Source organism: Mauremys mutica, chromosome 6, assembly GCF_020497125.1.
Source record: "Mauremys mutica isolate MM-2020 ecotype Southern chromosome 6, ASM2049712v1, whole genome shotgun sequence".
In the NCBI taxonomy this organism is placed as follows: Eukaryota; Metazoa; Chordata; order Testudines; family Geoemydidae; genus Mauremys; species Mauremys mutica.
In genome coordinates, this window is record NC_059077.1 from 35,860,815 (window position 1) to 36,424,304 (window position 563,490).

A 563,490-nucleotide genomic window follows, 5' to 3' on the forward strand; every position below is an offset into this window, starting at 1 on the left:
GCTAAGGTGTTATAACAAAATAATGATAAAAACAATAGCATGCTGACTACTCTTTCCTAACCAGGTTAGGAAGCCATTCTACATTCCAACAATAAAGCAGTATCTTTTACAATTATGTTATGCCCTGCAATCTGATAATGCTCAGCTGTGATGCCACAGAGTACAGCATACTTTAATATCACAGCATGAGCCCATTCATGGGACTCAGGAGAGTAGAGTCCTATTCCCAGCCCTGACACTAACCTGTTGTTAATGTCATTTGCCTCTCAAAGCCTCTGTTTTCCTTCCTACCTTTGTTTTGTCTAAACTGTAAGCTCTTCAGACAGAGACTGTCTCTTACTATGTGTTTAATACAATGGAATCTTGGTTGAGTCCTGTAGGTCTCACGGTAATACAAATAATAAAAACAATAATATTTTGCACAAGAGAAATCTGATGGCATATGGAGCTGGTATTAAAGTTCAGATAACTTCTCATTTTCCTATGGTACACCTCTACCCCACTATAACGTGACCCGCTATAACACGAATTCAGATATAACACGGTAAAGCAGTGCTCCGGGGGTACGGGGTTGCATGCGCCGGCAGGTCAAAGCAAGTTCAATATAACGTGGTAAGATTTTTTGGCTCCCGAGGACAGTGTTATATCCTGTAGAGGTGTATATGGCAGGTTTAGGTCCCGTGAACTTTATTTTTTTTTTTAATACCTAAGTAACAAATTTGAAAACTGTGCCATATAAGACAGGAAAACAAGATCTTATCTGAGCTTTAATAAGCCAGCTCCACATGACAGTCAGAAAATAACCAAGTGAAAAGTAACTTGTTCCTCTTAGCCCATAATGAAGGCCTCTCTTTGTTGAAGTGAGGGAACCCAGCACCTATGGGTGACGTAAATGTATTTTCTTTTTCTGCTTTGCAATTTAAGATGTTATTTTACAGTTCAGAACTCAGAGCTCAATTCACTATAACCTGACATTTGCAATTCTGTAAAATGTAGAATTTTTCTTTTTCTTTCTCTCTTTATTTTTTGAGTGGGGGGACTTTGAAAAGTCTAACATTTGTGGTGTAAAAGCTAGGCACGTTTTTAGATGAATATGCTCCTGCAATAGTAATGACAGGAGAAAGATTTTTCCTTTATCCACAGTCCTGCAATGACTTCTCCTTTCTATTAAAATATCCTATTGCATTATATAGATGTCAGCATGGGAAGCCTTAGAGCTGCAAAAAAGTGCTTTACTACTATTAATACATGACACTTTATAGCAGGCTTCCTTCATGACTCTCAAATCACTTTACAAAGGTGCATATCACCACCATCTTAGACAGGGAAAATGAGGCAGAGCTCTTAAGTGACTTGCCCCAGTTCACACAGCGAGTCAGCTCACAGATGGAAATAGGTCTCCAGACTCCCAGTCATTGTGTCCTATAATGCAGAATCATTAAACTTTTTTCTTTAGATTTATTATTTTAGGATTTGTGCCATTAAATAGTTCATTTATTGTTTTAGAGAAAAAATAAATCATGTAACGAGAAAAAACAAACATTCCTAAGCCTATGGGGATCATGAGATGCCTGTGGTCAGACAGAAGTCAAAAGAATGTGACTGTATTCTGCAGCTGTATAAAATATGAATAAAAATTTCAGAATGTAATGGACAAAAAGGCATTTAAGCTTTGTGCCTAAAGACAAAAAAGCTTCAAAAGACAAGGGAATGAAGTACTGTTCCTCTGAGCCTGTGTAGACTACCACATGATCGGTTTGTATAACAGAGATCCAAATGAATATGTGCTGCTGTACTTCTACATGTGAATGATTTCATTTCTATGTTCTTGCAGAATATATTAAAATAAAAACACTAAAATATTACTATGCCACAATAGCTGATTATGCAGCTAGCAGCCATAAAGATTTGACTTCTGAGTTTGGACCCAAACTCTTATAATGGAGCGGAAAGATATACCGTTTATAAATGTGATGCTTCTCAGCACCCAGGAGGTGTTTTATCTGCCAGTTACTGCTAACGAATTCTGAAGGGATCTTATGACAACCCTCAAATAAAACAAAAATATTTAGACAAAGGTCACAAAGACCAAAGAAAACCACCTGAATGGCCATGGTCTCTAAAAGTAAATAAATAAATAAATAACAGTCAAGAAACTACTATATGTAATCAAGCCTAATAAGAATTTTCTTCTATTAAAAGCAACTTTGCACTTCATGTCCTCTAGTCATATGCAATATACTTTATTATTGCAACCTTTCAAAGTCGCTGGTCAATTCTTTATCTTTTTTTTCTTACCTATAAGACTCCATATTTCAACCGTATTCAAATATTTTGAACTCTGGACTCCTTTCAGACCAGTTAGAACAACAGGTGTGGTGGTCAAGAATGATGCTAACTTGTCTTCCCTACTCTGCTAAATCAATTTATTTCCTTTCGGACACGTACGTTTCAAATTAAGTCCCACTTACATGGATACTTTGACCAAAATATGAGTGCGAGTGAGAGTGGACTATTAATAGTTAAAGATTATTTATTTTTAAAATTTATAGGCCAGATCTTCAGCTGGTATAAAGCAGCTGCAGTGATGATACAGACTTACACCAGCTGAGGATCTGGCCCTATATACTATTGCTCCTCGACTATGTCCACGGCATTGAAGGATGGCTTCTTAGTGGAGGAGTCAGGGTATATTTTAAAAGTATAACTTGTTTTTGTGTACATGAACACTAGACCTGGAATGGAGGTAGTCACAAACAGCATGCTGGCAACGCCTTCTTTTACCAATCTTAGCCCAGCCCCAATGCCTGGTCCCTAGGGAGCCCCTCTACCTCAAAGTTGACTCCAGTCAAAGACAAAGCCACAGATCTCCTGCCACTGGCACAGTACCTTCTAACCAGAACACTGTGTAACAAAACACTACCCTGCCCTGCCTCTCTACCCCCCAACGCTCACCATCAGCATGTCTTGTGGTAAAAAAAAAAACTTGGAGGACTGTGCAGAACAGCACCATCTGGTTATCTGCCATAACATTAACACCACAAGAAAATTGTTCTGAAGCAATCAGTGTTGCTGCACACATAACAGGCCTGACACAAACCCACAATAGTAAGAAATGCAAAGTTAAGCCACCACATAGTATATATCCTCTTCCCCTTCACCCACAGAGATGTCATTACCACCACAGGCACTGTATACGACATATACTACAATCTCAACTTTGTTACCCTTAGTTCTTCTGCACACACCATAATATTTTTTCCTACCACCAGGACTTGATTGTTTAGGGAAAGGGTCATTTGGTAAATGGGTGTATGAAGTAGGGCAGTCAAAGTGATTGATGGAAGGCTGGCAGGCCTAAGGGGATAGAATTAACTTTGTGGTGTATGGTCTGTGGTAGAAAATTGATAAAAGATGTATTACCTAACAGAACTATTTGAATTTAGTTGCTTGGGATCTGGGTCCCAACAGAGCTATTAGCCAGCTAGAAGCAGATGGTATGGTGCCCAGCTGATCACTGCTAGCATAGAATCTATCTAGGAAGAAATGCACCAACAACATGGTACCCCACTCACCTCCTCATGCAAGAGCACAACATATCCCCCGAGTGGGCCTGGTAGTCATATAACCAATTCAGCTGGTGTGTGCTCAGCTGGTGGATCCAGGACTAATACAGCCTTACATTCCCCCTACAAGGCATGAGCAGTGCTTTCTACTTTAAATAATATTTGGAATAGCTGGCATATTAATTACATCTTAATGACAAATTTCATAAAAATTGATGTCCCTTTGGCTGATAAATTCTCAGATTATCATTGAGAAAAGGTCAGTGTCTGGAAAAAAAGAAAAACAAACGCCAACATTTTGAGACAAGTTTGCACAGCTTCAAATTTTTAGTAAATCTAGCAGTTTACATGTTTTCCCTTTACATCATACTTTAATGGCCGTGGGTTTCTCCTACACAACAAACACATGAAGTGTCAGATTTTATATCATATAACTGGGCCATATTCAGAAATATTTCACAGTTAGGACCAGGGCCGGCTCCAGGCACCAGCCTACCAAGCAAGTGCTTGGGGCGGCACCTTGGGAGGGGGCGGCGATCGAGGTTTGTTTTTGTTGTTTTTGGTTTGGCCAGGTGGCGCTGCGGGGGGGCGGGGACTTGGGTGGCACAATGCTCGGGGGGGCGGGGACTTGGGCGGCGCGACGCTCGGGGGGGCGGGGACTTGGGCGGCGCTTGCGGGGGCAGGGCGGCGCTCTTTTTTTTTTGCTTGGGGCGGCAAAAATGTTAGAGCCGGCCCTGGTTAGGACTGTGGAGGCTCCATTGGCTTCTGTATCTAAGTTGCCAGGTAACTGGATCATGTTGCAAAGCCAGTTGCCACTTCTTTTTCCTTATCTAGGTACTGTTAGTCAAATGCTTAATTTTTGCCAACCTACTAATTTTGTGGTTAATACAAACATGCCCTTCTGTGCAAAATGTATATGACACGTATCTGAAAGGGAGTGCTCACATATTCTTTAAAAAAAGCATATTTAACATTCTCCTCATCATGAACAGCCACAGCAAACATAAACCAAAGGTGGCTTTGGGTGAGGCTAACAAAATCCAATCTCTGATATTTGTAAAAAATTCAAACCACCAGCCAGTTGCCTAAAACAAGCCTCATCCACGATTTAAGTCCTATAATGAAAGGACCAACAAAGCAGTAGACTTCTCTGCTCTGTACAGTTTGTCTTCATTAGATCCTTTCTCTTATCACATATAGAATTAAACAGCTTTCAGATATTTATTCAAGACTGACAGATGTTTGTGCCTAGGAAGACTGAGTACATACATAATGTCTAATGATTTTTGAGTGCATGGTATTGAAAAAGAGTAAGGCCCCTCCAAAAATCATGAGATTGGCTTAAAAATAATTTTTTTTAAATAATAATAAATGTGCATTCTGATTTCTCAGCCTTTAGGGTACACTCAGTTCATATTTTCAGGGTTTACTCTGCAATCATGAGAGCTAGAAACTTACTATTTTATGTAATCACTTGACTCCAGGAGTTGGGGCTTTAAGAAATATAACGGATCATGACACTTGCAATAACATTGCAAGAGTTTGCAACACTGTGTCTGGATAAGGAAAAGAAAGAGTAAAAATTATGTTAATGGGGACCATGTCTTATTTTTTATATCTCTAACGTGCCATGTCTACCAATGGCACTACATAAATAGTCCTAATAAAAGCAGCTTCAACAGAGATGCTTGAAGAAAATAATTCTGTCATTCGCCATCCCTCCAAAATGAAATGTTCAAAGATGACAAACTACAGCTGCAGGACAGATCCAAAGTTAACTTAATCCCTAAACTGTTCTAAGGATCGGATAATTTAGGCACTGTCCTTAAAAATAACAGTAAAAATTATCACAAACATATCTAAATATGATCTAGGCTCCAGGACAGTCAGTTGTATTCAGTATAGTTAACAAGCACCAGAGCAATATTACCTAAGAGTTAAATGACCAAATTGCTTTTCTCCCATTTCAGTTTATAATTACATACTTAAAAATTTATACTCATTTTCATGTGATCCTTATAATCAAAGATATAATATTAGACTAAGAGCTTTGCAAATCAAAATACGTTTAAAATAATTGAATATCTCAAAAAGTTTCTTCATAGAAAACACTAAGTGATTGGTTAAGTGATTTTTTGTTTGTTTTAATTTCTAAATTTATAAAAATGATACAAAACACCAGAGACAGAAGAAAGAACAAGTAAAAGGAACATCCCTGCTTTGCCTCAACCCCCAAAAATTTGGGATTACATTTTGAGCATCCTGCATTAGGTATCAGTTTACCCCATCTCCAATCTCGAAAAAAAAAAGTCAGCCTTAGCCAGATGACCTGCCCATATATATTTGAAATCAGTCACATAACTAACAGTATATTCATGTGTCATCTTGAGATTCAACAGTTGCTAATTGAAGTTGAAACATTCAGCAGTAATGCACCATATTGAAAGGTTCCAGAATGATGATGTTAGTTTGGGTAGGTAGGATTTTTGCAATTAATGTTCTTTTAGTGAATGTATTGCTTATTAAAGCAAGAGACTAACTGCATGCTCAGTCAGTCATAATCTGGGGAAAAGGTGCATAAACTTCCTTACACGTTTATGCCAATGCAATTGAATCCTGCACTGCAACTCCTCTATTATTCCACTCCTGGACCTCTCCAGAGCATAGATTGCCAACTGGGCTAGCATGCACCAACTGTTGGAGGTACAGATCTAATGTTTTCAGACATATTTAGACTATGACTTAGACTATATTTAGTACAATACTGAGCCCATACTTAGCATCTAACAAATAACTAATACACAGCAATGCAAACGTATCTGTCCTATGGTTTACTAGATTGAAAACATTTGAGCACATTACTTCCTCTCCTAACGAGTCAAGCGACATCAGTACTTCGAGACTTTATACTTTTTAAAAATGTAGACTAAAGTTAAACTTAGCCAATTGCTCACGGCCAAGAGCATTCAGTTTTACAACTTGTTTACACGTGAAAGTAAATTCAGATAGGTTGTGAATTTAAAGTGAAATAACTACTCCTGAATAATTTCACATGTGGACATGCTCATTCCAGAATAAGAGTGCCTTGCTCCTGTTTATCTTAATCCATTTTGGGATAAGTGGATTAAAATAAACAGGAACAAGGCACTCTTATTCTGGAAAGAATGTGTCCACATGTGGAAATATTTAGGAGTAGCTATCCCTGAATGGCTATTCCTCCTGAATCACTTCATGTGTAGACAAACCTTTATTTTGTCAGCAAACCACCACCGCCAAGCACAAGAGATGAGTTTGGAAAGAATACAATTCTACTTGGATTATTATAAATAGGGAGGAACAAGCCAGTTGAGTTTGCCAAAACATGCCATTTGATTCATGCTCATTTCATGCCATAAAAATGTTATTTTAAAAATATGCTGTTACATTGTTTTTGTTTATGTTTATATAAAATTAGAAACAACAAAGGACCTGGCCAGGAACTACAGATACATATTTTCATAGTGTTTCATTATGAAATAAATAAACTTTTTTCTTCTTAGGTTTGAAATCATTAGAATGATGTGAAAACCAGTTATGTCATCCCAACACACATTGAGGTTTGCAGAATGAAGAAGTGACAAATACGATAATCTGCCAACAAAATGGCAACCTCGTCTTGCAATGCATGAGGCACATTTCACAGAGACACGAATTATGATATATGATATAATGTTTTGGTGTTATTTCATTAAAACCAAACATGTTCAGTTCCATGAAGAAATTTGCCATGAACTGCATAACAAACATTCAGTTGGACAATTAAACCTTCAGGGAGTAGTTTCCTGATAGCCTACCTTCTCAAAAAGCTTGATAGGTAGAAGGTAGCTATTTATTTATTTTAAATCCAAACACAGGGAACCCAGTAGCTTGCTCTAGTTTAGTGGCCTTAGTGACAAAATTCATAGTAAAATAAATGAGCTGAGTAATTGTTAGCCATCCATGAAGCATGGCTGTGGCATCATACTTGCATTATAAATTTGACTCTAGCAATTAGATCGTAATATATAGTTAGCTATTTTTCACATTCCCTTTACATCTCACTGTAGGTAAGCATCATAAATGCCACATTGAACATGATTACTGTATATTAATCTCATCTGAAAACATTTTTTATATTGAATCATCAACGTAAATCTTGTGAGTTCAAAAAGGCACTCGAACTGAGGCCAGGATCAATAATGTTTTACCAGAGATCTTGTTTTTTTGTTGTTTACTTGCTTAGTGTCTTCTTCTGGAGCAATGTACAAGTGAGAACTCATCACTCAGTTCCAAAAGACACAGGAATCAATCTTGTATGCTAAAGCAGCAAATGCAATAATGAAGTTAACAAAGGAACTAATAAGACTTGAGAAGGTACAAATAGTACCCCACACAGCAGATGGTAGAAGCATATTTACGGATAAAGTGGAATGATCTGGCTGGAACATATCCATATAGATAAAAGTGTGCATCGTTTTAAAAACACAAGATTATGCTGCTTGTCACCATTAGTGATTTTTTTCATATAACTTTGCAGTTAAATTCACCAACTTCATTTCAGTGATTTGGGCTCAACATTTCAATTAGTGTGCTCTGGACGAAGTGCACAGCCAGCTTATCAGGACTCAAGTTGTAACCTAAAATCTAGTACAAAGCTCAGTATACAGCCCAGATTTCCTGACTTCAAGTCCTGTTCTTCAACTGTGGGTCCCATCCTACCTCTCCATTATGTATTAATGGTGTAACAACTTTCCCAGAAGCAGTCATGAAAAAGTTCAATCACTCAAATCATTTAAAAAGTAGATAAAGTAATGGTGTGGAGGTCACTCCAGTGTGCCTCCTGAGGTCAGGCGCAGCACTCCAGGTGAGCCCCTGCCTCAGTTTCCCCTCACCTGCAAGCAGGCTTTCTAGTATTACTTAAGAGAGCCCTGTTCAAATGATCTATTTAACAAAAAAGGACAACATGAAAACAAACAAAAGTTTCAGTCAGCTACGCCACTGGAAAATTTCAGCCCTTGGGTAAATCAGTCTTGTTTCGCCCTTTTACTTTCAAAGCACACTCAGGCTAGATTCCCTGCCTGAAGTTTGGGCCTCTGGTGGGTATTCAGCTGGATGCCAATCTTCATCCATCAGTGTGTTGCTCTTTACTGAGACAGTTTGTTGAATCTCCCCAGGAATTCGCATGCCCCAGTTCATTTGTTTGCGCTGGTATGTCTCCCTAGCCTGTCTGATGTCTATGAGCCTCTGCTCTCCAGGGAGACACCATGGGGAGTAGCTTCCTACCCACCTTCTATGAGGCATCTCTGTCTTCAGGAGTTTCTTCTATTCTGTGGCTTCGTGACTGAGCCCTCATAAATCTTTATTAGGCCCCAGGTTGACCTTGGATGGCTCACTCTCCTTAGCAGAGCCTATTACAGATAGCCTGGATACCTGATCCCCTCAGGGGCCAGCCCCCACAATATCATAAGCATCTGCTTCCTCTCTATCCAGAGGATGCTTGAACCCCTTGGCCCCAGGCACTCCCACACTCTACCCCTTCCTCCAAGCCCTCTTTCTGCCCCTGCTCTGCACCCATCCCCACCCCCATTCAACCTCTTCCCCAAGGCCCCATCCCCCACCCCATCTCTTCCTGCCCTCCTTCCTGCGGCATGCAGGAGGCACTGGGAGGGAGAGGGAGGAGTTGATCAGCAGGGTCGCCAGTAAGGGGGATGCACTGCCGGTGGGTGCTCAGCACCCACTAATTTTTTTCTGTGGGTACTCCAGCCCTGGAGCACCCATGGAGTCAGTGCCTATGCATGACACCTTCTCCCTCAGAGTAGACCTGCACCTCAAAGGTAGGCTCGACAAAGGCTAACTATCAGATCCTGCAGCCAACGTGGTACTTCCTGCCGCAAGGAAGTCTACAAGACTCATGGTCATATTTTTATTCTTGTTATTGAAGTACAAAGAGACCAAGAGTTGTGTCCACCAAGATTCTAAGTAGCTCAAGCAGAGAACAAAATCCCCCATAATCCTCAGCATGTCATAGTTCAGAACAATTTGCACAGCTTGTTAGTCAAGGCCTTAAGCCATATTATATGTAATCAGTAGCACTGGGCTTTCAACATTAGTGAACCATAGAAAAAAATGCCTTCCAGTCTTCGACAGCAGCCTCCCAGAATACATTCACAAGCATAGCCTAATTTCTGAAGGGTATCATCCAGACTAGCCCCTAGCTAGTGTTTCTAATTAAGATGACCACATCTTTTTTCCTGCAATCTTCAATACAAGAACTAGGAGACCCCATTTCTGTTCCTCTTGTGCCCACATTACTGTGTATAATGTTATCAGCTGAAGAAGCACCTTTATATTCCTCCCCTTGCAAGGTCACCTTTTCTTTTAGGATGGACTTATTTTTAAACCAACTCTGGTTAGGGCTTTGACTTGCTGTTCCCAGGCCTCTAGACAGAAAAAGGACCTCTGTCTCTTCTCTTTTTATTTCAGCTTGTCCTGAAGTATATGGTTTTACATGGTGGCTTTCCCCTTCAGTGGGCTGAAGCACCATCTCAGACTCCCCATCTTTTATTTTATGGTTCCGTATCTCTATGCACACTGCAGCGCTGTTCTGGTCTTCAGCCAGCGAGCTTATCATGCTGCCCATCTAAATTTTTTTTTTTAATCTCCTGTGGAGACTTAAGTTTTCTTTCTGGCACATGTTCAGCTGTTTCCACACAGCCTCAGCCTCTCCAAATGTTTATGCATCTCAGACTTGGATTTCATTCCACCCTTGGCCTTAAATTTGTTCTGAAGCACAGGCAGGTCCTTCTGCAGCAACAGACACTGCTGTTCCCTGGTCACCTTCTCAATCTCCCACTTTATGGCTTGCACTAAGATTGTGTTCCTTGAGGAGTCTCTCTCTTCTAGGTCCTGCAAGGCCTCAACCTTTTGGGCCAGCATGGTGTTCAGTTGTGTATGGCCTGTCGTCTTAATCCCCTCAGCTGCAACAACTGTTTCTCCTATCTCTTTTCAGTTCACTAGTTGGATGGGTTTCATGGTTAGCTCTAGTGCCACACCCATTACTATCACAATAAGCTTCTCTTGTAGCCACCTTCTCTGAATTTATGCCCATCAACATCCAATCCTTTAATTGGCAATCAACGTATTCCCCTATAAAGCTTACCAAGGCACTCGAGGTGTCATTCTGCTGCCCTGTACAAACACTGGCGTCCTGGTGAGTTATTGCTTCACGCTCTATTTTCATCACACATACTAGTGCCTTCATCACACAACTCTGCCCTCTCTTGTGTCATCATCTTTAGTCTTTTTAGTACTTGAAATCATTCCAGAAACTGCTCAGTCTCTTGTCTTAGTTTCTGATTACTTGCTTCTAACCAACATTGCAGGAGTATAAGCCTCAAAACATTCTCCTAGTTTTCCAGCCACACTACTCATGTCCTGTAGTCCTTTGTGGAGTGTCCCATTTGTGAGGACTTGTTCAAGCCCTTTCAGATTTGGCTCCTTGAATAGTTTCCCCTTCAATAGCTTATTTTCTACTTTCACTGCCTGAAGCTTGGCTTTCTTGAGATTGTTGTTCCCCATCTCCTAGTTGCTTTGCTTCTCTTCTGGATAAACTGTTTGGGTCTCCAGGCATGTCTCTCCCACTAGAACCAAGGCTAAAGCATGGATATTTGGCAGTTGCAACTGCCACTTCATCTCTGTTGTGTGATGTCTGGCACTTGGCACAGTTAGCAGGCTGAAAGTTTCTTCTGCATTTGAACCTTCTCAGCACTCATCTGCTCATGAGCCCCACCACCATGTGGCAAGGGATCTACAATAGTCTGGAGCTCCTCAATTCTCTCCATGTTCTAGAAAACTGCACTAGTCTTGCCATCATTGTTCTTATGGGGACAGACCCATTTTAAATGCCCCCCTTGCCCACAGTCAGTTCATAGCATTGGACCTGTGCTGCCTTCTCTGTTGACATCTGAATTAGCCAACTCTTGATACATTGCTAGTGGCCATGACTAGACAGCCTTCTTAAAGAAAAATTTTGTTCATTTAGAACCAAAGCCTTTAAAAAAAAACATCTTAACACAACAAATAGACTCTGCATGTGTCTAGTTTACCAGATGTCTATCTTCCACAAGGATATCCTAGTACCGGGGTTCTCAAACTGGGGATCGGGACCCCTAAGGGGATCACGAGGTTATTATGTGGGGGTTTGCGAGCTGTCAGCACCCACCCCAAAATCCTGCTTTGCCTCCAGCATTTATAATGGTGTTAAATATATGAAAAAGTGTTTTTTTTATTTATAAGCAGGGGTCCTGCTCAGAGGCTTGCTATGTGAAATGGATCACCAGTACAAACGTTTGAGAACCACTGTCCTAGTAGGTCTAAATTTCCTATAGCTCTGCCTAGACCTTTAGTGATTCTGGATGGCATAATCTGTTGCAGAGGCGACATGTGGGGGAGGCATGCGGGGTCAAGTGCCTGCCAGATTGGCCTGCTGCAAGGAGGGGAGAGAGGGGGACTCTCCTCCCAGTGCACCTGTCCCTCAGCACGCTCAGCCCCTGTCCCTGGCAGCCTGGCCTGGGCGGGACCAGCCACTTCTTATGCTAGCCACTCTGGGTGCTGCTCTGTGCAGCACAGCAGCAGCCTGAGACAGCCTGCCTGGGGAGGCGGCAGCGAGCCAGAGGCCCCTTTTCCCCCTCCTCACTGGCACGTTTCCTGCTCACTCAGTCCCCATCCCCCGCAGCTGAGCCTAGGAAGGGGGCTACTGGCCAGCTCTCTCAGGCAGCTGCTGCGCTGCACAGAGCAGCGACCAGAGCAGCCAGCTTGAGCAGTGTGAGAAATGGCTCCCTCCTGCTCCCTGCTCAGGCCAGCTGCCAAGGAAAGCAGCTGAATGTGCCACTGGACGGGGATGTTGGTGCAGCAGCAGAAGGATGGAGCTCCCCACTCCAGGTAACGTGTGGCGGGGAGAGCACGGCAGCCCCAGGATGGGCACAAGGCAGAGGTAGGGGTCGCTGGGCAGAGGAGACATTTGGGGTGGTCACATGTCCTCCCCTTTTGATTGTGCCCCCTAGTATGGGGAAGCACAAGTTGTCTATGATCATTTCCCTTAACTCAGAAACCACTTCACACTTGCTGCTTCCAGGAATTTGTCCTTTACAAATGGTACAGTCTTTGGATCACCTCCCTTCAGAGGAATCAAGTCTTTTTTTTAACTCTTTATTACTCTTTGATCTGTTCGTGCCAAGCATTAGCTAAACAGGCTTGCAACTTGTTGGAGACAGGATGTAGGATCCTCAAAGCTAAAAGCTTTTCCTATTGTCTTTCAAGTATATTCTAGGGTGTTCTGATTTGTGAGCAATTATATTCTTCTTAGCAACAGTGTCCATTGAATTAAGGCAACACAGTCATATAATAAACATTCTGTTAACCTTAATATAGTTATACAGTCTTCTCAAGAATGAGTTCACATACAGTATTCATAAAATTATTATTATCATAAAACAGCTCCACATCTGCCACATAAATAACAAACTGACTGAAGAGAAAAGCTAGGACATTAAAATATATAAGATCAGTATGGAAAGTACTTAAGAATATCCATTAAGGGCACACAGTACTATATGCATATTCTATAACACAAAATGTAAAGAAATGTGGGGGATTTGGAGAAAAAAACATCACAGTTGACTGGTCAGACCCAGTTTATTTAGGATAAGAAAGTATCCTATTATATGGAAATCCAGTCAACTCCAATTTACCCTTTCCCATAATACAAGAGAAAGAGAACATCTGATTAAATTAAAAAGCATCACATTTAAAATAAACAGAAAAAATACTAATATGGGATATAATCAACCTGGGAAAATCACTGACCTGGAATATTATTGTGCTTAATATTCAAACACAAATTAGATATTAACAGCCGCAGTCACTATTATGCTAGATAGACTCAAAGTTTTAACAGTCATCATCCCTGATGCTTCAGGGTATAAGGACCTGATCCAAAGACTTTATTAATTTAAAGGGGTATTGAATCAGGCTCTAGAAGATCATCAGATGGGTTAATATGAAACTGTCACCTCTCCCTGCAAACAGACTGTACAACTAGATGCACTATGGGATTTATGGCTTTTTCTGTAACACCTGACATAAGTATCCTGTCTCATAGAATCATAGAGTTAGACGGGATCACAAGGGTCACCTAGTCTAACCCCCTGCCAAGATGCAGGATTTGTTGGGTCTAAGTCATCCAGGACAGATGACTATCCAGCTTCCTTTTGAAAACGTACAGTGAAGGAGCTTCCACAACCTCCCGAAGCAGTCTGTTCCATTGTCCTACTCTTCTTACAGTTAGGAAGTTTTTCCTGAGATTTAATCTAAATATGCTATGCTATAGTTTGAACCTGTTGCCTTTTGTCCTGCCCTGTGTAGCAAGAGAGAACAACTTTTCTCCATCTTTTTAATGGCAGCCTTTCAAGTATCTGAAGACCGTTATCATGTCCTCCCTTAATCTCCTCTTTTCCAAACTAAACATGTGGGATTGAATGTGAGATGCTGAAGGCTTCTGGATTGAGAATTGTGTGTGAAGGGCTGGCTTTGGGCTTGTTCTCATTGGCCAGCTAATTGTGAATAGGTAGACAGGTGTGTAGAATGATAATTACCCTATGAGTTACAGCTGCGGCTGTGTGGGTTTAATTAACTAATTAGCAATTGTGATTGCTTATCATGTTGTATATAAGAGCATGCTGGGAATGAATAAAGATGGCTGCATACACACACACTCTCTCTCTGCTTGGACTTCGTTCCTACTCTTGCGATGCAACAAATGGTGACCCCGATGTGATACAGACTTACAGTGCAGTGAACTAGTCAGAACAAGCTGGATCATCATTGAAATAAAACACAGTGAGAGAAGTACAGCTGTGGATGCTTCTCTTTTGAAGGTAATCATCAAAAATAAATTTAAGGAGCGTTACTCGCTGAATCCAGAGTATATAACTGATGTTGTGTATGAAAAACCTTATATCACTATTGAACTGAAACAAAATGTTTCCCAGAAGTCTGCCAAGAGTGTGGATATATCTGACGTGGCTTACTACTTTGAAAAAGATGTCAAAGGTGACTCACACTACAGATAAACATCAGTGAAGAACCTCTAAAATTTGATCAAGCTCTAATCTACTATGTTGATGAAAAGCCCCCAGAGTTTTCCATGAAACGTCTGACTGCTGGTATTATTGCAGTCATTGTAGTGGTGGTACTAGCAATTGTTGCTGGAATTATTGTACTGGTTATCACTAGGAGAAGGAGAGGAAAGTATGAGAAGGCTGAGGCAAAGGAAATGAATGAAATGCAAAAAGAACTAAACCCATAACTGAAGTCACTAGAAGACAAATCGTGAACTATCAAGAAGGCAAACAGAACTAAAACAAGATAAGTACTAGTACCACTGTTGCCAATCTTGAATGAAGATAGTGTTGGTGGCCTGAATTGATAAAAAGAAAAAGAAGGACGCGCCTGAAGTCCCAGCGTTGAGCGGCCGGAGGAGAGAGAGAGAGAGAGAGAGGGGGGAAAAAAAAAAAAAAAAAAAAAAAAACGCACGGCGTCCGAGCGAGCAGCTGAGAGCTGCAGGGCGTCCGAGAGAGGAGGCGTGCCTGACAAGCAGCTGGGAGCCGCAGGGAATCCGAACGAGCGGCTGGGAAGCCGCGGGACGTTCGAATCAGGGAGACGTACCTGACAAACGGCTGGGAGCCGCAGGGTGTCCAAGTGAGCGGCTGGGAAGCCGCGGGGCGTCCGAAGAAAGGAGGCGTACCTGACAAGTGGCTGGGAGCCGCAGGGTGTTCGAGTAAGCGGCTGGGAGCCGCAGGGCATCTGACAAAGGAGGCACACTCGAACCAAGAAGTGAACAGCTAATATGGGAACTGCTGCGTCAGCAGATTTGATACGCATTACGGAGCGGTGGGGAGAAAAGTTCCCCTCTGATGCGTTATCCCGCCTGTTGCGGTGGGGACGACGAGGGGGACTTTCCGTTCAATCGAGTAGTAATACTGTTTGGGAGCGGTTGGGCTGTGAGCTCTGGAAATCAGTGGCTCAGGGCGATAAGAAGGTTTTCTCCCTGAGTCCAGTATGGCTCACCGCGCAGAGACGATTGAAGGAGCAGTTCTTACAGCAAAAGGTAATGGTGGAAGCTTATCAAAGAGATGCAAGTTCACAGGACCAGCTGATTAGTGAATTAAAATCTACAAAGAAACGGCTGGATTTGGAAGTGAAAGAATTAAAACGGGAGTTACTGAAACTTCGAAGTGAAAAGCAGTCCATTGATGTTGAATGCTCAAGACTTCAGAAGGAAGTATCCCAGGTTCACCAGCAGATAGTGGAGTTAGAAAGCCACCTCCAGTCAGTGCAAAAAGAACGGGATGCACAAATCGCTGATGGAGGAAATAACCAGGTTTCCCATGAACGGATTCAAGCTTTGGAGATAGAGCTGCAGGCTGTTAGCCACAGTAAGATGATGTCAGAGAAAGAGCTGCAAGAAGTAATTTCACTTACCAGCCAGGAGCTTCGAGAATCTAGGAGAAAGATAAAACTTTTGGAAGAAATAAACAAGAAGTTGGCCCTCGAACTGGAACATGAACGGGGGAAGCTCACTGGTTTTGGTCAGTCTAACATTGCTTTGCGAGAGCACAGCACCATCCTCGAAACAGTACTAGCAGAGAGAGAGGCAGACCTGGTGCAGCTGAATCTCCGGGTTCAAGCAGTCCTAAATATTCAAGCTTTACAGACTGCCTTCGAAAGAGAAAAGTCAAACGTTAATAACCTTCAAAAGCAGGTTGCGGCAGCCAAAGTAGATGCAGCACATAACCGTCGTCATTATAGAGCTGCGGTTCTTGAGCTGAGTGAAATTAAGAAGGAGCTACAAGCCAAAGAACTACTTGTCCAAACCCTTCAGGCTGAAGTAGACAAACTACACGCTATTATTGAATGTGCTCATGCCTCTTTTAAGGCGCTCCTTTTAAGACAAAAAGGGGGGATTTGCAGTGAGCGGGCAGACGCCTTGGATAAGACGCCTGCCGCTCGGTTGCTGCAAGCTCTTAATTGGTTACATCTTGGTAAAAACAGCCAGGTGCCCCCCGCGATTAAACATGTCAACGGGATGACTGGGGAAGAGCAGGGTGCGGCCCCCCGACCCTCGGTCAAATGGTTTGATTATCAGCAGCAAATATGGAAAGGACCAGTTGACTTGCTAACGTGGGGCAGGGGTTATGTGTGTGTTGCCACTGATGCGGGTCCCAGGTGGATGCCAGCGAGGTGGGTCCGGCCTTGGTTGCGTCCTCCGGAGTGACGGCAGGCAGATGCGGAGGAGCCTCACGAGACGCGCTCAGATGTCGCGAAACCAGAGCCCCCGGAGGAGAGCTGTTTGTTAGCTCTGCCAGGACTTTTTCTGTCTGATCCTCCATGAATGAATTACTCACTTGAGATGATTTTTTGTGTTTGAAAGAAAATCTGTGTGGTACCATGCAATTATTATTTAGAACTAAGATTTATGTTTTATGTTCCTTGTTATGTTTTGTGTTGTCTGTTTTCTGGCCAGAATTGTTGTTGTATTGTCATGTGGTTTGATGTTTTTTCCTTAAGACCCCCCACCACCCTCAGTGTCAGTTTGATCACCTGACAGCTGAGGGATGAGTCAAAAAAAAAAAGGGGGGGGGGCCTGCAGAGGTTACATCATTTGTTTATTGTGTTTTGTTTTGTTCGTTTGATGTTTTTGAAATTATATGTTAAGGATTGAATGGTCATATAGGTTGATCTTATAAAGTTTTGTTTATGATAGGTTATAATGTTATGCTGTTATGAGTTGCAAATGTTTAATAACATAATATTTGATTAAGATAGATTGTGGTGTTATGCTGTTATAAGTTGAAAATGTTTGGTGAATGTTTTTATCTTGTTTTCCTTTTCCCTTTTCTTTTGATTGTAAATAAAGGGGGGAGATGTGGGATTGAATGTGAGATGCTGAAGGCTTCTGGATTGAGAATTGTGTGTGAAGGGCTGGCTTTGGGCTTGTTCTCATTGGCCAGCTAATTGTGAATAGGTAGACAGGTGTGTAGAATGATAATTACCCTATGAGTTACAGCTGCGGCTGTGTGGGTTTAATTAACTAATTAGCAATTGTGATTGCTTATCATGTTGTATATAAGAGCATGCTGGGAATGAATAAAGATGGCTGCATACACACACACTCTCTCTCTGCTTGGACTTCGTTCCTACTCTTGCGATGCAACATAAACATACCTAGTTCCTTCAGCCTTTGCTCATATGGCATGCATTCCAACCCTTTGATCATCTCTGTCACTCGCCTCTGGATCCTTTCCAGTTTCTCTACATTCTTTCTATACATTGGTGACCAAAATTGGACACAGTACTCCAGCTGAGGCCTAACCAGTGCCAAGTAGATCAGTACTATCTCCCACCCCACCCCATGACTTGCATGCTATGCCTCTGTTAATGCAACCTAAAATTGCATTTGCTTTTTTTGCAGCAGCTTTGCACTGTTGATTCACGCTGAGGTTTTGAAACACCACAACTCCCAGATCCCTCTTAGCAGTGCTGCTGCCAAGCCAGTTATCCTCCATTCTGTATTTGTGCATTTGGTTTTTCTTCCCTAAGTGTAGTGCCTTACATTTGTCTTTGTTGAATTTCATTTTGTTGTGGATAGCCCAGTTCTCCAATTTATCAAGAGCCCTCTGAATTTTAGCTCTATCCTCCAAATTTTTGGCAACCCCCCCCCTTCCCCAGCTGTGTCTCATCTGCAAATTTGATCAGTATGCTCTCTTCCTACATCCAGGTTATTATTACAGATGTTAGACGCCAGACCCAGAACTGATCCCCATGGAACTCCACTTGAGACCTCTGTCCAATCTGACATCATTCCATTAATAGTTAGTCTTTGTTTTGAGTTGTTTAACCAATTCTGTATACAACCTAATGGTAGTTCCACTGAGCCCACATTTCTACAGCTTACTTATCAGAATGTCACATGGGACTCTGTCAAAAGCCTTTGTGAAGTCCAGGTATATTATGTCCACTGCAGTCCCCCTATCCGCCAAACCAGTTATCCTGTCAAAGAAGGAAATCAAGCTGCTTTGGCATGATTTGTTCTTAGTAACTCCTAGCCAGGGCTGCCCGCGTGGGGGGGGGGGGAAGAGGGGGGGGCAAGTGGGGCAATTTGCCCCAGGCCCCGGGCCCTGCAGGGGACCCCACGAGAATATAGTATTCTATTGTATTGCAACATTTTCTTATGGAAGGGGTCCCTGAAACTGCTTTGCCCCATGCCCCCTGAATCCTCTGGGTGGCCCTGATCCTAGCTGGCAGCTAGTGATTACCCCTTCATCCTCTAGGTATTTGCAAATTGAATCTATAATACATTGCTCTAGTAGCTTCCCAGGTATTGAAGTCAGGCTCACTGGTCTATAGCTCCCCAGCTCCTCCTTTTACTTCTCTTTAAAGATGGGCACTACATTAGACATCTTAGCTCCCACTACGTTAGTCTCAGATGGTGGCCAAAATAAATAAATAGAGCAATGAGATGTTATGATATTGCAATTCCTATGGTCCCATGAGAGCCTAATTGTCATTTCTGTGTATACTCACTCAGGTGATTGCAACTTAAAGTAACTGAATAACACAGATTTAACTGCAACTGAATTAACTAGGCAATTCAGCTTTTTCCAGTGTTATTGAATAACGTTTTTAATTGTAATAAATGTCTATACAGATTTGTTACAAGCCTTTATTCAACCAACACCTAACTTATTGGAGAATAAATGAAAGTTACAATTAAGCATACACTAAAAACTATAATTATGATCAGTTTCATAATAAAGAATGATAAACTATCACATGAATTCAGACACAACTGAATGAGAATTACTGAACAAATTAGAATAGCCAACTGTTCTTATATCAAAATCAGCAAAAGTGGCTCTTCTAGAATTGCAGTGATGACAAGTAGATGGTAAAAGGAATTAGAAAACTGGCTTTATAGAGTTTCTATACCCCAGCATCATGTTTACCATGTTTTGTGACCCACTTTCTATGACAAGAGGCAGGGACCACACATGCCAGTCAACCTGGAATTACCCTCAGGCTTAGTTTCTCCTCCCTTTTGAACTGGTACTCAGGAAAAAGTATAGAATAGAGGCCTTGGGAAGACATGCAAACAACATGTGACTGGGCTGAATCCTAAGCTGAGGAGTTTTTCTGTTTACTTTCCTGATACAGTCACTTAATGTGTGAAGAAGAGATCTAACTGGCAATTTTTTTTTGTTTGCTTTCCTGAGTCATTCTACAAGCTTATACTCCCCTATGCCAATCTTCTAATTAATAGCAACATGAGTGATACTGTTAAAAAACAAAACATCTCTCATAACCTGATAGCCCCCAAGGATAAACTCGTTAAAAAAAAAGTCTCTAAATCAACTACTTATTCTCCCTCAAATCCCCTCCTTAAGACTCACCTGTTTTGTGAGGCCTACAAAACATTAAAAGCAGGTGGCAAGCTGAAACTGATGTTACTTAAACATACCAACACCCCTCACCCCGCACACACTCCTGTTCATTTAGCTATGCAATACATGTTTGTACCAATGTTACTTTGTCCTATCTACTATCTTTGTTCCAAACATCTATTGCATCTCAACTCAAGTTTGTGAGTGCTTTGGATGACAGACTGTCTTAAGTATGTCTGCACTGTACCTATACAATAGACCCCTGACAGTTGAATTCTCTACGTGTAATACAAATAATATGTAATATTGACTTTATGTTATGTATTCTTCCCTCCTTCCTTATTACCTGATAACATATCTCTATATTCCAAGTTATAGCATGACAGACCAACTGTATACTGTACATCATGTACAAAGGCTAGGACCATGTATTTATTGGCTAAATAAAATGCAACACAACTATGCTAATATAAGTACCTGATAAATATAAAATGAACACAGCAAATACTTTCTGCTTCAGTTATATTCAGGAAGCTGCATATTCAATTGTTACCAATGAATTTTATGTTGGAAATAATGAACAAGTGAAATCTGTCAGGCAGCACAAAATATATCTGATAATTTATCAAAGAAGAAGGGAAATGTCTTTTTCCCTTTACTTTCCAACTGTCACTCCTTTTAATTTCACCTGAACTTAATCTTCACTTCCACTACTTTAAAACAAAACAACAACAACAACAACAACTTGTTACTGGTATAGAATGGCTGCAAGAAATGGCTGAATTTCTGTAATGATAGAGTCCTTGTGGCACTTTAATCTAACAAATTTACTTGGGCATAAGCTTTCATGGGCTAAAACCCACTTCATCAGACGCATGGAGTGAAAAATACAGTATCTGTATTACAGCACATGAAAAGATGAGAGTTACCTTACCAAGTGGGGAGTCAGTGCTAACGAGGCCAATTCAATTAACGTGGAAGGGACCTATTCTCAACAGTTGCCAAGAAGGGGTGAATATTAACAGAGGGAAAATTACCTTTGTAGTACTAACAAGGCCAATGGTGGATGTTGCCCATTCTCACCAGTTGACAAGAAGGTGTTGAGAATAAGCCACTTCAACCATAATTGAATTGGCCTTGTTAGCACTGACCCCCAAGTTGGTAAGGCAACTCCCATCTTTTCATGTGCTGTAATATATATACTGCTAACTGTACTTTTCAGTCCATGCATCTGATGAAGTGGGTTTTAGCCCACGAAAGCTTATGCCCAAATAAATTTGTTAGTCTCTAAGGTGCCACAAGGACTCCTCATTGTTTTTGCTGATAGAGACTAAATACAGCTACCCCTCTGAAACCTGTGATGATAGAATGACTCCTACTGTAGGCTGAAGCATACTATATGTATGCTGTCTGTAAAACATTTTGGAAACCCCTCAAGATTAAAATTGGTATATAATTAGTAAATTAATTAGTTTGTACAGTACTTTAATATGTAGTACTTTTCACATTCAAAGAAATATAAGTAAAAATCCTGATTTCATCTTTATATTTGACATAGTACACTGAATGCTGTATTATACTACTATTCCAAAAACACCTTTAAAGGGAGAAAATATGTAATAAGAACCTTTCCAGTAAGACATGAAAATCAAAGAAAGGATGATCAGAGGAAATCTCCACTCTGTCTACACTATCCTTCATTGCTTTCTGAAATTCCTAGGAATGGAATTCATACCTGACAGCATGCTCCCTGCTTGCTAGTCTTTAGAATTAAAAGCTTCTTCTCTGCCTTTCACATTTCTGATGCAAGTCACGCACATATTGAGGTAAAGCACTGAGAGAAGCAGCAGCAAGTCTTAAATTTCTGAGATAGGAGTACCCTCTATAGGGAACAAAACTGCAGTGCAATGCCTTTCACCTCAACCATAAAATTCTCCTTCTGCTTAATTTTATTTACTGAACATTGTTAGTCAGATCCTATTTAGATAACAAACAACAGACACTGAAAAAGGGCAATAAAATATGTTGTAATATTCCTACATCCTACAATTTAGCACTGAACAAATAATAAGCATTCCTGTACAACCTCCCATTTGACATGTTATACCATACAATGAAGACAAACATACAACTAGGACAAAGGGATTGAATAGCTGCTTAATTTCTTTTCTCCTAAATAAAATGAAAATGTTTTGATTATAAAACATGAATATAAAAATATCTACTCTTAGCTGCAGTATACAAATGTCTTCCCACATTTCTATTTAGTCCTCTACACTAAAAATGTAACGTAATCTAGAAAAACAATACAGTAACTTATTTTGTAAGGAAATCAAAACAAAATTAAGAAAGGCAATTAAAAAGGGGAAAGAGCTGAATTCCAATTTCTGACATTCCACAAATTTGCAGACAACAAAATATTAAAAAAAGAAAATCAAAAACACCCCCTAACCTTCCTCACAAATAGTTTGCACCTTGTTTTGTAAAGATAGTGGTTTAAATCCTTGGTTAACCAAATTTCTCAGGTACATAAGATTTACACAATGTAATTGCTTTACTATTCAATGAAAAACTGTTGTTCCCAGACACCATTTTTCCAGTTAAGTTAGAGTGTGATTATTATATTCTGAAAATGGCACAGCACTTGTTCCTGCTCCCATTGTCTTTAATGGACCAGATAGAAGGAGCAGAAGTTAGCCAGAGTGTATGTTGAGTAAGCAACACCAACACTCTTCTGATGGTTGCATCAGCTTCAACAAAATTTAACATTTAGGGTTGCCAGGTGTCGGGTTTTTGACCGGAATGCCCAGTCGAAAATAAAAATGCTGTGCACAATATTTTACAATTCTGCAAAATTCTTCACATTTTATTTGTCAATAAATAAACGTGGAGGCTCCAGCATGGCAGTGAGGAGCACAGGCCACCGGCTACACAGAGATGGGAAATCACCCTGCAGCCCTCTTCAGCTCCCACCCCTGGTGACATGGATCTCTCAGGCAGGCCCAGCCCTTGCGCTGTGTCAGGGTGGTGCAGCCTCACCGTCTAGTCCATGTCCCAGGGTGAGGATGGGAGGGCTGCAGGGTGATTTCCCACCTCCGTGCAGCTAGTGGCCTTTACTCCGCACTTCAATGCTGGAGCCTCCACTAACAGATGAAATCACTGAGAGCTGAAATCACTGAAAGCTGTGTCAAATGGACCTCAAGACATCCCAGAGGTTGTAGTGGAGAGAGCAGCCATCAGCAGAGCAGCTGATGGAGTGACAAGTGGCTGGCCGATATAGCATGGCTTAGTGAGTGGCTGATGGTGGAGCAAGTTGCCTTCCCACTCACCCCCCAGGTGGGAGGCGAACTCACGCAAATGCTCCTCTGATCTTTGGGTCTTTACTGACCAAGGACAAAAACTGAGTGGGCTGCAGTGGAGGGACAGGGGAGGAGCACATTAAAGGAACTTTTGTTTGTTGGACTCTCTCACTGCAAGGTAAGAACCTGAGGCAAAGGACACTGCCCAGCACACTCTGGAGTGGGTGTTTTGCTCATAGTCTTATGCTTATGAATTATGCTTGCGGTGGTTTCCCAAATTAATGCTGGGTTTCTTTCCCCCTTTTTATTAAAAGTTTATTTTCTACACACAGACTCAGTGCTTGCGAGAAGGGAAGTATTGCCTCTTAGAGATGCCTAGAGGTGGTGTGTAATTTTCCCAGGTTACTGGACGGGGGCTGTTCTGTGTTGTAGTGTTAAAAAGGAACCCCTAGATATTGAACTTGGCCCTTGTCACTGCTGACTCTACTTGGCAGAAGGGTTACTGGGATATGCATGCCATCTATCACCCCACCGCAGTTCAGGAAACCCACTGCTGCAAAACCATCCACTATGTACTGCACATTGCCTGGAGTCACAGTCCTGCATTGTAGGAGGCAATTAAAGGCCCTGAATGAGAACGGCCCCTCTGGTGGATTTCCCAACTCCAAATTGATTCCCAACTGACCGGTAGCAATCTGGCATTGCAAGTTTCCACAGTGCAATTGCCACTCGCTTCTCAACTCAGTGTGATCTCATTTTGATGACCCTGTGCTCAAGGCTGGGGCAAGTTTGGCATATCCAGGAATGTGGCCTTGTGCAACTAAAAGTTCTGCAGCTACTGCTCATCATCTCAAACTTGCATGTCAATGTGATCCCACCAGTCAGTGCTTGTTTTTCAGGCCCAGAACCAGCACTCCACCATCTCCAGCTGCTCCATGTACGCCCCCAACAACCCTGAATTGTTTCTTCCTAGGTCTCACAGTATTCTAGCCTCCATGGAATTGTCCATAATTCCAGCAGGTTCTCTTGCGGCTCTACAAATACAGCAGGATCAGGCACACTGTGCTAGCAATGCTCATGACAATAATGCAGAGTTGTTCAGGCTCCATGGGTCTGTCAGAGATGGCAGGCAGTGACAAGGGACACATGAGTTTGTGGGGACTTTGAAAAGAGTGCAAAATACTATGGGATGCCAATGAAATTATGGTATGGAGAGTACTGCATTATCCAGTCACCCCATATGACTCATTTCAGCCCCATGAGGCATTGCAAAAAATTCCCAGAACACCCTGAGCTGTATGGTGGCGAGTTACACAGTGGGATACCTACCCATGGTGCACTGCACTTTGCATCGATACAAGCGCTCATGGTGAGGATGTGCACCACCAACACAAGTTATGTAGTGTGCACATGCACAAGTTATGTAATAACTGCAGCGGCTGTATGCTGACGTAACTTAGATCAATGTAATTTTGTATGCGGAGAAATATCCTATTAACCCTAGGGGATAGATGTGCACTGATAAAAATTAAATACTTTACCATATCTAATGTAGTGGGATCCAGATGTTTTCATATGATCTGTAGTCTAAATTTTATATTGAAAAATGTATTTTGTTAAACATAAACATTAACAAATGTAAGCAGAGTCAGGATGAGCCCCACCCTGACATCTGGTGGTAAATTATGGGGAGTGCGGAAAGAAGTTTAAAGTGTTGCATTGGTATTTCGGTTATTTGCATGGGCACTCCCACCCCACTTAGCATACCGCAAAGCAGCATGGGATGGTTATTTTCACAGCTTTGGGAGCCCCAATTTCGTTGTTATTGGGACAGGAGGAATGAAATGTTGTCACCCTGATTGGGTAAATGGGGAACTACAAAATTGTCTTGTGATGGGGGGTTTCATTGTCAGCTGGATAGCGCTTGCTAGATGGGGCACATGGGTTCCAAAACCCATTGAAAGGAGAGAGGCTGGGGACAGATGTCTGTACTGGGTGGTGCAGGCTTCTTGTGTGAGCCAGAAGCACCAGTTCCACCTGTGCCTCTCTCCACTGTGGAATGTCAGAGTTAATTTTTGATTCCCTTAAGAATCTAGATACAGGTTACTGAGCTGAACGCACTGGGGCTCCCCTACTATGAGCTGGAATCACTAAGAGCTGAAATCACTGAAGAGCTGGACTTGCTGAGCTGAGAGCACTGAGTACTGTGCTTATGAGTGGGGGAGCCTGAAGCAATACCGTGGAGCAGAGCAGCTGGCAGAGCAGAGTGGAGCAGTTTGTGCAGCCACTGGGTGAGTGGAGCCAAGCAGCTCGTGAGGATGGCTGGAGTGGCTCACAGGACAGCTGGTGGACCAGAGCAGCTGGCAGAGCGAAGCAGCCCACAGAGCAAGCGGAGCTGAGCTGTTTGCGGGGACGACTAGTGGAAGCAGAACCCCACGCAGAGGCAGGGCAGTTGGCCCCGAACCCACGTAAGGTGCCCCTTTCTACCCAGGCTGGGGAGGGGGACCTCTGCAGAGAGACTCTTGAACTCTGGGGCTGCACTGACCCGGGACAGAGACTTTTGGATTGTGGGACTTTTGGGACTGTGGGTGATTTGGGGGTTGCTGGACTCAAGGGCCCCGAGAGAAGGACACGGCCCAATTTGCTGGGGTGGGTCTTTGCTCACGGTTTGACCTATGAACTCTAGTTGAGGTATTTTCCCAGTTTAATGCTTGTTGTTTATCTCATGTAATTAAACCTTTTCTGCTACACCAAGAGTCTGTGCTTGCGAGAGGGGAAGTATTGCCTCCTCGAGGCGCCCAGGGGTGTGTGTAAGATTTTCCCAGGTCACTGGGTGGGGGCTCGAGCTGGTTTTGCATTATGTTGTGGGGAAGGGACCCCTATGTATTGAACCCGGCCCTTGCTGCTATCGTTTCGGCCCGGCAGAAGGGTTACATTTTTGGGGGCTCGTCCGGGATCCCTGGGTCAGTACCCCTCGCAAGCACATGTTGAGTGTTCCACTGTATTGGGAAATAATTGTGTTTATATTTTGAGGAAATTACTGTTGGTATAATGGCTAATATGTCGGGTCTGATGGGCCCCAGTCCTGCAGCCTCTAGCTCAGGGGCGGCAGCCGCAGCCTATGATTGGGGAAGAGCACTGGGGCATATGTTAGAAACTTTCTATTGAGTTGAGAATAAAAGGGAAAAATTCCACAACAAAAGTACTGGTGGCAGGGAAGGAGAGAGCCCAGTGCTGGGGTGGCAGGGGGTGCGGCTTGGGGAGCCCAGGGATGGGGCAGCAGGGGAGTGCAGGGGGAGCCTAGGGCTGGGGTGGGGGGCAGCCAAAACATTTTTTGCTTGGGGCGGCAAAAAACTTAGAGCCGGCCCTGCCAGACAATAAAGGAGTGAGAAAGAACATGCTACACCCTCCCAACAGAAAGAATAGACAATTTCCTTCAAACCTGGGGTTAACACTTCCCAAATTGGTTTTACCAACCATAAAGGATATGGATCTAGTTAGTAAGTCATAGCCTGAAATTTCCAAGCATCACTAGACCCTCAGTGAGCAACACTGGCCTGTACTGCCACAGGTTAGAACCAACTGGCTATCACTGCAGAGTTCTGTCACCATGAGGCAGACAGTGAGGTCTGAATCTGGACACACAAAGCTCCTCGCAGTTCTGTTTCTGAGCCTCTGTCTGCTCACTGTTTGGAGAACAGCTTTACAGCTGAAAACTTTGTGGATGCCTTTGCAGAGATTAAGAAACCCTTTGCCTCCTGTACTGCCCTAGCATAAGTGTTCAGAAATGTGTTAGAAACACAGCTCAGTCTGCAACTTCTGTGACTGTAACTCTAGCTGACTTCCTTCCCCCTTTATCTGTCACAGAGCACCTCTACACCAATATTGGTAGCTGAGGACAAAGATTCCTATCAGGCCACTGAATGTGGAAAATATTTACAGTAGGTCATCGCCCCAATAAAATGTACATCTCCTCAAAACATAAGTGGTACTGGTCAGTCACGACAAGGGTGGGGGTGCATTCATTAACAACCCATGATATATCTATAATCATCCTTTTGATAAATTATGAAACTATATTGTTAATAATATAGAAGACCCAACACATCAAAATTGTATCATTAGACAGCATTCATATAAAGGAACTGAACTTTGGACTTGAGTACAACACAGCTTCCTTAAGAAATAAGTTTATGAACTGTTCTTCTAACTCAATTAGTATAAAATACTGTCTTATACAAACACCTATTATTGTTATAGAACAGTAAAGGACAGTTATCTAGAGTATATCCTTACCAAATACAGTTAATGACTTCTAATTCTGTTGTTTCAGCAAAGAAAACTAACAACTTAATAGACTTGGGGAAACTATTTTGAGAAACTAGTGATGTATTAATGAAGCAGAAATTTGAAAAAATGTCAAGAAATAGCCTTTTAGTAATAAGCCACAACCAAAATATATTTGCACTATAGTGACACCAAAGGTCAACTTGAACAAACTAACTATTCCTGGACAATATAATATTAAATTCTATAATGGCTTGCTGTTTTGTGCATAACAACCTGGATCAATCCCATTGATACTGATGACCAAAACTCTTGAACTTTCACCTAAATTGCTTCTAGGCAGAGGTGGTCTGTATTACTATTTGTAGCAGTCTAATTTATTTCTAGGGTACCCATCCCCCATATTTTTTCAGTACTATTACATAAACATACCAATATTTAGGATTTCACCGAAGAAGAAAGCTCTTATCTCCTCCCGCTCAGATTAAGTCTACAGATTTATGGTAAGAGGAATCACATCTACATGACTTACTTCCTCAAAACATACAGATGTCACAACTTAGGCCTGGTCTACACTGGGGTGGGGGTCGAACTAAGGTACGCGACTTCAGCTATGCGAATAGCGTAGCTGAAGTCAAACTACCTTAGTTCGAACTTTTTACCTGTCCAGACGCCGCGGGATCGAAGTCCGCGGCTCCCCCATCGACTCCGCCACCGCCGTTCGTGGTGGAGGAGTTCCGGAGTCAACGGGAGCGCGTTCAGAGTTCGAACTATCGCGTCTAGATTAGACGCGATAGTTCAAACTCCGAGAAGTCGAACGCTACCCGTCGACCCGGCCGGTAAGTATAGACGTACCCTTAGTTCTTAAAAGAAGGCTTGCTGAAAGAGTCCTCGATCATACCCTAAAGGTAGGAAGTTGTGGCCTCAAATAGATCTCCAGCGGTAGTGAATTCCACAGCCAAGGGCCCTTCTCTGACAACACCTTACTCACCCCGACAATCCTGCATGTTCAGACATGATCTCTGGCATCCTCAGAGTCTCCCTTTAAAGTAGCATTATGGAATGCACAATAAATGATTGCCTCTCAGGTAGCTAGACCCTAACCATTTAATGACTTTGAAAATAAACAACAAAATTGGAGCCACAGATGGGGGGCTGTTATATAATACAGGATGCCAATATAAAGTGAGGAGCACTAATGTGATATATGGCCAGATGCACACTTTATCAGCTATAGCTACTTGTTGTTCATCAGGACCAGCCTGTTGACGGTGTGTTCAATAAAGTAAATTAGCCACATAAGGACTGGTACAAATTCCAGTGAAGTCAATGGAAGTTGGATCAGGCCCATCAGGCCCTAAATCTGTGCCCACAATTCTCATTGACACCAGAGTGACCTGAACACAGAAAACAGGTATACAATATGGCCCGCAGATTCTTTGTGATAGACTTCCAATAGGATTCAAATAAAATAAAGCCTTCTACTAACCTGGGATAACACAGTTGCCCCTGCATTGCCCAGAGCAGGGGTGGCTCCAGGCACCAGCACTCCAAGCGCGTGCCTGGGGCGGCAAGCCACGGGGGGCGCTCTGCCGGTCGCCGCTAGGGTGGCAGGCAGGGTGCCTTCGGCGGCTTGCCTGCGGAGGGTCTGCTGGTCCCGCAGCTTCGGCGGACCTCCCTCAGGCATGCCTGCGGGAGGTCCACCGAAGCCGCGGGACCAGCGGACCCTACGTGCTTGGGGCGGCAAAATGTCTAGAGCTGCCCCTGGCCCAGAGGTAATGTAGTGTAATGTAGGATGCTACAGAATTTAACTGAATGCAAGTCAGACCATTATTGATATAGTACATTCATAGATTTAAAAACAAAACAAGGAAACACCACACAATAGCCCTGCTGATCATGGCCAGGAAAGTGCCAACCTTTGATTCTTCTTCTTTCCTTTTTCTACTCCCTTCTTCCTCTCCTCTACCCCCTCACTTACAAAAAATACATTGCATATAATTAACAAAGCTGTGCCTATTCCTCCTCATATTGATTTGCTTTTGTGTGTTTGTATCTTTAGACTGTCAACCATTCACAGCAGGGATGGTCTCTTTTATATTTTTTTAAAGCAACTAGTACAATGAGGCCCCAAATCCTTTTGGAGTTTTTGAGGCTACCAAAATATAAATATTTAAACAATAACTATAACAATAATTTTGTTCTTTTGCACAAGAACAAAAACCTCAGAAGTGATATTGGGTACTAGTGTGACATCTTTCTAAACAGAGTTCAAAATGTCAATGTACTTATTTCATTTCTTTGGGCATAGTAACATTAGTACTAACACAATAAGAAAAATCATATTAAAGCAATCACCTTGACATCTTACTAGTTTTGTCTATAATGTGAATTATGAAATAGCATATTTAGTGAATTACAATCCAAATAAAATGTAATTTCTAATCCAGCACAAGCTACAATCACCAATGGACTACTATTGCCAACACTTCAAAAAGTTGTGCTTGGGTCACTGTTACTAGGCAGGTGCACAATTAGCATTTCACTCTCAGAAGTTTCTGGAATTGGATGTGGTAGTTTTGCGGATGCTCAATAGGTTCCCCGTTGCTGGACTCAGGAGACTGCATGAGGGCAAGTAATCAGGGCAGCTGCTTTACAAAAGGCCATGTGTACTGTGTGGGTTTGGAGAAGCTGAGCCAGAGGCAGGGCCGGCTCCAGTGTTTTTGCCGCCCCAAGCGGAAAAAAAAAAGTCGCGATCGGCTCTACCGTCGCCGCTTCATTCTTTGGCAGCAATTTGGCAGCAGGTCCTTCCCTCTGAGAGGAACTGAGAGACTCACCGCCGAATTGTCGCTGAAGACCTGGATATGCTGTCCCTTCCCGTTCGCCGCCCCAGGCATCTGCTTGCTGCGCTGGTGCCTGGAGCCGGCCCTGGCCAGAGGAGTAGAAAGAAGGCTGCTTTCCCTAACTCTGAAGCATTTTGCAGCAGGTTAGTGATACTTGTAACCTTCCAATAGGGAAGCCCTGGCAGTGTTAATTACTGAAAGGGAAAACTGGGAGGGAAAAATAAAATTTTAATTCTATACTTGGAATGCATGATTTTAGCCAAACTATTTAATTCCACATTTGTAAGTTGCACTTTCATAATAGAGAGATTGCACTACAGTATTTGTATGAGGTGAATTGAAAAATAATATTTCTTTTATCTTTTTACAGTGCAAATATTTGTAATAAAAAATATAAAAAGGGAGCACTATATACTTTGTATTCTGTGTTGTAATTGAAACCAATATATCTGAAAATGTAGAAAAAACATCCAAAATATTTATAATAAAAATGTAAACTGGCATTCTATTATTGTTTAACAGTGTGATTAAAACTGTGATTAAGCATGACTATTTTTTAATCTCACAATTAACTGTGAATTTTTTTAATTGTTTGACAGCCCTGCTTTTTACATATTCAAAATAATCAACTTTGCATTTATTTTGTTATATTTATACATTGTATACGCTTTTCTTAAAATAGTGGTTGAGCAGATGGATTGTGGAACTCAAATACATTTCAAATCCTAGTATGAATTTTAAAGCCTAAATTCTAGAAAATAAATGCCTCTGAAATCTATGCAAAGGATACCATATTAAGTATAAGAAAATAAATCTGTACAACATATCAACAAGCTTTTCCTCCTTTTAAAATTAATCATTTTTAAACATTTGTCTTCTGGGACTATTGTTCCATCGTGTTATAATGTGCACTGCAACATCTTGATTTTGCAATGTCAAATATTATTGCAATCCCGCCATGTCACTATGCAAACATTACTACCCTGCATTGCAACCAACAATAGTTTAATATGCAGCTTTTCGCTACAGCTACCCTTCATGTGACAAAGTCTTGTCTGTGCCTGCTTAGGATCAGCTGCCTGACTCCACCAGCCTGCGGCAACAAAAGCACTACCTTCCAGGCCTCCATTTGCTTCGTGCTCTCTGTACAGGTCACAGGAGGCAACCATGAATCCCCAAGTCCTTTAAGCATTCCTCAGGCATGCCCTGCCCTTATTCTGAATGCTCACAGAATTCTCAGCTTTGCTTCTCCCAAAGGCGTGTATACATCAGTTTTCAATAGTAAACTCAGGTTCACCGCTACTTAACACAACTCATTTTATTTTATTTTTTATATATAAATGAGAGAGAGAGAGAGATGAATGAGTTTATTATCAAAGAACAGAGATTCAAGTGATAAAAAATAAGAATATTGGAAACAAATGGTCACATATAAAACAAAATCATAACACACTTTCTAGAACTTATCCCCAGCACTTTCCCCAGCATTTTCAGCCAGGCTGGCCGAGATTCCCCCTTTCTTAAGATCAAGCTAACTGATGCTTGTCCTCACACACTGAAGGACAACTGTGGGGGAAGGGGGTCTCTCTGGTCCCTCAGGTATTCCAGACCAGACCTTTGATGTTCACCTGAAAATAGATTTGTCGTCTCCTCCCTCTCCCAGGCTGGATTTACAACTTACGCACCTCTAGGCACAGCATCTTCAGTGTCTCCGCTGCGTACAGCTGACCTTCGTGTTTTCCATAAAAAGGAAACTCTCAACCCACTCCTAACTTTTAGGTGCCCCTAGAATGCTGGCAGCCCTCAGCACATGCCTACTGTGCCTAACTGGAAATCCGGCCCGGCCCCCAGTTAATTTTTTTCTGAAGTCTCTGCAATTTCTTTATTAGCATTTGACCCGGTATGCTGATAGACTTCTATTTTAAGGCACAATCGGCACCAGGGAGATAAGCATCTCTCACTTCCTGTCTGGAGAAGTTTGTCTCAAGGTATGTGTTGTATCAATCAGGCAAGGTACTTACAACTTCAACAGGACTTTATTTTTACAGTGGAAACCTTTGTACCATGCTGCTGCTGCACTCTCTGTAACTCTCACTCAGCCTCCTCAACTCCTCCCTCCCTCTTCCTGTCCTTTCAGACTCCCAAAAGCCAGTGCTTCCAGTTCTAATAATTATAAACACATCTAAACACCACAATATGTTACCTTGAGTGACCTGCCTTTAATCTGCATAGAGAACATAATTTCTATCATGTATACATAACTCACATCTTCCCTATCTACATCTCACAATGACTATGACAAACAGTGTGACACATGCTTTCAGTAGAGACCTTATATGATGCCTTTTGGTGAAACCAAGGCATCCTTGTTCCCCTATGTATCCCTGTGCCCTCTGCCTGCTGGGATCAATAGGTCCTTGGGTCACAAAGAGAGAAGGGACTGCACATACAGAACCACCAGGACTCTGTGCAGGTGCAAATGTCTACATAGATGGACAGTATTGCAGGACCCGGGCCTAGAATGATCCCACAAAAGTTGTAGGAGGTTGCAATCCTGCCAATATCTATAAGGAAGTTACTTTGCACTGTAACTGCTTTAATTTTCCCCATTGCTGCTAATCCATTAACTGCCGGATCACTCCATACTCATAAGATGGTGGTTTAATTGGACATTTAATTTAAAGCGATATATCATATATTTGATAAGTGCCAGTTTATATGCTGCAGCTGTAGAGTGGTTAACAAATGGGAAAATTACATACACTGCTACATATTAAAACAAGTTTAGTTTTGTAGCTCTGTCCTCCCTATTGTCTTCTTCGGGTCCACATGTGAACTCCTGATTCATTACTGTAGCCAACAGCAGTTCTGTCCAAGTGAGAACTGCAGGAACGAGCCCCTAGAAGACTGGAAGGAAAAATTACTTACTAGTAGAATCCATTTCATTTCATTTGATAAACATGGATACTTTCCTTGTGCTGCTAATGGAGCACAAATCAACAAATGCTTCCTGGTGTCATTAAGATCTTTAGTGTCAACAACACAGTTCTGACTTATTTAACTTTCCCTCCTTCTCGCTGCCTGGCTACCTTGGCAACAGCAGAGAAGCTATTACTGATATGCATTCTCAGCAGCTTGGTTTTCTTAATTATAATTAACTAGCAAAAATGCTGGATTTAAAAACAGTACCTAGAATCCAGAGAAGATTCTCCATTTAAAGATAAGTGTAATAAGCAAGGGTGCATTTTAGATCCAAAATGCTTGAGCATGTTAATTTGCAATTTCTTACATTAAATCAACACATCAATATTCATCTTCAAAATGTCAGGAAAAAGTTCTTATAAAATGTCATGCCGTTTTGTTCTACATCAAAATATTTGCATTTTAATGCCATTTTAACTACATGATTAAGAAAATATTAAAAAATAGTCTAGATGATTTACAGACTCTTTCCTCAAGGTATTTAATAGAGGGAATTAAACACAGATCACTCAGTATAAATCTAGTTAGTTTTCTTTATAAATATCAGAAGTTGTAAAGGAACAGACCAGCCATGATTCTATAACTGGATCTCTCAATTTAGTCACTAGTCATCTTTCTATAAGTATTCCATTTACCTCTGTGACAGACCCAGACCAGTGGGGTACAGGAGTCTGGTAGAGGGCAAATAGACTGGTCACTGGATGAGTAGTTTTCTGTTCCCTGAGTGACCAGAGCAGGGGCTGCACTAGAGTAATCAGGAACCTGCTAGAACCAATTAAGGCAGACAGGCTGATTAGAACACCTGCAGCCAATCAAGGCAGGCTAATCAGGGCACCTGGGTTTAAAAAGGAGCTCACTTCAGTTTGTGGCGTGCGTGTGAGGAGCTGAGAGCAAGAGGCGCGAGGAGCTGAGAGTGAGAGGGTGTGCTGCTGGAGGACTGAGGAGTACAAGCGTTAGATACCAGGAGGAAGGTCCTGTGCTGAGGATAAAGGTGTTTGGAGGAGGCTCTGGGGAAGTAGCCCAGGGAGTTGTAGCTGTCATGCAGCTGTTACAGGAGGCACTATAGACAGCTGCAATCCACAGGGCCCTGGGCTGGAACCCGGAGTAGAGGGCGGGCCCAGATTCCCCCCAAACCTCCCAACTCCTGATCAGACACAGGAGGAGTTGACCTGGACTGTGGGTTCCACCAGAGGGGACGATCTCTGAGACGAGCAAATCTGCCAATAAGCGCAGAACCCACCAAGGTAGAGGAGGAACTTTGTCACATTGCTCTGAGTGTACCTTAATAGTACATATCCGTGACCGGTCTCCTCAGTTCCTTCTCTACTGTGGAGGCTACCCCAACTCTGAAATAGAGGGGAGGAGGGCAGGTAGTGGAGCACCCACAAGGACACTCATCTTGAAGAAAGTCAGTTTCTGCACAGGGTGAGGCTCCTCTTCGAGCGAGCGATGTCCCTGTGGGTGCTCCATTCCAGGTGACTTAAAAGCAGTGTATCTCAAGGAGGTAGGGACTTCGGATTTGGTAGGAATGCAGTAGATCAGGGGTAGACAACCTATGGCATGGGTGCCGAAGGCAGCACGCAAGCTGGTTTTTAGTGGCACTCACACTGCCCAGGTCCTGCCCACTGGTCCGGGGGGCTCTGCATTTTAATTTAATTTTAAATGAAGCTTCTTAAACATTTAAAAAACCTTATTTACTTTACATACAACAATAGTTTAGTTATATATTATAGACTTATAGAAAGAGACCTTCTAAAAACGTTAAAATGTATTACTGGCACGCAAAACCTTAAATTAGAGTGAATAAATGAAGACTCGGCACACCACTTCTGAAAGGTTGCCGACCCCTGCAGTAGATAATAAAGCTCTGCCTAATTGTGTATCAGAGAGAGGGCCTTGAGTAAGGGCATAATGCTTAACAAATGCGTGTTCAGAAGTCCATGTGATAGCTTTACAGATGTCAGCCAGAGGAACTTTGCATAGAAAAGCCACGGAAATAGCCACAGATCTAGTGGAGTGAGTTCTCATGCCGGCTGGAGGTGTAACTTTCTTTATCTGATAGCACAGTTGGATTCAAACTGGATTTCTGAGTGTAAGGCTCTGGATAGAAATAGGTGTCCCTTTTGGAGTGCTCCACAGTGGAGACAAAGAGTCTAAAAGAGTTCCTAAAGGGCTTAGTTCTATCCAAATAGAAAGACAAAGCCCTGCGTACATCTAACGTATGCATTGTGGATTCAAAAGAGTTTGCGTGTAGTTTAGGAAAAAGTTTGTAGATGTATCGGCTCATTGATGTGGAATGACGAATGCACCTTTGGAAGAAATTTGGGGTGTAGTTGGAGGGTAACCTTGTCCTTAAAAAATAGTGTATCAGGTGGGTCTGCCATGAGAGCTGCTATTTCTCCTGCACGTCTGGTGGAGGTGATTGCCACTAAGAATGCTGTTTCATAGAGAGGTGTAAGAGGGAGCAAGTGGCTAGGGGCTCGAGTTGTTGTTGAGTTAAGCAGGATAATACTAAGTGAAGGTCCCACGGAGGGGTAGGAGGTTTAATGTCTGGGTATAAGCATTGGAGCCCTTTGAGAAAACGTTTGGTGATTGGATGAGCAAAAACAGAGGTATTGTCGATCTTGTCATGAAAAGTTGTAATAGCAGCTAAGTGGACTTTGATGGAGCTGAATGAAAGGCCAGATTGCTTAAGATCTAATAAGTAGTCAAGTATGGGCAGAAGAGGTGCAGAAGCAGGAGGAAGTTGTTTAGTTGAGCACCATTGTGTGAATCGCTTCCACTTTTGGAGATATGTGGTGTGAGTAGGTTGTGTTCTGCTATGTAGGAGCACTCTTTGAACCTCCTCAGAGCATGCTAGTTCATTCTGGGAGAACCATGGAAGGAACCAAGCTTTGAGGTGAAGCATGGATAGGTTGGGGTGAAGAAATCGGCCGTGTTGCTGCGATAGGAGGCTCAGAGTGAGGGCAACTAAATCAGTGGGTGAATTGACATTCTGGTGAGGAACGGAAACCACGGTTGTCTGGGCCACGACGGGGCAATCAGAATTACGGTGGCACAGTCCGTTCGTATCTTTGTAAGAACTCTGTGGAGAACCAGTACTTGGGGGAAAGCATACATTAAGTGTTGAGACCATGAGATCAGGAACGCATCTCCTAGGGAATGTTTGCCCAATCCTGCTCTGGAGCAAAATTCGGGACATTTCTTGTTCTTTGCAGTCGCCAAGAGGTCCAGGGTTGGATAGCCCCAAATGTGGAATATATTGCATATGATCGTGTCGTTTATCTCCCATTCGTGATCCCAGGGAAAACGTCTGCTTAGTTCGTCCGCAGTGGTATTCAGGGCCCCAGGAAGATAGGTGGCTGGTATCCGGATGTTATTCGTGAGGCACTAATTCCAGAGCTTCATGGCTTCTGTGCAAAGTGAGTGAGATTGAGCCTCTCCCTGCCTGTTGACATAGAACATGCATGCAATGTTGTCTGTCATTATCCGAACATGTTGGTTTTGAATGAATGGGAGGAAGTGACAGCAGGCATTGCATATGGCTCGCAGTTCTAGGACGTTTATGTGTAGGGAGGCTTCAGTGAAAGACCATAGCCCCTGGGCTGTGTGGTGGGACATGTGTGCTCCCCATCCTGTGAGGGATGAATTAGTAGTCAGTCATTATGAGTCATGGGGAGTCTTGGAGAAAAGGGACTTCTGAGTAGAGGTTGGAGGGAACTGTCCACCATCGGAGGGAGTCTTTGACTCTGAAGGGTATGCTTGTTTAGAGCATGTACGTTCGGTCTGTAAACCATGGCCAACCAAGCTTGGAAGCACCTCATGTACAGGCTTGCATTTTTGACCATGAAAGTACATGAGGCCATGTGGCCTAATAGTTGCAGGCAATCTTGTGCAGTGACTTTGGGACTGTTGCGAAGTTTTGTAACCAGGAGTTTTATGGTGTTGAAACGATTGAGCAGGAGAGACTCTATTCCCTTTCTGGAATTGAGGTGCGCTCCTATGAACTCCATTGGATGGGTAGGAGATAAGGTGGATTTGTTTTTGTTTATCTGTAGGCCAAGGAAAAGGAAGCAAGCAATGGTAAGCTGTGTGGATCAAAGAGCGTCATCGAGTGTTGAGGCTTTGAGGAGACAATTGTTGAGGTAAGGAAATATTATAACCCCCCGTTTCCTGAGATGGGCAGTAACCATGGCAAGGAGTTTGGAGAAAACATGGGGCCAGTATATAGGCCGAAGGGCAACACTCTGTATTAAAAATGTGTTGAACCGAGGGTAAAACAAAGAAAACGTCTGTGGGCTGGGTGAATAGTCACATGAAAATAGGCGTCCTGTATGTTGAGGGCTGAAAACCTGTCGCCCTGCTCCAGCGTTGGGATTATGGTGGTGAGAGTAACCATTTTGAACTTTTGCTTTTTGATAAATTTGTTTAGCTGTCTGAGGTCGAGGATCGGTCACCATCCCCTGTTTTTCTTTTCTGTTAAGTAGTAATGGTAATAGAAACATTTCCTTCTGTGTTGTTCGGGCATAATTTCCACTTTCCCCAATTGAAGGAAATTTTGTACTTCTTGGAGGAGCAGTTGCTCATGAGAGGGATCCCCGAAGAGGGACAGGGAGGGTGGGTGGGTGGCAGGGAGAGGAAAGGGATGGAATAGCCAACTGTGATGACCTCTAAAGTCCACTTGTCGGTGGTAATATTTCCCTATCCATGGAAGAATGGACACAGGTGGTGACCAAAAATAAGGGCAGGCAGTGTAAGCACTGAAGTGGGAATATTGTTTTCTATACGCTTGACCAAGGCTTCAAATTTGCTTATTGGTCGGAGTGGGTTGAGATGCTGCCAAAGAGTCGGGATGGCGGTATTGGTATCTGGGTCTCTGGTGTTGCTGTTGCTCGTGAGATCTGTGGAATTGCTGGGTGTATGTGGGGTAGCGTGGTTTCTGGTAAGGCTGATACCTATATTGTGGCCTTGTGGTCGTAGGGGTTTGAATTCCTAGAGACCGGAGAGTTGCCCTGAAGTCCTTCATGGAGTGGAGTACGTCACTTGTGGTGGAAGCGAACAGTTTGTCACCATCTAAGGGGAGATCCTCAATGGTACTCTGGACCTCCCGGGGAAAGGAAGAGAATGAGAGCCATGACTCTCGGCGCATCACGACTGCTGTGGCAGTGGACCGTGCCACAGTATTGGCCACATCAAGGGCTCCCCCAAACATTTAATACATTTAGAGTGGCCATCTGAAAGAGGGACGGCATCATTACAGTTAGAACAGCGCTTAAAATCTGGAGAGCCAGGCATGTCGGAAGTGGCTGCAGTGACAGGAACAAAAAAGGTTTTTGTTTGTTTGTTCTCTTTTTAAAAGAGAAGAGAAAGGAAAAGGGTACCTAACTAATACTGGTAAGCTAAATGAAGAGGGGAAAAAGTTGAACAAGGGAGAAAAGAAATTCTCTAACAAGTCTGCTGAGTACCGTCTCAGGCCAGGGACGGTAGAGAAGGAGCTGAGCAGACCGCGTACTATTAAGATGCATTCAGAGTGGGGGGGCAGGCTCTGTGCATGCGCAACCGGTACGAGTACTGCTGTAAAAATCTCCGAGTTAAGGCACAGGGACCCACCAACACCTGGAGTGGAGCACCCACAGGGACATCTCTCGAAGAAGATTATTGGTCTCCCTTCTGGCCCATGCAACTAGGATTATTTTTTATGACAAATTATTATACATAATTGGAATCTATATTGCATTTCTCATACCGAGTTAAACACCTGGAAAATACAACCCCACATCGGCAAACTAAATTATATAATTTCTGATTACCCACCTGTCAATATTTCCTGGCAAAGTTCCTGTACTACCTTATTCAGGTTCTTATGTGGCATCCCCAACAGTTTACAATCTGAAAGCCTCAATACTAATTTTTACTCAATACGCCTATAAAATAGAGTTGCATTATTAAACCTTTCTTCAAAGACACACATGGAGTCTGTGGCACACCCAGAAATTGAACTCAAATTTCCTGAGTGCCAACTCAATTCCTTGATCATAAAGCCATCTTTTATCTGTGTAATGCTTTCCGTGGGTACCCAGATATGTGAGGCACCTCACTACTACCTGCCAATAGCACGAGGAAGCCTCATCTGTGCCTGCTTTGAGTCAATTCCCCAACACCACAAGCCTCTGGTAACACAAGCACTGCCTTTCAAGCCTCCATAGATCTCGCTCTCTCTTTACAGGTTAACAATAGGCATAGTCCAAACCCAGAGCTATCTGGGTATCCCTTGGACTATCCAGCCCCTGTTCCACTGGACAGTCGCAGAATTCACAGATCCGCTACTCCTAAAGGAATAGTACACACCAGCTTACTAATTATACCTAGGGATGATCACTACACTCAACGCATAGCATAGCATCACAGAAATGTAAGGTTGGAAAGGACCACACAACGTTATCAAATCCAGTCCCTTCCACTGTGGCAGGATCAATTAAGCCATCCCTGACAGATGTTTGTCCAACCTGTTCTTAAAAGCCTCCTGTGATGGAGATTTCACAACCTCCTTTGGAAGCCTATTCCAGAATTTACCTACCCTTATAGTTAGCAAGTTTTTCCTAGTATTTAACCTAAATCTCTCTTGCTGTAGATTAAGACCATTACTTCTTTTCCTATCTTCGGTGGACATGGAGAACAACTGATCACCATCCTCTTTATAAGAGCCCTTATTAGGTTTCCATTCAGTTTTCTCTTCTCGAGGCACTTACAAACTGATTGTTTAATAATTGGTTCCAGCATCTTTCCAGGTACTGAAGTTAGGCTGATTGGTCTGTAATGCCCCCGGTCCTCCTTGTTCCCCTTTTTAAAGATACGTACTATGTTCGCCCTGCTCCAGTCTTCTGGAACCTCACCCATTCTCCAGCAGGTCTCAAAAATAATTGCTAACAGTTCAATGATTGCTTCAGCTAGGTCCTTAAGTACCTTGAGATGAATTTTATCAGGCCCTGATCACTTTAATACATCTAACTTAACTAAACGTTCTTTCCCTATTTCGGCTTGCATTCCTCCCCCCTTGTTAATATTAATTATATTGAGTATCTGGTCACCATTAATCTTTTTAGTGAAGGCAGAAGGAAAATAGGCAGTGGACCCCTCAGCTTTCTGGATGTCATCCATTATTAGTTCTCTTCTTCTGCCAAACAGAGGCCTTACACTTTCCTTCATCTTTCTCTTGCTCCTAATGTATTCAAAGAACCTCTTGTATATGTTTATAGTAAAAAGCAAGAAGTTTATTTAACAAAGAACAGAGACTTGAGAAGAAGCAAATAGATAGAAAGTACAGGAAACATAGGGCAACAAATAAAATAAAATCATAACATATTCTAGAACCTAGTATTTGCTCAACAGCATTTTTCAGCCAGGTAGGCTGCAATTTCTTTTTTATGAAACAAACTATGCTCTCAGCTTGTCTCCTTAGTAAAGGATGCAGTGTAGCTCTGTACCTACAATTATAGTTAAAAATCCATTGTCTTCATTAGTAAACAGGACTCCTTCCTGCTGGTTTATTTCTTCCTGTAAATTCCTTCTCCGGAAGATTTCACAACCCCTTCATTAGCATCCATCTCAGACTGTAAATGGACACCCATTGTACCACACAATACTGAAAGAAACCTGTTTTCTCACCTTTTGTCACCAGCCCCAGGTCACAAAACTTCAGAACATAATTTTCATATGCATAACTCCTTACATATTATCCATGGCTATGAGCACCAGTGCGATACAGGCTTTAAGGACACTGTTTGGTGAACTAATATGTAGATACCAGAGTCAGGGAATCCCTAGAACTCTTATGCACCCCTGTGCCTTCTGCCAATTGGCACCGAGATGTCCCCGAGTCACAATCTGACTAACTAATCTTATTGCTTTTGTTTCAATACCCATGGATTCCCAAACGGCCAACTACTATAGGTGATAGCAATGCCTATGGTAAAGATTGCCCCACCTTTTCTATAAAAGACCTCTGTTTTCAGTTGCTTATAACTTCTGCAAACTTTAACAGTGTGGGATGGAATCTTCCATGCCAGGTCTGCCTCAGTCTGTATTTCTTTAATTCTTATTTTTAATTTCAGCAAAAACAGTTCAGTCATCTCTCAGTATGAGGTTAAGGAAAAATACTTTGTCAGTGTTAAAAAAAATTCTTACAACTATTTCATTGAGAAGCTCTAATGCCTCGTTACAGAGCAAGAAATAGAAATTTGGCAGGTTGATCATCCTAGTATTAGGGACATGTCTTTTGCCTTCTTTGTGAAAATCTGTCCACATCTGGCCAACTTAAGAGTCTCGGGGGGGGGGGGCGGAATCAGTCTGCACATGCTCACTAAAGACTCATTGGAACTCGACAGCTAAATTCTCTGAACAGTGTCTGCACTGAGCATGCTCCATCCCCTGAGGGATGAGTCATGGATCCTGTGGAAAAAAAATAGTATATGATTATGTAATTAAACTGCCAATGGGCCCCAATATTTGGTTTTCTTGTCCATTCTATCATATGCATCAAACTCTTAAAATAGTTGAAGTTTCCATAATGTACCAGTATCACAAATTGGATTTTCCTCCCAAAACATACTGTTACTAATCTGAATAATTTGTTGTAATGTAAAGGACAGAAAACAACTTTCTGTTTGCTCTAATGCAGGGGTTCTCAAACTTCATTGCACCACGACCCCCTTCTGACAACAATTACAACACAGCCCGAGGGGGGAGGAGGGAGCTGAAGCCTGAGCCTGCCCGAGCCCTGCCACCCCAAGTTGGGGGGCCGGGGCCAAAGCTTGAGCCCCACCGCCCCGGTAGGGGGCCAAAACTGAAGATCAAGGGTTTCAGCCCAGGCAGGGGGCCTGTAACCTGAGCCCTGCTGCCCAGGAGTGAAGCCCTCATGCTTTGGCTTTGGCCCTGGGCCCCAGCAAGTCTGGGTTACGTAGGGAGGTGGTGGAATCTCCATCCTTAGAGGTTTTTAAGGCCCAGCTTGGCAAAGCCCTGGCTGGGATGATTTAGTTGGGGTTGGTCCTGCTTTGAGCAGGGGGTTGGACTAGATGACCTCTTGAGGTCCCTTCCAACCCTAATCTTCTATGATTCTAAGCCTTAAGCCAGCCCTGGCAACCCCATTAAAACAGTGCTGCGACCTACGTTTTGAGAACCCCTGCTCTAATGTATTAATTCATTCTAGGTGAAATACGCTAATTAAATAAGGTTTCAATTAGATTTTGTGAATTTTAGATGTCATGCTAGCATGCACAAAAAGCTTTTATTCTTCATGACTGTATCAAGTATCTTCCAGTCTCTCTCTCTCATTGAAAATGCTGACATATTAAGTAGAGCAGGTGACAGTTTTTTCCATCCAGATGGACTGTTGCTGTGAAAAGGTGATGAAGTAAGAATGTATTTTACATTCAGTATTTACTTTGGACAATAATTTCACTGGTTTTGTTTACTTCCCAATGGAAATTAATATTTTGTAAGTGTTCTTCTGTAGCTCTGGAACTTCACAGTTTAGTAAACATGATAAAGAAATACACACACAAATACACGCACACACTCCTTTCACAGTGCTTCAAGTTCATTATTTATTTCCAAAAGACTAACAAACACATTATAATACAAAGGGAAGATATAAAGCTGGGGACCAGAGTGTGTACTTTACTATCAGATCTGCACTGAGACTGATGCAGAACTATACAATTCCAGGAGGAGAGCTGGAAAGACTAATGCAAGAGTGTTCAAGCTTACTGACCCTCTGAGCCACACACACAATCTTCAGAAGTTCGAGAGCTGGAGCGCATCTGCCGAGGTTCAGGGTTTCAGCCTCATGGTAGGTGCTAACTGGGGCTCAGAGCTTCAGCCCGACAGGGCTGGCACCCCGGCAGGCACACCCCGCAGGGCTGGAGCCCCGAGACTCCCCTCCATGCTGGGCAGAAGCTAGCGGTGACATGTGAGGGGGGCACGTGGCATAGGCACTGACTCCATGGGTGCTGAGGGGCTCAAGCACCCACGGAAAAAAAAATCGTGGTAGCTCAGCACCCAGGAGTCAGAGCTTGAGTGTGGAATGCGGTGAGTTCTGTGCTGTTACCAACGTCTGCCCTTGGGGCAGGAAGTTTGTTTATAAACAGAGGCAGGCTGATTAAGATAACAAAAGGCTTGTCATTAAATTAAATTAAGGATCTTTAGATGATCCTGAAAGCATTCCCAGGCACTCCAGTTAAAAGATAGGAAACAAAGGGTAGGAATAAATGGTCCATTTTCAGAATGGCAGGTTTGTATAATTTTTGGTGGGGCCCAAAATGGTGGTGCCCCCCCGCTCCCGCCCTGTAAGCCGATATAAAATGAAGCTACAACGCGTCAGTGCCACAAGATTACAAGGGTCAATTAAAAGTGGAAAGTCAGAAGCAGCACTTGCCTACTTCAATATACAGTATTATATTTTGTTGCATCTGTTGTGATGAAGTGGGAATGTTCTTAATATTTTCTCTGAATACTGTGTGGGTGCCTCAGTTTCCCCTGCAAGATGCCAACTGAAGGTGTTGGGGACAAAGAGATCAGGTGGCCTCCTTGTCCAGAAGAGACACAGAGGCCAGAGGAGGGAGTGTCAGTTTGGAGCTGGCTGGGGAAATTGGGAGAGACCCAGAACTTGGTTCTGGGCTCCCCACCCCCCAAGATGGACCTGACAGAGGGGTTCTGTTTTCTGTACCTACAAGCTCTGTTTAAACTGTGTTCCCGTCATCTAATAAACCTTCTGTTTTACTGTCTGGCTGAGAGTCACATCTGACTGCAGAGTTGGGGTGCAGCGACCTCTGGTTGCCCCAGGACCAGCCTGGGCAGACTCACTTTGGAAAGTGCATGACGTGGAAGGGCATGCTGAATGCTCCGAGGTCAGACCCAGGAAGGTGTAAGCTTCTTGCCCTGGAGACAGTATGCTCCGAGAGAGGAGGCTCCCCCAGAGTCCTGACTGGCTTTGTATGGAGATGTTCCAAAGCATCACAGCATCCCCTTCCACACCGTGCACTTCCCAGAAGTCCGCACAGGCACTGACACTCCCTCCTCCGGCCTTTGTCTCTTTTCCAGGCATTAGGAGGCCACCTGATCTCTCTGTTCTCCAACACCTTCAGTTGGCACCTTGCAGGGGAAACTGATTTGGGAGAAATGAAGTAAAAGCTGCCCAAACCGAGCTTGAGCACTCCTGAATTTTGAGGTGTTCAAATCTGGAAGGCAGGTGCTGGGGGTGGGAGAGGGCTGTGGGCTCCATGGGGGAGCATGGCAGCAACTGTCTGGAGCTGCATGGAGCCAGATACGCTGGTCTGAGTGGCACAGTAAGCGGTTTGGGGGTTGGAGAAGAGGTAGGGAGTTCCGGGGGGCAGTCAAGGGACAAGGAGCAGGGTGGGTTGGATGGGGCAGAGGTTCGAAGGGGCAGTCAGGGGACAGGCAGCAATTGGATAGGCATGGGAGTCTAAGAGGTTTATCAGGGGACAGGTAGGGGGTGCGGTCCTGGGGGGGGGGAGTTGGGGGGGTCTCAGGAGGGGGCAGTTGGGGACAAGGAGAAGGGAGGCTTAGATAGGGGCTGAGGTCCCAAGGGGCAGTTAGGGGCAGGGGTCTCGGGAGAGGGTAATCGGGGAACAAGGACCAGTGGGGCTTAGATAGGGGATGGAGGTTCTGGGGGGCAGTTGGGGCAGGGGTCTGGGGAGGGGGCAATCAGCGGACAGAGGCTGGGATTCAAAGGGCTCTGGGCTGCTGGCAGCCGCGGGGATCCCAGAGCCCTTTAAATCCCAGCCCCGGCTGGGAGTCAGAGGACTCTGGGCTGCCTGCAACCGCGGGGAGCCCAGAGCCTTTTAAATCCCAGCCGGGGCCGGGAATCAGAGGGCTCTGGGCTGCCCGCTGCGGCGGGGAGCCCAGAACCCTTTAAATCTCAGCCGCTGCTGGGATTTAAAGGGCTCTGGGCTGCCTGCAACCGCGGGGAGCCCAGAGCCTTTTAAATCCCAGCCGCGGCCGGGAACCAGAGAGCTCTGGGCTGCCCGCCGCGGCGGGGAGCTCAGAGCCTTTTAAATCCCAGCCGCGGCCGGGAATGAGAGGGCTCTGCGCTGCCCGCTGCGGCGGGGAGCCCAGAGCCCTTTAAATCTCAGCCGCAGCTGGGATTTAAAGGGATCAGGGCTGCCTGCAACCGCGGGGAGCGCAGAGCCTTTTAAATCCCAGCCGCGGCTGGGATTTAAAGGGCTCTGGGCTGCCTGCAACCGCGGGGAGCCCAGAGCCTTTTAAATCCCAGCCGCAGCCGGGAATCAGAGGGCTCTGGGCTTCCCGCTGCGGCGGGGAGCCCAGAGCCCTTTAAATCCCAGCCGCGGCCGGGAATCAGAGGGCTCTGGGCTGTCTGCTGCGGCGGGGAGCCCAGAGCCCTTTAAATCCCAGCCGCAGCTGGGATTTAAAGGGATCAGGGCTGCCTGCAACCGCGGGGAGCCCGCAGCCCTTAAAAACTCAGCCACGGCTGGGATTTAAAGGACTCTGGGCTGCCTGCAACCGCGGGGAGCCCAGAGCCTTTTAAATCCCAGCCGCAGCCGGGAATCAGAGGGCTCTGGGCTTCCCGCTGCGGTGGGGAGCCCAAAGCCCTTTAAATCCCAGCCGCGGCCGGGAATCAGAGGGCTCTGGGCTGTCTGCTGCGGCGGCCTTTTAAATCCCAGCCGCGGCTGGGAATCAGAGGGCTCTGGGCTCCCCGCCGCGGCAGGCAGCCCAGAGCCCTCTGATTCCCTGCCACGGCTGGGATTTAAAAGGCTCTGGGCTGCCGGCAGCGCACAGCAGGGGAGAAACCTAGCTCCAAATATTGCTGGAGCAGAGCCCCTGTCTGTGAATATTCCTGGGGCTAAAGCCCCAGGAGCCCATATAAGTCAGCGCCCATGCTGAGGGGCTCAAGCACCCACGGAAAAAAAAATCGTGGTAGCTCAGCACCCAGGAGTCAGAGCTTGAGTGTGGAATGCGGTGAGTTCTGTGCTGTTACCAATGTCTGCCCTTGGGGCAGGAAGTTTGTTTATAAACAGAGGCAAGCTGATTAAGATAACAAAAGGCTTGTCATTAAATTAAATTAAGGATCTTTAGATGATCCTGAAAGCATTCCCAGGCACTCCAGTTAAAAGATAGGAAACAAAGGGTAGGAATAAATGGTCCATTTTCAGAATGGAGAGAAGTAAATAGTGGTGTTTCTGAGTGGCTTGTACTGGGACCAGTGCTGTTCAACATATTCACAAATTATCTATAAAAAGGGGTAAACAGTGAGGGGGCAAAATTTGACATGACTACAAAGAGTTACAAAGGGATCTCACAAAACTGGGTGACTTGGCAACAAAATGGCAAATGAAATTCAATGGTAAAAGCAAAGTAATGCACATGGCCTAGCACACATGCCCACCAGCCTGCTCCCTGGGTCACTTTCTACCACAGCCTCTGCCTCTCCAAGGTCACCAGAGAGTCTGCTTCTGGACTCACCAAATGGGACAGGGGACCCCCAGCAGTGATCCAGAGGCTCGTCTCCATCAGTTGTGCCTGCCATTCCCTGTCTCCACAGGGGTGCTTGGGGTCTGGTCTGGGTGGTGTTGAGCTCCTTCAGCCTTTCTGCAGAAGCCAACAGCATAGGACTACTCCATTGCTCTGTCCACCCTGACTGACCTGGGCTGCTCCCTTTTGCACTTTACTTCCAGTGTGAGCATGCCCAGCAGGTACAGATGGGCTGGGCCTTCTGGGTCCAAAGTTGCTTGGTTCCCCAGTGTGAGGCTTACACACCCCAACATTGTTATGTACCACAGTTAGTAGTTCTGCCATTTCATATCCGAGTTCCTTCAGAACTCCTGGGTGAAAAGCATCTAGGTCTAGTGACTTATTACTGTTTAATTTATCAATTTCTTCCAAAATCTTCTCTACTGATACCTCATTGTGGGACAGTTCCTCAGATCTGTCACCTAGAAAGAATGGCTCAGGTGCACGGATCTCCCCTACATACTCTGCAGTGAAGACTGATGCAAAGAATTCATTTAGCTTCTCCACAATGGCCTTGTCTTCCTTGAATACTCCATTACCACTTCAATCATCCAGTGGCCCTGACTGTTCAAAATGTAAATGTTTGAAAGAAACTCATGGGATAAGGAGGCAAACCCATGCAGACTGAAATAAGGAATGTGTTCCACCACAAAACTATGAAGAGCATTTCATGAAACTAGTCATTATTATTACCAACAACCGGGGTGAAAGTAACACAGAGGACTTACCAGTATGGGGGATGGCTCTGGCCCCTGGAAGGGGCAGGGCCTTGGGCAGAAGGGGCAGGGCTGGGGGGGGGGGGATCAGCATCCCCCAGTCAGCCCATCCGCACTGCCTGGCCCACGCTGCCCGGGGCTCCAGCGGCAATTTAAAGGGGCCGGGGCACCGGCTGCTATTGCAGTAGCAGCAGCGGCGGATGGAGCCCCGGGCCCTTTAAAATTGCCGGCCCCGGGGCAGCTGCTCCTCCTTCACCCTCCCTGCATCAGCAGCGGCTGGGGGGGGGGAGAGGGTTGGCAAAAAGGGCAGCAATGTTAAAGCACTGCCACAGCAGCGCTTAAAGCAGGGTCCTTAAAGCGCTGTCATGGCAGCACTTTAAAGTCAGCTGCATATGGTTCGCTACTGGCGGCCTCCTTTTACCCGTACGCCTTACCGGCCTGTACTGGCTTACTTTCACCCCACCAACAACTAGAATGGAGGACTGAAATGAGATGAATAAAATGATAGCTTAGCTTGCAGGAGCTAGAATAAAGCTTCACAATTAGATTCCAACAGCTACAAATGCCAGCAGTCAGGTAAACTTTCCATTCAAATTTTTAAAATCCACATCTAGGCAAATGATACAAAGAATTTCTAAAAATTCAAATGGAGGACATTGCAAATTTAACATTACAGAAATCTTAATGGTTTATATGGCTTTCCTATCTATACTTTGAATTTAAGATGCTGATACAAATTACTATTATAGTTTTAATATTTCCTCAAAGTAAAGATTTCTCTCATTCTATTTGAGAACGTCAGACCTAAAACTCACAAACTGTCTTTCTGTTTGACAAGTGTTCTGACTCTCAGCACACAGGCGCTTTATTATTACACCCTTATAGCCAAGGACAGTCTAAATCAGGTTAATGGGAAAGGTTTGGTGCTTACATACTGTGTTGTTAGGCACTTTATAAAATATAGAAAGATTGCAGAATAGATTAAACAGAAAAAACCTCTGGGTGTCAGGCTTCCACTGACCCCATGTACATTTTCTCTAAAGCGTTTTGGTGAAATTTAGAGGGGTGTGCTATCAGACAGGTCAGATGTTTCCATTGTTTCAACCCTTAACCTACAGGCATTTTTCCATTTTGTAAACCAAACAACTCATTTGTTTGTCCATAGCAACCACAGGATTAAGGCTAATTTTTCCATGTGCTTCACTGGTAGTGTATCCATTGTAATTCTCAGTTATCTGTTTTCACTGCAAGTATTTTGTACTAAAGATTAAACCTTTCAATTGTATTTGCATAGCACTGAAAGTATACATAGCACTTTATCACATACAGAAAGATGAGGCCTCTGCTCCAAAAATGTATCATCTAATTCTTACAATCATGGCATCTCTTGATAATGAAATGATCCCTTTGGCCAGAATACATATAGCATAATTATGAAGTTATATTCTCATATATTAACTATGATTAATACTTTCCAACCTTAGTGCCTAAAATTAAGCCCCTAAATAAAAGTAGCTTGATTTTCCCAGGTACAGAACACTTGCAACTTCCACCGGTTCTTGTTTGCTTAACTCAAGAGACAGTATCACTCCTTATTCAGCATGTGTAAAGTTCTACTGGTTAGGAGCTTCTGCCTAATTTGCATTTCTCATGTTGCATCTTGCTTTACTGGTTATTAAGACATTTAAAAGGTTTTATATGCCCTTAAAGTTGTCTCCTATGTAATGATCCAGAAAGGTATGAAGCATACTCTGTGGTGAAGACCAAATGATAACTCCAACTGAGGATCACATGTTGGAGCTACAGAGTTGAGGTCAACTCCCAAGAGAGCTCAAGCACTTATAGCTCCCCCTGAATCCAAGAGAAGTTGCAGGTACCCAGCACTTCTCATGATTGGCACTTAGGTAGTAAGTAAAATATATTAACTTGGAGGAGTGTGAAGGAACTGGAAGGTTTCACACATGGAAGAGGCGGTTGTTGTTTTGTAACTGGGAGGAGAATGCACATCTTTTTCTCTCTTTTGAACTTTTATTTTGTTTCCTCTTGAACTCTTTCTGGAGGGGAATGTGGGGTTCCTTAAGTCACAGTGTTAGTACAATGAACAGTTTTTGGGAGGTATTCAGTAGTGTAGAATGCATACATCCCAAAGATATGTACGTACAGGTGGGATGACTACATCAAATGAGCTGCATGTCTTGCATAATTTTCTTAACTGAAACTGTCTATATATTACTCTAAATTTAAGGTATACTATCATAGCACGCTAATTTAGGGACAGGTTCTGTAACCCTTATTCACACTGAGTAACATAATTACACAAGTAGCATGCCTGAAATCAATGGGACTGAATTATGAGAGGAGTTCTTCGAGTGCTTGCTCATATGCATTCCAATTAGGTGTGCGCGCGCCGCGTGCACGTTCGTCAGAAGACTTTTTACCCTAGCAGCACTCGGTGGGTCGGCCGGGCGCCCCCTGAAGTGGCGCCGCCATAGCGCCGAACATATACCCCTGCCAACCCATCCGCTCCTCAGTTCCTTCTTACCGCCCGTGTCGGTCGTTGGAACAGTGGAGGGCGGCTTAGCTGCCCTCCACTTCCCTAGCTTTTCACTCGTTTTTCCTATAGTTATAGTGTATATAGTTCAGTCTTCATGTTATAGTTAACTTTTATTGTTTTTTTAGTAATAGTTAGTGTAAATGGTTGAGAGGGGTTGGGGCTTAGCCCTTTTCTCCCTCGCCCGGTGCCGGGTCCATGCCCGGCTCGCCGGGGTTCAAGCAGTGCTCAACCTGCCATAGGCCGATGCCCACAGGAGAGCCGCACAGCTCCTGTCTAAGGTGCCTCGGGGAATCCCATTTGGCGGACAAGTGCCGCATTTGCAAGGCTTTTAAGCCCCGATCAAAAAAGGAGCGGGACATTCGCCTTAGGCAGCTCCTAATGGAAGCGGTGCTCACTCCTCCTGCATTGGCTCCGCCGTCGGCACCAGGAACAAGTTCTGCCTCCGCACCGGCAACCACCGGCACCGTGAAGGCCCCGCACCAGCCGTTGTCTCGTCCACGGCACTGGTCACTCTCCCCACGGGGGAAGAAGCGCAAGACTCCTGCGGCACCCACGTCTGGGGTGCAGTCTGAGCGCGCACCAAGAGCGGATCGCCCGGCACCTTCATCTGCCGCGGCACCGCCCACGACTGCACCATCGATTCCGGCTTCTCAGGGGCCGTTGAGTCCGGTGCCCGTTGACTCCCCGGCTCCCACCGTGGTAGAGCTTATTGTGCCCTCTACGCCGGAGACTTTTGCAACGGCGAGAGACCTGATTGCCCTCATGGACCCAGGGCCGCCTCAGCCCCCGGCACCGCCGGTGCGGGCCCCTCAATCTCTAGGCAAGCCAGCCATGATGAGGCATCCCTCACAGGGCACCGTCAAGCGTTGACGCTCCGGGTCGCGCTCCCATAGACGGTCGAGATCCGGTCGCCGATCACGATCTCGGCACCGTTCACAGTCCCGGTATCGCTACTGGTCCTATATCGATACTGGTACTACTGGTATCGGCACTGGTCCTATTCACGGCACCGATCGCGGTCCCGCTCGCCGTCCCGGTACTCCCGGCACCGCTCCCGGTCCCAGCACCGATCCCGGTACCGCGTCTCCCGTAGCAGGTCAAGACGCAGGGACTCTAGGCATCGGTCGACCTCCCGGCACCGCGCTGGTAGTAGGTCCCGATCTCCGTCGCGGTACCGCTACGACTCTCGGCACCGCTCTCTGGCGCAGCGTAGGGCACATGACCGCTCTGCCTATGGGGACCCGCCCCATTCAAGCACAGCTCCGCCATGGCCGTCCAGGCACGCCTCGGCCTAGTCTCACTCCGGCTCTGCCTATTATGGGGACTCAGACAATAATAGCAGGGTTTCCCAGAGACATCATGCCTCGGACCACGCACCGCAGCAGTGGCCCTTTTGGATGCCTTAGGCATACCATCAGGCCCAAGGCGAGCCCGCGGTGCCACCTCACCCAGTGGCTGCAGAGCATTGCATGCCAGAGGCGACGATTAGCAGGCCTCCAGCGACCAATACTGAAGACGTTTCGGCACCTGTTCCTGAGGCCCAGGCCTCTCTGACTCCGGATGTTGCCCAGGACCAGGAGCCACTTCAGGACCCACTTGTTCCGGGCCTTTCCTCTTCCCCGGATGAGGCAGTGGCTGGCACATCTGCATCCGATCCACCTCTGATCGACCTTCGTTCGCATCAGGACCTCCTCCGGCGTGTAGCACAAAATATCAACCTGCCCACCGAGGAAGTCCCAGAGGTGGAGGACCCGGTCATTGATATTTTGACAGCGGAGGCCCACCACTCATGTGGCGCTCCCCTTTAATCCCTCAATCCAGGCCAGAGTGAACACCATCTGGCAATCCCCGGCGTCTATCCAACCGACCGCCAGAGGGGTTGAACGCAAATACATGGTGCCCTCCCAGGGCTACGAGTACTTGTACGTGCATCCCCCTCCCTCCTCATTGGTCGTGCAATCTGTTAATGACAGGGAGCGCCATGGACAGCAGGCCCCCACACCAAAATCTAGGGAGGCCAGACGTATGGACCTCTTGGGCTGCAAGATCTACTCCGCAGGGGGCCTCCAACTGCGAGTAGCGAACCAGCAGGCCCTGCTAAGCAGGTACAATTATAACACCTGGCAGTCAGTGAGCAAGTTCTCTGAGCTCCTGCCTCAGGACTCCAGACAAGAGTTTTCAGCATTGTTGGAGGAAGGCAAAAAGGTGGTGCGTACCTCGCTCCAGGCCTCACTGGATGCTGCAGATTCGGCTGCTCGTACGGTCGCATCCGGCATAGCGATGTGACATATTTCATGGCTTCAGGCGTCCGGCCTGCCACCTGAGCTCCAGTATACGCTCCAGGACCTCCCATTCGATGGCAAGGGCCTATTTTCTGAAAAGACGGATACCAGGCTTCAAAGTCTGAAGGACAACCGGGTGATTATGCGTTCACTCGGAATGCATACCCCTCAGACTCAGAGGCGGCCCTTCCGCCCTCAGCCTCAGCATCCTTACTCTCCACCAAGGCCGAGGCAGGACTTTGTGAGGCGTCGAAGTCGCTATACGCGCAGACGACAGTCGGGACCTCAAGGAGGCAACAACAATTCGGGCTCCGCTAAACCACCCACGGGCCCGAAACCAAACTTTTGAGGCTGCACCCGAGAGCAGCGTACCGAAGACCTCCGAGGACCCATTTTTGTTTTACAACCGTCTTTCCTTTTTCCTCCCTGCGTGGTCCCAAATCACTTCCGATCGTTGGGTCCTTCGCACGGTGGAACTGGGATACCACCTTCAGTTTCTTTCAACCCCACCCTCCCACCCCCCCTTCCTCGTCCCTCTTCAGGGACCCCTCTCACGAGCAACTCCTCTTACACGAGGTACGCCAGCTCCAGACCATCGGAGCTATAGAGGAGGTCCCAGAGGACTCAAGGGGCAAGGGGTTTTATTCCCGTTACTTCCTAATCCCCAAGGCGAAAGGGGGTCTTCGACCTATCCTGGACCTGCGAGGCCTGAACAAGTACCTGAAAAAGTTCAAGTTTCGCATGGTATCCCTGGGGACCATCATCCCTTCCCTGGATCCCGGAGATTGGTACGTGGCTCTCGACATGAAGGACGCATATTTTCATATATCTATATACCCTCCGCACAGGCGGTATTTATGGTTTTTGGCGGGCCGCCAGCACTTTCAGTTTACAGTCCTCCCCTTCGGCCTCTCCACAGGCCCGCAGGTATTTACAAAGTGCATGGCAGTAGTCGCAGCCTTCCTCTACCGCCGCCGAATTCATGTCTTCCCATACCTCGATGATTGGCTAATTCGAGGACCCTCAGCCGCGCAAGTCACCACAGCAGTGTGCATCGTCAAAGACATGTTCGACCGTCTAGGCCTCTTGCTCAACGTAGGGAAATCCATCCTAGTACCTACGCAGAGAATAGAGTTCATCGGGGCATTGCTAGACTCCACTCTCGCAACAGCCAGTCTGCCCTTGCCTCGCTTTCATTCGATTGTCTCTCTCATTCAGATGCTCCAGGACTTCCCAACAACCTCAGCGCACTCTTGCCTCCGCCTCCTCGGCCACCTGGCAGCGTGCACATTCGTGACAAAGCACGCCAAGCTGCGCATGAGGCCCCTTCAAACTTGGCTCGCCTCGACATACCGTCCGGGCAGAGACGCCATAGACATGATACTCACCATTCCACCGAGTGTCCTCACCTCCCTCAATTGGTGGAGGTCGCAGTTCCTGGTGTGCTCGGGCCTCCCATTCCATCCGCCGCAACCCTCGCTGTCCTTAACAACGGACGCGTCGTCCCTGGGATGGGGCGCACATTTGGGGCGACTTCGTACTCAAGCCCTTTGGTCTCCCCAGGAGTTGGCGCTGCACATAAACGTCCGGGAGTTGAGAGCAGTCCGCCTGGCGTGTCTTCACGGACAACACAACGGCCATGTATTATATCAACAAGCAAGGGGGAACGCGGTCCTCCCCCCTCTGTCGGGAGGCGATTCTGCTTTGGGACTTTTGCATAGCCCACTCAATAGACCTGGTAGCAGCATCCTTTCTCCCAGGAGTCCGGAACACCTTGGCGGACCAATTGAGCAGATCCTTCCTCACCCATGAGTGGTCCATCCGCCCGGACGTCCTCTATTCGGTCTTCCAAAAGTGGGGGTTTCCCCTCATAGACCTTTTCGCCTCCCGTCAGAACCGGAAGTGCCAGCAGTTCTGCTCCCTGCAGGGTCGCTCCCCGGGCTCCCTCTCGGATGCGTTCCTGCTTCCGTGGAACGATCGCCTCCTTTATGCCTTCCTTCCGTTCCCACTCGTCCACCGAGTCCTCCTCAAGCTCCGCAGAGACAGGGCTCGGCTGATACTAATTGCTCCAGCGTGGCAATATTGGTACACGCAGTTGCTCGACCTCTCAGTGGCAGATCCAATACCCTTGCCACTCTATCCAGACCTCATATCCCAGGACTTCGGCAGACTTCACCATCCGGACCTACAATCCCTCCATCTGACAGCATGGCTGCTCTCTGGTTAAACGAGTCGGAGTTGCGCTGTTTGGACGCTGTGCAACAGGTCCTATTGGGGAGTAGAAAGCCTTCTACGCAAACGACATATCTTGCCAAGTGGAAGCGCTTCTCTTGTTGGTGCGCTCAGCGGGGTTTCCTTCCGGATCAGGTGCCCATCCCCATTATCCTGGACTACTTATGGTCCCTTAAGGAGAGAACCTGTTGGTCTCGTCCATTAAAGTGCATCTTGCTGCCATTTCCGCCTTCCATCCCGGAGACGCAGGCTCTACAGTCTTCTCTCACCATATGGTGTCCAGGTTTCGTAGGGGCTTGGAACGTCTGTACCCTCCGGTCAGGAGACCTGCCCCTACTTGGGACTTGAACCTGGTGCTGGCTCAGCTTATGCGTCATCCCTTTGAGCTTTTGGCCACCTGCTCGTTGCTGTACCTCTCCTGGAAGACGGCCTTCCTCGTCGCTATTACATCGGCGAGACGAGTTTCGGAACTTCACGCGTTCACTGCAGATCCTCCTTACACGGTCTTCCATAAGGACAAGGTACAGCTCCGACCGCACCCAGCCTTTCTCCCTAAAGTGGTGTCTGCATTCCACATCAATCAGGACGTTTTCCTCCCTGTTTTCTTCCCGAAACCGCACTCATTGCGTCGGGAGCACCAATTGCACACCTTGGACGTCCGCAGGGCTCTCGCCTTTTATATTGAGAGAACCAGGCCCTTCCGACGGTCTACTCAGCTCTTTGTGGCTGTCGCTGACTGCATGAAGGGTATGCCTGTCTCCTCCCAACGAATTGCTTCTTGGGTGACGTCTTGTATCCAGGCATGCTATGACTTGGCGCAGGTTCCCGCTGGACATCTGACTGCCCATTCTACTCGGGCTCAGGCCTCCTCGGCTGCCTTCCTGGCCCATGTGCCCATTCAAGAAATCTGTAGGGCCGCTACCTGGTCTTCCATCCATACCTTTGCGGCACATTACGCATTGGTTCAACAATCTAGAGATGATGCTGCCTTTGGCTCAGCGATCTTACACTCCGCGACGTCTCACTCCGACCCCACCGCCTAGGTAAGGCTTGGGAATCACCTAATTGGAATGCATATGAGCAAGCACTCGAAGAAGAAGAGACAGTTACTCACCTTTGTAACTGTTGTTCTTCGAGATGTGTTGCTCATATCCATTCCAAACCCGCCCTCCTTCCCCACTGTCGGAGTAGCCGGCAAGAAGGAACTGAGGAGCAGATGGGTCGGCAGGGGTATATGTTCGGCGCTATGGCGGCGCCACTCCAGGGGGGCACCCGGCCGACGCACCGAGTGCTGCTAGTGTAAAAAGTCTTCCGACGAATGTGCACGCAGCGTGCGCACACCTAATTGGAATGGATATGAGCAACACATCTCGAAGAACAACAGTTACAAAGGTGAGTAACCGTCTTTTACTCAATGTGAGTGAGCTTTGCAAAAATCTGACCCTCAGAATTATTCAGAGCCTAAATTCCTGCAATGGATCTGCCAAGCAGGAGATTACCATTTCCATCAACTTGCTATCCATTACACATCCCCTTTTTTCCTGGCCATGTAGGAAGAGGGGGTATAAACTCCATGAAAAGACCCTGAATCAGGAAGTGAACAGGCACTTTTGGGAAAGAGCAGGATCATAGCTAGCCAGGAGCTTCAGGGCTAAGAGATGCAGGGGAAACCCCCAATGAAACTGTGTAAAAAAAGCAAAGTGTGATGTTATATATGCAGCCAGGACCAGGTTTGTGTGGGACTCATTGGGAGCAGTAGAGAATGGTCAGAGAGCCACGCAGAGGGGCCCCAGTAAGAGATGCATCACTAAGTGATCTTGGCCTGGAAATCTGCAAGCTCCTATCTACTTTGAATAGATGCTGGCCTGGAGAGGACACTCCAGGCAATAGGAGAGCCCTAGCCCTCGCCTGGACTGTTCTTAGAATCCAAAATAAGAACCATTATTGCTCACTTTGAACCATAACTGTTTAAGCCAGAGGCAGTTCACTAGCCCATTGGGAGCCCTGAGCAGAAATATTTTGGTGGGCCTACCTTATCCCTCCCTAATAATATTAATTACATTATTTCCAACAAACCAAAAAATATACCAACACAACACATACTAATATACTTGTTTAAAAGTCCATGTTAAATAAGATGAATGGTGTTTTGGGGGTATAATAAGGGGCTTCATAAGCAGTGTGGGACCCTAAGCAATTGCTTAGTCTGCTTATGGCTAGGACCACCACTGGCTTAAGCTATTGAACCTAGGGCAAGGGTTCTCAAACTGGGGGTTGGGACCGCTCAGGAGGTCACAAGGTTATTGCATGGTGCGTCACGAGCTATCAGCCTCCATCCTAAAACCTGCTTTGCCTCCAGCATTTATAATGGTGTTAAATATACAAAAAAAATGTTTTTAATTTATAAGGGGGGGCTTGTTATGTGAAAGGGGTCACCAGTACAAAAGTTTGAGAACCACTGACCTAGTGTATTTACCACCATTCCCTTTTCTTACAGTCCTAGTAAAATACCCTCTCCTTTTAGCCATGTGGTTGAGTGGTTATAGAGCTGGTGCCTACAAGGCCTACCAGCTAAAGCACCTGCCTCTGGGACCTTAGAGGCTTGGTGTACCACAGTGCTGAGAAGCTATAATAATTATACTCCATTAAAATAATTTATCTAATTTGTACAACCACCTTATTTTCATAAAAACTGGATCAAAGCTAATTGGTAGAATAAATTTATCAGCTGGCAATTAAATGTCACTCCATATTACGATGTGTTTGTTTTCTCACTCAAATGGCTGTTGTGGAATATATACTCTCATTTTGAATCTCCAGAGAACCTTGTTTTCTCATTGGCAAGCTAAGGAAAAGGTTTTTAAGCACAACTTTTTACTTGAGCCAACATATTGCCACTTAATTTGTTTGTAAAGAAACTGGAGCACTCCTATAATGTTAAGAATCACACTATTGTTTATTTTCTGTTTATAAGCAAGTTAATCTATGACAACAAAGATATTACCTTTGCTTGCCAATAGGGTGTGATGGAAACAGCTGCTAATTATCTTGAACAACTCTAGCTAATATAACAAACTTAGATCTGACAAAGATACTCAAAACATATTTTACAAGTCACCTAATTTGATTTTCATTCCTTCCCCTTTTTACTCTATGTCAACAGTGGTGTTGCTTTGTGTTTATTCAGCCATTTGGATTACAATTCTAAATTAAGATTTTGAACCTGATTGAGATTGTTTCATTTGTTTTGGACTAATGGTGATATTTATTACCAATATATGCAAGTAACAGCATGTATCTGGCTTGCACAGCCAAAAGACACAAAGATGCATTTTCAGTGCTGTGTAAGCTGCCTTTAGATCAGGGGTCGGCAACCTTTCAGAAGTGGTGTGCCGAGTCTTCATTTATTCACTCTAATTTAAGGTTTTGTGTGCCAGTCATACATTTTAACATTTTTAGAAGGTCTTTCTATAAGTCGATAATATATAACTAAACTATTGTTGTACATAAACTAAATAAGGTTTTTAAAATGTTTAAGAAGCTTCATTTAAAATTAAATTAAAATGCAGAGCCCCACCCTGGACTGGTGGCCAGGACCTGGGCAGTGTGAGTGCCACTAAAAATCAACTTGTGTGCCACACTTGTGTGCCATAGGTTGCCTACCTCTGCTTTAGATGCACATTTCTGACTGTTTGCTACAATGCACATCAGTGAAATCCTCTCTGAGCACAATCACTTTCATCATACAGAAATGTAGTGTTTGGGTGACTAGATGTCTTCAAAGAATTAGTAATGGAACATGGAGTCCTTCCCCTTTTGACTGCAGTGATGGAACTTTGCCAAATCGATAGTGTTTGGCGACCTGTATGTAATGTTAATATTGTGGCCACAATCTAGTTCTTAGTGAACCACAGTCCACAACACAAAAGCCACCACCCACATTTGGCACTATGGATGACAATAGGAGCAGAAGTTCCAGATATTAACTGGCCAATGAATGTTCCTTTAACCATTCCTCAGATAGATAACAATTTAACAGACACAATCCATTTTGTTTTTATGATTACAGTGAAGCGCCTATGAAAAGAATATATGAATGGCTAGCATTGTAAACCCTGTTGCAGTGAATACCAAATCAATGACAGCCTAGTTAAAAGAAAATATGTTTCCACATTTAGTTTGTGTTAAATTGTAATAAAAACCCTTAAAATAACTTGATTCTTGTGGCCTATTTTTGTTTTATTTGTAATTTCATTTCAATCACCGTGAACATCTGTAAGTTTTATAGCATGTATTGTAAAACATTTGAACCTGAAAATTTAGCAACCTTAATCTGCAGTTTTGTATGGATGTCACTCTGCTCTTCATGTTTACATTTTTTAAATAATTTAGTGCTATCCTCATCACAAAGTCTATTCATGAAAAGCCAATTATATTTTGACAGCAAAGGGTATTCTAAGTGAACTCCAGAGTGATGCCTCAAAAATGGAACATTCATTACGATTTCAAGAACAGCCTATTGTACCATTAACCATAGCTCTTATGTGAGAGTAGTTTATATTGAAAAACTTACTTCTCAACATTTTGCACTAGAAAAATTAAAAACTGAATAACTAAAACTGAAATTATCCTTATTTCACATGAAAGTTATTGCATACTTATTCTGGACACACACATAGTCTCGTGTTTAAAATACATCTTAAATGACTGAGGGTGAATAATTCATCTTTGATTTATTTTTTTTAATTCCTTTACCAATTGAGTTCCAAGGCTCATTATTTCCTGGTCAGTTTTTCCCACTGACACTATATTCCTCTATAATAAAGAAAATACAAAATCAATGTGCTTTTCCTGTTTCACTTGCTCTCTGCACATATAGATCCCCCTGCACTTAAATGTGGGCTACTATTAGCCCCATTTTACAGGTGTGGAAATTAAGCTATGGAGAAGTCAAGTGCCCAGGTCAATAGTATAGCTGGATGCATAACTCAGTACACTGGACTGGGAGTCAGGAGACCTATCTGCTAGGCTATGTTGTCTTCTAAACAAAAAGATATGGGCTTCCTGTCATTGTACAAAAAAGTCCCTGCCATAAAACAAAGTGGAAGGCTACTCACTTGAAGCTAGCTGGCAACAGGCTGTAATCTTAAAATGTCTTTTTAAAAATTCTACTCCTCCTTTCTCACATTTTTACACACTGGTACACGTTGTTGCAATCAAGCTGGAAAACGACTACAATAGTTTGTATATATATAAAAAAAATCAAAAATCCCTCAAAGACATTAGCCTATTTTTATTGTTCTGAGCACTCAGACTGGATAACTGAAAACGAGAAATCATTATGTAATGTACGGGGTGCATGAGCATGCCCCATGTCCTGTTTCAAATCTTGGGCTGCCAGTTGGGTCAGGTGGCCAAGGATTATATGATGGCAACACAGAAGTGGTGATACATATAAGAAGGGGTCCATCCAAACAATGAGAGGAGACCTCAATGAGAAAGAGGCTCTCTGCACCAGTAAATTGAAAAATAGCTGCGGGGAACAGGTCTTGGTTGGGAATGTTTTTAGCAAAGGCCAGGTAGGAGGTCAGCTTTGAGAAGGCTGTAGAGAACTGTGGATGGTCAGGTTGGAAGATTTTATTGAACTGAACTGTTCTATTTTGTTAAATAAACTAGTTCCTATGAAGGGACTGTGACTGAACCATGTGAGTCTGTGTGCATTCTTCAGAAAGCTGAGGTGGGGAAAATGAGGCAGAAGATAAGGGAAGCTGATTCTTGCAAAGTGATACAAAAAAGAGTCTGAAAATATTAGATCAAGCAATGGCTAACACCATATAGGGAATAATCCTGTACTGATGAGGGAAGGGAATGTGAAGTAAAGGAGCTAATGTTTCTTTTTATTTTCTGACTTCTGTGATACTAAGCTATGATTCAGTGCCACCAAAACACTTACAGCATGTTTCTCCTCTCTAATTTACAAATGAATAAATTGGTTTTATGAATTAGTTATAAACCCCTGAATACACAAGAAAGCTAGTAAATACCCAACTATAAAGACAATAATGCCACCATTAGAATTACCTTAAGAATCATGTATGTAGTATAGTTGTAGCTGTGTCAGTCTCAGGATACACCTCTACCCCGATATAACAGTGTCCTCAGGAGCCAAAAAAATCTTACCCTGTTATAGGTGAAACTGCGTTATATCAAATTTGCTTTGATCCGCCAGAGTGCGCAGACCCGCCCCCCCGGAGCACTGCTTTACTGCGTTATATCCGAATTTGTGTTATATTGGGTCACGTTATATCGGGGTAGAGGGGTATTAGCGACAAGGTAGGTGAGATATAATAAAAGATATCTGAGCCATTAGTGATTATCTTCAAAAACTTTTAGAAGTCAGAAGAGATTTTAGAGGACTGGAAGAGAGCAAATAATGCCGATCTATAAAAAAGGAAACCAGGGAACTACAGACCTGTCAGTTTAACCTCAGTACCTGGAAATATAATGGAGCCAATAATCAAGCAATCAATTTGCAAACACCTAAAAGATAATAAGGTGATAGGTAAGAGTCAACATAGATTTATCAAGAACAAATTGTGTCAAACCAACCTAATAGCTTTCTTTGACAGGGTAACAAGCCTTGTGGACAGGGGGAAGCAGTAGATGTGGCATATCTTGATATTAGTAGTTTTTAAGAGAACCCTCCAGCAAAATCAGTACCTTAGTAAAATATAAAATCCTTTGTTATCCCTAAAACCTTTAGAAACATAATTTTTAAAGTTGGTGAAATTTTATAAGCATGTCTATTGTTATGGAGATCACACAAAGTAAATTAGTGTTCCCTTTTTTCTAAAAGCAATGAACATTGTTATGAACACACTAAACCTCTGGGACTTATTAATTTAAAATAATGTCTGTTTCGGTTAGTTAAATATGTAGTAATCTGGAATGATTACTTTATGAAGGCTAAAGAGTACATTTAAAATATAAAATCAGCTTAGAACTACTGACTAAAAAAATGTAAAACAGAAGAGCTGCATCATGTATTCTAGAATATTTAATGTTGTATTCAGCAGGACAGCTGACTTGCCCTTACTACAAAGTTTTTGCAAATAAATCTCTGACAAACTTCAGGGTATATCAAAAAACCTGACTGACCTTTTTCATTCCCAAATTTAGTGCTTTTAATTAGGTACCTTCTGCATGTCCAGTCTTCACCATCTGGCATGCAGTGGAAAACATGCTCCATTTTCTTTAGAAAGAAATTGCAGAAGTGTGTTTTTTTTTTCAAACGTCATTTGCTTCATTTGGAGCATATTGCTGGATTATTCAGCTGAATGTGTGCACAGTTCACAATTGCTGCTATATCAGTTGTGTTCAAACATATATTCCACTGTCGGTAGGCACTTGAAGGCACTCTAATGGAAAACAATGGCGCCTGGTGATGTATCAGAGGGGTAGCCATGTTAGTCTGGTTCTGTAGAAGCAGCAAAGAATCCTGTGGCACCTTATAGACTAACAGACGTTTTGCAGCATGAGCTTTCGTGGGTGAATACCCACTTCTTCTTCTTGCATCTGAAGAAGTGGGTATTCACCCACGAAAGCTCATGCTGCAAAACGTCTGTTAGTCTATAAGGTGCCACAGGATTCTTTGCTGCCTGGTGATGCTGTGAGCTGAAATGGTTATATACTTTACAGAGAAAAGAGAGACCACGTGAAAGGTAAACCTCTAATCTCAACTGGTTAACAATAGGATGCATATTATGCTTTCCACCCCCCATGGGAAAGGAAATTTTTACATTTTTTTAAGGATATAGGTAAATGTCAGAAACAGCCCCCTACACGTGTGTAAATCAATGGCCAGTTTACATCTTCTAAAATCTTGGTTCTGTAGGAATGCTACCAATCTGCCACAGAGCCGTTGCTTAGTGTCAGTATTTGTTAGTCAAAAGTCTATCAAAGTGGTTTAGTTTCCATAATAGAGAAGTTCTTTCACAAAATGACTGGCCTGGAGAAAGAGATTGCAAGGACTGTTAGCAGTAGGTGTTTTGGTTCCATAGAAACAGTACAGAAAATGTTTTGGCTGTGGAATTAGAATTATGTTTGCAACATTTCAGCTACAGAATTGCTGAACTTATCTCAAATAGAACCTTATATGATCAGTAGGTTGTCACCTTGCTTTTGTTTAAACCTTTAATTAAAACAATTTTTTTCTAATAAGGTGATCCAAGTGGTTCAGTGATTTAGAAAGTATAGAATGTTAGAGGAAACCCAGAGAATCTAGTAGTTCCAGACAAAGAGAAAACAGATACAATTTAGCCCATGTTTGCAAGGCTAAAAGCAACTCTGATCTTCACTTTATTCAAACTGTCATCTCTTTCAAAGCTGTACATTTTATTTTAATAGTTCCAAAAGCAAATTACTGTTAATTTTTTTCTTTACATCTATGACTTGTCTAAACATCGCCTTTAATCTCACTCGCATGTGCACACATCTAGCTAAAAATCAGGAGAACATCATAGTGTGATATGGCTACTCTGAAATATTCTTTTATCATGGTATAAGGTTTAGGTTTTTTCTATGAAACCTGAATGACACACTGCATGAGTCTCTAGATCCTTTTCTGTTGTCAAACTAAAGCAAGCAGAGTATGCATTGTTTATGATCCCTCTCCTTTCTCTATGCTACTGGTATACTTTGCCTCCCCTCTGCTTTGATGGAACTTTCTCTTGAAATGCTTCACATGTATCAACCTGTAGTTATTTGGGCTCCCTGAGATGTGGGAGTGGTGGAGCAGGGCAAAAGGAAAGGACAGGTAAGTATCCATTAAATATACTGATGGTAAGCGGAAGAAAGTAAAATATATATTTCTGTGCTATAATCAGTAGCATCAAAGATTGTGAAACTGAAAGTATAGTCACATCAACAGAGTTGGATAGCCTGTTATGAAGGGACATTTTTATTTATTTATAATTGACAACTTAGGGTACATCTATACTACCTGCCGGATCGGCGGGTAATGTTCGATGTATCGGGGATCAATTTATCGCGTCTCGTCTGGATTTGACAAATCGATCCGCAAATCAACGCCTATACTCCTCGGCAGGAGGAATAAGCAGAATCGACGGGGGAGCCACGACAGTCGACTCGCCACCATGAGGACGGCCAGGTAAGTCGAACTAAGATACTTCGACTTCAGCTACGCTATTTGCATAGCTGAAATTGCGTATCCTAGTTTGAACCACCACGCTAGTGTAGCCCAGGCCTTCGGTTTGTTTGTTTATTTTATGTTGCACAATATGCTTTTACTCAGACTTTTATCTCACTTTTTAAAAAAAAACAAAGCCATGGAGCTTATCAATGCTATTATGGCAGTTAAATTCCTGAATATTAAATGGCACGCCCTACCAAGAGCTATTTAAGGTATTTCTAAAGCACATATCATTTGGTATTTAAGTGCCAAAGTTGATGTAAGAATATTTACGATGGGTGGAGATATAGGTTGGTTGAATTCAAAGTGAAGTACTGTATATAACTGAGTTCAAATACTTTCACAGTCACAAAATTACAAATTTGTAGTTTTGAATCTATCTTTCAATGGAATCAGAATACAAAATAAGACCCAAAAAAGTGAAAACGCAACTTAAAAAAAAGTGAACAAAAGGCCTAAAGCAAGTCAAACAAACAGAAGACCGATCAAAGAAACTCCATCAAATAAAAATGAAACCTACTGTTTGTAATAGAAAAAATGGTGCCATATACCTCTCACTAACTCATTGTGAATACAACGAAGTAGGAAAATGTTCTGTCCAAAAATACATACAGTAGAAAGAAAACTGATCATTTTGGGTTCTAATAATCAAGATCATATTTTTCCCCGTAATATTTCCCCATGTGGAAATATTAAATTAATGAAGAAATTTAAATTGTCATGTTTACATACATGTCTCTCTATATACACACACACACCTGTGTTTATTTTAATAAGGCCTCACTGTTTCTGTAAGTTTACTGGCAATTAATTTACTAGGCAGTGTTGACTCCTCTAGCCCGTCTCCACTTGGCCGTACTTCTTCCTTTTCTTTCCTTTGTTACAGAAGGGGAGACTTGGTAGAGAAAAAGGAAAGTCTGGCTACTAAAGGATCTGAGAATAAGTATCCATGAAGTATCCATTCTAGAACTGTGCAAAAATTTTCAGCTGAAACTATTTTTTTTGGCAAAAAATGCATAAGTGGCAACACCAAAATGTTTTGCAAATTCGTTTCAGTGTCACTAAATTGTGTTGGAAATTTTTTTCTGAAAATGTAAAAACATTTCAGCATTTTTAAATGACATGTTTTGATTTGAAATGATGTTTTGTTTTGAAATTTCCTTCAATTTTATTAAAAAATAATTCATTCAACCAAAACATTTTTCAATTAAAAATTTGAAAAGAATTGTTTCGGGTTGATTTGAAACATTTTTTTTTTATTTTCTGGAACTTACAGATAAAGCCCCCCTCTCCCTCCACAAATCACTGATTCTCACAGCTCTAATTTATTCACAAACCTTTTCTCACATGCACGAATGTGACACACATAGTGGAGTTGTTCACTTAGCCAGAAAACTGTCAAATCTTTCTCCCCGCAACTGGTCTCCCTCTCCTCCCCCATCCCTTTCCACAAGCCCTGATACCCATCTACTTTAGAATAGCTAGGGAAAAAGGGGCTAGAAGGTAGGGGCAGTATAGGGTGTGTTTAGGAGGGAACTAGCCATGAGGATTAACCCAGAAAATTATAGACCTATCAACCTGACACTGATCCTGGACAAAATAGTGGAATGGCTCATATGGGGCTAGATTAATAAAGAATTAAAACAAGGTAATATAATTAATGATAATCCTAACTGGATATGTTTTTTATGAGATTACAAGTTTGGTTGATAAAAGTATTTGTGTTGATGTAATAAAGACTTCTGTAAAACATTTGATTTGGTACTGCACAGCATTTTGATTATAAAAATAAAATGATACAAAATTAAAATGGCACATTTTAAAAATGGATTAAAAACTGGCAAGCTGACTGGTTTCACAATATAACTTCTAAACAGGAAATCATCAATATCAGCTGTATATCTAGTGAGATTGATTCTTGGCCCTCTGCTATTTAACATTTTTAGAAATGAAAGAAAACAATCACTGATTAAGTATTCAAAAGATACAAAGATTGTGGAGGGAGTAGTAAATTATGAAGAAGGCAGGTCACTTATACAGCCTGATCTGGATCTCTTGGTAAAATGGGTGAGAGCAAACAATATGTATTTTAATATTGTTAAATAGAATGCATATATCTAGGAACAAAGATTTATACATATTTACACAATGAGGGACTCTATTTTGGGAAGCAATAACTCTGAAAAGGAATTAGGGATTATAGTGGATAATCAGCTGAACATGAACTCCAGGTTAGATGCTGAGTCCAAAAGAATGGGATCTGTGCACATATAAACAGGGGAAATTTGAGTAGGAGTAGAGGGGTTATATTGCCTCCATATATGGCATGGTATGACTGCTACTGGAATACTGTGTCCAGTTCTTGAGTCCATAAATTTAAAATGATTTTGATAAACTGGAGAGGTTTCAGAGGAAAGCCACAAGAATGGTTAAAGAATTGGAAAACATGCCGTAGAATGGGAGATTCAAGGATTTCAAACTATTTAGCTTATAAAAGAGATGGTTAAGGGTGACTTGATCAGTTTATGAGAACTACATGGGGAACAAGTTTGATAATGGGCTCTTCAGTCCTGCAGAAAAAGATGTAACACAATCCAATGGCTGGAAGTAGAAACTAGACAGATTTAGACTGGAACTAAGTGTAAGCAGGGGAATGGTCCTGCTATTGTGGGGAACTTTCCTGGCTTCTGCACCACCCCGGTGAAATGGGCTAGCGGAAGGATCTGAGTCCTCACTCCCACTTCCTTTACGCAGAGGCCTCCCTGCCCTTGAGGACTCCCCATGCACTCTCCTGTCTGGCAGAGTCCTTGTAACCTCGACAAGGCTGGGCCCAGGATTCCTGGGGGGCTCAATCCCCAACCCTGCTATGGTCACCTAGGACACGAGCTAGGCTGTCCCCACTCCGGGGTGCTCTCTCTGCACTGGACACTTCCCTGACCCACTGATCATTTCATACAATTTAAAGCAAATACAAGTTATTTAATCAATAATTAATTTTAAAAAGAATAAGGAAAAATGGGAAAGGTTAAAGGAAAACACATCACCCTGCTCTGTGGCAGGGAACATTACAAACAGTGTCTCTGGAACATCAGGGCAGTTCAGAGTCTGTTTTTGTAGGTCCCAGGCCTCCTTCTCAGGCCCTGGCTGTGCTGCAGGGATGCTGCGGGTTGGACACTTGCTCCGGTGGTGGCCACTCACCTCTGGGCTTTGTGTGATGGGACCCTTCTTCCCTGCATCAGCCCCCCATCAGGTTAAGATCCCCCTCCCAGTCTGGCCTGCAAGGACCCTTTGCTGGGGGTGTCTTTCTGCTCTGGGCCCTTTGCCCAGAGTCCCCCTTGGCTGGCCCCAGTTGCTCACCGCACCCGGCTCCAAACTGCTCCAGCTCCAGGCCCAGCTCCACTGTTCTAGCTCTGGTTCCACTCTGCCTCAGCACTGATGATGCTGCTCTGCCCACAGCCTCCAGGCTGCTTCTCTGGCCCCTCTGGCTCTGTGGCTGCAGTTCTGCTTCCAGCACAGGTCTGCTCTGTGGGCTGCTTCCGTGACTCTGCTCCCAGCTCTGACCTGCTCTCTGGGCTGCTTTTCTGGGCCCTTTGGCTGGCACGGCCCTGCTCCCAGCATAAACTCAGGTCCCTGCTCTCTCTTCTTAGTTCAGCCCCACTCTGTGTGACCCAGGCAATTCCAGCTCACACGGAGGACAGGACCCTCCACCCTCCTGACTCCCTGATTAGCCTGCCGCCCCTGTCAATCAGGCTGACCTGGAGCATCGGCCTCTCCCCATTATTTTAGTGCTGGGAGCTAGCCAACCAAAACACCTCCACTGAATGTTAGTAAGGGCACAACAGTGCCCTTACATAAGGCATGTATTTTTAGAAGAGAAGGTAATTAAACATTGGAACGATTTACCCAAGGCAATGGTAGTTTCTCCATCAGTGGCAATTTTTAAATCAAGTTTGGATATTTTAAAATTATATATAAAATCTAATTCAAACAGGAATTATTTTAAGGAAGTCCTGTGACCTGTGCTATACACGAGGTCAGAATAGATGATCATTCATAGTAGTTCCTTTTAGACTAATAATCTATGAATCCTTACATGGCTGAGTTTGTCAAACACAAACCAGCAGGATTACTCGATTATCATTTCAAAAAGTTGTTTTTTTTCTCCTGCTGATGATAGCTCATCTCAATTGATTGGCCTCTTACAGTTGGTATGGCTACTTCTACCTTTTCATGTTCTCTGTATGTATAAATATCTTCTTGCTGTATGTTCCAGTCTATGCATCCAATGAAGTGGGCTGTAGCCCACGAAAGCTTATGCTCAGATAAATTTGTTAGTCTCTAAGGTGCCTCATTTTCACATGCCACATGTGCAAGATTTTCCTGTTCTTTTTGCGGATACAGACTAACATGGCTGCTACTCTGAAACATGTCTAACTTGTGTAAGTTTCAAGTATTCACCATTGATGTTGGAATAGTGCATTCCTTTTTTAATCGTTCAAAGTTTATATAATTTTCATATTTCCAACTCTGAAATTATGTACACAGAGGTTCAGGATGAGTTAATTATTTTTGTTTCCATTAGATTAGGAAGGATTAGTTATAGCATTGCCTTGAAGCCATGAGTAAGTTATTCAGTAATTTCTCTGCTATCATAGAGGGAACTCCTATCAAACCCTCTTACTTTCACTTTTCTATTTGGAAGCCCAGCTCACATACTGCTAGAATTACACGGCCAATGAAGACCTACCACTCACAAACAAATATTAGCTAGATTTCTATAGCAGACTAGTGACTAAAAATTAAGTTCAATAGCCTTCCTCCTCAAGACAACATGGAATACCTCTCTCTCTCTCTCTCTCTCAAAATAAATAAATAAAAATTCGGACCCATGTCATGCCCTCCTATATAAAAATATAGCAAGGACAAAATTAAGTGAAAAAACACCAGTTTTCACTCAGAGTTCCCACCAAATCTTTCAATTGGTATGTGCAAGATTTTCATATCCCTTGTTGGGACAGGGGACATGGCCTTAAATCCCATGGATGTCCCATGATCGGTGGATAAATCCCATAGAGCTCAGGTCTGGACAGAGGGTCTCCTCTTTCCCCAAAGCAGGGTCTTACAGATATTAATGATGGAGTAAGTGTAACTTCCACAAGGAGTTCCACAGGGATTTCTATTGGTTAACAAGAGATACTGCACAGAGTGATGCTCTATCAGCTGTTTCCTCTCACTAAAATCCACATCCTCTTCACATGAAAGGGCTTCCACACATTTGGATGAGTGGTGGTGGAGATGATGCCACTACAACCCTGTCCACAGAACAATTTATAACAATTTGTAACTGGTAAATGCAATGGTTTGTGTATGTATGTCAGATAGTAAGGGCAGTTAAAAGTGTTTTGCCCCTGCCAAAGGGTTGGGATGGCACATGGTTGAGTTCCTGTAGCCAGCTAATCAATCATTCTATTATTTTAAAGGGGAATTATTTGTGTAACCATATTTGTGTAACTGGTTGTCCAATTCCTTCTTGTTCCCAAGTCTTTATATGATAGGACTTCCCAGAGTATCTACTTCCATGTGGTGCTGATGTTCTTCAGGTACTCTATTCCCTACTGAGGCAGTCTAGACTACATGCTCAGGTTATTCTGGAACATACTGATAAAAATATGGCTAGGCAGGAAGATAGGTGCAGTTATGATGGCTAAAAAGCTGCCATGTGGCCACAAACTGAATCATATTACTTGCAATGTACCTCTAACTAGCCACAATTTCACCATTAATCTCCTCAATATATGTTCCATTCTATGCATCCGAAAAAGTGGGCTGTAGCCCACGAAAGCTTATGCTCAAATAAATTTGTTAGTCTCTAAGGTGCCACAAGTACTCCTGTTCTTTTGACAGGACCTTGGGCTCCTTCATCCCATTATGTACTTACTGGCCAGTTTTGATCAGCATTTGACATCTTTTATTCCTCTCCCTCCTCCTCATGTTCCATGTCCCTCCAAAAAACCTCACACACAAGCACAGAAGGAATAATTTGACCCAGCTATATATACCACAAAGCATTTGAACACCCCTCTCCCCCACACACACACACTTGTCACAATACTAGAGACTGATGAGTTGGTGACTGATTATCTAAGAAAGCAGAAAGGGATGATCCACTACATTCAACAATATGGCACAGATTTCCATGTTTCCTTAAAAATGCACATAATAAAAGTTAATATAAAACTGATGTAGGATTTCAACCAGCACCCACTGAAGTCAATGTAAAAGATCCTTTTGATTACAGTGGGCATAGGGTCTTGCATTTATGCTAGCTTACTGCCAGTAACATATTACAGTGGAAATGCATCAAACTGGTTTGGAAAAATTTGGCCACTCTGAACAAGTTACTGTCTACTACTGATGGGAATCTGCTCAAATTGATTTTGGGGAAGGTTAATTTTAAGGTGAGTTGTGAATCTTATGTGTAAAATAAATAAAATTCAAAATCATTAATGGATTGTATAGTAGAGGTCTCCAGAAGTAACAACCTGTTCACATGAAGTTTATAAGATTGCAGCACAGATTTTAAAAAAGCAGCATTATCCAGACAGCAATTGCTGATAAATGTAATATGGAATGATTATAATATGGTTTGGTTATCTCAACCATATGTGCAGGTTTGTTACTAATTAAAAACATGTTCTAAACATGATTTTTGAAAATTTATTATTCCTTTACTTTCCTGTCAAGAATTGAGTTTAGGGTTTATGGTTCTCTGCACATTCATCACAATAATAGAGCAGTTTCCTATACACACACTGTGTTAGGAGTTTCTGATGACAGTTATTAATATAGAAGAAAAAAGAAAGCCAGGACTTAGTAGCTAAAATGAAGAATTGATTTGCAAATTGTGCAGCAAGTTAAAGCAGAGACTGGGGTCTATCTCCATTTTGACAATGACTAGCAGCTCCCTGTGGCCGCAGTTTGCCGTTCCCAGCCAATGGGAGCTGTGGGAAGTGGCACCACCATTGGCTGGGAATGGTGAACCGCAGCCACTGAGAGTTGAGGGGCTCTGTGCCTGCAGACACACCAAGTAAACAAAACGTCCTTACCCACCAACAGCTTACCCTAACGGGGGCCGGGAGCCAAAGTTTTCCAATCCCTGCTATATTTTAAAAGCTGGCGTGATAAGAAACACTCAAAAGTTTTGCTAGAATTATTTTAATGTAATCTAATGAAAAACCTGTTATAATAATAACCGAACAAATATGTATTCACCTTCAAAACTACAGTCAATGAATATTTTAAACAAGTAACTTAGAACAATATGAGACTTTGAAAAAGTCTTAAAATCCTTCAAAGTCTGAATCAGTCTCTGATTCACTAAATAGTTCATTAAACTCGGCTTCAGTCACAGTTGCACCTGCATTGTCATTGTAGATGTTGGCAGTGTCATCTTCAGACTCAGATTCTCTCTCATCATCAACCTCTGTTGTGTCATCATCAAATATGGCATCATCTTCTGACCGGTTTAGTGCATTGCTGATACAGCATTTCCTAAATGAGTTTTCTATCATTTCCGAGGTACTGGAAACCCACACGTCCTTGATCCACTGGGCGACTAGATTTATGAAGCCTGAAATCAGATTCCCACCTTTTGTCAACTTCGCCATGCCTGACCACATCCACCCACACTTTGCATAGCCTGTCTAAAAAGAGTTTGTTCAGGCAAACATCAAGCGGTTCTAGAACTGAAGTTAAGCCTCCAGGTAATACAGCCAAAGTAGTTTTCATATTTTTGGCCATATTTTTCACCTCATCTGTCTTGTGTTCCCTGAACATGTCCCAAAATGAGCATAGCAGGTTTCTTGAAAAGTGCTCCTGGTCTCTTATTCCACACTTTTTCCAGCCATTCAATAGTCCCACTTTCATCCATCCATCCATCCTCGTGTGCACGTATGACGACACCAGCAGGAAATTTCATGTTTTTAGGCAAGGCTTTTCTTTTAAAAACAACAACAGGAGCTTTGATCCATTTACCAAACACAATAAAACCACTGTTAAATTGATTTTTCCCATGGCCAATGGTTTTAATTATAACTGTTTTTCCACCAACACTGGTTACCGTTCTGTTGCTTGAGAAATCGAATGTCATCGGTGTTTCATCCATATTTCCTATTTGTAACAGTTCAAATGCATATTTCTTTCGATATTTTATAATAAACCTTTGGAAAGATTCACTTTTTTCTTCCAGATCTCTCGGCAGCTTTTGCACTATCTTTGTTCGCTGATGAAGCCAGAGACCATGACGGTTCATGAAGTGAGTACACCAACCCGCTGATGCAACAAACATTGATGGCTTTACTTGTATTTGTCGTCTTTCGACATTTGCAGAACTCACAGACGAATTCCAGTTCTAGTGACAGTGTACCCATTTTGTCGACATTCAACCACCCAATTATTGAGTTCTTTCTCCAGCTCAGGAAATGAAGCGCACCTCGTTGGACATTTTTTCTTGCTTCTTGGCATGTCTTTTAGTGTTGTTTTATTTTTCTCCATTTTCTTACTTGCTTCTCATTGATACAGAATTCACAAGCAGTGGCGCAATTATTGTTTGCTTCTGCATCTTCAATAACTTTAAGTTTGAACGCTGCCTGATAAGCAGAACTTTTTCTTTTGATTTCACTGTTCATTTTAATTAGTATGAAAATAGATTATTATTGTAGTTATAAATTTTGTAGGACTTTATATAGGAATGTCACCTGCTTTATCACTGTCAAATTAGTATTGTTCTTTGTTTATTTCAAAGCAGCCCTGTAGATTGGCATGTCTGTGGGGATAACAGGCTATTTCAATTTTATTAGAGATTCCATCAATTTTGCACATTATATTTTCATATTGGCTAGAGACTTATGAGGTCCATTGGTAGAAATGCATGAAGAGATCAAATTACACAGTAGTGGAGTGACACCAGTGCTATAGTACTATCATTCATTGTATTTTTCTGATTGGCTAGAAAGGAACACTGAAAGAGCAGTGCTGCAGATCTGCATGACATTTGACCCATGCATTTCACAAAATGCTATGCCTTACAAGCCAATCTAGTCCACTAAACAGAGCCTTTGCAACTTGAAACGGCTGCAGTATTGACATTAATAAATGGGTCGGCAAACTTTGGCTCCCAGCCTGTCAGGATAAGCCACTGGCGGGTCAGGACGTTTTGTTTACCTGGAGCATCTGCAGGCATGAAGCCGCTCAGCTCCCTGTGGCCACGGTTTGCCATTCACAGCCAATGGGAGCTGCCACTTCCCACAGGTCCCATTGGCCACAGGAAGATGAGGGGCTCCATGCCTGCAGACGCTCCAGGTAAACAAAATGACAGTGTATTAGATATTCAATTCAATGATTCCATAGAGTTTTAAATCATCAAATTTTGGTGTAGACCCATTTATAAGCCAACCCCCGCTCTCTGATGCGTCACTTTTTTACCAAAAATATTTGGCTTATGAATGAGTATATAGGGTATTACAATTTATAATTCACTCCACATGTTCTGATGTGGATATATGTATTTAGCCACTGGTTTGAAAACTCAAAGATGGACTAAAAAGCTTTTTTTTTTTTTAAATGAAAAACAAAGACAGTTGAAAGTAAAGGCTTGTTTGCACCTCTTTTGTTGCCTGTGCTTTCTGTGCATTTCTTCCTATCACTGGCAGAAGCCATTTTAGTTTATTTTTTTGACTGAAGGACAGCCAAATATTCTATTAACAGGTTCAGGCACAAAAAGTTATTTATTTATTTTTGTAAAAAGCTTTAAATCAATCACTTTCTCTGTAAAGGACTTCTAAGGTTCAGATATATGTGGATGAGTTTCTCTCAAAGACTTCATCTGATATAATCTGATGGCAAGGAAACAGAAAGCATTGAGAAGCTGTAAAAATGAAACAATATATCACAAATGAAGAACATGTTGTTTCAAGATACTTGTGAATTGCAAAGCCTCTAACTGATTCAATTAAATGTCACAGAAGCCTTGAGTAATCTATATTTAATAAATTCAATTCAAGGTTTATCCTTCATCTTTTATTTTTTGATTTCATGAACAATGACAATATATCTGTTAGTTTTCTTTTCTGAAGCAGATGCTGTTGCTATATTGTCATATTTGTTGTTATGAGGGTTTAGTTTTGTGAATATTTGCCAGAAACCAATTGTATCTAGTGAGGATGTGTACTGTTTCTTTACATCTCCAGCAGAAAGACAGTGAAGAGGGGCTGGAGAAGGTTTCTAGGTAAAAGATCTACAGTGAGGCAAAGATATATAGAGAGAGGCTTTATCAGTAATACTTTTTTCCTTATTCTAACCAAATTCTTTGTTTACTGACAGAAGACTGTTATGTGATGCCGGTAAAGTAGTGTCTGATTTTGAAACTGCATAAATAAAGAAAATACCAAAGACCCATTCTTCACAAGAATTTTGCTTTGATAAACCCCTGGAATAGTCCGAGTAAAAGAAGTGCTTCACCAGATTTCAAATCACAACACAACTTAACACAAAGTCTGTACATAATTTGTATTTACTACAGAAGAAGAATCGTGGCAATGTTTTTAAAAAGTTTGATGAGCATTTCATCCCCAAAAGGAGTATAACACACCAATAGATGTACTATTACCAAGCGTTTAAAAGACTGGAAAGTGCACAGAGACCTTTATGAAGGCATCATATGAACAAAGCAAGCAGTGTAACTGGTATCCAAAAGGAAGAAAACAAAAAAGAACATCTGGTATATGCAGTTTTAAACAAGGTACTTTCAGATTTATTACAGCTTATGTCTCATCTATCTGTCAAATAAGTGTTGCAGCTAGTTCTGTTGTCTGAACTAGTGAAAATGCAAGTCACCTACCAAGAAAGTAGGAAACAGTCCAAGTAGCAGCAAACAAATAATTTCTGTGAGGAAAAGAGCAGCACCATTTAAAAAATTAGTCTAAAGACCATAATATTCCCTGGGCAGAAAAACGGTGGTGCGGAAAGGGAGAATACAAGATATATGGGGTGCCCAGCCAGTGGAAAGATATAGTAAATATAAACACACAAACAAATCAGGAAGATAGTCCACAGAAGGATGAATGATGGTTATTTCAACAGGCTTTAACTGCCTCATTCTGTATGTGCCTCTCAGCCCTTAGCCTCAAAGGTAACACATTTAAAAGATTAACCTGTCTTAAATTCATACCTTTGCCAGACACTAAAAACCATGGACTCAATAGAGACACTGGGTAAGCAGCATAGCCGCTCTTTGTTGGCAGAAGAGAGCTCTCCCACTGACAAAATAAAGCCACCCCCAACAAGGAGTGGTAGCTTTGTTTGCAGAAGAGTGTCTCCCACTGACAAAGTACTGTCCACACCAGCACTGTGTCGGTATAACTTTTGTCAGTCAGGGGTGTGCAAAAACCTCCCATGACTAGTCAGGTGTTACCAGGCCATTTTCACCTTGAATGTTCCCGTCATGAAATGCGTCAACTACTTATGTGAAACGATCTGTTCCACCTTGTATTTAGCTTTGACACTCTGAGGCCTTGTGAAAAATCCACACCCCTGAGCGATGCAGCTAAACAGATCTAACCCCCAGTGTACCTAGCACTAGGTCGACAGGAGAATTCTCTTATCAACCTAACTAAAACCTCTCAGAGAGTTTGAGGACCTATGTCGATAGGAGAACGCCTCCCATTGGTCTAGGTAGCGTCACTGAAGCGCTAAGTGGCACAGCTACATTCATGCAGCTGTGCCGCTGCAGTGTTTTAAGTGTAGACAAGCCCTTAGTACATTTCCCAGACCTGAAGAAGAGCTTTGTGTATGCGCGAAAGCTTGTCTCTCTCACCAACGGAAGTTGGTCCAATATAAGATATTACCTCACCCACCTTGCCTTTCTAATCTCAAGATTTGCCATTTGATTCTTACATTTAAAAGTGATAGGGTAGATATCACTACAACATGTAAAGGCACATTTAAGGACAGAATATCAACCCTAAACTGGAACACCCCAAGGTAGTGCTCAGGATTAATTAGTTACAGTGAGACTCTGTGCTGGGCCCTAAGGTGTAATTTTAACATGGCCAGGCTTCCCCACACAAGGTTTAATCTAGGTAGCACTGGTGCTGGTAACAATAACAGTGATCATGAGGCAGCATGGACACTGACTCAGACCAGCAACTTGAGTGCATATTCAGGGTCCCTGGTGGCATCTAGCCCACAATAAATCCTGTGCCACTATATCTTCACTACACTTCAGTGTAGACATACCCTATTATGACAGATTCCCCAGGCTACCTTACTGGCCACAGTATTGCCTGGAATCTTGCCCCAAACATGCCTTTAGCCCTGCCCCGGCACAGAAGGGCTAGGGCTTGTCTTTGGAAAGCAGTCTTATGGCTGTCTTTCAAAGTGCCTGCATGAGAGGAATCCTCACCCAGCCAGATATAGAGCTTTTAGGGCCCCTTCACATTATGCTCGTTCTTTTTCCTGGTGAAAGAGGGCTGGAGTTGTGGCAGAAGGGGTGAAGATTTTTCCCATAGTTTCCAAGTTAACTGGTGCAACAATACTTTCCAGATTGAGTGAAGCTAGATTTCACAATGTTCCACTTTGCCCTAGACTGCCACACTGACAACTTCTAATGCCTTTCAGAATTCATTGCGTTTGTTGCCTTCAATTCGGCATGACAAATAGAGCTGGGCCAAAAAAAAAAAAAAAAAAGGGCAGAAGCCTCTTTTTTGTGTGCCAAAAATGCAGATTTGGGTCAACAAAAACATTTTGCAAATTTGTGTCAATATTTGCTACTTGTTTTGGTCTAAAAAAACAAAACCCACCCCACACTCCGACATTGCCAAAATGAAACATTTTTATTTTTCAGGCTAGATTCCTAAGGTTATTCGGCACCATTCACAGAAGGAGGAGGCGGGGCTGGTGGCAGCCCATTACATCCAATAGTTTTGAATTTAGGGCTCTCATCTAGGAGAGGAAAGACTTGGCTTCAATTCCCTAATCCCAAAAAGGGATTTGAACCTGGATCTCCCGGATCCCAGGAGAATGACCTAGGGCAGGAGTTCCCAAACTTGGTTCACAGCTTGTTCAGGGTAAGCCCCTGGCGGGCCGCAAGACACTTTGTTTACCTGAGTGGCCGCAGGTACAGCTGCTTGCAGCTCCCAGTGGTCGTGGTTCACCGTTCCCGGCCAATGGGGGCTGTGGGAAGCGGTGGCCCCACCTGTGCCGCTTCCCACAGCTCCCATTGGCTGGGAATGGTGAACCGTGGCCACTGGGAGCTGCGAGTGGCCTTACCTGTGGCCGCTCGGGTAAACAAAGTGTCTCACGGCCCACCAGAGGCTTACCCTGAACAAGCCACGAACCAAGTTTGGGGACCCCTGACCAAGGGCGAGTCTCTTTCATTCTTCCTGTTGAAGCTGTTCCACTTGTATACAATATTTGAACAGTGATTGGGCGAGAGAGAGAAAAACTCTGTAGTCAGGCAACTGGACACTCAGCTAGGAAGGGAGACACCCAGATTCTAATTCCTGCTCCAATGAGTTGAGTTATACAAAGATGAATAGCTTCAACAGGAGAGAGTCAATTATGAGATATTGAGCATTCTCCATTGCTCAACTTCTTACAAGTTTATTACAAAAAACAAAACAAACCCCTGTATTTTCTTTGTTGACTTTTCTTGGCAAATTAATTTTGGTTTTAAAAGCTGATCACCAAGTTGTTGAACCCATAACTAATATGAACAGTTTGATATTTTTGGGATTTTATGTACATTGATCAAGGGAAAAAGACACTTCTTAATTTTATTTAGTTTTCTCTAACACATTTGTAATGCCTTCTTATCAGGTACATGTCTTTGAAAACAAACATTCCTAAACTTTGGAAAGATTGTTTTCCTCTCCTCTCCAAGGAACAATAATATTCTCCAATGGAAAGGTACCCTGTTATTCTAATTCAGGTCTTAACAAGCACCCTGTATAACAGCAGTGTTTTGTTTTGTTTTTTCTTCTCCATGCCTCCTTGAATCTTGCTTGTTTTTTTTCCTCAACACTATATCCACACACTTCACTAATTACTTTGTCATCTTCCTACAGTAATGTCTAAATCCCTTTTCTGGTCGCTATGCTGCATTCATGTTCATTTTAACATGTATTGTTGATTCTGATTAGGCCCTAGACACATTTTACCATTTCTACATTAAATGCACTTTCTGTTATACTCACATATGCATGCACACACACACACACACACCATAGTGCATAAACATAACATATGGCTATGTTCTGCAATTAATTTCATTCAACTACTGAAATCAACATTACTGATTAAAACATGCCACCCTTTATCATCACTTTCTGCTCTAAGCTTATTTCCTTTACACTAATCCCACAAAGAAAAGACAGCATATCAAAGATGACAAGGCCATCACAACAAATACCTATGCATTATTTCTGGAAGTACAAGAATACAATGGATATAATTTTGAAAGATAATAAATATGAAAGCATACTACTCATACACAGAGGGATTCAATGCATATGAATGTTTTTCCATCTAACTAACCACACACATCAAAAGAGCATTCCAGTGATAAATATTTAACACGGAGAATTACAGGAAAAAAGACAAAAAAGTATTTATTACAATAATTATTTTAACAAGAACTACTCCATACACAGGACCTAGCCCCTTCCGCTACTACAAAGTTCTACTAAATTTGAACGCAATGGAGTCTTCTACTTAGATTATAAATATGACAATTTAAAAAAAAAAAAAAATCACACACACATAAATCTCTGCCTAGTCACTCTGACTTGAACAGCAGAGAGTCAAATAAATTTCCTTTTTATTATCCTTGTATGAATGCCTGGGTGGGGGGGAGGAGCGGAGAAGGAAATTTCCTAAGAAAATCAGAGAGAAAAAGTAATCCTGACACCAACACTGTGTATTCTCATTTTATATCTAGAATAGAATGTACTTTGATAAACTTCAAACCTGAAGTCAACTTTGAGTGACTGGCACTCTTAAACCATTCCTATTCCGAAAGATTCCAGATTTACTATGAATTATTTTAGATTTATGGAATAACGCTGGAACAATACAGATAAAAAAATAAAAGCTTCCCGTGCAAAAGTAAGCACTGCGCTGCTGCAGAGACAAAAAGTTAACCCTATATGTAATCTCTTCTGTCAATGTGCACAATTCTTACCATGTATGCGCCACAGTGAAACGCCGCTGTTTTGGTATGTTGCTATTCAAAAGCATCCTGCGTAAGAGCCTTGGAGAATTTCTCGGAGAAATGACTGGAGACAACCTGGGTGAAACAGATGAAGACTTCCTGGATGTCTTGGACTTTTCATGCTGCAACAGGTTTTCCCTCAGGGTCTTTACAAGATCCTCATTCAGCCATGGATTTTGGCACTGTGGACTATCAACTTCAGGTACAGTCAAGGTGTCTGGGCTTGTTGTCTGCTGAGCCATATTCCCCAAGCAGCTTTAATAATACAGTAATATGATATTTGTTTTGGTTGTTTAAAATATTTCCTTGTTAATTCAGCTCCAGAGAACCGTGCAGAGCTTCTACTCCGGCTCAGCTATTCTGTTTTCAACATGGTGTTGCCTGCCCTCAGCGTCTCTTTATAGATAGTGATCTGCAAAGAAAAAAACAACTAACTCCTCTACAGAAACCTATTAAACATTAGCACGCCTCTGACAATCCCGTTGCCAAAAATATCTTACTAGCTATCATTGCAAATGAACATGGAGGGAAGAAACTGCGTTAGCACGGCTTTCTGTTAGAGCTACAAAGCTGCCTGTTAAACTATTGGAACTAACGCGCTGCAGCTGCTTGAGCGGCTTCTGGCTATGTGCATACAAAGTGCTAGGAGGAGGGCTTAAACATCAGATGCGTGTCCGTATTGTTTGTTATTCTTTCCGTTTGCTTATTCCTGAATCTTAAAATAGGCTGAAAGGAGAGGTGGGGGAATGCTGAACATCTTCCTCCTCCCCTCCACCCTCATCTACAATGTTTATTTTTGCAATCCCATCACTCACAGAAAAAAAATTGCAAAACATTTTTAAGGTAACAAACAAGCACCAGGACAAAATAAATATTAAAAAGGTCCACTGATCTTCTACACTACAATCGCTTACTTAAACAAGACTGCAGGGAAGAACAATATGCTAATCTTCTTCAATAATACAAAAGAACGTGAAATTGCTTTGTCCTACTCACATATACACACAACAGGCTCTGATTTCCCCAAGGACTGTTTAATTAGGTGTTCTTAAAGTAACAGGTCAATACATCTTCCTATCGTCCCCACAACTACTTAATCCGGAAGATAATTCCTATTCCTTTGCACAGTTAGTGAGTGCTGAAAATTGCCCTATTATGTAATACAGTCTTTATACGTGAATTATTTATTCTTTTCCTGCAACACTACTATTGAATTTCATTCTGAAGAAAAGATCAGCTTTCCTTCTGGGAATTATACAATTACACTGCGCCGCTGTATTTTTCTTCTGATCTAGCAAATCCTCCGTCAGTCGGCGCTGAGGGCATTTTTTTTTTCAAATTAAACTCAGTCCTCTCTCCCTGAATAGCTAAAGTACTCTTCATAAACATCATTCACTTTTTCTGAGACCGACATGATGACCCACAGCAGACAAAGCCAGAACTGGAATCAGAGCCCTTATTGATTTAAATTTGGTACGTGTCCTACTTTCACATCGCAGAAACAAACACCGCCTTTCTTTTAAAATGAACACTCCCTGTGTACTAGAAATGTCACCAAGATACAAGAGATTTGCTGAGTGGCAGAGTAAGTGTTATATGCATATTATATCAGTGCAATATGTTTCTCCCATTAAGTTACATTATCTTGCATTCAAGCTCTGAGGGGAGAAAGCATTTAATTATAAAGGTCCCCTTGCAAAGTGACTCAGCAATTGGTGAGCCACCTTGTGGCCAAGTGAAGCATTGTGGGATTTCACATTCATACACCTGCTATCCAGGTCTACTAAAATGCTTGGTGACATCCTCCCAGCCAGGTCCTTGTGACTTGGCCCTCCATCTGGGTTATCTTTTATCTCATCTCTTCCAGGGTAAACCAGGGTTTCCACCCAATAGTCCCAGGCCCTCATACCAGGTTGACAGTCCTGGTCCAGGCCCAATAATCCTTCTGGCCCCTTCTGTCTGGGGTCTTCCAACTAGTCCTCATGTTGAGGCGATGGGGGGAAACGGGGACTGACTCAGTACCTCCCTCTACTCTGGGTTCCAGCCCCGGGACACTTGTGGTAACTGGTTGTTTTGTCAGAGCTCTTGCTCCTTCTTTGAAGCTACTTCCTACAATGGATCCAATTTCTCAGTGCCAGAGGCTTATTTTCTCAGCAGAGGTCTGTCTCAGGGCCCAGCCCCTAAACTCAGTCCTCAAGGTAACAGAGGAAAGGAAAAGAAATAAAGAATAGCAACTCCTCTGTCCTATCTGGATCCTCCAGCTGCCCAAGTACAGTCAGCCTAAGGTAGCTTGTCTTTCTGCCACGATCTTCTCCAAGCTTGGCCCTTCTGAAAAGAGCTTCTCCCTTTTTAAGGCTCCTCTACTAAGATTGTTATGTCCCCCAGGTGCGATGGGCCAGGGCTACCTCATTCCAATGCTGCTCTTTAAAACCTTCTTGCTTGGTATATGGTTTGTATACCCCACCACACATCCGTATGGTGACCATGTGTAAGGGGACTGTTGTCCCCTTACTAACATTCAGTGGCGATGTTTTGGTTGGCTAGCTCCCAGTACCAAAAGGGGGAGGGTCGAAGGGAAATCAGGACCCTGAGACTGACAGTCCCCAGGGGCAATGGGGAGAGGCCAACGCTCCAGGTCAGCCTGATTGACAGGACGGGCAGGCTAATCAAGGAGTCAGGAGACCAGGGGGTCTGAGCTGGAATTGCTTGGGTCAGACAGAGTGGGGCTGAGCTAAGGAGAAAGCAGGGGCCCAAGCTAAGCTGTTGGGAGCAGGGCTGCACCCCCAAAGCCAGAGCACAGCCCAAAGAGAGCAGACCTGCCCTGGGAGGAGAGCTGCAGCAACCAGAGCTAGAGGGGCCAGTAAAGCAGCCCAGGAAGCAGGTCAAAGCTGGGAGCATAGTCACAGAAGCAGCCTGCAGAGCAGACCTGTCCTGGGAGCAGAGCTGTAGCAACCAGAGCCAGAGGGGCCAGAGAAGCAGCCCAGGGAGCTGGAGGCAGAGCAGTAGCAGCAGCCCTGCTGAGGCAGAGTGGAGCAGTCCAGAGCTGGGTGCGGTGAGCAGCTAGGGAGAGTGAGGGGGACCCTGGGCAGCGGGCCCAGCACAGGGAAATGCCTCAGCCAAGAGGCTCTGCAGGCCAGAGTTGGAGGGGGATCGTAACCCTGACAGGGCGGGGGCGACACTGGGAAGAAGGGTCCTGCCATCTAGAGCCTGAGAGCGTGTGGCCACAGCCAGAACAAGTGTCCAACCCACAGCATCCCTGCAGCACAGCCAGAGCCTGAGAAGGAGGCCTGGGACCTAAAAGAAACAGACTGTGAACTGCCCTGACATTCCAGGGACACTGTTTGTGATGTTCCCTGCCAGAGAGCGGGGTAATGTGTTTCCTTTACCTTTCCCATTTTTCCTTATTCCTTTTAAAACTAATTCTTAATTAAACTGTATTACTTTAAATCATATGTAATAATCAATGGGTCAAAAAAGCATCCTTGCTCCTGACCTAGGTGACCACAGCAGGGCTGGGGGTTGAGCCCCCCAGGAATCCTGGGCCCAGCCATGTCAGGGTTACGAGGACTCCGTCAGACAGGAGAGTGCAAGGGGAGTCCTCGAGGGCAGGGAGGCCTCTGGGTAAAGGAATGGGAGCCAGGACTCAGATCATTCCACTAGCCCATTTCACCGGGGTAGTTCAAAAGCCAGGAAAGTTCCCCACAATAGTGGGACCATTCCCTCGCTTACGCATGCTTTCAATATGGTAGTCAGGCTTGCCCAATGGCTAAGTGATAGTGAGTGCATTGCTACGTGGGAGAGGAGGTTTCTGATCTCCGTCCTAGTTTCTAGATAGCACAAGAAATCCTGCAAAGGCAAAACTGAGTTGCAAAAGAGACTTAGCACTCAACAGCAAAGTCTTCCAAGCCTCCTCTGCTAGAAGGATGATGGCTTCAGCATAGCTCCTCAAAAGATGTGTGAGAGATGTTTGGCCACTGTTGGTAGACAGATACTGGGCTAGATGGACCTTTGGTCTGACCCGGTACGGCCGTTCTTATGCTCTTATGAGAGAAGAGTAAAAATTATTAAACAGGCTTTGTAAAGGATAAGACGACTACCTCTCCCTAATCTCCCCTTCATTTGTTTATAAAAATCTGGTAATGACTCTACATAAGCCTGATCATTTTTCCAAACAGCCTAATTTATGTATGAAAATCCAGGTGCTCTTGTGCTATGAAACCCTGTACTCTTGTGCCAACACTAAAGCATTTTCAAGAAAGCAGCAATGGCCTCCTAGGACTGGATAGACTGCCCTATTTGGGGCCAGATCTTGCACCATTGAAGTCAAGAGGACTGTTTGTCATTTACTTCAATGAACAAAGGATCACACTTCAATTAATTATGATTTTACAAAAAATAATTTGGCTTACATATCAGTAGCCTTATTTCCATTATTTGAAATAATGCTCTTAAAATTAGCCAACATAGCAACCACTACTATCTCAATACACTGTATAATGGGCTAGTATGAATAGCAGCACAATAAGGCCCTTTGTTTTTAACGGAAGTTAGGAAAAATGAAAGTTTGATCATTATAGTGTCAAAGTCCGGGACGAATAGCTATTGAAATGCTTTTTCCACACTGGGACAGGAAGTTATCTTTCTGAACTTTGATTTTCTAGCGACTTTAACAGCTTTCATTAAAGGTTTACCCTCTCCTTCCTCACCAAAAGATAAAGCTTGGAGGAAGCAGAGATCTGATTTAAAATAAAAATTACAAAGCATATATGACAGGTAGTTTTAATATATTCAGTTTTATTAGTTTTGACCAGTTAAAGTGCATATATTTCTGACATTTTGTAGTATATTTTTGACTTGTATACTTTGTAAATTGCAGTCCAACACTATCAATCTTTATAAAGCTGTCTTCACAATCCAAGAGTTTTAAGAATCTGTTGAACAAACAAACCTTATCTTCACTGATTTATGTCAATGCCCAGGGTTTATACATACAATGAAAACTCTCAAACTAATTCACTTTCATGAAATTAAATGAAAAGGTTTACTCTAAGGCTACAAATGCAAGTGGTCTCCATTGTAACAGGAAATCAAGGTTTAACCTGAATTACAACTAGTTCTAATGCTACACCATATGCACACAGCAGTTTAAACACAGACTGTTTACTCTAGATTGGGGGAGGAGGGAAGGAATCTTGCAACGTGACTTATATAGCACCTTTCTCCCCCCCCCGCAGTATAAACCTTTACAAGCAAACTACACAATGGGGAGGGGCAAATCATTCATCTCTCCTAAGCTACATACAGTTTATTTTAAAATGGTAATATGATGGAGATATGCGCTCTAAATAATTTCCATCTTCCTATGAAAATAAACATGATTCATTGATAAGCAGTGCTATTTGGGTCCCTTTGAACAAACACATTTCTGATTTTCCTACTATAAACATGACAACTCTGGATTCCCACAACTGCCAAAACCAGAAAGGAATGTCGACCACTTCTTTGAATATGGTTAGGCGGGCCTCATGACTCGATAGTTTAACATCAAAATCTAATCTTTTCTAACACATGAGTGGGAGTGACACTAGAACTGCTGCAGCAGTTCCAATCAACATAATCAATAATTTAAGCATAAAGATATTTAGTTGTTGATGTGACTGTTTTTTGACTAATGAGTTAATCTGATGGGTCCATCTGTAACCACTAATATAAGTAGGTTGTTGAATATAACCTATTAAGCTTATCCAAAGAAAATAATTATTTTTTCTAGAGAGCATAATTTAACAGGAAATATATGCATATCACATATTCAGAGGACAATATTGCTACTGCTTTTAGGAACAAACTAATATAGCATATGTCTCAGCAATTTATAGACTGAATGCAATTTATAGACTGAATCCCCCTACCTAAACCCAATGTTCAAGTTTTATTTTGGTCAGAGCTGCATAGGTAGGTCTTATGTCAAAACTAGATATTACAGCAAGCTAGATTTCATCTTTGCTTCTAGTTCACCCACCCACCACATGCAACACTCAACTGATTAAACCACTGGCTGAATTAAAGCAAAATTTGTTAAACTGTAAGTGTTTTTTATTTGTGTGCACATTTCTTGTTTTTTTTTGCTCTAATACAGATTGTGCCCTGTTGCTTACTTTGTAACATGAAGGTACCCTTTCCCGCTCACCAGACATACAAATATACTGTGGGCTACTATTTTGATCTTTTCACATTGTACTGTTCCATTCAATTTTTTAGCCTTTGGTTCTGGCACCAGGGAACTAGAATCTCTTTAGAAAAGCATTGCTGAAAATCTAGAGATAAGTACCAGCAAGTAACACTCACACTCCACCCACCATTTACAAATATAAAATGAAAATCAAACATTCAACGTTTATGAAATTGACATAACCTTTACTTTCCAAAGATGTTGATTATGCTAAACAATGTAATAAGATGTTAAAGGCTGACAGTCTCAGATTTCTGTATTAAATATGAAAAGCAGAAACAACCGTAGAACAGACAGACATAGCAGAGAAGGCTAACAGATTCAAAGTACAAACACAATTCAACAAGATAAAATGTAACAGTAGATGAAATATACTAACAGGCTAAACAAATACGAAAAAGGAATATCTAGGTACAAATTTCTTTGCATATATGATTATGGTGAAATTATTATATTATATAATTACATATATCAAAATACAAGACTATTTCTTAACATAGTATCCCTTAAAAAGAATGCCACAATATCCTTTGTAGATACAGTCATTGTGTCCTAAGACCCCCTTAATGCCAACTGCCAGGGCGGTTACAGAAATCTCATGAGTATGGTATGCACATTCTAGTTTACCAAAGAATGGTATGTGAGGTCTCAGATGAAAGCCTGTGTCACACTGGTTATTGATATTATTGTGAAACATATGTACAGATACAATGCAAGGAGTTGTGTATATATACACTGAAAATATGTTTTTAGAGTCTGTATCACGGTATTAGTCATGAGTAGCAGTGAAAAACAGGTTCTGTCAGACAAGAGATGTTTATTCATCTCTCTCTGTCAGGATGTAAATTAAGCATTATAAGCTAAGACAATGGATTCCTATTTACATACAAACAAAGATAACAAAGATATGTGAAGTCAACAGAGAACCAGCATACAGGAAAAAAACAAGCCATGGGGGTTTTCCTGGCTGTGTGCCAAAACAATGAACTTTGGGGGTATATCTATGAGGCAAAGGCCCCAGGGTCTTGCACTTAGGAAGTAAACTGACAGCACATTTACATTCATGAAAATGGGATCTTAGCCAACCTTGTTGAAAAAGCTGAAGAAAACTAACAGGTTAACCACCTGTCTAAAGAAGTTTTATCTCATACAATATCAGGGTTGGAAGGAACGTCGGGAGGTCACCTAGTCCAACCCCCTGCTCAAAGCAGAACCAATCCCCAGATGGATTTTTGCCCCCTATCCCTAAGTAGCCCTCTCAAGAACTGAACTCAGAACCCTGGGTTTAGCAAGCAGGCCAATACTCAAACCACTAAGCTATCCCTCCCCCTAAGTTAAGTTTAGTCTCTAGAAAGCATGTTATGCTTTTGTTTTATATGTAACCATTTGTTTCTAATATTCTACTTCATGTCCTGAATCTTTGATAGCAAACTTATTCTTGTTTTCACTATAAATATATAGAAGTGCCATAATGTGAAGCCAGGTGCAGGTCCTGAGAAAGTAAGGTAAGGGCAAACGAAGGGCTGGCAATAGGACAGCAGACCTAGTATTTCTGTGAGTAGTCAATGTCAGGGGCTGGATATCACAGGGGAATATTTCAAAGGGACTCAGGGGCGGAGGTGCACCTATTTCTAGATAAGGGCAAAGGAAGGGCTGGCATAGTTCAGATGAGACTGTTTTAGTGTCTAACAGATGGATGTCAGCTAAGCACACGCAATACTCCATCTCACTGGTAACAAGGTGACTCAGTCCTGCATAGCCTGAGGATGGTCAGTCATCTATAAGCTAAGGAGAAAAGGAAGACTTGTAAAGCAAAATATGAACAGGAAAAGTAACTCAGTGGCTTGAGGGGGCCAGACAATTTCAGATAGAAATGACAGCATAAATGAAAGAAGGAAACCTCCCCTCCCCCCGGGATATGGATATTTGCAGAGACGAGACCAATATTCCAAGACTGGAAAAGTTGAGAGGGGTATGGAGTAACAGGGATACAGCATAAAGACTTGTCTACTCTTGAAACACTGCAGCAACACAACTGTAGTGCTACAGCTGTGCCACACTGTAGTGCTTCATGTGTAGACACTCACTACAGCAATGGGAGGGGTTATCTCATCAGCATAGTTAATCCATCTCCATGAGACATGGTAGCTAGGCTGATGGAAGAATTCTTCCATCAACCTATTACTGTCTACACTGGGGGTTAGGTCTGCTTAACTAAGTCACTCAGGGTGTGGATTTTTCACATCCCTAAGTGACATGGCTGGATCAACTTAACTTTTTAGCATAGACCTGGCCTAAGTGGAGAGAAGATCAGGAGAATCTTGGAAGACAGTGAAGCTGGTGAAATATGGATACCATATCATGTTTCCATTTCCTAAAGCATGTATTTTCACTGCAGTATTCTAGCAATGCTCTGTAAATGAGGATTGTCAGACTTCTGGATGAGGGAGAGATTCAAGGTTGTAGAGGATTCCATGATATCTGGTTTTAAACTTGAGGAGCATAGTATGAGAGTAAGAAAAACAGCCAAAAAGAAACAATTTAACTAGGGATAAAATTAACTGAGAGTAGTGTTTATTTTTTAGTTTTTTTTCTGGTAGAGTCCAGAATGTGTTAAAAGAATAATTGCTTGCATCTAGCCAGTCTAGTGAACTAGTTATCAGCCTTCTACAGAGGCGCCAAATTCCTCTTTACCCGGGGAGTTCCTGACCCCTGCTCTGCCCCAGGCCCCATCCCCACCCCACCTCTTCCTGCCCCCACTCCACCCCTTCCCCCAAGGCCCCACTCTGCCCCTGGCCCTGTCCACACTCCACCCCTTCCCTCAACACTCCACACCCTCCCCTTCTCACCCTGTTCTGCCCCCATCCCACCTCCTCACTGCTGTAATCTCTACCAGCTGCCTACAGTCTCAAGGTGTTGTGGTAATAGTCAAGGATTGCCCAAGTGCAGCAGCAGCACTGACTAGCTCCACAACCTTTCTAGCAGCCACACCCCCTACAATGGAGACTGTGGGAAAGAGTGGCATTGAGCTGCAGTACGTGACTAAACAGTTTCATAGGAAGATCATGTGGGGACTAAAATTGGTGGGCATGTACTTGGAGAGAAGCATGGAGGGAATGGTTAAACACTTCCCTCAGCTGATTCAGAAAATGTCATGGAATTGCATGACAGAGCCTATTGTACTATTTTTATTTCACAAGTAAAGCCTTTTGAGATCTGTTACATCTTTGTCAAGATCTGTTATATCTTTGGCATCAGCAGAACCAGTGTATAAAAAAAGTACATTCTAAATTACTAAAATAACTAAATTACTGATAGTCTTCAAATTAGGTAACAATGTTCCATAGACGGGTCTCAGGTAGACAGACATTGAGAGTTATATTTTCAAAGAAAAGAGACAAGAACAGGTGATAGCACACCCAATCACAAGCACAGTTGTACTCTGGCATTTTCAACAAATAATCTATTGCCCACCTAAGCACAATAAATTGATGGGCCTAGGGACACAGCCATGTATTAAAACATGCATGTAGATTCTAACAGACCTAGGACCACATTTTCCAAGGTATTTAGACACTTAAATATGTAGTTAGATGTAGTGGGATTTTCAAAAGCACCTATCTGCATCTTTAGGTACCTACATACATTCAAAAATAGGGCCTAATCCAACTTCTTATTGATGCCTATGGAAACTGGATTAGCCCTCATAAAAGGGCAAATGATTTTTGTGCAGTCATGAGAACAATTTTCTCCAGTGTACTGAAAATTTTAGAAGACAAGATGGGTGAGGTAATATCTTTTATTGGACCAACTTCTGTTGGTGAGAGACAAGCTTTTGTGCTACACTTCATTCACCTTGCCTCTGTAATATCATGGGACTGACAGCTGCACTGCATACTGAAAATTTTATGACAGCCAAATGGGGCAGCACAAATCTCTTAATATTTTTTTATTGCACATGGCATTTAAAAAAACAGTTCTGTTTTTCATGTGTGCAATTTTGTGCTTCACTGTTGAAAAGGCATTTTTGTCTGATAGGAGGAAACTCCAAACTACAGGTCCAACACAAAGTAAGAAAAAGTAATTTGGCCATTAAATGCCTAAAAAGAAAACCATTACAATATGGACTTTAGTGTGTCTAATTAAAAAGTCATCCCAAATAATTTATTTGAGCATACCACATGATAAGTACTACATAGAAAAATGTGTGGAAGGAATAATGACTTAGATTAAGGAAGCATGTGATGACTATTCTCAGCTATTCTGAGGTACAACAGCAGTTTAAGATAACAGAGTCATAAAAAGTAACAAGCTACAAAATTAATATATTAGAGGGGAAACAAACCTCTTTACTAAGGCCTGTACAACCAGGTTATAGAACACCCAGGAGAAGTACTGAGTTGAGATAATGGGCCTGATCCTACATCCACTGGTTTCACATGGAGAAGGGTCTACACTGTGAATATACAAATTTAAAAAGCACCTTTGGCTCAAAAACAAATAGGGCCTGATCCTTCAACTCCTTAATCATGTGAGTTGTTCCATTCAAATCAGTGGGATTAATCACATGCGTAGGATGCTTAGGTGAGGAAGGCATTACGTGATTGGCCCTGCAATATAGTAATGAAAACCATAAGCACCCTGACACTCAATGTGCAAAAGGCTGTGGGGAACAGAATGGGCTGAAACTTGATGCAGCAGTCTCTCTTTTTTTAAAAAGAAATTCAAAAGTATACAGGCTCTTAAATCAGATGATATTCAGCTTAATGGACAATTCTATTTTTAACTTTAACATTTCAAAACAGCTCCTTAGAAATAACATTAACTCAAGAAGGTCAATTTTTCTCAAGTTACAATATACAAAGCTGATTTTTTTTTGAAAGATCAAAGAAAAATTATGTCAGATCTTTATGGTACAGTATATGCTTGGCATTTATATTTCATTAACATGTTTTAATTACGACATGAAAATGCTATTCAATCCAATTCAAACTAATGTGATAAAAAATGTGGAACATTTGATTTACAATATGATTTTAGCATCTTGGTTTCTAATTTTTAAATTTAATTAACACATTTTCTGTTTTGGAGCCTAGGCTACTGTCTTATATACAAAAGCAGGTTATCTGATGCAATTAAAAAGTTAACATTTAATTTTATGGGAAACTGGTAAAGAGTAAATACCACAGGTATTTTTTTTCCATGTGAATGTAAACCAAAATTCTATTCTTTGGATGGACAAAGATAATCCAAAGGTTGGCTTGCAAGGGAGAAAACTATTTTGTGGTTTAGTCAGTAATGCTGCTATTGTTGCTATGGACAACGCCTGTTTTTCTGATTGGGCTTTGTGTAGGCAGTCAGATTATGTCACAGAAATTGTAATAAACTAAAAAAGTATGGGTCTGTTAAATAGTCTGATGTCTGTAGAGTAAAATAAGAGATTAAATGTTTTGCATGAGAGGAATTCAATTTCAAGCCATACTACATCCTTTGAAAGGGGTACTTGGCACTCCCAATTACTCTCCAAATTAACTCCATTTCATTGGATTGGTAGATTTAGCTTTACAGTTTTTATTATCCATATTGCTCAAAAAGAGGGCAATTCTCAGATAAAGGCACCCACAGCCATACCGCTACTTATAAATGTATAATAGAATACAGTGTCTTATTGTATCACTTAGTAAAACGGGAGCACTTACATGGTCTATGCAAGTGTAACAGATACTGAAAAGGCTGTGCATGCATATGATATGTATGTATGTATATTAGTATGAGTGTGTTGTGACACAAAGATGAAATCTTATTTCTATTAGAGTATATATTTCTAAAAAGCCAAAAAACATTAAATGCTGTTTAATAGACTGTTTTGAAGGGGATTGAACAATGTATCCTTCTACTACAAAATCAATTCCTAGCAACATAAATGAAAATACAATAAAATGAAATAAAAATACGGCTATAAACATATTTTCTCTACTAGTTGGACAACATTTATTATTTCTCCTTCCCCCACCCCTCCTTCCCAGTCCTTTCGTCAGCAATTTGTGGCCTAAAAGCCACTTTCTCCCCTATTGTAATGGTATCAACTAAATTTGGAATATTGACCAGCTGGGCCTGAGTTTTCATTTTAGGCCATGATGCTGGAAACAGATCCATGAGAATGGTACTCTGCCCCTGCACAAAGACCCACTGAAATCAGTGGGATTCTGCATAAGTTCAGGGGTTCACCACACAGATCCAGTTGCAGGACCAGAACTTTTGTTTACATAATTTTCAGGGGGGAACATGAAGTTTAAAATGATCACTTTTTCTTTTATTTTTAAGACACTGGACTGGAATGCAGGAAACCTAACTTCTATTCCTGGCTCTGCCACAGACTTCCTATGCAATGCTGGGCTATCTGCTATCACAGTGCACACACACAAAAGGACAAATTAAGATTGCATGATCAACTTCAGTTCTGACATTTCCCAACTTTTTAGTTCTTGACTCTGCAAATTGAATGTTATAGAGCAACAGAATAACTTTTCTCTTAGCAGCAACTTTATGGACTTTCTACATGTTACAGTTATACATTTTATCTGCATTACTATAACAGGGTGATTGTCCCTTTTAAAGGTGGTAGGGTCAGGCAACACCTGTTCCAGGGTGTATCCTTTAAAGTTTCCTCAGACTTCTGGGGTTGTCTATACTGCAATTAGACACCCACGGCTTGCCCCTGCCAGCTGACTCAGGCTTGTGGGGCTCAGGCTAAGGGGCTGTTTAATAGCAGTGTAGATGTTTAGGCTCAGGGGGCAGCTCAAGCTCTGTGATCCTCCCAGCTCCAGCTTGAGCGTCTACACTCCAGGTAAACAGCTCCTTAGCCCGAGCCCCACAAGCCAGAGTCAGCTGGCCCATGCCAGCCATGGGTGTCTAATTGCAGTGTAAATATACCCTTAGAGAAGGCAAAACATAGGGAATGGCATAGGAATAAAGAGGAATATAGTTAATGCTTAGGGAAAACTCAGGCTACTATGTAATTAAGGGCCTGTGGCCAGGAGCCTTGTAGTGCAGGCTAGGGTCAAGACTCTCCTCTCCCCCAGCCAAGTGGGACAAGCTATGGGAAAGAAGGCTGTATATATTCTGTCTGTTCCCTCACAACAGGAGGCATACTAGCAGGGGAAGGTCTGCTACTCACCAACTTCTCTCAGCAATGGAAGGGAAGGGACTAAACTACAAATAGGGGTTGAGGAACCAGCTGAAGGAGAAGCTGGTCTTAAGGCTGCAGCTAGCTTAAATTAATGGAGAGCCTAAGGAGGAGGACTGTGGGACTCCTGAGTCCAGAAGGAGAGGCCTGACCAGTTGGACAGAGGTCCCAGGTAGGAGAACTGTGGCACTACTGAAGGCAGGAGGGTGGGGCCAGATGACTAAAAAGTGTGTTTTTGGGAAAAGACTAGATAAATAAAGCCCCACAAAGTGGGAAGTCTTGTTTAAGTACTCCAGCCTGAGAGTAATTCATTACAAATAATGAAGAAAGAATTGTGGGCAGTGTGTCTGCAGGGCTACCTCATGCCATGAGGTAATGCCATAGGACAGCACCAATCTACAGTTTTCATCAGACTATCTTCTTACTACTTCCAAGACAGAGCCCAGTATTTAGAATAGCCAGACTTTTGTCTTCATTTCTCTCTACCACAAAGAGATAAAATCTACATGCATTCAGATTTCTAGGCTCCCCCTGCCCCCATACAGGGAGCAGATAGATACTTGCAGTCAGAATTACTTTTATTTAGATTAAAGAAAAAACAAAACAAGAAAGAACAAAAGTAAAGTCTATCATGAGGTGCACTCACTGCAGGTGGCACCTCCTCCTGGCTATCCTCTGGATTAGCTCTGCCAGATGCTGACCCCCTCTGGCAGAGTCCCTATCTGTCATTCTCTCTCACCCCATGGGCTTTTTTCACTCCAGGAACTGCAGCCGCCTCTTCATAACTCAGCCCTTCAGCGGGGATACCAGATAAGTTCCCCACTTCCAGGTCTGTAACAAAGTCTTTCTGGAAAAAAATCAGGTAGTCTACTGTCTTCTGCCTGGTTGGTACCACATCCCCACTGTCTAGCAGGGGAACCCAGGCCTTCCCTCTACTCCAAGATCCATCTTAGGAATCCCCAAATCAGCAGCCAAAGTCTGCATGCCTATTCCTTGCTGCTTTCCCTCTGAGCCTGCTCCTAGCTTCCTCCAGTTCTGGGCCTGGCAGATCCCCAGCTCCCTCCTCCCATGTATTGACTTCAGACTACCTCTCTGCAGCCCCTTCTGCTCTCATCTGCTGGGCTTTTTAAAGGCCCCTCCTGTTCCTGCCCAGCTGAGCCTCATTTAATCAACTCCTGCTCCCTGGCTTCTCCTCCAAGTGCAGCATGAGGAGTTAATTAGCCTACCTGGCCACCTTAAACCTTTCAAGCTTTATGTGAAGTGGAGACCCCATCACAGTCTCCATGAGAGAACAGAGTGTATTTCTCTTCTCACAGTCTACACTGAACTCTACACACAAGAAAAGTGCTTGAAATTTAATGCTGACACACACAGAAAACAAAAGGAAGGGCAATTTCATAGCTAAAGACACCACAAAGATACCCCAGAAGATGGAAGATGAAAAGTAAATACTGATACATATAAGGGGAGGATTGCAACAAATAAAACATATACAAAAAACTGTGTATAAGTTCTTCAGCTTTACAATATGCCATAAAAGGATTATCAGTTTTAAATCATTACTAGAATTTAAACTGAGGAGGTGCGTGTTTTTTTTTTTAATCAATTCAATGGACAACTCTCTAAAAGTGTTCAACACAGATTAAAGGAAAGATGGTCTTCTATTTTCCTGAAAACATACTTGAAGATCTGCTAATAGCAGACATTTATGAAGGTATTTTATATTTTCACAAATCTTTATTTTGTTTATAATTATGAAGTATGCTGAATCAACCACCTAGGTGGAAATATATTGAGGAACAAAACTTTCACTGAAATATGAGTGATTTATAATGAATTGGCATTTGTTCATCTGATTACTGATCATTAACTTTCTTATACTACTTATTTCTTAATGTGTTATTTCAGTGTAACTACATTAGATATTTCAGCTGATTCTTATCTTTCAATGTGCACCTTCTCATCCTCCAACCCAGTGTAATAGATATTGACCAGAACACCAGTGCATATGAAAACAATTGTAACATTATTCACTGATATGTGATCAATCATTTCAAAAGTTATTTTATGATTTCACAGTAAATTTACAAAGGCATTATACTAAATCCATGATAAGTATGCAGTTATTAATACTGTCACTGTGTTCAAGACACAGCAAACGCCACCTTCACATAGAAAAATCTCTGCTGGCCAAAGGCACAGCTTCTGTACTCAGGGTTCTGCTATACTGCGAAATTTGAAGCATGTTCTCAATTCGTTGAAGGATAAGAACTTCACCCCCAATATGGAGGAAAGATTCCTGGGCCATTAGCCCTGACTTCTGTTACTAGTTTGCTGCTAGAGAGATACACCTTCAGAAAATGAAATAAACCTAGTAGGAGGTTCCTCAAGCATATATACTACTACTCCTTAATTATCAAAATAGTCTGTATTATACAAAATGCAGTATTCTTGACAGTCCAAAACAAGAACAAAACAAAAACACAATACTGAAATGGTTTAGAGGATGGTGTCTTTTGTAACCCTAATTGAATATACAAAATGGGCATGCATTTCTAAAAGTGCTCTCCTTCAATGGATTATACAAAGCAAACTAAGATAAGTACAGTGGATATATTGGCATATTAATTCAGAGCTACAGTAAATTAAATGGGAGGTAAAGCCAGATACAGGTGTGTAATGAAACTCACTCCTGCAATTCCCTGTGTTCCAGGAGTCTAGAATATACTCCTCAATGATGAACACTAGTAACAAAATAATCTTTTTAACAAAGAAATCTAAGAAACTACACTATTAGAATTAAAAACATTTGGAAGCCAAAACTAACCACAAAATTAATGTAGAATCAAGAATGAAGTTAAACTTTGGCCAATGTAAGCAAAGAAAACACTCTCTTTGAGGGCACACTAGAGAAAGCACATGAATTCTCAGATGATATTAAAGCAGACTGTGAAAATAACCCACATCAAAATACGTGTGTGTACAGAGAATCTTACAACTTAATTACATTAATCATATATTTTATTATGTATTTGTATTATTGTAATTCCTAAGTCATGGACCAAGACCCCATTGTGGTAAATGCTGTACGAACACAGAACTCATGTTTACAGAGATTTAAACAAAGAGGTGGGATTTGGGAATATTCAATCTCAAAATTCCTCCTAAAGAAGGTGACTGGGGTGTGGGTGCTTTGAGAGGTGGAAAGATTGCTCTTGAAAAAAAATAAAGTGCAAGATATATTGTGCTAAGTCCACTAATATTACCCTATCTATGGAGTGGTTTGAGAAGATTTTTATATAACCACTAATTGGGGATAGTGTTACAACATCTTGAATGTGGATGCCTAGATAATATGAAACAATGGGGGGGTAGGGAGGTGGGAATAGAAATACAGTGATTCAATTAACTGTTACTAAGAGAGATGTTCAAAAATTTTCAGACAGAATAATTTTCTGTAAAATCCCAATTTAGCAGAATCAAAATATTCCATGGGAACATATCAGTTCTAGCAAAAGTTTTAGTGGAAATCTGGCAGTGTAGACAGGCACTGGGCCAGCCTGGCCAGGCTCCTGGCAGCCTGCTCACCAACTGGCTAGCCAGAAGACTGGCTCCCAGCTGTTTGTCTGGATCACAGGCTTCCTGCTCAGAATTTTTTTAAAACCAATTTGGAAGGAGATTTTTTCGGAAATACAAAATCTCCCATAGAACAGAAATTACAGTTCCTGCATAATTGTTATTAACAACTATGACATTAAGAATATGAACATAAAAGCAACCGCAAAACCTCAGCTACCTGAGCATCAAGACTAGGATTATATAGTGACACTGTTCTTACTAACCCAGGATCTGCAGTCACTCCATCAGCAACAACAGAACCTGGCTGACATACATCCCTATAGAAATCAAAAAACAGAGTATCATCTGCCAGATTATGACTAGTATCTGCCGGATTGTGACTAGCAGGAAGAGAATAATAAATAAAATAAATAAGCGAATGGTGGAAATGTCACTGCCAAAATGTGCCTGTCATGGCATTTTCAACAGAGCACATCTGGAGTTTGCATCAGAAAATGTGCCTCTTACTGTTGGAACCAGATATGCAATTGATCCCACTTGCCCTTCACTGGCTCATTAGACCTATGGAAACTGTTGTCAGGTTTCCTGATAGTACACATTATAGGATATGTCATTATGCTGGATGAATTTACTGGCTATTTGGTCTACCATCTGATCCTTTCTACAGGTTCCTCTCAAGGAATCCCATTTTTCAGCACTCTATCTGAGCAGCAGACAATTACCTTTCCCTCATCTTTGTTTCCCAGTGTGCCCTATTTGTCACTGTATTTGTAGGGCCACTTCCTTCTTGGCAGACATGAAAATAAATTGTTCCTTGATCAGGCCTAGTTTGGCCAAGAATTCAGCATTTTGAGAACCCCTTTGTCATCTTATCCTCCAGTAGTGTGATGGGGCCCTTAATTCTACTTGCCTCAAACAGCCAGCCTCCTGTTGCCTGAGCACTTTTTTAAAATAAAGCTGTTGCTATTTGCTGCACAGGCTGTAATCAGTAACAGTTTTGGTTCACTTACTTTTGTGTTTGCAGCCATGCCTCTTCCACTCCCCCAGGCACCCCAAAATAGTTTTTGCACCACCTGATTTCTCTCGTAATTTGTAGACAAACACCATACCTGCCTGGCTTGACCTCTGTGCACACAATCGTGGACGTACTTTTGAAAAGTAGGCAGTAGGCACTATATTCAGAACAAATATATTAATGCAAGAGCCCTCACTCAGACAAAAAATAGAGAGAAAAAAATAGATCAATGAGTGTTGTTGTGCCAGTTTACTCAGCTCACCTGCAGAGAAATCCAAAATGGAAATGAAAATTCCACTGAAACTCTAGAGAGGTTGGGAAAAAGAGCTGATATCTGGATTTTAGGCCTGAAGGACTGCCTTAACAAACTGAAATATCTATAAATGAGTGCCTTACATATACTAAAAAACAAAACAAACAAACAAAAAAGATGTGAGGTTAAATACAGAAACGCATCACTATACAATTAAAATGTGCATTTGACAATCAGTAAAATAAACATAGTTCAGGCCATTAAAATGGAGATTTATTCTCTCCCCCAGGTACTTAGTTTCCATAGGATTATACTAAAGCAGAAAGTGATCTATTAGGTTACCTAATCCATCTCCCTGCCAGAGTAGGATTTTTCACTGCAGCAGACTTGCAAGGCTTTTGTCCAATCTAGTGTAAACATTCCAAGTCATGGGGCTTCTATCACTTCTTTTGGAAGACTGTTCCATAGCCTAATAGACTTCACTATTAAGACTCTGTCTTGTTATTCTTAATTCTATCCAACTTCTTCCTGTTTTTAACATCCTCTGCCTTTTATGGTTTAGATTAATTGTACTTTACTAAACAGTATAGTGCTTTCACTCATTTATTTTCTACAGCAATCTGATCATTCCTGTTGCTTGCATGTGAACACCAATCTGTCAGTATCTTTCCGGTAATATGATGCTAAGAGTACTCCAAGGTGGAACAAAAACAAAGCCTTATTAAAGGATGGCCTCGCTGCTCTGTGACATGAAGCTTTTCTATCTGATAATGGATAGGTGGGGCTAGACAAGACTGCTGACAGAAAAAAATTGTATATGACCAGAAACATTAAGTTATGTACATGGCAAGCAGATATACAAACACAAGTTCGTATTACCAATTGCCCTCATCTCCCCTCTCTTCCTTTAGGTTACACACATTTGTGTTTTCTGAAAGCTCTGTGTAGAAGGGGGCCATGGCTTCCTGTGTGTTTGTATCATCTCTAGCCTAATTGGGCCACAATTCTGATAGTGCTTCTTGGGTACAAGCATGATAAAAATATCAAATGGTAGTAATAAGCAACTGAAACTTGAATTGGCCTTTTTGTTCCTTATTGCGCTGCTAACTCACATCTAATATACTGTCCACTGTCAGTTCCACAATAGCTGCTTTCCAAGTTTGTCCCACCCAGTGACTATCTGTATTTCAGATATTTTTCTCCACATTGTTATTTTCTGCCCATGTTGTTAGATCCTTCTGCATTGTCTATGTATTTGCAATTTCTCCAAATGATATAATACAATTTGTTAATTTAATCAATTTGCTACTTATTTCCTCTTCTAGAACATAAATTAAAAAGTTAAATAAGAGTAGACTTTAACAGATACCCTGTAGTACTCTAAAAATGTTTCTGCAACTTGATAGCCATGTTATTGATACCCTGATTATCCTCTGCCTACATTTTTCAATCCACAGGTCAAGGATCCTCTCCAAAATAATTTGAATTCATTATCTTTCAGGGCCCAGAAATTGCTTCCTGCCCTGCATATTTCCTTGAGAAGATACAGCAGACATAAGAAACCTAGAGGCAAAGGAACTACTGTTCTTGGAATCATATTATTCCATCCTTGAGGTGTAAAAGATTACTCAGACAAAGAATGAGTCATTCATCATGTCACTCTATAATACAGCAGGAAAACAAAGACCCTAGGAGTGGAATAGTGTTAGTGTGGGCGTGTATGTGTGTGTAGGTGGATGGGGAGAGCAATCAGAGATAACCTGAGTGAAAAGTTGGAGATCGTGCAGATAGCAGAATTACTATGAGCAGGTACGAGGGACAGGACTGAAGAGCTGGTTCAGCCAATGCTGCCGAACAAGCAGCTGAACAGGGCACCCAGCACATGTGGGGCCTACCATATCATAACAAGGCTGAAATTCCATCCTGATGTTTCCTGCTCGTGTTCCAGTATTACTGGATTTAGAGTACAAGCTACTTTATATTGATTGAGAGCTCTGCAATAACAATAACTTGAGATCCTTAGGGAATCAGTGTGTCAAGGGCTGGATTCAGATATAAGCATTATAAGGCTGTGCCTAGGGCCTCAGCTCTGAGACTTACATGATGAGGTCAGAATCTCAGATTTCATTTTATTTTTAATGTTTAATTTCTAGACTTTATGCTTGCAAAGATAAGCTTGAAAACATGAACTGAGCATAGGTGATGTAAGTTCTGCCTGAGCTGGTAGACAGCATGACACAATAGCTCTGAGTGGGCTGAGCTGCCCCATACTCTCTCAATGGAGTGTTAACTTCAATATCCTCTTATCTGGCAGGGTGCTGCCAGCCCCATCTAAGTAGAGTGTGGCAGAAGAAAGGGGCAGAGAGACAAGCTCACTCAACTGCCCAAGCAGAGAGACACACACTGCTGGATAAAATATTATGGGGCTCCCCAATACTGTCCTTGCAGGGGACAAGTTTTTCTGCTTCCAATTCTGGAGTAGGGAGTGGGAAATAAGGGGCCCGTTGCCATTACCCGTGCTTCTGGGAGGGGCAGGGAGTCTTTCTGCTTCCATCACACCAAGTGGTTGGCAGGGCTATGGTGCACAGGCAGTGCTGTGGGGTTTCCCATATAATTGTGTATGCAGGGCACAAGATTGCCTTAATTCAGCCCCGTGTATACTCATTTAATATAGCCCTGACTGGGACACTTTGCTGGTTCCTTTCTCCTGTTCCACAGGAAACCTCTATCTGTTATTATTCTTAATCCATTTACACACACTCATGCAAGTTATTGATGGAAGATATATTTGTCCAATGGGACCTCCAGCTCTGATGACATAGGAACTTGAGAAAAATGGTGAGGAAAAGGTCAGACACTGAATCTTGGCAATGCAGCCAGAAACCTGTGGTTTGCAGGAATCATCTTTTCAAGACCGAGACAGTCTTATTTGGAGTAAAAGGACAGGTAAAGTGATAAGGAAAGTGATTAAGGTATGAGGAGATAGGAGAACATCGAGTACAGAGTTTTTCAAAGTTCGGGTCGTGACTCAGTACTGGGCCGCAGCATGTAAGTCTCATTGGCGGTGCTGCCCAGCTAAGGCAGGCTAGTGCCTACCTGCTCTGACACCGCGCTGCACCCCAGAAGCAGCCAGCAGTGGATCCGGTTTCTAGGCAGGGGGGCCACGGGGTTCCATGCGCTGCCCCTGCAGGTGAGAGCCCCCCGGAGCAGCTTGCGCACCTCTGCCTAGGAGCCGGACCTGCTGCTGGCCACTTCTGGGGCGTAGCGCAATCCGCGGTGCAAGGACAGGTGGGAAGCCTGCCTCTGCACCCCAGCTGCGCCACTCGCTGGGAGCTGCCAGAGGTAAGCCCATGCCCCAAACCCGCTCCCCAAGCCCCTGCCCCAGTCCTCATGCCCCCCCAACCCAGAGCCCCTTCCTGCATCCCAAACCACTCATCTCCGGCCCCACCCTGGAGCCTGAACCCCCAGCCCAGAGCCCTGACACCTTCCTGCACCCCAAACCCCTGCCCCAGCCCTGAGCCCCCTCCTACACCCTGAACCCCTCATTCCTGGCCCCACCCCACAGTCCTCACCCCTGCACCCCAACCCTCTGCCCCAGCCCTGAGCCCCTCCTACATCCAAACCCTCATCTCTAGCTCTGCTGGGTTGCAGGCATCAACAATTTTCTTCAACGGGGTCGCCAGAAAAAAAGTTTGAAAACCACTGATCTAGTACAAGGGATCTTGACAAGACACAGAAAATGGGCCAGTACAGTAATGCAGGGGGAAGTACGATTAGGTGGGAAAGAGTCTGAAGAAGTGATAATTGTAATTTAGGAGAATGGGTCTCACAGCAGGCTGAAACAAATGGGCACGCAGGTGAGGAATATGGCTGTATAGTTTTATCTAGGATAGGGTATAGCCAGAAGAAACAGATGAGAGGAAGAGAGGGTGAAGTTAAGGAAATTTCTTTTAAAATGGAACAGATCCAAGGTATCCATGATTGTGAGGACTGAATTAATTTTTTGTCTAAAACCAGTAGTGAACAGGATCTGAGAGAATGTTGATGAAGGGGATGACATCTTGAAAGGTAGTAGACCTTAACAGTTTTTTAATTAAAGGAGTCTCTGATAAGAATTCACATAGGTAACTGATCCTGTTTCAAAAATCAAACAGGTTCAGGAAAGTTTCCAAGAAGAATATGACATTGACTAAGCTCACATTAGTTATGGACATCACAAAGAGGTTTATGACTATTTTGGGATTCTGGTAACGACTAAGATAAATGCTTAATCCAAAGGGAGGTAAGGGAGAGAAAGAACTGAAGGTGTAAACCTATGGTAGAAAATGTTGCCAAAGCATAACTGTCACATGTGAAAGGCTTACAATGAAATAAGATAAAGTCACAAGGAGACCAAACTGCATCAATCAATGACTGCATCTGCCTAATTGCAAGGGCCGGTGTGGGACATCCTTTTCATTTGAACTGGAGGGAGTGGTTACTGAAAAACGAATTCCTGGTACTGCTGATTATGTAGAAGCCGGTGTTCATCTAGAAGTGTTAAATAGACATAAATACATAAAAAAACAACACTGTTAAGTACCATGTGCATTAAAATCAAGTTCAAGTAAACTGCAATGCACACAACTGAAAAGTGCTCAAACTTTAACAGTCAAATGCAACAAAATTTGTGGAAATAGAGGCTTGCACACCCCCTCTAGTGGATGACATGAAGAACTAGAGTAGAAATGCCTGTGAAAGGAATATTAATATCAATCTCAAGCTAGAGTAGATTCAGATTAATCTTTAAAAAAAAAAAGCCCACTACTGCTGAATTGTTTAGGCTGCATTAAATATGTTCAGTGAAATATGTTTTTTTAATTCTGAGCTAAATAGATCTAATCTAAATTTGATTTGTAAAGAATTATGTATCATGGAAAAGGAGAGTGTGGAGAAGGAGGGTTTTGAAGGAGGAAAGTAGCTTTGTGGAAGTTTATGGGTAACAACTCCCAAGTATGGAGGGCAACATAGAAGAAAGCACAAATTTAACGAGTAGAGGACAAAATGGAGTCAACATCTCGATAGTGAAGAAGAAATGGTACATATGGTAGGTATAAGCTGTGTAGAGCCTTGAAAGCGAAGACAAGCAGCTTATGTTTGATGAGACAGAAGGGGGAGCCAGCAGAAGGATGCAAAAAGAGGGGTGACATGGTCAAAGTGGCACACTGGGACAGAGGTCTTTGCAGCAGCATTCTGAATGGATATGAGTGCAGCAATGTTGCATTTGACAAGGCCACAGAAAAGGATGTCGAGGAATCGAGATGTGAGACGATGAGACCCTGGATGAGAGTTTTAACTGTACAGACAGACATGAAAAGCTGCATCTTGGACATGTTATGTGGAAAGAATCTGCGAGATTTAGACATAGCCTGGATATGAGGACCTAAAGAGAGATCTGAGTTGAAGATGACACCCAGGTTACAGGCCTGAGTAACAGTCAGGCTGGCGGTGAAACAGTAATGTGTTTGCAAAACAGTCTGTCTGATAAACAGTCTAATACAAAATTCAACCATTGGTTTATCTAGTAAACCATCATTCTGTAAAAAGTATATGTACACAAGTGCATGTTCTTTTAAAAATACTAAGAAGGTACTTGTGAACTCTATAAATTGCTGAGCTCTAAGGAGGCAGGTACCTCATTTTCTCTAATAACCTAAATTTAATCTCAGACTTAAAAGCAACCAGACCAGTTAGATAAGACGGTTACTCACCGTTGTAACTGTTGTTCTTCGAGATGTGTTGCTCATATCCATTCCATGTAGGTGTGTGCACGCCGCGTGCATGTTCGTCGGAAGACTTTTACCCTAGCAACACTCAGTGGGTCGGCCGGGCGCCCCCTGGAGTGGCGCCACCATGGCCCCGGATATATACCCCAGCCGACCCACCCACCCCTCAGTTCCTTCTTGCCGGCTACTCCGACAGTGAGGAAGGAGGGCGGGTTTGGAATGGATATGAGCAACACATCTCGAAGAACAACAGTTACAACGGTGAGTAACCGTCTTTTCTTCTTTGAGTGATTGCTCATATCCATTCCATGTAGGTGATTCCCAAGCCTGACCTAGGCGGTGGGGTCGGAGTGAGACGTGGCGGAATGTAAAACCGCCGAGCCGAAGGCCGCATCGTCCCTAGATTGCTGGACCAGGGCGTAGTGTGAAGCAAACGTGTGGACCGATGACCAGGTCGCTGCACGGCATATCTCCTGGACCAGTATGTGTGCCAGGAAGGCGGCTGAATAAGCCTGAGCCCTGTTAGAATGGGCAGTAAGGTGGCCCGCTGGGACATGGGCCAAGTCATAGCATGTGCGTATGCACGCTGTTAGCCAAGAGGAGATCCTCTGTGCTGAGACGGGGAGGCCTTTCATACGGTCCACCACTGCCACGAAAAGCTGGGGGGACTTACGGAAGGGCCTTGTGCGGTCAATATAAAATGCAAGCACCCTGCGGACATCTAAGGAGTGTAGCCGCTGCTCCCGTGGAGATGAATGAGGTTTAGGGAAGAAAACGGGAAGGAAGATGTCCTGATTGGTATGGAAGGCCGAAACCACCTTAGGGAGAAAAGCGGGGTGTGGTCGCAATTGAACTTTGTCCTTATGAAAGACAGTGTAAGGGGGGGTCTACAGTGAGTGCTCGGAGCTCGGAGACCCTCCTGGCCGAAGTAATGTCCACCAGAAAAACTGTCTTCCATGAAAGATATAGGAGAGAGCAAGTGGCCAGCGGCTCAAAGGGCGGACCCATAAGCTTGTTCAGTACTAGGTTAAGGTCCCAGGTGGGGGCAGGACAACGAACCTGAGGGTAGAGGCGGGCCAGCCCCTTGTGGAACCTAGCGACCACCGGGTGAGAAAATACCGAGAGCCCACCTTCGCCGGGATGGAAGGCGGATATGGCCGCCAAGTGGACCTTCAGGGAAGATAAGGCAAGGCCCTGCTGCTTGAGGTGCCAGAGGTAGTCTAGAATGACCGGAACGGGGACCCTCGAGGGCGTAAGATCCTGTGACGCACACCAGGCTGAGAAACGCTTCCACTTGGTCAAGTATGTGGACCGAGTGGAAGGTTTCCTACTACTGAGCAGAACATGCTGCACAGGGGCGGAACAGCGCAGCTCCGAAGTGTCTAGCCATGCAGGAGCCACGCCGTGAGGTGGAGAGACGGAAGGTCCGGATGACGGAGCCCGCCGTGCTCCTGAGTTATAAGGTCCGGGCAGAGGGGGAGGGTGATCGGTGAGGATACGGAGAGGCTGAGCAGCGTGGTGTACCAGGGCTGCCTGGGCCACGCTGGAGCAATCAGGATTAGATGCACCCTGTCCTGCCGGAGCTTCAACAGAACTTTGTGAACTAGTGGAAACAGGGGGAACGCGTAGAGCAGCTGGTGTTTCCACTGAATGAGGAATGTGTCCGAGATCGATCCCGTCGAGTGGCCCTGGAACGAGCAGAACGCTTGGCACTTCCTGTTCTCGCGAGTCACGAATAGGTCCACTCGGGTAAAGCCCCACCTGTGGAGGATCGCGTGGATAATGTCCGGTCTTATGGACCACTTGTGGCACAGGAAGGATCTGCTCAGGCGATCCGCGAGAGTGTTCCGAACTCCCGGGAGAAAGGATGCCACCAGGTCGATCGCATGCACTATGCAAAATTCCCATAGCTCGATGGCTTCGAGGCAAAGAGGGGAGGAGCGAGTCCCTCCCTGCTTGTTTATGTAATACATGGCCGTTGTGTTGTCCGTAAACACGGAGACACAACGGCCAGACAGAAGCCTGTGAAATGTGTGGCATGCCAGGTGAACCGCTCTGAGCTCTCGCATGTTTATATGGAGGGAGAGTTCCTCCGACGACCACAGGCCTTGGGTGCGCAGGCGACCAAGGTGGGCTCCCCGGCCGAGGGATGACGCATCTGTCGTCAGAGACAGGGTGGGCTGCGGTGGGTGGAACGGTAACCCCGCACACACCACGGAGGGATTCAGCCACCAGTCGAGGAAGCGCAGAGTACTCGGCGGGATGGTGACTAATGTGCCCATCACGTCCCTGCCCGGACGGTACACCGAATGGAGCCAAGTTTGAAGCAGGCGGAGGCGGAGCCTGGCGAATTTGGTGACGTATGTACATGCCGCCATGTGGCCTAGGAGACCGAGGCAAGTGCGGACCAAGGTCGTGGGAAAGGCCTGCAGACTGCGGATGATCGTGGACATTGCGAGGAACCTCGGCTGAGGCAGACAGGCTTTGGCCAGAGTGGAATCCAAGGTAGCTCCTATAAAGTCCAGCCTTTGAGTGGGGACCAGGGTGGACTTGTCCACATTGATCAGTAGGCCAAGACGTGCAAACTGGTCCTTTGCCACTCGAATATGTACCCTCACTTGCTCCTGGGAGGCCGCTTTGATGAGCCAGTCGTCCAGGTATGGGTACACGTGGAGCCCTTGGCGACGGAGGTGGGCGGCAATCACCGCCATACATTTCGTAAATACTCGAGGCGCCGTGGAGAGGCCGAAGGGAAGGACCGCAAATTGGAAATGCCGATGGCCAGCTACAAAGCGGAGGTATCTCCTGTGCGGAGGAAAAATGGCTATGTGAAAATAAGCGTCCTTCATGTCGAGGGCAGCATACCAGTCTCCGGGATCGAAGGACGGGATAATGGTCCCTAGGGAGACCATCCGGAACTTTAACTTTATCAGAATTTGTTGAGGCCGCGTAGGTCTAGGATAGGCCTGAGACCCCCCTTTTGACTTGGGGATCAGGAAGTAACGGGAGTAAAACCCTTTGCCCCATTCCTCCCTTAGCACCTCCTCTATCGCTCCGATGGTGAGAAGCGTCTGGACCTCTTGCAAGAGGAATTGCTTGTGAGAGGGGTCCCTGAAGAGGGACTGGGAGGGAGGGTGGTAAGGCGGGGTTGAAGCAAACTGGAGGTGGTATCCTTGCTTCACGGTGCGCAGGACCCAGATGTCCGAGGTCAGGTGGGACCACGCAGGGAAAAAATAAGAGAGGCGGTTGGAGAAGGGAGGGAAAGGATCCTGAATGGGAAGTGGTATGCTGTCCCCGGGCGCGCCTTCAAAGGGACAACTTCGGGTCCGGTTGCGGTTTCGAGGAGCCGCGGTTTTGGTTGGAATGAGGGCCTGAATAGCGCCTGCGGCCTCCGCGCCCTCGGCGTCTGCCGAAATCTTGTCTCTTCCTAGGGACAGAGTACGGACGGAAGGGTTGAGGGCGGTAAGTGTGCCGCTGGGTCACGGGGGTATGCATGCCCAGGTTATGCATAGTGACCCTACTGTCCTTCAAATTTTGGAGTCTGGTGTCCATTTTCTTCGAGAATAAACTCTTGCCCTCGAAGGGCAAGTCCTGAATGGTATACTGAAGTTCGGGCGGAAGGTTGGAAGCCTGCAGCCAGGAGATGCACCTCATGGTAACACCGGGCGCCAAGGTTCTGGCTGCGGAGTCCGCCGCATCTAGGGAAGCCTTCAAGGAGGTCCTGGCCACCTTTTTCCCTTCCTCAAGGAAGGCCTTGAACTCCTGGCGGGAATCTGGGGGAAGCAACTCCCGGAATTTAGCCATCTCCGCACAGGTGTTATAATCGTAGCGACTCAGCAGAGCGTGCTGATTCACTACGCGCAGCTGCAAGGCGCCCGCCGAATACACCTTGCGGCCCAAAAGGTCCATCCGTCTGGCTTCCTTGGATTTCGGAGCGGACGCCTGCTGTCCATGGCGCTCCTTATCATTGACGGACTGGACCACCAGGGAGGAGGGAAGAGGATGCATATACAGGTACTCGTACCCTCGGGATGGCACCATATATTTACACTTGACTCCCTTTGCTGTCGGCGGAATAGAGGCCGGCGATTGCCACAATGTGTCTGCCTTGGCTTGAATTGTTTTAATAAATGGCAGAGCCACTCTGGTGGGCGCGTCAGCCGCAAGGATGCTGACGACAGGATCCTCGACCTCTGGGACCTCCTCCACCTGTAGATTTATGTTGAGGGCAATTCTCCTGAGGAGGTCCTGGTGTGCCGTAAGGTCTATTGGGGGCGGGCTCGAGGACGATGAGCCAGCCACTGCCTCATCCGGTGAAAAGGAGGACGAGACGCCGGGGGCGAGGGCATCCTGTATCTGCTCCTGGTCCTGCTGAGGCTCCTGCTTGAGCTGCGCCGGTGAGGTGGATGCTTGAGCCAACTGATCGTCCGTGCCAGCTGGTGGAGGACGACTAACCGTGGCCTCAGGGGCCCGATGCTCGGAAGAGGTGGCCCGCGAGGGAACTAAAGGAGCACCTTGGGCCTGATGGTATGCCCATGGTGTCCAAAAGGGCCACTGCTGAGCACCTTGCGCTTGGGAATGGGCTTCCTGAAACAGGCCCTCCGGCACATCCGCTTCATGGTCCTGGGAGTAATAACTTCCCGCTTGGGACGAAGCCGACGGATGCCTGGAAGGCCATGGCGGAGCAGAGAGGCCTTGGGCCGATGTCCCCACCGATCTGGTGCTCTTCCGCACGGGGGACCAGTGCCACGAAGAACTCCGGCGCCGAGAACGAGACCGGGACCTATGACCAGCCCGGTGCCGGGAGGTCGACCGGAACCTGGAGTAGCGGCAGCGGGAGCGGCTCCTGGGGGAGCGGTGCCATGAGCGGTGCCGGGACCATGAGCGGTGCCGTGAGTAGTAGGACGGCGACCGGGATGAAGAACAGTGCCGCGAGTCCGACCGGCGCCGCACCGTGGAGCGGTGCCGGGACTGCGAGCAGTGTGAAGAGCAGGAACGGTGCCGGGACCTGGAACGTCAGCGGGACCGCAATCGAGAGCGGTGCCGGTCGGGAGCGCTGACGGAAGACGGACAAATCAGGGCTGGCTTCCCAATTGACTGGATCACCCGTACCGGCGGTGCCGGGGGCGGCGGTGGTGCCAGGTCTGACAGTGCGATCAGGTCCTTCGCTACTTCACATACCTCCGGCGTGGATGGTATGACCAGCTCAACCACGGCGGGTGCCGGGGAGACAGGTGCGGGACTCGACGGCCCTTGGTGGACCAGAGTCGACGGCGTCGGCTTAGCAGGTGCTGCGGCGGGAGCGGGCGCCGGGAGGTGCAACTGAGCCGTGCCCCCGTGCCGCGCTTCGGGCGGTGCCGGAGTGGCAGGGGTCTTAGCCTTTTTCGCTCTGGGAGAGAGCGAGCGCCTCTGGCTTGACTTGGGAGCTGGGGAGGTCCGGTGCCGGGAAGGATTGGATGCACCGGTGCGGCCTGGTGCCGAAGAGGAACTTCTCGAGTCCGATGGGGGTGCACTCGGTGCCGAGGATGGAGGGGTAAGAGCCGCCTCCATAAGGAGCTGTTTAAGCCTAATGTCCCGCTCCTTTTTAGTGCGAGGCTTAAACGACTTGCAAATCGAGCACTTAGCAGATAAGTGCGACTCGCCGAGGCACTTCAAACAGGAGTTGTGCGGATCTCCTGTAGGCATCGGCTGATGGCAAGCCGAGCACGGCTTGAATCCCGGGGAGCCGGGCATGTGCTCCGGTCCCGGTGCGGGGAGGGCCTAAGCCCCGAACCCGACTAAACCTACTAAATACTAACTTACCAACTAAGAATTAAGTACACTTATCTAAACTTAACTAAATCTACAACTATATACAGAAAAGAACGAGAACTGCGAGAATGCTAGAGAGGTGGAGGTCAGCTAAGCCGCGCTCCACTGTTCCAACGACCGACACGGGCGGTAAGAAGGAACTGAGGGGTGGGTGGGTTGGCTGGGGTATATATCCGGGGCCATGGTGGCGCCACTCCTGGGGGTGCCCAGCCGACCCACTGAGTGTTGCTAGGGTAAAAGTCTTCCGACGAACATGCACGTGGTGCGTGCACACCTACATGGAATGGATATGAGCAATCACTCGAAGAAGAATCCTGAGTTACCCAACAGTACTATTACAGATAATCTTATGAGTTCTCTTTAACTGTCCGTATGGGCAGTTATATCTTTTTATATATTCTTATTTTTATCTGGGATACATTTCTTTTGAAAGATGTGCATGCTACCACTAAAGTTGATTCTCTCTGCCGGGTCTCTCTCTGGGTATGCATACACTGCCAAGGAGTGTGTGTTCTTAACTCAGGTTAGCTAACCTGAATTAGCTAACTTGGGTTAAAATAGCAGTGAAAACATAGTTAGTTGGCTTTTAAGTCAGGTTTGCAGCTCAAGTTAAAGCTTATAGGGGAGCTTAAGATTGAACTTGAGCTGCTAACCTGAGTTGTTATGCCATCACTACTATTTTAACAGAGCTAACAGAAGTTAAGAACACACCTCTTTTTAGTTGTGTAGACATACTTGTACATGGGTTAGGAGGATGAGGTGGGTTAAGAACTAATGTATACAGGACACACCCCTGCAAGTAAACAAAAAAATATTATATGTATATATTACATGGTATCAGAACATTACAATATCCCTATTATAATGTGTCCACAAGGATGCCAGAAATTGTGTGGTTACTTATCTTTATCTCTCCTGTTGAACAAACCATGTTACAATGACAAGCTTCTTTTCCTCTCTAGTAAGGAAGATGCAATATAAATAAGATTGGGTTTTATGTTAATCTGGAGTTAGTTCTGCTGTTATTGAAGTCAATTACTTCAATGGGAACTGTCTAGGTCCCTGATATCACTGAAGAATTAGGGCACGGGCACTGGCACTAGTTTTCAGCCCTGCTTGTAATCACGGCCAAGGATTTAATGGGCTATGCAGGATTTAACTACCCTCTCACCCATTGAGATAGTCCATTTAGAACTCAGTTAAGGCACATCAGTGTGACAATATAAGGAAGACTGCATTGCCACTGCATTGTACTGTCAGCGTTTTGAGGGTAACAAGATAACTTCATGTATATGACACATTTCAAAAAGAACAATTATATTTTAATGAAAGATTTATAGCAGGGGTAGGCAACCTATGGTATGCATGCTGAAGGCGGCACGCAAGCTGATTTTCAGTGGCACTCATACTGCCCGGGTCCTGGCCACTGGTCTGGGGGGCTCTGCATTTTAATTTAATTTTAAATGAAGCTTCTTAAACATTTTAAAAACCTTATTTACTTTACATACAACAATAGTTTAGTTACATATTATAGACATAGAAAGAGACCTTCTAAAAATGTTAAAATGTATTACTGGAACGCAAAACCTTAAATTAGAGTGAATAAATGAAGACTCGGCACACCACTGCTGAAAGGTTGCCGAACCCTGATTTATAGCATTCTAACGCTATAAATGCATACTAAGGTCTTGTCTACATGCAGAAATTGCCCAGCAGCATTTCACTTCAATTTAGAGCATTTTAATGATTTTTAAAATGGTCTTAACAAAATTGAGGGAAATTCATATTTATGAAAAGGTGTTTCAATTAAAAAAAATCCAAATGCACCATTTTTAAAATGTCAAAATAAATTAGTTAGACTTTTACAGATTTTTTTTTCATTTTTTCCCCAACAGTGACAATTTAGTAAAACTGACATGAATTTCAGAAATGTTTTGGTGTCACTGAATCTGCATTTTTCACCAAAAAAAGGTTTTGCTGAAAAATTTCACTCAGTTCTACTTTCAGTGCTCCCTCTGCTGGCATTCAGACAGTGTACAGGAAAAACAACCTGACTCAAAGTAGAGCAGTGAGGATAGGAGTAGTGAGAGGACAGGAACAGGTACTGGCAGGTGAGGATAGATTACAGGAACAAGCACCAAGGGGGAGATAACAGTAGCGAGGGGGCAGCAACATGTGGGTCTATTGCCACTAGAAGACACTCCTCTCCAGAACCTTGAACCCAGGTCTCAGTAATCCTAACATTCTTCTGTCACCCAGTAAATAGCTGTGGAATTCACCAACCAAATGTGTGCATTCCCCTGTGAGTGGCAGGTCTAAATAGAGGATAACAGGCTTCTAATTCTACCAGTTTCTCTATTAGCTCAAATGGTAGAGGTCCGTGGTGTAGCTCTAAAGACTTTAATCTTGTTGATGACCATGTAAGGGTCAATATGGATCCATAGAATGGGATTCCTGTTTTTTCAATTTTTTCAACACTTAAGAAATCACACATAAAAAACTATGTTAAGAATGTTAAAGGTTGCAAAGTCAAGCACTCAGGAGTTAGAATATGCAAGAATTAAGGTTGCCTATGAAACTTTAATGAAGCACCTTTGTGCATATACATTATCATTTGGTTGTTAATTACTTGTCCACAGGACTCCTACTTCAGTCAGATCAGCTCTAGGATTTAATTCAGTTTTGTAGTGAATGAAGCTAAAATAACAGCAATGCTATCTGCCTATGTAGCTGATGCTACCTAATCTTTTCTAATAGTTTGAACAGAAATAAGATTGCTGTAACTTGATTCTTGAAAACTTACATTATTGATTTGACATATTGACTGAACACCCACTTTCCAAGGTGGACTATTTTACAACTATCAAATTATAGATATTCCCACTTTGGTGAGATGATCAAATTAAGAGGTTGCCAAGAACAGACATTATCTAGTAAGGTAATTATAGTATAGACATCCTGAAATATGACATTTCACTGTCAGCAACATATTTGAAAAGGATTTTTTTTTTCAGAAGTTAAGAGGTATTACACCCAAAGGGGAAGGCGTGAGAGAGGAAGTGCATCATTGGAGTGCTGCATCGTGCCTGTGTATGGGCAAATATAATTATTTTAGTGCCTCTGAAAAAAGTATGCTTAGATAAAGCAGCTACTATGAAGAATATACTGATATTCCCTTCCTCCCTCTACCCCGCCAGGTGGCCTCCAAGTACTGGGCAGCTATAGGGCCCTATGCAAGTCCATCCTACTCATTCACATCGTCTTTGATGTGTGCAGTACCACTGGCAACTACTGTGAAACTGCCTCTTCAACTCTACCCACTCAATTCTGAGAGCACTGTTTGCTTCATTGAAAGAGTTCTCTACAGGAACTATTTCCTTCTGAAGGAAAGAGGCTCCTTGGGCCCTCTCTTTTCTCTGCAGCAATAGCCACACTTTGATCCCAAATGCATACAATCGTGCCAAACCTTTAAATCAAACAACTCCAGTCAATAAAGGAAAGGCAAAATGTTTGTCAGTGCCTTGTGGAGCAGCTAAATTGAGAAAAATAAATTCATACTTCAAAAGAATTCTAGATTTTGTTCCTTGTTACAGTTGCTATAATAAGAAATATGGAATGTGCTAAATATTTGACTTGTTTACATGTAAATGACAGTTCACTGTTTCATTTTCTAACAAGAGGTGAACAATTGAACAACAAGCACAACGGAGCCATCCGATATGAGCAAACACCCAGAGATTCCATTAGTGACCCTGTAGTGTAAAATGTGGCCTAGGCCATATGTGACCCAGTTACAATTAACTAGTGAGTATTCTACCTTCTGGAAAGCAAGGAGAAGAAGTGTGGCAAGAATGATCAAAGTATGCTGGTGAATTCCTTGGATATTGTAGGCCGTGTGTGAAGTAAGGACACAGATTAAGGATGAGTCAAAAAAAATCTAGTACAACTTTAAGGCCTGTGATGTGAATTGAAAGTGGGATGAAACATATGATCTTCTCAGAGTGATTTCTGGTGCCAAGCGCCAGACCGCATAGAATAGAAAACTAATACTGGCAATCAGCTGACAGATGCACCCATTAAAGAAGAGGAGTCATGGAACTTCAATGCTTTCTGAGTTAATGGATGCTATAGTAACTGCTTATTAATGGTTATTTTTAGTGCTCTTGACAAATATCTTTTCTAGTGTGTCAATTAAGTTTACAAATAAAATGTGGGGGATTTTTTTAGATGACTGGCTGAAGTAAAGAGTGAAAGAAGAAGACAAAGGGTTTGTTAAGACACAAGACCCTGGTAATGTGCAGTGGTGAGCTGGAGCACGTTCCCACAGGTTCCCAAGAACCAGTTGCTAAAATTAGACCTCTGTGGAGATCCGGTTGTTAAAGGGCCAGGGAGTGGGCAAAGAACTCCGGTCTGCGGGCTGGACCATCCTGTTGCTCTCAGGATTCCCAGCTGGGGAGGCTGAGGCTTCCCCGGCCCTTCCCCCACTTCCCCCCAGCTGCAGCAGGGCCAGCCACCGCTGGCACCAGCTGGGCAGCTCAGCTGAGCTCCTGAGTCGTCCTGCTGCTTTGAGCTGCCGGCAAGGTAAGGGGGGAGAGGGCTGCAAGCTCTAGGGTTGCCGGGGGGGCAAGTGGGGCAATTTGCCCCAGGCCCTGCAGGGGCCCCCGGCCCCACGGGTATGTCTTCCCCCGCCCCGTCCCCTCCCCCACGGCCCCCCCCTTAAATCAGAACTTTTTATAGGGAACCGGTTGTTAAGATTTTGGCAGCTCATCACTGGTAATGTGTAAATGGGAGAGTTTGTAGAAAATGAGGGCTGAGATGTGGACAGCACAGAGAGCTTTGAAGGTTAGTTTTAAATTGATGTGTAATGATAGAGGGAGAAAATAAATGGATTAAAGAGAATATTTGGGGAGGTGGAGCAGAAGAGACATGGTTGGAGTAGCATGAACATGTTAGTTTAGCTGCAGTCTTTTGACTAAATTGGAGAGAGTAAAACTGGGGAGGATGAGGAAAAAGGTTACAGTAGACCAGGCAAGACACACCAGTGTAAGAATCAGTTTTGGCTGTGGAGACAAGAGAAGAAGGGTAGAATTTGAACATGCTTTAAAGCGAAGTAACATTTTGAGAAAGCATAGATTTGAGAGTGACAATAACCACAAGGCTGCAAACCTAACAGAGAGGCTTGGGGAGTCAGGAGAGATGGAGAAAGGAAGAAGTGGAGAGAGTTCAAGAGGAAAGGCAAGCTCAATTTTTTGTTTTCAAGTTGGGTACGTGACAGAGTATTTAAGAAGAGTTATTGTAAAATTGATTAAAAAATAAGCCTTATTCCTAAAAACGTGTTGCCTTTTGGTTGTTCTCAATTTCTACTGCACTGAGAGTAGATTTAAAAATAAGCCAAACAAACACAGATGTTCATCTGGGACTGAAAACAATAAAGGAAATGTTTTAAGAAAAAAGTATACCAGCAGCAAATCTACCCTGTGTTCTTGCATAAAAAAAGCTTATTGAAACTTTTAAAAAAGAAAGACCCCTCCTTCAGGAAGTGCAGAGGCTTTTTAAAGGTTCCTAATGATGGTGCTATATTGTTTTCATAACACCATTTCAAACTAAAGCCTTTTAAAGACCTGTCTCATACTCCCATAATTGCCAGCCAAAAAAGCACTGCATGGCAGGAGAAAAGAAATCTGCCCTTTAAAAAGCTTTTAAATGAGCATGTTAAAAATATAGAAATATCATTAAAAGTCCTTTGAAAGCACTTCACACACTGTTGTTTTAGATTCTTGTGTGTTTCCTGTGAGCAGCCAAAATGGCCTGTTGCTCTGTGATGCAAGATTTTGGACAACCTTATACTTGGGTTAAAATTGGAAATATCCATTTTATGTTTACAATAAAGAGACAAGTGGAGCAGTATAAATTCTCCTGCTCTATCACAAAACATTTACTAGGTATTAATACTTACAAGAAGAAAGGTAACAGGCAGAAGCAAACATATTTTCCTTTAGGTGTCACAGATACAGCCTTACATGGATATCCCAGTTTTTTATGTGAAAAATCTAGTCACATATTAAGGATTTAGAAGTAAGCTGGGCAAATTTGTATTTACTGGGATTTAAAATTTGACCATAATTTTGAAAAATAGTTTCCATGAATAGCTTTACTCCACAAGCCCATCAGAGCACAGGAAATGCTTTTGTTACTATTAATGGAAGGACCCTTACCATTCTCATCACTTTAAAACTCATTCCAAATCACTGTAATTAATACGCCCATCTAACTGAAGCCTGAACAAGACTCCTGTCAGAGTTCCTCTTCACCGCTCTTTAGACTATGACACATTGCACTCAGTCTTCCTTCAGAAGCTGAGTAACCAGCACAGGCAAGTCAAGATCAGGACTCCAGTTTTACATGTCAGTGTAACACACTTACACAAAACTGCCAGTTATGGCTCTGGGTATACCTATACTGCATCTGGGAGTGAACCTCATCCAGCCTGGGTCCACAGATTTATGTTAGTGGGGCTCATGGTAGCATGCTAAAAATAGATGTATAGACATTGCCAGGGCCGGTGCAACCACTAGGCAAACTAGGCGGTCGCCTAGGGTGCCAAATGGTTGGGGGCTCAAAAAAGCGGTACCCTGGCTCAGCAGGGAGGACCCGCCTTCCAGAGAACTGGAGAACCAGAGTGTCGGCTTGTGGGGGCGGCGAGCCCCAGCCATGGAGGAGCCGGTGCGGTGCAGAGGGGGCAGCAGCCATGCAAAGGCGGCGGCGCCGCCAGCGGGGAGTAGCCACACACCCTGCCCCTCCTGCCCAGGCTGTGGCTTGGTGCCCCCGCTGGGGGCTCCTGCAGGCTGCAGCAGATGCATGCGGGCAGCGGCGGCACCTGTGCACCTCCCATTGGGCTCTGCAGCTCCCAGGCATGTGAGCTGCCACCGGGCGCGAGGCCCTGAGCCTGCTCTGGGAGGGGCAGTGGCAGTGGCGGCTCACACTCCCGGGAGCCGCAAAGACTGAGCGCGGCGGGGGAGAGCCGGGGGGTCCACAGGCCACAGGGGCCACCACCCGCATGCATCCTCTGCAGGAGACCCGGGGGGGGCGGGGATGCCAGGCCGCAGCCAGGGCAGGCGTGCCTCCCAGCTTCCTCTCACTGCACTCAGGTTCTGCGGCTCCCGGGCATAGGAAAAGGGCGGCTGTAGGTGGGAAACAGCAGCAGCAGCAGCGTGGCCTCTCCTGCCCCATGGCGGGTTATGCTCCCCGCCTGCCCCTGCTGCCGTGGAGGCGGCCACTGCCCTGGGCTCGGGCCGCCCAGCTCCCTCCGAGAGGTGCCCGGTTCCTGCTGCTCTCGGCCGGCAGATGCGGGGCCCAGCTGAGCTCGGTCCCTTGTGTCTCCTCTGCGGCAGCGCTCCCCGCCTGTGTCCTCCCAGGCGGCCGTGGTGGCAGCAGCCTGGGAGCTTTAGAGGAGGAGTGGACCCTGGGCAAGAGGGGGAGACTCCGAGGTGAAGAGGCTGCTTGCGCGGCCCGAGTGCTGGAGACTGACAGGTACCTGCCCCTGCCCCATCCCGGCACCACCTGCTCCCCAGCCCAGTGAGTGTTACCTGACCCACCAGCCCCAGTGCCTTGTCCCATACTGTCAACCACCCCAAGCTCACTGTGACACCAGCACCCTTTGGCAAAGGGCCCCCTGATCTTCACAAACAGCTGTCACCACAGGCCTGACAAACTCACTCACCCCACAGGTGTCTTACAGGGCACCTACCCACAAAGAGGAACGTGGAAGGGATCTACACAAGGCTGGTAACTTGTAAAGAGTGAGAATCTCTGTGAGATGCGTGCATGGGTAATATTGAAGGAGTAACGTATTTACCTTAAAAGTCTGCTTTATAGACTTGGAATAGAAATTAGTCACCAGGGATAATGGCTCTTTGGGGCAAGGGGGATTTGTCACCCTGCCTAACCTGGCTGGTGATGCAATGCAAGGCTCAATTGTTTAGCTTTGCACAATAGTAAGACTTTGAATGGGACACCATCAGAGGCAATGGCAAACAACGGAAGTGCCTTAAAGGTAAAAAAAGAAACATTACAAAGCCCTTACCCATTCTGACAGGCTGTTTATAATGCTAAGTTTACTAGTTTTCGGACATTGTGGGGTGGGGGGCGAGGGGGAGAGGTGGATGTTTCACAAAATATCCTTGGAGCGGTCCTGTATGTTGCAGTTTGGTCTCTCAAGCCTAAAACAGAGTGGGGATAGAAGGGGTAGAACTGAGAGCCCAAGCTCTAGACTGAGCTGCAATGTCAAAGCCATGTTTATGCAGTTATTTTTCGTGTCCTAGAGCAAGCCCTGCTACAGGGGCGGCTCTATGTATTTTGCTGCCCCAAGCACGGCAGTCAGGCGGCTTTCGGCGGCATGCCTGCGGGAGGTCCACTGGTAACGCGGATTCGGCGGCATGCCTGCGGGAGGTCCGCTGGTAACGCGGATTCGGCGGCATGCCTGCGGGAGGTCCGCTGGTCACGCGCCTCTGGTGTACCCACCGCCGAATTGCCACCGAAACCGTGGGACCGGCAGATCACCCGCAGGCATGCCGCCAAAGGCAGCCTCACTGCTGCCCTCATGGCGACCGGGCTTGCCGCCCCAGGCACGCTCTTGGTGTGGTGGTGCCTGGAGCCGCCCCTGCCCTGCTAGCACAAGTCTATGGATCAGGACTGGGAGGCTTGCTCCAGATGCAGTGAAGACATACTCTCTGTGGCTGTACTTTGTGTTATACTATGAGAGTAATTTTCAAAATCTTCTCTGTTTCACCAAAAACCGAACCTGAACGCATTTTATGAAAACGTATATGTCCCCAAAGTGTTAAACCAATTCCATGTGTCCAATGAGTGATGTCAAGGGTTTGGAAATATAGAAAAAACAGTATGTTCCTGAAATTCTGCAGCCAGGTATATGCAGGTATACAACTGCAGACTGGTTTTGTATATATGAAAAAGAGGTGTGAATACATTTGTTCAATCAAGTCACAGAACTCTTTTGGCACAGAGTTGGCCTTGAAATTTTATGGAATCCCAGGGACGTCTACATGTATAATGAAAGAGATGCTTGACATCCACATATAAATTCACTGTTATATTTATTATGGGTGAACAAGTTCAATATAGCTCTTGGCCATCGGATTTTCTTCCACCCTCAGATTTCCTCTCTATACATGCTGTTAAAGAACAAGAAAAAATGTTGTGTGTGAAATTACAGCAGTTACTCCTAACTAACAGTAGAGGGGGCTCACTTCTTACAAAAAAAAATCAAACTAGAAACCAGTTCCGATTCTTTGAAAAATGAGTGCACATTCTATATATTGAACACTACTACAACTATCTAAATAGAGAGATGGAACAAACATCCTAAATCTCAAAAACACATAATGCAGATAGATGCCAATCTCCAGAAATTTGCAGCAAATTACTTTAAGTCCTATCCAGCTGAAAGCAGGGATGAAATTTTAATGTTTAGATTTAGTATAATAGTTGGTTCTAATTTTATTTGTTTTTATTTACTATTCTTCAAAAATAAATATGAGGAGACTGTCACTAAGAAAAATGGAGACTCTAGAAGTAAAAAATCAATCATGAAGGGGAGAGAAAAAAAGGAAAGAAGCATCACATTTGTTCACATGACAATCAGCCCACTTTTTGCTCAGTCCACAGGAGTACATAACGATCTACGGGGCCTTTTGAATTGGGCAGAGAGGAGAATAGCATATTCATTTGGAAATTACTAACTGTATTCTTCATTAGCTGGACTAGGAATTAAAAGAGATGTTATAAAAAAGTAACTATTGCTGTGTGATGTACCTTTATAAAATCAAAGAATTCACTATTAGTATACAATATCACTCCACCTCCAAAGGAAAACCAGCTGTAACAAAACAAAATACAAAAAACAGAAAGACCCAAATCTAACTTCTATTTAGACGCAGCTACTTATCTGGAAATTCACAGTGATGCAGTTAGGAATTTTGGGTCCAGCAGGGGAAATAAATGTTTTAGGTACTTAGAGAGCCCCACAATACAGTGGCATCTGAGTGCTTCACAGTCTTTAATGTATTTATTCTTACCACATCCCAGGGAGTTATGGAAGTACTATTATCCCTAATTTACAGAAGGGGATCTTAGATCCAGAGAGACTAAGTGACTTGCCCAAGGTCACACAGGAAGTCTGTTGCAGAGCTGAGAATTTAACCCAGTCCCAGGCTAGCACCATAACCACTGAACCATCATCTCTCCTGCTAGTGGGCTCTGGGATCTGTATACCTAATGGTTAAGGTATCCAAAACAAATGTTTAGCACAACAACAGAAATATCTTTTACACAGACTAAATGAACAGCTTGATTTGCCATCAGAGTCAAACACTGCACTCTAGATAGAATCAAAGAATATTAGGTTGGAAGAGACCTCAGGGGGTCATCTAGTCCAATCCCCTACTCAAAGCAGGACCAACACCAACTAAATCATCCCAGCCATAGTTTTGTCACGCCAGGCCTTAAAGACCTCTAAGGATGGAGATTCTACTGCCTTCCTAGGTAACTCATTCCAGTGCTTCACCACCCTCCTAGTGAAATATAGTGTTTCCTAATATCCAACCTAGACCTCCCACACTGCATCTTGAGACCATTGCTTCTTGCTCTGTCATCAGCCACCACTGAGAACAGCCTAGCTCCATCCTCTTTGGAACCAGGTAGTTGAAGGCTGTTATCAAATCCCCTGTTACTCTTCTCTTCTGCAGACTAAACAAGCCCAGTTCCCTCAGCCTCTCCTCGTAAGTCATGTGCCCCAGCCCCCTAATCATTTTCATTGCCCTCTGCTGGACTCTCTCCAATTTGTCCACATCCCTTCTGTAGTGGGGGGACCAAAACTGGACACAATACTCCAGATGTGGCCTCACCGGTGCTGAATAGAGGGGGAATAATCACTTCCCTCATTCTATTGACAATGCTCCTACTAATGCAGCCCAATATGCCATTAGCCATCTTGGCAACAAGGGCACACTGCTGACTCATATCCAGCTTCTCATCCACTGTAATCTCCAGGTCCTTTTCTGCAGAACTGCTGCTTAGCCAGTCAGTCCCCAGTCGGTATTGGTGCATGGTATTCTTTCATCCTAAGTGCAGGACTCTGCATTTGTCCTTGTTGAACCTCATCAGATTTCTTTTGATACAATAGATACAGTAGAGTGATCAGTAATCCCAAGCACTGTCACAAGATCTTCCTATAAACAGTGAAATTCACCCATTGGCAGGAGGTTGATTTAAGTGCCCTATTCCATGGAACTCCAGCAGTACTCCTGTGTTGGGATTATTGGTATGGATAAGTAGCTACACATGGAGATTTCTGCACCGGAGGTGAATACCACACCAGCATCAAATATGCCAGTGAAGAAGGGAGTAGCAAGTTGTAGCAGATTTATGATTCTGAAGGTCCTTGTATATTAACAAATGATGGAAAAATATATTTAAGAAGTTTCACAAAAACAGCAAGCACTGTGTTTCTTTGCTTTCCATCTTTTTGGACACGTTCATTTGGGAACAAAAATATTCTTGTATATTTTGGCAAACTCAGTTTAGGGCTGGTATTAATTTAATTCATTTTGTTTTTACCTTCTATATATGCTGGAATATAGTCAAATGCCAAAGTTAACCACCTTGAGGATATAGGTCCAAATTCATTCCTAGCATGTGTAAGAGTATCACTATTTTCTCAGCACAGGAAAACAAAGAATTGATTTACTGCATGTATTGTAACAAAACACAAAAAGAATGAACTTTTTTTTTTAAAAGGGAAGTACATAACAGAGTTATAGCTGGTTACACAGACTATATTTGGCCCATTATCTGTATTATCATAATCAAATATATTTTTGTTAATGCTGTAGTAAATGTTGTTTTTAAGGTTACACGCCCTGACAAGTCTTAGGGCCTGATCCAAAGTCTAGTGAAAGCAGTGGAAGTTTATACATTGACTTAATGGATTTAAGATCATCCTTTAATGACTCGATGTATAAATGTTAAAAATAAACTAGATCAAATCTTCAGTTGTGTAAATGATTTCAATGGAACTAAGGTTGATTGAATCAGCTGAAGACCTGACTCACTAAGAACTGAGTGGTAATTAAGGGAACTCTTGTTTTCTCTTTCTCACACTACAGACAAACAAACAAAAACAGAGGATGGGCAAAAGCTGTGCCATGTACCAGACAACATTACTTTCACATATTTTTCTATCCTACTAAGCTTAAATAATTCAAATATGTTTAAAGTCATAAAAAGACAAAAAATCTAAACATGGCTGATGTCCTTTTTTCTCCATTGGACGCTGGGGGGAGGAGAGGGGCAGGAGGGAGGTGATGGGAACTTAAAGGACGCCTCTCACCTAAGGTACTGACATAAAAACAATAAGTACCAGGCTTGCACAACTAAGATGTTCTGATTACATCAGACCCAGACTTCTTGCCTGAGCTGCCAGTCATCTGTCCTCTTCTCTTAGGCCTTGGCTACACTTGCAAATTTGCAGCGCTGCAGCAGGGTGTGAAAACACACCCTCTCCAGTGCTGCAAATTGCGGCGCTGCAAAGCGCCAGTGTGGTCAAAGCCCCAGCGCTGGGAGCGCGGCTCCCAGCGCTGTACGTTATTCCCCACAGGGAGGTGGAGTACGGACAGCGCTGGGAGAGCTCTCTCCCAGCGCTGGCGCTTTGACTACACTTAGCGCTTCAAAGCGCTGCCGAAGTGCAAGTGTAGCCAAAGCCTTACTCTCTGGAAAGGGATACATAATCTACAGGCAGATTGCAGGAAGAGAATGAAGAGCAGAAAGGTAATGCAATCAGCTAAAATAATCACGTATAGCAGAACTATTAAAACATTTTCAAAAGTGTAACAGAAACAGTTGCTTTACAAACAAAATAGATCTATGAAAATCAGGAGAATCCCACCAAAATCAAAATGCCTGGTTATCAGCCAGGAGCTCATCATCATTGAAAAGGTTTCTGTTTAATGGTCTGTATATGAACTGAGTGTTAATTTTGGTGTCAGAATTCTTTATGTGAACTTAGTTTGAGATTTCTATACTCTAATATTTATGTTGATGTTTATTAAACCACTCTAAGTTTTCAATTACATTTATCTACCTTAAATAGAAGCTTTTAACAATTCAGTTAAGTAAGTCAGTTCCTTTGTAATATGAAATATACTGATGGTTATAATGGAATCCATTTGGTGATTTATGATTTTTATATTTGCTTTAAATGAATCTTTAATTGCATTTAAGTCATTTCTGAAATTCGCCACTAGAACTTCAATGAAGCATGACTGCACTGAAGACAGCTCACAACAAACTACTGGGTAATATGCTAAAAATGCATTAGAAAGAGTTTTCAGTATGGAACTAGTACTAAACAACTTTCTTCCCCTTAGCAAAATCAGTAAGGATAACACCCGAATAAGCAAGAATGTTAATGAGCAACTGTGAAAGATTTCAATTCAGTATGAAAGCCAGAAATTACCACCACCTGGAAAGCTAACTTGTCACGTGTAATACATTCTAAAAGATATTCGTAAGAGGGATTCAAATTTACAAACTATCTCATAAGTGTTTCCACTTTGGGAAATTTGTAAATATTTTACATTTTGAATCATCATGATGTTTTCTGAAGTGACTAGTGTGATGCTGTACCCCATAATGCTTTATGGGAATATAACATAACTGGAATATCATAGAATCATAGATTATTAGGGACCTCAGGAGGTCATCTAGTCCAACCCCCTGCTCAAAGCAGGACCAATCCCCAAATGGCCCCCTCAAGGATTAAACTCACAACCGTGGGTTTAGTAGGCCAATGCTCAAACCACTGAGCTATTCCACCCCCAATCTATTCATGATACGTATGCTATGTAACATATATATGTAAAAGTTATAATGTACTAAATCTATTAATTCTACCTGCATGCATGCATTATTTTTGTATTCAAAGTTATGAATATTGGTTGTGTACTGGCTTGATTTCTAAATAACCTTAGTAGAGCATGTCATAAACAGTTAGTTAAGGGTTAAGGGTTTTTTCTACCTGTAAAGGGTTAACAGGCAGTACCTGTGAACACCTGACCAGAGGACCAATCAGGGACAAGATATTTTCAAATCCCTGTGGAGGGAAGTTTTTTTTTCTGTTCTTTTGTTTTTTAGAGAGTCTCTCTTGGGAGTTAAGAGAGTCCAGACATCTTAATCAAGTCCTCCCAGGTTTCTGCAATAAATTCTTCTATTCAAGCTAGTGAGTATTAGCAAGGAACTAGTATTCTTATACTTTTATTTCTGTATTTGCAATTCTGTGTTTTGCTATAGAATTTCTTTAATTCTGTACTGTTATTGTTTTTACTGAGAAAGAAAGGAGGGGGGATTCTCTCCAGAGATTGATAAGTTTAGACCCTGTGTATTGTTCCATCTTAGTATTACAGAGACAAGTTACTTTCTTTTTATTCTTTAATAAATCTTTTCTGTTAAGGACTTGGTTGATCTTTCCTTGGGTAGTCTCAGGGAAAGGGGAGGAGGGAGGCATCCCTCTGTAGTTGAATCCCGGTATCTCTCCTAGGAAAAGGGAGGGGGGAGGAAGCAGGGGTGAATGGTTTATTTCTCCTAGGTGTAAGAACTCCATGGATTTGGGGCTCTTGGGATCCCCAAGGATTTTGGGGAAGGACTGTGTCCCAATACACGTACATTATTGGGTGGTGGCAGCTTTTACCAGATCTAAATGTAACCCTTCTGCCCCTCTGAGTTGGCAGCAACAAGGGCCGGGTTCAGTATCCGGGGGTTCCGTTTCAATAACACAATGGAAAACCGGCTCAAGCCCCCACCCAGTGACCTGGGACAATTACCTACCACCCCCCCGGGCGCCTCTAGGAGGCAATACTTCCCCACTCGCAAGCACAGAGTCCGAGTGTAGCAAAATCCTTTTAATAAAGGAGGGAAACAATGCGGCATCACGTTGGAGAGACACCACAAACAGGACTATACACAAACCATAAGCAAAAAGCCCACCTCCAAGTACATTTGGCACTGTCCTTTCTCCCTGAGGGTCTTAAGTCCAATCACCCCAAAGTCCAACAACCCAAGAGTCTCTGTCTCTGGTCAGTGCCACCCCAGAGTTCAAAAGTTTATCTGCAGAGTTTTACCCCCCCAGCCTGGGTGGAAATGGGGGAGGGGGCACACGCAGGGTGTTAAGGGACACCTTACGTGGGCCAGGGCCGACTGCCCTGCTTCTCCGTGGAGTTCTGCTGTAGCCTTCACCACGACTGGCTCCACTCCATCAGCTGTGCCGCTCCTCCAGCCAACCCGTGAACCGCATCAGCCGTCCACACGAACCGCTCCACACTGCTCACTGTTCCGCAGGCTGCGCCAACATGCTGCAGACTGCTCCGCTCTGCCAGCTGCTTAGCGATCGATCTTCAGGCTCCCCCACTCAGTGATCTCAGCTCAGTAAGCTTAGCTCTGTTAGTGATTTCAGCTCTTAGGGGTTTCAACTTGTAGTAGAGAAGCCCCAGTGCCACCTTGGCCCAACGTGAATTCAGGTCAGCAGCCTCCAGATGGACTCCTAAAGGATTCAAAATTAGCTCTGCTCTTTAACAGTGGAGAGAGGAGGATGTGCAATTGGTGTTCCAGGCCCTCAAAAGGGGCCCATACCATCAGGTACACACACCAGTCCCCAGCCTCTCTCCCTTCACTGGGTTTTGGAACCCATGTCCCTTGTCTAGCAAGTACTATTTAATGTAGGTTGAGTCATTTCTGTCATAAAGCAGTCTCATAGTTCCTCATTCACATAATTAAGGTAACAGCCCTTTTTTTTTCCTTCCTGCCCCAATAACAAAGAAATTGGGGATTCCACAGTGTGAAAATAACCATCCCATGCTGCTGTGTGTTATGCTAAGTGGAGTGGGTTTACCAATGCAAATGCACATTCCTAAAATTCCTTTGCCCACTCCTCATAATGTACCACCAGATGTCAGGGTAGATCTCATCCTGACTCTGCTTACATAAACTAGGATTTAAGTTTAGAAGGATCCATGCAGGTCCCCATCTTGTGAACCCAACAGCTCCAAGTGGGGGTGAGACCTATGACATGGTGGGCAGCAGTGACGGATTTTTCTGACCAACCCGATTGCCTTCCAAATGAGATAACTGGCTTTGTGGATATGGGGAAAGTGGTGGATGTGATATATCTTGACTTTAGCAAAACTTTTAATATGGTGTCCCACAGTATTCTTGCCAGCAAGTTAAAAAAGTACGGATTGGATGAATGGACTATAAGGTGAATAGAAAGCTGGCTAGATTGTCGGGCTCAACGGGTAGTGATCAACGGCTCGATGTCTAGTTGGCAGCTGGTATCAAACAGAGTGACACACGGGTCGGTCCTGGGGCCTGTTTTGTTCAACATATTTATTAATGATTTGGATGATGGGATGAATTGCATCCTAAGTAAGTTCGCAGAGGACACTAAGCTGGGGAGAGAGGTAAATATGCTGGACAGTAGGGATAGGGTCCAAAGTGACCTAGATAAATTGGAGGATTGGGCCAAAAGAAATCTGATGAAGTTCAACAAGGACAAGTGCGGAGTCCTGCACTTAAGAAGGAAGAATCCCATGCACTACTACAGGCTGGGGACTGACTGGCTAAACAGCAGTTCTGCAGAAAAGGGCCGGGGGATGACAGCAGATGAAAAGCTGGATATGAGTCAGCAGTGTGCCTTTGTTGCCAAGAAGGCCAATGGCATATTGGGCTGTATTAGTAGGAGCATTGCCAGCAGATCGAGGGAAGTGATTATTCTCCTCTATTCTTCACTGGTGAGGCCATACCTGGAGTATTGTGTCCAGTTTTGATCCCCCCACTACAGAAGGGATGTGGACAAATTGGAGAGAGTCCAGCGGAGGGCAATGAAAATGATTAGGGGGCTGGGGCACATGACTTACGAGGAGAGGCTGAGGGAACTGGGGTTATTTAGTCTGCAGAAGAGAAGAGTGAGGGGGGATTTGATAGCAGCCTTCAACTACCTGAAGGGGGGTTCCAAAGAGGACGGAGCTAGGCTGTTCTCAGTGGTGGCAGATGACAGAGCAAGAAGCAATGGTCTCAAGTTGCAGTGTGGGAGGTCTAGGTTGGATATTAGGAAACACTTTCACTAGGAGGGTGGTGAAGCACTGGAATGGGTTACCTAGGGAGGTGGTGGAACCTCCATCCTTAGAGGTTTTTACGACCTGGCTTTACAAAGTCCTGTCTGGGATGATTTAGTTGGTGTTGGTCCTGCTTTGAGCAGGGGGTTGGACTAGATGACCTCCTGAGGTCTCTTCCAACCCTAATATTCTATGATGGGTTAACCACACAACTTATTTGGAACTGGAAGTATGCTATCAGGCAGCAGCAGAGACCGAAAAAAAAAGCAAATACAGTACAGTGCTGTGTTAAATGTAAACTACAATAAAAAGAAAGAGAAAGTTTTAAAAAAAAAGATTTGACTAGTTAAGGAAAAAGTTACTCACCTCGTGCAGTAATGATGGTGGTTCTAGATGTGTCCCCCTCTGAGTGCTCCACTGTAGGTCTGCTTGCGTCCCTGCGCTGCTGATGGGAGAATTTTGGTAGCAGTGTTCATTAGGCCCGCACATGCGCTGTATCTCCTCATGCTCCGCCACAAGGCTAGCCGGCTACCGCAGGGTCATTGACAAAAACTTTGAAGTAGAGGGGAAGAGGGTGCGTCGTGGAGCACCTATAGGGACACACATCTCGAAGAACCATAATGACTGCACAAGTAATTTCTTCTTTGAGTAGTGTCCTTATGGGTGCTCTGCTGTAGGTGATGCCCGAGCAGTATCCCTACTGGAGGGCTGGGACTCTGGAGTCGAGTCAGTCATGGATGGCAGTACTGTGGAGCCAAAGATGGCATTGGAGGCAGAGTTTCCAATAATCTCACAGTGATCTGCAAAGATACAGACTGACGCCCACATTGCTTCTCTACATTTCTGAGATGGGGACAATCTTGAAGAAGGTGACAGATGAGGAGATTGACCTCATGGAGCATGTGCAAATAGTATCTGGAGGTGTCTCATTGTGAATCTGATAATATTGTCTAATGCCTACGGCTCTGGGGATGGGGGGGTCTCCACGCACTGCTCCTGCCCCAAGCACCGACTCTACAGCTCCCATTGGAACTGCAGTGAATGGGAGTTGCGGGGGCGGTGCCTGTGGCCAGCGGTGCACAGACACCCCCCTATTCTCCCGCCTAAGAGCTGCTGCCAGAGGGGTGTGCGGGTCACTTTGGGGAGCTGCCTGAGGTAAGCACCACACCCCTCACCCTCTCCCACACCCAAATTCCTTCCCAGAGCTTTCACCCCACACCCTCTCCTTCACCCAAACTCCCTCCAAGAGCCTGCTCCCCACACCCTCTCCTGCACCCAAACTCTCTCCCGGAGCTTGCTCCCCACACCCCCTCCCACATCCAAATTCCCTCCCAGCGCCTGCACCCTCTCCCGAACCCAAACTCCCTCCAGGCTACACCCCGCACCCTCTCCCACACTCAAACTCCCTCCCAGAGTCTGCACACCTCCCACACCCAAACTCTCTCCCAGAGCCTTAGGCAGGTGTGTGTGTGGGGGTGGGAGTTGGACCCGGACCCATTCTGGGCACCACCAAAAATTATACAAACCTGCCACCCCTGTTGCAAGTGGACTGTTAACTGCTTTGTCCCTAACCAATAGCGATTGAGAAGGAACTGAGGTGGCAAGGGGAGTTGGCCCACACATGCTGCTTAGCTTTGTGGTGGGCACGAGGAGAGACAATGCACGTGTGGGCCTAACAGATACTTCTACCAAAAGTTTTCCGATGGGCAGAGCAGGGATGCAAGCACATCTACAATGGAGCACCCATAGGGACACTGCTTGAAAAAAAACTTTCTGTGCTTGCTTCATTTAAATCAGGGGTCTCAAACTCCCAGCCTGTGGGCCATCTGCGGCCTGCAAGCCTCCCCAATGTAGCCCACAGGGCTCCAGCAGTTTTGGGGCCGGGTCCCTCCTTTGGCCCCACATGCCACCCCTGGGCACTCTCCCCTCAGGGGTCCCAGCAGCGCAGCGCAGCGCAGCGGAGCTGAGTGGCACCTGCCTGTTCACTCCAGTGGCTGCCGGCCCCTCCCTGCAGTCCAGGGCCAATGGGATGCTTGGGGGCGGTGCTTGGGGGCAGAAGCGCGTGGAGGCCCCCCGGCCCACCCCACCTTGGAGCCCCAGATAAGTGCCACACCTCTGACCTCCTCCCCACATACTCCCTTCTGCCCCCAAACTCCCTCCCAGAGCCTGCACCCCAGACCCTCTTCCTCACCCAAACTCCCTCCCAGAGCCCAACCTCTCACCCCTTCTGCACCCAAACTCCCTCCCACAGCCTGCACCCCAATCCCCTATCCCAGACCTCCTCCCCCACCCAAACTCTGTCCCAGCAGATGGGAGGCAGAATTTTTTTGGGGGTGGAGTTTTTGGGGGGGCAGGTTCTGGGCGGCATGAGGAGGATCTGAAGACTGGCACTGGCCCTAAGGTAAATTGAGTTTGAGACCCCTGATTTAAATTAAGATGGTTAAAAGCAGCATTTTTTTTTCTGCATAATAAAGTTTCAAAGCTGTATTAAGTCAATGTTCAGTTGTAAACTTTTGAAATAATCACTATAGTGTTTTGTTCAGAGTTACAAACATTTCAGAGCACCCTCCATTCCCAAGGTGTTCGTAACTCTGAGGTTCTACTGTACTATGAAAATTACTATGACAACCTGGATTCAAGTGCCAGCAATATGCCAATGAAACACAGCTCTACTTACCTTTTGCCATATATAACTAAACTACTACTACCAAGATTGCCCAGTACTTGGATGAAATCAGCTCACAGTTGAACAGCTGTTGAATCTGAACCCAAGCAAGAGAAAGGTTATGGTGGTGGGCAGAGGAAAAAGGAAACACCCACAATTTATTAATTCGGTCTATAACAATGTACCTAGTTTCCTTGCTGATACCAAGCTCTCATATAGCATTATTGGCAATAAGGCTTTTATCATCTCTATTACTATCAGATTCATTCCCTCTCCTCAGCAACACAGACTTTTGGGAACACATCACACCTGCTCCTCACCCTCTACATACACTACCTTTTGCTAGAATATTAAGTAGGGCTGTCAAGAAATTAAAAAAGTAATCAAGATTTTAAAAAATTAATAGCGATTATATAAATAGTATTTTATTATTAATAGCATGATTAAATATTTTGGATGTTTTTCACATTTTCAATTACAACACACAATACATTTATTTTTATTATAAATATTTGCACTGTAAAAATAAAAGAAATAATATTTTTCAATTAACTTAATACAAATTTAACTTACAAATATAGAATCATGTACAAAAAATAACTGCATTAAAAATAAAACAATGTAAAACTTTAGAGCCTACAAGCTGCTCAGTTTTACTTCTTGTTAGCCAATCGTTCAGACAAACAAGTTTGTTTACATTTGTAGGAGATAATGCTGCCTTTCTTGTTTACAATATCACCTGAAAGTGTGAACAGGTGTTCACATGGCACTATTGTAGCCGGCATTGCAAAATATTTACATGCCAGATGTGCTAAAGATTCATATTTCCCTTTATGCTTCAACCACCATTCCAGAGGACGTGTCCATGCTGATGAAAGGTTCTGCTTGATAATGATTCAAAGCAATGCAGATCAACGCATATTCATTTTCATTATCTGAGTCAGATGCCACCAGCAGAAGGTTTATTTTCTTTTTTGATGGTTTATGTTCGGTAGTTTCCGCATCAGAGTGTTGCTCTTTTAAGACTTCTGAAAGCATGCACCACACCTCATCCCTCTCAGGTTTTGGAAGGCACTTCAGATTCTTAAACCTTGGGTTGAGTGCTGTAGCTATCTTTAGAAATTTTACATTGGTACCTTCTTTGTGTTTTGTCAAATCTGCAGTGAAAATGTTCTTAAAACAAACAACACACTGGGTCATCATCCGAGACTGCTATAACATGAAATATATGACAATGTGGGTAAAACACAGAGCAGGAGACGTACAATTCTCCCCCAAGGAGTTCAGTCATAAATTTAATTAACACATTATTTCTTTAACAAGTGTCATCAGCATGTTCTCTGGAATGGTGGCTAAAGCATGAATGGGCATACGAATGTTTAGCAGATCTGGCATGTAAAAGTGCCATGTGAATGTCTGTTATCACTTTCAGGTGACATTGTAAATAAGAAGAGGGCAGTATTATCTCCTATAAATGTAAACAAACTTGTTTCTCTTAGCTATTGGCTGAACAAAAAGTAGGACCGAGTAGACTTGTAGGCTCTAAAGTTTTACATTGTTTTGTTTTTTAGTGCAGTTTTGTAACAAAATCTACATTTGTAAATTGCACTTTCACAATAAAGAGATTGCACTATGGTACTTGTATGAGGTGAACCAAAACATATTATTTCTTTTATCATTTTTACCGTGCAAATATTTATAATAAAAATAATATAAAGGGAGTACTGTACACACTTTCAAAGTGGGTATTCACCCATGAAAGCTTATGCTCCAATACGTCTGTTAGTCTATAAGGTGCCACAGGACTCTTTATCTCTCTGAACGCTTTGTATTCTGTGTTGTAAATTGAAATCAATATATTTGAAAAAGTAGAAAAACATCCAAAAATACTTAATAAATTTCAATTGGTAGTCTATTGTTTAACAGTGCAATTAAAACTGCAATTAATTATGATTAATTTTTTTAATCGAGATTAATTTTTTGAGTTAATTACGTGAAATAGCCTTTAATAGTCAATTAAAGGTTTCAGGCTTTACCTTTAGGCATTCAGTGGTTTGGGCCCAGGATAGTTAAAAGGTTGCACAGAGCTCCTGGAGACACAGCTTTCTTGGGGGCAAATTCTAGACTGGGGAATGAACTCACAAAGAAACTAAGGACCATTACAAATCTGATCTTCCACTCAACATGCAAAGCTGACTTCTTCACCTCTTAATTTTCTAACATAACACTTAGCAGTGTGTACATAAAAGGAATTAAAAAAAAACCCTTCCAAAATAAAACACTACATTGCACACACAATTCTCCCCCTAGGGAGAGGAAGAACCCCCCCCCCTACATATTACAAATGTTAGTCACATCCCTTAATTCAATACTGGAGGGTGCTCAGATACTACAGTGATGCTGGGCTTATAGTGAACTTCATAATAGTGATTAGAACAGAAATTTATATTCTTGTTTGGTTATAGACAAATGGAAACATTGTATTGTAAGAAACTCAAAAGTTAATTATGCAGTAAAACAAAGCATGTTTGAAAAAAATGCAGTCATATAGGAGAAGCAGCATGAGATAAAGAAAACTAGTTTCCTTACCTGTATATTTTTGCTTAATAATACAAGGCAACCGTTATCTGGACATTACTGAAAGATATGCCTGCTGAGTCCATCACAACAGAAATAGCTTAGGGTTCTCCCCCCCCCACACCCCAACTTCCAATCTGGAATTCCTTCCTTCTTCCTCCTCGCAGCAGCTGGACTGCCACAGCATTACATTCTAACTCTGGGAGATCATTTCCAAAGTTTACACTACATAAACTAGATTGAGCATTACAAATTAGGAACATCATTATAGATTGTGTAAAGTTAAAAAAACCGAGGGACTCAATTTTACAAAGAATATTTCATTATATAGGGAGGGTCTAACCTTCTCCAAAAATATTTTGAAACAGAAAATTCATTAAAACTGACCCTTTCCTGTGAAAAGTTTCAATTCTGGTGAAGTGACATTTTCAACAGAAAAACATTTTGTCAAAAAAATTTGAGACCAGCTCTATTCATGAGCTCTGAAGCTGATACGGTGCAGTCAGGAATATAGATGCTCTGTCTGCATTGCTGGCCTGCTCCAGTGGTATCAAAGTCTGAAACAAGTTAATGCTCATTTTTCGGGAGAAAGAATTGAAAGTTCTAGTAGTGCTGAATTGTCTACTGAATTTGCATGCGCTCAATGCCAATATGACTACAAACTGCAGACAATGAAAGGATATTAAAATGATCCTAACATTATAAAAGAAAGATTAACAACTGGTTAGAATAATGTGAGAATTTTCAGTTTGAGGTATATTAAAACAGAACTCCAAACTTTTTATGACCAGAAATTATACCAAAGAACAAAGGTTTTGGTGGGGAGAGGGGTTGGTGTGTGGTTTATTATTAATAGTTTATGACACATTTAGTGGACTGTATATATAGTTTGCTTTAAATCCATTTTTAGCAGTAGGCCATCCTGGTAATATGGATGTGCATGCCTACTTTCTTCACCTGAGCTATCAAAAAATCACATCAGTTAAGACAATACTGTGGGTATTGCTACACTAGAATTTTTAAACTAATATTAAATTATTGCTAATTAGCTCAAGCTAGCTAACATATTTGTACATGCTAGTCTGGACATCCTGGAACAAATGTTTGTGGAGTGGCCACACTAGCACGTGTAAACATGATGGCTAACTTGAAGTAACTGGCAACCATTTAACTTGAATTTTAAAAAAATATAGTGCAGACAAACCATATAGGAACAGAGATGTGAAATGACTGCATGGATAGACCATGTATTTCCTTTGAAGCAGAAAATGACTGTGACAACATATTATGGGAACAAGAGTTAGGATTATTGAGCTCTATGAAGCACAAAAAGGCAGAGTGAAGCTATTTCTTGAATGAGAAATGGAATATTTTCTGTTCTGAATCTTGCTCTGGTGGTGGTCCTAAGATTATGAGTTTTATAGCTCTGTCTGGACATAAATCCATTGGTATTAAGGATGGAAGAAAGAAGAGAAAAGAAAGAAATGTACTGAAATTCTAGAAAATATGACATTTAGAAATCTTCTGTCTGAGGTGAAGAAGAAAGGAAAATGTTTAATTTTCTCCGTATGGTTAAGGACACTTAAACTGGCACATTTTACATGTTGTTGTTGTTGTTGTTGTTGTTGTTGTTGTTCTTTGATCTGTTGAAGGAAGACTTCCACCATGCAAAGCCAGAAAAATACTTCCCTGATCCAAAAGAACAAGAAAAGATTGCATGTTAAGTTAAGAGTTCATCTATATGTCTGGTACAAGGTTTTTTCTTCTCTGGTGAAAGAACTGGAATGAGTGAACAGGTTGTTCAGTGTGGATGAATCCTCCAAATTTTCTCTGGTGGATTCTCTGAACAATTTAGTCTCGTGATTTTTTAATTTTTTCCTTCTTTTGATGTGTTTTGGACCAACATAAATTAGTTTGTGTGAGAGTAGGCAGGGCATTACAACTCACAGCCAATTTGGCCATTACATTAAAACTTCAATTTTTTAAGAAAAATTTAATCTCATTGCAAATATATAGATAGATAAATATAGATATTCACCCAAATACATTGGAAACATATTTTCCTGTTCCCGGTTGGAAAGGTGTCAATAATCATTCCAGTCCCTGATTCCTCCATACTAATGAGACATTATATTGGAACTGAGAAGGTCTTATGTGGGGCTGGCAAACAGCTGATGCAATCTGTGGCCACTCTGAAAGGATACAGGAACTTCATGCACTGGAGAGCAGCCTGAAATCATGAGAGGCTAGAATATCTGGGCAGAAGCACTGGTGCTTGGGAATCTTCCCTTTTGTTTTAAAATTCATTGTGTTGATGCAAGCCCTGTTGAAGTAGCATTTAAGTGATGTCATATCTGGGGAACTTTACTCCCTTAAAATGACCACTTTCTGCAATATTACAGCCATTTGGATTGTCCATTGACTCTGGTTGTTGGTGTGAGCTACTAAACCTCTTCCTGCTGCAGTGAAGTGAAGAACTTCTAGAAGGCCAAATTGATAGCCTAAGCTATACCACCTCTTTTGCACACACAGGGACTGGAAGAAGAGAAATTCAGGCTTACCTTGCCTAGACATTTTGGTTGAGATGCTCAAAGTCACAGGGCTGGCCTTACCATGAGCAAACTGAGGCGGCCGCCTCAGATGCCAGACTGTGAGGAGGGGGGGCACCACTAGGACTCAGTGTAGAAAATTGTGTCTGCTGCTGGTGCATATGTATTCTCTCTGCTCTAGATGCACAGAGATGGTGGAGTGCTGTGCTGGAGGAATGAGGGCATAAGAGACATAACAGGCAGGCAGGAGAAAAGGTGAGAGGGAATAACAGAAAGCAGCAGGAGCTGCAGGGAGAGAGAGGAGGAGGAGCCTCTATTGTAGCACCCCCAGGAGCCTGGACTGATTAACACCAGCTTCTCAGGGAGCTTCCTGTTTCCTGCTGCTTTCCTGAACCCACTTGAGGAGAACAGGCAGTCAACTGAAGTAGTAGGAGCCAGTTAAGCCCTTAAGACGCTGATATCTTCCCTCACTCAGGCCCTGCTACCAGCCTGCTTATTTGTCCCCTGCAACTGAGTGTTGAGAGCCACTATAGCAGGCACAGAACAGCAGTCATGAGTGAAAGAAGAAAATGCCCCTCTGGGGCAGCATTCAGAAAAAGAAAGAAAGTAAAGGAAGCTTTTCTATCTAAGCAGGAAGGAGCTCTCCTAAGATACATAGACACAAATGTTCACGGTGAGCCTTTCAGCCCCAGTGAGGATGTGAGTGGTGAGGAGATGCCTGATCTTCCAGTTAGTCAGAATGCAGGTGACCTGGCAGCTACTGCAGCATGCATATCTCCATCTCAGATGGATGTAACCATGCACATTCCTGAAGAAAAGTGTAGATCAGAGAAGACTGTGGTGGAGGTGCAAGAAACAGCTGCTGCTGAGTTTAGTTCCTTAAGTCTAGATGATCCAAGACTGTGGACCCCTTGAGTGGTAGCCTGAGGGAATTCCTTGTACTGCATGGGCCACAGCAAGTGAAAAACTTCATGTTCCCCAAAGACAATGAAAATAGAAGTTTCCATCCAACACATTACTGGCATGAAATCCCCAATGGTGACAAAGTGGAGAGGACATGGCTTATGTACTCAAAGACCCAGAATGCTGTATACTGTTTTTGTTGCAAACTCTTCCAGTCTAATGTTCCAGCCACATTGGGTTCAACAGGAACAAAGGACTGGAAAAATCTGGCTAGAAATCTGGCATGCCATGAGAAGGCAGCAAATCACCAGAGAGCATTCTATAGGTGGAAAGAGCTTGAGATGAGACTAAGGTTAAATGCTACCATAGATGATCAGCATCAAGAGAAGATTGCATCAGAGTCTCTTTGCTGGCAAAATGCTCTGAAAAGGCTCATTGCCATTGTAAGAATGCTTGCTACCCAAAACCAAGCACCGTGTGGCACTTCAGATGACTTGTATGTGCCAAACCATGGAAACATCCTTAAAATTGTGGAGCTGATGGCTGAGTTTGATGCTGTACTCCACGAGCATCTAAGAAGAGTCACCACCCAAGAAATGTACACACACCACTACCTTGGAATAACAATTCAAAATGAGATCATACAGTTACTGGCAACAAAAGTCAAATAGAAGATTGTAGCAGATCTGAAGTCAGCAAGATATTACTCTGTTATTCTCGACTGCACACCTGACATCAGCCATACAGAACAAATAACTTTAATGGTGCGTTTTGTAACAACAACAGAACCTAGTGAAAATGTCCCTGCAATGGTGACTGTCAGAGAGCATTTTCTAGAATTTATTGACATTGATGATACTACAGGAGTTGACAAATGTGCTTCTTAAAAAGCTGGAAGATATGGGAATTGCAACAGCTGACATGAGAGGTCAGGGCTATGATAATGGTGCCAACATGAGAGGAAAGAACAGAGGAGTGCAGACATGGATCTGAGAGTTAAACTGTGACGAAGTGGGGCTGTTCTTAATGTTTCCTCTGAATACTGTGTGAGTGCCTCAGTTTCTGGCCAACACTCTGTCTCTGTGGCAACTAATGGCCCGGGCCCTTCCCCCCTGCAAGGGAATGCTAAAGGTGTGGGTGACCAAAGAGATCAGGTGACCTCCTGGCCTGGGAAAGAGACAAAGGCCAGAAAGGAGGGGCTGGAGTGGGTTTTGAGTTGGGAGCTGGCTGGTGACAGGAAGTAAGGGCAAATGTGGGTGTCTGCCTCACTGGGCCCCAGAATGGATCTGGCTGAGGGGTCTGATTCTCTGTACCTACAAGCTCTGTTTTAGACCATGTTCCTGTCATCTATTAAACCTCTGTTTTACTGGCTGGCTAAGAGTCAAGTCTGGCTGCGAAGCAAAGTGTGGGTGCGTACAGGACTCTCTGGCTTCCCCAGGACCCTGCTTGGGCAGACTCGCTGTGGGAAGCACACGGAGGGGCATATGCTGAATGCTCCAAGGATAGACCCAGGAGGTGTGAGCTTCTTGCCCTGAAGACAGTTTGCTGCAAGGGAGAGGAGGCTTTCCAAAGTCCTGACTGGCTTTGTGGGGAGCAGTTCCAGAGCATCGCCTGGGGACTCCATGACATAAACCCTCGGCCTTTTTTTGTCCCATGCAGTTCTCATTCATTGAACTTGGTGGTCAGTGAGGCAACATCAGCTTCTAGTGAGGCTGCTGAATTTTTTTAGTGTAATTCAAAGCATCTATGTATTTTTCTCTGCATCAACTCATCGATAGCAAATTTTGAAGCAACATCTGAGAACATGCTCTTTGACACTGAAACCACTGAGTGACACACGATAGGAAAGTTAAGTGGAGGCAATAAAGCCTATCAAACACCAAATTGGGAAGATAGATGATGCCACAGTTGCCATTATGGAGGATAATGCTATGACAGGAACTGTTTGTGGGAGAACAGTGGCAGAGGAACTCCACCAGAGAGGTCCTTTGGGGCCATCTGCCTGTCCCAAGTCAGGGTAAAGGAGGAGGGTTGGGCGTGGGGCTAGCAACTCCATCCCGTAAAAAAATCAGCTTGCTACAGAAACGCCAACAATAGAGTTAACAGAGACTTTTAGCCTGGAAAAAGAAGGGTCTTCAACTCGAAGATGCATGACGCTGGGTGGTGAAAGCCGCGAGGAAGCCACTAAGCCGATCACCCTTCTTACAACCAGGAGGATTACCATCGGCACATGGAACGTGAGAACCATGTACGAGTCAGGAAAGACGGCGCAGGTTGCAGCAGAGATGAGGAGCAACAACCTGACCCTACTAGGCATTAGCGAGACAAGATGGATGCAAGCTGGACAGAGACGACTGTTGACAGGAGAGCTGTTGCTGTATTCAGGACATGAAGAGAGCGACGCACCCCACACACAGGGAGTAGGCTTCATGTTGTCCAAGCACGCACAGAGAGCACTGATTGGTTGGGAGGCACATGGTCCCAGGATCATCACAGCATCCTTCAGAACTAAAATGAAGAGGATTAAGATGAATGTTGTTCAGTGCTACGCTCCAACCAATGACAGTGAAGAGGAGGACAAAGACTACTTTTACAACAGACTCCAGAAAATATTAGAGACTCTCCCAGACAAAGACATTACCATCCTTATGGGAGACTTTAATGCCAAAATTGGACCTGATAACACAGGATACGAACAAGTCATGGGGACCCACGCTCTGGGAGAGATGAGTGAGAATGGAGAGAGATTTGTGGATCTGTGTGCACTTAACAACCTGGTCATAGGAGGCAGCATCTTTCCTCACAAGCGGATCTACAAGAGTACCTGGGTATCGCCAGCAGGCACGACAGAAAACCAGATCGACCATGTCTGCATTAGCAAGAAGTTCAGAAGATCCTTGCAGGACGTTAGAGTTAGAAGAGGAGCAGACGTGGCGTCCGACCATCACTTAGTGGTGGCCAGATTGAAGCTGAAGCTGAAGAAGAACTGGATAGACGCGTCAGACAGAAGAGCGAAGTACAACGTCAGCCTTCTGAAGGACCATAAGACCAAGGAAGATTTTGGATTGACGCTGAAGAATAAGTTTTCAGTACTACAGGATCGGTCTGAGGAAGAGGAAGACACTGTACTCAACAGATGGCAGAAAGTAAGAGAGTCACTTAGGTCAGCATGCCAGGAAGTGCTTGGAATTAAGAAACACCAGCAGAAAGAGTGGATCACAACAGAGACCTTGACTAAGATAGAAGACAGAAAGAAGAAGAAGGCAGCAGTCAACAACAGCAGGACTAGAGCAGCAAAGGGCAAAGCTGAAAAAGAGTATGCTGAAGCCCACAGAGCAGTGAAAAGGAATATTAGGAAGGATAAGAGAGATTATATGGATGGACTGGCAGCAGAAGCAGAGCAGGCAGCATACAGCGGTAACATGAAACAGCTGTACGATACTACCAAGCGACTGTCTGGAAAGTTCAGCAAACCAGAACGTCCCGTTAAAGACAAGCAGGGAAAGTCTATAACAGGAATAGAACAACAGATGAACAGATGGGCAGAGCACTTTGAGGAACTCCTGAACAGACCAGCACCACCTAATCCACCAGACATCGACCCAGCCAACGAGGACCTCCCAATCAATTGCGATAAACCAACCAGAGACGAGATCAGAAAAGCCATCACCATGATGAAGAACAGGAAGGCGACTGGACCTGACGATATTCCAGCAGAGGCCCTGAAAGCAGACCTGGATGCTTCAGTGGAAATGCTGTACCCCCTCTTTGAGAAGATATGGGAAGAAGAAGTGATTCCGGCTGACTGGAAAGAGGGATACCTCATCAAAATCCCCAAGAAAGGAGACCTCAGCAACTGTGCCAACTATAGAGGAATCACACTTCTGTCGGTGCCAGGGAAGGTCTTCAACCGAGTCCTCTTAGAGAGAATGAAGGATGCCGTCGATCCACAGCTACGAGATGAACAGGCAGGTTTCCGGCAGAACAGATCATGCACGGACCAGATAGCAACGCTCCGCATTATAGTCGAGCAGTCTATGGAGTGGAACTCCTCGTTGTACATCAACTTTGTTGATTATGAGAAAGCGTTCGATAGCGTGGATCGAGAGACCCTCTGGAAGCTCCTTCGGCACTATGGCATCCCAGCAAAGGTGGTCAACTTGATCAAGAACTCATACGATGGCATACACTGTAGAGTGATCCATGGAGGGCAGCTCACAAACAGCTTCCAGGTGCGAACCGGAGTCAGACAAGGTTGCTTGTTGTCACCACTTCTCTTTCTCCTAGTCATAGATTGGATTATGAAGACATCCACTTACGAGCGTAGGAATGGAATCCAGTGGACGTTGTGGACCCAGCTTGATGACCTGGACTTTGCCGACGACCTTGCACTCCTTTCGCACAGTAAACAGCAGATGCAAGAGAAGACCAACGTAGTGGCAGCCACGTCATCACAGGTTGGCCTCAACATCCACAAGGACAAGACCAAGATCCTTAGGATCAATTCCATCAGCAACGACCCAGTCACACTGAATGGACGCCCCCTGGAAGAAGTGCAGTCCTTCACCTACCTAGGTAGTATCATCGACCAACAGGGTGGTACAGATGCAGACATCAAAGTAAGGATTGGTAAGGCAAGAGCAGCCTTCTTACAGCTCAAGAACATCTGGAGCTCCAGAGAGCTGTCTTTGGCAATAAAGATTCGACTGTTCAACTCCAATGTGAAATCAGTCCTACTGTATGGAGCTGAAACCTGGAGGACAACCAAAACAACCACCAGGAAGATCCAGACCTTCATTAATAGCTGCCTCAGAAGGATTCTCCAGATCCGCTGGCCAGACACCATCAGTAACATCCACCTCTTGGAGAGGACCCGTCAACTCCCAGCAGAGGAAGAAATTAGAAGGAGAAGGTGGGGCTGGATAGGACATACACTACGCAAGCAGCCAACCAACATCACCAGACAGGCACTGCGGTGGAACCCCCAAGGCAAGCGGAAAAGAGGCCGTCCAAGAAATACCTGGCGACGCGACCTTCAGGCTGATAGCAAAAAAATGGGCTATACCTGGAACCAGCTAGAGCGAATGGCCCAGGATAGAAGACTCTGGAGATCTGTGGTTGGTGGCCCATACCCCGATTGGGGTGACGGGCATGAGTGAGTGAGTGAGTGGCAGAGGGAAATGGAATCACCAGAAACATACATAACTTCAAATTTCTGTGTGGTTTAGTGTTGTGGCATGACATACTGTTTGAAATAAATGTTGTAAGCAAGAGACTCCAAGGTGTTGACCTTGATATATCTGGAGCAATGGAACAACTGGACAAAGCAACGTCATACTTACAGTCTTACCGGTCAGATGAGGGATTTCAAAATGTTCTGAAGAGTGCACAGAAGTTGGCAGAGGAACTTCACACTGAAGCTATTTTCCCTCCCATTCAAGAATACAAGAGTCACCAAAGAAGATGACATTTTGATTACGAGGCATGGATAATCCCATAAGAGACCCCAAACAACAATTCAAAGTTGAATTCTTTAACCAGGTGCTAGATTGTGCAATACAGTCAGTTGAAGAATGTTTCATGCAGCTCAAGGAACACAGCAGTATATTTGGGATGTTGTATGATATTCCAAAACGACTCACTATACCTGAAGACGACCTACACCAGCAATGCAGGGCACTAGAGACAGTGTTGACACATGATGACATGTGCGATATTGATGCGAGTGATTTATGTGATGAACTGAAAGCCCTTTCAAGATACATTTCAGCAGGATCAACTCCAAAGGCTGTTCTGGAATATATGTGCATATATGACCACCCTCTTTCCAAATGCTTTTGTTGCTCTGCGCATACGTCTAACACTTCCTGTAACAGTTCCCAGTGGAGAACGCAGCTTCTCCAAGCTGAAGTTAATAAAAACACATCTATGCTCCACAATGTCACAGGTGAGGCTGGTTGGCCTTGCAACCATCTCAATAGAGCATGAACTGGCCCAGACTGTGGACCTTCAGGAAGCAGTTCAAATCTCTGCAACCAAGAAGGCACGGAAAGCATCACTTTGATTATTCAAACAGATAAAAATGCCAGTGTTTACTATGCAGACAAGAAAAGTTACATTTGCTGTTCAGGCATTTGAAAGTTTAATGCCACTTAAAATTTTTGAAGAAGGCATTTTAAGTTGTTAGTTCTCCTTTATTGAGCTGGTAGCAGAGCAGTACCATGAGAGGAGTAGAACAGGAAGAAGGCAGAATTGAGACCTTTCAAAGTTTTGGCCTAAGCGAGGGGGCATGGGGGTGTCATTTGAGCTCCCTGTCTCAGGTGCCAAAATGTTGTGGGCCGACCCTGCAAAATCAAATATGGGAGTTAGCCAAACAACTTGCTGCAATTTCAATGGAAGTTGTGTGAGTTGTGAAAATTTCAACCTCCATCCATGTAGACAGCCTATTACATATGGGCTAGATGATATGGGCTAGATCACTGATGCCTTTCTTAGGAAAGCTAAGACAATAATACACATATTGCACACTCTGATAACGTAAGTTTCAGACTATTGGATGAGACTAGCATGTGAGAAATAATTTTTTAGATCTTTCAGTCACAGATATTTTCAACAGGCCAATCATCTTTGTCAGTTCTTGTAGTCTGAAAAATCTTTTATATATTTTCTTTTTGAGAATCATATATGTATGGGAAGATTTCTCTTCACCCAAACTGACTAGACGCTCACACAGAAACTTCATATTTTTTGGTTTTTGGCTTTGAGTTAGGAAGCCATGCCCATCCCTGAACCAGTCCCCACTCCTCTGTTCTTTCTCCATCTCCCCATTACAAGAAAAAATGAATTTTCTAAATTTACTTTTAGAAAGCAATTCTGAATCTAATTCTATACCTGCTAATATAATATGTAGCATAGTTGTTACTCCCTGGTAAAGCGGATAAAAAACTTTCCAAAGAACTGTCAAGTATCAGAGGGGTAGCTGTGTTAGTCTGGATCTGTAAAAAGCAACAAAGAGTCCTGTGGCACCTCATAGTCTAACAGACATACTGGAAGTGTTGATTAATTTAAACAGAAACTCTTTGTTGAAATGGACCAAGTTTTGAAGAAACTTTTGTTGTAAAGTTTCTCAGGTCCAGGATGGAATTCTGGTCAGAGAAAGAAAACCTCCAGTGCACATTAGCCTAGTGGTTACAGCACTTGCCTGGGATGTGGAAGAGGCAGTTTCAAGTCCCTCATCTCAATCAGGCAGAGCATCTCGTATCCCAGGCAAATGCCCTACCCACTGGGCTATTCTGCGGTGGGGTATCTGTCTGTCTCTCTAGTTTTTCATGAAACACATTGAAAGGTTTTTGTATCATCCCAAGTTGGAACAGGAGAGCTTTTGAAATTGCAAACATTTTCATAGGCTGGGGAAACCATTTCCCAGCCAACTGTTCTGCATGGTGCCAGAGTCTACTGATAACTAGTCCTGTACTGGAGACCAGCAGGAACATGATTACAGTTACTTTGTAATCTTAAATTTATTGAGCTTGCAATCTTTGCCTCCAAGCCTTTTTCTTACCTCTATAACTATTTCCAAAATGAAGTGCATTATTGTTCGGTTCCCTTCCTTGTTATGAAGGATTATGTTTTAACTCACTGCTAACATAATTATTCTGATTCCTAAATTTGCCTCCACCTTTATTTCTACTATTTGATGTACTCTAGTAAATATCTGTGTAATTAAAATATACCATTATGACGACTCTGGCCGTTTTACATATTTTTTCCTATTTTCTTAGTCATTCCTTAGTCACTTCAATTATTCTCTTTTAGTCAGTAATGATTTTACTTTCTGAAACTTCTCCAAACTCAGTCTATATTATTTTCTACACCATTACAATGTCTCCCTAATGCCTTCTGTTAAATGACTACAAAGCCTTTATAATTTAAGATGCATGCCCTCTATTGTTTTTTTGTCCCTCCTAAATCATTTACATTTCATAATTAATATTAGACAAAGTAGGCAAGAATAGTGACACTCTTGGCTTGGTAAAGAGATGTATTAGATCAAACTGATCATGATCCTAGTAAACCAAAATGAAACCGGATTCCTGCATGTAAAATTAAAAAGGTCATAGAGCAGTTTTTAAAAGTGCTGGGGGAAAGCCGACAGATGCAGAGGAGAACATGGTTTGGACAGACAGGGAGGATCTATTAATGTATATTCTCTATATCCCAGTAAGGAGGAGAGGATGGAAGATGATATGGGTAGGACCTAATGAGAAACAGTCAAATGAAAAAGAGTCCCATTCAATTACATCACATAATGGCAGACAGATAAAAAGTGACAGTTTATTTAAGTGCTTATATACAAATGCTAGAAGTCTAAATACTAAGATGGGTGAGCATGAATGCCTCGCATTAAATGAGGATATTGATATAATAGGCATCACAGAAACTTGGTGGAATGAGGATAATCAATGGGACACATCAATACCAAGGTACAAAATATATCAGAAGGACAGAATAGGTCATGCTGGTGGGGGAGTGGTACTATATGTGAAAGAAAGCATAGGGTTAAATGAAGTAAAAATCTTAAATGAACCAAATTGTACCATAGAATCTTTATGGATAGTAATGCCATGCTTGAATAATAAGAATATAGCAGTAGGGATATACTGCCACCTCCTGACCAGGATGGTGATAATGACTGTGAAATGCCCAGGGAGATTAGAAGGGCTATAAAAATAAAAAACTAATAATAATAGGAAATTCAACTATCCCCATATTGACTGGGCACATGCCACCTCAGGACGGGAGGCAGAGATAAAATTTCTTGACACTTTAAATGAATGCTTCTTGGAGCAGTAGTCCTGAAACCCACAAGAGGAGAGAGACGTTTATGTGGCTAAGTTGTGTGCCACAACCAGTATTCACCTGTTGCCTGACTTGAAATAGATTTACATGAAGAGAGAGGCAGGAATCCTTTTGCAAAATATGTTCCATAAAATCAGATTTTCAATGGGAACTTCTGGATGTTGAGCATTTTTTAAAACTTCAGCAGGATACTGTTGAAAGCTGCCTTCTTTAGAAAATATGGCCCTAGATTTTTTTAGGGTCCATTTTTTTTCCTCTCTCTCTAACATTTGAGGGTGAGAGAAAAAGAAAAAAAAGGAAGGAGGAGGATGTGTATCTCTCCTAGAAATGATAATACAATATTCACCCTCATTACTAATAGGTCCAGGAGCTGAGTCAAAATCACTACTTTACCTTACCAACTTTTGCCAATTTCAGATACTGTTTCTTAAGGTCTCCTGATATGAGAAAAATATTAAGGGTTTGGCAACAGCACAGTCATGTTCAAAGCATGTGAAGGTGCAGTGGTCTTGCAACATAGTAGTGTGCGTTTCCACGTTAATAAAGGAGATATCAGATGTTGATGTTACAAACCTCATTTCTGTTTGATTCTCTTCCTTGAGCAGAGAATTATAGTTATTTATTATTCTGCTGTAATATGTCTTAAAGTATGAGAAAAATATTTTGAGGTTATTAAAATAGGTTAATCTTTATGCTACAAATATAGAAATATTGAGAGTGTAGGTGTTCCTTTTGTTGGTGTATTTCCTATTCTCAATACAGCACATGCAATCTACTCCTGTATATATGGTCACTAATGTGTTGTAAAGGTGCCCAACAGTAGACTGAGGGACAAATTACCTATAAAAAAAATAAAATAGATTAAATCTTCTCTGCCTCTTCTTACATGACTTCTTAAACTCAATCTCGTTCATTTTCTAATACCTAGAAAAGAGAGTTCTATGTTTGGCAGTGGCTGCAAACCAAACAACACAGTCACTTTCAGGCAATATGTTCCAACCTCCTAGACAGGTTGGGTGGATAGTTACTAATAAAGAAAAAAATAATATCTATTAATATTGTAGGATATAGAAATATTTTTAATTTTGAGAAAAGCAGTGGAAAATGTGGTGGCATTCATGTTACAATATTTCAGTTTTGGTTCCGTTTACCTACAGCAAATAATAAAGTATCTCTATTTGTACTGTCCAGTTCTGTCAACAAAATCACAGGTTGGTCACCAGATATTACAATGAAAACCTTAGGGAAATTAATCCTGCACAGACAAATGATTATACACCACTTTTGCTTCAGATATACAAAAAATATAGGACCCCAAGAGACACAAAATTATTGAGTAGAGGTTTAGCCCATCTCTTAGCAACATTGAAAAAGCACACATATCTGTGTCTTCATTTTGATTAAGAATTTAATAATTGGCTTCTAATGATTCATATTTCTTCACCTCTGTATTTTCTGTTAAAAGCTACAGCAAGTAGCAACTACAACCAAGTTGTATTGTTTCATGCAGTTCAATGGTCTATATCTGCACTCTAAAGAGAGGTTTCAAATGTAAACCTATAAGTCAAAAACTGAGTTGCTTAACACTGATAATGGTTCTGATTATGGGAAATGGCCACATGGAGTTCATTAGATTACCATTATGATTAAAATGTAGTACTGTTAAAATGCTGTAGGTGCCCAGCAATGCTTCTAGGAATTGAAAACAAAATATTCCAAAGGTTCCACACCTTTCAGTGGTGAAAAACTCAGATTCATAGGGAGCATAAGTCTTGCTGATTATACATAACAACCCCAAAGTCCTTGTCAGAGTCATAGCTTTCCAAAATACAGCATCTTCCATCTTATAAATGTGACTTGCATGCTTGGTTTCTAGATATATGACCTTACATTTTAATTCAGCAAAATGCATGTTGTTCAAGGGAACCCTCCCTTGCCATGTGGTCCAGATTGAGCGGTGTCATTTGCAAACTTTACTTATTTTCTTCCAGATCATTGATGACGATACTGAATAGTTAAACATTTTTTAGAAAGCTGGTCATGGTTAGTCTTGAGAAAAGAAGACTGAAAAGCGGGAACCTGATAACATGTTAAGGAATTGTAATGGTGTGGCACCCACTTCTTGCAAGCACTCCCTTCTGGTTGGGTGTGTCTGTAGTCTTTAAACAGTCCCAGCCATGGTATCGGACCATACCCCCAAGGCTTCCTCCCTGGACGGAATAGTTTCATTGTTTCTGAGCCCTTCTGGCCCCAGCTCTCCAGCTGGGCCACTAAGTAGTTCAGATCCCATTTTGGGGGTTTATTGCTGTCCAATTGTAGGCCACTTCTCCAGCGGCCTATAGGGGGGACCCAGGCCTGCTCACTACTCTGAATCCCAGCCAAGGGACCCTAAGAATACCAGCCACGTGCCCAGTGATGAGCTGCCAAAATCTTAACAATGGGTTCCCTATAAAAAGTTCTGATTTAAGAAGGGGGGAAGCAGGGGAGGGACCAGGAGAGACATCCTTGTGGGGCCAGGGGTCCCTGCAGGGCCCAGGCCAATTGACTCACTTCCCCCTCTCCTTCCCTCCCCTCTGGCCAGCCCTGGAGCTTGCAGCAGCCCCCCCACACACCTTGACGGGCCTCTCAAAAAGCGGCAGCAGGACGACTTCGGAGCTCAGCTGAGCTGCCCAGCTGATGCCGATGGCTAGCCACGCTACAGCTGGGAGAAGCGGGGGAAGGGCCGGGGAAGCATCAGCCTCCCCAGCTGGGAATCCTGAGAGCAACAGGATGGTCCGGCCTGCGGACCAGAGTTCTTTGCCCACTCCCTGGCCCTTTAACAACCGGTTCTCCACGGAGGTCTAATTTTAGCAACCGGTTCTTGGGAACCTGTGGGAACCGGCTCCAGCTCACAACTGCACATGCCACCTTGTCCCTTAAATTAAATTGTTTTCAGTTCCCTGGGTCACTTCCCCACTGCCGCAGCCGTCACCAGTGCTTCACACTTACCTCAGGGCTCTTCTATGCTCTGTCCTAGTAGCTCTGTTTCAGGTCTTGTCTACACTAAAGGGAAAAGTCGATCTAAGCTATGCAATTTGAGTTACATGAATAGGGTAACTCAAATAGGAGTAGCTTAGATCTACTTACTGCAGGGTCCACACTACACGAAGATGACGGAAGACGCTCTCCCATCGACTCCCCTTACTCTTCTCGATCAGGTGGAGTACAGGAATTGATGGGAGAGTGATCTGTGGCTGATTTACCAGGTCTTCACTAGATCCGCTAAATTGACCACCAATGCATCGATCGCTGCAGTGTCGATCCTCCGGTAAGTGAAGACAAACCCCCCACTCCCCGAGTCCCTGCCATCATTGAGCTGTCCGTGGTGCGGCAGTTCCCTTTGGCCAACCAGGAGCACCATTCAAACTCCTATGGCTCCAGCAAGGAACTGCCTCCAGTCTGTGCTGCAGATCCTTTTATACTAGCCTGCAGCCTCCCCTAGATTGGCAGCTTTCCTGCAGTTTCTCTAGGCTACTTGGAAGACTTCTCTACTGCTTTTTTCCTGGGACAGGTGTGGCAGGACCACAAGGCCTCCAGCAAGGGGCCTCTTGGCCTAGTCCACCCCATCACAGGGCTGTTATAAAGAGGTGATCAGTTCTCCATGTCTACTGAAGGTAGGACAAGAAGTAATACGCTCAATCTGCAGCAAGGGAGATTTAGATTAGATATTATAACAAACTTTCTAACTATATAAAAAACCTCCCTTATAGTTAGAAAGTAATTAAGCTCAGGAATAGGCTTCCAAAAGAGTCTGTGGAATCCCCATTATTGGAGGTTTTTAAGAACAGGTTGGATGAACATCTGCCAGGGATAGTCTAGGTTTACTTGGTCCTGCCTCAGTGCAGGGAACTTGACTTGAGGACTTCTTGAGCTCCCTTCCAGTCTTACATTTCTATGATTCTATGAATAGCTTTGAGCCAATAACAGATATCTGTGGGATCTGTGACAAGATGGCCAATGTTAGTATGGTGGGTCCCACACTTTTCTTGGTGTGTGGGGGGTTAAGATGCCACCCCTTGCCCCTGCTCTTGGGAGCCGAGGGCCCCACTAGTGGCCCAGGAAGGTGGTAGAGGAGGGAAGTGAGAGAGGGGTCTGCGTTTGCTCCTCACTCTGAGCCCCAGCCCCTCTCAACCCTTGTGGGTTTCTTACCCTCTTCCACTTTGGGTGGGGTAACCCTTAGTCCTTAGACACTGGGGGATGGAGTCTCCCTGCCCTGCCAGGGCAGGGTCTCCCTTATTTTGGTTTGCTGGTCTTTCAAATCTCACAACACACCTCCAAGCTCCAGTCCTCTCTCCTTCCTCCTCCTCCCTGACTGCCTGAAGCAGGCAGTTTTATTTGGTCCCTGACAGGGCCTTAATTGACTACAGGTGCTCCAATTAACCTGGAACAACCCTCCCTAGTCTATAGGGAACCATGCCTTAATTAGCTTAGGGCTTATATATTTCCCCTCTCCCACTGCTCCCTGGCCTTCCTGTGTCACGGATCCCACTAGAAACAGCCAGAAGGGTTGATTCTCTGTTTACAATTACTTTAACATTTTTCTAACTGATAATCTCAATCACTTTTAAATTTAATATGTGCTACACAGATTTTGTAGTTTTAACTTTTTAATCAGAATGTCTTACAGTACTAAGTCAAATACCTTACAGAGTTTTTAAGTATATTATGTCAGTTATCTTTGCCAAATGTGTAATTTAATAAAAATCAAATCTAATCTAGAAAAAATATGAAAATGGATATAAAAATGATTAGAATACACCCCTAAGTACTAATCGACTGAAGATGCCTCGAACACACTACAATTCATATTGATTTAAGAATACCATTTAAATCAAGTTAATAAAAGGGATAACTCACATGTGAGAATTATTATAAAGAGATCAAATCATACATAAAAGTTCTTATAATATCAGCCTTCTTCTCACTTATGAAAGATAATTACCTGTAATTGAAACTATATTTTATTTATATCATATCATCACTCTAGATACCTCTTTTAAGGTATCTTAATCTCTAGGTACTCAGATTTCTAAATTGTGCTAGGATAAAAGATTATTTTAAATTAACCTTAAATGCAAATTATAATTTGCACTCTCATTATAATCAGAGACAGAAATTCTTGCTTTAGAATTCCCCTCGGCCCTTTACGGAAACATATGAGCTGAGTGCTTAAGGAAATATAAGTCATGTTTATGATGGGTTACCTACTACAGAAACATATGTGAGTTTAGAATTTTAAAAACTACAATCTATTATTTTATAGCCCTATGAGATTAAACTGTATATATTTTACTATCCATTTATATTAAAGATTTTTCAATACTTAGTTTAAAATAATCACATTATTTTTCTGATATAATACATGCACTTACTGCCATATAATACATGCACTTATTTTGGTTAAAAGCTATAAAAATGCCTGTACAAAAGAGCTACATTTTGTTTTACAAATTTAGTTCTTTTTCATATTTTTCTACAAGATGTATAAATAAAGAGGACATCCCGAAGATTTCATTACTTGGTATTGCTGCTGTTCATAATGTCTAAAATGCTACTGTAGTACTAAGGCTGACTATCTAATCCTGAAGACAGCTTCTGGCAGGGGTTATCTTCCTTGGAAATGGGAATGCTAGCTAGCTGTTCACAAGAGAGCTACAGAAATTCTCTCATTTGAATAACCGTGGCAGCTAATCAGATTTTACAGAAAGCAAAGCAATGGGAAAGAATTCCTGTCAGTGAAGTCCAATCTGCAAAACGTGAGAGGTTCCCTAGTCTCTTCCCTACACTTTTCAAAATACCACACAGAACACGTAACTACATCCCTAGCTAAAATTGACACTACAGTAATTTCATAGTCTGGTCTCCACCGAAACCTATCAATCAGCTCGGTTTCTTTCATCTGAAAAAACATTACAGGCTATACTTTTATGATATTATAATCTGCAGACTAGTTTAACTCTTTGGTCATTTTTACTTTCAGATCCATACTGACCATCTCCAAAATATGGAGGAGCTGACAGCCTCCCCATAAAAAATGTTTATCAACTAAGATTATTCCATGCCACCCAAAATGCATATTATTATTAGAACTGTATACCTTAAAAAAACAAGAGACACTGTTTGACCAAACCTCTACCTTGTTCTCAAATTATCTGAAGCAGGCAATAATGTGGCCATTGCAGTGTACCTAAGTTACAGCTGAACTTTTGCAGAATAACCTATGAGTGTGAGCCTCTGAACATCCATTAAAAAGCTCTTTTACAAACTGTCAAAGTTGTTTTGGTTTACTCAGCTCTAGTTAATATATTGGTCTAACACTCATGCTCTGTGAAGAAATTATCATTGATTCAGTTCACCGTGTAAAACAGAAAAACAAGGCACAAACAGAAGAAAAATGCATAGATGCTGATTTTCAAATTTAACTTTTTATTTATTAATTATTATTATTAAAAACAGACTCAATTTTGCATCTCCGATGAGTTGCCAGGGAACACACACAAAAATTGTGAACAGATAGGTATTCCACCAAAAACAGAGGCATAGTTTGAAAATCACATGTAAACCTATATGTGGCAGGCCATGTCTAAGTTAAACAATCACTAGTTTGGCAGATGTTTGGAAAAATTTGAAAGGCCATATGCTATATATGTTGAAGGGCCCTTATTGCATGTAGTGATCCATTAATATTTTAAGGTGAGACTATTGAAAAGGCTGACAAACCATTATTTACTCAGCACTCTGAGAGCCAAGAGTTAGAACTCTGAGCTCAAAATCACAATATACCAATAAACTTACTGCAGTCTCATTGAATGCAAGTATAGTTGATAAATTAGACATTCAACTCGTCATTAGCATGTGCAACTGAGACAACTAAATGAATAAATTATATTTGTGCATTTTTACATATGCAATTCTAAAAATGTAGCCCTAAGGGACAACTGTTGCCATATGTAGAATGAGTATGCTTCATCATAAAAGGAGGCAGGGTCGACTAATGCATCAAAAGACTGTGATAATAGTAATTCTATTTACACACTTTAACATGTGTCTTTTGTTTGTAATAACCAACTTTGCAATAGATTTCATCTGTAAAATTATAGTCAGTGAAAAAACTGGACAGGCTTCAATCCATAACTAGTTGTTGTTGTTGTTGTTGTTGTGTTTTAATAAAATGGCAATTGGTTTATTTTATTTCAAATGTTCTGAGGGGGTTGGGTTTTCTGGTGTTACAGTAGCACCTGGAAATCCAAATTAAGATTGGGGCCGTATGGTGCTAAGTAGCATATATACAAAGAGTAAGAGACAGTCCTCACCTCAATAATATTAATTGTGTAACTTACACTTAAATTCACTATGCCTGCTGAGCAAATAATTTTCATCAGAATTCTTATATGGAGACAGAAAGACAATCCCAGCCTCAAAGGGCTTGCGATCTAATTTAGGGTATGTCACAAGAATGAGTTTAACAAAAACAGCAAAAAGGAGGGATGTGGAGGACAAGGGAAACAGCAATGAACATTCATGCTCAACATAGGCCAGCTATGTGCACTGCTAGAGATGCAATTAGTGTCATTTTATAGTATAATGTCTCTACATTCTCTCATTCATCCATTAATATAATTATTTCTCTCTCTATCACGTGCGCGCACACACACACTCAATAATATTAACAACAGATGAGATAAAGATCAGAAATCTACCAGCCACACCTATATATCCAGATATTATATACTTCAAAATCTAATTTTATATACTGAAATTTTAGCTCAGAAGGTAGACAAGTGCTTTTGAATACATAAGAAAAAGCAACCTAAAAACTCTGACCTACTTTTTGTTTAGCTCTTTGGATGAATGTAGTACTCCTGAAAATGAAACAACATTAGTGCTCAGAATCAAACAATGCAAGGAGATGCTGTGTAAGCTGTGCCACACAGTTCTACCAATGATTTGTAACCACCCTGTTATTCCAGGCTTAGATATCTCTTGAACAGACAGCCACTAATGTCAAGTTGTGTGATGGTTTTGTGAGAGACCAAGTTTCCATTTGTAACCTGAATAGAAAGCAATATTCTCCTCAGGAGATGCAAGTTTGAAAAGTCCCTGATTCTACTAATTACTGTGGATCTCCTTGCAAGATTAGGGTATTATTTGGGATGAATATTCATTGTAGTTTGTTAGCCAAATATGGGCTTATATTTTTCAACAGCATTTCCATAATGGGGTATGTGTAGATATGTATATGGATCAACTGAATTATTCACGTATTTATAATTTCCTAATAACTCAGATATGCCAGAATGGCTACAACAGAAACACTGTTGTCATTTATTGGGTAAAACTGATTTCTTTCTTTTTTGTCAGAGTCTTTTAATGTTCATTTACACCACAGTGTATGTCATAAAGTGTAAAGAGCTATTTCCAGTTCTTTTACCAGTTTGGAGTGGGGATGTGCATTTTCTTGTCAAAATCCTGACAACATCTGCATTTTCTCATGCTTTTATAACTCCTTCTTTCTAAGAGCTATTCGTTTTCTCAGTCAAAATCCTTATAACAAAGGATGGGACTATCACCACTCCTGAGACAGCTAGAGGAGGCTCTTATATGATGGGCCATAATCCAGCTCTCCCCATAAGGATGTGGGGCATTGTTCCAGCATTAATTTCAATTTCTGCTATGAGTCAGAGCACATGCAATAAATCAAAGGGAAATGTTGTGCCTCTTTACATGTGAATATATGAAAATTAGAACTTTATCAGACTGTTTAGAATATTAACTAAAATAATGTATACAGAAACTATATTAAATTTGATTTATGAGTCTATCTTAAATCTATAAAGGCCAAGTAATTCAGAGTTAAGGATGAGACTTTGTCCTTTCCATGTTATGTCTAAGCTTATGGTGTTTTATACTGAGTGGTTTTAAGGCAGTAAAGCCAAAACATGGGTGCGTTATTACACCATAATGTCGAAAATCTAAATCTCTTGGACCTACCTGCTTCAAACAAGGGACTGCTGTGGCACCATCTTCTCAGCAAGGCCCCCTCAGTTTAAGAAATCACTCCTCCTCGTTTGTTACCAGATTTGGTCACACTGGTGCCACGCTGCAAGGCCTATATTTTACTGAGAGTTTTTGGGGAAGACTGAAGCCTGGGGTCTGAAGTATTTTGTGGTGACTGAGGTGGGGGAGATTTTTTCTGACTTGCTATTTTGGGGGCAGGGGCAGAAATGGCTGCTGTTTTGCTATAGATTATTTTAAAGAAGTGTCCAGGTGTCTGTGGTAGGTGTCTTCCCAACGTATCTAAAAAAAGGCACAGAAATATAAGTGGCTGATGATGCAACTCCCATTGATTCAATGAGAGTCGTGAGCATTCAGCATTTCTGAAAATCTTATTTATATGCCTAAAATTTAGGCATCAAAATTTGAAAATGTTGGTTAATGTGACTTTATATGCCATATGAGCTCCAATATTAGGGCACAGGGACAACAGGATAAGCTAAGGACGGAGTTTCAATCTTAACTTGGTATTACTTAGTTTGTGTGTTCTTAAGCCACATTCCTGACACTATGTTACTGTACCTTTTTGTAGGAATTATTAATTAGGGCTGGCAGTTTCAAAGGAATCTATGGGAGTTAGGTACCCAACTCTAATTGAAATTCAATGAGAACTAGGTTGCTTAGTTCCCATAGGTTCCTCTGAAAATCCCAGTCCTAGTTAATAAGTCACATTCAAAATAGTATAAGGAGAGTGGCTTAATACAAAACATAAGATACACAGAGTTAAGTATGAAACTGTCCTTTAGCTTATGGTATTGTGCCTTGTGCAGCCGCCCTCTCCCTTCCTTCGCCCCCACCCTTTTCCCAGGCATAGCACTAGCCTAACCATTTATTCCAGTTTGTTAAACCGGAATAAAATAGAAGATTGGAGAGTAAGAGACAAAATGTTATTTATATTTGTTTATACTGTTGAATTATTTTAGTTATTTAGAGAAAGCTGATACTTTTGATTCAGTACTTGTGAAGTAATTGTTTTCCATTATTAAGAAAAATCCAGAACCATCATTAAAACTATTAAATATCGCTTTTCACCATTTGCAAACAATCATAGAAACATCCACCTTTTATTCATTACAACTGGACAAATACCTCTCTGTTTCTCTTAGATAAATCCAACTCATTTACTCACTCTGATTATTAATACCTTAATGTTAGTGAAGGAGAAGCAACAGTCTACAAGAGACTATGTTGTTGAAATAATAAAGAGAGGATTTGCCATAATTTGGTGAAATGTATTAATGTATGAGCTTTTATCTCCCACTGATGAGTGGGACTGTTAAGCATATAAACCTCCTACGCATCAGTGGATAAACAGACCTTCTTAGCAATGTGAACATGAGCGATTTTTCCCTGAACAACAGAACATACAGGTACAGCTAGTGCAAGTCATTTTGTGATTACTTTCCTCCATTACTAATATGGCACTTCCTCAATGTCCTGGGAACTATCCTCCAACCAGTGTATTTTCATATTTAATTTACATAATACACAAAAGGTTAAATTATTTGTCTAAAATGTCAAAGAATTGGGGCAAATCATCTAACAAAGTTCCTGATAAAATATCTTAGCATTTGAGGAATAAAGACAAATATCACATACTACAGTGCCAGAATACAATACATATGATTTTATATCTACTAAACCTTCCCAAGAAATCCAAATGATATATAGCTCTTCAATATACACTGAAAATAGACAATAGTCTAAGGGCTTGACATGGCTGAAAGTAGCCCTGTAAGTCTCCTTTGCTCCGTAGCTATGGGGAGCACATCATGATTCTTGGGGATAAATAACTCCTCTACAGAAGCTGCAGGCAAATTAGGAATTAATCAATGCCACCTTCTCAAGAAGAGAGTCCCAGACTTCAATCCATTGAGAATGATAACGAGGTACTGATTCCCATGAGGGGAATCAATTCTTCTTTGCCTAGCTGAACAGAAATTCAGCCACTGAATATATGTAAAAGGGCTCCAGTGACAAGTTCTTGGAATCTTTCTTGACCTGGTAGAGGATCTGTGCTCATGGTCACAGGGCCGCCGAGAGGATTCAGGGGGCCTGGGGCAAAGCAATTTCGGGGGCCCCTTCCATTAAAAACAAGTTGCAATACTATAGAATACTATATTCTCGTGGGGGCCCCTGCGGGGCCCAGGGCCTGGGGCAAATTGCCCCACTTGCCCCCCACTCTGGGCAGCCCTGCACGGTCAGTGTGAGAGGGAGGAGAGGCCATTAGCCTATATCCATATGAAGTAAAACTCAAATGGCTGTAACTCCTCTCTACATTTTCACAGCCATGAGTTTGAAAGGTTTTTGGAAGCATGATAGCTAGAGTACATCTGCATGAACTTTCCCCCTCTCAGTATGTCCAGCAATTTAGAGCCATAAAAAAGTTGCTTGAGTTGGATGGGTGAGAAAGGAATGTAAGGGCTTCCATAATAGGCTATCAAATTCTAATAATCGAATCTCCCATTACTAACACCTCTTAACACATTGGTATGATAAAGGATAGGAAGAATGATCCAGAGATCAGTGCACTAGCTGGGGACTTGGGGGACCTTGGTTCAATTCCCTGCTCTGCCACAGACTTCTTGTGTGACATTGAGGAAGTCACTTGGAAAACATCTACACTGCAGCTGAGAGCATGCTTCTCAGCAGGGGTAGGCAGGCATGCACTAGCTCTGCTTGAGCCAGCATGATAAAAGTAGCACAGCCAAAGGTAGAATGGGAGGCAGCTCAGGCTACCCGCCTGAGTACATACCCAGTGGGGCTGGGCAGGTTTGCACTCAGGTGGCTAACCCATGCTACCACCTCCTAAACTGCTTTTCTTAGTGCACTAGCTAGAGTGGATCTAGCTCATGTCTCTCTACCTGAGCTAGGACGCATGCTCCCAACTCCAGTGTAGACATACCTGTAGTCTGTGTGTGTGTCATATACCGATCTGTAAAATGGAGACAATATTTCCCTACCTCACAGAGATATTATGAGGATAAATACATTAAACATTATAAGTTGCTGTGATAAGGAGGGCCATTCTCCTATGTTGCCACTCACACTTGGGATGAGGTCCCACATCTTCAAAATTAAGTCATTATTCTTCTTAAAACTTTTCTTTTCCATGTTGCCTAAAAAATACTTGACAATGATTAGGCTGCTGGTGTCCTGACACCACTGCCTATCATGCAGAACAGTATTGTCTCTGTTTCCTTGTAGTTACCCAGCTTATCTATAGCCATCTGTTGTCTCTTGTCTCATACTTAGATTGTAAGCAGTTTGGGGCAGGATCATCTATTGTTCTGAATATGTACAGTGTTTAGCACCATGGGATCCTTATCCATGTCTAGAGCTCCTAGGTGCTATGGTAATACAAATAAATTATAATAAGCACTTCAGATAGATAGAATCGGTGTCAATATCCTTCTTGTGTTGGTGTGGTAAAAGGTAATAACTATTTTATTGTCTTTTTATAGTTTGAACCTGTGCCCCAACAATATTGCATTCACATATCTTGGAAAACCAACTATTGTATTTGTACACATATGCTCAACAATTTATTTTCATATACACAATTTGCTGTGCATATTGGAAGTCAGAATGTTTCCAAAAAAACAAGATAGCATTTTTGGCTTGTTTCAAAGTTGAAAACACCTAACATATTTTAATTATTTTTAACTGTAACAAGTTAAAAAATCTATGTAAAATCTAACAAATAATCATTTTCTTATTAGTCTTAAGGTATTTTGTAACTTTATCAATTCTAAATAGAAAAGAAGTTGTATAATTAATTAGAATGGATAAAATGTAATTAAACGCTAATTTGTATTGTGAGGCCATCACACAAGACTCTACAAGTTCCCTTGGCCTGTTTCCACCTCCCTCCCACCAATCCCCCAAAAATTATTTCAGTGCTGCAGCTAGATTGAGATTTTATTAAATCTAGCTTCAACAGTTACCCAGGAGACAATTATTTTACTTAGAATAAGCATTAAATGTATCACTTTTTCCAGAGTGAGCAATAGCATTATAAAAATTGGATTCATTTCCTAAAAGATCATGTAATAAAAATCAGGAAACAAGAAATCATAAAATCATATTTAACTGTGCATAAATAGCAAACAAACAGTCATCAAATATAATGAGATTAATATAATCAAAAGTGAAGCTCAAGCCCAGGGTTCCAGCCAGAAAATAAAGCATAGTAAAGCAGCATATTATTTTATTTCAGCCAATTTCTTTAATGTTAATATAATTCTCATTAAAAAAATAAAATAGCCTTCCAATACCTAACACAATAATGTTTTAAGGTCTTTTTGCAGTCAAAGAGGGTGCTATATGTTCAATACATGACTTGTTTAAAAATAAATGAATAAATAAAAGCACAGAGTAAAATAATATGCACTTTAGCAGAGTAGGAAAACTTATATACATATCAAAATTTATCACCCATTTTGTTCATAATGATTATTCACGTGATAAACATCCACAATTTATGCAGAATCTTCTTCCATTACATTACATGGCAAAGTGGCTCAAAAAGCAAATAGCAATACCACCACTTTTCTGTTCCCTCTCCCCCACCGCTTTTTCAACATGTAGATCTCAAAGCACTTTAAAGATATTGTTATATATTATTCTCTCCTTTTGCCAAATTGAGCAACTGTGGTACAATGAAACTGATTCTCCACTATGTCCAAGGTATTCTAACTTCCTAGCATAAATGAGGATCAAGTATAGTACAGTTTATCTTCATTTGCCTCCTCCCACCCTCAGCCAGCCTCTTCACACCAGTGTGGGAGCAGCAGCAGCTGCTGTAGGCTGTCTTTGCTAGTATTACACCAGTGAAGACTTCCCATAACCCAGGGGCAGATATTCCTTTGTGGAAATCTCCAGCCAGGAAATTTGCTTTGTGCCACTAATTTGACAGATCAGAGAATCTGCCCCAGAGTGTTTAAACCCCACCTTTTTTCAAGGGTCCACCTCTATTTTGGGGTGTTCGCTTTCAGACACTCTAACTGCTGATTTTCAGAGGTGTTGAGCACCTGCAGCCCTATTGATTTCACTTGAATGTGTAGGTGCTCAGCACCCCTCAAAAGTAGGCTCTCGTTTTTCAAGTTGGGCATTCAAAAAATCAGAGTGCCCCAAAATTGGCAGACTTATCAAAATTTGGGTCTAAGCACATAAGAACATAAGAGAGGCCGTACCGGGACAGACCAAAGGTCCATCTAGCCCAGTATCTGTCTACAGGCAGTGGCCAATGCCAGGTGCCCCAGAGGGAGTGAATCTAACAGGCAATGATCAAGTGATCTCTCTCCTGCCATCCATCTCCATCCTCTGACGAACAGAGGCTAGGGACACCATTCTTACCCATTCTGGCTAATAGCCATTTATGGACTTAGCCACCATGAATTTATCCAGTCCCCTTTTAAACATTGTTATAGTCCTAGCCTTCACAACCTCCTCAGGTAAGGAGTTCCACAAGTTGACTGTGCGCTGCGTGAAGAAGAACTTCCTTTTATTTGTTTTAAACCTACTGCCTATTAATTTCATTTGGTGACCCCTAGTTCTTGTATTATGGGAATAAGTAAATAACTTTTCCTTATCCACTTTCTCAACATCACTCATGATTTTACATACCTCTATCATGTCCCCCCTTAGTCTTCTCTTTTCCAAGCTGAAGAGTCCTAGCCTCTTTAATCTTTCCTCGTATGGGACCCTCTCTAAACCCCTAATCATTTTAGTTGCCCTTTTCTGAACCTTGTCTAGTGCTAGAATATCTTTTTTGAGGTGAGGAGACCACATCTGTACACAGTATTCGAGATGTGGGCGTACCATGGATTTATATAAGGGCAATAATATATTCTCAGTCTTATTCTCTATCCCCTTTTTAATTATTCTTAACATCCTGTTTGCTTTTTTGACCCCCTCTGCACACTGCGTGGACATCTTCAGAGAACTATCCACGATGACGCCAAGATCTTTTTCCTGACTCGTTGTAGCTAAATTAGCCCCCATCATGTTGTATGTATAGTTGGGGTTATTTTTTCCAATGTGCATTACTTTACATTTATCCACATTAAATTTCATTTGCCATTTTGTTGCCCAATCACTTAGTTTTGTGAGATCTTTTTGAAGTTCTTCACAATCTGCTTTGGTCTTAACTATCTTGAGAAGTTTAGTATCATCTGCAAACTTGGCCACCTCACTGTTTACCCCTTTCTCCAGATCATTTATGAATAAATTTATGAATAAATTGAATAGGATTGGTCCAAGGACTGACCCTTGGGGAACACCACTACACCTCTCCATTCTGAGAATTTACCATTAATTCCTACCCTTTGTTCCCTGTCCTTTAACCAGTTCTCAATCCATGAAAGGACCTTCCCTTTTATCCCATGACAGCTTAATTTACGTAAGAGCCTTTGGTGAGGGACCTTGTCAAAGGTTTTCTGGAAATCCAAGTACACTATGTCCACCGGATCTCCCTTGTCCACATGTTTGTTGACCCCTTCAAAGAACTCTAATAGATTAGTAAGACACGATTTCCCTTTACAGAAACCATGTTGACTATTGCTCAAGAGTTTATGTTTATCTATGTGTCTGACAATTTTATTCTTTACTATTGTTTCAACTAATTTGCCCGGTACCGACGTTAGACTTACCGGTCTGTAATTGCCGGGATCACCCCTAGAGCCCTTTTTAAATATTGGCGTTACATTAGCTAACTTCCAGTCATTGGGTACCGAAGCCGATTTAAAGGACAGGTTACAAACCTTAGTTAAAAGTTCCGCAACTTCACATTTGAGTTCTTTCAGAACTCTTGGGTGAATGCCATCTGGTCCCGGTGACTTGTTAATGTTGAGTTTATCAATTAATTCCAAAACCTCCTCTAGTGACACTTCAATCTGTGACAGTTCCTCAGATTTGTCACCTACAAAAGCCAGCTCAGGTTTGGGAATCTCCCTAACATCCTCAGCCGTGAAGACTGAAGCAAAGAATCCATTTAGTTTCTCCACAATGACTTTATCGTCTTTAAGCGCTCCTTTTGTATTTTGATCATCAAGGGGCCCCACTGGTTGTTTAGCAGGCTTCCTGCTTCTGATGCAGGGATTTCACTTTAGTCACTGTACCTTTTAACTTTTGTCTAACTAACCCCCTCATTTTTATATAGTTCCCCCTTTTGAAATTAAATGCCACAGTGTTGGGCAGTTGTGTTCTTCCCACCACAGGGATGTTGAATGCTATTGTATTATGGTCACTATTTCCAAGCGGTCCTGCTATAGTTACCTCTTGGACCAGCTCCTGCGCTCCACTCAGGATTAAATCTAGAGTTGCCTCTCCCCTTGTGGGTTCCCGTACCAGCTGCTCCATGAAGCAGTCATTTAAAGTATCGAGAAATTTTATCTCTGCATTTCATCCTGAAGTGAAATGTTCCCAGTCAATATGGGGATAATTGAAATCCCCCACTATTATTGGGTTCTTCATTTTGATAGCCTCTCTAATTTCCCTTAGCATTTCATCATCACTATTACTGTCCTGGTCAGGTGGTCGATAATAGATCCCTAATGTTATATTTTTACTAGAGCATGAAATTTCTATCCATAGAGACTCTATGGAACATGTGGATTCGCTTAAGATTTTTACTTCATTTGAATCTACACTTTCTTTCACATATAGTGCCACTCCTCCCCCTGCACGACCTGTTCTGTCCTTCCGATATATTTTGTACCCCGGAATGATTGTGTCCCATTGGTTGCTCTCAGTCCACCAGGTTTCTGTGATGCCTATTATATCTATATCCTCCTTTATCACAAGGCACTCTAGTTCACCCATCTTATTATTTAGACTTCTGGCATTTGTGTACAAGCACTTTAAAAACTTGTCCCTGTTTATTAGCCTGCCTTTTTCTGATGTGCCAGATTCTTTTTTATGTGACTGTTTATCATCTGATCCGGCTCTTACATTATACTTTTCAGTCCTCTGCTCCTGACTATAACCTGGAGATTCTCTATCATCAGACTCTCCCCTAAGAGAAGTCTGTGTCCGATCCACACGCTCCTCTGCAGCAGTCGGCTTTCCCCCATCTCCTAGTTAAAAACTGCTCTACAACCTTTTTAATGTTTAGCGCCAGCAGTCTGGTTCCACTTTGGTTTAGGTGGAGCCCATCTCTCCTGTATAGGCTCCTCCCATCCCAGAAGTTTCCCCAGTTCCTAATGAACGTGAACCCCTCCTCTCTACACCATCGTCTCATCCACGCATTGAGACTCTGAAGCTCTGCCTGCCTACATGGCCCTGCGCGTGGAACTGGGAGCATTTCTGAAAATGCCACCATAGAGGTCCTGGATTTCAGTCTCTTCCCTAGCAGCCTAAATTTGGCTTCCAGGACATCTCTCCTACCCTTCCCTATGTCATTGGTACCTACATGTACCACGACCACCGGCTCCTCCCCAGCACTACACATAAAAGTCTATCTAGATGCCTCGAGAGATCCGCAACCTTCGCACCAGGCAGGCAAGTCACCATACGGTTCTCCCGGTCATCACAGACCCAGCTATCTACATTTCTAATAATCGAATCTCCCATTACTAACACCTGCCTTTTCCTAGAAACTGGAGTTTTCTCCCCCGGAGAGGCAACCTCAGTGCGAGAGGCAACCCCAACACCATCTGGAAGGAGGGTCCCGACTACGGGAAGGTTTCTCTCTGCTCCCATCGACTGCTCTGCTTCCCTGGGCCTTTCTTCCTCCTCAACAGCACAGGAGCTGTCTGAGCGGAGGTGGGACAATTCTACAGTGTCCCGGAAAGCCTCATCAACATACCTCTCTGCCTCCAGTTCCGCCACCCTGGCCTCCAAAGTCCGTACATGGTCTCTGAGGGCCAGGAGCTCCTTGCACCGACTGCACACATACGCCACCCGCCCACAGGGCAGGTAATCATACATGCAACACTCAGCGCAATAAACTGGATAGCCCTCACCACATTTGAGAGATAGCCTGGGACGGCGAACCGCGGCCAGTGGGAGCCATGATCAGCCGAACCTGCGGACGTGGCAGGTAAACAAACTGGCCCAGCCCACCAGGGGGCTTACCCTGGCAAGCTGTGTGCCAGAGGTTGCCGACCTCTGGTCTAGAACTTAACCTAGGTATCCTGCCTAGCAACCCAATGCTCACTCCAGCATATATTGACCCTCAATGTAAAATCCACCCTCATCATCAAGCATAATTTTGAAAAAAGCTCTGTTCTTAGCTGAGAAGAAAAATATTGCTCTGTCAATAGTATTAATGTAATAATTAGGCATTTACTAATAATTCATGATCCAGCACCATTAATGTCAAAGGTAGTTGTGTCACTGACATCAGTCAGAGCATCAAGCCTTTCATCAGAAGATCTCAAAGCACTATACAGTCATTCATTAGGATACTCATGTGAGGTAGGAATTACAATCCTACTTGTTCAAATACAGAAATGAGGTCAAACAAATTTCCGATGATCCCAAAACAATCTGTGGAAGAGCTGGGAACTTAACTTGAAGTTCGGACTCCCAGTACCATACTCTAAACACTAGAAACACTTCCTACCTTACTCAACGCCTAGATTCTTGTCAACTTCAATATTCTACTTGTTTATAAGAACAAGACATATAGGCAGAACAGAGAAAGGTACAAAATGTTTATGCCATATACACATGTCCTCAATTACAAGTAACTCAGCACTCCAGTCACAGGCACCAGCTTCCTCTGGGACCTGCAACTGTTCAAACTCCATGCTCCAGCCCAGGCCCCACCCCCACCTGACCCCTTCCCTCTAATCTCCACCCCCAGGCCTCTTCCCACCTCACCCCCTCCCACCCAATTCCACCCCCTCCCCTGAGCATGTCCCATCCCTGGTCCTCCCGCTCAGTGCCTCATGCCCGTCTCAGAACAGCTGATTGCAGCCGGTGGGAGGCACTGGGAGGGAGAGGGAGGAGTTGATCTGTGGGGCTGCTGGCAGGAGCAGGAGCAGTTGATCTGTGGGGCCAGTGGTGGAACGGAGGTGCTTGGGGGGCAAAGGGGGGAGCTGGCTGAGGTGCTCCATTTTTATTGATAGGTTGACAGCCAGGAATTTTAACAATATTTTACCCCTTATTTTATAGAGCTAACAGATATTTTCATACTGAGGGACAAGTTTTTTGGATTTTTAAAATCATACATAATAAAAATGTAAGGAGCAGGAAACAACATTCCAGCCCTCTCAACCTTGGCAGCATCTCTTTGAAAAGTCTGTGAAAGCCATAAGTACAATGAAATTCTAACGCTGAATAGGTTCTCTCTCTCTCTCTCTCTCACACACACACACACACACACACACACACACACACACACCCCTCACATTACATCTGCATGCATCAAATAATGTGTGTGATGTTTCTAAAACAAAATCAAGATTTAAATAAATTCTCATATAATTTGACATAAAATAATTGACAGGCAGTGATATACTCCCCTCATTGCATCACTGAAAATTATTATATAGCTGGGAGGGCAGAGAGTACACATCTGGCTGAAGAATTTCTATTTTTCTAGATGTCGGTTCTTTTTATTTGGGTGTTACTGACTCACAGCAAAAACACCAATAAATCTGTTATCTACAGCCAGGCATTCAGATACCACAGAACATGTTCAGAGGAGAAAGTTCAGGATATACACCTTAACACACCTAAAACCATCTTCAAACAAGGATATTCCACCAGAGAAGTAGATTGCATCATGGAATGGACCATCCAAATACCCCAAAACAACCTGTTTAAATACACAAATAAAACCCCCTCCCACCCCACACTAGAACCCATATGGGGTATCATCAAACAGCTAAAACCCAGACTAGACAGGGACCACATTCTGAAAGCAATCTTTCTAGAATCCCCTTTTCTGGCCTTCAAACAACCCTTAACCTCTCCATGCTCATCATCAGAAGCAAGCTCCCTGCAAACCAGGATACACCAACTCAAACGGCACCAAACCCTGCCAGAATAAAGATGAAAAACCTGTAGACATATCTCCACTGCAATGATGATCAACATCCCCCACAACACATCTTTGAAGATCTATTGGTCCTACACATGTTTATCACAACATGTGATGTACCTCATCCAGTGCACTAAATGCCCCCACAGCAATTATGTGGGTGAAACCAGAAAATCACTATCATAGAATCATAGAAGATTAGGGTTGGAAGAGACCTCAGGAGGTCATCTAGTCCAATCCCCTGCTCAAAGCAGGACCACCCCAACTAAATCATCCCACCAGGGCTTTGTCAAGCTGGGCCTTAAAAACCTCTAAGGATGGAGATTCCACCACCTCCCTAGGTAACCTATTCCAGTGCTTCATAACCCTCCTAGTGAAATAGTGTTTTCTAATATCCAACCTAGACTTCCCACACTGCAACTTGAGACCATTGCTCCTTGTTCTGTCATCTGCCACAACTGAGAACAGCTTAGCTCCATCCTCTTTGGAACTCCCCTTCAGGTAGTTGAAGGCTGCTGAAGGGCCAAAATCCATGTGCTGTGTATGTAAAATCCTGACACAGGCTATGTCATCAACTTTTCACAGGCCCAAAGTCCAGAGCTTGGTCAAAGAGGTTTAGAGGCCTAGCAAACAATGAACAATATTGGTTAAGAGAAGCAGAACAAACAAGAGACAACCTTGTTTTTTTTACTAAAATAAGCATGGTCAGCAAAATGTCAGATGGGGAACAGTAATTGGTGTCTTCATCTGTTTGCAGCTTCAGATAAAAGTATTGAAAGGGGCCTCTATGTCCACTCCTTCTGCAGGAAGAGATACCGACAGCCTCCCTCACATACCAACCTTGAATTCATGGAAGGGTCCAAGTATGTCAGTATGAGATATGCCTCCCCTCTACTAATTGGTGCACCTCCTCCCTCCCAGATGCCAATGTTAGCCTTTTAGAAACACAAGTAACCTGAAAAACAATTTCTATTGCCATGTACTTTTCGAAGTCTTTTTGCTTTAACCCCCAGGAATGTACCTGTTGGACAATCAGAGGTGCTACCTCATTCCTATGGACCTCAAATCAGAATTCAACATATATATTTTATACTTATTCACTTTATACATTGTTTAAAGGAAAACACCTGTGTACTAACAATATGTTATATGTTAACCTGAAACCATGTGCGGAGACATTATGTAATCTTTAGACTATTGGCTTACTGTGCTTATCTTGTCTTGGTGCTAGACCTGTCCAGGGACTCGGGACTTCCCACCCCATCACTTCCCTCTGCCCATGAAGATTCCATATAATCCATTGTAATCAATTGCTTGTCAGTGTCTCTGAGCCTAATAAGCAAAATGACACTCGGTCAGTGCTCTGTGTAATAAACCCACATGCTTGATTCTACACAGTGTCCATTTTGTTCTTTCACTGCTATCATATCCCCCATCACACTTCTCTTCCTCAGACTAAATAAACCCAGTTCCCTCACCCTCTCCTCGTAAGTCATGTACCCCAACCCCCTAATCATTTTCATTGCCCTCCACTGGACTTTCTCCAATTTTTCCACATCCCTTCTGTGGCGGAGGGCAAAACTGGATGTGGCCTCACCAGTGCTGAATAGAGGGGAATAACCACTTCCCTCAATCTGCTGGCAACACTCTTACTAAAGCAGCCCAATATGCCATTAGCCTTCTTGGCAACACAGTTGACTCATATCCAGCTTATCGTCCACTATAACCCCTTGATCCTTTTCTGCAGAATTGCCACTTAGCCAATCAGTCCCCAGCCTGTAGCAGTGCATGAGATTCTTTTGTCCTAAGTGCAGGACTCTGCACTGGTTCTTGTTGAACCCCATCAGATTTCTTTTGGCCCAATCCTCCAATTTGTCTAAGTCACTCTGGACCCTATCCCTACCCTCCAGCATATCTACCTCTCCCCCCAGTTTAGTGCCATCTGTGAACTTGCTGACGGTGCAATCCATCCGATCATCCTGACAACATCTGCATTTTCTCATGCTTTTATAACTCCTTCTTTCTAAGAGCTATTCATTTTCTCAGTCAAAATCCTCCCCCTCCTGGGGGAGAGATAGCTCAGTGGTTTGAGCATTGGCCTACTAAAACCAGGATTGTGAGTTCAATCCTTGACGGGGCCACTTAGGGATCTGGGGCAAAAACTGGTCCTGCTAGTGAAGGCAGGGGGCTGGACTTGATGACCTTCAAGGTCCCTTCCAGTTCTAGGAGATAGAAATAATTGGAGATATACCATTCTTTCTATGTTGAACTCACACAGAAAAATGATAAAAGGCAAAAACAGCATATCACCTGTGAGTGACCCCTTTTCACAAGCAATGTTTCTGTATCTGATCTCTCAGTCCTCATTCTCAAAGGAAACCTGCACAATACCTTCAAAAGATGAGCCTGGGAGCTTAAATTCAGAATTTTGCTAGACCTTAAAAATCAAGGACTGTGTACAGACACTGGATTTATGGCTTAATACAACAAACTATAACCCATTTCCCCTAACCCCTCAACTTCTCCAACACCCACCCTTCACCACCATGATAGGTGAGGTGTTAATAGGCTACTTCACTTTAAACAGTTCCTTCAAATACAGGGCTTTGGAGCGGAGCCCGGCGCTGGAGCGTGGAGCAGCTCTGGAGCAATGGAGCTGCAGGTTTTCGCCTGGAGCTGGAGCAGAGCCGGAGCACAGCTCCAAAGCCCTGTTCAAATATATGTTTACTACTTAAGCTAAACATTCAGTTCAACCCTCTGTTTAGCTGTGACGCTCCGAGTACATTCCCCAGACCTGAAGAAGAGCTCGAAAGCTTCTCTCTCTCTCACCAACAGAAGTTATTCCAATAAAAGATATTACCTCACCCACCTTGTCTCACAGCAAAACTGTCCTTTATGGCCTACATAGCAAATCTCTACTTCAATATTCTGTAATCTTTACATGCATAGCACCTATCTTTGATATCAAAAGAAGTTCCATATGTACAGGGTACATCTGCACAGGGATAAAAATAACCAATTACTTTCATTCAAGTGGATTGTTCTGCACTCCTATACATTATTTAAATTGACATAGGTATTTTACAATGAATAATTTAATTTTCTGTATGCTACCAAAATAAATATTTTAAGATGCAGCCTTAGTTTGATTTACTTCAGTATCTCGCTAAATAAAATCTGGAAAAAAAAATTAAAATAAGCAGTTGTGAAATACAGTTTCAGTCCATCTGAAACTATTTGCAAATTTGACACAGTTTTACCAAATAATTTTAGCCAAAAAGATAAATTTTCAGGCTAAATTCAGAAGGGGACATTGGTGCCATTCACAAAACAGACAGCGGAATAGGATGTTGCTGTTCTTCTTTATAATGTTTCGCCCAGGAGCTAGGACACTCAGCTGGGATGTGGGAGATCCTGATTCAGTTCTCCCCTCTGTCTGATGTGGAGCAGGGATTTAAATTCTGCACTCTGATACTTCTCAAGAAAGTGTCCTAACCACTGGCCTATGGAGTGTTCTGAGGTAGGTATCTCTCAATCTCTCCTGTTGAAGCTGTTCCAGATCATATGAAATATCTGAATAGACTTTGGAGCAGGAACTGGAATCCAGTAAGTTCTGAGTTATTAATATTTTATGTAATATCTCCAGCTTCTGAATTATACATTATTTATTTTATGTAGAAAAAAGGCTGCTTCTTTGTATCTCTGAATTATTTCATATTATAATTTTCAAATTAACCTAAACTATGTACAACTTCAGTATTTTGATTTAGTAGTTACTTCAGCCCTGTAGTGATCAAGTGTGGAGACCATCTTTCCTCAACACATCCTCTCTTTTTCTGTCTCCCAAGCAGCTACTCCTATGGACTTTCCTTCCTTGTTCCTGGAGACCCTGAGTGTTGTCCAGTAATATCCAGCCCTACCTCATATTTCCTTAGGCCTTGGGAGGTGAGGGGGGCAGGGTCAGGAGGAAGAGAGAGAAAGAAAGTGATCTTAGAGCTAACGCTCAGTTTGGCCATGACCAAATAGGATCTCTACATCCTGTCATACACACAAGCATAGTACATTTACACCTCCCCACCATAACAAACCTCTAGCCTCTATATAGCACTATATCACACCTGCAGAAGTATGATATTGTTGAATGAACTTGAGATAAAAATCAGTCAAAATAATAAAACTAACAACATTCTAAGACTAATAAGTAAAAATGAAGAAAAAATCTCATTTACATTGCATTGAAGAGATCTAGATGCTATGACTAGCCTATTAGTCTTCTGAAGTTAATTAACAGCATTGTACACAAATATAAATTCCACATAATTTGGAAGATTTAAGGTTGTTTTCTCACTTTCATCTAATGAATGAATAGACATTTGCAGATTTCTGTAAAAATTTCCACTACAGAACCAGAGCTCAAATCAAGCTAAAAGAAAACCTGAATAAACTTGGGCTAAGAAATGGTTCCCCCTGGAAACTATTCAAGTCTGTGGTTTATGTTGGGTTTTGTTTTCAATTTTTAAATTAATTTAAAAACAGAACTCAAAGCAAAACACAAGAAATAAGGTCACTTGTAAATCATAACCACAAAGTTTCACAACATTTGTGCACACTGAAACCATCAAGTTTCACAAAGTGTATGTCTACACTGAAATCAGAGGTGTGACTGCAGCACACATAGACATATCCAAGGTAGCTTTGCTCTAACTAGCTTGAAGAATAATTGTAGTGAAGCTGCAGCAACAAAGGATAGCAGCTCAGACATATACCCAGGATTTGGGATGGGGGTGGGTGGGAAAGAAGGGAGTAGCCTAAGATACTGTGGCTATACTGCTGTTATTCAAACTAGGTAGATCACAGCTATCTTGGATGTCTATGTGTGCGGCAGTTACACTTTTGATATCCATATGTCATACTGCATGGTTCTACCTTAATACATAATTATTTTGGGAAAGTTATGTGGTAGGTTTCAGTGAGTCAGGGGAATTAAGAGTAATAATGAAAGAGTTTAACACTTTCCTTTACCCTTTTTGAAATTATTAAAGGAATAAAATAACTAAGAGCAAGTAAAATGTTTATTGCAGAAGAAAATGAATGAGGATATTTCTATTACATTTTAAATGTGCAAAAGTACAAGAAGATTTTTCTAAGAATAGAAAGTATTTAAATGAATCTACACACTTGGGGTCCAGTCCATCTGTCAGAAATAAACAGAAGTCTTTCCATAGATTTTTAATAGGATTTGGATCTGACCCCTGATATGTAAAATCTTAATACAGTGCCCATCACTGAAAATATACCATGGAGGGCATTGAATAAATATACCATGAGCTGTATCCAGTCTACTGAGAAGCTTTGCCTTACCTACAAATGCTTTACAAAAAGCACCACGAACTAGACAATCACTACGCTCTCAAATGAACTCACACAGGAAAATGAAAGACAAAAACAACATATAACCTGTGGGTGACCCCTTTTCACGAAGGAATGATTCTATATCTGATCTCTCAGTCCTCATCGTCAAAGGAAACCTGCACCACACCTTCAAAAGATGAGCCTGGGAGCTTAAATTTATAACTTTGCTAGGCACTAAAAATCATGGACTGAAATCCATTAACACCCCCACAGCTGCTTTTCCCCCCACCTTCTTAACACCCCTCCATTCATAGGGAGGAAATGGGTCACTTCACCTTGAATGGTCCCTTGAAATATGTATTAACTACTTATGCTAAACAATCTGAAGAAGAGCTCTGTGAGATCTTGAAAGCTTGCCTCTCTCACCAACAGAAGTTGGTCCAATAAAAGATATTACCTCACCCACTTTGTCACTGTAATATACAGTGACACGTTTGCCAGGGCTCAACATAATGCTTCTTTAAAGAACTTCTACCAGAAAATGCTTTTCATGTAAGAAAAAGTCCTTTTTTTCTACTACTGTCTCATTAATAAATATACTACCAAATTTCTCCATCCACATTGAACTGCTGTGTTCAGTAAGGGATGTCTGCCTTTTGTATACCCAACTTTAAGCTTTTCTCCTCATCTTAAAGCGGGATGTCATGAAAATGAATATGTGTTAAAAATACAGTAATCATTTCCTGTAGGAAGTTATTTGAAATTGAAAACTGATTGTTCCATTCTGAAGTAGAGACCTTTTAAACACCAGCATACCACTTCAGTCAGGTGAAAGCAAAGGCAGATATTTCTACCTGCACATTTCATAATAGTTCATATTGTGGAAGGAATGTAAACCTCTTAGTTCCATCATCCAACATAACTATGACTTTCCTGGACTATTTGACAATGTACTTTCACAATAAAAGCCTTGTTCCCCATAGTCTATGATGAAACCACAGACTTATCAGATTGAGGCTTGAGTGGCCACTTCAAATACAAAAGTCTTTTAGACAGTGCATTAAATCTAACATAATTCTGTAATCAAATAAATAAAATCACTGTATGCTTATATTGTCTATGGCCATTAGAATAAAATAGAAGATACTAAAGCAAATAATCCTTGCAATATAGATTCCAAATTGATTTTTCTAATACACAACTAGCAATGTAGCTACATTGGCCTGTGAGTAGATCAGGCCTGAGTTTAATATTCAGACTGCACTTGGTGGAGACAGGGTTCTATGACCTTTCATAGAACTTCACCCAAAAACTCTCCGGCAATAAAACCAGTGAAATAAAGTTTGTCACTTGATGACTTTGTGTGTAGACACAGTAGAACATAAGAACAAACTATTGGCTGATTATAGTCTGAGGATAAAAAACAATGTCTGGTAGCTTTTGAAAACTCCCATTAATTGTTCTCTCATCACCTGAGATTGGGTGTCTGTGGAATGGAGACTTCATACACAGAAACGAACTTGAGAACTTGTCACTGAGAAAAGAAAAAATTGGGTGCACATATTGAAGAGCAAAACTACAATAAAAAGTTTCATTTGATTATCAGAGTCTATAGTTAAAAAAAAATCCTTTTGACTGTAATAATTTCTCAAACATTTTGAAAAATTCTGTTGGTAATGGTAAAAGAGAGACAAAGGGAAGCATTATAAAGGGCCTGATTCTGCATAGTAATGAGAATCCTCACCTCAAACGGACTACAATAATGCTGATAGCATTCAGCAATTCATTTAATTTAGCCCAAAATGGATAAATCCCATAACCACTGTCATAAACAGATAGTTAAGGGTTAAGGTCTGTTTTACCTGTAAAGGGTTAACATGTAGTACCTGGTAACCACCTGACCAGAGGACCAATCAGAGATAAGATTTTTTCAAATCTCTGTGGAGGGAAGCCTTTGTCTGTGTGAGAACTGTTTTTGGATTTAACAGAAGACAGTCATGCCTCCAAGTTCTCCTGGAGTAGTTTCTACTAATTAATAGTGAGTATTAATTAGAAAGGCGAATTAGTCTTATGATTTGATTTCTATATTTGCAATTGTGTGTTTGCTAAAGGAAATGCTTTATTCCTGTTTGCTGATATTGCTTTTACTGAGAAAAGGGGGAGAGGGGATTCTCTCCAGAGATTGATAAGGTTATACCCTATGAGTGTTCAGCTTGGATTCATAGAGATTCTGTATTTTGCTGCCACCATGTCAGGAGTCTACCCTCACTTGAAACTGGGCGGTTTCAAAGTGAGGACCCGCATGTCTTCCCCCCACCCCAAAATCATAGGGTAGGTCTCCCCTTCGGCTGCCACCACCCGGTCAATTCCGTGGGCCGGGACACCCCTGTTTCCCCCCTTGGGAACACAGATCAATTCACAGAGGAGGAACCTTCCCCCTCCCCCCTCTCTCCAGCTTGCTCTGAAGACAGAGATGCCTGGATTCAAACGCCTTGAATCTCTACACACAGGGAAGCAGCCCACTTCCGCCTCCCCTTCCCCTGAATTTCCCCAAGGGAAGGAATTAACCAAGTCCAAAGAAAAGAAAAGAATTTATTAAAGAATAAAAAGAAAAATACAGAATCTCTATGAATCCAAGCTGGACACTCATAGGGTATAACCTTATCAATCTCTGGAGAGAATCCCCTCTCCCCCTTTTCTCAGTAAAAGCAATATCAGCAAACAGGAATAAAGCATTTCCTTTAGCAAACACACAATTGCAAATATAGAAATCAAATCATAAGACTAATTCGCCTTTCTAATTAATACTCACTATTAATTAGTAGAAACTACTCCAGGAGAACTTGGAGGCATGACTGTCTTCTGTTAGATCCAAAAACAGTTCTCACACAGACAAAGGCTTCCCTCCACAGAGATTTGAAAAAATCTTATCTCTGATTGGTCCTCTGGTCAGGTGGTTACCAGGTACTACATGTTAACCCTTTACAGGTAAAACAGACCTTAACCCTTAACTATCTGTTTATAACAACCACAGAATCACATAAACCAGCTGTGAAATTAAATAATCTATAAGAACTAAATATTATTATTAGAGCTAAGAGAATGATTTTTCAGTGTGGTGGATGAACAAAAAGAGTTTAAAAAAATGTTTAGGATTGACCTGAAATGGAATTTCTTTTTCCTCACTGAAATGAAAAACCAAAACAATGTTGGTTTGGGTCAAACAAAATGTTTTGTCTGACATGAAATTAATATCTTTTCACTTTGTTTTATTTTCAGGGATTCTATTTGTTTCTTTAAATAGAGCTAGCTAAATTTCAAAATAAAATGTTTTAACTTTAAAAAAAGAATTTTTTTTGGCTAAAACTATTTTTGCAAGTTTGGATTGAATTCCCAAATATTTTTTGTTGACCTGAAACTGCATTTGGGGGGAGGGGGTGAATAAACTGGCCAAATTTTTTTGCTCAGTTCTAATTATTATTATTAAAAGTAGCTAAGACCCACAGGTACTATCATATCATAGATGTCCAAGCTTCTGGTGTTTATTCCCTGAAAAACAAATGCAGACCAAAATTAATATTTTCCATAAATTTTCATGAATTTAAAAAAATAAAGAGTTTTCCAAAATTGTATACAATACAATCCAGTTTTACAATTTCCTATAAATATGATATAAATCTTACTAAGAACATTTTGTTGGTACTATATGGAGATTTATAGTTTCTACTTGTGGATCAAAATTGAATAAAACTCAGGGTTTAGTGAAAATGAGTTATGCTGAATCTTTGAGAGTGAGCAACAGTGAACATTTCATCAGTTCTATCCTCCATATGAAATTTAATTCTATCCTTCTATGAAATTTAAAATAGGACCATTTTAACTGTGTTTACCTGAAAATTTCCTTTCTTCATTCTAAGGTCAACAAATCTTTTAAAATGGGTGTTTCACCTGCTTGCAGTTTGAGGCAGAACGAGACCTGTCAGTCATTGGCAGCAGGGGAATGGACCCGTGAAGTTCTCTGTAGTTGAGACAACTACAGGACGAATAGCCAGGATAATTCCATTCTACTATCCTAAATTACACATTGTGTTAACTATACTGTAAAGGAAAAAGTATGACAGTTTCTCCTACTGCAGAGCATGGGGATTAATTTTCCCAAATGAAATAAACCTAAATCTTTGGATGCCAATTTCCAACTCTATTCTGGATGAACCATTTGTCTCCAGGGTTGGCCAGGTATGTGGGCCTTTTTACTCAAAGAAACAAAATTTTCAAGCAAGCATAGATAAATGTTCCTATTCATTGTGCTGAGATCAACTTTTGCAATGAGATTTTCACAGCAATGTGCCTCCAGGACGGGAAGAAGGAAAATCCTTTACATATTGATATCCCCAAATGAGGTATATTAGGGATCCTAGATCATCCACTGGGCACTGAAGCATGAAAAAGTCTTTAGCCAATGCCATTTGTGACAAAAGACTATGATCAATATGTAGAATTTGGTAAATCTATGTATTGATGGCCACATGGCAAGCTAGCAGATCTTGTTACAGGACACATGACTTTTCTGCCGGAGATTATTAGTGCTCCTAAATTTTACTCTAATGGATAGGAGATATAATGAGACCTGCCACAGGGATTCACTTAAAATATTACTACTAGGACCAGAATGAGGTTCCAAGATCATGCTTTGTATCCTTATGGGGCTGGAATCAGGATAGATCCTCCTAAAGAAGCATTAAATGTCAGGGTTTATACCAACTTCCTTCTCATGAACATTCTGAGAACATTACAGTACAAAGACTTGATCTTGTGGCTTGGACACTCACAACAGTGTCATCTTGGAGGAATTAAAGGCTATGTTTCACTTGTTTAAAGTGGCAGCAGAACCATGGATTTTGCTTCAGCCAGGTATTCATTAAGTTCTTTCTAGGATCCATGAGAGCAATAATCACTTGATCCAAGTATCCATTTTGAACATGTCTGTTGCTGTAGGGAGTATGGGTTTTTGCAACAACATATTTCTTCTGTGAGACACTGACATAGGAAGGTCCAATCCTAGGTTAATCCAGCCTGAGGACCATAGCCTCTTCATCCCAAAACAAACAGTATCTCACTGGTATTCTCTCCTTGCTAACTTTTGTATGCCCCGAGGAAACAATGGAAGAACTGAGAAGGAATATAGCAGAGACCTTGCCCTACTGTGCAAGAGATAATTCACACTTTGTATTCTAAGTCCTGACGTATGGAGAGTTCACAGGGTACTTTATTGCTGTTTACAGGTGCAAGGAGATCAATTGCCAGCTCATTTAACTGACTTTCAATGAGATAGTATAGTTCTGGGTGCAGATTCCACTCTGCTTAATCCAGTTTCTGTCTCTCTCAGAGAATCTACTAACCTGGGGACGGGGTACAAGTATGGGTTTCCCAGAGGCTCTATCCAGTTGTACTGTATGAGGTCCATATGGCTCAGATAAACCTATGTTTCCCCACAGGTTGGAATGGGGTAGGGCTCCTCTAGGAGGTCTGTTATATAGGTGGCGACGCGGGAGGGACTGAACCCAAAGGTCCCTTATTCTACTTCTCCAGTATTGGCAATGTCTACCCTGTTTGTTGTGCCCTCTTTCTGAGACTCAACCGGAGTAGGTGGCTGAATTACACTGTAAGAGATGTGGCTACTGGTGTGGGATCTAGGCACAATCTTCCTTCCAGCAACAGTTGCCTAATGGAGATGCTTGCCACCAGAGCCAGTTATTCCAATCCTGCCTGCCTCTTTTCCTGCCCAGAAAGGAAGGCCAGTGCAACCATGCCTGGTCTAGGCTGGAAGGGGAGGGACTTCCTCTGCCCTAATCGAAGGCTGAGCTCCCCAAAACACTCAAGGGTGGGGAAGGAGACAAAGACTCTTCCTTTTTCCTCTGGCTTTTCTCAGCTGAGCTCTTTCCCTTCAGTCTGAGGGAGCACAAGCCACTGAAAATGCCTGAGGGCATATCTATACTGCAATTAAGAACCTGCAGCTAGCCAGTGTCAGCTGACTCAGGCTCATGGGGCTAGGGCTAAGGGGCCATTTAATTGTGGTGTAGACATTCTGGCTCGGGCTGGAGCCTGGGCTCTGGGAACCCATGAGGCAGGAGGGTTCCAGATCCTGTGCTCCAGGCTGAGCCTGAACATTTACACTGCAATTAAAGAGCCATTTAGCCCAAGCCCTGTAAGCCCGAGTCAGCTGACACAGGCCAGCCAGGACTGTTTAATTGCAGTGTAGAATACCCAGAAGGGAAAGCAGAGCTCAGAGGACAATCTCCCCCAAAAAAGGCAAGTGGAGCCTTAGGACACAGACAGAAATTAGATGGAGACATTATTGAGCCACTGTTAGTCATAACTTAAAAATTAAAGTATAGCATTTCCCTCAGAAGAAAACCTCTACAGCAAGGAGGCCTGGCTGAGCCAGGCATATAAAACTGGAGGGAACTTCAAAAGGCATGGTATTCTCTTGCTACCAGTGACTGAAAAGTTTGGTTCTGCCACCAAACTATAAGCAGAATAAAGTACCCATTGTAGTGGATCTATGGACATTGTTCTTTAGATTGTAAAGAATGGGGTTTGTCTGATAGCCTTTCCTCACACCTTTCTCACATCCCAGAACCAGGAGATTTAGTCTCAGAATCTGTACATCCTGGCCTATGCATATGGATGTAAAGCCATCTGCACAAAAGTCCTGTGTTTCTGCACGTTTCAGACCTGCCCTTTCTTGCCTCTCCATTCATATATGCACATGTCACAAAGCAAAAAATCTCCGATATAGGCTTGTTCTCACAGGTTTCCCCACCAGCTTCTGCCTCCAGGATCTCTCCCCTGAAGGAGGTTTCAGAGTGCAGAAAATAAACTTACCTAAGTTGATGACAATCAAAATTAACTTGCTTGGGAAATTCCAGTAGGATTCATTGGGTAGGAATTGGAGGGGCAACAAGTACACAGAGAGTGGATGTTCCATCCGATCTGACCCTTCCAGCTTATGGAAGGTCAGCTGAAAGGTGAAAAAACACCAGAGACCTGGCACTATTGCCTCATGTTAGCTTATTTATAAGAAATACAGCTATTCCTTGAACAGGTACCTCAAATAACATTTAAACATGACTACACTGAAAGCTATTTTAAATTGTTCTGTTTCTATTAGGGTTGAAGAATTATTAGCGAATACAGTTTCCATTATGAAATAAATTAAATAATTATTGTAATAAATTTTGAAGAGGTCAGAAGGAATAAGGCAATGTCTGTTAAATATAAATTGTTCCAGTTTACTTTTACTTGATTAAGATGAACATGTGACACTGAAATATCACATTCCTATAGCTAACAAAGTAGGAAACCAACACCCACATGCAATGAAATGAATGTTCCTCAAATAAACATATTTTGCAAATATAAATACCCTCATTTTAAAAGTCAATATTTATTCTTACAATTTCATACAGCATAAAACTTGGCTCTTTGTGATTACAGAGCATTTCAAATCACATAACTAAGTAATCTGAAGATGTAAAACTGAAGCAATCACTAGAAGGAAAATTAAAATTAAAAGCATGATGCTATAGTCACTTATATAAATGCAATTTTGAAATATATATGAATTATTTGTTTATATTACTTTATGGACAATTCATAATAAACATTGTTGGACTAATGTTTATTAAGTTCAGAAAAGTATTTGTATCTTTCAGGGATTCAGAGTACCCCAATCATTATAATATCTAGGTGTCAATAACACTTAGAATTTAGTAGTAAACAAAGCAATAAACAGCTGCCAGACAAGTAAATGACAAATCTCCTAAACATTATTGCTGTTATACAGGCTGTCAACACATTCTGAAAAGCTGTTTTTGTTGGTATGTCAAGTTTGAAAATACCATAGCCCTCACTCGTCTTGGGTTGCATGGAGGTTCTTAGGGCATAAATAAGGAGAATAACTGATCAAAAGAACTTATGCCTGCAGCTGTAATTTTCACTCCATGCATCTGAAGAAGTGGGTTTTTTTACCCATGAAATCTTATGCCCAAATAAATCTGTTAGTCTTTAAGATGCCACCGGACTCGTTGTTTTTGTGGATACAGACTAACATGGCTACCCCTCTGATATTTGATCAAAAGAGAAGTTTCAAACTGAGCAAAAGATCAAAGGTGTGACTTGGGATGAAAAGAATATTGCATTCTGTTAGAGCTATCAATCAGTTTTTTGCCAAGATTTGTGAAGTGATGATGATTTTTTCCAGGACCTAGAGCTGTAGCCACAGAAACCTTGGGTCTCACTAGCTACGCCAGAAGAGGGTGATGAGGTATCTCATGCCACTAGTTCACTAGTAACAACAGTAGAATGGAACTCATTCCTTCTCTTCCTGGATAAGATAGCCTCTAGGTCTAGGAGTTATAAGCCTGAGATGGAAGATAGAGAAGTAGCTATTCCGTGCCTCCCTAAAGATCCTAGGCTGGATACTTTAGTGCAAATACAGCTCCTTTACAGCACTCCACCAGCAGAGTCTGGCAGTGAAGCCAGTATATCTAGCTTCAGGGGGAGCATTCCAATGTCAGGAGGATCCTCCAGTGGTATGTAAGTAACTACACCACCCTTCTCCCTGTTGCCAATGTACGATCTGTTGCTAGAAGAAAAAGGTGTCACCTGATAACCTCATGCTGCAGTGATCCATGGCTGCTATTCTAGTTCCTTGAGCTCACAGGTTACTCTGTTTTATATTGGAAGACTAGCCCTTGGCTCATAGGAGTGTAAAGGTGAGCTTTGCATCACCTTTGTGCAGACACAGTGTGACAGATAGGGCAGTTTCCTGCAATATCCTTCAAAGACATTATTGTATTAAGTTTTATGTAACCAGGATTTTACATAACCCATTGGGGCGGGGGGGTATATAGGACAGATGTGAGACCTGGAAGTTCAAAAGACTATATTGAAAATGTGTCAGATAGCTATGGACTTTGGAGACCATAAGTGTTAAGTTGGAACTCCTGGGGACTCCTGAGGAAGATGTTAATGCGAATTCCCCATCTCCGGTTATACAAAACCCTTTTTGAAGCTATGTCCTGAGGAGGTGGTGGTCATCTGCTGATTACTTAACACAGAAGGCCAAGGCCAAAGACCTGAGCTGTATAAATAAATGGCTGATGTGCTCAGCTTTTGTTCTGGTTCTAAAACAGATGTGAACTTGTAATCACAGGGTAATCACAGTCCTAGGCTGGAGTTGGGAGTGACTTCTAGTAGACTTTTTAGAACATGTGTAGAAACTTATTTTTTATATGTTTTCACAGTAATGCTCTTACCTTAAGAATGAATATGCTCACTTACTGGGATCCGTGTGAGAACTTAAAACTGTGGACAATAGACATAGCCCTTGGAGGGAAAGCAAAGCAGAGACTGTGGCATTTTTAGGCAGTCTGGCTTGCTGGGGCTATTATGGTGTGTATGACAGGGAGCACTGTAGTGTCTGATGTGCAGCATTATGGTGTATGATGTGCAGCATTAAAATCCCCAGTCAGGAGGGAGCGAGATGCTGGTCTCTGCCCAGGAGAGGTAACATCTGGGAGTCAAAAAACGTATAGTAATTGTGGGTGTCCTTGGTGGACCACTGAGGGGGAATCCAGGTACAGTTACCATGAAATGATGATAATGTGCACACACATAAATTGCACCGTGTACTTTTTGGCCATTTAGCCCTCAGAGTATAAAGGGAAATCTGGCCTGAAATGACCCAGAGCTCTAAACACCTGGGCAACACCCTGTCCAGAAATCTCTTACTGTAAAAAGGGCTGATTCTGGAGTCTAACAGAAGATAAATTACTGGGTCTCTGAGAACAGGAATCCAGAACACAGAGTTTTGGAACAGTGACGAGCAAATGAATAATCTGAGTCAAATGGTTTTCTTATTACTAACTTAAAATCACATAACTCACCAAATGGAGCAGGTATTCCAGTTATTTGCAAAAAGCCTGTATTTATTTCACATTCTTCTATTTGCCTTCAATATGACTGACTGGTAAATAGAGTAGATTTAGAAGAGATGTTTGTAATAAAATTGCAAAACAAATCAGACCTCTTTTATATTACAATAATCGTACAAATACCTGTACCCCTTTAGACTGTGGTTTACAAGGCTGCAGAAATACTATGTAGAGACATGGCAACTAGCCCCAATGGTAAATTGAAATGTTGTATATGTAAGATGTATCCCAGTCTTTACTTACTACATCATCAGCTCTATCATGCACTTTTCTGAAGTCACAAATTTCAAATAGAAAAACTGGAGATGAAAATACCACATGGTGAAGTTCAGCTCAGTAATATTTTACACTTACATATCATGCCTTTCATTCAATTATCTCTGAACACTTTAACAGAGGTTAGTAATTGCTGTATTCCTATCCATATTTTTACACGACCACATTCGGGTACAGGTAGGTTAATTGACATGTCCAAGGCCACACAATGAGCAAGTAGCAAAGTCAGGAAAAGATCCCAGGTCACCAGACTTCTAGTTCTCAACTAACTACTAAACTACACTGCCTTCTTTAGCCTTCCTGTGTACACGAATTCAAGATGACCTTCAAATTTTAAAATACAGGGGCTGATTCTCCATTTAAGAAGAGATGACAATGATTCTGATGTACTGTTCTATGTAATGAAATATTGTTGGGTTTCTTGAAAAAAATAGTGTACTATGATGAATTATTCTTAAAGAATTGCAGTGGCAATTATAAAGAGACTCTGCATTAAAATTATGTTTATAAACAATATTTCCTTTTCTGTGTTCTCCTTTTAGCTGATCCTCTCCTAAACAACTCCCCCAAGCCTCCCTTAGTCCCCCTCTTCCTTCCCAAAAAAATACATGGAACTAACATTACATTTTCACTATCATATTGTTCACTTGCTTGTGTGTTCTACCCCTTTCCCCACCCAGTGTCTGTCTTGTCTGTTTAGACTGTAAGCTCTTTGTGGCAGGGACAGTCTGCTACTCTCTTTGTAAAGGGTCTGGCACAATGGGGCCCCATTCTTGTTTTGGCCTTAGACACTGCTGTAATAAATATAATTAATACAAATAACAATAACACTTTATAAACACACTGCATTTTGAAACACCCAATTCTCTTTGCCATTTATGCTTTCTTTTGGGGGGCTGGGGGAAGTTGTTTTTAATTTTTCATTTCCCTCAATTTGGATATTAAAACTACACTGGTCTGTTTCATTTTGATTTTAACAAATTCACTTTCTTGTTCTCATGTTCTAGCACTATGCAGTTGTGCATGACTTTCAGTATTTTGTAGAGAGGAAACTTTAAAAATGTTTTCACTGAGTGGGTTTAAAACAATCACGACCAAGTTTTCAAATTACACTCCAGTACGTTTTGTAAAAACTTTTATACACAATCTAAATTTTGAGACAACGCTATTTAACTATATCCCTTTAATATAATATGGTATGATACCCATTTCTATATAGAAACTATAAACAGGTTGTGTCCTATTTTCTGATTTTATAAATTTAAAAAAAAATTAGAAACATCCATCATACTAGCCAGTATGTCCACAGGGAATCTATCCATCCATGAAGCATTTTTAAAGAGATGTTCTTCTGACAAATAGCTTAAATTATCTAGTAGTACTAAAACGACAAATTAAACAAAGCCTTCTCTGGAAGGTCACCAAAAATGAACTGAAGTACTCCTAAAGACTTACCTTCTTTTCAAAATTGTTTGTGCAAAATACAAATTATACAGAAATACTAAGGGAGTATATTGCTACAGGTACTTGTTTGTTTATAATGCAAACAGCAACGCTGCTACAACACTTGGGATTTAAGTTGAAAGTGAAAACCTATCAAAGCTCTAGAAAACCTGATCTTTCTGAAAGTCCATTTTGTTTTTACATTCAATAGTTACTTGTTTTCAATCAGAATATTTTACTTTGTGTATTCATTTATGCTATCAACAAATACCTGTTAGCTAAACGTCCTTACACCACATTACTTCCTTACTTCAGAAAAATAGATGCATCTGAAGCATTTGTTTCTTAGAACACAAGATGAAAATAACCACTACAAACCCTTGAATGATAAAGTAGCATTGTTTAGTCAAAACAGTATTATTAACACAATGTTCATGGAGAATTTAAAGCTCCTACACATTTCTCTATTCTGAATAAGAATTAGTTACTAAAAACTCCAAAATGATGCAAAAAGAAGGGAAAATGCAATAGCAGCAGTTTTTCTTGGCTTCTCAACCTCTCACTAACTGATTAGCTGAGTACTACATACATGAAATGCTGAGAATGTGTTAAGATCGGTCACAATATGGGAAAATGCTGAATACTTATGCCATCATTTTGTGATTCACACCAGTTACACTTCTTTACTTGTTTCAAGTAACACATCAACATTTATTCTTGAAAACTACAATCCTAAAGCATATAGTGAATGTTTTTATCTATTGAAATACTGTAATGGTTATTAAAATAGAAAATAGTTCATTCTTAGACATTATTATTTGTTCTCTTAAATCTCTCTGTGTTAAAATCAGTGTAATAACTATGGACAAGTACAAGCTCACATATGGGATACAAAGATTTAATAGTGGAACCGTCACTTGAAACAAAAGATATTAAAGACAGACTAAGTAAAATTACAATTCTAAATTTTAGTTGTTGAAATTATTTTTATGTACTATTTATAAAATGGAGACTAGGGCTATTGTTGTGCAGAAACAGAGTAACTGAGTGCAAGAGAGCATGTATATGTCTCACAGTTTACCAGAGGTACGATCATACCATGTACAAGGTCACATACTGTAGAGCTCTAGTATGCACAAAGTAATTCTCTGGTATTTATTCACAAAGCATACCACACTGTAAGAGTCTGACCATTCAAATTAGAAAAAAATAATCTTATCAATATTTAACTGCAGTTCAATGTACTATTAAGTAAGTTTATCTCCCTACAAGCCCTTTATTCACAATGTCCACCTAATATTCAGATTCAAAGGTGTGGTTTTTCCAACTAAAGGAAGTGGTTCCACTTGCTGCAAATGAAGAATCATAAATTGAACTACATCCTGCCATCAGTTTTATAGCAAAACTACCCATTGATTGTAACAGAGAGTTCGGTTTAAAAAATGGTATCACTCTATAGCCCATAAACTGCAAAGTAGGCACCATTGAGCTGCACACAGCAAAATAAAATATAGCTCACTTAATAGGGGACAATAGACTAATATATGATGGACTCCTCCCTCTGGCTAAAAAATCATTAGTCCATTTCTCCATCGAACCCATTAATCCTGGCAAGTCTCTAACCCTGGATCTGTTACACTGCTCACCTTCACACAAAACAGTTATTATTGGAACCTTATGTTGACAGCACAGGTTTCATCCTTCCCTCCCCTTCTCAGTGCCAACATTTTATACTCCTAAGACATCACTGTAATGAAAGCAGCAGTGCATCTTTTATATCTCTTTAATGAGGAGCGAGTAGCAGGGAGACTGAGAAAGGGGGCCCTTCCCGCTAAGCCAGGCGCTCTGCGGTGGGTGGGTGATGTGTTCATTCGTTACATAGGCTCATAGCACGTTTCTGGGGAAGATGATTATTCATTTTGCTCTCAAACTTTCCCAAGTCAGCCACGTGTTTGGTGGTGGGTTGCTTTGGGTGGAGGTGGAGGGGTGTAAAAGTGTTTCCCTGTTTGTATGATACAAGTTCTTCCTCGGTTCCTCTTGGCCATTCAACTACAGCCTGTCTCCGGAGTCAGCTGCTAAGTAAGTGCCCCCGCAATTCCAAGGTGCCTTGGCACAGCACACACCTCTCCCCCGCAGCTATGCCCCATTACCGCCCCCCTCGCCTGTGTCCTGCTGCCCCCTTAACTCCCTTCCCCAAAGCCCTCACTAGTCTCACCTCTGCCCTGGTGCCTCCCCCCTTCTGTCCTGCCGCCCCCTACCCAGTGCCCTCCCTCCCATGCTCCCCTCCCTGTCATCCTGCCCCTGCCCTGCTACCCCCTGCCCTGGTATCCCCCTCACCACCACCCCTGCAGCAACCGCCCTTGCTGTCAGACAGCCCCCGGGGACACAGAAGGGGGCTCCGGGGTGGGGGTTGGGCGGAGATGGCGGGAACGCCTGACAGTCACCCCAATACAGCCAGCCCCCCACAGCCGGCGGGGCGGGGGAGGGGGGCCGTGGAAGCGGCGATGGAGGGAGAGCGGGAGCTCTCCGCCCGCAGGCAGCGCGCCCCAGCCCCTTCCTACCGTCGGAGTCCCTGGAAGGACGAGGGCCAGGACATGCGGGATTTCTTCAAGCCGGGCCGGTGGCCGGTCTCCACGGCGTACGACGCGCGGTCCATGGCTCGGCAGCTCAGGTAGCGCTCCGTGTCCGAGTAGCCGCGGTGCCTCACCCGGCTGCCGCTGCCGGCCAAGTAGCGGCCTCGGGAGGCTGGCGGCGGCGGCGGCGGCGGCGGCGGCTGGGGGCACTGGGGCGGCGGCTGCCGGAGCTGGTGCTGCTCGTGCCGCCACAGATGTTTGGGGGCTTTCAGGCTCCCCCCGCCGCCGGCCCTGTCGCCGCTGCTGGCCAGCGCGGATAAGCAGCTGCCGCCGTCCTCTGCCTCCATGCTCGCTCCTTCGCCTCGGGCGGGCCGGCAGGGGCACCTCCGCGCTGCAGGCGGCTGCGGCCGCTTCCCGAGCAGCCGGGAGCTGCTCAGCAGCCCTTTCCGCAGGCTGCCGCCCCCCCTTCAGCAGCGCCGCGGGGAAACCGCGCTGAAAAGTTGGACAGCTCCTGCCTCACTTCCCTCCGCCAGGAGCAGCTGCCGCGGAGAGCGAAAGCTGCTGCCCCCACCCCGCAAAAACACTCCGGGTCACTCGGGGGGTTACGATGGAGCCTCGTGGCTTCGAGCACCGAGAGCCGGGCTGGAGCGCTGGGGAGAACAAAGCGCAGAACAGACTGGAGCGAGCTCTACAGCTAGATCAATCTGTGAGACTGAAGCTGGCAGCGGAGAATACACCACTAACGGCCCAGCCCAGGCAGAGGGATGGACTAGATATGACCTAAAACGAGTTTCTATTGCTAATTTCTCTGATTCTTCTAATCCTTTAAAAGCTCCTTGGAGATTTTCTCTTGCTTCTTGAAGCCAAGCGAAGTAAGCACGCATTAGACAGCATTGTGCTGCTTGTCTGCCTTCTATTTCTCTCCCACTAGGACTGACAATGGAAAGTGACTTCAGGTAGCAAAGTAGCACAGAGTGGATGTCGCTGCTAAATTGACTTTGGGTAAAAATGGAACCGTAGACTTTTAACTCCTTCGCTTCTCACCATTATATTATATTTTTAATCGTCCCCATATCAGGCTCAGAAGTCCTCTGCTCCCACTTTGAATCTTCCCCTGGTCTTTCTTCTTCCCAGACGATTAAACTCTCTCTTCTCTCTGCGAGTAATCCTGGCTGTGAATCAACGCGAGGAAGGTCTAATTATAGCGATGCTGTGCGGGCTGCTGGAGTGAAGGCTGAATCAAGCTTTTCCATTATAAACCACGAGTTTCAAGAGTTTGTAACTGCCTGTAGAAAAATCACTCCGCTGAAATTTACACTACAGTAGCTTCAGCTCAAGACAGCATTTTTTCAAATATAGTTATTTTAAAATTTCAGTCTGATACGTTTTGCACTCTTATACACTACATGAGAACAGCCATACTTATGGCACTGAATAAAAAAATGATAAAATTAATTTGTGGAGGCTTTCATACACAATATGAATTAGATATTTTGATGGATTTTTAGAAGTAACAGTATTTGAATTCAGTTTTATATCTGGCAACAATTTTTAAATCTGACATGTCATTAATAAACAGCAATATTATGATGAAAAATTATAGATATTAAAAACATTAATGCATGTTTAACAGATATATTTCCTGTCTACTCAATCTAGTAATTATTCTGTTTGCCAAAATACAAGTGACAGAGCATCAAAAGTACCATGCAAGTATCTGTCCTACTTTATAAAACAGTACACTTTCTGTCTTGCAACACTGTGGATGAGTATTCACTCAAACGGCTCCAAGTAGATATTCTCACCCACAATTTCTGATCCCTCCAACAAACACACATGATTCACTCTGCTTTTCCCCTGTCCCCTCCATCACTCCTCTGCAAACGCATCCATTACTCCTCTGCAAACATCCTCAAACTGACCTCCCTTCCACATCTGTAGATTTCCTACCCATACTCTCCAAATTGAACCCCAACTTTGACCCTCCCTGAACTATTGACCTTTCCTGCAAATCTCCCTCCAAAAAGTCACTCTCTTTCTTCCCAGTTACCTAACCCTCTTTATGTCACTACCCTAAGCTATATTGGCAAAAGCACTTTTTTTGCAGGTATAAACTGCATCTACACTAAGAGGGTTTGCCAGAATAGCTATACCAGCAAACCTTTTCTAGTGTGGACTAAGCCTCCATCCCCATTCATTCCTTGGCCTTTCTACTGAAACTGTCAACAGTGGAGTCAATTAGTGCCACTTGGATAGTGATAGTTTTTGTTAAATGGACAGTCCTACACTAAGAACTGAACTGAGAGTTCCAACTCTTTTACATAGGCCACTGGCAACAGCTTTCAGACACTACCAACAAAGTGTGCATTAAATATGGACATGCAAAATACTTTGTCCCAGTTCCCTGAGTCCTTCCATTCCAACCTGCCCCACTTCTGCCTTATTTCTCCATCTCTTCACATATTATCATCCAAAGAAAACACACTGTTGAATCTCACAGGGATAATTTTGATATGAAACAGTAAAGAATTGTGCAATGTCGTATTTACCCTCACCATTGCCAACAAAATGGGTTTTTCCATCTTATATTTCTCTAATCTTAAATCCATAAAAGATCATGATCTTATTATGAACTTCAAAATTTAAAAACAAGTGAAAATTTTATTTTTAATAGAGTACCAAATAAATTGTTTGTTAGACGGTGCAATTTTGATCTGTTGTGCCCTGATTGCTAGCAATGACTAAAGTTCATGGTATTTGTTTTAAAAGAGAATGTATGGTTGCAGTTTAACATATTTTACATGAGTTCTACAAAAAATGTAATGAAAGCCTGAGTCAAATACTGACAAAGATCAGGTAGGTAACTGAAGAAAACGGTCTAATGGAATATTGCTATTTCTTGTAGCATCTATGATCAATTTTAAGAAATGACAATGTATAACTTTACATAACTCTTTATTCATAGATACATAGGATTTTGCCAGTGCAAATAAATAAACAAAATAAAATTAAATTTAAAAACCCCACCCTAATGAATTGTCCTTATTTCAAAAAGTTTGGGCAACTCATCAGTAGAAATAACAAATGAGAAAGGTGCAAGACTAAGGACCAACTTGGTTTGAAATTACCTTATTGATTTTATAAAACTTAGTGAATCTAGCAGTTCTATGACTTTCTAGATCCTCCAGGCTCTAGAACATCAGATATCCTGGTTCCTTAGCAAGTCAATCTATGATGGAAGGCCTCCTTTTGTAATGTATATTTGGCCCACATACTGTTTTGAGTAGGAATTCTTATTTGTTTTGCCCATTTACCTTGTATTATTCATATAGTGCTGTATATCTATAGAAGTAAATACACATATATGCATCCTATGGCTCTAGTCTGGAGCAATTCTCCTGTGTGGCAACTCAACATTCTGGGTAGGAGGGAAATATGCTTTGCTGTCCATCTTGTTTATTTTTTAATATACGTAATCTTTTTGTTCTTTGGGGAAGGAATTTTGATTGAAATGGATACCTTTGGGGAATCGGAGAGAAAGATACTACAGTGATAGGCACTCCTACAAGAAAAAAGAGATAGACAAAGGCAAAAGAAAGGATAAAATTTTCAAAAGTGGCTTAATGACGTAGGAGCTTGAGTCCTGTTTTTTAATGGACTACGTCATTTAGGAATTTTCAATGAGAGTTAGATTCCTAAGTCACTTTTGAAAAGCACTTCTGAAAATGTTCACTAAGACAATTAAATTAGCAACAGGTGAAGGCATATTTCCTTAGATTGTGAGCTCTTTGGAGCAGGGACTGAACACATAGCAGGTAGTGGCCAATACTGCAAATAAATAATTAATAATTTGCATATATTACTCTTGCTAGTTGACATGCCAATTCTTGAAGTTCACCAGAAAATTTAGGTTACTTCAGCTGTAGGGAGAGAAAAAACAATGGCTAAAATAAAGAATTCTCATAACAGCCTCAGGAACATGTTTTCACCAAAAAGGACATATAATCAAAATTCTGCTCTCTTACTTTACCTTGTAAGGTTGCTGGCCTGATCTCTCGCAGGCCCTTTCCTAAGGATATGGATTATTAATTCAAACAAAACCTGGCAGAGTAATGAAAAATAAAGCGATTCCCTTGACCAACAAGGGACTGCATGGGTCCAGAAGCCTTTCATTATATAATGATCTATTTGCTCCAGGGCCATCCACAGGAATCACCCTCCCTTCTGCAGCTCCTCACCAACTGAGCTCTCAGTCTTTTATAAGATCACCTGTTTCCTTCCCAGCAGGATCTGATCATTGAACAAGGCTAGCTGGCCCCATGTCCCCTGTCCCTTAAAGGGGCAGATCAACCTGTTACACACCTATTTAAAGTTCTTCTACAGCTAATGAAAATTGAGTCAGCTGGGAAAGAACCCACTGCTGCATACAGACATCTGGGGGACTTTCCAAGCATTTGCTGTGAGAGACAATCAGTCAATTTGGGTGACTCTAGTCCTCTGTTCTGGAGATGGGGGTTGGGCTGAAGTGGCAGCATACCTAGTTAGGCTTACCAAGGCCAAAGAAGAAAGGATATTCTCCCTTAAGAATTACAATTAGTTTCTTTGGTTAAATAACACAGCAGACCTAAAGAACTTCTGAGAGCCAGCAAAAACAAATTCTGGTTGAACAGAGCTTTTAATTAGTACAAGATTACCCATGCTTCATTTAGAACATGCCCAATTGTAAAGAAGAGCAATATAAATTTCTCTATGTATGTATTAGAGTATGCATTTGTTCTTGGAGACCAATCCAAGAACAAATAATAGTAGCACTTTGCATTTACATAGCACTTTTCATCCACAGATCTCAAAGTGATGTACAAACGGTATTATCCCTATTTTACAGAAGCGGAAACTGAGGTGCAAAGATACAAAAGCTACACAACAGTTTAGTGATAAATATGAGACTCTCCTGACTCTCAGTCCTATGTTCTATCCACTACTTTTACATATTTACATTTTTGTAAAAACAGCTAAGATATGTATCTCTTCGATCAGTTTACTCAAACATTGCCACAGCATTTTGTCCCTAAGGCACAGAATATTCAAGTTCCCCATAATAACAATTTTTTTAAAAGGAGTGGCTAGTGCTTCTTCCCTATTCCATATACAAAAAATGCAAGTCTCTGCAGTCCACATTCTGCAAAGGGTAAAAAATAGTGAGCGACTTCTATTGAATAATCTTTTAGTAACTCAGTAGCTGGCTTTAAAAAGTTTACACTTTTAAATAAAAAGAGAGATGGGAGGAAGTGGCCCAAATATGCTTAACTTATAGAGACAAATACAGTAAAGGCCAAAACTGCTTAGTCCAAGATATCTAATAAAAGCAAAATGGTAAGGCTGTAAATTATACTGGATGTGTCAGTTGACAGATTATCCACTAATTTATCTAATAGCTAAAGTCTTCAGTATGGCTGTTATATGGACACTCATAGCTTGAGAGAGAGAGAGAGTTTTGAAAGGAAATAAAAAAAGAGCTTGTTTGACATTGGTCTAGATGTACAACATTCCACAATATTAACCATCTTCTTTTGGAGGAGTGCACCACCCATTTTTCTCATGTATTTGTACTAGATACTTATAGGACTGCTATGCTCTTGCTAGATTATATTGGTTCTTATTGACTCCAAACTGTACTCTGGCTTTTCCTTTTCCTGCTGGTAGTGGCTGATTTAACATCTCAACATCTGGATGCTAAGGAAGGTTGTATAATCTGCAGATGTCACATATCAATTGCTTCAGTTGTTGAAGAAGCAGAGTTTTGGGGGATCTGATTCCACAAACCATATTGGTGATGAAGAGGGATAAGATTCCGTGACACTGAAGTGGATGGTGATCAGCAGTGGCAGCTGCGGGCTGCTCCCTGGCAGTGGTGGCAGTAGCACAAACTGGCAGTGCAGCTTGTCCAGCTTCCAGTAGACAATGCAGAAGCACTCGTGGTCCTTGTTGAAGATGAACTCGAGGAGCTTCAGCTCAGCCTTGAACCCTGACACTGACATCCTGGCGTCCTCTCTGGGCCCAGGCCTGTGCCACCTCGCCTCGTAAGTGATGATGCCTTTTTGTTAGTATATTAGACACATAGACTGGGCAGACATTTTAATATTAATTGCCGTGCCATTTCCATGTTAGACTCAGAAAAGGTAGTAAGTCTTTTGAACATTCAGTAGACATATAGAGTGTTCTGCTTTTGAGAGTTGTAACTGACAATGATTAACTGAAAATATATTCCTTTCTCCATTTTCCCAGAATTTGCTACAGCCATCCCAGAAGAGATTGAAACCTCCTTGGTGAAGTGAGCCTTGAATATGAGAAATGTTGCCTTAGACATACCCATCCATTAGTATGTGTATAAGCATCTTAGAGTTCTCTTCATCAATCACAGCTAAATGCACAGTGATCCATAAAATAAAACATAACATTTTCAGCTCATAAGGAAAATGTCATTTTTAATTAGTTAGGATTCTTAATCTTTCCCATCTCTTTTTAAAAACTTGTGCATGCCTAAACAAAGAACTATGCAGAAAAATGGACAGAATCCAAGGTCTGGATGAAAGCAAGGGAGCTAAAATGCAAATTTTCTGAATGCGTTTTCATCTGTCTTTGTTTACCACAGGACCAGGGTGAAAATATCTTTAGAAGAATTTGTTCAGCTGACGCATTCAGCTGTTAATAGTGTGGCAGATAAACTGGTGTATTCTTTTCGTATTTCTTCAGAATGGCACTAACATCAAATGAAATAGTGAAGGTAAGTGATTTGCTTTTGTTTTTTTTCTGATTGAGTGCATGGAAACTGGAATATTTTTATCATGCAGAAATACTGGGAATATTATCTTTTGTGTCTCCATTTCCTGACATGATGATAATGTGCAGCCCACAAAACTACTGCACTTTTTCCTTTCATGTAACTATAAAGAGAGTATAAGGAAAATTCAGTTGTAATAGAAACAATTCCAAATTGAGTTAGAAACATATAACTGTAAGTATTAAACAGATAACTAGTATATGATAATCAAAAGAGGGAACATTTATTTAGCGATTGAATCCAGTAAATAACAATATCTACCCATCCCACATATAAAAGAAGATTCTTTATTCTGTTCAAGTTACATTACATTAAAGCAAACCTTCAATGCCATTTAAGAAACTATACGGTATTTTCCAGGTGACCATTCAGTTTTACTTGAGTAGAGCCAGCCAAAACTCAAGATTTCCATTTCAGCAGAAATGTCAAAATGTGGAAATTTGGATTCAGTCTGATTTTGACAGAATATATATATTTAAATTTCTCACAAATCAGAAATATCTCCACCTCCCCATCCAAATACTTTTGGAAACAGCACCAGCACATGGTGCATAGTACCCATGAAACTGAGAACTATGTCAGTTTCACTAAGCAGCCTCCTGGGCGTCCAGGGTCTCTGGCAGTCCCACCATGCAGATTGCTCTGGAGCCAGAGACCCCAGGGCTTCCAGACTGCCAGCTAACCTGGGAGTCTGGAAGCCCTAAGCCCTAGGTCCCTGGATTTGAGGCAGTCTGATTGGTATGAATGCCTCATAGCCACAGACTCTGGAAGCTTATTTCAGGACCTCTGGGCTCCCAACATTCCATGCCAGGGAGCCTGGCAACCCAAAAAGCCCCAGCTTGAGCCAGGAGTCTCATGGCTTCTAGGCTTCCTGCTACAGAGCTGGGAGCCTAGAATCTGGAATGCTAGGCATAGAGGGGCTGCCCCAGGGTCCAACAACTTGGCATCCATATGGTGGGCTGCCCCAGAGATGCTTGAAGCCCAGCTACCCAGAAACTTGCCAGGCAGAGTTCCATTGGAATGCTGCCTGAAAGTTGATGAAAATTCATCAAACCCAACTTGCTTTCACAAGATATTTCCAATGAGCTAATAATTTCTGACAAAACTCTGTTTTGTCAGTAAATTTTCCTTAGCTCTATTCAATCTTTTAAAGTCAAGTGAGTTTGTGTTTGAAGTAAAATCAAGATACAGTGGACAAACTCACTGAGCTAATTGTTCATATCAAAATTTTTATCATGTCTGACTCATGAAGCATGAGCACATTCCTGCTGCTGGTAATGGAAAAATAATTCAGTAGATAATCATTATATAAATCAATTGAAAATATGAATTATTAAAGAGAATAAAGCAAGTGCTTTAAAAGCGCAGAGGTCTGATTAAATATAAAAGACATAGCTAGATGTAGAAACTACAAATCATAGCAAGAGAAAACAGTATTACAAGAACATGCTCATGAATATAAGTTTCACATAATCCACTTGCAGAATGAATTTACATTAATCATAAAGTTATTTTCCATTGCAAACACAAGTACTTTGTGAGATTGACACATTACCCTTAGCCTATTTCAATATACATTCTAAAATCCTATATAATTGTAGAGAGAAAATTAACAATCAATAGGCTTTTTGTTGAATAGCCTGTGTAATTATGGGATGTTCTTAATCATTTGATTCTGCTAAAATTACTTAACATTATAGTTGTAAAAACTACAAGTAATCTAAAACTATTCTTATTCAAGTTTGAAATTGACCACTGATCAGATTGGGTTGCTTTTTGCAACATATAGGCAAAGATTTTTGTTCATTAGCTATGTAGGGGCACCCATTGTAGGAGAGGATGCTGATAAACAAAATATATTTCCCAGTTTACACAGATATAATGGCATACCAAAATGATGAATAATAAAACTACACCTCTACCCCGATATAACGCAACCCGATACAACACGAATTCGGATATAACGCGGTAAAGCAGCGCTCCGGGGGGTGGGGAGGGGCTGCGCACTCTGGCGGATCAAAGCAAGTTTGATATAACGCGGTTTCACCTATAACGTGGTAAGATTTTTTGGCTCCCGAGGACAGCGTTATATCGGGGTAGAGGTGTACTTAATTTATTCTTCTATTTACATATGCTAGACATTTCTTGCATCTTGTTAGCTCTTTCCCTGGTTTGAGCTCTGTAACATTACTGCAATATTGATGTAAAAAAAAGAGCCGCTTTCCTCCAAACCAGTCTTGTACAAATACCGAACTCAACTTTTAGTATAAAAGTTAGTTTCATTTAAATATGTGTTATATAGCTGACAATTACATTTTGAAAATCTGAATCACCCAGAAGCGAAAGGCAGAGCTAATAGTTCCCTATGAGCTAACAGTTCATACAAATTAATTACTTAATTCCAGCCTGTTACATATGTTCATACTTTACTCTCTCTGTATGCTAAAAGAGTGTTTCTTTGAATTCACAAAAAATTCTCTGTTGTGTGTTTTTCCTCTTCATTTGGATGAATAAGGTTTGCAGGACTAGGCCCCAAGTGCCATAATGTACAGTTTGTGTTTATTTCTGAGTACTTCAGCATTTGGGGCACAGTTTTACAAACTTTATTTATCATACTCTAGCCCTGAGTGTGACTCATCCCACTGTGGCCACACAAAAGAGTAACCAGCCTCCCTCTCTGCTAAGGTGTGAGGAAGAGCTCTGGAGTTCTCTGCCTTCCCTCAAGTAACTGGGCAAAGTGCGACAGAGCTTTCACTTCAGCTCCCCTAACACACCAGTGGAGCTGAGCTGACATGAGGAAAGAGGTAATTGCACTCTGTTAAGGGGTGGCACAGATTACTTCTTTCTAGGAGCATGGAAGAATTAGTGACCCGAGTCACAAAATTTCTTCCACATGCTCCTTCTGGACAAGCACAGCTCCATGCAGCCCATTGTCAGGGCTAGGAGGATAGGTGCAATCTAGCCAACAAGTAGTCCTAGGATCATCACTAGCCCTACATAGCCACACAAAGTAGTAAGGGGGAGTAAGGCATCCCCCCATACTCCCTTATGTGGGCTACCCATACTGTGCGTTGCTGCATGGGAGAGGAAGCAGGATCTGCAGAGCCTCTACTTTCCTTAACCAGTGCAGGTGGGTAGCACTGGAGTGGGAGGGGTGAGGACTGAGCACAGCCAAGACTCAGCTCCCCACTTCTTCTCCACCCCCCACCCTCCACTGCAGTATAGCTAGCTCTGCTGGCACACACTGTGACGTACACTCTGCCAGGGATAGGCCCAACAGAATTTACTTCCTGCAGGAGCAAGGGGAAGACCAGGAGGCAGGTTGGTCTGTCACAAACTACTTCACAGGCAGCTCCTGGGATAGTACAACTATATGGTGCCTCTTGCTCAGAGAAAATTGTAAAGTGATAGTCTAGCCCCATGTGAACAAGAACTACTGGACTCTTCTCCAGTTTATTCATTGAATTATTGTTCTGCCCACTTAAAATGGAAGACTGTGTGTACTAGTGTGGCAATATTGCAGTAATGTTACAATTGTGTGGACCTCATTGATTTCAGCTCACAGAGTTTCATGGAGCACTTCCTTCACATTTGATTCACACCAGACTGCACCCCCTGAATTTTAGTTTGAGTTTCATGTTCAAAGAAATAAACAAAATTCAAAGTGAAACACATTCAAAACTACTGTTTCACTCACATTTCAATGGAAAATTATAAATTGTCCCAGATTCACAAACGTTAGTGAAACTTTCAACAAAAGAAGACTGAGTTTTTATTTTTTAACAAAATGCCCAAACCAGGTGTATTTTGCGTGATTTTACATTTCAGAACATCTTGAATAAACTAATAAACTCATCAGCATTATTAAAAAGCAGAATAGACAATGTAATTATGAGGAAGTAGTTTGGATAGGGAAGATATTGCACTTTAATCTACTCCCCCCAAATAAGCAACGTGTCTGACTGCACAGGAGACAGTTTTTCTTCTAACTCTGCAAGTTATGCACTGCATATGCTATTTTGCCCATACATCTTTATATCATACTCCAGTCAGAGGGCAATGTCTAAGCACACCAGCTCCTTGGTTTTCATCTATCAGACTTTCCCCTAAACATAAAATTCAATGCTTAAAACTAATAAATAAAAAAAACATTAAATAGAGGGAGTTATGTTCATCCATGCTATTTCATTCATTCCTGATGAAATTCTATTGACTTCAATGGAGCTGTACTTACACCAGGAGTGAATTTGGCCACAGTTTCTCATCTCTTCTTGCCTGATCCAATGCCCACTGAAGTAAAATTGGGTTTTCATCAAGCTGATTGGGAAGTGATTTACCACCCTGACCTCTCCTCGCCCCAGAAATAAAAGTAAGTGTGTGTGTGTGTGTGTGTGTGTGTGTGTGTGTGTGTGTGTGTGTGTGTGTGTGTGAGAGAGAGAGAGAGAGAGAGAGAGAGAGAATGAATATCCAGTTAGCCAAACATTATTTTCAATCAAATCTATTTTGATGGAAAATTTTTCAACCAGTTCTACTTTTCAGGAATTATAGACTTGGACAAAGATTTTCAAAGCTACGTAAGGGATCTAACAGGTACTGGACATTCAGATCCTTATGGCAGTTCTGAAAGTAACATCCCAATAAATATTTAATTCTTGATACTCTCCTTGTCTAATCGGGGATATGATTTATAAACGAGGTCATGATTTTCCACACCCTGAAAAACCCAGAGTGTGCATGGATACTTCCATGATTTCAGGTTCTCTTAGCAGTGAAAACAGAGCTGCACACATTTTTGGATAAAATTAAACAACTGTGTTTCATTCATTCCTCAACTTGCTCTTATTCTTTAAGATTCTCATAGCAACTTTTAAGTTTATAGATTTCCTCAGTCTAAGAAATTTGATTTATATATATATATATATATATATATATATATATATATATAAAAGTGTAGCAGAGAATGACCACTTCAGAGCAGGTAACTAAAACAATTTCCTAGAAGAGCCCAACAGGAATATCATCCAAACTATTTTTAAAGATTGGCACAGAGTATAGTTAGAAATCAGTAGTACAGAGTACCTCAAAGAAATACAGTTCAGTTAGCAACACTCAAAGCCTCTTAACATTATTTTTCTATTGCTTTTTTTTTTTAAAGGAACTAGTGGTCCGGTCTTCCTTAGAGAGTTATAGACCAAGCATAACAAATTTATTTCCTTAGGAACTGTATTAAGAAGAAAATGAAATTCTTGTGTATTAATATTTGTATTATTACTATACCTATTCTATTTTAGACAGAAACATACTAAGATGAAAGCATTCAATCTAGTCAGACTGAAGACACCTTCAACAATCACCAGGAGTTACTTTCATTAGAAAGGGAACACTCAGAATAAATCATGAGTAAAAAAATAAATAATAGATTTTGACAAATTATATTTGCAGTAAAAAAAGTAAATTGCTTTTGGTGAATCAAAATCTATTAAAGATTTGAACAGCAGAAAATAATTTGGTAACTAGATGGATTATTATTTAAACGAAGCATGGAGGGGAAAGTAATATTCATTAATGTGGATTAATTATTATGAGTACTATCAATTCCATTTTCCATCTGTAATCCTCCTAATTAAAGGTCTTTATGGAGAGATGTCAAGTATTAGATATAAAAACATATTTAAAGTATTATTTATGAAAACTGTCAAATGTTACTTGTGCTGCAGAGATTAGGAAAAAATTCCTGGTGTGACTTCACTGACTTTATTGACTGAATTTGGCCCACATTTGGCCTGATGCTGTTCCAGTTGAAACTGATGGTAGTTTTGTCACTGATTCCACTGGGATCTGAATTGCCTAGTCCATTTTTTATTATAAGCTGTAAGTGAACCTTATTTGAACTGTATTGTTAGCCTGGAGCCTGCATAATACTATACATCAATTTTAGTTATACTCTGAAAATATAAAATCCATTGGATGAAAATTATTTAACATTTATCAGATATATTACCTTGCAGCTAGATCCTACTGTCCTCAAGAGACCCATGTGAACATCAGATAGCAAGACAATTATATACACAGTAAAATAAAAATTGTGTAAGTTATATATTGGGTACAAGCAGGATGTCATAGGTTTACAAGACCCAAATGGGAGCTCAGCCAGACTCTGAATGCCCAGGATGTGGATGCACAAGGAGGTATGGCTAAAGAATCCATCCCCTACTGTGCCATTCACAAATCGAAGCTAACCTGCATACTATGGTCTCACCTACCATCTAAACTGGGTCGGCAGAGCTGGTTGACCTCAGAAGGGAGCACACAATATACCTCCCAGAGCTCCTGCTGGGACAATGCAGCACCATGCTGCTGCCAAGGTGGACCAATGCAAAAAACAAACAACAACAAAAAAACATTATGGAGTCTCTTGGGTGAGATTTAAAAAAACAAAACTAAATACCTTGCACCCTGGAAGAGAGCGATTTAGATGGCTTTAATCCACCTTTACACTGCACTCTCCCAATCTTGAGCTCCTCTGGACACCCCTCACCCACACACACCACACCAATAACTTAGATAGCCACAGGGACTGCAAGTTACAGTGGCTTCTATGGATCTGTCCTATAGGTCACAGCATTTCCTGGAATCTTTTCAGAGCTGTGTGCAAATTCTATCAGCCATTTTATTATATGTCTTCTCACACTTATCTATCATGCATATCTAAATCCAAGTATCAGAGGGGTAGCCGTGTTAGTCTGGTTCTGTAGAAGCAGCAAAGAATCCTGTGGCACCTTATAGACTAACAGACGTTTTGCAGCATGAGCTTTCGTGGGTGAATACCCACTTCTTCGGATGCAAGAAGAAGTGGGTATTCACCCACGAAAGCTCATGCTGCAAAACGTCTGTTAGTCTATAAGGTGCCACAGGATTCTTTGCTGCATCTAAATCCAAGTAAATATGATCTTCTATTGCACTCAATCTGGCAGTGTCTACTGACTCTAATATTTGAGTTAAAGCAATTTCTCAGCTTCTTTTTTTTTTAAACACAGTTGAGTCTACTGATAAAAGCTGTGTAAATATCTTCAGTTTCAATACAATGTTCTTCAGCAATATATCACTGATCCTTTATTCCTAGGCAGGTAAAAAGTTGGTCCTAAGTGCTGTTAGCAAGGACTCTCTAACCTAGGTCTCTGCAGGAGGCAAGTAATCTGGCAACAAACAACTACAGAATTCTAGGTTAACTGAAGATTCTTCTTCTCAAGCATCTGGGCAAATCATAAAATGTGGAGAAAATGACCATAGATAAAACTAAATTTGATCCTCTGCACTGCAACTGAGAAAACAGGTTATGATTTATGGAGGTATGAGTCCTCCCTGAGTAGTGTAAGCAAAGAAACTACTGGCTTTAAATCTTGGTCATGACAGACAGTTTAAAATCATTTAATGTTTAAGCAAAAAGACAAGGTGGTCTTAGATCAGTCTCTAGTGGAAAAATATTACAAAAAACCAATACCGGTAATTCAGTAGTTTTTGCCATCTATGATTAAGGAACAGTAATTAGGGAGAAAGCATAACCTATTCACACTTAAAAGTTACTGAAATAATTGATAACTAAATTACATATTTGGCATGCATAGAATATTTCAGATTTGATATGGTCAATCTATCTGAATTTCATAGTATTTTGAAGTACTGAAAAAGAGGACGGGGAATATTAAAAGAAAAAATAAAGAAAAATGCTCTAATTATTGTTTCACAAATTATGCTAAAGATAGAAAATTCTGTAAGACACTTAAAGAGTTATGAGAACTTCCTCAAGTAAGGGTTGGCAAGGAAGGGAAGTAAGATATATCCCTGAAATGAAGTGCATGCTTCTGCCTCTCATATACCAAAGTAGTGCGGTTATAGTAACATTTCCACCTTATCCCATTTTTTCAGTATGCATTTTCTCTTAATTATTGTTTTATTCAACAGTTTAATGATAATGATGACTCCTCTGAGTTTCTAATTGAAGAATTATTTTCATGAACATGTATTTTCTCAAGTTATTGCATATTAAAAATATACTACAATATGATGGTAATAGTCCAAATGCCAAATGATATAATTACGGTCCAGAACACTACAGCTTACTCCAAAAACACCGCAATATTTTTCTTGAAATGCTTTCAAACAACAAACAAACGTGGTCTAGACTTTTAAAGAAATTTATAAATAAAAGCATTACAGAAACAAAGATATGCTTTTATGATTTGAGGGAACATTTGAAAATCTGAAAAACATTAGTGACAGCAGTATCAAGACATGTAGCAAATTAACTGTCCACATCAATCTTATGGAAATGTTTTCCTACATACACAGCTTGGCTCACTTCTATGAGAGTTCCTCTTCCTGAGTTCAGATGCAGGTGGTAATGAGTAGCATGGCATAAAAACGGAAAGGGGGATTTCTTGGGGGAATAAGGAAGAAATTGCAAGTATTCAATGTGTTATGATGTTTTGTTACAAAAAAAGGTAAGTGAAGGTAAAAAATATACAGGACAAAACTGCAAATTCTGAACTGGAATTTTATCAGATATGAGACTTGTGGCTTATCATCAAGTGCTACTGTGTAGTTTGTGATTTGAGCCTGTTTGAAACTGCATGTGGGACAGCATTAAACTAGCTTGGTTAATACTATTTAATATTATGTGTTAGAAGGAAAAACAATTTCCCCTCCCCCAAAAGTTGTTCAGTATACTGTGCACAAGCCTGTCTGCTGGCAGCTGTGACAGATGTGTTTATGTTTGAGTAGTGCTACATATATATATATGTACATTGACACACACACACACACACACACAGTGTGTGTGGAACACATTGAGACTCTTTCATGTAGAATGTGCGATATAAAAGTAAAAGAGAAATGAGGATTATTTAAATCCTTCAGCTACAATTGTCTCATCCTAGTGCTGTCTAGGATACTCATCCTAGTACTGTTTAGGATACTCACTGTTGCTTGAGTGGTACTGTCATAAATATACAGCTAAGGGTAGCATAAAATCCCTCCTTTACCTGTAAAGGGTTAAGAAGCTCAGATAACTTGGTTCGCACCTGACCAGAAGGACCAATGGGAAAAGAAGATACTTTCAAATCTGGGGAGGAGAGAGGGGGGCTTTGTTTTGTGCTCTCAGGGTGTTCTCTCGGGAGACAAAGGGAGAGACCAAGCAAGTAAACCAGCTCCTACTGAAATGATACATCTAATATTACAGAAATAGTAAGCAATAGCAAGGAAATGCGTTAGAGTATCTTTTGTTTTAGCTTGTGAATTTTCCCTATGCTAAGAGGGAGGTTTATTCCTGGGTTTTTTTTTTGTATAACTTTAACGTTTTGTCTAGAGGGAAATCCTCTGTGTTTTAACTCTTATTACCCTGTAAACTTACCTTCCATCCTGATTTTACAGAGGTGTTTCTTTTATTTTTTTTCCTTATAATAAAAGTTCTGTTTTTAAGAATCTGATTGGGTTTTTAGTGTCCCAAAAACCCAAGGGTTTGGTCTGTGCTCACCTTGGTTACTCTCAAGCCTCCCCAGGAAAGGGGGTGAAGAGGCTTGGGGGATATTTAGGGGGAAACAGGAACTCCAAGTTGTCCTTTTCCTGAATCTTTGTCTAACTCACTTGGTGGTGGCAGCATACTGTCCAAGGACAAGGAAGAATTTGTGCCTTGGGGAAGTTTTTAACCTAAGCTGGTAGAAATAAGCTTAGGGGGTCTTTCATGTGGGTCCCCACATCTGCACCCTAGAGTTCAGAGTGGGGAGGGAACCCTGACAGGTACTTTGTGCATATGTTCTAAACTAGCCATGACTCTAGGGGAATTCAGGCACAGGGGGATAGCAGAGGGGAAGTTGTGGTTCAGGTGGCAGCCACAAGTCTCTGCTGGAGCTAGAGCTGCTAAATCCACAATGCTATTTTTAGTGTGCCAGTTGGAATTGAGCTAGCATGAGTCTGTCCTCCTGGGCTGGGAGGCTCGCTTCTAGCTATAGTATAGACATACCCTAGAAGTAAAGCTGCTAGCACAGCTGGCATATGTGATTTCCCTACCTATGCAATGCTCCCTGTCACAAGTTCCTGTTACCCCCAGCTGCCTTTCTGGTTTATAACGTCAACTCCTCTCCATTGTGTCCAAGGTGAGGGGACTTCTTCACATATCCTCAAGTATTTTTGTGGTTTGTGGGTGACATCTTCTACAATCTCACCTACCAACACCCTTTCTGGCCTCTGGGTATTAAAATAAATATTTTTAATTGACCCAGGCAGGTTATTTTCACAGAACCCCCTAATTCAGAAGCCTGAACTCCAACTCATAGCACCACAGCTGGCAACATAGTCTCTTGTTATTGGCCTTGCATATATGGGACAAAGGCACACTCAGACAGATCTTCTCACTGCAGAACTGCTAGTCTCTCAGTCAGACCACTGGTCATGGAGTGCTTTCAAAACAAACAAAATTTCCGGTCAGAGGCTTTGTTTCCCAGTTTTTAAATTGGCAGAACTCCTCACTCTAGAGGGTTTGTTTCAAAGTGGACATTTCCCTTCCCCAGTCTTTGGCAGTTAGCACTGGTCTGTCTAGTATGCTGCACTTTCCTTTTTCTCGTTAGATCCCAGAATGTCTCAACAATGAACAACAGCATATGAACAATGGAATGACTTGTCCTTGTAAATCCAAACTCAAGAAAAATGCAGGACTTACATCATCCCTTCTCCCAGCATGCCTTACTTAAACCCAACTACATTTCCAGCAGTACCAAAAGAAGGGGGGAGTTCCAGCTCACGTGTACAACTGAAACTCCAGTTACAATTGAACAGCAACTTAGGAGAGCTGGGTTCTATTTCTGACTCTGCCACGGGCTTTATGTGTGACCCTGGGCAAATCAATCTCTCTCTGCCTCAGTTTCCTATCTGTAAAGTGCTAAGTGATAATTAGGCTTCCCCTAGCTCACAGAATAGTGGCAAGGATAAAATTCATCAATATGTGAAGATACTGTAGTGCGCACTACAGACAAATCCATAAATAAATATCCAATACTGACCAATGTTGGGGTTGGATTACCAGACTATAGGATCCATTAGTGTCTTATGATATGGCAATTCCTGTGTTTTCTTCAGTTAGTAACAAATTCTTCTATTTGCGTAGTTTTTCTTCTTGAAAAGAATCACTTATAGTACCAAAGAATAAAACATTCTCACACATCAGACCAATTGGTCAGACAATCAAAACTATCACTTCAAATGTAATTTAATTTAATGAAGAGGTTGAACATCTTTAAACTACCAGCAAATCAGCATTGCTTCACCCCTTCCCTCCCCCACCCCACCCCCCGCCCCATCCCAATCCTGTGTATTATAAGAGGACTTTTGCTTTGGCTACTTCAATGTTGTTGATTTCCTCCATTACAATAATGAAAAACATTACAATTCTAGAAGCTTTTTAATAATTACTGCTACTTACTCTGAGCTACCATGTCGTTTACTGTTAACAGTGAAAGTCTTAAACTCATGATTTTCTGTCTTTTCAATTATGGATAGATTTACAGAGTAGTCTCCAGAGGAAATGCCAGGCTACTGATGACTCTACATTAATCTCTCTACAGCTTTTAGCATCCATGTGTGGGCTGGATCCTGCTCTCACTTAATTAAATGGGATTTTGCTAGTTTTTCAATTGCAGCTGGATCTGGCCCTAGAAATATATTCTACATCAAGAAGCCTTAGTGGCACAAAGATGAAACAAGAGTCATTATGGGCCAATTTATAGCAATTAAACTATAAATCAAAAGTACAATTACACATTTGTCTTTGATGGAGAGAAGCAACTGCTATCAATTCAGTCATACACAATAAATGAAACAGCTCAAGGAAACCTTTAGGGTTAAGGCTTCTGTGTGTTACATTGGCTGTCACACAATCAGATTACCTTTTAGACTGTGGAACTACATTATCTGTAGGACATATTACATTTTACTATTACCGGTAATTACCAAAATAATTTTCTGCAGGTTTCTCTATATCACAAGGCATTTCCCATGGCATTCACACCCATATTTTAAGAGCTAACCAAGAAAAAAAAGTTGAACAGTTTTTCCCAATAATGATGTAAAAAATTACGTGATTTCATCATTATAAAGGGGCTCAGATACAACAGTGATTGAAGTAGTATAAATAACTGGATAGATGCATCCATCCATCATTCCCCATTGGTCATTTGTGTACCCAGAGGTATTAACTCCAAAATACAACTCACGCCCTCTCCCCCCAAGGAAAAATGAAATGCCAAAAATAATAATAGGGATAGAGCAATTTATTTGTGGTGATATGCTAGGAAAGCTAAATAGTTATAATAGGCTAACATCTGACTTAGAGGGGAATAGCGGGGTTGTGATAATCTGCAAGTATCATAAGGGCATAAACAGCAGACAGGAGATGAATCATATAGGATGGCATAAACTAGGAATAATAGGATGAAAGTAAGAAAGGAAATGTTAGGGTAACTTTTAGGAAAAACTTTCTGATAGTGGGTTCCTTAAGTCTCTAGATCTGCTTCCCCAAGGGAAGTGGTGAAAGACTCATTGCTTGGGAGATTTAAAACTAAATTAGATGAAAGCACTTGAAAACACATTGTAGAGAATAATTCTGCAGTGCCAGGAAAATGAACTTGTGTGCTGATAAGTCTTTTCCATCTCTAATTTCCATAGTTTTGTCATTTAAAGATAGACATATCAACCCAAAAAGATTAAAAATACAAGACTATTGAAGGAAGTGGACATTTAAGTAACTGATTTACCTAGAATCATAGAATCATAGAATTCAAGATCAGAAGGGACCATTATGATCATCTAGTCTGACCTCCTGCAAGATGCAGGCCACATAAGCCGATCCACCCACTCCTTAAGCAAGCGACCCCTGCCCCATGCTTCGGAGGAAGGCGAAAAACCTCCAGGGCCACTGCCAATCTACCCTGGAGGAAAATTCCTTCCTGACCCCAAATATGGCGGTCAGCTGAACCCCGAGCATGCGGGCAAGACTCTCCAGCCATACCCTCTGGAAAAAGGCTAACAATATCCTATCATTGACCCATTGTACTAATTACCAGTGTGGCACTTAATTGACCTATTGACTAAGCCCGTTATCCTATCATACCATCTCCTCCATAAACTTATCTAGCTTAATCTTAAAGTCATGGAGGTCCTTTGCCCCCACTGTTTCCTTCGGTAGGCTGTTCCAGAATTGCACTCCTCTGATGGTTAGAAACCTTCGTCTAATTTCAAGCCTAAATTTCCTGACTGACAATTTATATCCGTTTGTCCTCGTGTCCACATTAGCACTGAGCTGAAATAATTCCTCTCCTTCCCTGGTATTTATCCCTCTGATATATTTAAAGAGTGCAATCATATCTCCTCTTATCCTTCTTTTGGTTAAGGAAAACAAACCGAGCTCCTCAAGTCTCCTTTAATACGACAGGCTTTCCATTCCTCAGATCATTCTAGTGGCCCTTCTTTGTACCCGTTCCAGTTTGAATTCATCCTTCTTAAACATGGGAGACCAAAACTGCACACAATACTCCAAATGAGGTCTTACCAACGCCTTATATAACGGGACTAGCACCTCCTTATCCCTACTAGAAATACCTCGCCTAATGCATCGCAAGACCGCATTAGCTTTTTTAACGGCCACATCACATTGCCTACTCATAGTCATCCTACGATCAACCAGGACTCCTAGGTCCTTCTCCTCCTCCGTTACTTCCAACTGGTGCGTCCCCAGATTATAACTAAAGTTCTTGTTAGTCATCCCTAAATGCATAACCTTACACTTCTCACTATTGAATTTCATCCTGTTACTAATACTCCAGTTTACAAGGTCATCCAAATCTCCCTAGAGGATATCCCAATCCTTTTCCGAATTTGCAATACCTCCCAACTTGGTGTCATCCGCAAACTTTATCAGCCCACTCCTACTCTTGGTTCCCAGGTCAGCAATAAATAGATTGAATAAAATTGGACCCAAAACCGAACCTTGAGGAACTCCACTGGTAACCCCCCTCCAACCCGACAGTTCCCCCTTCAATACGACCCTCTGCAGTCTCCCCTTTAACCAGCTCCTTATCCACCTCTGGATTTTCATTTCAATCCCCATCTTTTCCAATTTAACCAGTAATTCCTCATGCAGTACCGTATCAAACGCCTTACTGAAATCAAGATATATTAGATCCACCGCATTTCCCTTGTCTAAAAAATCTGTTACTTTCTCAAAGAAGGAGATCAGGTTGGTTTGGCACGATCTACCTTTCGTAAATCCATGCTGTAATTTATCCCAGTTGCCATCGGCCTCATGCTCTGTAACCACTCTCTCCTTTAAAATTTTTTCCATGACTTTGCATACTACAGATGTTAAACTAACAGGCCTGTAGTTACCCGGGTCACTTTTTTTCCCCTTCTTGAATATAGGAACTATATTAGCTAATCTCCAGTCAAACGGTACAACCCCCGAGTTTAGAGATTTATTAAAAATCATCGCTAACGGGCTTGCAATTTCACTCGCCAATTCCCTTAATATTCTAGGATGAAGATTATCCGGGCCCCCCGATTTACTTCCGTTTAGCTGTTCAAGTTTGGCTTCTACCTCAGATACCGTAATGTCTACCCCCATATCTTCATTCCCATCAGTCCCTCTATCACTATTCCTTAGCCCTTCATTAGCCTCATTAAAGACCGAGGCAAAATATTCGTTCAGATATTGTGCCATGCCAAGATTATCCCTAATCTCCACTCCGTTTAAAGTTTTAAGCGGTCCCACTTCTTCCTTCTTGGTTTTCTTCCTATTTATATGGCTAAAAAACCTTTTGCTATTGGTTTTAATCCCCTTCGCTAGGTCCATCTCCACTCGGCTCTTTGCCTTTCTCACTGCTTCCCTACACCCTCTGACCTCAATAAGGTAGGTTTCTTTGCTGATCCCTCCCATTTTCCACTCCTTGTACGCTTTCTGTTTTTTCTTAATCACCCCTCTAAGACGCTTGCTCATCCAGCTCGGTCTAAAACTGCTACCTACAAGCCGTTTTCCCTTTCTCGGGATACATGCCTCTGACAACTCCTGCAACTTCAACCTGAAGTAACCCCAGGCATCATCTGCCTTTAGATCCCTAAATATGTTAGTCCAATCCACTTCCCTAACTAGTCGCCTTAATTTAGTAAAGTTAGCCCTTTTGAAATTGTATACCTTAGTCTCAGATGCAATTTTGATTATCCTCCCATTTATTTTGAAACGAATTAGCTCATGATCACTCGAGCCAAGGTTGTCCCCTACAACTATTTCCTCAACAAGGTCCTCGTTACTCACCAAAATCAGATCTAAAATGGCATCCCCCCTCGTCGGTTCAGCAACTACTTGATGAAGGAATTCATCAGCTATCACATCTAGCAAAAGCTGAGCCCTATTATTATTACTAGCATTTGTTTCCCAATCTATATCCGGGAAGTTAAAATCCCCCATGATCAAACAGTTCCTATTAGTATTTACCTCCTTAAAAACATTAAAGAGCTCTCTATCCATATCCAGGCTAGATCCCGGCGGTCTATAGCACACCCCAATCACTATCCCAGGGGAGGCTCTAGTAGTTTTCTTCCCCAATGTGACCATTGCCCAAACAGACTCCGTATTATCCATTGCATTGCTAGTTATTTCGTTACATTTCACCTCATTATTGATATACAATGCTACTCCCCCACCTTTACCTTTGCATCGGTCTTTCCTAAACAGCACATACCCTTCCATACCTGTACTCCAGTCATGGCTACCGTTCCACCATGTTTCGGTTATTCCTACGATATCCGGTTCAATTCCCGGACCAGGAGCTCCAGTTCCTCCATTTTGTTACCTAAGCTTCTCGCATTGGTGAACAAACATCCTAATTTTTGCTGTTTGGCTCCTCTTACCCTTTTCACCCAACTTGGTAGGGACACAGTACTACCAGTATGACCTGTCGATCTAGTATCCACCCCCCCCTCCTCCTTACACCTAACCGTCCCTCTCTGGCTATATCTGTTGTTATCCTGTTGTTCTCACTCCCAATGTATAAATTTGGCGTGGAGAGCACCTGGACCTCTCCCAACCATCTCCCCCCAGTGTCTAGTTTAAAGCTCTTTTAATCAGATGAGCCAGCCTCCCTCCTAGAAGTCTACTTCCTTCCCTACTTAGGTGGAGCCCATCCCGTGAGAACAGTTGTCTGTCCCCAAAAGCCTCCCAGTGCCCATACATCCCAAAGCCCTCCTTGTAACACCACTCCCTTAGCAAGTGTCTTATCGTATAGCTTTTAAAACACCTCTGAAGAGATCATTACCAATCTCCATTTTCTAGATCTATTTTTGTCCTGTTTTGTTCACTTTTTGTTTTGTAAAGGGAAAAAGGAAATTTAACAATAGATTACATATCTGGGAGAGGGTGAGGACTAATACAAAAGATGCCATGAGTACTTCATTTTGGGTGGCCAGAACTGTATTAATCTATGTTTACCTGTCAAGTAAAATTCAGATCACTTATAACTAACTACAGAAAGGCTATTTCTCAACAAAACATACATATCTTTTCAATCCCCCCATAATCTCAAAGATGTAAGTACTAGTAAGACGCTGGATATATTCATAAGACAATCTGTTTTATTTAAGAATCTCACATAAATTTCTATATAGTACTCACATATACTCAAAATAAACTGGACCTAATTCTGACCTCACTAAAACCATGGCATGTCAGGAGTAACTCTACTGAAGTCAAGAGAATTACAGCTGTGTATAACTGATGTTAGAGAGTTCAGAATTGAGTTGCTTGTATGCAGAATGTCAGATACCCACATCAAACTCTTCTTGCTTAAATAGAACATGTATAATTGCAACTTTCAGTGTTTAAAATTCAGACTGTGTACTCATGCCTTAAAGATGGTAAAATATTAATGTTATTAAAATATCATGTCCTAGGGAATTGATGTCAGGTATATTAAAATCTCTTATTATAGTTAAAAGTTATTTAACTTTGCTATTACTACATTCTTGAAATATTCTGTAGCATCTTTGTTAATTTAAGTACAGTAGCTGTTAAAGTTTTCTGCACATGCTTTGTTACCTCCCTCCCACAAGGATCCATGTTGCTTGTCTTGCCAGGTAAGCAGGGCTCAGCATGGATCCATATGAAGCCTTCAAGACTATTCACATAGAAGGATCATTGTTAAGCAACAGAAGACATTCATTTCTCCCAGTTTCCGAGACCCAGTTAGCCAGAAATGAAAGATGAAATTTGAATTTGGATTCTCACCTCACCCCAAAAGATAGCACATTAAGTTATTTTGATCTTTATCCTCAGAACTGCACAAGTCATGCTATGAACTGGAGACTTTTAATCTTAAACCTTGATCCTTCGGTCTTTACACAAGTAAAATTCCCATCTCAAATGGAATATTGTAGGATCGGGCCCTTAGTCAGAAAAAAGAACTGGTTTCTGGGTGCATAATAGACCACAGTAATATTTGTCAGCATTGTTGCTAGACTGGCTAGGTTAATGGCGTTCCTAAATTAACTCAAAATAGCAAGCATTGGTTGTATGATAGCTTCACAATGCATCCAGGAGCAAGCGCAAACTCTAATACAAATATCTGAGTTAGCTATCAAAGCTCTCAGTCGACCACTGGTGTTCTTTTATTGGTTGTTGCAGCTGTGATTCTATTCCTAATCCTACCCACAAATCCCTATACGACATCACTGCCCTGATGTACTGTGTATTCTAAGTTAAGCACAGAAGAATTGAAGTTTAAATAGAAGATAGAATGTATTTTGCTTTGGCTGTAACAAAAAATTTAAAATGGGATTTCACAACATGTGAATACCTAACCGAAAAAAAACCTGCTTAATATTATTTCATCCTCCCTTCCTCCCAGTATTTATCATCACTTACCAAGTTACGGCTTAACTTTGTTTGAAAGGTCTCTGCACAACAAAGCAAGAAGCTGCTGGAGATCCAGCTTTTGAGGGACTTTTTGTTTGTAAAATGCCATACACATGTATAAATAATAATAAATGTTAGCACAAACAACTGGAACAAGATATGGGTGGTGAAACAAGGATTTTGTGCCCAATATAGTAGACTAAAAACATTACTGAAGAACAAATGAGTGTGTGTGGGGGGTAACTTTTGGTGGTCTTGAGGGGTGGAGGTTCTTTCCTCGTGTCATGAATAGTTAGTAAAGGGTTAAAGCATAGTACCTGGTGGGCATCTGACCTGAGGACCAATCAGGGAAGAGAATTTGAAACTCCTAGGAGGGAACTTTTCCCTCTGTTTGGGGGGGGTCTTTGTCTTTGGCCGTTTGGAGTTCAAGAGACCAGACGAGTTAATCAAGTCCCTACAAGTTCCACCTTTCTGAACTAATTTCTTCTAGTCAAGATAGTGAGTATTAGAAAGATACTTTGTGTCCTTATCTAATAATCCTATGTTTGCAATTCTGTGTGTTTGTTATTGATTATTCTTAATTCTGCTTGTACTGGTTGTACTGAGAAAGAGAGAGGATTCTCTCCAGAGATTGATAAGGTTATACCCTATGAGTGTCCAGCTTGGGCTCATAGAGATTCTGTATTTTCTTTTGTTCTCTTAATAAATTCTTTTCTTTTCTTTGGACTTGGTTAATTCCTTCCCTTGGGGAAATTCAGGGGAAGGGGAGGGGGAAGTGGGCTGCTTCCCTGTGTGTGGGAGATTCAAGGCGTTTGAATCCAGGCACCTCTGTCTCCAGAGCAGGCTGGAGAGAGGGAGGAGGGGGGAGGTTCCTCCTCTGTGAATTGATCTGTGTTCCCAAGGGGGGAAACAGGGGTGTCCCGGCCCACGGAATTGACCGGGTGGTGGCAGCCGAAGGGGAGACCTACCCTAGAATTATGGGGTGGGGGAAGACATGCGGGTCCTCACTTTGAAACCGCCCAGTTTCAAGTGAGGGTAGACTCCTGACATGGTGGCAGCGGAGTTTCGAACCCATTGTTACAAGCAGTTTTTTTCAGCTGGGCTACGCTGAAGGGAGCTATTCTCTTCTTCTAGAGCAGGAAAGCAACCTGACAGAAGAGGGAGTTTACAGTTTCAGCCAGGTTGGCTGGAGGGAATTAAGTTTCCAGCAGGCTTTGTTGGGAAACAGATTTTCTTTCTTGAAGCAGTTTTCAGGGAGGAGTTTTTTTTTCTCTGCTGGCTATGCTGAGGAAAAACTCTTCCCTAGAGGTGTGTCCTTCCTTTGTGATATCAGGTATCACTCAGGATTCCTAAGGTGGGGGGAAGTGCTCGCCAAAGTACATTCCCATCCAACAGGAAAAACAGGTTTGGGGGGGGAAGAGACAAACCCTCCAGACAGGGTTTTGTTTTTTTTTTTTCTCCCTGTGTCTTTTGAAAGGATCAGAAGACAGGAGAACACAAATCCCTGAGGAATAGACCAGATTTTTCTCAGGGGTATTGTTAGCAGCAGCCTTTCAGCTGGGCTGCTGGGTACAGCAACTCAGAGCAGAGGGAGACAGAGAAATTTTTTTTTAACTCTTTCCCTCTTTCTCAGTACAAACCAGTAACATTACACAAACCACAATTTGCTATACAAAGGATTGATTACTCTTTCTTTACTCAAGTTATCATAGGCAGGGGTAGGGACTGTCAAGCAACACATACGGTTCACTGACTGCAGAGGGGTGTGGCCAGCACCTGAAGGCACAGACATGACTGACTCAAAGACCGAACTGGAAATTGCTCAAGTAAATTTAAAAATCCTACAGGCACAAAAAGAGAAGGAGGAAGCTGCCCATCAGAGAGAGATGGAAAAACTAGAAGCTACCCAAAAAGCCAAAGAGGCAGAACACAGGAGGGCGATGGCAGCCAAAGAGGCTGACCGGGAAACCAAAGAGTTAGAGCTACGAATCCAGACACAGGCTTTGGAATTAGAAAAAGCTAAACAGCAAACTCCACCCAATCCAATCCCTCTTCAACCTACTGATCAACCTTCTCAGAGAAAATTTCCCGCCTACAGGGCCGGGGATGATGTTGAGGCCTTTTTAGAAAACTTTGAGAGGGCCTGTATTGGATACCATCTTCCTAAAGATCAATACATGCTGGAGCTGAGGTCACAGCTCAGCGGACAATTATCCCTGGTGGCAGCTGAAATGCCTAGAGACCTGATGGACGACTTTCCACTGTTCCTAACCAAGGCCAGACTCAGAATGGGCATCACCCCTGATCACGCCCGTCAGCGTTTCAGAGCCCAGAAATGGAAACCAGAGATGTCATTTCCAGAGCACGCTGCTTACCTGGAAAAACACTATTTCTCCTGGATATCAGGATCCAAGGTTAAGGAGCTAGACGACCTACACCTCCTGATATTGATGGAACAGTTCCTAGATGGTGTTCCTGAGAACATTAGACGCTACATCCAAGATGGTAAACCAAAAACTCTCACTGAGGCAGGAGAGATTGGAGCCAGATGGATGGCATCGGTAGACAACACGAAAGCTACTGCCAAGGGGAGCGAATCCAACAGGGTAAACACCGACACTAAACCCTACCGTAGCGGACCAATCAAACCCACACCTACAACCCACGGACAGTCACACTCTACCTCTTCTTCTACCTCACCAGTCTCCAGTAGACCAACACAAACCGGTGACCCATCAACTGGGCGATGTTTTCAATGCAATGAATTGGGGCATATCAAAGCCAAATGCCCAAAGAACCTAAACCGAGTGCAACTCCTTGCACCTTCACACCAAGGAAAGCCGGACATAGATGTATCTCAAATACCCTTAGAACATAGGGAAACTTTGAGAGTGGACGAAAAGGAGATCATCGCATGGAGAGACACTGCAGCACATGTGTCAGCTATCCACCGAACCTTCGTGGACCCCAAATTCATCAACCAGAAAACCAAAGTGACAATTCGACCCTTCATGTCAAAACCTGTAACATTACCTACAGTGCGTTTACCTGTCCAGTACAAGGGCTGGTCAGGGAAGTGGACTTTTGCTGTCTATGACAACCATCCGATTCCCATGCTACTGGGGAACGACTTGGCCCGACACATTGAACAGCAAAAAACAGAGGGAGTGGTTACACGCAGCCAAGCCGGACGAGCTGCCGGACCCATCCCTGTTCCTGAGCCATCCACCGGGACCCCGTCTGTGTTACCAGAGACCCAGACAGAGGTGGTGGAACCGGATCCCAGGCCAACACCTACAGCAGCCATAGTACATCCAGTCCCAGAACCGGAACTGGAAGAGCAACCAGCGCCAGCACCGCAGCGCTTGCAACTCCACCGCCAGAGGGCGCCAACGGGCCTGAACTGGCAGAAGCAGCAAACAACCCTACCCAAGAGGCTCAGCTGGAGCCTGAAATGACACTTTGTGCACCAGCGGGGAGCGGTCCACAGTCAACGGAAACAACCTCATCACCTACATCGCTTCCAGAGGAACTGGTGTCTCCCGCCTCAAGGGAACAGTTCCAGAGAGAGCAGGAAGCTGATGACAGCCTCAAGAAAGCATGGGCGGCGGCACGCAGCAACCCACCGCCTCTCAGCTCTACTACCCGATCCCGGTTCGTTGTGGAGAAAGGACTGTTATACAAGGAATTTCTTTCTGGTGGACATCAGGAGGGCTGGCATCCTCAAAAACGGTTGCTCGTTCCGACCAAGTACCGGGAAAAGCTCTTAAGCTTAGCCCATGATCACCCTAGTGGCCATTCTGGGGTGAAACGAAGCAAAGACAGGTTGGGAAGGTCCTTTGACTGGGAGGGGATGGGCAAGGACGTTGTCAAGTATGTCCGGTCTTGTGAGGTATGCCAAAAGGTAGGAAAACCTCAAGACCAGGTCAAGGCCCCTCTCCAACCACTGCCCATAATGGAGGTCCCATTTCAGCGAGTAGCTGTGGATATTATGGGTCCTTTCCCAAAAAAGACCCCCAGAGGAAAACAGTACATACTGACTTTTGTGGACTTTGCTACCAGATGGCCGGAAGCAGTAGCTCTAGGCAACACCAGGGCTAACACTGTGTGCCAGGCCTTAACTGACATTTTTACCAGGGTGGGTTGGCCCTCTGAAATTCTTACAGATTCGGGAACAAATTTCCTATCAGGGACCATGAAAGACCTGTGGGAAACTCATGGGGTGCATCACTTGGTTGCCACCCCGTACCATCACCAAACTAATGGCCTAGTGGAAAGGTTCAATGGAACTTTGGGGGCCATGATCCGCAAATTCGTCAATGAACACTCCAATAATTGGGATCTAGTGTTACAACAGTTGCTGTTTGCCTACAGGGCTGTTCCACATCCCAGTTTAGGATTCTCACCATTCGAGCTGGTGTATGGCCATGAGGTTAAGGGGCCATTACAGCTGGTAAAGCAGCAATGGGAGGGGTTTACACCTCCTCCAGGGACTAACATTCTGGACTTTGTAAGCAACCTTCAAAACACCCTCCGAGACTCTTGGGCCCTTGCTCGAGAGAACTTAAGAGATGCTCAAGCGGAGCAAAAGGTCTGGTATGATCGACATGCCAAGGAGCGGTCCTTCAAGGTAGGAGACCAGGTCATGGTCTTGAAGGCGCAACAGGCCCATAAGATGGAGGCGTCCTGGGAAGGACCATACATGGTCCAGGAGCGCCTGGGAGCTGTTAACTACCTCATAACATTCCCTGATTCCTTTTTAAAGCCTAAAGTGTTTCATGTTAACTCTCTAAAGCCCTTTTATCCCAGAGAATTACAGGTCTGTCACTTTACAGTTCAGGAAGGAGATGACACCGAGTGGCCTGAAGGTGTCTACTACGAAGGTAAAATAAATGGTGGTGTGGAAGAGGTGACCCTCTCCACAACCCTACAACGTCTACAGCGGCAACAGATCAAGGGACTGTGCACTGACTTCGACCCCTTGTTCTCAGCCATCCCAGGACGGACTGAGCAAACCTACCACTCCATTGACACAGGTAATGCTCACCCGATTAGAACACCACCCTACCGGGTGTCACCTCATGCCAAAGTTGCTATTAAACAGGAGATTGACAACATGTTGGAGATGGGTATCATCCGCCCTTCTACCAGTGCATGGGCATCTCCAGTGGTTCTGGTTCCCAAACCAGATGGGGAAATACGCTTTTGTGTGGACTACCGTAAGCTAAATGCTGTAACTCGTCCAGACAACTATCCAATGCCACGCACTGATGAGCTATTGGAAAAGTTGGGACGTGCCCAGTTCATCTCTACCATTGATTTAACCAAGGGATACTGGCAGGTACCACTAGATGAACCCGCCAGGGAAAAATCTGCCTTCATCACCCATGCAGGGGTGTATGAGTTTACTGTGCTTCCGTTCGGACTGCGGAATGCACCTGCCACCTTCCAAAGGCTGGTGGATGGTCTACTAGCAGGATTGGAAGACTGTGCAGTTGCATACCTCGATGATGTGGCCATTTTTTCTGATTCATGGCCCGAACACCTAGAACATTTGAAAATGGTTTTAGAGCGCATCAGGCAGGCAGGACTAACTGTTAAGGCCAAAAAGTGTCAAATAGGCCACAACAGAGTGACTTACCTAGGACACCAGGTGGGTCAAGGAACCATCAACCCCCTACAGGCCAAGGTGGAGGCTATCCAACAGTGGCCTGTCCCAAGGTCAAAGAAACAGGTCCAATCCTTCTTAGGTTTGGCCGGATATTACAGGCGATTTGTACCACACTACAGCCAAATCGCTGCCCCACTAACTGATCTGACCAGGAAAACCCAGCCAAATGCAGTTAAGTGGACTGATGAGTGTCAGAAAGCCTTTACCCAGCTTAAGGCGATGCTCATGTCAGACCCTGTATTAAGGGCCCCAGACTTTGACAAACCCTTCCTAGTTACCACCGATGCATCTGAACGTGGGGTAGGAGCGGTACTAATGCAGGAAGGACCGGATCACAACTTCCATCCTGTCGTGTTTCTCAGCAAGAAACTGTCTGAGAGGGAAAGCCACTGGTCCATCAGTGAAAAAGAATGTTACGCCATTGTGTATGCCTTGGAAAAGCTACGCCCATACGTTTGGGGCCGGCACTTCCAGCTACAAACTGACCATGCTGCGCTAAAGTGGCTTCACACCAACAAGGGAAACAACAAGAAACTTCTCCGCTGGAGCTTAGCTCTCCAAGACTTTGACTTTGACATTCAACACATTTCAGGAGCTTCCAACAAAGTTGCTGATGCACTCTCTCGTGAAAGTTTCCCAGAATCAAGTGGCTAAAAACTGTTCTTAATATGTTTTCATGCTTAGTAGTCGATGTAATAGTGCATGTGTTTTATTACTCTGGTTGTTTTACAGTCCTAGGAGGAAATCGCCGCCAGTGGATCCCACTGTGACGATTTGGGGGGCGTGTCATGAATAGTTAGTAAAGGGTTAAAGCATAGTACCTGGTGGGCATCTGACCTGAGGACCAATCAGGGAAGAGAATTTGAAACTCCTAGGAGGGAACTTTTCCCTCTGTTTGGGGGGGTCTTTGTCTTTGGCCGTTTGGAGTTCAAGAGACCAGACGAGTTAATCAAGTCCCTACAAGTTCCACCTTTCTGAACTAATTTCTTCTAGTCAAGATAGTGAGTATTAGAAAGATACTTTGTGTCCTTATCTAATAATCCTATGTTTGCAATTCTGTGTGTTTGTTATTGATTATTCTTAATTCTGCTTGTACTGGTTGTACTGAGAAAGAGAGAGGATTCTCTCCAGAGATTGATAAGGTTATACCCTATGAGTGTCCAGCTTGGGCTCATAGAGATTCTGTATTTTCTTTTGTTCTCTTAATAAATTCTTTTCTTTTCTTTGGACTTGGTTAATTCCTTCCCTTGGGGAAATTCAGGGGAAGGGGAGGGGGAAGTGGGCTGCTTCCCTGTGTGTAGAGATTCAAGGCGTTTGAATCCAGGCACCTCTGTCTCCGGAGCAGGGGAGAGGGGAAGGGGAGGGGGAAGTGGGCTGCTTCCCTGTGTGTGTGAGATTCAAGGAGTTGAATCAGGGGGGAGGGGGAAGGTTCCTCCTCTGTGAATTGATCTGTGTTCCCAAGGGGGGAAACAGGGGTGTCCCGGCCCACGGAATTGACCGGGTGGTGGCAGCCGAAGGGGAGACCTACCCTAGGATTTTGGGGTGGTGGCAGAAGACATGCGGGTCCTCACTTTGAAACCGCCCAGTTTCAAGTGAGGGTAGACTCCTGACACCTCGTCTCACAGTAATCAGAGGACTAACCTTAGAATTTGCATGGCCCCAAGTTGTTGAAAACAGGAATTGGGCTATGAGCTGCTTCCCTCTAATTCTTTTAGTTAAGCAACATGCTTGTCTGTCAACAAGTTCTTCCCTGGCCCTGTGGTCTTACTGAAGGAGATATTAGGAAACAAGACTGTTCCCTGCCCAGCTGGTGCAGAATTGGGGGTAAGTAGAGTTACCATCCAGTGGCAGGCACACACTTACTTGCCTCTTGGAAGGCAGCTGATTGGGGAGCAGGCCACCAGGCCACTTGAAATGATTATGAGATAGAGATGCAGGCTGATGTTGTGCCACTGAATATATTGCAGAGGATTCTAGAACTAAGGCCTTTTTCACAATACAAAAAGTGTCAAAAGGTGGGTAAGAGGAGTGGGAGGGGCAGTCTCACTGGGGCAAAGAAAGACTGTTTGTCCAACCTGAATAGAGTTAATGACACACACTTAAACCCAAACTCATTTCACCTGGTGTTGGGTTTCAATGCTAAAGTTTCACACAGCTCGATGGACATTTTTTTTTTAGCATCATTTTTAGAGGTGCTGAGACTGCAGCTCCCGTTGACCTCAACTAGAGCTGTGGATCCTCAGCACTTCTGAAAATCAGGTCCTTCTGTCTATTCTTCATTGGTAAGTAGTACAACATTTAAGAAAAAAATGTTTTAAGATTATTTTTCAAATAATTTACTATTTGGCTTTTGTAAAAGGTCAAGGTTGACATTAACTAAGCTTATCTTTGGCTTATTTTAGAGGTTTTATAATAATACTTAGTTTATGTTAGTTCATGGTTTTACTCTTACAAACTATCTACTTGATATTTCAGAAACATAGTGGGGAACAAAAATATGAAGGACAACCCAATGATCAAAGGAACACTCAAGAGCTATATATGAATGTTAAGTAATTCATGACAGTATCACTTCATCATTTTTGCTTCTTTATTTGTAGCATGTTTCAACTTTACAATGTATAATATAGTGCAATGGAACAAGTCCTGGCTGACAGATCGAGGGAAGTGATTATTCCCCTCTATTCGGCACTGATGAGGCCACATCTGGAGTACTGCGTCCAGTTTTGGGGCCCCTACTACAGAAAGGATGTGGACAAACTGGAGAGAGTCCAGCGGAGGGCAACAAAAATGATTAGGGGGCTGGGGCACATGACTTATGGGGAGAGGCTGAGGGAACTGGGCTTATTTAGTCTGCAGAAGAGAAGAGTGAAGGGGGATTTGATAGCAGCCTTCAACTACCTGAAGGGGGGGTCCAAAGAGGGTGGAGCTCGGCTGTTCTCAGTGGTAGCAGATGACAGAAAAAGGAGCAACGGTCTCAAGTTATAGTGGGGGAAGTATAGGTTGGATATTAGGAAACACTATTTCACTAGGAGGGTGGTGAAGCACTGGAATGGGTTACCTAGGGAGGTGGTGGACTCTCCATCCTTAGAGGTTTTTAAGGCCCAGCTTGACAAAGCCCTGGCTGGGATGATTTAGTTGGGGTTGGTCCTGCTTTGAGCAGGGGGTTGGACTAGATGACCTCTCCTGAGGTCTCTTCCAACCCTAATCCTCTGTAAATGTTACTGGTTGAATGGGTTAATATTGGGGGTATCCTCAGACTAGAGTTTATAGACTAAATCCAATTAAATTTTATTCCATTCCCTTCAAAAAGAAATAGTTAAAGACATTTATAATAATGCAGGAAATATTTGACATCCCAACCAAGAATAAATAGTCAAGGTATACAGGTCTAAGATTGCTAGCTCTTATTTATGAGTGTAGTTCCAATTTAATCAATAGGACCACTTGCATGAGTAAGGACTAGCAGGACTACATCCTGTGTTAGCCTATGGAGTGGCAAGGGTGTGGGTGGGAGGACAGGAGGTTAGATGTTCTTATTTGTATGTTCTATGCCTGTACCCTGCCCTGTGTCTGCTTTGTATGTTTAGAGTGTAAGCTCTTCAGGGCAGGGACTTTCTACCACTGCCTAGCTCAATGAGACCCTAATCTTGGTTGGTGCCAAGGTACTCCATCACCTGGAGATGAAAACAGATGCTCACCCCAAAACCCATGGGATGGTAAGTCAGCTATTTCCATGCAAAAATACAAGGCATGTACCTCATGAAAAACAGCTCAGGAGAATAAGCTATTTGGGGAAAGGGTCTAGGAACAAGGATTTCTATATCTGAATAAGCCATTGTTATAGCCTTTCTATTCCTTAACATTTCTTTTGTGATAATCAAGATTTTAATAATCTGCCTAGGTATTTTTGTAGTGAAGCTAACTGCTTCTTGTTCCATTTTCTATTTTTCTCTTTGTATAGATAGGTTTTTATTTAGAAGGATTACTCTATTTAAACAGCACACAAATGACTGATGTATCTAATTATTCTGCCTGTTTGAATGGCTCTGCTTCCCAGAGACCTATTGTCTGACCTCACTGTGGGGGCGAGGGGAGAAAGAAGTGTTCATTACACACATCAAGTTGTTGATCTTAACAACCAGATCCTTTAACATAAGCTGTAAGCAGTTTTGAGCTACACGTCTAACTGGAGGATGCCCAGGGAAAGTCTGGGGATGCGGAGTAGACGCAGCAAAATGAAAATTACATAGGCAAATGAGTATATTTAATAGATATACTTACAAAATCTATATAATACAAAATGTGGATTTGAAAATTTACTGTACTTGATATCTTTAGAACATCATTTTGGATAGAGTTGTGCAGGTACCAAAATTTACTTTTGGCATGAAATTCCATGATTTTGAAATCTGTTTTTGTTCTGATTCAGAACACAAACAAAATATATGAAAATTTCCTGTGAAATTATAGTACTGGAAAAATAAAATTTCTGGTCAATCTAAACATTCTATTTTGATTAAAATCAAAGCACATCCTTTTAATTTACTTTTTATATCATAATTCATAATTTCAAAACAAAAAGTTGTTTTAAAACAAACAAAAAATTAAACATTACATTCCAATTCATTTCAACCTTATCAAAACATGTAATTTCATTTTTTTTTCAAAACACAATTGCACCAAAACCAACAAGTTTCCACTGAATGTTTCAATTTTGCTGAAAAGTATTTTCTGACAGAAAAATGTGCTATTGGAAAATTTTCAACCAATTCTAATTTTGAACTTAACATGCATTTTTGCATGCAAAAAAAGTTAAAAGACCATTGACTGAATATGCAATTAAAATTTGCTGTCTAAACTTGGAACTGATATTGTACACTATTTAGATAGTATCCCTTAAATGTTTCTTAACATATTCTTCAGTGAGCTTGGAATTCTGCATTAACTAACATTTGGAAATCATTTGAAATACTAATGGAAACATGTTCAAAAGACATAATAAGCTCAATTTTTAGCTCTTAATTGTATCCACTCAACCCAGTTGCCTACATAATAGGAAAATATGAAAAGCAAGAAAATGGGAGTATGTATTAATATTTATTTAATATGGAGATATACCTATCTCATAGAACTGGAAGGGACCATGAAAGGTCATCAAGTCCAGCCCCCTGCCTTCACTAGCAGGACCAAGTACTGATTTTACCCCAGATCCTTAAGTGGCCCCCTCAAGGACTGAACTCACAACCCTGGATTTAGCAGGCCAATGCTCAAACCACTTTACAGCTAGCTTTGAGGGAAGTACTATTTAACATTTATAGATGAGTTATTGTATTTGAAGAAAATGCTATCTCAAGGTCACCTACAAGATTTGTTGAAGGTCATTGCTGCAGAATGCTGCAAGAAACCATCTGTGATAAATTCAGTTAGCACTATATATAGGCAAATTAATAATTATATATTCTTGCTGGTGTGACATCCATAGTTATCCATCACATTGTATGTACGTTTTAAAGTAAAAAGAATTGCTGACATTATAAGAAATTGTATTACATAAGCAATACAAGAGGCAGCCAGGTGTGAAAAATAAGGTCCTAATCTTGCAAACATTTAGGAACAGATGTAGCTTTACTCATAGCAGCTGTCCCTGTCAAGGCAGCCTGCAACATGCCATGAGGGTCAACAGATTCAGGCTATTTCAGATTGAGGTGTGGGGAAAAAGGAAAAAGGTCTTCATGGAGAATGCCCTGCCAGCAACCCCCTGTTTTTTGTACCTATATACCTCAACTCACGTAGGCAGCTTTCAGGCTGTTTAGGGCTTTATAAAGCAATAGTAAACAGCTTAAACTTCACCCAGAAGCCCATATGCAACCAGTGAAGATCATGGAACACTGGGGTAATATGCTCACAGTGGGATATTCTACTTAACAAGCAGGCTGCTGTATTCTGTACTATTTTTATTTTCCAAGTAGATTTTGGTGTAATCTCAAGTAGAACACATCAAAATCTCCTACCCATACATTAAATTTAAAAAGTCAAAGGTTTTTGAAATCTAAACAGACTCCCAGGAAACTTATATATATATATATATACACACACACATATAACTTTCTGCCACATCTTCTACTTACCTTGCCCAGTACACCAATATCATATTTGTTTTATCTGGATTGAGCCTCATCCAGATCATACCTCATCTCTGGCAAAGTGTGGAAAAAGGCACTTGATTAAGCCAACCTACTGGAGGAGATAAACATACAACTGCGTTTCAGGAGCATACTCAAGACATTTTAACTTTTGCTTCCTTGGTAACTTTCCTAGGATATGTCTATACTGCAGGTGGGAGCAAACCTCCCAGTTTGGATAGACAGGCTCACACTAGAAGGGGTCAAGTTAGTGTGCTAAAACTAGTCTGGATGTTGCAGCTCTGGTGGAAACTTGGGGTAGTCACCCAAAAGCAGAGCCAGCAGGTCAGCTGGGAGTGAGTGCCCGAGCTGCTCCCCACAAAGCCACAATGTCAACACTGCTATTTTTAGTGTGCTGTGTCAAGATGAGCTAGCACAATTCTGCCTACACTGCAGCTGGGAGTGTGCCTTCCTGCCCCCGTAGACATATCCTCAGAGAGTTACCAAGGAAGCAAAGTTAAAGGGTCTTGAGTATGCTGCTGACACCCATCCCTAATAGCCTTACATATGTGTTGAGCAAGAGAAAGATGACAAGAGTAACTTGTAGTGGACAGGGCATTGGACAAGGACTCCAAGCACCTCGGTTCTATTCCCAGTTCTGTTACTGACCTGCCATGTGACCTTTGGCAAAATCACTTCACCTCTCTGAGTCTCTTCTTCCTTTCCCACTTTTTGTCTGTACCTATGTAGATTGTAAGTTCTTAGGTGGCAAGGACGATCTCTTTCTTCTTTCTTCCTCCTTCTGAGAAGAGTGTGGTGAAGTATAGTGGACCGGGAGAGTGAAGTTAAGTTGTTGAAGGGTGGTGGTGATCATGTCAGGGAGCTGCTGCTGCTGCTTCCCATGCGGAGGGATGAGAAAGAAAAGCCTCCAGGTCCGATATCCTGGGTGGGTGCCATTGCGTCTGCTATGGAGAGGAAGCTGAAAGGACCCAACTTATACTCAGCACCATCTACAGCCAAAGGTGCAGGGACCTTTAGAAAAGAAGCCACAAAGATCTGGAGATATCTATAGTCCCTCTCTCAAAAAATCCTCCCAGCTGCAGCCAAATTATCATTTTCACAAACTAGGTTGATTCTGATTACACTTATTTATGAACACATGTTTGTATTTAAATCTATACTAGACTGTTTTCTTAAAATGTCCTGCTGGTGCTACCACCAGTGTTAGCAACAGTAGGAAAACTAGCAAAGACTCACTGCTGGTATTTTAATTGCTGCATCATCTAACCATGCTCAAAACAGTTCTAGACAACAGATTTGTTAAAACACTGTTAAAACAGCTCCCACGACTAGTGAAACTGCACCAATGGTAGCAGTGGTGGGAAATTTTAAGGACAAAAGTCTAGTGTAGATAATACTAACAAGGACTACATACTGGCATATGTTTGCCACATTGGGCCCTTGAAGAGTACTGCAGTGTTGCACTACCATTGCTAAATGTGCAGCATACTCAGCCCTTAAGTTTGTTACACTTAGCCCTGGTCTACACTATGAGTTTAGGTTAAATTAAGCTGTGTTAGATCAATTTAACTCTGTACTCGTCCACACAATGAAGCCATTTTTGTCAACTTAAAGGGCTCTTAAAATCGATTTCTGTACTCCTCCCTGATGAGGGGATTAGTGCTGAAATTGACCCTGCTGGGTTGAATTTGGAGTAGTGTGGACGCAATTCAACAGTATTGGCCTCCGGGAGCTATCCCAGAGTGCTCCATTGCGACCGCTCCGGACAGCACTCTCAACTCAGATGCACTGGCTAAGTAGACAGGAAAAGCCCTGTGAACTTTTGAATGAGCTCCAGCAAGAACCAAATGGGAGGTACTGCGTCTGATCGCTGTATGGGGAGATGAATCCGTGCTATCCGAACTCTGTTCCAAAAGACGAAATGCGGGAATATTTGAAAAAATCTCCAAGGGCATGAAGGACAGAGGTTATAACAGGAACCCACAGCAGTGCCACATGAAACTTAAGGAGCTCAGACAAGCCTATCAAAGAACCAGAGAGGCAAACGGTCACTCCGGGTCAGAGCCCCAGACATGCCGCTTCTATGGCATGAGCTCATGCCATTCTAGGGGGTGGCCCTACAACTACCCCACCCCTGTGCTTCCCCCCACCCCTCCCAGGCTACCTTGGCAGTTATCTCCCCGTTTGTGTGATGAATTAATAAAGAATGCATGAATTTGAAACAACGAGTTTATTGCCTCTGCAAACGGAGATCAAAGGGGGGAAGGGAGGGCAGTTGGCTTACAGGGAAGTAGAGTGAACCAAGGGGGTGGGTTTTCATCATGGAGAAACAAACAGAACTTTCACACTGTAGCCTGGCCAGTCATGAAACTGGTTTTCAAAGCTTCTCTGATGCACAGCACACCCTGCTGTGCTCTTCTAACCACCCTGGTGTCTGGCTGTGCATAATCAGTGGCCAGACGATTTGCCTCAACCTCCCACCCCACCATGAACGTCACCCCCTTACTCTCACAGATGTTGTGGAGCACACAGCAAGCAGTAATAATGATGGTTTGCTGAGGTCTAACCGAGTCAGTAAACTTCACCAGCGCGCTTTTAAACGTCTAAAGGCACATTCTACCACCATTCTGCACTTGCTCAGCCTATAGTTGAACTGCTCCTTACTACTGTCCAGGCTTCATGAGCCATGGGCGCAAGGGGTAGGCTGGGGTAGGTGCGCCCACGCGGTGCTGCCGACTGGGAGAGCAGCCTGAGGCAGAAGCCTCCAGCTGGCATGATATTCCAGGCAGGACTGAATCTCCATTAGATGAAACTTAAAGAAGAGAATGACCTGGAGTCATTCCCATTTTTGTCCAGGCGCCCCCGACTGACCTCACCAAGGCTGGCCAGGAGCACCCATGTCTGCCCAGGCGCCCCCGACCAATCTAACCGAGATCGGCCAGGAGCATCCACAGGACGACAACAGTTAGCAGTCGTATTGCACTGTCTGCCATCCACAAGGCAAGGCAAGGGGATGCTGCTGTGTAGCACTGCAGTACCACGTCTGTCAGCAGCACCCAGGAGACATACGGTGACAGTGAGCTGAGCAGGCTCCATGCTTGCCATGGTATGTTTTCTGCACGGGTAACCCAGGAAAAAAGGTGAGAAATGATTTTTTGTCGTTGCTTTCACGGCGGGAGGGAGGAAGGGAGGGATGCCTGATGACATGTACCCAGAACCACCCATGACAATGTTTTTGCCCCATCAGGCATTGGGAGCTCAACCCAGAATTCCAATGGGTGGCGGAGACTGTGGGATAGCTACCACATTGCAACGCTCCGAAAGTTGATGCTAGCCTTGGTACTGTGGACACACACCGCCGACTTAATGCGCTTAGTGGGGACAATCGACTGTATCAAATCAATTTCTAAAAAATCAACTTCTATTAAATTGACCTAATTTTGTAGTGTAGACATACCCCTAGGCATGGTACTCTGGATGAAAAAAAGGCGTTATATACATAACATTACTTTAGTATGCAAAATCATGTACTGAAAAGGTTAGGAAATGACAACATTTATGTTGCAACCTTAATTCTGCCTCCTAGTGCATATGCATTATAATACAATCTTTCATCACATGCTCATATACTTATTTTTTCCCATAGAACTGCTGTGTCATTCAGTGCCCAGGATGGACAGTGCTCAGGCAACAAGGAAGCTGTTTAGTATTTCATTTTATCCGCCCCATTCAATATTTATCTTATTTACCGCACACTATTCAAAGATTGCAGTGAATACAGGATTATTCTTTTCCTCGTGGCCTTGTCTAGGGTGCTCATCAGCATACTTATCAATCTAATCAGAGATAAAAAAGCATTATTTATCCCCATTTTAAAATGGGGAAACGACACTCGCCTAAGGCCACACAACTGGAACCGGAAACGGAGTTAAGACTACAACTCAAAACCTTTCAACTCCAAATTCTATGCTCAAGATCACACTTCTTTACTTCCAGAGATGCTGAGCATCCATAACTCCTGTTGACTGCAGTTGTGAGTGCTCAGAACTTCTGCAATCAAGCTCCAGGTGTCTCAGGTTAGGCACCCAGAAAATGAGGAACACAAAAGTAGTCGCCACCTGCCAAAAATTTGGTTTCAGTGACTTGCTCAGCATCAAATAACAAATCTGTGGCAGAGGTAGGAAAAGAGAATTATTCTCCTCCATGGCATTAACCTGTCTTAACCACCAGAGCATCCTTTCTCCCCCACAAGTCCCTGTTTAATTCTCCCTACACCTGCCATCGTCTAGAGTAAGGAATGCGGGGATCCTAAAGACAACAGCTTCATTTACTACATTGCTCGGATTCATTTCTTGAGCAGCATCCATCCTGTGCACTAAATGAGGAAAGGATCATATGGAGAATAACAGTTTGTGATCATGTAATTACAGACTGTATCATGATGCATACTCACAAGAAGGACAGAATTAAAGTTGCTTGGGCAACCTAATTGCTTATCTTTCAGAGGTCAACTTTGCAATCTAAATAATGGTCTTTTATGTAGTTTCCTAGGTATTTTTCAAAAGCAAAAATAAATTCTATTATGTGCATGATTCATGATTCCCATCATGAATCATCAGCAGGGTTTGAACCCTAAATCTTAAGCACTAAAGCACTACTGCTACCACCTGACCTACTGGACTAAATATAGTAGCTAGTAGAAGGAGAAGACTTTTATCCAAGAGGGAGAATGGGACACGGGGGTGGTCTGTATGAGGCCTACTCAGATCTTTCTCTTTTCCCTCCCACAGAAGGTATAGGGCTTCTGCCCCACATACTGTAGTGTCCTCGTGGGCCACTGGGACCATGTATTAGATCCAAGTCAGGGACTCCAGTCTAGCTCCCTGATTCTCCCTCCATCTACTAAAGCTACTCCAGTAATAGTTGGACTGCCTGCTTCCAATGCACAGGGTGCTACTGCTTTGATGGTGGTAGTGTGAACCCAGCCTTAGGCCTGGTCTACACTAGGACTTTAATTCGAATTTAGCAGCGTTAATTCGAATTAACCGTGCACCCGTCCACACCAGGAAGCCATTTAGTTCGACCTAGAGGGCTCTTTAGTTCGAATTCGGTACTCCACCCCGACGAGGGGAGTAGCGCTAAATTCGACATGGCTATGTCGAATTAGGCTAGGTGTGGATGCAAATCGAACTTACTAGCTCCGGGAGCTATCCCACAGTGCACCACTCTGTTGACGCTCTGGACAGCAGTCCAAGCTTGGATTCTCTGACCAGCCACACAGGAAACGACCTGGGAAAATTTGAATTCCTTTTCCTGTCTGGGCACTTTGAATCTCATGTCCTGGTTGGACATCGGGGCGAGCTCAGCAGCACCTGCAATGATGCAGAGCTCTCCAGCAGAGGAGTCCATGCAATCCCAGAATAGAAAGAGGTCCCCAGCATGGACAGACCGTGAAGTCCTGGATCTGATTGTTGTGTGGGGCGATGAGTCTGTGCTTTCGGAGCTGCGCTCCAACAAACGGAATGCAAAGACCTATGAGAAGGTCTCCAAAGCCATGGCACTCAGAGGATACAGCCGGGATACAACGCAGTGCCGCGTGAAAATCAAGGACCTGAGACAAGGCTACCAAAAAGTCAGAGCGACAAACGGACGCTCCGGAGCACAGCCCCAGACCTGCCGCTTCTACGAGGCACTGCATGCCATTCTAGGTGGGTCTGCCACCACTGCCCCACCAGTGACCGTGGACTCTGAGTATGGGATAGTGTCGAGGGGCAGTTCCTCGGCGATGTTCGCCGATGGGGAAGATGAGGAAGGGTTTGTGGAGGATGACGCAGGCGACAGCGCTTACAATACTGCTTTCCCCGACAGCCAGGATCTCTTCATCACCCTCACAGAGATCCCCTACCAACCCTCCCCGGCCGTTAACCCGGACTCAGAATCGGGAAGGATCAGTCGGTAAGTGCTATAAACATGGAAACATTTATTTTTTAAAAAACAGGAATAAAAAATATGTAAAAACTATATAAAACCTTTTGCTTAAAAAACTATATAAAGAGAAGGTCCACACAGATAGGGATGGAACAGAAATCCTCCTGGGACACTTCCACGAAGCTCTCGGAGAGCAGCTCGAAAAGTCTCCGCAGGAGGTTCCTGGGGAGAGGTGCCTTATTTGGTGCTCCGTGGAAGCACACTCTTCCGCGCCAGGCCATCCTAATGTACAGTGGAATCATTGCCTCCACCAGCATTGCAGCGTACGGTCCTGGTCTGTGCAGGGATTCAAGCAGCATCCGCTCTCTCTCTCTCCGAGTGACCCGCCTCAGGCTAATCTCGTTCGGCGACTGCTGCATCTAATTAGGGCAATTAGTGTACTGTTACTATTGTGAATGCTTGACTTTTACTTTGCATAGCAATGACCTTCGCTTAACAGCCACGTGTTGGAGGCCACAGAGGAAAAGCATACAGTGATCTTTCCCGTGCACAGCCGCGAGGGGCTGGAACAGGGTCAGACTTTATGCTTTACAGATTGCCTTCAGCGGGAGGGCACAGCTATCCATTAACTGTTAAGCAGCCTATAGTGTAGTGCTTACCAGGCCTGGCTGCTACACGGATTCAGCTGTACCGCCCCGCTTGTCCGATCTCCTGTGCAAGACCGCAGCCAATGAAAGCGTATTCCGAAATCTCGAACTTGTCCTGAGAGCTCGTGAGACTAGGTGCCCTGTATGGTCTTGTTCACAGAAACTGACTAGACTGTGTTCACTGTTCGCAAACATGTATTTTTTCAAGGAAATCACTTCCTTTTTCCCATCACACAGCTGCGGCTCTTTCACGAACTGCCCCGGCATCCCCCTCACAGAGGCTGGCGCAGATTAGGCGGCGAAAGAAAAAGACTAGGGACGACATGTTCTCGGAACTGATGGCTTGCTCCAGAGCCGAGGCGGCCGAGCAGAGACAGTGGAGGGAGACCCTATGTCAGCACCAGCGCTCACACAGCGAACGGGAGGACAGGTGGCGGCAGGAAGACCAGCAGGCGACTCAAACGCTGCTTGGGCTAATGAGGGAGCAAACGGACACGCTCCGGCGCCTTGTAGATGTTCTGCAGGACCACAGGCAGGAGCAGAGAGCCCCCCTGAACTATATCTGCAACCGCCTTCCCCCGCCACAAAGTCCTGTCCCCCCTCACCCAAAATCACAAGAAGGAGGGGCGCTAGGGGCTGTGAAAACTGTCACTCCACCCCAGCAGAGCGCTCATGTACCAAACAGCTCTCATTCCCTAAAGTGTGAGAAGTGCTTCCCTTCCTGGATCACCCAGTCCCAAATCCAAGTTTCATCCCCCCACTGTGTAGTTGAGTATTAAAAGTAGTTTGTTGTTATTCACTGTTTCCGTCACGTTTTCCTTGTCAGAAGACTTTGTGTGAAGGGGGGAGGGGTTTTTTAATTGCATAGGACAGCCTCCATTACCAGGGTACAGACTTGGGGGCAGGATCAACAGCAGGACACACACAGACTGCAGTCACTAGGCACTAGGGTCATTCTGGGAGGTGAATGCTGCCCCGGGTCAGTCTGTGAGGTGTATGCTGCCCCAGGGTCCTAGCGCCTGACATCCACAAATGGCAAGGCAGGCTGCCCTTACCATGCCCTTCCCCCTAGCCACGAGCCTCTCCGATGCCCTGAGCCCCAGCAAGAGCCCTCATCCACGGACACATACTCACCCTTCCCACACACCCCTCACCCCTTCCTACGCCCCAACCCCCAGTCCAGAGCCTGCATCCAAACTCCGTCCCAAAGACGGCACCCCTCACCCCTTCCTGCAAACCCACCCCTTCCTGCACACCCACCTGCAACCATCCTCCCCCCAGAGACCGCTGTAGGAGCAGGAGCCTGTCATTCCTCTAGTGTAGAAGCGGTCTGGACATCAGTGCACACCGTACCCACCACAGTCTGCGTCCATGTTTCAACCCTTGAACAGGAATTCATAATTAAAAGAAAACTTTATTCATAATCAGTGTTCCATTAAAGTTATTTTAAAACGTGTGTTGGAAGGGGGGAAACCTGGAGAACGGGGTATGTAACCGCAGATCGAAGTCAACAGTCACTGAAACAGGCTCAGGTTCAGCTTCTCTGTAAATCAACTGGAGAGTCATAGGTTACCCTGCTCTCCAAGGAACCTATCTTTCAAAGCCTCCCGGATGCACAGCGCTTCCCGCTGGGATCTTCTATCGGCACGGCTGTCTGGCTGAGCGTAATCAGCAGCCAGGCGATTGGCCTCAACCTCCCATCCAGCCATAAAGGTCTCGTCCTTGCTCTCACAGAGATTGTGGAGCACACAGCAAGCAGCAATAACAACGGGGGTATTTTTTTCGCTGAGGTCCGAGCGAGTCAGTAAGCTCCGCCATCTCCCCTTGAGACGTCTGAAAGCACACTCCACCACCATTCTGCACTTGCTCAGCCGGTAGTTGAAGAGTTCTTTGTCACTGTCCATGGCGCCTGTATAGGGCTTCATGAGCCAGGGCATTAGCGGGTAGGTTGGGTCCCCGAGGATCACTGTAGGCATCTGCACATCCCCAACCGTTATTTTGTGGTCCGGGAAGAAAATACCTGCCTGGAGGCGTTTAAACAGACCAGAGTTCCTGAACACACGCGCGTCATGAACCTTGCCCGGCCACCCCACGTAGATGTTGGTAAAACGTCCCCTATGGTCCACCAGTGCTTGCAGCACCATAGAAAAGTAGCCCTTTCGGTTAATGTACTCGCTGGCCTGGTGGGCCGGTCCCAGGATAGGGATGTGAGTCCCATCTATAGCCCCACCGCAGTTTGGGAATCCCATCGCGCCGAAGCCATCTATGACGACCTGGACCTTTCCCAGGGTCACTACTTTTGAGAACAGTTGCTCAACGATTGTGTGGGCTACTTGAATCACAGCAAGCCCTACGGTAGATTTGCCCACGCCAAAGTGGTTCGCTACTGACCGGTAGCTGTCTGGCGTTGCAAGTTTCCAGAGGGCTATGGCCACTCGCTTCTGCACAGTCAGGGCTGCTCGCATCCGGGTGTCCTGGCGCTTCAGGGCAGGGGACAGCAAGTCACAGAGTTCAAGGAAAGTGCCCTTACGCATCCTGAAGTTCCGCAGCCACTGTGATTCATCCCAGACCTGCAGCACTATGCGGTCCCACCAGTCCGTGCTTGTTTCCCGGGCCCAGAATCGCCGTTCCACACCATGAACTTGACCCATTGCCACCATGATCTCCACTGCGCGGCGTACCCTGCTTTGTGAGAGGTCTGCGCCACTCTGTGACTTCCTGTCCTCACCGCGCTGACGGAGCCTCCTCGCCCGATTTCTCAGCAGCTGACTGTGGAAGAGGTGGACGATAAGGTGCGAGGAGTTGACAACGGCCATAAGTGCAGCGATGATCGCAGCAGGCTCCATGCTCGCAGTGCTGTGGCGTCCGAGCTGTAACCGACCAGAGAAGGGCGCAAACAGATTTCTCGCCGGTGCTTTCAGGGAGGGAGGGCGTGATTGACGGTTCAATGATGACAGTTACCCAAAACCACCCTCGACACATTTTTCCCCCCAGCATGCATTGGGGGGAAATCCCAGGATTCCAATGGGCAGCGGGGAGTGCGGGAACTGTGGGATAGCTTCCCACAGTGCACCGCTTCCAAAGTCGACACTGGCCCCGTTACTGTGGACTCACACAGTCGAACTAGTGTATTTAGTGTGGATACACAACTTCGACTTCATAAGGTCGATTCCACAAATTCGAATTAAGTTGATTCGAAATAGTCTTGTAGTGTAGACGTACCCTTAGATTAGAATGTTTGTGCTCATTTATTATTTTGGCATGCTGCCAAAATTTTGCTGACAAGGCAAGCAATAGACAGGAAATGACAGTTTTTGAAAGTATTTTATTCAGCTAAACCAGAACGGAACTTCATGCTATGAAGAAAAGGTTCTTTTCTGGGTCCAGGGCTTTATCCCTGATTAATTTCAAAGGCTTGTTGCAAAAAATGGAGGTGTTAGAGAATGTTTAAGTTGCTAGGCAACTTAAACATAGGGATCACTACCAACTCTTCCTATAATAAAATGTAATATCCTCACTATGATAGTAAAATTAATGGATTGAAGTTATGACCAATACTATTACATACTGAAATATATTGTATGTCCTGCAAGCATGGTATAGAAGGGCATACTGCAAAGAATTGAAGACTTTCTAGTTGAAACTATTCTCTACTTTGAGTGGCATTGGATGAAAGTGACTAAACTTTAGCAGTAATAGCAGATGCTTAAAAACTATTTTCAGTCACATGCAAAACTAATTTTAGTATTGTAAGTGATCCTTCACTCTCTCCCTCAGGTTTATAGGCCTGTGTCACTCAAGTAGATTTTTTGGTTTACACTTATAAACTGCATCTGTAGGGATGATTTACATGCAAATCAGGAAGAGTGCAAAAGAAAGGCTAATGTGAACAGGCATTTTCCAAAATAAAAAAATCCTCGTAAGAGATAAACACTGTGCATGCTTATGGCTAGATAGGATTTCTGATTTCTTTTGTCATCATTAAATTGGCATCAATGTGACAAAATACATTGGGGTACATATTGTGAGATCCTTTGGTTTAACAATTCTTTTTTATATTGCATTTTCAATAAATCAGACATTGTGTGTGGGCAACTGGCCAAAGCCGAGACGGTCGAGACCATACGAATATGTTAACAGAATAGACCTTGTAAAGAAGGGCTTGTCACTTGAACATTCCCAAAAGGAATACAAATAAAATGCAAATGTTAGAGCCTCTCCCTGCTCTGGCTGCTTTCTGCTTGCTAAAAGGCTAGAGCAGTGCAAAGTGATCCCAAAAGCCCTGGTTACAACTGGAAAGGATTGCCCTGGCACTGATACTGCAGAGTAAGTCATAAGGCTACTTCCCGACCTGAGGACACTCTCACAAGCACTGGCAGGATGCTGGGGCAGGGGCAGGGGCGGCTCTACGTTTTTGGCCGCCCCAAGCAGTCATGCCCGGGAGGCGCCCCGGAGCCGCGGGAGCAGCGGACCTCCCGCGGGCATGACTGCGGAGGGTCCGCTGGTCGCGCGGCTCGGCTGGACCTCCCGCAGCTGCGGACGGTTCGCAGGTCCGGCGGCTCCGCTGGACCTCCCGCAGGCATGACTGTGGCAGGTCCGCCGGCCCAGCCTGCCGCCCCCCCGGGAAAGGGCCGCCCCACGCGCGTGCTTGCCGCGCTGGGGTCTAGAGCCGGCCCTGGGCAGGGGCACAGTGCAGAGTAGTACAGAGATTCCTGAAAAAAACAACAAGGAGTCCGGTGGCACCTTAAAGACTATCAGATTTATTTGGGTATAAGCTTTCGTAGGTCAAAACCCCACTTCTTCAGATGCATGGAGTGAAAATTACAGATCCAGGCATAAATATATGGGCAACCCAGGGAGGCCGGCATATCATACAGACCCCCCAGAGTCTCCTGTCAGTTTAGAGTGGGCACACTAGAGAGCTTACAGCAGTGAAGCTGCACCTATGCAGCTACACCATTGTAAGCTCTCTCTCTATTTTAGCCATAGCCTCAGTTACACCAGAACCTTCGCCAGTCACAACAGCCCACATTTGCTTTTAGCTGAAAAGTGGTTAAAAGTCACCATAGCTCTTCCTTTCCCAAGGCTGAGAATGCTGTGCTGGACTTCATATAATCCCCGCAGAAAGGCCACATATCACTATATTAAAATAAAAATATTTGTCATGGTCAGGGTTTTCCTTTTACAGGACTCAGTCTTCAGAGTATGAAAATGCTGGGGGAAAGAGAGTTTATACTTCAGGCAGGAATATATGGGCCCATCTATGCTCTGAAAAGGCTGGGTTTAAATATTGTTTGTCCTCAGCTACAGAAGCATGACCTAAACTACAGGAGCAGCAAAGAATCCTGTGGCACCTTATAGACTAACAGACGTTTTGGAGCATGAGCTTTCGTGGGTGAACACCCACTTCGTCGGATGCATGTAGTGGAAATTTCCAGGGGCAGGTATATATATGCAAGCAAGAAGCAAGCTAGAGATAACGAGGTTAGTTCAATCAGGGAGGATGAGGCCCTGTTCTAGCAGTTGAGGTGTGAAAACCAAGGGAGGAGAAACTGGTTTTGTAGTTGGCAAGCCATTCACAGTCTTTGTTTAATCCTGAGCTGATGGTGTCAAATTTGCAGATGAACTGAAGCTCAGCAGTTTCTCTCTGAAGTCTGGTCCTGAAGTTTTTTTGCTGCAGGATGGCCACCTTAAGATCTGCTATTGTGTGGCCAGGGAGGTTGAAGTGTTCTCCTAAAGGTTTTTGTATATTGCCATTCCTAATATCTGATTTGTGTCCATTTATCCTTTTCCGTAGAGACTGTCCAGTTTGGCCGATTTACATAGCAGAGGGGCATTGCTGGCATATGATGGCGTATATTACATAGGTGGAAGTGCAGGTGAACGAACCGGTGATGGTGTGGCTGATCTGGTTAGGTCCTGTAATGGTGTCACTGGTTGCAGATATGGTGTCATAGGATTCTTTGCTGCTTTTACAGATCCAGACTAACACGGCTACCACTCTGATACTAAACTACAGGGCTGATGATCCCCCTCCCATGAAAAACCTATATAATGGGAGTGTTAGGAGAATACAAACTCTGTGAGGGTCTCTTCCAAGAGTGTCCTCCCAATTCTTTGACAGGGATAGGCAGGCTTTGCCACCTCCTTACAAGGGCTATAGGCAGTGGTGAGCTGCCAAAAAATTAACAACCGGTTCCCTCCTCCTCATCCCACAAGGGGGTCATGGCTCCCCCCCGGGACTCCTGCCCCATCCAACCCCCCACGTTCCTTGACACCACACCCCCCGGGGACTCCTGCCTCCCCCCTTCCCTTCCCTCCTCCCCCCTTCCCTGTCCCCTGACTGCCCCCTGCCGCCCCATCCAATCCCTCCTCTCATGCCTGATGGCCCCCCGGGACCCCTGCCCCCATTCAATCCCCCTGTTCCCTGCCCTCTGACCGCCCGACTCCTATCTGTCCCAACCCCTATCCACCTACCCCCAAACTCCCCTGCCCTCTTCCAACACCCCCTCCCTGCCCCTGTACCATGCTGGAGGCCAGGCCGGAGGTTCTCAGCTGGGCCGGAGCCGCTCGGCCGGGGCCACTCGGCTGGGGGTGACTGGCCGGAGTCAGGGCCGGGCGGGAGCCACGCTGCCCGGCCAGCCGGAGTCAGGGCCAGAGCCGGGCTGGGACCGGGCCCCGCCACCAGGACCAGAGCCAGGCTGCACCACTGGGACCGGAGCCAGGCCTGGGGCACGCCGCCCGGCCGGGACCGGAGCCAGGGCCGGGGTGCCGTGGGCCGTGCTGCCGGAGCCAGTCCAGGACTGAGCCGCACTGCCCGACAGGAGCTGGATCCGGGCCGCCTGGCTGGAGCCAGGACCGTGCTGTGCCGCGCCGCCGGGGCCAGAGCCGGGCCACACCACCCGGCCAGGACCACAGCCGGGGCCGGGGTGCCTGGCTACGGCCGGAGCCAGAGCTGAGCCACACTGCCGGAGCTGGTTCGGGACTGAGCCGTGCTGCCCAGCAGGAGCCGGGGCCGGGACGCCTGGCCAGAGCCAGGGCCGTGCCGTGCCGCACCGCCGGGGCCAGAGCCAGGCCACACCACCCGGCCAGGACCGAAGCCGGGGCCGGGGTGCCTCGCTGGGGCTGGGGCCAGAGGTGGGCCAAGCTGCCGGAGCTGGTCCGGGACTGAGCTGTGCTGCCCGGCAGGAGCCAGGACCGGGGCGCCCAGCCGGAGCCAGGGCCGTGCCGTGCCGCCAGGGCCAGAGCCAGGCCACACCACCTGGCCAGGACCAAAGCCGGGGCCGAGGTGCGCCACCTGGCCGAGGCCAGGGAGCTGGGCCGCACCGCCCCTCCCCGGAGCCCTCCTCGCTCCCCCTTCCCCTCACCTGCGCAAAGCCGCTCTTCTCAGCCCTCCCAGGCTTCCCGTGTTCAGGGGAGGAGGCAGAGGTGAGCTGGGGCTGGGGGCAGGGCGGAGAGCTGCTGGAGCTTTACCAGTTGTTAAATTTAAAAGCCCCTTTAGAACCAGTTGTCCCACGTGGGACAACCGGTTCTAAAAGGGCTTCTAAATTTAACAACCGGTTCCCGCGAACCGGTGGGAACCGGCTCCAGCTCACTACTGGCTATAGGATTATCTACAAAGAGGTCCTGTGTTTATATGCCAGTTTCATGACCACTCTTCCGTACTCCACTAGGGATTGCCCAGAATCCCTATTAGTTAAGTGTGGTTCCATAATACATTGGCAGTCCACAGGAAAGTTAACAGAGCCTTAGACTGTTTTAGCTTTTGTGCAGATTCCCTGGGAGGTAGTGGATTGGGATAATACTCCTGCCCTGCCTCTAACTGCTTCCTTTTTTGTAAATCCCTGTCCATTGCAAATGTCCATGTGTGAGCTGCAAGGCTAGAGGCAATGGTGCCTTTGCCGTGGCTGAACCCCCCTTCTTCAGCGATAACTATGGCAACAATCAAGCCCCAGATTGGCTGGTTCATTTCCTAACTAAGTTAAGAAACTGTGCTCAAACACAGACTATGCCTGAGAGGTATCAATTTTTTTAGAGTGCGTACATCATCTCTGCTCCTCTCTTTGTGCAGAAAATGAACTTGATCTCAACTAGTTTTTTCCTTCCATCACCAGGTATCTGATCCATAGCAACTATAATTTAGGTTGTAGAAAGCTGCCTTTTACTTTCCTGTCTCCTGCATTGTGAAGTAAATCCCTGTGGCCAGACATCCCAGGTGTCACAATCATCTAAGCAGGCACGTGGGTGGGAAATTAAAGACCATATAATACTCAGTCCTAGAAAGAAAAAGAAAATAGACTTCCTGGGAGAACTGTGAGAAAGAGCGATTTAAAGAGATCACTCATTCATGAAACAAAACTCCACATATAACTAAAACCAGCTATGAAACAGGGACACTATCCTACTACTACTTCTTGAACAACAGAACCAAACAGCATGAATACACAAGTACAATAGTATGAAATTGAGACTAGTCAGATGAAGAAATCCCATATTTTGATGAGATATATCAAAGACATAATAACAAAATTTGAAAATATTTTAACATATAAATTCCAAACAAACTATCAGTTATATTTATTAAACAACATGTTCCTCTTTTGAAGTGCTATTTGCAGATATTCCCTTTTCTAGAAAATACGTGTACACACACACACTCTATCTCCCCAAACCGCAAATGAGCAGATTATGGCAATACATGTTTCCAGTCTACACAATGTCCTTCAAGAGCTTTGGTACTACTAAGTGATGATCTCTTCATTAATGGAAGAATATAATCCAAGTCAAAATAAATTCTACAGCTGTCAAATAAAATTGTAATCTACCATAATGGTGTTTTTAAAATTCCAAATTTTAAAAAGAAGTTACAGGTGACCAAAAATGGATCAGGATCCAGTAGCTGTGTAGGCCAACAGTGTGCCAAATCTAAACCACAGTCCTCTGCTTAACAGCAAAATGCAAAAGTTTCAGTAATCCTGGGGGGGGCGGGAAATGCTTTCACAAACTATCAGAGAAGCCTAGAATCCAGGTATTCTGCTATGATCCTTTTGCCTCCACAGTTTACTAAAGTCTATCCAATATTTGGTTCATATAAGGACTGCTTCGAGCAATAAAAGCATTAACGATTTTTAAAAAAAGAACAGGAATACTTGTGGCTCCTTAGAGACTAATACAAATTTATTTCAGCATAAGCTTTTGTGGGTTTCAGCTCACTTCTTCGGATGCATAGAATGGAACACACAGACAGGAGATATTTATACATACAGAGAACATGAAAAGGTGGAAGTACGCATATCAACTGTAAGAGTTCAATCAATTGAGATGATTTTTAAGTTGCCATCCAAAGTGAGACCAGAGCATAGGTAACTACACTGGAGACTGGTGCTGGTCACAGGAAGGGAAAACTCATCTTGAAAGTGCAGATTAGATCGTGACATTTCTGTAGTAGAATCTAATACTTTGCCATTTCTTTTGCTTCTAACAATCTGCTATCCTCTATGATTAAATGAGATCAAGAGTCAATATAGTGCAAATCCAGACTGGAGCATTCACTAAACACCTCTTTTTGACTTACTAAACTTATTGGCTAAGGATGCAAGAGCCTCAAGATGTCTGAACATTTCTTTCCAGTCTCCACAAACAACTTTCTGACAGGCAGTATGATCTAAGAAAGGGGTTAAGAGCCAGGAGCTCTTGAATTCCATTTCCAGTTTTGCCACTGATTCTGTCCGTGGCCTTGGGCACGTCATTTCACCTCTTTGCAATGGGGATAATGATGCATGGCTATTTAACTACATCAGAGAGGTGACATGAGAATTAGTTAATGTGTTTACTACACTTTTAAAAGAAAGATGTATGCTATACAAATGCTAAGAATTATTGTGTTACTGTTCATTCTTCTTACTGGCAGGTGAGTCAGTGCACAGCTGCTTCTGCTGAAAGCAGCCTAAACCTGTGTGAAGCTGCTAGAGACAGCTGAGGCTTGGGGGCCCAAAGAACAGCATTTTTGAGTCTGAAAATGAATCAAACTAAAACTTTCAACACTGTAGTTCCCACTTATTTTCAGTGCATAAACTACCCTGCTGAGCTGCAAAATTATACGCCTGAAGAGCAGCTTTCTCCCAGGATTCATTTCCAGTGCATGCTGCTCTGTTATGGTCCAAGTTCCCTATTTTCATCATCCCTGGCAACACTCAAGCTCTTAAAACAATAACCTGGAACAGTTACAACTTCCAATATGAGTTTACTGGACAGTAAAATTATTGTGGCAATTTTATAATAAAAGCCAGAGCTTTCTCCATTATTCTTTGAAACCCTTTCCTGGAGTAATAAGTTATTTAGGGACAGATTGTGCCACCTTTACTCATGCTGAGTAGTTCCTTACTACTTGCAGAGTAAAATACAACTCATCTTTTGAGTAAAGATTAAAAAAATCTGGCCCTTAATATCTTATTTTAGGAGGGACAAGAGTGGGAGACCCAGAGACAGACACCAGGATTTACCATGGTAGAAGTTAGTGCTCTCAGTCTATACAATTAGAGTATCGATCTTAATTCTCCAAATAATTCCTCTCAAAACTGAGGAGAAATTACCCATGTTTCATAGGCAGTTTGCACCTAGCAAAACAGTTGATAATTATGACCAAACTACTGCATCTCAAAGAGGGGAGAGGGAAGTAGGGACAACTTTAAAATAATTTATGGACAGATCTGTCACCTACAGAAGTCAGTAGAAAGACTTTAATTGACCTTAATGGACTTTGGATCAACCCTTAAGGATTTAAGTAGGACATTGCTTATCTAATTTACAATATTTTTCCATCATCATCATCATCTTTGAACAGCTAGCTAAACTGGAGCAGATGCATGGGAAAGATGGAGCTTCATGGATTAAGAATGTGCTACATTTACAATTCCAAAAGTTTGCTATGGTATAAGCCACCATCACTGTCACCACAACGGTCTTTAATGCCACCAATTTTTTTTTTAATCTTTTTACTTGGTTAGATATTTAAACAATATTAGAGCAATTTAAAATAAACCTTACATAGTACAATAACATTCATGCCTGAAGAGTAGTGTATGAACAACACAGAAAGCAGTAAATAATAGGAAATGCAATTTGAGCATATACAGAGTTCAGCTGTGTGAAATTCTGAAATTTGTATTTTCAGAATTTTGCAGTGAAAACTGTCATTTTTATTTGCACGTTTCTGAGAATCCATCTCCCAATTTTGCTCTACTTGCAATTATACTGAAATAGTTATTTAAGAGAAAATGCAAATGTTGGCCTATATTTCATGCAAGAACATGAGACTCGTTTTCACTCTAAAATAGACCCTTTGCTGGAAAACAGACTCATGCTTGCCAGAAAAATGCAAGTATCTTAGCAAAACAGCCTATGGAAACAGGCCTCTTTATGGGTTCATAACAAAACGTACCAAGTCTAAAGTTATCAGAGAAGTAGATCGTTTAAAACTTCTTAGGAGGTCTAAGAGTTATGTGATTTCTTCCAAGTTCAGGTTAATGTATGTTGTGTTACAACTCAGTTACAAGAGCTACATCTTGCAGTTTGTACCTTGGTCTTATTTCTGTGTGAACCCCTAGATAAAGTTTAGTTTCAATGGATTTGTTGAAACTAACAATAGGATTAAACCTTGGCTCAGATGTAACAACATACTAGTTTTTAGGATAACAAAAGGGCTCGTCAAACTGATCATATGAAACATGCTCACCTAATTGGGAACACAGGTGAAATGTCATGAAACTTGCTAGCATGTAATTAGAAGACTGTGTAACAACATCCTTTCCCCAAAATACCTAAGATTTTTTGTTCAAAATATCTTTTTAAATGCAGTCTCCAAATGCATTTTAGGCTTTTCCATTTATGGAACTGGCATCTCACTAATGTGACATTTCACATCAGATTACATCAATCACATTGTATATTAAGAGGGCAGAAGCATTATAACAAGAATGTTGCAAATTGAGACAGCTGGCCTCATCGTCATGCAAAAGTCAGGCTTTTGGAGCAATCTAAGGGCTCCTATTCCCCAGGCTGATTCATTCCTGGAGGTACTGTAACATCTGGAAGTGGGTTTCTGTGCGATGGGGAGATTGCTGCTGCACTTCATCCTTTGAAATTAATATTGAGATATTCTTGAGGGAGCTGGTCGCCTCATCTATCTGTTGGAGATGATGTAACCAGATGGATGTTGCTTGTGGATGGGAGGGGAAACAGGAATATACAATAGTATCTGCATGGATGGGTGGCTGAAAATTCTTGGATCATATTTCAAGAAGCCTTTTAGTCAGACTAACCTATGAAATTGTTTTATTCAGACTAGACCATTTCAAGTGTCCTTTCCCTGGACCAATCATCATTCATTGTCATTTATAGCGGCAATTCATAGTAATTCATGATGACAATAAATAGCCATTGGGCCAGTGCAAGAGAGAAAATGACTCTACAGCCCAGAGGGTTTAGGGCACTCATCCAGAATATGGGGGAACTGTTGCATTGAGATAAAATAAGCAGTCCAAAGACATTAACATAATCCAATCACTGTCCAACATGATATGGTGTTAAACAAGATATGGGGCTTGGTGTACAATGACTTCAGCCTGCTTAGCACCATCACAAACACGTCATTATAAATCCTTTTAAACTTTTATTAAAGATACAGAAAAAGAAGGAAAAACAGTTAAAGCATTTGAAATATAAAGTATTAAATTAGGCTTTCATTTTAACAGCTTCCTGTGTTCCTTTTCTCTTTAGCTGTAGACAGTTTTTAGAAGGAACCACTTCCCTTCCCTGCAAGGATGTCGGAGCCTTCCCAAAAGTGGGTGGCCAGGGGCCTTTGCTCCCCCGAGGCCCCGTCCCCCTCTTCCCCAGAGGCCCCACCCACAGCCAAGCCAGAAGTCAGAGTGGGGTTGGGGAGCTGGCCCTTGCCCACCCAGGGTGGGTGGGGGCCTAAAGCAGCCCCATGCCTGTGTCCCCACCCTCCAGATCTTCCACCCAGGACAAGTGAAGGGACCTAGGCTCCCCACAGCTGCCCACATGGTTCTCCCGCACCTGGCTCCGGCCGGGGGGAGGGGCCTCGGAGCCACAACCTGGCCATGATAAGAGCTGCATGGGCAGCTATTGGGCACTGCAGCAGACCCTCCCACCTGCCCACAGTGCAGGGGGCCCAAGGAAAGCAACCCTAGCCCATGTCCCTGCTTCCTGGGCCCCCACGCCCAGGGCAGATGGAGCATCTGCAGCTTCCCACAGTTGCCCACGCGGCTCTTACCATGGCCGGGCTGCAGCTCCGAGGCCCTGCCCCCTGGCCAGAGCAGGATCATAGAGAGCCACGCAGACAACTATAATGAGCCGGCACAGAGTTGTGAACCCTTGACCTCAACCTGCCCTGGGCTGGGTGGAGAGCTGAGGGAGTGGGGGGGACGACACAAGCTAGCGGCTGCTCTCAACCCCCCCAGATCATGAGCAGCTGGAAAGTCTGCACGGCTCCCACAACTGCCCGGGCTTCCCGGCTGGACTCCACACTGGCCTGGCCAGGGGGTGGGGCCTGAGGGTGAAAAGGAGGGGAAGGGTGCAGGGTCCATCCACTCTCAAAAAGTGGGAGGGCTATCAGGACCGGCTTTAGGGCGATTCCCAGGAATCGGGCCCCGCCCCTTCCACCGAAGTGCTGCCGGAAACAGCGGCAACCGATTGAGCTGCCACCAAATTGCCACCCTTATCTTCAGCGGCAGGTCAATCACTGCCGCTGTCTTTGGTGGCATTTTGGCGGCAGCTCTTTCGAATCGGGCCCCGCATGTCCTAAAGCCGGCCCTGAGGGCTATATACACCTGGCCCCTTGGTTCGGGTGCCACTGCCTCCCTGTTTGACAGTCTCTTAAATTGTATCAAAGATGGTAATAACGATCCTTTTGGCAGAAAAGAGAAGTGAGTTGAGATGGGCTGGAGATATCATTGCTGCTTCTGTTGTTAAAGACCAATTTTAGAAGGGAAAAGGCCCCTACTTTTATAGGCTCTTATATGGTATCAAAGGTGGTAATAACTGTCAGTCCAGCTGGTGTTTGGGATTCAGCTGGAGCCAGTAAGGGTGGCAATGCCATCTGGGTCCCTCTCTCGCTGGCTTGTTCTGGTCAAGACAACTCTCAGGATCAGGATGATGAAGGGCTAGGGTCCCAGGAAACAGTGAGGGTGAGGGCCATGATGGTAAAGCTGTTGCCTCTGTCTGTCTGTTCCATCTGTTCTATTTGTTCTTTTGTACTTTCACCAAAAATCTCTTTCTTTTAAGGACCCAGAAAGGGTATGATGGGTGGAATAGCCCATCCCCTTATTATTTTGGTCACTAACTAGGCCTGAGTGCTGACATACCCATATGAGCTCATTAAACTTTGGGCTCCATAGCACCTGTTTTTAACAAGCATAATTGCATCACAGTCTTTGAACATATCAGCTTGGCTTTTTGTTTAGGCTAATTCAATTATTCTGTCTCCCTTTCGTACCTTTTCTCATCAACATTTGTTATTACAGGTTCTTGTAACAACTTATGATTTTTTACATACTTTTTACAGTTGAACGCACAATTCAGGCAAATGTGTAGGTTGAAAGATCCAAAGTTTAAGTCCCTGCTCCAATGACTATCTATTTATAAAAAGTGGATGATCTTCAACAGGAGAGACTGAGAAAGACCTGCCCAAGAATATCCCATAGTTAAGTGACTAGGATCCTCTCCTGCAATGGGAGAGACCCAAGTTGAAATCTCTTCTACTCATCATGTAGAGGGGGGAATTGAACCCAGGTCTCCAATATCTGAAATAAGTTCCCTAGCCACAGGACTAATACTTATAAGTAGGGGCCTACCAAATTCAGGGTCCATTTTGGTCAATTTCATGGGCATAGGATTTTTAAAATAGTAAATTTCATGATTTCAGCTATTTAAATCTGAAATTTCATGGTGTTGTAATTGTAGGGTCCTGACCCAGAAAGGAGTTGTGTGGGGTTTGGAAGGTTACTGTGTGTGGGGGGTGCGATACTGCTACCATTACTTCTGCACTGTTGCTGCCAGTGGCGCTGCCCAGCTGGGCACCTGGAGAGGGGCAGCTGCTGGCTGGGAGCCCAGCTCTGAAGGCAGAGTTGCCACTAGCAGCAGTGCAGAAGTAAGGATGCCATGGTGTGGTATTGCCACCCTTACTTCTTTACTGCCGCTGGTGGGGTTCTGCCTTCAGAGCTGGGCTCCCAGCCAGCAGCTGCCACTCTTCAGCTGCCCAGCTATGAAAGCAGCACAGAAGTAAGGGTGGCAATACTGTGAACCCCCCCCCCAATAACCTTGTGACCCCCCTGCAACTCCATTTTGGGCCAGGACCCCCAATTAGAGAAACTCTGGTCTCCCCCATGAAATCTATTTAGTATAGGGTAAAACCACACAAAAGACCAGATTTCACAGTCCGTGATGTGTTTTTCATGGCCATGAATTTGGTAGGGCTCTACTTATAAAGGAGGCAGTCCCAACTCACCCTGCTTTGTGAATCCATTGTTTTGTTTTTGTCAAATGCCTGAAAGTCTAAATGAATTTTTTTGAGTTGAACTAAAATGTTTCATTTCAACATTACCAAAATGTTTTGACTTTTTTGGTTCAGTCAATGCTATTTGGTGAAGTCAATACAAATGTGCAAATAGATTCAATCAGTCTAAAACTACATTTTTTGGTGACTATTTATGTGAAAAATTTCACCTCTCTCTACTTGTTATTTGAAGAGAACAGACTAAAAGTTAAAGGATTTCTTCACATGCAGAAACCTATTATTGATATCCCATCTTACTATTGCATATATATATATATGCAAGCTAAATATGTTGCTCATTGTTGAAATATAACCCTAAAAAACAAGCACTTTCATAAATATTAAAAGAGGCTGCCTGCATACTTCTAATCTGCCATATGGAAGGTTTGGCAATCACTAAATTTAATAAATGTAACTGAGTTGCTATCAGCAGCATGCTCAACCCATCAATTGACAAGCACTTCTTTTTGCAGTTCCTGCTAGCTGCTCTAGAAGTGAAACATTAATATAAAGCCTACAAATCCTTCATCTCAACAATGGCCTTGATTAACTGGCTTTACACTAATGTGAGATCAGAAACAGGCTAGATATATTTAACACTCTTAAAACATTCAAAAGAAAATGAGAAGGAATAAAAAGGAACAGTTTGCCAATGTGAAAAAACAATTTTACATCTTAAGTAGTAAAACTTCAGAGAAATGAGAGGACAACTTTCCATTTTTCATCATTTGGCAATGAACATTCAAGTTCTGATTTCACTCTCATCTACACTGATGCAAATCAGAAACAGCTCCTCTGGCCACAGTGGGGGACTCTGGGATCCTCTGGCCCCAGTGGGCAAGAGTGGGGTTAGGGGGCCGAGTGGGGGCAGGGCTTCAGGTGGAAGAGGCGGGGCAGGAGGTTAGCCTCCCTGAACTGGGGGTTCACCTGCCACCCATGGAAAAATCAAATATTTGATTCCAAAATGGGGAATAACTAGCTAGGTGGTACTATTGCTGAAGAAAATCTGGGGATTATAGTGGAACACAAATTGCATATGAATCAGCAATATGATGCAGTTGTGAAAAAAAGTTAATATTCTGGGGTGTATTAACAGGAATGTCATATGTTAGACATGGGAGCTAGTTGTCCCGCTCTACTTGGCACTGGTAAGTCCTCAGCTGGAGTATTGTGTCCAGTTTTGGGCGAAACACTTCAGGAAAGATGTGGACAAATTAGAGAGTCCAGAGGACAACAACAAAAATGATAAAAGGTCTAGAAAAGCTGACTATGAGAAAAGGTTCAAAAAAACCTGGGCTTATTTAGTCTTGAGAAAAGAAGACTCAGGGAGGACCTGGTCTGATGCCTGAACCTCAGCAGCTTAGAACTACAATTACAGGGAAAATCCTGTTCAGCCCCAGGAAGGAGTTCAGTTTGGACAGAATATTCAAGGAGTTATCTATCTGCAAAGCTCTAGCAAGTCTATACTGATCATGTGCAAACTGAGACTTTTCAAAGGCTAATAACTTGGCTAAATTCGGGTGGATTTTCACAGGAAAAGCAAAAGGCACATCCCTGATACAAAGGCCTCCCTGCCCCCTCCCTCCATATTTCCATATTTTATTACCATATTTCAAATCCCTGCTATAGAGCCTGGGAGCACTAAAGTGCCTCAAAATGATTTTAACATGGGCAAAACACCCCCTAATTTTTCTGTAACTTTGTTCTCTGAAATGGCCAAATCATTTGGCTGAAGCTTAAAAAAAGCCATCATCATCACCCTGAGGCAGACATCTGGCATATAAAATTTCATCCCAAGTGGCTAACATTTGGGAAAGTTATAAGCAACTGAAAACAGGGTCCAATAATGGGAAGCATCACACAACCTTAATAGTGACACTGCCAGCCCTACCTATAAAACACACCCACACACAGAGTGAGTGAAGTCACAGACAAGATAGGAGATAATTCCATAAGAATAGGACAACAAACTACTACAGCCAAAACATATTACGTACAACTATCTGTCTAACATATCTATTGATCAACAACTAGGAACAAATACCTAATCCCCTCAAAATTCTCTGACTTAGTTTTCAAGTTGTATGCATATGAAATATTTCCACATATACTAAAGCCACAAATTGCACCAATACTAGATATCCAAGCCTCTGGCAGTCTTTCTTTTCTTAATATAATATATCCCAAATGGTCTGAGTCACTTTTTCCCAACATTTCTGATTGACATGACCAAGGGTGTATATGCAGCATGACTAAGTCTCAGTCACATAATTTTAGAAAACACTATCATATTTTGTTAATATTTTCTACCAGCACCACCAAAATGGTTCCATACATTACAGAACAGACATTTTTACTCCAATTGTAGCAATCATTTTCATTTCTTGGTTTGGAGTTATGGCGGGGGGGGAAATCTACCTTCATTTACTTTTTTGCATGGAGTCTAACATTTTAGCTATGAAGATTTTCTGACTCAATTTTAAAGGAAATTCTCATTGAAAGTAAAGGACTAAAAATGGGAAACATTTAAGGTCAACACTTACCTACTGGCCTCTGCCGATGTGATGGCAATCAATGGAGGACTCCTTAGTGGAAGACTGGTGGGCCTTGGTATAGTCTCCATATCACTCTTTTTATCCCAGTCTGCTTGCTCCAATTGTCTGAAAGCCAGAGGAGGAAGCTGGATGTTGCGGCAGGAAAGTCTCCGCACAAGATAGGGTTCCATTCCTTGGAAAGGGCCCTCGTCTTCAGTGTTGGAGTGCAGTGTTTCTTCTGAAATCTATAATCACACACACAGATCTTATTTCATAATTCTCCTCTCCAGTTCCTTTTTCATAATAAAAATTAATTAAATATCTCTGAGGTAGCCCTAGAACTGTTGGCAAAGGTGTTAAACAGAAAAGGCAGAAAAGAATCGTGTTTGTGGGAAAAGTAGCTCGGTGGGGTAAACTGAAGAAACTTGGATGAATGTAGCAACCAATACAATATTGACAGATGTTTCTTTGCTGTAATAGCAAATGAACAGCTATTTATAGGAATTAACGTACTCTGCAATCCAGTATATATCTATGTAACACAGAGGCCCATTGGTGGTTCACTACCCTGTTAGCAACTTTTGTCAGGCCTGATATACTCACTACACCTAACACACTGTGGTCATAATCTGTATCTAAAATGTGTCACGTAAGGTAGCATATGCGAACTGGTAACATGCTGATCCCAAAAATCACTGAATGATCTATATACAGGATGTATACAAAGTTATAAATATGCTCTAAATATGTGATGGGCAAGCAATGCATAAGCCCAGTCTACCTTTAACAAAGAACATGTATTTGCTTGTCTGACTAGCCTGGTCATCAGGCAGAGACAATGAAGGTACATTTACATAAAAAGGTAAACAAAGCCATCAAACTAGGAAGTGGGGGAGATAGTTAAGAGGCTAGGGAGGAAGCTGCAAAATTAACATGGCTTCAGCTTCCCAGGAGGGCTTCCTTAAGCAAAGTCATTAAACTTTGGAAGATAGAAGCAAAGACAGAAAGCCTTTTGGGCATAATTCACCCATAGAGACAAAGGAACCGAGATCTGTGAAGGGTCCTGGCCAGAGAGTCTGATCAGTCATGCAGGAAGAGAGACTTGGTGAGAAACACTTATTTGAATAAGAGACACTAGTTAATTAAATTTGGGACCGGAGAGTGTTGAGGGTCAAATTACAAAAAATAACTGGGTGGTGAAAGCCGGGGAGTGACCTGCACGCTTGCATGCTGGCTGTTGCTGTCAGGGCTGTGAGCTATAGAATCATAGCACTGAAGGCACCTAGAGTTGCAGGGCAGGCAGTGTCATAACCCCTCAGTGGTCTGGGCTGACCTAAAAAAGGTCACAATATACATCTATCTGTATCGACAAATCAATGTGTTGTATTGTTTGTTCTTTTCCCTCGATCCCCTACCAGCCTCTTTCTTTTGGGCAGGTACAAGGGTCTGAGAATAGCTTCATGCCAACATAAACAGAGTACTTAAGGTGTATGTTTTTCAGATCTTTACAGAGAAACCCTGGGCTTCTGCACATAAAACATGAGAAAATTCACCTTAAATTCTCTAGTTGTAAACACCAATCATCTCTCTCTCAGACAAATACACACACAAATGATGTGATTAAAAGATGGGAGAGAGATTTGGCCAAAGAAGTTGATCTTGATGAGAGGAAAGGGGATATACATCTTCAATTTGTGTAGCCCAAAGAACATGTATACAAATTATAATATACATGACACATTTGACTCCAGTTAATATCAGTCATATTTAGGTGCTCTATTAGATTGTGGGGAAATGGGGCCCTATCTGCACATGCAGTGGTTGTGTCCAGGAATTGGATGGCTTTGGGGAAAATTATTAAAAATTTTCATTTTATGACAAAATTCCAGCTTCCTTGAGATCCCTTGACCTGCTCACTTAATGCTCCAGTAAAAGATCTACAATTACTTTCTTTTTTATTGTTAGCAGCAAGACTTTGTACTGCATATTATTGTAAAAATGTGGTTTCTCCTCCCATCAAATTTTGGTATAGTAAGATATGGACTGTCCTTGTAATGGAAAAGCTTTCATACCAAGTATGTACACAAGAAGTGCTATAAAGAGGATAGGTATTTAGAAGTTTGGTCACTCCTCAGCATACTCAGAGGACAAGGGCTCCCAAGCCAGCAAGCCTAAATCTTTGGTAGGTTCTTTAAATATTAACCTGATCCTGAATAAGAAACGTATGAAGTCATATGTTAACATTTTATTGTAACTTTGCCAGAATTTTTTTTTAATGGTGTGATTTTAATAAGTGCTGAGTACCCATAACTTCTACAGTAGTCAACGGCAACTGAAAATAATCAGTGCCTCATGAAGTCTAAGGACCAAAGATCAGTAACTATGTTTTTGAAGTTACTCATCCTGAATGCTGGCAACAGTTTTCTGACTATCGGAAGAAAGGCAGTCACTTTATAAACCAATTCTCCAGCCTTTTGGGCTCACAGAGGGGAGAATTTCCATTGCTATAAGTTCTCAAATATTTTCAATGAGTTCACCATTTTAAGATTCATGTTCTAAGTGCTTCCGAGACACTTGTCGTAACAATGAGATAAAATTGGAATCATTTATTCTGTGTCCTAGATTAAATCAATCAGTGGTCTCATTCCATTTCCCAGTGGACTCATGTCAAGAATACAAAAAGCATCACCTAAACTTGCACCCTTCTTGGCAGTCTCATTATAGAACTAAAAGGCTGAATCATCAGAGATTAAATGCCCACTCTATCCTAGGAGTGGCCCCTCAGGTCAGGATTGAAGTATATTGGTCAGAGATTTTGTGAGGGAAACTGACACTGTGCCCATGTGTATCTGTTCTGTGTACATAGAGAGGAGCCCCAGGGCTATTAATACAATGATTTTTTCATTAGTCATCTCAGGACTAATATTAATAAACTACAACTGTAGTCATAGTCTAATCAGCAAGTTTTAGCAAAATATTTCTAATTACATTTAAATCAGAAAATCTAATTAATCATTTAAGAAAAATAGCCAATGTAACCTTAAAGCAATTTAAAAATTATAGGAATTATAATATGGTGTGTATTAATGGGTGTGCTCAAAAGTGAATCAACAGTGAAATTAATCACTGTAATACGCCACAAAAATGTCTAATGTGTTACAATTGTCCAGGGAGAAGTTTAACTTGAGGCTTGCCATTTCTAATGTGTGTTTTTAATGAGGAGGTAAAATAAAAAATAATGAAAAAGTTAATTATGGCCTAGAGCTGTATGAAAGATTTTGCTGCATTTGGTGCCAGATGAAAATGATGTACTGTAGGTCTTTTAATCAAGTTCACTATTGACAAAGAGCAGATTTTTGCTAGTGAATAAAGAGTTGCAATTCTGAAAACTGCAATAAAAATCCCAGAAAAGAAGCTAAGAATGAATGGAGTGAACTAGTTGGGCTGAGAACATGAATGCATTATGCCACTGCCTCTAAAGAGTCATCTGTAACAATGAAAAAGGTAAGAGGCACTGGCAAATATGGCACTATCAGAATCTTTAAAAAAAAAAAGTATAAGGCTAAAGACTGAAGAAAATTTTTTGAAACCTAGTGCCTAGAGCACCGAAATTGATATTTCATTTGAAGGCACTGGAGAATTAATTCAACACCTCTCAGTATCAGGCCATTGATTTAGGTGCAATCAATTAGGCATCCAAGTTGGCAAATTTTGGCCTGAATGGATTTACTCACCCCACAGGTATACTAGCAATAAAATTCATTGCTAGAATTTCTTTTTAATATTATGAAAAGGAATTTTTACATAAAAGAAGAGCTGGTTCTGCATATTTGTTAAGCATTTTCAAAATGGCTTTGACATCGCTGACAGCCCATCAGTAAGCACTAATGATATCTAATTCTAAAGCCATTTTGCAAAATGCACCACAGAACCTTAGTATACAATTTTGAAAGTCTATTTTTTAATGACTTTGGCAAGCCTTGAATTATAAAAGATGAGGATTTTCCATTACAACACACAGCAGAACCCATGTACTCAGAACCAAATAAATGGCATGCCATTGCTTGGGATGCCTGCCAAGGAAGTGATTCAGTGCAATGCATTTCAATTATTTTAAACTGTGGATAAAATGTCACACTTAGTCCATTTGAATGACACACCTGGTGCTGTCTGCAAACCAATTTGCAGAAGCTAACAGGTGAGAATTGACGTTTGCTTGCATGAACTTCCCACTGTGCATTCTTTTGTTCATTGCATGCCACTGTCATGCTCAGGTTTGTTTTTGTTTTATTTTAATGCTACCTGTTTTTAAAAGGCAATTCATTAAATATAAAAGAAACATCTCCCAGTACAATGTATTCCTTTTAGCTTCTGGTTACAAGAAAAATTGCTTAATTTGCCATTTTTGTTTCCATCAAATTGTGTAAATTAACAGGGCTCAACCAAACAGCACATAATATGTGGTTATTTTTGTGCTTACTTCACTACTTAGGTTATTGCCTCTTAGCCTGAGTGATTAGCAAATATTTGCAGCCTTGCCAGGGTGCATCCATTAGGAGGAAAAACAGATGATAAAAGTCAAATACAGTATTTCTTTGGTGCAATCCTGTGTATTTACAAAGAACGTACACCACCTCTTGTTTCCCTGAACACATAGGAACAAAAAACAGGAGACAGCTTCCTTGCTCACAATTTCCAGACTGCTTTTCCAGCCAGTACTCTACACAAAAGCAGCGCTCTCTCTCTCTCTCTCTCTCTCAGCTTCCTTGCAGGGTTACACTCACACTGCTTCTATTGCTCTTCACTCACCTTCTGGTTCTTTTCACCCACACAGGTACACGTCTCTACTAATCAGAACCAGTCCCAATGTTTACAATCAATCCTATGGAAACTCTCTGATCTTCCCTAAGGGTACATCCAGACTACCTGCCGTATCGGCGGGTAGCGATCGATTTATCGGGGATTGATATATCGAATCTCATCTAGACGCGATATATCGATCCCCGAACTTGCTCCCCGTCGACTCCGGAACTCCACCAGAGCGAGCGGCGGTAGTGGAGTTGACGGGGGAGCCGCGGACATTGATCCCGCGCTGTAAGTCGGAATAAGATACTTCGACTTCAGCTATGGTATTCCCATAGCTGAAGTTGCGTATCTTACATCGACACCCCCCGCCCGCAGTGTAGACCAGGCCTGAGTTAGCTCTTGCTCAGGCTTTTCCATATGGTCCAGAACCTTGGGCAGTGCCTTCTATTTTTCAGCTACTTTAGTTTGCCGGCATAAAAGATGGCTAGTCCCTGGGGAGGATGGAGAGAGCTGTTCCTGTATGCTCCGGAGTGCAGGGGCTGCAACTCTGCTTGGACTTACATAGGCTCCACAAGGTAGGGGAATGACTCCTTATGCCCTTCCTATTGCACAGCCTTGTAAGAGCCAGGAACAATCCAGACCTCTGAGAGGTAAATTCCACTAAATCAAAATAAACATCCTTCCCATATTTCTTGTCTGAATGTATTGCAGGGGAGTATATTGCATACTTTTTGAATCCTTCTCTGAAGTCACAATTATTAATTTCCTCAAGGGCTTTTCTATGGCACTCACCACTATAGTGGCTGAGTACTTCACAAACATTTTTACACCACCTTGTGATATGAAGGGGCATTATTCTCATTTTACAGAAGCAGAGAGGTTAAGATCAAGAGTATAATTTTGGATGCCTAATTTGGGATGCCTAGGAATTGATTATTCGGCATACATAGCATTATATGGCGCTTCATATATTCAAGCACAGCTCCCATTGCAGTTGCAGCTATGAGTGCTCAGAACTTCTGAAAATCAGGCTCCAGGGTCTCAAGTTGAGCACACAGAAAGTGAGGAACATATAATCAATGACCATTCGTCTCACTACAAACGTTTTTTTTCTCCTGCTGATAATAGCTCATCTTAATTAATTAGCCTCTTAGAGTTGGTATGGCAACTTCCACCTTTTCATATTCTCTGTACGTATATATATCTTCTTACTATATGTTCCATTCTATTCGTCTGATGAAGTGGGCTGTAGCCCATGAAACCTTATGCTCAAATAAATTTGTTAGCCTCTAAGGTGCCACAAGTACTCCTGTTCTTTTTACCTAGCATCAAATAGGAACTCTGTGGCAGAGACTGGAATAGAATCCAGTTCTCTGGAGTGGCATTCAACTGACTTAACCATGACACCGTCTTTTCCCTTTCTGCAATCCCCTGCCTCATTCACTACACCCCTTCCCAGCTTCTGCAGCAAATGAAGCAGGGGTCTTATAGAAAACAGTCTCCTTCACTACACAACCCTCATTCTTCCCCAGAGCTCATGCATCCTGTGCATTAAATGAGGCAGGGGTCTCAGGGAAAACAAATTACTATATTATTGTGTAATCATGTAAATTAAACTATAACATAATGTATATGATCAAGTGGACCAAAAAAAAAAAAGGTTGCAAAGGCAACCTTAATTCTGGTATTCTCTAGTTTTTTAGTGCTTGACTTTGCAATCTTTATAATATTCTTAACACAAATGTATGTGTGTAATTTCCTTGGTTTTTAAAAAATCCAAACTGACACCCCCCCCCCGAAATTCCCTCATAACGCATCATACTGACACCCACATGGGACATCTGCAGCATTGGAGCCCCTTTAGATCCACTACACAGACCTCTCTACCACGTAAGCTAACAGTGCAACTGATAACAACAGTAAGTCAGCATCATCTCTGTGGATCAACACTAGAAGAATGACACACACACTTTGCCAGGGGGTTTCATAGATATTTGCTGGCATTAAAGGAATGGTAAAAATCAGGAATTGTTCTTCTGTTATCTGTAGGACCCCTGATTCCAGGCTCTGGAGGAAAGACTTCTACCCATTTCCCCCAACCTTGACCCCTTCTTCCCCATCCCTTCCAGCCTGTCCCATTCCTCTCTCTTCACCAACCCTGCCCCCTTTTTCCAGGCCCAACCTACACACCTCAGGCGTCTCATCCCAGTCCTACTCTCCCCCTTCTGCCTCTACTCCTTGTCCCCAGTCTCCTTGTTCAGCCTGTCCCAGTTCCCCACTCCTGGCTCCTTGACCTATCTGTCTCTTCCTTCCTCCCTCTCTCCCCCACATAGCTCCCACTCCCAGTCTTCCTATGCAATCTCAGTCCCCTGCACTCCCTCCCTGACTTCCTGTCCCATTCGCTTTGCATATCCAGTCCCAGCTCTCCCCCCAGCACCCCAGCTTCTTCTTAGATCTGTCTCCACCACCCCTCTCACTGGTTCCTAATCCCAGTGTTCTTGTCCAGCTAGTTCCAGTCTTCCGCCTCCCCACAGCTCTTTGTCTGACCTGAGTATCATCCCAAACCAACTGGCGCCCAGCCCCCACCACCCATTTACTTCATTGGCTCCCAGTCCCAGCATCCCCACTCAGCCTGATCCAGACTTCCCTCCCCCCTAGCTCTCAGTACCAGTGTCCATTCCCAGTGTGTCACTACTACTACATGGGTGGTCTGACCTAGAGTCAGAGCATGAGTCAGGAGCCAAGCCAGGTCAGAAACCAGGAGATCAGAGTCCAAGAGAGGCTAGAGTGCAGATTGAGCATCAGGTGTCAGGCAGGTTCCGGTAACCAGGAGACTAGAGTCAGGAAGCAGGAGCACATAGCATAGGGGAGGCAGTCCTAAACAGGGGAAACCCAGGGGAAACCGACAACTTCCTGTTCCTCTGCTTGGTTTAAATAAAAGCTGGGAACCAAGTTGGACCCCCGCAGTGCCACCAGTCCGATCCCAGGACTGGAGTCCTCTTACGTATTGAGCTTGTAGTTCTGGCAACTGTTAACACCGCACTGGTCACTGCTCAGAACTTACTGGCTCCTAAATGTGCTGTGGACTAGTGTTTGAGACCTGTGGCCTCTGACAGAGTGCTGGTCTCCTTGTTCTATCAGCCCCAGGTTTGTCCTTCCAGTTCAGGTCAGTTCCTCATCTCACCAGACAGCTTGTCTGAAGCTACACTTTTCTCTCACCTCACTCTGGCTTTTGCCCCTGTGCAATCAGATAAGATGGTTTCCTCCTCCACTATGCCTGGATGCTAGCAAAGTGGTCATTGAGACCATAGGTGAGAAAGGACCCAGCTCTCATTTCCAGTGCCCAGATCAAGAAGCTGAGAATAGGCATAACAGGGAAAGTTATTCTGAGTCCCTGTTGCTCTGGGCTAGAAGCCACATGCTCAATTGCTCTGTGGGAATGGTCCATACAGTGCAATCATAGGTGGGACCTGTGAGAGGATCCAGCATGCTGAGTCGCTCTGTGAGGGGTGGTGCCTGCACAGTCTAGTCAGCAGTAGGAACTCTGAGGGGATCAGGCATGCTCAGGAAGGATGGAATCTTTGGAGATTGTAGCTTCTAAACTCAAAGATGTCTCTCTGGATATGCACCAACCATGATTTTTCAAAGGCATTTAACTTGGCCAGATTTGAGCAGACTTTCACAGGGAAGACAAAGGCACAACCCTGACAGAAATTCAAGACCCAGCTCCAAAGCTTGGGGGCAATAGGATATTTCAAATAAAAGGTCTCAATTTTTTTTAACAAGTACATTTATCCATGTCTGAATACTGGTGACATAGCAGAATTTTTGTAAACCTTCTTGATCCATCACTAACTTTCTACACTCAGCAGCAGAACTTAATAGAACTCTGCATGGCTGAAACAGTTCCGGATCTATGCAATGGTGGGGAGTTGGCCACTTAATTGTAGGACACAAATGAACAAACCAAAAAGTTGCATCCAGTGTGATCCAGAGAATAAGGACTGGGAGCCATGAAGCTATTGTTCTCTTCTCAGCTCCAACTTGCTCTGTTGCCCTGGGTCACTTAACCTCTCTTCTTCCCCCCACACACTCCCCACTCTGTAAAGTGGGTATACTAATACCTGCCCACCTATGGAAAGTGCAGGTAATCCAGTAATGTTATTTATTAGTGTAGTAATTTCATAGATTTTAAAATATATAATCCTTTCCCCAGGTCACTCCTACAGGTACTCCACCTCCTCCCCCTACAATTCATACTTTTGTACATTTTTTCCTTTCAAAGACCATTTATTCCTTCAGAAAAATATATGGAGAAAAAGTATACCAAATCAACAAACTATCACTGTTTTTTTCTTTTTATAAAAGAGCTACCAAATGACAAATTATCCATATATCATTTTCAGGTTATTTTGCGAGACGATTTACAATTGTTCATTATCTGCACTATAGAAATGATGATGATTCATATTTTTTTAATCCCACAGCTAAATAAAATCTAGCCATTATATGATTAGATACTTCTTTCCTCATAAAGCAAACATTCTCAGGAAAATACCCCTTTTATAAAAAACATGTTCAGAATTAATCAATTACTATATGTCTCATCACGTAATTTGAACTATTATACAAATTGAACATGAGATTCTATCTCTCACTGTAGCATTAAAAACATGTCAGAATCTCACTCTGAAGATTTTTATTAAGCATTTGCACTCAAAAAGTATAATTTTTTACTTTTATTACAAATCAGAGTCATAACTATTTTTCCTCCTTCCTGACTCTGAATCTCAGAACCTTTAGACTGCTTTGCCTTGGAATAAAAGGGCACAGATTTTTATCTGGCACAACCGGGGAGACAATATTTCTTCACATAAGGGAAGCTGGACAGTTACTTTCCAACTGGTAAATTAATCTTTTCAATTAGTTTTGGAATCTTCCACAATGTAGATAAAAAGCAGCACCAAATGGTTTAACATGTTGTTCAGAAAATTCCCTACGGATTCCTATTTCCCCTTCTCTATCATAATTAGAACTAAGACGCATTTCTATAACTTAGCATAAAACTCTGTATAAGGTTCAGGAGACTTGTGTTCTGTTCCCAATTCTGCTATTGACTTACTATATGACCTTGGACAAGTCACTTCACCTCTTCAACTTGAGGTAACTATTTTGGTCCTCATGATAAAAATTAATTACTGGACTGGAAGTTGGCTGTTGCCCAGGGACCAATGAGCATGACCTGATTACATTCAATATGGGCAAACAGAGCAAACCAAAAATGTATATACTTCATACATTTCAAAGAGCTAATTTCCCAAAGCTGGGCAAAATTAGGAGCAAAATTGATTGGGGGAAGGGGGGAATTTAGACAGAAAAACTTGAATGAAAATTGGGAGTTCTTTAAAAAGAGTTTATTGGACGGCAAAAAGCAGATGAGACAAAAAAGTTATTCAGATTAGTGAGTGTATATACATCTTTAGATTACAATGTGTTTCCTACAGGAGAGCATTTCAACAGAATTGTATTCTCTACTGCATGTGTAACAAAAGATCATATGTATAGATTTAAACTTCATGGGCTTTATTCAAATAAAGCTGAACTAGCTATAGTTTGATGCCACATTGCCAGTTGCATGAGAAGAGCTCGTTCAGGAACAATCTCAAATCCCCTACTACGTGGAGACAAGACTAGATTAAGAACATGTGTACCAAAGAGTTAACATAGTTGCTACTATATTTCAAAGTAGTTGCACAAGATTTAGCCAGCTGATGGGAGTGGTTGGAAGTTGATAGACAATAGTCCACCCACAATAGTGCTATTATTTTGTAAATTTTTGACAAGTTTCAGGAGTTCTACAGTCTTGGAATAGGACAGTTGTAACTGTTTGAGAGACAAGCTGGGAGAAAAGAAACTGCAAAACTAAAGCCCAAAAGATGAGCAAATAAATGCTTCTTCGGCCCCTTTTCACAAGAAAAAAAATTAGTATGGCACCACATGACTTTTAAAGTGATGCAAAGAAATACATGATTTCTTCATAACCCAACTTTACTTAGTCATTTTTTTTCTGTTCCTAAATCATGAGGGAAGTGTGACGGGTTCGGTCACAGAGACCGCCTTGGGACTGTCACCTGACGTGCTGAAATACCTCTGAACCCATTTTCCACTTCGCAGCTTGGGACTCCAGAACCTTGCTTTTTTGAGCCAGACACGTTAGCCTGCTGAAACACAACCAGGGTCCAGGCCACACCGGCAAAGCTGCAGACTTTAACCAAAAACTGCTCAGCAAGTCACCTATCTCCAGAACACAGACACCCAGTTCCCAATGGGACCTCAAATAAATCTGTTTTACACTGTATAAAGCTTATATAGGGAAAAGTAATAAATTGTCCACCCTCTATAACATTGATAGAGAGAGATGCACAGCTGTTTGCTCCCTCAGGTATTAATCACTCTGGGTTAATAAAAAATCACTTTTGTTTATTAATTAAGTATAAAAAGTAGGATTCAAGTGGTTTCAAGTAATAACAGACAGAACAAAGTAAGTTATCAAACAAAATAAAACAAAACACGCTAGTCTAAGCCTAATACATTTAAGAAACTGAATACAGATAAATCTCATCCTCAGAGATGTTCCAATAAGCTTCTTTCACAGACTAGACTTCTTTCTAGTCTGGGCCCAATCCTCTCTCCTGGTACAGTTCTTGTTAGTTCCAGCTCAGGTGGTAACTAGGGGATTTCTCATGACTGGCAACCCCCTTTGTTCTGTTTCACCCCCTTTTATATCTTTGGCACAAGGTGGGAATCCTTTGTCTCTCTCTGGGTTCCCACCCTTCCTTCTCAATGGAAAAGCGCCAGGTTTAAGATGGATTCCAGTATCATGTGACATGTTCACATGTCCTGTGAGACCCCAAGCATTCATTCTTTCCAGCATGACTCTCATGAACACAGGAAGGCTTACAAGTAAACAGAGCCATTTACAACCAATTGTTCTGGTCAATGGGAGTCATCAAGATTCTAAACCACCATTAATGGCTCCGCACTTTGCATAGTTATAATAGGACCCTTTGGCAAGTGGGGTACATACCCACCGGGTTCAGAGGCATGTCTATACTCTACTCTTCTGAGCTGTGCCCCACTGTCTACATTACTATTTATATCTGTGCTAGGGTGTATGTACTGCATGTACTCTACATGTTATGTGTTGCTATACCAATGTTTACAAAGTACTCTAAATACAATTCCTGTTAGTTATAATTTCCTGATTACAAGAATAAAGAAATTGTAAGCTACGTGGTGGTGATGTTCGTACCACAATACAGTATATAACACTTCTGCCTCTCTTCAGTGGGTGTAGCAGGCCCCCCCTTGGTCCTGCCTCTGCTCTGCTCCAAAAAAACACTCAGAGACCTTCTGGCTCAGCAATTGCTAGTGCAGTTTATTTACAGCATTCAATCCCACCACCTTCTCACCATTTACAGCTTGGGAATTCAGCCTTAAGGACTTCTCAGTCTCTGTTGCCAGGAAGGATGAGCTACTACTCTCCTTCCACTCTCTGGCTTTCCCCCTTCCTTCCTCTGGGCTGGTATATAGCCCCATGCTAATTGGGCTGGTAGGTGTTTCCCCTGCACCAATCTAGCCAGCTCCAATTTACCTCCCTTATTTGGATCTGGCATGACAGAGGGCTGGCTCAGGTGTTTCTGCCCAGCACCCTGTCACAGTGAGCCTATATAGCCTTTTATATACAGATTTCATACATTTAAAAATCACATTCTTGCTATTAAGAGATCTTCCAGATGTCAGGAAGCAAACTTTGCTAATACGCTGTCTTAATATTCAAAGCTGGCATATAGTTTATACATTTATACATTTCTTCCAGACAAGAGATATAACTGATGTAGTTTCAGCTGTAAATATCTTTTTCATGCCTGAAGTGTATGTGATAGTAGAATGATATAAATGTCAACAGTTTCCATACAGTGGGTATATCTACAGACCAGTATTTTGCTATTTTACAAGAATTTTACATATACACTAATCTAGTGATGTGTCTGATTCAAGAGTAAAACAAAAACCAGACACACGGTGGGATTCACAAAGGAATTTAGGCACCTAACTCTCAGGGAAATTAATGAGAGTTAGGAACCTAAACAGTTTTGTGAATCCCACCCAGATTGGTCACCATGTAAAACTTAACACTAGAATTAGAAATAAATGTGGTCTCTGTCAGATGCCACTGAGAAGTAATGGAGGGCAAATGCTGATCTTTAATGGTGACCCCTCTATGATACATTTTTTAGCAATTATTGTTTGAACCAGAGCTGAAGTTACAGAAAGCTATATAGACAGTCTGCAATGGAAGTACTTAAAGTTTCCCAGGAAAACGAATGAGTATGTTAAAACAATTAATTCATTAACATCACAGTCTCCAGACCAATATAGGTTATGGCTTCACTGCAAAACAGGTGTGTTTTTACATGGTTTTTACCTTGAAGTCCTAGCCATGGTAGGTCCAAGGGGGTTGACTTCAATTAGCTGTGTCAAGGTAAAAATATAACTACCTGTGCCTTATTTTACATTGACATAACTATGTCATTGTAAAAAAAACAAAAACACCTTTTTTTTCCCAGTAAAGACACAGCCATAGCAGTGATGAGTAAGATGGTGGTTAGCTAAGTGTAGTTTTCTCATCTAAAAACATCATGGACCTCAGGATCCTCCATCATATAAGAGATATTGTCCCTTTGTATATCCATAATGCACACAGCTAAGTGTACCGAATGCTCTACAAAAAATGTTCTCCATTAGTGCTAAAAGGCAGGACATTTTACTAAAGAATGCTGCATTCTTCACCCAAGAAAGGAGGCATATAAAGTCACTTCCTGAAGTTACTATCTTGCCTGTAGATCATTACAGTTAGTTAGCCTCATCCAGTTTTTAAAACTGTATTCTTATGTTGACATTTGGACCCTGGAGGACAGATAGACTTCATCGAACAGATGCTAAAGATTGACTCAGCCGTGAATCTTGCCTGAATCTACTTTACTTGCAATTTTTTAGGCAGAGTTTACAAAACACTTGATTAGGTTTGGTGACTGACTTGAAAAAAGCAATTCCTTTGCTTATTTATCTTACTGCACGGATGACACATAACACTTCTGTACCTGTCACAAGATGGTAAAAGGTGGAATCCCCATCCCAGGGATGGAGGACCTCTAACAATTCCCATCTTACAATGGGATGCGTGACTCAAAAATTTCTTGGCAAAGGGCCCCCTGTTCTTTGCAAACAAAGCTAACTGCAGATCTGACAAACTCACTACAATAAATACATCTTACAGAATATTTATCCATAAAGCATAACATGAAAGTTCATAACAAACTTGCCAAGATTCATAATCATGGTGAGTTGTAAGTGTGGGTAATATTTAAGGTCTAATGTATTTATATTGAAAGTATGCTTTATGGACTTGGAGTAGAAATTAGTCTCCAGGGGTAATGTGCCTCAGTGATGACTCATTCAAGCAAGAGGGAGTTGTCACCTCTCCATAGTTAGCCAGTGCGGTAATGTAAGGTTCTATTGTCTACCCTTACCACATCCCAGAACAGTCAATAGAAAACTATCTAAGATAAATGCAAACAACTGAAACCACTTGGAGGTGAAAAGGAACATTATAGCAGGCAGCAGATCACTCTGGCAATGAATAAAGATAAAAGACGATTTCAGTATAACAGAGTGCAGGGAAATGCCCTCTGCATCTTTCCACCAAGGAAACGCCTTAACAAAGAGGGTGTCATAACTATAAAGGGAAGGGAACAGCCCTCCTGTGTACAATACTATAAAATCCCTCATGGCCAAAGACACCAAAATCCTTTTACCTGTAAAGGGTTAAGAAGCTCAGGAAACCTGGCTGACACCTGACCCAAAGGACCAATAAGGGGACAAGATACTTTCAAATCTTGGTGGGGGGAAGTCTTTTGTTTGTGCTCTTTGTTTTGGGGGTTGTTCGCTCTTGGGACTAAGAGGGACCAGACATCAATCCAGGCTCTCCAAATCTTTCTGAACCAGTCTCTCATATTTCAAACTTGTAAGTAACAGCCAGGCAAGGTGTGTTAGTCTTATTTTTATTTTCTCAACTTGTAAATGTTTCTTTTTGCTGAGAGGATTTTACCTCTGTTTTCTGTAACTTTGAACCTAAGGCTAGAGGGGGTTCCTCTGGGCTATATGAATCTGATTACCCTGTAAAGTATTTTCCATCCTGATTTTACAGAGATGATTTTTACCTTTCTTTCTTTAATTAAAAGCTTTCTTTTTAAGAACCTGATTGATTTTTCCTTGTTTTAAGATCCAAGGGGATTGGATCTGGACTCACCAGGAATTGGTGGGGGGGAAAGTAGGGGGGACGGTTAAATTCTCCTTGTGTTAAGATCCAAGGGGTTGGATCAGTGTTCACCAGGAACTTGGTGAAAAAACCTCACAAGGCTACCCAGGGAGGGGAAGGTTTTTGGGGGAAAGAGGTGTTCCAGACACTGAGGAATCTGGGTGGTGGCAGCGAACCCAGATCTAAGCTGGTAGTTAAGCTTATAAGTGTTTATGCAGGTCCCCACATCTGTACCCTAAAGTTCAGAGTGGGGGAGGAACCTTGACAGAGGGACTTTCATAAACATTTGGATTCTTGTTCTTGTGAAACTAGCCACCTCTACAGTGGACTGAACTTTATTATATAGGAAAAGTAGCAATTGATAAGTGTAGACTCAGGTTTGAGTTTTATGATCTTGTTTTGTGTTCTGACTATTGTCGCAATCTGATTCATAATTATGGCTCTGTATGGCCAATTGTCGGTCCACGGCCATCTTGTCCTGCTAAAAGGACAAGGCAGCCTCCATCTTGGACCAGGTTCTTGTTGTATAGGAGAGGGCAGAGAGTCAATCCTGCCCAGCAACACTGGCTGTGTATGCTCTCCTGTGTTTTTGTTTTTTCTCTCTCTCCTGCTGGGCCATCTAAAGGTCAGGCTAGTTCTATGTATGAAGGCCTGATTCTGCCCGGCAACCTGTTTTTTTTTGGGTCGGTCGTCTGGAGGTCAGGCTAGTTCTGCCCAGCGACTCACTTTCCCACTCTTTTTGGACCCAGTCATCTAAGGGTCAGGTTTGTTTACTCGTCAACTCCAGTGTGCCGTGTGCAAAGCCTTCCGACGTGGGGTGGCAACAGCTCAAAACCTGAAGGGAGGAGGGACCAGGGAGCCAATCAGATACTGACACGAGGGAGTGAGACCTGTCTATAAAACTAGATTTCCCCCCAAAATTTGTGTGGAGCATCCGCGTGTTAGCTGAAGGACCTGATCACTCGTTCGGCCAGGGTCTCCTCCCGGTAAAGTGCACTCGTGTCGTATCGTTTGGATTCGTTGTAATTTGGACCCGATCCCTGTCTGCTCGTCATGCTTCTGGTGTCTGTTCTGCTGGTCAGCTGCGCCTGGAGTGCGGTATTTGCTTTTTGATATCTGACAGTTAGCTTATCTAGCCTTTTATTTTTTCCCCTCCCTAACTTGGTACCAAATATCTACTCAGGATATCAGGATTGTATTAGTGAGCTCAGAATTGCACAATTGTTTAGCTAGCTTGTATAATAGTTCTAGTTGTTATTGAATTGTTAATTGCAAACTGTTTCTGTGAATCACTGCTCTGTCTGTGTCCAGTGTGTGTGTGTTCAAACTTGGGAGCTGCCTCTACTGAGAGGGTAGCTGACCAAGGGGGTCCAGTCCCCGCGGTCTGAGTGAGTGGAATCTGCCCAGCTGCAGCCGCACCACACTCTGGGTTTACCCTCTGTGTGAAAGCAAGGGTGGCTGAGGCAGTGGCCCGTGGGTCTCTTTTCTGTGTTTGCACCGGGCACCGCCCTGACGAACCCGATTCTTATCTGTGTGATTGGTGTGTCTGCCTATCTGGTGTGGTGTGGTGAGCAGTATAAAGTGTATTATTACTGTGTTTTGGGGTGTGTTTGTACTTTTAATACCCTCCCAGCCAAAGGTGCCTATTCCCCCAGCCCAAGTTGTAATTATCCCTTAAATAAACGCAGCCACTTGGCTTTTCAGTGTTACCCTGGTCCTGCCTGTCTTTTCCTCACTCAATACCAAGCTTGAACGAACCCCCAGCTCATTCAGACAACTATCTGTTTCCATCACTTTTACTTCTAGTTAAATAATAATAATAAGCAAGGCAAGTGTAAAGGTATATTTAGCAGGCCAAAAAAATAATTTGAAGACCAACTAACAAAAGACACAAAACTAATATCAAAATATATTTTAAGTTCATCAGAAGCAGGAGCCTGCCAAGCAATCAGTGGGGCAATCAGTGTGCTAAAAGAGCACTAAAGGAAGACAAGGCCATTGCAGAGAAGCTAAATGAAGTCTCTGGATTGGTCTTCACTTTAGAGAATATGCAGGAAATTACCACACCTAAGCCATTTTGTTTAGGAGACCAATCAGAAGTGCCAATAGAGGAGACTTTGGAACAAACTAATAATGGGACCAGATGCTATTCACGGAGATCTGAAGGAACTCAAATATGAAAAAGCAAACTACAAACTGGTATGTAACCTATCATTTAAATCAGCCTCCATTGCAGAAGACTGGAGGATAGCTAATGTAATGCTGATTTTTCAAAAAGACTCCAGAGGTGATCCTGGCAATTACAGGCTGGCAAGCTGAACTTCAGTGCCAGTCAAATTGATTGAAACTATGATAAAAAACAGAATTATCAGACAAACAGGATAGGTTGGGGAAGAGTCAACATGGCTTTTGTAAAGAGAAATCATACCCAGGGCCGGCTCCAGGTTTTTTGCCACCCCAAGCAAAAAAAAAAAAAAAAAGCCTGAGTGCCTCTCCTTGAAAAGTGCTGCCCCAAGCACATGCTTGGAACGCTGGTGCCTAGAGCCGTCCCTGATCATACCTCACCAATTTATTAAAACTCTTTGAGGGTGTCAACAAGGGTGATCAGCGGATATAGTGTACTTGGACTTGGGCAAGTTCCCTCACCAAAGGCTCTTAAGCAAAGTAAGCTGTCATAGGATAAGAGGGAAGATCCTCTCATGGATCAGTAACTGGTTAAAAGTAGGAAGCAAAGGGTAAGAATACATGGTCAGTTTTCACAATGGAAAGAGGTAAATAAGGGGGTCCTCCAAGCATCTCTACTGGGACCTGTGCTGATCAACATATTCACAAGTGATGTAGAAAAGGGAGTAAACAGCAAGGTGGCAAAGTCTGCAGATGAAACAAAATTATTCATGATAGCTGAGTCCAAAGCAGACTATGAAGAGTTATAAAGGGATCTCACAAAACTGGGTGAGTGGGCAACAAAATGGCAGATGAAATTCAATTTTGATAAAGGCACAGTGACGCATATCAGAAAAAATAATCCCAACTAAACCTACAAAAGGATGGGGTCTAAATTAGCTGTTACCACTCAAGAAAGATCTGAGTCATTGTGGATAGTTCTCTGAAAACAAGTGTTCAATGTGCAGCAGCAGTCAAAAAAAAATAGCTAGTGGAATGTTAGGAATCATTAGGAAACAGACAGATAAGACAGAAAATATCACAATGTCACTATATAAATCCATGGTGTGCCCACACCTTGAATACTCCATGCAGTAATGATTGCCCCATTTTTTTTTAAAAAAAAAGATATATTAGAATAGAAAAAGTACAGAGAAGGGCAACAAAAATGATCAGGGGTATGGAACAGCTTCCATATGAGGAGAGATTAAAAAGACTGGGACTTTTCAATTTACAAGAGAGACAAGTAAGGGGGTATATAATAGAGGTTTATAAAATCATGAAACAACTCTCAGGTCCTACCTTATGTTTAGATGCCTGATAGTCTTCTGTGACATCAGCAGAGAAAGTGAAAAGGAGAGTGTGATTTACCCCTTCACATAATACAGGAACCAGGGGTCACCCAATGAAATTAATAGGCAGCAGGTTTATTTTAAACATATGGAATTTCTTCTTCATACATTGCACAGCCAGCCTGTGGAACCCATTGCCAGGGGATGTTGTGAAGGCCAAATGTATAACTGGGTTCAAAAAAAGAATTAAATAAGTTCATGGAGGATAGGAACATTTGTAGCTATTAGCCAAGATGGTCAGGGACACATGATCTGGGTGTCCCTTAAATTCTGACTGACAGAAGCTGGGACTGGACGACAGGGGTGGATCACTCAATGACTGAACTGCTCTGTTCTTTCCCTCTGAAGCACCTGGCATTAGCCACTGTCAGAGACAGGATAGGGGCTAGATGGATCATTGGTCTGACTCAGCATGACCATTCTTATGTTCTAATGTACTTTTGTTTTATTGGAAGTGCTCACAATATTGTGTGGTATATAGGAGCAGTGGTTTAAGATAAAATTAGCATGCTTCATCTTTAGGTGCACAAGATCTGGAATTTTTGTGACTAGCTAGTGTCAGGGACTGGCTATCACATAGGAACAATTCAAAGAGATTTGGGGATTGGGGTGCACGTACTGTTAATCCGTAAAGCAAAATTAGGGCTGGTGTAGCTCAGAAGAGAGTGCTTGAGTGGTTGAAAGACTGACACCCAGCTACCACAAGAAAGACTCCCTGTCACTGGAGGCAGGGAGTAAGGAGGTGACACAATCCTGGACGCCCCGAGAACTGTCACAAGGTGTTTCTTGCATGCTAAACAGATAAGCCTGTTTCTTTTACCTCTGTCTCTACTGTGACAAACTGCACTGAATAACTAAGTGGGCTGCATAACTTCACTCATATACAAAATAAATCTCTGAAGTGATGTGACCCCAGTACAACAGAAACTCACTTGTCTTCATCTGTGATGGAAGTTATGTCCCCAGAACTACAAAAGCTAGAAAAGAATTATAGCATAGAATGAAGTGACACTTTGAATGCATGTCTCCTATTGCAATTACCCAATAAAAAAAAACAAAACCCAAGTTGTGTGCGTGTGTGTGAAAGAGAAAGAATAAATCTCTGAGCCCAGTAAAGAAGCTATTTGCATCCAAAGGTCCCCACATTAGGATCAGGATCCCATTGAAATAGATGTTGTACAGAGAGCAAGGGTGACACATTCCCTGTCCCAAGAGTTAACAATTTAATTTGAAACAAAATGCAACAAATGAATGTGACAAACAAAATGAGGGGAGAGGAAGGAATGGCGGTGGATCCATAGTTACACAAACTAGACATCACATTACTGTATATTACCTTGCAAGCTCAGCCGAATAACTTGAAATGTATGGTGCAAGTCCCAGGAAGTAATATGAAGTGTCCTATCTGTTGGTTTATGCAGTGGAAAAACTGTTAAAAGGCAGTCCCGGTCAAGTTTGTGCCTTTAAGACTACAAGCCCCATGAAAGAAAACTGTATCTTTATAAAGTAACACTTGGGAAAACTTAGGGTTCCAACCTATGCTAATACATTTCCCAAATTTTCTTTGTGCTGGTGCCACTTCCTGAATAATACTGACATATACGTATATTGCCTTAACGTGTGGCAATAGATATTGGTTGCTCACATGAGTCACAAAATCCACTCGAACTGTGACATCTGCAAGAAGCCATTCAACCAGACGCAGCTGGGTTCTGTCACATCAAATCCCTGAATGTATTTCTTTTTAAAAAACAAAAAACAACTTTCAGATTACTTGGAAACATCAGGACCTTGGCGGGTGTGACACAAGGAATGAGGGAACACAGAGCCCCTGCCATGGTGGGAGGAGAAACACAGAGCCCCAGGCATGAGGTAGGAGATGGGGAAAGTTACAGGGAATCCCAGCAATAGACATGGGTGGGAGGGTGGCACATGGGGAGCTTGTAGGTAAGAATGGAAGGATGCATGGAGCCTTTGGTGTGCATAATTAGCTTGGCCTACTGAAGTGTGCAACACCTTCATTCTGAACCACATGAACTCACTAAACTTGATTACATGGCAATCTTTTATGGAAGATATTGACTACAAACTGTATGTTATAGCTTTGCTACAGATTGCTCATATGTTTGATTTTGAAAAAAAAATGTAAAAGATGTTTATGCACTGCACTTATAACGCTGGTCTACAATTTTTGAGAAGTCGTCTGCTTCAGAGATAAAATGTGCTATTTATTATGTATTTTGATGTGCTGAATTCAAATATGACAATTAAAACAACTGATTGACTACTGTTTCTAAGATATTTAAGTTTTTACATTTTATGTCTATGTATATTGTGTAGATAGTAGAGTTTTAATCATAAATTGTAAACGTAGGTCTTTTCATGCGTTTATGGTTGCTTTACATGATAATATTTCACCTGTCCTGTTTATGTAACACTTTAAAAATCAGCAAAAGGGTTATCTAACTAAAATTTATTATGAAACAAAAGGCAAAAAACTATTATGTACATAGTTTAGTCCTATTCAGTGTCTACTCGGCGCTTCTTGGCTTGTCTCTTGTATTCATTAAATGGAGCATCTCTTGTCACTGTCCAGCAATAGTCTGCAAGCATTGATGGGCTCCATTTGCCCTGATAGCGTTTCTCCATTGTTGCAATGTCCTGGTGAAATCGCTCGCCGTGCTTGTCGCTCACTGCTCCGCACTTTGGTGGAAAAAAATCTAGATGAGAGTGCAAAAAATGTATCTTTAGTGACATGTTGCAACCAAGGCTTTTGTATGCCTTGAGGAGGTTTTCCACCAACAACCTGTAGTTGTCTGCCTTGTTGTTTCCGAGAAAATTTATTGCCACTAACTGGAAGGCTTTCCATGCCGTCTTTTCCTTGCCACGCAGTGCATGGTCAAATGCATCATCTCAAAGAAGTTCACGAATCTGAGGACCAACAAAGACACCTTCCTTTATCTTAGCTTCACTTAACCTTGGAAATTTTCCACAGAGGTACTTGAAAGCTGCTTGTGTTTTGTCAATGGCCTTGACAAAGTGCTTCATCAGACCCAGTTTGATGTGTAAGGGTGGTAACAAAATCTTCCTTGATTCAACAAGTGGTGGATGCTGAACAATTTTCCTCCCAGGCGCCACTGACTGTTGGAGTGGCCAATCTTTCTTGATGTAGTGGAATCTCTTGCACGACTATCCCATTCGCAGAGAAAACAGCAGTACTTTGTGTATCCAGTCTGCAGACCAAGCAAGAGAGCAACAACCTTCAGATCGCCACAAAGCTGCCACTGATGTTGGTCATAGTTTATGCACCTCAAAAGTTGTTTCATGTTGTCATAGGTTTCCTTCATATGGACTGCATGACCAACTGGAATTGATGGCAAAACATTGCCATTATGCAGTAAAACAGCTTTAAGACTCGTCTTCGATGAATCAATGAACAGTCTCCACTCATCTGGATCGTGAACGATGTTGAGGGCTGCCATCACACCATCGATGTTGTTGCAGGCTACAAGATCACCTTCCCTGAAGAAGAATGGGACAAGATCCTTTTGACGGTCACGGAACATGGAAACCCTAACATCACCTGCCAGGAGATTCCACTGCTGTAGTCTGGAGCCCAACAGCTCTGCCTTACTCTTGGGTAGTTCCAAATCCCTGACAAGGTCATTCAGTTCACCTTGTGTTATGAGGTGTGGTTCAGAGGAGGAGGATGGGAGAAAATGTGGGTCCTGTGACATTGATGGTTCAGGATCAGAAGTTTCATCCTCTTCCTCGTCTGACTCAAGTGAGAATGATTCTGGTGCATCAGGAACCGGCAGTCCTTCTCCGTGGGGTACTGGGCGTATAGCTGATGGAATGTTTGGATAATGCACAGTCCACTTTTTCTTCTTTGACACACCTTTCCCAACTGGAGGCACCATGCAGAAGTAACAATTGCTGGTATGATCTGTTGGCTCTCTCTCCAAATCATTGGCACTGTAAAAGGCATAGATTTCCTTTTCCTGTTCAACCACTGGCGAAGATTTGTTGCACAAGTGTTGCAGCATATGTGTGGGGCCCACCTCTTGTTCTGATCTCCAATTTTGCAGCCAAAATAAAGGTGATAGGCTTTCTTAACCATAGTGGTTATACTGCGCTTTTGTGATGCAAAAGTCACTTCACCACAAACATAGCAGAAGTTATCTGCACTGTTCACACAAGTACGAGGCATCTCTGCTCACTTTGGCTAAACAGAAATGTGTCCCTTTGCAAAATCAAACACTGACAAATAAGAGCACGACACTGTATGATTTCTAGAGCTGATATAGGGCAATTTGTTCAGCAGAGTGATGTAAGCTTCATTATGATTGCATCATCCATGACTTCTAGGAATAACATGATGCAATTCATATCATGTATGACGCAATACCAGCTTCAGATTGCATCATTCATTGTTTTGCCTAAAAAGCAAGTACTGTCCAAACCCAGTCATAGATTTATTCATAGATCCAGTCAAAGATGTATTTTAGTAATTTCTGATTTAAATTGAGATCCCTTCCCTTTATAACTCACTTATCCTCTGCTATTCCCAAGTCAAGGGTCATATATACTGACCCAATAGCATTTCTTTGAAAACTAGAGCCAATCAACAATTTTAAGCATCATTTTCGTTCTCAGTGACCCAGAATTAGTAAAGTTTGACTACATTTATTTCAGAAGCATTTTGGCTGTAGAGCAGTGTAATAAATGACTATACTATAGTATCTTCTGAACACTTCAAATCAACTTTTGAAACCATGTCCTGTGCTATTATAAGGTGCATTCAGCTTGCTCAGGAAGATCATCAATTGTCCTCTGAATTTAGGGGAATGGGGAGCTGATAGGGGGGCTGCCAGTCCACCCTAGTTACAAACCCCACCAGCTAGCTCCAACGGGCTGCTCTTTCTGCAAGCTGTGGACAAAGCAGGCAGCTGCCAAACAACGTTACAAGGTAGCATTGCGCAACTTTAAACAAGTATGTTCTCTAATTGATCAGCAATGTAACAACAAAACAACATTAACCAGGACAACTTTAAGTTAGGAGTTACTGTACGTGTGGTGCCACCATTGCATCTAGTTCCTTTATCCAATTTTTTGGGAAGGATTGCTATTGAAATAGTAGGATCTTTTGAAATAGCACCAGTGGACTGCTATGAAGTTATTAGTTTAATCGATTACTTCAGCAAACATGAAGAAGTAGCCTTTATTTCACAGGTTACTTCCACAGCAGTAAACAAATGTATATAAAAATATTGAGTCATAGGAAATGAGAGAGACTAGTTTCCGACAATAAATCTCTGTTTGTATCCATAGAATCTGAAGAATTTCTGAAGGAAAGAGAGATCAAATACAGGCAATTCTTCTATTATTCCCAGGTCAATGTGGAAAGAAATATTTAAAATTGCATTTTGAAAGACTTTGCATGCATGTAGAAGGAAAGACGAGGAAATGATTTGATAGTTTTTACAGAATTATTAAACAACCTTACAAGCAACACCACAGATAGGTAATAGGTAATAAGGTAATTAATATTACCTTACTCCTGCAGAGTTATTACATGAAAAAAATAAGTATTCAGATCAAGTTAGATCTTCTGGTTTCCAACAGCTTAAGTAATAAAGAGGAACAATACAATTCTGCACATTGTTATGTTTAAGGCATGATTTGACAAAAATAAAATAAATGTTAACAGTACAAGCAGCACACTGTATTCAGAATTTTAATGTGGTTCATTTGTAAACATTGATAAATTAAGATTTTTTAAACAAAAATGAAAATATGAGTTTAGTAACCCACTCTATATTGTGAATCAGAAAGACACAACTATTATAGGCTTTGATAGGCCTAACACAGATTCCTGGAGAGCTATATTGAAGAGATCTATGGTACTTGAGAGATATCTAAACATTTGAGAGAGGGGAGACAGAAGAGAGGGGAAAAAGTGAGACGAGAAAAGAATAAACATTCCTACGATGGAACAAAAAGCCAAACATGAATGCAGATGCATGCTTCCACAAACACCACAAAAACATCACTTCTCCATAAAAGGGTTTGTCTTCTCTATAGCTTGAAGTATAACTTGAGTGTTGCCCTAATCCAGCTCTTGTGCTGTAACAATTTGGGGAATCTGTATGTACAACTTCTGAATTCTGTTTGATATTGGAGGCTCTTTATATGTATCTGTGTTGCACTACAGACTCCATTTTGGTTCTTTATCTTCTCTGTTATGCTGTTGTCTCCATGCTGGACTAAAATTCCAACAGCTAGCGATATAAGCCTAACAATAGAAAGTCATTAACTTAAGGATGATCCCACTGAAATGGAACTGTTCCAAACAACAAGCTGGCTCTGACCCAGGATAACTGGTTTATTAGGGGAGAGGTTATCCAGCAACAGAGTCATGTGGTAATAGTTTTTAGTTAAAAAGTCATGGACAGGTCACGGGCAATAAACAAAAATTCATGGAAGTCTGCAGCCTATTCGTGGGGGAAGGGGCTGACTGCCAGTGGGGCAGTGCTGAAGCCTAAGGCCTGCGGTAGGGGACAGGGGACTGACAACCCTGTAGGAGCAGGATTTTATAAATGTACTATGAGAATTAATGTATGATTTAATTTCATCCTGCCAGTCACCCTTTTTGAATAACAGAAAGGAATGACCCTCTGGGACTATGGGATTCTGTTTCCCATACGGATTACAAATCAGGCTCCACAACTGGAATGGGTTACCTAGGGAAGTAGTGGAATCTCCTTCCTTAGAGGTTTTTAAGGTCAGGCTAGACAAAGCCCTGGCTGGGATGATTTAGTTAGGTTTGGTCCTGCTTTGAGCAGGGGGTTGGACTAGATGACCTCCTGAGGTCCCTTCCAACCCTGAGATTCTATGATTCCTTTTAGTACTTGTTTTAATGTTTAGTTAGTAAGAGACAGGATCCTGTATTGTGTCTATGTTAAGTAGATTAGAAGAACGTTGAAGGCCTGAGTCCCAATGTGAATTGTTTTGATTATAAGATTTAGGAAGGCTTAATTTATAATGTCTTTTACTCAATATAAAATGCTGCTGTTTGTATTCTCAAAGGTCTCTGTAAAAGACTGTTTGTGTGAATGAGGAATGCATGCATCAGGAAAAGATAAGGTGTGAAGGCCATTGTTAACCAGATGGTCAAGAAAGGAGGAGTGAAGACACTTATCGAGATTCATCAACGTGCATCCATGATTGAGATAGGGCAGACTGATGACCCTGAGGTGGAGACTGGCACCCCTAAAGACAGGACAATTGATTAAATTGAAACCAGGACAGGATGACCCTCTCGGAGGTGTTTTGGAATGTTTACATCAAAAGATACACCAATTAAGGAGTAACCAGTCATAAACTGACTTCAACAGAGAAAAAAGACTATAAGAACAGGGTGCTTTGCCATGGGACTTTGGGTTCATCTTGCCACACTCCAGGAGCATCGGATCGTGACTGACAGAGCCCGGCTCCCCTCTGCGACCAATCTGGCTGGCCACTAGATTGATCTGGACTGGTAACTATAAACATCAACTGGCAGGATGTGTGTGTGTGTGTGTGTAACTGAAAAGGATATGCTAACTGCTGTATTCTCAATAAATATGGCATTTTTGCCTTCTCCCCTATAAAAGATCTTGTGTGCTTTGTATAGCATAACAACCCAAGCCCCACCGCCCAGGGGCGGACAGCCCCAGTCTGAAGCTGAAGCCAAAGAAGTCACAGAGGTCTGTTAAATCATGGAATCCGTGACCTCCATGACAAAATCGTATCCTTAATTATGAACAGCTCAAGAAACAACAGCTGTTGAAATGTGTGCGCAGCTGTCTGTCTGCAGCTGATCAAAAGAAATAACAGTTGGTGGCCACACTATAACTGGAGGAGCAATGGCTAGTCATGGAAAAGAGGCAGTTGGAGCTGGAAGCCAGGCATCTAAGTGAGCAGGCAGAGCTGGAATGACAGAAGCTTGCTGACCAAACTGGCTTATACAAAAGGAGAGGGTTGAGACACACAAGGAAAGACCTGAAAATTCACCCAGTAAGGTGCTAACAGTCAAACTGATGTGGGTAGACATCTCTATGATGAACCTCATTACTCTGCCTCAAGCCAGGGCTGGTGCAACCAGTAGGCAAACTAGGTGGTCGCCTAGGATGCCAAGTGGTTGGGGGCACCAAAAAGCGGTGCCCTGGCTCAGCAGGGAGGAGCCGCCTTCTGGAGGCACCAGAGAGCCAGAGCATCGGCTTGCAGGGGCAGCGAGCCCCAACCACGGAGGAGCCGGCGCGCCGCAGGGGGCAGCAACTCTGCAAAGGTGGCAGCACTGCTAGTGGGGATCAGCCGCACCCCCCGCCCCTCCTGCCCAGGCTGAGGCCCGGCACCCGCCCTCCTGAGGGCTTCTGCAGGCTACAGCCCAGGCAGGTGTGCCCCCCAGCTCACCCCTCACCATGCTCTGTTTCTGTGGCTCCTGGGAGTGTGAGGCACTGCCACTGCTGCCCCTCTCGGAGCTCCCCATCTCCCGCTGCCTCGGCACTCTGCAGAGGAGGGGTTGTGTGCATGACAGCCCGGCAGCGTGTTTGGCTCCATGTGGAGCCAGCGGCTCTCAGCGGCATGGTAAGGGGAGTCCTGGGGGGCAGTCAGGGAGCAGGGGGAGGGTTGGATGAGTTGGGAGTTCGGGGGGGGGATGTCAGGGGGTAGGGTGTGGAGAGGGGTCGGGGCAGGCAAGGGGCAGTGGGGGTTAGATGGGTCAGGAGTTCTGGGGGTCCTGTCAGGGGCGGGGAGTGGTTGGCTAGGGCGTGGGAGTCCTGGGGGTCTGTCTGGGGGTGGGGGTGTGGATAAGGTTTGGGGCAGTCAGGGGACAGGTAAGGGGTAGGGTCCTGGGGTGGTCTCAGGAGGGGGCAGTCAGGGGACAAGGAACAGGGAGTTTTAAGTAGGGGGTGAGGTTCTGGGGGGCAGTTAGGGGCAGGGGTCCCATGAGGGGGCAGTCGGGGACAAGGAGCAGGGGGGTTGGGGGTTCTGAGGGGGGCAGTTACGGGGTGGGAAGTGGGAGAGAGTGGATGGGGGCAGGGCTCTCTTCTGTCCTCTTTTTTGATTGTTGAAATATGGTAACCCTAGGTGAGAGGGATCCAGGGGGGTGCATGGGGGCCGGCACCCGCAAGCATCTGCTGCTGCCTGCAGGAGCCCCCAGGGGGGCACCCCACCACATCCTGGGCAGGAGGGGTGGGGGGGTGGCTACTCCCCGCTAGCAACGCCACTGCCTTTGCAGGGCTGCTGCCCCGCTGCGCCATGCCGGCTCCTCCATGGCTGAGGCTCGCCGCCACCACAAGCAGGATACTCTGGCTCTCCAGTGCCTCCGGAAGGTGGCTCCTCCCTGCCGAGCTGTTGCAGTGGCCCAAGCCCAGCAAAGCCACTTAGTGGACTTGGGGTGAGCGCTGCCGGGGTGAGGTGGGGAGGGGAGGGGAGAGCTTGCAGGTGGGGGGGCAAAGTAAATGTTACCAAGTAAAATAAAACAAAACACTCAAGTCTAAGCCTAATACATTTAAGAAACTGAATACAGGTAAATCTCACCCTCCGAGATGTTCCAATAAGCTTCTCTCACAGACTAGACTCCTTCTTAGTCTGGGCCCAATCTTTTACCCTGGTACAGTTCTTGTTAGTTCCAGCTCTGGTGGTAACTAGGGGTTTTCTCATGACTGCAGCCTCCTTTGTTCTGTTCCACCCCCTTTTATATCTTTGGCACAGGGCCAGAATCCTTTGTCTCTCTCAGGGTTCCCACCCTTCCTTCTCAATGGAAAAGCGCCAGGTTTAAGATGGATTCCAGTATCATGTGACATGTTCACATGTCCTGTGAGACCCCAAGCATTCATTCTTTCCAGCATGACTCTCATGAACACAGGAAGGCTTACAAATAAACAGAGAGAGCCATTTACAACCAATTGTCCTAGTTAATGGGAGTCATCAAGATTCTAAGCCACCTTTAATGGCCCACACTTTGCATAGTTACAATAGGACTTCAGAGTAATACTTGGTATTTCTAGTTTTAGATACAAGAACGATACATGCATACAAATAAGATGAACACACTCAGTAGATTATAAGCTTTGTAATACCTTACAAGAGACCTTTGGCATGAAGCATATTCCTGTTACACCATATTCACACTTACAAACATATTTCCATAAAACATATGGAGTGCAAATCACACCCCCATCTTCCCAGCAGTCTGGGGAAGAGGCTCTTGACCAGACCTGTGACACATGCACACACAAAAGACTGCAGCTCGAGCTAAGGGATGCTTTAAACTCAAGCTAGCTAGATCATCAGGGAGTGTGGGTTGAAACTTGAGTGCTAATGACGTTTGTGCTAGTAATGCAGCTGGGATGCAGCTATTCTGTGCTGCTAATACAAACACTCGGTGCTGCTCAAGTGTTGTTTTGCAGTGTGACTGCTCTCACTGAGCTAGGCTAACTAGAGAGGCATTATTATGAGTGCAGATAACTCGAGCTAACACTGCAGTGAAGACAAGCCCTACTCAGGATCAGTGACTTTATTAACACTTTGCACTGTAACAGAAAGTGTACTTTCCTCTCAAAATTGCAGATGTCAGGCCTTAGAAACACACACAGTTGATGTATAAATAATAATAAAGCATCAGGAATGCAGGACACACTCTTCTGCAGTGTAACTTAACAATTCTATGCTTGTATGCAAGAGCAAAGAGGAAGTATCTTAATTCTTAAGAAATATGGGATACAACAGCAGCAGTAACTACAGTTAGATTCACAGGAGACAATGATTCAGCACTCATTTCCCTGATGTGGTGATTTTTATGCCAGAAAAAACAGACCTCTTGCTCTTTATTTAAAAGTTTCCAAATGAGTTAGATAGGATGTACTGTATTTTGTCTAATCAGAATCAATCCCTTAAGACTGATAAAAAAAAAACCCTGCTATCATTTCCTTAATTCATCATGTGGAAGTTTGAAGAGTATATTACTTTGCAATCCTGAAATTTTGGGATAGAAGTAAAAAGTCAATCTATTTTTGTTCATAACAAAATGTTTTGTGGGAGTCTGTTGATCGGAACATTTTACAAACTGAAAAAAACCCAAGATATAGTAAGTGTGAATCTGGTTGTCAGCATTATGGGCAAATCCTGTCATTTCCCTCTACCATGGCCCCAGAGAGTTATGCTCACAATGAAACTACACCAGTTCAGTTGTGCAGAAGGGAAGGGTTTGGGGAGCTTGTACAGAGATATGCATCTGAACATACCATGTGGCCCTGCTACCTGGCATCTGCTGGTGCACTGCCATGCTGTAGGTATTTGAGGCCAGGAAAGGAAAACAATTTATTCTTTATTACCATAATGCCTAGGAGCCCAAGTCACAAACCAGGACCCTACTGTGATAGGAGCTGTACAAACACAGAACAAAAGGAGGGTACTGGATATAAGCATATTGATCCAACAGGCATTGCTCATTGCAGAGCAGGGGGCACAGACAGCACAGAAACTGTCCTGCCCTTAAATTGGGCAGTCTGGGTGGTACTGGGGAATCCTTCCCTTCAGCTCTTGTAATCACAGTGCCCCTGCCCCAAGTGTGTTTACTCATTCTTAGCATGGGATGAGGGGAGGAAAGGATTTATCCTAAGGTGACACAAATTCAAAACTGATATGCAAATTTATGTGTAACAGAGAAAAAAGTGGCAGAACTGAGTTCCACGATATTGTGTGGAATAGCAGTTCAATTTGCACATACCCTCCTCATCTGAGCTGAAATAGCTCCGCTTTCAAACACTAATGGCTGCTCTAGCTGCATTAATGCTGCTCCAAGGCCTGTCTCTGATTAATCATATTGTAAAACTAGTTTTTCCTGTGAGTTACAATACTTCAATGTTTGAGTGTTTACGCTCTATTTCTTCAAAAGCCTTTTCTTGTACTTCTGTCCATTGTCACAAAGTGCCAATGTGTTAATTGTCTTGAAAGCTCACACTTCTATGACAAAGTGACTGCAAAGTTACAACAAGCAGTTCACTATTCCTATGTATCTTTAAATATAATTTTTAGGATGCAGAATCTCTGTAATGGCCGTGGTTTTTCCATGACAGTCTTTAGTCCTTTGGGTGTAAAGTATATGGGACTTCCTCCGGTTTCAGTTTTGGCTTATCATGGTTCAATTTGATATTTTTTATTTCCTGGTCAAGACCTCAATGGTTGTCCCTGTGTTTCATATATAATTGTTCTGACATAAAGCAGTCCTCAACTAGTTGGTTTAGTTTCTGATGAAATGCCCCTGAACCAGTCTTATTCTCATCAGCATTTATGACCAAATATATTCCGAAGGGAACTGCCAAAGGAGATACAGTACTAGAAGAGGAGTCTAATTAAGTACCAAAACATATATTTTACATCACAAAGTGACAATATTTTGGCATTTGTTTAGTCTGACAAAATGTTCCTTTTAGTTGTAGTGGATAGTGTTTTTTCTAAATGGCACTGGTCAGTTATTTGGGGAATATACAAGTTCTTCATTTCCCTGGAAGTTTCTGTTGTCACCACCAGGCTGTTAATTCAATCAATATTTTCTCCAATGGAATCAATATGCCCCTATTAAATTGTATAACTCTTCCTTTAAAAGCTTACCACCCAATCTGCAGGCACACACTTTTTATGCTATTGTGTAGGTACCACACTTCTATCTGCTTCCCATTTGTATTTCACTTCTGAGAGCCCTTCAGCCTGAAACGTACCACTCTACTTCTTTAGGATGGTATCTATACTCTATAGTTTCTCTGAGCTGCAAGTCTCTTTACTGAGGCTATTCACTGTTGATATTCTGAGATTGTATGCTGAAATCCATTTCCTGCAATGGGTAGTCTGTAAAATGTTGAGTAGAAATTAGCTTTTGGCCTAAGTCAGCCCAAGTGTAGAGGAGTATGGGAAATTGAGGTTGCTAGTGTGACAGAGTTAGAGACAAGTTGGAGACACTGAGATGGGAAAACAGAAGTTAGCAAGAATATGACCCGAAGTTATGTGGCAGCTATGTTTTTGTTATAAGTGGTTTTAGCAGGGTTTTTAAAGGAGTGTTTTGAGAACTGTGAATGTTTTAGTAATATGCCATCTATATTGATAGTATGGGAAGGACATTGGTGCAGATGTTAATTTAAATTATGTGTAATGTAGAGTCAATAAAGAGGAGAGGAGGCAGAAATATACTTTAGTAAGGGGCAGTTTAATGTTAATTAGTATTAGAATAGATTATAAAAGGAGTAATTTTGTTAAACTGGGGAGAGCTCCAATTAACACCAAAAAGGAAACCTGTTAGGCTCCGGGATTGTAAGGTTCTCCTTCATTCTGTCATCAGTGTGGACTGATCACCCATTGCATCCAAGGAAGTGGGTATTCACCCACGAAAGCTTATGCTCCAATATGTCTGTCAGTCTATAAGATGCCACAGGACTCTTTGCTGCTTTTACAGATCCAGGCTAACACGGCTACCCCTCTGATACTTGATCACCCATTGATACACTATTTCATCTTTGAGTGTAAGTATAATTGTAGTATTGTGTAAATGGTAATTGCATGCCTGTTTGCTTAACTAATCATTTTTCTTTTGAATAAAGTTTGGTTTTATCATTCTAAGTGTTGCCTGGTGGTCCTCTACTGTTAGAGGGCGCTCATCCCACACGAGCCCTGGAAGGGTGAAAAGGAGCAAGAGAGGCCAGTTAGCCATAGGCTGCATCTGGAGGGGAGCTAGGACACAATGAGGCTTACTTGGGGATGAAGCTCACCTGGGCAAAAACAGACAGGGCTTCTATAAAGCCAGGGAGCTGGCAACAGCGATTTAAGAGCAAGAGGACTTGCAGTGAGGAAAGCCTTCAGTCACACTCCCTGATACAAGGGTAGCAGTGTGGTGGGGGTGTGGGGTGGTGAGTAGATATCTGTAATAGATAGTGTAGGAAGCATTCCAGGGAAGGAGTGAGAATACAGAAGTGAGCTGCTGGGTCAAGGATCCCTGGATTACAACTCGGTCCAGTGGTGCTGGAACTAAGGGTTCAACCACCTATCTTGAAGTAATAATAACAAGCACCAAATACATGATTTCCATCATCAGCACCCCCACTATAAAAATTGTTCCAGCCCCCCTGGCCCAGTGTAGAAGAGGGGCCCAGGTTCTCCTACAACCCATTGAGGGAGCAGCACTCTAGGGACAGCCTATCTGGGGACTGCCAAAGATAATTTTGAAGGAGACTTTAATAATACCGGGGAGGGGGTGGGACTTCAATGTGACTTAGTCAGAAGGCTAAGCCATGAAAACGAGGCGCTGCAGCTCCTGACTAACAAGAAGAGGCCACAGTGTCAGAGAGTGAGAGGATGGACCAAGGAACTGTGAGAAGAAAGCATCGGCCAAGATAATCCTCAGATGAGGCCAGAAAGAGGCACCCCAGCGATGAGTAGAGGTCCTTGTGACACCTACTATAAAAAATGTTCTATAACTGACTTAGAGGCCCAAACCTGAAAACTAAGTTGGGTTTTATTGCACCCTTATGTTTTTAATATTAATAGTGAACATTTCAACATAAAGGTTACAAATGTTTTTGCTCCATCATAGTTTTATATGTGACTAATCTACCTCTTTCATATAGTCTCAACTATGTGACTTCTGAGTTTTATTTTACGTTTGCACTTTGCCACTAGTTTCATTTTTCACTAACATGTTAAATTATTAGTACTTGATTTGTTTTTCCTATTTCTGTTCCTTGATTAAGTAAAGTTACCAGGATTATGTGCCAGCTAGCGCTAGCATCCAGCTAAAAACTGTATAGGTTTATCGTTTAACTTCACAGTTGCAAAGAGTTGTTTTTTAAGCATAAAAGCCAATTGTTCAACTATATTCACATTTTCTTCTTCAGGAAATAGAAACACCCATGAGATAGCCTCAAAGCTAGATGACCCTGCTCTTTCTTCTGTCACCATGACAACTTTTTGACTTATTTCTGGTATTTTGGTTTTGGGATTTTTTTGTTTGTTTGTAAACTCTTACAGTGTGCGTCACACACACAATACATGTCCCAAAACTCTGGTTTTTTCCCTCATGTTGAGCACTGAAATTTACACAGTTCCACATTTCTCAGGTCTTTTGAGCTCTCTTTTTCCATTATTCTCTTTCGTGTCATCCCAGACCTTGTTAAGGTCTCTGTTATTCTAAGGTTTTCATTGTTTATATAAGTAGCTCTATAAATGTGTAAAGTTTTTTCTAAATACAAATCTAACTCCTCTAGTAAATGTTCTCATAAATTTAATACACCACAAATTAATTTTGTCACATATCAGTGAACCTATAAAATCAGAAAAATTACAGCTTGCTGCCAGTGTTCTGAAATCTGTAACATACATGTCTATATTTTCTTCTGGCTCTTAATCTATGAACAATTCTTTCACTGGCATTTCACTTTTTTCAGGTCTCCATATCTGTCCAATCTTTCCATAACCTCATCCAAACTTAGCTGTTCTTATTCTTTTCTTGGGCTCAGAGAGTTAGACACTTTTCTAACCTTGTTTCCAATCAATGAGTAAAAAAGTTTCATGTCAAATTTTTCCTCCTTTCCTGGCATTATTAACTGAATTTACAGATAGATTTCTTCTTTCCATCTTCTCTACACTTGTGACATGTTGTCACAGTTATATCTTAATTTGTTTGGAGGTTTTGCTCCATTTTCTATGTTTATTATCTATATATCTGTTACTTATCTTTATGAAGATCTACAGCCTTTTTTCTTTCCTTATTTTCATCCTGCTTTCACCATTCTACAGTCTGGGCACTCTTCCATAGGTTTTCTTTGCATCCATCAACTGCAGCTTCTGAATAGCTCAGCTTATCAGGCAGAGAGAAAAGTTAAACTTTCCTTTCATCTCTGTAGTAGTTCCAGTTTCAATGCCTCATGAAATTATATAAACTGTTTATTTTTAATATGTGATACAAGAGCAGTTCAGAGACCTCCAAAGAACCTGATCACATCCTAAGATACTACCTTTTGCTTCCTCTTAGGGACTCATAACACAAAAGAAATTATCCTACCTCTGAAGGATCCCTATATTGTTGCAGTGGGGTAGGGAGGAGAATGCTGCTGTCATTCTTCATGAGCTCAGGAAGGAAGGGTCACTGTCAGCACCCTGCTCCCCAGCAAAAGGATTTATATGGTGGGACCATCACTGTAAGTCTTGAGGCCTCCCTCCTACTTGTGAGTTTATCTACAAGTAGAGAACTGCTTCCTGGTTTTGGCAGCTTTGGGTCTAGTCTGAGAGAAGGGAAGTCTCAGCCCTCTCCCCCAATATTCCAAGCTGTATGGGGGACTCCACCCACTCAGACAGTCCTCTCCTGGGTTGTGGAAGAAATCTCCACCTCTACCAGCCCATTCACCCACTACCCCAAGCAGAATTAATCTAATCTTCATTGAAAAAGCTAATAATTTTCAATAATTTTGAACCAAGATGAACACTCATTTCATACAGAGGCGGCTCCAGGCCCCTGCTTGGGGCGGCATGCCACGGGGGGCGCAGGTGTGCCTGCAGAGGGTCCACCGGAGCCGTGGGACCAGCGGACCCTCCGCAGGCACTCCTGCGGGAGGTCCACCGGAGCCGCGGGACTGGCGAGCAGCAGAGCGCCCCCCGCGGCATGACGCCGTGCTTGGGGCGGCGAAATGTCTAGAGCCGCCCCTGATTTCATAAGCCCTCGTTGAATCAGATTCACATCAATATCTCTACAATTTTTATAACCAAATGACATTTGGCACTGTAGAATAGTATGTTATTGCTCTCAGTGGAAATGGTGATCTTATGAAAAGGGAATAATATGGTAGAAGATCTTAAAGATCCTACATTTATTCTGAGGGCATTTTTGGCAGCTTAGAAAGTCAACAAGAGATTTATGGAAATAACTGTGTCTGTTGTCTTTCCAACAAAGCACAATAGTTTTCCCTTAAACTTGAACAGATATTGTTTTGTGGTTGCAAACCACAATGTAAGCATTGCCTGAAAAATCATTTCCCTTACTCTGTGAGTGTGCTTAAACCACTAAAAAAGCTTAATTTTGACTTCCCTCCCCCAAACTACAACTGTGATATAGATTTAACTATATTTTTAATTCATCAGCAAATTAGCAAGTAATTTAAAATTACACAACAGTACATTTTCAAGTATTCTGTGGATTTTTCCTGCAGATATAGGTATCTTTAAAAACAGAATATTTAAAGAGAGAATTCAACTAATGATCTGTGTGTAATATGGGGGATGGGGGGAAGAGCGAGAGAGAGAGAGGGGAATGACAACAACATCAACTGTATAATTTTTTCCAAAACTGTTAACATCAGAAATTGTGAACAATATCGTTCTTCTACATACCTACAAATCCATTTTTCTAAAAAAGATTCTAACACTTGTTGTTAACCTTGACTATTAACCTCAATTTAAAGTGATTGTATCCACCAGTAGGGAAGCTATACCAAATAGATTCCACAAATAACTTTGGAGGCTCATCTGAGAGAAATATCTGCGTGTCATTTTCTGTACTACATTTCCTCACACATTGTCCACACTGAAAGTCTGCACAGTATAAAGGTAACCTTTTTTTTTTTTTTTTTTGGCCAGGCTGGAAAACTAAAGATCAAAAGATTAAAAAGCTTCCCGGGGTGAGTTTCACTTCTGACCAGCTGTGTATACAGTTTGGTGAGACAGGCTCTGTGGAGGAATCTGAAGGAATTCAGCCTTCCAGATCCTAGGAATGGTAAGCCTTAGGGAAGAACTATATATGATTGCAGTATGCTTTATTGTTTTTAAGATACGCTTTCTTGAAAAAGCTTTTGTTCTGAATAAAAAATGCATTGCTTCCAGGAAGTTGTTTGGTCGCTAATTACCACTGTCATTGCGCTAAGCAGAATAGAGGTGCAGGGTCTGAGCCGAAGTCAGACCTGCAAAGATTATCACAATTGATACAATTGACAGGGGACTGTCACCCAAGTCTGGACTGAGAGTGTGAGAAACAAATGTTTCCACCCCAAGAAACGGGTAGTGGCCCAAAGCCTGAAATCTAGAGGGGGTATGCTCAAAGAGACCAGGAATGACCAGAGGCACAGTTAGCCAAGTAACAGTGATAATGATTGTCAGGAAGCACTGAAGTTGTACAATAATTCTTTTCTTTTAATGTTACACATGGAAGCAGCAGCTTCCCTATGGCAAATAAAGGACAAATCTGTGTGACCTTATAGCACTGAACATCTGACGTAATTCAGAATTTCTATGGTATGATAAGGGTGAAGATTTTTTAAATATTTGCAGCCCAACATAATTCTTAAAACTGTGAGATTGGAAAAAAAATCCCATCACATCTCTATAAATTTTTTGTCTATAAATTCTACCTACCCTGTAAGCCTGAGAGAGGAATCTATCTTGCTATTATTTTAACATATGCCTGCTGCTACTTTGATGCTATTGTGACTCAGGTGGTTCCTGCTGCATTGCTGTTTCAAAGCACCACCAAAGTAAAAATAAGAGTCTGGAAATCGTCATCTATAATGTTATAATCTGTATCAGCCACCAACTAATACTCTATCTTGTGCTTTCAGTGTTAGAACATTAAATTCTTCCTCCCTGCTGATTTAGCTAATAATTTTTTTGGCTTTGTGAAATTACCCCTATTAAAGCACCAAATATATATATATATCAGGGGTTGGCAACCTTTCAGAAGTTGTGTGCCAAGTCTTCATTTATTCACTCTGATTTAAGGTTTTGCATGCCAGTAATACATTTTAATGTTTTTAGAAGGTCTCTTTCTATAAGTCTATAATATATAACTAAACTATTGTTGTATGTAAAGTAAATAAGGTTTTTAAAATGTTTAAGAAGCTTCATTTAAAATTAAATTAAAATGCAGAGCTCCCCAGGCCCGGTAGCTGACCGGGCAGTGTGAGTGCCACTGAAAATCAGCTCGGGTGCCGCCTTCGGCACGCGTGCCATAGGTTGCCTACCCCGATATATATTACTGGTCTGGCTTTTATTCTGCTTGCACATCGTAAATGTGATCAAGTCATGATCACTTGTACCTAAGCTACCATTAATTTTTAGTTCTGGGATCAGTTCCTCTTTATCTGTTAGGACAAGGTCTAATAAAGATTTCCCCTTATTCCCGCTTTGAAGTTTGTTAAGCTTTTGGTTTCAACAACATCCCAGGAAAATGAGTTCCCCAGTCTAGTTATGGATTGTGTAGAAAAGTATTTCCTTTTATCCATTTTGAATTTGCCATTTCTCAAAGTTGTTGAATGTTCCCTTGGCTCTTGTATTATGAAGACCAGAAGCTCCCAATCTAACTTCCCTGCACCATTCATTATTTTGTGTACTTTTATTACACTCCCTCTTATTTGGCTCCTTAAGAATGTAAACAATCTCAAACTCGTGAGTTTTTCCACACCCCTAATTATTCTCATTTCCCTTCTCTGGAACTCCTCTAATTCTGCAATACACCTCTACCTCAATATAATGCGACCCGATACAACACAAATTCAGATATAACGTGGTAAAGGAGTGCTCCGGGGGGGCGGGGCTGCGCACTCTGGTGGATCAAAGCAAGTTCGATATAACACGGTTTCACCTATAACGTGGTAAGATTTTTTGGCTCCGGAGGACAGCATTATACCGAGGTAGAGGTGTATCTTTTTTTGAAATGGGGTAACCTGCATTGCACACAATATTCTAGGGGTGAAAACCTGGATGCATTGAAGTAAATGGCAACCTCCCCCCCGCCAGCCTTTGAGCTACTGATTGACATAATAGCATTTTTATATTTTCTGTATTGTTCTCCATCCCACTCCTTGTGCATCTTTACTAGAGCTGTGTGAGAACCAGACATGGAAATTTAACATTTCCAAAAAAAAAAAAAAAAAAAAAAAAATCACCCAAGCAGAATAAAAAGTTGGAAATGCAAAATTTTCCATAGAACCGAAATTTTGAAAAAATTCCTTTTTGGAAGAACTGAAACAGAACTTTCTGAAAATTTCTAGGCTGGCAAGCCAGCATTCTGGCCAACTCCCTGGCTAGCTTTCTGGGTAGCTGGGAAGCCAGACTACTCACCCATCACGGCAGTAAGTGCAGGGAGCCAGCAGCTGTGCAGCCGTGGCATGCAGGCATGAAAACAGACCTGGTCAGTCTGCCTGGTTTCCATAAAAAGTTGTGATAGAATTGACCCTTTTCCACAGAATGCTTAGATTTCTTCAAATCAGCATATTCCACTGGAAAACTTTCAGTTCTAATCCTAAACATTTTGTTTGCTTTTTTTGGCCATAGCTGCACACTGATCAGAGGTCTTAACTGAACTGCCCACCATGATGTCCCTGTCCTTTTCCTGAGATGATGATGATAATTTCAAACCCTGCCAAGTCTACTAGTAGTTCTATAATCTTAAAATAAAGCTATGAAACACTAAAGAAAAAAATTAACTTTTTTTTTTAAAAGATACCTTCAAAGATGAGTTAAAGTGCTTTAAGAAAATATTAGGTTCTCTGTGTAAGGGATATTGCTGTGGCAGAAACAGGTTCACAGGAATTTATATTCTCATCTAAAAGCAGCAGCAGCAGCAGCATGATTTAACTCAACTTCAGCCTAAATGGTTTGGAACAAAAAGGCACTTTTATAAAAATAAGTGCCTCACCTTACTGATTTATCAGTTTCCTATGAATTCCCATGAAGCTGACTGAGAAATAAAATGAATTCACACACAAAATAATAACCCTGCTGCCTCAAGTACAAAAACCTGGATTCCCTGAATTCTCACTTTGTACCTGGGCATTGAATCTCATCTTCAGTGGTATGTCAGATCATCCACTGTTTTGATACCCGCTGATACCATATTATCTGTGATACCTAATTTTGCAAGAAATGAGTTAATCTCCATGTTTTAGCCATAACTGAAACTCCTGGGGCTAGGGTTGCCAGGTGTCTCGTTTTCGACCGGAATGCCCTATTGAAAAGGGACCCTGGTGGCTGGGCCATTAGAAGTCCGGTCAGTGGCACAGTGGGGCTAAGGCAGGCTCCCTGCCTGCCGTGGCTCTGCACAGGTCCTGGAAGCAGTGGCATGTCCCTGCTCCGGCTCCTAGGCATAGGGGCATCCAGGGGGCTCTGCATGCTGCCCCTGCCCCAAGCACTGGCTCTGCAGCTCCCACTGGCCGGGAACCACGGCCAATGGGAGCTGCAGGGGCGGCACCTGCAAACAGGGCAGTGTGCAGAGCTGCCATGCCGTGCCTCTGCATAGGAGTCAGAGTGGGGGACATGCCACTGCTTCCGGGAGCTGCCTGAAGTAACCACCTGGAGCCTGCAGCCCAACCCCATCCCGTGCCCCAACCCTGATCCCCCTGCCACCCTCCGAACCCCTCAATCCCAGCCCAGAGCACCTTCCTGTACCCCAAACCGCTCATCTCCAGACTCACCCTGGAGTCTGCACCACTAGCCGAAGCCCTCAGACCTCCCCACACCCAACCCCCCTGCCCCAGACCAGAGCCCCCTCCTGCACCCTGAACCCCTCATTTCTGGTCCAACCCTGGAGCCCGCACCCCCAGCTGGAGCCCTTACCCCCTCCTGCACCCCAACCCCTTAAGCCAGCCCAGTGAAAATGAGCATGTGAGTGAGGGTGGGGAGAGCAGGTGATGGGGGGGAATTGAGTGAGTGGGGTGGCGCCTCGGAGAAGGGGTGGGGAAGGGCAGGGCAGGGCAAGGGTGTTCAGTTTTATGCGAGTAGAGAGTTGGCAACCCTACCTGGGTTTCACTGAGTCAGAAAATTCATTTTACTCGAATATTTACTTATCAATTCCAGTAAAGCTAGTTGAAATTATTTCAAGTGCACATTCATATTCATATTTTTAAAATACATATTAAATAGCTGAGATACTACAATGATTAGGCCAAATCATAGAAAAGCAGGGCTAGAAGGGACCTTGAGAGGTCATCTACTCTCCCCTCCCCCCGTGCTTAAGCAGGATCGAGAATACCTAGACCATCCCTGAGACATGCTTGTCTACACTGTTCTTAAAACTCTTCAGTGATGGAGATTCCACAACCTCCCTTGGAAGGCTGTTCCAGTGTTTATATCTTTATAGTTAGAAAGCTTTTCTTAATATCTAACCTAAATATCCTTTGCTGCTGATGAAGTCAATTACTACTTGTCCTACCTTCAGTGGACATGGAGAACAATTGATCATCTTATTTATAACAATCCTTAATATACTGGAAGACTTATTAAGTCTCCCCCTTAGTCGTCTTTCTCAAGACTAAACATGCACAGTTTTTTTAATCTTTCCTTATAGATCATGTTTTCTAAACCTTCTATCATTTTGGTGCTCTCCTCCAGACTCTAGCTAACTTGTCCAAGTCTTTCCTAAAGTATGGTGCCCCGAACTGGACATACTACTCCTGTCAAGGCTTCATCAGTGCTAAGTAGAGCCAGACAATTACATATTACACTCTTGTTAATACACCCCAAAATTATATTAGCCTCTTCTTTTTTTTGCAACTGCATCACATTTTCACTCTATGCAATTTGAGATCCACTATAACACCCAAACACTTTTCAGCAGTACTACTGCCTTGCCAGTTATTCCCCATTTTGTAACTGTATTTTTTATTTTTCCTTCCTAAATGTACTTTGCATTTGTCTTTATTCAAGTTCATCTTGTTGATTTCAGACCAATTCATCAAGGACATTTTGAATTCTAATCTTGTTCTCCAAAGTGCTAACAACCCCTCCCAGCTCAGTATCATGTGCAAATTTTAGAAGCATACTCTCCACTCCATTATCCAAGTCATTAATGAAACTACCAAATAATACCAGACCCAAGACCAATCCCTGGGGGATCCCACTAGATATGTCCTCCTGTTTGACAGTGAATCACTGCTAGCTACTCTTTGAGTATGGTTTCTCAACCACTTGTGCACCCACCCAGGGCCAGATTTACACCTTACACGCCCCTAAGCACAGCATCTTCAGTGGCTCCCCTTCCCCCCCTCCCCCCCCCCGCCTACAGCTGACCATGTTTTCTGTAACAAATGAAACTTTTAACCCACTTTTAACTTTTAGGTGCCCTTAGAACACCAGCGCCCCTAGGCATGTGCCTGCTGTGCCTAACTGGAAATCTGGCCACCTTATAGCAATTTCCTCTAGACCATATTTCCCCTAGTTTGCTTACGAGAATGCCATGTGGACTGTGTAAAAAGCCTTAGTGAAATCAAAATATATCACGTCTACAACTCCCTCCTGTCCACTGGGCCAGAAACCCTGTCAATTTTTGGCAATTAAGAAGACTTTACTTGGCTCAAAAGCATCGTGCAAAGGTAGGACAGACTTCTTAATAGAGCTGGGCAATTTTTTAAAAACAAAAATGTATTTGTGGGGAAAAATGCAGGTTTGGATTGACCAAAACTATTAGCTAATTTATGTTTCATTTACTGAATAGATTCAACTGAACTCCAAAGCTCAAAACATTTCAGTAATATTGAAATGAAACATTTTGTTTAGAGAAAAATAAATTTGTTCAGACTTTCAGGCATTTTGACAAGAGCAAAGCAAAGGTTTGACAAAATGGCCAGAAGGAAGAGGAGAAGGTGGTGATAGCAGTGGTGCTGTCGCCTCTCCCCCAACCTTTAGCTCAGTGGTTCACAGTGGAAATTCATAATTAGTCATAATGACAATAAATAGTCATAGGGCTTGGGAAAAAGAGCGAGAATCATTTTAGCCTGGTAGTTATGGCACTTACTTAGGATGTGGGAGTCCCAAGTTCAAGTCCCTGCTTCAATGATTATCTGACGATTTATACCAAGTGGAAGAGCTTCCATAGGCGAGATTGAGAAATCCCCATACTACAGTAACCCGTAGCCCAGTGACTACAGCACTCTCTACTCTCTTGCAATGTAGAAGACCTCAGTTCAAATCCCTTCTCCATATATGGCAGAGGATGGAATTTAACCCAGGTATCCCACACCTTGATGAGTGATCTAACCACTAGGCAACAGCTTATAAGGGAGGCAGATCCATGCCTCTCCCTTGCTCTGCTATTGACTATATGCCACATATCACAGGACTGGACTGAGCACAAAGGGAATCTTAAATCTTCAAATAATTCAGCTGACAAATTTTATTCTGTTTTGCTTATACAGTACAATCCTTTGTAATGTGCACTGAAATAAGTGAGTAATAAACAGGTTTAGTAATAATCAACAGTACACATGTTGCATGTTTAAAGCCCAAGTGAAAAAAATGCCCTGGAAAATATAGGTCTAGAATGAAAATATTAAAAGTCCCTTCCAGTGAGCATGTTCATCATAGGCAACAGAGAATAGGCAATTGCTCCTATTTTTACTCAGTATTCATGGCAGAACTAGGCCCTTTATTTTTAAATGCTTCCATTAATTTAGCATATTTAAATGTAAATTAAATTCCGATGATCCTTTACAGCTCAGAATTACCATATTGTGAACTATATATATATATATTTTAAACTAATGATTAAACTTTTTGTTTTATCATTAGTTTAAAATATTTGTTTAGACTCTAAACTCAGGAGCAAGGATTTGTCACTTGGTCTAATTGCTGTGCACATCTTCAATATGCCAACAGAGAAATTAACATTAATAATCACTGACTTTAGATCTTGCCTCAACCTTGGAATATTTATAGCCTAATAAATGAATGAGGTAGGCATACATATATCCATGCATCTAAGAGTTAATCACTTGCCATACTGACTATTGCAATTCCTTTAATTAACCACCTCCCTAGATGCCCACACTGTAAACTTAATGGAGTCTGGTAATGCAGCATCCAATCAACTCTCTCACTCATATTCAATAGCCTTTCCAAGTTTAAAATCAAGTTGGCTGCTTCTTTTTTATTTGTGTTAGAGTACCATCTAGGTCCTAGATTCTAGGAGGTCTCAACCAGGTTGGGGTGCCATTGTGCTAAGCTGCTATATAGACATACAATAAAAGACTGCCCTGTCCAAAGGGATTACAATTTTAGTTTTGTTATATTTCATCTAAGAGGTGAAATGACCAAATGGGGGTTGGGGGCAAAGTAGCATAGGGTAACACTAATAGAAGCACATATTTTCATACCATTAACTCTGTGAACTAGTTGTATTAATATTTATTTTTCATGTTGGTGGAGGCAAATAAATAGATCAGTAGCCATTAAAGCCGGTCAGAAATTTTCTGACGGAACATTTTTCTGTCCAAAAATACGGATTTGTACAAATCGAAATAGCTTGCAGGAACTGTTGATTTAGCTGAATCTTCTGAAGGAAGCTGGTTTCCTGGCAGCTCATCCATTGCACAGGCTGCCACAGAGCTGGGACTCTCTGAACTGTCAGGCTTCCCACTCTATAGCAGAGAAACTGGAAGCCCCGAGAGCCATAAGAAGAGACCAAAAGGCCATCTAGCCCAGCATCCTGTCTTCTGACAGTAGCCAATGCCTGGTGCTTCAGAAGGCCTGAACAGAACAGGTAATCATCAAGTGATCCATCCCCTGTCGCTCATTCCCAGCTTCTGGCAAACAGCTCAAGTCAGGACTTTCGGTGCTCAGCTTCTTGAGGACCTACCAGATGGGCAGCCTACTCAATTTAGTTTTGAAAGAGTCCAAATGGAATGTTGTTTCAGTTCTTCGAAAGGAACATTTCTGACTTCCATCGCCCACCCACACATTTCACATGAATTTTTGAAATAGCAAGTTTTGTTCCAATGTGGAACAATATCAGTATTATTATTGAAATTCTGGAATTTCCTGAAGAATGGGAATTCCATGTTATGACCATCTCTACTAGCTATTACCAGCCAACAGTGTTCTGAGTCTAGGCATTATGCTAGAAGTGAAAATCTTAAGAGATTGGAGGAGGATAGAAAAGTAGTTTTATGGATTTATCAGGGAGGGAATTGCACACGTAGGGACAACATGGAAACCAGCACACAGGTGCTTGTAAGAGAAGCTGACAGCATTGGTTGAAAAAAGAGCGCAGTTGTTCAAATCAAGCCAGAGAGAGGCCCAGATGACATTGCCACCTCTACCAGCTCCAGCTAAATTCCTTTTTGTGAGGCTTGCTCTCTCTCTCTCTCTCACTCACACACACACACACTTTTTCTTACCCTACCTTATTTCTTCTCTTCTTTCCTATCTCCTTCCTTTTTCCTTCTGTTTAATAAATCTGTCTTAGCCAGCCAAGACTGTATATTTTGCAGCATTGCTATGAGCCTGTGAGCTAAAAGAGGTAGCTAAAAGCAATGCCCTAAAAAGCCCAGTGTTAGTACAAGTTTGCCAGGTCTTGGGGTGGCTGATAAGACTGTGTGCTGTGCCTGTGTTTTTCCAGCAGTGAAGTTGCAAGTGAAAGTCAACACCAGACACAGAAGCTGCATTTTCTATCTTTACTGTTCTTTTCTTCTTCTCTTGTATGTGTTTGTCTGGTTTTGTGTTTTAGTAAATGGGATCAGACATTAACGATAGCTCCAGCCCACTTCAACTAATTTATTTTCCTCCAAAAGGACAGTTATTGTTACCATCTAAGAGACTGTCAGACAAGTGGGGTTTTCCTTCTAAATACTCTTTCCAGCCGAAGGGAAAAGGAACAAGGAATGTTGTTAAAATGAAAGTCCTACTTAATGTTTTACATTTCAAATGCTTTAATTGCTTTTTCTTTTTTTCTTTATCTTCAGTAACTGGATAAAATAATGTTTAGTAGTACATTTGCCATGGTACAAGCAGGCTGATGTTTCTGTATACCAAACCCCAAACCTTGTTTAACACTGTTTTAAGAGAATGTTAATTATTTTATAGCAACTGTTAATTTTTTAACCTTTTAACAAATGCTTTGTTTTCTCTTATTTTGAGGTTTGTAATTTCTGTAACTGATAATAATTTTGAAGATTTAATGAAAAAACATTTTCAAGACACAGCAAAAGCAGTAAAATGAAATATTTTAAAGTGTTGAAGGTTAAGTGGCTAAAGTAAACTTTTATGGAAACAACATCTTGGGTAACTCTTTTGTTAGAAAGCCAGCTTAATTCAGGACTGCTACTGCACTGACTGAACTGAATTTCAAACTGCAGGCTGTCACAGCACCAACATTTTGTGACTGTTTTGTGGTTTTGAAAATGTTTTTTCTTGGTTTTGAAATGTTTTTGTTGTTGCTGTCAATTTTTTTGTTCTTCTGTGCATGTCAGACAACACTGTGCTAGTATTGCAGGTTAGCTGCCCTGGATGGGCTAAGTTGCCACAATGGCCCTGTTGTCCTCAGAAACGTTGGGGGTAAAACAGGCAGGCAAGGTCTGTCAGACTAAAAATTCTTGTGAACACCTCTGGGTGTTGCAAATGACTCAAATGCAAAAGTGATTCCAAAGACCATCATTTTGCCGCTTCTTTTTAAAGCAGGTAACACACTTGGGTAAAAATACCATCAGAGCTAAAGTTTTTCTCCAAGTAAGCAAATTTAACACCTAGTGCATACAATTTGCATGAATTGTGTAAATGTACAGCTTTTACTATGCACACAGCAAAACAAAACAAAAAAGGTTTTGTCATCTTTACCCATCCTGGGCCTACAGCCAAAGAAGTATGCAAACCGTAAGAGCTGGCTTGTTTCTAAACATCTTACTAACACAAACAGCAGCAGTTTAAGTTTTCTTTTGGCTGCAAATTAAGTGGGTTGTAATTTTTTAGCTTTGTTCATATCCAAAAGGTTTAACTGTAATTTTAGTAACAAGTAACCAAATGAAACTTGTTAATCCCAATTTTGGGATAAGGAATTTGCAAACCTTAAAATATAATCAAATACCCTTTTATTTTCTATTTGTTTAAACTAAAATAAGATTTTTGTTCATAATTTTATAAACAAATGTCCAATCCTAGGAGGAATTGGTTCATAAAAGAGAGAGATTATGTTGTGATAATTGGGCCTACAAATTTACCCTAATTCTGAGCTCAACTGTAAAAAGTGAGTATAAGTTCATTAAGCATATCAATACCCTGTAACAATAAATGTTGATGGGAAAAAGGTGCAAAAGGGAGACAAAAAGTTTATGCCTTGCAAACAAAAACAGCGTGAGCCCAAAAATCGATAAACCAAAATTGGCGTATTGGAAATATGTTTTTGGGTCCTTACTGAAAGGAGACTCTGGACAGAACATTTGGCTACTGGAGCAAGCTTCACCATCATGACTGCCACCCCCCACCATCTCTTGGGACCTTGGACCTTCTTCATCCTAATCTTGAGAGATTTCCTGACCCAACTGAACCAGACAGAGGGACCCAGATGACACTGCCATTTCCACTGGCTCCAGCTAAATCTTAAGTACCACCTGGAAGTGAGACTTCAACTCTCTCCCCTACTCCCCATGTGTCCTTTTCCTTCCCCAACTCCTATTTCTTCTCTTTCCTATCCCTAGTCTTTTTTCCTTCTGTAATAAGAGTCTGATGTAGCCAGCCAAGACTGTATATTTTGCAATACTGCTGTAAGCCTGTGTCTAGAAAGAGGCAACTGAAAGCTATGCCCTACATAGCTCAATGTTGGTACACGTGTGTCATACCTGTGTTTTTCCAGTAGTGAGGTTGTATGTGAAAGTCAACAACAGAGACAGGAGCTGCATTTTCTGTCTTTACGGGTCTTTTCTCCTCCTCTTGTATTTGTTTGTCTGGTTTTGTTTTTTTAGCAAATGGGTTCAGACGTTAACGACAGCTCCAGCCCACCTTAACTAACTTCTTTTTCCACAAAAGGAAAAGTATTATTACCATCTAAGAGACTGTCAAACAAATGGGTTTTTCTTTCTAAAAAATCACTCCAGCTAAAGGAATATTGTTAAAACGAAAGCCTTATTTAATACTTTATATTTCAAATGCTCTAACTGTTTTTCTTTCTTTTCATGCATCCGAAGAAGTGAGCTTTAGCTCACGAAAGCTCATGCTAAAATAAATTTGTTAGTCTTTAAGGTGCCACAAGTACTCCTGTTTTTTTTGCGGATACAGACTAACACGGCTGCTACTCTGAAACCTGTCTTTCTTTTTTGTATCTTTAATAAAAGATTTTAATGGTGTTTGCCATGATATTAAGTAATCTGAGGTCTCTATATACCAAACCCTGAACCTTGTTAACACTGTTTAATGTTGGATGTGACTGGGTTATGTTAACGTATTTGGGCTTCTATAGTCCATCTAAATGAATACAAACACATCACTGGTGGAAGAAATCAGGTGGTTGACAACTGGGTAGATATCACTGGAGTAAATTGTGAAGATTCTTGAAAGTAAGGTCAAGACATTTGTATTTGATGTGATGGAGAAAAGAGAGAACTAGTGGAAGGCTTCAGAGAGAGGTGATGTAGTCACAACAGGCCAGGGAGATGATCTCAACAGCAGTAGTGTTTTGGATGGACTGGAGGTGAAACAAAGATGGAAGAGTCAAAGACGGTGAAGAGGAAGCTATAGTGGACAAAATATAAAGTAAGGTCCTTGACAAGAGTTTTGGCAGTGTGAACTGAGAGAAAAGCTACTGATTTTCAGCTCAGGTTTGAAGGAAGAATTCCTGCTGCTTCATTTCTCAAAGCCCTTTTTATATTTTCCCCTCCATACCAGCTTCACTAATATTTGCTAAATGTAGCATTTTTCTGACTAAGGTAGCTAATTTGCTTCTTAAACCTGAAGTTTCCCTTTGAATAAATGCTAATAGTTAAACAGTTGGGGAGAGTTTGTGTATGCAAGTCACATACAAAAACTAAAAATACTTCATAAACTCATATTCCAAATATATATTTTTCTGCTATCAATACATTAATTAAAGCTGTACATACTAATCAAGCCTGCAGTTTTAAAAATATTATACTATGTGACAAAGTCAGGCCGGACAGCTGCAGGAGGGTCTGGGAAAACAGGTATATTAGCCCTAGAATGCTAAAGGCCCTTTTTCCGACAAGTTGGGAAGGAGTTACTTCAAATCAATTAGGGACACCTGAATGCAATTAAGGGCTGCCTGAAACCTGTTAAAATCTCTTGGGGGTGGGGGGAGATAAACTGCTGCAAGGCTGGCAGGAGCAGGGAGCTAGGCTTCACCAGTGTGAGAGACTGCGCTCCTCCCCATAGGGGAGACACTCAAAACCCAGTGCCTGTTTAAGGGAAGGACTGACACCCCAGGGCCAGTGACAGTACAACACCTGCCCCAGTGAGGGGGCCCTTTTGTTTCAGTGCGTTATGGACTTTTCCCCTTTTTTTTGGCAGAGGAGCACTCCTCAGGCCTGCCTCAAGACTGACTGGGAAGGCTCTGAGAAACAAACCCCGATGAGGGAAGACACACACGCTCCAGAGCCCCAGGCCTGTCCCTGCCAGAGGAGGGAGAGCTAAGTTTGGTGAGGCAAAAGGGGTGCCTTGCCACAACTTGTAATGCAGCTTTCTTCCAAGAGCTCTTTTCATGGTCAGTCACAATATTATCCTAAACTTCAGCTTCTTAGCAAAATCTGTATGAGCAGGTGTAATGACAGACTGATTCTATTTATGTTTACTGGGTCCAACATAATTGTTATTAAACATATTCATAAAGCTACAGTTGTGATTTCAGTTCCTTAATTCATTCATTGGATTTAAGAATGAAAACTGTAATTGTATAGTGCAAGCTTTCACTTTAGAATATGCTAACAAAATGACTAAAATACAATAAAAAGCCATTGTTCTGTGTTATTAAAGCAACTGAGTGAATCCAGCTGTATTTAATGGTAACTATGGAGAACCAAAAGGTCATGATCAAGTTTATATGCCCTTAATATTTCACTAATGAAAAACAAACATTGTCAGAAATAAAACCAGCATTTCACCCAGCAGGATTAACTTTCAGTTTTAACCAGTAAATACTCTAGCAAATGCAGAGGACAAGAATGGCATTAGGAAAAATCTTCTTGCTGTTTTTACAGAAAAGGTGGACTGACTGATCAGCAGCCACTACAGCTAAGCACATCCTCAGAATAATAATTAAAAAAAAAAAGTGAGGAACTGCTACAGCAAGCAATCCATAAAACATCAATTTACCTGTAAGGCACCTGCAGGGCTTTGATCAAAAACTGTCTGGTTTCTTCATTCAATCAAGACCTTTTATCACCCCGGATTCCACCCACTGCCACATGTCACATTTCAGTTCAAAATCAGAAGGCCTATTGACCTGTGCTGAACAGATAAACTAAGCAAGGCTTGAATACTGCAATCACTGCAGCCAGCGCCCATCCCCCCACTCACAAGTTTATGCAAAGCCACTGCTCAGATTTCTATCATATTGTGAGTCATGCAGTAAAAAGCAGCAGACATTTGCCACAAAACACTGAGTAGACACCAAAGTAGATAGATCACCTATTTGTGTTTTCATCTAACAGATTTTTTTTTTTAATCAAATGCTAGTGGGAGACAAAGCTACAGTCTGCTCCTTGGCTGCTGTACAGCATGAACTGAAAAGAACTGTACGTCTTCACAGTTAATGCCTTTATTTTTAACTGCTCTGCCAAGCTACTAGGCATTTCTGATAAAGAGCAATTTATTTTCTAAATATAATTTTTTCCTGTCTTCTCATTTATACCTTGCAATTAAGCAGCTTTCTCCTCAAGAACAGGAATGTATTTACAACAGAGCCCAGTTGTCCCTCACACAGGCTATGTGGACGGGAGAACATGAAACAATTTGAATGAAACTCTTACTGTGTTACCCAGAAAGTCCTCTGGCAGGATTGGATAGGTTTTCCCTCTGCAGAAAGATCCAAATGGCTGCACCTCCACCATAAGGTAACAGATCTCAAAGTACACAGAAGCCGTGTGCCCTCACCATACCCAAATTATGCTCTCAGGGGACTTCCCTGCTTGCCATTTCCTCCAGAACACTCAGGGAGGAAGTATCTGATGGCAAAGGAAGTAAGTGGGTACATTAATGCTGACCCCAGTACTGTGGTATTGGTAGATTTTTGGAGGGACGAAGGGAGGCAAATGACACCACAGAGTTTCCTCCACTTCCCTCCTTTTCCCCCACACCCCTGCCAGTACAGCCTGATGCCTGGAGAGAAGGTTCAGGAGTCAAGCATCACTTCTCTCTTTCATGCTTCCTGTGGACCATGAGAGGTGATCCACTGGGATTTCATCCTTTCCACCTGTGGATGCTGAAGGGGCAATAGCTGTACTATCCTCAAAATAACCTCCCTAATTACAGAACAATGTTTTTGGCTGATATAATGAGAACGTGTTAAATACTACGATTTCATAGAGCCTTACTGTCTACTCCTAGCTCGTCTGTAGAAGTGTAAATATGGAGCATTTTAATTTTTTTTAAAAAAGCAAATACGAATGAGGGTGGCTTATAGCTACAGAAAATGACACTTATCCAAAAATCTTGTCCAGAATACCTACAGAGTGGAATTTCTGAGCTGAGCTGCACAAAACCCTGCAAGAGGACTTGTGAGCAGTCCAAAGCAGCTGGACTCTTAGTGGGAGGAAGCTAAGTGGCTACTGAAAATAAAATGACTACTATTGATAAAACACTTCCATGATAACACTTAAATACTATATAGGTTCAGTAAAACATCGATTCCTATAGAATACAGACATCAGAAAAGGCTGAAGTAATAAAGTCAGAGGATCAAATTCAAAACTATCACTGAAGTAAAGGGAAATAAACCAAGAATTTGTTTTAATACAGCTAAAGATAATCAGTGATGGGCGTGGCTGTATGAAATACTTGAAAAACAAACAAAAAAGCGGTATCACCCTCTCACATCGAAAACCCTCCTGCAAACCTTGGTAGAGTTCCCCACATTGTTTTCCACCAATGCTGTGGAATGGAAAGAGTGTTCAGATTTCAGTACCTCTGGCCCACAAGGTCAGATCCAGTGCATCTCCTATTCTTTCTCATGACAGAACAGCTCCAGTGGAGCTATATGGACAGTTTCTTCCAGGGCTTCCTCCGGAAGCCATCTCGTTACCCCAGTAGAGGGGTCCACAGAGTGGACAATTAGTTGGAAAAATGCAATTTTGATCATGTGTCCATGGCAACTAACACTTCAAATTTGACTATCTGACCAGAAAAAGTGGTATTCCCAATTTTCAGGCTGTGGTCTCATTCACTCAATTAAATTAAAATTAAATATTAGAATAATAGATTCACAGAACTGGTAGAGCTGGAAGAGACCTTGAGAAGTTATCTAGTTCAGGGGTCCCCAACCCCCGGGCCGCGGACCGGTACCGGTCCGCTGCCTGTTAGGAACCGGGCCGCGAACCGACCCCTAGCACATCAAGCGGCGTGTCTCCGGCGGGGCCCCTGAGCCCCGCCCCGCTCAGAGCCGCATGGTGAGGGGGCGGGGCTGCAAGCTCCAGGCTGAGCTCAGCTGCCTCCGCTCGGCATGGCGCTCCCAGCCCCGCCCCCTCACCACGCGGCTCGGAGCAGGACGGAGCTCAGGCCCTGCCGGAGGCACGCCGCAGCTGTCGAGCGAGGCGCTGAGGCTCCGGGTGAGCAGGGAGCCGGGGGTAAGAGGCTGGGGCCAGTGGGGTTGGCTAAACTGCAAAAAAAATTATAACTGCATTTTGTAACTTGGTTCTTTTTGACCACTTCAGTGATGCTTTTGTGATATGAATACAGATATTATTAAATTATGGTTTATGAAAACATATATAACACTATTAATATGTGCAGATGGTTCTTTCATCCTTTGTAGTAATAAAAATATTCTGAAGTGTCAAAACTAAGGAAGTTCACACTATAATGAAAAAGCTTCAGTTTCACACATTCCTATTTAATAAAAGAGTTAGTTTCAAGGGAAATGCTACATCTTGCAGTTTATTCGAAATACTGCACAGTGAGTGAATTCTACCACCATTAGTCACATTAGGATTGATCCAAAGTCCATCATAGGCAATGAAAGACTCCCATTAGCTTCACTAGACTTTGGATCAGGCCCACTGAGCAGTACCTTACCAAACAAGTAGTAAGTTGATTTCAGTGGGAATATCTGTACTAGAATATATTACTAAATGTGAAAAAGGATTGTAGAATCAGGCCATATGGAGTGGTCTTACTGAAAATACTTGGGTATAGTTTAAAATTGATTTTATTCATTATTCTATACTTTAACCTATATTTCGGCATGCAGGAAGCAATACAAGTGACATGTGACGCATACAATTGATAGCAAAAACATTCAAGAACTCTCAGCAAAACAAACTAAATGTCAGTGGTTTTTATGGACACTAAGCCATTTACTTCTAAGGCTACTAAGAAACATACCATTTCAGGTCTGCCTTATACAAATGAATCTATACCTCAAAAATAATGTCATTTTTTACTATGTTTCTAGAAAACAGTTGCTTAGAGTTGATACATTTAATATTTGTCAAGAGAACAAAGTCTGTACCAGATTTTTTCTAAAAAATGTTGTTGTAAACAAATACAATGATACTATACTAAGTGGCACACAGTATTAAGTGGGTGTATTCAGTAAAACTTTATGCTCTGAATGAATGAGCAAGTGCTACATTAATCATTAATGTAATGGAATTCTTCAGCACACTAAAGAGCAACAATGTATCCTTTCATTTCAAATACAAACATGACAAGACAAAGAATCATCATAATGGATACTGTACAAAAAATAAGAAAAATCAGCAAGCTCTACAATAGAGCCAAATCTGTCTACAATGTTTAAAAATGGTCATAATCAAAAACTTATATTTATTTTGTGAATCATTGGTGTCATTAATGGTAAATTCCTTATCTGGAGTAGAATTTCTACTCATAGTTCATATCTTAATGTTTTATACCATTATTAAAATATTTAATGCATATGTTTTATATATTAAGAATTGTTGCTGGTTATATGTTTTTTCACATTAAGAGTATAAGTAGTTTGGGCAAGACCAGAAGAAATTTGGTCTCTCACAAACTGAAAACATATGCCACATTGAAGATTACTGTCATGAACTTTTATTAATAAATGATAAGGCACAGATGCAACAGTTGTTCATCTGGCACATTTCATGACCACTATAATAATTTTTCATTAAATTAATAAAATGCAAACACATAAAAAATCCTCAGGTGAATGTATATATAAAAAACATTAGTACAACAGACTGTTCAATGTCAACTTAACTGGATCATCAGACTTCACTCAAAAGAACCTAACTTCAGTTGCTTAAGTTCAAACCTTCCTGAACATTGGGATTTGAAAGTCTGACTATTTAAAATATTATTGGCCTTACCAAGCAAATGCTATTGAGAAAACTTAGAGGACAGTCTTGTTTGCATTGAAGAATTTGGCATAAATTTAATGGAGTAAGATCACGCCCAGCAGCGGCGGGGGCGGAGGGGGGGGGAGGTGTCAGCAGAAATCAAGTGGCTGAAAAATTTGGAATGAAGTAGCTAGTGTGTATATGCTTTTGGAGCAGAAGATTCTGCGTTCTCTCACTGCTATTGCCTGAAATTCCAAAAGCGTCTCTCGTGGGCAGTATGGTGAAAACTGAAGTCATAACTTGTGATAGATCTGTTGCAAATAACTTAGCTTCATCATATTAGAATTCTAGATCTACCTTGTAAAAGCATCACCAACCAGAGCATTCAGCTTTCTTCCTGTTCTCTTATGATTTATTCCCACAGAACAGAAGAGAAAATGAGGAAGATATGATTAATAAGCTTTCAGTATAACTAACACTGAAATTTCTTACATACGCTTAGTTTATTGCCATCTAGGAAACATGATCTTTCTTTTAGACCAGAGCTACCAGAGTAAACACACTTAAGATCTATACTGTGTCAAATGGAAAATTAGGACCACATTGGCAATCTATAACATTTACTGAAGCAACTTATTGTAAAAAGCAAAAAATCAGTCCTACCCTTTAACATTTTTCATTAAATTCATCTCTTCACAGAGGGAATGCTGGATAAACATCACTTTTCCCTCTCAAAGAAATCTTTTGAATGTGTAATACCCACCTACCCCTGACGTGTTTTGTAATTTGAATTTATTAGAGCATTCAGAGTAAATAAGAACATAGATCAAAGGCAACTTCAAATCCTGTTTCTTCTCATTCTGCAAATTAACTTTAAATCACTTGCTGTTCATGTGCATGAGAATCTTCAGATGGAAGTTTACTTTTGCAAACTGCTCAGTGCTTTGCAAAGTGGTTTTAATGAGAGCAGAACTAGGTTAGCTGATGTTGAAATACCCAGAGAGTTATGACTCAGGCAATTGTGATGTTTCCATGAGAAAATATGGAATTAGTGGCTTTTATAGTATTTAATTACAGAGCTTCTGGACCATTAGTTCATAAGAAAACATCTCCAAGTTCTTCCATCTGTATCTATCAAATTCTCACCTTCCCTGCCCTCCCCAAAATGTAACTAATATCCATAAATATTTAAAGACAATTGATTGCAGTTGAAGTTTACTTCATCCTAAATCCCTCATTGTATGACCCCAAAGAACACTGTGAGGGCAGCTCACTCATTCCTTAGAAAGAGGGAGATGCATTTTTCAGAAAGGACCATTCAAATCTGCATGGAGAAAATACATGAGAACACCTCCTAAGGTTCTGTCCATCGTACCGCCTGGGCCTGCTTACCCTGTCATCTCCCCAGATCTCCATTTTCACTTCCAGCAGAGGTCTCCTTTCCCTTCCTCTTCCCAAGCTATTTCCCACCACATCAACATTCTGGACCTTCAGAGGATGGGGGTGTTAATTAAATTTAGAGTCTTCTCCAGTAGGCTTTTCTGTGAAAATGAGATGCAAGGAAAAGAGATGGTAGCCACCCCAAAAGCCTAGGTATTAGTATATGATACAGTCTTTTCATTGCTATACCTGCACTGTGGGTTCAGGAGTCATCTTTTGAGTATGCAAGGTCTTTAGGGACTTGTAATGCAGTGGTGACTGCAGCCACTACAGCTGTTGTACTGCCCAAGTAGGCAGGTCACATATCATCCCTACCAAAAGTCCCAGTGGGTATGAATGAGGGGACTTCGGAATGGGGCAGAAAGCAGACTTCAAGTGCTCACTCTCTTTTAACATTCTGGAGTGGTGGGAGAGAGAATGATAACCACCTAGTCCACTCTTAAAACAAAACTGGAGATGGGGCATGCATTGGCAAGTGCTGAGTGGATCTGGGAATGTGCTGGGGATTGTTTAGAACCTGGATGGGAGTGAAAGGGTTGAAAGATTGATATACCATTGGAGGGAAGGTTGCAGGAAGTGTCACTGCTGGGGTTGCCAGACCTGTGTGGTAAGATGTGAGGTGATACAAGGCCTGGTGGGAGGAAGTTTGGGTGCCAGGTTTGGTCAGGGCCTGAATGGAAGAGGGCTGGATGAAACATACCAAATGTTGGAATGAATCTAGAGTACATCTTCAGAAGAGACAGGTATGAGGTAGACAGCTTCTAGAGAGAAAAACAGTTTCATGGAAGTCATATCTCAAACAAACTGTTTTAAAATCTCAACAGATTTTAGCAGCACATTGAAAAGGATCACATGAACATCTCCAACATTTCCTAATGTAACAGTGGGCTTCAACTTGTCATTAATTTTCTTCTCCTGCATGTGATGAGTGTCGTCAATTCCCATTGGTTTCCATGGGATCTGATGGCATTCATCACTTTGAATATACATATAGTCATCTCTAAGGGGTCAATATTGCAGATAATTAATTACTCCACAAATTACAGTTTCAGATGAGAAACTGTTGGATTTGCATGGTGTAAGACACAAAATTAGCAGTTATCATAGAAAACATTTCATTATGTCTCCTTCCTAACTCATCTACAGTCTCTGTTGCTGCATTTATTTATTTGGGCTTAATGGTGCCAATTAAGCACTGCTCATATTAAAAGGGTAGAGTACATCCACACTGCTCCAAGGTGGGTTGCCTGGGAATTATTCTGCCAAGGAAACTATAACCCACATGCTTTTACTGCAGCATTTGATTTTGTTTGACCCAAAGGAAGGTAGAGTAGCACTGGGGAGAAGACATGGTTTTTAACTGGAATACCGTCTTTGCACACATGCAGAGGACAGGGTAGGGTAATTCAGCTAGAAGGACTCAAACATCCAGAAAACAAGGTGTGGCATTTAGTAGACATGTTCAATAGCTGTTTCTGAAGTTGTATAGGAAGTTGTCACTGTGGGCAATGCACATGCCAGGCCCCACCCAGTCATGCTCCAAGAGCTAACACACTCAGAGCATGGAGGAGTGGGAAAGGTTATAAATATAGGCGTTAAAGACTGCCCTATGGACTTGGCGGCAGATGCACACAGTACCAACAGATACATCTGCTGTGAGAGCTGGGTCCCAATAACTGTATAACTTTGGATACAGGTGAGTGCTATTCCAGCTTTACTTACTAGGGAAGCCTTCCATCAGGATACTGTTTGGTCCATTGCATGTGTTATGGACCTAGAGAAGGAGAGCTGCAAGGGGAGCAACTGTCACCTCTAGATGCTACAGAGGCTGCAGAACTTACAGTTAGTTATTGATAACTGCTTTCAACTAGGAGTCTATCTCAGTGAAAGAAAACAAAGGTAGTGCTGAGTGAGGATTTGTATATTCTAACCTGACTTAGCCGGGCTTATGGGGAGAAGACAGTGCCCTGTAGAGGAAGAGCCTGATGGAAATCCAGGGAATAGATATTTTACATGCTGATCCCAATACCTGTACCTCAATGGACACAGGTTACAGATTTCTGTTTCAACAGTCACTGAGAAGAACAATTAACTATTAACCTAAGGGCTGGAATCTTGAGAGCTATGGAGACCCTCAGACATTCATTTGCTGACAAGCTTCTGAAGTGTTTTGAAAGGAGCAAGATACTGCCATTCTTCTCAAGCTCTGAAGAGTCCACGACACATACTATGGTTACATTATAATGACTGAGAAATCATCTCTGAAAGACTATCACAGCGGAATGTGGGGTGTGGATGTGGGCGCACTAAAGGATAGAGATGTAGATGTCTTGGAATCTTATATTTGAATACGTGTAACAAGTCTGTATGAAAATCACCAGTAGATTTACTGTCCAATAGCTTTTGTTTAAATGTTAGTCAGAGTATTCCAAATACTATTTCCAATGTTTTCTGTGTGCATTAAATATTTGTTCTACTAAGGGCTTGTCTACACTTACAGTGCTGCAGCGGCATAGCTGCACCTTTGCAGCCAGGAGACAACAGGAGAAGCCCTCCAGTAGACATAGCACTTTCTATACCGGGAGTTAGGTCAGTATAACTGCATTGCTCAGGGGTGTGGATTTTCCATAAGTAGTTATAGCAAAATACGCTTGTAGTGTAGACCAGGGCTAAAAAACTATATGGTACTGTCTCTTTGAAATTGACTTTGAAAAACTAACACCTACTTATTGGGGTTTTAGATAAAATAGCCCAGAAGTTGAACTCTGTTTAATACTTTCTGAAAAGACAGAACTCTGGCCTACACTTCAGCACAGTGTTAAGTTGAGGTACAGGAAGAAGGAGAGTGTAATAGGTAGACATAATATTGCTTCCGTGTCCCCCAAGCCCTTTACAGAAGCAAAATGCCCACACAGAATTCCAGGCACGTAGAGCCTACATGCCAGGTACTACACCCTTTTGTGGGGTTCAGCCAATGCAGTTCTGCAGGCCCATGTACATGTGGCAAGGAGCCATGGCCCAACATCTTGCTTCCCTTTGTGGAAAACTGCACCCCAAGAGGAGTAGGGACTGCATTCTGCCTGGCTCTTGTGAAGGGTATGCAATAGGAGGGCCTTTATTCATTTATACAATTTCTATTGTGGCAACTAGTCACTTTGAAAAAGTGAAACACACAAGTTACAAAACCCAACCCATACTGGATTAAATTAGAATCCTGCCACTAGAAATATATTGCCTCCTAGAGCTGCGCAAATAATTTGTAAAAACATAATAGTAATTTGATAAATTTCCCCTCTTTTCCTATTTACAGATTTTCTGGAAACAGATTGTAATCGCAACATCATTTGTTATTCAAAATTATTTGCCAAGTCATTCCATGAATAATTTTTGGGATGAAGCTTATTCATAAACAGTTCACGGTGAACATTTGGATATTTGATTGGACCCAAAGGTCACATAAAATATTTCTGTTCCTAATTGGTAGTGTTAAATCCTTAATAATCCTCTAGATGCTATTTTTAGTCTACTCTGAATACATATCCTAAGTAAGCTTTATTTTCTACTAGTACAAATGCTGAGATCTGTGTTCACACTCCTTTTTGCATAAGTATGAAAATAAATATTTTCTTAAAACAGACAATCACTAGAGTACTTTTGAAAAAAAATTAAGTTGTTTGAGTAGATACAGTCATTGTGATGTAGGAATCAGACCTCAGTAGGTTTTTTGTTTTGTTTTTATCTGTAAGGAGAATTAAAGAACCGAAAAATTAATTTGTACAGAATGATACGGCAATTCAAATGTAAGAGCTCCAGTCAGACCTTGCAGTCCAGATGGCTTTTAATTTTCTGGTAATGATATTAATTGGAAGGCAGGCTGTAAACTTATCCTTTAATCAAATTTTGACAAAGTTTCTTTAATCAAATATACAGCTGCACACTGGAGGGATATCAGTAGATTGATACAATACTGAGGGGTGCCTAGGGTGACCAGACAGCAAGTGTAAAAAATCGGGATGGGGGTGGGGGGTAATAGGAGCCTATAGAAGAAAAAGACCCCAAAATCAGGACTGTCCCTATAAAATCAGGACATCTGGTCACCCAAGGGGTGCCACAGAAAGGCCTAAAAGAGATGAGTAATGTAATAAACAGCACTGCCTTTTAAATAAAGTAGACCACTGGAGACTGCCTGATGAGACTCTAAATATGATGTCATTTATTAAGAATCTCTCTATTTTCCCTCTCTCTATTCTGCAGTAAAAACACCTAAAAAGCACCAAACCAACTTGAAATTTACTCCATCACTAGCAAAAATACACTGAGCATTAACTGAAAGAGCCAAAAGCCTCAGTTTCTCATCATTATAAATAGATATGGATGAGGTGGCTACATCTCATTATTTCTAGGTAACTCTTACCATGGTGTGTAGATAGGGTGACTAGATGTCCTAGTTTTATAGGGACAGTCCTGATTTTGGGGTCTTTTTCTTATATAGGCTCCTATTACCCCCTATCCCCTGTCCCGATTTTTCACACTTGCTGTCTGGTCACCCTATGTGTAGATTCCCAAGGAGCAGAGGGTAGACCTTGAGTCCTTTAGCGAGCGGAGAGAGTCATTAGTCTTCTTGTTAAAGAGGTTTGACTCAAAGGGAAGATCTTAGATAGTATTCTGCGCCTCCCTGGGGAAGTCTGAGGATTGCAATCACAAATCTCTCCTCATAACAATACCAGTAGCCAAGCTTGTGGATGAGGTATCTGTTGTAGCCTGAAGATCCATTTTTGCCACCAACTTGCCCTCCTCTAGAAGGGAGAGGACCTAGAGAAGGTCCTCCTCTAGAAGGGAGAGGAATGGATCTCTGTCCTCAGAGGAAAGTTTGTCCTAAAGGTCACAATACTAGAGCAATTACTAAAGTCATACTTGGCTGCCAGCAGCTGAAAATTGGTGATGCGGAATTGCAAACCCACATAGGAGGTCCAGTCTCTTGGAGCACTTGTCTGATAGGGTGGTCCTTAGGTATTGAGACTTACTACATTCCATAGCAGCCTGTACCACCAGGGAATTGGGAGCAGGTTGGAGAACAGAAATTCAGCTGCCTTTGCTAGAATGAAATAGTGCCTCTCAACCCTTTTAGGTGTGGTGGCACAGGATGCTAAGGTGTGCCAGGCCAATTGCATAGATTCCAAGAAGGTCTCATTAACTGGGAGAGCTACCTTACTTGGGCCCTCAGGCTGCAGAATGTCCAACCATCCATGATGTGGGCCTTGGACTTCCTCCAAAGATATCTGGAGATCGCTAGCCACTCTTCATAATAAGTTCTTGTATTGCCTGTGGTCATCTGGGAAAGGAGACACCACCTTATCCGGGGAAAAGGAGGAGATTCCTATTAGGACCATCAGTACTGGTGGTTCTGGTTCAACATTTTCCTCCCTCCTCATACAACAAAGGAACTGGTTGTTGACGCAAGGGACTGGAGTGAAAAGATTCCTGGGGGAGTCCTGGATGTCTGGTGTAGGGATCCATAAAAAGGGTCAGAAAAAGTGGCAAACCATTTGAGGGGGGAACCCCATGGCATGAAGAACCATCATCCCTGAACCTGAAAATTGCTCCTGTTGGAATGGTAGAGCCATCAGTACCGGGGCACTTCTGCCTGATGATTCTAAGTGAGACAGTTCCTGGAACACCAAAGTAGTATCATCTTCCAGTCTAGTAATGTCCCTTGGGAGGGCTGGTCCACAGAAGAAGGGAGACTGTGGGTAAGGGAGAAAGATATCCTCTGGTGCTGTGTAGGTCTCTGTGCACCTCAGCATGCAGGAAGTTCTGACAGTCGGCACTGATGGTACTGGTGCATCCTTGGTTGTGGTGCGTTCTTTGGGCAGATGTGGTGGTACCTCAATGTACAGGGGTGTCTCCCTGACCCAGACCAGAGAGAGGCCTCATAGCTATCTTCATTAAGTGTTTTCTAGGGTGAAGTTCACTGACTGAGTTTTCAGTGGAAATGAATGACAAATGCTGCACTGCAGAGAAATATGTGTCTCAACTAGACAGTAGAGGCAGCATTGCTGTTCATCACTGACAGAGGAGGATACAGGGCAAAATCTAGGGCAGGAGATGCAGTTTTTCAAGCCCAGGACTCTGGGCATAGTTCCCGACCACAGAGATGGAGTTCCCAGTCCAGGGAAACAAACTACACTAAGCGACAAAGACTACACTAACTATACTAAGCTAAAAGAATAACTATTTATGATCTTATTTATGGGTTTTCTGAAAGGCTGAAGCAAGAGAGGACTCTATTCTGACTCAGGCCATGTAGCAGTAGGAAGGAACTAAAGTGGCATCAACCCACACTGTCTTACAACCTTGCTTAGGAGCACAAGAAGATGTACTGTGGATGTGAGGGACAACAGACATTGCTTGTTAAAATCTCTGGATTGGGGCATATGGTGTGCATGTCTACCCCACATGTTAAATATGCCTAAGGACCAGCACTCGAAGAATAAACATGAATTCTGTCACAGTGATCAAACCTCCACCCCCAATTTTATGCTAATTTGAATAAGATCTTGGAGGGGATGACTGATCTTCCAGAAGCAAAGAACAAAAATGGGATTGGCTTTGCATACCCTAGGTTAGGGTTTCACGGAGTACGTCCAGACTACCCACCGGATCGGTGGGTAGCGATCGATTTATCAAGGATCGATATATCGCATCTCATCTAGACGTGATATATCGATCCCCGAACGCACTCCTGTCGACTCTGGAACTCCACCACAGTGAGCAGCAGTAGCGGAGTTGATGGGGGAGCCGAGGCCGTTGATCCCGTGCCGTGAGGATGGGAGGTAAGTCGAAATAAGATACATCGACTTCAGCTACGGTATTCCCGTAGCTGAAGATGTGTATCTTACATCGACCCCCTTTCCCCCCAGTGTAGACCAGGCCACATAGTCAGGGGTGATTTGCATCTATGTGACATTCTAGTCAAACTTGCAGAGTTGGTGGGTTGTGGGAGGAAATCAAATAAATGGCTGTTTTTACCGCATTTCATTTTTTTTTAAAAACAAACAAACATGGGAAACAGGTTTTTTGGATTTGCAAAATCTTGGTTGGTGGTTTTTCTTTGCCTTTCTGGATATACTTTGCAAATCATTTATTATTAACAGAAGGACAAAAATTGGCCAAATTTTGCAAATAACTCAGCACTTATGACTAGCCTTACAATCAAAGTGTGTATATGTGTGTATATATGGGAGACATTTTTGTAAGCATAGACAGATGTCGTTTTTCCATCATTCTAAGTGGTTATTAGGCAACTAAAATGAATACATGTGAAAAATACATTTACTGTGATCTTTTAAAATAGAAATTGAACAAAGCAAACACAATACTTGTCTAATAGTTAGTTTGTTACAAATAGGAATATGAAACAGGAAAGAGATATTATTAAAGATATTATTGAAATACCTCTTATTCTTCTCCATCTTTAGTTAACTTTTACAGTGAGGTTACCCACAGCCCTACCAAGAGTTGTGGAGTTGATTATAGCAATTTTTTAAAAAATCTACATTATGTTTCGATCTAATTTTACTAGAAAATTAATGATTAATTTTATAAAATTAGTGTTTTTCTTCCATCTCAGATGCTTTTATAAAAAACGGTGTCCACATGTTGTACACCAATAGAGAGAGAAAGTCACATGACTGCTCTCCAGAATACTAACTTCCCGTGAAAAGAAAAATAACGCTGACTGCAACTACAAAGTACATTTCCTTATGTGATGTGGAGTTTGGGAAGAAAAATTTAACAGCATGCATTGAAAGGATTTTTTGGGAGTGTCTCTGATTTATAGTGTTTTAGACACAAATTTTGTTGTACAGTACAGTGACAGTCACTGCATGAGATAGAAGATAATGTGTAAAAGCGTCAATGCCTGAATCTCTGTCTGTGGTCTCAAAGAAAGAAACAGCTTGATAAAAGAATATTATCTGTGACAGACAAAAGGTCCATGCCATTTTAAAAGTGTCTCAAATATGCTGGCTATTTTAAAATGCTCCATTTCTGCACTGATTGAAACAAATCTCTTTGGGACCTTCAAGCTTATCTTTAAAGTCTAGTAGACAAACTCAATGGTTAGGAGATAAAAAGAGCACACCGGGAAGGTATAGCAAGTAGAATTTCATTAATGCCTTTTGACTATTTTCAAGTAAAAGCATTTGCCCTTTCTATAACTTTGGAGAAAATTAATTTCCTGTCCTGGTTGTATCCAAGCAGGGGAAACTGCAGATAAAAATTATACATAGTAATGAAAACAATGATAAATACATTGCTAACAACATACTCAGCATTTTAATAGATTATCTCTCAAATGGTATCACTTACTGAAAGCTATACATGACTGAAAAAGGAGGTAATAGAATTCTAACTGTGCTTTTAACTATCCTGATGTCAGAATCTAAAAAGATTTACGGCACTTCTTGCTTCTGCTTGATCTGGAAATTCCAGAACAATCATGTTCACTTCATTTCAGTATGTGTCCAGTCCCAGCTAGAGCAATGAAGTGAAAAGGCAAACAAAATTTTTCAATAACGGAGGGGAAAAGACAAGCTTTCTAGGTTGCTTCTTATTTTACCCCAAATTATTGACCCATTGCTAGTCACCACACTAACAACTCCTTCAAATCACAGTTTGATTTTGAAGATGGGCCCATGCCAAAGACTGGACCAAAATGCCTCTGCACTTTTGGGAAATTTGGTGCTGGATCTGAACTTTGTGGCAGACCATTCTCATTCTAACTGGGATGGACCAGAAAATGGAGTCTAAACACCTCTACATTTTAAGAAAGTTTCAATTTGAATCCAGAGCTGAACTTTGTAGCTCAGACCCATCATTATTTTAATGGGCACACTTAACAGCCGGTACAAAATCAGATCTCTTACTGGGGAGAATGAAACATGTCAAAGTTTTTTCTTTAATAAATTAGCCATTATAATCCTTTTCTAATGCTAAATATGAATTTGTAGTATTTTGTATCTCCCAACTGAACACTCAAGTAAAACACACAGACTTCCGAGAATCGCGGTTATTAACTTGAACAATAGTAAGGCTTTTAGCTAGGTTTCTGGTAAAGGTATTACCACAGTTGTCAACCACTTCTATCTGCTTCTTGGCCAGGTTTGTGAAAAACAATGTTAACAGCATGCTGTAGCAGCTACAAGCTGCCCCCATTGTCTATATCTGAGCCTAACAATTATTCAGAAGTGTCACATTGAAATCTCTCTCGGTTTATTAACCATCCATGATATGTTGAATGTAACAAGAATTGTAACAGTGTGGCATTTATCACACTGAATACTTTGCAAAATAATAATGCTATTTTAATATGCCTCTATTCCATGACATTTTAATTATGGTTATGGCTGTTTGTCCTTTACCCAACACTCAACATCTGACATTGCTTTAGACTCCTTTTTTCTCGGAGAATTAGAGGTATGACAACAAGACACTAGACTGTTCTTCATATTAATGCCTAGAGTCAATTTAATTTCATTTGTGAATAGTTGTTTGAATTATTGGCACTGTCAGCATGTCCTAATGTAATTATTTCTACACAGCATCAGTTAGTACTGCACTTCTTAGCTATCAGAGGCAAAATTATCCTGCATACAGCCATTTTCTAGCAAGGCTGCAGTCAGTTCATTTTTAACAGCTCTCCCAGACTAAAGAACGTGAATTGTATACAATCAGGATTTGCATTGGAATCAAGAGTATCTTTTCTATGCAGAATTTAAATTATTATCTGATAATCCTTTTGGAATAATGACTTACTGTGTAACAGGATAGTTGGCCCATTAAATGAAACTGGGCTCGGCTTTACTGTTCCAGTCAAGGGGGGTCTCAGGTGGGCCTATAAAGATCACGGGGCATCATTTTGGGGACTATAAAAAGTCAGAGCAGATTGGTTCAATCCAGAAGTGCAAACCATGAGAGCTGCCAGAGAGAGAAAGTGGCTCCTGGGTGAGAGCTAGCAGCAAGAGGGGTTTGCTGACTGGCATCTCCAAACCAGAGAGCCAGGACTGGAGGGCTGAAGGCAGGAAGAAAAGCAGAGGGGGATGCTTGCTGGCCCTAAGATGGAGAGGTGTAGCCAAGAGCCAGAGACGGCTAAAGAAAAGAGAAGCAGTGGAGGAGCTCACCTGCCGATGTCTCCTTGCTGGAAAGCTAGGCCTTGAGGAACCATGAGAGGGCCAGAGGAGTGATGGAGGCTACAGTGGTCCCCGCTGGGAAGGGCAGGGTTGCACCTCAGAAGGAAGGGATGGTGTGTCAGTCCTGGCACAGAAGGATTGACCAGGAGTCCAGGTGTGGCAAAAGACACTGGAGTTTGTTAAGTATGAAGCTGGATTTTAAAGACTATATGCACTGAGGGACATGGACTATGTTTTGGGACTTTCAGTTATGGACTTTTGCACTATGTTCTTGCTAATGAGCTATAACAGACTAAAGGGTAAACGTATATGCATTTCCTGGTGACTCAAGGGAAACTGAGGCGAGGGGCCTCTTGCAAAAGTGCCAAGACAACGAAGAAGACAACGCATTTACATGCTGCATCTACTGACAAGAACACCAGTCTAATTGTAAAATCTGCTTGGGTAGTATTTCTAGCATTTAAATTAATGAGAGTAAAGCTTGATGAATTATTAAAGAACCTTTTAAAGGTTTATCATCAAAAAATGATCTGGTGTTGGTCCAACTAATACAAAAAATACTGTTAAGCATTTTGCTTGATTTTTTTTAAATTGCCAGCTCATTTTTTATTTGTCTTATTAAACAAGTTCGAGAACATCTAAGAGCACTAAATTGGTTTCCAGAAAAAACAAATGTTTCAGCTGTTAAGTTCCAATGTTAGAAAGCACTTAAATGAAAATTAATACAAATGCATCAGATCAGACCAAATAAATCATATGGACATTGAGTTAATGAAAAAAAAAGTTTAAACCCTTTGCTGTTTTTTTTAACATCTTGGATTCCTAAAATCAAAAAGTTTAAATATTTTTCAAAATAGATTATGATGTTTTCACTAGCCTGCTTCCTGACAGTCTGGCTTTCTGGTTCTCATGCACTAGCTCAATATTGTAGTGCATCTGGTGCAAACTCTGCAGTTATTTTAGATATTTTTTCAGTGAATTTGAAATGTAAAAGACAGTACCATGAAAATATTTCTATTTGGTTTTATTAAATTCCCACAAACTCTACATTTTGGAACCTATCCTGTCAGACAGTGGGTCTAGTCATATACTCCTGTGGTAAGGATGGGATCTCAGAGAAGAGAAAAAGGAGTTCTAAAATTCTACAGCTTCTTTAGTTCAGTGTGGAGTTTGTGGCATTCAAATAATGCAGGAGCCAAGAATCTGAAGGGCATTCAGTCCACAACTCATACCCCACAGTGCACACATAGGATGTGGCAGCCCCTCCCTGCTACTTCGGTGCTCTTTCCCCGTTGCATCACAGCGTCCTCACTGGACCCCAGTTTTATTAACTGGAAGTCCCTCTCAGTCCCCACTCAAAGGGTGGAACACAAGGAGCAGAACAATTTGTTAGTCTTTAAGGTGCCACAAGTACTCCTGTTCTTTTTACTATATCTGCTGTCTTTTCTAGCACTATTTCTGCTATGTTATTAGGGGACCTTAGCATAAACAGTGGTTGCTTCCTAGGTCTGTCTCTCCAGCTTCTCACCTCTGGTCCAAAACACAGCTGCAAACACACAGAGCGTAACCATGTTGTTTTCATGCAGACACACTTCATTGGACTCAGGAGAAAGAGGGAGCATGCAGCTTAAGTTATACTCTCACCTTCAGCTGTTTAAGGCCTTTGTGCCCCTCCTTGAGCTCCTCTGTGCTGAATAGAAGAGTGGAGCAGGAAAGCATCACCTCTGTTTTCTTCAGGCTGAATCACTTCCCCGGGTCACACTCTTTCTAGCTAACAAGAGAGCTTGGTGACAGTTATGTCTGGATCCAATGACAAGCAAATGTAGGAGGTGATTATGAGAGGCTTTTCTGAGCCTTACTTCATTAGCGTGTGTGAAGTATTTTTGAGATTCTCAGATGTTGTAGGAGTATAAAGTGTTTAGTTTCAAACCATAACCTAATTCTGAGACATGAGAATATGCAGGTAACTGATGTTATATAAGAGAAAGAATAGTTACTTACCCATCACTAACTGCACGCAAAATTGGACTTTTTATCTAGCACTGTCAGTTGCGGCTGTGTCTGCCCTGGCACCACCATCACCCCATCCAAGAACAAAGGATGGAGCAAGGTGAACCATCCCTCAGTTTCTTCTCCAGTACAGAAACCAGATGTTACAGGCCTCCATTGAATGGAGGAGGAGGCAGGTCATGGGATACATATGGACGACATCCTGAAGAACCACTATTACTGTTGGGTATGTAACTGTTCTTTGAGTGCTTGCCCACATGTATTCCACTTCTGATGACTCACAACCAGTGACCTGATGTGAAAGAGAAGGTGCTCAGAGACTACTTTAACAATTCTAAGACACCTCTGCCAAAGCAGGCATCGGACCTCAGTGCCTTCACAAGGGAGTAATGACTCATAAAATATATGTACTGATTCCCAAGTAGCTCCTTCACAATTTCAAAATGGGTATCATCACAGTGCCAGGGTAACTGCACCCATATCCCCCTTCCATGGTCCACTCTAGGAGTGCCCAGTCAGGTCTAAGTTATCCAGCCATCACCTGTCTCTGAGTAGGGACTCACATCCCACTCCCTTCTGATTGGGGGTTTTAAGGCTGCACATCCCCCTATCATATACTGTGATATCCCTAGCAAGCCAGTCTACGTAACAGCTAGCTCCTAAGCATTGCTTTCGCTCCGAGGACAGTGGCCAGTGAATGCCAGCAGTTACAAGTTAGCACTCAGCTCTTTCTCAGCAGACTACATTTATTCTTAGGATAAAGTTATCACAGAAGAAAGCATATCAACAATAAAAGTTCCTACAAGCTTACTAAATATACCAGAAATCACTCATCTTCCCCATGGGGAGAGTCTTGTGAGTGAAAATCTTTTCCAGCCCTTCAGTAAGGGTTGGGGTCCCCATAGGATCAAAGGTCCTGTCTGTTTTCTGAATCAAAAGAAAGGCCCTGCACATGTTCAAATTCAAAGTTTTTTCTCTATATTTTGGGTTCTGCAAGTCCCAGTCTAAACCACTATATGCAAACCACTCAAGGGGGTGGTACCTGTCTTATAGTCTTAATGACTTGCCTTACTCAACCCCCACCCAGCCAGTTTTTAGTGCCTGGAGGAGTTATGGTAGCACTCCTGTATGGAGTAGAACACTATCATACATAAACAATTCATAAATTGAATACAATGGTCTCCAAATTTACTACATGTGGTTGCAATATCTATCACAGGTACACTTCTCAAAGAAGTCACAGAGGCTGCCAGAGCTGTGGTAGAATGGGCTCTGGTCTGTAATGGAGGGTCTAAGACAGCTAATTTATAACATAGATTATTAAAGTTATCTGTTTGGATAATCTTTGAGTGGGTATAGACTGCTCCTTCAGCCTATCTACAAAAGTGATAAACAACCTTGAGGAGACCCTAGATAGTTTAGTCCTATCAAGGTAAAAGGAGAGGGGGTTGAGTACATTTAAAGCATAGAGCCTAGCCTCCATTTGGGTGGCATGGAGTTTTTTGGGGGGAGGTGCAGGGCAGCAAAGGTATCATATGATTTGGATGGAAATCAGAGATTACGTTAGGTAAAAATGTAGGGTGACTTTGTCCTTGTGAAAAACAGTGTATGCTAGACCTACCAGGAGTGCCTACATTTCCTCTATCCTGTGGACATATGTAATGACTACTAGGAATTCTATCTTCATAGCAAGATGAGGCACAAAGCATGATGCTAAGGCTCAAAAGGGGAGCCCAATTAACCTAGCCAGCATAACACTGAGATTTCATGAGGTTCTCAGACTGGAGGAAGTCTATGAAGTAAGCATTCAAGGAACCTAGCTGCTGTATGGTGAGAGAACATGGTTTTCCCCTGTATAGAAAGATGGTGAGCTGATAATGCCAACAAGCTGATGCTGATAGAACTCATGGCTATCCGTGAGCTCTATGACGGCAGGTAATCTAAAATAGGAGGCATCTGAGTCTTTATGGAAGATTGACATATGCAGATAAATGGACAAGATTCTCCATTGGTCAACACAATAACCTCTATCTTGTAGAACCCTTTCTGCTTTGGACTAGAATATTCTAAACATCCCTAGAACCACTTTGCTCAATGTTGGTCAACCAGCCAACATCCATATGGAGAGCTGTAATGAAGTTGGGTCTGGATGGAGAAATTTGTCTGTTTGCAAAATAATGTCTGGAAGCAGAGGCAATATTAGCAGTGACTGAGTAGGAAATTTCATCAGGCCTGGGTTCCAGAATTGCCAGGGTCAAGTTGAGACTACTAGGATCGTTGATACATCATGCCTGAGATTCCTCAAATCCCTTTGTATTAGAGGGATTGACAGGTAGGCATACAGTATCCCCAGAGCCCAAAGTATGAGACATGCATCTGACTGAAGTGGAGCACAGACACAAACACACTCAATTTTTTTTCCTCTGGGTGCTCCTAGGTGCATAGACCTATTTGCCACAGAGGCAAGAGAATTTTTCAATTTTTTTTCCTCTGGAAAATTCTCTTGCCTCTGTGGCAAATAGGTCTATGCACCTAGGAGCACCCACGGAAAAAAAATAGTGGGTGCTCAGCACCCACCAGCAGCCCCACAGACAGGGGCAGCTCTAGGATTTGCGCCGCCCCAAGCAGGGCGGCACGCTGTGGGGGGCGCTCTGGCGGTCGCCAGTCCCGCGGCTCCGGTGGACCTCCTGCAGACGTGCCTGCGGAGGGTCCGCTGGTCCCGCGGCTCCGGTGGACCTCCTGCAGACGTGCCTGCGGAGGGTCCACTGGTCCCGCGGCTCCGGTGGACCTCCTGCAGACGTGCCTGCGGAGGGTCCGCTGGTCCCGCGGCTCCGGTGGACCTCCCGCAGACGTGCCTGCGGATGCTCCACCGGAGCTGTGGGACCAGCAGACCCTCCACAGGCATGCCTGCGGGAGGTCCACCGGAGCCGCCTGCCGCCCTGCCGCAGGACGCCGCCCCAAGCGTGCGCTTGGCGCGCTGGGGTCTGGAGCTGGCCCTGCCCACAGATCAGGCCCTCCCCCAACACACACACCAGCAGGCCCCACCAACAGCTTCTCCCCCTCCCTCCCAGTGCCTGCTGCAATCAGCTATTCAGCAGCATGCAGTAGGTACGGGGGGGGAAGTGGGGGAAGGAAGAGGCAGGGGAGGGATCATGGGGTGGGGATGGGGCGGGAAGAGGCAGGGTGGGGGCTTGGGGAAGGTGTGGAGTGGGGATGGGGCCTGGGGCAAAGCTGGGGTCGAGCACCACCCAGGAACACTGCACCTCTGGGTTTATGCCTGCATGACCTGACTTTTGAAAGAGGCTATGAATAATGGAGTCTTCAACTGACCTTTCATGATCACAAGAAAACAGACTTCACAATTCATTTGCTAGTGTGTTCAGTAATCCAGGGAGAGGTAAGGCTACTTGGATGGTCTGATAATGGATGCACTCATTCCACAGGTGAACAGCTTCCTTGCAGGGAGGAACTATCAAGTACCCACTTGCTGTTCACATATATACACACACAACAATGTTCTATCATAGCCTGAATTGTCATGCCTTGGATCAGGGACACGAATGCTACACAGGCCAGACAATCACCCTGAGTTCCAGAATATTATATGCAGGTTAGTTCATAAGTCCTGAATCTTGAGCAGATCAGTGCCCTTGAAGGGGAGATCCTCTATTGTCCGTACCTCTTGGGGGATCCCAAGCCTTGCAACCATGATACTCTTCTCAGAAGAGCAGAAATTGCCACTGATCTTGCTACAATATTGGAGGCATCAATTGGAGCCTGAAGGGAGACTTGTGCACCCAGTTGACCTTCAGAAACTCAAGATTTGAGCTCTTCCCTAGGTTATTGATGAAGCTTCTCTGCTAGCTAAGTTATCTTATGCCAGTTAAGATATCATACTTAGACAATGTATGGTAATGAGCAGTCCTGAGCTGGAAGCTGGCAGGGGAGTAGCTACAGGCCTTAAGGATCTTTTCCCCTGGTGTCCTGATATCTCCTGGGCAGGTGTCACAACCGGAGAGTCAGGAATTGGATGTGTGTGAAAATATTCAAAACCAGATGAAGGCTCTCCCAGATATAGGTAGAACGGATGCTGGTGTCTAAGGGCAGGTCTACACTGGGGTGGGGGGATCGATCTAAGATACGCAACTTCAGCTACGTGAATAGTGTAGCTGAAGTCGAAGTACCTTAGATCAAATTACTTACCATCCTCACGGCGCGGGATCGACGTCCGCGGCTCTTCATGTCGACTCCGCTACCGCCGTTCGCATTGGTGGAGTTCCAGAGTCGACAGGAGCGCGTTCGGGGATCGATATATCGCGTCTAGATGAGACGCGATATATCGATCCCCGAGAAATCGATTGCTACCCGCCGATCCGGCCGGTAGTGAAGGCGTACCCTCACACAGACATTGCAGTGGCTCCAACAAGCTCTCATTGCTTGGCATAGTAAATCTCTCTGGCACTGAAGGAGTATAAGATACCCCATAAACTGCTAAGTATCTCCTGCACCACTTCACCAATGTGCCAGAGGAGATCCTAAAAGGCTTTATAATCAATAGGATGCAAACAGCACAACAGGAACTACAGCCTAGTCTGGAAATGAAGAGGAGATTCCAGATGGAATAAACTCTGAAGACTGTTGGTGCTCCTCATCAGATGCCTGTTGTTGTTGATACATAAGAACAGCCATTTTGGGTCAGACCAAATGTCCATCTAGCCCACTATCCTGTCTTCTGACAGTGGCCAATGCCAGGTGTCCCAGAGGGAATGAACAGAACAGGTAATAATCAAGTGATCCATCCCTTGTCACCCATTCCCAGCTTCTGGCAAACAGAGGTTAGGAACACCATCCCTGCCCATCCTGACTAATAACCATTGGTGGACCTATCCTCCATGAATGTATCTCGTTCTTTTTTGATGTTCAGTGTGTGACACCTTGGACTGTTGATGTTACTCTTTAAGGGACCTTTACTGGAGAAGGAGCTACCCTTAAAGGAGGTAAAGTCAGGCTATTTATCCTTCTAAGTACCTGGAAGGGTACCTTTAGCAGAGCGATGCTGTCTCCTACCCCTCTCTGTAGATGAGGACTCGAGTGCAGGCATCACTGAGGAGGGCTTTTTAGAGACTGGAGCTTTGGATCTGGCAGCAGAGCCAGAGCTCATTGGAGTACTTTTAGATAAAGACTGCGCAGTTCCAGAAGGATCCTGTTTACCTGGCTCAGAGAAGAGAGACTAATCACCTTATTGAGTAGAAAAAGTTTCAGGCCAGCTTCCTTTACCTTCTGTCTTCATTTGGAGAATCAATCACTGATGAACATTTTCATGGATATGCTCCAGCCTGAGGCAAAAACAGACCCCTTGAGTGCCCCTAGTTAAGGAGCACAGCTGCCTCACAAGAGGGACAATATTTAACACCCAGAAACTTGGCTTCAGACATATGGGCTGAAATCTGGTACCAGGTACAAAAGGCAAAAGTATTTTAAAAAATCCTAAAACTTCTAAAATAACGGCTAACCTAATGCTAGATGGAATAAGATGAGAAATATATACAAATAGGTAAGTCTAATTAAGGCAATAAGAAGGAACAAAGGGACAGTGGGGCACATGGTGTAGGAGCAGCTCCAGTGGTCACTGCTGTCCAAAAGACACACATCTCAAGTTTGCAGATGACACAAAGATTAGGGGTGTGGTAAATATCGAAGAGGGCAGCTCACTGATTCCGAACAATGTAGATTGCTTAGTGAACCAGACGCAAGCAAATAATATTTGGTTGAATACAGCCAAATGTAAATGTATACACCTAGGAACAAAGAATGTAGGCCATACTTACACAAGCGGGGAGGGGGGGAGAATCTATTCTGGCATGCAGTGACTCAAAACAAAAAGGTGTGTGGTCATAGTGGATAATCAGCTGAACATGAGCTCCCAGTGTAATGCTATGGCCAAAAGAGCTAATGTGGATACACAAACAGGGGAATCTCAAGCAGTTGTAGAAAGGTTATTTTACCTCTGTATTTAGAACTGGTGCAGCCATTGCTGAAATACCATGTCCAGTTCTGGGGCCCATAATTCAAGAAGGATGTTGATAAATTGGAGAGGGTTCAGAGAAGAGCCATGAGAATTATTAAAGTATTAAAAAACCTGCCTTATAATGATAGACTCAAAGAGCTTTAGCTATTTAGCTTAACAAAGAGGAGATTAAGAGGTGACTTGATTACAGTCTACCAGGTTGTCTACACTAGCTCCTTTGTCAGTAATACTTTCATCCATCAGGGGTGTGAAAAAACACCCCTGACTGACATTAAGTTTCACCAACAAAAGTGCTGGTTTGGACAGTGCTATGTCAGCGGGAGACGCTTGGTTTAATTATGCCAGCAGGAGAGCTCTCTCCCATCATGGGACACCTTACAACAGCGCAGCCGCAGCGATACAGCTGTGCCACTGTAAGGTCTGTGGTGTAGATATAGCCTAAGTATTTACAAGCACAAATAATGGGCTCTTCCATTTAGCAGAGAAAGGTATAATATAATCCAGCAGCTAGAAACATAAACTAGACAAATTCAGAATAGAAATAAAGCACACGTGTTAACGCTGAGGGTAATTAACCACTGGAACAAATTACCAAGGCTTGTGGTGGATTCTCCATCACTGACCATTTTTTACATCAAGACTGTATGTTTTTCCAAAAGATATTGTCTAGAAATTATTTTGGGGAAATTCTATGACCTGTGTTATACAGGAGATCTGACTAGATGATCACAAAGTTCCCTTCTAGCCTTGAAACCTATAAATCTCAAGCACATAGGGTTCATGCAGTGGAATGCATGTAGAAGCACTCAAAAAGAAGAATGCTTTTTCATCGGTTTTAGTTTTTTTATCTTCCACAATTTCCCTCTGTGGTTCAAATAATATAACCTATAATAATTTCCGAGAGACCTAACTAAATTAGGTGAATGGACAACACAACTGCAGATTGAAATCTGCAGTGACAAATGTAAGCTAATCCACATTGAAAGGAATAATCGAATATTTGCCTTACTAGGTTCTCAAATAAATGGATCTAGTCAGGAAGAACATTTTATCATCTCTGAGCAACAGCAGCATGGAGACCTCTGCTCAGCAAGCAGCAGTGGTCAAAAACAAGAAGTTTGGATGCATAAGGAGTGAATGAAATGGTATTCCCCTCCTCACCCCAAACCCTGAAATACTGGGTTTGGTTCTGGTCACTTTGTAACAAAAAAGGTATTGTAGCTATACAGCCTGTCCAGAAATGGGTGACAAGAATGATTACAAGCATGAAAAAGCTTCGTTATGCAATGACTGAACAGGTTGGGTCCATTTACTTTGGACAGGAGAAACATAAGCAATATGATAAAAGGATACAGAATAATGAGCCGTCTAGAGAAGTTATATCAGGCATGCCTACTTACCTTTTCTCATAATATGAGAATAAAGGGACAGTCAGTCAATGAAACTTAAAAAGGTAGAAAATATAAAACTGAAAAGATGATACTTTATTACACATTGTAATGTTAGCCACAAGATAACATTAAGGTCAAGAGCTTAATAAGATTTTTAAAAATATTGAGCAATGATATGGATGATGGAGAACATCCACAGTAATAGGTTTTTTTCTTCTGACTTTAAAGGTTGGAAGGTTATAAGCCCTCATACTTCAGGGCATAATCCACCTCTTATGGAGGGATCTGAGTGGTGGCGGCAGGGAGAGGGAAGGAAACAAACTTCCCCTCTTGACAGACTAATCTGTAACTGTCCACTTCAAAGTTTCTTGCAGCTACCTCTGAAGTATCTGGTACTGGCCATTACTGGAGACAGAATTCTGAACCAGAGGGACCATTGTTCCAACACCAGATGGTAGTCCCTATGTTACTACTAATTATTTCTATAGCATCATAAGTGTGTATGGCACTTTATGGATGAAGGAGCTAAGAGAAAATGAAGTAAAAGCACACAAGGTGCTGATATGAGAGCATGCTTCCTTTTTTCCAGCTATACAGGTGTTGGAATTAGATCACTATTTTTCTTTGATTTGAAGTTCTGTTTCATCCTTTGAGTTCATTGCAGCCACCCAGAGCATGGAGTCCTGACACCTGGTCTGCTGATCTAAACTCTAGACAATATTCCCATCAACCAGAATTCTATTTTGATCTGGTTACTAAACTTCAGCATAAGAGTGCAAGCTTCTATTTCTAATGTAAAGCAAAAATATTCAAAATGCCACAAGCTTGTTATGTATTTATTCAAACCTTTTAAAAGGATTAATACACCTCTACCTCGGTATAATGCGACCCGATATAACACAAATTTGGATATAATGCAGTAAAGCAGCGCTCCGGGGGGGGCAGGGCTGCACGGTCTGGCAGATCAAATCAAGTTCGATATAATGCAGTTTCACCTATAACGCGGTAAGATTTTTTGGCTCCCGAGGACAGTGTTATATCGAGGTAGAGGTGTAGTTTATTAGAAGGGGGATAGGAGTATGTCACAGCATGAAAGTGTCAGATTCAATATAAAGATTTGATTTTTATGACTCCTTTTATTGATCTCCAGAGATAACATCACAGAATGTCTCAAACTTTTTCAAAATCTCAACCTGGCCAAATTATAAAAGGTTTTAATTGTAGGTTCCTGGGTTCTCTCTTTGATTTACACGGTTAAGGATATACTTGTGTCATCCAGCACCATTCCCTCTACAATCTAAGGGATCTACTAAGAAGTAACAAGCCTTTTGTATCCAAGCCTACATCTACACTATGCGCTAGGGGTGCGACTCCCAGCTACGGGTGTGGTAATTGCAATAGCTTGATAGTATGATTTTGTCATGACTAAAATTAAGTAATTTTCTGCATGCTCAGTTAAGGAAATGTATAAATATCTAGTTGCTTTCACAACAGAAACTATACAAGCATGCAAAATAATCAATAAGTAATCATTCATTACATGTTATAACTGCAGGTTATGATTCACAATGTGAACAATGTAGTACAGTTGTTAATTTATTTTCCTTAGCTAAAATTAAAGGAATCTACATACGATATATGTCACAACCTATTTCATTAAAAATGTTTTGTTGTTTTCTTTGGCTACTAGTCTTCACTTCCTTAAGGCTATTCTCAACTATACATTTCATGTAATGCTTCTCCTTTTACTAATTGAAACACTTGTCAAATGCATTCCACTTGAGGCAGAAGCATTACGCCATTTCTATTCTCATTATTTCCCTCCACAGCTCTCAGAGTCCTTTGCTTCTGCTGATCTGCCTTTTCCAGTTATGTATTTCAAAAATATCCCTTCCCCATCCCTATCAACCACCTCACCCCTTCCCAGTATTTTTTTAATACACACAAATTATACTGACCGAGGACAACTTTGCTGGCAGAATTTATAGGTGTCGTGGTTATCTCTCCTATTTAGATTAGAAAACAGAGCCCTCCTAACATACAAGTGATACAAAGCATTTGTTAAGTGGGGACCATTTGGGGAATCTGTCTGTACAATTTATGAAATTTGTGTGAGATTAACTGTAAGTATCTTAGGCTGTGGCTACACTTAGCGCTTCAAAGCGCTGCCCCGGCAGCGCTTTGAAGCGCTAAGTGTAGTCAAAGCACCAGCGCTGGGAGAAAGCTCTCCCAGCGCTGTCCGTACGCCACCTCCCTGTGGGGAATAACGTACAGCGCTGGGAGCCGCGCTCCCAGCGCTGGGGCTTTGACCACACTGGCGCTTTGCAGCGCCGCAATTTGCAGCGCTGGAGAGGGTGTGTTTTCACACCCTGCTGCAGCGCTGCAAATTTGTAAGTGTAGCCAAGCCCTTAACCAGACTGCAGACTCCATTCTGAACGTTGGGTTCTTTACCTTCTTTGTAGCCCATTTACCTCCATGTTGGACTAGAATGCCAAAGACTGGTGGCAAAGGGATAAGAAAAGAAGGCTGTTAACTTAAGTGCCTGACCACTGAAATGTAATTGCTCCAGACAAAAGACCCGCTCCCATCTAAGAGAACTGATTTATCAGGGGCAAGGTCACCTAGCAACAAAATCAACTGATTGGGGCTTGGGATTCTCAGGGGAGGCTGATCCAGGACTGGATAGGTTATACAACACAGGAGTTAATCTAGTGCTGCCTCTGTTCAGTCATTTTTTCACTAGCTTAAGAGGAGAGAAGCTGCTGCAGGAGGTTTGGGGCAGGGGAGCACCCTGCCTAGCTGAACACAGATGGCCCCCAAGGACTTCCAAAGAAAGGGTGAGCTAGAGTGAGGGAAATGTGTGTAGGAGTCATTATTTTTGTAAAGATCTGTGTATTTCTTATGTGATTAAGAAAAGAGTAAGCAAATGTGTTGAACTACAGGCAGAGAGGTAAACCAAAAGGCTCACACCTTTGGGGTGAAGTTCTGGAAGAAAGTGTATTTAAGCTACTGGGGTATCTGGGAGTCAGCTCTGGACCTGGGAACTAAACAAGTGGATTGTAGTGCTTTGTTGGTGTGAACGGCTAAGAGACAGTGTCAGGAAATATGCCAGAGAGGCCAAAGGAGGAAATTGTGCTGCAGCCTGCTGAGACCTGAGGAAGCTTGAAATACCCAGGGATCCAGAGGTTTGGATTCCCTCACAACAATCAGGTGAGTGGCCAAGAGGGGAGCTCAGCCAGTGACAAATTTAGTTGCGTTAGGTATTGTTTTATTGAAAGTTCTGTAACCATCTTGGGAAGGAGTCTCTTGGTGCAGACAGTACAGGAGACAGCTGTATCTATCCACTGAGGAGACACATACACATACACACACACACACGCGCGCACGTGTGTAGGTGGCATTCTGGGAAACAACACCAGGCAGTGCAAGAGGTGCAGCACAGAATCTCACCTCAGATCCTTAACTATAACCTTAAATAAAAATAGAACAATGGAAATAAAGCATTTCTATGAATATATTGTATTAAGGATACTGGTCATCTTCCCAGAAAGAACAGCAGTCTTAGGGTATGTCTACACTACCAGAGTAGTTCGATTTTACTTAACTCGAATTTGTGGAACCGACCTTACAAAGTCGAACGTGTGTATCCACACTAAGGACAGTAATTCGACTTTGTGAGTCCACACTAACGGGGCAAGCGTCGACATTGGAAGCGGTGCACTGTGGGCAGCTATCCCACAGTTCCCGCAGTCCCCGCTGCCCATTGGAATTCTGGGTCGAGCCCCCAATGCCTGCTGGGGGAAAATATGTGTCGACTGTCGTCATTCAACCGTCACTCCCGCCCTCCCTCCATGAAAGCGCCGGCGGGAAATCTGTTCACGCACTTTTCTGGTCAGTAACAGCGCGGACGCCACAGCACTGCGAGCATGGAGCCCGCTGCGATCATCGCTGCAGTTATGGCCATTGTCAACTCCTCGCACCTTATCGTCCACCTTTTTCACAGTCAGATGCTGAGAAATTGGGTGAGGAGGCTCCGGCAGCGCGGTGAGGACATCAAGTGTGAGAGTGGCACAGACCTCTCACAAAGCACAGGACCCCGCGCCGTGGACATCATGGTGGCAATGGGTCATGTTCATGCTGTGGAACGGCGATTCTGGGCCTGGGAAACAAGCACGGACTGGTGGGACCTCATAGTGCTGCAGGTCTGGGATGAATCACAGTGGCTGCGAAACTTTCGCATGCGTAAGGGCACTTTCCTTGAACTGTGTGACTTGCTGTCCCCTGCCCTGAAGCGCAAGGACACCCGGATGCGAGCAGCCCTGACTGTGCAGAAGCGAGTGGCCATAGCCCTCTGGAAACTTGCAACGCCAGACAGCTACCGGTCAGTAGCGAACCACTTTGGCGTGGGCAAATCTACTGTAGGGGTTGCTGTGATGCAAGTTGCCAACGCAATCGTTGAGCTACTGCTCTCAAAGGTAGTGACCCTGGGAAACGTTCAAGTCATCATAGATGGCTTCGCCGCGATGGGATTCCCAACTCACATCCCTATCCTGGGACCGGACCGCCAGGCCAGCCAGTATATTAACCAAAAGGGCTACTTTTCAATGGTGCTGCAAGCACTGGTGGACCATAGGGGACGTTTTACCAACATCAACGTTGGATGGCCGGGCAAGGTTCATGACGCGCGTGTTTTCAGGAACTCTGGTCTGTTTAGATGCCTGCAGGAAGGTACTTTCTTCCCGGACCACAAAATAACTGTTGGGGATGTGGAGATGCCTACAGTGATCCTCGGGGACCCAGCCTACCCGCTAATGCCCTGGCTCATGAAGCCCTATACAGGCGCCATGGACAGTGACAAAGAACTCTTCAACTACCGGCTGAGCAAGTGCAGAATGGTGGTGGAGTGTGCTTTTGGACGTCTCAAGGGGAGATGGAGAAGCTTACTGACTCACTCTGATCTCAGCGAAACCAATATCCCCATTGTTATTGCAGCTTGCTGTGTGCTCCACAATCTCTGTGAGAGCAAGGGGGAGACCTTTATGGCGGGATGGGAGGTTGAGGCACATAGCCTGGCTGCTGATTACGCCCAGCCAGACAGCCGTGCGATTAGAAGAGCCCAGCAGGAAGTGCTGTGCATCCGGGAGGCTTTGAAAGCTAGGTTCCTCAGTGAGCAGGGTAACCTGTGACTATTAAGTTTGTTTACAGAGAAGCTGAACCTGCCCCCGTTTCTTTACCCAGTTAATGTTGACTATCCTCTGCAGTTACATACCCCGTTCACCCCCTTCCAACACACGTTTAAAAATAAAATACATGGAACTTTGTTAATTAACACCGTTTTCTTTAGTACTGATTTTGCAGTAAAGGGTTAAAACTGGGACGCAGACTGTGGTGGGTAGGGTGTGTAGTACTGCAAAGACCGCTTCTAAACTCGAGGAATGACAGGCTCCTATTCCTAGAGCGGTGCACGGTGACGGACTGGTTGTTTCAACGGAGCCTGCCACCCCTCCTTCTTGGGACTCTGTGTGTGGGGGCTATGTGACTTTGTGGCGGGGGAGGATGGTTACAGATCAGCTGCTGCGTGGCTCTGTGATCCAGGAGAAGGACCACTGCATAAGATCTCTAACCACCCTCCCCCGCCACAAAGTCACATAGCCCCACACACACAGAACATGAAAACCACCTCCCAGACTGACCAGGGTGCCTAGTGACTGCACTGTGTGTGTGACCTGCTGCTGAACCTGCCCCCGTGTCTGTACCCTGGTAAAGGTGACTGACCTGTCCAATTGCCAACCCCCTTCCCCCCTTGAAACACAGTCTCCTCTAAAAGAACATGGCAGAAACAGTAATTAACAGAAAAGTCTTTTTTATTATCACCTAGACAGTTAGGGGATGAAACTGGGATGGGGGCTTGGGTGAGGCAGGAAGGAAAGGACTTCTCAAAATTTAGGGAATGAGAGCTTTTTGTTAATTGAGCACTCTACTGGGGTGGAGTGACAGTTTTCATGGCCCCTGGCGCCCCTCCTTCTTGTTACTTTGGGTGAGGGGGGTATGGGACTTTGTGGCGGGGGAGGGCGGTTACAGATACAGTGCAGTGGGGCTCTGTCCTCCTGCCTGCGGTCCTGCAGAACATCCACAAGGCGCCGGAGCGTGTCCGTTTGCTCCCTCATTAGTCCAAGCAGCGTTTGAGTCGCCTGCTGGTCTTCCTGCCGCCACCTGTCCTCCCGTTCGCTATGTGAGCGCTGGTACTGCAACATGTTCTCCCTCCACTGGGTCTGCTGTGCCGCCCCAGCTCGGGAGCAGCCCATAAGTTCAGAGAACATCTTGTCCCGTGTCCTTTTCTTTCACCGCCTAATCTGCGCCAGCCTCTGTGAGGGGGATGCCGGGGCAGGTCGGGAAACAGTCGCAGCTGTGTGATGGGAAAAAGGGAGTGAATTCCTTACAAAGATACATTTTTGCGAACAATGAACATAGTCTAGTCTGTCTCTGTGAACAAGACCATGCACAGCACCTATCTCATGCGCACTCAGGACAAGTTCAAATTTTCGGCCTTCGCATTCATTACCTGGGGTCTTGCACTGGAGATCAGACAAGCGGGGCAGGACAACAGAATTCATGGAGCAGGCACACATGGTAAGCCGTAGACTTTTGGCTGCTTAAAACTTAATGTATAGCAGTGCCCTCCTTTCACGCTCAAAGCAATGGTCATAGCGTTTGCAAGTTCCTGCTGCCGGCATCCGGAAAGCATGAACTCTGCCCCTGTTCCACCCCCTCACGGCTGTCCCCAGGAAAGATCCCTGTATGCTGCCCCTCTACCGCCTCCACCACGTGGCTGTAAACCGACGCTTATTGTTATGTAAAGGAACAGTCAAGCATTCCCAATACTAACATTCTCCTAATTCAAAGCAGGACGCCCTGAGCGAGATCACCCTGAGGAGGATCACTGACAGAGATAGAGACCGCATGCTGCGTGAAAGCCAGCACAAACCAGGGGCCTATGCCGCCATGCTCGTCGAGGCAATGTTCCCAGAGTACCTGCTGATAGCCTGGTGCGGAAAAGTGTCCTACCACGGAGGACCCAATAAGGCCACTCTCCCCAGGAACCTCCTGCGGAGGCTTTTCGATTACCTCCAGGAGAGCTTCATGGAGATCTTCCAAGAGAATTTCTGTTCTATCCCCATATATATTGACCTTCTTTTCACATAGTTAATATTCCTGCTCTGTTAAAAATAAATGTTTACATGTTTAAAGCACGTACCGACTGATCCTTCCCCTGATTCAGGGTCCGGGTTAACGGCTGGGGAGGGTTGGTAGGGGATCTCAGTGAGGGTGATGAAGAGATCCTGGCTGTCGGGGAAATCAGCGTTGTAAGTGCTGTCGACTGCCTCGTCCTCCTCATCTGCTTCCTCATCTTCCCCATCCGCAAACATCTCCGAGGAACTGGCCGTCGACACTATCCCATCGTCAGAGTCCACGGTCAGTGGTGGGGTAGTGGTGGCGGCCGCACCTAGAATGGAATGCAGTGCCTCGTAGAAGCGGCATGTCTGGGGCTGGGATCCGGAGCGTCCGTTTGCCGCTTTGATCTTTTGGTAGCCTTGTCTCAGGTCCTTGATTTTCACGCGGCACTGCATTGTATCCCGGCAGTATCCTCTGTCTGTCATGGCTTTGGAGACCTTCTCGTAGGTCTTTGCATTCCGCTTTTTGGAGCGCAGCTCCGAAAGCATAGACTCATCGCCCAACACAGCGATCAGATCCAAGACTTCCCAGTCAGTCCATGCTGGGGCCCTCTTTCTATTCTGAGATTGCATGGACACCTCTGCTGGAGAGCTCTGCATCGCTGCCAGTGCTGCTGAGCTCGCCACGATGTCCAAACAGGAAATGAGATTCAAACTGGCCAGACAGGAAAAGGAATTCAAATTTTCCCGGGGCATTTCCTGTGTGGCTGGTCAGAGCATCCGAGCTCAGACTGCTGTCCAGAGCGTCAACAGAGTGGTGCATTGTGGGATAGCTCCCAGAGCTATTAGCGTCGAATTCCATCCACACCTACCCTAATTCGACATGGCCATGTCGAATTTAGCGCTACTCCCCTCGTCGGGGAGGAGTACAGAAATCGAACTAAAGAGACCTGTATGTCGAACTAAATAGCTTCGTTGTGTGGACGGGTGCAGGGTTAATTTAACGCTGCTAAATTCGACATAACCTCCTAGTGTAGACCAGGCCTTAGTACTCATATGTATAGATTTATCCTTCCCAACTGAGGTAATTAGCACCAGTTCAAAGATGAAGCACCAAAATAAATGTTTTTGTTCAAGTAAAGTCGCTAGCTATCATCCTTAGAAACAGAGAGGTACCACTGCAGATCAGTAATCCATCAGCACACGACTCCGCTGTAAATACCGTAACAAATTATTTTAACTTTCCCTACATTATGTTAACAGCAGTATGCTTCTTTTATCCTTACAGCAATAGCGCACACATTAATCTTTCAGTCATACCCTTCCAAGATAACTAAACCAATAAGAAATGCAGTTCATGTACTTGTAAATTTCAATATACATTTCTGATAATCTGGTGCTTACGGTGATGTCTTTGAAGGGTATTTTCTCAGTTTAGGAATTGAACAAATTCAAGCAGTCCACTAGCACTCATATTATATTTCTATAGTAAATGCAACAGCTAAAAATTTCAGACTTAAAAACCCAAAGAGAACAGGATGCCATTGCTACACAGTGTGTTATCTTGCATTTAAATTTAGCCTTTTTAAAAAAAAATTCTTATGATGCAGTTATTTTAAGGCAGTGTGTTTCAAGATCCAACTCAATACTTCCTAGCTCTGTACTACTCTCCCTTTAGTTTCACTTTTCTCTCCTCTTTCCCCTTCCCTAGACACATTTGGTCTAGTGGACAAGGAATATGACAGGGAGTCTGTTGTGTATTTGGTTGTCATGGTTTTGCCCCAAGGATATAACAGAGTCAGACATGGATTCTATTCCCAGCTCTGCAACTCATTGTGCCTCAGTTTCCCCACCTGTAAAATGGAAATGATAGTGATTTTTCACCTTTCTAAGTCCTTTTATGCAGACATCTGCCCACATAAAACTGAGGCTGGACCACCAGTTCAGTTAATTTCACATAGGCCAGCTCCTATCACACAATAATGACTTTCCCAGTCAAGCTAACTGGACTAAATGCATACCAGTAAATTATAGGTGAAAATTTCTTTATCCTACCACCAATCCTCTAAGTATACCAGGTCTTTTCAGACATAAGAACGGCCATACTGGGTAAGACCAAAGGACCATTTAGCACAGTATCCTGTCTTCCGACAGTGACCAATGCCAGGTGCTCCAGAGGGAATGAACAGAACAGGTAATTATCAAGTGATCCATTCCTTGTCACCTATTCCCAGCTTCTGGGAAACAGAGGCTAGGGACACCATCCCTGCCCATGCTGGCTAATAGCCATTGATGGACCTATCATCCATGAATTTATCTAGTTCTTTTTTGAACCCTGTTATAGTCTTGGCCTTCACAACATCCTCTGGCAAGGAGTTCCACAGGTTGATTGTGCATTGTGAGAAAAAGTACTTCCTTTTGTTTGTTTTAAACCTACTGCCTATTAATTTCATTTGGTGATCCCTAGTTCTTGTGTTCTGAGAAGGAGTAAATAACACTTCCTTATTTACTTTCTCCACACCAGTCATGATTTTATAGACCTCTATCATATCCCCCCTTAATCTTATTAATCTCTCCTCATATGGCAGTGATTCCATACCCCTAATCATTTTTTGTTGCCCTTTTCTGAACTTTATCCAATTCCAATATATCTTTTTTTGAGATGGGGTGACCGCATCTGCACTCAGCATTCAAGATGTGGGCATACCATGGATTTATATAGAGGCAATATGATATTTTCTGTCTTATTATCTATCCCTTTCTTAATGATTCCCAACATTCTGTTCACTTTTTTGACTGCTGTTGCACATTGAGTGGATGTTTTCAGAGAACTATCCACAATGACTCCAAGATCTTTTTCTTGAGTGGTAACAGCTAATTTAGATCCCATCATTTTATATGTACAGTTGGGATTAAGTTTTCCAGTGTGCATTACTTTGCATTTATCAGCATTGAATTTCATCTGCCATTTTGTTGCCCTGTCACCCAGTTTTGAGAGATCCTTTTGTAGCTCTATGCAGTCTGCCTGCGACTTAACTATCTTGAGTAGTTTTGTATCCTTTTTTACTACTCTCCAAGCATGCAGCACATGAGCTGAGCTTTGAATATGTAGGAGCTTTCTATACTAAAACTTTTTGTGTGGGTTGGGAGAGTGAGAATTTACTCCCTCATCTACTCATTCTGCATAGGGTATTACGGTTGCTGTCTGAGAGTTATATCCAACGGCATTTACGTACTGATGAAGAGAAAATCTTAGAACTTTCAGGCTTGACCAAGCAGCAAGATAGCACTAAAGCACAAGCCCTGCTGCTTTCGACTACCAACTGGATGGATTAACATAACCCTGAAATATCTTCAAAATACTGGTTAAAATGTACCCTTGAAATTTAACAATTGCTGAAGTGTAACTCTAGTTATAGATTCGTATCTCTTCTTGGTGTTGCTTCTATACTTATATTTATTGCACTTTAAAATAGTCCAGATACATTTTATTCACTTAAATGATCTAATATGGCTTTCACGTCCAATCTTATCAGCAAGAATTACATCAGCCCTACAAGTACGCCTAATAAAACCAAATCACAATCTTCATTTCTTGTAAACCTCTCTCTTCCCCCACCTTTGTCTATTGCCATTAGTTGCTGTGTTTGTCTAGTTTAGAGTGCAAGCTCCTCAGGGCAGAAACTGTCATCTTTTAAGGCAAGATCCTGCCCAGTGCTATGAGATGCAATAGAAGGGATGCACTTGGGACACATTGCAGCAGAAGTCCCTAGGACCTGACTGCATCAAGCAATATTCCTCCTATTGGATCCCTGCGTGTGCATGCCTGACTGGTGGGTCTGCCACACCTAGAAAAGGAAGAGACCCAACCTCTGCCCTGCCCCCATGTCATACAAAAGTGACAAAAAAAAATCACTGTAAGAGTCACTTTTTGAATACCGAACAAGGTGTGTGTGTGTGTGTGTGTGTGTGTGTGTGTGTGTGTGTGTGTGTGTGTGTGTGTGTGTGTGTAAGAAACAAAGAAAGGTACATTATTCCCAAAGCTACTTTCTCTTTTTGATTCACTGTAGAGCTTCTTCCAGGAACCTTCTCCAGCCATGGCTTCAATTAAAGATATGCTAAACAGCCTCAATCCCTTTCAGAAAATTACAGCCCACGGTAGCTGTAAAAAGGGGCAGGTAATATGTTTCCAATAGGATCTACAAAGGCATGAAACATGTAGGAAGTTCCTTCCATGCTCCTTTGCCCACCCATGCAGTGTCCTGCCTGAATCCAGGCTGTGGAATGAAAGCTCCTCAGGGTATAGGTTTGTTTCTGTAAAGAACCACACATCTGTGGCACTGTATAAGTAATTAATCATTTATGCTAATGATGTTAAATACAAATACAAAGTTTAGTACAAATTTTAAGATCTCAGACAACAAGGCTACCTTTTTTACCTGGAAATATTTGCACCTGGTTGCAGGGCTATTCTCAATGTCACAGGGGTACACAGCATAAGCAAATGAAAATGTGGATTTGAGGAGCAATGTACTGTAGATATTAAAACTCTGTAGTACTCAAAATTAACTGAGCATAAAAATTAATAGGGAACGTGCTCCTGGAAAGAGCAGCAGTTTATCAACCATGAATGCTTTCAATAGTACAAATTTAAAGCAACAGTGCACTGTAAATAAGCCGATGAATTCAAAATAATTGAAATATTTATGTAAGTGAAGCTGCAGTCACAAAATATCAACATTTCAGCCTAAAGTGCCTTTCTCAAGATACATCACAGAAAAAAACTAACAGCTGATTAAATACAAGTTCCAATTCCTCCATCATACTTCTTTCCACTTCATAAGACTGAGTTACCCGTCAGTCACATGGAATCTTCAAATTGCTTTTGTGGAATGAGTTTCAAAAAAGGTACTGTCCATGAATGTTAGTGCTAGCAAAAGCTGCTGAGTCTTTTGTTCACCCAAATAATAGGTATAGTAGAGGTAGCAGCAGTCCAATTATAGCCCCTCTGCCTTGCTACGTTGTCTAAAACCTAACCAATAGAGATCACATTATCCATGGGCAGTCCATCCTCCGCCTCTCCAGGATTACAAAGATGTTAATTAGTGCCACCTGAGAACCGATTTTGCTAAGAGATCCACCTGTTTCCTGGGATCTACAACAAAACAACCAAATTCATCTCACAGAGGATAGCAACCGACCACCTTCGGTTTCACTGTCAGGGAGAGGTGTGGAAAGGAGAGTAATTGAGGTGGGGGGTAGCTAATGGGTAAATCTGTGGGGGTGGGAACTCAGTAATGAGTGAATAGGCAAGGGATGAAGGGAAAACATGGGATGAAACCAGCAAGGCAGGGAAATAAAATACGACTCAAAGTTGACTTAAAAAACAACAGTGCTGCAAATAGGATAGGAATATAAGCATGAACATATATTGTAAAACTACCAAGATATGCACATAGCCAGCCAAATAACCCCATGGTCTTATGACTTTGGGCCTACCCTTTTCTGAATTTCCTTACCCAGCCATTCCTTGTTGTTCCCATCTGTGTCTCATTACCATTTGTACTAGTACCCACAATGAGCTGGGCTATATCTACACATATTTCTCATTAGCTATACTGATATCTGTCTTAAAGTTATTTACACATTGAGATATCTAACATGGATCTTAAATCTGCACTTAGACACTGTGGGGCCATAAAAACAGCCACAGATGGAGACGTTAATTGCTACTTTGGATCAGACTACTGGTTCATCTATTTAAGTATCCTGTCTCCAAGAGTAACCACTATCGGATGGTCTCGAGGAAGGTGCAAAGAACCAAGAAAAGTGCAATTGTAGAATAGTTTGAGCATAAGAGAAATTTCTTTTTCATCCCCCAGAGCTAGAGGTTGGTTGATGCTCTTAAGCATGGAAGATTTATATCCCTTCCAAACTGCTTTTTTTTAAAAACTCTTTATATTAGGTTAAATTATTAAGGATATTTCATCTCTGTAAAACATCTTCTTATGTAAAAGTGCTACCTTTATATATAATCTGTATTTTAAATAACTAGGGGGGAGGGATATATCTCCGTGGTTTGAGCATTGGCCTGCTAAACCCAGGGTTGTGAGTTCAATCCTTGAGGGGGCCATTTGGGGATTGGTCCTGCTTTGAGCAGGGGGTTGGACTAGATGATATCCTAAGGTCCCTTCCAACCCTAATAATCTATGATTCTACTTCTCACCTAGCAATCCAGGTCAGCCTCCCCATACAGTTATATTTACAACTGAGTTATCAATAGAGATGAGCAAACAGTGGCTTTTTATTTTTTACACATATATTCATTGACTTCAGACATAACTTTTAGTTTGAACTTGTGACCCTTCCATGTTCACATTCTAAAATTATTTCAATGTTCAGGCTTCCTTAGTGCAAATGTTCTCAGAAATTGACTCAAATATTTCCCCAAAGTGAATTTTGAGTTGTACTCTGTGCACTGCAGAAGTTTAATTGCAATCGCTATTTCTAAGCTTTTACCACCGATTTCAATTTGCTTCTCAGTTTTCTGGTATGTAGCTCTCTAATTGGGATGGCTTTAGGTCCATCAGTTACAGCAAAGGTCAGGGCACAGGCACTCTAAAGGTTGTATTCCCAGCACTGCCACTGAGTCATTATCTGACTTGAACATGTAACTCAGTTTACCAATTTGTAAGAGACTAAATGGTCACCCTCCTTACAGAGGCTTCAGGATTTTTTAAAAATATATCACATTTTGATATTTTACTCACATAAAACATACTATACTATATAACTACTTTTTTAATGGAACCATCAAGTTGTGTACACAAGAAACTTAAGTGATTACATATTTGTGCCCTAGGGACCCCAGTGCCAACTGGTAGAGGGCACAACAGCTGCATAGGGTTTTACAGGAATCTCCAGGGTCAGATACATGCATCATAATTCACCAAAGGATGGCTTGTGTGGGCTCTACTGACAGCCAGTTGCCCACTGGTCATCAATCATTGTCAAATGAACATATGGATAATATTTAAAGAGTTGTGTCTATACTGATAATTATGTTCTTAAGGCAGATAACCAGGAAGTGACATGCCTCAGACAGGTGTCTTTCAGGCAGGAGGTAACAAACACTTACCTCCCTTTCTGGTTGTCATGCATTGTGTTCCCTCCTGGTATGCCTATTTTCATACTGAGTCAGATGCTGATTAAGATATTGCAAAATGTACAAGAAAATACAAAGGGAAAAACAACCAGCAGAGGGTGTCCTGTTTATGAATAAGGACAATGTATTTTTTTTATTTATCTAGGGGTGCAACAGACACCCTGGAACTTTCACTAAGAAGCCAAGCTGACAGAGTGACTTGTCTCATGAATGGAAGACCACAGCCAAACCTGGCTGTAAAGGGCGGGAAGGACTTTGGATGAGCAGTGCTCTAGAAGACATAAAAGTATCTAGTTAAGTAAATCTAGGCTCTAGAATGCATGTTATGATTTTATTTTATATGCAACCATTTGTTTCCAACATGTGTATTTGCTATCACTTGAATTTCTGTAATTCTGGTAAATATACTTTTAGTTGTTTTTACTATAAACGCATTTAAGTGCTGAGTGTTAAGCAGAGTGGTAATTTGAAGTGTAACTTGTAACCTGGGGTGTACCACTTCTTTGGAAGCAGCGGATATCTGTGAATATTGAGCACCCAGTGGAACAGAGGCTGGATACTCCAGGGAGATGCTAGGGCAGGGGTAGGCAACCTATGGCACGTATGCCGAAGGCAGCACGCGAGCTGATTTTCAGTGGCACTCACATTGCCCGGGTCCTGGCCACTGGTCCAGGGTGTTCTGCATTTTAATTTAATTTTAAATGAAGCTTCTTAAACATTTAAAAAACCTTATTTACTTTACATACAACAATAGTTTACCTATATATTACAGACTTATAGAAAGAGACCTTCTAAAAACATTACAATTTTTACTGGCACGTGAGACCTTAAATTCGAGTGAATAAATGAAGACTTGGCACACCACTTCTGAAAGGTTGCTGACCCCTGTGCTAGGGGATTGGAACATGCCTATCACTAACTTTTGAGAGAGAGAGAGAGACGGCCAGGGGGAGGGGAGAGGGAAGTGCCTGTGTAGGCCTAGAGGGGAGTGCTTGTGTTACTAGTAGAGCTGGGGAGCTGACCCCTGGCAGGCACAGTCAAGGCTTCCTCACAATAAGAGCAGGTGGTAGCAAGGTGCCTTGCAGCCCTGGGTGCCTCCAGGAATTGTCATAATATTATAATAATATTATGTGTTCCCTTCCTCCTGTTCCCTTGTTCTATTGTGTTCCCTTCCTCCTGTTCTCTTGTGTCTCCCTCTTGTGATTTTCTATCATTAGTTATTTTTATTACCGTAGCACCTAGGAGCCCTAGTCATGGAGCAGGACACCATTGTGCTAGATACCGTATAAACACAGAACAAAAAGACAGTCCCTGCCCCACAGACCTTACAATCTACATGTAAGACAAAGGGTGGATACAAACAGACAAAGGAGTACCAGGAAACAATTAGACAATATTCAGCATAATACGCAGTGGTCGCCATACACCAGAAGCCTACCTGTTGTCAAGTTTTTTTTGTAGACATCACCACAAAGCAGAGTTTTATGGAGGACTTTAAAGGAGGCAGCTTTGCAGATGTTTATGGGGAGTTTCTTCCAAAGGTGAGGAGCAGCACAGGAGAAAACTTGAAGGTGCTTGTTTGAAAATTTAACAACTAGGTGATGGATGCTGGCATCATGGGCCTATCAGAGGCAGGAGTTCACATTACAATAGTGAATGAGAGATGATAAATAGGGTGGGCATAGGCTGTGAAGTGCCTTGAAAGTGAACACGAGTGGCAGGATCCTGAGTAGGGCAGTCAGGACCAAGGATCAGAGCAGGGTCAAACCCGAGGCTGAGAGTAGCAGTGGCATTTGTAATCATGTTCCAGGCCAGGGTTGATACCAACAATCAGAGTCTGAGTTTGGTTTCAGGTTAGGAGGCGAGGTCCAAATCGAGGTGAGGCAGAAGCCAACAGTTCAAGGGCAGGAATAGTCATGGCAGCTACAAGAGAGCCAGACTGTTGTCTGAACACTTCCAAGATCATCCCTTGAGTTTATATAGGGTTGGGTGCAATCAGGGACCATGCTGTCCACAATGATCAAAAAAGGAGATGGGAGGAAGGACATGCAAGAAAGATAAAGAATTCTGTTTTAATCGTGTTGGTCTTGAGCTATCAGACATCCATGAGGAGCTGATGAAGAGCCAAGCCTAGGTTTTAGTTTGAACTCAAGGTGGGTTTGGAGCAGGGGACATGGATCTGTGAGTTGTCAACAAAGAGATGGCAGTTGAATTTCTGTCTGCAAATGAGATTACTCACAACAAATAGTCAAAAGAGAGAAGAAAAAGGGACCAAGGAGAGAGTCCTATGGAACCTCCTGTCAGGGACTGGGATATAGGCAGTCTGACCTAGTAGTCAGAGCCAGGACTCAGGAACCAGAAATCAGAGACAAGGGTCAGAGCCAGAGTCAGAAGTCAGGCATGGGACAAGGCAAGAATAAGGCAAGGAATGGAAAGCCTGCAGCTAAGGGCTTAAGCTTTGAGCGGCCAGAGACATGCTGCAGCTGCTGAGCTTACATACAGGCCTATTGGCTCCTTGCAGCCAGTCGGCTGTTTCTGCTGCAGCCCAGCTGGGCTGGTTTACCAGCCTGAAAGTAGCTCCAGGCTCAGCTGAAGGAATTCAAACCCCTGGTTCCTGACACCACCTCAGAAAACTAGAGGGGGAATGAAGAGAATCCTCTGAGACACAGATCAGAGGAAAACCACGAGATGACAAAGTCACCAAAGACAAAGGAATACAAGATTTCAAGAAGAGCATGATTGACTGTGTTGAAGGCAGCTGACTGATCCAAGAGGATGAGGATGGAGTACTGGTTCTGAGATTTGTCTAGGAAAAGGTCATTGGAGACTTTCAGAAGAGCTGTGACAGTGGAGTGCAAGAGGGCAAAGCCAGATTGGAAAGGGTCTAGGATGGAATTGGAAGAGAGGAGCTCCAGACAGCACTTGTAGACAGCACAGCCAGTGAAAGAAAAAGCCAGAGGAAAATGAGAGGTTAAGCAGAAAAGTAAGGGAGTGGATGAGCGTGAGTAAGAGGGAGATCAGGAGATGGGATGGTGTCACTACAGCATGTAGGGGGGATAGAGGAGGAAAGTAGAGACAAACTTCTCCATCTGTGACAGGAGGAGGAGGAGGAGAAGGAGAATTTTAGAAGGGGAGAGGAAAGGTCACACAATCGTATTTTGTCCCTCTCAGAGTTCGTAACTCTCATTCATTGTATTATGATGAAGATTAAATCGTAAGCTCTTAGGGAAAGAGTTTGTATGTTCTTTATTTGTTCTACAGAGTGTCCAGAGTGTTTTTGGCTATAGTATAAACAAAAATAAGTAAATAATAATGTTAGTGTTTTCATAAAGCCTTTTTCCAGGTTCTAGATTTTTCCATTAAAAAACCCCAAACACACATTGCCTACGTTTGCTCTCATAGGAGTAGCTAGCAATTGGAAATTTGAACATGCTGGCTGAACTATTCTCTCCCTACAGGGTACCCCTAATCTCCCTAAGTAAACATGCCATTACACACATTGTGATCTCGGACACAGCGGTATAGTGAAATATGGATGCTATGGGTCAGATTCTAATCTCATTCCAGCATAAATGAAGACTAACTCCACTGAAGCCAATGAAAATTACATCAGTTTAAAACCAGTTAGAGATCAGAATCAGGCCTAATAACAAAAGAATTGATGAAGAACCAAAACAAAGTCCCTGCCAGTCACTATAAAACATTTTGCACCTTCAAATTAAGGGCTACACATTGTCACAGTAGCATACATACATTATGCCCACCTACACTAGGGTGACCAGATAGCAAGTGTAAAAAATCGGCACGGGGGTGGGGAGTAATAGGTGCCTATATAAGAAAAAGCCCCCAAAATTAGGACTGTCCTTATTAAATTGGGACATCTGGTCACCCTAACCTACACTCATGCTTACATTGAGGGACTGATGATTGATATGGTAACAGAGTCCTCTATCATCAAACACGATTACACCGTGTGACAGAAAAGAAAATAGAGCAGTCAATGTCATTTCATTTCCCTCAGAGTGGCTAGAACGTCCAAAGAAAAACAGATACAAATTTGGGGACACACTATTTTATGTAATGTTGGGTCTGATTCAGCTCAGGTTTACTCCCATCACAATCTCCTCTCCAATATGGAGCATAGGACATTGCAGCCTAAAAAGAAAGCAGGTAGTGCAGCCAGAAATGAGGTATGGCTTCACCAGTCCAGCTCTTCTCAGCAATTTCTGCCAGCAGAACCCCAGGCAGGAAACCTTGAGGCAGTACAACAGTGACAACACTATCTAGCCTACCTTTTTTAGTGATTCCACCTTGAGGTGAAAGGTACCATAATGTAACACGTGGCACAATATAACCTGGCATAACACCTCTCAGCATCAGCTTGAGTGAGAAAATGGAGACATCCTCCCATTTCAAATAAATGATGGAAAATAAACTAATGGGGATTAAGCACAAAAAGCAAATTAAAAGTAGTAAATTTTCCATTTATCACAAGTATTTGTACTAAAAATCTACCATGCAAATTGTAACAAAAATAGAGCATAGCACCAAAAATCATTTTAAAAGTTATTGACTAAGGGATCGAGCATCAAGTCAAGTCCTATCATGTCTTACCAATTTATTAAAATTCTTTTAATGAGTCAACAAGCATGTGGATAAGGGCCATCCAATCAGTATAGTGTACTTGGATTTTCAGAAAGGCTTTGACAAGATCTCTCACCAAAGGCTCTTAAGGAAACTAAGTAGCAATGAGATAAGAGAGAAGGTCCTCTCATGGATCAATAACCGATTGACAGATACACAGTTATCTGCTGTGGTAGCCCCTATTATCCTTGCTGCAAAACTGAAACTAAACACAAAAGTGAGGCTTTGCACTGGGGAGGGACCAGTGTTCAAACAGGAAAAAGAGTTGCAGGTGACTCCTGGGTAGAAGCATGTGGTGTGTTCCTGTAGACAAGCAATAAATTGTCCAATTTCTGCTGACTATTCAAAAGAGACTTATTTTTTAAGGCGTGCTTAAGTCTTTGAACAAAGCATTCTGCTACTTTGTTTGTAGGAGGATGGTAAAAAGCAGTGTGTGCGTGCTGAATTCCGTTTGAAGTTAGGACCCTCTGAAATTCTTCACCACAGAATTGAGGTCCATTGCCACTCATCAGCTATAACTGTAAACCAAACTGACTAAATAAGATATGGGTTTTAACTATGAACAAAAACAACATCTTCTAATGGTCTGGCAAAGGCCATAAGAATACATATCCAAGAAGTCGGAGGCCACAACCCTGGGTGTAGAAGAACTGGGCCAGTATCATGCTGAATTTGTTGACACATTCTACAGCACTTTACCTTCCTCTCAACATCTTTGTTGATCCCCGGCTACCAGAGATGACTACAGGCTATGGCCTTCATTTGTCCAATGACCTTCATGAAGAGCTTCCAAAACCTGAGATTGCAGTGATTTCAGAACAATCACTCACATTCCCTATAAGATGCAACCATGATTCACGTTGACATGCCATGAATTATGTAACCTGGGGATCCTTGTGATCCAATACTGTATATTGTAGTACCATTACCGTCACAAGAGAAAGCACATCATTCTTAGCAGTTTCTTTGTTGAAGTCTGTGCTAGTGATGGATAACTTATCCATCAAATTGAGATAGAATACTTTGTCCAAAGTTTCTTTGGGTTGATGGGAGTTTGGGCATGGCAGGCCATCAGTTTTGCTGTGCTGAGTCCCTTTACAGGATGTACTACTATAGCAATGAGCTGAAAGTAATAATGCCCATGACTGCCATACAAGCAGCCGCTAATGACGAAATTTCATGTTTCAGTCCAAAAATGGAAAATCTGTCAGCAGGGTAAAATGTCTACCATTCAGACAGGTACAGAACTTCTGAATTTCGAAGATCAGTGTGAGACGCTCTCAGCAGTTTTGTGCATAGTTCTTCTCCTTCTCAGTGCCATTAGGAAAAAGATGGGAAAGAACTATACCCATTTCATACAGTGAAGCATCACAAGCCAATTGCAATGGTACCAAAGCATCAAAGTGCATAAGAACTTTGGCTGATGTCAACAGTTTCTTTGCTTCCTTAAATGCACACACACTCTAATTCATTTCAGTTTTTCATTGCTTTTAAGAGCTTACATAAAGGTGCCCATACCATCACCAAATTAGGCAGATAAGTTAAGCAGTCCTAAGTATGAATGTAACTGTGACACGTTCTCTGGTGGTGGCACTTGAAGAACCACCTTCTCTTTCTCCAGTGATTTACTTAAGCCTGTGGCATCAATTACACATCCAAGGTTACTGATCTCCCAAACCTCTCTATGCTGATAATGAAAATTGTATGCAGTGTTGTCGTAGCCATGTTGGTCCCAGGATATTGGAGAGCTCTGTGTAGCTTGAAAACTTGTCTCTCTCACCAACAGATGTTGGTGAAATAAAAGGTAATACCTCATCCACCTTGTCTTGATAATTAAAGTTCACAGCCTGGTACCACCCAACCACTGCCTAGCAGCAAAGAAAAACATGCATTGGATGAAATACTGGTCCTATTGAAATTAGGGTGACCAAATGTCCTGATTTTATAGGGACAGTCCTGATTTTGGGGGCTTTTTCTTATATAGGCACCTATTACCCTCTATCCCCTGTCCCGATTTTTTACACTTGCTATCTGGTCACCCTAATTGAAATCAATGGCAAAACTCCTATCCACTTCAATATGGCAAGGATTTCACCCACCACTGAACACTAGCCCTAAACTAACTGCATCTACTCTACAAAAACTAAATTAACTGAGCTATAATTTTTAATGGCAAAGAATAAAAAAAAAAGTTCTAAGCATGGGGAGTGTCCCTGTACCTAGTTACTGACCAGAACAATTTATGGGAAGTTGAACATGCAACTCCCTTTAAAATATTGGTCCAACTGTTTAGATACATGGGAGGGCAGGGGGTCTTCTGGATGGTTCCAAAATCGTGGGAACATTTCAAAAAGGTACATGCAGTTCTCCAAAGAGAGTATAATTAAAATGTTTGGTTTATCAGTTCATTGTATTTATATAACTGAAGTAGTTATAATTCTTGGTTTGATGCAGTTAATGCATTTTCTGCCAATGTTGCAAGAGGGTCATCACTTATCTTTGAATGTTGAATGTAACATACTCACAAAATGATTTTCCAGCCTGCAAGGGCTTGCAGAAATGTACATTTATGATTTGTTGTTGTAAACTAGTCGTCCTTGTTAATTGCTAGGATAGTTAATTTAAGAAGATAATTTTAATCTCAGCATTTCATTATTATCCCCCAAGTTTTAGGGGTTATACAATATAACAAACACCAAGCTTAAATTTAGGCATCCAAGGAACATTTCAGCAGAAATGTTTTTAAAAATGGCAGACAGTTTTATTATAGGAGAAAATACTCCATGATCTGTTGTGTATGCACACATTTTAATAGACTATATTTTACTCATTTTTGTTATCCTTGTATTCCTATTACTGAAAAATGACTGTACATTCAAAATGAAATTTTTTACACTATTAGCATATTATGTGGAAAGAGTATATTGGGACAAAATCATTGATTTGTTTAATGTAGGAAAGTAATTTTCCACAAAAACACTCAATTTTTTAACCATTAGTTAATTTAGCAGTTTGCACTTGTTAATAAACAAATATAATTTACTCTTTATGTATGGAGTCTATTTTCTAATCAAAATCTAGTGTTGTGTGACCTAGTGTCTAGTTGGAACCCTAGAGTAATGCTCAGAAGAAATAAAAAACATTTTAAAAGGGACAGTTAAATAAGTTTCTCTCACCCCAGATCAATTTTATTTGTTTTACAAGCTATTTTCTCCATAACTATATCCAAATGTCTCTCTCAAATCCATTTTCAATGAAAAGTTCACCAAAATAATGAAGAGTCTATAAATAACAGCCAGAGGTTCTTCCAGCAGACTATTATTTAGAAGAGCCATAATTAAATACAGAGCAAAACTGAATCTGTGCACCTTGGAGATGTATAATGAAACACTTCCACCCAAAATTGAGTACACAGAGTTATTTTGAGGCATTGTCAAAACAAGTGAAGGAAAAGAGTGTTGTAAAGATAAGTCTGTGTTCTCTTTGAGCACACTGACAAGAAATGGATGTTTCTCAGAGGCACTATTGCCATACACACATTCATTCAAGTTTCTTCCTACTGTACATTTATGTTCTGCAAGCAGTTTATTGTATCCAACTTATTCAACCCCAATCCTACTAAAACACTCATGCAGGTGACTTCTGTGACTACGCAAAGACTCACTGAAGTCGCAGAGCTCCTTGCAAGATTGGGGCCTTAATGCTGAAGTTTTCTATATTAATCTACATTTAGCCACTAGCTAATTGTGCCAGATGACCTCACTGTTGTTGGTTTTCTTGCCTGCTGCTGTATTTCTCATAATTGGATGGGAAATATAGCACAAAGAATACACAACTAATGTATGTAAGTTACTTTACGTTAGGTGGAAGAGAGGTATACATGCCATGGTTGATTCTTTAAGGAAATGCTCCTTTAATTGGTTACAAGATTCTTGAGATAAATGCCCACCCGATGAAGCCCTACTGGATTTCAAATTTCTAAGTGATGAATGGTGTTGTGCGTAAGGCACCAGACTGGGAATCATGAGATCTGACAGAGACTTACTATGTGATCTTAAGCAACTCACCTAGACCAACATTTTCACAAGTGGGTGCTTGAAGTTAGGGACCTAAATTCATATTCAGGCTTCTGAACAAGTGGCCTGATTTTAAAAAGTGCTGAGCACTCAGTAGCTCCCACTGACTTTAATGTGAGCAGCTGATAGCTTAGTTTAGGTATTTTCAGGATCCAACCATTTATGTAGGTGCCTAAATATGAACTTAGGATCCTAACTTTAAACATCGACTTTTGAAAGATGGGTCCTAATTTCTCTGTGCTTCAAGTTCCCCATTTGTAATATGGGATAATAAACACATCTGTAGCTCCATCAGTATTTTGCTAATAAATATGTTAATGTTTGTGAGGTCCTAAAGCTGCTACTGTGACGGGGACCACAAAAATACTGAGAGAATTTTTTTACCCAGCCAGTCCATCATGGATTCCTTTCAGTTTCACACAGTCTGGTTCTATAGGTGCTCTTCATAGTTTCTGAGACATTTGGTAAAATTGCCCAGCTTGTCTGGTGTCACTTTCTGCATCTTTCTGACATCAAAATAGGATTATGGCAGGAAAATGAAGGGTTGGCAGGATAGCATCAAGAACACCATCAATCGTCATAAGACACCATAAATAACTGATCTCATGGGTTAGAAGCCTCTATGACTGCCAGTGCCAACCCTTGTGTTGTTATGAAGATTGAACTTCGTACTTGTGAAAGTTAAAGATGAATAGCACTAGCAATAGCATAAGTGTTATACAGTGAACATTTCCCCCAAGCCTCTCCACCAATACACTTCAGTACTGACCTGCTGTATATCATCTCTTCTAGTGCTATGCCTCTCCTGGGCAAAACTTGCTAGTCATGAGAAAATTGCCCCAAATGGTGTGTTTATTTTATGATGTAACCCAATAGACGCCAGGGGTTAAGCTGATACCATTAAAGATATTTTCCACTTATAAAATATCTCTAGAAGTGAAAAGGTGGTCCATTATTCACTGCATTATTTCATCTCAAGAGAAGGCTTGTTTATTTTATGTTCTAACAGTTCATATGGCTGCATAGCATTTTCAAAAACAGACCTTATGGTTAACAGCTACCAATTTAAATATTGTTCTATAAAATGTCAATAGTTAAAAGATAGAAATTTACTGCAATCTGTGCATTTATGTGTATTTTGCATAAATCAAATACATAAATAAATCTGCCATTATTTAATACCTTATTATATCATTTTAAATCATATTGTTTTTGTGATTTTGCCTAATCAATCATGCAGACCCTAAATCCAGGGAGACAAATGAAGTAAGGCAGATGATTTACAGGATATCAAATGAAGCCAAATTTTTAAAATGCTTACTTGGATGGGCCATTTTCCCATTCCTTTGTTATAAGAAAATCAAATTTGTTTCTCCAGTTCCTTTGAGGGCAAAGTAAGCACTATTCAAATTGATGAAGCTCGTGTGTGTGCCTTTTGCTCAAATTAATTCATTAAAAAACAATACATTGTGAAATGCAGTTCTGAAAAGTGACTGTAAAAAAAGGCACCCTGGGGTTCCATGTTTATTGTGTCTCAATGATTTCCACAGTTTACAAGTAAAAATATGATTTTTTTTAAGTGGCAGTATTACTGCAGACTCAGCCTGGTACCTGAAAATCAAGATGTATTCTTTCTGGTTCTTGCATGGCCACCGATAATAAAGATTTTTCTGTTAGAACTTATTTAGCTATTGTCTTGTTGATATTCAGGCAGAATACAATCTTTCTTAATTTAGATTTAGCAAAGATAAATAAAGTAGTATACAATTACATTTTCAAGAACAGATGTGATGATGAAATACACACAGGAAGCAATCAGTTGAATAATATAGTGCCTTTAAAAAAAAGTTAGAGATGGAGCCAATTCATAACATTTGGATTTTGGGCCAGATATTAATCTCAGACAATCCAGATTTCATTTTCCTGCCACAGCTGCCAAAATACTTATGTATTCCTATGTCACAAAATCATCTTGGTACCTGGTGTTCTGCGCCTCAGTTTCCCCTTTTCCAGCTCCAGACATTTCAGTCTCCTGCTCTTGGATGGGCTGATTCCAGTGCTTCCAAATGACTTAAGACCTCAAGCCAAATCATAAAATCTGCCCATTTTGAGGTTAAACAGACTTCAACAGAGCAAAGTCTTTTCAACTCTTCACTTTGGCTCAGGCTTCCTCATGTCCTTTTTGCCCTCCTCCTCAATCAACCTCATATAAACTAGTCCAATTGATTCCTTCCTCAGGGCTTCCCAATGTCCCTTGTATCTGGGTTTCAGGTCCTGGCTCCGAATTGGCTCCCCAGTTTTCTCTAAGAAGGAGACATCTGCTAGTTCCTCTCCAGACCCAGGATGTCCCTTCAGCCTTTTCTGTTTCCCAGGCCTTCCTGCTACCCACAAGCCTCTCTCCCTCTGACTGAGCAAACTCCCTCTTACAGGAAGCACACACCACCTACTGCCATCTGATGCTTGGCCCCGGCCCAACCACCAAGACAAGCCCAAACCCATCACCAGGGAGGTGGATAACCACACAGAAATGGGACTGGGTCCAATTCCCTCAAGAGGCTGAACCATCCTGTGAAATCCCACTCTCTACCAATTTAGGGCCTGAACATGCAAACACTACCAAGCACAGCACTTACTACTTTGAGTAGCCCCACTGAAGGAGGACAGGACAAAGTTTGAGAGTATCACAGACTGCCTGTCTTGAAGGGAAGTACCCTTAGCTAGTCACTAAAACAAGGCATTATTGTCACCCCTGCACCCTGAAGAGCACTCTGGGAGCATATGAAAGGCCAAATGAAAAGCACAGATGCAGTCTGAAGCAGTGACAGCGGTACTTTTGTTTCCAAGGAGAAATCAGTCTATGCTATAGGCTCTGTGAAAGCTGGATACTTCCCCAGCACAGTGACTAGAGTTATTGACCAGGCCAACAACATTTTGAAATGCAGAGGCATGACAACCTTTTTTTTTTTGGCGCATAGAAAGCATGCAGCTTTGTTGTTAGTTATGCCCTCACTGGCTTGATTGAGGGGTGTCCCAAGGAGACATCTGCAGCATAGAAAGAGCCATAGGGAATTTTGCCCAGCTGATCATGATTTTGTCCAAAATGCTTTACAGCCTACAGCTAACATAGTTATAGCATGCTATAACCTATAGCTTGCATCTGCTACGTAGGCAGTAGCCCACACCTCCTTACCTTCTCAGATGGTAATTTTGCAAGTTTGAATGAACTGGCTAGAAAAGCAAAATGAGTTTGGTGCAGCGTCAGTGTTGTCCATTAGTTTCTAGAGAACAGGCTGAAGATAAATAGCTTCATTCAGGTTTTTCTATTCAAACTCAGAGGGAGGAGGATGGGTATGATTCATTAGTGTGGAGAGAGATTATTATAATAATGCTAAGGGTCTTCATGACACAGTTTAGACGCACGCACACACTCACAATCCATGCAACTAGAACCCAGTTTGTGGTGTGTGCGCCCTCACTAGAAGGACATTCAGAACCACATCCAAAGAGCCCTGTGGAGATTAGGCTCTGCAGGCAGAGTGACAATACTCTGAGGGCCTTTGATTGGCCAAGCACACTATTTAACCATGGAGGGTGCCCCAGGAAGTTGTCTGGGGCACCAGGAAGACCCAGCTCTCACAGTGGGCCAAAACATCTGGCTGGCAGCAAAACATCTTTGTATAAACAGGCCATCCCACAAACTAGACTACCAGTTCCTTCAGGGCCGGAGGGGCGCTGGAGCAGCAAAGCAGGGGAAAAAAGAAAAACAAAACCACAGCGGGGCCAGAGCAGCAAAGCGGGGTGGGGTGGGGGACAAAAAAACGGCGGGGCTGGAATGGCAAAGGGGGAGGGGGGGAAACTGCAGCACAGCCGGAGCAGCAATGCAGGGGAAAAAAAAACAAAACAACAACATAAAACATAAAACACGGTGGGGCTGGAGCGGTAAAGGGGGCGAAACAGGGAGCTGGAGCGGCAAAGCAGGTGAAGAGAAAAAAAAAAGAAAACACGGTGCAGCCAGAGCAGCAAAGCAAGATGGCGGGGGACAAAAAAAACGGCGCAGCTGGAATGGCAAAGCAGGGAAGAAAAAAAAAACAAACCTGCAGCACAGCCGGAGCGGTAAAGCAGGGTGGGGGAAAAACAAAAAAACCTGCACGGCTGAAGCGGCAAAGCAGGTGGAAAAAAAAACAACCTGTGGTGCGGCTGGAGCGGCAAAGCGGGGGTGGGGGAACAGCAAAGTAAGGGAGAACAAAACAAAAAAACCTACCGGGCGGCCGGAGCCAGAGGACTCCCTGTGCTGCAGAGTGCGTGCCCGCTCTAATGGGGGGAGGGGAGGGGAGGGAGCGAGGGGGAAGAGAGAGCAGGGGGCAGCCAGGGCTTCAGGGGGGCGCTCACCACCTCCGCGCCGCCTGCCGGGAGGGCGCCGAGCTGCTCTGGTCGGCGGGGAGGGAAGGACGCAGGCTGCCCTGCCAAATTTGCTGCAGAGCGCTCCCCTCCTCCGCCCCCTACAGGGCGGCCAGAGCAGCAACAAAAAAAAAAGCGTCAGTGCCGCCCTAGGATTGGACGGAATGCTGCCCCCTAGAATCTGCCGCCCCAAGCACCAGCTTGCTCAGCTGGTGACTGGAGCCGGCCCTGAGTTCCTCGCACCATTTTGGATTTGTCAGCAAATCAACTCCACCACCTCAAATTGCAGCTTCCTTGATTCCTTAGTAAGGGAAAACCATGTAAAACCAGTTTGATTTCCTGGTTTGGTGGATAGGGGGAGTGCGGTGATCATAATATACCTGGACTTCACAAAGGCTTTTGACACAGTCCCACATGACATTCTGATAAGTAAGCTGGAGAAATGCAGGCTCGGTGGAACTACTATTAAGTGGATACAGAATTGGTTAAACAACCACAAAAAAAGAGTAACAATTAATGGAATGATGTGAGATTGGAGGGAGGTCTCAATTAGGGTTCCACCGGGATTTGTTCTGGGTCCGGTGTTATTTAACATCTCTGTTAATTACCTATTAGAGGGACACTTATAGAAGTGGATGGGTAAGATTCTGTGGCCTGCTTTGTGCAGGAGGTCAGACTAGATGATCATAATGGTCCCTTCTGACCTTAAAGTCTATGAGTTTAAAGACCAGGGATTTCCCCACCATTACCATTTTTCCTCTTCTGGTGTCACCACAGGAAGGAGTTATTCGCATACCCCAACTATGCATTTCTATACCTTAACTTGTTTTGATTTCTTGTAAGTGTAAACTTAACCGTAAATTTCTTGAGTTTATAAATGCTTCGTTTGGGGCTAATTACAATCTTCATGTAATGTAGTTTACCCTATATTACAGATACATACTCACCACCTTTGTTCCATTTTAATATAATTTATAACTCCAAGACAAAACCTATGTGTCTGTCAGTCAACAGCAAATTTATACTGTCATTTGAATTAAATTTTTACACACACACACACACACACACTTAACTGCTGCCACCAGGAAGTGTGAGAACCCCTCCCAGACTGTCAACTATGCTTTCTCCAAGAAAAGCTCAACAACATGGAACATACAAGTTTACACTTCATGGTTGGTTGGGTTTTAGGTTCTGTCAGAATGGTTTTAGGCAGATAGAAATACCACTGCTAGGGGGCTGCTATGTTTGAAATATTTGATTACATGTACTATTCCTTAAACCTCAATATATGACCTATGTACAATAAAATCATAGAAGATTAGGTCTGAAAGAGACCTCAGAAGGTCATCGAGTCCAATCCCCTGCTCAAAGCAGGACCAACACCAACGAAATCATCCCAGTCAGGGCTGTGTCAAGCCAGGCCTTAAAAACCTCTAAGGATGGAGATTTCACCACCTCCCTAGGTAATCCATTCCAGTGCTTCAACACCCTCCTAGTGAAATAGTGATTCCTAATATTAAACCTAGACCTCCCCCACTGCAACTTGAGACCATTGCTCCTTGTTCTGTCATCTGCTACTACTGAGAACAGCCGAGCTCCATCCTCTTTGGAACCCCCCTTCAGGTAGTTGAAGGCTGCTATCAAATCCCCCCTCATTTTTCTCTTCTGCAGACTAAATAAGCCCAGTTCCTTCCTCATAAATCATGTGCCCCAGCCCCCTAATCATTTTTGTTGCCCTCTGTTGGACTCTCTCCAATTTGTCTACATCCTTTCTGTAGTGGGGGCCCCAAAACTGGATGCAATACCAGGGCTGCCCAGAGGATTCAGGGGGCCTGGGGCAAAGCAATTTCAGGGGCCCCTTCCATAAAAAAAAAAGTTGCAATACTATAGAATACTATATTCTCGTGGGGGCCCTGTGGGGCCCGGGGCAAATTGCCCCACTTGCCCCCACCGGGCAGCCCTGGGAAAAATAAACATTTAAAAACCTTCCTCATCTCAGCATAGACCCAGTTTTGAGAAAACTTCTTTTCAAGTCACCTTTACAAGGTATCACTGGTTCTCAGCATCAGCTAGTGCTAAAAGGCACTAAAGCTCATTAAAAGGGTTGGACAAATATTTTCTGTCAAAACTTTTTTTGGATTGAAAACTAGGGGTTTTTAAAAAGCAGAAAAAATCATGGACAATGTCTGCTTTCCTTCAAAATTTGTTGTGGGTTTTTTAATTGAAAAGCGGAAATTAGTCTGCCAAAACCTGAACATGATTCGAGGTTTCAGAAGTGTGGGCCAAATATTTGCTGCTTGTTGTGTTTGATTGTTCAAAGAAACAATAAAAAAAATTCTGCTTAAAAAAATCAAAACTTTTGAACCACCTCAGCTTGTGACCAAACGCCTGAGCCCATCCAATCACAGATTTTTCCAGGTTTCTGATACTCTGCTGGCTTCCTTGACTCATATCTATCTACATAACTTTGTGTTCATTTAGGTTAGAATATAAGAATGGCCATACTGGGTCAGACCTAAGGTCCATCTACCGACAGTGGCCAATGCCAAGTGCCCCAGAGGGAGTGAACCTAACAGGTAATGATCAAGTGATCTCTCTCCTGCCAGCCATCTCTACCCTCTGAAAAACAGAGGCTAGGGACACCATTCCTTACCCATCCTGGCTAATAGCCATTAATGGACTTACATTCATGGAGGTTATCTGTTTCCTAGAGACTGGCTCCATAGGGTCCCTCACAAACTGGAGACGGTTACTGTGGGTTTGTCTTTAGTTTAGCTTATGTACATACTCCACGAACTGAGCATTTGAGCTTGTTCCAGAATCTGGGATGAGCCTATGTTGTGAAAACTGAAATGCTCAAAATAGCACATGCATGTGAATGGACACAGGGTGCTAAAATTAAATTAACCCAGGAGGTCTCAAACTGGGGGTTGGAACCCCTCAGGGGGTCACAAGGTTATTACTGGGGGTCACGAGCTGTCAGCCTCCACCTCAAACCCTGCTTTGCCTCCAGCATTTATAATAAGTGTTAAATATATTAAAAAAGTGTTTTGAATTTTTAAGGGGGGGGGAATCGCACTCAGAGTTTGGCTATGTGAAAGGGGTCACCAGTACAAAAGTTTGAGAACCACTGAATTAACCCCTCGGGAGCCTTGGGGAATGCAGTGGAGGCCGGTCTCCCTTGGTAGGGTTGGGAAGGAGGTAGGTGGTGTAGGATATTGCTCTTCTCATGTGATCCCTCCCCCATGGCTCTCTTGGCTCTATCACTATTAATCTAAAGTGGCTAATTTTAAATGAAACTACTCTCTCCTGACATGAATCTCCCTATGGCACTGAAATTAAATGTAGACTATAATTTGGCATTTGAGAAGTGAAAGGGATGGTAGCCCTAAGGGAAAAGATAACAGCTTGGCTCTTTGTGTTAAATAGCTGTCTGCAAGCCTCAAACTGCTAAATGAGCTTTAGGGTAGGGAAGGCTGTGCCTCCCCAAACAGCCTGGCCCCTCCCCCTATCACACCCCCACCCACTTCCTGCCCCCCAACTGCCCCCCTCAGAATCCCTGACCCATCCTGCTCCTTATCCCCTGACTGCCCCCCCTGAGATCTCCCCAACCACCCCCCGGGACCCCACCCTCCACAACCCCCCCGCTCCCTGTCCTCTGACTGCCCTGACCCCTATCCACCCCTTTGCCAAATCCTGACAGACCCCCGGAACACCCATGCTCTAACCCCCCATTTCTCCATCCTCTCCCCGCCCCCCCCGAACCTCTGCCCCCTCCCTGTGCCCTGACTATCCCCAGGACTCCCCCCCCCGGCCCCAGCCCCCTTACCATGCCACTTACCCCCACCTTTCCCCTCTCTCAGAGCCTCAGCACGCCATCTCTAGGAGCAGCCCTGGACAGCGCTGCAGCGGCCTGGCTCTGGCAGGACCTGAGCTCCCACTGCCCGGCTGCAGCTCGCAGCCCCGCCCCCTTACCACGTGGCTCCGAGCAGGAGGAGCTCAGGCCCCACCCCCTTACCACGTGGCTCTGAGCAGGAGATGCTCAGGCCCAACTGGTGCCAGGCCGCTTTAGCTCTGTCCAGGGCCACTCCTGGACATGGCGCTCTGAGGTGCTAGGGGATGGGGGAAGGCAGAGGCGGGGGGGAGCCTCCAACATTCTCATGGGGGCCCCTGCGGGGCTTGGGGCAAGTTGCCCCACTTCCCCCCCATCTGGGCGGCCCTGTGCAATACTCCAGATGTGGTCTCACAAGTGTCGAATAGAGGGGAATAATCACTTCCCTCAATCTGTTGTCAATGCTCCTACTAATGCAACTGAATATGCCCTTAGCCTTCTTGGTAACAAGGGTACACTGTTGACTCATATCCAGCTTCTCATCCACTGTAATCCCAGGGTGCTTTCCTGCAGAACTGCCACTTAGCCAGTCAGTCCCCAGCCTGTAGCAGTGCATGGGATTCTTCTGTCCTAAGTGCAGGACTCTGCACTTGTTCTTGTTGAATCTTATCAGATTTCTTTTGGCCTAATCCTCGAATTTGTCTAGATCACTCTGCACCCTATCCCTACCCTCCAGAGTATCTACCTCTCCCACCAGCTTAGTGTCATCTGGGAACTTGCTGAGGGTGCAATCCATCCTATCATCCAGATCATTAATGAAGATGTTGAACAAAACCATCCCCAGGACTGACCCTTGGGGCATTCTGCTTGATACCGGTTGCCAACTAGACATCGAGCCATTGATCACTACTTATTGAGCCTGATGATCTAGCCAGCTTTCTATCCACCTTATAGTCCATTCAGCCAATCCATAGTTTAACTTGCTGGCAAGAATACTGTGGGAGACCATATCAAAAGCTTTGCTACAGTCAAGGTATATCACGTCCACCACTTTTCCCATATCCACAGAGCCAGTTATCTCATCATAGAAGGCAATCAGGTTGGTCAGGCATGACTTGCCCTTGGTGAATCCATGTTGACTGTTCCTGATCACCTTCCTCTCCAAGTGCTTCAAAATGGATTCCTTGAGCACCTGCTCCATGATTTTTCTGGGGACTGAGGTGAGGCTGACCAGTCTGTAGTTCCTCATATTCTCCTTCCTCCCTTTTTTTAAAGATGGGCACTACATTAGCCTTTTTCCAGTCATCCAGGACCTCCCCTGATCACCACAAATTTTCAAAGATAATGGCCAATGGCTCTGCAATCACATCAGTCAACTTCCTCAGCACTCTCGGATGCATTGCATCTGGACCCATGGACTTCTGCATGTCCCGCTTTTCTAAATAGTCCTTAACCTGTTCTTTCACCACTGAGCTGCTCATTTCCTCCCCATACTGTGCTGCCTAGTGCAGCAGTCTGGGAGCTGACCTTGTCTGTGAAGATAGAGGAAGAAAAAGCATTGAGTACTTTAGCTTTTTCCACATCATCTGTCACTAGGTTGCCTCCCCCATTCAGTAAGGGTCCCACACTTTTCCTGGCCTCCTTGTTAGGTGGGGAGGGATAGCTCAGTGGTTTGAGCATTGGCTTGCTAAACCCAGGGTTGTGAATTCAATCCTTGAGGGGGCCACTTAGGGATCTGGGGCAAAAATTGGTCCTGCTAGTGAAGGCAGGGGGCTGGACTTGATGACCTTTCAAGGTCCCTTCCAGTTCTAGGAGATTGGTATATCTCCAATTATTACCTTGTTGCTAACATACCTGTAGAAACCCTTCTTGTTACCCTTCACATCCCTTGACAGCTTCAACTCCAACTGTGCTTTGATCTTCCTGATTACATCCCTGCATACTTGAGCAATATTTTTATACTCCTCCCTAGTCATCTGACCAAGTTTCCACTTCTTGTAAGCTTCCTTTTTGTATTTAAACTCACCTAAAATTTCACTGTTAAGCCAAGATGGTTGCCTGCCATATTTGCTATTCTTTCTACACACCAGGATGGTTTGTTCCTGCACCCTCAATCAGGCTTCTTTAAAATACAGCCAGCTCTCCTGGACTCCCTTCCCCTCATGTTACCCTCCCAGTGGATCCTGCCCATCAGTTCCCTGAGGAAGTCAAAGTCTGCTTTTCTGAAGGCCAGGGTCCGTATTCTGCTGCTCTCCTTTCTTTCTTTTGTCATGATCCTGAACTCGACCATCCCATGGTCACTGCTGCCCACGTTGCCACCCACTTCTACTTCCCCTACCAATTCTTCCCTGTTTGTGAGCAGCAGGTCAAGAGGAGCACGGCCTCTAGTTGGATCCTCCAGCACTTGCACCAAGAAGTTGTCCACAACACTCTCCAAAAACTTCCTGGATTGTCTGGGCGTTGCTGTATTGTTCTCCCAGCAGATGTCAGATTGATTGAAGTCCCCCATGAGAACCAGAGCCTGTGATCTGGAAACTTCTGTTAGTTGTCCAAAGAAAGCCTCATCTACTTCATCCTCCTGGTTTTTAGCAGATGCACACCACAACATTACCCTTGTTGGTCTCACTTCTAAACTTAACCCCATGACTCTCAATAGGCTTTTCTCCAGTTTCATACTGGAGCTCTGAGCAGTCATACTGCTCTCTTACATACAGTGGAACTCCTCCACCTTTTCTTCCCCACCTGTCCTTCCTGAACAGTTTATACCCATTCATGACAGTGCTCCAGTCATGTGAGTTACCCCACCAAGTCTCTGTTATTCCAATCACATCATAGTTCCTTGACTGTGCCAGGACTTCCAATTCTTCCTGTTTGTTTCCCAGGCTTCTTGTGTTCATGTACAGGCACCTAAGATAACTAGCCTATTGCCCTACTTTCTCAGTATGAATCAGGAGGCCTCCCCTGTTCCACCCTCCTTGTGTTTCCTCCCGGTATCCCACTTCCCCACTTATCACAGGGCTTAAGTCTCCATCCCCTGGTGAACCTAGTTTAAAGCCCTCCTCACTAGGCTAGCAAACCTTCCTGCAGAGATGCTCTTCCCTCTCTTCCTTAGGTGAATCCCATCTCTTACTAGCAATTCTTCTTCCTGGAACAACATCCCATGATCGAAGAATCCAACGCCCTCTCTCCAACACCACCTGTGCCACCATGCATTTACCACCACAATTGGATGGTCCCTACCTGGGCCTTTTCCTTCAACAGGGAGGATGGACGAGAACATGACTTGCACCCCAAACTCCTTTATCCTTCTTCCCAGAGTCACATAGTCTGCAGTGGTCCTGCTCAAGGTCATTCTTGGCAGTATCACTGGTGCCCATGTGGAGAAGTAGGAAGGGATAGCGGTCCGAGTGCTTGATCAGTCTTGGCAGATACTCAGTCACATTCTGAATTCTAGCTCCAGGCAAGCAGCACACTTCTCAAGTTTCCCGGTCTGGAGGGCAGATGAATGACTCTGTCCCCCTAAGGAGGGAGTCCCCAACCACCACCTCTTCCACCTCTTGAGAGTGGTGGTCATGGAACCCCCATCTCTAGGACAAAGCATCCCATGCCTTCCAGTCAATGGGGTCTCATTCTGATCCCTTCCCTCAGATGACTCTTCCAAACCATTCTCTGCCATAGTACCTGTGCAGAGAGCCTGAAAATGGTTTCTTAACTCCTGAAGAAGAAAGAGGAGAACCCATGTACCCCCAGTTCAGATAGAGGTGACATGCTGCCAATTTTCTTCCCATTCTGCACTGCCCTCTGATTCTTCAGCACGCTGTGCCTGCAGTACCAAACACTGATTTCTATCCAGAAAGTCTTCATTTTCTCTGATGCAATGCAGGGTTGATATTTGGTACAATAACACCCTTCCATTTTTGCCCTAACCCAACAATGAAAGCGGATATTTTTAATTGCCAGCTATTTAACCTTGAACGGGACTTAAAATCTTCAAGTTGTTATAGCTCAGTACAGGCAGCTGTCATGGCACCACCCAGTATTTAATATTCTTTTTTGTATATCACATTTTTATTAAATATTTAATTAATATTATAAATAGATAACATGCATCATTGTAGAACTTAGGGCCTTTATTCTCAAAACTATCTTTCCATAACAAGGTAAATTTCCATTTATTTGATAGATCTGATCCCCTGGAAAAAATGGTGTGTAGAGACATGAACCTAAGTATCTGACTTTATATCATGGTGAAAATGGAAAACTTTAATCCAATTCTCATAATTATATATTAATTATAAAATGAAATCAAAAGAAACTACAGCAATATGACAATTAACATGTTTCATTTGTATGACATTTGAAATGCCCTCTTGAGCAAACACAAGGCTTCCATGATTATTAGATTATATTATCTGTCACAATCAGTAACTTTCCCAAGCAGGACTAGCAGCAGCAACAGCAGCATATGCCAGAACTAGAGATACTGCCTCAGCAAGCAATCCCTACAGCAGCAGGTGGGAACACAAGCTATGAGAAAGTTCCCTGGTCCAAAAATAAAATTCCAAAGGATTTCCCCAGTGCTGGAAAGGAAGACAACAGTTATTTGATTCCTTCTTGTGACCATTTGAATACAGGAAGCAGGAAATTCCTAAAACCTGCTCTCTGAAAAGGGCAGAGCTGTTAGTGTGGTTTTACCATGATTCTAGATATATAATTGCCTATTACGTTTCTTGAAACAAACAATATAAAGAGGAAAAAAAGACCCGAGCACATAGGAACATTCTCTCATCTCTTGTGCGCATTTCAAGTTTGTGTTCCCTTTGTTTCAAAACAGCATAAGGTAGTAATTTAGCCACTTTAGTTAACACCTTTATAAATCATTACTTTACAAAAACCAATTGTATTTCTTAATTTGCATAATTTGTTAAGAAAAACAAGAAGCCTGCATCTAAAATAATGCTGTTACTAAGTAAGTAATTCAGCCCTCATATTTAAAAATGAGAAAGATATTTCAAGTGCCAGACTCAATGCCCCCCACATCATGTTCTATTGTTCATTAATACTGTGACAGTCTATACCTTGGGAGAGTGCCCTGTAACTCCCATATTCCTCATTTATATACAGTTGTGATCTTTCCTATAAAGCACGCCATGTAAGGTATCAGGGGAAACGTTATGATCCGATGAAAGTCACTGTTCTATCTAAAAACATATATATCGTTAGTGCATATGAAGTTATGAGATTGTGTTCTATGGTTATCAGTAAAACATTCTGTAAGTTGGGGAACAGCAAGGAAAGTAACCAACACCTGGGTGGGGTGTCAATCAACCCATCAACCACCATTGTCCAGCAAGGGAGTTACAATTCAATGACTCACCTGCATAAGGACGCACCGGGGAAATTGCTCAACCTTGCCTGGGGACTCAGCAATGCCCACCAGACATACCTGCACTTCTGTTCTCCAAGCACATGGACAAAGGGTACAAAACAGAACACAGGGGGCTCATGCTTGGTCTTTTCTCCTCCCCTCCTCTCCTTCCCCACCTATGCTGCAAGCAACAAGGACACTCAGAAGACTGAAGGCTCCAACAGAGGAGACAGGCCTAGGTTTCAAGGGTGAAACCTGTGTACTATGAACTACAATATTCAGTGGGGTGAGAAAAAACGCTTAATGTCTAATACGGTTGAGAGTTTAGACTCTGTGCTTCTTTTATTTTCTTTTGGTAATCACTTATAATCATTTAAAATCTATCTTTTCTAATCAATAAACTCATTTTACTATTTATCTTTACCAATGAGTTTGCCTGAAGTGTTTGGTAAATCTGCTCAAGTTTACAAAGGCTGGTGTATATCCACTTTCCATTGATGAAGTGGTGAATCAATTAATAAACTTTCACTGCTCATCTTGAGCAGTGCAAGACAGTATATTCCTGAGGTACAAGGCTGGGAGCTTGGGGAATTCAGCTGGTGCCTTTCTCTGTGTGATTCATGAGTGGCTCTGGGAGCATTGATGCAATCTAGCTGTGTGTGGGACTCCACATGCGCTTGTGCTGAATAACACCTGAAGGAGTTTGTTGCTTGTCACTAGCAAAGCATTGTGAGAGACAGCCCAGGCTGGAGAGATAAGGGGGCAAAGTGGTCCCACGGCCCCTGATTGCACCCTGGAGATCCTGTCACAATCCCACGTTACACTGATTGTACAAGTATCAGTAGTTACAAAATTATTTTATCTACAAATACAAACCTACTCTGCCCAGACCAGTAAATAAAAATACTTACAGGAAAAAGCAACAGTGAGTGTGTTGATAAAGCTTACGCTAATCATGAAACTGGCATTTTATATTTAACTGTTACTCTACAACCTATAAGTAAAGCTGGGTGACATTTTTCAGTTGAAACTTTTTCTTTCCAAAAAAGCCAGATTTAGATTAGCCAAAACATTTAGCAAATTCATGTCACTTTTGGCAAATTGTTTCAATCCATATGAAACAAAGGAAAAAATTTGGATGTGTTAAAATGAAACATTTCGACATTAACAAAACTTCTTGTTATGAAATTTCAGGCTAGAATCTCAGCCACACCAGAGGTGATGCTGCCTATCTGATTCCTTTAGCCCAGTGGTTAGAGTTCTCACCCCAGATGCAGGGGACCCAGATTTGAATTCCTATTCTAGGGCAGGGATTTGAATACAGATCTCATTCAACCCAGTTGATTGGTCTTACCACTCAGCTAGAGGCTATTCTGGGGTTGGGATCTCTCAATCTCTCCTGTTGAAGTTGTTACACTTTGTATACATAATTAAATAATCATGGGGCCAGAAAGAGCGAGAATGACTCTATAGCCTGGTGGTTGGGATAGTCACCTGAGGGGCAGCCAGGGACACCCAGGATCCAGTCCCTGCTCCAAAGAATATTTGTAGAAATAATTAAAGAGAAACAGCTTCAAGCTGAAAGATGGAAGACCAGCCCCTTCCACCCCAAATTTTCAGAACTGCCTGCAAAACGAAAAATCAGTTATTCACCCAGCTCTAACTCTAAGTACAGTACAGGGGCAGCTCCAGGTACGAGCACAGCAAGCGCATGCCTGAGGCGGCAAGCCGTGGGGGGCGGCCTGTCGGTCACTGTGAGGGTGGCAGGCAGGCGGCTTTCAGCGGCGCACCTGCAGGAGGCCCGCCGGTCCCGCGGCTTCGGCGGCAATTCGGCAGCGGGGACGCTGATTGCGGGGCACTGGCGGACCTCCTCCAGGCATGTCACCAAATCCGCATCACCAGCGGACCGCCTGCAGGCACACCACCGAAAGCTGCCTGCCTGCCTGCCGTGCTTGGGGCAGCAAAAAACAGAGCCGCCCCTGGTACAGTAAAAACAATGAGGATTCTTTGTGGCACATTGTCGGCCTAGGTGATAATACACCGCTGCTGTCCGGTTTGGCCAATGTACATGGCAGAGTGGTATTTTTTACTCCATGCATCTGATGAAGTGAGTTATAGCCCACGAAAGCTTATGCCCAAATAAATGTATTAGTCTCTAAGGTGCCACAAGAACTCCTTATTGTTTTTGCTGATATAGTCTAACACAGCTACCCCTCTGAAACCTGTCTCTAAGTACAGTGAGTTTTTCAAAATAAATGACATTCAGGAATAGCCTACTACAAGTTCCCAATAATGAAGCCCAACACATCTTACAATGCAGAAGCTTGATACTGTAAACCCTCAAGCACAGGAGGAAAGATTTAGTCCTGATCCTGCAAAGTAGGGAAATGAAAGGATGGTGTCACTTCAGGGGCAGAATTAAACATTGGGTGGGTGCCTTAACTGCCTATTTCCATACTTCTAACTATTGGGGACTCTTTAAATTTAATCCTAACTCTCAATTTCCTGGATTTAGATTGATGAGTTTCTTTGTTTCTTTGTTCTTTTAATAGCTATAAAATTCTTATAATTTATTTTGCCCTTAAATTTATACAGGCATTCTTGACCTTAAACTTTTTGCCTCTTAAAAGGAAGAATAACTGGTCCTTTTTTCTACTTCTATGACTATCAAGTGTTACACCAACCTTCCACCACTCCCCCTTCTTACTTTATCTGATTTTACTGGGACATACTGGATTCTGTTCTGGCACTTCAACAAATTCTCCTCACACTCCTTAATTCCTCATGCAGGAGAGGAATGGTTAGGGACTTCAGTTTGTAGTAGGCTATTCAGGAATCCCTGTTCCTTTGCTGCCTTGCCCACAAAACCAAGCCTCTTCCATCGAGTCATCCTGTGTGGGTTTACAGCCCTGGACTATGACAATAAGTCAGAGATACTTCACTTCAAAACACCCCTGGCTCTAGTCAGTGTCTGGTCTGTAATTTGGGAGTGCCTTAGACCTTTAAGGAAAAGATGCTTAGAAGGTTATTTGTCTGTTGCCTTGGAGATATCATGATTTTATTTCAGTTTCTATAGCATCCAGATAGGAATTCTTACATTACAGGAAGCTTCAGTTCTGACCCAGACTTGGAGATATTGGAAAAATGAAAAGTGCTGCTCAGGAAAGAACATGAAAATATTATTTGGGGGTATGTAACAGAGTGGCTTGCCCATGGGCTGGAGAGCCTGGGGCTAAAACAGCCCTGATTACTAGATGAATCAAGTAATCTAATATGAAAGGTAGCTGAGAGTGAAAGGAACCAGGGCTACAGGGCTGAATTCCAGCCAGGAAGGGCAACTTCAGACGGAACAGACTGACTTCTAGAAAGAGCTCTGGATGCGACTGATGAGCTGGACCCAAGTAGGAACTGTTGAGTTATGATTTTATGTTGAGGACTCAGAGGATTATTTTGTAGCTAAGGGCTCAGGTCTGTATGAACTTTATTTGATATTAAACCACCTCCAGAAAAGGATGCTGTGGGCGACAATAGAGACTGTCTGGAGTGCCTAAGGGACCCGTAAGAGGGGGCTAATGGAAGCAGGGTGCTTGTAAAGTGACCCCTGGCCATGAGGGAGACAGTCAATAAGTGTCCACAGAGCTACATGGTAGATTTCTCTCAAGTTTTGTTTGCCGTTCCTTTTGGTTTTAGGTCTTTTTATCATGTTGGTTTTAAGGACTGCTTTTCAACAACTATAGTCCTGAGTGAGATTGTCCCAGGTGGTAGACAGCCTTGTCAAGATGGGAGTCTCCAATGAATTTTTAGAATCATGCCCATTTTGGCTGGTAAAATCTTGTAGGTGTTTGGTGAGAACACTATTTCCATTAGCAGTAGATACGGTCAACATCTCCTTGCAGCAGTATGTGTCAGTAGCACTGGGAAATCTTTTATTTTATTTATTTTGGTGAAATGAAGCTACTTTCTTGGAACCAGAGTTCTTTGAGAGGGACTCTGCATATTCACACCTTGGGATGTGCCAGCTGGGTGCAGCAGACGCTGGAACCCTCTAGTAGAAATGCCTACTAGGAGGGTCTTGCCCTTTTCCCCATCCCTCCTGCCCATAGTGCTCAAATACTCCCAGGGGGCCTGGCTGCAGAAGGGGTGTTGGCACCACTGATGCCTCAGTTCCTTCCAATCCCTAAAACAGAATACCACTTAACTACAGAATTAGGACTCAGCATGAGTGGGGAAAGCAGGCAGGGAGTGTTCAGAGACTGTCTTGAAGAACTCTGGTTACAAGTAAGTAACTTGCAATTCTTTTTTGCGTGTCCTCTGCATATCAATAAATGAAGGAGGGTGAGGAGTCTTAATTGAACAGTCATTCAAGTACCACTCTGCTAAAACTGACATCAGATCTGGATCCCAGATCTAATGCATAATGTCTTGTAAAAAGGTGAATTGTATTCCACATAGCAGCCTTTCAAATTTATATATGAGGAATATGCTTATAGAATGCTGCAGATGCAGCCATTCCTAGTAGAATGACCTCTAAGAAGACCCAGAGGGGAACACAAAGCTGCTCTATAAACACTCTGCAATACAAAGCCTGACCCATCTAGATAGGGACTGTGCTGAAATGGCTTGATCCTTCAAAGTACCAGTGTTTGAGACAAATAACTTAAGAGATGACCTGAAGACCTTAGTTCTATCTAGATAATATGAAAGCACTCTTTTTGCATCTAAAGAACATAATCTAGAACCCCCTTTATTTGTATGAAGTTTAGGAAAAATGCAGGTAAGTTTATATTCTGACTAACATAGAAAGCTGAAGCTCTCTTCAGAAGGAATTTAGGATACGGTCTAAGCCCCACTTTGTCTTATGACAAGTAGTGTGGGGTAGGTGTCTGCCATCCATGCATGGAGCTCACCGATTATTCTAGCGGAAGTGATTGCTATTACAAAAGCTGACTTTACAAAAAGATGAAATGGAACAATCCCGCAATGTCTCAAATGGGATACGAAGTGCAATAGATATTTTAAGATCAGTTGAACAGGGGCTGAAACTGGGTTCATATTTCTATTAGCTGCCCATATTATTAATCTTTTCCATTTAAGGTCATAACTTCACTGGTAGAAGGTTTTCTAGCATTAATGAGAATTCACTGAACCTCAGTGGAACATGACGTGCCTAGTTATCTCAAAGTCCTGTTACCCAAGCTGTTCAAGGTACAGATTTGAGATCTGGGTGGAAGACTCTCCCTCCTCCTGTGATAACAGATCTGTTGACAGCTGCAGCAACTTGGATTTGCCATTGTATAAGTGAAGTATCTTGGTGTACCACTGTTGTCTCAGCCCCTCAGGAGCAATTAAGATCATCCTGGCAGATTCTTATTTTGTTTTCTTTATAACTTTGGGAATTAAAGGCAATAGGGGATAATGCATATGTGAGATCCTTTTCCCAATCTGAGAGTAATGTATCTGTCAATGACTGATTGTCCTAACCTGCTCTTGAGCAAAACTGGGGACATTTTGTATTGAATCTGGAGGCAAACACATTTAATTCCAAAAATCCCCAAAGGTTGAAGATATGTGAAATTACTGATTTCTGTTAAGTATCAGAGGGGTAGCCTTGTTAGTCTGGATCTGTAAAAAGCAACAAAGAGTCCTGTGGCACCTTAAAGACTAACAGATGTATTGGAGCATAAGCTTTCGTGGGTGAATGCCCACTTCGTCAGACGCATGTCTGTTGAGACCACTCATGCATCAGTGAAGAGTCTCTGCTGAGACTAACTGCAATCTCACTGTGCTCTCTTGCAACATCTAAGGCAATTGGGTAAATGTTAAATAGAATGCACCAGTCCCAAAGTTTTACTGTTTTGGGGCATAGCTGGGTCGATCGAGTGCCCCCTTGTGTGTTCACATGATATACGGCAGCCATGTTGTTTGAAGCCACCTGGAAAACGTGTATTGTGTATCTGTAGAAGAAATGCCTTGAGAGCCAAACGATTCACTCTCAGTTCTAGTACATTTATGTGTGACCAAGATTTTGAAATTCTGAAGACCCTGAACTACAAGTCTGTGCAGATGTGCACAGCAATCAATCATGGGGGCACCTGTGGTGACTATTAACATAGGAGGAGGTAGGCTGAAAAATATGTCTGAGGACATTCTGTGGATCAGGGCCGGCTCTAGACCCCAGCGCGGCAAGTACGCGCATGGGGCGGCCCTTTCCCGGGGGGCGGCAGGCTGGGCCGGCGGACCTGCCGCAGTCATGCCTGCGGGAGGTCCACCGGAGCCCCGGGACGACCGGACCTGCCACAGGCATGACTGCGGAGGGGGCGCTCGTCCCGCGGCTCGGCGGGACCCCCCGCGGCCATGACTGCGGCAGCTCCAGCGGAGCCGCAGGACCTGCGAACCGTCCGCAGCTGCGGGAGGTCCAGCCGAGCCACGCGACCAGCGGACCCTCCGCAGTCATGCCCGCGGGAGGTCCGCTGCTCCCGCGGCTCCGGGCGCCTCCCGGGCATGACTGCAAGGGGCGGCCAAAAACGTAGAGCCGCCCCTGCTGTGGATGTAACCACCACATTGGAGAAAACCAAATGTCACTCGGTACTGTGAGTATTTTTAGCATACTGTCCATACTGGGCTTCAAATTCTTTAAAAGCCAATGTTGGAGTGGCCTCCTTCTGAGCCTGGCATATGGAGTTACATATGTTGTAGATGCCATAAGGCCCAGTAACTTCAGAAAACATTACCCTTTGAAAACATTGTAACATGAGTGTCTGTATGGTAACAGTTATTCTCAAAAATCTGTCTTGTGGGAGAAAAGCCCTTTCTTTCAGAGTCAAAGATTGCCCTAATGTAGGGAATTCTAAGTCAAAATAAAAAGGAACTTTTTGTTGTTTACAATAAGACCCAAAGTTTCACTTTCTGAAGGGAGCCATTTATATACCTTGCCTCCTTCCCAGCATGCCTCCTGTGGATGTGCTACATTTCCCAGTTGCTCCCAGGAACTACAATACCCAGCAGTCCTTGCTGATTAAGGGAGAAGGGAGTTTCTTCCTACTCTGCTCAATATCTGAAACCTAAACAGTCAGCAGTCTGGGGTTGCTTGCCAAAACTATCCACTGCCATGCCAAAGCTACTTCCTCTCCCTAAATATCCATGTCCCATGACCCAAGGGAGGCTCCCAGGGTAAAACTCCGAAGAGAGGTAGTGCTGACCCTGTTGGTTTTCATGTTTCATCACCATCTTAAGTATACCCCAGTACACAGAGCAGGATGCCAGAATTAGGACCCTGCTAAAGAAACTGTTTTTTGCTGCTGACAACTTCACTAATTATCACAATAGGTCCCCTTCCCCCCCACCCCCGGGTTATTTTAGTGGGGGTGAGGCAAAATACTTTGGAAAAGGGTGTGTGGAGGCAGCTCTGGCAATACTTGTCCTCGTCTTTCCTTGAAACTTTTCCCTCTGGTTTTGTACCTGGTATGACATTCCTGGGTGCAATCCAGACCAGTGAATGGCTGTGTCATCACCAGCCCTACAACCTTGGGTGCTGAGAATGCTTTGCTGTTGTGACTCACTGGGCTCCTAAATAGCTAAACAGCATGCAGATCATACCTTGAGGATTGATGTATGGCCAGAGCTCTGGTTCAGCAGCTCTGATCTCAGGAGCCTGTCAACAAACACCAGCCATACTCTGGCTTCCAGCAGCCATGGTTAGTACCTGTAAGCAGTGGTGAGCTCCAGCCGGTTCGCAAGAACCGGTTGTTAAATTTAGAAGCCTTTTTAGAACCGGTTGTTCCAGGACAACCGGTTCTAAAAAGCTTTTAAATTTAACAAAGGCTCGGGCAACTGTCCACCCAGCCCCCGGCCCCAGCTCACCTCCCCCTCTCCCCTGAATGCTCCGCCCTCCTTCTCCTTCCCCTCCCCTGCTTCCCGCGAATCAAATGTTCGCGGGAAGCCTGAAACAAGCAGCAGGCAGGTAAGCCTGGCGCAGCGGGGGAGGCGGGACGGCGCGCGCGGCCCAGTCCGGCTCCACCTGAGCGGCTCCCCCTGGCCCCGGCTGAGCGCCCCAGCCCGGTCCCAGCCAAGCACCGCCGGCTTGGGCTGGTCCCGGCTGAGCGGCTCGGACCCGGCCCAGCTCGGGACCAGCGGCTCCGGCCCCGGTACCCGCCGAGTGGCTCCCACCTGGCCCAGAGATTCAAGCCCCGCGGCTCCGGCCCCGGTGCTGGCCGAGCAGCTCCGGCCCGGGGAGTCAGGCCCTCAGCGCCAGCCGAGCGGCTCTAGCCCGGCCTGGCCCCGGGAGTCGGGCCCCGCAGCTCTGGCCCCAGTGCCGGCCGAGCGGCTCCGGCCCGGGGAGTCAGGCCCTGCAGCGCCGGTCGAGGTCCCGGCGAGTCAGGCCCCGCGGCACCGGTCGAGGTCCTGGTGAGTCGGGCCCGGCCCCGGCCCCAGGCAGTGTGGTAAGGGGGCAGGGAGCAGGGAGGGGTGTTCGGTGGGTTGTGGGGGGGGTGGATAGGGGTCAGGGTGGTCAGAGGGCAGGGAACAGGGGGATTGAATGGGGGCAAGGGTCCCGGGGGGCAATCAGGAAGGAGCAGGGGTTGGATGAGGTGGTGGGGGCAGTCAGGGACAGAGAGAAGGGGTGGTTGGATGGGGCAGATGTCCTGGGGGGCCATCAAGAATGAGAGGAGGGGTTGGATGGGGCTGCAAGGGGCAGTCAGGGGACAGGGATTAGGGGGGGTGAGTCAGGGGTCCCGGGGGGGTGTCAAGGAACATGGGGGGTTGGATGGGGCACGACCCCCTCGTGAGGTGAGGAGGAGGGAACCGGTTGTTAATATTTTGGCAGCTCATCTCTCTCCGGATTTGCGGTGATTTTAAAGTCACTGTCAACCCAGTGTTGTGTGCAGAGCAATACCCGCTTCCCCGCATCGATGACCTCTTCGCAGGCCTGGCTGGGGGACAAAAGTTCAGTAAGATTGATCTGAGTCAAGCATATTTACAGATGCACGTCGATGAAAAGTCCCAAGAGCTGTTGACTATTGTGACTCATAAGGGGCTTTATCGATACTGTCACCTACCCTTCGGAATAACGTCTGCTCCCGCCCTGTTCCAGAGGGCTATGGACCAGATCTTGTGTGGCTTGTCAGGAGTTCAGTGCTATCTGGATGATATCCTGGTCACTGGAAGAAATGAAGAGGATCACTTAAAGAATTTACAGGCTACCCTACAAAGACTGGAAGAGTATGGCCTACGAGTTCGCAAAGACAAGTGTGAATTCTTCAAGCCCTCTGTTGAATATTTGGGACACATCATTGATTCTGCAGGTCTTCATAAGGCCCCGGCAAAAGTTAAAGCTATTGTGGAGGCTCCCCCACCTCGAAATGTAAGCCAGCTGCGCTTGTTTCTAGGACTACTGAACTACTATGGAAAGTTCATCTCACAGTTAGCCACACTGCTAAAACCACTTCATGAGCTCCTTGGGCAGAACAAGGCCTGGAAGTGGACTGAAGCCTGTGATGTTGCATTTAACAAAGCTAAGGATGCATTGCTAAATTCTGAAGTTCTAACGCACTTTGATCCATCCTTACCCCTACAATTGGCCTGCGATGCCTCCCCTTATGGAGCGGGAGCAGTCATGTCACACATTATGCCTTCGGGAGAAGAGAGACCTATTGCTTTTGCTTCACACACTCTAAGCAAAGCAGAAACTAACTACGCCCAAATCGAACGTGAGGCATTAGGAATTGTTTTTGGAATTAGGAAGTTTCATCAGTACCTGTTTGGGCGAAAGTTTACTCTTCTCACAGACCATCGACCTCTGACGTCAATTTTTGGACCCTACACAGGCATTCCCCCATTAGCTGCTAGTCGTATGCAACGTTGGGCATTGTTACTTTCAGCACACACATATGAAATCAAATATCGGAAATCCACTCTGCACGGCAATGCAGATGGCCTCTCAAGGTTGCCTTTGCCGGTCAAACATCAAGATAGTGCCCAAAAGGAAATCATCTACTTTGAACAGGTAGAGAATACACCCATCACTGCTACTCAGATAAAGAAGGCAACTCGCGTTGACCCAGTATTGTCCCAAGTTATGGACCTGGTGATGCATGGAAAATCTCGACAAACCTCGCTGGTCTCACCCAACCTTGTTACCTACATGTCCAGGAGGACGGAGTTATCGGTCCAATCTGGTTGTTTGTTGTGGGGGAGACGTGTCATTATTCCACCACCACTGAGATCACAGATGTTAGAACAGCTACATTCCGGTCACTGTGGAATAGTGCGCATGAAGGAAATTGCACGAAGCTATTTTTGGTGGCCTGGATTGGACAGTGCTATTGAAGAGAAGGCAAAAGCTTGTATGTCATGTCAGGGTGTGAGGAATGCACCCCAGTGGGCACCCCTACACCCATGGGACTGGCCTGAAAACCCGTGGCAACGTATTCACATTGACTTTGCTGGCCCCCTTGAAGGAAGCATGTTCTTGGTGGCAGTAGATGCCCATTCTAAATGGCCAGAAGTCTCTATAATGCAGTCCACTACTGCAGAGAGTATTATCCAAAAACTACGAGGACTCTTTAGTCGTTTTGGTCTGTCAGAACAACTTGTGAGCGACAATGGACCGCAGTTCGTCTCTCAGGAGTTTCAAAATTTTATGAAGGCAAATGGGATACACCACATCACGTCAGCACCATATCATCCATCCACCAACGGATTAGCTGAAAGATTTGTGCAGACAATGAAACACGCTTTGAAATCAGCAAGGGGACAACACTCCATTCAAAAGCATCTGGATACCTTCTTACTTTCCTACAGAAACACACCTCATGCTACGACCCACGCATCTCCGGCCTTTCTAATGATGGGACGACAGCTGCGCACTTGCTTTGATCTGCTGAAACCTTCTGAACCCCGACAAATTGTGCAACATCAGCAGCAAAATCAAGTTATCAGACAGGCACCCAGAGCAAAAGAGCGAACCTTTAGCCCGGGACAGCCAGTTTTGGCTCGGAATTATACTTCCTGAGCTAAATGGGTCCCTGCCACAATCATCACTCAAACAGGACCTGTTTCGTACACAGTCCGGACTGCAGAGAATCTTACCTGGCGGCGACATGTAGATCAGCTGTTGCCAGGTCATGCCAGTCCTCAGGACACATCTGCAGTTGAGTGGTCTGACTTCACCACTTCTGGTGAGACACCGAATCACAAATCACCTGTTTCTGACTGTTCTCCTCCATTACTGCCGGTGGCTGAGATACCCCTTTGCCCAGCACGAGCTGATACCACCTCCTCACCTGTTCGTGCTGCGGACCCAGAGCCCATGGTACTTTTGGGTGCAACACCACCACCAGAAGTTCGCCGTAATCCACCTAGAGACAGACGGCCTCCTCATCGGCTGGATCTTTAGCTAGGGCGAACCCACAGTTATGGGGCAAAATAATCCCCAGGGTTTAGCCGGGAATGGAGGCAGTCTACCCTCCTTCTCTAGTCTAGTGTGTGTTTTATTTAGGGGATGTTCTTATTAGGGGGGGAGGAATATGTTGTGTATTTGGTTGTCATGGTTTTTGTTCCTATGACAACTGAGTTAGATTATTAGGGGATAGCCCAGCCAGTTTCGGCCGGTTGGGTGAGCTCTGTGTCTGTAAATAAAATGGTAGTTTTGTTAGCTGTCTGCTCTCTGGCCTCAAGTGATTTCTTCCTAAACCGGCTGCCCCCAAGGATATAACAACCACATAGCCCCGTTTAATCACAACACTGAATTAGTTTGATTAAAGAACTAAACAAATTTATTTAACTACAAAGAGAGATTTTGAGTACACATATTAAGGCATTGAAGTCTGAAATGCTTACAAGAAAAAGATAAAATGCTTCCTAATACTAAACTTAGCAAACTAGACTTCCTTCAAGGTGAAATTCTTACCACAGGTTTTCAGTAGCATTGCTGGCCAAGTTTTAGGTCAGTATCTGCTCCCAAGATTCAATGATTGTTTCTTTTGTCTTCTTAGGTGAAAAGAGAGTGATGGACAGCAAGATATAACTTGGGGTGTTTTGCCCCTCACTTTTATAGTTCAGTCACCCTTTGAAAAGCATTTTCTTGAATGTGACCCTCAGTTAAAGTTCTTTTCAGCTGAGAGCAAGGAGACATGGTTCTAGTGGAGGAAAGAGGCTTCATGCTGTCTCTCCTTACCTGTGTATGGTGAAATGTAAAATTTCTTTGTCTTCTTTCTTCTCCCTCTTGCTGTCTGAGGACTCTGTTTACAGCTTATATGCAAATTAAGGTAAACACACATCCCTTTGTTTAAGACAGGCCTGCTTGACCATTTCTACCTAATCAAGGCTACACAAGTTTGAACATGTGCAATTAACATCATGCAGGGGGGATTTCATAACTTTGTACATAATGTTGCTATCTACATTTCACCATGATATTATTAACCAGTGATGACTTTGTTTTCAAATGACAAGTCATATTTTATACAAAAAATATTACAATAGTGTGTAGGTGTGAAATTAGGGGTGCATTCTGTCAGACCTGGGCATATCACAGTTATTATGCTGATCTTGTTGGTCTTTTGATAAAGATCAGTTGTGCACATGTTTTCTTTTAGGTCTATTAACTGTTTTCAAAAATGTTGACCAGGTCTGACAAGTCTGCAGACCCTCACACAAAGAAATGGAATTTCACTGGAGTGGCTGCAATCTAAAAGAATCCAAAAGGAGCTAGCATAGGATTTCTCATCTTCCTCAAAGGTTCTATCTTCCTTTTTGGTGCATACGTGTGGGTCTGGGGAAGAGGATGAGATAGCATATAGATGGCAATGTAGTCTAAACTTATGGTATTCAGCACCACATCTCCATTTCATCAGACCCAGAATGCACAATTGTGTAGATTTCCCAGTGTCTGGCTGAGACTGAGCTTGGAAGAGAGCCAGCTGACTGAAGGTAATTTCAGAAAAGACAGAGGCAATGGTAGCCGGGTTTGGGGAAAACAAACATAAGTGAGAGTGGGAGTGATCTCAAACCAACTAAGGAAATACAACCTAAATGAAGCTACTATAAGGTGAGTGCATAGTTGGAAAAACATTCACAGAGAGTAGTTATCAGTGGCTCACAGTCAAGCTGGAGGGAATAACAAGTGGGGTCCTGCAGGGATCACTTCTGGATCTGGCTCTGTTAAATATCTTCATCAATGATTTATATAATGGCATATAGAGTACACTTATAAACTTGTGGACATACTGAACTGGAAGGAGTTTCAAGTGCTTTGGGGGATAGGATTAAAATTCAAAATGATCTGGACAAACTGCAGAAATGGTCTGAAGTAAATACAATGAAAGTCAATAAGGAGATATGCAAAGTACTCCACTTCAGAAGGAACAATGAGTTGCACACATACAAAATGGGAAATGACTGCCTAGGAAGGAGTACTGCAGAAAAGGATCTGGGGGTCAGGGTGGATCACAAGCTAAATATGAGTCAACAGTAGCCCTGTTGCAAAATAAGCAAACATCCTTCTGGGATCTATTAGCAGGAGAGTTGTAAGCAAGACACGAGAAGTAATTCTTCCACTCTAATCTGTGCTGATTAGGCCTCGACGGGAGTATTGTGACACCACATTTCAGGAAAGATGTGGACAAATTGGAGAAAGTTCAAAGAAGAGCAAGAAAAGTGATTAAGGGTCTAGAAAACATGACCTATGAGGGAAGATTGAAAAAATTGGGTTTGTTTAGTCTGGAGAAAAATTGTTCTTCTTAACCTCTGAGGATAGGACAAGAAGCAATGGATTTAAATTGCAGCAAGGGAGGCTTAGGTTGGACATTAGGAAAAACTACCTAATGGTCATAGTATTTAAACATTGGAATAAATTGCCTAGGGTGATTGTGGAATCTCTGTCATTGGAGATTATTAAGAGCAGGTTGGACAAACACCTATCAGGGATGGTCTAGATAATACTTATTCCTCCCATGAGTGCAAGGGACTGAACTAGATGACATGTTGAGATCTCTTCCAGTTCTATGAGTATGTTCTGCCTCTCTGATTCAGGATATGCCTACCTTTTGTAAGTAAGGTTTGCAGTCAGGGAACTTCATTCTACCTGTGCTGTCCAGGTAGCAGCAGTCAGAAAAGTGTGCTTTTGCCGTTTTTATTTTTTTTGGTCCAAGAGTTTGTGACCTTCCTTTTCAGATGAGAGCTCTGCCAAACTCATGCTTTTGTCACCTCCAAACTGGATTATTGCAATGAGCTGCATATGGGGTTTTCTTTGAAGGCTGCTTGTGAACTTTGGTTATCCCAATGCGACAGGTGTCTCAGTATTTATTTATTGGTATGTTACACATCCACTCCATAGACTGAATTGTGAGGAGTTTGTTTCTTTATTCTGTTTTGTTTTATGTTTGATGCTATTCAAGGAGGTGATGTTCCTCATTTAGCTTGAGGCCTTTATGGGTATGTCTTCACTTCACTTTAAAACCTGTGGCAACAAGTCTCAGAGCCCGGGTCTTTCAAAACATGCTAGGGCATTAAGCAGAATGTTTACACCGCTGTTTTTAGTGCCCTACCATGAACCTCGTGAGCCCAAGTCTGTAGACCTGGGCTCTGAGACTCGCTGTTATGGGTTTTAAAATACAGTGTAGACATGCCCTTGATATTAGAGACCATTCTCATTCTGTGCTGTAGCTTGACAGTTTAGATCAGTGATACTCAGACCTCAGGAGCCCAGTTAGCAGTCGATATTATCCAAAAGAGCCAAAGTAGTAGCTGGCTATAGTACTATGTATTCATATTTAAACAGAATGACCGGGGAAATATTTATATTTATAAATCTCACAGCTAATAAGTTAATAAATTTGTGCAAGTTGATAACTTACTTGGTTAATAACATAGTAAAAGCATCCCAATTGGTTAAAAAAAACGTAGACTGGTTAATAATAATGAAATCACACAGTGTTTTAATATCATGTGCTGCAAAGAGCCTCAGGATACACATTAAAGAGCACTTGTGGCTCCCAAGGCTCGGTTTGAGTATCACTGGTTTAGCTACTCCAGCTAATAACTTCTGAACACCAAATACATCAACTCTGGAATTTAATTCAAACTTTGGTCCAACAGAGCCAGAGGTTTTTTGGACGTTCCAGCCAGTCTCAATAGATCTTGCAGTCTTTTTCTGAGGGAGCACTTGGAGTGGAAAGATCAATCAACTATGGTTAGAATATTTTTTGTAATATTGATATGACAACTTAGATTTATTGTGTTATTGTATTTTGTGCACTACAGACTTTGATAGGTGGGGTGGCTAAATTGAAAAATAAACTTGATACATTTAGTTAGCACTGACTGCAGTTTGTGGTGGATTACATTCTCTCTCACACTCACCGATTTTACTGTGTTTTGAGTATTTCATTTCTATTCATTGAGTCGGCCTTATAATTTTACACTGTACATACATTTCCTTCAAACAGCTTTTCATTTACAGTTCAAGGGGTAACTCACAGAGAATGATAGAGGAGACAAAATTAGAATAGGCATATATGCAAAAAAAGAGTGATAAATGAAAAGGGATATGGGGAAAAGTAGAGCAAAAAATCAGTAAGAAAAAGAATTGGAACATAATGATAACTAAGACAGAATATTAGCAAATATCCAGCATTTATGAACATGGGAGAAAAAAGGAAGTGATAAGGGTAAAATCATCTCCGATATTTTGGTGTAGCAAGGACACAGAGAATATTAAAAACTAATTCTGATCAAGTGTTAACAACCTGAATTTAAATCAAGTGTATCCCTGAGATACCTGCATGCCATTTTGTCTGGACTTTGTTACTTGATGTATAACCTACAATAGGCAGCAACTCCATGAATGGCATTCATAGATTCCAAGGCCAGAGGCACCATAGTGATCATCTCGTCTGACCCCCCCGCATAACACAGGTCACAGAACTTCTCCAAAACAATTCCTAAAACAGATCTTTTAGTAAAACATCCAACATTGATTTTAAAATTGTCAGTGATGGAGAAACCACCACATCCCGTGGTAAATTGTTCCAATGATGAATTGCTCTCTATGAAAAATATAAACCTTATTTCCAGTCTGAAGTTGTCCAGCTTCAACGTCCAGCCATTGGATCATGTTATTCCTTTCTCTGCTAGATTGAAGAGCCCATTATTAAATATTTGTCCCCATGTAGATATTTATAGAGTATTAAAGTCACCTCTTAACTTTCTCTTTGTTAAGCTAAATAGATTGAGCTCCTTGAGTCTATCACTATATGGCATTTTTTTCTAATCCTTTAATCATTCTCATGGCTCTTCTCTGAACCCTCTACAATTTATCAACATCCTTCTTGAATTATGGGAACCAGAACTGGACAGAGCCAGCCATGCTCACACCAGTGCCAAATACAAAGGTGATATAACCTCCCTACTCCTACATGATATTCCTGTTTATATATCCTTGTGACCGAATGCATACCTGTATTCACTGCCCTACACACTATTGTAATCATCTTTGAACAAAATATGCCTTGGAAGGTATCCCTGGAAAACTAATAACTCACTGGTCAATACTATCACAGTGAAATGTATGTAGCCATGTACATGTTACAGTTATAAACAAAAGCTGAAATCATGACTGAAGTGTTTACCAAACAAGATTGGGGAGTGGGTAAACCCGTTTCTCAAAGCCCTGGTCTACACTACGAGTTTAGGTCAAATTTAGCAGCATTACATCGATTTAACCCTGCATCTGTCCACACGACGAAGCCATTTTTGTTGACTTAAAGGGCTCTTAAAATCGATTTCTGTGCTCCTCCCCGATGAGGGCATTAGCACTGAAATCGACCATGCTGGGTCAAATTTGGGGTAGTGTGGACGCAGTTCGACGGTATTGGCCTCCAGGATCTATCCCAGAGTGCTCCATTGTGACTGCTCTGGACAGCATTCTCAACTCAGATGCACTGGCCAGGTAGACAGGAAAATCCCCGCAAACTTCTGAATTTCATTTCCTGTTTGACCACTGTGGTGCGCTGATCAGCACAGGTGACCATGCAGAGCTCATCAGTACAGGTGACCATGGAGTCCCAGAATCGCAAAAGAGCTCCAGCATGGAGCAAACGGGAGGTACTGGATCTGATTGCTGTATGGGGAAACGAATCTGTGCTATCAGAACTCCATTCTAAAAGACGAAATGCCAAAACATTTGAAAAAAATCTCCATGGGCATGAAAGACAGAGGCTATAACAGGGACCCACAGCAGTGCCACGTGAAATTTAAGGAGCTGAGGCAAGCCTACCAAAAAACCAGAGAGACAAATGGCCGTTCTGGGTCAAAGCCCCAGACATGCCACTTCTATGATGAGCTGCATGCCATTCTAGGGGGTGCCCCTACAACTACCCCATCCCTGTGCATGGACTCCATCAATGGATTCTCATGCAACAGGGATGCAGATTTTGGGGACCAGGAAGATAATGAGGAGGAGGAGGTTGAAGATAGCACACAGCAAGCAAGCGGAGAAATCATTTTCTCCAACAGCCAGGAATTGTTTTTCACCCTGGATCTAGTACCCTCCCAACCCACCGAAGGCGGGCTCCTGGACCTAGGCGGAGAAGGGACCTTTGGTGAGTGTACCTTTGTAAATATCGTACATGGTCTACAAGCAAGCATGTTTAATGATTAATTTGCCCTGAAGACTTGGGATGCACTCACGGCCAGTACAGCTCTTGGAAAAGTCTGTTAATGTGTATGGGGATGGACAAAGAACAAGCTGACGCCCCCAGCCAGGTGTAATCAAAGCTGATGGCCCATCACCTATCAAGTGGCCATTCTTTGACAAGGAAGGGGGCGGGAACAAAGATCTGCATCTTAGAAAGCAACTTAGCAAAGTTCCCCCCACAGACTTGATGTCTCCTTGATCTCAGCTGGAAAGAACTTTGTGTAGGGGTTGAACTCAGGAAGATGCATTTAAAAGGGTGACAATTATATACGTAAGGGTCAAAAACACCCCAAGTTCTCTTTCCCTGGTCATCACTCTTTTCCACCTAAGACAACAAAAGAATCCAACTCTGACTTTGGGAGAGATGCTGAGCTAAAACTTGGCCAGCAATGATACTAGGAACCTGTGGTAAGAACTTCACCTTAAACCTAGTATAGTCTGTTAAGTTTAGTATGAGGAAGCATCTTATCTTTCTTTAACCATTCCTAACTTTAATGCTTTTATACTTGTACTCACTTAAAAATCTCTTTGTAGTTAAACAAATGTGCTTTGTTCTTTAATCAAAATTAATCCACTGTTATGAACTGTGTAGGTCACTCCATTTAAGTTAACAAATTGTTCCCTTACAGGGACAACAGAGCTAGTACAGCTGAACAGTACAGAACACATTATTGCGGGGAATTGGGCAGTGTGTTGGGGTCCCCCTGCAAGTATTATTTGAGACTGCTGGAAGCCAGAGTGTGATTGGTATTTGCTGGGGTCACAATTGCTGGGCCAGGATTGTGGCTATACACAGACACTCAGGATGTGACCTGCATGCTGTTCGGCTGTTTGTGAGGAGCCCAGGTTGGGAGCCACAACAGTGAAGCATTGTGAGCATCCTAGGCTGCAGGGCAGAGATGACACAGCCCCTCACTGGTCTGGATTGCACCCTAGAATGTCAATCCCAGGATCACATTTAGTCTTTTGGCCACAGAATCACACTGGGAGCTCACATTCAGCTGATTATCTACCACAACCTTCAAATATTTTTCAGCGTCACTGCTTCCAAGATAGAGGCCCCTATCATGTAACTATGGCTTACAGTCTTTGTTCCTTGATGTATACATTTAGCCTTATAAAGTACAAATTCTTTGGTTGTGCCCAGTTTACCAAGTGATCTGTATCAGTGGCTTGTCCTCTTCATTTTTTCCCACTCCCCCAATCTTTGTGTCATCTGCAAACTATATTAGTGATGATTAAATAGCGTAAGGCCAAGAACTGACCTTTGCAGAACTCCAGCTCAGTGATGATTCCCTGTTTACAATTACATTAGCTAATTGATAGATCTCAGTTTTTAATTCATTTAATGTGTGCCATGATAATCTTTCTAGTTTTTATAATCAAAATGTTGACCAGTACCAAGTAAAATACTTAGACTTCTCTAAGAAAGATTACATCAACACTATAACTTTAATCAACCAAACTTGAAATCTCATTAAAAAAATCAAGTGAGTTTGATAGTATCTATTTTTCATACACCCATTTTGATTGGCATTAATTATACTGCCTTTCTTTAATTCTTCATTAATCAAGTCCTGTGTCAGCTGCTCCATAATCCTGCCCAGGACTGATGTCAGACTGACAAGCCTATGATTACCCAGGTCATCCTATTTACATTCAGCACTAGTTAATCAGCACTTCTCATGCTCCAAGTTTCTTTCCCAAAATTATATATATGATACTTATAGAAATAAAAGATCTTCAGCTAGAGTTACATCCAAAATGTAGCTAATGGGTACCAAAAGTCCCTTTCCTTACACACACTTTTTTATATATTTAAATAAAATTGAATGGGAGGAAAAAAAACATTAATAATTAATACATGGATATCTAACCATGATTTGTACATTGGGTCTTGTTAATTGGGTCAAAATATGGCATATAGCTTTTGTCAAGAACTATATGTAACCCGCACTTCCCTAGTGGAGCATTCTTTCTCCCTCTAGTGGCTGGGCTATATCCAGTATGTCTGCAGTGCAATTAAACACCCATGACTGGGCTGGGCCAGCTGCCTCGGACTTGTGGGGCTCTGGTTAGGGGGCTTGTAGTGTAGGGAGCTTGTAATTGTAGTGCAGATGTCCTGGCTCAGGCTGGAGCCTGGGCTCTGACACTCCACGAGGGGAGTCAGGCTCCAGCCTGAGGCTGAATGTCTGCACCACAAATAAACAGAACCAGAACACCCCAAGTCCAAGTCAGCTGACCCAGGACAGCCAAGGGTGTTTAATTGCAGTATAGACATACCCATAGAGGGTGAAGAGTCTGCAATATATTGCATAAAGTTCAAAGGTTACAGGTTCAATCCCCGCTGCTGTCAACTCACTCAGGAACATCACATTTAGATCTGGATGGAAAATGGAAATCCATTCCCACCAAACATAAAAACAAATTAAAAATTGTGTGACATGGAAAATTTACAAAGAACACCAGTACAAAAAGTAAAGTTTTTTGTAGGAAGAGATTGCCAGAAAAAAATCTGTTTCATGAAAAACAATACTAAATTTTTTGGCTTCCCAGCTTCTGGCCTAGAAGTCTTATCAATTTCACTTTCTCCCTGAAGCCAGAAAGCAAAATTGACATGCATCTCCCAGGTGGGCAGTCACAGAACAATCATTTCAATTTTCCTGATGGAAACTCATTTGTGCGTGTGGTGGGGGGGGGGGAGGATAAAGTTTCAATTTTTCAGCAGCAAATTTCAATTTTGCTGAAAAATTATTGAGATGGAAAATTCCCAATCCTCTCTAATCACATTGCATAATATAACAAAGAAGGGGGATGATACAGATGTCAGAGAAAGTTGCCAATAGGAAGACTAAGAGAAGCCGGGAAAGGAGGAATTTCACTTCTTTTGACTGACCTCTACAGAGGCTACAAGTAGCGGATGGGGATTCCTATGCTTATAGCTATCTAGATGGTGTAAAACATCATTGATTTCCTGAGTCAAAGCAGAGTTTTATATATAAGAGTGAGTCAGCATCTCAGCAGGAAACAGTTGTCTAGGTAATTCTTTAACAATAACGTTCCATACACTTATTTAAAACTACGGAAGAGAATTGGGAGGAGAAATTAAGAGAGAAGCAGCAATAAATGAAGAAAACAGACTTGTTCCCCCATGAATACAATGAGCAATAAATAATAAAGAGCAAGAACATGCGGTATTCTCAAGACAGTAAAATATGATGTAGCGCCAAATGATGTAACTGGGCCTTGAAAATAACAGGAATAATATTCAATGCAATATTAATCTGGCAGCAAAAAACACGAACCAACAGGAAGACATTACAAAACAATGGTAGGAACAATCTATTGAATCCAGTGCCATCAAGAGACGTAGTTTGGCCTGAGTTGGGAGGCCAAAACACCAGCACAAATTTATTGCATATAATAAAATTAATAAAACAATCATTTACTTTTAAACACCATTTTCCATCCATAGATCTCAAAGCACTGACTTTCAGTCCACTAGCCCACAGCCATTCTCCACCATATTAAACTTTTAATAAAGTTTCCAAGCCAGAATGCAGAATACAAGCCAGAATACAGCAGGATAGGATTTTGAAAATAATGGATGTTTGCAAAATAGCAACAATTCTGATCTGAATAAAAACCATAGCATGATTAGGGAATCCTAAATGATTGCATGAAGCTGTATCTTTCCACAAGTTATTGAGCAACCTCAGAAGTAGGGGACATTTCAGAAAACAAACAAAACCGTTCTGCTAGGTAAGTGCACTTATGGCTGATGATTAGAGTCTCATTAAATATTAGAGGTTAAGAAAGGTATGTTCAAAAGGTTTCCAAAATACTCAGTTTCTTTTGGTAAATATTGACATTCATACTTTTCCTTTCTAACATGCTAAGTACTTTATTTGAAAGGTACAAAATAGTTTGACTCCATCTGCAGGAAGTACAAGAACTGAGAAATTCCAGCAAGTTATTTCTATATAATTTCACTACATCAGGTTTTTCATCAGTCAGAAGTAACTCCCAAAAGACACAGAATGAGAGAAAGGTGATGGCAAAAGTGGCTATATGTGTGAGTAATTGATACTGCTGTTATGTCTCCTTTATCTCAGTTCAGTTCTGCTTACAAGTAACACTTGAGGATATAATTGAGAAACAGCAAGAGGAGCCAGTGCTTACCTTCAGACAGCAGCTTTGTGAAGCCTTTGACTCAATGCTTTGTGCCAAGCAGTATCTCTACTACAGATGACTGTGTTCACTCTTCTCACAAGGTGGGTAGACACCTGATGTAAAAGAACCTTTCAGCCATGCAGACAGGATCTAAGGTCCAAGCTCTATTGTCCCTGCCCCTGTCCAGAGAAGCTCATAATTTAGAGAAATAGACAAACACTCAGAGGGTGGAGGGGAAGGGTATAATGTATATATAGTTATGCTAAGGAAAAAAAAATCCCCCACACTGGCTTGTGGTCTGTACGAGTTTGAGTTGCATGACTCACTCTAATTTTTGGCCTTATAGAACAGCATAAATAGTGTTGGACGTGCAAAAAATATGCCTACTCAACACAGGCATACCAATACATGAATACATGCAAGAAAATTTTGGTTAACACGTGCTTGCATGTTCACATACAAGTCAAGAGGCTTCCTGAACAGCCAGGTAATTGTGCCCTTTAGGCACATACATTTTTGCATCCATATATTTGAAGTTTTCCATACATTTGCAAGAGCACCTTTATGCAAACCAAAAAAATACCATCTCAAAAATTTATCACCGAAAGAGGGAAACAGGGAGATCACATTACATTGTCCTGGATTAAAAAAAAACCATACAAATGTCTGAAAAGCTATATTGATGGACAGCAATGGAAGAGCAGAACAAATTCCTGATCATTTTTTCCAGATCCAACAGATCTATTGGGGCTAACCATCTATGTTTTCAGGGGGCCTACTTACCTGCCACAAGATACAAATAATTCTTATTTAAATCTAAAATCTCATATTTGTTTGCATTCCATGAACACTTGAATTTGCTGAGAACATTTACAGAAACACAAACTTTTGAGATAACATTAGAAAATATTTCCAAGGAAATGGATACTGAAATTGTAAACAAGTACACATTCGAACTATGATTTTATATGGCCCATAGTAGTTGAACTCCTTACAGTCTTTAATGAATTTATCCTCACAATCCCCCTATGAAATAGGGAAGTACTATTATCCTCATTTTACACATGGGGAAAACTGAGGTGCAGAGACACTAAGGAACTTGACCAGGGTTATACAGGATATCTGTGGTGGAGGAGGAATTGAGCCTGTGTCTCCCATGGCCCAGGTTAGGACCCCAATTTCTGAACCATCCTTCCTCTCATTCTCAGTCACTCTTTCAACAAGAGAACAAATATCATGTGACCTAGGTGTCCAATTGGAACAGCTTGAATTTTGTATATTCCACAAACCAGCTACAGATGAAGAATTGTTCCGAGAAATGATTGGGCGAATATTTTTGAACAAATAAGTTTAAGAAAATCATAATTTATTTACAGACAATTCACTAACAAAGATAAATGAAAGTTGTTACAGAATTAGTTTTGAATTATTCATCTAGCTCTATTCCTTAACTATTTATGAATCTATGAGGAATTTCTGACAAAGAACTCTTTGATTAACTAGCTTTTGGGTACAAAAGTGGCCAGAAAATTCCAGTGGGACTGTCTTCTGAAGTCCAACTTCTTAAAAGAGGCCTAAAAAAAAATTATAACTCCTGAACAATGGTCCACTCAATCAGAACATTACATATCTGTTCCCACTGTCCAAACCCATACTGTCATGGGGCAAGGCCAGATGGCTATAGGAAAGTAGTGAGGAACAGGTATGTTAGCCTCAGGCTAAACAAATCCCTGGTACCATGGTAACCAAATGGCATTTGCTCCAGGTTAATCAAGACACCTGGGGCCAGTTAAGGTCCTTCTAGAAAGCAGTGGAGATAGGTAGGTTGATTGGGACACCTGAAGCCAATCAAGGGCTGTCTGGAACTGGTTAAAAGACTCCCAGTTAGTCAGCGTGGTGTGTGTCAGGAGCTGTAGGAGGAAGCAGTGCTGCTGGAGAAACTGGGCAGTATAAACCCTATCAGGCACAAGGAAGGAGGCCCTGAGATAAGGGTGAAGTAGATATTGAGGAAGTGGGGGCTGCTGTGAGGAAGTGGCCCAGGGAATTGTACTTGTCCTATTTCAAAAGGTCAGCTACCAATAGCTGCTACTATTAGGATCTCTGGGCTGGAGCCTGGGGTAGAGGGCGAACCCAGGCTCCCTGCCCTCCCCCACTCTCCACGATCAATCACAGAGACTTGAGACAACAGAGACTGTGCGAGAGGGTTGCTTCTTCCCACCTCCCTTGCTGGCTTATGATGAAAATGGCTCAGTAGGCTGTGACTCTTGCCTCTATAGAGATAAGGGCTACATAGAGGGTCACAGTGAGCCTCTGAGGCTAGCGTAATCCACCTGGAAGCGCGGGACCCACTGAGACAAAGTCGAAGCTTTGTCACAATACATAAAATAAAACTTTTGACCTTTCCACTTAAAAACATACCTGTTATATATTTAAAAGTAACTAATTCCACTACTCACTACTTTATCTTGCCATAACAAATAGACAACACAAACACCCTGTTGAGGTTAAAGGCATTTCTTTTCTTCTGCTCTGAAGAGGAAAAGGATTCAAAGACTAGAATGTCAGCACATTGGAAGGATTTGCTGTCACTCTATCCATGAGAATAGTCTTACTTGCTCACTCTTAGGGTTAGGAAATAGTCTTAGGAAGGCAGAAAAATTTGAGAAGCAAATCCAGCCTTCTGCCTGAGGTCAGGGTCTGAGATGGGAACTCCAAAGTGAATTCAGTGAATTCAACATGAATTTGTGAAATGTTTTGCTTGATCCAAATCTTCATTTTTCGGTGAAAAGGTTTAGTCTGAAAAATTTCGCCCTGCTCTACTTACGGACATACAGATGAGCTAAACTACTGGATTTCAAGCCTACTGAGAGTGTAATGCTTTTGTTATACAAAGAGACAAAAAGGATAGACTGAATTTTTCAGGTACCCTGGATACATATATGTGAAAAGTTTTCTATAAGATGAAGGCAGCTACTTTTCACTAGAACTCTTTTCTCCATAGCCTCATATTGAAATTTGAAGTTGCTATAATAAAAACGTAGAATAAATGTTAAGAATATTGTTTCTTGTAAGCATGGTACTTTAGCACAGAAGCACTTCTTAAAAATGAAATGGGTCTGTAACTATGTATGATGCCTTCCACGCTGGGACAACCACGTACTGCCTGTGGGCAAGGATGACATCTTCTGGGTAGCAGTCCTCAGACATTACGCAGACGACTCTCCAAGAGGACAAATCCAGTACAAAATTTAGGGGAAAAAAAATCTACCAGTTCAATAAGGGGTGGGGAGTTTTGGGATTTCTGAACAACAGAACTGTGCATGATCAAAGAAAGCAAATTACTGGGTAACTTGCTCAAGTAGTTCCTGATACACAGCTACCCTAACATCAGAAACTAATAACATTTTCAGATTCTTATAACTAACTTTTTTGGTGTAGAGCTGTGGAATACCAGAGGTTGGAGCAGATCTGGTCGGGGGGAGGGTATAGATCAGGGCTCTGCTCCTTTGTTTACCAAAACCCCACAAAAACTGGGGGAGTGGTAAATAATGAAGAGAACATGTCACTGATTCAGAATAATCTGGATTGCTTGGTAAACTAGGTGCAATCAAACAATATGCACTTTAATACAGCTAAATGTAAATGTATACATCTGGGAGCATAGAACACAGGCCATACTTAAAGGATGGGGGACTCTATCCTGGGAAACAGTGACTCTGAAAAAGATTTGGGGAGCATGGTGGATAATTAGCTGGACATGAGCACCCAATATGACGCTGTGGCCAAAGAGCTAGTGTGATTTTGGGATGCATAAACAAACAGGAGTAGAGAGGATATTTTACCTCTATTTGGCACTGTGCAACTCTGCTGGAATACTGGGTCCAGTTCTGGGGCCCACAATTCAAAAATGATGTTGATAAATTGTAGACGGTTCAGAGAAGAGCATGAGAATGATTAAAGGATTAGAAAACACAATTTATATAGTGACGGACTCAAGGAGCTCAATCTACTTATCTTAAAGAGAAGGATAAGGGGAGCTGATTAGTCTGTGATAATCTTCATGAGGAACAAATATTTAATAATTGTCTCTTTAATCTAGCAGATAAAGGTATAACATGATCCAATGGCTGGAAGTCGAATTGAGACAAATTCAGACTGGAAATAAGGTATAATTTTTTGACAATCACGTTTATTAACTATTTACCAGGAGTCGTGGTAGATTCTGCATCACTGACAATTTTTAAATCCAGGTGGGATGTTTTCCTATATTCTAGGAATTATTTTGGGGAAGTTCTACAGCCTGTGTTATACAGGAGATTAGACTCAATGAGAAGGGTCCCTTCAGGCTTTGGAATCTATGAATGTGTCATCCTTCAGACTGAGCTGTGGCACAGCTACTGGGGAACCAAAACACCCCTAGACAATGACCCTTGTTAGCATACAGGATCATTCAAACTCTGTCTTTGTAAACCCAGTTCAATACTTAATTGTCCCCCCCCCCCCAAAAAAAAAGCTTTTCTATGATCCTTTGACAAATAATGGATCATCCTCCAAGGAATCTTGGTGATCTCAGAGGCCAGAATTGCTGACAAAACAGAACCATACGGGCACTTTTCAATCTGAAGACATTTTGTGGGGAAGGGAAGTGGAATTATTTGTGCCCTTCCCCCACAATTCTCTCACCATGGCTACTCCATCAGGCAGAGGGAGAGGGTTTCATGGCTCCCTTTCATTTCACTGGTCTCTATTCAGGGAAAAGAAGCCAGAACTTCCCACTTTTCCCATGCTGCCTCCAGCAGCAAAGAAGGGGCACCAGGCTCATCATTCTACCCAATGCTCTTTCTAGTGGGAAAGAGGAGTGCAGGAGAAGGTGAGCGGAAAAGAAAGGGGTCTCAGCTGTGCAGTCTGGGCTTTAACTCTGCCCCCCAACCTCCCCACATTCCTACCTCCACTTTTGTCCCTCTTTCAAAATATCTCCCTGCTGTTGTGATAATTTACTCTATTTTTGATCTCAACTGTAAAAAGTAAGTAAGTTCATAAGATGTCACAGTAACCTATAACAACAACAAGTGGTGTTGGGGGAAAATGCAAAAGTGAAAGAGACTAAATTAGCCCCAAACAAAGAGGCCAGCTAATATTACTCAAGGTTCAGGACTGTGTTAAAATCATACCTGGTAAACAAGAGCATTGTGGGTTCAGAAATCAGTGAACCAAAATTGATTTGTCAGAAATTAGCCTAATTGGAAGACAAAGTAATGAGGGGATGGGCTATTCCACTCAGTATTGCTTGTTGGAGAGTTCATTTACAAAAAAAAAAGACTTTGAGGTGAAAATCAGCAGGACAAAAGCTGGTGATTGCTACACACTGGCTGACTGAAAGAAGGAGAAGCAATGAGCTTCACCAGCATGGCTACCACACCCCATCACCTGGGGACCCTGGAACTTCTTCATCCTAATCCTGAGACATGTCCTGACTGGACTGGGCCAGAGAGATGGACCCAGATGACATGACCACCTCTACCAGTATTGGCTCAATCTCAAACACCACCTGAGAAGTGAGTCTGTCTTCCCCTGCCCTGTGTCCTTGTTCTTCCCCACCTTATTTTTTCTCTTTCCTATCCTTCTCCTTTTGCTTCCTGTCTAGTTAGTTAGTCAAAACTGCAAATTTTGTAATACTGCTGTAAGCCTGTGACCGGAAAAGCTGCTAAAAGCAATGCCCAATGCAGGTACAAGTTTGGAGTGACAAATAAGACTGCATGCTGTGCCTTTGTTTTTCCAGCAGTGAGGTTCCAAGTGAGAGTCAATACTAGAGATAAAAGCTGCATTTTCCATCTTTTCTTTTCCCTTGTGGTGGTGGTTATCTTGTTTCATCTATATATGGGAGTGGACTACAACAATAGTTCCAGCCCATTTCAACTAACTTCTTCTCTGTCCTCCAAAAAGAACAGGTATTACCATCTTTGGTACCATCTAAGAGACTGTGAAACAAGAGGGGTTTTCTTTCTAAAGACTATCTCCAGCTAAAGGGAAAGAGAACAAGGAATGTTGTTGAAATGAAAGCCTTGCTTAATATTTTGCTCGGTTTTTCCTTTTCTGTATATTTAGTAAAGGATTAAAAGCATTTTATGGTATGTTTGCTGGGCTGAGGTCTCTGTATACCAAACCCTGAACCTTGGTTAACACTGTTTAATGTTGAAGCAGTGACTGGGTTATGTTAGCATCTTTGACTGGCTCTTTGGGCCAATATAGTCCATCTAAATTAATACAACACCACAATGATGAAAGCAGGACGGAGAGTTTGGAGTGAGCTTGCTCCAACCATGGCACAGGTATACAGAGCTGAAAAGAGGCAAGGAGCTTGGAATGGGCATGTTTGTGCCTGATGTAGTACACAGCACTGAGATTGTAGTTGGAAGCTAAGAACATGCATACCTGGAGCACGCACCGAGCAAACAGTGCTGAGACCAGGGTGAGGAACAGAGAACGGGCATGCTTAGTGTGTGGGACTGACCCACAAATGCTGAAACCCTGGAAGGGAAGATGCAAACACCCACTGAGAAGAATGGAGCAGTTTGTAGCTCTCAGAGCTATTGTTTTGGGGTATATGTATCTCCATGGGCTGTTCTCGTTCATCTGAGAACATCTCATTGTGAGCCTGGGCCACTTCACACCTCTCTCAGCAGCCTGTGTTGCAGGTGGACAGGTAGAGCCCCATACTCTATGCCCAGATTAGGGGAAGAGTCTCTGCATCTCCATTCTCCTGCCTCAGGCCCTTTCCACTTCCAGCTGATAAATACACTACTCATGGCCTCATCACCTTCCCTCCTCAGCATGGCCCTGCCAAGCTTACCAGGGTATAAGAGTGATAAAAAAAAAAGTTGATCCTGCTGTGTGAGCTTGAAGCAGCAGGAGTGATGAAGGGAATGGTGGAGGCATTCAACTAGGAAGCAGTGTCAGAGCAGTGGGGAGGCGGTTGGGGAGTCTGAGCATTTCAGGAGGAAGAGGGGCAGGGAATGGGAGTATGGGGATGCTATAACCTTGCGATGAAGGGTGGAATGGAAATGAGGGGTCAGACCCATGCAATGGGGCTGGGGGGAATTCTGTCCCCCCAAGCCCCCATATCCCTGAACCTTATGTCTTTATCCCTTCAAAACATGTCCCCACTAACTCCATGCTAGTCTCTGCACTCTTCCTGCATCCTCTTCCCAGTTCCTGATTATTTGTATTGTTATTGTGTTAGGTGCTGTACAAACACAAAACAAGAAGGCAGTCCCTCACCCAAAGAAAACTACAATCTAAATACAAGACAAGTGATGAACACAGACAGTCAGGGGAGTAAAAGGCAACCATGAAAATATATTGGTCAGCATAATGAGTGGTAGTTTCAGCACACCAGTAGCTTAAGCGTTGTTAGGGTTTTTTTTTGTAGGCATCACAACAGTGAAGAATTTTTAGAAGAGTTTTGAAGGAAAAAAAACAAAGGGCTTTGCAGATGTTTATATGGAGCACTTTCCATGAAAAGGGGGGCAGCATAGGAGAAAGCACAAAGGTGCCCAACTGAAAATTTAACAATCGGGTGATGGAGGCTGACATCATGGGCCAATCAAATTTGGGAGTCAAACTCTTGATACTGAAAGGGAGGGTGGAGGTATGTTGTGAAGGGCCTTGAAAAGGAAGACGAGCAACTTATATTTGATGCAATATAGAAGGGGAGACGATGGAGGGACGCAAAGAGAGGGATATCATGAGCAAAGTGATGAGCAAAGAAAATTATCTTTGCAGCAACATTCTGAATGGGATATGAGTGGGGCAGGGCTGCATGTGTCAGATGGCGAAGGATGCTGCAGTAATTTAGATGATGAAAGCCTTGACTAGAGTTTTAGCCATGTGGAGGGATAGGACAGACCATATCTTAGAGATGTTATGCAGAAAGAGTAGGTACGATTGGATGTGAGAATCAAAAGAGTTCCAGTTGAAGATGATGCCCAGGTTACAAACTTGAGTGATAGGCTGGATGGTGGTGATGTTCACAATGATTGAAAAAGGAGATAGAGGGGGGCAATAGCTTAAGAGCTCTGTTTTAGCATATTGACCTTGAGTTGACAACTAGACAGGATGACCATATTTCCCAAAGAAAAAATAGGACACCCCCAGCTGCTCACCTGAGCCCCACCCCCCATGTTGTTGCCCATCGCTGGCATATACAATGTTGATACACACATTTTAACAGGACAATGATGTTCAGTTAATTATGAGTTTTCAAATGATACCTCAAGGCATACTTTATACAAAACATATCATAACCATATAAAAGTGGTAAACATGGGGTACAGGCTGTCTTATGGGGTAGAGGATATCATATCCTCACTGAACACCCCAGCACACTAGCACTCTCCCCTTACAGGTACTACTGGACAATTTGGGAACAGAACACACGAGCACTGTAGAACAAAGTCTAATGTCTTCTCTTTGCTGAGGCAGAACTTGATTTTAGGTGTAGAAAACAAGAGCAGCCTACACTCAAATATTGAGCCATCTCCACACAACTCACCCCAGACTTGCTGTTACCACCCCTTCAACCTTGACCTGAGGATTCCTTCTGCGGTACTGTATTGCCCTCACTTACCTCTTACATGACTGTGATCTCCAGGGCATAGTATGCCACCAGATTGCCGACAATCCCCATGGCAAAACACTCTTGCACACCTCTACCGAAACAGACTACAAAATTCAGTCTGAATGACATATCTGATCCCTCAAGATACACATGCACCTCTCCCCATATCATAGTCATAGCTCTGCCAAGCTGCTCCAACTAATTCCTCTGCCATCTAACACAGCTGGAGTGCATGTAGGTGAACACCGCAATTCAAATCTGTGGAACAGAGCACAAACAATGGCACATTCTGTTGATCCTTCCTCATATCTAATTATAGAGTCATGGATTTTAAAGGCAGAAGGGATCATTATATCATGTTGTCTGACCACCTATATCATACAGGCAATAGAATTTCAACAAGTTATGCCTGTATTGAGCCCAACAACTTGTGTTTGACTAAGGTGCATCTTCTAGAAAGGCATTCAGTCTTGATTTGAAGACATCAAGAAATGCATCACTTCCCTTGGTAATTTGTTAATGTTTTCACCATCTTCACTTGACCATTCCTGTTGGTATTAACAGCTGCAGGCGGCACAGTTAAGGCTGTGTTGCAGAGAGGCATGTACTTTATAATCTGTGTATTTCCTGGTTTCCGAGGTTTACATTTGAATTGCCAGAGCTCTTCATTTCCAACAGTGTAGTCCAAAACACTGCCTAACTCAAGCACAACTTCATAGTTTTCAGAGATTTAAGTTTAGCTACTCTCTACATTATGTAATGGTACAAAACATTACTGGGCTACCTTGAATTTGTGTTAATCTCTTTGGGCATTTAATATGGTTTTTAGCCAGTGCAGACACCTGATCTGCACGTCTTTCAGCTCCATGTTGAAAGCTAATTGTAGAGAATATTTACTTTTCATATGAAAGTTTTGGGACCGCATTGCAGCATAGAGGGTGGAGAGGAGGCATCAAGATACAAACAGCCGTATTCTATTTTCATCCCATTGTGCAAAGTGGTCAGACACAAACTCTGTACACTCCCAGCATCCAAGAACCATCAGGCAGCAACGCCGGAGAGCAATGCTAGAAACCCCACAGGGGACAGCTGTGGATGGGGCAGAGCCAGGGCTCTACCACCGACACCAGAGTTTAGGCTGCACCTTAATTAAGGCATGCACACAACACTGCCTCACCTCCTTTCTATGGGCTTAGCTTCACTACCCAATTCAGCCAGGTTTACACACACTCAAACAAATGTTCGGTGACAATGCTAACCCTCATCCCCACTGACTAGTCACCATCACAATAGCTAATTCAGTTACCTAAAATAGAATTTGAACATGATTAAATTTTTGAGTGAAGAGGCTGCCTAACCAGAGTACAGACTAAAGCCACAATTTAGCATTTAAGTCACAATATCCCATTGTTATGAATGAAATACGTCCACTTGTAACAAGATCCTCCAGTGGCCACTCTTTAGCAGGTATTGAAACTCTTCAGGGAGCTGCCACTTAATTACTGCTGACTCAGAGGAGTAAGTGTGGCCCATTAGACTACATCCTGAATCAAGGAGACTGGTAGCAGCTGTCTACCGAAGGTGACAAACATATATATTGCAATAGTGCCGAGGATCTGATCAGGCTCAGAAGCCATTGATCTAGCCATTGCACAATCTATAAAACATATCCCTTGCCCTAGATGGAGATATAAGGTGGGGGCATAACTAGTTTGAAAACCATTCCTAAAGAGTAGTTATCAGTGGTTCACAGTCAAGCTGGAAGGGCATATCGAGTAGGGTCCTGAATGGATCGGTCCTGGGTCTGGTTCTGTTCAATATCTTCATCAATTATTTAGATAATGACAGAGAGTATACTTATAAATTTGTGGACAATACCAAGCTGGGAGGGGTTGCAAGTGCTTTGGAGGTAGGACAATAAGAACAAATGCAAAGTACTTCACTTAGGAAGGAACAATCAGTTGCACACATGCAAAATGGGAAATGACTGCCTAAGAAGAAGTACTGCAGAAAGGGATCTGGGGATCAGAGTGGATTACAAGCTAAATACAAGTCAAGAGTGTTACACTGTTTTAAAAAAAAAAGAAAAAAGAAAAAGAGCGAGAGAAAGCAAGCGAGCGTGAGAGAGCGCGCGTGTGTGCAAACAGCATTCTGGGGTGTATTAGCAGAAATGTTGTAAGCAAGAGAAGTAATTTGTCCGCTCTTCTCCAGGCTGATTAGGAGTCAAATGGAGTATTGTGTCTAGTTCTGGCTGCCACATTTCAGGAAAGATGTGGACAAATTGGGAAAAGTCCAGGGAAGAGCAACAAAAATGATTAAAGGTCTAGAAAACATGATCTATGTGGGAAGTTTGAAAAAATTGGATTTATTTAGTCTGAAGAAGAGAAGACTGAGGGTGGAGGGAATGATAAAAGTTTTCAAGTACATAAAAGGTTGTTACAAGGAGGAGGGAGAAAAAAAAAACTGTTCTCTTTAACCTCTGAAGCAATGGGCTTAAATTGCAGCAAGGGCAGTTTAGGTTGGACATTAGGAAAATCTTCCTAACTGTCAGGGTAATTGAGCACTGGAATAAATTGCCTATGAGGTTGTGGAATCTCTGTCTTTGGAGATTTTTAAGAGCATGTTAGACAAATGCCTGTCAGGTATGATTTAGATACTACTTAGTCCAGTCCCCTGAATTCAAAGCAGGACTAAAGGACCTCTCAATGTCCCTGCCAGTCCTACACGTCTATGATTCTAGGATTCTATTATTACAATTTAAAATGACAAGTTACATATGATGGTGGGGGAGAGGGATGCAAGTAAGTTTAACAACATTATTTACTCCCCACACCCAGCTACTGCAAATCAAGCACATGCCATATGCTCCTCACTGTAGTCAATGGGTGTCATCCAGTTTCTTATGGGTGTCAAATAAAAGGTTGGTCTCAAGGAAGGATTTAAACTTTAAATCCTTTACATTTTGAAGGAAGAGAGAGAGAGATCGGGAGCACAGGCACCATATGGATTACTTCAGGGAGGGTGTCTCATATGTGAGGAAAAGCATGGAAGAATGTGTGACGAGGCTGGTTGACTAATGGATTGACAAGGCTAACAGATTGTTGCAGTAATTGACAAGAGAGGAAAAGTAGGAAGGGACAGTGATGAGAAAGGTCATGGAAGTGAAGGCCACCAACTTAAACTTGATGCAATGAAACAGGGAAGTTAGGGCAACCTTCTCTTGGGGAATGATATAGTCAAAACAACGGGCAAGGGAGACTGTGGAATTTGGATGGTTTAGAGTGGAATGATACTTGTGTCAAAGCAGCTAGAGGAAGGTTCCAATAATAAAGATGGGAGATGATGATGATGGTTTTGGCTATCTGGACAGAAAGAAAAAGCATAACTGTTACACCGGTGGGATGACAATGTGATCTAGTGGTCAGGAGACTGTGTTTCTATTCCTAGCTCTGCCACTGACCTATTGGGCAAGGCCAGTCTCTTAATATGTGTTTGTACAGAGCCTAACATAATGGTACTTCCAATTTCAGTTAGGTCCTCTAGACACTACTGTAATGAAAAACAAATACCAATGATGTCATCCATGACAGAGAAGGTGAGTGGAATGAAGATGGTTTTGGAGGAAAGACTAAGAACTCAGTTTTGGCCAAGTTAAATTTACATTGGCACTGAGGCATAGAGGGCAGCATATCAGAGAGAGAGGCTGAAATGAGACAGGCATAAGGGCAGATCTGAGAGTTACCAATGTAAAGATGGTAGTTAAAGCCACACAAATTGGTGGAAAAGGATGGAGGGGGTAAAAGATGAAGTAATGTGGGAATTACATGGAGACATGGATAGGGAAGGAAGAAGACCTACTAACATATGTTGAAGGAACAATGAGAGGTAGTAGCTGAACCAGGAGATGGAGTCATGAAAGCCATAAGAGGAGACGCTCTTAAGAAAGAGTGTGTGATTGACAGCATCAAAAATATTAGCAATCAAAGATCAAGAGGATGGAGAATAGGTACTGATATTCAGCCAGGAAAAGATAGTTGGTTACCTTTGTTGACCCCTGACCTGATCTTAGAGGGTCTATAGTTTTGGGTAAAATATAATCTCTCTGCTAAGCATGCTTATAGAAATAATAATTGAAGTTATTGAAGCTGTAACAAGAAGTAGCAGAACCAAAATACATGTATTAAAGTAGGCGTGGCTATAGGTAATAAACATTAGGTGTTAAGGGTTTTGAGTGAGGCCCTGTAGAAGTTGGCAGTTGGTTTAAGCTAGCATGAGTATTATGTGCTTGACTGAAGGTTATAAAATTTGGCTATAGATATTCTGTGATATTTACATTATGTATTGCTCTACTAACAGATAAACCACAAACAGAGTAGCATCTTAAGGGCTTTTTGCAATAAGAGCTTACCACACTGACATATCAAAGCTATTGGGAAAAGGACTGACATGAATGGTTGGGTTAACTGTCAGAAGTGTAATTATGGTCAACCAGAATACCACATATGGACAACTGGAACCCTAAAATTGGTCTCCTGGAATACAAATATGAATAGAGGGCTAAGGCTCAATCATATGTGGTCCTGGACGTATATGGGTGAAATGGAAAAAGAGGCTGTCACATTCATCTCTAGTTGGGACTCTGAGAGCATGACAAGGGGCGACCAGGTAGGAAACCTTGCCCAGCACCTTCCTTTTGTGATATGCTCCACTGACTCTTTCTTGCATCTTTGTTTTGGATGGTCTCCATAAGGCTGTAAGTGTGTGCCATGTAAGATTGTAAGTATGAACAATGCAGGAAACCACTTGACTATGCTTATTCTTACATATACTGATTTTTCTATTATTTCAATTATATTTATGTTAATTGAAGCTCAAAGTTTGTGTGTTTCGTCAACAATCTCATTTTCTTAATTAATTCTGAGCAGTCGCCTGAATAAAGAACCTGTTCTTTGTGACAGGTGCACTTTGCATCCTAAATTAGTCCCAGGCTACACCTTAGTGAGAGCAATTGCCATAGTTTGGAGAAGGTGGAAGACAGATTGGAGGGGATCCAAGACAAAGTTGGAGGAAAGAAACTTGAACTAGATCTCAGCCACTTCCTCAAAAAAAGCCTCTCTCTATAATTTTTTCCCTGCAGAGATGAACTTCACTGTAGAGGGAATTGCGATGTACACAAGGCAATGCAATGAAAGCACTTAAAATTCCACTGTTCTTATCTGACATAGACTTTAAATATCAATTTACCATGCATTAAATCCTGCCATCCTTACTCAGGCAGTATTCCTATTGAGGTCATAGGCTGCCAGCCCCTGGCTGCCTCTGTGGAAGAGTCAGAGGACATGCAAAATGAGTTAAAGTTGCTTAAGGGAAAACACACTTATTTTTCCCAGCCATTTCCTGTGCATCAGCTGCTGTTCTGGGTATGAGCACATGCTGCTTAAAATGTGTCTGCTGCCCCTAATTCACAGAAACTGACAAAAGTGGGGGGGAAAAGGTGGCTTCACAGATGAAGGGGCACCTCAGTGTCCCTTGCAGTTAGTCACAGTGAGGCACTGCTTTTTCCCTGTCAATTTGATTCTCTCCAAACTGCACAGTGCGTTTGGGGTTAGGTGCTGGGGGAAGGGACAGCATATGGGCCACAAGCAATGCAATCTGTTCTTGTAGATACAGGATTTTTTAGTCTTTACAATTAAGGAAGTTAGCTAATGAATTTACCAAATCACTGGCAATTATTTCTCAAGAATGAGGGAGGAATCAGACTTTGAAATAATCCAAAACTAGAGCTGGTCAGACTATTCATTATGAATCTCTATTGAAAATACATAGGTGAATCATTCACATCTGCTAATGTATCCATTTTTATAAAGTAAAAAGTATTTACTTATGGCTAGATTGTAAATTTACATAGCTACATTGTCCCAGGAGTATCCCAGGGATTGAATTGTGACTCCGTCAAAATTCCTCTTCTGTTTCCCCTCTTATTCTGGGGGAACAGTAAATTACCTTATCCCTTTTCATGGAGCAGCTTATCACTCTGGCTGATAAGCAGAGGAAGCAAAGCCAGGGGTATTCCCACCCTCTGACCACTCACTCAGAGAGGAGCATCAGGTTAGCTGTCCTGGTCACTGCGAGATAAAAACTGAGTAGAACTGAGCAGGAGAGTAAAGGAGGTTTTTACTTCCTTGTTACTCCCCTGCATAGCCTGTTAAGGACTATGACAATCTAGCCCTAAGTAATTTGCATAAACAATTTTCACTTATTTGCACTGTTGTTGTAGACGTGTTGGTCCCAGGGTGTTACAGAGTCAGGGTGGGTGAGGTAATATCTTTTGTTGGACCAATGTCTGTTGATGAAAGAGACAAGCTTTTGAGCTACACAGAACTCTCCCACAGGTCTGGAAAAGGTATACAGAGTGATCCAGACCTGTGGGAGAGTTTTGTGTAGCTCACAAGCTTGTCTCTTTCATCAACAGACATTGGTCCAACAAAAGATATTACCTCACCCACCTTCTCTTTCTAATTTGGAGTGAGTCAGTTGTTTGCAAACTGTTCTGTCTTCCTTGGTATTTTGTTTATCACTTCTGCTTTGTGTTTGTGCATTTGCTTTTGAATACATTTTGGTGTATTTTTCCCCCGAATTTTCAAGCTTTTCCTGTGTTGGTTGGTGAATAATCTGTGTTTGCTCCATTTATGCTCTGCATTTGGATGTGAATTTGTTCTCTAGCTTTGCATATGTCTATAACTCTTGGTAGAGTTTGTGTGGTCTCGCTGAGCATTGTCATTCAACTCCTGCATCCTTTGTCCCTACTACTAATCTATAACCAATAAGTTCATCTCTAAGATTTGATGCATGAGTCAGCCATTCTGTGAAGTTTGGCAAAATTCTGATCTATTGTTTTGCCAGAATCTTGATACGCTGTCGAAAAGATTCCTTTTATGTGACTTTTTGTGGGTTGAAAATGCTTTTGGAGCACTTCTAGGACTTTACATGCAGTCTGCTGCTGACATATCTAGATGCTATATGAGCATGCAGCAGCGTTTGCCCATTACAGCTAGTAGTGAGGTTTCCCTGCACAGCTGCTCTCGGCGGGTGGAGGGGGGAGGGAAATCAGACCCAACTGCAGGAAGCTCCATGACTATTGCCAGCTCTGAAGGCTCCCAGTAGCCATGCAGGGGGAAAGGAAGCCTGTCCCTCCCCAGCCTCACCAGGACTAGCAGCTAGAAGCCCCCGCAGTGGGGGCTTTCCCAGCAGCACAGGGGAGATCAGACCCACCTCCACCTCTGGGAATTTCCCCCAGATGCAGGAAGTTCTATGGCTGCTCGCACTTCAAAGCCCATCTCTGAAGGCAGCGCAGAAGTGAGGGTGTCAATTCCGCAACCCCCCCCACACACACACAACCCCCTTTTGGGTTGGGACCTGCACAGTTACACCACTATGAAATTTCAGATGTAAACATCTGAAAGTGTGAAATTGACCAATTTTAAAACGCTCTGGCCATAAAATTGATCAAAACGGACTGTGAATTTGGGAAATGGAAGAAGCACCATAACTTGAGTAATTTTAAGCTGTTTTGGACAGATCACTCAAATATTGTATGAGAAGAGTGACTGAAAAGGTGATCAATGTCTTTTCTATCTCTAATTTGTATTATTCTACAGACAGAGATGTGAGGCAAGCCAGGCAAAATAGTAGAACAAATAAGCTTTAAAGCATCTTTAGGCTAGATTCACAAATCAACATTTGGTAGAAAAGCAAAAACAAAAAAATATTCCAGACACACATAAGCAGGATTCTCTTCTTTACGGGCTAATGTATGTGCAATGACATTCTGAAGCCAATGAAACAAGATAAGGACTACAGATGAAGCTGAAATCCTAGAATCATAAAAACCTACCTCTGATAAAAAGATGATGACCTAAAAATGATAAATGCCATTTTCTCCTCTCACTGAGGTGATAATCTTCCTCTTAAATCTCATTTAATTAATTTTTGTTATGCATTTGCAGCTCCTTATTACACAATAAAATATTTGGTCTGAGAGTGACATTTGGAAGCCTGTGGGTAACCCTGATAACTCCAGTTCAATCAAACTGACAAGAGTAGAAGTTGCGGAAAGTCTGCTGTCAGCGTCAGTGGATAGACAAAACCTTTGGCTGTACCCAACAAATATGATGAAATGCTTTCCCAAAGCCATTCTTGTTAAAACAGAACATTTTATTTTTAAAAAAATATTTTCTTTTCCACTAGCAATATGCAAGAGAAACAAAAACAGCAAGCTACATTTTTGCTTAAAATAATCTCTCAAAGGTCACAGCTTCTGTTGATTCTTTTCATTCATTACTTAAATAGTGTTTCATGTGCCCAGTTAGAAGGAAATTAATAGCTGCAAGACAGCAGGATTTAGATACTGTTCACATGGCAGGATGTACTAGGATTTTACATTAATAGGAAGAATAGCGGAGACCATTCTGCAGGGCAAAAAAGTTTTGTGAATGTTTCAATACAATAGTAATGTTCACAAAGCTTTCCAATTTCACTTTCCCAAAATTTAAATGACAGATGTTTTTGTACCAAAGCAGGATCATAGTTTGAATGAAAGCTGACATACTTTTGCTCTAAAACAGTTCTATTTACATGAGAAATAGAAATTCTTCAGGTCTTTGACCAAAATTTGGTCAAATCTCATTAAACTAATATTAGAGAACCTCAAGTTTCAAGATTTAATGTTATAGTGGTTCTTTCACACAGCCTTAGAATTTCTGCATGTCCTCGTTCAATCAAATAGTGGTAACAGCCTGTTTTGTTGACTTCCCAGGCAAGCTACATTAAACTGGTTATGAAATGAATGGACACGGCACGCTAACCAGAAGGATTACCAAACTCCTGCCTTTTTCCTCTATGAATATATTCATTCGGATTTATTCCGTTAAAATTTAAATAGCAACATTATAGAAAGAGAAAAAAAATTATCTGAGGAGGGACAAGAGGAACATCTAGGGAAATGTGTCTGCCTTCATTTGTTCTGATGATATGACTTCTGGTGTGCAGAAAGCTTTCCCTTCCACATCTCCATTTAGTAGGTGGTCCCTTAAATACACTTGGCTGATTAAAGAAAAGGGCACATTCTGAAGCCTCACATACGAGCACTATATTAGAAAGTCAGCTATCCTCCATCCCTGACAGGCAAAATCACTGATGCAGAGGTCTCTAAATACTGCATGTTACCATTGTTCTGTTACGGTCTTTAAAAAAAGATATGGTTGCAGAAGATATTCTATATTTCATTAGTAGTCTTGAATATTATGAGAAAGATACAGGAGGGACAAAGCCAAAAATAAAGAAAAAAAATAAAGGGTGAGAAAGTAAAGCATGCCTCATCATCCAAACACATATGTACAGTATTGGCATATTATCACTGTTCACTTAGAAGTATTTACTGTACAATGCTGTAAAAAGCATTATCAACTCCCATGCTGCCTAAAGTGCTGGGCACATCATAAATATTTGCAGATCAAGTCTAATCTGAACATCTTCCTTTTCACACAGTTATGCATGTACTGAAGAGATCACTTTACTTGCAAGTTCACACCATTTTTTCTCCCTTTTTGACCTGTATACCTCCTGGGAACCTACCAGCTGACTATTTCATGGATGCTCAGGAATCTTCCCATACTTTTGAATATTAATGCACATAATTCTTTCTGAAAAAAGTTCTTATTCAAAAACTCTTAGAGCTACCAAAATTATCTGAGCTCTATACAATTTAGATAGCACTAAGTAAGAGAATTGGAGAAGGTTAACAGAGGTCTTATCACAGGTGCTTTCACAATGGTAAAGTTACTTTGTTCCATAGGCTACCAAAAAAATACACAAGATGATGGCAAAACATTAGGAATGAGAACACATAAAAACAAATAGAAAGGTGAAAATAAAGGCTCCTACTTACACTTTTACTCCTGACATGTAGGGTACCGGTGTTCTTGTTCATGATGAGATTACTAAATCTGAAAAGTTCTATGAGTTTCAAAACTCCTGCCCATTCAACTGCCAGCTGATATACTGAAAGGAAATGAAAGGAACTATTAATTTATTCAGTTAATATTGAGGTCTATGCATTATTTTACAGCACCTACTACTGTGAAGCACATGACACAATAAAAGAAAATTGCATCTATATCTGTATAGTCTAACAAAGTGGTTCTTTCAAGATGTAGCAAACCACAACCACCTGTCTATAAAGAAACATGTACATCCATTAAAACTGCATATTTTGCAGGCATGGCAAGAGAAGAGTTTACAGCAGATAACAGATTTCTCAAGTTACTTATTGCCACCGAGATTTAACTTGATATGGATTATTTGCTTAAACATCATAGAGTTTGTTTGGTATCCTTAGGCAATATATATTTCAGAACAGCCTGAGTTTGGGAGAAATCTGCTAGGTTATTTTCTAGTCAGACCAGCAGACACACTAAATCTAGAGGAAAAAAGTTGTGGGTTCATTTTTAAAAATTCTGGTGCCCAAAGATGCTTAAGTTAGTACTTGTGTACTTTTATGTAGGCATCTAAATTTGAAAAATTGGTCTTTTTATTACTGTTATTTTATTAATAAGCACACTCTCTAGCAAGTAATAATGAAGTGCCATCTAGTGCTTCAATAGGCAGTATCTGCACTTTATCAGCCTCTAGACAAGTGCTCCATATGCAGCAGTTGTAAAAGAGGATTGGCACAATTAAAGCGACATATGTATGTCCCAAATGGAGGTATGTGAAAGCTTTATAATCTGACTATTTTCAGTGCACTAATACTCACATTTCCAGTGGAAAGATTCTACCCTTTGTCCATGCAGGTGATAGAATTTTCACTGGGGGAAGGGGGGAGGAAGTCAAGAAATGCATGCACAGGTCTGGGTTCACGCAAAGGATGGCCAAGTTGAGGCCCTACTAAAAATCAACCCCAACCATTTTTGAGGACTTCCTGAATATTTATCAGCAGAAATAACTAACACTGGCACTATGCATTCATATAAGCTTCACACACAGAGATGTTTGTAGTTCTAAACCCATGCATGCTTGTCTTAAGAAAATTTTGGTGTATCAACAAAAGCCGAAGTCTCTGCAAATATCAAGTATGTGCCTATACATGTTTTGCGAAAAAGTTAATTTTTGGTGACAGGTACTTTATAGCCTGTATCATCATCAAATGCCTCATCCATAGAAAAGTTTCTTTCTTAACATTATATTTTCTATTTAGTATAGCTATGGGGGGAAAAAAAAACTTCATTACATAATCAATTCCAATTGTGTTTTCTTAGTCCACGGGTAGGAAATATATTTAAACAGTTAGGTAGGTGAATGATATATGTAGACTATATTCCCACTGACAGAAAAGAATAACTAGGAGTATTCAAAAGATTCAGTTGCTGTTTTTCAGTTCTGAATCAGCATGTCAGCTTTTATACTATAGCTACACTTTTAAATGGGGATCCATTATTTGCAGCCTAAAACAGATGCATGCTCAAACATGCAAATATCCCAAAGTCTATGTACCTAATCCACAGGTAGAATGGATATTTTAATGTGTGGTCTTACAGTTACTCAAACAGTTTTTGTTGCTGAATGGCCATTATTTAGCATTCTATATAATATATAAAGGAAGTTCTTCCACCTTATTTATAGGGAACTGAAATTTTCGTCTTCAGAATATTATCATTATGTGACACTGCCCAGACCAGACCCCCAGCTATTGGTATCTGAGCAATCCTCCACCATGTAGCAAGTTACATGTTTTGCAGTCATTGCATGCATGGCAGAGAATAAAGATGTGAGACACTTCAATGCCATGCTATGGTGTGCAGATGGAAAAACATATAGTGTCTGACCTCACACCAGTCTGGCCAAAGACAATGGAGGGATTTGTTTTAACAAAGGTACCTGGACTTACTTTGTTGCTACAGAAAAGAACTCAGTAGTCACAGTAGTTACAGGCAGACAGGCTAGCAAAGGTCTGGTTAAGTCTTATTCGAAGTCCTGCTATGCCTCCTTTGAGCTATGTAAAACAATATAAAGCATACAAGGTTTCTATTTGGAGTAAGGCTCTCAGTGGCACCTCCTCAGTACATCTGATGCCCTAATGAGTCAGCTAGGCTGCCCGATGGACCACCCTGCCCGATTGGCTGAGGAAGCCAGCAGGCCACTTCTTAAACCTAGCAGCAGCAGCAGCTCACTGGCTGTTCAACACATGTGCACATGGCCATGGACTCTCTGCCTCCCTGTGTTCGTCTCTCCAAGCCCTTCTCCTCTACTGCTCCAGCCCAGATCCTGCCCTGCACCTGGCAATGTTTCCATCCTGTTCTAGCCTTTCTTCTACCTCGGAACCAGCCCTGCTCCTGCCTTCCCTTACTCTTGGTAATCCAATTCCAATCCTCAGCTCTCATTCCTGATTCTAACTCTGCCTCAACCCTTGGCTCTGGCATTCAGACTCCAACCACTAGGCCTGACTGCCTAAGACCTGGTCCACTGACAGTTTCCATTCAAGAGATCATGAACAAGAGGTCACACATCTGTTCAAAAGCAAGGACAAAGTCCCCTTAGAATATGCAAGGGGGACCTGGATCAAAGACTGCCATATACATTAAGAGTAAATACAGGGATAACACTTTCCTCTTAATTGAATGCATCTTTTCTAAGGGCCTCTTGGGATGGAGGAGAGGCTGAAATACATAATGTTACAACAATCTCAATATATTAGTATTTTAGATATTCACATTACCTTTATTCAGTGATGAGCTGCCAAAAACTTAACAACCGGTTCCCTATAAAAAGTTCTGATTTAAGGGATGTGCCACAGTATGTATTTTTTGTACCAATAGGGTTACCATACATCCGTATTTTCCCAGACGGCGATTTAAGAACCAAGAAGCCTGACATGTCCGGGAGAATACGGATGTATGGTAACCCTACACCTAAAGTTTTTTTTTTTTTTAAATGGGCCTGAACTAGAAATGAGCTCCATTTCACATGTGTGGGTCCCTGCCACTCCCTGGCGGGTGTGCTAGGGTGACCAGATGTCCCGATTTTTGGATCTTTTTCTTAAATAGGCTCCTATTACCCCACACCCACATCCTGATTTTTCACACTTGCTGTCTGGGTGCACATGTGTGGGTCCCAGCTGCTCCCTGCCCCCCTCATTGAAGCAGGTGTGCAGGGTTACTGCCCTGGGAACTGCACGGCACCAGTGGACTTGGGGCCGGCTGCAGACGGGTGTGGGGCAAGGGTTGGCTGGAGACAGGAGGTGTGGGGCTGGCTGGAGGTAGGAGCTGGCTGCAGGAAGGGTAGGGGGTGTGGGGCTGGCTGGAGACAGGGGTGTGTGCGGCTGACTGGCTTCAGGCAGGGCCGCAGGGGGGTGCAGCAGGGGTTGGCTGCGGGCAGGGAAGGGGGTGCGGGGCTGGGCAAGGGGTGCGGCAGGGGCTGGCTGCGGGCAGGGTGGCGGGTACTCACAGGGAGAGCGGCTTGGAGCAGCCAGATGCAGCCCAGGCCCAGCAGAGCAGCCGGGAACCACCAGGCAGCAGCGGGAGCCCCAAGGCCAGGGGTTGGGAGAGCAGCAGCAGCAACAGGGCTCGCGCCCCCGGCGGCCGGAGGAGGAATTATATCACTTCCTGGCTGGAGCCCATCAAAGCCGCAGCGCCCCCTTGCAGGGAAGCGGGTTAACAAGTGGTTCTGAAACTGCTTCAAAATTTAACAACTGGGTCACGCAAACTGGTGTGAACCAACTCCAGCTCACCACTGCCTTTATTAATTCAATTTACGAAAGCCAGGATTTTGCCAAAACTTTATCACCTTGCTAATTGTCACTACGGTCCATAAAGACGCTGGAGTGAAAAAAAGTCTGCCCCCCAATTCTAGCTGTGCATAGCACTAACACAGGGAATATCATATTTGTAACCTTTAATTGCCATTGCCAATTATGCAGTCCCCATTGCCAACATTTATGGTTTTAAATAAAATAAACTTGCTGATAAATTCTGTGAGCGTCTCTCCATCCCCTTAGCAAAAATTTTCTTGAAGAAAAAGTAAACAAAGCAGTTTAACTTCAAACCTTGTATTTAAAATCCTTGTATTTAAATCCCTGCCCCCATGTGTTTGCAGAACACATGGGGGCAGGGAGAACGAGGAGGGGACAAGAGGGGAGAAAGAATGGACAATTTAGAACTAAAACCTCGATTCATTACTAAGACAAAAGCCTCTGGCTTAAGTAAATGATTTGTCTGAGTAATGGTTGAGTGGAAACAGTAAGGACTTCAGGAGTTGGAGATCACCGTGCTACCCCTTACTTTAAAAAGTAATCAAAACATTTAACAGAGAAATAGCAAATGACAAGAGCTATCCATGTTACACACTTTACAGGGATGAGTCTGAATTCTCCTGTTTCTTAAGGTCTCAGCAAATCACCTATTTACTTAGGGAAGGAGCCTTAACTATTACTGAGAATGATTTTTCCATTTGAAAATATTACATCATGACACAGCAAAGAAAAGAAAACAGGTGATTTTTTTTTTTATACCTGAAGGTTTGTTAGTGATTCTTACTTGACTGTTTCAAACTGTTTCCAACTGCACTGTTTATCCAGTCAGTCAACATATGTCATCACACTCATTATTTAGCCTTTAAACAATGAAGATTCAAAAATATATATATATATATAATGCAAATGCTTCTACTGAGCTGGTGTGTCTATTACAAGGTACTTCTGTTTGCTGAGCAGCTTCTGGGGCTAGGTGTGATGAAATTAAACTATTTTGCTTTTCGTATTCTATTTCTAACTCTATATTTTAGCCGCTACTTCAAGATGTTTCTATGCAGCTGGGAGGTCAGTGACTGATAAAACAGCAGATGCAGACAGTAAGCAGAAAACTCGTTCATGATAGGAAAAAAGCAGTGCTTACAGATGAGAACACTAAAGGGCTATTGGGGGAAAAGGAGAGAGGTACTTAAAGAGGGGAAATGGAAAGACACTAAAAACATGGCTGAGCTGACTGAACTTTACCAGAGGCTTTTAAAAAATAAAAAAATAAATTAAAGTAGCCCCTTTAGAGTGTGGAATTGATAGATCAGTGATAGATAAAAATGTATCCAGAGGGATACATGTCTATACACAACATAGGAAAAACTGTTTATAAAAAGACCAGAGCTGAGCAGAATAATTCTCATCACGCAATTTGCTGAATTTAGCCTCTTTCTGCTTGAGGTATATGTATGAGCAATTCCCTTAAATTCTATTTGTTGTTCAAAATCGTTCAACGACATTTGCGAAGGTTGGGGAGGAGGGTCTTTTAATTTTCTTGGAGAACCAAGGTGTGGCTGTGAACAAATTTCTGAGTATTTCTTATTTGTATGTCAGTAAGGCCCAGTTGCCCTATTGTACACAGCACCTGCGTGAATACAATAGCAAAGACAATGCCTGCCCTGAAGAGTTTGCAAAATGCTACACCTACAGAAGGTGAAAATTACCTTATTCTGGAAGTAGTCCCACTAAGGGCAACAGGATTACCTGGAGAGTAAGATACTGCTCAGCATCAGTAATGATGGTTGCCCTCTTACCTCAGGCCTTCCACCCCAATAAAAGAGCACATACATTGAGAGACCCAAGACTTACAAAATTAGATATTAGAACATTCATTTCTCCCTCCATTTTTAGTTCCACCACAACGTGCCCTTTTCCAGCCCTAACAATCAAACCAAGGCAGAGAATATCAAATGGTGGAGAAGGGGTATCAGGTGTGTGAAGCCAAGAGAACTGAGTTATGATTGACACTATCTGATTAGTGCCCAAAGCAAACCTCAACCACTGTTGTAGCTTGGTCCTCTAGAGAAGCTAGACTGCTGAAAGAGCTACTCTTTAGTTGTGGGAAAGCCACAATCCTTGAACTACCTCATCTCTGTGCCTGTTGTTCTTTGAACTAAACAAGGTAAATACACAAAATAGTACTTTAAACAAATAAACTGGGTCTATGACTGATTTCTATGGTGTCCAAAATATTCATAGCCGGGGTTATCATTTTTATGGATCAATTAAAAAAACCAAAATCCACTGAAAAATGTAAACACATGCATAAGTCCATGAAAAACAAGAATAAATTCCTTGAACTCAGCCATTCAAGTTAGATCCCAGGACAATTAACCGCCAAATCCTGAAGTAGTTTTCCAGTTGCTGAGTGAAAATTCTATGGTTCTGATATTAATTTGCAACAAACATGAGACAATCCATAAAGCTTTTTCAGATAGAATATCCAGTATTTCCAGATGGACACTGGTTGCTGAGTCATTCATTAGGATCACCCTGCAAGTTTTCTGAAAAAACTCAGTGTTAGTAGGAATACAATATTTCCATCAGTTCTGTAGTGCATTGAAATAGACTGAAATGCAGCTGCACAGTTGTCTGCTCAATTGTCTGTTGTATTTTGCCAATGGCCCCATATTCTCACTTTAAAAAAATAATTTGACATAAGTGACATCTCTTTCAGAAACCGAACAGGAATTAGTCAGGCCATCAAGATGATCAGCATTCCCATTTATAATGGTTGGAGTTGTTCACATCAGGTACCAGAACTGTTGCACTTGGTTAAAACTTGAGATGATTTCACTATCCAGAGATGCCAATCTAATTCTTAGAAACTTATAAATACTAATTATATATTGTTTTACTTACACACATGTACGCAATGTGTCTGGGGGGTGGGAAGATGGTAGCAACATTAGTGTTACCAAGCCAAAACCTGAAATTAGCTGTTATTGGATCTGAGCCCTATTTATCCAATTACCCATCAAAGTTTGGGTCCAGTTCTGGCCACTCTCTATTTTAAACAATAATAAGCAAAAATGTACATTTATCCTTTAGAAAGTTCTTGGTTGGTTTGTTTGTTTTGCAAAACTAAAACCAGGAGGGGTTGGGGCCCCAAGTCCCTTATATCCAACTCCCCATCACCAATCACCATTGTCAGCGTTTGGGTGAGATTGAGAGTTCAGAGTGGTCTAGTTGTGCCCCATTTCTACTTTTGACCAGTTCAGGTCAATGAGCTGGACAAAAACCCTTCCAATTAATTTTGAAAAGGTACAAAGCGAACACACACAGCATCTTAAGGCATTAGTGACCTGTTAAGTTATTCTGCATCTATCACCTTTCATTAGAGACCAGACATGGTTTTGAAAAGGCGTTTCCAGATGTTAATCTCAAAGACAGGCAAAGTACTGTCCCTCTGCAGTAAATGATGAAGGGAGACAAATATGATTCACTTTCTCACCATGGCAGACATGAGTCATTCAGTGATCAAAACTGGTTTGACAGGCTGCAATGTTAGCTTTTTTTAATCTCAGCTGGTGATGCTGTTTAGGGACATTTGACTTTTCAAGCCTATCAGGACAGCATACAGAAAAGAAAAAAAAGAGCAAAGGAGCTGCAATGAGTCTATTAGCCTACACTGATAAAATGTAAAAAAGAGCAATAATCTGTGTGGCATAGTCATCTGCAACTGAGTTGTGAAGGGGAGGATGGTTCCAAAACACAAATGAAGCCAGGTCTATTTTTTCATATTCTACTCATCCCTTCTATGTTCACCCCCACAATGGTGTTTCTAGGACTGAATTGCACAAATTAGTATGAATGAGTAGCAAAAAAATAAGTCACTATGGACAGATTGTGGACTAAAAATTGAGAAGATCTACCCATAAGACAAGTCTAAAGAGAGACACATGAATAAATACTTGGACACACAGGGCCAAATTCATTCTTGGTGCAACTCCACTATCTCTTTACCTCCTTTTATGGAAAAGGACTGACTGATCAAGGAATTTATAACTTGCTGTAGTATTATCTCTTCTACTACAGTATGCAGCATATTATTGTTAAAACTAAACTATAAACATTTTCTTTGCACCTCTATATTTTCTCAGTGAAAACAGATTACAATTTAAGAAAGAGAAATGCAAGTAGGGATCAGCAACAAATTACTACTTACTGTTGTAGGCAAAACCCAATAACAGGAAGCTTAGACTGACACTTGAATGGGCTCAGCACAAACCTCAGGCTTATCAGTCTGTATACTCCAATAGCTTTGTAGCCAGACCTAACTCCATTGACTCATATAGTAACAGGGGGCTCGAGCCAAAGTGTTCTAATATCAAACACACAAGCAAACATATGAAAATAATGGTGAGGTACAAAGGTTTAATTGGCAATAATTTGGGAATTCCTCATTACTTGCAAGTGGCAAAGCCAAGAGTGAGTAACAGCACGCTGCCTGTGCCGAACAAATATTAATAAATCTTTATGGAACACCAAATGATCATGGATTTTGTCTATCCTAGAATCGTAGGACTAGAAGGGACCTAGGAGAGGTCTTCTAGTCCAGTCCCCTGCACTCGTGGCAGGACTAAGTATTATCAAGACCATCCCTGATAGGTGTTTGTCTAACCTCCTCTTAAAAATCTCCAAGGATGGAGATTCCACAACATCCCTAGGCAATTTATTCCAGTGCTTAACCATCCTGGCAGTTAGGACATTTTTCTTAATGTCCAACCTTAAATTACAGCAAGCATACTTAAGCCTATTGTTTCTTTTCCTATCCGCAGAGGTTAAGAAAAACAATTTTTCTCACTTCTCCTTGTAAAAACCTTTTATGTACTTGAAACCTATGTCCCACCCTCAGTCTTCTCTTCTCCAGACTCAACAAACCCAATTTTTTCCATCTTTCCTCGCAGGTCATGTTTTCTAAATCTTTAATCATTTTTGTTACTCTTCTCAGGACATTCTCCTATGTGTCCACATTTCTGAAATGTGGCACCCAGAACTGGATACAATACTCCTATGGCCTAATCAGCATGGAGTAGAGTGAAAAAATTACTTCTTGTGTCTTGCTTACAACACTCTTGCTAATATATCCCAGAATTATGTTTTCTTTTTCTTTTTGCAACAATGTTACACTGTTGACTCATATTTAGCTTGTGATCTACTATGACCCCTCAGATCCCTTTCCGCAGTACTCCTTCCTAGGCAGTCATTTCCCATTTTATGGGTTTGCAACTGATTGTTTCTTCTTAAGTGGAATATTTTGCATTTGTCCTTATTTGAATTTTATCCAATTTACTTCAGACCATTTCTTCAGTTTGTCCAGATCATGTTGAATTTTAATTCTATCCTCAAAGCACTTGCAATCCCTCTCAGCTTAGTATCTCTTTATAAGTATACTCTCTATACCATTATCCATATCATGGATGAAGATATTGAACAGAACCAGACCCAGAACTGATCCCTTTAGGATCCCGCTCGATATGCCCTTCCAGTTTGACTGTGAAACACTGATGATTACTCTCTGGGAACAGTTTTCCAACCAGTTAAACACCCACCTAATAATAGCTCCATCTAAATTGTATTTCTCTATGCCATATACAGCGGGGAAGTGCTGCATCTCCACTCCTCCTCCTCCCTCCCAGAAAGTTCTAAGCATGAAGCACTGGGAGGGATGGGGAGAAGCAGGGAATTGCCACATCTCCACTCCTCCCCCTCCCTCCCAGAAAGTCCTAAGCACCACCAAACAGCTGTTTGCTATTTTTATGCATTTAGTCTCACACTTAAATACACTTGATAAGAATATGCTAGCTGTGACAACTCTTCAGGAAACTGATCTCAGCCTACGTTTTACAGCAGGTTTCCTGCTTTTAAGAATTCTTTGGAAGGTCACAGTAATACCACACCATTGGAGAAAGTTATTAAGAGACCATTATAAAAGGGTGCTTTCCTTTAATATAAGAATTGGATTAAAATTATTGTAACAGTTTAAAAAGTTATATTAAAAAAAACTTTGGGAGAGTCACAAATCTTCCTGCTGCAGAATGGCCATCCTATTCTGCTTAACTGGGCAAGGATAGGAAATTGTCACAGGCTAGTTTGTGTAGATTTGGGGGCCTGATCATGCTCCCCTTGAAGTCAAAGGCAATACACCTAGTTGCCTTCATTGGAAGTGTGAGCAGGCCCATCTACTGCTTATTATACAATTAACCACACATGCAGGGATAAGTGCATAGCACCTTTGTCAGTGCTAAAACTTCACAGGTAGAGTGCGAAGGACATATGCAAAGCCAGATTTAAAAGTGACAGGAAGAGCTTGGTGGAATGAGATGCATATATTTAAATACTACAGTTATGTTTAGTGACACAAAATTGTATTTTGTAAGAAAAATTAGTTTTAGGAAATTTAAATATATTTATTAGGTGTTGTGAGAGACCAGCCACAGCACAATTGGTGAGCCCACCTCAGTTTCCCTTGTCAGGTAATCCAAAGACTTTATGCCAGGCTCCCTTGATAGAAAAACTTGCCCCCAGGAGAGGTATTAATTACAAAACATAATGCAAGTAGTCTGTGACAAAAGTCCTAAAACATAGTCCATATCATCCTCTCTGCGTGTTGTCCTTTCTTAAAACCCTATTCTCCACCCTCCCTGTCAGCCTCTCTGCTGGAAGTGCATCCTCACCATACTCTATTGTCTTCCACTACACCTAGCTCTCCTCCGCCACAGGTCTTTTCTTCCCCTGCCAGGACAGTTCCCTCAGCCTATCCAGTTAGAGTACAACCCCTCTCTTCCAAGTAGGAAACCCCACAACCTCTCTGTTTGGAGATCACCCTTACTAAGGGAGCATCCCTCATTCCCCGCCGGCCCTCACACTGTTCCCCTACGTCCAGCTCTCAATGGTGGATGCATCACCTGTGAGCCCCTCCCAGTGCCGGCTCCAGGTTTTCTGCCACCCCAAGCGACAAAAAAAAAAAAAAAAAGCAGATCGCGCCACGCCACTCCACTCTTCAGTGGCAATTCAGGGGTAGGTCCTTCATTCCGACAGGGAGGGCCGCCCCTTGGTATTGGCCGCCCCAAGCACCTGCTTCTTTAGCTGGTGCCTGGAGCTGGCCCTGGTCCCTCCACTGCTCTCCTGCCTTCAGCCCCAGCTTGTATAGATCAGCTAGAAACCCCATCTTCCTGCTCTCCATCCATCAGTCTTTTCCCAGGAAACACCTTATGGTCCTATGCAGTGTTGTTGTAGCCTTATTAGTCCCAGGATATTATAGAGAAGTTTTCACACAGAAGTTGAAGAATGATTCCCTATTTTATAATTAAACAATATTTTTTCATTGCCTATAATTTCTTTGTTCTTCCATTTATTTTCTCCCTCACTGAAGAACAAATCATTTTAAAGAAAGGGAGCAACATTGGAAAGTCGGACTCATATACACAATATATTGTTGACTAGTCTTCCCATAAACATACATCTGAGAGAAAGGAAATAAGGCATAATTGTTACTAAATTTGAAGAGATTAAAAGATATTTCTCTCAAAGTCTAAGTAATGACATACAGTTATAGTTTAGCTAGAAGACCAGCACATTACACAAACGAAAAATGTTCTCCACTCTAATATTGGAAATGAGAGAAATTTGACATTTGCACCCTTAAAAGAATGCAGTAAAAATTAAGCACAGTACAAGAGCAAAAAAACCCAATGTTCATTCGCTTTCTTCCCTGCCTCTGTATATTTAGCTGCTTGCAGTACAAAAACATCCACAAGTTTGATAAAGCATTTTTCAAAAGACAGCTGAAAATGAAGCAGATTTAAATTCAGATATTCAAATCTCTAAAGAAATAATATTGCTTCAGATTTAGAATTTCTTTAGCAGTAAGTAGCAAAGTATTGTTCAATTACTGTCATTTACTTTTTATGTTCAATATTGGAACAAAGTGATCATCATCGCAGCCTCAGTCCATTATTCAATGCAGAACACCAGCAGCCAGGTCCTGTCCAAAATATGGGCCAGTTGGTCTAACAAGAAGGTCACAATATGTACTTGTTATGTGACCAGGACCGCCCAGAGGATTCAGGGGGCCTGGGAGCTGCGACGCTTGTACTCATCCAGCTGCGGTCCAGGTCTTCGGCAGCATTTCGGCGGCGGGGGGCCCTTCAGTTGCTCCGTGTCTTCGGCAGCACTGATGGGGCCCTCCCGCCGCCGAAATGCCGCCGAAGACCCAGACCACCGCCGGGCCAGGGCTCGCGGGGCCCCTGCGGGGCCTAGGGCAACTTGCCCCCCCACCTCCACCCCCGGCGGCCCTGTATCTGAGTCTCCATACTATCATCAGCATAGTCCATCTTGTCTCGCTTCACCCTGCAATATGACCTGGCCATTGTAATTTTCTTTCTTAGGTTGTTCAAGGAAGTTGTCACCTGTAACTTTCACTCCATGCATCTGAAGAAGTAAGGTTTTTACCCACAAAAGCTTATGCCCAAATAAATCTGTTAGTCTTTAAGGTGCCACCGGACTCCTTGTTGTTTTTGTGGATACAGACTTACATGGCTACCCCCTGATAACCAGCGGGATTGAAAGCCCGCCCATGTGCACACATCTTGCTTTTTTGCCAGTTCATTGTAACCCTATCTGTTCAAACACTTTTAAACACACACTATATGCTGGTAGAATTTTACAGTTTACAAAAGGCTCACTTGTCATTGTCATTTAAAAATCATGTCTGCAGCTACAAATTTTTTAATTATGTGATTAAATTCACAATCCAATTAAACTTGTGCTGTAACATCCTCTTTATAAAAATTCTAACTTCTATAATTTATCAGTAATTTATTTATGTGTTCTGTTCTAACAACCTCCACCTATTCCCCATCTCCACACACAGTATTGTATTGTGTCTTTTCTGTATGACATCATACGTCCATTTTTCTGTCTGTGTTGGTGTACTGATTTTCTATTTCTTTATTTGTAATTTCTATTGCTGGCACTCTTCATGCACCATGCTCCCACCATTTCCTCCAATTTCTGTACTACTTCTTCACTCTCTTATTATTTATTGCTGCATTTCTTTTCTAGTTTATGAGTCAGGTTTTTTTTTTCAAATTTAACCCAATGGATCAGACTCTGCTTTAAATTAAACTATATAGAATAATTCCACAGAACAGCTCTAAAGATATATTGGTGTAGCTGAGCTCAGAATTTGGCTCATAGTGTCAAAATGTATAATACACTGTATATAAACTATTATTTAGAGAGTGCAGTACTATAAGAGATTTGCAATTCCCAGACTTGCTATGCAACAGTAGCTGCTATACAGTTTAAGAATGCTGTTTGTGGATATGAATTTTTCATTCAGCAGAGAGAATGCTTTTAACACAGCAAATGAAGAAATTTGTATACAACTTCAAAGAAAACCTCTATAAGTACTGTAATTTTCTATGTCATATTTGGATACAATTCTGTCACAATAAGAGAAGAATAACATCAAAGCTGTGAAATCCATGAACAAAATGGAGAGAACCTTGTCAGATAAAGATTTTATTTTTTTATTTTAATAATGAAGTGTGCAACTAGAAAATATTATATGCGAGGCAGGTTCTTTAAAGTGTTTGCTCTAGAGAAATCTCCTGCTTTATATTCTTGTCACACGCTGATGACAGTCAAGGTCAAATTGCTAATGCCTAGTTTGGGGAATCTAAAAGGCAAAAATACTACATTGAGAAGGATCTGGGTTTTCAGAAAATAAGATATCTAGTGTACAGGATAATGTTTATTTAAATTATAACAATCTAATTTTTTAAAAATTAAGATTGCGGTCTTAAAATTACTTCAAGTGACTGAAATTGTTCAAACGGAAACAAGCTGTTCTCATGCTTCAGAAAGTAGGCCTGGAATTGGATGGTTATTTCATGAGATGAAGCTGAAGAAAGTTTAAGAAATTGAAACTTATCACTTTCCTTTTGGCAATAGTATGATGGGAAAATTAGTACACTTTCCCTTTAAGTGCCATTTAAGAATCCCAAAGCAAACATACCATGTTTTAATTAAGATGGCATACTGTGATTGTACAAAGAATTTAATTCATTCCTAACATGTGTTTATAACTTATTTTTTTTGCAGAGGGAGGAAGGAAAATTAAGTATTTTTACTAACAAACAACAAAAAAAGAGGGATTGCTAAATTGAAAATAGAAGTATGTCATCATTTTCAGTTTAATTAAAGTATGCTTTCATTAACTCACAGTTTCAAGGCACATTATAATGATTTGGAGGCAAAGCCCCTCACCCTAAAGAAACACAAAAGAAAACCATATATGGAAAAAAATTAATTCATCTTCATCTCAGGCTGTCATTTGAGATTCTTTCCTTCAAACTAGGCAACAGCTTTCACAGATGGTGATAGGATGGGTCTCCCGGGGTTTATCAACATCTTATTTTTTCTAAGCTACACTGTCACAGATATAGATTCTGTTTAGTTCATAACAAGTCCCATGCTAAGTCTCTGATCTCAGGTCCAGAAGAGACATCTGGTGTATCAATGCAGTTCAAAAAATATTCTGTAAAGTTTCCAGGCCCACATGCTGCCCTTTTTTTTTTTCTTTCCTTTTTTCTTCCTTTTATACCCTCCTCCTCCTCCTCTCCCTCCTCCCTCCCACACCGGACAGTGAATAGAGGGAGCAACTGAAATTTAGACTAAGGACCCAGTTCTGCAGTAGTCCTTAGGCAGTCAAAAATCCTACTGATTTCTTAAGTTTTGCCTGATTCCTAGAATCATAGAAGATTAGGGTTGGAAGAGACCTTAGCTAGTCCAACCGCCTGCTCAAAGCAGGACCAACACCAAATAAATCAACCCAGCCAGGGCTTTGCCAAGCCAGGCCTTAAAAACCTCTAAGGATGGAGATTCCACCACCTCCCTAGGTAACCCATTCCAGTGCTTCACTGCCCTCCTAGTGAAACAGTGTTTCCTAATATCCAACATAGACCTCCCACACTGCAACCTGAGACCATTACTCCTTGTTCTGTCATCTGCCACCACTGAGAACAGCTGAGCTCCATTCTCTTCGGAACCCCCCTTCAGGTAGGTGAAGGCTGTTATCAAATCCCCCAGGGAAGAGTTTCAAGAGAAGAAAATATCTCTTGGGGGAAATGAGAAGAAAATCAGGGAAGTCACACACTCATCCCCTAAATCAAAGCAAAAACACTTCAAGGTGTAAATTGGTTTACAGAAACCCAAAGATCATCATCAAATTGCATATAATGTAAAAGCACAAAAAGATTTCAAGGGACATATTGCAAAAGCAATGGCATTAGTCCAAGTGTCCTCCCACAACATTGTACCCAACTGGATAAAATATTCTTTGCCTCCTAACCTGAATTGTTATGTAGTGTTGGTGTGCACTGCAAAATAGCCATTACATTCAACTGCAGAGGTGGCTGCAGTTCAGTGCAGAGGGAATGATTCCTACATAAGCAGGGTTTTATTAAGTGCTCGTGATCCACTGAGGGGAAAAAAGGCATTAGCAGATGTTCTATTCTCCACTTCCAAATATTTTTCAACTGCACACAAAGTCATTCTGAAATGTGTTTTTGTACATAGTTGAGATGGATGCCATGAGATTAATCTCTTGTCCTAGGTTCTCTAATGTTATGAATATTAAATATCATAGAACATAAAAGTACAGGCAATGTTTTAGCACTACAATGTCCCAGGCTATTTCTTTCAATTAGCAGATCTGTGGCATAAAAAAAGAAAAAAAAAAGAAAAGAAAACAGAAAACCAGCAAGTACAAGTCGGTATAATACTAGCATTCAAATTCTAGATTTCTGATTCTAACAATCAGATCAACGCCATCTCTGTATAATCTGAGTTTAAGGTTAAAGTGAAGTGCATATTTTGAACATTAAAGATCTACATCCGCCTGTGTTTCTGTGTTGCAGTATTGGATACAGCCATTCTGGGGTTGAAACTTGACTTCAAAACTGGATGGGAAGTCAAATGAGTACAAGTTTGCACATGTTTTCCTGTGTTTCCCATTTCAGGTCAAGCTAGGAATACAGAATAGTATTATAGTAGACTCTTATAATGGAAGATAAACCCTATGTTTTTAACCACAAGCATGGGGGAAACTCCCTTGCCCAAAAAAAAAAAAAATCAAAGCCGTGGTCTTATCCTCTTTTAAGTCTCTTAAAAATCAACTTCTGCCATGATGCCTACCGATCACTGCCATCTGGCATAGGCGAAGCGAGTGGTGAGCTAAGACATCTTTCCTGAAACTCTATTAATTTTATGTGATAGAGGTAATAACTTCATCCTCCCAACAACCCCCTGGTTTTTGCTTGTTTTGTCTACTGGCACATGGAATACTGGCTAGCACAACAAAGCACTGATCTTTGTCTTGGGCATCATAACAAATAATAGAATCAGAAAGTGCTATGCAGGTGAGAAAATATGAAATGTGATCATCTTAATATTAAATCATTCCAAAGTTCATCTCAAGCTTTGGACAAAGATTCATACCTGTTTCTATTGTTACTTAAGCCAATTTGCACATAACTGATGCTAAATTGTCCAATGGTTAGTAACAGGGGAAAAAAAAAAAAAAAAGAACACTACCACCTTCTGAAAGGCAAAGAATTTGACTGCTTGAGTGAACTGTTAAAGATATCCCAACTACTTCTGTTCATTACCAGAAGCTAATTCCAAATCCAATCACCTTTTTAAATTTTGTAGTAACAATATTTTCTGACACTTCAATGTGCAAAAACTTATCTGAGGAATCTCACTGTTCTTCTAGGGCAGTCGTTTTCAACCTGTGGTCTGCAGACCATGTCTAAAGGGTCCACGAAAGATTATCATCATAAAACAGTGGTTTTCAACTGAGGGGCTGCAGACTATGTTTAAGATTTCCAAAGGTCTGCACCTCCATTTGAAATTTTTTAGGCATCTGCAAATGAAAAGAGGTTGAAAACCACTGTTCTAGATCTTCACACCTGTGTGTGTGTGTGTGTGTGTGTGTGTGTGTGTGTGTGTGCGCGCAAATATATTATATACACCTATGCCATGTGTAATACATATTCACAGTGAGATCAATTATGAAATGCCAGAAAAAGTCTCAATACTCAATTAGAAATGCAACTAACAGCTGTAAGGTGATTTCAGACCAGAAACCAATGACACTTAAACCCAAAGGGGTTTTAAATCACAGTGCAAAGAAATACACATTAGGATGAGAGAGCAGCTGGTGCCATATCATCCAGAAGAACGCCTGTTCTCAAATAAATTGCATGAGAGAAATAGATCTGTGGTCATAACCCATTGCAGGGCAATTACTTGGTTAAATTTAAAAGGCTGGCTCCTACAAGTTTTCTTTCGGTCTGAGACTCCAACACTAATCATATACAACAGATCAGTTTTTGTAAATGTTTGTGAGGAGAAATACAAACCCAGAAACAATATTCTATTTAATTGTTGAGAGTAAAAACCTGCGTTGTAGTCCATTCCCAGGCCTTGTCCATTTCCAGGCCATAAATTCACTGTAATTAATTATTGTTCAAATATACAGGTGAGAAGAATGAATACAACCAAAAGTGTAGTTCAAAAATAGGGGGGAGTGTCATGAACTAGTCAGTAGGGCTAACTGAAAAATAATTACACACAGACATACCTCTCTTTCCATTTAGTCAACAAGCTATTTCCCTCAAAAGACATTTTGTTAGGAAACATTCAACCAGCTCTCCTAAAAAGCAAACTAAGTGCAGAATTGTTGCAGCTATGGAGAAGCAGCAGCTACTCCTGGTTCAGACAGCAGTAACGTCCAGACAGATTTCTCTGCTTGGAAACATGCAAGAGGATCATGCGGAGAAGACTGTTACTAAGCCTTCTGATCTGTATTCTACCTACAAGGGGAACAGAATAAAAATATGAACCTCAGAGTTAACGTGGCCAAACTATGTATAAAAGCTCATGGCACAATAGCCTTGACATTACCGGAGTAAGTAGAATGCACGCTTACTCAAGCTGCCCAGATCTATGGATGATCTCATGGGTAACACTCATCTGTCCTCAGGGAATCCATTTACTTCCTTTTTGGTATTGTCTTTGGCTATGTGCCCTCTTCAACCAGTGTTTTTGGTACATGGACTAATCTCTTCTATCTCATGTCTTGCAGGACTAGAACAGTGGAGGACCGACAGGCAGAGCCGCTGCTCACATTAATTACAGGTTACGCTTTGTGAGAGTGGGAAGGCTGACAAGGAATAAAAAGGCTTTTCCTGATATAAATTGTAATGCAGAGATGTTTTTTGCTGTTGCCAGTGTTTTTCTGGCTTGCTCTGGAGTATACAAAATTTGATCACAACCACCACAAAGTGAATTTAATTGGTCTCTGGCTGAGCCGTATGTTGTCAGCTGGGTTAACACTCAATGAACAAGAATAAAAACATGTGACCAACCAACTGAACAGCCCAAATGGAAAGAGCGCAAAAACATTTCTTAAAAATCCTATTGTAGTCTAGCTGACAAAAAAAATAATTTGAAATTCCATAAAAATTGCAAAGCTTCATAAAGCTGTGCCAATTTTGTAATTTTATTGTGAACTTAAATATAGACAAGCAAAAAAAGTGTTTCTATCAATATTTTATGCAGCTCTACTGACAGTCTCAGGTGACTTTGAATTCAGTTAAAAATTAAAACCTGTTCATTCTATGTATTCATTTATGCTTATAAAAAAAACAAAAAAACCCAAAAACACCAAGCAAGCATCTTCTATACAAAAGTACAGATTTAAAGCTTCCTCTTAAGAGATTTTTCTTTCAATGGACTAATCCTGTAGTAATTTTCAGTATTTCAATTATTTTGACCAAATTACGTTCAGTAGCCTTATACATATAATTTTAAATAAACAGCCACATAAGGATTAATAGAGATTTACCTAAATCCCACAGAAGGAAAAAGAGAAAGAAAGAAATCAATCCTTATTCATCAAGCTTAAATCCCTATAGATGCAAGACACAATGAAAGGTATTTAGGACAAAGTATATAATAAGGAAAAAAAACCCTATAAATTCTCATGAGCCACCAATGGGACAGGATGAACTCCAGTTTTTGGTAAGTTTCAGAGTAGCAGCCAAAGAACAGGAGTACTTGTGGCACCTTAGAGACTAACAAATTTATAAGTAATTACAGTGGGTAGATGCTACAGTTAATGTTGCAAAAGAGTTTTCAGAGTGTAGTAGCTTTCTGAGAAGAAAAAAAAAATCACATTCAAGGCTGAAATTATCTAGGCTTATTTTCTTTGCCCCGTGCTGTTCCCCATCCCCAAACCCAGAAAGCTTGAACAAATTCCTATAAGTCAGTTATTAGTAGATGTTAGGAAAAAGAGCAAAATTGATTGGAGGCAGAAGGGTGGAAAAACAGTGGTTAAAATAGTTTGGAGAATGCAGAACAGGTGGAGGGAAACTGAAAAGAAAATTAGAGAAAGATGCATAAAGGTAAGAGAAAAATGGAGACTAGCAGGAGCAAAAGAAAAGGAATAAAATGAAGTGGTCATGTGACAGTGGGGAAGAATCACAGAAAGTTTCTTTTAAGACTGAAGTAGGAATTTTAAATACTAAAACCAGATATCCCTTAATATACTCAGACTCCCTTTTCCTCATTGTAGAGCTTCTGCCTCAAGTCTTTCCCAGCACTCTCGCACTTGGCTTCCTGGTCAGCTGATGGGACACCAAACTCCTATGATTATTACATTTCATTAAAGCACTAACTGCTGCTTTTGGAACTTTACTTGTGCAGACACATGGATACCCCATGCAAGGAAACTCAAGAACATTAGAAACACCTTCCCTTGTACCAACATGCTCATGTTGCCCATTCCATAGTATAACTTGTTGGTCAATGGGGAAGTGAGAAGTGAACAATCAATTTCTTGCCCCAACTCAGCCACAGGAGTAAAGCAGTGAAAGGTGACTGCGTTGGGTTGCGATTAAACCAACCAATAATATAACTGGCAGTCAGACATCTGACCAGGGCGGCTCTAGACATTTCGCCACCCCAAGCATGGTGGCACACCATGACGACGGCGACATGGTCGCCGGTCCCGCAGCTCCAGTGGACCTCCCACAGGCATGCCTGCAGAGGGTCCGCTGATCCCGCGGCTCCACCAAAGCCGCGGGACCAGCAGACCCTCCGCAGGCTTCCTGCCGAAGGCTGCCTGCATGCTGCCCTCCCGGCGACCGGCAGAGCGCCCCCCGCGGCTTGCCACCCCAAGCTAGCGCTTGGTGTGCTGGGGCCTGGAGCTGCCCCTGCATCTGACTAATCTAGGCCCAGGATTGAAAGAAACCACAGACTTTCCTGCCAGCAAGGTGAAATGACATACTAGTGCCTTATCTTGGAGGAACTTTGCCGGGTTTTGCAGCAGGAAAGAATGAGTGGAAGTGAATACAGATACTGATCTGGAGATCAGTGAGAATGGGTGTTATAACTAGAGCTAGTCACAAAAGTTTCATGAAAATTTTTTTATTTTTTTTCTAAAAAACTTCTATTGAATGCTTTATTAAAACACTGAATCAGCTCTCTACATTTTGTATTTATCCAAAATAACATTGATAACCATTTTGATAATGGTTTACTTTTTAAAGCTAAAAGTTACAAAAGAGTAGGGGGAAAAAGAAACACACAAACATCACAAGATAATTAAAAAATATTCAAGTTTTTCCTGAGTATTCTCATTTTCAAATTGTTATTTTTCAACAGAATGTATTTGTTTGAAACTTGTCAAGCAGCTCTAGCTGGAACTTTTGTATTCTTTCTGGCAGTGACTAATCCATTTGAACCCCTCTTGTTTGAGCATATTTAAAACTACTTTTTCTTAGACTGCACTTTTATGAACATTCCTTTTCAAGATAGGCAAGTTATACACAGTAAAAAGATTCCCCCCTTCCACCCCCACATGTGTCTGTCCTAACCAGCTCAGTTCAGAGCATAATAGCAGGTATGGACAGAAGGCAATAGGGAAGTGTAGAAACATGATTTGTGTAGAATTTTAAACCCATTCCAAAGTAGTGTGTGAAAATTTCCCAACAGAATCAAACCTCTGGAGGATCTATGCAACAACATCCTTTTAGAGGAACTGCAGATGCTTCATGGAAAACAAGAAGCTACTCAAAACACTGTTCTGCTTAAATGTTCTGTCTTACCCTCCCTTTGTTCTCCATCACAAAGAGCATTTATACTTGAAATCAGGATCTTTGTTTCCTGAGAGTTTATCTGCTCCCACAGGTTCTGCCCTCTCCCCACAACAATCTAGCACAGCATCAGTAGTTGATATGGAAAAACAGTGATGTCACAGGCAAAGAATTATGACTGAGTGCATGCAAAAAAATTAGCAGCAGGAACAGAAACAATTGTGTTTTCAAGACTATTGTCCATTTGTAAAGGAGCGCAAATGAGTTGATAAACAGAAGATACTGGATGCACTACATAAACAAAATGCATTTCTGAACAGTGCTTTTGCAGAGTTTTCTTTGAGGTGCTAAGTGCCATTTCAAGGTTACCTAATTAAGTGCTGAAATGATAGCTCAACAGCACCGCCTACTGATCTAAGCATACACCTGCCTGCTGAGATCGCCTCAGTTCTAATCTTAGCTCTGACAGACTCCCAATAGTGGCCTTGGACAATTCATTTAACATGTGTCCACTCTTCAGGGTCCCTATTTGTAAACTTACTTTCTCCCTTTGTTTGATTTGTTTTTTGTCAGTGGGGTGAGGGAAGGAGGGGAAACCAACTAACATGCTGTAACACTGAAAATGTATTGTATGAGTGCTACTTACTGTTACGGCTACACAGCTAGCATCTTTCTCCACCATCTAGAAATTAAGTAGTGAGTGGAACCAAAAGAAGATAGGAGCTGTAAAACTGGAAAGATATTTTACTTCCCCACAGCGCAGGAGGAAAACAAATTACTTAATAGGTTATATATTCAGAGCAAGGTATGACATGACCTGAATGGAGAGCAGAAGATTTTCAGAGACTAGGTGCCTAAAATTAGTTTCATGCAATTGTTAAAGCACTCTAAGAGATTTATACATATCTTCAATTAATCTCTCTATAGCCTGGCACAGCCACTTAGTCCAGTCTTAACAAAGAGAGATAATTAGATCATCCGACCTCCGGTCCAACTGTTTGGCACTTTGGCCTTGTCTACATAAACTGTGGTACCAGTTTAACTAAAGGAGTGAATTTAAACCAAATTAGACAAAGAGGGTCAAACTGTATGGACCCTTATTTCAGTTTTAAAAGTGCTTAATTTGGTTTACCTTAAGTTGATTAGGGTCAGGTTTAACCTAAATCAAAATAAGCCACTCAAACCAAAAAAAGAGTGTTGACACAGGATGCATCAGTTCAGCTGAACTGTTTCAGTTAAACTTGTAAATTTGTATATAGATAAGACACTAGCCTCTGACGCTTTATAACACCCACCAACCAAAACAGATTCCAACCCAGAATGGCTTTTCCAGGAAAAAGCCCAAACAAAACGTAGATCCCTTGTTGCCATGATGAGTCTGTGAACAAACATTCCACAATACACACTACAGGGGGAAAGAGTGGAAATTATAATGAGGAGGGGAGGATCCCAGACTATGGGGAAAGGTGTGTCTCAGGAAAACTTACTAAAGTCATGGGTTTTCCCTCTGTAGTTTTGGCTAAAGTACCAAACTTTGCATGTTTATACAAGCAAAGTCTTGTTAAGTCTGACCATCACTAACATTAAACTGCTATTATGGTCAGAAATTGCAGCATCTACCTCAAGGTATCTGCTTACAAAAGATGACCTTTGCTAATGCTATTCATTTTGCTTATGAAAATATAGTCTGACTTCAATATTACTATGACTTCCAGGTTTGGACCCTTTGTGTATTTAGTGTTATGGACACTTATTTTTACTAAGTATCAGAGGAGTAGCTGTGTTAGTCTGGATCTGTAAAAGCAGCAAAGAGTCCTGTGGCACGTTATAGACTAACAGACGTATTGGAGCATCTGATGAAGTGGATATTCACCCACGAAAGCTCATGCTCCAATACTTCTGTTAGTCTATAATGTGCCACAGGACTCTTTGCTTATTTTTACTACTTTACTTTACAGTTGAGCGAAGAATGAGTTTCATTTATTCCAGTTCACAGATCATCAAAATAATCGTTTACTAAGTTTCATCTGCAGAGCCTTTGCTCCTGTTGGCGAGACACAACCAGAAGAAGCCAGCTTGATCTTCATATCCCTGGTTATTTGCAATGATTACAATCAGAAAAACTCCTCTCCTCCCCCGCTTTATGATAAAACTACATAAAATTGGTCTGGAAATAACCGGAGAATAAACGAGGAGTTTTATGACAGGAACATTATAAATGTTACTTTTCAGAGCAAAATCACCATCTGAGTCACTTTCTTTCTTGTGGGCTTTCCTGGAGCTAAGATACTGCAAGAAATATTTTGGAAAAAGAAAATAGGACTGCAGAAAGCATATGAGCAGCACTTTGTTTTGACTCTGTGACACTGAGCCAGCAAGGATTAAACAATCAGCAGGCTAAGTGACCCAAAAATCAAACTTTAAAAACATATTAGGGAAGTATTGAAATGATAAACAGGGTCATTTCTTGTAGATAATTATCAAAGCCATGTAAATAGACTAAATCCTTTGAAATGTCAGAGAATTAGAAGTAAATACCAATTGTGTTTGTCTGTTTACTTATCTGTTAGGAGTTTAATAATGTGATCTAATTAGTATGTAGATGCTAACCACCTGTTCCTGTCTGTAATATTTCATTACTATATTCTATTGATTCAGAGATAAAAGGGGGAATATTAGCAATTAGATGAGACATGTGGTGTAACAATATCATTATCTGTATTTCTCTTTGAAGTTTGTAGTAAACTACCTATGAACTGCTAGAATGGTTACTGGTGTGTGCCTAGGAAATAGAAGGTTTACTTCAAAACAATAATGTATACTACCTATTCTTCATCCAAGGAATGTCTGCTCTGTTATCTGCTGTCAAGAGGCTAACATACCCTGCCAGAGGACATCTATAAAAGAACTTTGGGACATGATCCTGTTCATCTCAGATCTGCTTGAGTTTTGTCAGGGGAAGTTTAAATTGCAAAACTGAGGTCCTCAGCTCCATTCTGGATTACCCTACAATTTCTCATTGAAGCATTTAAAAAGTCTCTGTATGTGGACTGCCTATTGGACTATAACCTATGGAATTGATTCCAGAAGGACTTTTTACAAATCAGCAGCTCACCATCTCTGCTATGAAACTGACTTAAGAACTTGATTCCTATCTGTATGTATAATGATCTTTTAACCGTCATGACTCTCTTCTTTTTAATAAATCTTAGATTAGTGTGATACAGCATGGCCAGAGGGCAGCAGAAGAGGGTTAGAAGGGAGCCTTATTCCCTGTAAGGGGAAGAAAGTTTGCTATAGATTAACTAGAGCACCTGAAGCCAATTAGAGCACCTGCAGTCAGTCACATAATAAAAACCCCCTGCTTCAATCAGACAGTGTGGGAGTTGGAGCAGAGAGGATTGGTGTTGGAGCAGAGAATAGTTTGAAGGGAAACAGAGGAAAGTTTGGAGAAGTGCTGCGGTGGGCTAAGAAGTCCAAGACCCTAGGTAAGGGGCACCTGGCTTGTGCAGAGGAAGGGCAGGAAGCACCCCACAAGGGCAGGAGAAGGAAGTAGCCCAGGGGAAGGAACCGTCAGTTCAAGTGGTTCACCACTATCCTCAGGGCCCCTGGGCTGGGATCTGGAGTAGAGGGTGGCCCAGGTCCCTCCCTCTCCACTCCCCTCCTCTAGGACACTAGTGGGGCAATTAATATTCCAATTCAGGGGCAAGAAATAGCACCCTGAACCACCACCACCACCACCCCCAAAGAAGAGAAAGCGCGAGACCCATCATAATAGGGCCGGCAATTTGCCACATTAGTTAATAAGAACTGGCTGTAAGCATGTATTTGGGTGAGATCTGAAATATTTATCGACCTGGTGAGTAATCTGTCTGATCTTATGGGATTGATAGAACTTTATATATAGTGAATAAGATTTTCAGTAATCCTCACTATATTTGACTTGGCTGTCTGGGTGGGAGCCCAGGGCAGGATTGTTTTGGAGGAACTGTATTTTTGGGTTCTAGGTAACCAGTAAGGTATTGTAGAAGCTGTTTGGTGAATCTAAGTAGTAGAATAAGCCACCAGTTTGGGGATTGTCTTCCCCATTCTTTGCAGTTTGCCCTGACTGAGCAATCTCAGTGAGGTATCTCCAGCAACCACAGACACAGCTTCTAATATAGTTTGTTAGACAGACACCAGCAAGTGCTTTATCTTATTTCTCTGTAACCATTTCTGATTTATGCCTCATTACTTGTATTCACTTAAAATCTCTCTGTAGTTAATAAACTTGTTTCATCTAATCCAGTGTGTTTAAATTGGATAACTATTTAAAGTAATAAGATGGCATATTATTCCCTTAAAGGAATAATGGACTTAACATATTTATACTGTCCAGAAGAAGGCTGGACAGTACAGGACATACATTTCTGGGGGAAGATCTGGGACTGAGGGTGTGTTAGGGTCACCCAGCATCATAACCAAGGCTGGTAAGAGCCAAAGTGTGGCTGCCTGGCTGCAGCACACACACAGAGCTGGGAATGACTTAAATGCTAGAGGCTGTTTGCGAGCAGTCCAGGTTGGAGGCTACAGAAGCAAGGAATTGTAAAGGGCACCGCAGGTTACAGAGCAGGGGTGACAACTACTCATTAGTCTGGATTGTGACCCGGTATGTCAAACATCTTTACCACAATCATCCAAATTCTCCAATAGGACCTTCAACCCTTTCCCAGACCTGTGGGAGAGCTCTGTGTAGCTCAAAAGCTTGTCTCTCTCACCAGCAGAAATTGGTCCAATAAAAGATATTACATCACCCACTAGCGGTCCCTCTAGAGGAGAAAGGTATAACAATATCCAGTGGTTGGAAGCTGAAGCTAGACAAATTCAAAATGGAAATAGGATGCTTTAAAAAATAATAATAATAAAAAAAAAACAGTGGGAGTAGCTAATCATCAGAACAACTTACCGTGGTTTGTGGTTCATTCTCCATAACTGGCAATTTTTATATCAAATTTGGATTTTTTCCCCTCTAAAAGATATGCTCTAGTTCAAACAGGAATTAATTCAGGGAAGTCCCATGGGTTATGTTACAGAGGTGGTGAGACTAGGGGGATCACATGGTCACTTCTGGCCTTAGAATCTATTTCTCTATTCATAGAGGACAGTATGCATGCCCACTGTGTTTGGGTTGTAATAGTACACATCCTGACATTTCCCTCTGCTCCTTTCCCACAAAAATGTAGTTTTGCATTCACTACGCTGCCTTATACAAAGGAGCACCTTAACCTTTGTCTCTTGGCTGAACTATAAAATAAGCTGATAAATTAGCCATATAATAGATCAGGACTAACAGTTGGTTTAGATGTGTTCATTCTACAGGATCTAAGAAATGACTTGACAGGCAGAATCACTTCCTGCTTAGACCTCTTCAGCAAGAAAGACAACATATAAAGCAGCATATTTCCTTCTCCACCCACCAAAACAACCACTCTGACATCCCCACAAATTCTTTAATATGATTTCAGACATTATGAGTGAGTGTACTGCTCAAAATGTCTGTCTGTCTCTCTGTGCCAAGAGTCACTTCACCTACCTCTAATAAAAGGAAATAATGCTTTGCTTTTCAATAGCATTTTCCATTTAGCATCCTTTACAAGCAGCCATGAGTTAAAGCATGATACCTAACCTTACAGGGATGAATATTATCTCTGTTTTGCAGTGGGGGGGGAGCATGGGGGAGATAGACAGAGACCCACTCAGAATACCCAGACCTGGGTTCAAATCCTTGTTCCAGAGCAAGGATTTGAACTTCCCCTTACCCTTCACTTTGTGAAGGGCCTTTAAATCCCCATGTGAATCTAGCCCCCCCAAAATGGGCTGAAACAATTTGGCACATTTGTGTCAAATTCATTAATAGTTTAGTGCCAGCTAACACTTCATTTATCAGTGAATAAATTATTTGCCTGAACAATTTCATGCAGATTTAATTTTGAATAACCAAAAGTGATCAGGATCTCAGTTTTACACCTCTCTCATCTAAAAAACAACACAGACTCATCACCAAGTGAAGCATCACAGTGACAACCCATTGAAAGACCTAGAGTATTGTCATAAACAGATAGTTAAGGGTTAATGTCTCTTTTACCTGTAAAGGGTTAAGAAGCTCAGTAAACCTGGCTGACACCTGACCAGAGGACCAATAAGGGGACAAAATACTTTTCAAATCTTGATGGAGGGAAGTCTTTGTTTTGTGCTCTTTGTTTTGGGGGTTGTTCGTTCTCGGGACTGATTTGGACCAGGCATCAATCCAGGCTCTCCAAATCTTTCTGAATCAATCTCTCATGTTTCAAACTTGTAAGTAGCACAGGCAAGGCATGTTAGTCTTATGTTTGTTTTCTCAACCTGTAAATGTTCCTTTTTGCTGAGAAGATTTTACCTCTGTTTGCTGTAACTTTGAACCTAAGGCTAGAGGGGTTTTCTCTGGGCTATATAAATCTAAGTACCCTGTAAAGTATTTTCCATCCTGATTTTACAGAGATGATTTTTACCATTTTTTTTTAATTAAAAGTTTTCTTTTTAAGAACCTGATTGGGTTTTTTTTCTTTTTTTAAGATCCCAGGGAATTGGGTCTGGACTCACCAGGAGTTGGTGGAGGAAAGGAGGGGGGAATGGTTAATTTCTCCTTGTGTTAAGATCCAAGGGGTTGGATCGGTATCACCAGGAACTTGGTGGAAAAGCCTCAAGGCTATCCAGGGAGGGGAAAGTTTTGGGGGGACAGGTAGTGTGCCAGGCACTGGAATTCTGGCTGGTGGCAGTGTTACCGGATCTAAGCTTGTAATTAAGCTTAGAAGTGTCCATGCAGGTCCCCACATCTGTACCCTAAAGTTCAGAGTGGGGAAGGAACCTTGACAAGTATTCTGTAACTTTGTATAATGAGTCAGTCCTGGCCAGGAACATGCAAGAGCAGTACTTCTAGCACTTACATGTAGTTAGATTCCCCACCAATTGGGCAGTCTCTTTAATAATAAGATGCAGTGGGGTTGTTTACTTGTTTGTAAATACAAAACATTTACCTTGTACTTCCTTTCACTATTTTGACCGATTCCCTGACTGCAGAGTGGGTTCCATTTTGCCCAAATGATATCATAGGCAAATAACCCTGTTTGGGCAAAATGTGGGGAACAGTGTTTCAGCAGCAGGATGCTGGATGCTTGTTGATGGGAATGGGATTTTTCACCTTCCCACTGCTCCTGGAGGGAGATTCAGGGATTGAAGGGTGAAAATGGATAGCTGTACATTAAGTGGGATGGGAAAAAGCTCCAGAGATGAATCAGGTCAGGAAAGGGGACTAGCAGTGGAGACAGAGATGTCTTTCATTAATGATTGGGAGCAGATGGACAACTGCCCTTCCCACGAAGAGAGAAAGATAGCAGATTGTGTCCCAGTACAGCATGGCAGACTCAACTCATCCCCCAGACTGCTAGAGTTGCATGAGTTTCGTCACAAACAAGTCAGATTTGCAAAACAGATCACAAGATGTACAGACATGTCAACAACCTTGGTTTAAATAAAGTTTTGAGTGGAAGCCTGGAAAGATTCAATAGTTTTGACCCAAAACCAGGTTGCAAGTTTGCAGAGAACATCACATCATCAGAACAAACTCACATCAACTCATCAGTTAGCCTAAGGTAAGGACACCATTTGCTGATATGGCCTCTAAGCAATGAGCCTTAATACCCCCTTACACTACTTTTTTGGTCATTTAATTTTAAAGAGTGACACACTTAAATGGGACACAACAGTCCATTGATGTGTCCCGATTAAATGCTTTCTATTATATTTTTCATTTGCTTCCTGTAAGCATTATAAAACTTCTTTAAAGTGTTGCTTTAGAAATTTAAAAGGAAAACCAGCCCATTTATGAACAAAATGAGATTTACTGCTATTGTGAATGAAGTCAAACATCTTTCATTTGATTTGATGTGATCACAGAGGAGTGTGGATTTTTTCTTGGGAAAACATGATTTAAAGGACAATTCTAGAAATAAGATTAAGCACAATAGTTATTTTTATACTTGATTTCCTGAGAGGCTTTTGCTACAAAGCAAGACACATGGTTGCATATAATGAAACTAATCCCCACTTGTCAGTTTTGGAACTGGTAAAATGTGTGCCAGACCATCTTGGAAATGTTCTCTTTAGGGAATTGTCACAGCACAGTGGTTTGGTCATAAAGTGATTAGTCATAGGTTATTTCTGAAGCTCCAAACTGCTTCACAGGCTGCTGTTATAACCATTTCATGCTTTAATGTTTGCATTCATTTTCATTCTTATGCTTCATGGACCATTTAATGCCAGCTATAAAATCATTTAAAAGGTAATTGAGTTTATAACTGAGAAAGATAAGGAGCCTTCTGAACAGTATCAGTGTATTGACAAAGTGTCAAGTAAAGAACAGCTTGAACTTAAATTGAATGTGGCAGGTTTAAAGTAGTATTTTTGGAAATAAACACGCAAGAATAACTACATGCTGTCTTAGTTCTTTGCCTTTTTTTTAAGGCTTAGCTCTGAGAGAATGACACTTTAAATAGCTATAAAATTTTCTAATTTTAAGAATGAAGATCAAATAACATTATCACCATTTGCTACACAACACTAAAAGCTTCTGCGTGCAGCAAACTGAGCATAGCTGAACTACTGCTACCATCGTAACAGTGAGCGTACAGATCAGCTAAGATAGCTGTCCATTACTATATTTAGATTTCATTTTCATGAAGCTTCTTCGCCTTAAAGCCCCTTCTTTCTCAGAAAGGATGAGATAGTCAGTTAACTAATTCAGAAAGCTGCCTGGACTAAAAAGAAATCCAAATTCATTTCCCCCCCACACCAATTACTCAGATGAATTGAAACACTTATTGGAAATTACAAAATGTCTTTCTATTTTTTATGCAGTTCAGCTGGTCAATGGTCACTAAAAATTCTACACCACAGCAGTGAAACCTATACCACTGTGGTCTGGAAGCACGAGAACCAAAAGTAAAGTATTTTTATTTTGCTCTTCAAACACAGTAGAATTGTATTAAAGAGTCATTTTGTAATAGAATTGGAGCACTGTAATATGGCGTTCAATCAGTAAAGCTGACAACAACAACCAGAGACAAATAAAACAGCTTTTAGCTGAGAGCTAAGCTTGAAACTCAGCTCCAGGTTGGAAGCTTATTCGTTGTATTAAAAGTTTGGTACCATTAGTTCAGTTACCCTAAGGAAACTCCTCTTCTCTAAATCCCCAATTCCATCTATTTCCAACATCTCAACTCCCTCCTCAGGAGCATAATTAGATGCACTAGCAATCTCAGCAACTTTATCTGCAGAAGAAGTTACCTCACAATGTGAGGTACTCCTCGTGGCAAACAAGCAGAGAAAACTTGGATTAACTAATCTCTCCACTACCCAAAACAAATGGTAGTGGCAGACCACAGCAGAAAACTGTGCACAAAAGTATCAGTCTAACTTGCACAGCAGGAAGCTGGTGTGTGGATTTTAGGTACAGAAAATAAAGTGAATACCCTTAACTAGTCGGAGGATGATTTAGAGTAAGTCTGTGTCCATGTTCAGAGAAGGGCTCTGACTTAGGTGACAGTGGTAATACCACTGTAGTGCCAAGTACTCTTGAGGAGCGGCAGAGTCACCCAATGAACTGTGCATGGGCAGATGGAGCAAGTGAGTAAGGAGGAAGAGCGGCATTAGAATTAACAAACACGTTACTTCAGAAGATTAACCCCAAAAGAACATACATACAGTGAGGGCTGGGGAGGGGTTCTACTAATGAAATGAGAAGCCAGAGGGGAAGATTGTCAAAGGCATTAAATAGAAGCTGGATGCCTCCATTTGTGCCTTTGAAATATTTCCTCCACAGTTACTAGTAGGGAAAAGGAAGTTGGAAATCAGTGATGCTGGATAGACTATCCTCCCAGACAACCTCAAAGTACCGCATCTGGTAAACAAACAGCAACAGGATAAAATCAGGGAGCTGGGAGGAGTATTTTGCTACTAACACTAATGAAAATGTGTGTAATTTCCCTGGCATATCAGCAAAAAGTTAGGTGTGTAATTGGGCCCCAGTGGGTAGGTCTCATCTATGCAAAAAATCACATTAAGCGCACAGTGATATGTATGCTCACAAAAAACCTAAGTGAGCAACCGAGAACTCAAGTGGGGAGAGAACCTGATTTTCCCCATGCAGTATGTCACGGCAAATGCATATATGGATAAACCCAGACTGCAGTAGCATAAGCACTCTCACAATTGTCTGTAGGGGGCCTGCAAATCACAACCTAGCAGTTCTCCCCAAGATCATTGGGATGAACTAAACATACTCTAGTACACACTCCCCAAGTTCCTACTGCTGAATTACGGTTGGACAAAGGATGCTTGCACTTGACCCAATCTCCTCTCCAAAGTAGAAGGTTTTGGGGAGCAGGGCTGGCTCCAGGCACCAGCGCAGCAAGCAGGTGCCTGGAGCAGCCAACAGAAAGGGGCGGCATGTCTGGCTCTTTGGTGGCAGGTCCCTCAGTCCCTCCTGGAGGAAAGGACCTGCCACCGAATTGCTGCCAAAGAACGAAGCAGTGCAGGAGAGCTGCCGCCAAAGTGCCACAGATAGCGGCTTTTTTTTTTTTGGTGCTGCTTGGGGCAGCAAAAACACTGGAGCAGGGGAGTTAATGACGACTACTGATCTAAATGGTTCTTTTAATCCCCTCTATAGGGCTGTGCTATAGCTTACCAGAGCAGCAAAGGCTGCAGTGTGGCACACACTTAGGAGCTAAGAGGGGGAGAGAACACATGCGATCATGGAACAGTGAACGAGTGGTCAAAACCACTAATTACCCATCTGCTAGAATACACTAGGATAGCCTCAGCAGCAGGCACAGCACACTGTGCCTGTGTGGATTAGAGAAGCAACATGCTAGTAACAGCATACTGTTTGCTGTCATGGAAGCAGGGTCAACTACCCCCTCTCATGCTCGCCTGGAATCAGAACAATGGCCAGAACATGAGGAGGGCACTGTGTGCTGGCCAGCAGGCCCTCTCAGAGGTCCAGAGAGGCCTGAGCCACTTTCAGCTTTTGAGGCCCATAGCCATAATAAAAATTAAAAATGACAAGTGAAAACAAAATAAGGCACACACACACAAAAGAAAGTGAGACATTTGAATTTTTTTTATTTAACAAATGCTTTTCTACCCTTTCTGTGGAAATGAACTAATTATTGAGGGGGAAAAAAAAATCTAGCTTTCATGCAATATCACAGTTGATATTAAGCATGGTGAGTCCATTCAAATGCTCTTGTCCCATAGTTGAACAGTGATAGTTCTCTACCTGCTTCAACACGTTGAAGGTGTGTTCACCTGAAGCCACTGATGCAGGCAAAGAGACAAAAATATGCACCCCAGCGAGTCCAAATTAGAGTATTTCTTGAAGCAATTCCTTTGGCTTGCAATCCAATTTAAAGGTTGTGGAATATATTCGTTTGAGGAAGATGACCTTGTCACAGAGATCTTTTGATATTTCTTTGTTGTACTGTTGCTGAAATTCTTCAGCTGCGGAAAATAGATCTTCATTACCTCAGTCTGTTGAGCTGCCAAAGAAACCCAAAAAGGGTACAAATTAGTCGCAGTGACTCAAATCGATGTGTAAGACCTGATTGAATAGAGTCAATGATGACAAGGAAGACATTGACCCTAAAATGCTGCTCGGCATCAGATTCAGTAGGTAAGTTGTGATTGGTGGAGAACTCAGATGAAATGCCAATATTCTGTGCTACTAATTTGGACTCAGGATCACATCCCACTGTTCTCGAATCTGTTGAATGTCATTTGTAAGACTTTCAGTGTTATCCCTCTCAACATCCAGTGTAGCATTGCATGCTTAAAATTATCAGATTACCGGGTAGTTTGGTGGATCATTATAGGTAGCTTCATCCACAAAGATGACATCAGAATACATTCAAATTTGGACACGTGCTTCTGAATAGACTGAAGTTCAGTTTGAGCCTGTGCAGTGAGATTGAGAGATTCAAGCTCATTTAAAGCCTCTCTCACTTAATTCAAATGCTGCGCAATTGGTTTAACACCATCAATCCATCCAGACCATCTAGTTTTGGACATCCCAGGCAGTGAAACAGGAAGATATTGTTTAAGAATTTCCCACCTTTGTGGACTGCTACTGAAGAGACTGTACATTTGCTGAACAGTTCCAAAGGAAGTAATTGCCTCCTTGCATGATTCAGCACAGTCAACAACACCTACAAGATTTAGTGTGTGGTTTCCACAACTGGAGAAAATACAGTTTGAATTATGCTCAAGCAGAACTGCTTGTACACCTTTGTACTTCCCAGCCATATTATATCCATTGTCATAGGCTTGACCAATGCAGACTTGAAAATCTAAGTTAAAATCTTCTAGGATTGCTAGTACTCAAGCAGCAATTTCTTCTCCAGTTTTTCCTCATGAAATTATCTAACAAAATAAACCTCTTCAATTGAAAATTTTGAGCAGTCTACAATCCTAATATACCAGATAACCATAGTAGTCTGTTCCTTGTGAGAACAATCTGGAGTGGCATCAAGAATGATTGAAAAATACTTGGCATTTCATAGCTCATCAAGAATTGTTGTTTGTACAAATGACCCACATAGCTCAAACTCATTTTGTATGTGTGTGGAGAGATAATGGACTTGCGTGCGCTATTGACTCTTGCGATTCTCGAACATGTTTAACATGCTCTGATAAAAGTGGGTCATATTTGCTGAGGAGCTCAACTATGCCTAGAAAGTTTCCATTTGCACGATCACCAATACGTGGACTGGAACCAAAGAGAGCCAATTCCCACGCAGAAAGAAAAAGGATGACATTCAGGATGCTCGCAAGTAGTTTTTTTTTCCCCTTCCCAATTATTAGTTTCTGTAGAGAATTCAGTTAAGAGTAAATTCTCATCTGAACATTCAGCTGATGCTGCTCTACTGGCTGATTTCCATGCAATATAGTTCTCTTTTTGTGACGTTCAATTCTCATGTGATGATATTCGGTCTTTCAACTTCCTCCAATCTCTGTTGATGCTCCATCTTGATTGATCAGAGAGAACTGATGCATTTGCAGAACTTTTGTTCAAAATGAAGCCGGGTGCACGGTAGAGAGATTGTTTTTCCATACTCCAGCATAACCAGTCTTGTGCAGGTCTCACCATTTGGAAGAGAATTTTTGTCAGCAGATGAGTAGGGAAAGCAGGTTTAATGGCAATGTCAGTCCAGTCAAACTGTTAGTACTCATGAATTGCTCTTGTTGCATAATATCTACATCCTCCTGTTGCTGTTGAGTTTCTTGGTCGTATACTGGATCTTCTGCTGCATCTGTTACTGTTGGCACATCTTCTTGACTACTGTCCTCATGTTCAGGTATTGGCATTGAAATATCACCTGTTACAGTTGTGGAGTTTTCATTATCTGTAGCATTGTTTGTTGGGTAAGGTGTATTTTCCAGTGGTTTGAGACATGAAGTTATTGGCTTTGAGCTCTTAGCTGCTGCTTCACTTAGTTGTTTTCGCCATCTCTTGCTTGCACCACTTTTAAATCTCCTCTGCATAGTGATCTATCTGGTCAATATGTAGCCTATCCACACTTGAAATATTCTGCTGTAAATAAGTAGCTTGTCTACCCTTGAAATCTTCTACTGTAAACACATACACAAATGCTGAAAAGATTTAAAATGAAATAGTAATTACGAACACAAAATGAAACAGACAGGTTATTATCCTTATTACTGAATCAAAACTCAAGCATGCAAGATATAATATAACAGGCTGAGCTGAAGACAAAAGGAATGACAGATATTATATGAATGAGAGAGAGAAAAAAAAAACACATACACAGAGTTACAGACAGAGGGATAATGTCCAAAAATTTCAAACGTGTTTCTTCATGAAACTCATTGTTACACAAGATTGTCCTCACAAATTTTCACCTTGAATCTGGGCCTATAGACTATGAAAGTCTGTGATGATGGCCAAGTTACCAACCGAGGGCTCAACCAACCAGTCACCTCTTTTAGCTACCATATGAAGATAATAATGAGGAATTCTCAAAAAAATAATTCTTTAGTCAACTAGACGTAAAACTATAAAGACACTAATATGTAACAATTCCCTACCTTTCAACATGCACTTGATCCAGCACCAGCCACTAGTAGTGGTTTGTTTATATAATCAGCTGATCTGAGGGGACACGTTCATCATGATCTAATCTTGTGTCACCAGAACTGATATTTTTATTTATTTATAAACATTTTTAACACTTTAATATGACAAAAATCTATACCCCTTAACAAAAAAAAATATGTCTTACCAAATCACATTTCTTATTTGCTTAAATTTGCAGCTCTAAGCTGAGTGTGTGTGTCACATTTTGGTCCAATAGGGATGCACATAAAAACAAGTTGTGAAACTTATCAAATGCCAAAAAATTAATAAATGTCTAAATTTGAGGCCCCCGTTGAGCTTGAGGTGCAGGCCAAATGACCTGCCTGGCCCACTGACTGATTGGCCCTGCTGGCCAGTTCCACAAATATAGATTTCCTGCTTTGCACAGTGCCTCATCCTGATTATGACTGATTTCACCAAAGAGCCATGGTCCAAAAGCTCTGTATGCATTTCAGCCAGTCTCAAGTGAGCAGTCATGGTCTCCATAAGCACCATTGAAATATCAACTTCCCACTTACCATGGAACCAGAGGGTGGGTACACATGACATTTCACCACCCATGCACTGCCTTAATGAGTGGAGGGTGTCATTCAGGACTTTCTACCTTCAGTGCATGTTTTCATGCAGAACCAGACAGCTTCCTCAGGGCTGCATGACAGGTTTCTGCCATATTTTTGTTCCATGTTATTTTCCCATCTGTATATAGAGTAGTTTGTCCTGTCTCACTTTAAGTGAAGGATCATCAGTGGCTTGGGTCCTCAAGGAGAAGATTAATCATGTAGCCTACAAGGTGATAAAATAAATCATTCATTCTCTACAGTGTATGCTGAAGTGTGTTTAAGAAAAAACACATTATTCCCCATTCCTTCAGGATTTTAGTTTTTGGTGTGATTTTTTTCTAGGAGGACTGATATCCAAAAGAAGCCTGGTAACCTGAAGCGCTAGAGGTAATAGACGAGAGAGAGGTGGAATATGGGATAATGTCAAGTTAACTTTTACATTAAAAGGCTAAATTGGGAACTAAAGTGGTGCTCCCAGTTTAAACAGAAAACATAGTGCTATGAAGGGAAAGAACAAATATTTTCCTTTCAAGTTCAGCCACCCACAATTAGCCACACTTTGCAGGAAACTTCAAAAGGAAAATGCTACATTTTGGAGATGCAAGCCATTGAACTTTTATTTAGGAGCTATGAGAGGGTAGAAGACATGATTACAAAGGCCTTACTCTTGCTGAAGCGGAGTCTCTATTTTTCCAATAATTCATCATAAATAATTTGGAAACTGTTAAATTAGTAAATTTGAGAGAAGTAATAAAATTAAATAACTGTATTTTGACAAAATAATATATATTTGCTATTTTCAGAAGGGCCATGTTATATCTGTTATAAGACACTTCGGGGTCTGAGTTACGGGGTTACAGTTCATGGGTTAGCTTACAACACTTTGCATGTGGCCACCTCTACCGTTACATAATGTGAATTATTACATCAAATCCCTGTCATGAAGTCTTATTATTTACCAAGACACCACAGGCCATGGTAATACTGTGTAATATAAATTACCAGATGTTCAAAAGGGAAAGACGCTTAGTTATCTCACTTCCCTACCTAATTAACATTTGTGCATGTTACAAACCCCCCCACACAGCTTAGCATAATTTGTATTCTGTGTTCAAGAGAGCTCCAGACTGGAGCAGAAGGAATATTGTACATCTCAGCTTAGGAGCATCAGCAGAGCCCTGGAGGGAAGCTTAAACAGACCTGCCCACACAATGCCAGCCAGTGCTTCTAGTACTTCTCACTTTCATAAGCACTAACTTCACCCAAAAAGAGGGCGAGGGAGGAGGTAATTCTGTGCATAGCTGACCTGAATATTTATCTGTACACTTTGTATTTTGGATCCAATTTGCTGTCCTTAGCTCTACATCTGTTGGAAGGCATAAGTGGTGCTCATGAAGCAATCAACTCCAAGTAGTGAAGAACAGTGCTGAACAAGCTCCCCTGAATCTAAGGGTATGTCTACACTATGAAATTAGGTCAATTTAATACAAATCGATTTCTAAAAAATCAGCTTAGTCGATTGTGTGTGTCCCCACTTAAGACCATTAAGTTGGGGGAGTGTGTCCAAAGTACCGAGGTTAGCGTCGACTTTCGGAGTGTTGCACTGTGGGTAGCTATCCCACAGTTCCTGCAGTCTCCGCTGCCCACTAGAATTCTGGGTTGAGCCCCCAATGCCTGATGTACCCAGAACCAATGTTTTTGCCCATGTCATCAGCCCCCCCGGTGAAAGCAATGGCAAAAAAATCACTTCTCGCCTTTTTTCCTGGGTTACCCATGCAGACAACATACCATGGCAAGCATGGAGCCCACTCAGCTCACTGTCACCGTATGTCTCCTGGATGCTGCTGGCAAACGCGGTACTGCAGTGTTACACAGCAGCAGCTCCTTGCCTTTGCAATTTAGCAAAGATGGTTAGCAGCCGTATTGTACCGTCTGCTGTGGTCTCCTGGTTCCTCCTGGCCAGCCTCGGTGAGGTCGGTTGGGGGCTCCTGTGTAGACATGGGTGCTCCTGGCCAGCCTCAGCTAGGTCAGTCGGGGGCACCTGGACATAAATGAGAGTGACTCCAGGTCATACCCCTCTTTAAGTTTCATCTAATGGAGATTCAGTCCTGCCTGGAATATCAGGCAAGCCCACTAAAGAACCAAAGAGGCAAATGGCCGCTCCAGGTCAGAGCCCCACACCTCCCACCTCTATGGTGAGCTACATGCCATTCTAGGGGGGGTGCCCCTACAACTACTCCTGTGCTTCCCTTCTCTCCCACCCCTCCCTGGCTACCTTGGCAGTTATCCCCCCATTTGTGTGATGAATTAAGAAAGAATGCATGAATTTGAAACAATGACTTTATTGCCTCTGTAAGCGGAAATCAAAGGGTGGCGGGGCGGGCGGTTGGTTTACAGGGAAGTAGAGTGAACCAAGGGGGTGGATTTTCATCAAGGAGAAACAAACAGAACTTTCACACCATAGCCTGGCCTGTCGTGAAACTGGTTTTCAAAGCTTCTCTGATGCGCAGCGCACCTTGCTGCACTCTAACTGCCCTCCTGTCTGGTTGCACTTAATCATTTCATCTTTTAGAATGGAGTTCTGATAGCACAGATTCATCTCCCCATACAGCAATCAGATCCAGTACCTCCCGTTTCCTCCATGCCGGAGCTCTTTTGCAATTCTGGGACTCCATGGTCACCTGTGCTGATCAGCTTGCCACAGTGGCCAAAGAGGAAATGAAATTCAAAAGTTCACGGGGCTTTTCCTGTCTACCTGGCCTGTGCATCCGAGTTGAGAGTGCTGTCCAGAGTGGTCACAATGTAGCACTCTGGGATAGCTCCCGGAGGCCAATACCATCGAATTGCATCCACACTACCCCAAACTTGATCCAGCAGGGTTGATTTCAGTACTAATCCCCTCGTTGGGGAGGAGTACAGAAATTGATTTTAAGAGCCCATTATGTTGACAAAAATGGCTTCGTCATGTGGACAGGTGCTGGGTTAAATCGATCTAATGCTGCTAAATTCGACCTAAACTCATAGTGTAGACCAGGGCTTAGATCACCAGCAAGTCAATAACCATTTACAGATAGAAAGTGTGCTTAAATTTAAGCAGATCTCTAACAGTAAGGTGTCACACCTTGATGCATCATACACCAGTTGACTATAAATTCCTTTGCCTCTTGCTTTCATTTTTAACCCTACCACCATCCATGTCTTCTGAACACTGATTATAAGAATCAGTGATATAAGAATCAATCACATATAGTGATCCAAACGACTGGGACAAAATCATTTTTACACTCAACTAAAATACTCTGCTCAAAAGAATCAAATCATCCAGGATGGATGTGGTTGTTCTAAAAGGCATGCACTGTATAACAAAGCCAGTACTGAAGCTAAGTGTAGGGGGAAGCTTTTGTATATTTAAGTCTAGGAAGCCAAACAAGTCAAAGTTATCCATTTGGAGAGTTTAAAAAAAAAATCAAAACTACAAGTAAGGTGTACATATTTATTTATTTTAAACAGGGAGGGTAATAAATCTTTGGAATAGTTTTCCAAGGTATATATAGTGGATTTTCCATAAGCTGAAGGCTTTAAATCAAGATTGGGTGACTTTCTAGTTCCACCAGACATTCTTAGGGCTGGAGGTTCGGATTGCTGAGTGAAATTCTATGTCCTGTGTTGTGTAGGTCAGATTAAATGATCCTATAGTCCCTTTTGACCTTAAAAATCTATGAACAAGACAGTCTTTGCTGCAGTGCAATTCAGTAATGGACATAAGCTCTTCAGAGCACAGATGCAACATTTGCTTTAATCAACAAGTCTACAAATTATGCTTTACATTCTTCAGACTTGCTCCCCCCCATGATGAACATAGAAAATATTAAGTCTTCCCAGTACACTGTGAGACTCAGTTCCCTGTTCTATTTTGTATTGCTGCCTGACTGAATGCACAGAGCTAAATCAAAGAAGGCTGTGAAGGGGTTGTAACAGAACCAAGCAGGAAAGGTAAAACAACAGCACAGATAAAAACAGATTGGTATCCTGCTTCAAAGGAGCTAAGGTAAGAGCAACCAGGCCATCAGTTGGGAGGAGATTTTACCTAGCTGGCTCTCATCCAGACTAGGAAGTTCTACTCTTTTCCAGGCTAAGTCTGAGATCAAGAGAGTCTGACCAGTTAAAAGGGTTCCTCCTAGAAGAAAAGGAGAAGTTTTTTGGGTGAGAGGCTGGCCAGGATGTGTCAGAGAAAAAGCTCTCAGACTGGGAGGACTCACGCTGAGACAGAGGGAGAATGCTGAAAGCCAGATAGGCTGTTTCTTCCAACTCAGAAATAGGGAATAAGCCACACCTGCCTGAGCTGCGGCTAGAAAGGTTAAGCTTAAGTAACGGAATATGCATGTATATCTGTTAAACAGGATTTTGCGTCCTTTGGGAGCTATGAGAAATGGTCAGGCGTACTCCCATTTTCTAGGTAACGATGTGTGTCAGAAGGGAGTGGCCCGTTTTTTCTTTTGATTGCTGGTATGTCACACTGTCTGGAATGGCTCAGAGCCTCATGAGAGCCTACCTCAGTGCAGACTGTCAAAAGCAGGGAAGACCGCTCAAATTGGCAGTATGTTCTATAATTACATTTCACCAACCCAGTACTAAATGTGAACTTCTGAAGCACTACAAAAGTCTTATAATGGAGTCACAGCCAGTCCCCTTAGACACTCCAGTGTATCTTGACACCCAGTCAAGCTGGACCGTGTGATCAATGGTCACTTAAACAAACAAAAAAAACCACAAAATATTCAGTTAATGTCCAGTCCCAAGAGACCAGTCACTCAACCAGGTTGATTCACATCCCAGATCTCACACCAAAAGACAAAGCTGGTAGGCAATAAACTTAGTAAACTAACTATGGTTTATTAGTGAAGAAAAAGGAATGAGAGAGTTACTGAGACGTTAAAGCAAGTAAAAATATACGTACAGGTAAGTCACAGTCTAACTTCAAAAGGCAGCAGAGATGTAGTAATCTGCCAGTTTCCCAAAAGTCTTTTAGGGCTACCCAGAGTAACTTTGGGGATCTCCATCTCCTTGTTCAATTATTCTGTCCTGTTAGAATCCAAATAGTCCAGAAATGAAGAATTTTTTCCTTGTGACCATACTTCTAGCTTCTTCTCACAAACAAACAAGTTGACAGTTTGGCCAGCCACATGGGCTTTTTCTTTGACAGGAGAGAGTGCATTTAGAGTTTTTGATCTGATCATCACACATGACCACTTGCTTTGAAATGTGCAGGAATTAGAATCTTCCTGTTCTAGTACTTCATTTGCATTACATGAAACTTATTTCTGGTTAATAAGTCACTTAGATACAGGTAAATGTAAATGTTTGCTATTACATTCTAACAGGATACCAATAACAGAAAACAACAAGTGCAATATCACATTTGTTTTCATGGGGTTTAAACACCAAACACATTTAATACATTTAACAACAACTTCAATCTATACTAATACACAAGTGAATTGGCCTGGCTTCCAGCTGTTAGTCTGTCAGTTTTTAGCTGTTCCGCATGACAGTTTCATAAACACACTAGGGAAATGTGGTCTAGATGAAATTACTATAAACGTGAGTGCACAACTGGTTGAAAGACCATACTCAAAGACTAGTTATCAATGGTTTGCTGTCAAATTGGCAAGTCGTATCTAGTTGGGTCCTGCAGGGGTCAGTTCTAGGTCCAGTCAATATTTTCATTAATTACGTGGATAATGGAGTAGGGAGTATGTTTATAAAAATCTGTAGATGACGCCAATCTGGATGTTGCAAGCACTTTGGAGGACAGGTTTAAAATTACCTCAACATATTGGAGAATTGGTCTGAATTCAACAAGATGAAATACAGGAAAGACAAATGCAAAGTACTTTGCTTAGGAAAGAAAAATCAAATGCACAACAGCAAAATGGGGAATAACTCTCTAGGTGGTAGTACTACTGAAAAGGATCTCGCGGTTATAGTGGACCACAAAGTGAATGAGAGTCAGTGTGATGCAGCCAAAAGGGATGTATTTGTTGTTTTTTTAAAACGTCCTACACTGCAACTCTACCACTTTACAAGATTTCAAGAGCACGGTGAAGAAATCAAGTGCTGATAACACCAATCCTGTTTTGGCTTAGTGAGACAGCAAAAGCAGTAACTCTGAACCGAGCTGACTTGGCACAGTGGGGATGTCTCAGTACGTGAATTTGGATGTTCTGGAAAAAACTGTTCAACATCTGAACTTGGAAGGCAACTTGCTCTAGTGGATTGGGCACAGATTGGGTGTTAGGGAGCCCTAGGTTCTATTTCTGGCTCTACCACTGGTTTATTGCGTGACCTTGAGCAAGTCATTGCCTCTTTGTGCCTCAATTTCTTGGTCGGTACAGCAGGGATAATCAAACTTGTGCACCTCTGCAAACCTGTGAACTCCTTAAATAAGAAGATACTACACTGATGTAAGTTACCATATTACTGAATTTCAAAAGTACCAGTACACAAAAACTGCATAACCGAATACCGATAATTTGCAGTTTGTGTGTCATTCAAAGGCACACAATCTTCTGAAGGATAAACCTCCAGAATGATATTCAAATTTCATGGGCCTCCCTTTTGGGGGGGGGGGCAGGGGTGAATGCAAATGGATACATTTGTGATAGCAAGAGATTTCCATGGTATATACCCAGTATTATGAGCTAAAATTTTACCACAATCTATGTGCCTGAATATGCAGTAGATATGAAGACATTTATCTTTTCTGTTAAAAAAATCTTATATACAATTGATCATCATGAAGCAAATTTCTCTCATTCAAGTCAATAGCAAAACTACAGTTGATTTTTAAAGGACTAGGATTTGGTCCCAATTGAGCTGCCTATTACATTGAAATATACATTTTAAAATTACACTATATTTTTATTAAATCCCTAATGGGCAGCATGACAACTCAACAGGATTAGATCACCATCCAAAAAAGTTCAAACACAATGCTCAAAAGAGGCTGTCATTAAAGTAATTCAGTGAAATTACATCAGTAGCAGCATTTAAAGGATGAGACATACGGTAGGTCCTATAACACTACACAGTTCTACACTTTTGGATTTTTCATTCACATGGTATTTTTAATATTCTTTCTAACTTGCATCAAGTATTCTCCTAACTTTCAAGCTTGTAAAGTCACTCTATTCTGGTTTATATTAGACTATTTAAAATGACACGGAAATAGAAACAGCCTGTCATAATGAGAATAAAAGTTCTGCAGTGTGCTCTGTATGAAGTCAGCACTGAGTCATGAATTCTAGGAAAACAAAATACATTTTCTGTTCTGAATAATCTTGTTTGATATTAATTTTTGGCTTAAAAAGGAAGACCTGAGTTATTTACCTACAAACCTACAATCAATACAAAAAGAATTAAAGATGAGTTTATTCCCGTTTCCCAGCATGCTCTCCTACAGGCCAAAGGCAACACATGTAAAACTAGGATAAGCCTTAATAATTTGGGAAGCATTTTCCTCCTTATTGTTCTTCTCTTTTGGATTGTTTTTTCCCAGGTGGAGGGGAGGGACATTTTTCCCAGAATTGCCATCTTGTACAAATATAAAATATGCTGCTAAAGTTCCAGAAAGCACAAAGGAGAAGAAATGAAAAGGGAAATTTAAAAGCATCATAGGAGTTTCTATTTATAGCCTAATGTGCCAACACATACTTCAAAATAAGCGCCTTCTGTAGCTGCAGAAATTCTAGCACTAATATCTAGCTGAAGTTAGAGATGCTGGGAAATATCACATCTCACCATCAGTTTCCTCCAGTTCTTCCAGTCCTAACGTCTAGTCTGTTTTGTGTCAAAATAACACTATCAAAGTTTAGTGTCTGCTCTATTGACAACATATTTTTCCTTTTGGCTGCATAGCCCAATATTAAAGCAATAACAAAAGAGGTTCTGTATTACTGAAAGGGTTGCATAAACTCTCAGTATATTGTCATCTACTAAAAAGGTTTAACGCTCAATTAAAATGTAAATTAACACTAGACAATATAGCAATAATTGCTACAACAGGCTAACAGTGAAGGCAGGTTCAGCCAAGAATGGAAATAGCTGAATTGTAATTAAATTTGCAATTATTTCCATTTTGATTTCTTCACAGTTGTGGCAATACAGTGCTGAATAAGAAGCAATACCGACATGCCAGCTAAAATATCAAAGCCAGATCATTGTTCAAGGGAAATAGTTGTGACTGGGGGAGGACTAAAAGAAAAACACCTTCATACCTCTTTTTCTATTCTCTGTATGTTTAAAGTGACTAAGTGGGAGCCTGTTGACAGATGATTCTGGAGATAGAGGGAAGTCATAGTTGTCTGTTTATGCTAGAATGATCTCCATCACCACAGATTAACATGAAGGTCTTAAAAAAAAGCTTTTCTATCAATGGTTAATGTCTAATTTTCCATATTTGTTACAAAATCTTAGCAAGTTAAGAGCCTGTTCAAAATTTGCCTGAAGAACTCTAGTTACAATTTTCTACATTTGAAAACTAAGCCAGTTACAACTTTCACTATCCCTGGAAAAGTATATAATGGCTTCAAAAGCCTTCAATTTTATTTTGGTTCGTTTTCATCACTATTGTCTGTCAGGATAGGTACCAGGTGACTAGAATTGCAGTGGCTATGCTAATCCCTCTGTTAAATTACTGACCTAGAGTTTTCTAGTGACCTAGAGTTATCCAGAAGCCTGAGTACAGTTTCATTAACTGTCCAAGCACTCAGCTCACTGTAAGTATTGAGTCTTCCCCTGATAAATTTGACTCCAGATTAAGCATTTGTATCTTCCCAACACATTTCAACTTCAATTTTTCTAATTATGTCTCACCTGATAGTTTCTCAAGACCTTTTATGTCAATAAATTATACCAGAGATAAAACACACTAACCTAAAGATATCCAGAAACACACCACCACTATTTCCATTACCTTTAAATAAAAATTAGAATTTCTTTGGCACTCAAAGAAGAGGAGCACATCAAACATTAAATAGATTGTGAAATTTAATCTGACTTCTGTATTTGAGAAAAGTATAGTTATTCTGGGAAATAAACAGTAACTTACTTATACTGTATCTATAAAAAGCTGATGTTCCAGAATTTGTGATTAAATTGAAGAAGTGAGGTCTGAATCACAACTCAAAAGGTTAGATGTGAAGCTCCAAAAAGACCAGATGCTGGGATTAACCTAGTAATGCTTTTAGCTGCTAAACAATCCAAAACCCAGCAGATTGATGTCTAAATTGAAACCAAATTTTTATGAAATTCTAAAGGTTCATAGTCCATAACACAGAGGACATTGGCTGAGGGAAGATGAAAAATGTCAGGGTTATAATAGGAAACTAGCTTCAATTTTGAATATGGACAGACAAATGCTTCTCAATAATGTTCAATACTCAAGAACTTCCCCATGGAGGACTAACTAAAGCCTTTGATGTGGTTTGATAAGAAGATAATGTATTATTAAAAGCTTTTCCACTGAGAATTTTCAGTACAGCTGCTTGACATGTATGCTGAAATGCTCAATGACCTGCAGCACTTTGCTACGGAAAAACTGAATTTCTGTAAACATTAACTCTTTAAAAGGTTCTTTATATTACAAAAGCTAAGAAAGTTACCAGTGACTTTGCTTCATCTCCCATCATTATGAAGTTTAACAGAAATCTAGGATGCTACCCTAACTCCAGCTTTGCTAGTCTATTGGTTTGGATGCTTAAGACATGCTGAGTCTAACTGTTCTTCCTCAGTCTAGACTTCCAGAATACTTAGCTTTGTGAAGACTCTAGCAAGTTTTCAATTAAGTAGTGTCGCTTGAGCTTTAACCTCATGTTCTGCAATGGCAACAATTATACAGCCATACCAGCTACTAAGATTCCACAGAAGACTACATAAAACTCTGGTTTTCCAGACTAATGTAAATAGGAATTGCTATACAAAAGAGATCTGGTCTGTTTTCAGGTCAATCACAAAACATTACAGAAGGGGACTGATCCACAGAATACTCAGCTTTGATGTGGAGGAACTCAACTGTTCTTCTGGACAAGGCATGTTGAACAGTAGCAGCAGAGTAGGCTTGTAAAATCAAGTGTGTGCTGCACCTTCCTTCTCACCATGATTTTACTGCTGCATAGCAGGCTGCGTCTACAGTAGAAAATCTGTATGGGACACTGAGCATCAAATCATCTTTCCCCATGTCCCCACAAAGAGTTAAACATTGCTGTCCCATTAGTTTAATGCAAGCTAGTAAAGCATGGTCGACCCCTAATTCTGCCAAGACATCTATTAATCCTGACCATGGCACAAGGAGGAGTAAAATCTTGTTCTACACAACATAGTGTTGCATTTAGTTGATCCTGCCCACACAGGACAATTATTTCACAAGCCAGTTAGAGGCGAGTAGTAGTTTTTGACTGCTATTGTCAAACATTAGGATTGTCTAATGGACAGAAAGGCAAAGAAGGTTGAAATGTCTAACTTCAGCACTGATAGCTTTTTTGAGCTTATGAGAAAGAATACCACTCCCTCAAATAATCAATTTTAGTTTAATATTTCCTTTTGGACAGTATGCAGTATTTTCTAGTGAAAGTTAAAGGTGGGGAAAAGAGGAAGAATATAAAAAAGGAATGTTGTTTGCATCCAACAATTTAGATGGAAGCAAAACTTAGCTGTTCATTGATCCGTAAGTGAGGAGGGAATTTCATTGTTCACCTCCATTAAATAATAAAATTATTTTCACAAACCATTACATGACGCTCTCAAGCTTGACACCACATGAAGTGTTTTAATAATTCAGGGGAAGGGGTTGCAGTGACCTTAAAAACAATGGTTTCCAACAGAAATGTAGAGAACAGTTGCAAAAAGCAAAACCACACATAAGCCTCTATGCTGGTCTCCGTTAAATGGCCATCCCTAATATCACACTTCTGACTTACACCCATTTAGGTCTACTTCAACACCTCTTCCTTTAAGAAATAATGGAAATTAAAACAGAGTACCTAATTCAGCTATCCACCACTACAGAGGGACTCAATCTCTAGTACATCTCTAGTTCCTATTCAGATGGGCGGTCAGAGTGAAAAGGCTGAAACTTTAAAAAGCAATGTTAAAGGAATGCAATGTTTAATTCAGGCATTAGAATGCTTGAGGATCACATGCTGATATCTATACCCTTTTCCAGTCACGTTCTTATTGACTTCAATGGAGCTTTGTTTGAATAAGAACCTCATCATTTAGCCCTAAATTATCTAAGGGTGAAATGTTAAAAAAGCTTAAGTGAATTAGGAATCTAACATCCATTCCCAAAAGTGACAAGCTTTTAGGATCTCAAGTGTCAGGTGCTGCATCCCAATAATCAGGCCTACAGGTTGGAGCAGAGGTAGAAGCTGGACATAGGGCTGGAATTGGGCTGAGGGTAGGGCTGGAACCGAGATCCAGGGACAGGACAGGGCTGAGATCAGAGTCCATGGACAAGCCAAAAGCGGTACCATAGACAGAGTCCAGGTGCAGGCCAGAGGTTGAAGCAAGGTGGTCAGAGTTTGTGAACAAGCCAAAATCAGCACCACAGCCGGAGTTCAGATACAGGCCAGAAGGCAGAGGCAGAGCAGGTAACAGGGCTGGAGTGAGGTTGTTGCCATACTCTGACAAGACGAACAGGGCTTTGGCAAGGCTGAGGCAGGAACAAAAGCAGGCTGGGAGTTGAGAGCGTCTGATACGCTGCAAGGCAGCAGGAGGGTTCCTGCTTGGTAGTGCTGTTGCACAGACTGATCTGCAGCTCTGGCAGGGTTGGGGAAATGCCTGTGGGGGAAGTGGGGGGGGGTGTCATCTGAGCCAGGCTCTGCTCAGGGACAGCTGCTGCCACACAGCTGAAGGCCAAGTCCATGCAGGCTCTGTGGGAAGGGGATGTTAGTGTAGCCGAGCCATTGCTGCCTGCGTGAGAGTGGTGACTCACTGCAGTTCTGTAGGGGGTGCACTTGTTGAAGCACCGGGGATGGGTGGGTGTGGGAGGTGTACCTATTGAGAATCTAGATGTGGGCAGGCATGCACCCGCCCATCCCCAAACACTCTTCCCCTCCAGCCTAAGGGGAGGAGCTACACCAGACCCGGATCTGAAGTAATGCTGGGGGACAACAAAGGAAGAAACAAGGATGGGAGTGAGGGTCACAGGGGTGCGGGAGGTGCAGCAGAGTGAGCAGCCCTAGTTTGGCTGCAGGTTTACCTCACATTACTGAAAGCAAGTGGAACTTAGATTCCAAGACCCAAAATTTTTAAAGGTATTTAAGCACGTAAAGGTACAGGCAGATACTTAGTGGGATTTTTATACAGCGGAACATTATTGCCACAGGAATCCGCCACTGTGTCCAATAGTGCAATAAGCTCTCTCAGGAACACACACTTCTTTTTAGTCCTAGGCTTTCACATCACTGAGCTATTGGGCATAGGAATACAATTTCCAGGATTAGCTAACCAGAATAATATGATGAAAAGAGTATTCTTAAAAAGGACTACTCTTAAATATTTTTTAAAGCACCACCTTTTTATCTTGTTTTTGTTCACCTGTATATTCAGATGATTATAAGTAGTTTCAGTAACAGCAATTGTGGCACTATGGCTAACTAGCGTTTTCAAGATACTTTTCATTTGAACTAATGGATAATTGTATATGTGGACATCTACTTGCATGTAATTGCCACAGAGGGACAGAATATGCCATGCTTTCTGACTATTGATAGCACAAGAATAATGTTGTGTGTCCACATGCCGGTGCGCATCTACTTTTTTGCTGTTGAAATTTTAGTGTTGTACAAGCAAACTAAAGGAATAACCACTCATTTTAATAAAGGAAGATAAAACACAAGAAATATGAATACTTGCTAAGTTTTATAAGTCACAAAATCATTTTCAAAATCTGTAGTATGTTATCAAGTTGATTTTGAAACAAATATATGGAACATAAAATGATAGAATCCATATATAGCTCCTGATGTAAGGAGAATCAGGACCAGAATGCAGTATGTCAGAATATCCCAACCCCTACTTTCTTGGAGGGAAAAAAAAAGATGAAGAAAAAACCCACTATGGACACAAGATGGATGCCAGATACACTGTTACTAAGGAATAATGAAATTAGCAATGAAAAGGTGAGAAACAAAAAAAGTATACTCAAAATCTGAAGCCAACTAGGTAGAAATAACATGCATTTTGTGTGGCACAATACAGTGTAAAGAGAAGGAATCTGCAAGCCAGAAAGAATGAGTTTTTAAAAAAAATCCATTGAGTAATTTATCGACCACCTGCCATTTGCTCAAAAGCTAATAATTAGATCCTGCAAATGTTATGGTATTAGTCCCCTGCCATAATGCCATGTATCCTATTGCCAGATATACAATTATAGCTTGCTGTTTTATACTGCAGTCCAGTCAAGGCAAGCCTAGCATTTATTATTATTATTATTGAGTCTATATTTGCTTTGTAAAATGTGATGGAATAGAGAGCTAAACTTTCACAGTGGCCATTTAAAATGGCCATATTGTGGCTTCCACTAGTACATGAAAGATTTAAGTTGATGTCAAGGAGCACAGTATATATACACCTCCTGGGCATGATGTGGCTATGAGTATGTACGGAGATGAAAATTACATACCTGAAGTATTTTAATATGTGCAGCAGAAGTGAACAATTCTAATAAAACCAGGGAATTTGTGCATGCACCACTGAGTTTTTAGTGGAATTCTGAAATGCACATTTAACATTACTTCAAAGGCAAAATATCAACTATGTTTAAAATGTAGGAAAAAACAATTACTTGCAAGGTGCAATTGTACTGAGTTTGAACATCTCTATTTACTCCTTTATTCAACAGTAAACTCTACCATTAAAAAGAAAATCAGCAGATAGCAAGAAGTCTAATTCTACTGACAGAGACAGAAATGAGTCCCAGAGGACTGAAGAAGGGCAAATATAATACCTATATTTAAAAAGAGGGAACAAAAGAGGACCTGAGGAATTATAGACCAGTGAGCCTAACTTCAATACCTGGAAAGATACTAGAACAAACTAAAAAAAAAAAAAAAAACCACCACAATTTTGGGGCACCTAGGGGAGAATAGGGTTATAATGAATAGCCAGCATGGATTTGTCAAGGTTCAATGATTAGTAACACACACTCACCTTTTAAAATAGTTAGTTACAGCATTTACATGGAAACAAAATGACCTTTTTCAACATTATAACCAGACACTGGTTGTTTGGAAAGTAATCCCCTTCCTCACGGTTACCCGCTTGGAGCAGGACTTCATCACTTTCGTAGTCTATTAAGCATTAATGCTGTTACTTTTCTTTTATGCAATTTATTACATGTGAACCAGTTATAACAAAGGAAAGTTCATAATTTATGCAGCCCAATAATAACGCTAAGGTTTAATAACACTTAAAGAGATACTCACATTTTGGATTTATAATACTGAAAGACATTCTTTATTCTTTGGCACCAAGAAACACAATTTTCCACAGTATTCGCTCAATTCTTAACCATCTACCTGCGATGTGTTAAAATGACCATTTGACATGTATCAACTTGCAATATCTCTGCTCTACATGCATTTCTGGCTATGCAACATTGATGTATATTTGAGTCAGGTGTCACTAGCATTGCAGCTCTTGGTGGATGTGTTTAATTGTGGTGGAGTTATTGCTTATCAAAATTGTGGAGTGGGTCATCTTGACCTTACATCACAAATTGAAAAAAAATTGCTAAAAGATTTATTTTTGCAGTAAATAAAAGATTTTACATATTAACACTCTCAGAAATGTAGAGAAATGAGTTATAATTCATATTCCCTCCGTACGCGCATGGGAATTGAAATAATGACATCTTTGTTATTTTATTTTATTTTTATTTTTTCCTCAAATTTGGTGCCCCATTTAACTTGGCACCCTAGGTGACCGCCTAGTTTGCCTATATGGATGGGCCGCTGTGATCCTACTTTTCTGAAATGATCTCACACATGGATCCACTTCTGCTCACCTCCCCACAGCCCACCTGCATTCCTACAGTTCAGTACATTCACTCATTAAGCAGCTCTGGACACTAAAAGGAGTCTTGAGTTAAGACTTGTGCATCTGACCCATGCCTTTCCTGGCTTGGGTAAGAGTCATGAATAGAGCAATCAGACATCCTGTTATTATCAGGACAGTCCTGATATTAGGGGCTTTGTTTTATATATGCAACTATGCCCTCCTCCACCCCCAAAAAGACAGTGTCCTGATTTTTCACACTTGCTATCTAGTCACCCTAGTTGTGAACAACTGGAGCCAGTTCTGAGAGAAATAGCCACTGCCTCACTCACAGAAGGAATTTTCCTCTTCCTCCTTCAAAAGAGGCAATAGTCCAATCAGCACATTGAAGAAACCCATCCTCGATATTCCAATTTTAGCCAGCTACTGACCAATGTCCAACCTCTCATACTGAGGCAAGCTCACTGAGAAGCTAGCAAAAGCCCAGCTACAAGCTTATCTAACTAAAGTTAACATTCTAGACCTGGCACAATCTGGATTCAGGCCAGGACACAGAACCAAAGCCACCTTTAGTAGCAACAATGGATCATCTCCTTCTGTTAGTGGATACAGGGCAGACATCCAAGCTCATTCTCCTGGACCTCTCTGCAGCATTCAACACTATTGACCATAAAATATTGCTGTCTCGCTTGAGGCTGTAGGAGCCCCAGGTAACGTGTTGAAATTATGAGAGTCCTTTTCTGGAGGGACACACCCAATGACCAGAAATTAGGAACTGCACCTCTACCACTAAACCCCTCACCCTTATGGAGTCCCACTCTAGTCCTTTTCAACATTGATATGCAACCATTAGGAGAACTGATCAGATGTCATGTGCTCAAGAGTCAGCAATATGTAGATGACTCACAGCTCTACCTATCCTTCACCACAGATGACCACACCACTGCCACCAAGATAGCCCAGGCCTTTGATAAGATCAGCTTTTGGATAAATAATAACTGGCTGAAACTGAAACCAAGACAGACAGAGGTGATGCTGGCGGGCAGAGGAAAGCATTTTGAAAAGCTTGCAGCCAGGGTACAGCCTCCTTTGGTTGAACATTCAGATCCACAATTGGTGGACTCAATGCATAGTAAGGAGTAGTTTGATTCCTTACGGATGCTGAGCTCTCACATAGCATCATCCTTGAACATTCCTGATTGCTAAAGAGATTCAGTCCTATCCTGATGAAGGCATGAATAACTGAGGCCAGGTCTTCATCCATCACCTCTTGGCTGGATTACAGCAATGCAATATCTGGGCATGGAGCCATCAGCACAAAGAAAACTCCAACTAGTTCTGAACACCACAACATGCCTCCTCAGCAACACCAGTTACCATGAACGTATCAGCTCTGTCCTCTGCTCACCACAGTGGCTTCCCATAGAATTTTGAATCAAGTTCAAGGTGTCAGTTCTCATCTTCAAAGCGCTCCATATATCTTGGGCCCAGATCTAAAAGATCAACTGAAGTTTTGGAATGAAGACAATGGTTGACAATTACACTCCTGTAGCACAATGGAACTCTCAACAATAAGAGTAAAGCTTGTCTGTGCAGAAGATAACATTCTATAGGGACAGTTCAATGCTGCAGAATAAACTCCCCCAGAAAGCAAGGACAAATCACATACCTCACCACTTCCTGCTCTGAGTCTGAGGCAAATTTCTTTGACTTTGTCTTGTCTAATAAAACACATCAGCAACAGGTAATTTTTTAAAAATAAAATATAAAAACCACACACTAATGTACACACTTCTGAGGAGAGGGTAAGAGAACAAACGATACTGACAGATGTTAGTCACATAGCTTAATGCACTACTGGAAGGTGCTCAGACACTACAGTGTTGAGTAAAAACCTATATAAGCAATAGAATAATATTTTTCACTTGAGTGTGTCATGTCAATAGAATCAGAGTTTGATTTTTTTGGGGGCGGTGGGGAATAGATCTACAGAGTGATTTGACACTAAAGGATGGGGAGTGGGTGATTAATCCACTAAAAAGACAGAACAGAGTCAGTGGAAAACTGTAATATGGAAACAGGTTTCAGTGGTAGCCATTGTTAGTCTAAGGTGCCACAAGGACTCCTCGTTTTTTTTGTAATATGGAAGTATTTGGGGGGGGTGGATGGTAGGGTGGAGATCAACCTTTCTGCACTACAGACAAGATAATCCTTCATTTCTACTGTTCAGCTGATATCTGCCTCATAGATCCAATCAAAGCATTTAGCTTTTAATGCTGTCATATAATTACTTCTGTTGCAAAATCAAAAACCTTGATATAGTCACACCATGTATCTATGACATTATCAGAATACAGATGCACATTTAGCTCATACTGAAAAGCTAGAGGAGGGGGTTGTATTTTCTAGAACAATGCCACTGGTAAAAGACCATTATTTGCAGCTCCTGAGTTCAGGATACTCTACCCTCCAATTAACTTTAAATTGGGCTCACAGAGAGATTCACAAATATACTATTAGGAAAGAATGCAAAGAAAATTACATCTGTGGTTTCCAGAACAACCAGTTCTTCTGGGAATACTGTTATTGTGATCATCTAAACTGAGACAATGTAATACAAGTTATGGGATACCTGGCTCTGCACAAGACAGAAGCAAGGATGCCTTTTGTACTCCTCTAGTTTTTCTTGGGTTTTCTAAAATCTTCGATTCCAATTATTTTTATATTCTAGCTCCCAGATATTGATGCATGGAGAAAATATATCTAAACTGTATGTGGACAGATTTGTCAGATATAAACAAACAAGTTGTTTGTAGCTTCATATAATTTGTACACACACTTTTACAAACATACTGAGATTGTGCAAAGGAAATCATCCTACTGCATTACATTTTTGGCTTGTGAATTTCAAGATTTTCTTTTATTGCTTAAAAAGGTATTTTTAAATGGTTGACTATTCCTCCTGATAATGTTTAAAATCATATTCTAGTTAAAATTGTGCAATACCAATATTAACTAAGCAGGGTAAACTCCAGCATGTAGAAGCTTAAGGACAGTCTAACATGCCTGGAAAAAAATAAGAGCTTTTCTAAAGCTAGTACTCGCATGTAATTGACATTTAGTCCATTTTTTCCTTTGATTTTTCATGTGTGTGTGCTGCCCCAGTTTCTCCCTGGCTTTTAGCAGAAGTGCTGAATTGTGGCAAGAAAGGCTATTTCTTCTCAGGCCAACTGGAACCAGGTACTATAGAAACTCACTAGAAAGCCTGAATTAGGGAGATTTCCCGACCAATTTTGCAGATTCAAGGGTTACAAGTATTTTGGCTAAGCAACCAGACTTGGTGCTTATCAAGACCTACTTCCTGAGGTTTCTTTGTTATCACCCTAACATGACTGACTGGCAAAAATATATTTGCTCTTCTGAAAGTAGCCTTACAGCATTCAGGTTTGGGTCCTAAGCTGAATCCCTTGCTTCTGGGTTTGCTGGAGAGGTCATCACATAGCAGAGCTGAGAGACTGAATCTTAGAGCAAGCCTTAAGAACCACACACAAAATATTTTTTTTACACTAGACAATTGAACTGGTGTTATCCCACCAGTTCAAGCACCAGTGATGCGGTATAACCACACTAGCCATGCAGTTAGATACAAGTCCACTGCAGTTTTGCCATATATCCACACTAGCCCTGCACCTGTCCCATTTTTCCCCAAATGTGCTAAAACAACATTTCTTGAACAAAGAAAGTAGATCAATTTCCATGCTCAGTCCTTGGTCCCTTATTAGATTTCCAACAAAGCTGCCAATTGCAATGGTGAGCTTGTGTGCTGTGGACACCAGTTCATTAGATGGGCTGAGAACATTAATTCATTTCACATAGGCTATCAAGCAGGTTTCAGATGGCAATTGTGACCCAGGGACCTCTTGATGCGAACCGTCAGAGAGCACAGGGGGTGCATAGTTTTACAGGGATCCCCTGGCTCAGATATTTGCATATTAATAAACTAAAGGGTGACATATGAGGTCTCTGCTAAGAGCCAGTAGGCCATGGATCACAATCACCACAAAATGTAATTACACATAACAAATATTATGTATCTATATTGAAAATTATGTTCTTAAGGTATAGGAGTTAAGGCACAGAACCAGGAAATAGATGGTTCTCAGTCTGGTCATGTGTGTATTATGCATTTCATGTCTTACAATGGATGCCTATTTGCATACCAAACCAGCTACCAGGCATAAGATTGCGAAATTTACAAGAAAGCCTGCAAATAAAAACAAGCAGCAGGGGGGTGTCCTTATTATGACAAAGATCAAAGGATTCATCTTAGTATATCAGGTAATGCAAGAAATCACACTGCATCTCATCAAGGAGGCAATCTGACAGCATGACTTGTCTCATGAATGGAAGATCACTGCCAAGACTGGCTGTAAAACACTGGAAGGACTTTCAGTAAGCACTAGTCTATAAAACAAAAGTATCTAGTTAAGTCAGTCAAGCTTCTAGAATGCATGTTACGATTTTAGTTTACAGGTAACCATCCGTTTCCAATACTTCTACTTGCTGTTACTAGAATCTCTATCCTTTGTTAAATCAACTTTTATTTGTTTTCACTATATACGTATACAAGATCTGTGTATTAAATAGAGCAGTGATCGAAGGTGTAACTGGTAAACTGGGGTGTATTGTGCCTTTGGGAGTGGTTAATCTGTGAACATTCAGGGCAGGAGGAGGAACTGGACACTCCAGGGAGATGCTTGGAGATTGGAGTGTACCTATCACTAACCTGTGGAGAGAGAGCAGGGTCTGCATAGGCCTAGAGGGGAGCGCTTGTGTTGCCTATGGAGTTAGGGAACTGACTCCTGGCAGGCACATGCAAGGATTCCTCACACCAAGGAATTACCATTATCACAGTAATGACTGTCCATGGCTGTTGATCTGGGATAGATTCAAACAAGAGATGTAGTGGTGAATGACAGCACATCCTATTGCCAGTCTCCTGAGCCATCCAAGCCCCTAATATGTGTTTAAAAGTTTTGGTCCATGCAACTTCTATAGTAATTTCCTCAATTTTACAAGTGCAGTTTAGTGAGGAACAGCTGGGATGTGTGTATTGAGATAGATACGTTGGGACATGTTTGTAGAAATCGAGAAGGAGAAAGCTGATTTATATAAGGAACAAAAAATGCTTGGATTTTCAGACAGAAAATCCCATTCTGTCATTCTCTGATACAAATCACTGTAAGGATAAAATTTTAAATCACTTATGCACTCTGAGGCAGCTCACACCAACTTTATGTACATCTCTGGTTTGAAAATTGGCTGATGATCTGCTAGCAAGTCTTCTTGTCACACTTGAAACACACTGTGTTTATCAAGCCAATTCACTCACACAGTATTTTAGCTCTATGGTTTCTGGCTATAAGGAAGAATCTGGAGCAGAAAAGATGTCTGTACATCTCAAGAGATTTAGCCTTCTACCAAAAAAATCGGAACAATTTTAGTAAAATTACATTCTTCGTTAGTGATGTTCCCAGCTGTTCCTCCTGCCCCCACCACAAGCTCTTGGTGCTAATTGGATTAAGACAGTTCCGGATGCATGTTCTTACAAACAGGGTACTTCTCAGAGAATGAGCGGCACACAGCTGATCATCATGTATGTCACTATACACCCACTCTGTGCTGATATCTGTAACAGTCTGGAGTGTCTTGGAACAGTAGGGAGCTGCAAGAGAAATCACCAAAGATGCCTTGTGGGTGGTCAAAAGAAGAAAAGCAATTTGAGAAGAACAAACAAGGGACATTGATGCAAGTTGGGCTCAGGGTACAAGTGCAGTTTTCAGGTGGCAGTAATGAAGCAATGGTAGCAGCAAATGAGCCTGCAGACCAGCCAATATTACTCGGGTCCTGACGGGACAATTTGAAAACCGACCTTTGTAAAGTAAACCTAAAAAGTGGAGCTGGGCAAGATTTTGGGGCAAATAATTTACTCTGAAAAATGCTGTTTCCGTCTAGCTAAAATTTGAGAGTTTGACTCAAATAGGTTCCCCCACCCCAAATGTAAGCTGCCATTCACAAAACAGCTAGTGAAGGAAGAGGAAGTAGTGGCAGTCAGTGGTGGTGCCCCTTCTTATAGCTTTTAGCTAGTGGGCTTAGAGCACTCAGCTGGGATGTGGAAGGCTCAAGTTACCCAGGTCCCTGCTTCAATGAGTATTTAATTATTTATATAAAGTGGAACAGCTTCCACAGAGGAGAGAAAAAGATCCTTAACAGTATATCCCATAGCACTTTCCTGAGAGATGGGAGACCCAAATTCAAATCCCTGCTCCACATTGGGCAGAGGCAGGCTAGCGAGCCCGTCTTCCACATCCCATGTAAATACCCTAACCACTGGTCTTAAAGTACCACTTCCACACCTCCCCCGTTTTGTGATCCCAGCCATTTTAAAAAAAAATGCCCAGAAACAAAGCATTTTGAACAAGTTTCATCTGACTCAAAATAGACTTATTTGATTCAGTTAAAACTGAATTTTTTCAAAATTTTGTATTTGATATGATCCAAGCCAAAATTCTCTTTGAGCTTGGCAAGTAACTGTTTTTTTGTTGGTTGGTTGGCTAGCCATTCTTAAAAAAAAAAAAATTGCCCAGTTCTACCTAAAAGCCCTAATATGCTAAGCCTTTTGTCCAATTATCAATGTCAATGGATTGTGTGCACGCATATGGAGAGGTAACCTGAAACTTATACATTAGAGGTAAATTGAACTAAACATTTTTACAGTTCATGCAGTTTGAACCACCTTTCTCTATCAGATGTGAATACTATTGGCTTGATCCATTGTGATGTACTAAATCTTTTATACAGTATTCAACATTCTGATTTGGAAGAAGGGAATACATAAAAGGAAGGGGACACTTTTTGCCAGAAACATTTCATGTAACTGCAGTAATAAGTGAGTGAGGTTCAGGGCATTCCTTTGAGCATGAAAACTTTGGTAGGATGGAGTTCAGTGGCAAATCCAGTCCTTAAGTGGGAAATGGATTTAACGGGGACAATTTTGCTGGTGAGGCTTCTTTTGATTTTGAATTAGATTTTCCAGCTTACTGCATACAAATTTTCCTGCAGTTCAAGAGTTCTGCTATGGAGCAAATGTGTTAGAGGTGCCCTGGTACCATGAAAGGCAGCTCTAGAGACTTAATGATTGATACAGCAGCCTGTCACAACCCTGAAAGTCAAATCAGGGTTACATGTGTTCCTTAATTCACCTGGAAACCAATTTTTCTACTAAATTTGTTTTTATATTTTAGCTAATAAACTCTTTAGTAGAAGCATTGAGCTGTTAAATCTAGTGTAATTAAGTAATCCTTAAAAACATCTCTCTACCATAAGCAACTTTAAAGGAACAAGTGCTACATGACAGTTAATCTACTATTTGAACTGATACTAAAAGTAAGGTGTGTGAAGTTCTCAAAGCCCCAGAACAATGTATCATGTGGTTTTGGAGATGTGTTACAAACAAGAAGCATAGACCATTTTTTCCCCCAAGCTTCATAAACTTCTGGCGAGTAGGGGATGAGCTTTACGTAAACCTTGGACAAGTCATGACTTTAAGTGGAAACCACATGCAATTGAAGCTCTGATCATGGCTAAATTCCATTATGAATTTGCGATTTACTCAAATCTGAAATGCAAAGTAACACTAAGGGGGCACAAATGCAAACAAAAGTAAAACCGGGGGATGGGGAGAGGGGAAAGTGCACACAAACCTATTCTGGCCAGAACTTCCAATTAGCACAGCTCTGATATTAACTCACAGACCCACTGTATGCAGTGGGAAATTAAGCAATAATCTAACTAATCAGGGCTCAGGGCTTTGAAGCACATCTCCTATACTTCTCCCAATCACTCGCCCAGTTCATGTTTTTTTTCCAGCTCCTTCCCTAATTGTCAACACGCGCGCTCTCACCCTCTCAAAAGCAGACTTTACTCTAGACTTTGCTTTGATAGGCATGAGGCATTGCCCTTTTTCTACCCCCATTTAGTTAACATTTCCTTCCATTACATATCAGTATTAAGTAGTAAAAAAAAAAAAAAAAGCCTCAGCTTCTGGTAATCCCTTCATAAACAGTGTGTGAAGTAAAGTATTAGCTTGCCGGAGACTGAGAATGAATTTTGTTATCAAAGCATGCACTTACATACGCTCAGTTTGAAAACCAGACTCTAGGTACCAAGAGCAGTGCAGTGGTAGTACACCATGGATCCCAGCGATGAGGCCCTCTCACCAATATAAATGGTAGGAAGTACAGTCTATAAGTGGACTAGCCCCATCTGTTCCAATTAGAAATAATATTCACTCCCCGCCTCCTGCTTTTCTCCAAGGCTCTTAAACATTCTGTAAGAGTTTTTCAATGGGCAGACAGAGGCACCAGATGTGCCACTTCACAAGGGGGAAGGGTGAGAGATGGGGTGAGATCTCAGTGGCACAATGCACCATTTTCCTGCGAGACTCGAGAACCATCCAGCAGACGTGGCAGGATGAACATGCCTGCTGTCTACTGCCTCAGATACTAATATATTAGCCTGCTGTGCTGCCACTGCCTTAGTCACCTTCACCTGAGGGTACATTCAATAAACCATGATTTTAAAAGGAACCTGAACAAAATTAAACTGGCTGTTCAATTATTCACATTGAGTGAGATAATAAATCCCAGCTATAGCCTTGGATGTTATGGGCAGTTTGACAGTCACCCTTGCACATTTATTATTATTGTCCATCATCACTGTTAATATTTAACCCCCAAAATTGTAGCACTGATAATTTGCATGAACCGGGGATACAATACACTCTAGGAGCTCTTACACAAATCAAATATAATGTTGCATACAAAATATTTCATTTTTATGAATCAAGGGCAGAGCTAGGATCTTTGGGCACAGGAAAAGCCAAGGTTTCCATTTTGACTAGAAGTGCAGTCTATCATCTCAAGATTTTGCAAAGAGCTTTGCTATCTGAATACAGAAATTGAGAGTTTATAACGAGAATTTTATCTCAAGCCACAGATGCTGCACTATTACAATGCGGTCTCCCTTCAGCCATGACTAGCGGCAATATGAGGGATGCAAGACACAGTGACTATTCATTCCTCCCATCACCCTGGGAATGAATGGCCTGTTCATGACTAAAAATGACTGAAAAGACTATATTGCTTTTTATCCCTCTTTCCCAAGTTAAGGTTAAACTAAACCTTCTCCCCCCCACTCCCAAACCAGTCAATTCAGAGCTACATATCTCACTGTTTCCTCAGGCTAATCACATTGGTAAATTTACATTAGGAGTAAATTTGGCCCAGAGTATGAATATGGCCCTTATTTTTACTTTCAACAATGCTGTATAAAATAATTCTGGAAAACAAAAGCAGCCATCATTTCATTCTTGAACCATGAAGTGTCTCCAAGAGACTACAAGCTGCATCAGACACCTTAGCAGAAGCCTTGGGGACTCATCAAATCTGAGTTCTGATTGCTACTTCATTTACACAAAAACACATGCTGCATAAACCTGCACTAGGAAACTGACCCAGTGCTGACAGTGACTGTCAGAGATAAGTATTTTTTTCAATCACCACTACAGAAACCATGAGACTTTATCTCGCCAGTATTTTAAATAGTACTTAGCCTGTGGTGCTTACAAACAAGTACTGAATTCTCAGTAAGAATATTACAACTGCAAATACTCTTGGACTATCCACAGAAGGAACATGATCATTAAGTGAGTGAAGCATTCACACAAGATATTTTCCTTTAAAAACTGCCTGACAAAGCAGGAGATTTCACTCAGAGGAGTATTTTGTAAACGGATGTGTTTTTATTAACATTTCTTTATTTTTAGTTCCACTAAGTCTGAATCATGCTTTCTGAACTAACATAAAAAAAACCATTTTATCCTATCTATGCTACCAGCTAAACAAATTCTGAACACCAGTTCAGGAAGGCCCATAGGTAGGGTGACCAGATAGCAAGTGTGAAAAATCAGGATGGGGGTGGAGGGGTAATAGGCACCTATATAAGGCAAAGACCCAACTATTGGGACACTCCCTATAAAATGAGGACGTCTGGTCACCCTACCCATAGGTGACCACTATTTTCAACAATGGGTCAGCTTCCTAGACAAGACCCATGTGTAAAAGAGGGCCTTGAAGCTAACACAGGAAGTGCATTTGAGAGGGCAGCAGGCCATTTATATTTATTTGAGGAGACATGAAACACTTTTTATGCTTCAGCTCATTTTGAACTCATGCTATGGTTACATGTCTAGTACAAGCAAATCCGCATACAGCTAAGAATACCCATTTGAAGGGTAGCTCTTGCCATACAGGCCATTTTAAAAACCAATGGCCAAAATTCTCCCACTATGCCCAAGCACAGTGGCACTGCAGAGAAGCATTTGTTAGTGACCAGCAGCCGCAACTTCCTGATTCAGGGTTGCTAAGCCCCAGCAAAAAGTGAATGTTGCACAGCGAAGTCCTCAATTTACACCAGGTCCTTCAGGAGGATCACATACAGCAGAGCTCCATTATCACACCTCTCTGCCACAGCCCCCACCCACATCTCAACCCTAACATGGCCTCTCCTTCACTTTTTGATGATAAGTCTGGGTGGGGAAGAGGGAGTTAGTATAGGAAGACAGCTCTGCTGTCTCCACCAGCCTCATGGTCAGCTGAGCATTCCTGTAAACAGGTAAATACTCCACTGATATTCTCTGGATACTTCCAGGCCACTTTGTGCTGCACCAAGTAGTATTAGCAAACCTGAGCATCCCATATCTATATATTTGCTATATGCTCTTTTAATTTTTAGTCCCATAATACTTGCAGTTTTAACTCTTAGTGGATACGCTGTAATTTAAATGTTTGCACCAAGCAATATCAGAATATAGACCTCTATAAGCAGTAGTGTGTTTTTAATACATTTTAGCATACACTCTGTGTATTAAAGATATGCCAAGTTTTACTTTGCCTGAAAAATCCATGCAAGTTAGAAGGGTTGGGGTGAGGGAGGGAACTATCAGGAACCAAATACCTGCTATGCCTATTTTGGGAATGAGAGGTAACACAAAAAATGCCAGCATGGTAATTCCTTTTTCCTGGTTAATGCACATTGCACTCTTCTATACCTCATTTACTATTATATACACCCCTTCAGGACAAACTATAGAATTGTTTGAACAGCAAAACTTTTATTCTACTTGAACTTTGACACCACGTCAGTCTTTAAGTGAACAGTTTTTCCTTTTTTTTTTTTAATTGGGTATTTTCTTAAGGGTCCTTTATACAGTGATATACAGTGGAACCCATTTATGTCGACCTCGGTTAACTTGCCAACCCTATTAAGTGGACGGTTTACAAGAGGAACCGCCAAACGCCCTGTTTGCCTTATGGGTTTCTCATCTGTTATGTCGATTTGCAGAACTCTAATATCTCGAGCCCGTCCCCGACCCACCGTGTCCCCAGCCGCCCAGCCACGCAGTTCCCCGGCCGCCCGGCTCCCCAGCCCGGCGGTTCCCCGCGTACCCGCCCGCCCAGCTCCGCTTCCCCGCCTGCCCGCCCCCGCATACCCGGTCCCTGCCTGTCTCCGCCTGCCCGCCCGGACCCGCATACCTGGTCCCGGCTCGCCTGCCGCCCGCCCGCTCCGCCTCGCCTCCCGCCCGGTCCCTGCCTGTCCCCGCCCGCCCGCCCGGACCCGCATACCTGGTCCCGGCTCGCCTGCCGCCTGCCCACCCGGCTCCGCCTCGCCACCCGCCCGTCGGCCCGGCTCCGCTTCACCGCCTGCCCGCCCCCGCATACCCGGTCCCTGCCTGTCCCCGCCCGCCCGCCCGGACCCGCATACCTGGTCCCGGCTCGCCTGCCGCCCGCCCGCCCGGCTCCGCCTCGCCTCCCGCCCGGTCCCTGCCTGTCCCCGCCCGCCCGGACCCGCATACCTGGTCCCGGCTCGCCTGCCGCCCGCCCGGCTCCGCCTCGCCTCCCGCCCGGTCCCTGCCTGTCCCCGCCCGCCCGCCCGGACCCGCATACCTGGTCCCGGCTCGCCTGCCGCCCGCCCGCCCGGCTCCGCCTCGCCTCCCGCCCGGTCCCTGCCTGTCCCCGCCCGCCCGGACCCGCCTACCTGGTCCCGGCGCGCCAGCCGCCCGCCCCCCCGGCACCGCCCCGCCTGCCGCCCGGTCCCTGCCTGTCCCCGCCCGTACCTGGTCCCGGCTCGCCTGCCGCCCGCCCGCCCGGCTCCGCCTCGCCTCCCGCCCGGTCCCTGCCTGTCCCCGCCCGCCCGGACCCGCATACCTGGTCCCGGCTCGCCTGCCGCCCGCCCGGCTCCGCCTCGCCTCCCGCCTGGACCCGCATACCTGGTCCCGGCTCGCCTCCGCCTGCCCGCCCGGCTCCGCCTCGCCGCCCGCCCGTCGGCCCGGCTCCGCTTCACCGCCTGCCCGCCCCCGCATACCTGGTCCCTACCCATCCCCGCCCCGCCTACCTGGTCCCAGCTTCGCCTGCCGCCCGCCCGGCTTCCCTGTCCCGCTTTGCCGGATCCAGCCACGTGCAGGCAGCGTGTATAAGACGGTTATCTTGAGTCACTGCGCATGTGCTGAGTTCACGTAGTACGTGATCACGGTCTGTATGGTCGTTCACTCCCATGCCAGTTCACTCATTCTTGTTGATCTTGTCTGAAGGATCTGTTTATTTTTTCCCTTCTAAAAATGTCTGGAGGTGTTAAGAGAAAACTGGACAATCAGTCAATAGAGAAAAAGTATGAAATCATACTGCAGCTAGAAAAAGGAGGAAAACCGGCAGACCTTAGTCGTCAGCATGGCATTCCAGCAAACACCATTTCAGGATGGAAAAAGAAGGCCGACGTGATAAAGCAAATGTACGAGAAGTCTATCTTTGATCCAGCAAGAAAAAAACTTAGAGTGGCTGAGCACAAAGATGTCGACGATGCACTGTTTCAATGGTTCACAAATACGCGAGCAACAAAGCTTCCCGTCAATGGTCCCTTGCTGATGGAGAAGGCGGACATCCTTGCTGCAAAGCTAGGACACCCTGACTTTAAAGCAAGTCAGGGGTGGGTGGATCGTTTCAAAAAGAGGCACAACATTGTCTTCAAAGCAATTTGTGGAGAGAGCGCTGCGGTTCAACAGGAACAAGTGGATTCATGGCTGAAGACTCAAATGCGCACAATTTTGGATACCTATGAGACTCGGAACATTTTTAATGCTGATGAAACTGGGCTGTTTTGGAAATGCCTTCCAGACAAGACTATGGCGTTTCGTGGGGAGGCTTGTCACGGTGGAAAAAAGTCGAAGGACCGACTTACAGTGCTAGTTGCTGCTAACATGGATGGAAGCCAAAAACTCCCGCTCTACGTTATAGGAAAGTCCAAGAATCCCAGATGCTTTAAGCAGACCAAAGTTCTCCACTGTGATTACGATGGCCAGCCAAGCGCCTGGATCACAGGAGATCTATTCAGTGCATGGGTGAAAAAGTGGGACAGGAAGTTCCAAGCAGAGAAAAGGAAGGTGGCACTGATCGTGGACAACTGTAGAGCTCATCCGGATGTTCCTGGTCTCAAGGCCATTAAGATCTTTTATCTCCCACCTAACACAACCAGTAAGCTCCAACCAATGGACCAGGGGATAATCCAAGTGCTTAAGGTGTACTACAGGAAAATGTTGATGCGCCAATACCTGCTCCATCATGAAAAGAAGGCACAGTACACCCCTTCCCTTCTAGATGCAATGAACTTCCTGAGATCAGCCTGGAATGACGTGAAGAAGGAAACAATCTCAAACTGCTGGATGCACTGCGTCATTCAGGATATTTCCGATGATGAGTTTCAGGCACAGTGCCGTGCAGCCGCAGAAGAACTCGCGGAAGTGGCGGGAAAATCAAGCCTTACAGATGCTATCTTGGAAGAGGAGGCACAGGAGTTAGCCATCACTGTCCAGGAATTCCGAGATTACATAGAAATCGACAAAGACGTCGTTACTGATGGCGTGATCACCGATGAAGACATTGTATCAAGTGTGCAGTCAGCACAGGCAAGCACATCTGCATGCGGCAATGACAAAGAAGATGAAGAAGATGCGGACGAAGATTTGGAACCAATTCCCTCAGCTGCTGAGGTGGTAGAAATGCTACAGAAAATTCGACGGTATGGTTCTTTTGTAGGAGATGAAACTGTTTTAGACAGCATAAATAATATTGAAGCATTTGTTTTCAAGCAGACTGTTAAAGGCAAAAAGCAACAAAGCATTTTAGGCTTTGTAAAGAAACCACAGTAACCGCGTGTACGATACTTTTCAGAGCTGTGTCAGAGTGAAATGACTCGCAAATTTAATTTTGACACTGGTTAGCTTTTTGTAAAAACGAACTACACCCCGCACGTTTTTTGTGATTTTGTGAGCGATCTTTGTGTTTGCAATGTTGGAGAATATAATAAAGGTTTGTATCGAGAATCGACGGTGGTTTGTATTGTATACTGGTAAACAAAAAAACTGTGTAAAAAAACCTCCAAAAACATGTGCATGTACATTCTCATTTATTAACGCACATCATGTGCATAAAGAAATTTCAAGCACATGTTAATGTATTGCCGCCATATTGGTTTTTGTTTATCTCGATCATCGGTTATCTCGACGGTTTTTGGCAAACCCCTAGGCCATCGAGATAACAGGGTTCAACTGTAGTTCACAATCACTATACATCAATAGATTTATTAATAAATAGAACACACTTTGCATCTTAGAACACCACAAAGCAAAAGCATCCACAGAGCTCAAGAAAAAAACAACTGAAGAAAAATCACAGGTGTAAGAGAAATAAATCACAGGTCAGAATGGTATATTTAATACATTAACTACAAGCTCCAGTTCATTTTCCCTTGTTGAATGAAGACTAACAAACCCAGACATTTATAAATAAGCAATTGTTTTGATTCATCAATCTAGCACTTAGGCTGCCTACAAACAAAATCTTCATCAATGTGGAGAACCACTTATAGGTACAGAACAAGAGGGTCAGTCTATTTCATTAGTACACATTTCTAGGAAGCATGCAGTACACGAATGACAACCCATCTTTAAGACGCTTAAATTAAGACACATACCATCATCATCAAAATGAATGTCATGTAAAAGAACAGAGGAATCGGAGACCAGAACAGAACCAAAATGTATTTTATTCATTCAGGTCTTTTAGCAGTTACGTACGGATGAGTTCTCCCTTCCATCAGAACCAAACTGCAGCTGAGAGTAGACATACCATAATGATTGTAGCCTTTTCTATACTGGGTATTCCCTGAAAGCCCCTCCCATGTAGCAATATGCAAGGGCAAGATGGTCTCAACCCTGACACTTATTTGCAATCCCCTGGCAAACTGCAAAACCTAGGCTGAGAACACATCATTCTTGTCCCCTGGAGAGAAGCATTCAGAGCAAGTCAATACTGGTCAGTAAAGTATTTAGCAAGGGCAGAGCCCTATTCAAGCAGGAAAATCCTTATAACTTTCAGAGCCCAAACAAGCAATTTTAAATGTTGGTATATGAAAGCCAGCAAGATTTTGTGTTGAAGAGGAGCTGCTGATGTTCAGTGCCTATTTCTTCACATATAAATGGTCAGAAGGTGTGCATTGGTGAGCTTACTTTTCAAATTGTAGACAACATTTACCACCTCAACAATTTGTCATTTGTCAGTTCCACTGATATCCCCTTTGCTGCAAAAGCTTGTTTGTACCTAAAATCTTGTCTATCCAGGCACCAAGCTGCTGTGTTTTGTAGTCATAGCTTGGGCACCTTAAGTACAAATACCAGTACAGAAATGCCAATCCAGCCCAGCTGCAAGAAGCAGGGGCAGCTCCAGGCACCAGCACGCCAAGCGCGTGCTTGGGGCGGCAAGCCACAGGGGGGCGCTCTGCTGGTCATCGCGAGGGCGGCAGGCTGCCATTGGCGGCATGCCTGCAGAGGGTCCGCTGGTCCCGCGGCTTCGACGGACCTCCCGCAGGCTGCTGCCGAAATCGCGGGACCGGGGACCTCCCGCAGGCAAGCTGCCGAAGGCAGCCTGCCTGCCATGCTTGGGGCAGCAAAACACCTAGAGCCGCCCCTGGCAAGAAGTGATTCTTAGAGAGCTTCAAAAAAAATTTCCCCTATAGCAAATCATGGCAGGGGGCAAGAAAGCAGGAAGTTCTCATTTTGGTCCTTCTGACACATCCTGGACATAAAAAAGTTTGACAGAAGATAACACAAGTTATTTTATCGATAAGTACCAGCTCCCTTGAACTCTTCTGAAGGACTGTTCCCAAACACCTTCAGCTAAATCATGAATTCACCAGCTGACTTGTAGAGGGAAACTGCTTTGTCAGGACTGGCAGCAGTCGATCCCAAATAGCATCAATGATATCTGTGTCACAGAACCCAATCCATATTTCCATAGTTATGATGTGTGACAGATTTCTCAATTGTTTTCCTTCAGTTTCCTTTTGTTCGGGTTTCTGAAACCCCAAACTTTGAAATTTCAGTTCTCTTCCCCGCCAATTCCCCATTTTTGGTTCTCTTTCCTCCCCCACACACACCCTTACTTTTTCCCCCTTTTCTATTTTGCAACTGGAAAATTGGGGGACAGAGGAGAAGTGGAGAGGAAAAGAATGGTTTTCAGTTTCAAAAACTGGCAAGTGTTCAGGTTCTCATTTCCCCATTCCTCTCCCCCCCCCCCATCAAAAAAGTCACAAAATTTAAGAATCACATGTTTTTAAAACAGTCTGTTTTTTGTTTCAAGAAATTTCAAATAAAAAATTTCCACCAGCTCTAGCTTGACAGCTTTTACTATTCACAATGACACCCAATAGGATGCTTGAAGAGCATCCATGTTCTTAGTGTCATTTAATAAAGCCATCTTCTGATTTTGTAAAACTTGTGCTTGAAGAATTCCATGAGTTTTTGTGAAGATGGATTCTTGCTCTCCAAATGGCTCTACTGCTCCTTCCTTTTCTAAATGATCGTGTGCACACCCAGAATCCTACTATGACAACTCTTGAAATATATCACAGCAGCTTACAAGCATTCAAGTGCATGCTTTAGTTTGAGTCTGCCAGAAAGGGAAGTCAGACTACAAACAGTGAATCTATAGATGAAGGAAGAAAGAGCACTCACGACCACCCTGATGCCTGGCTCCAGGGCACCGAGCAAAGACTATGCACTGTAATCCAATTAAAATTTCCCTTGAAGGGAAAGCTGGAGAGTAAGAGGCAGCTGCAGGTAGGCTGCCAGGAGGATAGGGAGACAAAACAAGATATTAGGTACCTGGCTATGAATTACATGGCAAAAAAAGCTGAATTTTATGACATATTGAGAATAAGAATTGCAGAGTTCATACAGCTTTGATTGACATGGAGAGAGCAGTTCACACCACTTAGAGCTTGTTTCAGGCTGTCTGCAGATTCAGGTACACATCTCTGCTTCAGTTTAAGATTCATTCCTATTTCCAAGGTTCTCTCCACAGCCATAGTGGTTAGAAAATATTTTAAATGAAAAGATAAACAGAGATAGGAAAAGGGACAGTGCTCATGACCCAGAGGTTGAGAACTCATGATATACTGCTGTGAACACACTTGACTGCCAATGTTGTATACCTCATTAGCACTAACGTCAATTTTTTACCTAAATCTATCCCTCCATAGATTAGTAAACGGTGTAGATTCCATCACTAGCATCAAATGAAATTATATATAATTTATTACAGCAATAAAACAGGAAGGGGATGGGCACATCCATTTGTAATATTTTGACCTAACAAGGAGAGTCTTATGACAAGCTTATGTTCCAAATCCAAACAAATGTACATTTATTGCTGTGCGTGAACTGTTTCAGTTCTTGTTTTGCTCTGTGTCATTTTTACAACTTTAAACAGGTTTGTTCTATTCTAGATAGGTTCTTAGACTGCACTGGATACTACTCATCTCTGTAGTAACCAAGCACTCTTGGAGGTGCACACAGGTCACATCAAACAGGGTGTCCCAATCTACCTTCACATCTTATTTCCAAATAAATACCCCTATTCCGAAGGCCCTCTTTGCCCTTTATTATAGCTTATTACCATGCTCTGCATGGTAAATGTCCTGGCTGGAGAGGTTAACCTAAATCTAATTTATTGTCTCCTTTGCATCCTACTTTGAAAAAAAAAAAGTGAGCTCACTTTTTAAAAAATAAAATTTTTAGTATTCTGTTCTACATTAAAAATGACTTATTGAAAAATAATGCTGATCTCATCCATTAATATCCATAGTATCTCATTGACAAAGCTCCTGTCTATATTCCCCCGGAAATTTAAGAGAAAGTAAGGTAGTAATTTTAATGAATTACCTTTTAATATCCATCAGATACTCACATTTTTAGTCTTCGCTAGTCAGAGATGCATTTGAACCAGTGATCAAGAAATTAAACACTTCCTATCACCTTATTAACCAGCCCAATTTATGTAAAGAGCTGGAAATACTACAGATTATATTCTAAAGTCTCATTTGTGGAGTCTATAGCTGCTTTTATAAAGCCAGTGCTTCATCCTGCAGTAGCTCTCTCACTTCTTGCAGCATGAGTGCTGGCTGCCTTTGAAACTCACAAGCTATTTTGGGTGGATTTTTTAAAAAGTTAGCTTCAGATAGATCTGTTCTTTTTCTGCTGAAGTCAACACAGCCATTTCCAAGGCATCCAACAGTGTCCAGTCATGACAATTACAAAGTGGAGCCAAAAGATCCTTCATTGCTAGTTGTCAATTTCCACAAAGCAGCTACTTATTATAGGATCCAGTAGGGTTCCAATACCTTGTTGCAATTTAAAATTTAAAGTAACACTTTACAGATCAAAGAAACTTAATGTTTCCCCAACTGTATGAATAAATGGATTTGAGAGTACAGTATGGCTAATGAAAAAAAATTAGATTATGTCTTCCAGATAATCCATTTTATGATAAACTACTTTAAAAAAAAATTGATCCTCTCCAAACTTATCAAGTCACGAGAGCCCTGGATGGATACAAAATTTGTATCCACAGCCAATCCGTGATCCACAAACGTATCTGCAGACAGCCCCAGATTTGAAAAGCTCTGGATATAAAATTTGGATTTGCATCCATCCGCAATCTGCAAACATGGTCCACAGATATAAAGCGGCTATCCGCAAATTTGCAGGGCTCTACAATCATAACATTCAGAAATAACTAAAACCAAGATGAACACACAGTGAGGAAGTGCTCAAAGTTTGGGGGGCGGGGGGGAAGGCCTGTAAATTCCACTTACCACAATGCATATTTCATATGCAGTGTCCACATCCTTTGGAAGTCAGTCCTTTGTGATGACATAATTTATAAAGAATATTTTTAGACATTGCAAAGCATCTATTTTAACCAAAGGCATAAGCACAAGGTCACATTAAGTGAATAGCAGTTTCCATCATGGTGAGTACTCAATAACTGTGCTGCAGATTTAGTTAAAAGTCAAGGGGGCACTTGACATTGCACACTTGCAATCAGCATAGCATAAATCAGTATGCATGTGAAATGTTTTATAACCTTGATCCAGCTGACACAAACATTGCACTGCTGCAGGCACTGAGCAAGTGAACAAGGCCTACAAATCAATAGGCTAGCAAAAAATACAGACTTCAAGCATGGGGGAGGGGACCAAAACAAACAGTGAACAAAACAGAAAAAAAGAAAAGAAAAAAGGGACAGAGCAGGGATTTTTAAAAAGCGTTGAAAGTCACTTCACTGATGTTAAGACAGCCACAGACATCCCCAGGCACTCTAAGATGTGCAGAATATTGCTTGCCAAAATGAGTTATTTTTTTATGAGCTAAATTCACAGAGACTTACACATATTTTATTTACACAACTACAGATTCAGATGAAATCCTCATAAGCTACAATATTAGGGTGACCAGACAGCAAATGTGAAAAATTGGGATAAGCGGGGGGTGGGAGGGGTGTTAAATAGGAACCTATATTAAAAAAACAAAAATCAGGACATCTGGTCACCCTAATTCATATACACTGTCTGAAATTCCCAAGGACAACTTGGCTGCCACAAAGATGACTCCTAGACAGATTAAGTCAGACTTTGGGGGCAGGGGAGGCTATGACCTGATCTTCAGTTATCACTAACTAGTATTTCAGCTCCTCATTTATATTTATAATTGCTTCACCACTTCATGTGCAAGATGCCTTTAGTGTTGCTGTGTAGTTCAAGTCCCATGCAACCTACTGTGATAAGGTGGTGCACAGCAGGCTAGTGTATGCAGCACACCATGGTACTAAGAATTAAAGGGCAACAGTCACAAGAGCACTCCATGTCTGTTCCAAAAACACAGGCTCTGATTTCAGCTAAAGACTATCAGAAACAGCTGAGCACTGCTGATTCCATCCAGCATGAGGCAATGGCACACAGATTCACACACATGTGCATGCATTTTGCCAGCACATTATTGCATAATTGATATCCAACTTTGCTGCCTTCCAGGAAACTCCTGTGTTTAATTTCTTTGAGTCCATATTCCATTTTATAAAGCCCAGCAGCAACTAGTGTTTGAATGTTGCCTAATTTGTAATCTATATTCTTTTACAGCTCATTTGCTAAAGGAACACATGAACGAGAACATGGGGAAATCTGACATTGTAAGGCAAACGCTACTAAGTGCTGTTTATAAAGTGTTTTTTTATATTAACAAGATTTTTTTAATAAAACTGTACAAACAGAGTATTCAGTATGTGCCATCCACTGATTTTTGCCAGTAAATTTTGCCTTTGAAATTCATAGAGATATTTCATTATGCATTACAACTGAGATAATAAGCTTGCAGCTGCATCCACATCAGCTGGTTCACCTTCCAGGTGCTTGGTTGCTAGAAAAAAGTGTCTTTAGGCATTCTTACTGCTCATATTGACAACCACAGCATTTACTCCTCATTTGTCTTAACATTAATTTAAAAAAAAAATCACTAAAACTCTTGAAAGTACATGTCATGGTCCTTGCATAATGCTTATTTTTGGGTCATAAAGTACTACTTCCTCTTCTATAAATAAGATATGAACACTCACTGCGGATAAACTGCTTGAATTATACAGAATAGGAATTCTTATTATTTGACCTCTACCTACGCTGATTTGGCGGTCTCAATATCACTTGCTTTAGGTGTTCACAGCACAAAACCAACCTAAACTGGCAACACTAACCCACACCAAAGAATCACAATGAAATCCATCTACATGTTTATCTCCAGAGGTAGTCTCTCCAAAGCAGGGTTGAGACAGGTTAACAAGGTGACACAAGCACTGTTACTGCTCATGCTGATCCAGTTTTGTGGTTAACTAAAGGAATTTGGTTTCCAGTGCAGTCAGCATGGCATTGAAATCTTTTCCCCAGAAGGCTATAAAACTAAACAGATACCTTCAACAATATGAATGTATAACACGCCTATTTGTAATCCTTAGGCTGTACATTAAGAAACCTGGATTTCTTTTGTTTTAAGTTTCCACAGATCTTTAGTTCTGGAGCTTTTAACATCTATATTGGCTAAGCCTATATGACAGAATGAGGTTTTAGAATTTACTTTACCCTATTTGAGTGCTTAGGGTGAGTTCTGACACAAAGTATGATTGCAGGTCAGACACACTCAATACCTCACAGAAGGCATTTCCCTGGCAGCTCCTCTACTATTATTGCCATGCCCTAAACTGAAACACTTTCTGCTGACACACAAAACTCACCAGGCCAGTCTATGAACTAGAACAGAGGCTACATCCAGTCCAGAAAACTCCTCTCTTGCTCTCACCCACCCTCTACTCCAGGTTCCCACTCAGGAATCCTCTACACAGCAGCCAAGGTTTGTTTCCTGCATCTTGCTGCCTTTCCCTCAGCCACTTCTATACCTCCTGGGCTTCCCCACTCTGCTGGGTCTGGGAGTCTTTTCACTCCCTCCTCAGCACGTAACATCAGGCAACTCCTCCCATCTCACTAGAAGTAACTGCAGACTTCTCCCTGATGCCCCTTCTGTTGCCAGCCTCCTGGCTTTTGTAGAAGCCCTGCCTGACCCTCCCAGGTGAGCTTCTCTCTAATTAGCTGCCACTGGGCCTAAAGCTCCCTGGTTTGCAGCCTAATTAGCGGAGTGGGCCCACCTGGCCTAATTCAGCTCTTGCAAAACTAATGTGGGGAGCACACCCCATCACATGGCTGAGCCCACAATGGCTAGCCCTTTACATATGTAAGCTTTCTTATTAAAACAATAAGCCGCAAATCTATACTAATCATTAGTAAGTCAAAATGTATGTACTCCCATACATTGTTTTAAAAAATAACTGGTATTTGAGTAACTGCATTGTCATTAGCCCGCTTGAAACTCATTCATCTTTTTTTTAAAAAATGCTAATTAGGACAGCTTGGGAATTGCATAGCTAAGGGATTTGTCCAGATGATATAAAGCCTTTGAGTTCTACTTCACCAGTTTTAGGGTCTGATCCTGAATGGCACTCAGCAGTCTCTCTTTCCATTTTCTTAACCTGAAAACTTTTGGGTGGCATACATGAAGTGCGTCAAACATCTTAGTCCAATTCTTCATACTCAAGTACATCATCACCATAGGTTGTGACTGGTTGCTAAGGACTGGTGGGTTTTCATCTGACAGTTTTGAAGAAATGAAATGACTGAACTCCTAATAAAAAATAATAAACTCATTAAAATCTACTACTTTCCCAAATTACTGGAGGGCAGAAAATGTTGCATTTATCCTTAATAATGGCACAAGGAGCGATCCTTATAAGTACAGTACTGAGCCTTATTTCAGTATCACCTAAAACGGTTGAATTTATCATCAAAAGTCATTTATCAAACACTCATATTAGCATGTAAAGCAACATTTAAAACTGACAAAGAAACCCTTTTATCACAATGCATAACTAACCAGTGGAACTCTCTGCCATAAGATAGAAACCAGCAACTTAGAAGGATTATTATTTGCAGTGATGTTGTAGTTATGTTGGTCCCAGGATATGAGAGGGGCAAGGTTGGAGAGGCAACATCTTCTACTGGACAAGTTGGTCTGAAAGGAACTATTACCTCTCTGACCTTTGCCTCTCTTAGGAGGATTAAATATTTATTTCAATAATGAGAACATATTCCATCAAATACAAGACATACTTGAACCAAACACAGAGGGCTAAGAAAGAAACTTCCTCTATAGGTAAACATTAGAGGTATTCTTGCACCTTCTCCTGGTGTATCTGGTACTGGCCACTAGACAGGATGTTAAACAAGATGGACAACTGGCATTTTTTCCAATATAGCAATTTGATTGTACCTACAAAAAATTGGTCCCTTGTTAACAGTTCCAAGCCACAGGTTAAAAAGGGTACTTCATATTCCATCTAGAAGAGACTTGAGGCAGTAAAGTGTAGTGGTGTAAAGGCTCTTGACTCAGCAACTACCTTTGTTCTGTTGTCCATTTTAGTTTCTATAGCTGTCAGAGTGAACCCCCTCACTTCTTTTACATATTTTTACCTCACATATATATATGCATTTATTTAAAATTAAAAATATATAATTTCTTAACAGGTTTGAACGTGTTAACCATAGTTGCAGAAACTGCAAGCAGTGTACACTCTGATACTTGTATAAGAACTACCATGGAAATTCTTATACTTATTTTTATTACGCAACTACTACAAAATTTATATGTCATATTTTGATCCAACAGCATTAAACACCTCTGGGTTAATTATACAGTCTAGTACACCATCTCTAGTCAAGTACAGCACACAGGTGCAAGAGTGGATTTATAGCCCATTGAGCGTCAGTTTCTCTTTATTTAATAGTTCTTCATGAGAGAAATTAACGAACACCTGTGTTAAAGAACTTTCCAATGATCGCTATATAAAAACTAGCATGTCCTCAAATTAATCACTTACTGAACTACAGTTTAAAGTGAATGGCTGTTCAAGACATTTAAGGGACTCTCCTTACACTGCCTGCAAAGTATACTGATGCATCTGTATTTATATGGATTAGGCGTGTTGCGGGGGAGAAGATGGAATGTGTATGCTTCCGCCTTTATATTTAGGGTGGGAAACAAGCTGCTGATCTTTCTTTTTGGACACCCAGTCTGTAAGTTAGTCCAAAACATCCAGGGGAAGGCATCTGGAATTGAAGCCACTAGTTTGATTTGCAACAGTGTCATTACACCAACAGTTGACACCACTGATATAAGATAGAGGAGAAAAACACAAACAGGATAAAGGAATATTAAAGGAAACAGTGACTAAAAAAGTATTGATTATTCTGTCTGGACTCTCTAATGGATTCCACAAACTCATCTCTAGAAAGCATCTGGCATAATGTGAGTTCTTATATATAAATATGTCCTTAATGATGTAGTGGTGTACTGGGCTCAAATTGAAAAACACAAACATAAGCAATACTCACAGTCATTACTGTAGCTGAAAATGATGTTGTGTTTCATTCACTCATCACTTCTTTCCTACCACCAAGTTTACACATTAGCAGTATTGTTAAACAGATCAAAACTCAAATGCTTCAATTTTGAAGTTTGATGCTAAGGTTCCAATTAGTCTCAATTTTATACAAAAAAGAGTTCATTCACTCCTACTACAAACTAGTTTACACCATCTTTATCATAGACTAGGACTGAACAGGTGGGCTTTCTGAATTCATCTTCACTAGCCAGTAATCGGCTTTTCTTCCATGGCATTACATCTCTGTAATAGTGAAATGAAATACCTTAAATGACATGAAGTTGTTTTCTCTGCTGGCTCCCTACTAATCCATAACACTATCAAATATAACAGCCCAGCTAGCAAATCTATGTAAAGAGCAAAGAACCATTGAAAAGGAGGCCAAACAATATCTAAATATTTAAACAGAAGGAACAAAAAGCTAACTGTCAGCACAGAAATCTTTTCCCCATGATGGTACAAAGTGTCTGGTAGTAAGTGATCTTTCCATTCCCCTTTGCTATACTGTAATGTGCCAACATAATTAAAACAATAGCATCTTTTTATCCTACCCCATTATGTCTGCTAATATGAAATATCCCCCAGTGACATTCACCTCAAGACAAAGCCTCTGTTCTTATCTGCTCTGTTTAACATAGCCACTGACACCTTATAGAAAACTTGGCAAATAATTTGAAAGAGAATAATTCTTGCACAGTATCTTATCCTTTCCTGGGAAAAGCACCAGATGTTCTAGTGACTGAGAACTATGCTGGTGGGAGTTTTAACATCTGGTTGGGCCGCCCAAGCCAGACAGGTAAGGGTAAGGACCAGATAAAAAGCAGTCCACTGGCCCTCCAGGTTGGGGGCTGAGTGACAGGCTAACAACCTATCCTCATTTTAAAAAAAAAAAAAGTTAAGTTACAGAAACAGAAGAAGGTAGCCATTCCAGCAAACAGCATGATAGACAGGGATGACAGAGCCCTGTTCATGCCATAAGCCATGTCTGATGGCATGGGAAGTATTCAGATTCAGTATCTTACATTACATATGCATAGGTTTTTCCTCATCTTTTTTTTATTATTATTATTATTATTAGGGTTATTTGGATGTTCATATTACCTAGTTCCCTTGAAGTTCATCTGCCCCTGCTGTTTAATCCTCTTCTGAAGTAACATTACTTTGTTTTAGACTACTAGAACATCAAAACGGGATTGTGACTTCAGGTACGGAATACACAGAAGCAGCAGATTATCTAAAAAAAACAAGTTCCTTTTGCATGGAAACAGGACTTCATTTTTAAAAAAGAGTCGGGGGGACAACAACTAGTTCTGAACACAATGCTTTTCAGTTTTCTATGACTTGCCAACTGCTCTTTAATAGAGAAAAATATTAACTAAACATCAGGGAAAAGGCTACTGTGTGAATACTCAGTTGCCTTGTTATTTTTAACTGCTTGTTATGTATCAATTTAAAACACCATTCAGCTATACTCACATCACACAAATACAATAATATGTTGATATGCTGAGTTCCATTCATTCCAACATATTTTGGCACCCTTCCTTTTTGGTTGGCAAACATGATGGTGCCCAGATGCCAAAGGGTGCAAAATATTCTTTCAGCAAAGTTTAGCCACCTACTAAACTCTGAGTGTTATGCTGATAGCTCTGAAGTTGTCTCTAGCTCTGTTGTGTTGTTCAGTTGCAGACAGCCTTTCTGAGCCAACTTGTCCTCCTAGACTGTCTTTGAATCCAATAAATTTCTGCATTTTAGCTACTCAAATATTTAATGAAATGTGTTGTCACTTTGGGATTTAAAAAGGCTTATTTCCCTCTAGCAGTTTATAATTTGTTCTCTTTTGCAGAAAATACACAAGTCTGCCTTCCACACATCATTTGGTTAATGCATCCCTTGCACACAAGTTCTCTGGATGAATCAATAATAATTCCATAGATAGAAAGTGTGTAATGAAAATGGCACAATTTAAAACCATCCATGCAATTAAATATTTCTTAATAAGATGCCCAGAGATTAATAAAATTAGCCTCTCATTCAAAGGTAGAGTTTTCAGGAGTATTTATATTTAACAGGAAGGTCCCAATTTCAGACCAGTGTGACAATAGCTCTGCCGTGTGGTTATATAGAAAAACAACAAGCATGACAGATCAGAAGGAGTGGCTGGAATTGCAGCTGCTTAGTTATGAATCACAATGTTCAAGCTATTTCCACCAAAAGCTGGTTGCACTGTTGGACAAGCATAACCACCATCATTACCTGTGCTCATAAACTGTTTGTATGTCTGCATTTATGCTGACACTTCAAAAGGAGAAGTGAAGGCAATGCTGATTGGCCTCTCCAGGTAAACTGAAGTAGTAAATAGGCATTGGTTTTCTGGGAAGGAATAACAGGTCAAGGAAAGAGTCAAAGAAAAACTGAATACAATTAAAAAAATTTCACACACTAAGTAAAACATAGTTGGTATAGTAAAAATAGAAACTTGCCATACACCAAAAGTTCTTTGCATTTGTAAAACAAATTTATATTTAATGAAGTTTGCTATATTTCTAGGCATTCAGATACTACAGAAAAGAATGCTATAGAAATGCCTATAACTTCTCCCTTCATCATTGTCTATGAGTTATAAAGCATAAAAAAGTCTCTTCTTTTTCACAGCCCAAAGCATTACACAATATACATAAAAAATAGCTACCAACACTTTTTAAGTGTTAGCATCTTTTATGGTCCATGTTACACAGAAAACAAGTCTATTGGATGGAACTAAGACCCTCAGTATTCTGTAATACTAAAAATTATATCTGAACCTGGTCACAGTGCAATATCCAGGCATAAACAAACTATACACGAAAGCAAAAGTAAGGCTCCACGGGACTAGAAGCCAGGTCTGCAGAGCCTGGGACAACTGACATTGCCACATCATCACCCACATGATAGCAAAGCTAAATCCAAGGAGCACTGCGACCATTAGGTACCACAGGGTCTAGAGTGGCAATACCCTGCAGCCCTCTGATTGGCCAAGTGCGCTATATAACCCTAGAGTGTGCACGCGGGTAGTTGTCTGGGGAACCACACAGACTTCTGGTCTGCTGCCACTCCAGACTGCACCTTGATTCTAGTCTGACTCTGACCCTGACTTTTGCCTCCTGATTCCAGCCTGGTATTATCTCTGGTCTCCAATCCCGGCCTGACTCTGACTCTTGCTTATTAGTTCCAGCTCTAGCAATTACTCTGACCTGTGATCACTGACTACTGCCTTGTGGCCATCCGTGACTTGTGGACACCAACCCAGCTCTGACTGCTGGGGCAGACCACCTATGCCGTGGTCCTTTACAGCAAATAGACTCATATTCCAATGTTCGGGGGGAATGGGATGGGAGTGAGAGTGGCCAGGAGTGCTAATAAAAGCCATGGACTCTCAATCAGTGGAATTCCACATGACTCACATTCTACATCATCATTTCCTCACTCACACATTTTGGTTTTTACCAAGTTAATTTGTTGTTTGTCAATCCTACTAGATTAACAGCCCTGGAATCTGAAGCCCTCTATTTATCCCCCCCATTTAAAACCTAATTTCAATAAGAAATGTTCCTCAAACTCAGGAACTCTAATCAGGTTGCAGCATCTGAATTACTAGAGCTAGGAGAATTTTTTCAGTCAAAACGGCAGTTCTGGGGTGATCAAAACTACTTGTGAATTTGGCTTATAGTTTTGGCTGAATTAAAAAAAAAAAAACATTGGGGGGATTCAAAAGTCTAAATGAACCATTTGGAAATAGTTTCCAAATATCATTTCATTTAATCATTTAACTTTAAAACATTTTTAAATAACATTCAAAACATTTCATTCAATCAATGACATTTTTCATTTCACCAAATAAAACAAATTAATTTAGGTTCAAAACAAATATTTTGGGGGTTTTTCCACTTCAGCCACTGAACCAAACAAACAAGTTATTCTCGCAGTTCTACATGAAACTCTGAACAGAGTTCCCTCCTTGACTCAGATCAAGATGGCTCAGAAATGGCTCCTCCCTGGGAATCTGAAGTACAACAGACACTCACCCTTCTCTCATGCATGCAGGTGGGGACTCCGCTTAAACCTGTGTGTTCTTATTCAGTTCACTGGAATTTATCAAAGGAGCCAACACAAGAATTTGATACTAGTCCTGCATGGTACGTAGGTGGGCAGAGATCCAAAATGTAACTCAGTACAAGTTACATCTTATCTTTAGATTAAGCTATTGTAAATAATACCTAGTTTGACTGGATGAATACGAAAGCAAGAATGTATTTGTAACTAGGGATGAGTGAACTTTCAGGAGCCTGAGATGTTGCAAACATTACAGATATTTCCCACTATTGTTTATACCCTTCACTGCCACAAATGGTCTTTTTACATTTTAAGGGGGTGTGGCTAGCGTTTGGGTGGTTGGTAGGTCAGTTGGTTTTGTTGTTGCTTTCACATTCTGACCAAAGCCTTGTATAGTCCTGCATAGGGTGACCAGATGTCCCGTTTTTAAAGGGACAGTCCCATATTTAAGCCCTCCTGCAGGTGTCCCGACTTTTTCTTAAAAATGGGCAAATTGTCCTGCATTTTCTATCTCCCCCTCCTAGCAGTACTGGCGGGTCCTGCTGCTGGTCAGATCCCTGCTTGCCAGCCGCCCGCCCACCAGCAGTGAGCGGTGGGGGGGTCCAGTGGCTAACAATGGGGGTGGGTGTGCAAGGCTGGTGCTGGGGCAAAGCTGCAGCACACAGGGCTGACCACTTCCCCTGCTAGTCCATCAGCTCATCCCCCTCAGCCAGCAGGCCCCCCACTCCCATTTCTAGACCGCACTGGCCGCGAGCTGCGGCGGCTGGCGAGTACTGGCAGGGGCCAGGCGGTGGCCGGGTATGTGTCGCCTCTGCTGCCCACCCATCAGCCCTTTACGTGCTCCCCCTCTCACTGTCCTCTCCTTGCTTTGCCCTTTACCTCTCCTCCCAGCCCCGCAGCTCCTCCATAACCCCCCAGCCCCCGGTGGGGCAGGTCCTGCTCCCAGCGCCGTGCAGAGAACCAGCCCCTGGTCAGAGTGCTCAGCTCACCAACAGCCTGGCCAGCTGGCTCCTTCCTTCCCTGCTGCCTCTGGCTGGTCAGCGCCCCAGGAAAGCCCAAGACCCTCTGGCCTGAGGCACTGGCCAGGAGGAGCCGAGCCCTGCATGTGCTAAAGCCCCGCACAGCGCTGGCACAGGGAAGCCTCTTCACCCCTCAGCTAAGCTCTGGAGCAGCAGGGGAGCAATTTCCAGCTTGTTTGCATCTGGACCCTGCAGGCTCCACAGCAGCCCTCCCAGGCAGGGGCTTAGCACCCTCTTCACCCTCCAGCCCCCTGCCCTAGGTCCTGCCCCCAGGAGCGTGGGGCTGCTCTGTCCCCTAGGCACCCTCACCCACTGAGCCTCCTCTCTTGTGGGGTTCGCTGAAACCCCAGCAGTCAAGTTCCCTGGGCCCTGGTGCACAATGCGTCCTTAGGGCTTAACCCTTTCCTGCGGTAGCCAGGTGAGAGGAGGTAGTTGGTTTATGGCTGTGGCCAGCAGCAGCCTGGAGGTGTTAGCTGCCTTTAGACACTGTGTGGACAGGAAAGGACAAGCTGCTTCCAGCCACAGGGAAGTGTGGGGGAAGTGATGAGCTCTGCAAAGACACAGGCCAAGTCATCCCTTTTCCCCCTCCCCTGCGGCTGGAAGCAGCTCCTGTCCCTTCCCTCCCGCACAGTGCCTAAAGGCTGCTGCTGGCCACATTCTGGTGTGAACCCTGGCAGGAATCTATGGGTGGGCATGTGACCCGGTACCTCCCCCAACACGTTACCTCAGGAAGATGCGGCGCCGGGTATCAGGAGAGGCTGGTCCGTCCCGACGGCCCAGCCAGGCGTGGAGGGTGGTGAGTGCAGGGCAGGGAGAGGTGGGTTGCTCAGTCACCCCTGCTGTGTGAGAGGTGTACAGGAGTGTGTGTGTGTGTGCGTGTCACCTCTCCTTGTGTAAACCCTACAGCCTTAGAGATAAGAAGGTAAATAAAAAGAAAGAATCCAACTATGCAGCATTTCTTTTTATGAGGGGCTCAGTCAACTTGATGTTAATTTGAATGCTTGTACACGTAGTTCTGAGTGAATGCCATTGAACTCGCTTGAATATGAGTAATTTTACCACCTGTCTCGTATTCAGCATAGGGAAATATGGACACCCAATTCCTGCATATCTGACCTTGATTTTTATCCTATTACCCCATGCCCAGTGATGAACTGCTCCAGTGTCTTGTTCATCCACTTCTGCCTGAAAGCCATGCTGATACCAACAAAGGCCTATCTGTGTGTGTTTACATATACTTTCCACATTGTCATTTTTGTGCACATTAGACCCTTAATCCTCTATCAAAAGCTTTGGCTTCACTCAAAATACAAATAAAAAAAAACCTTTGTATGCTCCTAAGTCTCTATTCCATCTCAGCCACATGTTTGACTGCAGGCAACAAAAGACATTAGAGGGTTATAGTATTGCAGAGACCTGCACAAAGTAATGTGTTGTTTTTTTTGGTTATTAAACAATGATCTCATAGTTCCCAGGCCAGCTCAATGCAAATGTAGTAAATCTGAATGCACTGTGTATGGTCAATTTACATTTCTCTGTAAGGATGCAAACAACAAAGCATTAGACTCCATAAGTGGGTAGGTACTAGAGCAAATTAATGGCTTGTTTTGGTAGCACTATAAACCCTACACCATCGCAATGCTAAGCTCAGTGACTTCAGCATTGTCACACCTCATCCTAGCAAAGACTGAAGTTCAAAGGGGTGACCTGGTCTCTAGGGGAAAAGGCAGTTTAGCTAATGCAAACATCTCTGCTCAGCTGCAGGAGCATACTATAAGTCAAGATAACTGGAAGCCAGTCTGGGATTTAAAGCGGAAATGTTAATCCTAAATTCTAGTAGGTAAGAGTACAGCACAAAATATTCAGCTACAACACACACATTTTTCTAACCAAGTCAAATTGAATTGAAACAAAAAATTGTTCAGTTTTTGGTGCCTCCTACCATGAGCTGGGGTAGGTCCCCCATGCCCAGCAGAGGGGACCTGGAGCCCTGAAAAGGCACTGACCCAAATCTCAAAGAATGCTCAAGAGAGTGTTTAGGACACTGAGGCAGGGAATGACATACAGATATTTATTGTTCTGCCCAGATCTCTTGCACTGTCCAAAGACTGTCTAGTTTTAGAACTCCTTCTGTAAAAGTCTATGTTTATCTGCTTCAACTATTACATGTCCTGGAAAGCGGAAACTTTAAACCAGAGTGCTCATACAAAGAGAAGTGCTGGGAAAGTATGTGCTTAAGTTACTGGAATGTGTAAGGGATATATAGAACAAATATGCCTTGAATGATTAATGACTGCTGATTCCTTCTGACCCTCAAAAATTAAAAATGCTATCCACCTCTGTTTATCTAAGAATATGATCCACCTAAGAAGTAAAGACCATAAGAAAATGGTTCATATCATCTGAGCTATTTTGTCTAAGAACCCACAGATCAGCCAAAGTTGGGAGTTCCTCTCCAAGAATATAAACTAAAATGGCTAAATGAAAGTATTCTTAATCATCTAGGCAAGAAACTCCCAAACTGTATATGGATAAAACCTCTTCCTCCCTCCAAATTTAGCTAAAAAGAACTGCAAGTTACCAAGTCTGGGTCACACCCTGCTTTCCTATGCAAAGTGGCCCATTGCACATTGTGAGTGAATCCAGAGATGGGTGAGGAAACTCCAAGCTAAGCAAACTAGAAATGACTGGCTGTAAAATTGATGGTCAAATTGAGCAAACTACCTGTTTTCCCAAGAAATCCAAGCCATGTTTTCTCCCCAAATAATAAACTATTCATTTTTTTCCTTGTAAATCAAGTACGCCATAGATAATCATTCACTCCAAATTAGAAAACATTTGTTTGCCTTGTGAGTCAAATCTATATCCTTTTATATGTTGATCATGTCCCTTGTTCTACTGTAAGTCTTAAATAATGAGAAATTCTGATGTACAATCAAAGAACATATGGAATGTGTCCTCCAAATTTAGAAGGGATGTTGTTGATTTTCATTGTAAATAACTGTTATGCTCTAGAATAGGAATTGTCTGACACAAGGAAGAAGGAGTGTTAAAAGATATAAACCAGAGTCTAACTTTGGAAAATTGCTTAAAAGGGGTATCCTGACTGACAGTAGGGGTTAATAATGAACTATAATTCTTGAACTGAATCCAACATAAAATGCCTCCAATAAGAAAAGAACTGAAGAAATTTACGGTATTATACACTAATGCCATCTACTGGATACAAATGGAAGAATCAGAGAAACTGAGAGCTGAAATCTGAGCACTCAGTTGGGGTAACTTCTCCAATAGAAATCAGAGGCTGCCGCACTCCAAGGAGTTCTGAAATGCGGGTATATAAAACTGTGGCCTCCATAAGCTCAGTCAGGAGAGTTGATTGAACTCAACAAAAAGCTGCAGAATCCTAAGTGCAACCAATGCCTGGCCCAGCTATCTGGAAAGGACGATCCCCCATTCCAGGGTTAAGAGGATAGGAACAAATGGTGAGATTTCATTCCAAAGATTTCACTTATATTTCTTTAATATAGAGAACTGTAGATTATCTTGCTAAGTCTCTCTAGGGAGACTTCACGTAACCATATTTTAATGTTAACTCCTTTATAAATCCAAACAAATTGGTCTATGAAACAATAACTTAAAGCAATTGCTTTTGATATTCCAAACTTGTCCCTTTTGGACCAATCCATTCAAACATTAGTAACCACAGCCTTAAAGAGAAGTACATCTTTGGAAGCATGATAAGTGTGTGTTAGGCACCAAAGAATTGAGAATACATGATCATAAGTAAATGTAATAAGAAATCTTGGTACCTTACATTATTCCTTGGTATAACTGCTGAGCCTTAGCTCTAATTTCTGATGGTTGTTTGTAAGACTGCATTGTGTACATAGTACAGGCCTAGAACATTGGTTGTGTCTACACTTGAGTGGTGATCTGCTAGTTGTATACTAATGTGGTTCCGGGGGAATAAGAAATTGTTGAATGGTTAATAATAAGCAAGTGTCCTGATCTGAGAAATACTGTCCAAGTTAAAAGTTGATCTGAAAAGAATCCAGCATTAAAATGAGTAAGCTTATACTCCCTGGCTCAATATAAAAGGTTTATCCTATTAGATTCCATTCTATTTTGGCTATAACACTTATCCAAATTGGCAAACCTAGTTTGTTATATCCTGTATCCAATTAAAGAGGAGAGGATAGAGGTTGATGAAGTACAGGTAGTCAGACCTGACAGCTATAAGAGAGTGGTGGATGGCAAGTTTATCAGTCCTAGAACCATGAAGGCCCTTTCTCCCCCACCCCCCCCCCATGAGCTGAAAAGAGATCTCAAGTTAATTAGATACACCTGAGTCCAATTAAGCACTGTCAGTGATCTTTCAGAAACTCTCGTCTTGTGTGTGTGTGAGAGAGAGAGAGAGAGAGAGAGAGAAACAAGTTGCAGCAGGTTTAGGGGCAGCAGAGAGAAAAGGCTGGTCTCATCCCTATGGGGAAACAATCAAGTTTATTTCTGTTTGGGGAAGGGCTGGCAACCAGAAACCAGCATAATAAGGCAACACCCAGGGAGGAGGCAAAGAAATGCATTTCTTTTGTGTTGTGGATTTGCTGTTTTGCGTAAGAGAACTACTCGGGTCTACCCTGAGGACCACCTTGAAAATATGGAAAAAATAAACCAAAGCAAAGAATTAAAGACCTCCAGACTAGAACTGACTTACTCCAGCTCCCCCGCTTTCCTTCCCTGCCTGGACAAATGGTGACGCTGATGAGGCAAAGGAAATGTCTTGCCATACCAGAAACTGAAGAGAAACAGTCATATTTAAAAGAGTCCCATTCAATTACCTCACATAAAAGCAGACAACTAAGTATTGACAAATTTTATAAGTGCTTGTATATAAATGATAGATGTTTAAATACTAATATGGGTGAACTTGAGTGCCTGGTATTAAATGATGAAATTGATAAAATAACCATTGCAGAAACTTGGTGGAATGATAATAATCAATGGGACACTGGTAATACCAGGGTACAAAATAGATAGGCATGACAGAGTAGGCTGCAATAGTGGGGGAGCGACACTACATGTGAAAGAAAGCAGAGTCCAACTCTTAAGTTAATCAAACTGCACCATAGAATCTCTATGGATATTATTCAAGCATGGAATTTCTAAAAGAGTATAGCAGTAGCAATATACTACCAGCCACCTGACCGGGCTGGTGATACTGATTGTGAAATGATCTGGAAGATTAGAGAGGCTACAAAAACAAAAAAAATCCAATAATACTGGGAGATTTCAACTATCCCAGTACTGATTGGGTACATGTCATCTCAGGACGGGATGCAGAGATAAAATTTCTAGACACCATAAATAATTGCTTTTTTGGAACAGCTAGTCCTGGAACCACAAAGGGAGAGGCAATTCTTGATTTAGTCCTAAGTGAAGAACAAGGTCTGGTCCAAGAGGTAAATATAGCTGGACAGCTCAGAAAGAGAGATCATGGCATAATTAAATTTAACATCCTTATAGGGGTGAAATACCAAAGATGCACTGGTATTTAACTTCCAAAAGGGGGAAACAAATATAACGGAGCTAGTTAAATGAACATTAAGAGAAACAGTCACCAGGGTGAAATGCCTGCAAGCTGCATGGAAACCATATAAAAACACCATAATAGAGGGTCAAACTAAATGCATACCCCCCAATTTAAAATAAATAAATAAACAAACAGTAAGAGGGCCAAAAAAAATGCTACCATGGATAAACAGCAGAGTAAAAGAGGCAGTTAAAGGCAAAAAGACATCTTTTCAAAATTGGAAGTCAAATCCTACTGAGGAAAATAGAAAGAAACAAAGTCTGGCAAGTCAAGTGCAGGCCAAAAAAAAAAAAATGAAGAGCAACTAGCAAGACACACAAAAGCCAACAGTAAGAATTTCTTTAAGTTCATCAGAAGCAGAAGCCTGTCAAACAATCAGTGGGGCCACTGAACGATCAAGGTGCTAACGCAGCACTCAAGGAAAACAAGGCCATTGCGGAGAAGCTAAATTAATTCTTTGCATTGGTCTACACCAGTGTTTTTCAAAGTTTGGGTCACGACCCAGTACCAGGTCGTGGCATGTAAAGCACTGGGTCACCTTGCTCAGCACCCAGGGACCCTACCAGCTCTGATCAGCACCGCTGACCAGGATGTTAAAAGTCCTGTCAGCGGTGCTGCCCAGCTAAGGCAGGCTAGTGCCTACCTGTTCTGACACCGCGCTGCGCCCCAGAAGCAGCCAGCAGCAGGTCCAGCTTCTAGGCAGGGGGCTCATGGGGCTCCACGCACTGCCACTGCCCCGAGCACCAGCTCTGCACTCAGCCAATAGGAGCTGGAGGGACGGTGCCCGCGGACAAGAGCCACACGCCTTCGCCTAGGCGACGGACCTGCTGCTGGCCACTTCTGGGGCACAGCGTGGTCCCCAGTGCCAGGACAGGCGGGAAGCCTGCCTCTGCACCCTGGCTGCACCGCTGACTGGGAGCCGCCGGAGGTGAGTCCGCAGCCCAACCTCATGCCCCAATCCCTTGCCCTGAGCCCCCCACACCCTGAACCCCTCATTCCCAGCCCTCACCCCTGCACTCCAACCCCCTCCTTCCAGCCCTGAGCCCCCCCCAATCCAGAGCCCCTCCTGCACCCCAAGCCCCTCATCCTCAGCCCCGCCCCAAAGCCTGAACCCCGAGCCCAGAACCCTGACCCCCTGCCACACCCCAACCCCGGCCCCAGCCCTGATCTACCTCCCACACCTTGAACCCCTCATTCCCGGCCCCACCCCACAGCCCTCACCCCCATACCCCAACCCTCTGCCCCAGCCTTGAGCCCCTCCCACACCCAAAACCCCTCATCCCCAGCTCTGTTGGGTCACGGGCATCAACAATTTTTTTTTCTGGGGACCCAGTTGAAGAAGTTTGAAAACCACTGGTCTACACTATAGAGAATGTGAGGGAGATTCCCACATCTAAGCCATTTCTTGTAGGTAATAAATTTGAGGAACTGTCCCCAGACTGAGGTGTCAATACAGGATGTTTTGGAACAAATAGATAAATTAAAGAACAATAAGTCACCTGGACCAGATGTTGTTCACCCATGAATTCTAAAGGAACGCAAATATGAAATTGCAGAATTACTAGCAGTGGTATATAATCCATCACTGAAATCAGCCTGTGTACCAGATGACTGGAGGATAGCTAATGTGACACCAATTTTTAAAAAAGGGTTCAGAGATGAGCCTGGCATTTATAGGCTGGTAGGTCTAGCTTCAGTACCACGTAAATTGGTTGAAGCTATAGTAATGAACAGAATTATCAGACATGTACATGGACACTATATGCTGAGGAAGAGTCAATGCAGCTTTTGTAAAGGGAAATCCTGCCTCAATCTGTTAGAATTCTCTGAGGATCTCAACAAACATGTGGACAAAAGTGACCCAGTGGATATAGTATGCTTGGACTTTCAGAAAGCCTTTGACAAGGTTCCCACACCAACGGTTCTTAGGGAAAGTAAGCAGTCATGGGATTAGAGAAAAGGTCCTGTCATGCATAGAAAAGATAGGAAACAAAGGGTAGAAATAAATGGCCAATGTTCAGAATGGAGAGAGGTAAATAGTAGGGCTCCCAAAGGATTAATTCAACATATTCATAAATGACCTGGAAAAAGGGGGTAAACTGTATTGTGGTTACATTTGTATTAATCAAGACAGTTAAATCCAAAGCAGACTGTGAAGAGCTACAAAAGGATCTCACAAAACTGGGTGACTGGGCAACAAAATGGCAGATGAAATTCAGTGTTGATATTGAGTAGTGCACATTGGAAAACATAACCCCAACTATTCATACAAAATTATAGGATTTAAATTAGCTGTTACTTACTACTCAAGAAAAAAAAAATCTTAGTCATCATGGATAGTTCTCTGAAAACATCTGCTCAATGTGCAGATGCTGTTAAAAAAATTAACTGAATATTAGGAACCATTACAAAAAGGGATAGATAACATGACAAAAAATATCATAATGCCACTATATAAATTCATGGTACACCCATACCTTGAATACTGTGTGAAATCTGGTCATCCCATCTCAAAAAATATATATTAGAATATGAAAAGGAAGAGATAAGGGCAACAAAAATGATTAGGGGCATGGAACAGCTTCCATATGAGGAGAAATTAAAAAGACTGGGACTGTTCAGCTCAGAAAAGATTACTGAGGGGGTGATATAACAGTGATATAACAGAGGTCTATCAAATCATGACTGGTGTGAAGAAAGTGAATAGAAACATGTTTAACCCTTCACATCACACAAGAACCAGCTGTTGCCTAATGAAATTAACAGGCAGCAAGTTTAAAACAAACAAAAGGAAGTATTTCTTCCCACAACGCACAGTCAACCTGAGGAACTCATTGACAGTTATACTTTTGGCCTTCACACATCCAAGTTCAAAAAAGAATTAGATATGTTCATGGAGGATAGGTCCATCAAGGGCTATTAGCTAAGATAATCAGGGTTGCAATCGCTGTTCCTAACTGTCTGACTCATGGGTGCCTATTCAATGGGTGCTTTGGGACTGGAGCACTCCGGGGGAAAAAATGGTGGGTGCTGAGCACCCACCAGCAGCCCCCCTTCCAGAACCTCCCCCTCCCCCCAGTGCCTCCTGCCCACTGGCAGACCCCACGGATCAGCACTTCCCCCTCCCTCCCATTGCCTACCGCCTGCCGCAGATCAGCTGTGTCAGGAGGCGCTGGGGAGTGGGGGGGAGCAAGGGTGCAGCATGCTCGAGGGAGGGGGTGGAACTGGGCCTGGAAGGTGCAGGGCAAGGGCACCTATGGTCTGACTGCCAGAAACTTGGACTGGAAGACAGGGGATTGATAACGCAATAAATGCCCTGTTTTGGTCATTGCTTCTGAATCATCTGGCAATGGCCACTGTCAGAAGACAGGATACATGGACAATTGGCATGACTCACTATGGCCCTTTTTGTGTTTTGCTGCAGCTTGGGGGGAGGGCTAGCTCAGTGGTTTGAGCATTGGCCTGCTAAACCCAGGGTTGAGAGTTCAATCCTTGAGGGGGCCACTTGGGGATCTGGGGCAAAAATTGGTCCTGCTAGTGAAGGCAGGGGGCTGGACTCAATGACCTTTCAAGGTCCCTTCCAGTTCTAGGAGATTGGTATATCTCCAATTATTATTAAAAAATTTTATTAGCTTTAAAATTTAACTGGCTCCTCAGCAAATTTATAAAAATTGACCTCCTTTCACTCATAGAAGTGTATTGGGGTGTCACTACTTGTCCTGGGGGCAAGAGCAGCTGGTCATTGGGGCCCCACTTTCAGAAAGGGCATCAGATAGAATCCCTGCCCGGGACATTTGCTGGAGAGGCCAGAAACAGTGCTGGAGCATACCCAGCATCCTAGGCAAAGTTCAAAGCACATGGCCCCAGCATGCAGGTCCAAACACAGACACCAGGGGGCGCTTGACCAGAGTATAAATCATAGAATCTCAGCCCTGGTCTACACTAAGCTCGGGGGTCGAACTAGGGTACGCGAATTCAGCTACGTGAATAACGTAGCTGAATTCGAACTACCCTAGTTTGACTTACTTACCGTCCAGACGCCGCGGAAGCGAACTCCGCGGCTCCAAGGTCGACTCCGGCAACTCCTCCTGCCGCGGTGGAGTACCGGAGTTCGAACTAGCGCTTCCGGGGTTCGAACTATCGCGTCTAGATCAGACGCGATAGTTCGAACTCCGAGCAGTCGAACTCGCCGCGTCGACCGTCCCGGTAAGTGTAAACGTGGCCTCAGGGTTGGAAGGGACCTCAGGAGGTCAGTACTCCTATACCTCAGCGGGGTATTTTTTTAATCAGAGTTTATTCCGTTCTTTGAAGCTGGAAAGGACTTCGTAGCTGCTAACTATAATGGTAAGTGAAGCAGTGCCACTTACTCTACCTCAGTGGTTCTCAAACTTTTGTACTGGTAGCCCCTTTCACATAGCAAGCCTCTGAGTGCAACCCCGCCCCCTTATATTGAAAATACTTTTTTATATATTTAACACTATTATAAATGCTGGAGGCAAAGCAGGGTTTGGGGGTGGAGGCTGACAGCTTGCGACCCTCCATGTAATAACCTCGTGACCCCCCGAGGGGTCCCGACCCCCAGTTTGAGAACCCCTGCTCTACCTTCTTCATTTGAAGTGATCACATCAAAAGTGAGATCTAGTGTAAAACAAGGGAGGGAGTAAACCACAAATTGATAAACCATAGAAAAGTTTAGCTGAAGCAGTGTGGAAATTAACTGTAATGCTGCCAACCCCAGAAGTCATGAATCAGACCCCAAAAAATCATGAGAATTAAAAAAAAACATCTTTTTTTGGCTTAAGATGATTTTAATTTATTTATTTTTGGCTAGCTCTCGGGTTTTTTTAAATAACCCTGCTCACCTCCAATCTGAGATGGACAGTCCTGTTATTCCTTTTTTCAGTTAAAACTCCCAATAGAAAATGCAAAAAATGCATACATGCTAAAGAAGAGTATTTCCATGATTTTACATCTCTTAGGATGATTCACATGGCAACTGTTGTCATAGCAACAGTGTACTGGTCCCAAAGGTAAATATGTCCTCCTCACAATTTGTAACAGGCCTTCCTACCAAAGAAAACAAGTTGCTTTTACCTTGCTCTACAGTTTATTCACTTAGTATCTGAAAGTTAGCACCAATTTTATTTTTTTAAATGACCAATTTTTGTAGTGTTTTTTCTTAAGAGATTCATCAGGAATTTTCCATCAGAATGATTTTCTGATGGAAAATTCAGTTTCCACAAAAATCAAGTTTTTCCATGGGAAAATTTCAGTTTTGCCCAAATCTTTCCATTTTTGTTGGAAAAATTCAAATGCAAAAAAATTGTTTGGGGTTGATTTGACCAAAAATGTTTAGTTTCAAGTCAGTTTAATATTAAACTGCATTTCCTTATTGTGCCCTATTGCCTCATGTAAGGTGTAGTTCGGGCCTCTATTTTTGCCTGTGGGCTGAGTTCCCTGGCTGTATGACATCTCCCACATTCTAAAGCAATCTTCTCACTGACATGGCTGCAGGTATATCATGGCAGTTGTAGTCTGGCCAGGGAGCCTGGCCCATCCTGAGTGAAGAGCCTCAGGCAACCTGAACTCTGATGCATTGCCTCAGGAAGGTTACAATAGGGAAATGCAGTTGTTGAACTGTCTTGAAACAAAGTGTTTTGGGCCAGTTCAACAAACCAAAATGAAATATATTGATTTTGGAATGATGAAATGTTTTGTTTCAATCAAAAATGTGAAATAAAATGTTTAATCATTTTCCTATTGAAGTTTTTTGGAACTTTTTGTCCCCCAAGAGTTGATATTCAACTCTTTGTCCCATATTGGGATACAAACGAATACTGAAATATGAGAATTTCCCATGGGATCGACATTACAGCTTTCATTCAGCTCTGATCAGTTTTATTTACTTTGACAGCCCATCATTCCCTGACAAAAACTAGGCTCAACCCTTCAAAAATGTATAATTCCTTTCTACAAGTAGTACTAAAAACTAAATTAAATATAACCCCATCAGGAAGAAGACTAAATAGTACAAAAAGTTATTTGATTCAATATTTGCAAATTCAAAAGTGAAAGCTGATCAGATCACAATTACTAGAGCTAGACAAATGATGAAAAAAATAGTGTGTTAGAAAAAGCTCAAATTCATTCAACGTTATTCACCTAATATGTAAGCAAACTATTCACCAAGTCCTAGCAAGATGGCTGCAGGTACTCAAAAACCATCATCATAGCATCTTGTCATTGGTGTGGCTGGTCTTCTGGGTCAATTAATCTGAATAAGTTATTTATTATTTATTTATTTTTTTATTTGTATTACCATAGCACCAAAGAGTCCCAATCATAGATCAGAATCCCATTTTGCTAGGCACTGTATAAGCAGAGCAAAGACAGTCCCTGTCTCAAAGAACTTACATTCTTTCATGATGTAGTGGACACCTTGTGATAAGACCTCCCTCGACTTCCAGTCACATGTCTGCCTCAATTTCCCACTCTGGTTAACTTAACTGCCTTGACCTGGTGGTCCTTTGGCTCTCAGCACTTTTGGATTGCTGACATGACTCAGCCCTCCAGCTAAGCTCTGTCATGAGAGTGCACCCCTTCCAGAGTTAAACAAAAGTCCAGAATAACAAGACAGCCTTTTATCCCTCCATGTTGACTGAGACACTACTAAATCCCAAATAGTTGTTTCTGGATCTTTGCCAGCCCTCCAAAATCTATATACCCTGTTGGTGCATGGAATGACTCAGTCCTTTGCTCTCGACTGGCCCAGTCAGTGCTCCTTTTGCTCCCTGCAGAGTTAACCAGCTGGGTAACCTGATAGCAAAGGGCTTAAGGGAGGAGACTTCCTCTCTCCTTTACAGGAAGTCTCCAACCTGACACCCCAAACAACATTTGGTTCTGACACTGGGTCTCCAGTGCATCACCGATGCTATGTGTCCTCAGACCTTTTCCTTCTTGCTGTCATCCCACTCTGGGTCTTTCCCATTCCTATGCCTCACTCAGACCTTTTGATCTAAAAGCCAGAATAAAGTTACTGAGGACTCATTGTGATACTTTCTAGTTTTAGACTATGCAGAATTACAGCTGACATAGTTCTCCTTTCAATCCAACTTGGGCTAATATTAAGACATACACAGCTGTCCTTCAAAACAAACAACAACAAGAACAACAACAGGCAAGTCTGGTTCAAGCAGCATCTGAAGTTTTCGGTCGTGTTGCTTTATCCAAACTCATTCACCAAGTCTTAATGTTATTTCTTTGTACTGTGCAATCTCTTCAAAAAGCTCCCCCCCCCGCTTCCTCTCAAATATTATACCCTTATTTTCTCATTGACTTATAGATAAGCAAATAGAAAAATTACAGGCAGCAATTTTCAGCAGATTTTCATTACATTCTATGTTCAGTAACATAGGAGAGGCAAGTTTGATCACCATGGTACAGAAACAAAATAATAATTCTAAAATGATTTAACACGAACACCTTCTACCCATTGCTCTCAAAGCACGTTATAAACAGTAATGAATTTAGCATAACGTTATATCAGTGAGAAAGAAGTGCTCTCTATGTCCCATACGCTGGGGTCTAAAGCCTGACTGGGAGGAATCCAGGATGTTGGCAACAAAGAGGTGATTAGCCAACTTAGCTGCACCAGTTACTAGAACTTCCAGAAGCTTAGAGAGGAATCATAAAGTATGTCTACACCCATAGGTGTCGACTCTGTGGGTGCTCAGGGCTGGAGCACCAAGTAGGGCCTCTCCTGTCTACACTGTGTTGTGTCCTGTTGCCTGCATGCTGCCGGAGCCTTTCCCCACCTGAGGGAAAGGCTCTGGCAAGGGGGAGGCAGTGGGGAAAGGCTCCAGCAGCTACCCACTACCAGAGCCTTTCCTTGCTGCCTACCCCTGCCAGAGCCTTTCACTGCTGCATGTAGCTATACACTGAAGTGTAGCTGCTGTGTGGCTACATGCCACCACGAGTGTAGACAAGGCCTAAAAGTGATCCTACATCTACATAGTGTAGTCTTTAAGGAGAGAGAAGGAAACCTAGGAAATGAGAAAGAAAGGAGGAGAATTAAGACTTCTACAAAGCATAGGGCCAAGAAAGGAAAGTAGTGGGAAAGAAAAAGCGACAAGAGGAAAAAAATATACTTCCTGGTGAGTTCGTCTACTTGTGATGCAAAACTGTTTTCTTTTGGCATCCCGGATAATTCCTTACTAATAAGGTCCTTCCACCCTGGGCATTAAGATGCATGATCTTAGGGAATTTGAAGGCCTTAGCAGTCCAGATAGAAAGGTAGAGAGTCGGCAATACCCAAACTTTCCTCAACTGGACACTTATTTCACTTGTATGTTTGGTAACCCAGACTCATCATGGGTTCTATTCCTAATGCCTCAGCAGTAACACAGTAAGAAACAACTAACAAGCAGAACAGAGAAGTGCAGTTCAGAATGGCACCAGGGACAAACAAGGGGAAGACTGCTGCAGCATGGAGTGGGGAATCTCAAGAGCTTAACTGTGTTTAGTACCTACCTCTCCAGGCACAGCAGCGGCTCCAGGCACCAGCGCTCCAAGCACGTGCCTGTGGCAGCAAGCCACGGGGGGCGCCCTGCCGATCCCTGGGAGGGTGGCAGTCAGGCAGCCTTCAGCGGCGCGCCTGCGGGAGGTCTGCAGGTCCCGCAGATTCGGCGGCGGGTACACCAAAGCTGCGAGACCAGGGTCCTCCTGCAGGCAAGCCGCCGAAGGCTGCCTGACTGCTGTGCTTGGGGCAGCAAAAAAGCTAGAGCTGCCCCTATCCAGGTAGCTTTGTTTTAAGATTGATAGGATGCAGCAAATACAGAATGCTGCAACTTTTTGATACCCAGCAAATGGGGGAAGGTATTTGCCAGCCCTGTGAACCTTAAAACTTTTCCTGATGGATGTGTATTGATGCACAAGGAAACTAAAACAGATTCTGTCTGCACTACGCCTGGCTGTAGCAAGAGCTAACAGGCTAATGCTCGGTAATCAAAGAGCCTGGTCCAGCCAAAATTGGCCCTGTGGCTATTGCAAATTTACTAAAGATCTCACAGTTTGCAGTAACCAGGGCTAATCCTAATTTTGAGTTGGGCGGTGGGGTAGGTTGGAAGGAGAGAAATAACCATCTATCCTGCAGCTGTGGAATGCCATATTAGACATTTGCAACATCCCTTTCTTAAGAATCCCCAACTCTACCCATTCTAGTTGCTCTCAGTGATGGCACAGGGAATGCAAGTGACCAAACAGTATCTGAAATTCATAATAAAAAAACCACACACACACACACACTCTGAAGGCAGCCTTTAATTACTGCACTATTAAACTGATCTACATGCAGTTTTTGTACCATTGTACCTGTAAAAGTTTAGCTAAAGCAGAACCATCCCCTAATGTAGATGGAGTTGTATTGGTAAAGTTTATTTCCATAAATCTATGGAAATAAACTATATCAATATAAATTACTAAACAAATATAGTTAAAGCAGTACAAAAAACTGTATGTAGACAAGCCCCTAATGGACAAGCCAAGAGAATGCTTAAATTCTACAATATAGGATGAAAATGTACCACAATCAAGCAAGCCAAAGAGATGTAACGAACAGCTATGATTTAAAGTGTTTAAATGGATTATATAATACAATCAAATCAATTATATATCTAGTTAGAGATGCAACTCAAGCAACAAAGTTTCTATTTCCTCAAGAATCCTCAGATTGAGCCCTATATTTACAGAGGTTATACATACTTATTTTATTAATTTTTATATTCAATTAATTTTTAGCTCTTTTTAAAAAAAAAGATTTTCTTTTGCAAATCCTTTATTCCAAATGAGCAACTTTCTTAGGACATTTATTGTACAGTTTCCAGATATAGCCGTCTTCTAATCTTGTGCATCCCTTGATTCTTATCAGATATCAATAATCCCCATGTAGAATGCACACTGGGGTTGCCAGATAGAAGAGAAAACTCAGTTTATCACTTCTGTGACTGAGGTATTTGAAAGTATTGATCAGTGTTGAATCTGTTTATGTGAATTTGCAGTTCTAAGTTTCCTAAACGGTTGCTTATGTTCAATCTGTTATATAGTGACACACACACGGCTTCAATTGTATGTACGTACAGGCACTCTCAGAGGTCCAGAGAGGTCCGGGCCACTTCCAACTTTTCAGACCCCCTAGCCATATGATGATGGCCAAGCTAGGGCTCAACCAATCAGTCACCTCTTTTAGCTAGCATATGAAGATAATAATAAGGAATTCTCACACATAAATAATTCCTTAGTCAACTAGACATAAAACTATAAAGACACTAAAGTGTAACAATTCTCTACCTTTCAACACGCACTTGATCCAGCACCAGCCACTAGTTGTGGTTTGTTTATATAGTCAGCTGATCTGAGAGGACACGTTTATCACGATCTAATCTTGTGCCATCAGAACCAATATATTTTTATTAATATTTATGAACATTTTTAACTCTTGAATATGACAAAATCTATATCAGTTAACAAAAAATTAAGTCTTTTACCAAATCACATCTCTTATTTGCTTAAATTTGCAGCTCTAAGCTGAGAGTGTGTGTCACATTTTGGTCCGATAGGGATGCGCATAAAAACAAGTTGTGAAACTTATCAAATGCCAAAAAATTAACAACTGTCTAAATTTGAGGCCCCCTTTGAGCTTGAGGCCCAGGCCAAATGCCCTCCTGCCTCCCTCCCCCAGTTGGCCCTGTGTATGTATCTGTGTTTCTAATCAGAGACTCATGGTATGTTTGCAATACACAACAATTGGCTATAAGGATTTCAAGAACCTTCTATGCATCAGAGCAGCAAAACAATCTGTGACCTTTCTTGCAGTCCCAATGGGGAAGAGGAGTCAGCTACAATTGTGAATACTCCAAACTACTAAACCAACACCAGCGAGGTGAAATGGCAGGCGTTACTGGGAAAATGGAAGCCTTCCACAATGCCATGGAGGACTGGCCCACAGATGGAAATATTGCCCCAGGCTCTCTCTAAGTAAATGAGATTCCCCCAGAAAAACACATAGCATCATTACTGAGTGTGATGGGAGGAAAAACGAACAGTTTATTACATACTCTGATCACCCCAGAGAAGCCAGCCAAACCTTTAAAGAGGTAGTGCAAATTATTCAGGAGCACTTCTCACCCAAGCCCCTGATTATAACCGAAAGCTTCAGGTTTCGTAAGCAGAATCAGCTTGTAGGTGAATCTATTTCCTCCTTTGCAACAGAGTTAAAAAGATACCAAAACACTGTTTTTAAAGATAGGCTTAATGAGACCCTAAGAAACAGATGTGTGTGTGTGGACTGCTTAATGAAAGCATACAGAAGAGGCTTTTAACTGAGGGAAAAAATCTTAGCTTTAAAATGTGCAGTAGCAATTGGACTAGTGATGGAAAGTGCAGCAAGGTATGCAACAGAATTGCATACTGGAACTAAAACAGAAGAAAGAATGCATGAACTATGTGTAACCCAAGGCAAGAACTGGTCCACACAGCTGACAGACATTATCATTGTGGAAAAGCATTCCATGCTCCTCCTGATTGCTGATTTAAAGATGCATATTGCAGAAGCTGTAATAAAAAAAGGTCATATCCAAGTGGTTTGTGATACTAAAAGAGACATAAGGAAGAGACCAGATCAGGATATAGAAAAGGAATACAAATATGCATTCTGTAAACAGAGGCAGTAGTGACACAGAGAGAATGGAGTACTCAACCTGGATATATATATAGCATGAGCAAAAACGACAAGTCAGCAATCTGTTTGACCCTCCAAGTGGCAGGAAAAATGCTCAAAATAGAATTGGATACAGGCTCTGCAGTGTCTGTTATCACACATTCAGAATATGAGAAAAAGTTTTAATACACCCAACTGAGGGATAAACTGATGTTACTAAAAACTTATATGGGAGGCAGGAGTGCCAACTGGGGTGATGCACATGAATGTGGAGTATAACAATAAGCCGTGTTTATTAGATTTATGTCATTAAGAATGGGGGGGGAGGGGTGATCAACCCTATGGGGTCATGAATGGTTACATAAGGTTCCTTTAGATTGGAAATCTACAAAGATGCTGCAGACACTTTCAGCAGACTCCACAAAAACAGTCAAACATCTGGAAGGGATACTAAGTCAGGCATTTGGAGTATTCAATGAAGGCACAGGAACTCAAACACATGAAGGCTAAAGTAATCCTATCTGAGAAGGTGCAGCCCAAGTTTCTCAAAGCTCTACCTGTCCCTTAAAGAATCCACTCGAAGATAGACACTGAATTGGAACATCTGGAAAGACAGAGTATACTTTCAAATGTGGCCTGGAGCAAGTGGGGAAATCCTATTGTTCCCATTGTTAAAAAAAAAAAAAGTGGTGCAATAAAGATGGGTGGAGATTTTAAGATCACCGAAAACCCTGTACTGAACGTTGAGAAATTCCCCTGCCTCAGATTTAAGACATTTCTGCTACACTTGCAGTGAGACAATGCTTCAGCAAAATTGATTTGTCACAGGTCTGCGTACAGATGGAAGTTGAGGAAGAATCTAAGGCATACCTCACAATCGATACTCAAAAAGGGTCTGTACCAGTGCAACAGGCTAATGTTTGGGTCTGCTTCAGGTCCTGCTATATGGAAATAGGCAATGGACCAAGTTTTGCAAGGTATCCCAAGAACACAGAGATATTTTCAAAAAGAACAGGAGTACTTGCGGCACCTTAGAGACTAACAAATTTATTTGAGCATAAGCTTTGATGACATTGTGACCAATGGAAGTGGTGAAAAATACCTGGAAACCCTGAAAAGTGTATTAAAATGTCTAGAAGAATACAGGCTGTGAAATAATCACCTAAAATCTGAATTTTTCAGGGACTCGATAACTTATTGTGGGCATGTCATTGATGTACAAGGCCTATATAAAATTTCAGGAGATGATTAAAGCAGTCCTGGAAGCTCCACTGCCAAAGAATGTGTCACAAAATTAGATCATTTCTAAGATTTATCAACTACTGTAGTGATTTGTACCAAACCTAGCAACTATATTGCATCTGCTGAATTGTTTACTGCAGACTGGTCAAAAGAGGGTATGGTCACGTGAACATCAAAATGCTTTCCTGTAAGAAAAACAATTGGTCACATCAGACAGCATGCTTACACACTGTCACCCATCCTTGCCTATCAAGTTAGCATGCAATGCTTCCTTACATAGAATTGGGGCCATTATATTGTACACAATGCCAAATGGCAGCGAGCAACCCATAGCATTTGCTCCAGCTCTCAACATGGCAGAATGTAACTGTGCACAAATAGACAAGGAAGCTTTAAGTCTAGCATCGGGTGTGAAGAAATTCAACTTATATCTATATGGGAGATAATTCACCCTTCTCACTGACCCCCAACCCCTACTAGAATCCCTTATGTAAGCAAGGGAGTGTCTGTGACAATGTCACCACATATGCAATGCTGGGATCTCTTCTTAGCATGTTACATATAAGACACCAAATTCAAAAGAACAGAAGCCCATGCAAATGCAGATGAGCTCTCCCACCTACCCATACTAGTTAAAGGATGACCTGTAATAAAGACAATATATCAAATGTCAACTTGTTTCAGATTGAGTGCATTCCAGTGACTTGTCATTTGATTGAGGAAGAAACAAAGAGGAATCCCACACTGGCACAGGTTTACAAAGCCACTCTGAAGGGCTGGAAATATACTGACAGCCCTAACCCGACACCCTTTTATGCACACAATGGTGAATTTACCATACATCAAGGATGTGTCATGTGGGGAATTCATCTTATTATACTTAATAAACTACACACAAGAGTCTAAAGAGCTCCACATAGATCAACTAGGTGTAGTAAAAATGAAGGCACTCTCCAGAAGTTTTGCATGGTGGCCAGGCATTGACCAGCCAATAAGAGCAGCTTGCTAAGAAATGTTCAGGAAGCCCACAGGTACAGGGCATGCCTAAACCAGCTCTGTTACATCATTGGGAATGGCCATTAGCTCCCTGACCACCTCTACATATTGATTTTGTAGGATCATTTTCAGGAATGATGTGTCTAGTAGTGGCCTGAAGTTTTGTGCATCTAAACCACCACAGCTGCACAGACAGTAGGAAAACTTTCAAATTTACTTGCAAGAACTGGACTGCCAAAACAAGTTGAGTGGCAATGGTCCTCAGTTTAGTTCAGAATAGAGTTTCAGTGGCTCATGAAGAAAAATGGTATTAGACATACAACTTCAGCAACATATCACCCCACCACAAATAGCTTGATTGAAAGACATTTAAGCAAGCCTGGCGATCCATGAAAGATGAGAAGGGATCTCTACAGCAGAAGCTATTATGCTTCTTGCTATCATATTGAAACACAGTACATGCCACAAAGCACCAAACACCTGCAATGCTTTTTATGGGCCAAAATCTCAGGTCACACTGGGACATACAGCCAAATTTACATCTACATGTCAGAAACATCAGATAAGTCAAGCTATGACAAGAGGGACCAATGCACCAGCTACAAGTGGGTCAAACAATGCTGGTATGTGATCAGGGACCCAGTACATGACTTCCAGCAATTGATAGTGCACAAATAGGTCCTTTGTCCTATACAAGTGCCACCCAATACATTTTGGCACCACAACATTGACTAATTGTGAGATTCAGGGATGACTCCGTGATTAATAAAAGCAGCCGACAGTTGTTCCGCCATCAGTGCCCCAGATTGATGCCAAAAAAAAACAAACCCACCACCAATCAATAACCTTATACCAGAAAGCAGCTGTGCTGAACAACCAGCATCATCTGAGAGAATGTCTGAGTCAGACATTGCTTCAGGTCACCCCACTTCAACTGAGTGCTCAATATGTTGGCAGACGCTATCCAAAAAGAAAATGCAAGTCACCTGAAAGACTTCACTTGTAACTAGACCTTGGGCTGTTCCCCACAAGTTCTTCTGAAGTTGTTGTGTGCCCATTTCATTTCAGGGGGGAGGACTGATGTGATGTATTTGAATGTATTGATCAGACTGTTGAACCTCTTTATATGAATTTGTAGTTCTAGTTTCTTAAGCAGTTGCTTATGTTCAGTCTGTTGTTATATAGTGGTTTCTAGGTTTTTCCTTCTCTCTCTCTCCGCAATAGTCAGACATCATGGCTCCAGCTGTATGTACATCTGTGTTTCTAATCAGGGATTTGTGTTATGTCCACAATACACAATAGTGACCATATTTTGTTTTCAGTCACAAGCTCAAAACCACTCATAAGAGCCAGTAAGATAAACATTTATACCTCAGACTGGCAAACCATTCAAGATGTCCTTCCCTTGCCTACCCACATCATACAGCTGAGCCAAGCATGCCGCTAGCCAACCATTATTTAAACATTAGAAATCCAGAAAATCCTGGAAAATGGAAACATTCATACTTGATAGCAGAAGTTTTAAAATGTGTCTGTCCGGGTCAGATTTGAAAGCTACAAACTGGTGCCAACAGTTATTTTTACTTTAGTGTTAAATCTTGATTGGATTTCATGTCAGATACTGAAGTACGGTGGTGAAGAAATAAATCCAGGATATAACCTTAAAAGTATGTGGTAACTCAGAGCTGGCTTTGCTTCTCCACCATGCATGGTTCAGATGTTACAGTATACTTCCAATAAGACAAGAGAGAGTGTGCCCGAGTACCCTGAGAGAGCTAGCAAAAGATATGTATATGCATCGTATGGAGGGAGGGAGGGAGGAGTGTTAACATGGTCCACAAGTTAGCACAAGTCTGGTAGTCAGAATGCTATTGTGTATTTACCAGCTACACTGACTGATGGACAGTTGTGTTTAAATATTAAATTTGAAGAGCCTAAAGAGATATATAAAAAAAAAAACTCCTAGGTATTATTTTCTTCTTTCACCAGTTGTGCACTCACTTTCTAGTAATTTTCTCTAGACCTAGTTTCTTATGAGAATGGTATGTGAGAATGTATCAAAAGTCTGACTTAAAAAAAAATTAGGTGGGTTTGGCATGATTTGTTCTTGACAAATCCATGTTGGCTATTGCTTGGCTATTATCCTGTAGGTGACTGTTTAATAATTTGTTTCTGTATCTTTTCAGGTATCAAAGTTAGGCTGACTGGTCTATAGTTCTCATTGTTCTCTTTGTTCCCATTTCTAAAGATAGGTACTATGTTTGCCCCTCTCCAGGACCTCACCTGTCCTCCACAAGTTCTCAAAGATAATCGCTAATGATTCAGAGATTGCTCCACCTAGTTCCTTAAATACCTTAGCATGAATTTCAGCAGGCCCTACTAACTTGAATACATCTAATTTATCTAAATATTCTTGAACCTGTTCTTTCCCTGTTCTGGCTTGTATTCCTTTCCCCTTGTTTGGCTTATGTACTGCTACTTCCAGTTCTTCCTGTTTATTGCACACTCCTTGCATTTTTGCATAGGCATCTGAGATGCTGAGCAAATTCCCCCATTTATATCCCTGTTGTTCCTATGACCCTATTGTAATTTTCCACATTCCTTAATATTTAGCCCTCTGTTAAGCTCACCTTTTTTATACCTATCCATGGGCTTTTGTCACCTGCCTTCTTTGAACCTAGTTTAAAGCCCCCTTCCACTGGTTGGCAAGTCAGTGTACTTTTCTTGATCAGGTAGACTCCATCTCTTTCCAGCAATCCTGCTTCCCAGAACAACATCCCATGGTCAAGAAAGACAAAGCCATTCTGTCAAACACTATTTGCACAGCCATACATTCATCTCCAGGATGCCAGTGTCCCTTCCCAAGCCTTACCCTCAACTAAGAAGATGGATAAGAACACAACCTGCGCCTGTGACTTCTTCATCCTTGCTTCCAGAGCCCTATAGTCGCTGCTGATCTGTTCAGAATCAAACCTGGCAGTATCATTAGTGCCCATGTGGATAAGCAACATGAGATAGTGGCCAGAAGGCTGGATGAGCCTGCCTGTGACATCTGGGATGTGGGCTCCAAGTAGGCAGCACGCCTCCCAGGATTTCACATCAGGTCAGCAGACGGTTGCCTCCATCCCCTGCAGAAGAGAGTTCTCAACTACCAACACCCTACGTCTCCTCGTCTTGAATGTGGTGGCCATTGGGCTCTGCTACTTACCTATCTTTAGGGGCAGGTGGCTCCTCCTCAGCCATTGGGGTCTGCTTCGCTCACCCTGTGGTTGTACAGCGTACCAGTTCTTCAATGTCATGGATGTGGGACCTGGGGCGAGCGAGGGAGAGGAAGTGGAGCACTGTCTATTGCCCAAGGTGGCCAGCAGTATCCTCTTCACAGAGCAGCTGGTTCTTCTTCCTCCTCTGGGGCCATGTAGAGGAGCAAACTCACCCCTGCAGCGCCTCCTGCTGGTGACTCCTGGGAATTAGCTCATTCCAGCTCTGGAGCGCCCTCTGCAGGCTGGTGGATCCACCTGTCCTCCAGCCCTGTGTCCCTCCCTGGACCCAGTGCCCTTTTACCTGAGGTGCTGCCTCCTGGCAGTAACCCCTTTCTCTCTGGGTCTCCCCTCCCCAGGGAACCCCCACCCACTATTCCCACCTTGCCTCAGTATATGGCTACTGCCAGTCATCGTCTAGCCCCACGCCCTGGGGCAGACTGCAGTATCAGCCTACTCATCACTGGCAAGGGTGGGGTTTGGACCTGCTGCCTTGGCCTACCCCTGGGCTGCCCTCTGCACCCCCCAGTATCTTTTAGCCCAATGCTAGGCTGCAGCCTGGGGCTTTCCAGGCTGGAGCTCCCCAGCCTGTCCCCAGCACTGCTTCACTCAGGTACTCTGCTCAGGTTCCTGCAGCCAAGCCCATCTCCCTCTGCAAACAGAGAGAGGCTCCTGGCTCCCAGTCTCTTTATACAGGCCAGCTGTGGCCTGATTGGGAAGTGGCTGCAGCTGGGCCACACCCCAATCAGCCCAGCTTAGTAGCTCCCAGCCACAACCTTCCCCCAGGGCTGTTTTAAGCCCTTCAGGGCAGGAGCAGCGTAAGCACCCTGCTACAAAGCCACTGTAGTCTGCTAGCATTCTCCATCCTGATGTTTCCATGTGTCCCATCCATGTAGTCCTCATGATCTCAGGTGCCAGCTCCTCCTGCAGCTTTTTTACCTGCTTCCTGAAGGACTCCACCAACAGCTCGGACCAACTGGTTCCTCCTACCTGACTTTTGCTGTCAGGAACATGCAGGCCACATTCCCAGCAAGTCAAGACCAGGAGCTGGGTAGCACTCTCCAGAGTCTGGATGCCTGTACAGTGAGGACCTAGCCGTGACGTTAACAATGTACCATTTTCCTCCTATTGCAAGTTCTTCCTTGTAGAGTACCTGCAAGTTAAGGGTTAAAAGAAAACTATGTACACCTTCCTCTGCTGGTGAGCTTAACTAACTTCCTTAGTCTCCCAGCTGTCTCACCACCCACATCTTACCAGCCACTGGGAGTCTGCATGTTTTTTGAAGCCTAGGCCCCACATACAGCTGGAATGGGTGACTCAACCCCTCTCAGTTAAGTGTGTCTAATCATTATGTAAAACATCTTCTTATAAACCTTCCCTCTATAACATCATGATTTCAAATTACTGAGAGGCAACCACAGAAAAGTACAATTAATTCCCAGCCCCGTGTAAGAAATTACTTTGTCATTGATATCTCTTCTCTGTTTTAGAATAAGGTTAATGAATGTTAAGGGAAAGGTTAACACTAGTGTTCATAAAAAAAATTAATGACGATTTTAAAGTTTTCCCTCCAGATTGCCAGGGAGAAGTAAATGTACCCTACTCATGTCAGTAATATCCAAGAGGCAGTGCCTGATGCAAGCTGATCTAGACATAGATGTTGAGATTCACTATTAGAATTTTCAGAGTTTTTCTGTGGCCGATGTATTGTCGGGTCCCTCTCCTGCAGATGTAGGATGTTCAAAATGATTTAACAGATCTTTTCCATCTATAATTTCTACAATTCTCTGCTCCAGTGAATGCAGCTAGCCTGTATGGTTAAGCACTTCGGGCTCTTAAGCCATTATTTTCAAAGCTGGGTGTGTATGTTTAGACACTGAAGACCATATTTAGGCATTGTGTCAGAACCAGGTTCATAATGTAGATAAGAGAGAAAGTTCAATCCTGAACCTCTCTCTAGTCAACAAAAAATCCTCGTCTCTGGGTAGCTTTATATAACAAGGGTTCTGGTTTAACCCTAATTGACACCAACTTGGCAGGAGTCTAGCTGCATTCCTTCTAGGCAGTTTTACAAAGTGTAAGTGTGAACTCAAAAATGCTAGTCAGAAAATACAAACCATATAAAATAAACTTGTACATTCCCACAAAGCTCCCTACCCTGGCTTATCCCAGAAGTATAGCTGCTAAGTATGTAACACCTCCTCTTTCCAAATGCTAAGACTAAAAAATATCATAACTCCCAGCTTATAGTTACTCCTTGAGCATTCTCTAAATCCTAGCTGGGAATTAACCCCAGGCTCTTATTTTTTATTTTTTTTTTGCTCCTCTCCTCTCAACTTTCTCTGATTTTCTCATAATGAAGTGCTCAGAATTGAAGAGTGTTCTAGGTGTGGTTGCACCAGAGCTGCACTGTGAGTGACTATTAACTCCCTGGCCAATGACACCATATCTCTAGGTATGCAGTTTAGTGTCTCCATTGACATTGTTAATGCCATATCTATGTGTTAGTTTCCAATGTCCAATTTACAGCCCACTCACTGTCTATATTTGTGCTTTGCAGGTTCTGCCTAGGTTATTTTCTGCTTATGTTTCTAATCTGCCTGGATTTCTCTGTGTTATTTCCTCTATACTTCCTAATGCTCACATCACCTCCCAATTTGAATGAGCTGCATTAAGGTGCTCTGGTTGCCATTGTTCAGATTATAGAAGATATTTAATTTTACTAAACGCAACACATCTTTGTACACCGCAACTAGACACTGCCTTTCATCTCAAACTTGTGTGTGTTTTTTTAAACCATATACCTTTGCTTATGGGCCTCTAGTCTTATCTATACACACAATAGTGCTTACAGACAAGTCAATGTGGTCCCTGGTGGACCTTAGGGAGTGATTTTGTGTACTCCTGGTAACCTTTTCCCTGGTCCTCATGCACCAAAAGTAGGCTAACTGCACTAATTTGTGAACCTTTCACAAGCAGCTTCAAAAAATACCAATAAAATAAAAGTTAAGTATACTTAAAAATAAGCATTTTTTTAAATTAAAAAACAGTCCATTAAGTCTCCATTTGTGTTAGTATTTTCAAAGGCTACATTTTGGATGTGGTCATCCATTAACATTGCAACAAGATTTACAAGAACCCAAAGTCTATATCCAGCTCTGACTCAACAAAAGAATAGGTTTTTTATGTTCCCACTCCTATCATATGCTGTCAATTAATCTGTCTTCCTGCCTTAATCTTCACATGCCATGTAGGACTTCTAGACCTCTGGGTTTTACCACAGATTCTCTGGATTGTGCAACTCCCGTGTGGTGTTTGGCTAACACCCTAATTAAAGATAATAAAGTCAACTCCATAGAAGAAAGTAGTATAACGTTTCCATTATTTACAGCACTGTCTCATAGTGTCAGCTGCTCACTGGTGTGTCAGTACAGTAACTCTTCACTTAACATTGTAATTATGTTCCTGAAAAATGCGACTTTAAGCGAAACGATGTTAAGCAAATCCAATTTCCCCATAAGAATTAATGTAAATGAGGGGGTTAGGTTCCAGGGACATTTTTTTCACCAGACAAAAGACTTACACACACACACACACACACACACGCACAGAGAGAGTATATACGTTTTAAACAAACAATTTAATACTGGTACACAGTGATGATGATTGTGAAGCTTGGTTGAGGTGGAGGAGTCAGAGGGTGGGATATTTCCCTTACTGCTAAATGATGAACTAGCAATTGGCTGAGCCCTCAAGGGTTAACTTTCTCACTCTGCAAGGCAGCAGGAATGGAGGGAGGTATGTGGATTTCAGAAACTTCAGTGTGCCAAATGAAGGACCTGTTTACAGATTAAGAAATAAATAGGATTTCAAGGTTTCAAAAATTCTTGGCTATATACAATGGTATAGCAGATAAATCCATTCAGTGTACTCCCTAGGGTCTGGCTTAGCTGCCAACAATAAAATCCACAGGTGGGGGCTTTGGAGGAGAAAGTCTACAGAACTCTTTTGCGAAGATTCTCCACAATGTCGTTACTGGGGACTGGGTTTGACTTTTCCCCTAGTAAAGGCCCTGGGACCTGTTTTCAAACCTGGCAGGTCTCAGAGATCTATGTTAAGCCAGAGCCATTTGTACAGAAGCCCTATGCTCCACATTGTCTCTTCCCTACTAGCATCCCTCCTGGTATCCTACCTACACAGATCCATTTTTGCTTCATTACCAAGTATTTTCCCTGGCCATAGTTGCATCTGAGACCTTCACTGAAGGTGACATTTCTCATTACAAAGGTTACACAGTCCCAGGCTGTGGTATCTTTTCCAGAGATGCTCCATCAGGCTGGAAGCAGGGCAGGAGGCATCACAATTCTTCCCCCACAAACATGAACCCATGATTTATTAAATGTCCTCTCCAGGGCATTCAGAAAGGGGAAAAACAGTGCATGACCTCCCTTTTCATGGGCAACTGAGCAGAGATGGACTAAAAAAATGGATCCAGGCCTAAATAGTCCTGTTACATGTAGCCAGAGTCTGTAGGATACTCATTTTCCATAAAGAAATAGTTAGAAATAAATTAAACCACAAGAGCATCTTCCATATAAAAGTCTTAAGGTAGAATCTCTGACATATGCTTCACTAAGAAAAGTGCTATAATACTCACAGTTCAGCAAAATACTTGTTTCATTTCAAGTGTATTAGGATGCTTTTGCAATTAAATAAATATCTGCAGAGACAGTTTCATACTTCAAAGTGCTGCCCTCACAGTAACCTTTGAGAGTATCTCTCTTAGGCCTGGTCTACACTAGGACTTTAATTCGAATTTAGCAGCGTTAATTCGAACTAACCGCTCAACCGTCCACACCAGGAAGCCATTTAATTCGAACTAGAGGGCTCTTTAGTTCGAATTCGGTACTCCACCCCGACAGGTGGAGTAACGCTAAATTCGACATGGCTAGCTCGAATTAGGCTAGGTGTGGATGCAAATCGAACTTAGTAGCTCCGGGAGCTATCCCACAGTGCACCACTCTGTTGACGCTCTGGACAGCAGTCGGAGCTTGGATTCTCTGACCAGCCACACAGGAAATGACCCGGGAAAATTTGAATTCATTTTCCTGTCTGGGCACTTTGAACCTGACGTCCTGGCTGGACATCGGGGCGAGCTCCGCAGCACCTGCAACGATGCAGAGCTCTCCAGCAGAGGAGTCCGGCCAATCCAAGAATAGAAAGAGGTCCCCAGCATGGACAGACCGGGAAGTCCTGGATCTGATCGGTGTGTGGGGCGAGGAGTCTGTGCTGTCGGAGCTGCGCTCCAGCAAGCGGAATGCAAAGACCTTCGAGAAGGTCTCCAAAGCAATGATAGAGAAAGGATACAGCCGGGATGCAATGCAGTGCCGCGTGAAAATCAAGGACCTGAGACAAGGCTACCAAAAAGTCAGAGCGGCAAACGGACGCTCCGGAGCCCTGCCCCAGACATGCCGCTTCTACGAGGCACTGCATGCCATTCTAGGTGGGTCTGCCACCACTGCCCCACCAGTGACCGTGGACTCAGTGGATGGCATAGTGAACCTGGACAGTTCCTCCTCAATGTTCGCCGATGGGGAAGATGAGGAAGGGTCTGTGGAGGACGGCGCAGGCGACAGTGCTTACAATACCGCTTTCCCCAACAGCCAGGATCTCTTCATCACCCTCACAGAGATCCCCTACCGTTAACCCGGACTCAGAATCAGGGGAAGGATCAGGCGGTAAGTGCTATAAACATGTAAACATTTATTTTTTTATAAAACAGGTATAAAAAAATAGAAATACTATATATAAAATTTTCAATGAAAAACTATATGAAAAGTAGGTCCACACATATAGGGATTGAACAATAATCCTCCAGGGACAATTCAAGAAAGGTCTCATTTAGGTCCTCGAAAAGCATCCGCAGGAGGTTCCTGGGGAGAGGTGCCTTGTTGGGTGCTCCGTGGAAGCACACTCTTCCGCGCCAGGACATCCTTATGTAGATGGGAATCATCGCCTCCACAAGCATGGCCGCATATGGTCCTGGTCTCTGCAGGGCTTCCCTTAGCATCCGCTCTTTGTGACTCCGAGGGACCCGCATCAGGGTGATCTCGTTCATGAAATGCTGCATCTAATTAGGGCAATTAGTGTATTGTTACTGTTGTGAATGGTTGACTTTTACTTTGCATAACAATGACCCTCGCTTAACAGCCACGTGTTGTAGGCCACATAGGAAAAGCATACATTGATCTTTCCCGTGCACTGGCGGGAGTGGCTGGAAAAGGATCAGAGTATATGATTTCCAGATTGCCTTTAGCGGGAGGGCACAGCTATCCATTAACTGATAAGCAGAATGTACTGTAAGGCTTACCAGGACTGTCTGCTAGACAGATTCAGCTGTCTCTCCCCACTTGTCCGCTCTCCTGTGCAATGCCGCAGCCAATGAGAGCGTATTCCGAAATCTCGAACTTGTCCTGAGATCTCGTGGGACTTGTTGCCCTGTATGGTCTTGTTCAGAGAAACTGACTAGACTGTGTTCACTGTTCGCAAACATGTATCTGTTCAAGGAAATCAGTTACTTTTCCCATCACACAGCTTCGGCTCTTTCCCGGACTGCCCCGGCATCCCCCTCGCAGAGGCTGGCGCAGATTAGGCGGCGAAAGAAAAAGACTAGGGACGAGATGTTCGCGGAACTGATGGCCTGCTCCAGAGCCGAGGCGGCAGAGCAGAGACAGTGGAGGGAGACCCTATGTCAACAGCATCGCACACACATCGAACGGGAGGACAGGTGGCGGCAGGAAGACCAGCAGGCAACTCAAACGCTGCTTGGGCTAATGAGGGAGCAAACAGACACGCTCCGGCGCCTTGTTGATGTTCTGCAAGACCGCAGGCAGGAGGACAGAGCCCCCCTGCAGTGTATCTGCAACCGCCCTCCCCCGCCAAGAAGTCCTGCCCCCCCCTCACCCAAAAGTACAAGACGGAGGGGCGGTAGGGGCCGTGAGAACTGTCACTGCACCACTGCATAGCGCTAATGTACCACACACCTCTCACGCTATACATTTGTAGAAGTGCTTCCCTTACAGGCTCACCCAGTCCCAAATCCAAGTTTCATCCCCCCACTGTATATTAGATTATTAAAAGCTGTTTGCTGTTATTCACTGTTTCGGTCACGTCTTTCGTGTCAGAGGATTTTTTTGTGTATGGGGGGGGAGGGGATTTATAATTGCACGGTATAGCCTACATTACCAGGGTACAGACTTGGGGCCATGATCAACTGCAGGGCACACACACACTGCAGTCAGTAGGCACCAGGGTCACTCTGTGTGGTGTATGCTGCCCCGGGTCATTCTGTGATGTGTATGCTTGTCCAGGGTCCTAGCGCCTGCCACCCCCTTAATGTTAAGGCACGCTGCCCTTACCATGAACTTCCACCGTAGCAACGAGCCTCTCCGCTGCCCTGAGCCCCAACAAGAGCCCTCATCCACGGACAGATACTCACCCTTCCCCCACACCCCTCACCCCTTCCTACGCCCAAACCCGCAGCCCAATGCCGTCATCCAAACCCCTATCCAAAGAAGGCACCACTCGCCCCTTCCTGCAAACCCACCCCTTCCTGCAATCCCTCCTCTCCATGCACAACCACTTGCAACCGTCCCCCACCCCAGAGACCTATGTAGGAGCAGGAGGATGTCATTCCTCTATGGAACAAGCGGTCTGTACATCAGTGCACACCGTGCCCAGCACAGTATGCGTCCATGTTTCAACACCTGAACAGAAATGCAAAGTAAAACAAAGATTTATTAATAATGAGTGTAACAATTAATTTGCTTTAAAACGTGCTTTGGAAGTGGGGGAAACTTTGAGAACAGGGTATGTAACCACAGATCGAAATCGACACATACAGACACAGGCCCAGGGTCAGTTTCTCTTGAAAGCAAGTGGAGAGTCATAGGTTACCCTGCTCTCCGAGGAAACTTGCTTTCAAAGCCTCCTGGATACACAGCGCTTCCCGCTGGGATATTCTCTCGGCACGGGTGTCTGGCTGAGCGTAAACTGCAGCCAGGCGATTTGCCTCAACCTCCCATCCGGACAAAAAGGTCTCGCCCTTGCTCTCACAGAGATTGTGTAGCACACAGCAAGCAGCAATAACTACGGGGATATTCTTTTCGCTGATGTCCGAGCGAGTCAGTAAGCTCCGCCATCTCCCCTTGAGACGTCCGAAAGCACACTCCACCACCATTCTGCACTTGCTCAGCCGGTAGTTGAAGAGTTCCTTCTCTCTGTCCAAGGCGCCTGTATAGGGCTTCATGAGCCAGGGCATTAGCGGGTAGGCTGCGTCCCCGAGGATCACTGTAGGCATCTGCACATCCCCAACCGTTATATTGTGGTCCGGGAAGAAAGTACCTGCCTGGAGGCGTTTAAACAGACCAGAGTTCCTGAACACACGCGCGTCATGAACCTTGCCCGCCCACCCAACGAAGATGTTGGTAAAACGTCCCCTATGGTTTACCAGTGCTTGCAGCACCATTGAAAAGTAGCCCTTTCGGTTAATGTACTCGCTGGCCTGGTGGGCTATAGCCCCACCGCAATTTGGGAATCCCATCGCGGCGAAGCCATCTATGATGTCCTGGACGTTTCCGAGAGTCACTACCTTTGAGAGAAGTTGCTCAACGATTGCGTGGGCTACTTCAATCACAGCAACCCCCACGGTAGATTTGCCCACGCCAAAGTGGTTCGCTACTGACCGGTAGCTGTCTGGCATTGCAAGTTTCCAGAGGGCTATGGCCACTCGCTTCTGCACACTCAGGGCTGCTCGCATCCGGGTGTCCTGGCGCTTCAGGGCAGGGGACAGCAAGTCACAGAGTTCAAGGAAAGTGCCCTTACGCATCCTGAAGTTCCGCAGCCACTGTGATTCATCCCAGACCTGCAGCACTATGCGGTCCCACCAGTCCGTGCTTGTTTCCCGGGCCCAGAATCGCCGTTCCACACCATGAACTTGACCCATTGCCACCATGATCTCCACTGCGCGGCGTACCCTGCTTTGAGAGAGGTCTGCGCCACTCTGTGAATTCCTGTCCTCACCACGCTGCTGGAGCCTCCTCGCCCGATTTCTCAGCAGCTGACTGTGGAAGAGGTGGACGATAAAGTGCGAGGAGTTGACAACGGCCATAAGTGCAGCGATGATCGCAGCGGGCTCCATGCTCGCAGTGCTGTGGCGTACGCGCTGTAACTGACAAGAGAAGGGCGCGAACAGATTTCCCGCCGGAGCTTTCAGGGAGGGAGTGCGTGATTGACGGTTCAATGACAACAGTTACCCAAAAGCACCCTCGACACATTTTTCCCCCAGGAGGCATTGGGAGCTCTACCCAGCATTCCAATGGGCAGCGGGGACTGCGGGAACTGTGGGATAGCTTCCCACAGTGCACCGCTTCCAAAGTCGACGCCAGCCCCGTTACTGTGGACTCAGAAATTCGAATTAGTGTATTTACTGTGAATACACAAATTCGACGTCATAAGGTCAAATCCACAAATTCGACTTAAGTAGATTCGAAATAGTCTTGTAGTGTAGACAAGGCCTTAGATCCATCAGTACAATAATGCATTGTTCCCTTTTCTATTCTACACATGAATGTCCTACCCCTTGCAATAGTCTTTATTTATTTAATCTTCTGCCTGTCTCTGGGAATAATGGAGACCTTCAACACAGACCTGAGAAGGAGAATCTCTCGAGAGTAGCAGGGGTTGGGAAGGAGGGAGGAAGAAAAGAAAATCAGTGATTGACTCAGCACTATAGAGTTGCAATCAGCATGAGTCATTAACTTCGCCTCTACTAAACAGCTACTGTATTCACTCTGCAGAAAGCCTCTTTTCCACAAAAATCTGGTCTGCCTTCCCATTTCTTTCACCTCACGCCACTCACAAATCTTATTTTTAGAGTATGATGGCAAATTTTGAGGACTGACCCAGAACTGAGCTATGACGTGGTGGGCAAATCGGTACCAAAAATAATGAAAAGTAAAGTAATCTGAGCTGGGACAAATCTGAACCTTTTAATTAAAAAAACAAACAAACCCTTTTCTTCAGCAGAAAGTTAAACTACCATGGATCTCCTCAGCTTTCATCTGGCACTGGAATATTCTGGTATCTGGAGTTAATTTAGCCATAGAACTGGCTCACAGCCAACAAGGTCTAAGAAGAATCTTACAGATATTTTGATCACACTGTACTCAGCACTAGAGAAATCCTTTGAGGCACCTCGAAAGGGAGTGAAGTGGGTGTCTTGTATAAATGAAACAGAATTTGTGCAAGGAGTCTGGCAACATATAGTTGGTGGATAAACCAGGCCAAGTGGGATTAGAATTCTTAGCCTTCTGTAGAGACTGTCTGTGCATTTGTCTATGGGATTCCAGGAGGAAATTGCTGTTTCTGAGAACTGAGATGTTGGCATAAGACAAAGTAGGCCTGGAAAGCCAGTGTATGCTGCCCTGTCACAAGAGTTGCTGGTCTGGTTTTCTGCCTTGCTCTATAGCACTTCCTTAAGACTATTTATTTTACTATACTAATGTAATAGGTATTAAATACTAAAAAAAAAACTATATATTTGCTACCAACCTAGAAGTAATTTCCCAACAAGTTCTTTCTTTCAAGATCATCTCTCTGTTTTGTACAAATTTATCCAGACAAAGAGTAAAAAGGGTCAGTTAAAGTTAGAAATGCCACAACTGTGTCATGAACAAACATCTAATAAAGGAAGAACAATTTAACTAGGGCACAAATCAGGATATGTTGTTTACCCATGGTGGAGTAAGAATAAGTATTTGCCAATATGTTTTTTCTTAAGATAATGATGTGTGCTTGAACTATTCAAATACATACCCAAGACATAGAAAACTGCAGGAATCATGTCCCTCGGTCAACAAATAGCAAGCTCCGTCTCTCAGCAGGTACTTGGCTTAATAGACATAACCTTTGCTGACCTTCTGTGCTAAAGGCATATGTATATTTTATTAACAGAAATTGTTTGGGGATAAACTCAGGTACATATTAAAAACAACTTTTTTTTTCTTGTTTGCTCTAGTCTTTTGCTGGCCACCTTCAAGACTCCTTTTTATTTTTTGTTATATGTTGCCTTGTTTATTTTATAGACATAATATTCATCCCAGAACATGGTGCTTGTAATGGATGGGTGAACCCAGACGCATTCAAGTTTTTGAAAGGCTCATTTTAAAAATTGTGTGCAAACTTGCAGTGTTCATGTTGAAAGAGTTATTTAACTTCTCCCTCCCCCACCCACCACCCCCATAAATTGAACCCATGTTTTCTGAGGGAAAAATCAATTAAAAATAAATATGTTTCCACCAAGGGAAGTCTGTGCTATGCAAACAATGAAGGTTACAATGAACAATAATTTGAATTGGAAAACATCATCTCACACAATGGAACATACCAAAACAGACTGAAATATTCAGGGACTTTGCAGGAACCATCCAGGGTATTTTAAAAATAATAAAGGTTTGGCAACAGATCATTTTGTTGCCAGTCTGACAATTTATACAGCTCCATAGTTGTGCATGGCTTTTACTAGGAAGATTAATTTCTGATTTACATTTTGAAGGAAGAGATTGCTGTAGGGAGTCATTTCTGTAAATCTGGCTTAATCTGACCACGAGATCTATATAATTAGGCTCCAACATTAATACAAAGTCTGATATTTAATAGCAGTAAATGGGAAGGAACGTCATATAATCTCAGGCTCTTTCTTAGCAGATATTTTTACAAAAATTATTCAGGCATACAGGGATGCAACAGACTGCACTCTTTACATAACATTTTGCTCCTAATACCTTTAAAAGAATTATATTGATTTGAGATCCTAATTCTCTAAACCTGAAATTAAAACTTCCAATGCTCTGAAAAGCCTGCATACATCCTTTTAAAATGCTGTCATTAATCCAAGGTTAAAGAGGTGAAGACCCACTTTTCATCTGAGTTTCCCTAGCAAAGCTTGAAAATATTGTTTTAAAAAATGTTTAAAGAAAAGTCCATTTATCTGCTCACAAATAATTTTACTTGGCAGGAACCAGAAGTACTTCCCCATCACCCACAAATTGTCCTGACCCAAGACACACAAGGGTAACATTCTCATGAGATTTCAAATGGAGGCTCAGTATTTGGTCTTTTAAATTAATTAACTTTTCTCAAATCATCAATACATCATATATTTTTTTTCAAATGGTCAGTGACTGCTTAATTTTAATTTTGTCTATCATAAAGCAATAAAGTTACCTCTTGCCACAAACTGAAGCCCTAATACTACAAAGATTTACATACACAAGGAGCTTTATATCTGCAAGTAGTCCCAATGTGTTCCTCACATGTGTAAACTATTGTAAGATATAGGCCTAATTGTTCCCTCTAACATACATCAATTATGGTATAGGAACATTTTGCAGGGTCCTCCCTCTTTGATGGAGGCAGAGGATCCTCCAGGAAAATAACAGCAAATTAAAATGCTAATTGATTTCTTTGTTTATCTTAACACATTTTTACCACTTCCTTACAAATAAATACATCATATAAGTGCTTTAACACAGACACCGTACTGAACGAATCACTTCAGAAAATGCAGTAAGGAGGAATCCTGCACTGGCTTGACAAATGGCCTAGATGAGGTAATCATCTTGGGAAAAAAATCTTTCCACCATAAGAATGAGACACTCAACATTTAATACCCCTTCTACCCAAAGGAAAAAAAAAACAAATTACAAATCAACCTTAATGGGCATATTGTAAAGGTAAATTAAAAACATTAAAAACCAGAATTACTACTCCAAGCAAAATTTTAAATCTGGAAACAGAAAAAATACTAGAGACTCAGTGAAGTCCCCTAAAACAACAAGGAGTCTGGTGGCACCTTAAAGTTTAACAGATTTATTTGGGCATAAGCTTTTGTGGGTAAAAAAACCCCACTTCTTCAGATGCATGGAGTGAAAATTACAGATACAGGCATTATTATACTGACACATGAAGAGAAGGGAGTTACCTTACAAGTGGAGAACTAGTGTTGACAAGGCCAATTCAGTCAAGGTGGATGTGGTCCACTCCCAATAACTGATGAGGAGGTGTCAATACCAAGAGAGGGAAACTTGCTTTTGTAGTGAGCCAGCCACTCCCAGTCCCTTGATAAAGTAAACCGGTACGGCATACCGGTAAAAAGTGGCCGCCAGTACCGGACGATACCCAGCTGATTTTAAAGCATTGCCATGGCAGCGCTTTAATGTCGCTGCCCCTTTTGCACCCCCACCCCCGTCAGTGGCCCTTCCGAGCATGGGTATGGAACTGGGTATGGGCCAGTACTGCTGGCCATTTTTTTTTTTTTTTTTACCGGTACGTTGTACTAGCCTGTACCAGTTTACTTTCACCCCTGCCTATACCAGAAACCTACTGATCACTATACTTACCTACATGCCTCCAGTTTCCATCCAGGACACATCACACAATCCATTGTCTAGAATCAAGCCCTAAGATACAACCACATTTGCTCCAATCCCTCAGACAAAAACCTAGAAGATCTTTATCAAGCATATTTAAAACTACAATAGCCACCTGGGGAAGTGAGGAAACAGATTGACAGAACGAGACAGGTACCCAGAAGTCACCTACTAAAAGGACAGGCCCAACAAGGAAAACAACAGTGCCATCACGTACAGCCCCCAGCTAAAACCTCACCAACACATCATCAGTGATATACAACCTATCCTGGAAAATGACCCCTCACTCTCACAGGCCTTGGGAGGCAGGCCAGTCTTTGCTTACAGACAGCCCCCAAACCTGAAGCAAATACTCACCAGCAACTACACACCACACCACAGAAACACTAACCCAGGAACCAATCCCTGTAACAAACCCCATTGCCTACTCTGTCCCCACATCTACTCTAGCAACACCATCAGAGGACCCACATCAGCCACACCATTAAGAGTTCATTCACCTGCACATCTACTAATGTGATATATGCCATCATGTGCCAGCAATGCCCCTCTGTCATGTACATTGGCTAAACTGGACAGTCTCTACATAAAAGAAAAAATGGACACAAATCAGACATCAGGAATGATAACATACAAAAGCCAGTAAGAGAACACTTCAATCTCCCTGGACATTCCATAACAGATTTAAAAGTAGCCATCCCTCAACAAAAAAACTTCAAAAACAGACTTCAAAGAGAAACTGTAGAGCTACAATTCATTTGCAAACTTAACACCATTAATTTGGGCTTGAACAGGGACTGGGAGTGGCTGGCTCACTACAAAAGCAAGTTTCCCTCTCTTGGTATTAACACCTCCTCCTCAATTATTGGGAGTGGACCACATCCACCCTGACTGAGTTGGCCTTGTCAACACTGGTTCTCCACTTGCAAGGTAACTCCCTTCTCTACATATGTCAGTATAACAATGCCTGTATTTGTAATTTTCATTCCATGCATCTGAAGAAGGGGTTTTTTTACCCATGAAAGCTTATGCCCAAATAAATCGGTTAGTCTTTAAGGTACCACCAGACTCCTCTTTTTTTTTTTTTTGGTGGATGCAGACTAACACAGCTACCCCTCTGATAATGAAGTCCACTACAAGCCTTGCTATTGCTATCTGTTTTACATGGAAGGCCTTCAGATACTGCAGTAATGAGTGGCAGTGTAAAACTTTACAATACATATTTTCCATTCTCATCATTATCAATTCAGCAACACTTTTGAACCCATTGCTAATGACAGCTGAACGTACAAAGTCCAACTGTTGATGAAAAATCATGAGGCCACAAAATGTTTAATTTTGGAAGTGAACTTGGAATTTTTCTTCTGTGTTCTTCAAATTAGTCAATCCTCACTTGTGTCAATTTGCCATTTCCCCACAATAATCTGTTTCCTGTGAAAACAATGTTTAATTTTGAATCAATTGTTTTCTTTTTTTATGTCCATATAACATTTCAGAAGATAAAAGCAGCAAAATTACATCCTAATTCAGAGATGCAAATTCTCATGTTTAGTTGGGATTATTTGATTATTTACCAGATCTCTATTGGAAGTGTAGTGACAAAGGACCAGAGCACATATCAACTAATATTAAACCTGGTTTCCATAATAATCAGGCTACACAATATGTGCCATATGTCAATCCCAGCTTTATTAATTAAAAAGTGAAAACTGAATAGCAAAATCCATTGTCACCACTGAGAAGAGTGGTGTTTTGTTTAGTTAGGTTTTTTAAGGTCACTTAAAATCAGTGTTGAAAATAAATATATTCATTTTCAATAACCACAATCTTATAAAGTTGTAAATGAGATAAAATCTGACTTGGACATGGTCAACTAGAAATTTATGCACCATTACTAGCTATGCCGATTAGCCAAGGTTTAGCAACACTTTCTGTCAGAAGACCCAGTTTTCCATTGCTTATAACTTTGCCAAACTATTTGGGCTAAAATTTCCCATGCCAGGGCTTTGCCTCATGCCAAATTGTTTTGGGACATTCCAGCTAACACAGTTCATCCATTCCTGAGAATCAAGTTTGTTCATACTAAAAATAAGTTGTACAACTATTTTGTTGAGAAGTTCTAATGTCTGCATGCTTTGTAGCAGGGACTTATTTGGCAGGGAGGGTTACCCTGGTGTCAGGGACATGCTCACTCGCAACTTGTTAGAGTTTGGCAGTTAACTTCTCTGAAGATTCCATATACATTGAGTATGTGCCGTTCCCTCTCAGCATCTACATGCACATGCATCATTCCCACAGAGCAACCAAGCATGGTCCCTACTAGGACTGCAGGAGCTAAGCAAGAGTTTCTAGCTCCTTTCTGAACAAGAGCTCTCGAGAATGAAATGCTCTAGCCACAGAACACCACTTCAAGTTCCTGCATGACATTTCAAAGTGAGGAAGTAATTTTCGTGTCTATTCATTAGTGGCTTCTCAGAGTTCCAGCCAGAGTGTATTTCACAATAATTATGATGGGACTTTGAGGACATGGGCAATCTTCTATGTCAACAGCTCCAGGTAACTGCCTATTAGGAAATGGACCAAGACCAACAATTCTTCCAGTTGCTTTGATATAATAACATTTGTTCTAAAGCATGCTAACCTGGAGATGAAAAGGTTCTTTAAATCCATTGCGTTGATGCATCTATTTCCTAGGACTTGTTTTTGTTCTGTTTTTAAATGTCTTATTTCAAGTACTTCCCCTAGATGGAAAAATTCTTCTAAGAATGGCTTTCTTGTTCATCTAAGTTGTATCTTTTTTGGTATTTTGGAACTATGCCAGTTCTCCAGTGTGTTATACTATACATCAGTATTCCCACAGTACTCCCACAGGGCCCATGATTTTGAATGTGCCCAAGAAGGATCTTACCGTTATATTCTATGATAGGACTTTAGGAAGTTACTTATGTCTAGATTTAATGTTCCCATGCTCTGTTGTGCTATCATGGGGGTCGTCTTAATCCAAAATGAACTTAGTGAACAGATGGAAAGGGAGAGATTTTTTTTTAAACAATTTGCTGGATTTATGTAAAACATCCCAAAATAAATGAGGGGTTCAAGTATCATGTACCCATTCATTCTAGTTAAAATACACAGAATATTGATACCTGTTTTCAACTCTCAACTAATCATTGTCTTGTTTAGTATTAAATTCACACACTATTTTCTATACATTGATATATCATTTTATAGGCCCTTTATAAACAACTGAAGCAGTAATTTGCTACTTCCCCTTCCTGCCATAATTATTCTCCATATGGAGATAACAGTGGCACATAAAAGAGCCTCTATGCCTCAAGCCCCAGGGACAGCACACAGTGAGGAATTTCATACACCAAAAAGCTGGAGCAGGGGCAGTCTTTTTAAGTGGTCAAGGATAGGTAGATGTACAACATATGCTTGTGCCAACCACCACATTGTGCTGTGACTGTCTGGAACATCACAGATCTAGCCATCTGTTAAAATGGATGAGCCACAGATGTTCAGACCTCAGTGTGAGTTGGGTTCTCATGCTGTGTACAGTATTTAGACTGTGAAAAGGTGAAAAGGATTAAAAATCTAAGCTTTACTTTAAATTTTAATAAGAGGTTTAAAGCACATGATTTGTATTGTGAAGCTCGTCTGTGTGATGGCCAGCACAAATTCTCTAGATACTTTTCACTGCAGTAATTGTATGTTAGGATGCTCAGTAGGAGGAGGCATGGAAAACAGGGATATGTATGCATTTAAGAAATGGATTCTTCTTCTCTATAAAACTTGATGCACTAACCAACAGAGGAAAAATGCATACTGGCTGGCAGGAAATTAGTGAGGACATTGCTACATGAGAACTATTTTAGCTTTATAGACAGGCTAAATTTCAAATTAGTGCCCAGATCTCACATGGATTTAAGATCAGCTCCCTCCTTGGCACATCCCTGTATTATAAAAAGACATAAAATAGATTGACAAAGCTATGCCTTCTCTTCTTGTTTGGATATTGTCAATGGGTGGCAGATCCTTTTAAAGGGAAATAGATCTTGGCCCACCTGTGACAGCAGATTTGCCTCCCCAGGTGCAGAGAATGAATTAAGTCCCCTGACAGACTATCATATGATTCAACTGAGGGGGGACGGGGCGGACAGAAAAACAGAGGCTTGTGGATAGTCAAGGACTGCTGGGGTACTACAGAGAGAAAACCCAAGGAAGAGAAAGTCTCCTGCAGTAGTCCCTGAATAAAGGAGACTCCACTTGGGAAGCCCCGGGAGGAATGGCTGGCTAGAAAGCCCTACCTGGAAGTTTTGTTCTCCTTTTGGGAAGAAGGCAGAAAAGGCAGGCCAGGTCTTGCATCCCCTCCAGCTGCTCAGAGAGCAGAAACAATCAGTATCTCAGGAAGTAAGAACTGTGCCTAGCTTAAGACTGGGGTGGGTGGGGCAGATACTTCTGTGTGTTTAGTTTGAACCACATGTTAATAAAACAGACTCCAAAAAGGACTGTTTTTATTGGACTTGTGAGTCTTTGAAGATCCCAAGAAGAGAAATTGAGGCAGGGCACTGTAGAGCCACGAGGGGGCACTCAAGAGGCAGCTATTAAAAAGGCAGGTTTTCCTATCAAGAAAACAAAGAAGCCTTATTCAAAACAATTTTACATGCATCTCCAACATGTTTCTTTTACTCCCATGGTAAGATGCTATTTTGGGGGATATCAATAGAAGTATCACATGCAAGACAACAGATACCATTATTAGTTATTGTACTTTACACAGCATTGTGTTGTGCCCATTTGGAGTACCGCACTAAGTTTTGGCCCACCCTTTCAGAAAGGACAGACAAAATGAGCAAGATGTGAAAACAGATATGAGGAAAGATTAACCAAAGTGATCATATTCAGGAGAGAAACTACTAAAGAGAAACTACTATCAGTTAGCAAGAACCAAACAAATCATAGCGATTGTCACCATCAAAAAGTCAACATTTGTCAATAGTTATTACAGCAGCACACCCTTATGCTATTAAAAGAAAATAACTGCTCTCAGATATCACTCTATTTACTGTTGATTATTGATTTTTTTAAGCAATGACCAGTCCAAAGAGCTTAAACTGTAGCAGAACTGTTTGGAGTAAATAGAACAGCAGCCTAGTCCAAAGAAAAACCACCACAGGGGAGTGTGGAGTCAGCCATCATCAATTAGGAATAATTTAAGACCACTCCCTCATACTGTAATACAAAGAGATGAAATAGATAATTTACCTAAAAGCTCTTTCCAACTTAAATGACAGGATACATTCAGAACATGTCAGAGATCTTCTGACCAATTTGAATCGATTCCAATCAGCGGGACCTGATGCTATTCACCTGAGGGTCCTGAAGGAATTAGTGAAGAAATCTTGGAGCCACTGGCACTAATATGTGCAAACTCATGGATGACAGAAGAGGTCCTGGAAGACTGGAGAAAAGCTAACATAGTGCCCATCTTTAAAAAGGGGGGAAAGGAGGAGCCAGGGAGCTATAGATCAGTCTCCTGACTTTGATGCCTGGAAAGATGCTAGAGCAGTGTATAAAACATTCAATTTGTGAATACCTGGAGGATGAAGAGTTAATCGCTAACAGCCAGCATGGATTTACCAAGAACAAATTGTGCCAAATAACCTTGATTTCCTTCTTTGACTGGGTAACTGGTTTGGTGGATAAGGGGAATGCAGTGGACGTAATATACCTGGACTTCAGCAAGGCTTTTGACATAGTCCGACATGACATTCTGATAAGTAAGCTGGAAAAATGCAGGCTTGGCAGAACTACCATTAAGTGGATACAGAATTAGTTAAACAACCACAAAGAGTAACTATTAATGGAATGATGTCAGATTGGAGGGAGATCTCAAGTGGGGTTCCATAAGGATCTTTTCTGGGTTCAGTGTTGTTTAACATCTTTATTAATGAACTGGATATAGGAGTAGAGAGCATACTGATCAAATTTGTGGATGACACAAAGCTAGGGGGGATTGCTAGCACTTTGAAGGATAGAGCTAAAATTCAGAGGGATCTTGATAAATTGGAGAACTGGGCTACAGACAACAAAATGAAATTCAACAAAGGCATATGTAAGGTGCTAGATTTAGGGAAGAAAAACCAAAAATGCACAAAGTACAGAATGGGGAATAACTGCCTTGGCAACAGCAGTGCTGAGAAGGATTTAGGAGCTGTGGTGTATCACGACCTCAACATGAATCAGCAATGAGATGCTGTTGAAAAAAAAATTAAATAAAAAGCAAATGCAATTTTAGGTTGCACTAACAGAGACATAAGCACACAACTCACAGGAGGTGATAGTACCCCATTCTACGTGGCTCTGATTATGCCTCAGCTGGAGTACTGTGTCCAATTTTGGTCACCAATGCATAGAAAGGATGTAGAGAAACTGGAAAGGATCCAGAGGCAAGCAACAAATATGAGATATCAGAGGGATGGAATGCAAGTCATAGGAGCAAAGGCTGAAGGAACCGGGTATGTTTAATTTGGAAAAGAGGAGATTAAGGGGGGATATGATAATGGTCTTCAAATACTTGAAACATTGCCATAAAAAAAGATGGAGAAAAGTTGTTCTCTCATGACACAAAGGGCAGGACAAGAGGCAATGGGTTCAAACTACATCATAGCATATTTAGATTAAACCTCAGGAAAAACATCCTAAGTGTAAGAACAATAGGACAATGGAACAGACTGCCTAGAGAGGTCGTGGAAGCTTCTTCACTGGAGGTTTTCAAAAGGAGGCTGGAGAGCCATCTGTCTTGGCTGGTTTTTAGACACAACAAATCCTGCATCTTGGCTGGGGGTTAGACTAGATGACCCTTGTGGTCCCTTCTAACCCTATGATTCTACAGCATTTTACGCAAATCTTTAGAAATCCTATTGCCTATGGTTTGTATGATTCAGCAAAATCTAATCAGTGGCCTTGTACCCCTGAAGTTCTGGTTCCTGTCAACTTGAAAAACCAGGTTTCCACTTTTCCTAGCCCTGTTTACACTCCACACAATTCAGCCACCTGCCAGGTCCCAAGATTAGTTCTATCCACATACCTTCCCACAGAAGGCCATAGAACTGCCTCCTTCCCCACCCCAAATATCCAGCTTACCTTCAGGTGGCCCCTAAACACACAGCACACACAAACAGAACCCCAACAGGGCTGGGGTGCCACTCAGGTTTGGCACAGCTATTGAGTGATGTTGTGATCCCGTGCACCAGGTTGCAACACCACTCTCACTCAAACTAGTCCCTGCTGCTCCACCCGCAGCATGCTGGAGGAGGAACTGAGTGGCACTGCAACCCCATGCACCAGGGCCCAATGCATGACAGAATTGCCGTTGTGAGGCAAGTTATGGGTCAACTTGCTCTCCAATGCACATATATATTTTATAAAAGACTCTTAGGCATTTTGAAAAGTACTTTTGCATCTGTCTTCTGATATCCCTATTATCCTGCGATGAGACAAATTCAACTTCTCCGCCTCCACAGTCTTTTCTTGACTTATGTATTCTATGAATACTATACCTGAAGGAAGAGACATACTCAATTTACTGCAGATTCCAAACATTTATGGCACTCACGGATGAAACTTAGTAGCTTGTGCAAGACCCTTTAATGACAGTCACATGAAGAGTCAATTACTTACAGTATCAAGAGATGTGTGTATGTACGCAGTCTGTCATATTTTTCCATTAAGTCAATATTGCAGTTTTAATTTAAGAAGCTTATAGCTATGACAAAACTCCTCCCATTTAACAAAAAAGAGTAAGAGAAAGGATTTCTGACTGACCTGGACTTGTTTATCCAGTTCTCAAGCCCTGGGACATACGTTATATTGTTGGTGGATAATTTTGATGTGTAAATAAAGAACAAATTACAAGCAGGAAGTAAAACAAAGGAAGCACAGCACATTTAAGACTTAGTGAAATTCCACTTTTCCTTTTGAACTTCAGAGTACCCATTATCAGCTATTAAAAGAATGTTTATATATTGCAATCTTTCATAGATATAAGATGACATAATAGGTTGGTCATATTGGTAGGTACTTCTGTCTCACCAGAGCATGTTTACACAGTATGATAAATGATGCTGTACCAGAGGATGTTTATTCATGCATCAGGGATTGTATATTATTTTACAGTCCCTACTATCAACATTCAAATAATATTCCATGGCAATAGCAACAGAAGATGTTGTCAAATCCTCTACTCGCTATGCCCTGTATTTAATTCCCGGAACTGAAATGAATTGCTTGCAGAAGCAAAGACATGTAATAAATGCATTACTAAGCAGATAGTGTGTGCCTTTCCGTCAGCTGTTTGCATGAAGGACCTTCCAAAAGGTACATATGTAAGGAAGCTGTGTGCATTGAATGAGGTGGGTATACTCCACAAAAAGACAAAACAAACCTGATGTCCTGACTTCTACATTTGTGGGGTGAACAGCAAAATTGGCATACGTTCACACGGACACACACACACACGCTCCCACCCACCCCAGAGGTATTTCTACTGGCTGCACAAATCTTACTGTAGCTGCCCATGACAAGATTGTAACAGATAAAAGTAGGACACAGCTGTAGCCTATATTCTAGAGTATTGTAACATAAAAATAGAGCTTTCTGTGATCAAAAATATTTACTAAAACTCTCCAAAACATGTTGCATAGTTTTGATATAAATTTTCTCTGTAGAACTGACAGTCCAGCTCACACTGGTAATTACTAGCATAGTGTCAGCCCCTAAAGTTTCACTCAAGGAGAGCAATTTGGGTCCATTTTTTCAAATGTAAGTAAATGCCTAAAGCTCTACGCACAAGTCAATTCTGTATTTAAAAGATTTACCTATTTATACAACTTGTCCATCAAGACCAACTGTGGCATTATGCCCCATATTCTTCATAGTAACGTTATAAGATATGATTATGGCATAACTATGATGTATTTTATGTAAGATATCATTGAAAAGGTTATGATTCATTGAATATGATTATCCTATTTGTATGTATGTATGTATCATTTTGGTAGCTGGAGTTAGGAATATTGTCTACGCATCTATTACAAATGTGTTTACACCTGGGGAATGCCCTCTAGGCAAAATACAATCAGAGAGACTCCTGAAAACACCTGAGGAAGGAGGACTGGACTGGGGGAGAAGAGCTGAACCCAGGCTAGAGGGATTTCTAGCTTCTGAAAGGAATACCTGGGATTTTAAGTTGCAAGCAAGTGCAGCTTGCCCTCTAGAATCTCTGCAAACTGCCTAAATCAACAATTAGAATGAGAAATTGCTACTTATATCCAGTCTAGTATATTACGCTTAGATTGCATTTTTGTTTATGTGCTAGGTAAGCTGTTTTGATCTGTTTGCTATCCCTTATAATCACTTAAAATCCATCTTCCATATTTAATAAACTTTTTTGTTTTGTCTAAAACCAGTGTGTGGAAATCATAACAAGGGGCAGACGGCTGTTGCACATCTCTCTCCACATTGAGGGAGGGCAAATTTTATGAGTTTACGCTGTACAGTTCTCTGTGCAGTGCAAGATGGTATAATTTGGGGTTTGCCCTCCGGAAGGGGGGTGTGCCTGAGAAGCTGGTAAGCACCCGAGTTGCATAGCCTTCCCATGCAGGGGCTGGTCAAAAAGCCTGTCTGCATGTTACTACATCTGCTGATTGAAAGAGCAAGCTTGGCGAGCTTAGCAACTTGTCACAGCAGCACAGTGTGAGAGGGAGCCCAGGGTGGTGGGTCACGGGGGCTCAATGGTACCCCACCAAACACAAATGCATAAAATATCAAGTAAACTAATAAGATTTGAAACTTCAGCAAGCCGTCCCAGTCCTCTCAGCACTGCTTACCAAACCTTATCAGGAGCCTGGGGAAAAATAGATAAATCTTTTGGAATGGCCTGCAGATAAATGAGTTCTTGGATTGTGAACTTTCTGGGGCAAGAACTGTTTTTGTACTGCTGGAACTAGGGGTGCTGCTATACCCCCTGAACTGAAAAGGTTTCCATTACATACACATACATTATTTACAGTTTGGTTCAATGTATATCAGCACCCCCACTATAAAAATTGTTTCAACGCCTCTGGCTGGTTGTAGGGTGCCTAGTACAAAGGAGATTTGATCCCTAATGGGCCCCTAGGTGCTGTTGCCCAAAAAAAAAAAGTTGGTCTTTAGTGGGTCAAAGAGATAAATTCCAGGGTAGGTCTTCACACAGATTTATCTCAAGTTACCTCTCTCAAGTTGGTTGGAATGAGAGCGGCCACACTCTGAAGTAACACTTGAGCTGCTCTGTCCACACTGGCACTGCACTAGCTCATCTGTGGCACATCCCATTGTTCTTTGCCCTTCAGTAAGCTGAGCCACTTGACGAATTCTGTCCAAGTGAATTGTGCAAGAACTTGTCTGTCTTTTCTGGACACATGGGGGGAATTTGGGGAATGCACTGGAGGACTAGCAATTAGTATTAGCATTAGAGGACTGGGTAATAACTGGCTAGGTAGCAGTACTGCTGAAAAGGATCTGGGGATGATAGCAGATCACAAACAGAATATCAGTCAACAAAGTTGCAAAAAGGCAAATGTAATCCTGTGATGTAGTAACAGTCATATGCAAGGCACAAGAAGCAATTGTTCTGCTCTACTCAGCCTCAGCTGAAGTACTGTGTCCAGTTCTGGGTGCCACATGTTAGGAAAGATGTGAACAAATTGGAGAGAGTCCCGAGGAGAGCAACAAAATTGATACAAGATTTAGAAAACCTGACCTATGAGGAAGTAGGTCCAGCCCTACTTTTCTTGGATTCTAGATGCATTCAAGTTGAGCTAGCCTGCATCCACATTTCAAAGTGGTCATGTTAGTCTCTGATGAGATGAGCTAACAAGCTTTGGCCTAAACCTCCACAGGCCAGGGAACTCAAGTTGAGGGTGTGTGTGAGTAGACAGGACATGAGTTAAGGGCATCACACAAGTTCTAACTCCAGTTAGCTCTATTGTGAAGATAAGCCTCCAGAATCTTGAATCCTTTACAAAAAAAATCCCCTGCCACCAACCCCATTATTTTTAAATTAAATTACAACTAGTGTGCTAGTTTAAGTACCTACACTGCTCACAGTATTTTAAATACTGGTTTTGTTTTTAAAGAGTTCTGCAAGGTCCAGCCTAGGCTCTCTTACACTTAAGTATTGAAACATATTACTGGTCAGAAAAGTTTCTTCAGAGGGAAGGTAGCATGACCTAAAAGATAGAAATTCCACTCCTAGCTGAGTGTCTGACCTGCTGTGACTTGCCCAAGGTTGCATGTCACTTTCTATGATATTCTGTTTTCCCTCCCACCATTTGTCTATCTTGGTTTATATTGTAACTGCTTCAGGGCAGAGACCATCTCTTACAGTGTCCAGCACAATGGGACCCTGATGTGGGTTACAGTCTCTAGGCACTAGTAGTACATAACAATGTTACTCCAAGTCTCACCAATAGTATGTTCCATCAATCAATTTTCAGTTCTTAACAATATGGAACTGAAAGCCCTGTAGGGATATATGTATTCAACTACAATAAGACCTCTTCACATTATTCTCCTTGGGATTATGGGCTACAGTACTTCCCCAAGTGATACATTTAAGAAATATGACAGCTTTTCCATAGATCGATTAAACAGAAGCAAGTTTTAGCCTTCCAAGTTTAATATTAATATCCAGATTGGATAACAAAAAAACAATGACAAAATGACAGAAAAGCATGACTAGTGATACATAACTTGTGAGAAGCACTGAACAGCAACAGGCTGTAGTCTGGATGATGAAATATCAACCAAAATTGTTCCTAAACCTCACACACAATATATGGACGCTACACTGATTGATTCCAGACTTCTCATCTACATCCAATGGAAAGCTAAATATGATTCCTTATATAAATATTTTTCAGTAAGGTAACCAATTATACTACATTTTCCCTGCAAGGACTAAATGTGAATAATCCCAGACAAATTAATTATTTATACACACAGTTTACACATGGAACAATTGTAATACAATGCCTGTTGGTAAGTCTGTTTACTATAAATGACCACTTAAGATGGAGCAGTTGCAGGTGGTTCATTCAAAGTTTACCTTGACTAAATAAAAGCTTTTTATGTCTGGTATCATGAAACATCTAGTAATATTAAGTTTGTTTACTAACAGTAATATGATGACCCATATGTAACAGAAATACACTTCACAATATCACAGCGGCATTAAATTCCATTTTATACTGCTCACTTTCACCTTATGTTTACTTACAATGTGTCACACATTGTACAATATGTTACAGCAACAGTATGGACACTTTATACCAGAATGTAGTACAGTATATGTTGAATTAGTCATTTGAGGAAATGCGGGCATACTTTCTGTATGTATTAAAAGACATATCCAGTAAATATAAGGCCACTAGCATAAAAGAAACATTTCATCTCTTACTTCTTTACTGAGCATGTAATAGAGCTAAAAATGCATTTTAAAAAGGAAGAGATTTAACCATAAAAATTTTGGCAGGCAAATTTTTCCTGTGACATATATAGCAACACATTTTAACTGTAGTCCTATTTTTATGTCATAAGTGAAGGCTACTTTAAAAAAAGATACAGAACATTAAGCATGAGACTTATTTCCTAACAGAAATAATTAACAGAACTTTGACATCAAGACAAAACTTCATAGGTATTCAGACAACTATGTTCAGCACAGCCTAAAAAGCTTTACACCTTTCAAATGTACAGTACAAGTCAGCTGTCTGAAGAAAATATTCTATTGAAAAATTATTGCTTACTTACATTAATCTGTCAGAGAAGGTTAACAAGAAACAGCAAGGGCTTAAGATGGGTTAACAAAAATACTGTAATGCACATACTAACACAAGCAATTTACCCACAAATGCTAACTTTATTACACACTATAAAATGATGTTTCCAAAAAGCAAGCACTGAGGAAACTTAGTGAACTCCTTTCATGAACTGATGGATTTGTAGCAATAAACGTGACCACTTTGCATTTGCTATAGAGTAGCTGAACACCCGTTTGGTGGTTTTCTAGTTTCTGATCTCAATCTACTGCTGTATTGTTTTAAACCTCAGCTGCAACAGAAGTAACACTCAACAATCTCAGGAAACCAATCAGGGAGTCACTGTGATAACTTCATCTGATTAAACTGCAAATCCCAAACAGCATTTTCCACTGGGTTTTTAATTCAGTGTTGAGTAGATTTGTTTTCTTTTTAATACATAAACTCTAATGTGCTTGCATTTAGCTTGCTATAAACATGACGATCGTAGATTATTCAAGCAAAACAGGTTTTAAAAATAATTTGGAGTTCCTTGAACTTTACAGTATTTTAAAAAACTGTATGTGAGAACAGCAACTAAATTTTCTTTTTATAAAAAAAAGAAATAAAACCATATGCTGGCATGTCTGTGCATTCCTCCTAATAATTCATCATCCACAGCTAGCATACTATGTCCAACCCACATGAAGAGGTTTTTCTAACGAAAATGTATCATATGCCTTTGATTTGACACTAATTAGGTGCAAGGTCAGCATGAATAACCCACAAATACAGCATCCTCATATTCTTATAGTAAAATACACAGAATACGGAGGGACAAAGCATGGCACATTTCTGAAAAGAATTCATTCAAAATATAGCTGACAGGAATTTATAGTATGATGCTGTGTTAACCCTGTCAGGTTGATAGCCCCAAGGTTAATTGTATTTGATCTCATACAGTACAATATCTCAAATGTTAATCAGCAGCTAATACAATACTTCCTAATTACAAGCATTCTTGTTTATAGTATGTAATTAACTTGAAAAGTAGAAAATTACTCACAGACTCCTGAAGATGCAATAGCAAACTATTTAAGACAGGAAATTCCAAGCCAATATTATAACACTTATAGGAACAAACATGCGTAAACTCAGGAACTGACAGGCCTCTGGATTACTGCAACTGTAGCAATCATGCTCGTACACTCTGGACTACAATTTATGAAACTGAGCTCAAGAACCAGCCAATCAGTTAGCTCCTCATAACAAGTCTAACTGGCTCGGGAGAGCTGAAAGTGCTGCAACAGAACAATAAAGATGAGCTATCCCACACATTAATCTGCTTATCTGGGATTGCTTTCTGTCAGAGAGGGAGAAAAATAAAAAGAGAAAATCATAGCTCCATTGTTTAAACCGAAGAAGAGGTGACTTGTATCAACCTAACAAGATACCTGGAGACAGATCTCTTACTATTTTTAGATCACATGGGATATATTCAAGCATGCCTGGGCTGTAAGAATCATAACATCTCTGATGTTGCAGTCTATATGATTTTATTAAAATATGCTAATGAGTTTGAATATAATGTAACTGATGTAAGCTTATCATCTACTGAGTGTGATCATCCTATTTGTATGACTCCCATTAACCAGGACAATTGACTGCAGATGAGTGTGTTTTACCTGTAAGTCTTCCTGTATACCTGTGTGCTGGCAAGTGGGTAATCAAGTCTTGCAATGACCTTATGCTTCATGCAAAAGGTCTCTTGTAAGGTATCATTACAAAGCTTATCATCTACTGAGTGTGATCATCCTATTTGTATAAATGTACCACTCTTGTATCTGAAACTAGAAATATGAAATATAACTCTGAGGGCCTAGTGTAATTATGCAAAGTGTGGGCCATTAATGGTGGTTTGGAATCTTGATGACTCCCATTAACCAGGACAATTGACTGCAGATGGGTGTGTTTTACCTGTAAGTCTTCCTGTATACCTGTGTGCTGGCAAGTGGGTAATCAAGTCTTGCAATGACATGTGATCCTGTCACCTGAACTGGAATCCATCTTTAACCTGGTGTCTTTCCATTGAGAGGGAGGGGCTGGGAACCCAGAGATGGACAAAGGATTCCCACCTTATGCAAAAGATATATAAATGGGTGGGATAGAACAAGGAGCCATTATGAAGAATCCCCTAGGAACCACCAGAGCTGGAACAAGAGCTGTACCAGGGGAAAGAATTGTGCCCAGGCCTGGAAAGTGTCCAGACTGAGGAAAAAACTTACTGAAGCATCTCTGAGAGTGAGATTATCTGTATTCAGTTTGATTAGACATAGATTTGCATGTTTTATTTTATTTTGCTTGGTGACTTACTTTTTTCTATCTGTTACAACTTGGAACCACTTAAATCCTACTTTCTGTATTTAATAAAATCACTTTTTACTTAATACTTGCTCTGAGTCAATTAATAATACCTCGGGGAGCAAACAACCGTGCATCTCTCTCTATCAGTGTTATAGAGGGCAAACAATTTATGATCTTACCGTGCATGTGCTTTATACAGGGTAAAACAGATTAGGGCTTAGACCCCATTGGGAGTTGGGCATTCGAGTGTTTGAGACAAGCACACTTCTGTAAGCTGTTTTCAGTTAAGTCTGCAGCTTTTGGGCACTTGGTTCAGACCCTGGGTCTGTGCTGGAGCAGATGGGACTGTCTGGCTCAGCAAGACAGGGTGCTGGAGTCCCGAGCTGGCAGAGAAAGCAGGGGCAGAGGTAGTCTTGGCACATCAGGTGGCATCTCCCAAGAGGGGTTCTGTGATCCAACCCATCACAACATCCATTTCCATTAGAACACTGTAAGAGCAAACAGAACCATCCTTCCCAGTAATAATCAATTATTGTTTAATTGCTCTCTTACTGGTAATTTAAAAGATAGTGTTCCTGTTTAATGTGGTTTGACCTTTCACTAATCTATTTAGAGCAAGTTTTTGTTTACACTGCACGTGGCCATTCAGATTATCAAAATGCAGTGAAGAGCAAGCAGGAGTCGTACAGTCCTAATAGTAAAGAAATATAGGATTTAAGATTTAAAAGGCCATGCTTTTCCGGAAAAAGGAGGAGGATCCGGAGTGAGTTATGATTTTTAGGCACCCAGATTACAACTAATCCCACCCACCCCCTGCCAAAAAAAAAACCCACCTCAGAACAGTTAAGGACCGATAAAGGTTAGAGACTGTATCTGTGTGGGAACTGGAATTTCCATTTAACAGAAAATGTGTTATTTCACCTTTTGTTTTCATTCCAATTTAAAAAGAAGAAAATTTTAGCATTTCCTGCAAAATGATTAATTCATTTTGAATCAACTGAAACATTGTTTTGATTTTTAATTTAATTGTATCAAATCAATTAAATTAACAAACAAAATCAAATTTCCAATAAAGTTGAAACAGAACTTTGACCCTAAAGTTTTGATTTTAACAAAGATCAGCATTTTTGATGGAAAATAATTGTGTTCACAAATTTTCAACTATTAGCTACATTTTGTGCATAGTTAGAATGAAAAGAAATGGCTGGCTAAATGGCTCTTAAAGTGAGCAGTCACCCAATTTGTGCATACAATCCTGGTAATTTTTCATAAACATAGGTATGTAATTTCATACACTTGAGGTGTGCTTTAAAATATTGATTGGGTTTTTTAATACTCTTCCTTCCTTCTGCCATTTCTTCTGTTGTCACTCATGTTTTAATCACTGCAGAAATCTCTCTGATGTGGTATATGCTATTTATCCCCCTCCACCTTTTGCAATCATGACACCCATACACACCAGTTTAGTTACATATTTTTCAGCTTTGGGTCTGTCTATAGCTGCATATGGACCATCTTGTCCTGCTGGACACCATGATTTGGTTTACAGAAATGTGAGGTTTCAGTCTTTCTAAACAAAAACTTACTTACAAAATCCCTTTTTAGATTCCCTGCCTTCCAGCCTCACTACTCCCATAGTCTGGCATATGTTGTTTCTGCACTGCATCTTTTTAAATTTATATAACTTTTTATTAGATGCTGATGCCAAAAAGACAATGCACATTATCAAATAAAGTACCAATAATGCACCAAAAAGGTACAAAGTAATCTACATTGGATAGTCAAGATTTCCGGGTGTCCAATTTCAGTCTTAGAAAATAAATAATGCTTTATATCATATGGTAACTGACATTGTATTTCATTTTCTCTAAACTAGAGCCAAACTACAAGCCATTCATCTTCAAAGACTGCAGCATCACACAGTCTGTACCAATAGTAAACAGTCTTTAATTGAATCAACTCTTCTTGAGTTAGAGAATGCATCAGAATCCAATATTTGAATATTAGGATTGCAATTTTATTGGTCAAGCCAGCTGACAGAGATGATGCTTGGCGTTCAAAGGGATAAGAACCCAAATACATTATTCTGTTCTCCACAGATATTTTGACCAAAATTGTGGGTCTGGGGACAATACTGTAGAGAGTTGTAAAAAGAGGGTGGTTGGCTACATTTCTTACTAGTCCTGGAAAATATTTTCTACTCATTATTATAAACGTTTGGGGAAATAAGAGACCTATAATCTGTAGACATCTGTGCCCCTCTCAAGTCCCTGACTACCATAGAGTTATAACCAACTTTTAATGCACAGAACTCTCCTTCCTATGATGATATTGTTCCTATATATCTTTAAGATTATGGCTTGAGATCTAATGAAAAAATCAAAGCCCCAAACATTTCACCCCTATTTAATGACAATTTCACTAATGAGTGTATTGCTGTTGTCCTTTTGCCTGCATCATTCGTTTTAGGAGTAAATCTTTGCTCTATGTGTAATGAAAGATGTGGTTATTCAGAATAGATTTGTGTGTGTTTCAGTAAAGAAAAGGGTACTGGTTTTAAGTAGGGTAGGTCTTTACAATGATATATTCCTTTCTTGAACCACAAGTAAATTACATGACAGGATTTTATGCTGTCTCTTAAAACTACTCAACAGAAGTTACAGCTGTACATAAATGAGGGCAATACCACTCTGAAAGGGGATCTAATACATTTTAACATAGTAAATTATCGGACTGTCCCTACCATACTGCTTTTTCTGTGGTAACATGCTGCAATGTATGCCCTACAGTTCATTCTACCAGCTATTCAACCTGTAAGGCCCAGAAGTATGCCCTGAAGTTAAGATAAAAAACTTCACTTAAAAGGTATGCAGCCATAGTATCTTAAGGGGAACTTGGGACAAGTTTGTAGGAGGTTGGGGTATATTTACAGATAGAGTGTAAATGTGGAAGTATAATCAGTTTTGTTAGGCCAATTTTAACCATTATATCTACTAGCACTCTTACCCATCAGCCCAAGTTATTTTTAAAAGTTGCTTGAATAAAAAGAGAACTGTTATGGGATCACCACCAACCCCAGGAGTTTGGGGGTCACCACCCTCTCAAGCTTGATCCCAAGAGAAAAAATAAATATGTTCCATTTTCATTTTCCTCAGGCCAGGGCAGCAGGAAGCTAAAGCAATCACCAGTTGGCTTTCTTCCACCTAACCCAAGGAAAAACCACCACCCAGGACTATTTCCGTTGACCAAAGGTCCCAATGGAAACAAACACAAACAACACAACGCAAGTTCCTTCAGCCTAGGTCAAGTGAGATCCCAAGAAAACAGTCCTTACTATAGCTGTAGTCTTTGGGAACAAATAGTTCTCCTGTGTCAGTCAAGAATTTAATTTTACGCTATTGCCAGTCCTGAGCTTGATTCAGCAGGTTCCTAGATTATAAAAGAAGGAAGAAAAGTACCACTCAACTCACCTCTGAAAGCCTCTGCTTCTTTTTATGGTTCCCCAATTAGCAGGTATGCTGCCAACTCCCTCTTCTAACACCCGTATGAGCTACTATTGTCCGCTCATTCCTGGCAGTCTTTGACAGTTCATTTTAATTTTCAGGCCAGTAAAGACTGTTAACCCCTTTTCAGCCCAACTAGGCATGGGGCACATGTGAGCTTTGATCAAATGAGGATGCTTTGGTTCCTAGACAAAATCCACCCAGGTACCATCTTAAATTGGGATCAGTCCATCCTCTCTGCATAACTTTGACATACAAAAGAACTTCCAGTTTACTAAGGTTAAATTTAGGGCAGTAGTAGTAGCAGTTTTAGTAGGCATCCTTCAGTCTCGAGACACCATGGATATGCACCCCTGCGAGGTAAAGAAGTCACTCAGGGTGAAGTTGGAGGACTTCTCCAGGGCTCAAGCCTGGACAGATGATACGGAGGCCAAGTTACCCATGCATCAGGCCCCCCTGGCATCATCGGTAAAATCCAAAGGAGAAAAAGAACCAATACATCTGATATCTGATCTGCTGCAGGAGTTGCTGGAAAGATCCTAAAATGTTAGTACCTGACTGCCTTAGGGGCTCAACTCCAGATTTCCTGTCTGTCTGCGTTTAGTCTCCTAGCCTTACATTCTCCTGAATTCACCCACAAGGCAGTGGGGCTTTTCTGTCAGGCGTTGCTCCCTTAGCCTTATGGCCTCCTGGCTACCCGCAAGGCTGTGGGTTAGACGAGCCGCAGATAATACCACCTACTCTCATTATGGTAGCAGGCATAACCTTGTAGTCAGGTCAGGCTAAGTTTATAGCCAGATAATTTACCACAATCCTCAGTTAACACTATGCATCAAATCCTCAATTAAGAGAGCCTGAGTTGAGTGATTAGGACATGTACAGAATACAAGGGGAATGGGACCCACAATACTCCCTAGTGGTTGCTACCCAAATCAAATAATGGTCTATTCTTATGCATGTATTTTTGTCAAGTTATTCACCTCCATAACTTCATCCCAAAATGTGTGTCTGTAACTGATTATTCTTATCCCAAGGCTGCCTTTTGGAATTTTTTGATCATCAAGTTTTTGGTTTCACAGAATGGTGCTCCCTTAGAGTCAGCTAGTCTTATCAGTGATGCTAACAATACCTGTGATTCCACCACCTCACTTACATCTTTCTTTTAATAGTTTGAAAGAGAACAATGATTTGTGGGTAATGTTTTAAAGTACCTCTGCTGTATGAAGCTCTTTACCACACCAACAGCCATAGAACTTGCACAGGAAGACGCACCAAGTACCAGGATCACCAACAATTTCATCCTGGAAATTAGCACAATTTTCATATGTGAAAACCTCTTCCTTCTTAAAGTAGAAGATTTCATTCTTTAGGCCAATTGATAGCACACTTCTGCAAAGCAAGAGATGCCAGCTCTAGCCATATTAGTGACCACTTTCTTCCCCTCCGCCTCACCCCCCCCACCTAACAATTATGTTTTCAAGTGGGAAATATGCCTGTTCATTCAAAATAATAGGCTGTATTTCTGAAGCAGACCAGACCAGGCTGAAAAGCTTTTTGTTTAACAAGAGCAATATGTATTGCTTGGTGCTTTTCTTCCATTTTCTTTTAAAGGCTGATATACCTGTGATTCCAAGTCAATACCTTGGAGTTATTGTAACCCCCACACCTCTTGGGTGTGGTGTTCTGTCCCATCTAGTGGCACTGAGACCACTTAAGATTAATGAATCTGCTCTACAGCCTTAGCTAAGGACCACGTGGCTTTTAGTTCATGCAGAAGAAGCTCATGCATTTAGCTCCAAAGGTCCCACGTTTGATCCCACCCTCCGACGAGCAGGGTATGTCAGTGTTACATTATCAGACAAACATGAACTGAAAAATTTGCAAGGTTTAGGGCCTGATTTTGCAGACTTATTCACATGCTTAGCTTTACGCACTGCAAGTAGTTGCAGTAAAGTCAAGGGGATTAATCATGATGTTAAGCACATGAACAAGTCTTTGCAGAATCAGGACCTTAATGAGTAATTTGTGTATATGACTCCAATCTTTCTGTATGTGTTAGTTTGTACACTGTTCAAAGACTCCCTTCACAAAAGCAGAAATATTGAAAATATGTATGATCTGTGAACACTTTAGTTGTGTCAAAAACAGAATCTTGACCAATATGAAAGATAAAAGCAACCTACCAAAACAATAGCTAGCAGAAATTGAAACTGCAGCTTACAGTAAATATGGACAACCTCTAGATAAGGTCAAACGGTGCATGACTATGAAAGCATGCAGAAGGAAGACAAGGCATGTAGGGTAAAAAGTTTTCAAAAGACTCAACTGCCTACATTTATTTAGGTACTTTAGAAAATTTTTACCCACTGTCAAGTTGTCCTCCCTCCTATACTTAGGACAGTCATCACTATGAAACCTCTTATTACCTACTTTTTTTGGTGGATCATTAACTTAAACCAGCTACATACAACATTGTGTATGCAACTAATGTCTTCTACTCTTCCTCTGCATCAGCTAAATATTAATTGCTACTGCTAATAACTTACCCCGCCCTCCCATTCTGCTCCTATGTTCCTGTAAATGTTTGACCCTTCTTCTAAAACAAACCAACCTTTATTAAGTTGAATACTTTATCCAAAAACAGAACAAAAGTTTATTTTCTATTATGTACTTAGCCCATGGAAAGACTCAAGTAAAATATTGCTTCAAAAAGTGACCTAAATTTATTATTGTTTGTTTGTATTTCAGTAAAGCACAGAGACTCCAAACGAGATCAGGGCACTATTATATTAGAAACCGAGTTTAATGTCAGAAAGGACCATCAGATCATCTAGTCTGACTTCCTGTATATCACAGACCACCAACACCACCCAAGACACACACATTAAACCAACAACTGAAATTAGACTCAAGTACTACACCCTTCAGGAGACTAGACTATGGTGTGCCACAGGCAGAGAATAGGAAGAACCAAAATGCACCAATGCCTGAGGCACATGCAACATCAGGGAAATTATTAAGTAAGATACTCACATAATCCTGGCAGGTGTCCACACCCTCATGCTGCAGAGGAAGGCAAAAACATCCCCAAGGTCACAACCAATCTGAGCTGGGGGAAAATTCCTTCCCAATCCCATATATGCACATCAGTTAGACCCTGAGCACGTGACCAAGAGCCATCCATCCAAGCACTTGAGAGAGAGAGAAAGCTTAGTGCCACCTCAGAGGCCCAGCCCACCCCACCCAATGTCCCATCTCCAGCCTTGGCCATCCCGGATTCTTCAGAGGAAGGAAAATTTTAAAAATACCCAGGGCACAGGAACAGGGAATCCCTTTCCGACCCCAGCTGGTGGCTGGGTGAAATCCTGAAGCATGTCTTATGTTCCTAAAAGCTGAAACTGAAAGTGAGCCCCAGGACTATGTGCCCTGCTCCAAACATCACAAGCAACCCCATCATACAACTGCATTCATAAATTTGTTCAGATATCTTTTGCAACTAGTTACATTGTTTGCCCCACACAGCTCCTATTGGGAGGCTATTCTACAACCTCAACCCTCTGAGAGTTAGAAAACTTCTTCTAATTTCTAGCCTGGATTTGTTTATAATCATTTTATATCCATTTGTTCTTGGGAGCTCTTCACCCTCCTTGGTATTTACCCCAACATATTTAGAGAGTAATCATATCCCCTCTCAGCCTTATTTTAGCTAGACCAGGGGTCGGCAACCAGTGGCTCACGGCTCGCCAGGGTAAGCACCCTGGCGGGCCGGCCCGGTTTGTTTATCTGCCGCGTCGGCAAGTTCGGCCGATCGCGGCTCCCACTGGCCATGGTTCGTGGTCCCAGGCCAATGCGGGAGGCAGGAAGCCACGGCCAGAACATCCCTCGGCTCGCGCCGCTTCCTGCCTCCCGCATTGGCCTGGGACCGCGAACCGCGGCCAGTGTGAGCCGCGATCGGCCGAACTTGCCGACGCGGCAGATAAACAAACCGGGCCGGCCCGCCAGGGTGCTTACCCTGGCGAGCCGCGAGCCACCAGTTGCCGACCCCTGAGCTAGACTAACCAAGCCAAACTCCTCCAGTCTCCTCTCATAAGACAGGCCCTCCATTCCTCTGATCATTCCAGTAGCTCTTCTTTGCACCTGATTCAGCTTAAATTCATCTGTCTTGAACATGAGTGACAGTATTGTACACAGTATGCCAAATGAGGATTTACCACTGCCTTGTACAATGACTCATTGTACAAGGATATTAATACTTTTCTCTTGCTACTGGAAATGTCTTGTCTGATGCTATCCTAGGATCACATTTGCCTTTTTCACAGCCATGTCATATTAGTGATTTATAGGCATCTTGTGATGCCTCTCTCCCCTCCTCTGTCACTTCCAATGGATATGTCACACTCCTACTTTTTGTGCCAACCTTATTAATAAAAATATTAGAATAAGATTGATCCCAAGACCAATCCTAGAGAAACTTTTCTAATTACCAGTCCGATCATTTACCTTTTAGCAGAATCTGTTGCCTTCTCCCCTTTAGCCTGTTCTTTACTCACCTTACAATTCTTATGCTAATTCCCATCATCTCTAAATTGACTAATAGTTTCCTATGTGGTACCAAGTCAAATGCTTTATTGAAGACCACGTATTTTAGAACTACTGTACTTCCTTCACCAAAAAAGTTATTTTCTCAAAGAAGAAAATCAGGTTAGTCTAGCATGATCTACCTTTGAACCTTTAAAACACATGCTGCATTACATCCTCTTTATCATTTATCTCCATGAATTTAATTATTCTTTCCTTCACAATCTGTTCTAAAGCCTTGCATACTACTGAGGGCAGACTAACAAGTTTGTAATTCCCCGCTTTCCCCTTTCTTAAATCTAGGTATGATGTTAGCTATTCTCCAGTCATATTTACTACCCTGTCACAGGATCTGCACAGGTTTCCTCCTTCTCTCCCTGTGCCCAGGCTGGTAAAATAAGAGTTCTCACACCTTCTTCCAGTGTTTCGCCCTTGTGCTTTATTTTACAGTGCCACTGTATAGTCCCCTTTCTAACACTTCCAGGGTCTCTTGGCCCTTGAGGCTCCCTTCCTGTGGTGAGGAGACAGAGCCATAGACTCCTGTCCTCTCCCAGGCTAGCCTCTTAACTGAGTTTTGTTCAGGGCTTTTATAGCCCGCCCAGCCTTCAGCCCAGCTGTTGCTGCTTAGCTTAGTCTACTGCAGTGAGCCAGCCCTCATTAGGGCCCGCAGCTGGGCTCCCTGCTGGCTGCTTTGAGCCTCTGCCCCTGGCCTCTCTGCCCGAAAGCAGGGCTTAGCCAGCATTTTAGCAGGACGTTCAAGGGGTTTTACCCTTGCCCTGCCACATTTCTTCCCCCCCCCCCGCCCCCAAAGAGGGAGACTGATTAAAAGTCTTTTCTATTGGACTAGCAATCTCATCTGCCAGTTCTCTCCGCATTCTGAGATGGAAATTATCCGGTCCTAGTAATTTGAATGCATTAAACTCTACGTTTTTCTTTCCACTCAGATGTGATCATTTCCATTTCTAGACACTCATTTCCATGAGCCATATGGCCTTCATGCACATGTTCCATATTATCATCCTTAGTGAAAAATGAGGCAAAGTATTCGTTTAGTTTTTGGTCCATACCTAGAATATCTTTAGTCTCCTTCCAATCCACACTGCATAGCAGCCTAACCTCATCCTTCCTTATTCTCTTTATTTATAACTAAAAACCCTATTTTCATTTTGTTGGCAAGAGCTAATTCAGCTTGACTTTTAGCAGTTCTAACGTTATTCCTACATTTTCTAACACCCATTATGTAGCTTTGTTTGTTGATCAACCCCTTAGTCCATTCCCTATAGTCGCTCTGCTTTCTTCTATAATAAACTTTAAGTGGTTATTCATCTAGCTGGGGCTGGAGCCTTTCCCTACAATTGTTTTCCTTGCTTGGAATGCAAATTTCAGATAGCTACAAAAAAAAAACAAAAACCTGGTTTGAAAAAATTCCAAGCCTCCTCCACTGTTAACACCTTAAGTACAGCTGACCTCTTTAACTAATTCCCTTAATTTCCACCCTTTTGAAATCAAAAGCCATAGCCGATTACCTCATTCTGATTGTCCTTTCTTTTAATGTAAGTGGATCAATGCATGATTATTAGATAGAAAGTTATTTCTGACAACTAATCCTTTTAGGATGTCCTCACTACTTACTAAAAGCAAGTCTAAAACTGCATCACCTCTTGTTGGCTCAGCCCCCTGCCGGTCTGGGGTTCCGTCTGCTGCCAGTCTGGGGTTCTTTCTGCCGGCCCCTGCCAGGTGGGGTCCCGGGCACTGGCCCCGCTCAGCCCTCTGCCGGCCTGGAGTTCCATTAATCTAGGCAGGCAGCGGGCTGGTGGCCGAGACCCCGGCTGGCAGCAGAGTGCCACTAAAAATCAGCTCGCATGCCACCTTTGGCATGCGTGCCACAGGTTGCCAACCCCTAGTATAGACTATACGCTGGTTCAGGTGGCTGACTGGGAAAATCTAGCCCCTCTCTCTCTCTCTCTCACTCCCCTCCTCCCACCAGCTACATGGAGTGCCCAAGGGGAAATGGGCCCCAAGACCAGGTACTGGGTCTGGGAGAAAAGTCCACCCCCTCCCTGGTTCCTGCTCTATATGGTGTCCCCAGAAAAGGGCAAGGACCACGTGCCAGATTCTTCCTTTTCATCCCCCAGCTGCTCTGGTGTTCTTAGTGCAGTGGGTGCTGCACTTTGGAGCATTCACATGTTGACTTACTTGGGTATGTTATAGAATTTCCCTGAGGAAAAACAAACAAGAGAAAGGAAATGGCAATTTGTAATGGTTTGTCTCTCAGCTAAATCTGAATGGAATTTTATGGGATAGAGAAGACATTTCCCTGGCTCTCAGATGCTCCCACGGCTAAATATCAAAGGCCTGCTGCAAACTAAAAAGGCATGAGAGCGTCAAGAAAAATAGGTCACCAGAATCCTTTATAATGGAAAGCGTTAGATAACCTTACTATAGGAGTGACTGAGATTATGGCACAAGCTCTTGTCACAGCCAAAAGGAGACCTGTGATTCAGGGGGGGGGGGGGGAAGGGCCAAACACTTGGGTCTTAAGATGTAGAAGGACTATATTAATTCCAGCAGAAGGTCACCTTGAATGACACTATTTGTTTCCTTGTTTAGGTTATAGTTATTCGGTATACAGTCTCTTTAGATGTTACATCATTTGTTAATGTTTTGGCTGAGTCTGATCTTAAAATGGAGTTATTAACCATTTTCTGTTGTGCAGCACTCGGGATTGTTTACTTTGGCAGGCTGGAAGAATTGTGTGTTCTTTTTAACAGTAGCCCATATTGTACTATCCATTTTCCAGCAGAACTACCCACTGATTTGGTACAATACAGTCTAAGGTTATCATCATAGTTCCAAAACAATGAGTTATTTATTTTCAGAGAAAGGGAGCTTGCTAAAATGTGATGAACAGAAAGGGTTCTAGTCTTCTCTGAGCCACACTTAGATCACACTTGGAATTTAGAATTTATTAATCCCATTTATTTTTAGGAAGTAAGGACTATTTTTTGTTTTATTAACATACGCATGGGTCGTCACCTTTGCATTCAACATGTCAAGGGAGGGAGATTTTTCTTCCAGACTCTAAGCAATTAAGTCCCTAACATAAATTCAAATTTTAAACAGTAAGACAGTACATTGCCTGACTCTGATGCTAGTCACCTAATGCATTTAGACATTAAATGAGGTTGGGAGGTGTTTGGCAGAATAGGAAGCACCTAATATCACCTTTTGTGGGGCAGAATGAATTGTGAAATAACTATCAGACTCCAGTGCTGGAATTTTAAGAAGAAATCATTTCTAGAAAGAGTGAACAATATGAAGATCATTTCTGATTCATCTAAATTTGGTGTGAGGCCTTCAGTTCAATAAATCAGGGTTGGAATGAGGAGGGGTTTGGGGGTGGAGGGAGAAAAGAGAACCAAGTTTAATGAGATTTTTGGGCTGTACACTGTCATCATAAGCAGCTTTTCTATTTTGGCACAGTAAAGGAGAGCCACACAACTCCATATCTGGTACTGTAACATCAGTGTTAGGCAAAGATTACCCAATTAAGGATAATGAAGGTTTCCCATAAACAACCTAATACATGCTGCCTGAGGTTGAGCTATAGCAGTCATACTGGCTACTTCCAGGTCAAGAATCAAAGTTCCCTTTGTTCAAGTGGAAGTGGAGTGGGATGTGGAATATCTCCATTCCCATATACTGTGTGTGCAAGCTGAAGACTTGGGACACATATTGAACGGGTGGATTTGTTACTAGAGATTGGCCCACTGCCACTAAGAAAACATTGAACTCCAATACATTTGAAAATGTTTCTTCTCATTTTCCATAACCTGATTTCAGGCCAGTAGAAGCTCGGGGAAATGGTGGCTCCAATTGTTTGAATACCTCAGAACCAGAAAAAGCTTTCAGCTTCCTATCAATGCCATGAAAGGCAGCCCTGAATAGAAGAGGAAAGTAACATAGGAACTTAGGAATTACACCAGGCCTTAAGAATGTCTCAGATACTGGGAAAGCCTAATTTTACAAGACAAGCTATGTGCAGTCACAGACAAATGATTAAAGAGAAATAAATAAAGTATATACGCACATATATTTTGCGACAGGAGAATGGCATTGCTTGCCAACACTAAGGGTATGTCTACACTGGCAACTGAATGACAAAACTTTTGTCTTTCAGATGTGTTAAACCACACACCCCCGAAAGACAAAAGTTTTGCCGACATCAAGCACCAGTGTGAACAGCATTTTGCCAGCAGAAGGGTGCTCCTGCCGACAAAGCTAACCCCACCCGTTGGGGGTGGAAGTTTTTTGTCGGCAGGAGAGCCTACAAACAGCAGCTACACTGCGCACCTTTTAGTGGCACAGCTGTAGCGACACAGCCAGGTCACTAAAAGCTGTGTAGTGTAGACATAACCACTGAGACTGGCATTTTAGGCTAATCTGACACATGCTTTTATTACTGGAGCTTTCAAGTAACATTCTGAATTGCTGGACTGGGTGCTGTAAGGATATGAGAATAGTCATACAGGCTGAGCCATAACAAAAAGCTTATGTAGGGAATAGGAGGTTTCTTGGGCTTTTTTGCTGCTGTTGTTTTGTTTCTGTTTTTTTATTGCCATACACCTTCTGCTCTTTCTACCTATAACATGTAATTCGATATGTTTAATCACTGAGAATGGACTAGAATGTAACTTTTAAACTATATTAATAACAATATTTATTATGTCTCCTTAAATTAAAGCCATATGTTATGGGTTTTCACATGCCTATGTTTACTAGGAGCATTCATACTGCTGCAAATGGAGAAAGTGAAGAAATCTCAATTGTCCTATCTTACTCTACCAGGGATTGGCAACCTTTGGCACACGGCCTGTCAGGGAAAGCTGTTGGCGGGACAGGACGGTTTGTTTACCTGCAGCCTCGCAGTTTGCCGTTCCAGGACAATAGGGGCTACAGGAAGCAGCACGAGCCAAGGGATGTGCTGGCCACTGCTTCCCCCAGCCCCCATTGGCCTGGAACAGTGAACCGGCCAAACCTGCGGAGGCTGCAGGTAAACAAACCGTCCCAGCCCACCAGCAGATTTCCCCGACGGGCCACATGCCAAAGGTTGCCGATCCCTGATCTAACCTAACACCAACTAATAATTTTTATCCTCTTGAAGTGGTACATTGGTCTCTGCCCACTCACTATATCCTGGGAAAGACAGCATCAATTAATATTTTATTGATAATACAACTGGCCAGGACACTATGTTGAATATAAAAACTTCAGACCCAAACCAAATACTCAACGTCCAATGTGGTACCACAATGCTTTTCAGCAACCATATATAGATATTAAAGTAAGCAATGTGAGCAATCCATCTGGTGATTGATCTAACATTTCAGCTATTTTTGATCTTGAAGCCTACACAAGGGGGCCTTCAGGCACTTGGGAGTTGTCTCGGGCAATGCTCCATCAAGATATCTGCACACCAAGCCAAGCAGACTGATGATTTTTTTGTTGTTCTTATCCTGATCTGCCATTTCCCTAACCCCTATGTCAATCATCATCCTTACTCATTGTGTTATGCCCAAATAGAGACTATTAAATCCTTGAGTACACCATTCTTATTTGTCTGTAAGACAGCGTGCACACTGGCACTATATGAATATTAATAATTAAGTAGTACTGTTAACTACAGAGCAATCTAAATAAAACTTCAGCTATGAAAAGATTAACGGAAAAGAGTTTGAGAGAGTACAATGGCAAAAGAAAACAAAAAAGAGTTTACATGCTTCCCTACAGAAGACTTTAATAAGTTGTATGCGTCACTAAGACATGAATTAGCAGGCCATGTAAAGCTACTGAATCATACAAGTTGCTACAAACCCTTCAGCCATACCAAATTAAAATATTAACAATCTTGGATAGCTAAAATATATAAGTATAACCCTAGAAAGCAAATTTTTCTGCCAATTCACTTTGATCACTAGAACGTACCTCACTGTTTATACAGTAGTACCTTTTAACCTAATTTCTTTAACAATACAAGCTACTGAAAATCTGAATTTATATGTGCAATAAGGCCTGGTCTACACTGGGGGGGAGGGGTCGATCTAAGATACGCAACTTCAGCTACGCTATTCTCGTAGCTGAAGTTGCGTATCTTAGATCGACTTAGAATCACTTACTTCACGTCCTCGTGGTGCGGGATCAATAGTCGCCGCTCCCTTGTTGACTTTGCTTCCACCTCTTGCCGAGCTGGAGTTCAGCAGTTGATGGGAGAGTGATCGGGGATCGATTTATTGCATCTACACTACATGCGATAAATCAATCCCCGATAGATTGATCACTATCTGCCAGTCCAGCGGGTAGTGTAGACATATCCTAAGAAACCCAACAAAAATATTTTTGAGGCCTTCACAAAGGTTTCTGATTAAAAGTTGAACATTAAATTTCAGAGCATTACCTCCAATTCTGAGAAACTTCTTTTTACCTTGTATTTTCTGCTCAACACTCCAATACTTTTTCATTAAGGTATATGCATTTGAAGTATTATTTTAGTCCTGTTACTGTACAGGAGTACAAGCTTTCAAATTATAGCACGTCAGCATTGATGCAAAAACAACAAGGCTAAAAACTCTAGCATAAATGACAGTAGGTTTGACTCACCAAATTCTATGTTCCATTGAATACAAGCTTTAGAAATCGAAACAATTTAGAAACCAAAGTTGCACACATCCTCTCATTTCTGAAAACCTCCAGTTTCACTGCATACATTGTACCAGCTTCACAATGGCACCATCAGAGAAACCCAGGCTACAAAGAAATTAGCCAAAAAAAAAAAAATTACTGATTCTATTGGCCTGAACACTGACTGCAAGGGGCAGAAAAATAAATGTGTGACTCCCCTTACCTCACCTTGACCAAATCTCATAAAAATTTTGCAACTGGGGATATTCAAAAGGTTCACAATTTGGATACTTGTCCAAGACATCAGAACTTCTGGAGGATCCCACCAGGCCACATGGCCTCTAGCTCCTCAATACCACTTAAATCCTACTGGTTATTTGTTTTGTTGCATCCCACTTAGTATCCCACTGGTGTCTTCAGGGGACAGACAGGCTCATTTTTCCTTAAAATCCTAGGTAGTTTGTGCTCATACACGTGTGTTTAGAAGGAAGGAAGATAAAGAAACCTCTCCTCCCTCAAACCACTGACACTCTAGAGAAAAGCCAAAATGGTTTCTGCTAACCAGCCTAACCATGGTGTTGTTTCTGGTTTCCTGATTGGCTGCACCTACAACATGTTATTTTGATCACTCAACCACTCATCTTAAAAATTAGAATTGGGACATCATCAGAATGGCCATGCTGGGTCAAACCATAGAGGGTTAGACTTTCTCCACACCATTCATATCCCCCCAGTCATCTTTTTTCCAGGCTGAATAGTCCCCAGCCTTTTTCATCTCTCCTCATATGGGAGTTGTTCCATTCTCTTAATAATTTTTGTTGCTCTTCTCTGTACCTTTTCCATTTTGAATATATTCTTTTTGAGATAGGGCAACCAGAACTGTACACAGTATTCAAGGTATGGGTTTACCATGGATTTGTACAGTGGCATTGATATTTATTGTTTTATCTGTCCCTTTCCTAACGCTTACGAATATTCTCTTAGCTTTTTTGACTGACACTGCACACTGAGCAGATGTTTTCAGAGAACTCTCCAGAATAACTCCAAGGTCTCTTTCCTGAGTGGTAACAGCTAACTTAGACCGCATCATTTTCTATGTATAGTTGGGACTGTGTTTTCCAACGTGTGTTACACTGCATTTCTGAACATTGAATTTCATCTTGTTGCCCTGTCATCCAGTTTTGAGAGGTGTCTTTGTAACTCTTCACAATCAGCTTTGGACTTAACTACCTTGAGTAATTTTGTGTCATCTGCAAAAACTTTGCCACCTCACTATTCACACATTTTTCCAATGTAATGAATACATTTCCTCAGTGTGAATGAGTGGTCAAATATTAAAGAGAGTATTAGGTTGCATTAAGAAAAGAGAACAACAATGAAAATATTATAGCACCAGTATATAAATTGATGATGGACTCTCTCTTGTTCAGATCTGAGCACCCTATCTCAAGGAGGATAAAACAGAAAAATACTTCCAGAGAAGGGCTACAATCTGCCTGAGGACAGATTACTTCTCACTAAATAAAACTGTTTTGTTAATTACATCAAAGTTATATAGAATAACAATGAGACTAGAGAAGGCTGATAGAGAGAGACTTCTATTTGCTTTTTCCTCTAACTCAAGAATAATGGGACACCCAATGAAATTAAAAATATTTTAAGTTGATAAAAAAGGGAAAAAAAAGTTTTTAAAAGTTACAGCACAATTAACCTTTGAAACTCACTGCTACCAAGTATTTACAGAAGGAAAACTCAATGTCAAAGAATTAGACATTTATATTGGGAATATTATCCAGTTATACTACCCTGTAGCTAGAAGAGAAATGTAACTAGGATTTCAGCTTTCATGTTTTAAACAGTATGCTACCTTGGGTTCCTTCCTATACGTATATTATTGTATAATGGTTCACCTTGGGAATGCCTTTGGTGGGGCACTTCTGAGAGTACCAATTCAGGACAAATTGCTTAGAGCAGGGCAGTTACACCCAAGGCTGGAGTTCCTTTGCACACCAAGGCAAACTAAACCAGCCAAACAGAGAAGACTCTGGTTTCACCCCACTGGCTAACCATAAGTCATACAAGCAATTCCCTTAGGTATTCCAGTTTCCCACCAGTGCCACTTGTTATGGGGATGAATGGTTATAAAAACCAATACCCCAGTAAAAGAAAGTTCTCCTGATCCCAAAGGACCAAGGCCCAGATCCAGGTCAATATACAAATTAGATCTTACCCACAAATCATGCTGTTGCCAATCCTTTAGAATCTAAAATCTAAAGGTTTATTCATAAAAAGAAAAAGAGATATAGATGAGCGCTAAAATTGGTTAAATTGAATCAATTACATACGGTAATAGCAAAGTTTTTGGTTCAGGCTTGAAGCAGTGATAGAATAAACTGCAGGTTCAAATCAAGTCTCTGGAGTACATCCACAGCTGAGATGAGTCATTCAGTCCTTTGTTCAGAGTTTCAGTTTGTAGCAAGGTTCCTCCAGCAGTAAGAAGCAGGATTGAAGACAAAATGGAGATGAGGCAGCTGCCTTTTATAGTCTCTTCCAGGTGGAAGGACCCCTCTTTTTTTCTTACTGTGGAAAATTACAGCAGCAAGATGGAACTTGGAGTCACATGGGCAAGTCACATGTCCATGCATGACTCAGCTTGCAGGCCGATGCCATTGTTTACATGTTAGTTTGAATGTTCTCAGGAAAGTTCAGATGGCATCTCCTAAAGTCCATTGTCAGTTAAGTGTTTCTTGACTGGGCACTTACTGAGAATAGCTCCTTCTCAAGAAGCTGACCAAATGCTTCACTGAGGATACTTAGAATCAAAACACATTGATATACAAGTATATAGCCAATATTCATAACTTCAGCTACAAACATCACACATACAGATAGCATAATCATGACCAGCAAATCATAACCTTTCCATAGACACCTTACACGACAACCTTTGTACAATATTTGCTGCAAATATATAACAGTGGTTGCAACAATGATCTATATGGTCACAGTTTGTCAATAACGTCACACTCTAAAACATCCTTTACTGTCCATGGACAGTGAAACAATACCAGACAAAATACACCAACAGTCAGATGTGGGACGGTATTCCCTATACTCCTTTAAAATAGAAAAAAAAAGTCTCTAATAGTTCATTTATTTTCTATGTTTCTGGCTATTTTATGGGCTAAATACTGGACCCTTTTTAATGTGTTGCAATAGAATGGTATTTGTTCTTGTCATTTAAACACAATTGTTCAGTTAAGTTTCTTGACAATGGTGATATTATACTGCATGTATTTTAGTCTGATGACCTTTAAAATGTATTTGTTTGACTTTACTAAGCACTTTTTAATAAGCATAAATCTGGCACTAGATAAACTCTTGCATCATTTTCGTTTTCATAATATACACGCCTTAGCTCAATGAGTGACTATTTAAAAAAAATCAAAGAGTGGCTTTATTGTCAACAGAACTATTATTCAGTTTCCCTTCTCCAACACTAACTCAAACAAAACACAGGTAACAAAGGAAGTCCTCACCTTCCCATGGTAGTAAGTAGAGAGTGCTCAGAGAGGTGGGAATGATTCCCAATTTCTTTAATCTACTACACACTCCAGGATGCCTTTTTCCTGGATAATTTATTCCTATGTTATAGATTGACCTACTTTCAGGAGCCAAAGTGCCCAAATAGAAGGACAGATCCCAAGTAGTGACATTTCAAAGGATCAATGCAGATGTAATATTGAGCACTCTCATTTTCCTATGCATCACAAAACACCTTCTTACAACATGGAGGCAGCTCTTGGAAAATTTATGGGAACACATTAAAATCATATTTCTTACTGTATACTGAAAGTATACAAATACGAATGTTTAGCTTATCTGGCACGTAAATACCTTGCAATGCCACTACAAAAGTGCCATGCGAACATCTGTTCTCACTTTCAGGTGACATTGTAAATAAGAAGCAGTCAGCATTATCTCCCGTAAATGTAAAGAAACTTGTTTGCCTTAGCGATTGGCTGAACAAGAAAGCAGACTGAGTAGACCTATAGGCTCTGAAGTTTTACATTGTTTTGTTTTTGAGTGCAATCATGTAACAAAATAAAATCTACATTTTTAAGTTGTGCTTTCGAGATTGCATTACGGTATTATATGAGATGAATTGAAAAATATTTTTTGTTTATCATTTTACAGTGCAAATATTTGTAATAAAAATAATAAAGTGAGTACTGTACACTTTGTATTGTGTTGTAATTGAATATTTGAAAATACAGAAAAACATCCAAAATATTTAATACATTTCAATTGGAGCTCTATTGTTTAACAGTGCGATTAATACTGTGATTAATTTTTTTGAGTTAATCACGTGAGTTAACTACAGTTAATTGACAGCTCTACTTCTTATAAATATGGGTCAGAAATAAACACTGAGAATACCCTTTGCACAGTTATCCTTACACAGTTAAACTTAAGATAGTAAAGTTAACAGTATCTGAATGACCCTTTCACTCAATCCTATGTCCTCCTGCTTCAACAACAGGGTCTCCAGTATTCAAGGCCCTCCAGCCCCACTGTTCAGGTCCTCCCATTTACCACTCTGTCCCTCCAGCTCTTAGGCACCTGCTACCCAGCCTTTCCTCCACAGCTGGCTCCCAGGCTGCTACCTTTGACCTACTACTCCCGCTCCCATGCAGCCTCTCGCTGTCCCCTAAGACAGGCATCAGGCAATAAGACCCTTGCCTGTGCTGGCTGGATGTTGGATGCAGAGGTTAATACAGTAAGATTCATTACAATATATGCAGTCGCTATTGCCAACTCTCACTACTTTATGGTCAGTGTTCTGATATTTGGTGGTTTCTTCATTTTCTTATAGCCCCAGCTCTTGAATCATGTACATGAAAACCTCAGCTTTTATAAAAAAAACATTTCTAGCCCTTGTTTACCTCCACAGTTGTGGGGAAAAGCTTGAAAGTGTGACCTAAGTTCATCCTAAAAAGCTCAGAAACCGGAAGGTAAAGAAGGTTGTTGGGTTTTTTTAAATCCATGCCATTTTCATGATTTTGGGGGTCCTGTCTCATGATTCTTAAATGCTTAGGGTTTGCAATATTGCTGAATTAGAAATTAGTACTCACCATTTTGCAGTACTCAAAATTTGTTTTTCTGCATCATTTTAAATTTTCACAGATCAGTTTACAAAAGTGCTTGTTTGAAATGTTACAACTTTATACTGATCATTGCATTATTATAGTCACTCTGGTTTCCACACATTTTCAATATTTGACTAAATATTTTGGTGTCCACATACAGAGTCTATGTTTATTAACTTTAGTGAGTTCAGAATAAACTGCCTTTATCCTCACATAAGCTTTCTTCCAAATAATCTGGTGTCTCATTCTGCATTAGTTAATTCACACTGGAAGTGGAGTAGCTCTAAATTGCGATGAATTATCCCTCTGAAGCCTCACAAACACTGAGCAAGATGGGTCACTATGGAACTTTGAAGAACTCTGAGACAGATACACTGTATAACACATGAGCAGTCACCCATACAACGCACTGGGATCACAGAAGAAAGAAAGGAGCCATTGAAAAGTGACTGCAGCCATTTCCACCAGGTCCACAGACAAGTGAAACCCTCATGGTTAAAAGATATTAGAGCAGGGGTCTCAAACTCAATTTACCTTAGGGCCAGTGCCAGTCCTCAAATCCTCCCACAGGGCCAATAATGTCACTGAAGATGGTGTTCAGAAAATAAAATATACAATATAAACATTTCAGATTTCTTAGAAATAATAAAACTGTCATACAACTTTATACAATTCTTCGCCTGCCAGAGAGTTTTTAGTGTTTGCCAGATACCTGGCAATGCTTCAGTTCTGTCAGTTTGTTGATGTTTGGCCTCAGTGACTGAGCAGTTGAAACCTTCAGGATTGCAGCAAGGTGTGCATCAGATAGTTGTGTTCGGTATTTTGACTTGTTTATATTCATTGTGGAAAAAAGTGACACCGTCTCCATGGCTGACTCTGCACGGCGACTAGTGATGGTATCTCTGTCCCTTTCCCCTAGCCAATGAGAGCTGCAGGAGGCAGCGCCTGCAGCAGACAGAGCTGGCAGCGTGGCTGTATGTATCTCTCCTCAGCGGGCCACATGGCGAGGTTTTCAGGCCACGGATGGCCCGGGCAGGGACTTTGAGACCCCTTATTAGAGGCTAATGACAGATCTATAACAGTTGGACACATTCTTTGTCTTTCACTAGATCATCATTCTACAAAACCAGTGTTATCTTTGCTCTACATCCAGACAAATCAGGAGGTGAAATTAGAAAAGGAACTCAGGACTCCCAATCTCACCACAGCTGCTCAGCCACAAACCCTTTCCAAAAAACAGAGGTCTGGGATAGGAGATCACTGGATAGATGGTCATCCTCAGAAGATTGTTTCTTGAGGCAATGCCAAATAGTTGCTAATGTAAAGGAAGCTCTCTCATTACCCTCCTGTAGGAAGTTAACTCTTCAGCAACAACGGACCCAATTCTCTGTGTATTCAGAAAGCTAAGCTGCTTTGTTTTCACAGGCTGGGGGAAGGGAAGAGGGAGAGGCTTTATGTATCCTGGCTAAGTGTGTCAGATAACACACAATGTTTTAAATCACACTATTAAACTGCTAAAAATCTATAAATAGCAAATACAACTCCTATCAGACAGACAGACAGACAATGCACTGTCACAGATCAATGCTAAGAATATTCTTACTCATCTGCCAGAGAGAACCTTAGGCTGAGAAAAAGGCAAATGCCCTAAGTTCTCATTATGCTCACACTCTGCAGTAAATTTATTTTTAGTAGAAAAACCAAAAACTTTATCCTATTCCCGAAAGCCGAACTCCCTGTTCTAGGCTGGACCCTTGGGAAGATATACACCACATGCACAGTGAACACGGGGAATGCAGCACAAGTGAAACATTCAGACCACAGAACAACTGCGTCATTTAACAGATTCTTTTGGGGCTGAAAGCTGTAAGGTTGTGACTAAAAACATTGTGACTAAAAATTATCTCCCTGTGTCAATAAGATATTAATGAAAAGCCACCATGTATCAGAGCTGGAAAGAATTACATTACACAATCTAGATCCCCAGCTGTTACAGAGCATTGTGCTTGAAGATTTTTCCTAAAATGTGGCAATTAGAATCTGGCTGATGTATTTTGTATAACACTACGCCCCAATACCTATTAAGACAGTAGGTCCCAAAACCTAAAGACTTCAAACAAACAACACAATGCCCTGATTTGTGTAGTTCATGAATCTTCGGCTATCCCTTGATACGAGGATGATGTCTGAGTTTAAGTGGTTGAAGAGCCCAATTCGTGCCCTGCAGATTTTCCCACAGAAGTGACAAGTGTAATCTTGGAGGAGACATAGTTGTTGGCTAGAGTGTTGTGCCCTTTCTTTCCTCCTCTGTCACTTCAAGTACAGAAAAGGTTGTTACACGGAAAAGGGAGAAAAATTGTTCTTCTTAACCTCTGAGGATAGGATGAGAAGCAATGGGCTTAAATTGAAGCAAGGGCAGTTTAGGTTGGACATTAGGAAAAACCTCCTAACTGTCAGAGTGGTTAAGCACTGGAATAAGTTGCCTTGGGAGGTTGTGGAATCTCCATCATTGTCCAATCTGCTCTTAAAAATCCCCAAACACCTGTCAGGGATGGACTAGATAATACTTAATCCTGCCTTGAGTGCAGGGGACTCCTCTGAAGCCTACCCGCCTCCAGCCCTCCCTAGGTTTCAGAGCCTGAGCTCCATCCCAAGCCACAACTTCAAAGAGCCATCTATACAGCTGTTTCTAGAGTATTAGCATGAACCTGAGTCTGTCAGTCCAGGCTGGGAGATGTACTTCTGTGGGATGTGTAGACATACCCTAATCCTACACATTGAGCTATATGGGTGAACTTCTGTGCCTACACCGAGACCCACCAATTTCACAGATCATCTTGCAGAATCAGACATTAATCTTTATTTGTCCATTCCAGGACTTACTCCATTTCATACTTACAGAATGTTTAGATCCCTCTATTATAAGTAAAACAGTGTTTTGTAACTTTGTGAAGGTTACCACCTCCTCCGCAGTCCCCCAAACAGAGGCGAAAGGAGAATAGGTTTTAGGGCTGAATATGCTCAATGATTTTTATATTTAGTGTAACAGAGGAATTATTTTGTGCTTATAGCTATTTATAGTGCCCAGGCTCTATAGGCGGATCACTGTGCAGCTTGCTAACCAAGTGTTCTTTGCAGGCCACTTTAATACGCTGCTCCTTAAAGAAAATCATACAGGTGAATTCTTGTATTGAGACTGATTGGCAACAAGTGGGATTCCTGGCAGGGCAGCACTCCATCTACACACCTCTTAGGGCAGTGGCAGAATTGTAGTGAGAGAGAAAACCTGGATCTGTCCAGAATTTGTCTGTCTCTAGTCCAGAGGTGGCAGTGTTCTGCCAAATGTACCCAGAACGCCAATGAATTACCCCAAAATGAGCCAACAGTGAAAGTAAATGACACAAGCTAATGTACGGAGCTTTTGTATTCCATCTACTAACCGATGGTATCAACATTTTAAGATGGAATAATTTATGTACCAGAGATGCAAGTTGTGAGTTTTACAAGTGAATACAAGAATTAAAAACCCTTCTTGGCATCTTAAGCCTTCAGTCAGATCATATACCCAATACCAAATGATTCATGTAACTAAGCCACGTGAATTACAAACAGTGAATATACACAAACTGTCTGCGAGCCAGATGCAGACAAAGAATTACTAGCTACAGAAATTCAGGAAGAAAGAAGAGTGTCACCATCAGCTCATGCAACATTCCGTGCAGCTGTTGAATAAATTTATTCACTCAGCCCATTCTTTCCAGATACGAAATAAAACTCAGAGGCACTATGGTGTGGAGAGAGAGAATGGGGAGTTTTTCCAAGAGACTTACATTCAAATGGGTTTGGCCTATATAGAGGGGACTGGTTCCCTGGAGCACAAAGTAAAGATTTGCCCCTCACCCCGCAAATGCTTCTTCCTGCAAAAGAGTCAGACTCTATTGGTGAAGCCTCCACAAGGAGCTTTGGATAAAAATGTTGTGGACCCCTTTCCCACTCTTCATCAATGGATCCTAGCTGAATCTAATCCTTGGAAAGCTCTATACAAGTATTATAATTTTGAGCTATAATTTGTAAGAGACTGGTGCTTTGTCAGTTCCTCATTAATTTAATTCCCTTGCCCTGTCAGGATGATAAAGCTTTATCATCATTTCACTGTCTTCCCAGGGCAATTTAGCCCAGTCTTGAGAATTTGACCTCCAGTTTCTCTCATGAGTAATATGCCAAAGCATTCATTCAGTCCTAAGTGTATCAAACTGACCCGTCACTAAACTTTCAGCCCTGCTTAATGGCCCTACTGCTTCCTTGATTGCCTGGATGCTTGCTTCTCAAATATTTAAAGCATTTCTGATTGCGTTCACCTTTATTAATATTTGCATTGGTAGTTCTTGCCAAAGTACAACCTCCCAAATTGATCCTCAGGCCCAGTGCAAGTTATTTTCCCTTGAAGAAATTTTGAAAATAATTACTTCATCGACATACATGAAAATAGGCATCACAGAAATTTGATGGAACAATGATAATCACTGAAACACAGTAATAGCAGGGTACAAAATATATAGGAAAGACAGAATAGACCATGGTGATGGGAGAGTGGCACTATAGAATCAAATATATTAAAAATCTTAAATGAATCAGAATACCACAGAATCTCTATAGACAGAAATTCCATGCTTGGATAATAAGAGTAACACAGTAGAAATATAGTACCAGTTACCTGACCAGAATAGCAATGGTAACTGTGAAATGCTCAGGGAGATTAGAGAGCCTACAAAAACAAAACCCAACATTGACTGGTCACTTGAGGATGGGATGCAGAGATAATGTTTCTCGACTCCATTAATGAATATTTCTTGGAGCAGCTAGTCCTGGAACCCACAACAGGAGAGGCAATTCTTGATTTAATCCCAAGTGCAGCAGAGGATCTAGTCTAAGGCTTTGGCTACACTTGTACTTCAAACTGCTGCCGCGGCAGCGCTTTGAAGCGCTAAGTGTAGTCAAAGCGCCAGCGCTGGGAGAGAGCTCTCCCAGCGCTGTCCATACTCCACCTCCCTGTGGGGAATAACGTATAGCGCTGGGAGCCGCGCTCCCAGCGCTGGGGCTTTGACCACACTGGCGCTTTGCAGCGCCGCAATTTGCAGCGCTGGAGAGGGTGTGTTTTCACACCCTGCTGCAGCGCTGCAAATTTGCAAGTGTAGCCAAGGCCTAAAAGGTGAATATAGCTGAAGTGCTCGGTACTAGTGACCATAATGTAAATAAATCCAACATCCTTATGGGGGGAAAATACTAAAGAAACCTACTACAGTAGCATTTAACTTCAAAAAGAGGAACTATGAAAAAAAGTGTACAAGCTAGTTAAATGGAAATTAGAAGGAAAAGTCAGAAGAGTGATATACCAGCAAGCTGCATGGAAACAGAATAGGCTCAAACTAAATATATATACACACCCCAAATAAAAAAAATAGTAAGAGGACGAAAAATATATCACCATGGCTAAACAGCAGAGTTACAGTCAGTTAGAAGCAAAAAATCATCCTTTAAAAATTGGAAGTCAAATTTTACTGAGAAAAATAGGAGAGAACATAAACTCTAGCAAGCAAATGTAAAAATATAATTAGGCAGGCCAAAAAAGATTTAAGATTAACTAGCAAAAGATAAAAACTAAACAGCAAAAAAGTTTTTTAAATATGTTAGAAGCAGGAAGCCTGCCAAATAATCAGCGAGGCTAAGATACTGAAGGAGCACTCAGGGAAGACAGGGCCATTGCAAAAAATTCATTTAGCTTCTCTGCATTTGTCTTCAGTGCACAGGGTGAGAGAGAGAGATCGTCAGATTAGCTGCCTTAAAAGAATGTTCAGATATGGGGAACTGTCCCAGTCTGAGGTTTCAGTTGAGGAGGTTTTGGAACAAATTGATAAATTAAACAATAAGAAGTCACCAGGACTCACCCACGAGTTCTGAAGGAATTCAAATATGAAATTGCAGAACTACTAACTGTGGTATGTAACCAATCGCTTAAATCAGCCTGTGTGCCAAGTGACTGGTGGATAGCTAATGTAATTTTTTTTTTAAAGGCTCCAGTGGTGACCCTGGCAATTATAGGCTGATGAACCTAATTCCAGTACCAGGCAAAGCAGCTGAAATGATAGTCAAGAATGCAATATCAAACACATAGATGAACACAATATGTTGGAGAAGTGTTAACACAGCTTTTGTGAAGGGAATTCATGCTTTGATGTATTAAAATTATTTGAGAGGAGTCAACAAACATGTGGACAAGGGTGATCCAGTGAATATAGTGTACTTGGGACTTTCAGAAAGCCTTTGATAAGCTCCCATAGTAAAGACTCTTAAGCAAAATAAGATGTCATGGGATAAGAGGGAAGGTCCTCACACAGATCAATAGCTGGTTAAAGGAAAGGAAACGAAACGAAAGGTAGGAATAAATGGTCAGTTTTCTCAGTGGAGGGAGAGGTAAATAGCAGGGTCACCCAAAGATCTGTACTGGGGTTTGGGCTTTTCAATTCACAGATTACGTGGAAAGGAAACAAACAGTGAAGTCTGCAGATGATACAAAATTACTCAAGACAGTTAAGTCTGAAGTTGACTGGGAAGAGTTACAAAGGGATCTCACAAAACTGGGTGACTGGACAACAAAATGGAAGATGAAATTTAATGTTGATAAGCGCAAAGTAATGCACAGTGGAAAACATAATCCCAACTCTACATACAAAACAGTGGGGTCTTGTGATGAGGGCCACTCAATCCCAGAGTGCCTCCTGCTGCTGCAAGCAGTTCTGCAGTCCAGTCCCTTTTCACACTCCTGGCACCCCCTGTATGTTGTCAATCTCACTTGGTGGGTCTTCAGTGGTGCAGCCCACCAGTTGGGTCACACAACCAAAATGATAGCCTTCCAGGGAATCAGAAAGTCCAACAGAAACTGTCTATCTGCCCTTTCCAGGGTCTTCAGCCACAGCTCTGGGCCTTTTAAAATTCAGCCCTTCCTTGTTTACTCTCTCCATACCATTTTATAAACCTCAAATCATATCCCCCCTTAGTCGTCTCTTTTCCAAGCTGAAAAGTCCCAGTCTTATTAATCTCTCCTCATACGGAAGCCATTCCATACCCCTAATCATTTTTGTTGCCCTTTCTGAACCTTTTCCAATTCCAATATATCTTTTTTGAGATGGGGCGGCCACATCTGCACTCAATATTCAAGAATTGGGTGTACCATGGATTTAAATAGAGGCAATATGATATATTCTGTCTTATTATCTATCTCTTTCTTAATGATTCCCAACATTCTGTTCACTTTTTTGACTGCCACTGCACATTGAGTGGATGTTTTCAGAGAACTATCCACAATGACTCCAAGATTTCTTTCTTGAGTGGTAACAGCTAATTTAGACTCCATTATTTTATATGTATAGTTGGGATTATGTTTTCCAATGTGCATTACTTTGCATTTACCAACATTGAATTTCATCTGCCATTTTGTTGCCCAGTCACCCATTTTTGATAAATCCTTTTATAGCTCTTCGCAGTCTGCCTGGGATTTAACTATCTTGAGTAGTTTTGTATTATCTGCAAATATTGCCACCTCACTATTTACCCCTTTTTCCAGATCATTTATGAATATGTTAAATAGGACTGGTCGCAGTAAAGACTCCTGGGGAACACCACTATTTACCTCTCTCCATTCTGAGAACTGACCATTTATTCCTACCCTTTGTTTCCTATCTTTTAACCAGTTACCAATCCATGAGAGGACCTTCCCACTTATCCCATGACTGCTTATTTTGCTTAAGAGCCTTTGGTGAGGGACCTTGTCAAAGGCTTTCTGAAAATCTAAGTATACTATGTCCACTTGATCCCCCTTGTCCACATGCTTGTTGACCACCTCAAAGAATTCTAGTAGATCGGTGATTCTGTTGCTGCTGTAACACTTGTCCTCCAACCTGTGGTACATTGTCAGTCCTTTCTGTGTTATGTGTTATTTAGCCCATGGTCCTGCCTTATTTAGGCCGGGAGGATTTCTCTGCCTATATATAGTCAGGATTGAGGCTCTAGTCTAAAAGCTTCAAGGCATTTTATTTTGGGTATAAAATGTCAGGCAAAGCCATGGTGCTGTACATAAAGCTATATTATTGTATAATATTAAAAACTATATTAAAACAATATTATGGTTGGACAGTCAAGCACTCAAAAGTTAGCAAATGCCCAAAACAAGTTTCCCTGAGTAACCTTAATTTGGCCCCCTTATGCATTATAACACAGTCTTTAATTATATGACAATACTACTTTTTCCTACACGACCTTTGCCTCATTCAGAGCACAGGATGGATGGTGGTCAAGGAGAGAATCAGGAGTGTGCAGCTGTTGTCTGCTTCATTTCTTGCAGAAGCTGGAAAGTATGTGTCTATTGTGGGTACCAGGCGATGGTGGGCCCAGGCCTGCCTGTAGCTAAAGGCCTCCCCTTTAGCCAAGCAGGAGGGGCTAGTGGACCCAGGACATAATTGAATACTGGGGACAACAAATTAAAAAAAAAGGGATGGGAGTGAGGGTCACAGGGTGGAAAATCAGGGAGGGGAGACCAAGCAGAGAACCTCCAACAGTGCTCACTGCTCCTCACAGGCATCTAGGGAGTTAGTGGAGGCCACCCAGAGGAACCCTGCTCAGAGGCATGACTTCACAAGGGATTGGAAATAGGCCCCACAGTTGCAGAGCACCCCCATCCAACTTCCTTCTCCTGGCACGGTGGATGCTAAACATAGTTTGACTTCTATATTTGGGGGGCAGGGGGCTTAATAACATTAATAGGTATAGGCCTAATTTCCAAATATACTGATTGTTAGTGGTACTTAAATTACAGTGTACTTAATGAGTGAGTCGGGGGAGAGGTGGCACTCCCTCCCACAGCTGCCTGGCATCATTGCTCACACACACACACACACACACACCCTGGGGGTTGTGCCCCAGTTTGAAAACATCTGTAGATCCAGAGGTGATGCATACGGCAGTCATATGCCCCCCAGAACATTTAAATTGTGCCCCCCACTATCTATGTATACAGTTTGGGGGGGATGCCTCCCAATCTCTGCCCATGGGTGGATGGCCGTCTGGCCCAGTTCCAAGAGCAGGTTGATGAGGAGGTCCCGCAACTTTGTAGGGACAACAATGGGGTGTGTCAGGGTCAGGAGAAAAGTGCAGCCAGAACTTCAGTAAGAGACTCTGGAGGAGCCAGAAGAGGGGCTGCAACCTGACACACCCTATGTAGATGTGTGCCATAGTCTGCCTCTCACTGAAGAAGGCACAGGCATCAGGAGAGTTCATGACCCGCACCAGGCACATGACTTTGCTTATTGCTCCACAAAGGAGCAACCAACTAACATCCTCAGCAGGCTGTGGGACCAGAGTGGAGTGCAGACTGGTCTACCAGGATTCCCTCACACTCCACAGGTGGCAGCAGGTCCCGCCACTTGGGGCGGGACACAAGGGTGCGGAAGTGGATGGTGTGAAGCACAAGCACGTACAGATATTTTCTGGGTGTGGTACAGAGGTGGATTGGCGGGATACCATGCAGCCACCTCAGGTAGAACATCAAGGGGGCCGGGGAGTCTTGCATGGCAGGGGCCCAATGATGAGTTCTGGAGGGCCGGGATAAGAAATGCATGGAGAGTGCCCTACTGCAGGACCTGCTCAAGGAAAGCAAAAGAAGCAGAAGGCCAGGCTGCCCTGACCTCCCAGAGCATGAGACGGGACACGCAGGGTGAACAGCGTCACACGCTGGCTACGCGCCAAGCTGGGAGGTGTGTGGTGAACGAGGCAGAGGATTGTAGGAACAGAAAGAACAGCCTCCTGATTTCCTACATTTTTAAAAAAGCAAAGTGGAAAAAGCGGCCAGCACATCTCTTGGCCCGCACCATTTCCCGCAGCCCCCATTGGCCTGGAGCAGCAAATCGCGGCCAGTGGGAGCCGCGATCGGCTGAACCTGTGGACACGGCAGGTAAACAAACTGGACCGGCCCACCAAGGGCTTTCCCTGAATAAGCGGCGGACCGGCTTTGAGAACCACTGCACTAGAGGGAGATGGACATTTTTTCAGTGGGTTTCACAGCTATTTGCTGACAGCAAAGGAAATGGGTTCTACTCCAGATTCTGAAGAGAGGGCAATCTAAGTCACAGCCCTTGTTTCCTCAAAGCCAGCATCTACTGTCCTGGCCACCAAAGGCCTCTCTTTGGTCCAGTCCCACCTTTGTTTCTACATCCCACCCCAACCCCAGCTTTTTGACCTAGTCATCCCCACTCTATCACTCATGGGCTGGCTCCTCCCCCCTCTGCATTCCAATTAGGCTTCTTTCTTTTCCACCAGGTTGCCTTAACTCCAGCAGGGGAAGCATTGAGGGCACTAGAAAGATTCTCCAACAAACCAAACCAAACCCTACATTCAGTCTGAGGCAAAAACACTCAAAACAGAAAATTTCAGCCTAGTCAGCAAAAGTTTGGTAAAGTTTTAAGAAACTGCAAACAGTCTTACAATGGAAAGTTTTGGACAACCTTAACTATAGGCATTACTGCCTGTGACACCTCTGATGGTGCACTGATTTTCAAAATCTTTTAAAGCTGATTGACAGTAAGTGTACTATTACTTTACCCTTTACAACTAGCTGTAGTGCAATTTTTCTTTAAGAAAAAAACATTTTAAAAACATGACTTTATAATCCATCAGGACATTTCTCATATGAAGAGTTAGTGGTGCTGAAACTGGACATATTTCAAATGCATCCAGCATTTAAGAGGAGGCAAACCCATTCTTAAGTGCTGTCCTGCATAGGTATAGACTTAAGCATGTGATTATTAAGGAGCCAGTTCAAAAACAAATTGCATGTTCTATGAGCTGTGTTTTAAGACAGTGTCCTGATTTTACTTGTGCGAATGATATGTGAAGTACCATAGCACTGAAAAAGGTCTGAGAGTCACATCTTGCCCCCTCCCCACCCAGCAGTCAATTAGAAACTGTTTGAGGACAGATGAGTTCACTATAAAAGGGATCCTCCATAATCTTTCCAATATGCTTTTAAATTTGTATAAGATGGTAAGATGTGGGGTCTGGATTTAATTTAGAAAAAAAAATCTTTCCACCATTCATTACTGGAGAATGTCTCTGCATTCCTCTAATTGACTGTTGGTTTGCAAAAGTCTGGAAATGTTCTTGTCATGAAAGATTGCACCTCTCAGGAAAATGATTGAAACAGAGACTACTTGTGGATATTTTTAATATCTAGCAACTTAACCCCAGCATGTAGCTTCTTAAATGCAGATTAGACATATGACACATTCTTCCATATAATCATAAAGAGGAAAAGACCTCATTGGCCAGATATTGTGCTGGGCTTTGCAGAGCTGCAGCACAGAACTCACAGCTAGGGAGAATGAGGCAGCTAAGGTGACTTGATCCAGGGCCAAAGCAGCTCTCAGTATAATTTAGCTGTGAAGGGCAGCCTGTCCTAGGCTGCCTTTGGGGAGCACTGCTCACAATTTTCACGTTATTAGGTGCTGTGGCTTTGCCCCCAGCCCTGTCCCAGCACACCCCACTATGCTAGAGTTTGTGAAGGGGTTCTTGGATAAGAGCCTGCAGCTGTCCTCCTCAGTTTCTGAACCGGGGGGTTCTTCATCAGAAAGATCCACAAAGTTTAGAGCCTCTTTTCCCAGCATATGGGGCTGGAGGAATCTCACTTCATATTTCTAAGGTACTTATTGTCATGGTATCTAAGGACCAAGCATAGCTGTGGAATTAGTACTAAAAAGTGCCCAAAATGATCACCTCTCTCAATCTTTCCACACTGCCAATAATTAATTTTCTTCTCCTTATATTCCGTCTCCTGTCTTTGTGGGAAAGAGGTCAGTAAGGAAAGGTTACTCACCTTGTGCAGTAACAGGAGTTCTTCGAGATGTGTGTGCCTGTGGGTGCTCCACTTTAGGTGGCGATGCGTTCCAGTGCCAATCAGAGATTTATGGTAGCAGTGTCCATACAGGTCATGCATGTGTAGTAGGCGTCTCATGGTGCCATTGGTGCCGCGTGTAGCACACACACACAACCCATGCCCTCCAGTACCTTCTCTAGCACAGAGTCCTTGCTGCGAACTCCAAAGTAAAGGGGAGGAGGGCAGGTAGTGGAGCACCCGCAGGGGGACATATCTCGAAGAACTCCAGTTATTGCACAAGGTGAGTAACCTTTTCTTCTTCTTTGAGTAGTGTTCCACTTTAGGTGACTGTAGAGCAGTGCCCCTCTGAGGGCTGGGGAGACTTGGGTTCGTTTGAGACATTGAGGTAAGTACTGTGAGGCCTACTATGGCATCAGCCCTGGGGTTGTGTGTGACTGCATAGTGCTTTGCAAATGTGCAGCTGGAGGCTCAAGTGGCCACCTTACAGATCTCTAGCATTGGAACATTATTGAGGAACGCTACTGAGGTTGAAATGGACCTAGTAGAATGTGCTCCAACATGCTCTGGTGGTTCTGTATTCCGGATATGGTAGCACATTTGAATGGATGTGGAAATCCATTTGGATAATCTCTCCGTGAATATAGCCTCTCCTTTCAGTAGTAGAGATCAGGGCTGGCTCCAGGGGTTTTGCTGCCCCAAGTGGTGGGAAAAAAAAAAAAAAAAGAAGCCGCGATCGTGGTCGGCAGCAATTCGGCGGCAGGTCCTTCCCTCCAAGAGGGACCCACTGCCAAATTGCCGCCAAAGAGCCTGACATGCCGCCCCTTCCCCATGGCCGCCCCCAGCACCTGCTTGCTGGGCTGGTGCCTGGAGCTGGTCCTGGCCCTGGTAAAGATGAAAAATTCAGAGGATTTCCTGAAAGGTTTGGTTCTTTCAAGGTAGAACATTAGTGCCCTTCTAACGTCTAGGATGTGTAGAGTAGCTTCTGATGGAGTACCATTAAGCTTAGGTTAGAATGCTGGTAGGTGAATAGATTGGTTCATGTGAAGTGCTGCGGTTACTTTCGGTAAGAATTTAGGGTGTGGACATAGCATGACCTTGTCCTTGAAGAATGTTGTGTATGGAAGATCTGCCATGAGCACCCCTATCTTGCTCACCCTTCTGGCTGAGGTAATGGTGACCAGGAAGGCTACTTTCATTGATAAGTGAAGTAATGAGTGGGTGGCTAATGGTTCGAAAGGTGGTCGTGTGAGGCATTTCAGTACAAGTTGAGGTTCCATATTAGTGTAGGTTTCCCACACATCTGGGTAAACATTTATGAGACCCGTCAGGAAGCGTTTTGTAATTGAATGTGCAAACGTCGAAGTTCCATCAACCTCTCATGAAATGCTGAAATGTCCACAAGATGGACTCTGATCGAGCTCATCCTTAAGTCAGTGCTTTTCAACTCCAATAGGTATTCTAAGATTAATGGTAATGTTGCTGAATCACTTGTCAAGTGTCTTCCTTGACACCAGGAAGAGAACCTCTTCCATTTTTGAAGGTAGGTATTTCTCATAGTCCGTTTCCTGCTGTTTAATAACATGTTTAACTTGTTCCTAGTAGGTTATTTCAACATGGTGGAACCATTCAGGAGCCACGCCTGTACATGAAGTATCTCCAGGTTGAGGTGGAAAGTGTGACCATTGTGTTGAGACAGCAAACTGGTCGGCAAGGGAGAGCTTGTGGGGCAGATATCGCCATGTGTAGCAGGCAAGGATATCATGCCGTGTCATAAGTATAGAGGGAAGGGTAGCAACCTTTATGTATGCAGTAGCATAAAATCCCTCCTTGGCAACTGTACTGAATTACCTTACCTGTAAGGGGTTAAACAGTTCAAATAACCTAGTTGGCACCGGACCAGAAGGACCAATGAGGAAAGAAGATCCTTTCCCCCCCGGATTTGAAAGTATTTGTTGTTTGTTCTCTTTTGTTGTTCCCTCTCTGGATGGAGGGAGAAGTCAAGCAGGTACATCATCTCCTGAAAAATATACCTGGAATAATCCATCTAAAACCATAGAAATTGTAAGTAGGGCAAGAAAATGTGTTAGGTTATCTTTTGTTTTGGCTTGTGTGAATTTTCCTATGCTACAGAGGTAGTTTTATTCCTGTTTCTGTAACTATGAAGCTGAGCCCAGAGGGGAATCCTCTGTGTTTTAAAATCTTTTTATTACCCTGTAAAGTTACCTTCCATCCTGATTTTGCAGGTATGATTCTTTTACTTTTTTCTTTATTATAAAGCGCTTCTTTTAAGAAGGAGATTAATTTCAGTGTCCTGAAGACAAAGTGTCTGGTATGTGCTCACATTGCTAAGGAAATTGGTTGGTATATTATTCTCAAGCCTCCCCAGGAAATGGGGTGAAAGGGTTTTGGGGGATAGGGATTCCAAGTGACCATTCCCTGAATATTTTGTGCAAATCACTTGGTGGTGGAGGAAGGACAAGGACAAGGATCTGTGCCTTGGGGAAGTTTTCACCTAAGATCGTACAATATAAGCTTAAGGGGTCTTTCATGCGGGTCCCCACATCTGTAC

At 42.4% G+C, this 563,490-nt stretch overlaps 2 protein-coding genes across 4 annotated transcripts in view; both read right to left on the reverse strand.

Annotated features, from left to right (window-relative positions):
- The window catches only part of LOC123372697 (cAMP-specific 3',5'-cyclic phosphodiesterase 4D), a 618,378-nt gene extending 538,242 nt beyond the window's left edge, over window positions 1-80,136 (reverse strand). The window contains exons 1-2 of one of the 3 annotated variants that reach the window (XM_045021019.1): window positions 79,803-80,134; window positions 79,273-79,714 (exon numbers count right to left, since the gene is read on the reverse strand). In XM_045021019.1, coding sequence (XP_044876954.1) covers window positions 79,273-79,544 — 272 coding nt within the window. In that variant the 5' untranslated portion in view covers window positions 79,545-79,714; window positions 79,803-80,134. Of the gene's footprint in view, window positions 1-79,272 lie in introns of all 3 variants that reach the window. The other 2 variants (XM_045021017.1, XM_045021028.1) reach the window with 2 other exon arrangements.
- Window positions 80,137-84,055: 3,919 nt separating this feature from the next.
- LOC123372867 (cAMP-specific 3',5'-cyclic phosphodiesterase 4D-like) lies at window positions 84,056-418,190 on the reverse strand. Its single transcript, XM_045021427.1, has 4 exons — window positions 418,090-418,190; window positions 397,004-397,116; window positions 244,899-245,134; window positions 84,056-84,233 (listed from the first exon to the last, which is right to left on the reverse strand). Exons 2-4 carry the CDS (start codon window positions 397,043-397,045, stop codon window positions 84,056-84,058), a joined length of 456 nt encoding a protein of 151 aa, XP_044877362.1. The 5' UTR covers window positions 397,046-397,116; window positions 418,090-418,190.
- Between the last annotated feature and the right edge of the window lie 145,300 nt (window positions 418,191-563,490).

Coding starts and splice junctions, on each gene's coding strand:
- LOC123372867 (XM_045021427.1), bottom strand. CDS start 397,045: ATGAACAAGAACACCGGTACCCTACATGTCAGGAGTAAAAGT. Junction 245,135..397,003: donor TACATGTCAGGAGTAAAAGT/GTAAGTAGGAGC, acceptor GTGTGATTATAG/ATTTCAGAAGAAACACTGCA. Junction 84,234..244,898: donor ACATCGGCAGAGGCCAGTAG/GTAAGTGTTGAC, acceptor TTTGTTCAACAG/ATTCTTAAAACTCTTGGATT.